Below are 575,072 nucleotides of genomic sequence, written 5' to 3' on the forward strand. Positions count from 1 at the left end.
ACTGAGGTTACTCACATTTACCCTTTGGCCTAGCTGCCCACTCACAAATACATTATTTGACGACTCCACAAGACACCCTTTGGTAACGTGTGACAATATTCCTAGTGGAGGGAGCATATTGTTTTCCATATTCCTGCACTACACTCAGGATTTTTGATAAATTTCACATTCACCTCCTCTGTGATCTCTGTCTAGGCTGCCTTGGTCAGGCAGGAAGGTCTTTTGTTGTCATCTGTGGGAAAGAGTATCTTCCTGGTGTCCTGTACAACAATCTACAGGGAGGCGCCACTCACCCATATGGTCTCAGGCATGTGTGTAGTTTAATGTGATTGCATTGGGGTGGGGTGGGGGAGATGGAAAGCAGGGAACAAAAGAATAATAAAAGGGTTGTGATGGGGATGAAGCCTGGAAAGGAATGAAAGGCTGCAGGAAGAAATGGGAAACTTAATCCCGTGGAGGTGGGTAAAAACATTGTGGCCGTTATGAAGAGCCTCCCTGTGTGTCTAGGTTGTTCCTTTATAACCCACCCTTATTTACTGCATTGTCCAGGATCCAATGCACTCCCACCCAATAATTCTACATGTCTGCCATGCATGCTGTTGGCACTTTAGATGGAGCCTGTGGGCGCCTGGGATTGTAAACGCGGGTACAGTCATTCTGAATGTGCTGGGTGTACTTGGTGACTGCTTTTGCAGTCTTTTTGCAGTCTTTCGCATGCTTAGCCAGTTTCCCTGGCAGCAGGAGGCCGGCAGAGCTCTGCGTCTCCCTGGGCTGAGGTGGTGTGCCAACTGTAATGAATTCAGGCGCGGGGCCTCGGAGGCAATGGACTCAAAGATGCCAATTACGAATGGTGCCTGTGGACAAGTTGCAGGTGGTCATAGCATGGCTTTAGGTTTGTGCATTACCAGCTCCGTAACCTACGTCACTAGATCACAGGTGATTTTTTTTTGAGAGAATTTTGCTGAGGTAAGTTTGGTATGGTAACTTGGTGTGTAATAGGGTTGAGTATTGGGTTTTAACCACTATTCACCTTGACAGAATTCCAACCCGCCCCAACATATCTTTGGACACTAAAGGGCAATTTACCATGTCCAATCCACCTAACCTACACATCTTTAGTCACTAAGGGGCAATTTAGAATGGCTAATCCACCTGACATGCACCTTTTTGGACACTAAGGGACAATTTATCATGGCCAATCCACTTAACCCGTGCATCTATTGGGGCAAATGGGATCAAAGATTATGGAGAGAAAACAGGATTAGTCTATGAGTTGGACAATCAGCCATGATCAGAACTCCCACAGGGTGGCACGGTAGCACAGTGGTTAGCACTGCTGCTTCACAACTCCAGGGTCCTGGGTTTGATTCCTGGCTCGGGTCACCGTCTGTGTGGAGTTTGCATGTTCTTCTCGTGTCTGCGTGGGTTTCCTCCGGGTGCTCTGGTTTCCTCCCACAGTCCAAAGATGTGCAGATTAGGTTGATTGGCCATGCTAAGAAATTGCCCCTTTGTGTCCAGGGATGCGTAGATTAGAGGGATTAGTGGGTATAATATGTAGGGATATGGGGGTAGGGCCTGGGTGGGATCGTGTTCGGTGCAGACTCGATGGGCCGAAGAGCCTCTTTCTGCACTGTAGGGTTCTATGATCTATGACCATGACGAATGGCAGAGCAAGCTCAAAGGGCCAAATGGCCTCCTCATGCTCCTACCTTCTACATTTCTATGTTTACAGATGGGAGCCAATTCCAACACAACTCTGGTTCCACCATTGGGAATGGCTCACTAAATTCTGCCCTTAGAAATGAATGAAGTTGTCATGGTAGGACAATGAATGAATCTGTAAATTAAGGCAAGAAAGATCAACACATTGCATCATGAACAAAGAGTCAATGAAGATTGGCAATAAGGAGCCATGAAGCTTTTTTGCAAGTTGGATTCCAGCAACAATAAAATTTAGGAGGCTGACAAAGAGAACAAGGAAAATGTTAACCTGAAAATAGCAACACTGATAAGGTTTTCAGTAACTGCGGATGTGAAGTGAACACAGCAAAGGTGGAAATATAAAGTCTTGACCGTGGAGTACATGTTGAATTTGAACCTCCGCTCAGGATCAAATAAGACACCAAGGTAACGCATTCTTTTATTCAACCTGAGTAAACACTCAACAGCAGGCTAAACTGGCAATAGGTGTCCAAAGTTTTTGGCAAAAGCCTGCAAGATGAGCTTGCTGTTAAGTTTAGAAGTATTGCTTCCCCATCGATGACTGGTCAGACAAGCATTCATATAGCATAATGATGGCCATGGAATTAATGGTATAGAATGAAGCAGTGCAGATAGATGTCTTCACCATATATATGAAAGCTGATCTCATATCTGTCTGAGATTTGTAGTGATGTGGAGATGCCGGCATTGGACTGGTGTAAACACAGTAAGAAGTCTCGCAACACTAGGTTAAAATCCAACAGGTTTATTTGGTAGCAAGTGCTGCTCCTTCATCAGGTGAGTGGGAGTTCTGATCACAAACAGGGCATATAAAGACACAAACTCAATTTACATGAATAATGATTGGAATGCAAGTCTTTACAGCTAATCAAGTCTTAAAGGTACAGACAATATGAGTGGAGAGACCTTTAAGCACTCGAATAGCAACAGTGTTGCTATTTTCAGCCTATCGAGTCTGCATTGACCACAATCCCACCCAGGCCCTACCCCATATCCCTACATGTTTACCCACTCATCCTTCGAACCTACGCATCTCAGGACACTAAGGGCAATTTTAGCATGGCCAATCAACCTAACCTACACATCTTTGGACTGTGGGAGGAAACTGGAGCATCCGGAGGAAACCCACGCAGGCACAAGGAGAATGTGCAAATCTCACACAGACAGTGACCCAAACCAGGAATCGAACCCAAGTCCCTGGAGTTGTGAAGCAGCAGTGCTAACCACTGCGTTACCGTGCCACCCTTCACCATCCAAGAAGATGTTCATCTTCATCAACATGTCATTGATGAAGACAAACATCTCACCAAGGCCATCCCCACACCCCCACTTCAAACAACCTCACAATCTCAAACAGGCCATTGTCCACAGCAAACTACCCAGCCTTCAGGAGAACAGTGACCACGGCACCACACAATCCTGCCACAGCAACCTCTGCAAGACATGCCAGATCATCGACACAGATGCCTTCATCTCACATGAGAACACCATCTACCAGGTACACAGCACACACTCTTGCAACTCGGCCAACGTTGTCAACCTGATATGCTGCAGGAAAGGATGTCCCAAGGCATGTTACATTGGGGAGACCATGCAGACGCTATGACAACAGATGAATGAACACCGCTCAACAATCACCAGGCAAGACTGTTCTCTTCCTGTTGGGGAACACTTCGGCAGTCACAGGCATTCGGCCTCTGATCTTCGGGTAAGCGTCCTTCAAGGGGGCCTTCACGACACACGATAACGCAGTCACTGAGCAGAGACTGATAGCCAACTTCCGCATACATGAGGACAGCCTCAACTGGGATCTTGGGTTCATGTCACACTATCTGTAACCCCCATGACTTGCCTGAACTTGCAAAATCTCACTAACTGTCCTGTCTGGAGACTATACACATCTCTTTAACCTGTGCTTAAAGGTCTCTCAACGCACATTGTCTGTACCTTTAAGACTTGATTAGTTGTAAAGACTAGCATTCCAATCATTATTCATGTAAATTGAGTTTGTGTCTTTACATGCGCTGTTTGTGATCAGAACTCCCATTCACCTGACAAAGGACAGCGCTCCGAAAGCCAGTGGTATTTGATACCAAATAAACCTGTGGGACTTTAACCTGGTGTTGTGAGACTTCTTACTCAGATTTGTAAAGCTGAGGGAGCCACCGATAGAACAACACTAGAACTCCAAGTTAAATTACTGACAACAAATTAATAGAGATTATACATCCTTAATGGAGCTAAGTATCATTATTTTGTTTTATATGCTGCGATGGGGAATAGCTTCTGTTTGAAAACTGCTTGTGGCTTGTTTTCCTGCAGCACAACTTAATGTTCCAATAAAATCTTTGAAAAAGGACATACTGAACATTCATTCAGCTGCAGAAATTTTCAGTTGCAAAGGAAATGAAGACACATCAACTTAGTAAGGTGCGAAAGCTCCTCTTTGCAGTATTAGCTTAATGCTCAGAAATTGTTCTCATAAATAGAGCTATCTAAGTACAAGTAACAGTGAGGATCACTTTACCATGAGTAGGACAACTGCCCAAGTTGGCACCAGAGGTAGGCAAAGGTTGAGTGGCGATAATTACAATCTCTGGGAAAGGACAATTAGATCTGGTTTTGTTAGTATAAATAGAGAAATTAGGAGCTGGTATTCATACGTGTCAATGCTATGTATTATAAATAAGCTTGGAACTGAAAATTTCCCTTTATCAATGTAAAAACAAATATCCACCTGTCAAAATGGCAGATTCAATTAAGTTTGCACATAACACCAATTTCCTACCATTCACTAGGAGCCATTAACAAACTTAGAAAATTCAATAAACTACAGTATTAACCACCAGTGAAACCAGCAATGTTAGGAGACATCATAAAAGCATATTTTGAAAAGAACAATGTCTATGTGAATTTTAATGGCTGGATAACCAGTGTTAATCAGCTCCAAGAGTAATATTTCAATGAAGGTTTGTGTTAAGTTATGATTAAAAAGCCATAATGGCATCAGGGTAATGGTGGGCATTGAAATACCCTGGTCTGAAATAATGCAGCGAATTTCAGCAGCAAAAAAGATGTGAAAATTTAGCATGGATTGGTCAGATGTGGATTCAGGATCACAACTCATCACACTGTGACACGTGATTAGCAGTGTCACTTCACTGAACTATAAACTTAACAGGAATGAAACAAAAGGCTTTTGAATCTTTCTACTGCTATGAATAGTGGCATCAGCAGAAGCTTGGGAGCAGGTTAGTTAGATTCCTTTCTGAGGGAATCGTCTGCAGTATAAAAAGAAAAAGAAAGGAACTCAAAAATTACTTTTCAAAATTATGCCATTTGAGCAAAATTTATACCTCCATCTCTCAGTCCAAGATTCAAGACCAGTCTCATCCCATGAAATCAAAGATTTCTAAAGTAGGAATTAATCGTGGCCTATATTTGGGCCTCTCCAGCACACACCAAACCAGAGCAGCCAGAGATTCAAGGTTAGCTGCCAACTCTTGTCCTGATTCCATAGACAGCTGTAAGGAGCATGCATTTCAGACCACCAGGCTAGAAAGGGGGTGTTGAATTGGACAAACGAATGCAGAATAGGGGTGAGAGGGATGGAGCTATATATTCTGCTGCTCCTGGCTCAACAGGAAATGTTTGGGTAGCCAAGAGAGTCAGTGAAGGATGCTCAGCAAGACAGGTACAAAGGTAACTTGATAAACACAAAATATTGCAGATGCTGGAATCTGAAACAGAAACAGAAAAATGCTGGAAAATCCCAGCAGGTCTGACAGCATCTGTGGAGAGAGAATAGAGCCAATATTTCAAGTCTAGATGACCCTTGATCATAGCTCTGACGAGGGTCATCTAGACTCTAAATGTTGGCTCTCCACAGATGCTTTAAGACCTGCTGAGATTTTCTGTTTTTATGACAAGGATAATTTGGTCACGTGGTCTTGCAACATGGGTAAAGCTTCTCACTGATATATTGAGGCAGGCTAATTCCTGGGGCTGTTGCCTAAAATAAAATGGTCCCCATGTGTTTAACATTGCGACCAACATCCATCCAGATTGGACACTAATTTAATATGCCTTTCTCCCACTTACATTCAGAAGAGGTGCAGGGCTTGTAAATTTATGTGCTCCATATTTACTAGCTATAAAGAGGTCACGTGAACTCATTTATGGCACTTTGAATCTGGGACCTACTAATAGTGTTTCACAACACAAACTACTCACAAACTGGCACATCAGAAGGATAATTAGTTTTGGAAACCCAAAACATTATTTTAGGTCAATCTATTGCTGAGCTCAGTGCAGTAACCTGTATCTGGGTCACCACTGTAAATGTCAGAGCATCTTTCTTGAAGGTCAACCTACAGAAAGCTACTGACTGGATAGGATACTCGGACATGCAGTCAGATCCTGCACAGATCAGCTGGCCAGAGGTATTCACAAACATCTTCAACCTCTCTTTACAACAATCCGAGGTCCCTATCTGCTTCAAGAAGGCGACCATCATTCTGGTACCTAAGGAAAACCAAGCAACATGCCTTAATGATTATCGGCCGGTGGCTTTGGCATCCATCATTATTAAGTGCTTCGAATTAAGTGGCACAAATCAATTCCAGCCTCCTGGACTACCTGAATCCACTGCAACAGGTCCACAACAGATGCCACATCCCTGGCCCTGCATTTAACCTTGGAACACCTAGCTAACAAGGACACTTATGTCACACTCCTATTTGTTGACTACAGCTCAGCCTTCAACACTATTATTCCCACAAAGCTCACCTGCAAACTGCATGAACAGGGCTTCAGCACCTCCCTCTGCAACTGGATCCTGAGCTTCCTAACTCACAGATCACAATCAGTAAGAATAGGCAACAACACCTCCTCCACAATCATGCTCAACACTGGTGCCCCACAAGACTCTGTTCTCCGCCCCCTACTATGCTCCTTATACACCTCAGACTATGTGGCCAAATCCCCCTCCAATCTGATTTTCAAGTTTGCTGACAAAACCACTGTAGTGGGTCGGATCTTAAACAATGATGAGACAGAGTACAGGAATGAGAAAGAGGATCTGGTGAAATGGTGTGGCAACAATTATCTCTTCCTCAATGTCAACAAAACGAAGGAGATAGTCATTGACTTCAGGAATCGTAAAGGGGAATAGGCCCCTGTCTACATCAATGGGGACGAAGTAGAAAGGGTCAAGAACTTCAGGTTTTTAGGTATCCAGATCACCAACAATCTGTTCTGGTACCCCCATGTCGACACAATAGTTAAGAAAGCCCACCAGTGCCTCTATTTTCTCAGAAAACTAAGGAAATTTGGCATGTCAGCTACAACTCTCAGCAACGTTTACAGATGCACCATAGAAAGCATTCTTTCTGGTTGTATTACAGCTTGGTATAGCTCCTACTCTGCCCAAGACCACAAGGAACTACAAAAGGTCGTGAATATAGCCCAATCCATCATGAAAACCAGCCTCCCATCCATTGACTATGTCTACACTTCCTGCTGCCTCAGCAAAACAGCCAGCATAATTCACAATCCCACGCACCCCAGACATTCTCTCATCCACCTCCTTCTGTCAGGAAAAAGATACAAAAGTCTGAGGTCACGTACCAATTGACTCAAGAACAGCTTCTTCCCTGCTGCTGTCAGACTTTTGAATGGTCTTACCTTGCATTAGGTTAATCTTTCTCTACACCCTAGCTATGACTGTAACACTACATTTTGCACTCTCTTGTTTCCTTCTCTATGAACGGTATGCTTTGTCTGTATAGCATGCAAGAAACACTACTTTTCACTGTATGTTAATGTATGTGACAATAATAAATCAAATCAAATCAAATCAAAATCAAAGTGGGAACTGCCACTGTGTCTATAAAATGTTCCAGTTCAATGTCATAGGTTTTGCCAAAGAGAAACAGCCCATTCCCAGCTGCAGCCATATATTCCAGATCCATAAACACCAGAAGAATAAACTTAAAACAATAGCTCAGAGAGCAAGGAAATAAATTTGACAGTGGAAGGGTGGTGGAAGGGAATACAAGCCAAGTTGCTCACATTTGGCACAAGCTTGTAGGTGGCAATAAAAGAGGAATTCTATAAAGCAATACAACTTCAGGCTTTAACCTTTAACTAGCTAAACTTCTTCAAAAATTTTAAGAAGGTGAGTGCAGTGTGCATCTTCAAGAAATAAAACCAAGTGCTCACATCACAAGTTTTTTTAATTCTGAGAATCCTTTTTCAATGGGGGTCAGCAGCCTTCAAAACTCACACTTCTCCAGGATGGACCTGTTTCTTTATAAAATTCCCAAAACCGGAGTTCCTGAAGCTCCGCGCTTCCGTGCAATCAGCTTTGGAATCCTTTACTCTGTTCTACATTCTGTTCAAAACACCCTCTCACTACTGTGATATATCACAAAGCTTTACTTTTGTCATGTTACTTTGGGAACATGGAACATTTATGTTATGACTTTTGTCAGGAAATCTCAAAGGGCGGGATTTTCTGGCCACGCATGCCCAAAAACTGGGAAGTCACACCCGAATCAATGGACCTTTGCATGGTCTGCCTCCACCTGCTATAATTCCCGTGGCAGGCAAGATAGGAAAATTCTCCCCAAAATGTTTTACACCCCATTAATCACTTATTGAATGTTAGTTTAGGTAGGCGACAACCAATTTGCACACAGCAAGTTCCCACAACCACCAATATTACATAGCCAAATCAAAGCAATACAACCCAATCTCAGGAGCCACCATTATAGACGACAGGGAGTTAGATATTACTGGTTTACAGGTGCTTTGAGCAACAAAGCCAACTAGATTAAAAGATAAAACCCCTAGCTTCAAAAATGGAGGGTAGGTTTCACTGAAGTGGGATTACTTTGTACCACACTCACATCAAGACAGGAATTGCAACAAACAAACTCACAGTAAAGTGAGCTTGTAACAGTAGGGAATGTTCAGAGGGAAATGACAATAGATTACATTAAAGCAGGAATTGCCATTAAGTGAATTGCAAGTCTGGACAAGATCTTCACAAAAAAAATTCTAATTTTACAAAAGAACAGTTTTACAAGAAAAATTCTGAGTGCTGAACAAGGGAGGAAATGGGAGAATTTCGGACTTGCTTTTAGAACATAGAACATTACAGCACAGTACAGGCCCTTCAGCCGTCAATGTTGTGCTGACGTGTGAAACCAATCTAAAGCCCATCTAACCAACACTATTCCAATATCATCCATATGTTTATCCAATGACCATTTAAATTCCCTTAATGTTGGTGAATCCATACTATTGCAGGAAGGGCATTCCACACCCTTACTACTCTCCGAGTAAAGAATCTACCCCTGACATCTGTCCTATATCTATCACCCCTCAATTTAAAGCTATGTTGTCTCGTGCTAGCCATCTCTATCTGATGAAAAAGGCTCTCACTTTCCACCCTATCGAATCCTCTGATCATCTTATATGCCTCTATTAAGTCACCTCCTAACCTTCTTCTCTCTAATGAAAACTTTGGGTAATTTTGCAATCTTATGGCACTTAGTGCAAAGAAGTGCCAGGATGAGGTTCTCATCTGTGGAGAGATGGAGCCTGAGCTTTGATCCCTTGGGTATGTCATCCCCATATCCCAGCCCCTAGTCAGATATTTGGCGTGGGATTCCAAGCGATCATCCCAAGTTGTCCCTGCGGTGAGTACCCTGGATGGTATGCACACCCACGCATGATGTTCATCTTGTGGTCACAGACCATGTGAACATTCAGGGAGTGGAACCTCTTCCTGTTGATGAATTTCTGTGCCTGACGTGTTGCAGACCGTGGGGCAATGTGCATGCAATCGATTGCCCCCTGTACGTTCGACATCCCAGCGACGGTGGAAAAGCCTGCAGCCCAGGCTTCCTGCTGGGCCTGGCCCACATTGAAATGTGCTGGCAAGCCTGAGTGAATAGGGCATCCTTCATCACACAACAATGGAATGAGGACTGGGAAATCCCACAGAGCTTCCCACTGGAGGCCTGGAAAGACCCGGTAAAAGTTGAGGGCTGTCATAAACTTCACTGCCATCAGGAGTGGGAGTACCCCTGTCCCTCGAGGTGCTATGAGGACCTGACATAGGTGCCACTGTCTCCTTGCTGAACCGGATTCTGCACCAGCACACAGCGTCCAGCAGCTCATTGAAGGACAATGCGTGTCCTGAACTGCCAGGGTCTCCGACTCCTGCCCCCTTCTCGGGTCAATGGGCACTCACCTCCTACACCCGGATGGTAGCTCCCTGTCCTCCTATCCCAGCCTCTGGCCTCAGCCGGCTTTGCAGTGCACCCGTGTCTCCCTTTTCCTCCCCCTCCTCTGCAGCAGCCACAAGGATGACCACCAGGTCTATTCTATTAGAACCATGCTGAAACCCACGATTGCTGTGTGTGTGTGTGTGTGTGTGTGTGTGTGTGTGTGTGTGTGTGTGTGTGTGTGTGTGTGTGTGTGTGTGTGTGTGTGTGTGTGTGGAGAGGGTGTGGGGGGGGTTGGTGGCGGTGTTGCTGTTGGTTGGTTGGTGGTGGAAAGGAGTGGAGAGAGACGCATAGTCTGTGAGGTTATCCATCTAAGGACCCAGACTCCTTGCCAGCAATCCATGTCCTCAGGAGTCTGGACAGTGGCAACCCGACAAACCATGTGCCACCTTGACAGGTTGGAGACTATCAGCAGTCAGCCAGAGAGCGTGTCCAGCATGGTAACCATGGTGATGTCAAGAGAATTGGTGGTTCAACTTCATGTGAAGGCCCTCGGGGGTTGTTCAGTGAGCAGCAGGGATTTATGAAGCACGAGCCCCAGGCTGGTGATGACCCCCCCAGCCGCACGACCAGCTCCCCACCCTGCACCTTGGACACGGCTGCGATCCCATGTCCTGCACACCCAGGGGATTGGTGCTCAGTGGTTCTCACCCCCCCCACTCACCTTTGTCACTCTGTGCCTGAAACTCACTCATAGAGCAATTCACTCTAATGTGACTTCTGACTTATGAGGTTGTTAACATAAGTGAGGGGGGACAATTGCGTGTCACTCGCTGATGATATTGAAATCAATTCATGCACATCTCGCCCATTTTGAGCGTGAAGCTGATCACACCCAGAAAACATGTCTGGGAAGATGAGAACCAGCGTGACTACGGGCACATTTCTGATTTTTTGTCTCTCATGTGATCTTACCCCCTCACCTTGCCAGACTACGGACAGGACGACGTCGTAAGATCACACCCTAAGGAATTTTTTGGGAAATTTCCGCCGTTATTTTTCTATCTGTAGTCGACATAGCCACCCTATGACCCAGGGTCAACAACTCTCCAGCCATTCTGGGGCTATGAATTTCTTCAGTGTAAACACTTAGTGACATGTCCTGAGACCTGATATTGCTAAAAATAGGCCGACTTTACTTGAGAACCTCCACACTAGCAAGAAGATCAATTCTTTGACAAGGAAATTTGATGAAGGGCCTTACTTTTTGCCACAAAAATCCCTCCCTCAGACATGTCCACCTACTGTACAAATAGGGCTGGTACATGAATAACTTACACTCAGAGGCATGATTTGTGTGGAAAGTGTTATTGTATTTTACATCTGAACAGAAGAACTGCTTTAAATTTTGACTTTTATTGAGGTTGTAGTCGTATAATTTATAGCGCAGTAATTACATATAAATTGAAAAGGGTAACTATTCACATTCCTGAGGCCCAACAAAAGGATTATAAAAGGTAACATTCTTCATTCCTCAAATACCTCATTGAACTACAAGTGAACAAGCAACAGCAAGTTTGATGTTTTAATGAAAAGCCTGGAAAGACTGCCATCTGCTGGTGAGAAACTGTGAACTCACTGGGCAGAACTTTCCCCAAAACAACTTGGTGATGTACGGCAGCACGGGCCTCATTAACAACGGATTTCCACAGCAGTCTCTGGCCTCCACACTGGCATCATCAGCCAAACCCTCGACAGGTAGCCCTTGTCCGCCACAAACCAATCCATAGAAAACCGTAGAAAATTACAGCTCAGAAACAGGCCTTTTGGCCCTTCTTGTCTGTGCTGAACCATTTTTTGCCTAGTCCCACTGACCTGCACTTGGACCATATCCCTCCACACCCCTCTCATCCATGAACCAGTCCAAGGTTTACCTAAATGTTAAAAGTGAGCCCGCATTTACAACTTTATCTGGCAGCTCATTCCACACTCCCACCACTCTCTGCGTGAAGAAACCCCCCCTAATATTCCCTTTAAACTTTTCTCCTTTCACCCTTAACCCATGTCCTCTGGGTTTTTTTCTCCCCTAGCCTCAGTGGAAAAAGCCTGCTTGCATTCACTCTATCTATACCCATCAAAACCTTATACACCTCTATCAAATCTCCCCTCATTCTTCTATGCTCCAGGGAATAAAGTCCTAACCTATTCAATCTCTCTCTGTAACTCAGCTTCTCAAGTCCCAGCAACATCCTTGTGAACTTTCTCTGCACTCTTTCAAACTTATTTACATCGTTCCTGTAACTAGGTGACCAAAACTGTACACAATACTCTAAATTTTGCCTCACCAATGCCTTATACAACCTTACCATAACATTCAGGCTGCCTGGGGTGGTCTTTCCAGTCATTCATCTTGTGGTCACACACAACCTTCTCGTTGAGGGAGTGAAACCCCTTCCTGTTCGCGAACTGCGGTGCCGGACATTTTGGGGACTTCAGGGCGACATGCAATCGATAGCCCCCCTGCATGTTCAGCATGCCAGAGATGGCAGCAAAGTCTGCTGCCTGGGCTTCCTGCTTGGCCTAGCCCAAGTCGAAATTCATACGCTGTTCTGCCCGGAGCAAACAAGGCAACCATCATCTCACAACACACTTGTGGTTGGAGGACTAGGAGATCTCACAGATCTCCCCACTGGCAGCCTGGAAAGCCATGATGTGGACATCATGCCAACATCTTCATGCACAGTATCGAACAAGACCTCTTCACCGCACAGGACCTTCAACTGATGCTATACACTAGATACACCGATGACATTTTCTTCCTTTGGATTCATGGTGAATAATCACTGAAACAACTGTATGATGACATCAACAAGTTCCACCCCACCATCAGACTCACCATGGACTACTCTCTGGAGTCAGTTGCATTCTTGGACACACGCATCTCCATCAAGGACGGTCACCTCAGCACTTCACAGTACCTCAAGCCCACAGATAACCTCACAGTGCTCCACTTCTCCAGCTTCCACCCTAAACATGTTAAGGAAGTCATCCCCTACGGACAAACCCTCTGTATACACAGGATCTGCTCAGATGAGGAGGATCACAACGGACATCTTCAGATGCTGAAAGATGCTCTCATAAGAACAGGATATGGCGCTCAACTCATCGATCGACAGTTCTGACACACCACAGCGAAAAACCGCACCGACCTCCTCAGAAGACAAACACGGGACATGGTGGACAGAGTACCCTTGGTCATCCAGTACTTCCCTGGAGCGGAGAAGCTACAAGATCTTCTCCGGAACCTTCAACATGTCATTGATAAAGACAAACATTTCTCCAAGGCCATCCCCACATCCCCACTTTTTGCCTTCACAACTGCATAAACTCAAGTAGACCATTGTCCACAGCAAATTACCCAGCCTTCAAGACTGTTCTCTTCCTGTTGGGGAGCACTTCAGCGGTCACTGGCATTCGGCCTCTGATCTTCAGCTAAATGTTCTCCAAGGCGGCCTTCACGACACATGACAAAGCAGAGTCGCTGAGCAGAGACTGATATCCAAGTTCCGCACACATGAGGACGGTCTCAGCCGGGTTCTCGGGTTCATGTCACACTATCTGTAACCCCCGCAGCTTGCCTGGGCTTGCAAAACCTCACTAACTGTCCTGTCTGGAGACAATACACATCTCTTTAACCTGTGCTTAACCCTCTCTCCACTCACATTGTCTGTACCTTTAAATCTTGATTACCTGTAAAGACTCGCATTCCAACCATTATTCTGTAAATTGAGTTTGTGTCTTTATATGCCCTGTTTGTGAATAGAACTCCCACTCACCTGGTGAAGTGGCAGCGCTCCGAAAGCTTGTGGCTTGTGCTGTCAAATAAACCTGGTGTTGTGAGACTTCTTATGGAGCCTGGAAAGACCAGGCTGCATAAGAGCAGAGGGCCACTGTAACCTTCATCGCCACCGAGAGTGGGTGTCCCCTGTCCCTCAAAGTGCCAAGTCCGGGAGGACCTGACATAGATGCCATATAGATGTCCTTGCTGAGTTGGTGTCTGCGGCAGCATACAGCTCATGGAAGGACATGTGAGTCCTGAACTACTGGAGTCTTCATCTCCTCTGTGCCCTGGTACCCCCCTCAGGCTGATGGGTGCCCACCTCCTGCCCCTGACTGGTGGTTCCCTGACCTCCTGCTGCAGTCTCTGGCCCAGGCTGGCCTTTCAGTATGGGGATATGTAGGGTGACATGGTGGCACAGTGATTAGCACTCCTGCCTCACAGCACCAAGAACCCAGGTTCAATTCCCAGTTTGGATCCCCCTGGAGTGTGTACATTCTCTCGTGTCTGCATGGGTTTCCTCCAGGTGCTCCGGTTTCCTCCCACAGTCCAAAGATGTGCAGGTTAGGTGGATTGGCCATGTTAAATTGCCCCTTAACTTTAGGGCGACTAGCTAGGGTAAATGTATGGGTTTTGGGGATAGGGCCTGGGTGGGATTGTGGCTAGTGCAGGCTCAATGGGCTGAGTGGCCTCCTTCTGCACTGTTGGGATTCTATGACTATGATCATAGAATCCCTACAGTGCAGAAAGTGGCCATTTGGCCCATCGAATCCATGCTAACCACAATTCCACCCAGGCCCCACTTCCACAATCCCAGAATCCCCCCTGTCAATCCCCTGACACTAAGGGGCAATTTTTAGCAATGGCCAATCAACCTAACCCGCACATCTTTGGATTATGGGAGGAGACCAGAGCAGCTGGAGGAAACCCATGCAGACATGGGGAGAATGTGCAAATTCCACACAGACATTGATCTGAGGCCAGAATTGAATCCAGGTCCCTGGTCCTGTGAGGCAGCAGTTTCAACTACCTTGCCACGATGGTTTCATCGTCATCAGTAGGTTTTTAATTCCAAGCTTCCATGACCTATGATCTCCTTCCACCTCCTCCTCTCCCACGTTAGCAGCAACCACAAGAATGATCGCTGCTGTATGACGATACACATCTTTGTTCTGGGGCAAGGAGGTGGGGGAGGGCAAAGAGGAAAGACAGAGACACCCATGTCCCCATGAGTGTGGAAGGTGGCAATCCTACACCAGACCCAGTGCCTTGCACCACCTCAACAAGTTGCCAACTGTCACTGCACCCTCACTATGGAGGGCACAGAGAGAACATAGGTGGCTGTGTGTGTTTCTAATTAGGAGCCCTTGTAGTATTGACATGAGTGCACCCACATGGATGTCAGGTGCAGTAGCTTCCAGGAATGGTTTGTACTTTGGACAAATGGGAGGGCAACATCGTGGCTAGTATGAAAGGGGTTCCCACTGAGGGCAGCATTGCAGAGTCTATGCAGTGTGAGGAGCAGTGTTAACACCAGCAAAGTTCCCTTGAATGGAGATGCTGCTTTTTACTATTAGTGAGGCCTTGGATGGGACGTCAGCCATCAGCCAGAGAGCCTGTCCAACAAACAGAATGCAGGTAACCATGGTGACATCAGTGGGGTTGGGGGGAGTCAGCCAGAGATACAGCCCCTCGGGGGTCGTTCATTGGGCAGGGGAAACATGCGCAACATGAGCCCCAAGCCAGCATCCAACCACTGAAAACCAAGATCGGCATGACCCCCTCTCAAACCCTGCACCCATGCAAGCCCACCACCCCTCCCTGCACCATGGCCATGGCTGAGGCAACCTCCCCCGCATCCTGGATGTTGTTGCTGAGTGACTGTCACCCCCTCACTCACCCTCATCACTGCTGTCCCTGAAATTCACTCATATAAAACAGCTGTAATTCTCGCCGGTATCACTTGTGACCAATGAAGCACTACCTCTGACTATAAGTCTATGAGCTGGAATTTTCAATGGCCTCAGATCCCCCGGCAAGGCCATCATGTCTCGATCCCATTGGTGGAGACCATATATGATTCTCACTGGAGAGGACTTCGGCCGGTGTTGTTGTAAAGTTAGGTGGGTGGCATGGTAGCACAGTGGTTAGCACTGCTGTTTCACAGCTCCAGGGACCTGGGTTCGATTCCTGGCTCGGGTCACAGCCTGTGTGGAGTTTGCACATTCTCCTCGTGTCTGTGTGGGTTTCCTCCGGGTGCTCCGGTTTCCTCCCACAGTCCAAAGATGTGCGGGTTAGATTGATTGGCCATGCTAACAAAAAAATTGCCCTTAGTGTCCTGAGATGTGTAGGTTAGAGGAATTAGTCGGTAAAAATGTAGGGATATGGGGATAGGGCCTGATTGGGATTGTGGTCAGTGCAGACTTGTTGGGCTGAATGGCCTCTTTCTGTACTGTAGGGTTTCTATGAGTCCGGATGATAATCTGATAATGGTTAATAACATGCAAAGCACTCTTTCTGGGCTAATCTTGTTTACAAAACAATGTCAATACAATCGGGGGAGATGGGAAACCAACCGTGAACATAACCCACAGATATTTGGATTGTGGGATGAAACTGGAGCACCGGGTTAGGTGGATTGGCCATAATAAATTGTCCCTTAGGATCCAGAGATGAACAGGTTAGGGGGATTAGTGAGTTAAATACATGGGGACATGGGGATACGGCCTGGGTAAGATGCTTTGTCAGAGAGTTGGTACAGAATCAATGGGCTGAATGGCCCCTTTCTGCACAATGGAAATTCTATGATTCCACTTTAACAATTAATTACACTTTGTCCCTCAAGCTGGACATGGTGAAACATTGGGCATCTCTACAATTTAGACACATTTTTGAAAGTATCTGTGTTGGCTCCCTGACATATCAAGTAGAATGTATATTGTTCCATCTTACACTTTTCTTTGGGCTCAGAGCACTCATCGCTCCATTGAAAGTAAATGTGCCTTCTGTGAAAGTTTTAGAAAATTCATTTATGGGTGGTGGGTGTCAGCGACTAGATCAGCATTTATTTCCCATTGCTACCTGCTTTTGAGTAGGTAGTGCTATGCAGCAGGCACAGAGAGAATGTGGAGATACCATATAAACAGTTACCCAGGGCTGGATTTGAACCTGGGTCCGTGCACTAGGAGGCAGCAGTGCTAACCACTGTGCCACCGTGCTGCCTCTTAAACAAAGGAATCACTTTTCCAGTGAGTGAGGTTTCATTACGTGCTGTAAATCACCAGGACATTTTAAGGAATGCTCAGTTGAGATCATGAGCATTCCAGGGGCACTCCTCACAGATGATTGCTCAAAATAATCCGTATTGAACAATGAATTCTACTACCACTACATTTCGCACCTTCTTCTCATCTTGTGACACACACTCTTACGATGACTTCACACCTCTGGTTTTTGTGAATGACCACAGTTCCAGTGTGAGACAAAAACATTACCTGAGCCAAGTTCACTTTCTCTGTTTTATGCACTTGACGACACTTCCAGAGAATACTTTTATGTGATCTGACAGATGATGCACACACTGCTCCTGGCTTGGGTGCAGGTAGAAAAGATGCTCCCAGGAGCCTTTTCCCCTACACTGTCTGCCCTCCCTGAGCAGTTTCTCTTCTTATTTCCTGACTCTGCTCCATCTCCCTTCATGCTGCTGCCTGAGGCAGGCTGTGTTACTATTGCATCCCTAACTGGGTACAATTGATGTCCTCAGAGCCCTTTCAGCCATAAACACCGCCTTCCTCATGCGCAGAAACATTCACTGAAACATAGAAACTAGAAGCAGGTGTAAGCCATTCGGCCCCTCGAGCCTGCTCCACAACTCATTTTGATCGTGGCTGATCATCAAATTCAATATCCTGCACCACCCCCCCACCCCCCGCTTCCTCCTTGATCCCCTTAGCTCCTAGAACTATATCTAATTTCTTATTGAAATTAGACAGCATTTTGGTCTCAACTATATTCTGTGGTAGTGAATTCCATACATTCTCCATTCTCTGGGTGAAGAAATTTCACCTCGTCTCAGTTCTAAAAGATTTACCCCTTATCCTCAAACTATGTCCCCCTAGCTCTGGACTCCCCTGCCAGTGGGAACATTCTTTCTCAATCTACCCTGTCTAACTCTGTTAGAATTTTGTAAGTTTCTATGTGATCCCCTCTCACCTTTCTAGATTCCAGTGAATATAATCCTAAACGACTTAGTGTCTGGGATGGCGGATAAACGATATGACTGTGTGAATATGACTTTTTCAGGCTATTGCCTGACAAATCTGTGGGTCTTGTCTCCTACATTTGACACATTTCCAGATGTTAGTAAGGAGGAATTTGCAAGGTTGACTGGCTAGATTGTGCCTTTAATGTACTTGGTGCACAGTTCAATGCCTGTTCAAGAATCATAGAAACCCTACAGTGCAGCAGAGGCCATTCGGCCCATCGAATGCACAATGACTCTCTGGCAGAGTGCCCAAGCCCTCTACCTTACCCTGTGTAATCCATACATTTTACCATGGCTAATCTATCTAACCTACAAATCTTTGGAGAGTAAAGGACAATACACCTAACGTGCACATCTTTGGACTATGGGGGAAACCAGAGCACCCAGAGGAAACCCATGCAGACACATGGAGAACGTGCAAACTCCCCGCAGTCCCCAATGCCGGAATTGATCCCAGGTCCCTGACACTGAGCAACAGTGCTAACCTCTTCCTTACCTAACTCAATCAGCAAACCTCTCTATTTCCTTCTGCCCCATATGCCTATCTATCCTCCCCTTAAGTATGTCTGGACTATTCATTTCAAGTACTTCCTGTGGCTGTGACTTCCAATTTCTCACCACTCTCCAGGTAAAATTGAACTGGTTTTATCAAACCCACATAGACAAGGAGAGAACGTACAAACTCCACACAGACAGTGACCCAAGCTGGGAATTGAACCCAGATCCTGGCACTGTGAGGCAGCAGCACTGACCACTGTGCCACCCATTTGATGACAAATCCAAAGATTCAAAAAGATGGGGAAATGAACTACAACTAGTCAATTATCTCTGAAATCATCCTGAAAATGTTTACACATGTCTGCTTAGTCAAGAGTTTTGGAATGCCAAGTCATTGACCATCTAATCTTTGACCTGACAGCATCTGCTCAGCCCGCATTAGTTCTGAAAATTATTATTTTCCTGTCCAAGAAAATTAACTGAAGTTTTTTTCTAGATGGTTGTAATTATAGAGAAACTGGATTCCCTTTTTTCCCATTTCCAAAGCCCGTTGTCCTGATATTATCATATTAACCTGATTAGCTAATGAACACCAATAACACACTAATTGGGGTTATATTACTTAAACTTCAGCCTCTAGGCAAAGCCGTGATGTTCTGGTAATTATTCTCTCGGAGTGAGTTCTTCAACACTATCACGTTAATTAAATCCAAATAAAAGCACTGGAAATATCACAAGTCAAATATCCAAAAGATAAATAAATAAAACACCCAAAGAAAAACAAATTTAGAAATGGGATGGAACTGTTGCACAGCCGTGATTATATCCAAATAACAACATGATTAGAGAAAAAAACTGGCGCAGTAAAAGCATTCATTATCACCCCAGAAAGAGTCAAAACCATTAATGATAACATTATCGAATACTCAAAGCATTTCCTATTTATTGCTATCTGCTTTTCAGTTTGTCTAATGACATTAAACTAGGAATTAATTACACCCAGGAATTAGATTAAATAAGATAGGTTTTGAAGAGGGAAAAGCCAAATTACAAAAATCAATGAATATGACATACAACTGATCCACACTGAATTCTAGTGAGATGCAGATACCAAATAAATTCAATATGGCAATATGAAATAAAGTATGGCCATATAATTTGGATTATCTTGGTTTTGCATTTATAAATTGCAGCATTTATACATTGCATGTAGAATGATTATCCAGTGGTGGCTACAATACATCTTAGAACCTTAAGATGAAATCAGTTTATAATTTGTTGTCGTTATTCCTGTGATATACTGGCACATTGGCACATTTTCCCTCACTCTGCTTACAAGACCCAGGCTGAAGTCACACTATAGTTTACTGCAGAGTTCTGAACTGGTTTTATCAAACATTGATCTTGTTGTCAAGGCTGGGGGTAACCAGCCATTCAGATGCAGAGTTTGTGCCAGGTATCAGGACAGTGGGTGCAGGTTGAAGTTAAATGCTGCAGCAGATGTTAAAAGATTGAAATTTAGGCTTGGTAGGACAGGCTGTGTTACTGGCAGTTCTAGGAGGAAGTTGCAAGCTCACAGAGGTGGACTGTGGATTGGAAGGGGAGCTAGATTACAGCCTGCAACTTCAAAGGGAAAGACAGTGAGTTCTCAACTCACTGGCATTGTGGCAATTATAAAAGTGGAAATGTTCTACACCATATATAGGATTTATTTTCTGGGGGTGTCTATTCAGACAGTTTCAAATTTCAACAATTTATTTGGTGCATTTCCATCATTTTGGTGAAACATTCTAAATATAACCATACATTTTTTGATGTGAACATGATTTAATCTGTGTAAACACCCCTAATAGTAGTGAAACATTCATTCATTACCAACAAAATAATATATTTGGTTCTTTTTTCATACTGATACACCACTGTACTTCTTTGAGCCAAAAATGTTGATGAAGTTAATAGAAAACCATTCATCTCATTCAGAAATTCTCTCTTTGCCCATGGTAATGCTTCTTATACATTTTACATTACTATACCAATCTCAGGTGAAAAATGCTCGTGATCTGGAACTAACCTATTCCTATTTATAATGTCAGTGTCTGATCAAGCATTCTCAAATCAAGTAGGATAGTGGGGACCAAGTACAGATAAAGATTAGTTTGTCTGGAAGATTTATTGATGAAGTCTCAGTGAGAATTGTGTGCTTAATTTTCTTTCACAACTGAGGCTTCAGCAAGGTATCTTGCATTACACAGTAATTGAGGGACTTGCCAATCACAGTTTTCAAGTTAGCAGTAGTTTGTAACCCTCTCTGCAGCCCACTAGCTGATTCATCTGGTGTTGGGAATTTAAATGATTTTCTTTTACAGAATGCAACTGCTACTTGTGTCTGTAATACCTCACTGGCAATACTATCTCCATTTTTTAAATTACTAATTGAAAGTAAAAAGAACACAATACTTATTTTGCATAAAATCTCATGATAGTTAGGCATGGTTTAAAAAAAGCCTCAAGTGATGTGTGCGAGTAACAATTTATTTAAGCTTAAATCTCAATGGAGTCATCATTTTCCCATCCAATCGATTTTGTGGAACAGAGTCTCAGCTGAAGCAGTTAATGTGCGTCAATTAACAACTTTGAAAAAAGATAGAGCTGGAGATACGTTCCAACAGGGAGCACCCGGAGGCAACACTGACTAAAAGTCAGCACAGTTCATACGTATTTGTCTCTCCCAGTCCCTCAATAGTGGCTAATGTACTGGAACTGCCTGATCTCTGCACTAATTACAACAACAAATAAACACCAAAGCAGCCTCTGAATACTGTAGTTGGGAAATCTCGTACCAACGGAGATTTAGAACAAAAAGGCCACAATTTTAGTATGGGGAGTAAGGTGGGGGGATACAATGATGTGTTTCAGTGCAGTATTCAATCTTCAGACTCAGGTAGGAACAGGCAGAGGAAATAAATGACAGTGCAAGGGAGGTGGAAGAGTAAATGCAGTGAGAGGGAGAGATTGAATGGCATTGAAAGGGAAAGGGGTGAATGGATGCAGCATTAAAAGAGGGAATATAAATAGCAGTCAAAGTGTCGAACGGATCGCATGGAATTGGGGAGATGGAAGAAGGGATAGTAGACAAAGTTAATGAGAGAGAGAGAGATTTGGTGGCAGTATGAACATTGGAACACAGGAGTAGGCCTTTCAGTCCTTTGGGCCTGCTCTGCTATTCAACTAGATCATGGATGATGTTCTACCTCAACACCATTTTCCCATGCTATCTCATATTCCACAATGTCATTAGTATCTAGAAATCTATCGATTTTTGTCTTGAACACACTCAATGATTAAGCTACCACAGCCCTCGAAGAGAGAGAATTCCAAAGATTCACAATCATCTGAGTGATGAAATTCCTCCTCACTTCAAACCTAAATGGATTGGCCATTATTCTGAGTATTCTGGTTTGAGACCACCCCCCCCCCAACCTTCCAGCTAGGAAAACACTCTTCCTGCATCTACCTTGTCGAATCCTTTGAGAATTTTGTAAGTTTCATTGACATCACCTTTCATATAAAATCCTGATGCGACTAGACAGGCTAGATGTGGAAAGAATGTTCCTGATGTTGCGGTGTTGGGGAAGTCCAGAACTAGGGGTCACGGTCTAAGCATAAGGGATAAGCCATTCTGGACTGGGATGAGGAAGAACTTCTCCATTCAGGGAGTGTGAAACTGTGGAACACTCTACCACAGAGAACTGTTGGGGCCAGTTTGTTAGGTATGTTCAAGAGGGAGTTGGATATGACCCTTGTAACTAAAGGGATTAAGGGGTATGGAGAGAAAGCGGGAGTGGGATACTGAGTGTGCATGATCAGCCATGATCATATTGAATCGTGGTACAGGCTCAAAGGGCTGAATGGCCTACTCCTGGCACCTATTTTCTATGTTTCTATGTTTCATTCTAAACTCTAGAGAATACAGGCCCCGTCTCCTAAATTTCTCCTTGTAGGGCAAGTCATGCCAGGAATCAGTCTGGTGAGCCTCTAGTGCACTTCCTCCATTGCAAGCATATCTTTCCTTACATTAGGGGACCAAAACTGAGCACAATACTCCAATTGAAGCAAGGCAAATTTACTCTTGTTCTTAAATTTTCTTGCAATAAGGCCAACATACCATTGCCTTCCTAATAATTTGCTGCATGTGCATGTTAGCTTTCAATGCTTCTGAAAAATGATTTCCTGGTCACTTTGGACATCAATACTTTCCAATTTCTCACTATTTAAGAGATACTGTGCACCTCAGTTCCTTGTACTAAAGTGGATAACCTCACTCTTATCCACATTATATTCTATTGCCCTCTTATCCACTCACTAAGACTGCTCAAATCCCCTGAAGCTTTTTTTTGCATTATCCTCACAACATTCAGTCCCACCCATCTGTGGATTTGGACATGTTACATGTGGTGCCCACATCCAAATCGTTGGTATAGATTGTAAACATGCAGCTGAGGCCCAAGTACTGATACTTGCAGAACTCCACTAGTCACAGCTTACCATCCTGAAAATGGCCTGGTTACTCTTATTCTTTTTTTCTCTCTGCATTAACCAATCCTCAATATTATCTCAAATCCCAGGTCATCTAATTTTGTGTGGAAACTCTTTGAAAGCCTTCTGAAAATCCAAAAATACCACATCTGCTGTTCCCACATATCTATTTCCTGGTTACACTCTCAAAAAACTCCAACAGGCTTGTCAATACATCTACTGTGTTGTGAATGTTGCATGCATTTTGATAGTGTGCCTCTAACTCTGCCTTTTTAACATTATTCCATATCTTAACTCTATTTGATACTGGCATTTGTTGTTGCTGCCTTCCACTTTAATTTACGACTTCCCACTATTACCAACTTTGTTTCTCTCCTATCTTAATTCTGGTCCCACCCCCTGCCAAGCTAGTTTAAACCCTCCCCAACAACCTAAGCAAACCAACCTGCAAAGATACTAGTCCCAATCCTGCTAAGGTACAACCCATCCCTCCTTGTACCAGTCCCACCTGCCACAGAAATCTATCATGTTCCTTCCTTCACCATTTCTCCAGCCACATATTCACCAGTTCAGTCCTCCTATTTCTATCTTCACTAACGTGTGGTACTCAGAGTAATCTTAAGATTACTACCTTGGAGGTCCTGCTTTTCAATCTCTTTTCTAGCTCCCTAAAATCTGCAGTCTCAGGGCTTCATTCATCTTCCTATCCATGTCATTGGTCCCAATGTGGACCATGACCTCTGGCTGTTTACCCTCCCCCAAAAGAATATCCTGCAGCTGTTCAATGACATCCTTGACCCTGGAACTAGGGAGGAAACATACCATCGTGGAATCACACCTACAATCACAGAAATGCCTGTCTCCTCACCTATCAAATCTTCTACCACAATTGCATTTCCACTTTTCTTCTTTCCCACCTGTGCAGCTGAGCCCCCCATGGCCCTAAGAACCTGGCTCTTGCTCCACTCCCACAAGGAACCATCACCCTCACCACCAGCCAAAGTGGAAAATTAATTAGTGAGCAAAATGGATTCAGGCATCTGTTGCACTATCTTCCTGGTACTCCCAGACTGTCTGACAATCACCCCTTCCCGCTTGGCCTGCATGCTCCTAACCTGCGGTGTGACCACATACTTCTCAGCTTCACGGGTGTACCCCAGTGACTTCAGCTGTTGCTCAAGTTCCAAATCCCGGAGCTCAGGTTTCTGCTGCTGTGACACTTCCTGCACGTGTGGTCATCTAGGTCATCTGCAGTGTCCACAACTCTCCACAAGCCACAGGATGCACATCCCACACCGCCATATCTCAAGCTTACTTTCAGACTATTTGCTCCAAACTGGAGATTAAAAATAGAAATATTCATCCTTATTTTCCAACCAGTATCTTCTCCTGTGCTTTTAAGTACCTAAGCGTTATGTAAAACATTTGTTTTTCCAGAATCCAGTTACGTTACACACTTCTCCTAAAAGTAGTGAAATTTATTTAGCTATTTGCATACAGACCTTTGCAGTAGACACTTACTGACCAATCAACTTACCATTTGCTATGGTGTTGCTGTTTTTGTTCACTCCTTCAAACTCAGCACGCACTCATTCAAGCAGCTGATTGGTGTGACTCCAGTTCCCAAAATGTAAACCACGAGCTTTGGCCCTGATTTATATCCTCCCGCTTCAAACTGCTTTCAAACAAGTCAACCACTGCCTCTCTGACAACAACCCAAGACACTGCTTTCATCCACACAGGCTGCAAGAACCTCAACCAAATCAACAACTTGTTTTCCTGTCACGCTCTGAGATTTTTCTCAGAGCACCATTGATCCATTCTGGAGCAAATGAGTGGACTGACTGCCTGTCTCAGGATCCCTCATCTCTCTAAGGAGAAAATACCAAATCAATGGCACTAAAAGAAGAGTGAATGGATCGCAGTGAAATGGAGAGGGAAGAGGGATGAGGCTGGTAATCGCTGGAAGATAGATGGGGCAGAAATCCAGAGTTATGACTTGGTACAAAGAAGAAAAGAGGAGGCCAGCATATTACGTTGGCAAAGAAGAGAATCCAGGAGCAGTGCTTTGAGGGATGAAGAAACCGGGATTAGTGCTCTTTATTGGGAAGGATTCAGTGTGCCCGCAATTACTGAGAGGGAGAAAAACGAAAAGTGTCAGCATGAACTAAAGAAGGATTAAGATTAACAACAAACAGTGCAGAATGTAGGAAGATGATGGAGGGGGAGGAGCACCAAGCTGCTGTGAGGGAGAGAATAAAGTGGCAAAATGCCGTGTGACATATTTTGACACTTTTTAACTATTTCTTACAGAAGATATTTAAGGAAAGCCCAGCCTAGTCTATTTCTGATTCATTCTTCCAGACTCCTGCAAGAGTGTTACTAAAGGTGTCCAACAGAATGGCTGAGAGCATTTGGCCCCATTGCGTGTTCTTAAATCACAAAGTGGAGATGATACACGCTCACACAGCAGGGCTGTCCCTGGGTTGTCATCTCTCTGGGACACTATTGGTTTTTTGAAGTTGCTGATCAATTCTTGCTGTTTTTCTGGCTTGGAGTGTATCCTGTTGGCAATCAGCCATCAGTACAGGAAGAAGCAATGAAATGCTAAGTGCAACACAATGGGCAGGATTTTCCAGCTCCGCTTGTCCCACCAAGGTCAACAGATCTTTGCATAGTCCATGTCCAGCCCGCTACAATTCACATGGCGGGTGGAACACAAAAATTCTGCCCAATGACTTTAGAGGAAAAGGTAGGTCAAGGAAGACAATATTTCATATTTGGTGTAATACTAGGTGGTTGACTCTTAACTGCCCTCAAAGGACAACTAGAGACGGGCAATAAATGCTGGCCAGCCAGCGACATCCATGTCCCACAAGTGAGCAAAAAAAATAATTTCTCAAAGTTTAGGTCAGGATTGTGATGGAATACTCTCCACTTGCCTGAATCGGTGCATTCCAAAAACAATCAAGAAGCTTGACACCATCCAGGACAATGCAGCCCATTTGATTAACACCCCATCTACAAACCATTCACTCCCTCCATCACCGACAAACAGTGACAACAGTGTGCACTATCTACAAGATATACCGCAAGAACGCAACAAGGCTCCTTAGACAGTATCTTCCAAACCCTTGAGCGCTACCAGCTAGAAGGGCAAGGGTAGCAGATACCTGCAAACACCTGGAGGTTTCTCTCCAAGCCACTCTCCATTCAGATTTGGAAATGTATCACCATTCTTGGGTCAGAATCCTGGAATTCCATCCCAAACAGCATTGTGGGTGTACCTACATCACAGGGACAAGCAGTGAATCAAGAAGGCAGCTCACAACAGCCTTTTCAAGGGCAATTAGGGATGGGCAACAACAATGCTGGCCTCACCAGCGATTCCCACATCCCGTAAATGAAATTAACAAAAGATTTGCTCAGTTAACCTAGGAGTGATACTTTGCCGACCATTACAGGGGGTTATATGTGTTTGGTGGTATAGGTGATGGAGTGAATTAGAGATTATCTCTGAGAAGAATTCACTTTTACTCCTTCAGTATCCTCTTTGGCTTTCCTGATTATCTGAGTTTCACTCTGAAATAAAACACTAAGGGTTCAAATCTTCCAGTCTCCAGATCGTCGATGATGATATAAGTTGGGAGATGTGTGTGAGGACCCTGGGGAAGTCCTGACAGACAGACATACAGAAATGGATTGCGAAATTCAAACTTCCATTTGACTGATTCACTATGCCCTGAATGTTTCTGACACTGAGCTCTGGGCAGAGACTTGTGCTGGATAAGTGGACATTACCTGGATATTTACCCTGGAAGTGGTAGACTGTTTAATACCTTGTCAAAGTCAGTGATTAATCAACGCAACTGCACCACACGATACATGAAGTTTCTTAATTCTATTCAGAAGTTAACAAAATTTCAGAATTCCGTAAAAAAATGTCTTTCCAATGCCAAGGCAATGTCCATCTTGGCAACAGATTTTTTTTCGAATAACCTCAAAGAGCTGATGGTAACATTTATTCTACCAATTAGATTGCATACTTGCTCATTCCAACAGAACTGGGTTTCCAACAGAACTGACAAAAAGAACTTCCTGCTTGTAATGGAACAAATAATCACTAGGTGGCGATATTGCACCAGACATTATGAAAAGAATTGCACTCATTTTTTAAGATACAGTTAAAGCAAAGCAATGGAGGGCTGGGCTTTCCTGTGGGTTATGTTTCTATTGGTTCATTCTGCAATAAAAACATCCCAAACAAGAGCTGGTATTGTGGCAACTTGAGGTGACTTGATGTGGCTAGTTACAAACTAAAAGATTTATTGACTGAGAAGAACTATGTACATATTTAACATCCACTGGTGGAGCAGCCGTGCTAACCATCTATGGAGCTATAGGGATCAAGAGATACGAGGGGAAGGGGGGGAATCAGGATATTGAATTAGATGATCAGCCATGCTCAAAATGAGTACTGAAGGAGGTCATTCAGTCCAGCAAGTCTGCACTGACCACAATCCCCCTCAGGCCCTATTTTCATAACCCATCATGTTTACCCTGCTGATCTCCTGACATTAAGGTCAATTTAACATGGCCAATCCACCTAACTCACACACCCTTGGACTGTGGGAGGAAACCAGAGCACCCGGAGGAAACTCACACAGGCACAGTGAGAATGTGCAAACTCCACACAGACAGTGATCCAAGCCAGGAATCAAACTTGGGTCCCTAGTGCTGTGAGGCAGCAGTGCTAACCACTGTGCCGCCCCATTGATTCAAAGGCCCTGTGCCTCCACCACATATGAGACTGGCACCGCCTTCTCCACAACTCTCCCTGGCACCCAGGCAGGTCCTTGCCAAAATGAGGTGGTCAATATTAAAACAGCTGTCCCCTTTCTGAGAGTCATGATGTTCTTTCTGAGAAGCCTCCACTTTCCCCACCAAATTTGGGAGCACTAAATCTAAACAGTTACACAGCTGCCAACCCATTAACAATTCTACAGGCATGACCCCAGTGGTGGTATGAGGTGTAGTGTTGTAGGACAGCAAACAAAATGCTAATTGCAGAGGCAATGACCTGTGAGCCAACTTCTTCATGGAAACCTTGAACATCTGCATGGCTCATTCCACCAACCCACTCAAGGTAGAAAGATAGAGGACTGACCTGACATGTCGAATGCTATTAGATTTGATGAAAGTCTGAAATTTGTCAGCCGTGAATGCCGTTCCATTATCTGAAACCCGCACTTGGGAAAGACAATTAATCACAAAGATCTGCCTCAGTTTCTCAATAGTAGATGTAGCTGTGCTGGATCTTACGAACTGAACATCCAACCACTTGCAATGGGCATTTACTAGGAAAAGGCACAGAAAAATCTGCATGAAGTCACAACCACGAACGCCTGGCCATTCTCAGGGATGCATGTTCACTGGTGGCAGTAACATTTGCTGAGTCTGATTACTTTCACATTGCCCAACTATTTGTTCAATTTCTTTGTTAATGCTAGGCCACCAGACAGAGCTTCTGGCCAATGCTTTCATTCTGCTCTGACTAAGATGTGCATCACAGAGCTGGGTGCAATCCTAAATGGATATTTCTCAGCTGAATTTATTGTTGAGAGAGGCACGGGTTGTTAGGGTACTTGGAGAAATGAATAGTGATGTCTTGAGAAGTGTGCATATTACAAAAAGGAGCTGCTGGAAGTCTTAAAACACATCAAGGTAGATAAATCCCCAGGGCCTGATGAAGAGCATCCCAGGACATTGTGGGAGACGCAGGGGGAAATTGCTCTTCACTAGCAGAGATATTTGAATCATTGACAGCTACAAGTGAGGTGTTTGAAGATTGGAGCGTGGCAAATTTTATGCTTTTGTTTAAGAAGGGCTGTAGGGAAAAATCTGGAAACTATTGGTCAGTGAGCCTAACATCTGTAGTGGATAAGTTATTAGACGGTATTCTGAAAGACAGGATCCAGAAGCATTTAGAGAGGCAAGGACTGATAGTCAGCATAGCTTTGTGAGTGGAAAATCATGTTTCACAAATTTGATTGATTTTTTTGAAAGGATAACCAAGAAGGTAGATGAGGGAAGTGCAGTCGATGTTGTCCACAGGTACCGCATGGGAGATTGTTGCATAAGTTGGCTTGATGACAGATGACAGAAGTTTATCAAACTGGAGTACTGTGACCAGCGATGTGCCTCAGGGATCGGTGCTGGGTCCACTGTTATTTGTCATTTATATTAATGATTTGGATGAGAATTTAGGAAGCATGGTTAGTAAGGTGGCAAGATTGGTGGCATAGTGGACAGTAAAGAAGGTTATTTAGGATTGAAAAGGGATCTTGATCAATTGGGCCTGTGGGCTGACGAATGGCAGCTGAAGTTTAATTTTGATAAATACAAGGTGTTGCATTTTGGTAGATTGAACCAGGGCAGGACTTAGTTAATGATAGGCGTTAGGGAGAGTTATAGAACAAAGAGATCTAGGGGTATATGTTCATAGCTCCTTGAAAGTGGAGTCACAGGTGGACAGAGTGGTGAAGAAGGCATTCGGCATGCTTGGTTTCATCAGTCAGAATATTGAATACAGGAGTTGGGATGTCTTGTTGAAGCTGTACAAGACGTTGGTAAGGCCACACTTGGAATACTGTGCACATGCACCCTATTATAGAAAGGATATTATTAAACTAGAAACAGTGCAGAAAAGATTTACTAGGATGTTACCAGGACTTGATGGTTTGAGTTATAAGGAGATGCTGGATAGACTGGGACTTTTTTCTCTGGAATGTAGGAGGCTGAAGGGTGATCTTATAGAGGTCTATAAAATAATGAGGGGCATAGACAAGGTAGATAGTCAATGTCTTTTCCAAAAGGTAGAGGAGACTATAACTAGAGGGCATAGGTTTAAGGTGAGAGGGGAGAGATACAAAAGTGTCCAGAGGGGGCAATTTTTTCACACAGAGAGTGGTGAGTGTCTGGAAAAAGCTGCCAGAGGTAGTAGTAGAGACTGGTACAATTTTGTCTTTTAACAAGTATTTAGATAGTTACATGGATAAGATGGGCATAGAGGGATAAGGGCCAAATGCAGTCAATTGGGATTAACTTAGTGGTTTAAAAAAGGGCAGCGTGGACAAGCTGGGCCAAAGGGCTGCAAACCTGTATGACTCTACGACACTTAATACTTGGTGCAGTGGCCATCCTCCCAGGTTGGCACAATGAACACAGCACCTCAGCTTCATAGGTTATCACATTCCAGCATTGCAAATACAGCTTCATTTACTCTGCCTTATCGAAGTGCCACCCTATCTTGACTTTTGAAAGCAATAGGACCCTATATGTGCATGACTTAATGTGGGCTGCTGAGACAAGCAGGGTGTGCAAGAAGACCAAAGCCAATCTCCTATGGGACAGGTGGTGATGGTGGTATGGTCTGTGACAGTGGGTTAGTGACTCAGTTCAACTGCATTTCAGATCTGTGTTCCTGGCCTATTCCGGTTGTAACCTGCCGGCAGCAAGGCCCATCTGTGCCCCCTAGCCGAGACAACAGGCAGCTCTGGCTTATCTTCCAGGACAAACCCCAGCCATGGCTTATGATCTGACACAATGGTGAATGTACTGGTGAAATTTCTTCACAGCACAAATGACTTTCTTTGTAGGTTTGTGAGTACTTTATCTCAGCATCTGACAAAGTTCTTGAAGCAAATGCGATTGCCCTCTCCACCCCATCTGCCATTTTCTGGGCTAGGAGCAGCAAAAATTGGAGCAGGAAGGGCCATCTACCATCTCAGCACGCTTCATTGCAAGCCTCACAAAGGATGATGAGAAAAATCTCTGTAGTGACAACCCCTGAGTTCGACCATCCCATAAAGAGTGGGATAAACCAACCATCTATCACTACAATTGGGGCATTAACAAAAATCAATTCAATGCCAAAGAACAGAAAAAAGGGGATGAAAAGATACTCAGACACTGGATCAACCTCCAATTCAACAAGTTTACCTTCAGTGACAGGGCCTACCATTCCTCTGGTAGTAATGAAAACAAGATGTGAAAAAGGGTTATAATGCCTCCAGAGCACCTGACCCTATGAACTCAGAGGCTGAGACAGGGAGCTGGGGGAGTAGTAATGGTGCAATACATGGGGTATTGGAACACCCCTTGATAAAGATATGGAGGGAGGGGGAGTATATGGGTCTGGCATGTAAAGAAATAACATGGGATTGAATATGGTACCACCCAAACAGTGATGTAAGAGTGTGTTGAACCACAGCTAGGGGTCAATGGACAGAGCTATGTGTAGAAGCGAATATAGAGACAGCTCCTAGTATGGACCCTCACCGTATCCATGTACTTAATTTGTAGTAGGTAATAAATACTTACTATTGAACTACCTAAGACTATGCATGCCTTAATAAGACCGACTGAACTATGCCAAAACTGTTACCCTTCTACTTTACCATGTTTTCCAATGTTCTTGAGTGAAGGAAAGAAAGAGAGAGAGGAGGTTCATAATTTCCCTTTCTAAGCTTCAGGCATTATTTGGTTTTCCATCCATTCTGTCTATTAGATGCACCATTCACTGAAGCTGCCTTCAAGGGGTTGGGTCACCTGCTGTGGATGTCTTTATCATATTTATAAAGTCATAGAGGTTTACGGCACGGAAACAGGCCCTTCGGCCCAACTTGTATGTGCCACCCGTTTTTTTAAACTCCAAAGCCAATTGCCTGCATTTGGCCCATATCCTTCTACACCCATCTCATCCATGTAACTACCTAAATGCTTTTTAAAAGACAAAATTGTAGCCACCTCTTCTACTACCTCTGACAGCTTGTTCCAGACACTCACCACTCTCTGTGTGAGAAAACGTGCCCCTCGGGGCACTTTTTATCTCTCCCCTCTTGCCTTAAACCTATGCTGTCTAGTTTAAGACTCCCCTACCTTTGGGGAAAGATATTGACTATCTAGCTGATCTGTGCCCCTCATTATTTTATAGACCTCTATAAAATCACCCCTCAGCCTCTTACGCTCCAGAGAAAGAAGTCCCAGTCTATCCAACCTCTCCTTATAACTCAATCCATCATGTCCTGGCACACAAAATGGAGTCTGGGAAGGGACATTAAAAGACACTGACTTTGGGCACAGACAGTTACACAAGAATTAAAATCTGCAGTATTTGAATTGCTGCAGGAAGCTGGTCAGACCTGGGGCACTTTAAGTCTTGAGGTAAAAGCAGACCCAGAACAATGAGTTTGATAATAAGAACAGCCACTGACGGGGACATAAGTGTATAAATGTATATATTGAAACCAGTCATTGATAGAGGACATAACTGTATTAATGTATCCATTCTATGTACAATGATGTGTTAACTGTCCATGTCCATACCTGTCTGCTTGTAATGATGTGTTAACTGTTGATGTCCGTATCTGCCTACTCAACTTGTAATGATGTGTTAACGGCTAATGTCATTTCTATCTACTGTCTAAAAGGTATAAAGATGCTCAACTACCATTGTGTAGTTGAGAAGTACTGCGGAGTACTAGTGCTTTCTCCCAAAGCTTTGTCTGAAATAAAACTTGTTGAACCTCCAAGTCTGACTCCGAAATGGTAAATTTCCCACTACACTGTAGGACTCTATGATCCTGTTATTCTGGGACATATTTAGAGTCTAGAAATTTGCCTATTTCTTTCTTAATTCTATTCAGTGATTTGGCTTCCACAGCCGTAAATAACTCCACAGGTTCACTACACTCTAAGTGAAGAGGTTTCTCTACATCTCAGTCCTAAATAGCTTATCCAGTAGACTGAGGCTGTGGCCCATTCAACATTCATGCTACAGCTGAAGAGGACTGCTACTATAGTATTAATGGATGGGAACAAGTGGTGTGCTCAGTGTCCTTGAAGTCACGATCAATATCTTCTCCTCTTGCAGCATACCTCACCAACTGCAACCAACTCCTCAAAACATCCAATTCACACAAGTTCAAACACAGCCAACAGAAAATAATAACCAACTAGCTTGCAGAGGAGAAGGCTCGTTTAACAGTTGCACGCATGGGTTCCTTCAGGCTGCTGAGTGTATGTTGAGCTGTGCGTGTTGAAGAGATGGCATTAGCTACAGTTAAAAGATCTCAAATGGGGATGTTTGTAATGCCATCACCAGGCATGACATTTGGTGTGTGCCACACAAGCAATGCAGACATCATTTTGGTACCAAAAAGACAGTTTTGACACTTCAAATGCAAGTGCAATTTTGGGGCTTTTAACTCCACTAAGGATATCCAGTTTGATTTATTATTGTCACATGTATTGAGATACACTAAAAAGTATTGTTTTTTGCACGTTATAGACAAAACATACCATTCATAACGTACATTGGGGAGAAGAAAAGGAGAGGGTACAGAAAATAATGTTGCAGTTACAGAAAGACTGATGAGAAAGATCAGCTTTCCATTCAAAAGTCTGATGGCAGCAGGAAGAAGCTATTCTTGAGTCAGTTGGTACATGAGCTCAGGCTTTTGTATCTTTTTCTCAATGGGAAACGGTAGAACAGAGTATGTCTGGGGTGCGTGGGGTCCTGCTTTTCCGAGGCAGCAGAAAATGTAGACGAAGTCAATGGATAGGAGTTGGTTTACATGATGAACTGGGCAACGTTAACAATCCTTTGCAGTTTCTTGTGGTCACCTGTAAAAGTTGGTGAGAGTCGTAACGGACGTGCCAGATTTCCCAACCTCCTGAAAAAGCAGAGGTATTGGTGGGGTTTCTTAGTTTTTTGGAGGGACCAGGACAGATTGTTGGTCATCTGGACACCTAGGAACTTGAAGCTCTCGACCATTTCCCCTTCATATCCTTTGATGTAGACAAGGACATGTTCTCCACTACACTTTCTGAAGTTGATGACTATCTCCTTCATTTTATTGATATTGAGGGAGAGATTATTGATTGCCATTGCACCATTTCACCAGATTCTCTATCTCTTTCCTGGACTCCATCTCACTATTGTTTGAGATCCGACCCACTATGGTGGTGTCAACAACAAACTTGAAAATTGAATTGGAGCAGAATTTGGGCACATAGTTAAAGGTGCATAAGGAGTATAATAAGGGGCTCAGAACAGCCTTGTGGGGCACTGGTGTTGAGGGTAATTGTGGAGGAGGTGTTGTTGCCTTTCCTTACTGATTGTGCTCTGTGGATTAAGAAGTTTAGGATCTAGTTGCAGAGGGAGAAGCTAAGCCCTAGGCCTCAGAGTTTGGAGATGAGTTTAGTGTTGAAGGCTGAGCTGTAGTCAATAAATAGGAGTCTGGTATTCCAGGGTTGAGTGTAGGGCCAGGGAGATGGCATCTGCTGTGGACCTGTCATGGTGATAGACAAACTGTAGAGGATCCAAGCAATCTGGGAGACAGGAGTTGATTTGTGTCATGACTGATCTTTCGAAGCACTTCATAACGATGGATGTCGGAGGCACCAAGCAGTAGCACATTGCCTGGCTTTATTTGGCACAGGGATGATAGTCATCTTCTTGAAGATAGGAGCCTCAGATCGGAGTAAGGGGAAGTTCAAGATATCTGCATATGATCCCATCAAGTGGTCCACACAGGCTCCGAGTGCTTGTCCGGATACCCCATCCAGGCCGGTCACCTTCTGTGGGTCAATTTTCAAGAAGGCTGATCTATGATGGTGACCTCGGATATCGGTTCAGCTGAGGCTTTCCCAGACATCACCAGACATTGTCAACTGAAGCCTGGACAATCTTTATGTGAACCTGATTGCTGGCACTCTGTCACAGGGCAGAATTGTCAATTTATTTCCGATCTCCTTTCCCATTACAGGGACAGCTGGGTCCCTCAAAAGACATATCACTACGCAAGCAACCCAATCTCTTGTCAGGATTGAACAAAGCCAGGAATGCATGTTCAAAGAATGAGTCACTCAGACATATACTGGTTATTTCTGGCTTTCTGTGAATTGATGTCGCAACATCTTTGAAACATGAAACAATTACCTTGGTAACCTCTTTTGTAACAATTGGAAAAGCTGCTTTATATTTTGTTTCTGATAGGTGTTAATTAATAGGTGAAGCTGTCAAACAAACAGAGCTCCAGAGAAATTTCAAGTTTAGTTACACAGAAGAAAAAACTCCAACTTCTCCAAAATGAAGCTAAGATGCATTTGCTTTTTGATTTTTATCTTTTAATAAAAACTCCCCCTTGGATTAATTTGTCACCAGCAGCTAAATGTATTGGAAATGTGACAATGGTTTCATGTCCAAGAATGAATTTTGGAACAACCAAGCACACATATCCTTGTAATTAATAGATGTTACTTTAATGGTCTAATAACAGATGAATGCCTTCTGATAATGCCAGCTTTTCCTCAACGGCTGCTCCCTATCACCTATCTATTGTTCTCCCGGTGATTGTGGCAAACCCTGCAGCCCGGGATTTCTGCTGGGCCTAGCCCATGTCAAAATGGATGTACTGTCCTGCCCAGGTGAACAGGGCATCCGCCACCTCACGAACACACTTGTAGACTGACAACTGGAAAATTCCAGAGGACCTCCTGGCAGCCTGGAAGGACCCAGTTGTGTGAAACTTTAGGGCCACTGTGACCTTCACCGCCATCGGGAGTGAGTGCCCCCTGTCCCTCGAGGTGCCAAATCTAAGAGGACCTTACACATGTGCCACACCATCTCCTTGCTGAGCCAGTCCCTGCAGTGACACACGACGTCCATCATCTCATTGAAGGACGTGCATATCTTGAACTGCCAGGGCTCCATCTCTTCTGTGTCCTGGCACCCCCCTCGGGCCAATGGGTGCCCACCTCCTGCACCTGACCAGCGATTCCCTGTCCTCTTACTACAGTCTCTAGCCTGGGCCGGCCTTGCGATTCGTGGATCTCTTTCTCCGCAACAGAAGCCACAAGAGTGACCACCAGGCCTATTGGCTCCATGCTGAAATCCATCTTTACGAGAATGAGGGAGTGATCTGCACTGGTCTCTCAGGCATGCTGTGCATCACTATCTTCCAACATTTCCAACATATTTCCTTCGGTAGATGTAGCTGTTACCAAGGGGCATAACTATAAGGTTCACGGTGGGAGATATAGGAGGGATGTCCGAAGTAGATTCTTCACTCAGAGAGTGGTTGGGGTGTGGAATGCACTGCCTGCTGTGATAGTGGAGTCGGACACTTTAGGAACTTTCAAGTGGTTATTGGATAGGCACATGGAGCACACAGAATTATAGGGAGGGGATAGCTTGATCTTGGGTTTGGACATAGCTCGGCACAATATTGAGGGCCGAAGGGCCTGTACTGTGTTGTATTGTTCTATGTTCTATATTCTTTTCTATTTAGTGCACTGAAAGAGTCATCACATGGAATGCACATAGTGGCTCCAGGCACGCGATTCGTAAGTTGCCATAGCTCTGGGCCATTAAGCAGGAAGGTAAAAACCCGCAGCCAGTCACATCAGGAGGACAGCAGCCCGGAGAGCAAACCCACGGTTCATGGAGAGACAGTAGGATGGCTGCTGGATGCCATGGGGAAGAGGCAGCCCATCTTGTTCCTCTGGGATGGTAGATGACCCGGGAGTTAGGTCAGCAACGTGGTCTAGGATGCAGTGGCTGTGGCAGTCAATGCCTACGCACTGATCCGGAGAACCAGTGACTAGAGCCGCAAGAAAATAAACAACCTTATTTGAGCAGCAAGGTTGAGTGTGAATCCAGTCCTGTTTCCTCCCCTCCACCCCAGATTCATCCCAAACCCTTTTGGTACACCCGTCACAACAACAACCTGCCAAGGCACAGTGCCAAAATATGCCACCTCTGTTCCCCACCAACTCCCCCAGGCTTTCCAGCCATCCTCATTTCAATCACCCTCATTCATCTCCTCAGGAGACAATGACACATAATCAAAGGGAGAGGGAGAAGACTAGCAGTGGGGTTCCCAAGCTGCATCTCCTGACTCATTTTGAGGAGTGAGTGAGGCAGCATAGAAAGCCATGGCCTACAGTCAGGTCGGTGTGCGCCATAGCAGTGAAGAGCCACAAATCCTTCATTCATATGGCAGTCTGCCCAGATACCTATCCCTCCCTTGCACTTAATGATGTGACCAGTTGGCACAGGCATCACCCGCACACCATCCACCAGCACAAGAATAGTCACCTCGATGGGACATGTTGGCACTGTAGTTAGCACTGCTGCCTCACAGCACCAGGGGCCCTGGTTCAATTCTGGCCTTGGGTGACTGTCTGTGTGGAGTTTGCACATTCCCCCATGTCTGCATGGGTTTCTCTGGCTCTCAGACTTTTGTACCTTTTTCCTATAGGTTTATTTGGAATCACAAGCTTTTGGAGTGTTGCTCCTTCATCAGGTATTATTTTGTAGAAACTTGATGTCAGTGTTGATATGCGCAATCTTCTTGGAGATCCTGTCCACTTTGAATCAGCAGTTTCTGGTGTCAGTGGTAGCCATGATATAGAGATGCTGGCATTGGACTGGGGTAGACACAGGAAGAGGTTTCACAACACCAGGTTAAAGTCCAACAGATTTATTTGGAATCATGGGCTTCCAGAGCGCTGCTCCTTCATCAGATAATGCCTTTCAGGTATCTGTCAAGATTCCTCTTAAATATTGCCATTGTATCTGCTTCTGCCACTTGCATTGGCAACACGTTCCAGGCACTTACCATACCATATGTATAGTGTAGAAGGCAGCTATTCAGCCCATTGAGCTTGCACTGCCAACAATCTCACCCAGCCCTATCCCCACATCACACATATTTACATCTCTAGTCAGAAAAACACTCTTCCACTGCTACACTCTATCTTCTATGACCAAGTCTGTTCTATATCCATCTTAAAAGCTCACTGCGGATCCCATGTGACGAGCAGCCTGTCACGAAGGAGTTTATCAAAGGCCTTGCTAAAGTCCATGCAGCCAATATCCACGACCCTGGCCTTCATCAATCATCTTTGTCATTTCCTTAAAAAACTCAATCAAGTTTGTGAGACACGACCTCCCCACACAAAGCCATGCTGCCCATCGCTAATAAGTTCATACCTTTTCAAATTTGAGTAAATCCTATCTTAAGAATCTTTTCCAATAATGTCCCTACCCACTGATGTAAGACTCACTGGCCTGTAATTTCCCAGATTATCCCTGTTGTCCTTCTTAAACATAGGAACAACATTGGCTATTCTCCAGTCTCTGGGACCTCTCCTCTGGCTAAAGAGGATACAAGACCTGTGCAATTTCCTCCCTCTCCTGCCTCAGTATTCTGGGATGGGTCCCATCAGGTCCTGGGGACTTGTCTACCTTAATGCTTTCCAAAACACCCAACACCTCCTCCTTTTTTATATTGACGTGCACTAGAATATCAACATACTCTCCCTTGAGATTCACCATTCACCATGTCCTTCTCCTTTGTGAATACCAATGTAAAGTATTCATTAGGACTTCAATCACATCCTTCAGCTCCAGTTCCCTCCTTTGTTCTTAAGTGGAACTTATCCTTTCTTTCACTACCCTCTTGCTCCTTATGTATAAAACACCTTGGGATTTTTCTTAATCCTGAATGTCAAGGATATTTCATGTCCTTCTTTAAGTTCCTCACTCCTTGTTTAAGTTCTTCCCTACTTTCTTTATATTCTGCAAGGGCTCTGCCAATCTTCAGTTTCCTGAACCTTACATATGCCTCCTTTTTCTTTTTAACTCAGATCACAATTCCTCTTGTCATCCAAGTTTCCGGAATCATGCTATCCTTATCCTTTATTTTCACAGAAACATGTGGCACAGTGGTTAGCATTGCAGCCTCACAGCACCAGGAACCAGGCTCAGTTCCTGCCTTGGGTTTGCATATTCCCTGTGTCCATGTGGGTTTCCTCCGGGATGCTCCAGTTTCCTCTCAAAGATACGCGGGTTAGGCTAATTGGCCATGATCAATTGTTCCTTAGTATCAGGAGTACCAGCAGGGCTAATATGCGGGGTTATGGGGATAGGGGCTGGGTGGGATTGTTGTTGGTGTGAATTTGATGAACCTAATGGTCTCATTTTGTACAGTAGGGATTCTATGATTCTATGTTTTAAGAGAGAGAGGAAGAGAGGCCTGGGCCAACCTTTCCAGATCTGCACCCTCCCTGGATTCCATTGAATCCCTGTAGGACAGAAGGAGGCCTATTGACCCATTGAGTCTGTACCAACCACAATCCAACACATCTACCTTGCTAATCCCCCTAACGCTAGGGTCCAGTTAACATGGCCAATCAACCTAACCTGCACATCTTTGCACTGTGGGAGAAAACCGGAGCACCCGGAGGAAACCCACACAGACACGTGGAGAATGTGCAAACTCCATACAGTGACCCCAGGCCAGAATTGAACCCAGGTCCCTGGCACTATGAGGCAGCAATGATAACCACTGTGCCACTCTACGTGTCCCCGTATTGAAAGGCCAGCCCGGGTCAGAGGCTGCAGCAGGAGATCCGTGACACCTGAAAGTTGACCAGGGCCCCCCCTGGAGGAGCTTCAGTCCTCTGGAGGATACCCAGCAAAGGCATAACAGACCATGGGGCGTGGAGCTACATATCCACCTCTGATGTGCAGCCTGAGGAGTCACTTAGACATGGAACTAGGCAACGTAAGATTAAAAAGTTATTGGATTACCAAGAGGACACAGTGAAGACAGGCACGGGAGTTACTGAGAGATTAATTGGCTTTGTAAATAATCACTATTAAATGCTATTGCACTCCACAGCTGTAACTCACCTGTCTGTGATCCGCCTCCCACAGGGAGTCTCATACCCCGACTGTACTCATTGAGGATCAGAGCACTGTTCTGTATGACAGAGGCCCTTCGGCCCAGCGTCAGCAATTCCCAGCTCCCAGCACTTGTGCCAGATCCCTGACTGCTGTGGCGCTGATCCCAAAATGATGTTAGGATCGAGCGGTCACCAGCCCCCATCTCAGTGGTCTGAACTCCTCTGTGCCACTCTCTGCCAGCACCCCCGACGTTGTGGCATGCACAGCAGACCATCACAACTCAGGAGACCCTCAGGGGACTTCATTGAAGGACCCCATCAGAACGGTCCAGGCAACGGAACCACACCTTCAGCAGCTCGGTGCACCACTCAATGACAGATTGGGTGGTAGCATGGGCCTCATTGTAGCGGGTCTCCACCTCGGTCACTGGCATCATCACCCATGATCTCAGCGGGTAGCCCCTATCCCCAAGAGACATCCCGGAAGCCTGGGATGGTCCTCAAAGACACCGGTGATGTCCGAGCTCTGCTAGATGTAGCTCTCGTGTACAATCCCTGGGTGGCCTGCACACACCTGCATGATGTTCATTCAGTGCTTGCAGACTATCTGGACATTCAGGGAGTGGAAGCCCTTCCAATTAATAAAAGCACTCCCTGTTTTGATGGGGCCCACAGGGCGATGTGCTGTACCTGGGGCATCCCGGCAATGGCAGTGAAGCCTGCAGTGCGGGTATCCTGTTGGGCCTGACCCAGGACAACGTGTATGTAATGGTCTGGTCAGGCGTATACAGAATCATCACCTCGCGGATGCACTTGTGGACCAACAACTGCAAAATGCCACAGAAGTCATCGCTCGAGCCCTGGAAGGGTCAGAATGCATAAATATTGAGGGCACTGGAGTGACGTCACACTGGAGAGTTGCGAAGTCTCCAAGAGAGGGGACAATTGTGCGCCGAGTTTGCTAATGCTATTGAAATCCACTTCATCTCATGCTAATAAAGCTTTGTGAACTTCTGGTCCAATGCGGTTCACGCCACTTGAAAGGGGCCAGGAAGACTGCAAATGACTTGGCACCGGGTACAAATTCAATTCTAAGCTTCACACACTATTTTCCTGACTCAGCGCCATTTATGCCAGACACAACGAGGTGGTAAATCTCCACCCAAGCACACCTTGCAATCATAACAATTTTTCCGAGTGGGTTTAGTTGAATCATTTTGGATAAAGTTAGAGAAAAACATATTCCGTGGCAGTGTGAACAGCGCAACAGTAAAGACGGGGGATCAGAAACAGCCTGGTTTTTTTTAAGTAGGAACCATGGTGAAGCATTCCCAGCACTCCATAGGTAGGACCATAGGAGTCAGCAGCAGGATCTATTTCAGTTAATTAACATTATCAAAGGATCAGAAAGGACAGTGTTCGCTCTGCTGGAACAAGATAGCAATTAGAATTTATGCCAAAGGTGCCACATAGGAGCTTTAGTTATTCTGTCTCCAACTGGTCAAAGGACCCAGAGAGATGAGTATTTTCTATTTACTCCTGCCTTTGTTGGGTTTGGGAGACTCGGGGATATTCTGCATCTTTGAGTGCTGGGATTCTGATCCTACAACCAGGTTCTCATTAGGGATGGTTATTTCATTTTGAAAACCAGAAGCTTTGAGCAGGAACACAACAGGTTGAGTACTGGTTGATGAAGGGGCTGGTTCTTGTGGGTTTTTCATTTCCTGGCCCTGCCGGTCACATTCCTTTATCCAAAGTTGTACAAGTTTAAGCTCCATGTGAACCTGAGTTTATAATCAAGGCTGTCAATTCTGTTGTAGTGCAGGACAATGCCTCACAGACAATCTTGCCATTCTTTAGATGAAATATTAAGCCTAAATTCCATCTGCCTGTTTGATGAGTTAATCTGCAAATCTTGACATATTTCGAGAGAAGCAGAGAGCCACCATCTCTGCCCCTGTCCCGTCCTGGTATCCTTCCAATATTCATTTCTCAACACCATCAAAAACTGATGAAGTGTTCATCCATCCCATGGCTACTCGTAGGATCCTGCCTGTTCAGAGCAGCTGCTGTTCGCCTATAGTTACTGCACTAAATTTACTGCATTGAGCGTTTCAAAGCATTGGGTAATGGTAAGGCACAAGATGCAAGCACTCTTTCCTTTGGAAAATAGCATCAAGGGTAAGTGTTAAAGAAAGAGCAGCTTGTGCCTAAGTAATTGAATAGAGGAAAGATAGGAGCAAGGAGGAAGTTGCCAATAGTTAGAGAATGGGCCAAACTCCAGAGCTTATCAGAGATAGCAATAATTGGGAAAATTATAAAGGACTGGATTTTATAATCCCGATAGAAGGCTGAGATGGATCGCATGAGGTGAAGAGTTGACTGGTGGAGCTTGGATCCAGACTCCTGTCCCCATTTTCAGAGCGGCCATTTTTATTGGCACAAGAAAGAGCGAGGTCGGGAGCGTGTGCAAGCAGGAACACTGCTGAAGTAATCACTTTGCATTTTTAAGAGGCCCCTACAGGCTTTAGATAGCTTAATAAATGCTGACAGTTAAGTTTGGAAATCCCACTCTTGTTTGGATAGTTCTGGAAAGTGTGCAAGTAAGGGTACTTATCTTGTACTTGGAGCAGAACGGCCCCAGGGAAGATGTTCGATCTGCATCAGGAAGTGGCTCTTTATAAGGGTGTGAGTGTAATTCTGCTACCAATGGAGCATCAGCCCATTCAGTCAAGTTTAAAATGGGTGCAGATCACTTGCACCTACAGCCTATTCAGCCAGGGCAGATGCTGCAGTCTTGCACACTGTAATGAAGGGTCCCCAGGCAACAAGAGACACAACCTCAACAGCCTATACCAAGGAGGACCTGAGAATACCCTGCAACAAAGATGTCATCGGAAATCTGTGCTCCTTGTACTTATAATATTTATTGTAATTAATTATTGTAACTAATTATTTAAGATAGAATTTAGTTATTAGTATTCGTGTTCTTTGATTTTAGTGCAGGAAAAGTATTTTGATTTAAACTATGAACCTCATGGCTGCACTCTTTCAATAAATAGCTGTTTTTGGATTCTTAAACAAAACATAGGTTACTGGTCGCCACCAAAGCATTCTCCTCTGTTGTTGCTGTTAATTACATCTCCATGACTATTAGGAGGTGGAAGGCCCAATTCCAATCTGACCCCAGCTCCCTGGATTCAAACCTCACCGGCTTACGCTGCCAGGTGGAAGGCGGGACCGTGACTTCAGGAAATTTCCTGACTCCCTTAGCACAATGTAGACACAGAAATCCGGCGCCTAGTCTTCGAAGTGGATAGGATTTAATACCATGAAAACTATTAATGGACTAGATCCACAGCAAGATTGACTTGAAGTTCAATAAGAGTTGGGGCAAACCATTGCTTGTGTTTATATTGTTTTAAAATATTTCTCTTCAACTTCACGGTATTGAGACATCGTTATTTAGACTTTTTCCCCACACTCTTCAATGGAAATGTTTTGCACAATCACTTGCTGGAATTCTGAGTTGATAATGGTGATCAAGGGGCAATGGAACATCGGGGATCTTAGTGAATGATTGGTTAAGTTGGTCCTATCAGTTTAAAGAATTAACAAAGACACAGAAGGAAGTACAGATGAAGGTTCAATTAAAGTTAAATCAAGGATCTGTTTTGGGGCCACTGCTGATTGTCATTTTTATAAATGACCTGGATGGGGGCATTGATAGATGGGTTAGTAAATTTGTGGATGACACTAAAGTCATTGGAGTTGTGGACAGTGTTTTGGAAGGATGTTGCAGGTTACAGAGGGATATATATAAACTGTAGAGCTGGGCTGAGAAGTGGCAAATGGAGTTTAATGCAGAAAAATGTGAGGTGATTCACTTTGGAAGGAGTAACAGGAATACAGAGTACTGGGCTAATGGTAAGCTACTTAGTAGCGTAGATGAGCATGGTAGCAAGATGAGATCTCGGTGTCCATGAGCATAGATCCCTGAAAGGTGGCACCCAGGTTGATAGGGTTGTTAAGAAGGTGTATAGTATGTTAGCTTTTATTGGTAGAGGGATTGAGTTTAGGAGCTCAATCTTTCTATAATAGGGTGATCAGAACTGTACACAGTATTCCATGAGTGGCCTTACCAATGTACTGTACAGCTTCAGCAAGACTCCCATCTCCTGTATTCAGGACCAAAGAAACCAAGCATACCGAATGCCTTCTTCACCATCCTGTCCACCTGTGACTCCACTTTCAAGGAGTTATGAACCTGTACCCCTAGATCTCTTTGTTTTATAACTTTTATAACTCTGGTCTTATTTACCAGACCAGTAAGTCCTGCCCTGGTTTGATCTACCAAAATGGCATCAGCTCGCATTTATCTAAGTTAAACTCTTTCTGCCATTCATCAGCCCACTGGCCCAATTGATCAAGATCTCGTTGCAATCCTATATAACCCTCTTCACTGTCCACTGTGCCATCAATCTTGGTGTCATAGAACATAGAACATAGAACACTACAGCACAAACAGGCCCTTCGGCCCACGAGTTGCGCCGATCACATCAACACCTACCAACCTACAGACCTATCTATAACCCTCAATCTCATTAAACCCCATATACTCATCCAGAAGTCTTTTAAAAGACCCCAGCGAGTTCGCCTCCACCACCACTGACGGCAGCCGATTCCATTCACTCACCACCCTCTGAGTGAAAAACTTACCCCTGACATCACTTCTGAACTTCCCTCCTTGCACCTTAAATCTGTGTCCTCTCGTAGCAACCATTTCAACCCGGGGAAATAGCCTCTGAGAGTCCACCCTATCTATTCCTCTCAACATTTTGTAAACTTCTATCAGGTCGCCTCTCAACCTTCGTCTCTCCAGGGAAAAGAGTCCCAGCTCCCTCAACCTAACTTCATAAGGCATGCCTCCCAGTCCAGGCAACATCCTTGTAAATCTCCTCTGTACCCTCTCAATAGCTTCTACATCTTTCCTATAGTGAGGCGACCAGAACTGCGCACAATACTCTAAATGAGGCCTGACAAGGGTCTTATAAAGTTGCAGCATTACCTCCCGACTCCTAAACTCAATCCCTCGATTAATGAAGGCCAGTACACCATATGCCTTCTTGACCACCTCCTCCACCTGCGAGGCCGATTTAAGAGTCCTGTGGACCCGGACCCCTAGATCCTTCTGCTCTTCAACACTACTCAGACTTCTGCCCTTGATAGTGTACTCGTTCATCCCGTTGGTCATCTGCAAACTTACTAAATATTCCTCCTAAATTCTCATTCAGATCATTAATATAAATAACAAATTGCAGTGGACCCAGCACTGATCCCTGAGGCACACCACTGGTCACAGGCCTCCAGTGTGAAAAACAATCCTCTACAACCACTCTCTAGTCTTCTGTCATTAAGCCAATTTTGTATCTAAATGGTTACCTCGCCCTAGATCCTGTGAGATTTAGCCTTATGCAACAACCTACCATATGTTACCTTGTCAAAAGCCGTACTGGTATTTATTGATTAATTATGTTTCAGCCTGAGTCAGTGGTCGGGAGATGAAATTAGTGGCAAGAACTCGGAGATAGTGGTGGGAATTGAAGTCATTGCCTTCAATTTTCTGACTTAAATTCAAGGAAATTTCAATTCATCTAAAACTAGATGTTAGACCAACATTCTGATGATATCAAGCTGTTGAAAGAAGTGCTGGTAGATCTCCTGTCTGCAGACTGTATTGCCAGAGGACAGCATGAAGGTGAGGAAGAATAGAGAGGATCAGGATAGATGCTTGAAGCTTCCCATTGATAACAGTGTGGTGATAGGACGAGAAGCCTTTTTCTTTTAAGATGTTCATGATGGGATAGGTGTACTGATACTGTTTGCACTACGGCACCAATACTAATTAGTTAGAATAACTTAATATAACCTATAATTTAAGCTTTCTCTATATCTAATTATAACAAAATGCAGCTTTTTGCTACAAACTCATCTGTTTTGTCATACCACCAGCAAATTCTTAGAGGGAATAGATTGGTCAGTCCAGAGAAGCCACTAATGCCAAATTCTTCTTTCTATAGAATTTATTACCACAGCATCTCATAACTGAGGTTTACATTTATGAGGTAAGAAAAAGAGGCAAATTCAATTTTAGTTCAATAATCCAACAACTCAACAATTAAAGCTGAGGACTGTTTATAATCAGAGACTATAACAAAAGTACCACAAAGCAGAATCAAATTGTACCCTGTATGATTGATGGTCAAAAAGGAGAATTGAAGGGGAAGTGGAACAAAATATTCAATATACATTTTTATTTATGAAGTAATTTTGGAATCTTTGACAGAATTTTAATGATCATGAGGAAGATTGTTATCAAAATTTAACACAGTCACAGTCACATATCTGAACGGAGTTTAAAATGGCATGACATCCAGACTCTTCTGTAAACCAAAAATGCGATTCAATTTATTGCCATGCCTTGGGGCCTTTGCAACCTATGATTCAAATTGCAGTATGAGTTTATGTACTCCTATATATTTTCAAAAACACATCACCGCTTTTGATAACCACATTTTGGATCTCATTTTCATTTGTTAGATTTAACAGTCATATTTATAAAATCTGCCTGCAGGCAATCAAATCAAAACCATCATTATTCAAGTCCAAGACTTCCCTGAATGTGAAGACTCCCTCCAGCAGCTGAACAATAATGAAGCAGATTGCAAATCTATTCACCAGCTGAGCTCTTTTCTGTTTGCTCCCTCTGCATCCGTATTGGGAATAGCAGCAACATCTTTGATAGCATTGATATGTCAGCTTCCTCCTATACCTGGACAATTCAGCCCAGATCCTCCCTATCCCTGAACCCCAACCCTTATAGTAAAATTATAATGCCAGGATCTTGGATCTTTGCAAGATTGGCGTTTCACCTCCAGCATAAAACGTTTACCGTATCACCTCCAGACAACAGAACATTCTTCCTTCTCACTCACATTTTTCCAGTCAGATCATTAACCAATGTTATCCCTCAAAGATAGCAATGATGCACATTATACAGAGATAGTTTGTTGAGTCACGAGCTGAATAGATTTTGGAATTCACATAAACATGCATCATGTGTCTTGGCGTTTATTGGTAGGGGGATTGAATTTAGGAGTCGCAGCGTCATGTTGCAACTGTACACAACTCTGGTGCGGCCGCACTTGGAGTATTGTGTGCAGTTCTGGTCCCCACATTACAGGAAGGATGTGGAGGCTTTGGAGAGGGTGCAGAGGAGGTTTACCAGGATGTTGCCTGGTATGGAGGGGAGGTCATATGAGGAGAGAGTGAGGGGTTTGGGGTTGTTTTCGCTGGAAAGAAGGCGGCTAAGAGGGGATCTTATTGAAACATATAAGATGATTAGAGGTTTAGATAGGGTGGATAGTGATAGCCTTTTTCCTCGGATGGAGAATGCTAGCACGAGGGGGCATGGCTTTAAATTAAGGGGGGGGTAGTTATAGGACGGATGTCAGGGGTAGGTTCTTTACCCAGAGGGTGGTGAGGGATTGGAATGCCCTGCCTGCTGCGGTTGTAAATGCGCCTAGTTTGGGGGCGTTTAAGAGATCTGTGGATAGGTTTATGGACGAAAAGGGATTGGTTTAGATTAGTGGGTCAGTGTTTTTTAAAAAAAAACTGGTCGGCGCAACATCGTGGGCCGAAGGGCCTGTTCTGCGCTGTAATGTTCTATGTTCTATTTGAATGTTGGACAAATGTTACGGCCACTCTGTCACATTTGCTCTCCATGTACAGTGACCGACATTTCCCACAACTCACCATGGATTATGTACAGTCTCAATTTAAGCTACATTTCCCCCCGTACAAATCTTTGGCCATAATACCAACAAAATTCAATAGAGGGAACTGTTACACTATACTATTCACATGTAACATTATACTCACAGTAATACACAATTTAAACTTGAATTGCGGCCACAGTATAATAACTTATCCAAACTATCGCTGCATGAATTTGAAATGTGGGTTGGAAGAACAGTCAAAGTCAATAAGACCCAAGATCTACGTGATGGGGAAAATATGGGTGAATTTTCCAGAAAAAAACTAAATGCAATCTTACGACCCCATCCTGTCCATCCTTTGGTGAGATGAGGTGTGAAGATTGCATGCGAAATGTTATTAATTGCAGGCTTTGCTACCATCACCAGCATGCCAAATGTGCAGGAGGCAGTCCAAGGCATGCACAGCAGTCCCCAAAATGTCAGGCACAGGTTCATGAACAGGAAGGGGTTCTACTTCCTGAACATGCAGATCGTGTGCAACCACAAGATGAACATCAGGCATAGAAACATAGGAGACAGGAGCAGGAGGAGGTCATTTGGCAATTTGAGCCTAATCCGCCATTCATTACAATTGTGGCTGATCATCCAACTCAATAGCCTAATCAAAGAACAAAGAAAATGACAGCACAGGAACAGGTCCTCCAAGATTGTCCTAACCATGCTTTTTTTCCTTTTCCCTACTTTTTCCCCATAACCTTTGAACCCATTCACTATACCTAGCCGCTTCTTGAATACATTCAATGTTTTGGCATGAACTACTTCCTGTGATAATGAATTCCACAGGCTTATCACTCTTTGGGTGAAGAAATGTCTCCTCATCTCCGTCCTAAATGGTCTACCCTGAATCCTCAGACTGTGACCCATGGATCCACCCTCCCCCCCCAAAATTGGGAACATCTTCCCTGCATCTACCTTTCTAATCCTGTTAGAATTTTATAAGCTTCTATGAGGTCCACCCTCATTTGTCTGAATGCATGCATGGCATCCAGGGAGTCTACACATTGGTTACATCCTGCAGTTCTCTAATATCCCTGGGGTCTTTGAGGACCCACCCAGGCTGCCAGGATGATTCACGGAGAACAAGGGTTACCTGCTAATGACTTGTCTGATGATGCTAGTGCAGAGGCCAGGGACCGATGTAGAGACCAGTTATAATAAGGCCCACTCTGCCACCCGTTCCATCGAGTAGTGCATTGGTCTCCTAAAGATGCAGTTCAGCCACCTAGATCACCCTGGCAGGATCGTCCAGTACAGCCCCCGAGAGTCTCCCACATTGTGGTGGTCTGCTGTGTGCTCCACAACCTGGCACAGCAGTGGAGAGACTTCTTGGATAAGGAAAGCGACTAGGTGGATGCCCTTGAGGAGGAGGGAGCCCATGAGGATGTGGAGGAGGAAAAGGAGGAGGCCAAGGAGAAGATGGGGGTTGGAGGACATGTGGCAGCAAGAGCCCAGCAGGGCAGTGATGTGAAGGAGGCCCTTATTATCGTAAGGTTCTATGTCTAGGGGACGTGCAATCTGCCACCTTCTACACTGACCCCCTGGAGCTTGCAACCCACATCCCCCTTCCCTCCCCCCCCAACACCCATCCCTTGTCCACATCTCCCCAACATGTGTCCCACTGACATCACACCAGGATGATAGGCCTGGATTGGCCATGTTAGGGAGTTAATGGTCTAAGCAGTGGGATGATGAGGATTCGCTATGCGGCACACTGTGATGCTGCCCTAGTGCAACACAAGTTTGACTCCTACCCTGTTCTCTGACTGCAGACAGGTGCCCGGGCCCACGTCTGAGTGACGGTTGGAGGATCAACCAGATCATAAATGCCCCAGGGATGGTAGGGGGGGCTGGTTTGTGAGGGAGCTGTGCCCAGGGTTCAGTAGTGCTCGGGATGCCATGCCAGGCTGAGTGACACCACGGGCTTACACGGCAACCCCTACTGGGATAGCTTAAGATGACCATTTTGAGTTCGACACCAGTGAGGGGTCTGTCACAGGTGTGGGGATAGTGGGATTGTATACTAGATGGGCCGAAGAGCCATTCTGGGGCAGAACAATGCTCTGAGCCCCTCTGAGTCCAGTCAGGCTCTGGTCATCCCTGTGGGAGGTGAATCACAGACAGATGAGTCATAGCTGTGGGGTGCAATCACATTGAATGATGATATTTAACAGTATAATAAAACAAGTGTGTGAGATTCTAACTGACTAATACAGTCCTTCACCTGTGCCCTCTTGATGACCCTTCTTAATGTTACAAGGCTTAACGCTACATCTCGGTGTTCTCCCAGGATATACATTGGAGATGGAAGCAATCAGTTGTGTACTGCGCCCCATGGCCTGTGATGCCCTTGGCTGGTGTCCCCTGGAGAGCTGGGACCTGGAGAACCCTGGCTGACTTTCTGTTGTTATGGACGTATCCACGCCATCCTTTTCATCCCGCTGCTCATAAGATGCACCAGTGTCAGAATGGGGGATTCACAAGGCTATCTACCGTCAGATTCTCCTGTGTGGAAGGCCCTGGAACAGGCTCCAGCCTTTCCTCCTCCTTTAGGATGCCAATGGGCTGTTGGGTCACTCCATAGGATGGCAAAGCAGCTTGACTAAGCTCCAGAAGCCCTCGAGTTGCCTGGCCCCTGCCACTCCTGGAGGCCCAACTGCATTCACTCCACTTTGCACGAGCCCTCAACAATGACCCTCTGAGTCTTGTCCAAGTTCTCAATGCCCACAGCAAGTGCCCTCTGAGACTGGGCCAAGCTCTGCAGCCCCTCAGCACTGGCTCGCTGTGACTGGGTCAAGCTCCCAAGCCCCTCAGCCATGACCCACTGTGACTTGGCCATGCCTTGGACCCTACCACCGATGTCAACCACTTCCTGACCCAAGCTTTCCACTGCGGACACCACCCTTGCACTGTTGGCCTGGGTACTGCGCAATGCTGGCAATATCTCCTGCACCTGCAGTCTGTGGGATTCTTCCATACAGCCTCGCAGTTGCTGCAGTGTTGTAGACAATGCCTCCTGCATTCCCCGGCTCTGTTGTTGCATTTCCAGCAGCTGATGGAGAATTAATCGCAGAGGCCTGCATGTGGCTTGGAGCCAACTGAATTCTTGCCTCTGGCAGACCGCCGCATACCAGAGGCCTCGGATGATCCCCTTCCACCTGATTCTCCAGGTCCCAGCTCTCCAGGGGACACCAGCCAAGGGCATCACAGGCCAATTGTATCATGTGCAACACAAGGTGGCCCAGAAGCTTCACCACTAACTTGTCCCATTGTGGTGATAGTCGCTGCACTGCTGGTTTGTATGGCGGAAGCCTGTGTTGATTGACTTGCACTGGCCTCGGATGATTCCTTGGCGCCTTCTTTCAAGGTTTCCTCCAAGTTGTTGCAATCAGAGGAACATGGCAGCATCACAGCGAGTTGACATCACTGGACAAGTCAGGCCCATCACCCGAGTGTGATATCAATGAGACACTCGGAGCGGGGCAGGAGGTGCGCCATGTGGAATATGTGGACAAGGGTTTTGGAGGGGGTGATTGAAGGAAGTGTAGATAGAGTCAATGGACGAAAGGCTGGTTTTCATGATAGATTGGGATACATTCATGACCTTTTGTAGCTCCTTGCGGCCTTGGGCAGAGCAGGAGCCATACCAAGCTGTGATACAATCAGAAAGAATGCTTTCTGTGGTGCATTTGTAAAAGCTGGCGAGAGTCGTAGCTGACATGCCAAATTTCCTGAGTCTTCTGAGAAAGTAGGGGTGTTGGTGGGCTTTCTTAACGATAGTGTCAGCATCAAGGAACCAGCACAGGTTGCTGGTGATCTGGACACCTAAAAACCTGAAGCTTTCAACCCTTTTTTCTTCATCCCCATTGATGTAGACAGGGGCATGTTCTCCTCTATGCTTCTTGAAGTCCTCGACAATCTCCTTCATTTTGACATTGAGGGAGAGATTATTGTTGCCACACCAGTTCACCAAATTCTCTATCTCATTGCTGTACTCTCGTCATTGTTTGAGATCCAAATGACTACAGCGGTGTCGTCAACAAACTTGAAAGTCAAATTGGAAGGGAATTTGGCTGTACAGTCATGGATGTACAAGGAGTATAGTAGGGGGCTGAGAACACAGTGGTGTTGTCAGCAAATGTAAAAATCACATCTAATCAAATAAAAACATAATTGCAGAACTCATCTCTACTGAGCTGAAATGATGTGCACAATTGCTCAAGTGTGGCAGACAATTTGCTCACAGATTTCTTTCAACTTCAATCACAGCAAAGTGCAGTAGGTGTAGACAGAGCCCACTTACCACGTGTAAGGCAGGGGTAGACAGAACCCACTTACCACGTGTAAGGCAGGGGTAGACAGAACCCACTTACCACGTGTAAGGCAGGGGTAGACAGAACCCACTTACCTATGATTTGGCCGCAGGAAAGAGAACAATATATGGGAACCCTGAAACATATCCCTTTCTATTCACTCAGTGCAATAGCATGTTGGTAAAGCAATGCAATAAACTGCACCATTTCACTTTTCACCTGGCATTATTTCACAGTCGTATGCGAGCAGCCTTTCCCACATCTAGCTCATACTCCTTCATTCCCTGTGAATCTTCAATCATGAACTAATTCCCTATTGCATGTGTTGGCGCATAGCTTAAAGAGAGAAAAAAGTCATTACACAATTAACAGTCAGGAATGGATTTTAATTTCTTATAAGAGATATGTATCTGAACAAAATGCTACCTCACAGTGCCAGGGACCTAGGTTCAATTCTCACCTCAGGTCACTGTCTGTGTGGAGTTTGCGCTTTCTCCCCATGTCTGCGTGGGTTTCCTCTGGGTGCTCCAGCTTCCTCCCATAATCAAAGATGTGTGGGTTAGGTTGATGGCCATGCTAAATTCACCCTAGTGTCAGGGGGATTAGTAGGGTAATTGGGCCTGAGTAAAATTGTGGCCAGTACAGACTCAATGGACCGAATAGAACATAGAACATAGAACATTACAGCGCAGAACAGGCCCTTCGGCCCTCGATGTTGCGCCGACCAATTAAAAAAAGCAATGACCCTCTAACCTAAACCAATCCCTTTCCATCCATAAACCTATCCACGGATCTCTTAAACGTCCCCAAACTAGGCGCATCTACAACTGCAGCAGGCAGGGCATTCCATTTCCCCACCACCCTCTGGGTAAAGAACCTACCTCTGACATCCGTCCTATATCTACCACCCCTTAATTTAAAGCTATGCCCCCTCGTGCTAGCTTTCTCCATCCGAGGAAAAAGGCTATCACTGTCCACCCTATCTAAACCTCTAATCATCTTATACGTTTCAATAAGGTCCCCTGGTAGCCGCCTTCTTTCTAACGAAAACAACCCCAAATCCTTCAGTCTCTCCTCATAGGACCTTCCCTCCATACCAGGCAACATCCTGGTAAACCTCCTCTGCACCCTCTCCAATGCCTCCACATCCTTCCTATAATGTGGGGACCGGAACTGCACACAGTACTCCAAGTGCGGCCGCACCAGAGTTGTGTACAGTTGCAACATGACGTTGTGGCTCCTAAATTCAATCCCCCTACCAATAAACGCCAAGACACCGTATGCCTTCCTAACTACCTTATCTACTTGATTCCCAACTTTCAGGGAATGGCCTCCTTCTGTACTGTAGGGATTCTATAATTCTGTGAAAAGCAAGGCTGGATTAAATAGGCTTTCCTGTGCATTCTGGATGTGTAAAGCCAGATGACTAACTGCTTTTAAACTACAATTCAGTCTATTTTAAGCACAAATTCAAACCAAATGGTAGCTTCTTACCAGCTCACTGTGCCAGTCAATCAGTGTAGTGACCCAGGAAGATAGCATGAGGCCAAAATTCCAGTTCATAGCCCAGCCCGAATCGGATAGCTACCTTCCTGATCCCTTTTTACTGGCGCGAACAGCTTCACACGAAACCTATTAACATAGGATTGCCTACATTACTATCCATTCCTGAGTTCGGCATGACTACATCCGTCCTCCTGGATGCTTCCCCTCCTCGCCGGTGAGACATCACACCATCTAGAAACACTACTGCTCTATAGTAGCAGGGACCAAGTGCTATGGCCTTGCCGGAAGAATCAGAGGCCATTGAAGCCCCTGCGTGACCTGGCAATGCCCACCTGACACCTTGGCAGTACGCAGAAGGACAATGTAAGCTTGTCAGGACGAGGGCATGGGGCCTGGCTGAGGATGGGTCTATGGTGGTGGGGGCTGGCAGTCAATGATGGGTTGATATGCAGGGGGGTGACATAAGAGGTATGGTCGTGCAAGGTGGGGTGGGTGGGTCATGGTGGGGAGGGGAGTGGGGCACAGAGAGGAGGTGTCCACCAGGTCATGATGATGTGGCAGTGGGGTGCGGCGGGGGCGGGGGGGGGATAGTCCACCAGGGGCCTCACCGGGAGGGTCCTGGTGCCATGATGCCGGTGGCCCATGTTGCTGTGGGGGGTAGCAGTGCTACCACTGATGGAGGGGTGGTGGGTTCCACTGCCTGTTTGGGGAGAGGTTTAGTGGGAGGAGGTCTCCCAGTTCACTGTCAGCTCAGGATGCTCTGCACAGTGGCGCCCGAGTGCTGTGCAGCCTGCTTCACCAAAGTACTTGGGTTCCACCACCATGCCGGTGTAAAATTCCCAACTGTCCACAAAATTGATATGAGTGCTAGGAGATTGCAGTGCTGAGCTCGCCCAAAAGATCAGCGTGAAGTACCCCCATTTTCACAGTATGAGACACTGAGAAACTTTATCGAAAAATCGCCCCAAATATCTCCTAAGAGACACAAATAACAAGATTCTTTGACTAAGAATGTTAAAACAGGAAGAGATTTAATGCTATGGGTTGACCCAATTCTGAACTAAACTAATATACAAAGAAGATATCAGATGTTATCATGTGCTGTTAAAGACATCGTTGGAAAATGGCCCAGGCTGACGTTTACTAGCTTTAATTCTAACTGACAGAGATCACACTTATTTTTCAACGGTACGTATTTCATACTTGGTAATTGATTTACCTACCTCTGGAATACTGACAAATAAAGTACTGGAGGCAAGAATGGGGGAAATTATTTTTCCTGATAATGTGCAGCATTGCAATATTATCTTGTGAATTCACTAACCGGAAGGCTAAAGACTGGAATGTTTAGAATTTATTTGTCATAGGCCCAGATTTTAAGTAGTTTTTATACAGTGTTTGTATTTTTACAATGTTTAATCAGACCCAAAGGTCAATCCCAAACCAACCTGAAAACTTTAAAGCATATATGTTCATAATGGGATCATTTCTAATTGTTAGTCTGTGAAGAACACCAAGGTAGAAATCACAATTGCTTGACAATTAATGAATTGCCCAAACATTTGATTAAAATCCGACAAAGCAGAAAACAATAATAAATTGGAATCAAATTGAGTTAAGAGAACTAATAAGGGCATAAAGCTACTCAGGATTATTTTGGTACTAATTGAGTACTCATAAGAACATGAGAAATAGGAGCAGGAGTAGGCCATCTAGCCCTTCGAGCCTGCCCTGCCATTCAATAAGATCATGGCTGATCTGTCGTGGCTCAGTTCCACATTCCCGCCCTCTCCCCATAACCCTTAATCCCCTCTCTTATCAAAAACCCATCAACCCGCGTCTTAAAAATATTTAGCGAGGTAGCCTCCACCACTTCAACGGGCAGAGAATTCCAGAGATTCACCACCCTTTGAGTGAAGAAGTTCCTCCTCAACTCCATTCTAAACCGCCCCCCCCTTTATCTTGAGGCTGTGCCCCCTAGTCCTACTATCCTTTCTGAGTGGGAAGAGCCTCTCCACCTCTATCCTATCCATCCCATTCATCATCTTATACGTCTCAATGAGATCTCCCCTCATTCTTCTAAACTCTAACGAGTACAAGCCTAATTTATTCAGCCTCTCCTCATAGCTCAACCCCCTCAACTCCGATATCAGCCTAGTAAACCTCCTCTGCACTCCAAAGTCTACTTTTAGTACACAATATTGAACCAACTGTTTACACTATGATTGGAACTTATCTGGAGAAGCTGAGTGAAAGATACGAGCAGTTTAGCCTCTCTCGTAGACTCTTGGTATTGAGGATGACTTGTTTGCCCTCTGGTTCAATGGGATCTGAGATGGCTGATAAGTCTGCAGACACTGCCACATACGGGACAGATGGTGCCTGAAGGGTTACATAGAAACATAGAAAATAGGAACAAGAGGAGACCATTTGGCCCTTCAAGCCTGTTCCACAATCCATTCCAATCACGGCTGATCGTCCAACTCAACAGCCTAATCCAGCTTTTTCCTCATAATCCTTTGATCCCATTCACCCCAAATGCTATATCTAGCTGCCTCTTGAATATGTTGGGGTTGGGGAGATCAGCTGTTTGTGTGTCTCACTGATGCCTCAACTTCATCTCTACATGTTCCTCACATCCCTCAAGGTGTTTGGTGCTATCACAAATGAGCCTCCTCCATTTTGGTGGTCATAACAACATCAACCCTGTCCAGCTAAGTCTCAGAATTACCCCAATCCAGAGCAATTAAAAAAAAACACATTTCGCAGGTGAAAAGCAACAGATGGAATTCCTGCTGAAATTCTGACACAGCAGAGAAACACTCCTGACATGGGCCACATAACCTCAGATCCTTCACCTGGGAAGAAGAGTGCACGTCATGGGATCTCGCAAACCTTGTGATCATGACGATATTCAAGAAGGGAGACAAATTGATTCAGGTAATTACAGAGTACTTTTCCCACTGTCTGCCACAGGGACAATCAGTGGAAGAATTGTCCTCAATCATCTCCTCCCAGTGCTGAACAAGTCCATCCAGAGTTGCAGTGTGTTTTTTGCTCATAAAGAGGCATTACAAACATGACCATGGCAAATTGAAGAAAAGTGCAAAGAACAGCACCAACCAGTGTACATAAATCTTTTTCAACTGCCTGAAAATGTTTAATTCTATCAACTGCTAAGACTGAGGGAACATCCTCCTCAAATTTGATTGCCTTCAGCAAACTTGTCACCATCATAAAATAGGACTACTACAAATCATATCTCAGTGAAGACTGGGGCAAAATATGCACCAGCTCTCTTCCAGTTTCTTCACTGCAAAACTGCACCTCGTCTCCAGCAAATTATTCACAGGCGTGGAGATAACCTTCAGGATAGATAGTAAACTTTTGAACCTACGCCGCCTTCAATCCAAAGCCAAAACCACTCCAACTGCAGTCATTGAGTTTCAGTATGCAGGATAGTGCTTGTGTGTATGCTCACTCAGAAATTGAGCTCCAGGTCACTGTTGATGCCTTCACTGAAGCACATAAGAAATGGATCTTTAAACAGCTGGGTCAAAAGCTGCTAGCTGGTGGTTGTACCCTCTCGAGGGTGATAAATCCAAGTCTTGGCAGTGAAGCTCATGAATGAGCTAACAAAAATACATGGATACTTACAATTAAAGTGACAACATCAAATTTACCTCAACAGATTTAGTTCATATTTATCACACAGATACAGTAACTACACAATGGTCAATGCATTTATATGGTGTAGCAGACAGTAAGATGGCACTTCAGAGTGGTTAAACACAGGAAGCAACTTTTGTTTATTGGCATTTAACCAAACAAGGAGTCCTGGCCTAAAGTTCATGTAATGTTCAGGATTAAATAATAGTGAGTGCCATTGGCCTCGCCCTTATCTTGAGAGCAAAATCAGGGCCAAAATTATGTTTTTAATAATGTAGTGCAATACTCTTGTCATCATAAAACATTGCATCATCCAGCAGCTGGGCAGATTCAGCACTATCACTGATCATTGGTTAGTTCCTTACAGCTGGAATACCATCTTAAAAGAGCGTGGGAAAAGGCCGGATTTTCCTACGGGGATTTTCGTCTGATCTCAATAATCTAGTGTCTCTGCTATAAAAAAGAAAAAGACTGAGATAAAGGAAAGAGACATCAGCTTGCATGAAAAAATGGAGGAAAGGAGGTAGCTTTAATTACGAGCAAAGGAAAAGATTAATTATGTATATTGCATTATTCGGAGTGTGGGAAATAAACAGTGGGTATTAGAAGAACTATGTCACAGGAAGATATAGATTTGACAAGACAAACAGAATCTTGGCTGAAAACTGGACTGTGATGAAAAATAAACATATCAAGTTATAATACTTTTAGGAGGAACAGTATGAGAAAGGAGAGAGGGAATATATGGGGAAAGAAGACGGATCGTATAATCATTGAATCGCTACAGTGCAGAAGGAGGCCATTCAGTCCTTCAAGCCTGCACCAACAACAACCCCACCCAGGCCCTATCTCCGTAACCCCACATATTTACCCTGCTAATACCCCTGACCTTAAGGAGCAAATTGGCATGGCCAATCAACCTAATCTGCACATCTTTGTACTGTGGAGGGAAACTGGAGCACCCAGAGAAACCCACACACTCATGGAGAGACTGTGCAACCTCCACACAGACATTTATCCAAGGTTGTAACTGAACCTGGGACCCTGGTGCCACCCAAGTGTACTGATAATGTACTAAAGAAATGTGTAGATTGAGTAAACATAGTCAAAAATCAAAGATAAGAATAGATTGGTACTCCAGTGCAGACATACTATCGTCTCCTAACTGTCAGGAATCATAGAATTTGCAGTGCAGAAGGAGGCCATTTGGCCCATCGAGTCTGCATTGACAACAATTCCATCCAAGTCCTGTCCTATCCCCATAACCCCACATATTTACCCTCCTAATCCTCCTGATACTAAGGGACAATTTAGCATAGCCAATCAACCTAACCCGCACATCTTTGGACTGTGGGAGGAAACCCATGCAGACATGGGGAGAATGGACAAACTCCACACAGCCACCTGAGGCCGGAATTGAACCTGGGTCCCTGGCGCTGTGAGGCACCAATGCTAACCACTGTGCCACCATGCTGCTCCAAACTAAATAAATCTGGGAGGTGAGTAGGATTTTTATTTTCATACATTCAAGGGATGTAGGCATCACCATCAAGACCAACATTTATTGCTTATTTGTAATTAGCTTTGTGAAGCTATTGGGAAGCCACATTTTTGAATACAACTGAGTGACTTGCCAGGCACTTTCAGAGGGCAGTTAAGAATCAGCCACATTGCTGTGGGTATGGAGCAATGATGGGAAACCCAGGCTAATGACTGGGCTACATGAGTGACCCCACTTCATCTCAGTGGGCTGCAAGACTGAAATCGGGCTTGTTCACTAACCATGATCCATGAATAAGATCAAATATTTTTAATAACCTGTCAAATATTTCATACTGAGTAAAAGAAGATGCTTATTCATTAATATATGAATAGAACTAACATCAACTTCAAATGGTAAAAGCAAAAGAAAAAATTACACTTTGGACACAGAGGAAGTGCATAGCTCTCATATTCAATGTCAAGTGCACCTCATTTCACTTGCCCTTGATTTACTTGTGTATCACTTCAGTCATTTTAGTAGAAAAGCGCTATGCAGGTGAAAAAAATGGAATGTGGCAACCCTGTGCATGGGCAATGGTCAACAAATGTCCTGTGGGCCATACTCAGAATCCAGATGGGCCACATGTGGCCCCCTGAATGCAGGTTGTCTACCACTGGTCTGGAGTAGAAGTACACTAGACCAGGTAAAGATAGCAGATTTTCTTCCCAAAAGGATATTTAGTGAACAATCTGGTAGTTTCATGGTCATCATTTGCGATGCTGGCTCTTTAATTCCAGATTTTTATTGAGCTGTCTGAATTAGCAGCAACTGAGAAACTGCTCCTGTTCATTGTGTTCATCGATGACTCATTTGTCGGACAAAAGGAAATATGTGCAAGTCTGCAGATGACACATATTAAACAATTCCAGAGACAAAAGGAAGATGGGAGGGAATCTCAACAACAACTTGTACAATGCTTCAAGGCGCTTAACAGGAACGTCATCAAATGAGATTTTGCTCAGTCCAGTGGTCATTTTACTGGGAATGGTAACCCAGAGACTAATGTTTCAGAAACATGAGTTCAAATTTCAGCAAAGCAGCTGGGAATATAAAATCAATGAATGAGATCAATCTGGAATTAAAAGTAATGTCAGTAATGGTGGTCATGAAACGATGGGATTGTCATAAAAACCCATCAGGTTTGTTAATGCCTTTGCAAGGGAGAAATCTGCCATCCTTACCAGGTCTGGCCTCAATGTGATTTCACACCCACAGCACTGTGGTTGAATCTTACCTGTCCTCCACAATGGGCTAACAAGCAACTCAGCTGTATCAAACTGATAGGGCAAAGCCGAATAAGTGTAAAAACCAGTCGGACTACCCAGGCAATACCAGATACAAAAATAGCACAGCCAGCCCAGTGAACGCTGCAAAGTCCCCTTCACTGACAACATATAGTGAAATTGGGAATGTAGTCCAATAAAATAGGCAAATAAGAGCCTGACATACTCATAGCATCATCATCCCAGAGTCCCACTGGGAGGACAACCCACCAGAAACAGCAGCATAGTTATATACAGTCATCAACTAGTATCCCTGGGAGTCCATAAGAGCATAAGACATAGGAGCAGAAGTAGGCCTTTCAGCCCATTGAGTCTGTTTCACCATTCAATGAGAGTCCTCAATATTAACTCTAGACTCAATGCAGTTTCAAAGCATCAGTTCAGACATGAGCAAGGAGATTTGGCACTGCTTGCTACTTACTGACCTTCAGCTAATGAATCAGCACCCCTCACTTGGGGTGAACACCAAAGGTAGCAAAGGCGTATTCTGGTTGGGGGATCTTGATGCCACTCGCAAGAGTGGCTCTGTAACCGTGACCAAGCTGACTGAATTCTGATTAATATAGCTGCCAAAGTGAGCCTGCAGCGGGTGTTGAGGGAACCAACATGGAGGAATAACTTACGAGACCTCATCATTACCTATCCACCTGTCGTACATTCAATATCCAGGATAGCATTTGTAGGAGCGGACTACCACACAGTTCCTTTAAAGTCTTATCCTCACACTGAGAATGACCCATCATCATGTTGTACAGCAGTGTCACCGAGATAAATGGATTTTTTTACAACAAATCCCAGATTCAAAACTGAATCTATGACATAGCAGCAACAGAATCGTACACCACTATAATCTGTAACCTCTTGGCCAACCATTTCACAACTCTACCATTATCAGCAAGCCCAGGGAACTAATCTGGTTCCCACTCACCTCCCTGATTTGTCTGTTTCTTTACCAACAGTACAGGGTCTATAGCATACATCTATAGTATACAATCTATTATCTTTGACCTTTGACCATATTTACTCCATCTGCACATTTCTTTAGTACATAGATTCATAGAATCCGTACAGTGCAGAAGGAGGCCATTCGGCCCATTGAGCCTGCACCAACCACAATCCCACCCAGACCCTATCTCTATAACCCCATGCATTTAACCTTGCTAGTCCCCCTGACACTAAGGGGCAATTTAGCAGCCCGGAGGAAATCTACCTAATCCACACATATTTGGACTGTGGGAGAAAACCGGAGCACCCAGAGGAAACCCACACAGACACGGGGAGAATGCAAACTCCACATAGACATTGACCCAAGGTAGGAATTGAATCCAGGTCCCTGCGATGTATAGGTTAGAGGGAATAGTGGGGTAAATATGTAGGGTTCCGGGGATAGGGCCTGGGTGGGCTTGTTTTGGTGCAGACTCGATGGGTTGAATGGCCTCTTTCAGCACTGTAGGGATTCTATGATTATGATTCTATGAAGAGGAGTTCTGCTTATATCATATCATCATATCATCACAGGCCTCTCCTGTCTTCAACCATCATTAAACTCACTGGATCTTCCTCAGCATTGCCTTCAAACTCTGAAATCTCACCCTCCTGCAAGGCCTCTCCCTCCTCCGCTTCAGCTGCATTACTGTAAACTATTCACCTCCATTACATTCCCTTTATAGTATCTCTGCTGTTGCAGCAGATCCACCCGCATTACACTCTGATGTGATGTAAGGGCAACAAAAAAGCACAATCGCCTTTTGTAATAAATTAATTACCATCTTGCTGGCTTTTTTGTAACTTGGCCCAGCCCCGCATCTGAATCGCTGCTCTTTATCTTTTGGAGAGACTGTTCAACCTCCATGTGTGCTCCTCCTGTTCATAATGGTTCTTAATGCACACCAGCTTTCCACTAGTCAGTGAGCGTTCCTGCGATTTATAGGCCAGCTTTCCCTGCAGAAAGAAATGGAAATTTATTTTAAAATTCTGATATCCTGTCCTGAGAACACATGCTATGACTTGTGAAGACAGTTGAAAGCTTATATCCTGGGGGACTCTGTGTTCCACTATAACATAAAGACAAAGTCAGAGTCATTTCCAAGGCAGATTACAACACCTCAGAGCATTAGCAAAGAAATAAAATTGTCCAAAGAAGATTGGATGGAACTAAGTTCAATGCACCAGCATTTTTAACACCTTAAATAGTTTAGAAAAGAAACCATATGGTGTCTTTGAAGATTGGATGGAACTGCTCCAAAGCAGGTAAAGTAAAATCCCAGATGAACACAGGCTACCCTCTCCTTTGAAAGGAAGACCTGACTGGTGGTGATTTAATCTGAGGTTCGCCACACCTCAGGTGAGGGGCATAAATAACCTCAGGCACTTCAAGAATTGAACTCACGCTGTTGATGTCACTCTACATTACAAACCAGCCATCTAGCCAACTGAGCTAACTGACTCAGCATTTCCAGGGCAATTGCATTTTTGTCACCTCATTGTGTTTGCAAAAGTATGTCTTATTAAGGTTAGGTTTGAACAATCATTTCTACCTTAATTTTTAAAGTCACAAATTTTAGGATTTTAAGTTTTGAGAATTACTTCCTATTTCGAGATACATACATACCCTGGCTGAACTTAAATCATTCAGTTTCTTCTGTTACTGACATACTGTCCATGGCACAATGTTATTGGCATTATGCTCTGCTTCCTACTTCCATGCTATAGTTTGTCGTTTCCTCAGAGGGCTAGATTTTCCACATTCTGGGATATTCAAGCACCTTTCTCCATCTCATTTAACAAAATATTCAATTACTCTTCTGTGAACTTTTGATTACTCCTTCACCAGTGTTTCTTGAGTTGCCATCTTTTAAATGCAAAAACATGAACATTTATAAGCACGCTATACTTGAAGTTATATAACAGCATTACAAATGTAAAACAAGTAAGGAAAGCTACACTCACTTATAAATATTAACTAACAGTTATATTCAATTTTTAAAAATTACACTTAGAATGAGTCAATAACAACAGCATTAACTGTTAATTGTTTGACATAACAAAAAGATGGGAAAAAAACTTGAAAATTGTCAGAAATCTTGTGTCTTCACCTTGTTTTTTTATAAGTTGTCTTTCAAAAGCTGCCCTCAATAGCTGCTTCCTGGTCCGGTTGTATCATTAGGAATTGTGACTTCTCCAGGATTTGCTCTTCCTTGGGACTTGAGAGAAGTTCTTCTATGCTGGCTCCAAGATTCGCCCAGATTGGAAGTTCCGGTGTCCATTTGCAGGGCAGATAAATTTTTGTTGTGTTGACGGCAGGTCTTCACTTTCTAATAGTGGCCCAATGATCTGGAAAATTTGTCTCAGCAACCTTCAGCCTCTTCACCCTCTCTGTTTTTTACATTATTACTATCCCAGTCTCCCTTAGGGAAGTCAATCAGTTCCTGAGTACTGAGATGGTCTCACATGGTGAAACAATACTTCTCACTGCATCCCAATACATGTGACAATAATAGATCAATTCACCCAGGAATCCCCATAGCACAAAAGGAGGCCATTTGGCTCATCAAGCTTGCCCTGACAACAATCCCACCCAGGCCCTATTCTCTTTACCCCATGTATTTACCTTACTAATCTCCTGACACTAAGGGGCAATTTAGCATAACCAATCAACCTAACCTGCATATCTTTGGATTGTTTGAAATTTTAACAAAAAATTGATTACTGTAATTCAATTATCAGCAGCTGACAAATTGATCATCCTCTCAGCTCTTGTCAATAGGAGGGAAGCAGTATTCCATCCAAGCACTTGAGGAAACGTGCAGGAGAGACCTTTGATCTCTGGCTGTCCACAACTGGTGAGACCGAGAATCACCATGGTTTATCAGGACTGCACTGACAGTATAAATACATTGTAGTAGTAGGATCCTTTCAAAGGTGTCACTTTGAGCCATTTTAAATTGCTGAGAAAGCATTTTGTAAATATTTTCCTCTTTGTTTGCAAATGGCACAATGACTTAATAATAACCCAGGATTCCTGCCAAACAATCATGACCACAGATTGAAAATATTTTATTATTAGTAAAGCGCTTTGGGATATGGTGAAATTGTGATAGATACCAAATGGTCCAAACTTTTAGCTTGTCGGATCAATGTTATTGGTTGGACCAGAGACAAATGTGAGCACCGCTCCTGCCTGTGATTGGCTGCCGCGATCAGTGTCAGGCTAGCTGGCCAATATAGAACATGCACTGAAGTAGGCACTGTTGATGTCACTCTGCATTACAAACCAGCCATCTAGCCAACGGCTAGGATTTGCTCTTCCTTGGGACTTGAGAGAAGACTTGAGACTGCTCCATGCTGCCAGTAGGGGTGGGGGGGGGGGGGGGGGGGGGGGGGTGGTGGGGAGGTGGTGGGAGGGCTGCTGGTAGCAGTAAAGGTGGCGGAGGTGGGTTTAGATACATCTCCCTAGAGACTGGCAGTCAGTACTCAAGAGTGTCAGGGAACTGCTTTGAAAATTGATATTTCTTGACACGTAACTTCAGTTATAGAACATAGAACATAGAACATAGAACATAGAACATTACAGCGTGGAACAGGCCCTTCGGCCCACAATGTTGCGCCGACCAGTCTTATTTTTAAAAAAAAAACATTGACCCACTAATCTAAACCAATCCCTTTTCGTCCATAAACCTATCCACCAATCTCTTAAACGCCCCCAAACTAGGCGCATTTACAACTGCAGCAGGCAGGGCATTCCAATCCCTCACCACCCTCTGGGTAAAGAACCTGCCCCTGACATCCGTCCTATAACTACCCCCCCTTAATTTAAAGCCATGCCCCCTCGTGCTAGCTTTCTCCATCCGAGGAAACAGGCTATCACCATCCACCCTATCTAAACCTCTAATCATCTTATATGTTTCTATAAGATCCCCTCTTAGCCGCCTTCTTTCCAGTGAAAACAACCCCAAATCCCTCAGTCTCTCCTCATAGGACCTCCCCTGCATACCAGGCAACATCCTGGTAAACCTCCTCTGCACCCTCTCCAAAGCCTCCACATCCTTCCTGTAATGTGGGGACCAGAACTGCACACAGTACTCCAAGTGCGGCCACACCAGAGTTGTGTACAGTTGCAACATGACGCTGCGACTCCTAAATTCAATCCCCCTACCAATAAACGCCAAGACACCGTACGCCTTCTTAACAACCTTATCTACTTGATTCCCAACTTTCAGGGATCTATGTACGCATACACCTAGATCCCTCTGCTCCTCCACTCTACTCAAAGTCCTCCCGTTAGCCCTATACTCAACACATCTGTTATTCCTACCGAAATGGATTACCTCACACTTCTCCGCATTAAACTCCATCCGCCACCTCGCAGCCCAGCTCTGCAGCCTGTCCAAGTCACCCTGCAAACTTCGATACCCTTCCTCACAATCTACCACACCTCCGACTTTGGTGTCATCAGCAAACTTACTAATCCACCCAACTATACCCTCATCCAGATCATTAATAAAGATTACAAACAGCAGTGGCCCCAAAACAGATCCCTGAGGCACACCACTCGTAACCGAACTCCATGACGAATATTCACCATCAACCACCACCCTCTGTCTCCTATCTGCTAACCAATTCCTGATCCAAGTACCTAAATTACCACCAATCCCATACATCTGCATTTTCTGCAGAAGCATACCATGGTGAACCTTATCAAACGCCTTACTAAAATCCATATATACCACGTCTACTGCCTTACCCCTATCCACCTCTTTGGTCACCTTTTCAAAGAACTCAATAAGGTTAGTAAGGCACGACCTTCCCGCTACAAAACCATGCTGACTATCTCTAATCAATTCATTACTCTCCAAATAACTATAAATCCTATCCCTAATAATTCTTTCTAAAACCTTGCCCACTACAGAAGTAAGACTCACTGGTCTATAATTCCCAGGGAAATCTCTGTTCCCCTTCTTATACAATGGGACAACATTCGCTGTCCTCCAATCTTCCGGTACTATACCAGAGACCAACGACGACCTGAAGATCAGAGCCAGTGGCTCTGCAATCACCTCTCTTGCCTCCCATAGAATCCTAGGGTAAATCCCGTCTGGACCAGGGGACTTATCTATTTTCAACCCTTCTAGAATATCCAACACATCCTCTGTATCAACTGCAATACTTTCTATTTTACACCCCTTCACCCCAGTGACCTCCTCAGCTACATTCATATCGTCCTGCGTGAACACCGAAGAGAAATAATGGTTCAATGCCTCTCCAATCTCTTCCGGTTCCACACACAACTTCCCCCTACTGTCTGTAACTGGCCCTAATCTTGCCCTAACCAACCTTCTGTTCTTGACATACCTATAGAACGCCTTAGGATTCTCCTTAATCCTATCAGCCAAAGTCATCTCATGCCCTCTTCTAGCCCTTCTTAACTCCCTTTTCAACTCCCTCCTAGCCAATCTAAAGCTTTCTACTGCACTACCCGAGCCCTCAAGCCTCATCCGAACATAAGCCTCCTTCTTCTTCCTAACCAACAAATCAACTTTTTTTGTGCACCACGGTTCCCTAGCCCTACCAATTCCTCCTTGCCTGACAGGGACATACCTATCACAGACCCGCAGTAGCTGCTCCTTGAAAAAACTCCACATTTCAGACGTTCCTAGTCCCTGTAATCTCCTAGTCCAACCAATGCTTCCTAATTCTCTCCTAATGGCCTCATAATTACCCTTCCCCCAGCTAAAACTACTGACCCGAGGTTCATGTCTATCCCTTTCCATCACTAAGGTGAACGTAACCGAATTGTGGTCACTATCACCAAAATGCACACCAACTTCCAAGTCTAGCACCTGGTCTGGCTCATTTCCCAGCACCAAGTCCAATATAGCCTCACCTCTAGTTGGCCTATCTACATATTGAGTCAAAAAACCTTCCTGCACACTTTGAACAAAAACTGACCCCTCTAACGAACTAGAGCTATAGCAATTCCAATCAATGTTAGTAAAGTTAAAGTCCCCCATAACAATTACCCTATTACTTTCACTCCTAACCAGGATCGTCTCTGCAATCCTTTCCTCAACCTCTCTAGAACTTTTTGGAGGTCTATAAGAGACTCCCAACAGGGTGACCTCTCCTCTCCTATTTCTAATTTCTGCCCATACTACCTCAACAGACAAGTCCTCATTAAACTTCCTCTCTGACACTGTGATATAGTCCTTGACCAATAATGCTACTCCACCCCCCCTTCTACCTCCTTCTCTACTCCGACTAAAGCACTTGTACCCCGGCACCTGCAACATCCATTCCTGACCCTGCTCTATCCACGTCTCTGAAATGGCCACAACATCAAAGTCCCAGGTACTGGTCCACGCTGCAAGTTCATCCACTTTATTGCGAATACTCCTCGCGTTAAAGTATATACATTTCAAACCTCGCTCCGCCCCACCCCCACAATGCCGTGCAATGCCGTCCCCTTCTATGCCCCCCTCACTTTCACCCCCTCTACCCAGGATCCCACCCCCCCTCTGAATCAGTTTAAACCACTCCGCATAGCCTTCACAAATTTACCCCCCAGGATATTTGTTCCCCTCTGGTTCAGATGTATACCATCACTCTTATAGAGATCCCACCTTCCCCAGAATGAGCCCCAATTGCTCAAGTAATTAAACCCCTCCCTCCTGCACCATCCCCTCAGCCACAAGTTCAAACTTTCCCTCTCCCTATTCCTCTCTAAACTATCCCGTGGCACAGGCAAGAGTCCAGAGATAACCACTCTGTTTGACTTGGCCTTTAGTTTCCATCCCAACTCCATGAAACTCTGCTTAATATCCCCTTCCCTTAGCCTCCCTATGTCATGTGTCCCCACATGAATTATAACTTGGGGTTGATCACCCTCTCCCCTAAGAGTCTTGAATATCCTCTCTGACACATCCCGGACCCCAGCCCCTGGTAGGCAACACACCAGCCCTGAGTCCCTACCCTTACTACCAACTCTCCTATCCGTCCCCTTAACTGTAGAGTCCCCAATCACGAGGCCCAATCTCTTGCATCCCCTAGACACCTGAGCTTTTACAATAGGCTCACCCCCAGAGTCCTGCTCCCTTTGGCTATCCCCAGTTGATGCTTCCTCAACTGTAGCCTCCAGGACCGAAAACCTATTTTGGAGGGGAACAGCCCCAGGGGATTCTCCTCCCACATGCTTCTTTCCCCTCCTCTTGACATTGACCCAAGACTGATTACTTGGAGTGACTATTTCCTTATAACTCCTATCAATGTCTCTCTCTGCCTCACGAATTATGCGGAGCTCATCTAATTCCACCTCCAGCTCCTTAACACGCTCCTCCAGAAGCTTCAATCTAAGACACTTCCTACAAGTAAAATCCCCTGAAACACTACTGGATTCCCTCACCACATACATCCCACAGGAGATGCAGCACACTGCCCGAACTGCCATCCCTGAAACAGGTAACAGCAAAAAAGAGTAAAAAATATAAAAAAAAACTTCCCCACACTTATAATTAGGTTAGAGGAGGTGGGAGGGTGGGATTCTCTACTAGTGTAGAGTAACAGCATACAGTCTGCTTGCTTCTCAGAACAAACATCTGACTGAGCAAAGACTTCTGAATGGATGAGCAACAGATAGATTTCACATGTCAGTCTTATAACTGCTGCCCTGAGTCTGTCATTTCTTCCTCAATCTCTTCCCTGTCCACTGGACTCTTATCATCATCCAGGACACCTGGCTCTCTGTGACAAATGGATCTGGCTCCATGTTCACAGGCCATCTGCAGGGCTTGCTCCTCTGTCTGATTTAGGAGAAGTAGGTTTGGGATCTTACCACCTGTCCATCTTTGCTCCTGCACAATGTGACTCCTCTTCTCCTGTGAGGACAAAAGTGCTTTCAGTCATCCCACTCTACATGACAGAACATTCCAACCTCCCCGACAAAGATACAGGTTCAGTTTCCCATCATGTTATCACACCTCATCTGACACTCATGCCAGGCATGGCCTATCAAATCACCTGATTAAGTGCCACTTTTTATGCTGTGCATTTTACATCCTTGAGCAGCAGCAATGTAGCCACTTGCGAAGACATCCAACCATGGTTCCAGCTCAGTACTCACGCTGCCAGGTCATTGAACATTTATGGGTGACTTTAACTTTACAAACATTGATTGGAATTGCTATAGCTCTAGCTCGTTAGAGGGGTCAGTTTTTGTTCAAAGTGTGCAGGAAGGTTTTTTGACTCAATATGTAGATAGGCCAACTAGAGGTGAGGCTATATTGGACTTGGTGCTGGGAAATGAGCCAGACCAGGTGCTAGACTTGGAAGTTGGTGTGCATTTTGGTGATAGTGACCACAATTCGGTTACGTTCACCTTAGTGATGGAAAGGGATAGGCATGAACCTCGGGTCAGTAGTTTTAGCTGGGGGAAGGGTAATTATGAGGCCATTAGGAGAGAATTAGGAAGCATTGGTTGGACTAGGAGATTACAGGGACTAGGAACGTCTGAAATGTGGAGTAATATATATATATATATATAATAATATATATACAGCTGTTACTGTCTCCAGAATGTCATCCATATGCCAAGTGAAACGGAAATATCCAGAGCCAGTTTGTGTCCATCTTTTCCAATGAATGTCTGCAGGTTTTGCTGGAACAGTCAGTGCCTAATGAAACATCCTGTAAGAGGAGGTCTCAGAGCTACCAGTTCTGGTCAGTGGTCTTGGTGTTACTCGCATAACCTGGATCTAGTGCAGAAAAATGTTCAATGACCTGGCAGCGTGAGTACTGAGCTGGAACCATGGTTGGATGTCTTCGCAAGTGGCTACATTGCTGCTGCTCAAGGGTGTAAAATGCACAGCATAAAAAGTGGCACTTAATCAGGTGATTTGATAGACCATGCCTGGCATGAGTGTCAGATGAGGTGTGATAACACGATGGGAAACTGAACCTGTATCTTTGTGGGGGAGGTTGGAATGTTTGTCATGTAGAGTGGGATGACTGAAAGCACTTTTGTCCTCACAGGAGAAGAGGAGTCACATTGTGCAGGAGCAAAGATGGACAGGTGGTAAGATCCCAAACCTACTTCTCCTAAATCAGACAGAGGAGCAAGCCCTGCAGATGGCCTGTGAACATGGAGCCAGATCCATTTGTCACAGAGAGCCAGATGTCCTGGATGATGATAAGAGTCCAGTGGACAGGGAAGAGATTGAGGAAGAAATGACAGACTCAGGGCAGCAGTTATAAGACTGACATGTGAAATCTATCTGTTGCTCATCCATTCAGAAGTCTTTGCTCAGTCAGATGTTTGTTCTGAGAAGCAAGCAGACTGTATGCTGTTACTGCATGAGTCTGTAATTCTGTTTGAGACTGACATTTTGGGCAGAATTTTCAGGCCATGCTTGCCCCCAAGACTGGAAAATCCTGCCTGAGGTCAATGAACCTTTACATAGATCGTGTCCAGGCCGCTAGAATTCCTGTGGCAGGCAGGATAGGAAAATTCCATCCTTTATTTTCCTTCCTCTGAAGGAACATCATCACAACCACAAAAGGAATCAAAGGACTCTCTCCTGACCTCTGAGAATGGCCATGCATGTCACATCCTCCCTCTACACCAAGCACCAGCACAGATACAGTCAGTGAGCATGCATGTATAGGAGCAGTTGGTAGCACACAGTGGTGAAGGCATGTCACACTCACCTGAGGAGCTGGCGAAGGCTGAGGATCCCCAGGGAAACAGCAGTCAGAGGATTGTTGGAGACCAGGGTCATGCTGAACCCAAGGCAGATGATGAGTCTCCGAAACATCCATCTGGTGGCTGAAGGTGGATGTCTGGAGGAATGGGCAGGAAGATCTAGCAGAGATCTCTGCGGGTTCATGTGCCACACTCTCAGTATTGAAGGAATCCATGTGGAGTGTGAGCACTGCATTGGCCCAGAGCTCAGAAAAACAATCTCCACCATAGAGAGAGTGGCAGCTCCAAGAATTCACTCAGGAGTTTCTGGGGTTGTGTCCATACCTGCAAGGCCACACATTGGCAGTGACCTCAGCAGGTCTATGTGAGAAATAGATGAGGTGCCCGGTGGCTCTGCCAGCTGCCTGTCCTTCTTTGGTGAAGCAGCTCCTCCCCACCTCCATTGGCCATTGCATCTGATAAGACCACGACTATTGAGGAATGCACAGCTATGGACACAGCACTGGACACTTCCACCAGATGGGGCCTTTGAACAGAGGCTGATTGTCATCAGGGTCAGCAACCTTCCTTCAATCCAACTACCAGCCAGGAGGGGACCAATAAGATGTGCCTCTCACAAGTGGAAATTTAAGTCACAATGATCACATAAGGGATTGTCGCACATGATTAATCTCCCCTTGACACGTGTCATTCAGCATACATAACTTTGCTTCAGGTATTAAACTGTTTGATAATGTCAATGGCCTCAGTGTGCTTCTGGATGAGGCCTGAGAGCCTTGTGTCACACATTTAAAGGGCTGCAAAATTTACTTCAGGATCGGGACTTCAGTAAAGGGTGATAGGAGTGTCTCATCAGCACCAATCACTTCAGTGACATTTCTTTTTGTCATCACCTTGACTCCTTGCTCTGGGTTCCTAACTGAGAGTCCTCTGAGTCAAGGCTTCCCTGACCTTCCTACCTCCCTTAAGCATTATCAGGATCATGCTCCTTACCCTGAGAAGAAGCAGGCTCCTCCTCCGACTCAGCACTTGAGTCATCCTCTGCAGCCTCTGGAATAGCATTGTTGTCTTCACCCTTCCCCCTTGAGAGAGAAAGATTGTGTAGGAGTCAAGAACAGGGAGATGTGTCCAAGGGGACAGTGAAGTGATTTCTCTGAGCAATCAAGGCAACAACACCTCATATTGAAAAGGCCTATCTATGTCCTCTCAGTTATTGCCCTATGGAGGCTTGACAACGTTCAGTCAATGGTCCCCTGGATCCAGGGACCTCCTGCAATCACAACAAAGCTTCTGGCTCACTCAGCCTGGCTGGCCTCATCTATCCTGAAGTGAATGAATGGTGCATGTGACCTACCTGATGCAGCTCTGATCTCCCACTGACCCTTGGAAAGAAATGGTGTAAATGTTTAGGGTCACTGTCACCATCAGAGCCAAGGCATGGGGTGGCCAGTTACAGAGTTGGAGGCAAATTCAGAGCTGGTCATTTTGCACATGGTGGAGGCAGTCCCTGGAGAGACACAGCCTTCTTTGGCACTAAACCTCTACATGAGGACTGCCAGTAAACATTGACTGCTGCATAATGGTGCCTTCTCCTGACCCTTCCACCCTTGCAATTCCTGCTGGCCCTCCATGTCTTCTGGATGCATCTCTTGGTCCATAGGCCGATTCTATGTTGGTGCCTGAAGGCAACTGGCCTCCGCTCCCCGGTCCTCTCCTCCTCCTCCCCTCCTCCTCCGAGGGAGCCCCTCCACCTGAGTACACAATCCCCATGTTTGTCTCGATGATTGCCCAAGTTTCTGTCTTAACGGGGCCTTTCTGCAATAAAACCTCTGCAGATGCTTGACAATCAGTGAGTTCACCAAAACAAATGTCAGAATCAATCATTGGACCAACATCCAAGTAATCCACAGCAAAACTCCTAACTCCTCACCTTACCAACATCCTGTGGGCCTTTTATCCCAACTTGGATGTAGAATGAATGGAAAACATGAAGGTGACCTGTCCAATCGGCCCATTCACTGAGAGTAAAAATAGTGGACCACTCAAAATTGTTACCAATTGCTCTTTAAATGGGCTTAATTGGCCCTTTAACTGTGGGCAGGCATGTGCACACACAAACGCCAACCAAGGTATCATCAGGCAGCACAATGACATCGAGACACCTTCCTGACATCATGATAGCCATTTTGCGAATGTTCACATCTACCATTCCCCTGCTCAGTTAATACAAAGATCAAGTCAATATAAATGTAAGCTTTTATCCTAATATTCACTGCAAGTGCTCATATTCTATCATGAAACAGATTCAAGTGAATCTTCTTTCTCTTTAAATAAAAGTTTGCTAAACAGGAAATTACATGAAAATAATGGCACTCCAAAGTGACCACTACTGAAGAGGAAATTCTCAAATAGGCAATGCTTGTTTCTCACATGTTGGTACCTTGACCACTATTGCAGGCACACTCGCTTCCTAAGACTGCAGAGGGACAGAAGCTCTGGGGCTATGTAAACCAGACGCTGGAGGGGGAATTTGCTACTGGGTGATATTCTTATTGCTGGTGAGATATTGATAAGTGGGCTCCTGATAGCTTGTAGGTCTTCCTAGTCTCTGCTAAAAATACATCCCATGCATATTTCTGTTTGGGTTATAATCCCATGTCAAGCACTCCCACTCCTTTTGAGTTTGTGCCTTATTAAGTACTGTCTGCAGAATTGTAATTAAGTGTTTCAGTGATCGTATCTACATGCAAATATATCACGCTCGAAAGGGAAGGTCAAATTTAATGAGACCTTAGGGATAAATGTAATTTCTGAAATTGTGAAATTTGCAATCTAAATTAGTGCCTTTTTTAAACATTTTTGCACAATTTACTGGAGAGTTCTTGTGCTTTCCAGATGTGATTCTGGAAGAAATGTTAAGAGTCGGTGGAATCAATGTGATGAATATCAAAGAGAAACCGACAGCACAGAAGCTGTTTACAAAAATTCTGCACAACAGGGAAATTGGAGGTGTGATCAGCAAAATGCCCCCCATGGTATAAACGTTCATGCCACTTCAGTAAACATGATTGCATTTCAGGAAAGCAAGTCAGACACATCCCTGTCTATGGAGTTTCTGGTGTGCTCCATGTGCCTATCCAATAACCGCTTGAAAGTTCCTAAACTGTCCGACTCCACTATCACAGCAGGCAGTGCATTCCAAACATCAACCACTCTCTGAGTGAGAATCTACCTCAGATATCCCTTCTATATCTCCCACCTTGAACCTTATAGTTATGCCCTCTAGTAACAGCTACATCCACCCAAGCAAATAGTCTCTGCACGTCCACCGTATCAATCCCCCTCATCATCTTATAAACCTATTGTGAACACTGATAGAACCAACAAAACAATGCATGATATTATTAATTAAAAATATGAAATCACATTAAAAAATAACAGATTCAATATCCTCGTTCCTACTGCACATTTCATGAAAGGTTGTTGCTAACAATTTTTAATAAATATCAGATGCGCTGCCAATTTTTTAGTACTATCCATCTGATATTCATATGTATATGATTGTAAATTTTTAAAACAGTACAACCCCTAGATTCAATGTATATGCATTAGGAGAACAATGTGGTACCTCTTGTGCTGATTCAATAACAGACTGTGAGTCACCAAAGAAAAAGTCTATGCAATGCTGTAGCTACCACAGGCTTTATACCAAGATAACATATCAATAGCTGTTTATTATTTCACTACGTGTAAGTAGAATAGTGAATCTGCTGCCCTATAAAATGCATCCTTCTTTGATTTCATGAATATCCTTCCATGAAAATCATTATGTAACAAGTTTTAACTGTTCTGGCATTCCTTGGACATGTCAGAAATGTTTGTATTTGAAAGACCTTCTCAAAGTGCTACAAGACAATGGGTGAGACATTGAGCTTGGTAGTTGTCCATTTTTCAGTCCTACAAGTGCCCTTAGAACCCCAAAATGGAGTCTGTAATGTGTGGGCACATTTGTTGGGTGAATCTTGCCTGATGCCATATTGGTGCTGGCAGTGCATAGGCAATGAATGACCACAACAAGTAGGTAGCATAGGCACATTGGTGCAGCAGTGGGAAGATGGAGGTGGAGGGCCAACAGTTGGACATCGCTGCAGAGGTGGTGGCCCAGGAGGAGGATGTGGAGGAGGAGGTGGAGAACAAACACTTGGAAGTCATTGGGGGAGGAGGAGGATAATGACAACAAGACTGATGAGTAACCAAGCAATGGATGATAGGCGGCGATGGCAAGAGTTTGGCATGCCAGGGTTGTGAGGGAGGCCCTCATTGCTACCAGGTTCACCAACTAGGGAGCACGGAGCTGGAAAACAACACACCCCCCTAAAAGCCCTAATCACTCTCCTGCGCCATGGTAACACCAGGGTGATGGGCCTGGGTAGGCCGTGTTAGTGAGTTACTATTACAGGAGGGAGAAGATGATGACTTGCTATGCAGCACACTGCGATGGGGACCAAGCTGCAAACAAGTCTGACTCCTACCTGCACTCTGGGACCTGGGCCCATGTCTGGCTGGGGGTCAGGGAACACAAGCCACCGCTGGTTTGGGGACAGGGCTATCAAATGTCCGCTGGATTCTGGGGATGCCATGGCAGCTTCAGTGACTCAGTGGCCCTGCATGGCACTGGGAACTGGCATTGATGGTTTCGAGCCCCTGTATTGTAAATGCAGTGATGGATAAGCAACATGTGCCTGGAGTTGGGGTTCGCAGTAGCGGGGCGCTGAGCGCCCACCCCCATGTACATCGACGTTTAGATCCCCTCTGGCTATGGTCAGGGTACGGTCATCCCTGATGGAGGATAACCAGAGACAGATTAGTCACAGCTGTGGGGTGCAATTACATTTATTTTTGTCATTAATTGCAATAACTCCAAGTGCTCATACTTAACAACTGCTCGTGAAACCTAACTGTGCCTAATTCCCTCAACCAAAATGGTACACCCCTTCACCCTACAGTTCTTAACTTACATGGCCTATCACTACGTCTAGGTGTGTCCCCAGGATGGACATCGGAGGTGGATGCGCTACCTGCGTTCCACACCCCACAGCTTATTGCTGCATCTCCAGTATCTGAAGGCGAACCAATTGCACCAGCCCAGCTTCTAGCCTGGGGCCAATTGTGTCATAGTCATAGACATTTTCAACATGGAAACAGGGCCTTCTGCCCAACTTGTCCATGCCGTCTAGCTTTTACCATTGAGTAGTCCCAGTTGCCCAAATTTGGCCCATATTCCTCTATATCAATCTTACCCATATATATGTGTAAGTGCTTTTTGTTCCTGCCTCTGGAAGCTCGTTCCAGACACTCACCACTCTCTGTGTGTGAAAAAATTGCCCCTCTAGACACTTTTTTATCTTTTCCCTCTCACCTCAAACCTATGCTTCTTAGTTTTAGGCTCCCTTACCTTTGGGAAAAGATGTTGACCTTATCCATGCCCCCTCATTATTTTATAGACCTCTGTAAGATCACCTCTCAGCCTCCTACGCTCCAGGGGAAAAATAGTCCCAGTCTATCCAGCCTCTCCTTATAACACAAACCATCAAGCCTTGGTAGCATCCCATTAAATCTTTTCCAGTCTCTTTATAGTTTAATAATATCCTTTCTATATTAGGGTAGCATCGCTGCCTCTAAGCCTGAAGCTCTGGGTTTCAGTCCCACCCCAGCACTTAATGGCCAAGGGAAGTGCATTTGTAATGGGGCCAACAGTTTGAGTATCAAAGAGGAATAACAACCAAGAAAGGTGGAAAATAAAGTCAAGTAAAGACATGGTGGCACAGTGGTTGGCATTGCTGCCTCACAACATCAGGGGCCCAGATTTGTTTCCATGCCATCCTTTCACTCACCCTGAGTTTTCCTATTTCATCTCTCATTGATCCTACCTTTTCTTTACCTAAGCTTTTATTTTCTATGTGTTAAAATCCCTACGCTCTTTGCCTCAAATATGCCTCCCAATCTCCCTACACATTTGTTCCCCTCTATGCTTTTGACATTTTGTTGATTTTCTTCATTATTGTTATATAAGAACAGGGAGCTAGTTATGAGGAGAGTTCAGAAATTGGGACTATTTTGACTGGGGATAGAAAAAAAAACTTGAAAGGTGGGTTTATAAGCGATCACAAAAATTCAATGGCAAGTTTGATTCCCTGAAAAGGGGAATAATGGGAACACTTTTCAACATCCTTTGACGCAAATCCTGTAATGGCCGGGTTACAATAGGATTTGTGACAGGATCTCCAAATGAGATCTTCCCTGCTAGCAACATATCAGATTCATGCCCAGAAGGGATGTGAACCAGATTCCCATACACTGAAATATACTTTAATATTCTGAATCAGCTTAACATTGAATCTTCCAGGAATGTCAGATGTTCCCACTTGCTGGCATGACATAAAGCCAATGGGAATGGTCTGTGAAAGCAGAGACAGATGTGATGCCACACTGGGGGTTTAGAAGCCTGCGTAACCTCTGGGTGGTAAGGGGTGTAGCAGAGCAATGCCTTGGCACTGCCCCAGACTGTGCCAACCTGGCAATGTCCTGCAATTCCAGCTTGGCACTGTCAGGAGGAAGGCCTACAGGGGTGGGGCCTGTATGGGGTAGGATGTGTAAGGGGGAAGGGCCTGTATGGGGGCAGGGCATGACAACTGGGACTGATGTCAGGACATTATGGACACTCACCCTTGCTGCCTAAAGGAGGTCATTCATCATCTTCAGTACTGGCCGCTTGACCTCCGTGCCTGTGCCCGGGACTGACGGCTACTGCCACAGCTTCCCAGGTGGCATTGGCAGCCCAACTGCTGGGTCGTCATCCACCTGGGGGCTACATTATTGCCCACATCTCCTCTGCAGCATCCAGCAGATGGCCTCTCAGACCCTGGAACATCAGAACTCCTCAAGATGAAACTGTCATGCATACTTCCAGGCTGTTGGTCACACATTAGTGGAATGGAACCTCTTCCTGTTAATGGAATGTGCAGGGGCCCTGAAGGTGACATGGGTGCAGTCTATAGCCCCCTCCGCATTCAGCAACCCTGTAATGGCCGCAAATCCTGCAGCCCAAGTTCCTGCTGGGCCTGCCCCACGTCAAATTTGATAAGCTGGGTTGCTCAGATGGACAGGAAGTCTGTGATCTCTCCCATGCACCTGTGCACGAGATGTCACAAAGATCTCCGCTGGCGGCCTGGAAGAAACCGTTAGCATAGAAATGTAGGGTGGCCATTACTTTCAGTGACACTGGGGATGGGTACCTGCCCCCCATGCCCTAGGTGCCAAGTCTTGCAGCACATGGCACAGGTGCCACATTGTCTACTTGCTTGGTGGAGCCGTTGGCAGCACACAATGTCTGATAGTTTGCTCAAAGGACACTCTGCCACGACTGCCAGGGTCTCCACCATGTCATTCTCCTGCTCTCCACCTCGGGGCCATTGTCGGCCACCTCCTGCTCCCAGTGGCCATACCCCTCTCCTCCTGCTTCAGCCAGTGGTAAGCCCACAATTCCTGCTCCTCCTCCTCAACTCCAGCAGCAACTAAAAAGATCACAAGGTCTATTGGTTGCACTGCATAAATCTGGAGAGGGGTGGGGGGTTAATTAGGGGACGAGGACGTATCAGTTAGAGAACGCTACCCCACCCTGAGATAACCAGCAGAAAACACCCACGCATCCCCCACTGACCCACCACCACCTCCCCCCTCCCCCCCAAGACAAGCCCCTCCCCTACACACACACACACACACACACACACTCAGAACCTATGCAGTAGTGGTCTGAGACAGTGCTATTTTACAACTCCTGAGGATGTAGCACTGCTTGTTATAAGTCTTTCTCTCCATCCCCCCACCACCACCATTGCTTGCTGCTGTCAGCACTAGAACCCAAAGTTAGATCTCAGACTCTGGGTCAGTGTTCAGACCCGGGTCAGTGCTGAGACCCCAAAGTCCAAAGCTGTGAGCAACACCATCCCCTCACCCCCAACACACACATACAGCAACGCCCCCCCCCACCCCCCCACCCCCGAAATGGAACATTGGTGCCACAATTCAACACCTCCCCCCGACCCTCTCACAGCACGGAGACCTGTGGTCAGAGCCACCTACCTTCTCATTCGCCCTCAGTGCTGCTGGGAATAAAGCAAACTTTTATAGAGCAGGCATTTTACTCGCCAGTTGGAGCTGCTGCAAACAAGGTTGTTAGGGTAAGTGAGGTGGGATGATTCCAAGTGAAGCTGGTTAGTGTGACTGAGATGAATGCAAAAAATCTGCTATTTGAAGTCTCGCCTGTTCCCAATCATGCCTATTTTTTTTGGTAAGATAGGAATGGGTGCAGAAACTATACTCAAATCCTCTCGTTATGGTGCTCGACAATTACAAAATAAGGGCCATTGCAAAGAGCACTTGGATAAAAAGATTCCAACAATGGGTTGTGATAAATACTTATAACATCCACAAAGAACAGGCTTTAGTGTGGCAGCATTAGGATAACCGTTAACCTTCCATGAACAATTCTCATGAGGTCACATAATGTGAGCCTCAAATGCATGGATTATATGTACATTCCAGTCATTATGGTCTATGTATATACCAAAGACATGAGCAGGATAAGGAAAGAGGTTCTGCATAGTCAATATGAGGAACAAGGCACCAAGATAAAAGGCAGAATCTCAAAGAGAATTTTTGGAGTTGCCCGAGCTACTTGCAAATTGGCTTGGGCAAAAAAAATTAGCGAAATGAATGTATGGTTCAAAGACTGGTGTGGTAGAATTGGGTTCCAGTTTGTAAAGCACTGGAACAAGTACAAAGAACAAAGAAAATTACAGCACAGGAAAAGGTCCTTCGGCCCTCCAAGCCTGCACCAACCATGCTGCCTGACTTAACTAAAACCCCCTACTCTTCCAGGGACCATAGCTCTCTATTCTCATCCTCATCATATATTTGTCGGCACGGTAGCACAGTGGTTAGCCCTGCTGCTTCACAGCTCCAGGGACCTGAGTTCGATTCCTGGGTCACTGTCTGTGTAGAGTTTGCAATTTTCCTTGCCTCTGCATGGGTTTCCTCTGGGTGCTTCGGTTTCCTCCCACAGTCCAAAGATGTGCGGGTTAGGTTGATTGGCCATGCTAAAATTGCCCCTTAGTGTCCTGAGATGCGATTAGAGCGATCAGTGGGTAAAACGTGTAGGGATAATGGGGTAGGGGCCTGGGTGGGATTGTTGTTGGTGCAGACTCGATGGGCCAAATGGCCTCTTTCTGTACTGTAGAGTTTCTATGATTCTATGATTGTCAAGATGCCCCTTAAAAGTCACAACTGTATCTACTTCCATTATCTCCCCTGGGAACGAATTCCAGGCACCTTCTACTCTCTGTAAAAAATCTGCCTCGTACATCTCCTTTAAACCTTGCCCCTCGCACCTTAAACCTGTGCCCCCTAGTAATTGACTCTTCCACCCTGGGAAAAAGCTTCTGACTATCCACTCTGTCCATGCCTCTCATAATCTTGCAGACTTCTGTCAGGTCGCCCCTCAACCTCTGTGGTTCTAGTGAGAATAAACCAAGTTTCTCCAATTCCTCCTCTTGGCTCATGCTCTCCATACCAGGCAACATCCTGGTAAATCTTTTCTGTACCCTCTCCAAAGCCTCCACATCCTTCTGGTAGTGTGGCGACCAGAATTGAACACTATACTCCAAGTGCGGCCTCACTAAGGTTCTATAAAGCTGCAACATGACTTGCCAATTTTTAAACTCAATGCCCCGGCCAATGAAGGCAAGCATGCCATACGCCTTCTTGACTACCTTCTCCATCGACATTGCTACTTTCAGTGACCTGTGTACCTGTACACCCAGATCCCATTGCCTATCAATACTCTTAAGGGTTCTGCTATCTTACTGTATATTTCCTATCTGTATTAGACCTTCCAAAATGCATTACTTCACATTTGTCCAGATTAAACTCCATCTGTCATCTCTCTGCCCAAGTTGCCAACCGATTTATGTCCTGCTGTATCCCCTGATGGTCCTCATCGCTTTCTGCAAATCCACCAATCTTTCTGTCATCCGCAAACTTACGAATTAAACCAGTTACCTTTTTCTCCAAATCATTTATATATATTACAAACAGCTAAGATCCTAGCACTGATCCCTGAGGAATGCCACTTGTCACAGTCCTCCATTCAGAAATGCACCTTTTTACTGCTACCCTCTGCCTTCTTTGACTGAGACAGTTTTGTAGCTCATCTCTGATCCCACGTGACTTCATCTTCTACACCAGTCTGCCATGAGGGACCTTGTCAAAGGTCTTACTGAAGTCCATGTAGACAAATCCACTGCCCTACCCTCATCAATCATCTTTGTCACTTCCTCAAAAAACTCGATCAAGTTTGTGAGACACAACCTCCCCTTCACAAAACCAACAAGTACTGGGTAAAGTAGGAGCTGTCCCATTGCAACAGTTGACAACTGAACCATCTGGGACCAGTGTTCTAGCGAGTCATATAACTTGGGAAATAGAGAGGATGTTAAACTGAAGAGTAGGGAGTAAAGGATGACATTTGTGAAGATGTAGTAAACAAAAGTGTAGAGACAAGGCAAGAAAGAATGAAATGTGCTAAATATGTGAAATGATAAACAGACCGTGACAGGAATACAGTACTAATCTAGAGAAAATTAGCAGATAAGCCTAGTTTGGGGGCGTTTAAGAGATCTGTGGATAGGTTTATGGACGAAAAGGGATTGGTTTAGATTAGTGGGTCAGTGTTTTTTTATATAAAAAAACTGGTCGGCGCAACATCGTGGGCCGAAGGGCCTGTTCTGCGCTGTAATGTTCTATGTTCTATGTTAAGCCTAGAGGTTACAAAAGTGGTAAAAGAACAAAAAGCTCTGTATCTCAATGGCATCTGAAACAAAACAGATGAATTGATACCTATGACAGAGACAGGGATGCAGGCCCATGCAGATTGGAACCTGAACATTTGAAGGGTAATTTTTTTGCATGATTCATGCTAGTGCACAGAATGTGGGAGATTCATTTCGAAAGTCCTGTTGAAAAAAACCAGTGGGATTTACTCCAGTTTTTATGCAATTTTGACGCTGAGAATTGTTCTGGGAGAATCCCACCCTAGATTATTCAGGTGGATATAAAAGATCCCAAGGCACTGTCGAAGTAGAAGTAGAGGGAGTTTTTCCACAGTTTTGACTAATAGTACTTCACAAACTGCTTTCATAAAGAAATTGGCCCTGATGTTGACAGAGACTGGTTGCTAATGTGCTGGTGAAGGGATGCAGAAACTCCAACAGGAAATGTTCATTTCCCTAAATACTGTGGAATTCTAAGCGTGATTAATAGGTCAGAGTTTGAGTCAAGTGTGGATCACTCTAGAACAGGCTGCCCTCAGGTAGGGACCATACAGTTGCACCACTGGGAATGTTGGAGGAGGGTCTGATTCTCAATCGTGCATGGTGGCAACCTTTATATGGTGTGGAATCTAATGGGAACAGGTCCAATGCAAGCAAGAGGGTAAATTTTGGAAAGGCCAGGACGATGCAAGGTATAGATGGGGAGGTAGTAAATTGGATTGGACACTGGCTCAATGGGAGAAGCCAGAGAGTGGTTGTGGAGGATTGCTTCTCTGAGTGAAGGCCTGTGATTAGTGGTGTGCCGCAGGGATCGGTGTTGGGTCCATTGTTGTCATCTATATAATTGGTCTGGATGATAATGTGGTAAATTGGATCAGCAAATTTGCTGATGATACAAAGATTGGAGGTATAGTGGACAGCGAGGAAGGTTTTCAAAGCTTGCACAGGGATTTGGACCAACTAGAAAAACGGGCTGAAAAATGGCAAATGGAATGTAACGCAGACAAGTGTGAGGTATTTCACTTTGGAAGGACAAACCGAAGTAGATCGTACAGGGTAAATGGCAGGGCTCTGAAGAATGCAGTTGAACAGAAGGATCTGGGAATACAGGTACAGAATTCCCTAAAAGTGGCGTCACAGGTGGAGAGGGTCATAAAGAGTGCTTTTGGTACATTGGCCTTTATAAATCAGAGTATCAAGTATAAAAGTTGGAGTGTTATGGTAAGGTTGTATAAGGCATTGGTGAGGCCGAATTTGGAGTAGTGTACAGTTTTGGTCACCGAGTTACAGGAAGGATGTAAATAAGTTTGAAAGAGTGCAGAGAAGGTTCACGAGGATGTTGCTGGGACTTGAGAAGCTGAGTTACAGAGAGAGATTGAATAGGTTGGGACTTTACTCCCTGGAGCGTAGAAGAATGAGGGGAGATTTGATAGAGGTGTATAAGGTTTTGATGGGTATAGATAGAGTGAATGCAAACAGGCTTTTTCCACTGAGGCTAAGGGAGAAAAAGCCAGAGGGCATGGGTTAAGGGTAAAAGGAAAAAAGTTTAAAGGGAATATTAGGGGGGCTTCTTCACACAGAGAGTGGTGGAAGTGTGGAATGAGCTGCCGGATAAAGTGGTAAATGTGGGGTCACTTTTAACATTTAAGAAAAACTTGGACGGGTTCATGAATGAGAGGGGTGTGGAGGGATATGATCCAAGTGCAGGTCAATGGGACTAGGCTAAAAATGGTTCAGCAAAGGCAAGAAGGGCCAAAAGGCCTGTTTCTGACTGTAATTTTCTATGGTTCTATGGAGGCACTCCTGATTCTCTTGGTCTATATGAAGTTCTGTAAAGGTACTTAGCTTCTCCTCACTTCTCTTTGGTTGCTTAGTTTCTCAAGACCTGGGAAAACTGCAGGTTAAATCAGATGCTGCCAGCCTCATCATAGTATTTTTATGGTCAACTCACCTTATAGGTTGATTGTTTGCCTATTCCTTGACCTCCGTCCATTAGACTAGAAGTGGGCGGATTGGAGACAGGTTTAGAGCATTTTGAAGTTTTAACATCTCACCCAACCATTACCCACCCATTTTTGGGGGGTTAAAATTCATCCCAATACATTTCACTTACAAAGTAATTCAATGGTTTTCAAATGCTTTGGAATGTTTTGAGGATATGGGCAAGTAAAACTTAGAATGTAGAAAATTAGAAGGCCCGCCAACGCCTCTACTTTCTCAGAGGCTAAGGAAATTTGGCATGTTCACTACTACTCTCACCAACTTTTAAGATGCAGCATAAAAAGCATCCTTTTTGGATGTGTCACAGCTTGATATGGCTCCTGCTCTGACCAAGACCACAAGAAACTACAAAGGGTTGTGAACATAGCCCAGTCCATCATGCAAATGGACCTCTCATCTACTGACACTATCTACATTTTCTGCTGCCTCGAAAAAGCAGTCAGCATAATCAAGGACCCCACACACCCCGGACATTCTCTCTTCCACCTTTTCCCATTGGGAAAAAGACACAAAAATCTGAGATCACGGACCAACCAACTCAAAAACAGTTTCTTTCCTGCTGCCGTCAGACTTTTGAAGGACCTACCTTATATCAAGTTGATCTTTCTCTACACCCTAGTTATGACTGTAACACTACATGCTGCACTCTCTCTTTCCCTTCTCCCCTATATACTCTATGAATGGTACATTTGTCTGTATAGTATGCAAGAAACAATGCTTTTCACTGTATACCAATCAATGTGATAATGATAAATCAAATAAAAATTGTAGAAATATAAGCATTTCCTTCTCTTTCCTTACGTGATTTTAAATGTGGTTCTGAATTTTTAGTATTAATTATTTTTCAAATCTCACAAGTTCACACATGCAGTATTAAAGACCTTTACTAGATGGAATGGATCAAAAGAACCAGGCTAAACAGGGAATTGTACTGGTTAATATTCTCTTGAGCAACATAGCCAGAATCAAATGATCTAGTAAATCATTCATTGGGACCTTGCAATTCACAACTTGTCTAAAAAATAATACAGACACTATTGCAAAAGTAGAGTAATTAATTGGTAAATATCTTTGGATGTGCTGAGGAAATTATAATGTGCTTATAACAATGTCAGTTCTTTCGATATAAAGATCAGCCAATATTTACAATCCCAATGATTTATCCATGACACATAATTCAATAAGAAAATATAACGTCTAAATTAATGTATTTTGCAAACTAAAGGTTTAAGTAATCAGTGGTTCAAAATCAGCATGTCATCATTTCAAAATTGTAAAAAATGAGGTAATGATCTTGTGTTCAAAATTTAAATATGACATTTATTTTGTAGATTATGATGACAGGAAACTTACAATTTCAGTGAGTTTATAAATGAATTCCATGTAAACACCAAATGTCATTGCAAACAATAACTTACAAGTCACATACTTCCTTTCACGATTCGTTCATTGTATAGCTACAAATCAGTACAACAGAAATATAACAATGGAGGACATTGTTTACCTTGGTATTTCTAAAGATAAAACACAACAGTTGGGCTAGCTTCTAGAGACAATTCACACTGTGTGTAAAATTTGCCTATTGGAATAAATGCAGGGCTTCAAGCATCCTTTGACTTCTGCAGTTGCTGCATGACACTAGCCCTCCATGACATGAACGCTGCTGTAATTTCTAATCTATTATGGTTCAGCAGAACACAAGCAAAGAGCTCACTTGGATACAATACCAGACATCCTCAGTTGTACAGAACAAATTGTTTTCACAGTTACTATTTTGATGTAAAAGTGGCTATTTATTAGTAGTCAATTTTCTATAAAATAATATATATTCTATAAGTATTTTAAGAACTATTTTTCTTGACATTTGAAGATGCAACTAACTGCTGATAAGTAAAATATGAGGCAGATTTCTGATTAAATGCTTGCTTAATTTTACCCACCTACTTTACTGATGTATCCTATTAAACAGGCATTTAGCAGATGCTGTTGCCTTTGGAAGGGCTTGTGTTTGAACATCTGAGTCTGCATTGATAAAGAATACAGGAAATAAAGAGTTCATGGGAGAACATTGTTAAATATATCTATAGAGGTGAATATGCTATCCTGCAAGTAGCACTGAATCATAAAATCCCTACAATGCAAAAGGAGGCCACTCAGCCCATCGAGCCTGCACTGACAGCAAAGCCCTATCCCCTTACTCTACGTATTTACCCTGTTAATCCCCGTGACACTGAGGGATAATTTAGCATGGCCAATCAATCTAACTTGCATCTTTGGAACATGAGAGGAAACCGGAGCATCCAGAGGAAACCCACGCAGACATTGGGAGAATGTGCAAACTCCACATAGACAGTCATCCAGGGCCGGAATTGAACCCGGGTCCCTAGTGCTATGGGACAGTAGTGTCATCGTGAAGAGGAAACAAAATAGGTAAATATGTCACTACTACATTATATCTTATTAAAGGAAAATTCCTGAAAAGTAATTGATTGTGACGTGCACTGGCCAATGGTTTACTTAAAAAAATAAATTAAATAGTTGTGGGTCAATGACATTAAATAATTGCAGCAACAGTTAGATTTACTGCTTTCAATTTAATATTTTGCCCAAGATTTGCCACCTTGCATTTATTACTGGTTCATATAGATCCCATTTAAAATTACATAAGAAGTAGAAATACTGATGCTGTCCAGTAACTACTAATTAATTTTGTTGCTACAGAAAGGTAAATAGCACTAATTAATGGAGCTGAAGGCAGATTTTTGATGAATTGAGTAAATACTTTCATGGTCAACACTTCTCAGGTTAAATCACAGGATCTCATCATACAGATGGCAGCTATACTGAAGTTTTTCTTGTATTCGCTTGTAATACAGTGATAATTATGGAGCTAATTCTATGAATAATATTGTCACAAGCTTCATAGATCAAGTTTTTCCTGAAATCTCTACAAATAAGCATGACAATTGTTTTAAGTTAAATTCTATTCAGTCTGGCCTTCAGAACACCAGTGTTCTAGAATTACATCACCTCCCTGGCTGAGGTGGGATTTCTGTTCTGGGGTCAGAACTCAAACAACGGATGAAGTTCCCATGTAGCACTGGTGCCTGGTATAATCTTTCATCAGCAGGAATGACCTGCTTCCCAGGCTTGAGTGCAAATTGGAGATCCTTCAGCAATGGCACATCAGCAGTCCCACCATCCATAATTAAAGCTGCTAATGTAAGTAAGACAAAGAGAGTAAAAGGGCACTACATGATGGAGGCACCCATTAATGAGATTTATAGAAGTTTCACTACTAAAAACGCCACAGCTGTCAGGCTATCATCATGAATAAACAAACCCTCCACCCGACGATTGGCAGCTGCAATTGTGGTCCAAAAGCCATGCCAGGGCCTGGGCAGAGGATTCCCTAACAGGATGGAGCACTACATCCTACCAGCCTGCTGTTCAGTATCAGGAAATTGCAACACATCTGCCTCCTGTTCCATTGCTGCAGCCATTTAACATTTCAATTCCGTTTCTCTGCCAGTTTTGCTTTGAAGTGGGCCCTGAGGAGGTGCATGAGAGCAGCCTGAAATTACTGGCATTCTGAGTTTCCCTCTCTATTTCCCTGAGACACCTGTCTCGAGGAGTCATTACTGTCACACAGCTGAGATTGCTAACTCACCAACAGTGAAGCACCGTTTCAAGCCCTTTACTTTCAGTATATGTTACTTTAAAAATAGTTCTAAATGTAAATCTCATTTCAGCTGATCAAAAGTTTAACTGTACTTTGTTAACTTACTGAGAGGTGCAAATTCAAAATAAACAAGTCAATAAAACCTATTTTTAATTTAAATTGGTTGATGTTTGTGGCTGATGGATTTGAGTTGAATGCAGGTGAGGCTGGAAGTTAATACTGAATACCTTTAAGTATCATCGGCATATATCAACACAAGAACGTCTATAATTGACTTCTTCGAACATATACATTTCACATTTATGAGACCATCATTTATGGTCTAATCTTCTTCCTATTTCTCATGTTCAAATTTCTAAATTTTGACTGCTGTATACACAAAGTGAAATATTGTCAATATAAAATCTTTTTAAGAGAAAAAATAAAGTTTACAATACAGCAATTTTATGTTAATTCATCAGTGAATTAGCAGCTGGTTAAACTGGTTACAAAAAAGATAATTAAACTGATACAGATGCATTTAATCCAGATATATTAAATGATCTAGAATTGCAATAAACTGGGCCACATCTTTAGATGTCTTTTTAGTCTTGTAAACATTGCCTTTTTCTCCAAAAATTGAAATTACAGTTTAATCACAAGAATCGCTCATTTACAGATTTTCTTCCAATTATTCAGCTTCTTTAGAAACTGGTGACTGTCACTGAAATGGACAGCAAAGTCCCTCTGGTACCTCAATCAAATGACCATTCTACATATGAGCCTTGACAGTGACTGTTGGTGTATCAGGATCAAAGCTCTCCATTTCAATTAAGGGATAGTTATCAGATGCAGAAAGCCTAGGCATATTGAGGCAAACTAACTTGCTAACTCATTGTTGGCTTGATGAGGTGAGATTAAAACAGGAACTGAACCTGGAAACTTGCTGTTCTGAATAAGTCAATACCACAGCAGGAAGTCATGTGCCACAGTGACAGCACCCATACCTTTGGACCAGAAGCTCTGGGTTCAAGTCCAATGATGTGGAGATGCCGGCGTTGGACTGGGGTAAACACAGTAAGAAGTCTCGCAACACCAGGTTAAAGTCCAACAGGTTTATTTGGTAGTAAACGCCACTAGCTTTCAGAGCGCTGCTCCTTTGCTCACCTGACAAAGGAGCAGCGCTCCAAGCCACTCATCAATCCTTCATTATCACCGGGTCAAAATCATGGATCTCGGTCCCTAACATTGCAGTGGTTCAAGAATGCAGCTCATCCGCACCTTCTCAAGGGCAATTAGAGATGGACAATAAATATTGGCTTGGTCAGTGATGTCCTCATTTCTTGAATGAATAAAAATTCTCAAGCATCTTTGTTATCAGGTTAAGTTAAAAGAAATTGGACTCCAAGCTGGAGAGAAGTGTAGACTTAGGAGTAGATTTATATGATGGAAGGAGTTGGATTCTCCTTGAATAGACAGTTTGTTCCAATTAAACTTGTTAAGGAGGACAAAAAGGTCACAAAATTTTGTATCAGGCCAAATCTAGGTTGAATCCGTGAAAATAGTCGACCACTGGAACAGGTTGCCATCTCACGTAGTGGACACTGATTCATTCAATTCCTACAAGCAAAAGCTGAGCCTATTTTTGGCTGGGCGGAGATCATCTTGTACAAAAGGTCAGTACTGTATAACATTATCTGGACCTGAGAGATCTCCTGAACTAGTCTTAATTGCCTAAGGATCTAAGGAGTTGGGGGTGGGGATTGGGAGTGTGATTGTCAGCAGTTAGAGACAAATTTCCCAGACTTTTAGAGGAGAGTCTGACTTAGAGGCATCAGTCATTATCCCACAGGTGGTAGCTTCACACATTGATTCCTCAGCCAAGCACATACACCAAATGTCCAAATTGGTCTGGGTTTTGTCTGTTTTTTTTACCCCTTTCAAGAGATCCGTGATGTGCAAAGTCAATATATCTACATATATATATGAAAAGGACAAGGCAACACTACTCTTTTGGAAGCTGGATGGACCATCTCAAGTATGTCAGTGTTTGGTTGTTATTTCCTTCTTTCCCACCAATTTTCTACTTTGCATGTTCAGCAGGGCATTATCGCGTTGTTAGGAAAGATGGAAAATCTTCACAAACAATCAACAACACAAAATGTCAAAAATCATCCACTGGTTAATTGTTGCATTTGTATGACAGAGGAAGCCACTCTCCCTGATTCTTCCAGGCAACATAACCAAGACTGGAGGGCACTAACCGAGGCAAAATACAACTGCAAATGTCTGTCAAGATCTAGTTCAAGATCTGACCATCAAGCATAGAGTCCAGTTCGCGTTGCAACGGTGGGCCCATAAAAAGAAAAGTCTTTTTGACATGTGTATACCTTATTTAGAAACCCATGGTTTTCACTTCATTATTGGTCTATATGTTTTTTTTTCTCTTGGGTAAGTGTGACTAAATACTCACCCTTCCAAGGAAACCATTCATTTTGAAACTTAATACACAGGTGCAAGGTCAACTTTTGCAACTTTGCAAGTACCCATTTTGAATTGGACAATCTATAAAAAGAGTTAATATATTTTTCATTTTCAATTTCCTCCTCTCCACTCTAGAACACATTTACTGAAATTTCTTCCTGCCTTTGCCAATTCACTATCTTTCACTGTATGGGGCTTGACAGTGAGTAAGCTGGTTGACTACTTAATGCATTAAAACTGGTGTTAATCCTGTTTCCAGAAACGGTCCCCATCCACTATGAGAAGTAACTAGGTTGTGGTAGCCCTGGCCAAATTTATCACATTGGCTGAGGTAGGGTAACCCAGCACCAAACAAGGATCTTTCCGTTCTTGCATGGCTCAGGCAGTCACTGGAAAACTTAGTAAGGGCTGAAGGATTTACAAATTTCATAGGGTGACTAGGTACTTGAAAATAAAAAAGAGGTTGCACAGCATTTGGAATATTACTTTCAATATTTCAGAGAAATAATTGAACATTTTCATTTTGTTACAATTTGTGTTTGTCACTGATTCGAACAGTTACTCTCGTCAATTAAATTTTACTTTGGTAAAGCCATCTCTTAGTGATAATATTTGATATTTTCTGAATACAGAATCCAAGTTCAACTTTGTTTTTCAGTCGTTTACAGAATGAGTTAGTACCTGTGGGACATTTCACAATTCAATTTTGAAACAAGTACTCAACTTACGTATGAACAGCTTTTAAAATATAAAAGCAATATTTATATACAATGTTCTCAGCAGAAAAAAATACTATGCATAACAAAATGACATTTTTGTTCATATTAATATGTATTTAAAAAGCTGATATATGCATAATTTAACAATGAAAAATGTAAAGAAAAGTGCATGCCAATTGTGACTTGTCAGTTCCTGCTCTCTTATTTTAAGTGAGCTACAAATGCAAGTTTGAAGGCAGTTATAGGAATATTTGAAATATCACTTTAATGCTTTTCCTTGAATTATTTTATTGCGGTATATACCATAAAATTTGTTCCTTTAAATATTAAGTATTGTACTTTCTAAGGACTTTGTTAGTATCTTCGGTATGATCCTTGGGAATAAATTGGCTGTTAATGACAAGCAATAATTTTGACTTCATAATCAAGCTACTGTACAGTGGCTGGTTTTGGAATTATGTGAGCTTTCATTCTCCTTTCTGTTTTCTTTCTCCCGTATTTCCCGAAGACTTTATTTGTATTTCATCCCTTCACTTCCACTTCCTGGCTTGCTCAGTCCACATGAGATACAAGCCGTTTGGATTTGCTTCATGTTCTCCAGCGCTTCATTCTTAGCATTTTTCAGTATATCACCCTGGCCCTGCATACGTCAAAGGACTATGGTTACATTCATTAACTAACATATTAACATGTTTATAAACATGTTCATCTTTCAAATTCACTTTAAACAGTCGGCAAGAATGTATTTAAATACCAACCCAATTACTTAAGTTTGTATTGACCACAATTTATAGAATATAAAACACATGAGGACAAAGGAAGATTGTGATTATAGCTTGCTTACTGTCATTTTGTCATCAAATAAAATTTACAGACATTTAGATGAAAATTCCTCACTTAACAAGAATCTATTGACTTATATCACCAGAAATGTCTTGGCTTAGAGTGCAAAGGAACACATGAGTGTGAAAAATTCTGAACATTTTTAATTTCAGTTGCTAAAAACAGGGGCTGAAGTTCCTATATGCATTATTTTTATCACTTTGATTAATGTACGTGTTGCACCAATTTTCTGTGTGCTATTAGAATACAATTGTTAATTTATTTAAACATGTTAGCAACTTAGTTAAAATAGCATTCACAGGAACTTGACACAAATATAACCAGTGATGTAAAATAGCACATGCAGGATTTCAATGTTCAATGTTGTGCAGACAGCGTGGATTACTGACGTACTTATTAAAAGCTTGTTATAACGTTTATATGCCAATGGTGCCTCTGTGGCGGCAGTTTGTGACTGAGGGAAAACTGGCTGAGAATAGAATTCTTGCACAGTTCTCAATTAAACTTTCAGATTGACAAACGAGAAGGGTGTGTATTACTGTTTACTCATCTTCTTCTGCATGGCTGGGCCAGCAGAAAGAAATTCTAGAGCTGAGAGATTTTCCTCATGATTCAGGTCTCCCTCCATCGGCTTGCAAGTATGACAAACTGCAGATTTCAGTCTAGTGACTGGTGAGATTTGCACCAGTGCTTAACTACAAGCACACACAAACCAGTCCCAACGTAACCAATGGTAAAAGAAACAGTTTATATTCATAAACTTCTGGATCTTTGTCAGTTATTCTTTTTTGTACTCCTTAAGACCAGGGATATTTAATGCTACGGAATAGATCAATTTTTGCTTTAGCCATTCATGTTAACAACAAGCACTCCGGATCTTGCGAAGTACAGTCAGATGCTGACTCAAGGTTCCCTTTCTCTGCTATAATAAAAAAAATCAGCCCCACCTCAAATGAGCAATTCGAAATGAAGGCTCAAATCTAAGAGGGGATCTTATTGAAACATATAAGATGATTAGAGGTTTAGATAGGGTGGATAGTGATAGCCTTTTTCCTCGGATGGAGAAAGCTAGCACGAGGGGGCATGGCTTTAAATTAAGGGGGGGTAGCTACAGGACGGATGTCAGGGGTAGGTTCTTTACCCAGCGGGTGGTGAGGGATTGGAATGCCCTGCCTGCTGCAGTTGTAAATGCGTCTAGTTTGGGGGCGTTTAAGAGATCTCTGGATAGGTTTATGGACGAAAAGGGATTGGTGTAGGCTAGTGGGTCATTGTTTTTGTGGCTGGTCGGCGCAACATCGTGGGCCGAAGGGCCTGTTCTGCGCTGTAATGTTCTATGTTCTATGTTCTATGTTCTATCTATTAGTGCTGGAACTGCTGCACCCAATGCCAGTCAGATACAAAGTTGCACATTTATATGGTTACCTTTAAAAAGGCTAAACTTTTGATGACAGAAGAACCTTGTCAAGGGAGGAATCCACATACAGAACTGCAAAGAAAATCAGCATTGAAGACGTGTCCCCTTTTTAAGGTGTTAGCTGCAATATTCTGGTAAGTATTCAAAGGTCCAAACTTTTAATGAATGAGTGTGAATTCAACAACAGTTAAATGAATTAATTGAGTCAGTTTGGGGTAGGTAGTGAGGAGATCAAGAAGGTAGTTGGGTGGTAGGGAGTTGGTTGTGCATTTAAATCTGCCTAGCATATCATGGGTAACTTACTTCTGTTGTGGGCAAAGTTTTGGAAAGGATTATAAGAGATAGGATTTATAATTATCTAGAGGGAAATAAATTGATTAGGGATAGTCAACACGGTTTTGTGAAGGGTAGGTCGTGCCTCACAAACCTTACTGAGTTCTTTGAGAAGGTGACCAAAGAGGTGGGTAAGGGTAAAGCAGTTGACGTGGTGTATATGGATTTCAGCAAAGCGTTTGATAAGGTTCCCCACGGTAAGCTACTGCAGAAAATACGGATGCATGGGATTGAGGGTGATTTAGCGGTTTGGATCAGGAATTGGCTAGCTGATAGAAGACAGAGGATGGTGGTTGATGGGAAATATTCAACCTGGAGCTCAGTTACTAGTGGTGTACCGCAGGGATCTGTTTTGGGGCCACTGCTGTTTGTCATTTTTATAAATGACCTAGATGAGGGTGTAGAAGGATGGGTTAGTAAATTTACTGACAACACCAAAGTTGGAGGAGTTGTAGACAGTGAGGATGGATGTTACAGTTTGCAGAGGGACATAGATAAGCTGCAGAGCTGGGCTGAGAGGTGGCAAAAGGAGTTTAATGCGGAAAAGTGTGAGGTGATTCATGAGTAACAGGATTACAGAGTATTGGGCTAATGGAAGGACTCTTGGTAGTATGGATGAGCAGAGGGATCTCGGTGTACATGTGCATAGATCCCTGAAAGTTGGCACCCAGGTTGTTAAGAAGACATACGGTGTGTTAGCTTTTATTGGTAGAGGGATTGAATTTCGGAGCCGTGAAATCATGTTGCAGCTGTACAAAACTCTGGTGTGGCCGCACTTGGAGTATTGCGTACAGTTCTGGTCACTGCATTATAAGAAGGATATGGAAGCATTGGAAAGGATGCAGAGAAGGTTTACCAGGATGTTGCCTGGTATGGTGGGAAGGTCTTATGAGGAAAGGCTGAGGGACTTGAGGTTGTTTTCGTTAGAGAGAAGAAGGTTAAGAGGTGACCTAATTGAGGCATACAAGATGATCAGAGGATTAGATAGGGTGGATAGTGAGAGCCTTTTTTCCTCGGATGGTGATGGCTAGTACAAAGGGACATAGCTTTAAATTGAGGGGTGATAAATATAGGACGGATGTCAGAGGTAGGTTCTTTACTCAGAGGGTAGTAAGGGCGTGGAATGCCCTGCCTGCAGCAGTTGTGGACTCACCAACTTTAAGGGCATTCAAATGGTCATTGGATAGGCATATGGATAACATTGGAATAGTTTAGGTTAGAGGGTCATTAGATTGGTTCCACTGGTCGGCGCAACATCGAGGGCCGAAGGGCCTGTACTGCGCTGTAATGTTCTATGTTCTAACTATCCAGCTATGTCCTGTAGATTTATCCAAGTTTCCAACTCTAGCTCAGAGTAGCAGACATTCATGCTGGGTCCAGGGAACAATAAATTGCCCATTGGAAATTTTAGCTCCTGGGGCAATTTCTATCTAGGTCCATGAGTCAGGACTTCTGCAGAATCCTAACGCGTTTTTGGTTGTACATCCATCCTCCAACAATCTGGAGATGGAAAGATTTGGGCCATAATCACTTATGTCACTAAGTTGCGATCTTTAATCAAAATTTAGTGTTTATTGTAAATTTAATTGCATTAAATGTTTATTGTAAATTAAAATGTGTTTTTTTATTTTCATTCATAGAGTCACTACAGATTAAATTCATTTGTGAAGTGCCACGTCTAGTGGTGCTACATAGACTACCTCGATTCTCTGGGGGCAAAGAGTACTGTGGGTTATTAACTGCATGGGTTACACAGCGTTCAGCAATGATAACAATGGACAAACCTGCATAGACTGTGCAGGTAATGATCTGTGACACTGTCTGCTCCAAAGAATCAATGTAATCTGTGCATTGCCACTTTGAGTGGTGCTATTAAATAAATTTCACCATTGGAATCCTAAGTATAACAGGAGGTCACTTGGCCTGTCATACACATATTGGCTCTTTGGAAGAGCTGTCTGACTTAGTCCCACACTCCAGCCTTTTCCCCAAGTATAAACGCAATAGACTGTTAAAAACTGGTTCTATCAATGTTCTGGTTGTGCATTCCAGATCTCAATAATTTTCTGTATGAAGAGGTCTATCCTCAGTTCCACCTTAGTTATTACGCTGCTTATTTTAAATCTTTAACCTATGGTTGTCAGCCCATGACCTCGAAGAAATAGCTTCTTCCTACTTCATTAAACTTTTATAATTATTAGCTTTAATAGGTTTTCCCTTAACATGCTCAAAACAATACCAACTCCTCTAATTTACGAACATAAGTAAACTCCCTTATTCTTGGTATCATTCTAGTAAACCTCTTCTGTTTCCTCTGTTGGGCACTGACTGCCTTTCCCATTGACTCTGTCTACACTTTCTGCTGCCTTGGCAAAGCAGCCAGCATAATTAAGGACCCTGCGCACCCCAGATATTCTCTCTTTCATATTCTTCCATTGGGAAAAAGATACAAAAGTCTGAGGTCATGTACCAACTGATTCAAGAACAGCTTCTTCCCTGCTGCCGTCAGACTTTTGAATGGACCTACCTTGCATTAAGTTGATCTTTCTTTACATCCTAGCTATGACTGTAACACTACATTCTGCACTCTCTCGTTTCCTTGTCTATGAATGGTATGCTTTGTCTGTATAGCACGCAAGAAACAATACTTTGCACTGTATGTTCATACATGTAACAATAATAAATCAAATCAAATCAAAGATGTGGTGTTCAGAATTGTACAGAGTACACCAGCCAGCTGCTGTCTATTCAGAGATTTGAAAAGATTTCGTGTAACTTCGTTGGTTTTGTATTGAACGTCCCTATATAGTAAGCCAAATATCACACATGCTTTCTTAACTTTCTTATCAACTTGTCCTATTCCCTTCAAATATTTGTGAATATGCACCAATAGGTCCCTTTGTTCTTGCACCTTCCAAAATTGTACCATCTGGATTAAACTGTCTCACCACATTGCTTCTCCTGAAATGCATCACTCCACACTTAAGCTGTATTGAACTACATTTGCTGCCAGCCTATGTCCTGATGTCTACTACTATCATTACTCACAAATTACTATGTTGCTAAGTTTCTCCCTGGTAGTAGGGTGAAATGGGAGATTTCTGACCAGTTAATAAGGTTTTAGACATAAGGCACTGACAGAACTACCAGTAAAGAGCTAAATGATTCTTGAAACATGTTAAGAAGCTAATGAGAGAATAGTTTACACATATGTGAATGCAGTAAAATAATTAAACAAGTAATTATTATTTAAAAACATATATACTGATATTTTAATGTATTTTAAGTATTGTATGAATCACTGTTCGCTTCAGCCAAAAGCAGGTTACCGCAATGTATGATGGTAAAGGCGAATAGTTCAGACCTAAAGGTCTGGGAATCCTATAGTTAGCAAAATTCATATCAGAAAGTTTTTTTATGCAGATAAACATACAACAACATTTATGAGTGGGTGTATTCATTGTCTAGACTTATACTGGAAATGTGATCGGATGCGGGATCACATGTCCATTTTCTTTGGACATGATCCAGTGGGAATGTCCCCTTTGACCCCTGTAGTAGGTCTAGGGTAACCAGGCAACAAGGAAGTGACTTTAGTCAAGATGGGAGTTAGCATCCAGACTTAATGGATGATTTAGATATCATTGTGCTGGATGGTAGAATGCAAACGGCTGAGGTGAATGTCAGGGATTATTATTGATTTGTGTACAGTGAATGTAATTGCTTTTAAGCTAATGTAAGTTGGGGATGATTAATAAGAAAAACTGTAATTGATTTGTTTTGATTGTATACGTCAGATTCATCGGGGAGGTTCTATCGCTCTAGCTTGGAGCTACTTAACCCTTTAGATGATCTCCTTGCAGCTGCTTGTTTTACTTTTAAATAAATATTCTGTCTTTATACAGAGACATCTGCCTCGTGAGTTTTGTATTGTCTATAGTTAAGACAGTACCAGTCATTTTGTTTTACTCCACAATGTAGGGTATTTGAGAATTCATGGGCGTGGCTGTCCATAGTCTTTTGTACATTGCCCCAGACCCAGGTAAGGATCATATGTGCCAACCACGGCCAACTACAGAACCAGTGAATTTTCAGTGGTGATGGGAGAAAAGTTAGAACCTTGAAGGACATTGACTGCTCACAAATAAATGATCCTTTGGCTTTCTTTTAAGTATGACTCGTTCAATGAGAATGATGAGGAGATGATGTGGGTATGCCGGCGTTGGACTGGCCTGAGGCCAGAACTCTCCATTCACCTGACGAAGAGGGAAACCTCGAAAGCTTATGAGTCTATTATCAAATAAATCGGTTGGACTAAAACCTGGTGTTGTCAGACTTTCTACAATGATGAGGAGATACAGGTTCTACTTGTTGAAAAGCATCATCTTCATCGGGCCTATCAGAACGACCCATCGTCAGCTGCCAAGAAAAATGCTTTTACCAGTGCTCGCAGGACAGTCCAGAATAAACTGCGTAAAATGCAGGATGCCTGGTTGAGCGCCAAGGCAGATGAAAAACAGGGATATGATAGGATTAAGGAGAATCCTAAGGCGTTCTATAGATATGTTAAGAACAAAAGGTTGGTTAGGGCAAGATTAGGGCCAGTTAGAGACAGCAGTGGGAATTTATGTGTGGAACTGGAAGAGATTGGAGAGGCATTGAACCAATATTTCTCTTCAGTGTTCACGCAGGGGGACATAAATGTAGCTGTGGAGAACACTGGATTACAGGGTTGTAAACAGGACAGTATTGCAGTTGATAAGGAGGATGTGCTAGTTATTCTTGAGGGTTTGAAAATAGATAAGTCCCCTGGGCCGGACGGGATTTACCCTAGGATTCTCTGGGAGGCAAGGGAGAAGATTGCAGAGCCTCTGGCTCTGATCTTCAGGTCGTCGTTGGTCACCGGTATAGTGCCAGATGATTGGAGGTTAGCGAATGTTGTCCCACTGTTTAAGAAGGGGAACAGAGACTTCCCCGGGAATTACAGACCGGTGAGTCTTACTTCTGTTGTGGGCAAGGTTTTAGAAAAAATTATTAGGGATAGGATTTATAGTTATTTGGAGAGTAATGAAATGATTGGAGATAGTCAGCATGGTTTTGTGGAGGGTAGGTCATGCCTTACTAACCTTATTGAGTTTTTTGAGGAAGTGACCAAAGAGGTGGATGGGGGTAAGGCAGTTGACGTGGTATATATGGACTTTAGTAAGGCGTTTGATAAGATTCACCATGGAAGCCTTCTGCAGAAATTGCAGATGTATGGGATTGAGGGTGATTTAGGAAATTGGATTAGGAATTGGCTGGCGGATAGGAGACAGAGGGTGGTGGTTGATGGTAAGTATTCGACATGGAGTTCAGTTATGAGTGGTGTGCCTCAAGGATCTGTTTTGGGGCCACTGCTGTTTGTAATTTTTATAAATGATCTGGATGAGGGTATAGCTGGGTGGATTAGTAAATTTGCTGATGACACCAAAGTCAGAGGTGTGGTTGATAGTGAGGAAGGGTGTCTTAGTCTACAGGGAGACTTGGACAAGTTGCAGAGCTGGGCCGAGAGGTGGAGGATGGAGTTTAATGCTGAAAAGTGTGAGGTAATTCACTTTGGCAGGAATAACGGATGTGTAGAGTATAGGGCTAATGGTAGGACTCTGAATAGTGTGGATGAACAGAGGGATCTAGGTGTATGTTTACATAGATCCCTGAAAGTTGGGAATCAAGTAGATAGAGTTGTTAGGAAGGCATACGGTGTCTTGGCGTTTATTGGTAGGGGGATTGAATTTAGGAGCCGCAGCGTCATGTTGCAACTGTACAAAACTCTGGTGTGTCCGCACTTGGGGTATTGTGTGCAGTTCTGGTCCCCACATTATCGGAAGGATGTGGAGGCTTTGGAGAGGGTGCAGAGGAGGTTTACCAGGATGTTGCCTGGTATGGAGGGAAGGTCCTTTGAGGAGAGACTGAGGGATTTGCGGTTGGTTTCGTTAGAAAGAAGGCGGCTGCGAGGGGACCTTATTGAAACATATAAGATAATTAGAGGTTTGGATAGGGTGGACAGTGATAGCCTTTTTCCTCGGATGGAGAAAGCTAACACGAGGGGGCATAGCTTTAAATTAAGGGGTGGTAGTTATAGGACGGATGTCAGGGGTAGGTTCTTTACCCAGAGGGTGGTGAGGGATTGGAATGCCCTGCCTGCTGCAGTTGTAAATGCGCCTAGTTTGGGGGCGTTTAAGAGATCCGTGGATAGGTTTATGGATGGAAGGGGTTTGGTTTAGGTTAGAGGGTCATTGTTTTTTAACTGGTCGGTGCAACATCGTGGGCCGAAGGGCCTGTTCTGCTCTGTAATGTTCTATGCTGACAGAAATGACTTGAAACGGTTCTATGAAGCCCTCAACACTCTCTATGGACGTCAATCTCTCAGGAGCTCCCCCCTCCTGAGTACAGATGGTACAACTCTCATTACAGAGAAGGCTCAGATCCTGCAGAGATGGGCTGAACACTTTGAAGCCATCTTCAACTGACCATCATCTATTAACAATGAGGCAATAGACAGGACTCCCCAGGTTGATATCAACAGCACCATAGATGGCCCACCGGTAATAGCCGAAGTCACGAAAGCCGTCAGCCAGCTATCCGGTGGCAAAGCCCCAGGGACAGATGCCATACCCGCAGAGATCTATAAAGCTGCTGGTCCTGCACTTATCGAGAAGCTCACCGAGTTGTTCCAGTCCTTTTGGAAGCAAGGATTCATTCCTCAGGAACTTAAAGATGCTTCCATCGTACACCTCTACAAGAGGAAGGGCAATCGGCAAGTATGCGACAACCACCGAGGAATCTCGCTGCTCTCCATCACAGGAAAAACCCTCACAAGAGTCCTGCTAAATCGTCTGGTCACTCATCTGGAGCTGGGCCTGTTTCCAGAGTCACAGTGTGGCTACTGCAAAGGTCGTGGGACTACTGACATGATTTTTGCTGCACGCCAACGTCAGGAGAAGTGTCAGGAACAGAATCATGAGCTCTACACAACCTTTGTTGACCTCGCGAAAGCCTTCAATACCGTAAGCCGACAAGGCCTGTGGAGGATCATGTCAAAGTTCGGCTGCCCCCCAAATTCATTCAGATGGTACGCCAGTTCCATGATGGCATGATGGCCAGAATACTGGATGGCATTCCCAGTCACCAATGGCGTCAAACAGGGCTGTGTGCTCGCACCCACACTGTTCAGCATGATGTTTACTGCCATGCTGAATGATGCCTTCCAGGACAGTGTTGCTGGAATCAGCTTCAAGTACAGAGTGGATGGGAAGTTCTTCAACCTGAGGAGACTTCAAGCTATTACCAAAGTGAAGGTGATTGTTCTGAGAAATTTTCTCTTTGCCGATGACTGGGCCCTGTATGCTGGCTCAGGGCCTGCGCAGTCAGGGCGCAGTCAGATGCAAGTCAATATGGACAAATTTTTCACGGCTTGTGACAACTTTGGACTCACCATCAACATTAAAAAGACCAAAGTCATACACCAGCCTGCTCCTCATGCACTGTACACAGAACCCATAGTCACAATCAAAGGGCAGGAACTACGGGCAGCGGACCAGTTCACTTATCTTGGCAGCACCCTCTCCCAAGCAATGACTATTGATGCAGAAGTTAACTGCTGAATAGCAAAGGAAAGTTCTGCTTTTGGTAGACTGTGCTCCACTGTATGGGAACGTTGAGGAATCAGCCCAGCAACAAAACTGAAGGTCTACAGCACCGTGGTACTCACCACCCTCCTGTATGCCTCTGAAATGTGGACTGTGTATTCAAAGCATGCAAGACAGCTCAATCATTTCCACATGATTTGTCTTTGCAGAATATTACGCAACTGATGGCAAGACAAAGTACCAGATACTGAAGTTCTCTCTAGAGTAAGTCTACCATCAGTCCACACACTGCTGATGAGAGCGCAGACCCAGTGGGCAGGTCATGTCATCCGTATGTCAGGTGAGCGCATACCCAAGCAGCTCCTTTTTGGGAACTCTCTGCTGGAAAACGCTCGCATGGAGGGCAGAAGAAACGTTTCAAAGATACACTCAAAGCCTCCCTGAAGTCGCCTGACATTGACACGACCACCTGGGAAACGCTGGCACAAAACCGCCCTACCTGGTGCTGCCTCATCCACAAAGCTCACGAAGCAAGGTGTATTGCTGAAGCACAACTTAAGCGTGAGCTGCGCAAGTGCAGAGCCACCAGCGCAACAACCACAGTGTCTACACAAGTCTGTCCAATATGTGCCAGGACATTCCGTGCCCGAATTGGCCTGATCAGTCATCTTTGGACACACAGCAAGCAGCCTCAAAATGACTAATGGTGTCGAGGACCTCATCAATGACGATGGACGAATAACAAGTACATATGAGGAAGGCATTAGGAAACCACTGCATGCATTTTTTCACCTCGTCATATTGCTCATTGAAGTTGAAAATGGCTAACGATAACAAGAAACTCTAAAGAACACACAAGTTGTGAAAAATTGAGCAGAACACCTATCCACGGGCATGCTGCTACTACAAGTTTTGAACTGGCTGTAATATTTGAAACATCTGGAGGTCAAACTGGATGTCAATTTACCACTATCCCTTAAATACCTTGCAATTTTATTTTATGAATAACTTCATAATATGCTTTTTGAAAGTCAGTATATTCATCTACTTCACTATCTGCACCTTCTCTGATACAATAGCAAATACTATGAGTGCTGGAAAACAAATAAAAACAGAAAATGCTGGAAATACTTAGCAGGTCAAGCAGCATCTGTGGAGATAAATCAGAGTTGACATTTCTCTCTTTTACTTCATCGAAGGCCTCTTTGAAATATTTTTATAAATAACTGTACGAATTCTCAATCTCTCTCTTGCTCTCACGCTGTGATATTCTCATAGTTCACAGCATATTCTGCATTCAATTATATACAAGTATACACTCTAAATATGTTTTCCATAAATCCTTTTAGAACTACACAACAATAACAATTTATATTGTCACTCATACAACTACTTTACTTGTTTACTCTGTACTGAAATAACTAAATTCACTTTGAAATCTTTGCACCTGCCATCTCCATGAACTGCTTTGACCTGGTTCTGGGGAATTTGGCAGGTGAAGTGGATCAAGTATTAGCAGGGAAACATTTAGTAAATAGTGATCATTGTATCATGGCATTTAGAATAGCCATGGAAAAAATCAAGGGGCAAATTAGAATAAAAATACTGAATTGGGGAAGGGTCACTTCAGTGGATGTTAGCAGATCAGTAACAGAAAACTAGAATGAAAGATTGGCAGCAAAACCCCAATGGGAAAATGGGCTGCCTTTAAAGAGGAGATGGTTCTTATATGATTGAGGTGCATTTCCATGAGGGGAAAAGGTAGAGCAAGCAAAGCCAAAGCTCCCTGGATGACAAAAGAAATGCAATATAAGATGGAGCAGGAAAAAGAAAGTATTGACAGATGTCAGGTTAATAATACTTGTAAGAGCCAGGTTGAATATCGAAAATTCAGAGGGAAAGTGAAAAAGGAAATCAGAAAGACAAGAGTATGAGAAGAGAATAGCAGCTTACATAAAAAGGGAATTCAAAAGTCTTATATCAACATACATATAGTAAAAAGGGCAAGAACAGAAGGGGTGAGGGCAGTTAGGATTGAAAGGAGGATCTTTGCATGGAGGCAGAAATCATAGGTGAGCTGTAAATGAGTTGCTGAAATCATACGGTGGGATTTTCTAGCTCCGCCCACTGCAAGGCCTGTCCCGTCCCACTGAAAGTCAATGGAGTTGGACTTTTGACTGGGCCACCGAATCTCCCATGGCAGGTCCCATCTCAAAGGGGCTGGAAATTCCTAACCAGAGTGGAAGAGGAGGTAGTTGTCTTATTGGATGGGCTAAAAATTGACAAAGAGGCAGTCCTGGTGAGGCTGGCTTATTCAAATTTGATAAATCTTCAGGGTTGGAAGAGATGTATCCTAGGTTGCTGAGGGAAGAAAGGGCAGAATTTATGGAGGAACTGGCCAAATCCTCCAATCTTCCTTAGGTGTAGGAATTGTGGTAGTAGGCTGTAAATTCCAAATATTAGACACTTGTTCAAAAAATGCTAAGGATAAACCTAGCGACTACAGGCCAGACAGCTGAACTTAGTTGGTGGGCAAGATTTTAGAAATAAATGATGACCCAGGATTAAATTAACAGTCACTTAGACAAATGTGGATCAATTAAGGAAACCCTCCGATAAAAGAAAAATGCTGCAAATGCTGGAATCTGAAACAAAAACTGAAAAAGCTGGAAGATCTCAGCAGGTCTGATAGCATGTGTGGAGAGAAAATGGAGCCATCATTTCAAGTTTGGATGACCCTTCATCAGAGCAAAAGGCAAGTAAAGTAGGATGAGATTTATACTGTAAGGTTGAGGAGTGGAGTGGTGGGGGGTGGAGGAGGGAAGGGGAGCAGCTTGGGTGACAAGGGGAGGTTGTAATTGACTGAAGTGTCATAGACAAAAGGGCAAAGAGAACGTAAATAATGGTGATAAAATTTGGGACTGCTGCTAATAGTATCCATTAGGTAATCAGAATGTGTCAATGGCAGAACAAAGGTACATAGCATCAAAGGACTACTGAGGAATGTGGCAGGTGGCCCTAGTGAGGTGGGTGAGGGGAGGAACAAGAAGGAAAGCAAGATTTAGAAGTGGACAATTGAAACAACAGACAAAATTAAAATTTAAAATATAGAACAAGAATATAAAATAATAAATTAATTAAATAAATGGAAATGGAGCGGAGGTGGAGGAGAATTCATGTTCTGAAGTTGTTGAACTTAATGTTCAGTCCGGAAGGTTGTAAATTGTCTCATTGGAAGGTGAGGTACTGTTCCTCCATTGGGTTTCACTGGAACACTGCAACAAGCCAAGGACAGATATGTGAACACAAGGGCAGGATGGTGCACTGAAATAGCAGGTGACAAGGAGGTCTGGGTTCTGCTTGCGGACGGACCAAAGGTGTTCTGCAAAGCAGTCATCCAGTCTGTGCTTGGTCTCTCCAATGTAGAGTAGACCACATTGGAAGCAACGAATGCAATAGACCAGATTAAAGCACTGCTTGGCACCTTCCATGACGACATGGGAAGGTGCTGTGGACGGTAGATGAAATGTTAAGTGTGATGGAGGAGTGGACTAGGGTGTCCCAGAAAGAATGTTCCCTGCAGAATGCTGACAGGGGGAGTGAGGGGAGTCACAGTTGAGAGCACTGTCAACCACTGTAGGTAGAAAATTATGACTAAGGAAGACATTTCAGCAGTGCCATTTTGGACAGAGGCATCATCGGAACAGATGTGGCAGTGGCAAAGGAACTGAGAGGATGTGGTGGAGCCCTTACAAGATGTGGGGTGTGAAGAGCTGTAGTCAAGGTAACTGTAGGAGTCAGTGGTCTTGTACTGGATACTGGTGGAAAGTCTATCACCAGAAATGGAGACACAGAAGTCAAGAAACAGAAGTGTCAGAGATAGACAATGTGAAGATGATAGAGGGTGGAAATTGGAAGCTAAATTGATAAATATTTCCAGATGAAAGCATGAAGCAGCACTAAAATAGTCATTGATGTAACAATGAAAGAGTTGTGGAAGAGGGCCAGTGTAGGACTAGAATAAGGAATGTTCTACATATCCCATAAAAAGACAGGCATAACTGGAACCCAAACGGGTGCCCACCGCCACACCTTATATTTGGAGGAAGTAAGAAAAGTTAAAGGAGAAATTGTTGAGTGTGAGAACAAGTTCAGCCAGAGAGAGGAAAGTGGTGGGGAACGGGGATTGTTCAGGCTTCTGTTAGAGGAAGAAGCAACAGCTCTCAGGCCCCCAGCATCAATCTGGTAAAGGAAAATTGTGTTTTAACTAACTAATTTGAATTTTTCCATGAGATAACTAAGAAGGTTGATGAGAGTAATGCAGCTGATGTGGTTTACGTGCTCTTGTTAAAAGCATTTGATAAAGTATCACATAATTAGCTTACCAGTAAAGTTCAAGCCCACGGAAAACAGAAAAAGTGAAAGCAGTGATATGAAGTTGGCTAAGTGACAAAAAAACAGAGTAATGGAAAATGGATGCTTTCTGGTCTGAAGGAAGACATACAGTGGAGTTCTCCTAGAACCACTGCTTTTCTTGATAAAGGGCCTGATTTTACCATTTTAATCTAAGTGCTGAATCTGAGAGGGAACCAGATCCGACTTGTTCTGTGACGTCCCCATAGGCACTCTGCCTGTAAAAAAATGCAGCAATTCCGAATCATGCTGCAGAAGCCTGTGGGCAGGGCTTATTGTGCCTAAAATCCTACAGGTCTGATTGGCACCTCCAACTGTGCATGCACAGAAAAAAATTGATAGAATCTGCTCCCCTACCACATCATGCATGAGCTGGATAGTGCCTCCCCATGGCCCCTACAGACATTGTTCCACCCCACAACATTACTGACCCCCTTATCCCCACTGCCACCCAGACCGATCGCAGCCCTCTCCCCCCTTTTCCCCCAATGATCTCTGGCAGAGTGGCAGCGGACACCCCCGGCATTCGTCTCAGGCAGAGTGGCAGTGGACCCCCCCGCCCCATCCCCCTCATTGATCTCAGGCAGATTGGAAGTGGACCCCCTCCTGCCCCTCACTCATCTCAGACAGAGAGATCCACCCTCCACTCTACAGATAACAGGCTGGGTGATCCCCCTCACCCCTGATCCTCCCACACAAGGTCCCCATCTCTTCTGGACTCCGATTGCTGTGTGATACCTTCCTCTCTCTTCCCTGCCCCCAATCATTGAACGTCTCCCAAACACAATGCAACGCCATCCAAGCTCTCAAGACCAACCGCAACACTGTCATCAAACCAGCAGGCAAAAGAGAGGCCACAGTCATACCAAACAGAATGGATTACTGCAAAGTGTACCGACAACTGAACAATGAGGAAGAATGTGGACACTTACCTACAGATTCAACCAAAGAAGACACCCGTCAACTCAACAGACTGATCAAGACCTTTAACCTGGATCTTCAAAGCACCCTCCATGCTTTCATCCCACGTACTCCCCGCATTGGAAATCTCTACTGCCTCCCAAAGATACAGAAGGCAAACACACCTGGCCATCCCATCCTATCAGGTGATGGGGCCCTGTGTGAAAACCTCTGCGGCTACGTCGAGGTCATCCTGAAACCCATTGTACAAAGAACCCCCAGTTTTTGTCGCAACACTACGGACTTCTTACAGAAATTCAGCACATGTGGAGTAGTTGAACCAGGGGCACTCCTGGTCACAATGGATGTCTTGGCACTCTACACTATCATCCCCACGATGACGGCATTGCTGTAACTGCCTCAGTACTCAACGCCGACAACTGCCAATCTCCAGGTGCAAGTCTACAACTCTTCCACTTCATTCTGGACCACACTGTCTTCACTTTCAACAAACAGTTCTTCATCCAGACACACGGAACAGCCATGGGGACCAAATTCGCACCTCAACATGCCAACATCTTCATGCACACATTCGAACAAGACCTCTTCACCTCACAGGATCTTCAACCGATGCTACACACTAGACACATCAATGACATTTTCTTTCTTTAGACTCATGGCGAACAATCACTGAAACAACTATATGATGACATCAATAAGTTCCATCCCACCATCAGACTCACCATGGACTACTCTCCAGAATTGGCTGCATTCTTGGACACATGCATCTCCATCAAGGACAACCACCTCAGCACCTCACTGTACCGCAAGCCTATGGATAACCTCACAATGCTCCACTTCTCCAGCTTCCACCCTAAACACGTTAAAGAAGCCATCCCCTATGGACAAGCCCTCAGTATACATAGGATCTGCTCAGATGAGAAGGATCGCAACAGACACCTCCAGATGCTGAAAGACGCCGTCATAAGAACAAGATACAGTGCCCAATTCATTGATCGACAGTTCCGACTCGCCACAGTGAAAAACTGCACCAACCTCCTCAGAAGACAAACACGGGACATGGTGGACAGAGTACCCTTCATCATCCAGTACTTCTCCAGAGCGGAGAAGCAACGATGTCTTCTCCAGAGCCTTCAACATGTCATCAATGAAGACAAACATCTCGCCAAGGCTATCCCCACACCTCCAATTCTTGCCTTCAAACAACCGCACAACCTCAAACAGACCACTGTCCACAGCAAACTGGGTAAAAAGTCTGACAACACCTGGTTTTAGTCCAACCGCCAGGACAGTTAGTGAGATTTTGCAAGCCCAGGCAAGTTGTGAGGGTTACAGATACTGTGACATGAACTCAAGATCGCGGTAGAGGCCGTCCTCATGTGTGCAGAACTTGGCTATCAGTTTCTGCTCAGCGATTCTGCGTTGTCATGTGTTGTCAAGGCTGCCTTGGAGAACACTTACCCGAAGATCAGAGACTGAATGCCTGTGACTGCTGAAGTGTTCCCCGACTGAAAGAAAACACTCCTGCCTGGTGATTGTCGAGTGGTGTTCATTCATCCGTTGTCACAGTGCCTGCATGGTCTTCCCAATGTACCATGCCTCAGGACATCCTTTCCTGCGGCGTTGGCTGAGTCCTTAGAGAAACGAAGGATGAGGGGTGACGTGATAGAGGTGTGTAGAATGTTGAGAGGTATTGATCGAGTGGATTCTCAGAGGCTTTTTCCCAAGGCTGAAATGGCTGCCACAAGAGGACACAGGTTTAGGGTCTGGGGAGTAGGTACAGAGGAGACGTCAGGGGTAAGTTTTTCACTCAGAGGGAGGTGGGTGCGTGGAATCAGCTGCCAGCGGTGGTGGTGGAGGCGGATTCGATAGGGTCTTTTAAGAGACTTTTGGATGACTACATGGGACTTAGTAAGATAGAAAGTTATAGGTAAGCCTAGTGGGTAGAGATATGTTCAGTGCAACTTGTGAGCCAAAGGGCCTGTTTGTGCTGTAGTTTTTCTATGTTCTAATACGTACTGTGTATGTGGTGGAAGATGTTCTCATGTGAGATGATGGCATCCATGTCAATGACCTGGCACGTCTTGCAGAGGTTGCAGTGACAGGATTGTGTGGTGTCATGGTCACTGTTTGCCTAAAGGCTGGGCAGTTTGCTGTGATGTGGATGTGCCGGCGTTGGACTGGGGTAAACACAGTAAAAAGTCTGACAACACCTGGTTTTAGTCAACAAATAAATCAGTTGGACTAAAACCAGGTGTTGTCAGACTTTTTACTGTGTTTACCCCAGTCCAACGCCGGCACATCCACATCACAGCAAACTGCCCAGCCTTTAGGCAAACAGTGACCATGACACCACACAATCCTGTCACTGCAACCTCTGCAAGACGTGCCAGGTCATTGACATGGATGCCATCATCTCACATGAGAACATCTTCCACCACATACACAGTACGTATTAGAACATAGAAAAACTACAGCACAAACAGGCCCTTTGGCTCACAAGTTGCACTGAACATATCTCTACCCACTAGGCTTACCTATAACTTTCTATCTTACTAAGTCCCATGTAGTCATCCAAAAGTCTCTTAAAAGACCCTATCGAATCCGCCTCCACCACCACCGCTGGCAGCTGATTCCACGCACCCACCTCCCTCTGAGTGAAAAACTTACCCCTGACGTCTCCTCTGTACCTACTCCCCAGACCCTAAACCTGTGTCCTCTTGTGGCAGCCATTTCAGCCTTGGGAAAAAGCCTCTGAGAATCCACTCGATCAATACCTCTCAACATTCTACACACCTCTATCACGTCACCCCTCATCCTTCGTTTCTCTAAGGACTCAGCCAACGCCGCAGGAAAGGATGTCCTGAGGCATGGTACATTGGGAAGACCATGCAGGCACTGTGACAACGGATGAATGAACACCACTCGACAATCACCAGGCAGGAGTGTTTTCTTTCAGTCGGGGAACACTTCAGCAGTCACAGGCATTCAGTCTCTGATCTTCGGGTAAGCATTCTCCAAGGCAGCCTTGACAAACATGACAACGCAGAATCGCTGAGCAGAAACTGATAGCCAAGTTCTGCACACATGAGGACGGCCTCTACCGCGATCTTGAGTTCATGTCACAGTATCTGTAACCCTCACAACTTGCCTGGGCTTGCAAAATCTCACTAACTGTCCTGGCTGGAGACAATTCACGCCTCTTTAACCAGTGCTTGGCCCTCTCTTCACTCATGTTGTCTGTACCTTTAAGACTTGATTATCTATAAAGACTTGCATTCCAACCATTATCATGTAAATTGAGTTTGTGTCTTTATATGCCCCGTTTATGAACAGAACTCCCACTTACCTGAAGAAGGGACGAGACTCCGAAAGCTGTGCTACCAAATAAACCTGTTGGACTTTAACCTGGCGTAGTAAGAGTTCTTACTGTGCTTACCCCAATACAACGCCGGCATCTCTACATCATCCCAATCATTGAGGCACTCATCCACATCACCACACACCCCCCCGCCACCCTCCCACCAGCACACTAGCAAGTGGTCACTAGCCTTTCCCTCAGTGCTAACAAGCAAACTGCATGTAACTCGCTGGAAAGCACTGCCAAACTGCCAGCAGCTGATCTGCCGTAAGGAGGGGCAGCTCCATTAAAAACTCAAGAATGGACAGGCAGGCAGGCAAGCAATGCAGGAAAAAAAAATGAGCACACAACCAGCCCTCAATTTTCTGAGGGCGATCTGGGGAGGCTGCTGGATGCAGCAGATGCGAGGCTGGATATCCTCTTCACCTCAGGAGGACGCAGACCAAGGGGGGGGCTGATGGAAAGGCAGCCTGGGAGGAAGTTGCCACCTCAGTCAGTGCTAGGGCACTGCCCCCCACCCCCGAACCAGGGGGCAGTGCCAGAAAAGAGCCAGTGACCTCATCCATGCAGCAAGGGTGAGCGATGAACCCCATTTTGCATCTTCTCCCAGATCATCCCATCCCCAGCACCCTGCATGCTTCCAGCTCCTGACTCCAAGCACTTCTTCCTTTCCCCCCCAGTGAGTTCTGCTGTGCTTCCTCTCTAACAGCAACCACTTGATACTCTGCAGGAGTTGTGCCACCATTTCTTTCATGGCTCCTCTGTCTCCACAGAAGAAGACCGAGCACAACATCTGTGAGAGGTCGAAGACAGGGGGTGGTGAACCAGACCTCCAGGTCCTCACCTCCTTTGAGGAGCGGGCGCTGAAGCTCTCCAGAAAAGGGGAGATGCAGGCTTTCAGCAACAGCATAGTTGGGCTGTCATCAGGACGTGAGCAGTCCTTCAATCACTTCAAGGCATCTTCTCAGGGGCATGAGTTTTTGGTGCGAGGGGCAAAGTTCAAAACAAATGTACGAGGCATATTTATTTACACAAAGAGGATAGTGGGTGCCTGGAACTCGCTGCTGGGGGACGCTGCAGCTGCAGATACAATAGTAACCTTTAAGGAGCATTTCAACAGCAATGTGAATGGGATGGAAACAGAGGCATATGGTCCCCAGAAGGATAGGGGGTTACAAATCAGATGGACAGCCTGTCACCACAAGCTTGAAGGGCCGAAGGGCCTGTTCCCGTGATGTAATTTTCTTGGTCCTTTGTTCTAGGTTCAATGGAGAAATGTGAATCATGTGTTTGTCATCCCGGATTCCTCTCCCTCCCTTGCTTTTAACCTTGTGTCCTGCATTGCAGGGGCAAATCCAGATGCTCTGGGGCATTCTGGACTACAGGCCCCGGCTACAGCTCCCATCCCTCCTGGTCCAGACAGCTTGGACAAATCCCCAGAGGATGCAGGTGAAGGGACCTCTGAGGATGGCACCATTTTGGCGTCAGCTGCCACACAACCCACCACGTCGGATACTGACGTGTCAGGGGGTTCAGTTAGTAGTGAGGCTTTTGGGTCACTCTCTGGTGCATATGACACATCTGATAATGTACAATTGGGTGGAGAAGGGAATGTCCGAGGCCTCTGGCGTGCGAGGCCTGCCAGAGGTGAGGACTCAGCTGGCTCCAGGCTACATGCTGGTCCTCTGAGATCACTTCACCCTCAGCTGCTGGAGATTCAGCAATAGAGCCAGAGAATGCAGGAGGGGCTGACGGCCACACTGAACCAACTACAAGGCTTTTGGGAGGAGTCCCAAAGCTTTCAGGTGAACCAGCTATTGCCTGTCTTGCGTGGTTCCCAGGCTGACACTGTAAGAGTGGCGTTGCAGTGGAAAGCCTGGGACAGAGGATCCTCACCATGAATGGCAAGCTCCAAGAAATGGCCAAGTCACAACAGGCCACAGCAGAATCCCAGAGGGCTGCAGCTGAGGCACAGTCGGCCACAGCAGAGTTCAGGAGGGCCGTAACTGAGGGACTGCTCAGGCTTCTCGAGATTCTGCGGCCCTTGGCTGAGTGGCTTGAGAGCTTGCAGGAGACCCAGCGCTGAGACACAGCGGGACAGTGCTGAGACAGGCTATGGCAGCAGCCCTTGAGAAACATGGCCCAGTCTCAGAGGGTCATGGCTGAGAGGTTGCAGAGCATGGCCCCGTCTCAGAGGGCACTTGCAGCCATTGGGAGATGGCCCCCAACTCAAGTGGCCATAGCAGAGGGGTCAACCACCTTGGGTAGGACACAGGTAGTCCTCCGGGACTGGCAGGACCAGGTGACGCCAGAGCTTCTGGAGCTCATTGCAGAAGCACCACTGTCCCATGGAGGAATCCCAATGGAGGAGGAATGGCTTGGGCCCATGCCAGGGCCTTCCAGCCAAGAGACTGTGGCTCCATCTTCTGACCCCCCCCCTTCCAGACATCGGGACATCTCAGAGGCAGCAGGATGAAGAGGCTGTCATGGAAACATCCTTGACATCTGGAAGCAGGCCAAGGCCCTCAAAGTCCGGGGCCTCCAGAGCACACCTGCCATGCACATCACAGGCCACAGGGCGAATAGGCAACTGGCCCCCTCCATCTCCGATGTACATTCTGGGGAGTCACAGAGATGTAGTGATAGGCCACATAAGGTCAGGAAACTCACTGAGATGGCACGGTGAAGGGTTGCACTAGTTAGAAAGATATGTAAGCACCGTAACATTTTCTGTTCACAAGCTTTTATGTTACAACATCTTATTTAAACACCTTTATTGTAAATAAATGTTTTTTCAACACGCACCTGCGACTAATTTGTCTTGATAATGAATCCTCTTTCACTGATGATCACCCAACACTTCATGTTGATGTCAGTTGGGGAGGTCCCTCAATGCTGTGTCACTGAGAAAAAGAAACCATTGGTTTCATAGACCTCACGAACAATTCCCTCACATCCCCCACCACCTGCCCCAGGGCCCTGTTTTGAGGTTTCAGATCCTTTATCCACTATACAAATGCAGATCCAGGTGCTAGCATGCATGGGGAGCTCAGGTAGGAGTCAGACTAGTTTGCACCAGAGCATCATCATAGTGGCTTAGCAAGTCATCATAACCCTCCTGCCTACCAAAACCCTCACAAACACAGACTACCCAGTCCCACCACTCTGGTATGATAATGTGTAGGATATAGGGAAAGAATGGGGAGGAGTGGTTGGAGGGATGGAAGCCATAGACATCCCCTAGCAAGCGAACCGCCTGATTGCTGCCCTTGCGTGCCTCATTTGAGCTGTCAGCCCTCCAGTGCCTGGGTGATGTTCCAAGGCATGCTCTTCCTCCTCCTGCTGGTCATCCTCCCCAGCAAGGGTCAGCTGATCAGCCTCCATGTCCTTCCCCTCCTCCAAGAGGTCACCTCGCTGCAGAACGAGGCACAGCATACCACCATAATGCGGGAGGAGATCAGGGGCTGTGCTGGAGGATCCCACCAGATTGGTCCAGGCACCGGAATCGCATCTTGAGGAGCCCAATGCACCTCTCCACTGTCACGTGGGTGGCTACATGGGCTTCATTATAGCAAGTCTCCGCCCCAGACACAGACCTCCACACAGGCATCATCAGCCATGTCCGAAGCGGGTAATCCATATCACCCAGGAGCAACCCTGCAGCCTAGGATCCTCCTCCAATGCCTCTGGAATGTCTGAGCTCCTGCTTATGAAGCTGTCATGCACGCTACCTAGATGTCTGGCGTAGACATGCATGATGGTCAGGGAACATCCAGGCAGTGGAACCCCTTCCTATTAACAAATCTTCATGGATTATGTAGGGGGGCAATCGATCGCCCCCTGCACGTTTGGCATCTCTGCAATGGCTGCAAACCCTGCAGCCCAGGCTTTCTGCTGCCCTTGGTCCAGGTTGAAGCTGATAACTGGCCAGCCAAGGCATACAGGTCTTCAGTGACCTGCCTCACACAGGTGTGCATGGCAGATTGGGAGATGCCACAGACATCTCCACTTGGGGTCTGGAATGAACCAGTCGCCTAAAGGTTTAGAGCGGCCATCAATTTGACAGATTGGGTGCCCCCCCCACCTCTAGGTGCCAGGTCCTGCAACAGGTTGCATAGGTGTTGCATGGTTTCCTTTTAGAGTTAGAGACGTTGGCGGCACACATTGTTCGACATCTGCTTGAAGGACACTTGTGTACGGAACTGCCAGGGTCTCTGCTCCCTCCTTCACCTCCTGCCGCTGATGGTCATCTCCCTCTGGTCCTGCAAGGATTGGACCTCCTGTGCCCGCAACTCTTCCTCCTGCGCCTGCAACTCTTGCTCCTCCTGCTCCTCCTTCTCAGGTCCAACAGCAACCAAAGAAATAGCTATATCTATTGGTTGCATTGAAAAAGCCATGTTGTCACGCTGAAGGGTGGGGGCAGAGGAAGGAGAGATGGAGAGGAACACATGTAGAGGTTATGGAATGCTGATAGCCCCTATCCCATTCACAACCACAGCACCCCCCACCTCAACTTCCCCAACCACATGCTCCCCACAATCACAGCCCCCTCTACAATTCCGCCAGCCACACACTCCCCACAATCACAGCCCCCCCAATTCCGCCAGCCACACACTCCCCACAATCACAGCCCCCCCAATTCCCCCAGCCACACACTCCCCACAATCACAGCCCCCCCAATTCCCCCAGCCACACACTCCCCACAATCACAGCCCCCCCAATTCTCCCAGCCACACACTCCCCACAATCACAGCCCCCCCAATTCCCCCAGCCACACACTCCCCACAATCACAGCCCCCCCAATTCCCCCAGCCACACACTCCCCACAATCACAGCCCCCCCATTCCCCCAGCCACATTCTCCCCACAATCACAGCCCCCCCAATTCCCCCAGCCACACACTCCCCACAATCACAGCCCCCCCAATTCCCCCAGCCACATCCTCCCCACAATCACAGCCCCCCCAATTCCCCCAGCCACACACTCCCCACAATCACAGCCCCCCCAATTCCCCCAGCCACAAACTCCCCACAATCACAGCCCCCCCAATTCCCCCAGCCACACACTCCCCACAATCACAGCCCCCCCAATTCCCCCAGCCACATGCTCCCCACAATCACAGCCCCCCCCAATTCCCCCTGCCACACACTCCCCACAATCACAGCCCCCCCCAATTCCCCCAGCCACACTCTCCCCACAATCACAGCCCCCCAATTCCCCCAGCCACACACTCCCCACAATCACAGCCCCCCATTCCCCAGCCACACACTCCCCACAATCACAGCCCCCCCCAATTCCCCCAGCCACAAACTCCCCACAATCACAGCTCCCCCCCCAATCCCCCAGCCACATGCTCCCCACAATCACAGCCCCCCCCAATTCCCCCAGCCACACACTCCCCACAATCACAGCCCCCCCATTCCCCAGCCACACGCTCCCCACAATCACAGCCCCCCCAATTCCCCCAGCCACACACTCCCCACAATCACAGCTCCCCCCCCAATCTCCCAGCCACACACTCCCCACAATCACAGCTCCCCCCCCAATCTCCCAGCCACGCGCTCCCCGCAATCACAGCTCCTTGAAATGTTGAGAGCTTGCAGCAGTGCTATTTGCAAGGACTTTGTGCACATCGTTCGGTTGGAAGTGAGCTGAGTGTGCACAACAGCACTATAAGACTCGAGGTCAGTGCTGAGAGTCGGGTTCGTGCTGCAAGTCGGACAGCAGAGATCCTGCAGAGCAACAGCAGCCCCCCACCCAGTCGCAGAGCCGCCACCAACCCGAGACCGAAAATGGGCGCAACAACAGGACACCTGTGAGTAGCAGAGAGCTGTCGGACGCTGTGCATCTACCTCCTCACTAACCCTCACTGACGAAGCTCCTGAATCGGGCTTTTATTGTGCGTGGCTGATTTGCACTGATTTCTGATTGGCAAACGTGGTGGTAAAGAGGCAAGTGCTGCTAAAGTCCAGCCAATTAAGTCAATTTAAATGCATTCAAAAGCATTTAAATTTCCGTTGTGCCTGTTTCAGACGTGGTGCCACTCGTATCCATTTTCAGGCCTTGGTAAAGGGGGCACCGGTGCAGAGGTAGGCGTGGATCGCACCTAAAAACTTGCTGGTAAAATCGGGCCCCTAATGAACCAGGCTTGGGTGTACAGGGCACAATTTCAAAATTTGCAGATGGCACTAAACTTAGTGTGAATTCTGAGGAGGATTGTAACCAACTTCAAGAGGACAGACAGGCTGGTGGAACGGGCAGTTCTGTGGTCGATGAAACTTAATGCAGAGAAATGTAAAGTGATACGTTGTGGTAGGAAGAATACGAAGTTACATAAATTAGAGGTTACGATCCATAGGGGATTCAGGATCAGAGATACCTAATGATATACTGCACACCTTTAACTGAAGGTGTACAGGGGACAAGAAGGGAGAAACCTGTTCCTGGCCAAACGGGCCGTGAACAGATCCAGGCAAGGGGATCTTCCAATCCGACTGTCCGTCTTCTATTGTAGCTACATTCATGGTGGGTGTCCACCAACACGCTTCAAATCTTCCATGGCTGGTGTGCACCGGAGGGCCTAGGGTGCAACATCACCCCTTGGGCTAATATTTTGGTTTAGTTAGCGAAGTTTTTTTTGCCATTCTGTTTTACTTACAGTGTCCCACTGAATATTATCATATCCTGTGTTTTTCTTTGTTTAATTTACTGATTTTTTTGTTTTATTCAAATGAGTATGATTGAAGTGGCAGGACATGTTGAGAAAGTTAAAAAGGTTAACGGGATTCTAGGTTTTAGAAATAGTGGTAAGGAATATAAAAGCAAGGAAGTTACAATGAATCTTTATAAGACACTTGTTTGACCTCAACAAGACTACTGAATCAGAGATATACAGCATGGAAACAGATCCTTCAGCTCAACTCATCTGTGCTGAACAGGTTTCCTACACTGAACTAATCCCATTTGCTTGTGTTGACCCATATCCTTCTAAACCTTTCCTAAGCAATGTCTTTTAAATGTTGTAATTCTACCTGCCTCTACCACCTTCTCTGGAAGTTCATTCCATATACGCACCATCCTCTACGTGAAAAAGTTGCCCCTCAGGCCCCTTTTAAATCTTTCCCCTCTCTCATCTTAAACCCAAGCCCTCTAGTTTTGGGTTCCCCTACCTGAGGGAAAGACCTTGGCTATTCACCTTATCTATTCCCCTCATGATTTTCTAAACCTCTATAAGGTCATCCCTCATCCTCCTATATTGCAGGGAATGAAGTTCCAGCCTATCCAGCCTCTCCTCATAATTCAAACCTTCCAGCCCAGTAATATCCTTGTAAATCCTTTTGCACCCTTTCCAGTTTAATAATATCCTTCCTATAGCAGGGCAACCTGAATAGTATGCAGTACTCATAAAGTCATAGAGGTTTACACATAGAAACAGGCCCTTCCGCCAAACTTGTCCATGCTGCCCTTTTTGCTTTAACCCCCAAGCTCGTCCCAATTGCCTGCATTTGGCCCATGTTCCTCTATACCCATCTTACCCATGTAACTGTCTAAAAGCTTTTTAAAAAACAAAATTGTACCTATCTCTACTACTATCTCTGGCAGCTTGTTCCAGATACTCACCATCCGGTGTGTGAAAAAATTGCCCTCTGGACAGTTTTGTATCTCCCCTTCTCACCTTAAACATATGCCCTCTAGTTTTAGACTCCACTACCTTTGGGAAAAGATATTGACTATCCAGCAGATCCAGCCTCTCCTTATAACTCAAACCATCAAGTCCCAGTAGCATCCTAGCATCCTCTTCTGCACTCTTTCTATAATATCATTTCTATAATAGGGTGACCAGAACTGAACATAGTGTTCCAAATGTGGCCTTACCAATGTCTTGTAAATCTTCAGCAAGACATTCCAACTTCTGTACTCAATGTTTTGATCAAACATGCTGAATGCCTTCTTTACCACTCTGTCCACCTGTGACTCCGCTTTCAACGAGCTATGAACCCGTACCCCTAGATGTCTTTCTTTTGTAACTCTCCCGAACGTCCTACCACCAACTGAGTAAGTCCTGCCTTGGTAAAATCTACCAAAATGCACCACCTCGCATTTATCTAAATTAAACTCCATCTGCCATTCGTCAGCCCACTGGCCCAATTGATCAAGATCCCATTGCAATGCAAGATAACCTTCTTCACTGTCCACTATGCCATCAATCTTGATGTTATTTGCAAACTTACTAAATATTCCTCCTATATTCTCATCCAAATCATTAATATTCCAAATGTGGCCTTACCAATGTCTAGTACAGTTGTAATATAATGTCGCAACCCCTGTACCCAATGCTCTGACTGATGAAGGTAAGTGTGCCAAATGCCTTCTTCGCCACCCCTTCTAACTGTGACACCACTTTCAAGGAACTCTGAACTGGCATCCTTAGGTCTCTCTGTCTGACAACACTCTCCAGGGTCCTACCGTTAACTGTGTAAGTCCTGCCCTGATCTGTCTTATGAAAATGCAACTCCTTGCATTTATCTGAATGAAACTCTATCTGCCAAACCTCAGCCCACTGGCCCAGTTGCTCAAGATCACATTGTAGTCTTAGATAACCTCCTTCACTGTCCACTACACTGCCAATGTTGGTGTCATTCACAAACTCACTAACCATGTCTTCTATACTCTCATCCAAATTGTTTATATAAATGACAAATAGTATTGATCCCTGTGTACACCACTGGTCAAAGGTCACTGAAAAACAGTCATATGCCACCTCACTCAGTTTCCTAACGGCAAATCACATTTGTATCTAGTTGGCTAGTTCTCCCTGGATTCTATGTGATCTAACCTTACTGACCAGTCTACTAAGCAGTACCTTATCAAAGGCCTTGCTGAAGTCCATATAGACAATGCATACCGCATTGGCCTCCAGTTCAGGACAGTGCACATTTGGAAAGATGTGAAGGCTTTTCAGTAGATGAAAAAAGATTTCTGAGAATGGTTCTAGGCTTGACGTATTTCAGTTAAATGGATAATAGACTGGAGAAGCTGGGATGGTTCTCCTTAGAGAAGGTTGAGGAGAAATATCAAGAGATCTTCAAAATCATGGCGATCTCGACAGGAGAATAGTGAACATTTTCCTGTTTATTGAAGGTTCAAGAACCAAAGAACATCTTTAAATTGATTTGCAACAGAACCAAAGGCCATTTAAGAAAAAGTCTTTTTAAGGAGCAAATGAGAGTGGGTGGTAGATGGCAGATTCAATTGTGGCTTTTGAAAGGGAACTGGATAAAGACCGGAAGAGAGAAAAATTTCAGAGCAACACTGAAAATGTAGGGGATGGGAACTACTGAAAATGCTCTTACAGAAAGCCAGCGTGCACTTGATGGTCCAAATGGCCTCCATCTATGTGGTCTATGGTTCTATATATAGGTGACTCCAACAGCAGATCCGGAAAAACACTGCTGCTATCTCTCCTCCCTAACCCATCTCTTGTGTGACTAACCAGCACCCCAGAATGACTGGCTTGTAAACAACACTCTAGTGTGCATGTATATTTAGCTATTTGTGGATTCAAATGGACCATTACTGGGACGTTGAAGTTTAAGTTTATGTTTATTTATTACCACAAGTAGGCTTACATGGAATATCATAAGACAAATCAGGGCAGGACTTACACAGTTAATGGTAGGATCCTGGAGAGTGTTGTCAAACAGAGAGACCTAAGGATGCCGGTTCAGAGTTCCTTGAAAGTGGTGTCACAGTTAGAAGGGGTGGTGAAGAAGGCATTTGGCACACTTGCCTTCATCAGTCTGAGCACTGGGTACAGAAATGAAGTTATTTTGAAAATCCCCAAGTTGCCACACCCCGGCGCCTGTTCGGATACACTGAGGGAGAATTTAGCATGGCCAATGCATCTAACCAGTGGAAGGAAGCCGAAGCACCCGGAGGAAACCCACGCAGACATGGGGAGAATGTGCAGACTCCGCACAGACAGTCACCTAAGCCAGGGATTAAACCCAAGTCCCTGGCACTGTAAGGCAGCAGGACTAGCCACTGTGCCACCATGCTGCCCAGGCGGAACGACCACAGAACTTGGAAGCGTTGGGTTTCAGTGCACATTGAGTGAATCGTAATTATAAAATACCTCAGAGTGGAGTCTATAGGGTCCGCTTTCCAAAAGGGCCGCTGGTTTGCAAAATTAGTACCCAAATGCAAAAAATTTCATTTTCATCTAACAGGATTTGGTCATCCAAATGTTGGTTTTCACTTTGCCTTGTATTTTTCTCCCCCTCACATCATCCATCTTGATGATTTAGTTATTTAATACCATTTGCCTCTGTGCAAAATTCTAAATTACAATTGGACCAACCATTTGTGAACCCTTCAGATGTTATCACTGAAAATGTCCAATTTCACTTTGCTCATTATAGTCGTGACTTCTGACAACATTCACACAAGAGTTCACCTAGTTATTACTTTACCTTCAATACGGTGATATTCCATGCATAGCTTTCAAATGCTTTACTTAACTTGCTTCCTTTCAAACCCTCCTTTTTTGCTAAATTATGTATTTCGTCATGAAATTGAAGTCCTGTTCAAGATATTGGAACATAAAATACAAGTTAGTAGCATACACGTGGCATTATTTTTATAGACCACAAATTTATATTGCTTTTATGTATTTGACAAGGATCCTAACAAAATAATTAAAACTTAATGATTCAACTTTCATGTCACTATCAAATAATAGTTGTACCTCCAAACAATTGCAGAAGGATATTTATTCCCCATCTTGTATAGACATTTATATTGTATAGTATACATTAGGTGTAGAGCAAAGCTTTATACTTTAGTGTAACGACATGCTAAGTTGCAACATTGGAAAATTATCACCATGTCAAATTCCACCCTCAGTTGTCTGTTTGGTGAAGATTGCATCTAGGTACAGACACGCATTGCGTCACCTTAAATCAGAAATTTCCACTCTTACGTATGAAGTGAAGGGAAGTGGTATCTATGTCACAGGATTATTAACTGCACAACAACTGACATCTACATATTGCATTTAGAGAAGTGAAACATCTCAAGGCAGTCCACAGGAGCTTGGCTTAGTCAAGGAAATAGGTCTTAAGAAGCATCTTAAAGAGACAGACATGTTTAGGGAACAAATCTCAGAGCCTAGAGACTACATTTTCATGGTCCTGACCAGGATCAAGTGGAGATCAGATTGGAAAATAAATGCTTGCAGACTGGAGGTCTATTTCTGCCTAACATATTTTCATGAGAGGTATGCACTAGACCCCAGAAAAGGCCCGCTTTATTAGAAGGTAACTAGTCTGCCTCCAGTAAATGTTTGAATGTTCAGGGAGGCAGCCGGACTCTGGTAGCTTTCAAATTTTATACTAGCTGCATGGAGATGTGAATCATGCGGTGGAGGCAGGAAGAATTTAAAAGGTAAATAAAATGGTTTTGCCTATGCTACAGTCCATCATGAAAAGCTGTAGCTTGAGTTGTATTTATGTTCACTAAGGTGAGTCATGACAGTGCTGTGATTGGAAGATGTAACCACCCACGAAACAATGGTCCAGATTTTCATCATGATGGACAGGCTCTTTGTCGTGGTGAAAATGTTGGAACTGGCCTAAAATGAAGTCCTGCCTCCAAATACGGCACTTCCCATTTTCACAGGGATGGGAATGTGGGTGGGGCGCATTAGCTGTAGGCATATTTTACAGAGGCAGCTGGACATTTAAACGGACAGCTGCCTGCGCTGTGCTGGATTTCAGCAGCTCAGGAGTAGGGAACATGGAGTGTGCAAAAGTGAACCTGGTAACAGCAGGTTTGAACTTGGTGCATTTCTTTACATAGCTAAGAGAAGTAGGGGATCCCAGTTGAATTTGCTTAAAATTTTATTCAGTCATTACCTTAATTCAAGGCAGCAGGAAGGTGAGACTGTGGGTGTCATGGGGCAATTATTTTTACCCCTACTGACTCATGCACCCAGATGTCAGAAGGAACTTTGTGCTAGAGAAGATGCACAGTGTTTTGTGAGAAGGAACATAAAGTTGGGCACGAAAGCCTTGCACATCAAGGCCAGAGAAGCCAGTCATCGTGGGCAGCTGGAGCCAGAGGGAGAACAAAAAGTCAGGAAGGTGTGACTGCTGCTCCTGAACCAGGAAGAAAGAGGAGGAATGGCAACCAGGTAATACCCTGTGAGAATGGTGTACAGATCGAGGACATCCTGGGTGGAATTTTCTGACAGTTCACACTGGGGGGATTCTCTGGTTCCACTGCTGTGAATTTGACTGAGATTTGACTGAGTGCCAAGTTCTCTATCCTGAGTTTTAGCAGCAATAGGGCATGAATGGCTGGAAGATTTCGCCCCCTATCTGAATGACACAAGAGAACCAGTATCAAAGGCAACCCAGCTAAGCCGAGAGACAGTGACAGATGTAAGTTGCATGGTTCAGCAACAACCCAAGCCGCAATCCATTGATCCTTATGCCCTGCCAGTGGCTGTGAAAGTAACCATCACTCTCAGCTTCTATACCTCAAAATTTTTTTAGGGATTATCAGGTAACCCATCTGGTATATGCCAGTCAGCAGCACACAATTGCATAAGGCTGTAACTAATACCCTGTTTATTCACATAGAGAATCATATTCATTTCCCTGTGGATCTGGCATCTCAAACTCAGAGGGTCACATCCTTCATCCAATTAGAAGGCTTCTTTCAGGTATACCCTTGTTGCTATAACTCATCATTTGGACACCTTTGTTAACTGGAGGACCTTCCACTCAATCCATGGCCAGGTGGTTTGTAACCACAACAGGTCTTCCTTCACGAGAGTCAAGGTTCCTGACTTCTTGAGTTCTCAATTCCCTCCATTTTGTCAGTCACGAATAAAGATCTATGATTGAGTTCTAGGCAAGGGCTATCCCTTAAGAACTCGATAACAACCTCTTTGGGGACCCCACAATTGGAGGCAGAGGCCACTACAGCAGCTGCCATGTTGTCATGAAGAGCATATTCAAGCAGGCAAATGGCATTTTAAAAATGTGTTTCAGGTGTCTTGATCATTCGGTTAAAGCTCTGCAATATGTCCCAGCAAAGGTATAGTGGTGGTTTGTATATGGTGCACAGTGGAGAGCCCTAGAAATCAATGATGCTGACACCATGGACAGAGTTCCAGCTTTGGAGGAGGAAGAAGGTGGGGAGCAGGAGGAGGAAGAGAAGCCTTCGTGCATTCAGAAGATTCCGAAATGGATGAAGATGAGGAGGCTGCCAGTGGCAAGTAGGCAAGGCTAACTTTGAATGGGAGGGGATCATCGCCTGACAGGCCCTTGTGCAAAATAGATTCTCATGAGCTCCTCCAATATCACACATCAGCCAGTCCATGGTGACATATTTCCACCTAAAGAATCTTAAGCTCCACAATTATTCAATGGACTGCGCAATCCCCACAAGGGAGAAAATATTTAACAATGGGTGAGATTTTACAGCCTCGTCTTGCCCATCATTCAGTGAGGCGAAGTGTTAAGATTGCGTGAGTGGCCAGAATGCTAGTCCGCGTCTGGTTTCTCGCCTCACACAATCTTACCAGCTCCATTTTCCTAGTGAGATTTAAGTATTAATAACATGATTAGCATGTTATTAAGATGTGCGGGTTAGGTTGATTGGCCATGCTAAGAGATTGCCCCTTAGTGTTTAGGGATGTGTAGGTTAGAGGGGATTAGTGGGTATAATATGTAGGGATATGGGGGTAGGGCCTGGGTGGGATTGTGATCGGTGCAGACACGATGGGCCGAAGGGCCTCTTTTTGCACTGTTGGGTTTTATGATTCTATGTCATTAGTGAGTCCTACATGGTATTGTCCGGTCTCACTTACATTTACCTACCCAACAGTTGGGCCTCACACTGGCGAAAATCACGGCTGGTCTCCATCAGCAGAGATTAGACATGATGGCCTAGCCAGGGGGATCAGAGGCCATTGTAGCCCCGGGTGGTCAGGGACATGGCTGCACAATAGCTGTGGGGCAGTGCGGGGGGAGTGGGTGGTCGGGGTGATCAGCAGGCAGGGAACCGGCACAAGCACAGGAGCTGGAGGGAGATATCCGTGGGAGTGCAGCGGGGGGAGCGAGACAGGGGACTCGGTGGAGTGTCAGGAGGTCTCCCAGTTCACTAGTGGATTTAGGGTCTACCCCCACCCCCTCCCCCGCCAAACTGGTGAAAATTGCACGTCTCTCCAAAAAAGTGACAGTGTCGGATTGCATTTTCAAACCTGCCCAAAGAACAGTTCGAAACTCTCCTGTTTTTTCACTCCCTTGGCATTTAGAATTTTTTTCGTAAGATTGCGCCCATTGAGTTTGTCGCAGGCACATTCATAAGAGTGAAATGCTCACCATCATAACCATGGGCCTCGTCATACTGTAAACACACATAGCACCAAGTCATTCACAAACAGCCTCATGTGAATGCCACTGACTTTAACTGAGGAGCCCATGACACCAAATTGTTCATAATCAAACCATGCCAACAATGCTGAGTCTGTCATGAACCGTATACATACTGACAGGATCGTAGCCTATATGCAGAAAAGACATCTTTGCACATGAAAAAGCTCTTTAAAACCTTTGCGCCATCCATTCTGGCCAATGGCCCAAAACAGCTAACTACATGACTGACTAGATACGTGCAGCTAACCACATGACTAACTAGATACATGAAGTTAGCTACTTGATTGCATAATTTTGTACCAGGTAATGACGGAAAGATGATATCATCCCCATGGCTGTATTTTGTAAATCCACTCAATGCTTTCAGTGGTTCATTTTGTTTTGGCAGCAATAGTGGCAATTCTTCCATACGGAAAGCCAATGATTGGCCATCTCTTCCAAGATCAACCAATAGTTGGACAACATTTACAGTTTTGACCCTCAGCTGACAAGTCAATCACATCCCCTCTGAGGCACAGGAACTTCATCATGGATGACTTATCTCTCAAATGAGTCTTTCTGAAGAGCAGCTTTATACCTGCACCCAAGTCACCTAATGCATGCTTGGCCCTCCTATATCCCATATTATTTCCAACATCAAATGGGTGGCACGGTGACACAGTGGTTAGCACTGCTGCCTCACGGCACCAGGGATCCGGGTTCAATTCTGGGCTTGAGTCATTGTCTGTATGGAGTTTGTACATTCTCCCCGTGTCTACGTGGGTTTCTTCAGGGTGCTCCAGTTTCCTCCCACAGTCCAAAGATGTGAGGGTTGGGTTGTCTGGCCATGCTAAATTGACCACAGTGTCAGGGGATTAGTGGGTAAATATGTGGGGTTACGGGAATAGGGCAGGGCGTGGGTGGGATTGTGGCCGGTGCACAGCTTCCTTCTGTCCTGTAGGGACTCTATGAAATTCGATGAAAAATGCCCTGACCACTCTTGTAGTTCCAACAACACCACCAACTTGACTAAAAATGAGACTGCTCGACCTCTGATTTTTTGAAGATCAGGTTCGCTAAGTTGGGAATTATCCCATCTCTGCGCATCTGATTCAGGATCAAAAATCTGGGCCAATGTGTTTGCTATATTGTTAATTCTGCCAATTGGCAAGCTGTTAAGTAAAAGATCAACACTGTAAGTGTGGGAAGAATCTTCAGGTGAATTAAAAAATTTCATGGAATTAATGAAATTACACTGTATACTATATAGTATTGCAAGTGTGGCCTAGTGAGATAGTAATACCTAACTGATTAAGTTTTTACATTGTTTTTATGTACTCAATCTGGATATCTGTCGGCAGAGCAGTTCTGATGTCTGTTTGTTTACTTACGGAGAGTTATGGGCTCTTGGCTACAATCCTGGCTTGAAGTGTCTGATTGTTTATTTGGTTAGTTTTATAGACTATTTTATAGCTTCCAACTTTTATAATAAAGCTTGCGTGTTCTGTTCATAAAGTGGATAATGGGTAATGGGGTGAGGTTGAGGGGAGTGAGCTTCTTGAAAGGAGTAAGAGTGAAGATGGTGATAGTATTGGAGATGAGGGAATGAGGGTGAGGCAGTGATGGGGTGGGAGTGAGGAGGTTGAGGGAGTTAGAGTGAAGGGGCAGTTTGAAGCCTTTCTGGCTCAGCCTTTGCCACTGATTCCTTTGGAAGAACAGGATCCATGATTTTTGGGAATGGAGATGGAAATTTTAACCTGCTTACTATGGTATCATCATGCTTCTGCCTGCCACTGGAGGGACTAGGCCTATCCCAAAACAATTAAGGCCATGATTTCCAGAAAAATCTATAATTTTCTACAATTTGGTGACCAAGGTGGGTTCGCAACAACTGGTTTAGTCCTGCCTATCAGTCCCAGCCTCCAAAATGAAAATCCAGCCCTGGGGTCTAGACAGCTGAATGCCATTGGGGATGAGCAGGAGGGCAGAATTAGAGGAATGCACAGATCTCAGAGGGTTGTAGGCCTGGAGGAGGTTGCAGAGTTAGGAAGGAGCGAGGCCATGGAGGGATCTGAAAACAGGATGAGAATTTGAAAATTGAGGCATTGCCAATGTGGATCAGCAAGCACAGGGTGAAAGTTGAACAGGTCTTGGTGTGAATTAGGATATGGGCAGCAAAGTTTTGGATGAGCTCAAGTTTTACAGAAGGTTCAAGGAATGTTCCTCTGATCTTAGGATCAAAGGGCTTGGGAGAAAAAGGGCCAGGTAAGTTCGTGTTGAAATTTTCAATACTACTACAGTGAATAATGGAGGGGCATGTGATGTGCTGTTTCTGTATGATGTGGGAACTGGTGGGCCCCAGGGTCCTTCCCAGTGACCATGTCTGCAGTAAGTTCAGGTTGCTGGAAGAGCTCCAGCTCAAGGTAGATGAGCTGGCCTCTGAGCTACAGACACTGAGGCTCATCAAGGGGAGAGAGGGTGCCATTGTCAATGGGGTGCAAGAGACATCCACCCCCCTTAGACTGGCTAACTCTAAGGGTCAGGAACAAGAGGGGGCTGCTGAGAGGAGGAAGGAGGCTGGGGACCGGAGGAAGGAGGGTGGGGACCAAATGCCTCAGCCTCTCAATCTGCATAACAGGTTTGAGGTTCTTGCTTCCAGTCTGGACGAGAACGAGGGAGGTGAGGTTGGTGAGCAAACTGCACACAGTAGTGATGCAGACGCAGGATATAGGCAAAGAGAAGGTGATAAGGAACGTAGTCGTAATTGGGGATAATGGGGTTAAGGGTATTGACACTGTCCTGTGTCACAGTGACAAAGTGCACAGAAGGGTGTGTTGTCTGCCTGGTGCTCGGGTCCAGGACGTCACATCCGGGCTGCAGAGGAACCTGGAGTGGGAGGTGAGAATCCGGTCGTTGTAGTACATGTGGGTGCCAACGACGTAGGCAAAATGCAAACTGAGGATCTGGGGAGGGAGTATGAAAAGCTGGGAATGGAATTAAAAAGTAGAACCGACAAGGTGGTTATCTCTGGATTACTACCTGAACCGTGTGCGTAGGGTGGACAGGATTAAGGAAGTGAATGGGTGGCTCAGGGATTGGTGAGGGAGGAATGGGTTTGAATTTATGGGGCATTGGCATCAGTATTGGGGTAGGTGGGACCTGTTCAGGTGGGATGGGGTTGGTCTGAACCGTGCTGGGACCAGAGTCCTGGCGAATCGTGTAAAGAGGACTGTAGGTAGGGCTTTAAACTAATTAGGAGGGGGGGAGGGTGCAAGGGTAGGTGACATTACAGGGTCTAAAGTTAAGGAGAGGGTACAGGTAAGGGAAGAGGCCGAGGATGTCCCAATAATAAAGGGAGTAGGGGGCGTGAGTATGGTTGGTGGCGTTCTGGCAAATAGGGTCCAGGTGAAGGCTGGGATGAAGGCACTTTATCTAAATGCAAGAAGCATTCGGAATAAAGTGGATGAGCTGGTGGCGCAGATCAGCACAAATGGATATGATCTGGTGGCCATTACAGAGACGTGGCTGCAAGGTGACGGGGACTGGGAGCTGAATGTCCAGGGGTATCAAGTGTTTAGGAAGGATAGGCGGGAGGAAAAAGGGGGGAGCGTAGCTCTGCTGATTAAGGATAGCATCAGGGTGGTAGCAAGGGATGATATAGGAACCAAAGAGCAGAAAGTGGAATCGTTGTGGGTGGAGATTAGGAACAGCAAAGGGAGGAAGACGCTGGTGGGTGTCGACTATAGGCCCCCAAATAATGATCTGGAGGTGGGGCGGGCTGTTAACGCGCAAATAAGTGTGGCGTGCAGGAATGGAACGGCGATAATTATGGGGGATTTCAATCTACGTATTGATTGGTCGACCCATGTTGGACGCGGTGGGCTCGAGGAGGAGTTCTTGGAATGCTGCCGGGATAGTTTCCTTGAACAGTGTGTGTTGGAGCCGACGAGGAAGCGAGCTATCTTGGATCTGGTGTTATGTAACGAGGAGGGTAGAATTAGGGACCTTGTGGTGAAGGATCCTCTTGGGGAGAGTGATCATTGTATGGTGGAGTTTCTGGTGCAGATGGAGGAGGAGAAAGTGGGTTCCCGGACACGCGTCCTTTGTTTGAACAGAAGGGAGTACGGTAGGATGACAGAAGAATTGGCGAATGTTGACTGGGGGAGCGCGTTGGAAGGTAGGTCTGCAGAGGAGCAGCGGAGGATCTTTAAGGAGATCTTTCTTGGTGCTCAGCAGAAATTTATTCCGATGGTTAAAAAGGACCGTAGGAGGAGAGGTAATAAGCCGTGGATAACGAAGGAGGTGAAGGAAAGTGTTAAATTAAAAGCGGAGGCGTTTAGTGTAGCTAAGAGTAGTGGGCATGAAGAGAATTGGGAGAGGTTTAAATGTCAACAAAGATTGACAAAGAAGTTGATAAAGAAGGGTAGGAGAAACTATGAAGCTGGGCTCGTGCTTAATATAAAAAAGGATAGCAAGAATTTTTATAAATATATAAAAAGGAAGAGGCTGGCTAAGGTGAATGTTGGACCCTTAGAGGATGAGAGGGGGGACTTAGTGGTAGGGGATGGGGAAATGGCTGAGGCCTTGAATAACTTTTTTGTTTCGGTCTTCACGGAGGAGGACGTGAGTAATTTGCCGGGTGTTAGCGATGGAAAGGTGGTAGGACTGGAGGGTCTTAATGACATTATTGTTACTAGAGAGGCGGTGCTCGACAGACTGGAGGGACTGATTGTGGACAAGTCCCCAGGACCGGATGGAATGCATCCGAGGGTTCTGAAAGAAATGGCGGAGGTGATAGTGGATGCCTTGGTGGTTATTTTCCAAACATCCGGGGAAGTGCCGGAAGATTGGAAAATGGCTAATGTTACGCCGTTGTTTAAGAAGGGTGGCAGGCAAAAGGCAGGGAATTATAGGCCGGTTAGTTTAACGTCTGTTGTAGGTAAAATGTTAGAATCCGTCATCAAGGAGGAAATAGCAAGGCATCTTGAGGGGAATTGCTTGATAGAGCAGATGCAGCACGGTTTCGTTAAGGGGAAGTCGTGTCTGACAAATTTATTGGAGTTCTATGAGGATGTGTCTCGGGCAGTGGATAGAGGAGAGCCGGTGGATGTGGTCTTTCTTGATTTTCAGAAGGCGTTTAATAAGGTACCTCACAAGAGGTTATTGCAGAAGGTAAGGGGGCATGGAGTTGGGGGTAGGGTGTTAGTGTGGATAGAGGATTGGCTGTCTAATAGGAGGCAGAGAGTGGGGGTCAATGGGTGCTATTCGGATTGGCGGTTGGTGACTAGTGGAGTGCCCCAGGGGTCGGTCCTCAGCTATTTACCATTTATATAGATGATCTGGAGGAGGGAACCGAGTGTATCATGTCGAAATTTGCTGATGACACCAAGATTGGTGGAACGGCAAATTGCACGGAGGGTGTGGAGAGTCTGCAGAAGGATCTAGATAAGCTGGGCGAATGGGCCAGGAACTGGCAAATGGAATTTAATGTTGGCAAGTGCGAGGTGGTCCACTTTGGTAGGAAGAATGGTAGGAAGGACTATTACTTACGTGGCGAAAAACTGCAGCAGGCGACGGTGCAGAGGGACCTCGGGGTCCTTGTGCATGAGTCGCAAAAACCCAGCCTGCAGGTGCAGCAGGTGGTCAGGAAGGCGAATGGGATGCTGGCCTTCATAGCGAGGGGGATTGAATATAAAAGTAGGGAGGTCTTGCTGCAGCTGTATAGGGCACTGGTGAGGCCGCAGCTGGAGTACTGTGTACAGTTTTGGTCGCCGCACTTACGCAAGGATATTTTGGCCTTGGAGGGAGTGCAGAGGAGGTTTACGAGGCTGATACCGGAGTTGAGGGGGTTGAGCTATGAGGAGAGGCTGAATAAACTAGGCTTGTACTCGTTAGAGTTTAGAAGAATGAGGGGAGATCTCATTGAGACGTATAAGATGATGAATGGGATGGATAGGATAGAGGTTGAGAGACTCTTCCCGCTCAGAAAGGACAGTAGGACTAGGGGGCATAGCCTCAAGATAAAGGGGGGGCGGTTTAGAACGGAGTTGAGGAGGAACTTCTTCACTCAAAGGGTGGTGAATCTCTGGAATTCTCTGCCCGTTGAAGTGGTGGAGGCTGCCTCGCTAAATATTTTTAAGACGCGGGTTGATGGGTTTTTGATAAGCAAGGGGATTAAGGGTTATGGGGAGAGGGCGGGAATGTGGAACTGAGCCACGACAGATCAGCCATGATCTTATTGAATGGCGGGGCAGGCTCGAAGGGCTAGATGGCCTACTCCTGCTCCTATTTCTTACGTTCTTATGTCTTCATTAAAGAAAAACAGCTGTTTATAGGGAATAAATTTATAAATATTATGTTCAATGTTATGGCACTACAAGTTACATTGTGAAACATGTAGATTAATTGTGATACTCAAGGGAATTCATCTACCTGACATATGACACTGCTGGATCTTGTCATATAAAGTATCTGCAACATCAATCAGGTACCTTGTCTCCTGTATTACCTGTGAACAAAATACAAATGATGAAAACACAAATGGAGAGCAGTGCACTTCATTACTTAGGGCACTGCTTTGTTGCTCAATGCAATCATATTCAGTCGCAGTACTTGCAAGTTAAATATTGCTCTTCAATGTGAAATAGAAATGTAATATTTAATTGAACTTAATAGTTATAACAGCATTTATAATTATTTATTTCCTTGGATCACTGAATCATTTACATTGGGAAATTTGTTAAAATTCACTTCTATATTCAGAAATCTCTCTTCCCTCTCTCCTTTCTTGATTGCTAAGGAACCAATTGATTTTTAAAAAGTGCAGTTTGCTAAAGGTATCTTAACAGAACACCCAAAGCATCTGTATATATTTTCAACAGAATACTTACAATAATGGGTATAAACAGAATTATTTTACTTCTATCAACCTCTACACTTCCAATGTATTGCATGGTTAAAATAATCTCCGTAAATGTTATTTAGTGTTTGTTGAATTTGTTGAAAATTTGTTGTATTTGACTGAATCGGAACACGTCCTGAAATCAAAGCTGGTCACTCCAGATACACTAAAATATCTAGAAAGGGTTCTTGGAAGAGATTGTGAGTAAGGTCTTTTAACTGGTAGCTAAAAATCACAAGTATACCACATTACAGTATTTTGTTAAGGCTTTCTGATATAATTAAACAGCAACTGTCCCACATTTACTCGACTTATCTGATGAAGGAGCAGTGCTCCAAAAGCTCATGATATCAAATAAACCTGTTGGACTTTAACCTGGTGTTGAAAGATTTCTTACTGTGCCCATCCCAGTCCAATATCAGCATCTCCACATCACATTTGTTTGTACATTAACCAACACATAAACTCAATAATGAACGATCGATTCAATTTCAGGGAAGTACCATTCATATTCATTATATTGGCACAGCAAATGGCTGTCCAAAGTGCTTAGGAATGTTGCTAACAAACCTGAATTCAGTGAAAATAAAGGCAAGCTCTCAAAATTCCAAGACTGTTTCATGTCTGAATGAAAATATGTATAATTATTTGAGAAGATACTTAATCCTTTTAATCCTCAGCAAAATAGAAAATCCCTTGAAAACCTCATAACGCCTACACATTTACTTCAATTCCAGCCTTCAGTGACTGTCTATGTGGAGTGTGCACATTCTCACTGTGTCTGCCTGGGTTTCCTCCCGGTGCTCCGGTTTCTTTCCACAGTCTAAAGATGTGTGCCTTAGGTGGATTTAGGTCATGCTAAATTGTCCCTTAGTATCCCAAGATGTGTAAGTTAAATGGCTTGGCCATTGTAAATGTGTGGGATTACAGGAATAGGGTGGGGGAGAGAGCCTGGATAAAGTACTCTGACAGAGTTGGTGCAGACTCAATGGGCCAAATGCATTTTTCTGCACTGCAGGGATGCTACAATTCCATGAAATCCTTATTTTAATCTGAGTAAAGTAATTACACTGTCCTACACAGTTTATATCCAGGAATAAGTAATAATACCTACTATAGGATGCAGAATAATAGTTCAGAAGAAATACATATTGCTGATGTATTTGTTCCATAATACATAGAATAAAAATAACATGGAGTATATTCCAGTTGTTAATTTAATTAGCACATGAAGTTGTAAATAATGGCTAATTTAAATCCCAAAGTTTTAAAGTAAAGCTTTTTGCAACACTTAATCCTACAAGCTTTATATTTGTCTGGCACCTAGTACAATATAAAATCCGTACATATATTTTTCCATTATAATACCACATGATTAATACCAAATTATTAGAAAGGAAGACAGGAACAAAATATTTCGCTACAGTTAAAATTCTTCCAAAAGCAAATCAAGCCACGTACATCTTTTCCGAAAAAAGTAAATAAATTGTTGTGATTTGTTTTATCCTTTCCTGAAGTTATTTGACTGATAATCCACTACCAGAGGCAGTAGCAGCTTTCAATATCTTACTGGACCATTCTTCATGTGTCAGCCTAAACACAGACGGGATGAAATTTCTAGGTACAGAGAGGGTATGTTGGCACTTTTTGTGTGTGTGTGTGTGTGTGTGTGTGTGTGTGTGTGTGTGTGTGTGTGTGTATCTGTGTGTTTGTGTTGGCCCCAATTTGCATCACATCCCAATTCCTACCTAAAGTGAGGAAGAGAGACAGGAACATCCTACAAGTAGTCCAGTCATGCAAGTGATGGATTTAGAACTGAATGACAATACGCATCCTAAATTGCATCAACTCTGACAGACACAGAGACCACTCAAATGTTTCTAAAATTACAGGGATTTCACTTAACAGTTGCTGTGCAGCTTCTGACCTTCAGGTAACTTCAATTTTCTGGCAGGCTTTGAAAAATGAACGACAAATCTGCCTAAATTGAGAGGCAGCAGCTCAGTAACTAATGAAACTGACCCGACAGACTAGTTTTAAAATAATCAGAACTGAAAGCCTGATGGTTCTGAGATGAGCTCCCAGTCACTTGAATTAATAGGCTCTCTATTAATTGTTTCCCTTTGTGATTGGACCAGATGGAACACAATACACCCAAAGATGTAGAAATTACAACACAGAATAAACTATTTGGTTCACCCAATCCATTGTGAAATGAAACTACCATTCAAATTTCAATCAATATTACCTATCATCTTCCTGTACTTACATTTCCTCATCCCTTTATCCCCTAAAATTATAGATGTTGTCCTTCGACAGATCTTATCAAGATTTTATATGGCCTGTTCAATATTTAGAATCATAGAAAAACCACAGCACAAACAGGCCCTTCGGCCCACAAGTTGCGCCAATCTTATCTCTACCTACTAGGCTTACCAATAACCCTCAATCCTATTAAGTCCCATGTGCTCATCCAAAAGTCTCTTCGAAGACCCTAACGAATTTGCCTCCACCACCACCGACAGCAGCCGATTCCACTCCTACTCCCCAGCACCTCAAACCTGCGTCCTCTTGTGGCAGCCATTTCAGCCCTGGGAAAAAGCCTCTGAGAGTCCACCTGATCAATACCTCTCATCATCTTATACACCTCTATCAGGTCCCCTCTCATCCTTCGTCTCTCTAAGGAGAAAAGATCGAGCTCTCTCAACCCATCCTCATAAGGCATGCCACCCAATTCAGGTAACATCCTTGTAAATCTCCTCTGCATCTTTTCAATGGCTTCCACATCCTTCCTGTAATGAGGCGACCAGAACTGAGCACAGTACTCCAAGTGGGGTCTGACCAGCGTCTTATACAGCTGCAGCATTATCTCCCGGCTCCTAAACTCAATTCCTCGATTGCTGAAGACCAGTATACCATACGCCTTCTTAACCACATCCTCTAACTGCAAAGCCGATTTGAGAGTCCTATGAACCCGGATCCCAAGATCCTTCCGATTTTCCACACTGCTAAGAGTCTTACCCTTAATATTATATTCCTTCATCCCATTTGACCTGCCAAAATGTACCACTACACATTTATCCGGGTTGAAGTCCATCTGCCACTTCTCCGCCCAGTCTTGCATCCTATCAATGTCACGCTGCAACTTCTGACATCCCTCCAAACTATCCACACACCTCTGACCTTTGTGTCGTCAGCAAACTTACCAACCCATCCCTCCACTTCCTCATCCAGGTCATTTATAAAAATCACAAACAGCAAGAGCCCCAGAACAAATCCCTGGGACACTCCACTAGTGACCAACCTCCATGCAGAAAAAGACCCACCTACAACCACTCTCTGCCTTCTGCAGGCAAGCTAGTTCTGGATCCACAAAGCAACATCCCCTTGGATCCCATGCCCTCTCACTTTCTCAATAAGTCTTGCATGAGGGATCTTATCGAACGCCTTGCTGAAGTCCATATAAACTACATCCACTGCTCTTCCTTCGTCAATGTGTTTGGTCACATTTTCAAAAAAGTCAACCAGGCTCGTAAGACACGATCTGCCTTTAACAAAGCCATGCTGACTACTTTTGATCATACTATACTCCTCTAAATGTTCATAAATCCTGCCTTTCAGGATCTTTTCCATCAACTTACCAAAGACTGAGGTTAGACTCATCGGCCGATAATTTCCTGGGCTATCTCTATTCCCTTTCTTGAATATAGGAACCACATCCGCAATCCTCCAATCCTCCAGAACCTCTCCCGTCTTCATCGATGACACAAAGATCATCACCAGAGACTCTGCAATCTCTTCCCTTGCTTCCCACAATAACCAGGGGTACATCCCATCTGGTCCCGGTGAATTATCTATCTTGGTACTATTCAAAAGCTCCAACACATCTTCTTTCTTAATGTCCACATACGCAAGCTTTTCAGCCCGCTGCAAGCCTGCACTACAACCACCATGATCTTTTTCCACCGTGAATACCAAAGTAAAATATTTATTGAGCACCTCTGCTATTTCTGCTGGTTCTATATAAACTTTCCCACCATCACATTTTATAGGTCCTATTCCTTCACATCTCATCCTTTTACTCTTCACATATTTGTAGAAAGCCTTAGGGTTTTCCTTAATCTTACCTGCCAAGTCCTTCTCATGACCCTTCTGGCTCTCCTAATTTCCTCAAGTTCCTTCCTACAAGCCATATACTCCTCTAGATAGGTAGTGCACTAGAAAGCTTTAGATTGGCTAGGAGGGAGTTGAAGAGGGAGTTAAGAAGGGCTAAAAGAGGACATGAGAAGACTTTGGCTGATAGGATTAAGGAGAATCCTAAGGCATTCTATAGGTATGTCAGGAACAGAAGGTTGGTCAGGGCAAGATTAGGGCCAGTTACAGACAGCAGAGGGAAGTTGTGTGTGGAACCGGAGGAGATTGGAGAAGCATTGAACCAATATTTCTCTTCGGTGTTCACGCAGGGGGACATGAATATAGCTGAGGAGGACACTGGGTTGCAGAGGTGTAAAATAGACAGTATTACGGTTGATAAGGGGGATGTGCTGGATATTCTTGAGGGGCTGAAAATAGATAAGTCCCCTGGTCCGGATGGGATCTACCCTAGGATTCTCTGGGAGGCTAGAGAGGTGATTGCAGAGCCTCTGGCTCTGATCTTCAGGTCGTCATTGGTCTCTGGTGTAGTCCCGGAGGATTGGAGGATAGCGAATGTTGTCCCATTGTTTAAGAAGGGGAACAGAGACTTTGCCGGGAATTATAGACCGGTGAGTCTTACTTCTGTTGTGGGCAAGGTTTTAGAAAAAATTATTAGGGATAGGATTTATAGTTATTTGGAGTGTAATGAATTGATTAGAAATAGTCAGCATGGTTTTGTAGCGGGTAGGTCGTGCCTTACTAACCTTATTGAGTTTTTTGAGAAGGTGACCAAAGAGGTGGATGGGGGCAAGGCAGTTGACGTGGTATATATGGATTTTAGTAAGGCGTTCGATAAGGTTCACCATGGTAGGCTTCTGCAGAAAATGCAGATGTATGGGATTGTGGGTAATCTAAGAAGTTGGATCAGGAATTGGCTATCAGATAGGAGACAGAGGGTGGTGGTTGATGGTAAATATTCATCATGGAGTTCGGTTACGAGTGGTGTGCCTCAGGGATCTGTTTTGGGGCCACTGTTGTTTGTAATCTTTATTAATGATCTGGATGAGGGTATAGTTGGGTGGATTAGTAAATTTGCTGATGACACCAAAGTCGGAGGTGTGGTAGATTGTGAGGAAGGGTGTCATAGTCTGCAGGGAGACTTAGATAGGTTGCAGAGCTGGGCCGAGAGGTGGCGGATGGAATTTAATGCGGAGAAGTGTGAGGTAATTCACTTTGGTAGGAGCAACAGATGTGTCGAGTATAGGGCTAACGGGAGGACTTTGAATAGTGTGGATGAACAGAGGGATCTAGGTGTATGTGTACATAGATCCCTGAAAGTTGGGAATCAAGTAGATAAGGTTGTTAAGAAGGCGTACGGTGTCTTGGCGTTTATTGGTAGGGGGATTGAATTTAGGAGTCGCAGCGTCATGTTGCAACTGTACACAACTCTGGTGCGGCCGCACTTGGAGTACTGTGTGCAGTTCTGGTCCCCACATTACAAGAAGGATGTGGAGGCTTTGGAGAGGGTGCAGAGGAGGTTTACTAGGATGTTGCCTGGTATGGTGGGGAGGTCCTATGAGGAGAGACTGAGGGATTTAGGGTTGTTTTCGTTGGAAAGAAGGCGGCTAAGAGGGGATCTTATTGAAACATATAAGATGATTAGAGGTTTAGATAGGGTGGATAGTGATAGCCTTTTCCCTCGGATGGAGAAAGCTAGCACGAGGGGGCATGGCTTTAAATTAAGGGGGGGTAGCTACAGGACGGATGTCAGGGGTAGGTTCTTTACCCAGCGGGTGGTGAGGGATTGGAATGCCCTGCCTGCTGCAGTTGTAAATGCGCCTAGTTTGGGGGCGTTTAAGAGATCTATGGATAGGTTTATGGACGAAAAGGGATTGGTATAGGCTAGTGGGTCATTGTTTTTGTAACTGGTGGCGCAACATCGTGGGCCAAAGGGCCTGTTCTGCGCTGTAATGTTCTATGTTCTATAGATCCCTAACATTACCTAGCTTCCTGAACCTTCTGTGCGTTTTTCTTTTCTTTTTGGCTGGAGAAAGACTTTTCTTTTCTTTTGTGCATCACAGTTCCTGTAACCTACCATAACCTCCCTGTCTCATCGGAACATTGTCGTGCAGAGCTCCAGACAAACATTCCTTGAAAATCTGCCACCTTACTTTGGCACATTTCCCAGAGAATATCTCCTTTCAATTTACGTCTCTAATTTCCTGCCTGATGGCTTCATATTTCCCCTTACTCCAGATAAACACTTTCTTAGCTTGCCTGATCCTATCTCTTTCCAATGCTAATGTAAAGGAGATAGAGTTATGATCACTATCCCCAAAATGCTCTCCCACCATTGTTGGTGTTTATCATAGAATCATAGAAATCTACAGTGAAGAAAGAGGCCGTTCAGCCCATCGAGTCTGTACCAAACACAATCCCACCCAGGCCCTTTCCCCATATCCCTACATATTTACCCACTAATCCCTCTAACCTATGCATTCCGGGACACTAAGGGCAATTTAGAATGGCCAATCAACCTCGCCTGCACATCTTTGAACTGTGGGACGAAACTGGAGCGCCCGTAGTAAAGCCATGCAGACACAGGGAGAATGTGCAAACTCCACACAGACAGTAACCCGAGCCGGGATTCAAACCCAGGTCCCTGGAGCTGTGAAGCAGCAGTGCTAACCACTGTGCTACTGCGCCACTCAGGTACGTACAGGTGTATATTATACTTGTACACATTAAACCGAAGGTTCGCCTTTCCTCAACTTGAGGTGCTGCTTGTAATATTCTCTAAACCCATAATCCTCAGTCCCTTTGTTATTCCACACGACTGAACCTTGTTAACATCTAGCTCACTGGCTTTATAAATTATATCAGAGGGATTTTTGACATGGGTGAACATATAGGATTAGGTGCAGGTTGGGGGTTAAGTGGGGTAAAATTGCAAGCATATCAGGAGACTGGTTTCAACCTGATAATTTTGGAGTTTACAGAGATGGGTTGGGGGTGGACAATCAACTCCCTCTGCGGTGATGTGTTTCATTTTAAATGCATCAATGAGGATTGTGTTAGTGTTGGCTTGTATTCATGTTTCCCTCTCTCCCTCCTCCTCTAACTAAAAAAAAGGCCACTGTGAGAAGCTGAAAGTTTTGTAAATTATCTTAAATAATTATTTGGTGCTAGGAATGTCAGTTAGTGGAGTTAAATGCTGCACATGAGATGTGGGAGATCCATGATGTTGCCAATGTCTCGGACGACTACATCTGTAGGAAGTGCACCCACTTGCAGCTCCTTACAGACCGCATGGATAGGTTGGATGCACTTAGGAACATGAAGGCAGCGGAAAGGGTCATACATAGGAGCTTTAGAGACAGGGTCACACCCATGGTGTAGGCAGATAGATGGGTGACCGCTAGAAGGGGCAAGCTGTCAGTGTCCCCTGTGGTCGTCCCCGTTTCTAACAAGTATACCGTTTTGGATCCTGTTGGGGGGATGGCCTATCAGGGGATAACAGCAGCAGCAGCCAGAGAAGTGGTACCATGGCTGGCTCAATTGTTAAGCAGGGAGGGACAAAGAGCAATAGTTAGAGGGGATCTATATTTAGGGGTGCAGAAAGACACTTTTGTGGATATGGAAGAGACTCTAGGATGGTATGTTGTCTCCCTGGTGACAGGGTCAAGGATGTCTCCGAATGGGCAGAAAACATTTTAAAGGGAGAAGGTGAACAGCCTGAGGTTGTGGTACATATTGGTACTAATGACATAGGTAGGAAGAGTGGTGAGGCCCTGCAACAGCAGTTCAGGGAGTTAGGTAGAAAGTTAAAAAGCAGGACCTCTAGGGTTGTAATCTCAAGATTACTCCTGTGCCACGTGCCAGTGGCACTAGGAATAGGAAGATAGTGCAGCTCAACAAGTAGCTAAACAGCTGGTGTAGGAGGGAAGATTTCAGATATCTGGACCATTGGGGCAGGTGGAACCTGTACAAGAAAGAATGGGTTGCATCTAAACTGGAAAGGCATAAATATTCTGGCCAGGAGGTTTGCTAGTATCACACCTTAAACTAATTTGGCCAGGGGGTGGGAATCAAAGCAAAAGTATATTAACTGAAGAGGAACCAGACAGCAGGGCCAATAAGACTCAGAGAAAGAGCAGGCAGGGTGTGGTTGCTAATCAAAGAGGGAATGGTAGACTGAAGCACATTTGTTTCAATGCGAGAAGTGTGACAGGTAAGGCAGATGAACTTAGAGCTTGGATTAGTACTTAGAGCTACAATGTTGTTGCTATTACAGAGACTTGGTTAAGGGAAGGACAGGATTGTCAGCTTAATATTGCAGGATGCAAACGTTTCAGGCAGGATAGAAGGGATGTAAAAAGGGTGGGGAAGTTGCATTATTAATGAAGGAGAATATCACAGCTATACTGTGGGAGAACACCTCGGAGGGCTCATACAGAGCGATAATATGGGTAGAGCTCAGGAATAGGAAGGGTGTAGTCACAATGTTGGGGGTTTACTATAGGCCACCCAACAGCCAGAAGGGAGCTAGAGCAACAGATATGTAGGCAGATTTTGGCAAGGTGTAAAAGTAACAGGGTTGTTCTGGTGGGAGATTTTAACTTCCCCGATATTGACTGGGACTCACTTAGTTCTAGGGGTGTGGATTGGACAGAGTTTGTAAGGAGCATCCAGGAGGGCTTCTTGAAACAGTACATAGGTAGTCCAACTAGGGAAAGGGCCATACTGGACCTGGTATTGGGGAATGAGTCCAAACAGGTAGTCGATGTTTCAGTAGGGGAGCAGTTCAGGAACACAGACCACAATTCAGTAAGCTCTAAGGTACTGATGCATAAAGAAAAGTGGAGTCCTCAAGTTAAGATGCTAAACTGGGGAAGACTAAGTACAACAATATTAGACAGGAACAGAAGAATGTAGACTTGGAGCAGATGTTTAAGGGCAAATCAACATCTGGCGTGTGGGAGGCTTTCAAGTGTAAGTTGATAGGGATTCAGGACTGGCACATTCCTGTAAGGATGAAGGATAAGTATGGCAAGTTTTGGGAACCTTGGATAACGAGAGATATTGTGAGCCTAGCCAAAGAAAAAAAGGAAGCATTTGTCAAGGCTTGGAGGATGGGAACACACAACGTAAGTGTGGAATACAAGGAAAGTAGAAAGAAAGTTTAGCTAGGAGTCAAGAGGGGTCATGAAAAATCATTGGCCAGCAGGATTAAGGAAAATCCCAAGGCTTTTTATACATATATAAAGAGCAAGAGGGTGGCCAGGGAGGGGTTGGCCCACTCAAGGACAAGGGAGGAAATCTATACGTGGAGCCAGAGGAAATGGGTGAGGTAATAAAAGAGTACTTTGCGTCAAAGGAAAGGACTTGGTGGATGATGAATCTGGGAAAGGGTGTGTAGATAGTTGAGTCACATTGAGATCGAAAAGGAGGTAGTATTAGAGTTCTGAAGAAACATTAAGGTAGATAAGTCCCCAGGATATGGGATATACCCCAAAATACTGAGGGAGATAAGGGAGGAAATTACTGGGGCCTTACAAGAGATCTTTGTATCCTCACTGGCTAGGTACAGTAAGAAGTCTCACAACACCACAATAAACTCCAAAAGGTTTATTTAGTAGCAAACGCCACTAGCTTTCGGAGCGCTGCTCCTTCATCAGGTGAGTGGGAGATCTGTTCACAAACAGGGCATATAAGGGCACAAACTCAATTTACAGCATAATGATTGTAGTATGAGTCTTTATAGCTAATCAAGTATTAAAGGTACAGACAATGTGAATGGAGAGAGCTTTAAGCACAGGTTAAAGAGATGCGTATTGTCTTCAGACAGGACAGTAAGTGAGATTTTGCAAGTCTAGGCAAATTGTGGGGGTTACAGGTAGTGTGACATGACCCAAAATCCCGGTTGAGGCCGTCCTCATGTGTGCAGAACTTGGCTATCAGTTTCTGCTCAGCGACTCTGTGCTGTCATGTGTCATGAAGGCTGCCTTGGAGAACGCTTACCCGAAGATCAGAGGCTGAATGCCTGTGACTGCTGAAGTGTTCCCCTTCAGGAAGAGAACAGTTTTGCCTGGTGATTGTCGAGCGGTGTTCATTCATCTGTTGTCGTAGCATCTGCATGGTCTCCCCAGTGTACCATGTCTCGGGACATTCTTACCTGCAGCGTATCAGGTAGACAACATTGGCCGAGTTGCAAAAGTATCTACCGTATACCTGGTGGATAGTATTCTCACGTAAGATGATGGCATCCATGTCGATGATCCGGCATGTCTTGCAGAGAGTGCTGTGGCAGGGTTGTGTAGTGTCGTGATCATTGTCCTCCTGAAGGCTGGGTAGTTTGCTGCGGACAATGGTCTGTTTGACGTTGTGCGGTTGTTTGAAGGCAAAAAGTGGGGGTGTGGGGATGGGCTTGGAGAGATGTTCATCTTCATCAATGACATGTTGAAGGCTCCGGAAGAGATTTCATAGCTTCTCAGCTCTGGGGAAGTACAGGACAATGAAGGGTACTCTGTCCACCGTGTCCCATGTTTGTCTTCTGATGAGGTTGCTGCGGTTTTTCACTGTGGCGTGTCGGAACTGTCGATTGATGAACTGAGCGCCATATCCTGTTCTTATGAGGGCATCTTTTAGCATCTGGAGGTGTCTGTTGTGATCCTCCTCATCTGAGCAGATCCTGTGTATACAGAGGGCTTGTCCATAGGGGATGGCTTCCTTAATGTGGTTAGGGTGGAAGCTGGAGAAATGGAGCATTGTGAGGTTATCCGTGGGCTTGTGGTACAGTGAGGTGCTGAGCTGACCGTGGACTTGTGGTACAGTGAGGTGCTAAGCAGACTTAAATGGAGATGCGCATGTCCAAGAATGCAACCGATTCCGGACAGTAGTCCATGGTGAGTCTGATGGTGGGATGGAACTTGTTGGTGTCATCGTATAGTTGTTTCAGTAACTGTTCGCCAAGAGTCCAAAGGAAGAAAATGTCATAGATATATCTAGTGTATAGCATCAGTTGAAGGTCCTGTGCAGTGAAGAAGTCTTATTCAAACCTGTGCGTGGCGTATTGAGGTGTGAATTTGGTCCCCACGGCTGTTCCGTGCATCTGGATGAAGAACTGGTTGTTGAAGCTGAAGACATTGTGGTCCAAGATGAAGCTGATGAGTTGTAAAATTGTATCTAGAAAGTGGCCGTTGTTAGCGTTGAGTAATGAGGCAGTTGCAGCAACGCCATCATTGTAGGGGATGCTAGTGTAGAGCGCCGAGACATCCATTGTGACGAGAAGTGCTCCTGGTTTGTACTCGTTAGAGTTTAGAAGAATGAGGGGAGATCTCATTGAGACGTATAAGATGATGAATGGGATGGATAGGATAGAGGTGGAGAGACTCTTCCCACTCAGAAAGGACAGTAGGACTAGGGGGCACAGCCTCAAGATAAAGGGGGGGTGGTTTAGAACGGAGTTGAAGAGGAACTTCTTCACTCAAAGGGTGGTGAATCTCTGGAATTCTCTGCCCGTTGAAGTGGTGGAGGCTACCTCACTAAATATTTTTAAGACGCAGGTTGATGGGTTTTTGATAAGAGAGGGGATTAAGGGTTATGGGGAGAGGGCGGGAATGTGGAACTGAGCCACGACAGATCAGCCATGATCTTATTGAATGGCAGGGCAGGCTCGAAGGGCTAGTTGGCCTACTCCTGCTCCTATTTCTTATGTTCTTATGGTTCAACTACTCCATGTGTGCTGAGTTTCTGTAGGAAGTCCTTAGTGTCACGACAAAAGCTGGGGGTTCTTTCTACAATTGGTTTCAGGATGCCCTCGACAGAGCTGGAGAGGTTCCCGCACAGGATGCCATTGCCCGGTATGATGGGACGGCCGGGTGTGTTTGCCTTGTGTATCTTTGGGAGGCAGTAGAGATCTCTAACATGGGGAGTATGTGGATGAAAGCACGGAGGGTGCTGTGAAGGTTCAGATCAAAGGTCTTGATCAGAGTGTTGAGTTGACAGGTGTGTTCTTTGGTCAGATCTGGAGGTAACTGTAGTGTTCCTTGTTGTTCAGTTGTCGGTACACTTCTTTGCAGTAATCTGTTCTGTTCAGTATGACGATGACCCCTCCTTTGTTGGCTTGATGACAGTGTTGATGTTGGTCTTGAGAGCATGGATGGCATTGTGTTGTGCTTGGATGATGTTCGGGGCTGTCTTGGGAGTGCGGCTGATGAATTTGGTGTTGACGTACCTCTTGATGGCTTGGGCATACATGTCAAGTCGAGGGCAGTGGCCTTCTGGAGGAGTCCAATTCAACATTTTCCTCTTTGGTTGCTGCACTGCGGATCTCTCTATTGGCTGTTCCGGTTCATTGGTTGTCTCGTTGTGTTTCTGTTGGCCTCTTGGCGTTTGTGGAAGAACTCCCACAGCCTCATTCACCTGATGAAATCCTCTGTGTCTACTGCGAGACTGATGGGGTCTATTTTGATGGTGGGGCAAAAATTGACCCTCGGCTGCGAACTTCGATTTCATCTGGTTGAAGTGTGAAGTCCGACAAGTTGACAATGGACTTCCCTGTGGTGGGACTGTTTTCTACTGTGGTACCGGGGGAGGCTTGGTTGCTGCTGGTAGAGATGCCAAGTTTCTCAGGTTTCCTGTTCTTGGTGTGCCTGTAGATGATGTAGTTCCTTTGTCTCGTCTGTTTGGCAGAATTTCGCAGCTGGTCAGCGTTCTGAGTGCAATTTGAGAATATGAATTCCATCTTGGTTTCCAGGATGCGGCGTTTGCTGCAGAGCTGGTGTTTGAGGTGGCTGAGGAGTGTGAGAGAGATGCGACAGCAAAGTCGCTGTCAGCGTAGTCTGTGTTATAGGTTGACCTGAGCGGTCTGTGGCCCTTTAGGTATCTTGTCTGCTTTCTTGCATCTTTGTAGAAACTTGATGTCTGTGTTGATATGCGCGATCTTCTTGGAGATCCTCTCCATTTGGAGCCGGCAGTTTGTGGTGTTGACGGTAGTCATGATGTGGAGATGCCGGCGTTGGATTGGGGTAAACACAGCAAGAAGTCTCACAACACAAAGTCAACAGGTTTATTTGGTAGGAAACGCCACTAACTATCGGAGGGCTGCTCCTTTGTCAGGTGAATGGGAGTTCTGTTCACAAACAGGGCGGAGAAAGAGACAAACTCAATTTACACGAATAATGATTGGAATGTGAGTCTTTACAGGTAATCAAGTCTTAAAGGTACAGACAATGTGAGTGGAGAGAGCATTAAGCACAGGTTAAAGAGATGTGTATTGTCTCCAGACAGGAAAGTTAGTGAGATTTTGCAAGTCCAGGCAAGTTGTGGGAGTTACGGATAGTGTGACACGAACCCAAGATCCTGGTTGAGGCCATCCTCATGTGTGCGGAATTTGGCTATCAGTCTCTGCCCGTGATCCCTGAAGTGTTCCCCAACAGGAAGAGAAGTCTTTTTTGGTGATTGTTGAGCGGTGTTCATTCATCCATTGTTGTAGCATTTGCATGGTCTCCCCAATGTACCATATCTCAGGACATCCTTTCCTGCAGCATATCAGGTAGACAACATTGGCCAAGTTGCAAGAGTATGTACCATGTATCTGGTGAATGGTATTCTCACGTGAGATGATGGCATCCATGTCGATGATCCCGCACATCTTGCAGAGGTTGCTGTGGCAGTCACTGTGTCACGGTCACTGTTCTCCTGAAGATTGGGTAGTTTGCTGCAGACAGGGTAGGTCCCAGAGGATTGGAGAATAGCCAATGTTGTTTCTTTGTTTAAGACGGGTAACAAGAATAATCCAGGTAATTACAGGCCCGTAAGCCTTAAGTCATTCGTAGGGAAATTATTGGACAGGATTCTTTGAGACAGCATTTACTCCCACTTTGAAACAAGTGGACATGTTAGCGAGAGGCAACATGGTTTTGTGAAGGGGAGGTCATGTTTCACGAACTTGATTGAGTTTTTCAAGGAAGCGACAAAGGTGATTGAAGATAGGGCAGTGCATGTTATCTATATGGACTTAGTAAGGCCTTTGACAAGGTCCCTCATGGCAGACTGATGCAGAAGATGAAGCTGCATGGGACCAGAGGTGAGCTGGCAAGGTGGATACAGAACTGGCTCGGGTCACAGAAGACAGAGGGTAGCAGTGAAAGGGTGCATTTCTGAATGGAAGGCTGTGACAAGTGGTGTTCCTCAGGGATCAGTGCTGGCACCTTTGTAATATATGTAGATGATTTCGAGGAAAATGTAACTGGATTGATTTTACGGACAACACAAAGATTGACAGATTTGCGGATAGCGATGAGGATCATCAGAAGAAACAGCAGGATATAGATCGGTTGGAGGCTTGGGCACAGAGATGGCAGATGGAGTTTAATTCAGACAAATGTGAGGTAATGTACTTTGGAAGGTCTGATACAGATAGGAAATATGCAGTAAATGGCAGAATCCTTAACAGTATTGATAGGCAGAGTGATCTGGGTGTACAGGTACACAGGTCACTGAAAGTGGCAATGCAGGTGGAGAAGGTAGTCAAAAAGGCATACGGCATGCTTGCCTTCATTGGCCAGGGCACTGAGTTTAAAAATTAGCAAGTCATGTTACAGCTTTATAGAATCTTAGTTAAGCCATATTTGGAATATAATGTTCAATTCACTACCAGAAAAATGTGAAGGCTTTGAAGAAGGTATAGAAAAGATTTACCAGGATGTTGCCTGGTATGGTGGGCATTAACTATGAGGAGAGTTTGGAGAAACTTGGTTTGAACTCACTGGAATGACAGAGGATTGAGGGGTGACCTGATAGAAGTCTACAAGATTATGAGGGGCATGAACAGAGTGGGTAGTCAGAAGCTTTTGCCCAGAGTGGAAGAGTCAATTACTAAGGGGCATAGTTTAAGGTGCGAGGGGCAATGTTTAAAGGAAATGTACAAGGCAATTGTTTACACAGAGGGTGGTGGGTGCCTGGAACCCACTGCCAAGGGAGGTAGTGGAAGCAGATACGATAGTGAGTTTTAAGCAGCGTCTGGATAATTACATGAATAGGATGGGAATAGGGGGATATGGTCCCCGGAAGAGTAGGGGGTTTTAGTTCAGGTGGGCAGCATGGTGGGCGCAGGCTTGGAGGGGCAAAGGGCCTGTTTCTATGCTGTAATTTTCATTGCTCTTTGTTATTTGTTCTTTAAGGCTGACAGTCTCTGATTTAACCTGATTTACAGGTTTTACTCTGGGTGGTGTGCTTTCCCGAGCCTTTAGAAAAATGGCAGTTGAAGTAAGTGGAACATAAGAAATAGGAGCAAGAGTAGATGATTTGGCCCCTTTGAGCCTACTCTTCCATTCAATGAGATCATGGCTGATTTGATTATGGCTTAAAATTCAATTTTTTGTCTGTAACCTATAACCTTTGACTCCCTTAATGGATCATAATACTGTCAAACTCACTTTTGAATATATTCAGTGACGTAGCCTCCACTTTACTCTCTGGGGTTGTGAGTACCAAAGAGAGATTAAATTCTAATGCTTCTTTGATAATGAATTCCAGCAATTTCCCAATTATAGATATGAGGCAAACTTGGCTATAGTTTCCTGCTCTTTATCTCAATCCTTTCTTGAAAAGAGATTTGTGGTTTTCCAGTTTGCTGGGATCGTTCCAGAAGTCAATGAATTTTAGAAAATTACAACCAATGCATCTTTGTAGCCATTTCTTTTAAGACCCAAGGATGCAGGCCAGCAGGTCCCAGGACCCAGGAGAGGGAGGTGCAAACTGTGCCAAACACCAGCACATGAGGCTACAGGATGTTTTAAAAGGAGTTTTGAATCGTCCACACTGAACTGCCAGAGCTTTGAACTGGGAGCAGCAGTAGGCAATTCAGCGCCTTGAACTTGTTCTGCAATTTAATATGATCATAGTTGATCTCATCTTGGCCTCAACTCTACTTTGTTGCCTATTTACCATAGCCTTTCAAACCGATACTAGTCAAAAATCTGTCCACCTCTTCCTTAAATTTACTTAACGTCCTGGCATCTACCACGCTCTGGGATAGTGAATTCCACAGACTCATGACCCTTTGAGAGAAGTAATTTCTCCTCATACCTTTTTAAAATCTACTGACCTTTATCCTAAAACTATGACCCCTTGTTCTAGATTGTCCCACAAGAATTGTTAAATCACTGAATCCCTACAGTGCAAAAAGAGGCCATTCAGCCCACTGAGCCTGAAACAACAACGATTCCACCCAGTCCCCATCCCCGTAGCCCCACACATTTACCCTGCTAATCCCCCTGACACTAAGTAACCTAACCTGCACAACTTTGGAGTGTGTGAGAAAACCAAGCACCCCAGGGAAACCCACGCAGACAGGGGAGAAAGTGCACATAGACAGTCCAGCCCAAGTCTGGAATAGAACCAGGATCTCTGGCAGTGTGGCTCAGCAGTGCTAACCACTGTGCCACCGTGTCAAGGAAATAGCATCTCCATGTCAACTTTGTCAATATCCCTTATCATCTTGTATACCTCCTCTCGTTCTTCCAAACTCTAAGGAGTATAGGCCTAATCTCTCTTCATAAGTCAAATCCCTTATCTCTGGAATCAATCCAATGAGCTTCCTCTGAACTGCCTCCAATGGCAAGATTTTAGAGTCCATTATTAAAGATGAGATCGTCAAGTACTTGGAAAGTACATGATAAAGTAGGACTGAGTCAGCACAGCTTTGTCAAGGGGAGGTCATGTCTGACAAATCTGTTAGGATTCCTTGAGGAGGTAACAAGGAAGTTAGATAAAGGAGAACAAATGGATGTGATTTGTTTAGATTTCCAGAAGGCCTTTGATAAAGTGCCGCATAGGAGACTGTTAAATTAGTTAAATGACCATGATGTTAAGTGTAAGATCCTGGCATAGATAGAGGATTGGCTGACTCGCAGAGGCAGAGAGTGGGGATAAAGGGGTCTTATTCAGGATGGCAGCTGGTGACCAGTGGTGTGTGTCTCAGGGATCAGTGCTGAGACCACAATTTTTCACAACATACATTAACTATTTGGAAGAAGGAACTGAAGGCACTGTTGCTAAGTTTGCAGATGATACAAAAATATGTAGAAGGACAGGTAGTATTGAGGAAACAGCGGGGGCTGCAGAAGGACATGGACAGATTAGGAGAGTGGGCAAAGAAGTGGCAGATGAATACAATGTGGAAAAGTATGAGTTTATACACTTTGGAAGGAGGAATAGAGGCATAGACTACTTTCCAAATGGGACAATGCTTAGGAAATCAGAAACACAAAGGAATTTGGGAGTCCTTGTTCAAAATTCTCTTGAGGTTAATGTTCTTGTTCAGTCGGCAGTTAGGAAGGCAAATGCAATGTTAGCATTCATGTCGAAAGGGCTAGAATACAAGCACAGCGATGTGCTTCTGAGGCTGTGTAAGGCTCTGGTCAGACCCCATTTGGGGTTTTGTGAGTACTTCTGGGCTCCATATCTAAGGGGGAATGTGCTGGCCTTGGAAAGGGTCCAGAGGAGGCTCACAAGAATGAAGAGCTTATCATATGAGGAATGGTTGAGGGTTCTGGGTCTGTACTCGTTGGAATTTAGAAGGATTACGGGGGATCTTATTGAAACTTGCCTGGATATAGTGGTCATGGAGAGGATGTTTCCACCAGTAGGAAAAACTAGAACCAGAGGGCATAGCCTCAGGCTAAAGGGATGATCCTTTAAAATAGAGATGAGGAGGAATTTCTTTAGCCAGATAGTGGTGAACTTGCAGAACTCTTTGCCACAAGTCATTGAGTGTCTTTAAGACTGAGATAGATGGGTTCTTGATTAATAATGGGATCAGGGATTATGGGGAAAAAGCAGAAAAATGGGGATGGGAAATATATCAGCCATAATTGAAGGGTGGAGCAGACTCGATGGGCCGGGTGGTCTAATTCTGCTCCAATGTCTTATGGTCTCAATGCAACTACACCCCTCTTCAATAATAGTACCAAAACCATACACAATATTTTAAAGTCCAGTCTCACTAATGCTTTGTATAGTGGCAGCAACACTTTACTATTTTTATGTACTCTTCCTTTAGCAATTAATGGTAGCACTTTAATTGTATAACTTTGCTTCATTCAAGCTACATTATTAGGCCAAACTACTCAGTAATTCCAGTCACAGAGCAGTCCTGACCCTAAACAGCTTTATCTTTCTGGCAGCAACATGACAAATAGTATACAGTGCAAGCAAAAACAAACTTGTTAATAGTATGGCTTAGGATATTTATTACAGTATGAAAACAAAACAGAAGCATCCAATCACCACACTGATTTCATTATAGAACCATAGAATCATACAGAAAAACTACAGCACAAACAGGCCCTTCGGCCCACAAGTTGCGCTGATCTTATCTCTACTTACTAGGCTTACCTATAACCCTCAATCCTACTAAGTCCCATGTACTCATCCAAAAGTCTCTTAAAACACCCTAACGAATTTGCCTCCACCACCACCGACGGCAGCCGATTCCACTCACCCACCACCCTCTGAGTGAAAAACTTACCCCTGACATCTCCTCTGTACCTACTCCCCAGCACCTTACACCTGTGTCCTCTTGTGGCAGCCATTTCAGCCCTGGGAAAAAGCCTCTGAGAGTCCACCTGATCAATACCTCTCAACATCTTATACACCTCTATCAGGTCCCCTCTCATCCTTCATCTCTCTAAGGAGAAAAGATTGAGCTCTCTCAACCTATCCTCATAAGGCATACCACCCAATCCAAGCAACATCCTTGTAAATCTCCTCTGCACCTTTTCAATGGCTTCCACATCCTTCCTGTAATGAAGCGACCAGAACTGAGCACAGTACGCCAAGTGGGGTCTGACCAGCGTCTTATACAGCTGCAGCATTATCTCCCGGCTCCTAAACTCAATCCCTCAATTGATGAAGGCCAGTACACCATACGCCTTCTTAACCACATCCTCTACCTGAGAAGCCCATCTGAGAGTCCTATGAACCCGGACCCCAGGATCCTTCTGATCTTCCACACTGCTAAGAGTCTTACCCTTAATATTATATTCCTTCATCCTATTTGACCTGCCAAAATGAACCACTACACATTTATCTGGGTTGAAGGCCATCTGCCACTTCTCCACCCAGTCTTGCATCCTATCAATGTCACGCTGCAACTTCTGATATCTCTCCAAACTATCCACAACACCTCCAACCTTCATGTCATTGGCAAACTTACCAACCCATTTCTCCACTTCCTCATCCAGCTCATTTATAAAACTCACAAACAGCAAGGGTCCCAGAACAGATCCCTGGGGCACTCCACTGGTGACTGATCTCCATGCAGAAAAAGACCCACCTACAACCACTCTTTGCCTTCTGCGGGCAAGCTAGTTCTGGATCCACAAAGCAACGTCCCCTTAGATCCCACGCCCCCTCACTTTCTCAATAAGCTTTGCATGGGGGACCTTATCGAATGCCTTGCAGAACTCCATATAAACCACATCCAACTCTTTAGTCATGTTTTCAAAAAACTCAACCAGGCTCGTAAGATATGATTTGCCTTTAACAAAGCCGTGCTGACTACTTTTGATCATACTATGCTTCTCTAAATGTTCATAAATCCTGTCTCTCAGGATCTTTTCCATCAACTTACCAACCACTGAGGTTAGACTCACTGGTCGATAATTTTCTGGGCTATCTCTACTCCCTTTCTTGAATATAGGAACCACATCCGCAATCCTTCAAACCTCCAGAACCTCTCCTGTCTCCATTGATGACGCAAAGATCATCGCCAGAGGCTCTGCAATCTCTTCCCTCGCTTCTCACAGTAACCTGGGGTACATCCCATCTGGTCCCGGCGACTTATCTATCTTGATGCTATTCAAAACTCCGACACATCCTCTTTCTTAATGTCTACACACTCAAGCTTTTCAGCCTGCCACAAGCCTACATTACAACCACCAAGATCTTTTTTCCACCGTGAACACTGAGTGTTCATTGAGCACCTCTGCTATTTCTGCTGGTTCTATACAAACTTTCCCACCGTCACATTTTATAGGTCCTATTCTTTCGCATCTCATCTTTTTACTCTCCACATATTTGTAGAACGCCTTAGGGTTTTCCTTAATCTTACCTGCCAAGGCCTTCTCGTGACCCCTTTTGGCTCTTCTGATTTCCTTCTTAAGTTCTTTCCTACAAGCCGTACACTCCTCTAGATCCCTAACATTACCTAGCTCCCTGAACCTTTTGTACACTTTTCTTTTCTTTTTGACTAGATTTGTTATAACTTTCATGCATCATAACTTTCAAACTGAACAGTCAGAAAAGACAAACAAAAAGAGCAGGGAGGAAAAAACAAGGCAGGAGGGGCAGGAGAGGGAGGTGGGAGAAATCAGCCTCTTAATACTGGGTTCCCCTTGCCTGGTGGGAGTGGAGTGGGACCACCTCATTGGATGTAATGGGCTCGCCTGTTAGGGGGTTGTGGGTCAGTCTAATTACCTATTCAGTTAAAAAAAGCTTTGTTGTGGAAATAATCTAAAACACAATTGACTGGCAGTGCAAAAATTATGAATTACCTGATGTGCCCGAAGAATTGAAAAGAAATAAGGAGGACTATTAAAGGGTATTTCTTTAAACCTACAAGAGTGTGTACAGATTCTCACTAACTGTCACATTCTCCTTTTGAAAAAGAATAAAAGTCTTCTCAAACATTCCAGCAATCCTCCACCAAAAACTGCAGGTGTTTACAAGTGATTTCATGAGTGAGGCTGTCAGAAAATGAATCAATCACAGTGGAAAACTGTGTGCAGCGTGCCTGAAATGTGTTGATGGATGCAACTGACAGGTGATGCATCCTGACCACAGTGTGTGTGCATAAATTATCCTTAAGAGTGAACATTTTTAACAAGTCAGGAGTTTAATCATGAAAGCATGCTTGTAAAATACATCAAGTCTCTCTGGAGTAAAACTCTTCTAATTGTGAAATATATCGGATGGGATTTATCACCTTGTCATGCCTGGCACAAATGGCAGTGAGCCGAGAAAACAGCGTACGAGGCTAAAAATTAGATTAACAGCCGGCACCAAATAGTTTGCGATCTTCCCGGCTCCTTTCGGGTGGCGGAAACTGCATTGTGTCCAGAAAGTGCGTTAAGCTTATTGCATGAGATTGACTAGATTGCAATATTGGCAGCGACCTTAGCCTGCAATCATACCACGCTCGGGGTCAGCTACAGCCATATGCGGGATGGGGTGGGTGGCTTGCGTGGGTGCAGATGCTTGGGGAGCTCATGCTGGGCCAGGCGTCCACAGGTCAGGGGTCACCGCTGGCTTGAGGCTCATGTTTCACATATGCCCCCTGGCCCCTGAATGTCCCCTGAGCAGTTGCATGTGAGGTTGGGTCCCAACCCCACTAATGTTGCACTGGTTACCCTGCCATCTATCTGGTGATGATGTGGAATGCCAGCGTTGGACTAGGGCAAGCACAGTTCTATCTGTCTGGTGGACAGGCTTCATGGTTTATTGCGGATATTCCATCCCAGGCCTCACACAGTTACAAGTACCAGGTCTGGCTGCTCTTGCCACAATCAAGGGAACTTGGCAGGCGTTAACACAGCTCCTCACACTGCATGGATTCTGTAGTGCTCCCTACAATGGCCTCCCATCACATGAAAGTCACATGGGTGCTGCTCCACCATCTGTCTGAACTGCACGCCATTCCTAAAAGCCAGTCAACCAAACGTTCAGGCAGGTGCACACATGCGAAGCTGCTCCTCCAAATAGTTAGCCCCCCACCATGTATGGACCCCTGATACCACAGGCCATTGGCGCCAGCATGTGGCAGACTGGGCTCAGTGCTCTGGCACTCACCTACAGCATAAGGGTGGGTATGGAGGTGGCCCTCAACTTTTATGCATCCTGGCCCTTCTAGGGCTCAAGTGATGACTTTTGCAGCATTTCACAGTTGTTGATCCACAAGTGTATCCAAGAGGATACACAGGCTCTATATGCCTGGGCAGGCCACTACATACACATTGACCTGGGCCAACCCCAACAGGACGCCCATGCTGCAGGCTTCTGCGCCATTGCTGGGATGCCCCGTGTATGACTATAAATGTCATACGTTGCACTGTGGGCTCCATAGAATCAGAAATGCCCTTTATAAATTGGAAGGTGTTCCACTTCCTTAATGTCCAGATAGTCTGTGACCATTGGATGAACATCACGCGCATGTGTGCAGGTTACTCAGAGAGTGTGCACGAGAGCTACATCTTGTGGAGCTCAGACATCCATGAAGACCACCCCGGGCTACCAAGATAGCTTGAGGGGGACAAGGGATACTGGCTGAAGTCATGGCTGATGAAGCCAGTGAAGAAGCCTGAGATCAAGGTGGAAACCCACTACAATGAGTCCCACACTGCCATTGATGAGCTGTGCATCAGGCCAGTAGGTGATGAAAATGCCATCCAGACTGTCTTCCATGTGGGCCTATACTGTCCCTCCTGCTGGGACTGTTTGGGGGGCTTCCAGGCTTTTCTCCTGCCGGAAAGCACTCTTGAGCGTATATGGGTATGGTCGGGGTACAAAGCTCCCTGCAGGAGGCGCATTACAGAGAGATGAGTCACAACCATGGGGTGCAATGACATTTAATAGTGATTATCTACAGAGCCAATTAACTTCTCACTAACTAGGGTGTCTGCCTTCACCTGTGCCCTCTTGATGAACCTACGTTTTACTCTTGCATGGCCTACCGCTACACCTAACTCCTCAGGACACATACAGAGGTGGGGGCAGCTGAAGACCTAGAAACAATCATTATCACTAAAGAGGTAGCATTGGGAAAACTAATGAGGCTAAAGGTAAACAAGTCTCCTGGCCCTGATGGAATGCATTCCAGGGTAGTAAAAGGGATGGCGGGGGAAATAGCAAATATGCTTGTGGTAATTTACCAAAATTTGCTGGACTCTGGGGCGGTTCCAGCAAATTAGAAAACAGCAGATGTGACACCACTGTTTAAAAACGGAGGTAGACAAAAGATGGTAACTATAGGCTGGTTAGCTTATCTTCTATAGTGGGGAAAATGCTTGAATCTATCATTAAGGAAGAAACAGTGAGACATCTGGATAGAAATTCATAGAATCATAGAACCCTACAGTGCAGAAAGAGTCCCTTCGGTCCATCGAGTCTCCACCGACCACATTCCCGCCCAGGCCCGACTCCCATATCCCTACATATTTTACCCGCTAATCCCTCTAACCTAAGCATCCCAGGACACTAAGGGGCAATTTAAACATGGCCAATCAGCTTAACCTGCACATCTTTGGACTGCGGGAGGAAACCGGAGCACCCGGAGGAAATCCACGCAGACACGAGGAGAATGTGCAAACTCTAGACAGACAGTGACCCGAGCAGGGAATCGAACCCAGGTCCCTAGAGCTGTGAAGCAACAGTGCTAACCACTGTGCTACCGTGCTGCCAGGTACACGCAGCACGGGTTCATGAAGGCAGGTCCTCTTTAATTAATTTAGTGGAATTCTTTGAGGACATTACAAGCACGGTGAACAATGGGGACTGGTGGATATGGTGTATCGTGACTTCCAGAAGGCATTTGACAAGCTGCCGCAGAAAAGGCTGCTGCATATGACGAAGGCACATGGTGTTACAAGTAATGTAATGTTAGCATGGATAGAGGATTGGTTAACTAACAGAAAGCAAACAGTAGAGATAAATGACTGTTTTTCTGGTTGGGATCAATGACTAGTGGTGTGCCTCAGGGATCAGTGTTAGGACTGCAATTGTTTATAATTCATATAGGTGATTTGAAATTGGGGACCATGTGAGTGTATCAAAGTTTGCAAATGACTCTAAGATGAATAGTAGATCAAAATATGTAGAGGACACAAAGTCTGCAAAGGGATATAGATAGTTTAAGTGAGTGGGCAAGCATCTGGCAGATGGAGTACGATGTTGGTCAGGTCATCCATTTTGGTAGGAATAACAGCAAAATGAACTATTATTTAAATGGTGAAAGATTGCAGCATGTAGCTGTGCAGAGGGACCTGGGTGTCCTTGTGCATGAATAGCAAGAAGTTTGTTTGCATTTGCAGATGCAGCAGGTAATTAAGAAGGCAAATGGAATTTTGTCCTTCATTGCTAAAGGGATGGAGTTTAAAAACTAGAAGGTTACACTGCAGCTGTATAGGGTGCTGGTGAGGCCACATCTGGAGTACTGTGTACAGTTTTGGTCTCCTTACTTGAGAAAGGATGTACTGGCACTGGGAAGAGGGCAGAGCAGATTCACTAGATTGATTCCGGATTCGAGAGGGTTGGCTTATGAGGGGAGACTAAACAGTCTGGGACTATACTCATTGGAATTTTGAAGAATGAGGGGGGATTTTATAGGAACATTTAAAATTATGAAGGGAACAGATAAGTTAGAAGCAGGGATGTTGTTTCCACTGGCGGGTAAAACTAGAATTAGCCTCAAAATAAGGGGGAGCAGATCTAGAACTTGGGGGCCCCTAGCCGACTTTTGAGCATCACCAATGTAGCTGTGACATCCTGTACATGTCCATGAGATGCATCGATGTCAAGAACAGGGTAATTGGAAGATCTGGGCACTGCTGGAGTCTCCTCGGTAGAAGACCCTGGCATGGGTTCCAGCACTTCCTTCTCTCTTGGGGTCCTCGTTGCCCCTGGGACATTCCACGGGATGGAAGGGCAGCTGGAGTGAGTTCCAGAAGTCTTTGTATCAACTGGCTCTGCCAGTCCTGAAGGCCCAACATTATCTGCACCATGATATGGGAGACCTTAGCAATAGCCCTGTGAATCTGGACTAAGCTCTGGAGCCCCTCCACAATTGTTCACTGTGACTGGGTCAAGGTCTCAAAGCCCATATCCATGGCCCTCTGTGACTGGACTATGCTTTAGAGGCCTTCAGTCATGGTCTTCTGAGACATGGCCATGTCTTGGACCCTTCCACCCATCACTACCTTCTCCTGTAAGAAGTCTCACAACACCAGGTTAAAGTCCAACAGGTTTATTTGGGAGTTTACTACCAAATAAACTTGTTGGACTTTAACTTGGTGTTGTAAGACTTCTTACTGTGTTTACCCCAGTCCAACACCAGCATTTCCATATCACACCTTCTCCTGTCCCAGGCTTTCCACTGCAGCCACCACTCTTGCAGTGTTGGGCTGGGTGCCACACAATGCCAGCACCATCTCCTGCAACATATGGGACTGCATCAAACAGCCATACAGTTGCCAGAATGTTGCTGACACACCCTCCTGCAATCCCCAGCTCTGCTTCTGCACCTCCAGTAGCTTCAGGAAAACTGTTTCCAACAGCTTGGCTACTGACTGGAGGTCTCCTGTCTCCTTGGCTCTGGTAAACATCCGCCTGCCCAATCCCTCGGATATTTCTCGCCTGCTAGTGCTCACCAGAAAGTGCCGCATAAGCCTCACTACTAACATGTCCCGCCCACGTGACTATCTGTGTTTGTGGATGGTGCAGGTGATGCCTCTGCCAAAGGTTGCTGCTTTCCCCAGAGCCTGCTTACACCTTCAAAGTGTTGACGGAGGTTGGTGCTCCTGCTGTGACTCCATAACTTGCTCTTCAAAGGGACAGTAAGAAGTCTCACAACACCAGGTTAAAATCCAACATGATTACTTGGTAGCACGAGCTTTCGGAGTGCTGTCCCTTTGTCAGGTAGTCTAGGTGAAGGGGCAGCGCTCTGAAAGTCTGTACTACCAGATAAACCTGTTGGCCTTTAACCTGGTGTTGTGAGACTTCTCACTGTGTCTACTCCAGTCCAACACAACTCCACATCTTCAAAGAGAGTCAGTAGACACAACTAGGGGTCTCCATCACTGATCTTCTTGCACTGTCTTCAATTATGTGGCCACTACTCCTGTGGAGATGAAGGGGAGGGGGGATTGAAAACCTGATTGCTGGGTGTCGAATAGGGAGGGTGCCGGTGGCGTATTTTGGCACCAGGCTGGGTATGTGACAGGGGTGCCAAAGAGGTTGAAAACCATGCTGGAGGGTCGTGTGCTGGGTGGTCACAGCATCTTGGAGGAGTTAGGAGACACGACAGGATGGATAACTCACCTTTGCTGCCCAAAGGAGGCTGTTCATTTTCTTGCTACTGGTTCTCTGTATCAGTGCACGGGCACTGACTGCCACAGCCACTGCATCCCAGGCCAACTCCTGATCATCTGCCATCCCGGAGGAACAAGATGGACCACCTCTCCTCCACAGCATCCAGCATCCTAACTTTCTCTCTGTGAACTTGTGGGTGCCATCCTCCTGGCATGACTGGCTGTGGGCGGAGAGATAGTGTTTAAATGCAGCCCTCCCTGCTTAATGGCACACAGCTATGGCGACCTGGGGTGAATCATGTGCCTGGAGCCTCTGTGACGGCTCGTTCCATTAAGTGTCAGAAGATCGAAAGGTGGAGCACGCCTGAGGGACAGGTGTGGATCGCTTCAGTTTTCTCGCAGTTATGACACTTAGAAATTTTTTGAAAAAATTCCACGCAGCATCTTTGCATCAATGATCCAAGTCAATTTAGGGTTGACCTTTCCAGGAGTCTAAGAAGCAATGGGAAAGGAGCCATGAAGTGAACACAAAGAGTGTGATCTTGTTTTCTTGTGGATTCCAAAGGGATTCAACATCCTACACCCAGCTCAACACCAGGTACAGCAAACCTAAATGGCTGAAAATTTGGTGAAACGAGGTAACCCTCAAAGGACACTTCCCTCACGTAGTAAATAGTTTCGTGTACTTCCTTCACTTAGTAAATAGCTTAGTGCTACTAGGCGTGGGTGAATGGGATTTTCAATTTGGATGGTGTAAACAGAGTCTGGGGGCAATATTTGATAAGACTGATTTTTGGTCATGTGGATTGCAATGAGCAATTATTCTCTGCCTGCTCATGTTGATGATGTGGAGATGCCGGCGTTGGGCTGGAGTAAACACAGTAAAAAGTCTCACAACACCAGGTTAAAGTCCAACAGGTTTATTTGATAGCAAACACCACTAGCTTTTGGAGTGCTGCTCCTTTGTCAGGTGAGTGGGGAGTTCTGATCACAAACGGGGCATATAAAGACACAAACTCAGTTTACAGAATACTGATTAGAGGCTTTACAGCTAATCAAGTCTTAAAGGTGCAGACAAAGTGAATGGAGATAGCATTAAGCATAGGTTAAAGTGATGTGTATTGTCTCCAGACAGGACAGAAAGTGAGATGTTGCAAGCCCAGGCAAGTCATGGGGGTTACAAATAGTGTGATATGAATCCAAAGTTCCAATTGAGGCTGTCCTCATGTGCAGAACTTGGCTATCTGTCTCTGCTCAGCGACTCTGTGCTGTTGTGTGTCGTGAAGGCTGCCTTGGAGAACATTTACTGGTAGATCAGAGGCTGAATGCCCGTGACCACTGAAGTGTTCCCCTTCAGGAAGGGAACAGTCATGCCTGGTGATTGTCGAGCTGTGTTCATTCATCCATTGTCGTAGCATCTGCATGGTCTCCCCAATGTACCATGCCTCAGGACATCCTTTCCTGCAGTGTATCAGATAGATAACATTGGCCAAGTTGCAAGAGTATGTCCTGGGTACCTGGTGGATGGTGTTCTCACGTGAGATGATGGCATCCGTGTCGATGATCTGACATGTCTTGCAGCGGTTGCTGTGACAGGGTTGTGTGGTGTTGTGGTCACTGTTCTCCTGAAGGCTGGGTAGTTTGCTGAGGATAATGGTCTGTTTGAGGTTGTGCAATTGTTTGAAGGCAAGAAGTGGTGGTGTGGGGATGGCCTTGGCGAGATGTTCGTCTCCATCAATGACATGTCGTAGCCATCTCCAGTCATACTGTCTGCACCTTTAAGATTTGATTAGCTGTAAAGACTTGCATTCTAATCAGTATTCTGTAAACTGCGTGTGTCTTTATATGCCCTGTTTGTGATCAGAACTCCCCACTCGCCTGATGAAGGAGCAGCGCTCCAAAAGCTAGTGGCGTTTGCTACCAAATAAACCTGTTGGACTTTAATCTGGTGTTGTGAGACTTCTTACTGTACTCATGTTGAAGCAGGCAATAAACATAAGAACATAAGAAATAGGAGCAGGAGTAGGCCATCTAGCCCCTCGAGCCTGCCCCGCCATTCAATAAGATCATGGCTGATCTGTCGTGGCTCAGTTCCACATTCCCGCCCTCTCCCCATAATCCTTAATCCCCTTGCCTATCAAAAACCTATCAACCCGCATCTTAAAAATATTGAGCGAGGCAGCCTCCACCACTTCAACAGGCAGAGAATTCCAGAGATTCACCACCCTTTGAGTGAAGAAGTTCCTCCTCAACTCCGTTCTAAACTGCCCCCCCTTTATCCTGAGGCTGTGCCCTCTAGTCCTACTGTCCTTTCTGAGCGGGAAGAGCCTCTCCACCTCTATCCTATCCATCCCATTCAACATCTTATACGTCTCAATGGGATCTCCCCTCATTCTTCTAAACTCTAACGAGTACAAGCCTAGTTTATTCAGCCTCTCCTCATAGTTCAACCCCCTCAACTCCGGAATCAGCCTAGTACACCTCCTCTGCACTCCCTCCAAGGCCAAAATATCCTTGCGTAAATATCCCAGGCAACACACAAACTTTCTGCTGCCTGCTCATTTCAATAATTGTTGTGTGTTTGCCAGTGTGAAATGTGCTGCTGACTGGCTGCATACTCAACAGGGAGCCCAGCAGCTGTGTGCCAGCACAATGCCAGCTTGCCTGCTTCCCTTAAAGGATAGCTGTACTCATTCAACTGAAGCTGCTGCTAAAGTTGCAGGAAGGTTTAGCTAGCAAGTAAAGGAAACTCATGGAATCACAGGCCCAAAGAGGGTTCCCAGAGTTCTAATACAGCACTAGAGGCCTTAATGATGGAGATTAAGAGGAAGAGATGAAGCAACTATGCTTCCAAGGCCAGAGTGGGGAATGAGGAGGCTCTCAAGATACACTCTGAGAAGGGAATAGGTCCAAGTAGCTAGAGAGTAGTCAACTCCCAGACTCAGGCCCCAAGAACCTGATTGTAATGCTAGAAAAAGTTCAATGATCTCACATGATAGTCAAAGTCAGTGAATGCATCTACAAATACTAATTCTTATCACGACACCACCAAACTCTCAATGCACTGCAGCCGCCTCACTTAACCATCAGCAATCAGGACTCATCTAATATTCAGAGACTCCATCTAACCTTCATAAACTTATCAATGCTGTCAGCCTCATACCCATCTTTCATTGCTTTCACACACTTCCAGCGATTCAGTCAAGGCAGGCACATTACCCAAGCACTTTGCAGCACACTGACTGGTATTTTTTCTTCACGCTTGTCAGACAAAATGACTCATAACCACAGGGAGCAAAGAAGAACTGGCAGCAAATAGGCACACCTGCGCTCCCTGAGCCCACTGTAAGGGACAGTGCTGCACATCATGATTTAATGAGCCCTTTGCTCTGGCACCATCAAACACAATCAGGTTGTCACTTTGTTTCTGCCTTATTCCTTTTCTCATCCTCACTCTGCTATCTAGCCTGAAATGCAAACTTTAGATGATCTGACCATATACATCTTGCTCCCTAACACAAACCTCCAATCCGCCCTTTTGCATTTCCACTTTCTGCACTCCAAGAAGGATGAGTAAGAGCGTCACCAGACCTTGAATTAAAAAAAACTCATTTGATTGAACACTCAGTCAACAGTCCAGATATTGACCCTTTGCAAGCTTTAGAGGCTAGTACAGAGTTGGGATTATCATGTGGTCATGGAGAAAGAGTAACACAGTTACTAGATCACTGGAGGGCAAAGTGAATTCTGTCATCAATAAGATCAGTGGTAGTCTAACTGCCAGTTGCTGTAACTATGTAATTCAAATGAGAGAGGCCTTAGAATATTGCGCAGAAAAAATACAGCAGTAGTCACTCTGCAACCAATTTGCACAAAGCAGTCATACAATTAGAAAATAAATAAATCATCATATTTATTTTTGGTGCTCTTGGTTGAGACAGGAAAGTTGGCCATAATATCCTGAGAACCGCCTACTCTTCTTCAAATATTGCTGTTGAATTTTTTATCTATGCCAACAGGTAAACATATCCTCAATTCCATGTCAGACAGTGTGAATTGGGATCAGAGTGCTAATAAATCAGCAAAGCTGATAAATGTCTCTGCTGCTGATGTTCACTGTTGAAATGCACATATAAGGTGAGGAAAATTCGAATTGTCTGTCATCACTCTTTAGCTGTCTTGTATCTGTCTTTAAGCACAACTTTTTAAAAAATTTTAACACACGTAACTGAGTTACTTTGTAAAATAACTTAGTTAAACACCAGGTTAAAGTCCAACAGGTGAATGGAGAGCTCTCTGCTCACCTAACGAAGGAACAGCTTTCCGAAAGCTAGTGGCGTTTATTACCAAATAAACTTGTTGGACTTTAACTAGGTGCTGTGTGACTTCTAACAGTGTTTATCCCAGTCCAACGCCGGTATCTCCACATCTCAGCGGCAATGGGCAGAATTCCCTTAGGGGGCGGGGGTGACCATCTGCAGTGGGACAAGTGAGCCATGCAAAACACCATAGACATCGTTGGGACCAGAACATCCCACAGGTGGCCAATGGTGAGCCACCTCAGCCACTGAAAACAAGCTGTGGGAATGGGGGGACAGAGAGGGGAATCCCACCCATCTTTTCAAACCTTTTCACTTCTGTTACTGGCTGCAGGAGGGGGAGGAGGAGGTGGGGGGGAATCTGTAGGGAAGAAATGCCTACTCCAATTACTGGGGATATAGAACATAGAACATAGAACATTACAGCACAGAACAGGCCCTTCGGCCCACCCTTCCTCACAATCTACCACACCTCCAACTTTGGTGTCATCAGCAAATTTACTAATCCACCCAACTATACCCTCATCCAGATCATTAATAAAAATTACAAACAACAGTGGCCCCAAAACAGATCCCTGAGGCACACCACTCGTAACTGTACTCCATGATGAATATTTACCATCCACCACCACCCTCTGTCTCCTATCTGATAGCCAATTCCTGATCCAACTTCCAATCAGCTCCAATCAGGCGGGATGGGGTGAGGGGGAAGGTTACTTTGAACTTTCATCAGGGCGCCCTGATATCCGAGCGGCCAGGCTTTGCCGATGTGTTGAGACTTTGTTCCCCCCACGTGACAGCGTGAAACACGGCCACCTTTTTTTGTGACAAAGTGTGATAAGATCTGGAGTGATCACCGGCGGTTTCTCTGGACAGAAACATGCTGATTATCTTGCCGGAACCAGCACTCTGTCGTCTTTTGGTAAGATTTCCCCATGACTCTAACTGAAGGTCTTTTAAGTCAATTTATTTTGCGCCAGAAGTTAGATGGGTCATCCATGGTGCTGCCTGTCTTCACTGAAAGACAACAAACACTACATCATCTGACTGGATTGTTTAGGCTGAAATTAATAACTGCCTTAAGCTTTCTAATTGCACTGAGGCAAATTAATGCAGAACAATCAGCATTTAGTTTGCAAACTACTTAATCTGCCTCAAAAGAGAAGTGACTGAATCCTCAGAGCCATTTTTAGAAGTAACAGTCTTTGGAGTTTACAATGTGGGTACCTGACCAAGATACTTTCCACAGCTCCAGTGTGACAAAGAGTTTACATTAAAAAAATGAAAACTACAGAATGGAGTCAAGTGTGCTTTTATTTCTCCATGCAGAATTCTGACACTTCAATTAGAATTGGTCCATTTATCCAGAAACTATTTCTTGTGACAATTTTAGTTTTCAGCCATAGAGTGTGAACCATTGACTTCAGGCATTTGGAAGGATCTTGTTATCTTCCAACATCTCATTTGGATGTCAAATAATTGGGTCTTGAGCTCAATTCTCAGTGTTAAATAAATGAACATAGAAACAGGCGAGGATGTAGACCATTCAACTCCTGCAGCCTGCAACCTGATTCAATACTATCATAATTAGAAAGAGCGCCTGGGTGTCCTTGGGCTGGCACAGACAAGATGAGCTGAATGGCCTCCTTCTGTGCAGCAACTTTTCAATTGTTCTAATTGTAGCTCGAGGTGGATTTTCATAGGACAGTGTGAAGTTATCAACACAACATCCTGCTCATCTTGTGAAGAAATGTATAAAAATCATTGCAAAAAGTAGAAGTGCTTTAGCCAGGCAATTTGATCAACTTCAGAAGAATAAGATCAGCAAGAGGCTGACCGTTTTCTGGGTAGTTGTATGAATAACTTCTTTTTGGCAGAGCAGGGTCATGGGGCTAAATGGCCGAATGCTGTTCTTACATCCTATGCTCCCAATTTGTGACTAAAGGATACATTGTTAATTATATAATGCTAATAGGTGTACTGTATTGTTCAAACGTAGTAAAGACAGTAGGTATTTAATCTGAGATTGAGTATTATCTCATTATTTCTCATAATTCTCATTTCCAAACAATAATGCAATCTGGAATGGATGAAAGCTTATGTATTTTAGTAGGTAAGTGCTGGCAGGTGCACCAATAAGCTGGATCTTCAGATGTATAAAATTACATAGAATTTACAGCACAGAAACAGGTACTCAGTGACCCTGACCCCATGTGTGAGATCAATGAATTTCTTGAGGCACTGCGTACAGGTCCTTGGGGCCTGACTGCTAACATTGACTGATAGGGCAGGATTTTACAACCTTGATCGTCCCAAAAAATTCTCCCCGAGATCAACAGACCTTTCCATTGTTAGCCCCTCACCCGCTCCAATTCCCGTGATGGGCAGGCCATAGTGTCTATCAGCTCTCAGTGCCTGCCTGAAGAGTCTCCCGGCTCTCCTGTGGATTACCCCTCTCCTTCTGTCCACCTTCTGCAATAATGCCTCAAGTGCTGAAGGAACCTTGGAGTTCGCTTTCTGCCAAATGAGGTGTTCCTCAATCACTGCTGCCAATCGAATGCACCTTCATTTTAAGAAGCGCAGGCTGGATTTCAGTGGTGCTAGCCTTGAAGAACATGACATTACTAAATTTTCAGCATCTTTAGCTTCAGTTTTTACTCGCCGCTACTCTTGTCAAAACCAGTATCTATAGGTAGGATTTTTCAGATGGTGGGATTTCCCGCCCCACTACCCAGATTTTTAGTAAGGAATAATCCCCACTGATACTGGCTGCCCCACAGCCATTTAATCCTCCAAGAAAGAAGTCCTTCCAATGTTCAATAGTTTAATTGATTGGTGTTTGATTATGTTAATCTGTTGACTGATCTATGTTCACTGTGCTTGACTGATTAAGCCTGCGTGTGGGCTCTGAGAGTTAAAGGAAAGAGAAACTTCCAGAGAAAGAACTAAGAAACCTGATCTTGGAACATGTCAAAATCAGGTGATTACTGAGAGATTCTAAAACACGGCAAATAAACCTGTTGTAGACTTAAAGCTAGTACCATATCTGCCTGCTCTGAGATAAATCAGATATATAAAATTTACAGGAACGGAGGCTGGGATTTTTTTGTTCCCATTTGTGGCAGGTATGTTTGGCAGCGTGACTGGAAAATATCACGAAAAGGCCCCAGAAATGTTTCCCAGGCAGCAAAAATGCAGAGCCCAATCAACCCCTGCCCCATTAATGGTAGGATACATTTCCCGCTGCCCAAAATCAGGAACATCATTACAATAAATTTGCACTGTTATAGTGATCACATGTGGAAAATTTCCCCCATGTCAAATTTAAACCCAAGGCCTTGTGCTTTTAGAATGGCATGATACACAACTCTCATTGAAAGGTGTGTATCTGTTGGCCTGAATTTCAAGGGGCACTCAAGCGTGCATGGAACTTTGTGCAGCACTTGGGAGGATCCCAATAAAGGAAGAGGCTCTGCAGATTTTGGGTGGTTGGGGGGAGGTGCTCTCCACAGCAGTTTCTTTGCTGCCAGCCTATAGGGCCAAGGTTAGCAATGTGGGGAAATGGTGGCATGCAATTGCCAAAGCATTTCAAGATTGAGCATTCTTCTGCTGCTGAGAGAGTTCAATATCAGCTGCATTACCATGCTTGGAGTCTGACTTCTGAATAATTATGTCCACTCACGGAAACATAGAAACTAGACATACGAGTAGACCATTCAGCCCTTTGAGCCTGTCCCACCATTCATTTTGATTATGACTGATCATCGAAATCAATATTCTGATCCCTCCTTCCTCCCATATTCCTTGATCCCTTTAGCCCCAAGAGTTATATCTAATTTCTTCTTGAAATCACACAACACTTTGGCCTCAACTACTTTCTGTGGCAGTGAATTCCACACATTGTCTACCACTCTATGGGTAAAGAAATTTTCCTCACTTCAGTTCTAAAAGGTTTATCTCTTATTCTCAAACTATAGCCCCTAGTTCTGGACTTCCCCACCACTGGGGACATTCTTTCTGAATCTACCCTGTCTAACCCTGTTAGAATTTTATAAGTTTCTATGCGATCCCCTCTCACTCTTCTAAACTCCAGTGAATATAACCCTAACTGACTTAGTCACGCTTCATATGACAGACCTGCCATCCCAGGAATTAGCTTGGTAAACCTTTACTGTACTCTCGCTATAGCAAGGACACCTTTCCTCAGATAAGGACACCAAAGCTGCACACAATACTCTGGATGTGGCCTCACCAACACCCTATGCAATTTCAGCAAAGCATCCCTATCCCTATACTCAAATCCCCTTGCTATGAAAGCCAACATTTGCCTTCTTTACTGCCTGCTGTACTTGCACACTTACTTTCAGTGACTGAATTTACACCCATTCAATTGATAATCTGTCTTCCTATTATTGCTACCAAAGTGGATAACCTGATGTTTATCCACATTATACTGCATCTGCCATGCAAATACTCACACACTCAGCCTGTTCAAACCACACTGCAGCATCTCTGCATCCTCCTCACAGCTCAACCTCCCACTCAACTTTCTATCATCTGCAAATTTGGAGATAATTCATTCAGTTCCCTCTTACAAATCAATATATGATGTGAACAGCTGGGATCCCAGCACAGATCCCTGTGGAACCTCACTAGTCTCTGACTACCAATTAGTGCAACTTCTCAAGCAACGCTAATTCCTGAGTGTGCTAATGATTGCTCCTGCCATGTTAACCCATTGTACGCAGACTTCCATGCAGACTGCTCAGCCTGTGAGTACGGGTTTAACTAATTAACTGTTTGTGCTTTGAATAGTAAGAAATCTCACAACACCAGGTTAAAGTCCAACAGGTTTGTTTGGTAGCACAAGCTTTTGGAGTTTCACTCCTTCTTCGGGTGAGCTATGGTGTGCTATGAACACAGGCTGCAATTGAGTGGCCAAAAATGCCATCACTCTGTAATGTGGTGCTGGGCAAATGTGAGTGGAGTTTTGGTCAGGCATCAAACAAACTATAGACTGGGCATCCATTTGATGGCCAAGACTCTTCAGGAGATTCCTGTCACTTGGAGACTGTTTGCTCTGTGCAAGGGTGCACTCCAAACATAACACTGGGTTACTGAAGATCTGCAGTCACAGCAGAGTGGCCAAATCAGGGACTGTCCCGCCAGGAATCCGATGTTAAACCCATGCTTGTTCATTCTTTGCACTAAATACCACACAATATGGCAGAAAGGTCCTCCATTGGTGTCAGCAGGAATGCAGTTTGACATAAACATTTGGGAGCTGTTTATGAGTAGCTCCACTGGCTATTGAACATTGTGATCAATTTCTAGTGATATCATTGGCTGAATTGCAGAGAACTTTCTGAAAGAATGTGGAAGTTTTAGGATTAAAAACAGATGCTCAAGTCTTTGTCCTCGGCGGAAACTCAAGAGTTTGCAAAGTGAGTCCTGAAGAACATCTGCAGAGAAGACAAAGAACTGGGGGGGGGGGGGGAAGAGAGAATCAGTCTGGCCAGACAACTTTGTGATGTCAATGGTGGGTCACTGCTATGAGGTTCCAGCATCCCTTGTAGCTGTGGCATGCTGGTGGTAGTTCCAGAGTGGTGATTGCTATGATGACTATGACTAACTTTACCATTGTTATAATTGGAGGTAAATGTCTTCTGAGGAAACAAATCTCCTTTTCTCTGTTGTAAATGGGTGACACCTTATCTTTAAACAGTGACCTCTAGATCTAGATCCTTCCACAAGAGGAAACATCCTCTCACACTGATCCTGTCAAGACCACTCAGAATCTTACATGTTTCAACCAAGTCACCTATCACTCTTCTAAGCTCTAGTAGATTCAAGCCTAGCTTGTTCCAGCTTTCCCTCCAAAGACAACCTGCTCAATCTAGGCATTAATTCAGTAAACCTTTTACCTGCTTCCAACACATTCACATCCTTCCTTATATAAGGTAACCTTTCTATTTTTGTATACAATTGTCTTTGCAATAAACAACGACTTTCTATCAGCTTTCCTAATTAATTGCTGTACCAACACACTAATCTTCTGTGGTTCATGCACTAGGATTGCTAAATTTCTCTGTAATCTCTCACCATTTAGATAATATGCTTCTTTCTTTCCCTGCCAAATTGGACTATTTCCCCTTTTCACACATTTGGCAGGTCTTTACCCACCTATGTTTGTGCCTTCAGCAAATTTGGTTCCTTTTACAGTTCATTTCTATAAATTGTAAAAGGTTGAGGCCCAGCACTGATCCCTGTGGATACCATTTGTGTTACGTCTTGCCAATTAGAAAGGTACTCTTTTATGCCTACATTCTGTTTCCTGTTAACAAGCTAATCTTCCATCCATGTCATATGTCAATCCACCACTACACCACAACCTCTTACTTTCCGCAATTGGCAACTTAACAACTGCCTTCTTGAAATCTACAGTCTCTCCATTGGTTCTCCTTCATCCACATGCTACTTCTTCAAAGAACTCCAATTAATAGAACAGTACAGCACAGTACAGGCCCTTCGGCCCTCGATGTTGTGCTGGGCTTTGTCTGAAACCAAGATCAAGCTACCCGACTCCCTACCATTCTGCTGTGCCTATCCAATAACTGCTTGAAAGTTCCTAAAGTGTCTGACTCCACTATCACAGCAGGCAGTGCATTCCACACCCCAACCACTCTCTGAGTAAAGAATTTACCTCGGACATCCCTTCTATATCTCCCACCATGAACCTTATAGTTAAGGCCCCTAGTAACAGTACATCCACCCAAGGAAATAGTCTCTGCACGTCCACTCTATCTATCCCCCTCAGCATCTTATAAACCTCTATTAAGTTGCCTCTCATCCTCCCCAGCTCCCTCAACCTTTCCTCATAAGACCTATCCTCCAAGCCAGGCAGCATCCTGGTAAATCTCCTCTGCACTCTCTCCAATGCTTCCACATCCTTCTTTTAGTCAGGTCACCAGAACTGCACACAGTATTCCAAATGTGGTCTCACCAACGTCCGGTATAGTTGTAGCACAACCCCATGGCTCTTAAACTCTAACCCACTGTTAATAAATACTAACACACTATAAGCCTTCTTCACGGCTCTAACCACTTGAGTGGCAACCTTCAGAGATCTGTGGATATGAACCCCAAGATCTCTCTGTTCCTCCACATTCCTCAGAACTCTGCCACCGACCCTGTAATCCACATTCAAGCTTGACCTACCAAAACGAATCACCTCGCACTTATCAGGGTTAAACTCCATCTGCCACTTTTTGGCCCAGCTCTGCATCCTATCAATGAGCCCTCCACGTCATCCACTACTCCACCAATCTTGGTGTCATCAGCAAATTTACTAACCCACCTTTCAGCCCCCTCTTCCAAGTTATTGATAAAAATCACAAATAGCAGAGGACCCTGTCATACACCACTGGTAAATGGCCTCCATTCTGAAAATTTTCCTTCCACCATCACCCTCTGTCTTCTATGATAAGCTAGTTGCTTATCCAATCGGTCAAATTTTCTTCTATCTCACATCTCCTTACTTTCTTAATTGTTTGAATTTGATTTCCTTTTCACAAAACAATATTGATTCTGCCTAATTACCCTGAATTTATCGAAATGCCTTGCTATAAAGTCTTTATTAAAGACTTCTAACATCTTCCCTCTGACAGTTCTTAACTGGCTTGTTGTTTCCTGTTTTCTGCCTTTCTCCCTTTTTGGATAAAGGAGTTACATTTCCTATTTTCCGATCTAATGGATGACATGGTGGCATGGATGGCACAGTGGCTAGCACTGTTGCTTCACAATGCCAGAGACCCTGGTTCAATTCCCTTCCCAGCTCAGGTCATTGTGTGAGTGGAGTCTGCACATTCTCCCCATGTCTGCCTGAATTTCCTCCAGGTGCTCTGCTTTCCTCCCGCAGTCCGAAAGACATGCCGGTTAGATGCACTGGCCATGCTAAATTCTCCCTCCGTATACCAGAACAGGTGCAGGAGTGTGGCAACTTGGGGATTTTCACAGTAACTTCATTGCAGTGTTAATGTAAGCCTACTTGTGACACTAATGAGTAATAAAGAAATCTTTCCTAAATCTAGGAAATTTTGGAAAATTAAAACCAATGCATCTATTTTCTTGGGTTTCATTCAAACAGTGCTTCTGGAATAGTAAAAGAGTTCTCAAGGAACCTGGAACTTTAAAAGATTCAGCTGAACCTTGAGGGCTCTGTGGACTCTGCATTCTGAAGCTGGCTGGAATCTTCTGCTGTAGTACGAATTTCTGCCTTTAGCTTCCAGACTCTTTTCCCTAATATGTTTTCTGATAAATATTTTCCATGCCTTCAACTTCTGTTGGAAGTTTATTTTAGATTAGAACTTCCACTTAAGTTTCCTTTTAGTTTTTCAGCATTTTAGTGAAGATGAAGGTCTTTGATCCCAAGCTGCCATGTTGGGAGGGTGTTGGTTACAGATTGGTATCTCTTAAAGGAGTTTTTGTCATCTTCAGTAGATTAACAGCAAGTCTTTTTGTTAACTATTTGTAACTATATACATTGATACAACGAAGGGTACAAGCAAGGAATTATCTAGGTCTTTACACATCTTAGCTCAATATCACACTGACCCTGGGCTTTTGGGTCACATACTTTTTTGTATCACTGTATGGTGGTTCAGCATCACAGGAGGCCATTCAGCCCATCGATTCTACACTGATTCTGACAGAGTATTTTACCCAGGTCCTCTCCTTTGCCCTATCCCTGTAACCCCACACATTTACCATGGTTAATATAACTAACCTACACATCTTGGAACATTAAGGAACAATCTTCGAACTATGGGAGAACACAGGGACCTGGTGTGTGTGTGTGTGTGTGTGTGTGTGTGTGTGTGTGTGTGTGTGTGTGTGTGTGTGTGTGTGTGTGTGTGTGTGTGTGTGTGTGTGTGTGTGTGAGAGAGACAGAGTGACTCAATCTTACTTCCATGTTGTCTGGCTGTCATCTTCTCTCTCTCTCTCTCTCCTTGTGATAGGCCAATCTTCCAGGAGCCACTGACAAGATCACAATTCAGCACAAATAAGCAGCCTCATGAAGGACAATATCAAACCAAATTAAAATTTGATAAGTCTTCTTCTGAAGTTAGATTTATGACAACATGCTAAGTAAATGCAGACAATTTTAATCAAAATTCTTCTTCACTTTCGCTCAACTGCTTACTCCAATTTAGAGTCACAGGGAATCAAAGCCTAGCCCGACAGACACTAGATGCTGAATACACCCAGGATGGGGCACCAGTCCATCACAGGGCACACAAACTGAGGGCCATTTTACCTTGGGGTAAATTACTGTGGGGTGGCACGGTGGCATTGTGGTTAGCACTGCTGCCTCACAGTGTCAGGGATCCGGGTTCAATTCTGGCATTGGGTTACTGTCTATGCAATGGTTGCACATTCTCCCATGTCTGCGTGGGTTTCCTCCAGGTGCTCATCCCATACTCCAAAGATGTGTGGGTTATGTTGATTCACCATGGTAAATTACCCCTTCATGTCAGGGGGACTAGCAGGGTAAATACATGGGTTATGGGGATAGGGTGGGTTGTTGTCAGTGCAGATTTTATAGGCTGAATGGCCTTCTTCTGCACTGTAGGGATTTTATGAATTCACCTAATGCATGTCTTTGGACAGTGGGAGAAAACCAGAGCACCCGGCAAAAACTCATCGAGACATGGGAGACCATGCAAACTCCACACAGATATTCACCCAAGGACGGAATCAAACCTAGATGCCTTGAGCTGTGAGGCAGCTGCACTAACCACAGTGCCATCCCTGTCACCCTTAATCTGTATACTACATCTGATTTTTACTAGTTTTAAATCATGGTCTTTAATTCTATTGTTTAAATGCTGCTTAAAGGAAAACATTCAGTTAAAAAAAAGATAAGAGACTTTAGCAGAGACTTTAGTTTGTTCCAGGATCATTGCTCTGCTGAGAACATGATTAATATCAAAAAAATCATCTTAGAAGAGTTCATAATCTGTGGGATGAATTGCTATATAAATTAAGGGAAAGCGGTATCAAACAAAATTCAACTGAAGTTAAAATAGTTCTTCGCATAAAATATGATTGAGGGGCTCAATGTCAGATCAGGTACAGAAAGAGAAAGAATGGGAAAGAAAGAATGGGTTGAGACAGCGTGTGAGAGAAAGAGACAGAAAGGAGAATTAAAAAATGCTAAGTTTAAAATTTGGCATCTGACATTTTTAAAACTCTAACAATTCAGTATTGAAGAAATGAGACTTCACACATTTAATTGTTCATTTTCTAGGCCAGATAGATCGATTGGCTGTCATTAACAATTATCTTCTTGTTAAATGTGTACTTCTTTTGTCAATTACTAGACCTATGTTTGTGTGGTGGATTTAATGGACAGTTTGTGCAAAAATGCAGTAACGTCCTGAAACAGACATGTTGGTTAAGGGCGAGATGCCGTTTTTGCAAAGCTAATGGCAGAGTGCTACAAACTATTCAGCAACTTGTACCTGCATATCACAACGTATCTATTCCTTGCCATTAGCTGCTGTCTGATTTGTATATTAGTAACAACGTGCATCATGCAGATGCGGTTTTCTTTTCCAATAAATATTAACCCAATTTGTATTTGATGGTAGTATTTTCAGTGGAAAAAGATTTAACAATCATAGCTATGCCTAATCCCACACAGATCATAGACACACACTTTCACAAGCATTATACGTGCTGCAAATTGCACTCATCTGATTGATGCAAATTTAAGATCAACAATCCCATTTAACAATGAATTTCATGTGGAAGAAATACAGTGCAGCACCCTACACATTGCTAGTAATTACTTTGTAATAATAAACAGGCAAAGTTGGTTTTGCCTCAACTGATGACTCAGTTGATTTGGTCATTTTGTATAAAGATATCCATGTTATAGGAAGTCAGTGTTTACGAAAGAAAGCATTGGAGGAAGGCAGACAAAAGATATCATTAGTATTGTTGGAAGTATCCCCAGATTGGCATCTCAAGTTTCCTGAGAAAGATGATATTCATTAGGCTCTAGGTGCCCAAACTGCTGGGTCACTGACATCTTACCCTCAGAAGCTAGAATATTACACAACTGTTTTGATCTGTAAAGCAAAAATAGCACTTGCAGGAACTTTTGGCTATGCAATGTGCAAAGAATGCAATGTAGATTGTACAGGCTTGCATAGCTCCACTCAAGCGGAGACACAGCTTCAATGTACTGCTCTCTCTGTCTATTTGATTTGATACCTCACTCTTATTGGCATTTTTGGACCGCAGTTTCCATTGTTACAAGCAAGTGAGTTGGTCTCTAGTATTGAATTTTAAAAGATACAACTTCAAGATGATCACATGGCGCACTTGAAATGTTAAACTCTCCATAAATTGTGAAAGGAAGGGAGCACCTGTACAAACAATACATAAACCACTACAATTAGCACAGAATCTGAGAGGAAAGCACAAGACATTCCAATTTACTGAGGTAGTAGTACTGACCATAATTGCTGTTTCCAAATACTCTATCTAGCAACATTCCGCTACTTGTTATGCACACCACTGACACTAAGATGGAATGCAAGATTTTTAAAGTATGTTTAATCTGATTAGCAACTGATTGATATCCTTAGGAACCTTAAAGTGAAATAATGCAAGAGACTCATGGTCTTGAAAGTTTGATACAGAAGATTGAATACCCTTAGCAGTGGAGAGATCTTACCAAAATAATTCCAGGTGCTAAAAGAGCATAAAAAGAGGAAAAATTCAGTTTTTTTTGGGCTACTTAAAATTCAAATCTTACCTGACTATGACAAAAAAATGAGGCCAAACCAGTTTCTTACCAGCAGGGGGAACAGGTGGGGCTCAGATCTCTGGCTGAATTCTCCCCTGCTACTGTGGGCCTATGTGACCGATTGCCCACCTTCCCCTCCGCCTCTTCTACCACGGGGCACCACTGCTTCCATCCAACACTGATTGGCTGAAAACACCTCCACTTCGCACACACTGATATTGCTGGATAGTTGGTGACAGTAAGATTGCAAGAAGAGAGAAGTCGAACATGAACCTGATTTCTTCGCTCTCTCGCAATCTTACTGATCTCCCCGCCCATCAACCAGAGGGACAAGGAGGTAAGATTACCCCCTTCGTCTTTCAAAGAGGTACTCTTTCCCTTGCTCTGCAGGCTTCACAAAAGTAACTCTTCACTGGTCTCCATCTCTTCTCCCTTTTACAGATACTTCCCCTCACTCGTGCTTGCTCTTTTCAGAGACACTCTTTAACTCTCTCCAACTTCACAGAGGAACGCTTCCTCCTTCCCCCCTCCTTTCACTGATACGTGGAATATTTAAGTTATGAAGAAAGGTTGGATCCCCTCTTCATAGAGACATTCTCCCCTGCCTCCAACTGAACAGAGACATCCTTCTCTTGGTCACCACATTATAAGAAGAAATATAGAAGAAAAGCAACTAGAAGCAGAGTAGGCCATTCGGCCCTTCAAGCCTGCTCCATCATTCATTTTGATCACAGTGATCATCGAATTCAATATCCTGATTTCCTCTTCCCCCCTTAAGCCCCAAGACCCATATCTAATTTCTTCTTGAAATCAGCAACATTTTCATCTCAACTATTTTCTATGGTAGTGAATTCCACATATTCACCACTCTCTGGGTGAAGAAATTTCTCCTCACCTCAGTTCTAAAAGATTTACTCCTTATCATAGAACATAGAACATAGAACATAGAACATTACAGCGCAGAACAGGCCCTTCGGCCCACGATGTTGCGCCGACCAGTTACAAAAACAATGACTCACTAGCCTATACCAATCCCTTTTCGTCCATAAACCTATCCAGAGATCTCTTAAACGCCCCCAAACTAGACGCATCTACAACTGCAGCAGGCAGGGCATTCCAATCCCTCACCACCCGCTGGGTAAAGAACCTACCCCTGACATCCGTCCTGTAGCTACCCCCCCTTAATTTAAAGTCATGCCCCCTCGTGCTAGCTTTCTCCATCCGAGGAAAAAGGCTATCACTATCCACCCTATCTAAACCTCTAATCATCTTATATGTTTCAATAAGATCCCCTCTTAGCCGCCTTCTTCCCAACGAAAACAACCCTAGATCCCTCAGTCTCTCCTCATAGGACCTCCCCACCATACCAGGCAACATCCTAGTAAACCTCCTCTGCACCCTCTCCAACGCCTCCACATCCTTCTTGTAATGCGGGGACCAGAACTGCACACAGTACTCCAAGTGCGGCCGCACTAGAGTAGTGTACAGTTGCAACATTACACTGCGACTCCTAAATTCAATCCCCCTACCAATAAACGCCAAGACACCGTACGCCTTCTTGACAACCTTATCTACTTGATTCCCAACTTTCAGGGATCTATGTACACACACACCTAGATCCCTCTGTTCATCCACACTATTCAAAGTCCTCCCGTTAGCCCTATACTCGACACATCTGTTGCTCCTACCAAAGTGAATTACCTCACACTTCTCCGCATTAAATTCCATCCGCCACCTCTCGGCCCAGCTCTGCAACCTATCTAAGTCTCCCTGCAGACTATGACACCCTTCCTCACAATCTACCACACCTCCAACTTTGGTGTCATCAGCAAATTTACTAATCCACCCAACTATACCCTCATCCAGATCATTAATAAAAATTACAAACAACAGTGGCCCCAAAACAGATCCCTGAGGCACACCACTCGTAACTGCACTCCATGATGAATATTTACCATCCACCACCACCCTCTGTCTCCTATCTGATAGCCAATTCCTGATCCAACTTCCTAGATTACCCACAATCCCATACATCTGCATTTTCTGCAGAAGCCTACCATGGTGAACCTTATCGAAAGCCTTACTAAAATCCATGTATACCACGTCAACTGCCTTACCCCCATCCACCTCTTTGGTCACCTTCTCAAAAAACTCAATAAGGTTAGTAAGGCACGACCTACCTGCTACAAAACCATGCTGACTATTTCTAATCAATTCATTACACTCCAAATAACTATAAATCCTATCCCTAATAATTTTTTCTAAGACCTTGCCCACAACAGAAGTAAGACTCACCGGTCTATAATTCCCGGCAAAGTCTCTGTTCCCCTTCTTAAACAATGGGACAACATTCGCTATCCTCCAATCCTCCGGGACTACACCAGAGACCAATGACGACCTGAAGATCTGAGCCAGAGGCTCTGCAATCACCTCTCTAGCCTCCCAGAGAATCCTAGGGTAGATCCCATCCGGACCAGGGGACTTATCTATTTTCTTATTATTATTATTATTATTATTATTATCTATTATCTTCAAACTATAGCCCCTAGTTCTGGACTCCCCCACCATTCAGAACATTCTTTCTGAATGTAACCCTGTCTAATCCTTTTAGAGTTTTATAAGTTTCTATGAGATCCCTGGGATGTGATTGCATTGGAGGGGGTGCAGAGGAGGTTCACCAGGATACTCCTGGGATGGAATATAAGTTATGAAGAGAGGTTGGATAGGCTTGGGTTGTTTTCAGTGGAGTAGAGAAGACTGAGGGAAGACCTGATCAACGTGTACACGATTATGAGGATCATGGACAGACTGGATAAGGGAGCAGCTGTTCCCTTTAGTTGAAGAGTGAATTCCAAAGGGACATGAGTTCTGGGTAAGGGGCAGTAGGTTTAGGGGGAATGTGAAGAAATACTTTTTTAACCAGTGGGTGTTGAAGGTCTGGAATGCATGTTCTGAGACAGTGGTAGAGGTGGGTTGCCTCACCTCCTTCAAAAACAATCTGGATGAGCACTCGGCACTCATAACATTCAAGACTATGGGCCAAGTGCAAGTAAATGGGATCAAGTGGGAGGTCTGATGTTTCTCACATAGTGATGCAGACGTAATGGGCCAAAGGGCCTCTTCAGCACTGTATGATTCCAAGACTGTCTCTCTGAAAGGGAAAGCAGGGGAAGAGTGTCTCTATTAAACAGGGAAGCAGGGGAAGAGTGTCTCTGTTAAAGCGGGAGACAGGGGAAGAGTGTCTCTATTAAACAGGGAAGCAGGGGAAGAGTGTCTCTGTTAAAGTGGGAGGCAGGGGAACAGTGCCTCTCTTAATGAGGAGGCAGGGGAAGAGTGTCTCTGTTAAAGCGGGAGGCAGGGGAAGAGTGTCTCCATTAAACAGGGGAGCAGGGGAAGAGTGTCTCTATTAAACAGGGAAGGAGGGGAAGAGTGTCTCTATTAAACAGGGAAGCAGGGGAAGAGTGTCTCTGTTAAAGCGGGAGGCAGGGGAAGAGTGCCTTTCTTAATGAGGAGGCAGGGGAAGAGAGTGTCTGTTAAAGCGGGAGGCAGGGGAAGAGTGTTTTGAGAAAAGCACAGCCAGGGCAGCTTGTCTCTATAAAAGGGGGAAGCCTTTCCTGGGGTGGATGCTGCTCTCTGCAGCCAAAGACAATGCCATTGAGTGCGCAAATTGGTTGGTTTAAAACAGCTTTGTGATATACTCAGAATAATTATCAATTTAATGCTGTGTTTTACAATTCCCCTCTTTCCCTAATTTAGTGACACACTCAAACCCTCTCTACTCTTTCTCTGACACACTCATCCCTTTCTCCTCTTTCCATGACACATTCATCCCCTCTCTCCTCTTGCACTGATACATTCATTCCCTCTTTGTCCTTTCACTGACACATTCATCCACTCTCCCCGCCTTTCACTGATGCACTCATCCCCTCTCCCCCCCTTTCACTGACACACTCATCCCATCTCTCCCCTTTCACTGACACACTCACCCCTTCTCTCCCCTTTTGCTGACACACTCATCTCCTCGCTCTCCACTTCCACTGAGACACTCATCCTCTCTCCCATGACACTGACACATTTATCCCCTCTTTCCCTTCACTGCCACACTCATCCCCTCTCTCTCCCCTTTCACTGACACACTCATCCCCTCTCTCTCCCCTTTCACTGACACACTCACCCCTCTCCCCTTTCACTGCCACACTCATCCCCTCTCTCTCCCCTTTCACTGACACACTCATCCCCTCTCTCTCCCCTTTCACTGACACATTCATCCCCTCTCTCTCCCCTTTCACTGACACACTCATCCCCTCTCCCCCTTTCACTGACACACTCATCCCATCTCTCCCCTTTCACTGACACACTCACCCCTTCTCTCGCCTTTTGCTGACACACTCATCTCCTCGCTCTCCACTTCCACTGAGACACTCATCCTCTCTCCCATGTCACTGACACACTCATCTTCTCTCCCATGACACTGACACATTTATCCCCTCTTTCCCTTCACTGCCACAGTCATCCCCTCTCTCTCCCCTTTCACTGACACACTCATCCCCTCTCTCTCTCCTTTCACTGCCACACTCACCCCTCTCCCCTTTCACTGCCACACTCATCCCCCCTCTCTCCCCTTTCACTGACACACTCATCCCCTCTCCCCTTTCACTGCCACACTCATCCCCTCTCACCCCTTTCACTGCCACACTCATCCCCTCTCACCCCTTTCACTGACACACTCATCCCCTCTCTCTCCCCTTTCACTGCCACACTCATCCCCTCTCCCCTTTCACTGCCACACTCATCCCCTCTCTCTCCCCTTTCACTGCCACACTCATCCCCTCTCTCTCCCCTTTCACTGACACACTCATCCCCTCTCTCTCCCCTTTCACTGACACACTCATCCCCTCTCTCTCTCCTTTCACTGACACACTCATCCCCTCTCCCCTTTCACTGCCACACTCATCCCCTCTCTCTCTCCTTTCACTGACACACTCATCCCCTCTCTCTCTCCTTTCACTGACACACTCATCCCCTCTCTCCTTTCACTGACACACTCAGCCCCTCTCTCCTTTCACTGCCACACTCATCCCCTCTCTCACCTTTCACTGACACACTCATCCCCTCTCTCTCTCCTTTCACTGACACACTCATCCCCTCTCTCCTTTCACTGACACACTCATCCTCTCTCTCCTTTCACTGACACACTCATCCCCTCTCTCTCCCCTTTCACTGACACACTCATCCCCTCTCTCTCCCCTTTCACTGACACACTCATCCCCTCTCTCTCCCCTTTCACTGACACACTCATCCCCTCTCTCACTGACACACTCATCCCCTCTCTCCTTTCACTGACACACATCCCCTCTCTCACTGACACACTCATCCCCTCTCTCTCCCCTTTCACTGCCACACTCATCCCCTCTCCCCTTTCACTGACACACTCATCCCCTCTCTCCTTTCACTGACACACTCATCTTCTCTCTTTCCTTTCACTGCCACACTCATCCCCTCTCTCTCCCCTTTCACTGACACACTCATCCCCTCTCCCCTTTCACTGCCACACTCATCCCCTCTCTCTCCCCTTTCACTGACACACTCATCCCCTCTCTCTCCCCTTTCACTGACACACTCATCCCCTCTCTCTCCCCTTTCACTGACACATTCATCCCCTCTCTCTCCCCTTTCACTGACACACTCATCCCCTCTCCCCCCTTTCACTGACACACTCATCCCATCTCTCCCCTTTCACTGACACACTCACCCCTTCTCTCGCCTTTTGCTGACACACTCATCTCCTCGCTCTCCACTTCCACTGAGACACTCATCCTCTCTCCCATGTCACTGACACACTCATCTTCTCTCCCATGACACTGACACATTTATCCCCTCTTTCCCTTCACTGCCACAGTCATCCCCTCTCTCTCCCCTTTCACTGACACACTCATCCCCTCTCTCTCTCCTTTCACTGCCACACTCACCCCTCTCCCCTTTCACTGCCACACTCATCCCCTCTCTCTCCCCTTTCACTGACACACTCATCCCCTCTCCCCTTTCACTGCCACACTCATCCCCTCTCACCCCTTTCACTGACACACTCATCCCCTCTCTCTCCCCTTTCACTGACACACTCATCCCCTCTCCCCTTTCACTGACACACTCATCCCCTCTCTCTCCCCTTTCACTGACACACTCATCCCCTCTCTCTCCCCTTTCACTGCCACACTCATCCCCTCTCTCTCCCCTTTCACTGACACACTCATCCCCTCTCTCTCCCCTTTCACTGACACACTCATCCCCTCTCTCTCTCCTTTCACTGACACACTCATCCCCTCTCCCCTTTCACTGCCACACTCATCCCCTCTCTCTCTCCTTTCACTGACACACTCATCTCCTCTCTCTCCCCTTTCACTGACACACTCATCCCCTCTCTCTCCCCTTTCACTGACACACTCATCCCCTCTCTCTCTCCTTTCACTGTCACACTCATCCCCTCTCTCTCCCCTTTCACTGACACACTCATCCCCTCTCACCTTTCACTGACACACTCATCTCCTCTCTCTCCCCTTTCACTGACACACTCATCCCCTCTCTCTCCCCTTTCACTGACACACTCACCCCTCTCCCCTTTCACTGCCACACTCATCCCCTCTCTCTCCCCTTTCACTGAAACACTTATCCCCTTTCTCTCCCTTTTCACTGACACATTCATCCCCTCTCCCCTTTCACTGACACACTCATCTGCTCTCTCTCCTTTCAGTAAGGCACTGATCCCTTCAGTACCCTTTCGCTGATACATTCTTTCCATCTCTCCCCCTTGAAGAAGATTAACTCTTCTTTCACAGAGGTAATTTTTATCTCCTTTTCCTTTTTTCACAATGACTCTTGTCACCCTCTTGATTTATCCTCTCTAACAGAAGCAATCTTCCCCTTTCTCTAGTCTTTTACACAGACAATGGTCCCCTCACTCAGCTGACAGAAATCCTCTTTCCCTTTTCAAAGAGGCATTTTTCTTCTCCCACACCACTTCACTCACTCTTTCCTTCTCTTCTCACCAGTTAACTGGTACTCTTGCTCTTTAATCTTTTTTGACAGTCACTTTAGACTCATCTTCACTGTTACTTTCCTCTGGCAACGGACTTTGTTCCAAATGCTGACGGTGGGTTTTCAGATTTAGCAAACATCTCCGAAGAGCAGAGATCCCCCACTGCTGGAAGTTGCATAGTCAGTCTACAGAGCAATGAAACAGTGAGATCAAGTGTAAACAGAACATTATGCATGAAGGAACAGCGCACTCTCCTAGCCAAAGCCCTTGGGTGGCAAGTTAGTTGTTGCAATGAATGCTTACATTCCAGCAACAGAGTTAGTTTCTGGCCAAGTCAATAGAAATTGTACAAGTTGCTTGCAAAACATTATGCCTGCATGATCTACTGATAAGGGAATATTTAATTTCACTCACTGGGAATAGCAAAGAATGTCAAGATCTCTTGACACAGCATGCTGTACCCGACCCATTAGTTTCACTGGATGCAACCTAACAGATTTGCATTGGCTAATGGACTGTTGCAAAGAAATACTACTTGGATGGTATTCTGTGGATTTCAACTTGTTTGCATGTCAGTGAGAGGTCATAATGTCTAGGGGGTGGGCAGTTACAACAAACCTTCAACTTAACATTGACATTGGACGCCCTTTAAAAAGGAGCCCCAATCTCTATGGAGTTGGTTTTGCAGTGTCTTTTGGTCCCACCTATCTCTTTGCTGGTAGTGATCTCCTCAAGCTTGAAAAGAATGATTAAGTGTGGATGAATCGTGATCTGGATTGCACTGACCCACCCGGTGTAATTCTCACCACTTTTCCTGCCAGGGAAAACTCTTCATTTTCTGGAAGAATTTGGTCAATAATCTCCCAACAGCCTGCATCTACCTCTTTCCCAAAATTTACTAACAATACTGTCCTATTACACACATTATTTCAACCTGTTCTTTACTGGTTAATTTCTATTTTTGACTCTATTTTTGTTAAATTTGTGCTAAATTATTTTCTTTTAATTTGTGTTAATTGTTATTGTTCAGTATTTTTGCGTCCCAAAGGAGTCTATGTTCCATGTGTGGAGGGAGTGTGAGCAGATGGAAGGACCTCCTCATGGGTCTGCTCCTGGACCTGGATAAGATGAAAAATGTGAGAACACCATCCACCAGGTACACAGTACACACTCTTGCAACTTGGCCAATGTTGTATACCTGATACGCTGCAGAAAAGGATGTCCCGAGGCATGGTACACTGGGGAGACCATGCAGACGCTACGACAACGGATGAAGGAACACTGCTCGACAATCATCAGGCAAGACTGTTCTCTTCCTGTTGGGGGACACTTCTGCGGTCAAGGGCATTCAGCCTCTGATCTTCGGGTAGGCGTTCACCAAGGCGGCCTTCACAACACACGACGCGCAGAGTCGCTGAGCAGAGACTGATAGCCAAGTTCCACACACGAGGACAGCCTCAACCAGGATCTTGGGTTCATGTCACACTATCTGTAACCTCCACGACTCGCCTGGACTTGCAAAATCTCACTAACTGTCCTGTCTGGAGACTCGCATTCCAGTCATTATTCATGTAAATTGAATTTGCATGTTTATATGCGCTGTTTGTGAACAGAATTCCCACTCACCTGACGAAGGAGCAGCGCTCCAAAAGCTAGCGGCGTCTGCTACCTAATAAACCTGTTGGACTTTAACCTGATGCTGTGAGACTTCTTACTAAGATGGCCATTAACAGGTCCTGGCAGTGGAGCGTGGAGGGGGTCTTCAGACCCAACTGTCTGCCCCTTTTCCCAACTCTGTCCATGTGCAGGTGTCCCTGAAGAGGAAGTATATGGTATCCACTAGCATGCTTGAGGCCTTCCGCAACCGGTGGGAACCGCAGGGGCTGGAATGCATGATCACCCCCAGGAACTGTTTCAATTTCGTTTGAAAACTTTCCCTTTGTTCACTTAATGGGTTTTTAAAGGACCCCTTTTAAAGAGAGATTGCTCCTAGGTCACCTATTTAGTTGCGGTCTTGAGGAGTCCATGTTCCATATATATAGTCTGTCAGAGGTTACACCTCATATTTTTCAGAGTTAAATTCCATCTGTCACTTATCTACCATTTGACCATGCTATTTATATCGTCTTGTAGACACTCAACCTCACTGTTAGCCACCTGGCCAATCTTTGCGTCTTCCGCAACCTTACTAATCCTACCATGGAGGTGTCTTAATGTAAACCATTACTTAAAGCAAAGCAAAGTAATTTGGTTGGCAGGAAGAAATGCATTTCATTTCTCAATTAAGTAACAATTTTAAGTTGAAGAAACAGAACATGATATAATTGAGGAGTGAAAGCAGCACTTACTAGGCCGCAGGAACTTCCCCACCGAATAACAAAGATGATAACAACAGTGGCTGGTGGAAAACTTCAGAATTCAGAAGTTGAACGTCTGAATTACTATGACAGTAACTATTGTTAAAATTTATTTGAATTTAAGCAAGAAGGAATAATTGGGACACTGATTCTAACTAGAAGATGAACAAAATGACAAGTATGTTCCACCTGCTGCTGGAATGTGCAATAATTTCTGAAGTAAGCTCTTATATTTTGAATTGTTTTTGATCACCTCAGATTAAAATGAATGCTAATTGTATAAAACCTAGCCATTTGAGAATTAATTTCACTCTTTTATCACTTGCATCAACATGTACATTAACAAGTTGAAAAGATCTAAAGGCAGAAACCAGTAGTTAACATTGTTGAAAATATAACATTATTTGCAGATTTAAAAAATATCCCTACCAGGTCATATGATGACAGAACCTTCTTTTGTATCTCTGATACCAATCCTGAGGGTTCCAAATATGGGTATTTGTCCTTTATGTTGAGTGATACTGCAGAAGTGTTGTCATTGTTTAGTAATCTTGAAGACGTAGTCAGCATACACTGAGTCAGATTGGCAGTAGGTGCTAAGCCACATATTTCCTTAAAGGAGACTATTGCATTCTGTGCAGAAATAAAAAAAAACAGTCAAGACTTGCTGTATCATTTTATGGATTAACTGCCATTAATATATATCGCAAATGTGAGGTTATCCACTTTGGTAGAAATAATAGTAGGAAGGAATATTATTTAAAGGGTGAAAAGCTGCAGCATGCAGTGCAGAGGGACCTGGGGGTCCTTGTGCACGAATCGCAAAAACCCAGTCTGCAGGTGCAGCAGGTGATCAAGAAGGCAAATGGAATGTTGGCCTTTTTAGCGAGGAGGATAGAATATAAAAGCAGGGAGGTCTTGCTGCAACTGTACAAGGCACTGGTGAGGCCGCAACTGGAGTACTGTGTGCAGTTATGGTCCCCTTATTTGCGTAAGGATATAATGGCCTTGGAGGGAGTACAGAGAAGGTTCACCAGGCTGATACCGGAGATGAGGGGGTTAGCTTATGAGGAGAGATTAAATAGACTGGGCCTGTACTCATTGGAGTTTAGAAGGCTGAGGGGAGATCTTATCGAGACTTACAAGATAATGAAGGGGCGAGATAGGGTAGAGGTAGAGAGATTCTTTCTGCTTAGAAAGGAAAACAGAACTAGAGAGTACAGCCTCAAAATAAAGGGGGGGGGGGAGGTGCAGTTTAGAACAGAGTTGAGGAGGAACTTCTTCACTCAAAGGGTGGTGAATCTCTGGAATTCTCTGCCCATTGAAGCGATGGAGGCTACCTTGCTGAATATATTTAAGTCACAGGTAGATAGATTTCTAATAGACAAGGGAATTAAGGGTTATGGGGAGAAAGCGGGAAAGTGGAACTGATCCACTGCAGATCAGCCACGAACTTACTGAATGGTGGGGCAGGCTCGAAGGGCTAGATGGCCTACTCCTGCTCCTATTTCTTATGTTCTTATATCATTTCTTAAAACTCTAAGAAGTTTTGGCTAGAAAAATGACAAATAGAAATGCTTAATATAATTGTTATGAAAAACTGCAATTACAAAGAAGATTAGCTGATCTAACTCCCTGAAATTGTTTATGTGTCGTAATGCAATAAATGCAATGATCAATTTCTTATACACTTGACTTTCTAATTGCACTTGGGTCAATGCAACATGCACTAATAGTAAATCACTACTAACAGCATTAATTTTAGTGAGATCACATGTAAAAGAAGGTCCTCATTATTTGTCATCAGCAATCAGATCCCTCTCAGAAATCATCGAGAAAAATCATTTGGAAAGAAGTTCAAATCTTTTAAATAATGGTGTATTCCATTTAGTCTTAACTTAAATCATTACAGGTGTGGTTATCTAAGCTTTGACAATGGAAAGCAAAATGAGGGCTAAAAGGGGTCATGAAAAGTCATTGGCCAGCAGGATTAAGGAAAATTCCAAGACTTTTTATACATATTTAAAGAGCAAGGGGATAGCCAGGGAGATGGTTGGCCCACTCAAGGACAGGGGAGGGAATCTATGCATGGAGCCATAGGAAATAGGCAAAGTATTAAATGAGTACTTTGCGTCAGTATTCACCAAAGGACTCGGTGGATAAGGAGTCTGGAAAAGGGTGTGTAGATAATTTGAGTCACGTTGAGATCAAAAATGAGGAGGTATTGGGGTCCTTGAGAAACATTAAGGTGGACATATTCCTAGTGCCTCATGGGATATATCCCAGATTACTGAGGGAAGCAAGAGAGGAAATTGCTGGGGCCTTGAGAGAAATCTTTGTATCCTCACTGGCTAAGGGGAGGTCATGATGTGGAGATGCCAGTGTTGGACTGGGGTAAACACAGTAAGAAGTCTCACAACACCAGGATAAAGTCCAACAAGTTTATTTGATAGTAAACCCACAAGCTTTCAGGGTTTGCCCCTTCGTCAGGTGAGTGGAGAGCTCTGGTCTCAAACAGAACATATATAAAAGCACACACAGTTTACAGAATACTGATTAGAATGCGAGTCTTTACAGCTAATCAATTCTTACAGGTGCAGAGAATGTGAGTGGAGATAGCATTAAGCATAGCTTAAAGAGATGTGTATTGTCTACAGACAGGACAGTGAGAGAGATGTTGCAAACCCAGGCAAGTCATGGGGGTTACAGATAGTGTGACATGAACCCAAGGGGAAGGGTAGGGGGTTTGAGTTCAATTGGGCAGCATGGTCAGTGCAGGTTTGGAGGGCCGAAGGGCCTGATCCTGTGCTGTAATTTTCTTTGGTCTTTGTTCTCTTTGAGTGAAATCCAAAAATTGACAAATGCAGCAATTTATTAATTGTGTAACCAATTTAAAATCAGTTAAATCTATAAACACCAAATATGTAGATCCATTTCATTAATCTGTGTAGGAATACCTTGATTACGAATAAATTACTATACAATATCTTAATTGCACATGAATTGTGTTTAATTGTAGGGAGATGATGGGTATTAACTGGGAATTCATTTGCACCTTATAACTGGACACTGGCATCCTCTGTGGATGGTATAATGCTCTTTTGGCTCACTCTGGAACCCTGCTGTGGGAACATATGCAAGGAAGTTTTCTTATTTAAGGTTGATGTAATGTGATATTGAGCAGGAAAGAGAGAAGCAGCAGGCATGCGTGTGAGCACACGCCACTGCTACAGTTCTGTTTATTTTTACCAAAGTGGCCCTGAGTTTCATGTCCCCAAATACACAACAAAACTGATGGAGCGGATAATGGATGTGTTCTTGCTAAGTCACTCAAAAGAAGTTTAAGAAGACAAGTCTGAAGAAAAAGGAAATTTTCACATGGTACGCTACTTGGCTGTCTATGCAGAGAACTAGTGAGCTAGTGTGGTTGTGGGTAAAAGATGCTTTAAAAATAGATTTTAGAGCTGGCTGTAGCAAATGACAGATTCTGTCTATCTCAAACTAGTACCTTGTGTGAATGAGAAAACTGAGGCAGCTGCTGGAAATGTGGCTGCATAATATGCATACAAGAAACTTGCATGAGTAAAAATGGCAGGAGTTTTTGGCATCGTAGAGTCATAGTTACAGCATGGAAAATGGCCCTTCGGCCCAACTTGTCCATGCCACCTTTTTTTTAAATCCCTAAGCTAATCCCAATTGTCTGCATTTGGCCCATATCCCTCTATACCCATCTTACCCAGGTAATTGCCTAAATGCTTTTCAAAAGACAAAATTGTACCTGCTTCTACTACTACCTCTCGCGGCTTGTTCCAGACACTCACCACTCTCTGTGTGAAAAAATAGCCCCTCTGAACCCTTTTGTATCTCTCCTCTCATACCTTAAACTTATGCCCTCTAGTTTTAGGCGCCCTCATCTTTGGAAAAATTGACATCTAGCTGATCTGTGCCCTCATTATTTTATAGACCTCTATAAGGTCACCCCTTAGCCTCCTACGCTCCAGAGAAAAAAGTCCCAATCTATCCAGCCTCTCCTTCTACTCAAACCATCAAGTCCCAGGAGCATCCTAGTAAATTTCTTCTGCATTCTTTCTAGTTTAACAATATCCTTTCTATAATAGGGTGACCAGAACTGTACACAGTGTTCCAAATGAGGCCTTACCAATGTCTTGTACAACTTCAACAAGTCATCCCAACTCCTGTATTCAATGTTCTGACTAATGAAACCAAGCACGCCGAATACCTTCTTCACCACTCTGTCCACCCGAGACTCCACTTTCAAGGTGTTATGAACATGTACCCTTTGATCACTTTGTTCTGTAACTCTCCCTAACGCCCTACCATTAACTGAGTAAGTCCTGCCCCGGTTCAATCTACCAAAATGCATCATCTTGCATTTAGCTAAATTAAACTCCATCTGACAGTTATCAGCCCATTGGCCCAATTGATCAAGATCCCGTTGCAATCAGAGATAACGTTCTTCACTGTCCAATATGCCACCAATCTTGGTGTCATCTGCAAACTTACTAACCATGCCTCCTATATTCTCATCTAAATCATCAATATAAATTACAAATAACAGTGCACCCAGCACTGATCTCTGAGGCACACTGCTGGTCACAACCTTCCAGTTTGAAAAACAACTCTCTACAACCACCCTCTGGCTTCCATCAAGAAGCCAATTTTGTGTCCATTTAGATACCTCACCTTGGAACCCGTGAGATTTAATCTTATGCAACAACCTATGATGCAATACCTTGTCAAAGGCCTTGCTAAAGTCCATGTAGATAATATCAACTGCACTGCCCTCATCCACCTACTTGGTTACCCCTTCAAAAAACTCAATCATATTTGTAAGACATGATTTTCCACTCACAAAGCCATGCTGACTATCCCTCATCAGTCCTTGCATCTTTAAATGCCTGTAGATCCTGTCTTTCAAAATACCTTCCAATAACTTACCCACCACAGTTCTCAGGCTTTTCCCTGAAGTCCTTTTTAAACAAAGGCACAACATTTGTCACCCTCCAATCTTCAGGCACCTCACCTGTGACTATCAATGATTCAAGTATCTCTGCTAGGGGACCTGCAATTTCCTCCCTAGCCTCCCACAATGTCCTGCAACACACTTCATCAGGTCCCAAGGATTTATCTACCTTGATGCACTTTACGACTTCCAGTATCTCTTTCTCTGTAATATGTACACTCCTCAAGACATCACTATTTATTTTCCCAAGTTCCCTAACATCCATGCTTTTCTCAATCAAAGGTACTGATGAGAAATATTCATTTAGGATCTCACGCATCTCTTGTGAATCCGCACATTGATGACCTTGTTGATCCTTAAGAGGCCCTACTCGCTCCCTTGTTACTCTTTTGGCCTTTATGTATTTGTAGAAGTTCTTTGGATTCTCCTTTGCCTTATCTGCCAAAACAATTTCGTGCCTCCTTTTTGACATCGTTGGCACTTTTGATGAAAATATGGAGCAATGGCGTTCTTATACTGAGTTTGTTGTATATTGGCAAACAAAATATACAAAGACATAATGGTGCCCATTTTCCTAAGCACGATGGAGGGAAAATCTTTTGATCTCCTCTGCAGCCTTGTACAACCTTAGAAGACAGGCATTAAAATGTACAAGCAGGTTGTGGAAATTTTGCAAGATCATTTTTCAGTTAAACTCATGGTGATTGCGGAGCACTTTAGATTCCACAAAAGAAACCGAGAGGGGTCAATTGCTCGATTTGTTGCAGCACTTAAAACACTTGCAGAACATTGTTTATTTGGAGACATGCTTGATGACAGATTTGTTTGTAGTCTACACATTGAAACAACACAAAAACATGTGTTTATTAAGCGTAATCTCTCTCTGCAGAAAGCCACTGAAATTGCTGTTTTTATGGAGCTGGCTGCAAAGGAAGCCCAGCAATTGAGTTCATCCACTCAGGTGCACAAAATGTCCACTGAATCGGCACCCAAAGCCGCTGGTGTGAAAAGCCTGGGTATTTTGTTGCTGAATGCTGGTGTAAAGATATGGAATGTCGAAGCTGTGGAAAAAAAGAACACATACAGCACACTTGCAGGAAGAATAAGCAAACTATAAATAAAAATAAGAAGCAAGAACCTACCAAGACAACATTGAAGCAAAATTAAAAGAGAAATGTCCATGCTGTACCACAGGATTGAGAAGAGCGAAGTGACTCAGTCACAGGAGGATATATCACTACATGTGTTAGCCATCGCCGGTACTATGCACAGATACAGGATCGCTCCACTGCTGGAAAGATAGAACTTGACACTGTGGCAGCAGTCTTGCTGGTGCTAGAGACCATCTGCAATAAGAAACTCAAACACATTCCTATAGAGCCATTTAAGGATCGTGCTGAAGATTTACACAAGAGAAGTGGTTCCCCTGAAGGGCTGCATTGAAGTGGCTGAGGAAATCAATGGAGAAATAGCAGAGGGATGGCACAGTGGTTAGCACTGCTGCCTCACAGCGCCAGGGACCCAGATTCAATTCCAGCCTCGGGTCACTGTCTGTGTGGAGTTTGCACTTTCTTCCCATGTCTGCATGGGTTTCCTCCGGGTGCTTTGGTTTCCTCTCACAGTCCAAAGAGTTGCAGATTAGATTGACTGGCCATGCTAGATTGACCCTAGTTTCAGGGGGATTAGCAAGGTAAATATGTGGAGTTATGGCAATAGAGCCTAGGTGGGATTGTGGTCATTGCAGGCTTGATGGGCCAAATAGCCTCCTTCTTTATGTAGGTATTCTATGATTTTATATGCTTCTATACATAGTGAAGGAAGCAGCATTGACATGTCACAAGTGGCTGGAGAAGATGTGACTGGTTTGGGCTGAAGTCCACATGATGGTCAATGGAGAATCAGGCCTAATGAAAATTTTAAAAAAAGCAAACTGTTGTTTTCAATGGAGAATTCAAGAGCATGAAGGGCTTTACAGTCAAGTTAAAAATAAAAGATAGAAGCCAAGCAAAATGTTTGAAGGCACAGCCTGCACCATATGCTACTAGGCTGAAGGTGGAGGCTGAATTGAGTGATTTGTGAAGGCTGGTGGTTTTGGAACTTGTCATTGTCAGCAAATGGGCTATGCCTATTGTTCCAGTCATCAAAAAAGATGGATCCATTAGGATTTGTGGGGATTTTAAGGTCGCATAAATCCAGTTTTACATGCAGAACAGCACCCATTACCTCACATTAAGCACCTGTTTGCTGCATTGGCAAAAGGCCACAATTTCAGCAAAATTGACCTGAGGCAGGACTACTTGTAGATAAATGTGGCAAGAAGTCACAGGAACTTTCAACAATCGTGATACTCAAAGGCTTGTTCTGGTACTGAGGATTGCCTTTTGGTATCACATCTGCTCCTGCATTGTCTCAAAGGGCAATGGACCAGATTCTGAACAGACTAATGCGATCGGGAAGACATCCTAATCACTGGAACAGCTGAACAGGAACACTTTGTAACTTGGATGCCACTCTCCAGAGACTGGAAGACTATGATCAGACAGTCCGTAAGGACAAGTGTGAGTTCTTTCAATCTTCCCTTGCGTACTTGGGACACATGATTGATACGACCGGCCTTCACAAATTTCCTTCCAAGGCTAATGCCATTAAAGAAGCACCTGCACCTCCTAATTCCTTCCTGGGACTGTGGAATTATTATGGAAGATTTGATCCAACCCTGGCAATAATTCTAAAATCATTACATAACCTCTAGTGCCAGAATAAGATGTGGAAGTGGTCAGGCTAATGCAATAACACTGACATGCCAGCCATTACCCAAGTCTGAAGCTCTCACACACTTTGTTCCTACTTTACCCTGCAATTAGCTTGTGATGCCTCTCCTTATAACGTAGCAGTATAGAATCCCCCCTGACACCAGGGTCTCCCACATCATGCCATCAGATGAAGAAAAACCCATTGCTTTTGCTTCTTGAACCTTGAGTAAAGTTGGGAGTAACTACGCTGAGATTGAATGGGAAATACTGGGGATCATCTTCGGAATCAAAAATTCCAGCATTCCTGTCTGGGAGAGAGTTGTTGATGGCCATTCATCACCCACTCACGACCATTTTTGGGCCACATATGAGCATTCCGTCACTTGCAGCAAGTAAAATGCAAAGATGGCCATTACTTTTGTTAGCACACACTTACACTATTAAATACCGTCAGTCTAGTTTACATTGTAACATGGATGGACTTTCAAGACTGCCACTACCTGGCAGTTCTTCAGACTGCACAAAGGGAATATCTTCCATTTTCAACAAGTAGACACCACATGAGCCACTTCTAGGCAAGTGAGAAACACATTCAGAATAACCCTGTGCTGTCATAAGTGATTTTACAGGGAAAGACTTCACCAAATCTGAAGCTCTACTACTCTAGGAGAGGGGAGCTGTCAGTTTAGTCAGGATGCCTTCTGTGGGGGCTCAGAGTGATCATTCCACCACTATTGAGGACATGGGTGTTAGAGAAGCTACAGAAAGGTCACTGCAGAGTCATACAAATGAAAGAAATAACACAAATTTAATTCTGGTGGCATGGACTTGATGTTGTGAGCGAAGGAAAAGCTAGAACACGTTCTTCCTATGCTAAGATAAGAAACCTGTGACCATTAACACTACTGCATCCATGGGAATAACCTGAAGTGGCCTGACAACCATTTGCATGTGGATTTTGCAGGACCTTTTGAAGGACACATGTTTTTAGTAACTGTTGAGGCACACAACAAATCGCCAGAGGTCACTGTGATGACATCTACCTCATCTGAGAAGACTACTGAGAAGCTGGGAGAAGTATTTAGTCGATTTCTATATCCAGAACAGCTGGTAAGTGAAAACGGACCTCAATTTGTCTCATAAGAATTTGAGAACGTCCTACAATAAAATGGCATTCAACAAATTGCATCCATGGCATATGATCCCGCTATTAATGGATTAGCAGAATACTTCATCCAAACTATGAAAGCAACCAAAGAACAAGGTCTGCTTATTCAACACCTTAACAAATTCTTACTTGTCTATCAGAGAACCACATGTGCCACAACCAAGACTTCTCCTGCATTACTGATGATAAAAAGGCAGCTGCATTCTGCATTCAATCTTCTAAAACCTCCAAAAACCATGGAAATTGTGCAACAACAACAAAGATAAGTGGAATGGCATGAAAGCAAAGCAAAACACAGAGTTTTAGAGATTTTCACCAAGGACAAGAAATTTTGAGTAGGAATTAGAAACTTAAAGTAGAAATAGGTTCCTGCCATAGTCCTCGTACAGACTGGACCTGTCTCTTATAGTGTCCCGACACCTCAGATGACATTATCCAGAGCAGACATGCAGACCTAATTACTGGCTGGAAAAAGGGATCTGCCAAGATTGGAATTGTTGAGAATTCAGGTTCAGTTTTACAAAGGCAGGAAGGACTTTTCCATGACCCGACACCACCAAGCATCATTCAGGAAGTCAACACCTCTGCCTCTGTTCAGGCACAGAGACAACCTCTGTTTCCCACGTCACCACCGGTTAAATGAGCCACTATTGACATCAGTGTGAAGAGAATGCCAGAGGTTTACTATCAACCATTCCGAGAGCAATGACCTCCAGACCATCTGAATTTATAGTAGTAACTAACTCATTGACTATTAAGAACAAAGAAAAATTGCAGCATAGGAATTGGCCCTTCGGCCCTCCAAGCCTGCACCGACCATGCTGCCCGTCTGAACTAAAACTCTCTACTCTTCTAAGGACCATATCCCTCTATTCCCATCATATTCATGTATTTGTCTAGATGCCCCTTAAAAGTCACTATCATATCTGCTCCCACTATCTCTACCAGCACAGAGTTCCAAGCACCCACCACCCTCTGTGTAAAAAAGTGCTGTTGAACTTGTTTTGGGGAAATTCAAATTAAGTGTGGGGGAAATGTTACGCATTTGTCTTTGGCTCACTCTGGATGCTTGCTGTAGTAATGTATGCAATGAAGTCTTATGACAGAAACAGAAAATGCTGAGAAATCTCAACAGGTCTGACAGCATCTGTAGAGAGAGAATAAAGCTTACGTTTCAAGTCTCGATGACTGTTCATCAGAGCTCTTCTTGTGAGGTTTGACCCCGTCCACATGTGTTTGATGTAATCCGATGTACAGCAGGAAAGAGAGAAGCAGTAGACACACCACAAATAAAGTTCCATTCACTTTACCAACATACTCCTGAGTGTCATGTCTCCAAATACACAATATTTGGTACTTATTCTCCATAACTGTATAAATAAATGTCTAAACATGTCTAAAGATTGGTTCCAGTTCTCTCCTTCACTAACTAGCTTTCTTAAATATATCACTGTTTACTATTTCAAAAAGTGCATTAAAACAAGCCTTTTCAATTTAAATTCAGATGATTTAGCTTGTTGGTTTTTGTCCACACAAGAGCAATAAATTTCCTTGAACAGACATTTAAACTACGTTACACTGAACTAAAATTCAGCTAATTCAACAACTACTGTAACATGTATTTATATGGTATCTATAATGTAATAAAATGTTCTAAAGCCCTTAGTAGGAATGCTATAAAGTATAATTTGACACCTAGTCACATAAGGAATTATTCAGTCAGATGACCAATAGCTTGGCGAAAGAGGGAGGGTTTTAAGGAGTGTCTTAAAGAAGGAAAGAGAGAGAGAGGTTTGGGGAAGGGATTCCAGAACTTAGGGCTTTGGCAGCTTTCAGCACAGCCATCAGTTAAGGTGTTAAAATTAAAATACTCAAGAGGCAAGAATTAGCAGGGTACAGATATCTCAGATGATTGCAGGGCTGGATAAGCTGACAGAGATAGGAAGGAAAGCACCCCACCTAAAAATAAGGATGATAATTTTAAAATTGAGGTGCTATTTAACCAAGAACCAGTGTATATCAGCAAGTAAAGTGGTAATAGAGGAACAAGACTTGATGAAAGTTAGAATGCTGGCAGGAGAGTTTTACATAACTCAAGCTTACAGGGGACGGAATGTGCAGGGCACGGGAGAAGTGCCATTGAAACAGTCAGGTCTAGAGGTAACAAAGGCATAGATGAGGGTTTCTACAGCATCTGAGCTGAAGCAAGGGCAGATTTGGGCGATGATACTGAGCTAGAACTGGACGGTCTTGAGAGATTTGTGGCTGAAGTTCATCTCAGGGTTAAATATGTTACCGAGGTTATGAACAGTTTGGTTCAGTCTTGGACCATTGTCAGGACGAGGGATGGAGCAAGTGACTATGGAACTATCGCAGGGACCAAACACAATGGCAAAAAAATGCAAATATGCAGGCATTTTAATATCTTATATTTAATATTTTACTTTCTCAAATGCTAGTTGTCAAACTTCACAGCAAGCTTAACAAAAAACAAAGGTGGTATCATCAATGCATAGAGCAATGGCTGTAATGGACAAGAAGTACAAGTCCCTAACATTTACTGCACTACAATTAACAAAGCAAATTCTGCATACAAAAATTAGTCCTGCTTAATCCGTAAACTGTTGTGATAGTATAACCAGAGGGCCAATAGATAGCACCTTTCATGGCTTTGTGATGATCCAAAGCATGTTTGCAGCTAGTGAAGTACTTTTGCAGTCTTGCCGCTATTATAATGTAGAAAGTATGGCAATCAGGTTGCATTAGGGAAACTTCCATATACAGCAATAAAAACTTGCATTCACATAGAGCCTTTAAAGTGGTAAAAATATAGAATCATAGAATCCCTACAGTTCAGAAGGAGGCCATTCGGCCAATTGAGTCTGCACCGACCTCAATCCCACCCAGGCCCTATTCCTGTAGCCCCACCTATTTATCCTGCTAATCCCCCTTTCACTCAAAGGCTTGGGACTGTGGGAGGAAACCGGAGCGCCTGAAGAAAACCCATGCAGACATGGGAAGAACATGCAAACTCCACACAGCCCTGAGGCCGGAATTGAACCCAGCTTTGCTAACCACTGTGCCACCATGCTGCTCATGAATTTTAAGTGATCCACAGCACAAGCTAACAGGGTCTGTCCATATCAAGAAGCCTACAAAAGTTGTAGTGATCCGGAGATTAGTGGAAACAGAGCTATGAGTACCCCTACAAGTTTAGCAAATTCAGCTGAGTAATTATATGCAATACAATGTAAGAAGTTTTACATTAGCCAGTTGCTTCGTGAAACCTGATTGAGTAACAATTCTCAATCTTACCATACATTTTATCCCCAGTAATCCATTTACCTGCACGTTTTCTCGGATATCTGCAGCTTCTCGTAATGGTTGGCTTGCAGTTTTGAAGGTATCATCAATAACCTTGATCCCAGTATTTCTTAGCCCGGTGTATTTAATAGTGTTCTTCCCTTTTCTGACTGAATGTCCACGCTTGTGAGCCTTTCCCCCACCTCTTCGGTCAGTTGTTGCAATATGGACAAAAAGTGTACCATGTTCCATTTCTTCCCCAGTGATTGAGTGCAAAGGAATATATCGATAACCAGACTGCAAGCACTCATATGGGATAGTATACTGGCCAATAAATTCATCCCCAATGTAGTCATCATCTAAAGCAACAAATCGAACTGTTACAAGCTCAGGCAGGTTGATTTCAAATTCAAAACTTTCATCAAAAATAGGATTCTCTCCATTTAGATGAACAGTCTTGGTCCTCATTTCTGCACAATCTGCAGGAATTCCACGAACTTCCACATACACATATGGATCTATAACATCCCCTTTTGTACCAGAATCTTTAGGCTTTGGAAACATCTGACCACTGATGACTTTTATATGCAAAACCTGGGGTAAGGTTCCTGGAACTATTCCCTTAGTATATGCGTTGAAATAGGACACCTCATCACGCATAATTGCAGGCCTCAGTACATAACCACAACAGCCATTCTGTCTAAACCAACCAATGTTAAGATCCAACATTGGACCAGGGGTCTGATAGTTGATGGTTACAATTTGACAGCCACAATTCCAGAATTCTTGTGGATTCAAATTGCTTGACTCTAAACCCAAGTGGCCAGCATATACTCGAGACAGAAATCTCTTATTGTAGTTCACAAAGTCTTCTGGATATTCATTTGCCAATGTGCGTGCCTTAGGTTCACTAAAGTTGCATATTTCCCAGTATTTCTGCTTCTTCATTGAATCCTGAAAATTGCTGAATTGCACAGTCTGACATAAACTGACCAAATCGGAGAGTTCCCTGCACAGACGGATAGTCCGCTTAGTAACAAAAAATGCATCTGTTGACTTTCGTGAAATCTCTGCTTCTTCATCTTCATCTGTAACATCACCTTCTGGTAAATTGGTGTTTTGTGGCAATTTTTTTCCCTTCAAGATAATTTTTCTCTTTAGCATTTCTGGAGATGGGAGATAGCTTCTAGATGAATCTGGTGGTTCTGTAAACATTTTAGCTCCAAAGATCATTTTCATTTTCTCAGCCATAATTTTCTGTTGTCCTACTGAGCAGTGGTTTCGCAAACATATAATCAAAGGATACGCTGAAGCTACAAAGGCATACTGATTAATCACTTTAATGACGCTATGGAAGCTGACTGGTGAGGTCACATTGTTACGTTTACTAACGACTGGTTCGTTTGGACCATCATACACATCAAGCTCAATACTTCTGCAGCCTAACTCTAAGGCCTTAATATACCCAAGCAGAGCAGAAGCACTTTTAGCAGTGTTTTCTGTTATATAGGTATTGTGAGATGCATTGATATAATAATGGGATAGAGGTTGAGTCATATCCTGACAGACTCTATTGTGCTCTGGATCAAATATATTGCACTCCGATGATGTAAGATACCGAGTAAAGCCATCAATACTAAGAGTACCACTCATCTGACCTTGCTTTGAAGGTTCATACCTCCGTATAAGATCAAGGCACATTTCTTCTGTTGCATTTATGATCCCTTGTTCTGTTTCCAAAAAAAACATCAAGTCTTTGGCATCGAGATACTCTTTATTCCCAGAAATTTGCACAAGCAGAAAATATACCTCACGCCTAGTGCAAAGATCATAGTAAACTTCAGTAAACTCCTCCTTTGTTACCCTCGTGGTTAGTTTTCCTTTCTGATTCTGTATCTCTCTAAACTTAACTCTGATTTTTGATTCTTTCAAGCCTGGATTGAGTTGCATTATCAGTTTCACAGCTACATCTTCCAACATAATTCCATTACCGTCTACGTCAGCTTCTTCAAACACAGAATGAAGCCACCTGGTCCTCAGTGTATTTTGATTGCCTTCAATCATATCCAAAGCTTGCTTACTATGTGAAGTAACATAACGGAGGCCTGTAACCCAGATGTTAGCTATGTCTGCAGAACTGGCCACTAGATCCAAAGATTCATAGTTTTCTCCATATATTAATGAGAAGGAACAGTCTTCACAAATCTGATCAACAACCGAACAGCTTCTGAACGTTTCTGTATTTTTTCCAACTCGGACCTCTTTGAGAGAAGAAACATCAAGTTTAGCCTTCTCAGGATCCTTCTTGGAAGGTTCCCAACGCAAAGCCTGAAAGTCAATATCTAAAGTAAAAAAACGACTATAGATGCGAGTATTTGAACGGATTTTCTTCAGCTCACAGCCAGCCTGCATGAAACTAATGCAGTCACTGGCACTGTTAATTTTCTTTTCAGAAGGCATGCTGCTGAATGAGACTGTTTTCTTACGTTCATGCTTCTGTCTTGTAGAATCCTGTGGGACAAATACAAAATAAATTATGTTAAGATGATTAGCAAATTTCAATATTACTGAATTGCAATCTATTACTTTGTCTATGTATTCCATTTATTTTTCTTGAAGTTTATCTACAACATTCCTTGTACTTATTTATGATAGTCATAAATTAAACCAACATTGGTAATTGATTTCAATGGTGTTAAGCTGGACTCAGCTCTGTTCTGCAGAATATGGAATCAACACTGATTATAGAACAATTGAACAAAGGAGGAGGACATTCAGCCTGTCATGTTTATGATGGCTCTGCATGAGCAACTGATCACCCATCACTCAGCCCTCTCCCTTCAGCCTCACAATTACTTTTCTCTCAGATGATTACTCAATTTCCTTTTGAAAACCATGATTGAATCTGCCTGCACCACTTTTTTTGGCAATTCAATCCAAATTGCAATCATTTGCTGCGTAAAAGAAAACTTATCCTTAGTTGCCCTGGGTTCTTTTGAAAGTCACTTTAAGTTTGAATCCTCTAGTTCTCATGCAATGTTAGTCTGAAGAATCGGATGATCTCCTACGGGGCTGTTTGGAGTCAGTGGACTGGTCAGTATTTAAAAATACTGCCCAAAAAAGGGGCATTTTTTTCACACAGAGGGTGACGAGTGTCAGGAACAAGCTGCCTGAGGGAGTAGTAGAGGTGGGTACAATTTGGCCTTTTAAAAAGAGTTTAGCCAGTTACGTGGTAAGATGGGTATAGTGGGATATGGGCCAAATGTGGGCAATTGGGACTAGCTCACGGGTTTAAAAAAAGGGCAGCATGGATAAGTTGGGCCTAGGGCCTGTATCCATGCTGTAAACCTCAATGACACGGATGTAGTGTTGAGAGTGACTGAGGGGCAAACCAAGGTATCATGGAGGGAATGTTCCTCTCAGAATGCTAAAAGAGGAGGGGAAGATGTGTTTGATGGTGGTATTACATTGAACATGGAAGAAATGATGGAGGATGATCTGCTGAATATGGAAGTTGACGAGGTGGAAGCTGAGGACAAGTGAACACTGTTAAGGTTCTGGGAGTGAGGGAAAGGGGTGAAAGTGGAAGTGTATGAATTAAAATTGACATAGTTGAGGGCCCTGTCAGACACGGGGAGAGGAATCCTTAGTTGAGGAACAGGAATAAAAATCAGAAGCACTGGCTTGGGAGGTTGTAATGTCAGAACTGATGTGACAGAGATGGAGAAACTGGGAAACTGGAGTAGAGTCCAAACAAGCTGTGGAGTATAAGCAAGCGTAGTCAAGTTAGCCATTGCTTATAGTGAAGTAAGATCAATGTCAAATATAATTAAAAGATGGGGAGTGGTGGGTATTCTGCCCTGGAGGATGGATGGTTTACATTTTCTTGCATATTGAAGTCTTTAATAATTCTAATGTGGGGAACAGGAAACTCATGTTTATTTCTAAAGGTATAAACAATGAACAGATTTGATGGAATAATTTTGGGGGCCCAACTGGTCAAACCATATCATTTAAACTTTAATACAAGCAAAACAGTTACTGCAGTTACTGCAAAACAAAAAGGCTCATCAACAGATCACAACATCTCTACAAGATAAAACATTTTCCAATTTTCCTGTGAGCCAGTTTTGTCACATTCTGCAATGAATCAGGTTGACTATGGGTGGGTGGAGTTCAGTCCTTCCCCTGTGATGGGGGTCTCCATATGGTAGATAAATGAGACTTGGCTGGAGTTTATCAAATGAAAGCATCTATAACCCCTATTATTCTAAGGTTGGCTCTTCACTGCTGGAACTAATCAGGCCACCCACACATCCTTTCATCTAAGTGAAGGGATATCAAAGCTGAATACAGTTTTCTTACACTGCCTGTAATAGTAATAGCTGACCCCTGAGGCGTGCTTAACAGGTTTTGTAGGATCTTGCAGTTGATAACAAGATGCCTTATTTTCACCCTGTGGCTAAGTGAGTATTAATATATCTCATCATCTCAGAATTTACTACTACATTTCGATGACCCTTGCAGCTTTACATAGTCACTTTTTATTTCCAGCAGAACACCTTAAAATTTATCTATGCAAAACTGCTCTTTCAAAACGCCTCAGGCAAATGAAACTAACTCTGTAAGTGTTTTAAATAGTGCACTCAATGTGAGTGGACTAAATAAAACCAGGATAAAACTTGCATAACTTCCCAATATTTACAAACATGTAATCCTATCGAGGTTAATTTGCAACATGCAGAAAGAAAATCTGTTAGGCAGAATTTGATGTTTCCCTACAGGTAGGTTTATAGGTGGGCAGTGGCCAATAAATTCTTTGGATAGTCTTCCCACCACCCGAGTTTTACAGGATGGGCTACCCACCCTTTCCTAATAGAATACAGAACACCACAGTGCAATGCAGGCCCTTTGGCCCTCGATGTTGTGCTGACCTTTGAAATGAATCTAAAGTCCACCTAACCTACACTATTCCAATATCATCCATATGTTTATCCAATGACCCTTTAAATGCTCTTAATGTTGACAAGTTCACTACTATTGCAGGAAGGGCATTCCACACCCTTACTACTCTCTGAGTAAAGAACCTACCTCTGACATCTGTCCTATTTCTATCACCCCTCAATTTAAAGCTATGTCCCTTCGTACTAGCCATCACCATCCCAGGAAAAAGGTTCAACTGTCCACCCTATCTAATCCTCTGATCATCTTGTATGCCTCTATTATGTCATCTTTTAATCTTCTCTCTATCAAAAACAGCCTCAAGTCACTCAGCCTTTCCTCATAAGACCTTCCTACCTCACCAGGCAACATCCTGGTAAATCTCCTCTGCACCCTTTCCAAAGCTTCCATGTCCTTCCTATAATGCAGTGACCAGAACTATACGCAATACTCTAAGTGCGGCCGCACAAGAGTTTTATACAGCTGCAACATGACATATGGCTCCTCAATCCCTCTACCAATAAAAACTAATACACTGTATGCCTTCTTAACAACCCTATCAACCTGGGTGCCAACTTTCAGGGATCTCTCACATGGACACCGAGATCTCGCTGCTCATCCACACTACCAAGTAACTTACCATTAGCCCAGTACTCTGTACTTCTGTTACTCCTTCCAAAGTGGATCACCTCACACTTTTCTGCATTAAACTCCATTTGCCACTTCTCAGCCCAGCTCTGCAGCTTACCTATGTCCCTCTGTAACCTGCAACATCGTACCGTACTGTCCACGACTCCACCAACTTTAGTGTCATCCGCAAATTTACTAATCCATCCTTCTATGCCCTCATCCAGGTCATTTATAAAAATGACAAACAGCAGTGGCCCCAAACAGATCCTTGCGGTACACCATTAGTAACTGAACTCCAGGATGAACATTTCCCATCAACCACCACCCACTGTCTTCTTTCAGCTAACTAATTTCTGATCCAAACCACAAAATCACACTCAATCCGATGCCTCCGTATTTTCTGCAACAGCCTACCATGGGAAACATTATCAAACGCTTTACTGAAATCCATATACACTACATCCCCCTCTTTGGTCACCTTCTCAAAGAACTCAATAAGGTTTATGAGGCACGACCTATCCTTCACAAAACCGTGACTATCCCTAATCAAATTGTTCCTTTCCAGATGATTATAAATCCTAGCTCTTATAATTCTTTCCAAAACTTTGCCCACAACAGAAGTAAAGCTCACTGGTCTATAAGTACCAGGGTTGTCTCTACTCCCCTTCTTGAACAAGGGGATGACATTTGTTATCCTCCAGTCTTCTGGCACTATTCCTGTAGACAATTACAACATAAAGATCAAAGCCAAAGCTTCTGCAATCTCCTCCCTAGCTTCTCAGAGAATCCTAGGATAAATCTCATCCGGCCCAGGGGACATATCTATTTTCACACTTTCCAGAATTGCTAACACCTCCTCCTTATGAACCTCAATTCCATCTAGTCTAATAGCCTGTATCTCAGTATTCTCTTTGACAACATTGTCTTTTTCCTGTGTGAATACCGACAAAAAATATTCATTTAGTGTTTCTCCTATCTCTTCGGACTCCATGCACAACTTCCCACTACAGTCCTTTACTGGCCTTAATCTTACCCTAGTCATTCTTTTACTCTTGACATACCTATAGAAAGCTTTAGGATTTTCCTTAATCCTACCTGCCAAGGACTTCTCATGTCCTCTCCTGGCCTTTCTTAGCTCTCTCTTTAGGTCCTTCCTGGTTAACTTGTAACTCTCAAGCACCTTAACTGAGCCTTCACGTCTCATCTTCACATAAGTCTCCTTCTTCCTCTTCAGAAGAAATTCAACTTCTTTAGTAAACGACCATTCCCTTGCTCGACCACTTCCTCCCTGTCTGATAGGTACGTATTTCTCAAGGACAAGTAGTAGTTGTTCCTTGAACAAGCGCCACATTTCAATTGTACCCATCCCCTGCAGATTTGTTCCCACCCTATGCATCCTAAAACTCGCCTAATCGCATCATAATTTCCTTTCCCCCAGCTTTAACTCTTGCCCTGCGGTATATACCTATCCCTTTCCACCACTAATGTAAATGTAACCGAATTGTGATCACTATCACCAAAGTGCTCATCTATTTCCAAATCTAACACCTGGCCTGGTTCATTACCCAGTACCAAATCTAATGTGGCCTCGCCTCTTGTTGGTCTTAATTGAGGCCCTTAAGTGGCCAATTACAAGTTAGAATCCCTGCAATGCAGAAGGATGCTCGGCCCATTGAGTCAGCACCAACTCTCCAACAGAACATCTCACCCAGGCTTTTCCCATAACCCCATGTATTTAACCTACTGATCCCTCTAATCTACACATTTTCAGACACTACAGAGCAATTTAGCATGGCCAATCCACCTAATCTGCACATCCTTAGACTGTAGGAAGAAACCGAAGCACCCAGAGGAAACTCACTCAGACACAGGGAGAACGTGCAAACTCCACACAGGCTGGAATCAAACCCAGGTCCCTGATGCTGTTCGGCATCAGTGCTAACGACTGTGCCACCATGACCAATTTCCCATCAAGCCTCAATTTTCAGGAAAAAGTCAGGGGCAGAGAGACAGAGGGAAGCCCAAAACATTATCATCCTCAGGTCTCCACCTCCGTCAACAGCCTTTTTTCAACATCAGGCAACGCCAAAAGGCCTGGCCTCTGCTGGTATTACCCCTCCCCAGTCTCTCCATCAACACTCTCACCCTTCCTCTGCCCAACTTCCTAGGCCTCACCTCACTCCCTCCAGGACCCCCAACTCTTACCTGAACCTGGACTCCAAGGACTTAGAATCTGGGGACTGCTTGGAGTCCCATTTGTGTCCACTGCAACTTCTAGCACTGCTGGGACTAGGGAATTGTTGGCCAATCTGATCAGTCAGCAGCTTTCTGAGCTGTGACTTCCTCCTGATTGAAGAAAGACAGTCTCATCTCCAGGCAACTAACATCTATTGGAGTGTTAAATCGCCGTGGGGAAGCCAGTGACCACGAATTCACCACTGTCTCCTCAGATGGCAGGAAGGAAAATGCTGCCATCTTAAAGATCCTGGTCTTAATGTGGCCATTTCATATTAAAACCAGGATAAAACTTGCATAACTTCCCAATATTTACAAACATGTAATACTATCAAGGTTAATTTGTTTGCAACATGCAAGAAGAGAATCTGTTAGACAGAATTTGATGTTTCCCTACAGGTAGGTTTATAGGCGGGCAGTGGCCAATAAATTCTTTGGATGGTCTTCCTGCCACCCAAGTTTTACAGGATGAACAAAGCCCAGGCTGGCCTTCCTGCCTGGAATCAGAGTATTTGTAGCTCGTTGTACTAATGCATTGTTCTTCTTGCAAAATGCCAAACATTAAGGTAACATTTAAAATTTACATTGAGTGATGCACTCCAACAAATTCACGCGCAACAACCACATTATTGTTTTTGTGAACTGTTCCAATGTCAGTGAAGTGAAAATTTAGTAAGTTAACTGACTAGGCTTTCTGCATATAAGTGTGGTTTAGTCATGAAGTTCATTCATGATAGCCAACACATTTTCACAGTTTTGCATAATTCTGGTAAATCGATATTGTGGCTTCTCGTAAAAGCAGCTAAATAAGGATAATCCACATGGTGAATATTTAATTGTTGACAGAACAACCAGAAGTACTCTGCCATAATTTTGCTAAGCTGTTTTATTTATTCTGCAACTAAAACCAATAGTTTGAAAATCTATTTATTTTAGTAACAAAACTGACCAAAAGTAATTATCCATTAAAAATTGCTGATATTCTAAGCAGTTAGACCATTCTGGTACTGTTTGGGAAACGTATTCCCTCTAGTGTTTAATACTCATATATATGATATATAAAAGCCTCTTTGAGATGGGAATAGGGAATTAGGAGATTTCCTGATAGCACAATCTCATCTCCTACCCAGCAGTACCCACTCTTTTCACCTGACAGAGGTGGAGATGGCCTGGAGTTGGGTTGCTACCTCCAGCAACACGTCTGAGATGGAGGCAGAAGTGGACTAATGCCTAAGGCAGGCAAAAAGGTCTGCCTTCGTTCACCATCCTGAGGATAAGTGACAGACTCTCCCAAACCCTCATCCTCAATCAAGTTAATGAGACATGACCTCCCTTTTACAAAACAATGTTGCCTCACATTAATACATTCACTTATTTCAAAGTGGGAATAAATCCTGTCTCGAAGAAACCTCTCCAATAATTTCCCTACCACTGATGTATGGCTCACCAGCCTGTAATTACCTGGATTATTCTTGTTACCCTTCTCAAACAAAGGAACAACATTGGCCATTCTCCAATCCTCTGTGACCTCTCCAATAGCCAGTGAGGATACAAAGATTTCTCTCAAGATCTCAGCGATTTCCTCCCTTGCCTCTCTCGGTATTTTGTGGCAGATCCCATCAGGTCCTGGGGACATGTCTACCTTAGTGTTTCTCAGGAACCCCAATACCTCCTCCTGTTGATCTCAACATGACTCAAACTATCTACACATCCTTTCCCAGCCTCATCATCCACCAACTCCTTCTATTTGGCGAATACTGAGCAAAGTATTCATTTAATATCTTGCCCATTTTCTCTGGCTCCACGCATAGATTCCCTCCCCTATCCTTGATTGGGCCAATCCTCTCCCTGGCTACCCTCTTGTTTTTTATATAGGTATAAAAAGCCTTGGGATTTTCCTTAATCCTGCTGGCCAATGCTTTCTCGTGACCCCTTTTAGCCCTCCTTATTACTTGCTTAAGTTTCTTTCTACTTTCCTTATATTTCACATTTGCTTCATGTGTCTCCAGCCTCCTAGCTTTGACAAATGCTTCCTTTTCCTCTTTGACTCGGCTCACAATATCTCTCGTTATCCAAAGTTCCCAAAACTTATCCTTCATCCTTACAGGAATGTACTGGTCTCAAATCCCTATCAACTTACACTTGAAAGCCTCCCACACGCTAGATGTTGATCTGCCCTCAAACATCTGCCCCCAATCTGCATTCTTCAGTTCCTGCCTAATATTGTTGTAATTAGCCTTTCTCTAATGTAGTACCTTCACTTGAGGACTGCACTTATCTTTATCCATCAGTATCTTAAAGCTCACTGAATTGTGGTCACTGTTCCTGAACTGCTCCCTCACTGAAACATCAACTACCTGGCCAGGCTCATTCCCCAATACCAGGTCCAGTATGACCCCTTCCCTAGCTGGGCTATCTACAGACTGTTTCAAGAAGCACTCCGGGATGCTCCTTACAAACTTTGCCTCTAGTATTAAGCGAGTCCCAGTCAATATCTGGGAAGTTAAAGTCTCCCACCACAACAACCCTGTTACTTTTACACCTTGTCAAAATCTGCCTATGTATCTGTTCCTCTATTTCCCACAGTTGGGAGGCCAATAGTAAACCTCCAACGTTGTGACTACACCCTTCCTATTTCTGAGCTCTACCCATTTTGCCTCACTGTATGAGCCCTCCGAGGTGTCCTCCCACAATACAGCTCCTTAACCAGAAGTGAACTCCCCCACCCCTTTCACATCCTCCTCTATCCCACCTGAAACATTTGTATCCTGGAATGTTAAGCTGCCAGTGCTGTCCTTCCCTTAAGCAACCAAAACTTACAAGAAGAAAATTATACTTAGATGGCTATTCAAGAAGTGTTAGTTGTCAGAAGGAACAACCTGGCAACCAGATAATTTAATAAAATACTTTATCAATCACTGTAGTAAAAACAGACATAAGTTATAGAACCATAGAACCACAGAAAATTACAGCTCAGAAACAGGTCTTTTGGCCCTTCTTGTCTGTGCCGAACCATTTTTTGCCTAGTCCCACTGACCTGCACTTGAATCATATCCCTCCACACCCCTCTCATCCATGAACCTGTCCAAGTTTTTCTCAACTGTTAAAAAGTGATCCCGCATTTACCACTTTATCTGGCAGCTCATTCCACACTTCCACCACTCTCTGTGTGAAGAAGCCCCCCCAATATTCCCTTTAAACTTTTCTCCTTTCACCCTTAACCCATGCCCTCTGGTTTTTTTCTCCCCTAGCCTCAGTGGAAAAAGCCTGCTTGCATTCACTCTATCTATACCCATCAAAATCTTGTACATCTCTATCAAATCTCCCCTCATTCTTCTGCGCTCCAGGGAATAAAGTCCTAACCTATTCAATCTCTCTCTGTAACTCAGCTTCTCAAGTCCCGGCAACATCCTTGTGAACCTTCTCTGCACTCTTTCAACCTTATTTACATCCTTCCTGTAACTAGGTGATCAAAACTGTACACAATACTCTAAATTCGGCCTCACCAATGCCTTATACAACCTTACCATAACATGTTATAGCATTTCATATTAACACATGAAATAAGCTTACCTTTCATATTTTTCTGCCTTCAAATCATAGTTCCTGACACCTCTGTACTGGTGTGATTCAAGACACAAAGCCTAACTTCCTCCACCAAACTTGGAAGAAGTTCAGAAGTGCACACTTCAGCAATGGTGCCAGCAAGGTCAGGACAGCATTGGGCTGGCTCCCAACTTGCCATTTTATCCCATGCTGCTGAAAATTGCTGGCACTAGGAATGGGACTGGGAACCCTAGAAACAGGTCACATGCGGCATTTTAAAAGACCACCTAATGCACGTCAGCTCCACGTTGAGACCTCAAAATCTGGCCCATGAATTTAAGGGTGGATTAAAGGATCACTGTATGGTATTACAGAATCCTTGTCTGCCAAAGCACAATACATGTGCTTACACATTAATCTAACATCCATGTTAAAAGACTCCTGTTGGTTTGTGAAATAATCATCTCGGTCATTCTGTAGAAGCCCACTATATACGATTATTTAAAAAACTGCTCGTAAACATAGATGAATCCTGTTCTCTGCAACAGGTAAACTGTTACTTGATAGCTTTCACACAAAATAAGCAACAATCAATTGGCTTACCAAGTCAGAGTTGAATTAGAACAGCTTACCTAAGTTCTAAGTACAGCATTATTTCTTTCTGGTAAATTTAAACATACCCCATGGTAGGGGATTCAAAATGATACTTTTGTGCAGCAATCAAAATGACAAACTATTCACCTTGATTCTCACCAGGCCATTTTATTTTATCTTCATTGTGTATTTAAATATTCCTAATTTAGTTCCAGTCTTCTCTCTAAAAGTCTTACATTGTTAAGGACAATATACTCTACAGTATTTCAGCAAAAGCACAAAGAACAAAGAACAATACAACACAGACAGGCCCTACGGCCCACCAAGCCTGTGCCAACACATGATGCTTTTCTAAACTAAAGATCTTTTGCCTCTAAGCAGTCCATAATTAATCTATTCCCTCCCTATTCATGTATCTGTCAAGATGCCTCTTAAATGTTGATATTTTACTTTCTTCTACCTTCTCTGGTGGTGCACACCAGGCGCTTACCACCCTCTATGTAAAAGACATGCCTCTCACATCTTTAAATTTTCCCCCTTTTACCTTAAACCAATGATTCCCAGTAATTGACATTTCTTCCCTAGGAAAAAGACTGACTATCCATTCTATCATAATTTTGTAAACTTCTGTCAGGTCTCCCATCAGCTTCTGATGTTCAAGTGAAAACAAACAAAGTTTGTCCAATCTCTTCTTATAGCTAATAGCCTCTAAACCAGGCAACATCCTGGCAAAACCTTTTTTGTACCCTCTCCAAAACCTGGCGACCAGAATTGTACGCAACATTTCAAATTTTGTCTAACTAAAGTTCTGTACAGCTGCAACATGACTTGCCAATTTTTGTACTCGATGCTTCAAGCATGCCATACACCTCTTCACCACCTTATCCATGTGCTGTCATTTTCAGGGAAGTGTGAACCTGTATGCTTAGATCCCTCTGTATGTTAATGCTTCTAAGAGTTCTGTCATTTACTGTATGCTTCCCTCCTGCATTAGGCATTCCAAAATGCATCACCTTGCATTTGTCTGGATTAAATTCCATCTGCCATTACTCTGCCAAGCCTCCAGCCTATCTATATCCTCTATATCCTACATATCTATATCTGTATCCTTTGTCAATCCGCCTCACTATCCACAGCGCTTTCTGTTGACTGCAAACTTACTAATCAGACCACTTACATCCTTCTCCAAATCATTTATATAAATTACAAACAACAGGGGTCCCAACAGAATTCTACTGGTCACAGATTTCCAGTCAGAAAATACCCTTCCACCACTACTCTCTGAGGGAAACCTTGAAAGCTTGTGAGTTTACTATCAAATAAATCGGTTGGACTTAAACCTGGTGTTGTCAGACTTCTTACTGTGTTTACCCCAGTCCAACGCCGGCACTTCCACATCATGACTTCTATGACCAAGCCAGTTCTATATCCATTTTACCAGCTCACCACAGATCTCATGTGACTTCACCTTCTGTTTCAGCCTGCCTTGGGACTTTGTCAAAGGGCTTGCTAAAATTTGTGAGACACGACCTCCCATGCACAAAGCCATACCGCCTATTGCGAATAAGTCCATATTTTTCCAAATGTGAGAAAATCTTGTCCCTTACAATCTTCTTCAATAATTTCCCTACCTCTGATATAAGGCTTTCTGGCCTGTAATTCCTCAGATTATCTTTGTTGCCCTTCTTAAACAATGGAACACCATTAGTGATTCTCCAGTTCGCTGTGGCCTTTCCTGTGACTAAAGAGGATATAAGGATTTTGTACAATACCCCAGCAATTTCCTCCCTTGCCTCCCTTAATATTCTGGCATAGATCCCATCAGGTGCCGGGGGCTTGTCTAACTTAATGTTTTTCAAAACATTAACACCACTTTTTAATATTAACATATCCCTTTTTAAACTCACCAACCACCATCCACAGTGGTTAGCACTGCTGCCTCACAGTGCATGGGACCTGGGTTCAATTGTGGCCTCGGTTCAGTGTGGAGTTTGCACATTCTCCCTATGTCTGCATGCACTTCCTCCGAGTACTCCGGTTTCCTCCCACATTCCAAAGATGTGCAGTTTCAGTTGTTTGGCCATGCTAAATCGCCTGTTAGTGTCAGGAGGACCAGGAGGGTAAATGCGAGGGATTATGAGGATAGGGCCTAGGTGGGACTTTTTTTGGTGCAGGCTCAATGGGCTGAATGGCCTTCTACTGCACTGTAGGGATTCTATGATCCAAATTTGTCCTTCTCCTTTGTGAATACAATGCAAAGTATTTGTTAAGGACCTCACCCACTTTCTCCAGCTCCATGGATAAATTCTCTCCTTTGTCCTTGAGTGGACACCTTTCCTTAGCTACTCTCTTGCTCCTTATAGTTCCTTCCTGCTTTTTTTATGTTCTTCAAGGGCTCTGTCTGTCTTCATGTTTCCCAAATCTTACATATACCTCATTTTTCTCTTTAACTAAGCTCACAATTTCTCTTGTCATCCTAGTTTACTACATCTTGTCATTTTCATCCTTCATTTTCACAAGAGCATGCTGATCCTGAACTCTAATCAACTGGCCTTTAAAAGATTCCCACATGACAGTTGTATATTTACTCTCAAATAACTGCCCCCAATTTACATTCCCCAGTTGTACCTAATATTGTTGTAGTTAGCCTTCTCCCAGTTTAGTACTTTCACCTGAAGACTACTCTTATTCATAAGTAATTTAAAACTTACAAATTTAGGGTCACTACTCCTGAAATGCTCCCCCACTGAAACTTCAATAACCTGGCCGACTCATTCCTCAAAACCAGGTCTGGTATAGCTCTTTCCCTAGTTGGACACTTTACATTTTGCATCAAGAAACCCTCCTGGGCGCACCTAACAAATTCTTCCTCATTTAAGCCCCAGTCACTAAGGGAGTCCCAATCAAAGAACAAAGAAAACACAGGATCAGGCCCTTTGGCCCTCCAAGCCTGCACCAACCATGTTGCCCATCTTGAACTAAGGATAGGGGGTTTTAGTTCAAGATGGGCAACATGGTCGGTGCAGGCTTGGAGGGTCAAAGGGCCTGATCAAGATGGCCCTTAAAAGTCACCATCATATCATCTTCCACCACCTCCTGGCAGTTGAGTTCCAGGAACCCACCACTCTCTGTGTAAAAGAACTTGCGGTGTGGCAATGCCAGCTTTGAACTGGGGTAAACACAATAAGAAGTCTCACAACATCAGGTTAAAGTCCAACAGATCTGATCAGAACTCCCCAACCACCTGATGAAGGGGCAAAGCCCTGAAAACTAGTGGGGCTTACTGCCAAATAAACCTGTTGGACTTTAACCTGGTGTTGTGAGACTTCTTACTAAAAGAATTTGCCGCATATACCTCCCGTAAACCTTGCTCCTCACACCTTAAACCTATGCCCCCTAGTAATTGACTCTTCCACCCTGGGAAAAAGCTTCTATCCACTCTGTTCATGCCCCTCATCATCTTATAGACTTCTATCAGGTCACTTGGGAGGCGTTAGCACAGCCCCTCACGCAGCATGGAGTCTGCAGTACTGCCTTCAGTGAGAACCTATCTCATGATAATCACGAAGCAGCCCCTCCTGTGTCTAGCTGAACTGTGTGACACATCGCAGCCCTCAACTTCTACACCACCAGGTCCTTCCAGGCATCCAGTGGGGGCATCTTAGCATCTCACACTGCCAGGTCACGGATGCCCTGTTTGCCTCGGCTGGCAATTACATCTACTTCAACTTAGGCCAGGTCCTGCCTAATGGAGATCTTGGTTCCAAAGGAACAATGATAAAGGCACCGCCCTTGATAATCACAAACTTTTATCACTTTTTTGAGATAGGGATGAGCTGCAGACTGCTCAATGTGGCAGATGTTGCTCAATTGATGGGAAAAATATGACGGCATGACAACTTCATGCTGAATCAACCTTCCTTTTTATAGGAAAAGCCATTCCAGATATTAATGTATACTTTACGTTAGCAACCACTCTCATGAAATGGTGGCACTACAGACAGCTCTGATATGTCCAGCTAAGTGTGGCGGTCTCCTCAAGCAGAGATAGGTGCAAACCAAATACTTCAGATGTTGCTGTGTCTGCATTTATTGGCCCTTCATAAACTCCTCTTCCTCATCTGCATTGTACAGTATGTTTTGAACCCTCAGACAAATTCCAATAGTCACTACAGTACTATTTAAATATCAGCAGGAACCAGAGGTTATGAAAGAAAGTACTGCCAGAAATTATGGGTCGAATAGAACTAAAATTGAGAAAAACAAGAAATATTTTATCTGTAAGCAAAACTATCACCTTTACATTCAATTTAAATAGGCAACTGTATGCTTTGTGTGGAATCGGAAATGCAGTGTAGGATCTCCTTTAACTCAAGTTTACTACATGGGCCAGCTGACACAAGTAACCATATGGTTCTTAAACTTTTCCTTGACGCATCCTGATACATCTAATACTGGTGCAAACTAAAATGCTAGTTTGTAATTAGCATTAATATCTCAAATGTTGATAAAAAGTGGGAATCAATATATACTAAAATAATTTGGCACAATGACATATTTTGTTGAATTTTCTACTTAAAATGAGATGGGGTCAGGAGTGCATTACATTTTGGAAAACAACAAATTACCACTTTACATACACTGAAGGCAGTGATCACCAGCTTCTCAGATGTAACACAGGACTTTTAGTGCATCAATGCCCTCTGCATTGCATTGATAATTTGTTTTAACCTAAAGCCAGCACCAGAAGAACCCCACACACAGACATATACTTCATTATTGTGAAATTTCCATTTCCCACACTCTGTATCCTTAGAGCTTCTCACAGAAAGACTGCCAAATTAGTGTCAACAAAACTAAATGCAGGCTCACATCCACTGGGAATTCAAGCAAAACTGCCAAAACTCATTCCAGTTCAGAAAATGTGAACAGTCAATGCATTTTGTAAAAGGCAAAATAAACTAATTTGGCACATTAATTTTAAAAATATATGTTAAACTCTATCTTCTATTGTAATTTTGACAGAAGAATATAAGAAATAGGATTAGGCCATTCTGCCCCTTGAGCCTGTTCTGCCATTCAATAAGGTCAAAGCTGATCTGTTTAAGGTTTCATCTTAATTTTCCTACTTGCTCCCAGAACCCTTAACTCTCTTGTCAACAAAATGTGCCTAATCCAACCTTGAATATGTTCAATGACCATGCCTCCACTGCTCTCTGTCTTAAATGAGTCTTATAAGAACATAAGAACATAAGAAATAGGAGCAGGAGTAGGCCATCTAGCCCTTCGAGCCTGCCCCGCCATTCAATAAGATCATGGCTGATCTGTCGTGTCTCAGTTCCACTTTCCCGCTTTCTCCCCATAACCCTTAATCCCCTTGCCTACCAAAAACCTATCAACCCGTGTCTTAATTATATTTAGCGAGGTAGCCTCTACCACATCAACGGGCAGAGAATTCCAGAAATTCACCACCCTTTGAGTGAAGAAGTTCCTCCTCAACTCCGTTCTAAACTGCCCCCCCTTATCTCGAGGCTGTGCCCTCTAGTCCTGCTGTCCTTTCTGAGCGGGAAGAATCTCTCTACCTCTAGCCTATCCATCCCTTTCATTATCTTATACGTCTCTATAAGATCCCCCCTCATCCTTCTAAATTCCAACGAGTACAAACCCAGTCTATTCAGCCTCTCTTCATAGTTCAACCCCTTCATCTCTGGTATCAGCCTAGTGAACCTCCTCTGCACTCCCTCCAAGGCCAAAATATCCTTGCACAAGTGCAGCGACCAAAACTGCACACAGTACTCCAGCTGCGGTCTCACCGTACAGTTGCAGCAAGACCTTCCTGCTTTTATATTCTATCCCCCTCGCTATAAAGGCCAGCACCCCATTTGCCTTCCTGATCACCTGCTGCACCTGCAGGCTGGGTGTTTGCGACTCATGCACAAGGACCCCCAGGTCCCTCTGCACCGTAGCATGCTGCAGCTTTTCACCCTTTAAATAGTAGTCCCTCCTACTATTATTCCTGCCAAAGTGGATAACCTCACACTTGCTAACATTGTACTCCATCTGCCAGGTCCTTGCCCACTCGCTCAGCCTATCTAGATCCTTCTGCAGACTTTCCACACCCTCCGCACAATTTGCTTTTCCACTTATCTTCATGTCATCAGCAAATTTTGACACCCTACACTCAGCCCCCTCCTCCAAATCATCTATATAAATAGTAAATGGCTGAGGCCCCAGCACCGATCCCTGCGGCACTCCAATAGTCACCAACCGCCAATCCGAATAGCACCCATTGATACCAACTCTGCCTCCTATTAGACAGCTAATCCTCTATCCACGCTAACACCTTACCCCCAACTCCACACCCCCTAACCTTCTGAAGCAACCTTTTGGCAACACCTTATCAAACGCCTTCTGAAAATCAAGAAACACCACATCCATCGGTTCCCCTCCGTCTACCGCACTAGTCACATCCTCATAGAATTCCAATAAATTCGTCAGACACGACTTCCCCTTAACGAATCCGTGCTGCGTCTGCTCTATCAAACAAGTTTTCTCAAGGTGCCTCGCTATTTCTTCTTTGATGACAGATTCAAGCATTTTTCCCACAACAGACATTAAACTAACCAGCCTGCAATTCCCTGCCTTTTGCCTGCTACCCTTTTTAAACAGCGGCGTAACATTAGCCGTTTTCCAATCTTCTGGCACTTCCCTGGAATCCAGCGAGGTTTGGTAAATAATCACTAAGGCATCTACTATCACCTCTGCCATTTCCTTCAGAACCCTGCGATGCATTCCATCCAGTCCTGGGGACTTGTCCACCATCAGTCCCGCTAGCTGATCAAGCACTACCTCTCTAGTGACTGTGATTGCATTCAGGCCCTCAACTCCTACCATCCTCCTGTCTTTAATACCCGGCAAACTATTTGCGTCCTCCTCTGTGAAGACCGAGGCAAAAAACTTAGTTAACATAGAACATAGAACACTACAGCACAAACAGGCCCTTCGGCCCACGAGTTGCGCCGAACACATCAACACCTACCAATCTATAGACCTATCTATAACCCCCAATCCCATTAAACCCCATATACTCATCCAGAAGTCTTTTAAAAGACCCCAGTGAGTTCGCCTCCACCACCACTGACGGCAGCCGATTCCATTCACTCACCACCCTCTGAGTGAAAAACTTACCCCTAACATCACTTCTGTACTTGCCTCCCCGCACCTTCAATCTGTGTCCTCTCGTAGCGACCATTTCAACCCGGGGAAATAGCCTCTGAGAATCCACTCTATCTATTCCTCTCAATATTTTATAAACTTCTATCAGGTCGCCTCTCAACCTTCGTCTCTCCAGGGAAAAGAGTCCCAGCTCCTCAACCTAACTTCATAAGGCATGCCTCCCAGTCCAGTCAACATCCTTGTAAATCTCCTCTGTACCCTTTCAATAGCTTCTACGTCTTTCCTATAGTGAGGCGACCAGAACTGCGCACAGTACTCCAAATGAGGCCTGACAAGGGTCTTATAAAGTTGCAGCATTACCTCCCGACTCCTAAACTCAATCCCTCGATTAATGAAGGCCAGTACACCATACGCCTTCTTGACCACCTCCTCCACCTGCGAGGCCGATTTAAGAGTCCTGTGGACCCGGACCCCAAGATCCTTCTGCTCTTCAACACTACTAAGACTCTTGCCCTTGATAGTGTACTTGTTCATCCCGTTGGTTCTGCCAAAATGGACGACTACACATTTATCCGAGTTGAAGTCCATCTGCCACTTCTCCGCCCAGTCCTGCATCCTATTTATGTCCTGCTGCAACTTTTGACATCCCTCCAGACCATCCACAACACCACCGACCTTTGTGTCATCAGCGAACTTACTTACCCATCCCTCCACTTCCTCATCTAGGTCATTTATGAAAATGACAAACAGCAAGGGTCCTAGAACAGATCCCTGGGGCACTCCACTGGTGACTGACCTCCATGCCGAAAAAGACCCATCCGCAACCACTCTCTGCCTTCTGCAGGCAAGCCAGTTCTGGATCCACAAGGCCAAAGGCCCTTGGATCCCATGCCCTCTCACCTCCTCAAGAAGTCTTGCATGGGGGACCTTATCTAACGCCTTGCTGAAGTCCATGTACACCACGTCCACTGCACTTCCTTCGTCAATGTGTTCAGTCACATTATCGAAGAACTCAACTAGGCTCGTAAGGCACGACCTGCCCTTGACAAATCCATGCTGACTATTCCTAATCATGTCAAACCTCTCCAAATGCTCGTAAATCTTGTCCCTCAGAAGCCTCTCCATCAGCTTACCAACCACTGAGGTCAGACTCACCGGTCGGTAATTTCCCGGGCTATCTCTGTTCCCTTTCTTGAAAATAGGAACTACATCCGCAATCCTCCAATCTTCCGGAACCTCTCCCGTCTCCATTGACGACGCAAAGATCATCGCCAGGGGCTCTGCAATCACTTCCCTCGCCTCCCACAGTATTCTGGGGTACATCCCATCTGGTCCCGGCGACTTATCTATCTTGATAGAATTCAAAAGTTCTAACACATCCTCCTCCTTAATATCCACATACTCAATCTTTTCTATCTGCTGCAAATCCATAGCAAAATCCCCCAGATCAGCTTCCACTGTGAACACTGAGGCAAAGTACTCATTAAGCACCTCTGCCATTTCTTCTGGTTCCACACAGACCTTTCCCCCTTCACCTTTTATACGGCCTATCCCTTCTCTTCTCATCCTTTTACCTTTCACATATTTATAGAAGGCCTTGGGATTTTCCTTAATCTTACCCACCAAGGTCTTCTCATGACCCCTTCTGGCTCTCCTAATTTCCCTTTTAAGCTCCTTTCTACAGTCCTATTACTCCTCAAGATCCTTAACATCTCCTAGCTCCCTGAACCTTTTGTACACCTTCCTTTTCTTCCTGACTAGGTTCAACACAGCCTTCGTGCACCACGGTTCCCACGACCTACCAAAACCTCCTTGTCTCATCGGAACGTTGTCATGCAGAGCTCCAGACAAACATTCCTTGAATATCCGCCACCTTCCTTCGGTACTTTTCCCTAAGAACGCCTCCTTCCAGTTTATTTGTCCAAGTAAGGCCTCAGCCATTTCCTCATCCCTCACTACTAAATCCCCCCTCTCATCCTCTAAGGGTCCAACATTCACCCTAGCCAGCCTCCTCCTCTTTATATATTTATAAAAACTCTTACTATCCTTTTTTATATTTAGTGCTAGTTTAGCTTCATAGTCTATCCCTCCTTTCTTTATCATCTTCTTTGTCAATCTTTGTTGATTTTTAAACCTCTCCCAATCTTCTACTCACCCACTACTTTTAGCCACTCTAAACGCATCAGCTTTTAATTTAATACTCTCCTTTATCTCCTTCGTTAACCATGGCTGATTATCCCTTCTCCTACAATCCTTCTTTACCATTGGAATATATTTCTGCTGAGCACCGAAAAAGATCTCCTTAAAGATCCTCCACTTGAAACAGTGCACCTCATTCTAGATTCCTCCCCTCGAGGGGAAGAATTCCATTAACATCCTCTCAAACTCCTTCAGAATTTTATATGTTTCATAAGATCACCTTGCATTCTTCTAAACTCAAATGAGTATAGGTCCAACGTTTCTAAATAAGACAAGCCCCACATTCTTATAAACCTCTATACTACTTCCAATGCAAATATGCAATAGTCCTTAAGTAAGGTGGCCTAAATTGTACACGGTACTCTAGGTGTCGTCCAACCAATGGCCTATACAATTGTAGCTAGACTTAGCGACTTTTATATTCCAACCCTCTTGCAAAAAGACCAACTTTTTGTTTACTTTCCTAATTTCTTGCACCTGCATCCTAACATTTGTAATTGATGTAAAAGGACATCCAGGTCCCTCTGTACTGCAGAATTCTGCACTTTCTATTTAAATAATATTTTGCTTTTCTATTCTACTTACCAAAGTGGACACATTTGCTGTGATGACTTACTTAACCTACCCACATCCATTGGAGACTCTTTGTATTCTCCTCAAAACCATTCCTCCTCATCCTCCTCACTTCCATTCAGCCCACTGAATCTGCATCGATAAGGGACAGCATGGATAAGTTGGGCCAAAGGGCCTGTTTCCATATTGTATACCTCCATGACTCTCCAGAAGAGCATCAATAAGGGCTGCACACGGGCCAATATTAACTGGCATTCTTTGCATTTCCAGGCAGTTGGTGCCTGGGATTGCAAAGGATGTGAGTTAGCATTGGCCTGCATCATACACTTTAACTACTGGCAAATGCACTGTCAACAAGTACTCCATTTGTATTGGCAAAGTGAGTACAGAATTGTTGTCAAATACTGTCTCTATTAGCTAACATAAAGCTTTCCCAATTTTGAATTCAACTCTAGGACAATAAAGTTATATCTCATCCATAAGAAATTCAATATGAATATCAGTTTGAAACCCTCATCTGAATCCTGATGTTTCTTAACCAGGCACGCACTCATTTACCACAAGTTTTCGTAGATTATCAACTTGGAATTATATACAGCAAGTTTCCTCATGCTTTTGCAGAAATCTTGTTCCAACATAGGCTGATATAGTAGTATCAGAGAGGCAAAAGAATTGCCAAAATAATGGGGGAAAACTGAATCAATGCATTATTCTGTGCAGCAGTAAGGTAATACTCTGAAATTTACTTTCAAGGTGATCTTCAGGTCTCAATTTTGCTATCAAACAGAGGATATATCACATCAGATCATTCCAATACTGCTATGATTTTTGGGGGATAGAGGTCTAGTACAAGCATTAGTTCACTATCTAAGGTCAGTGGAACTGTCTTAAGTTCTAATACTCTAAATTCATCACTGGTGAGAAACATGACAGGCACAAGATTCAGAGACAAATGCTGTAATTAATAAATGGAATGAATTTTGCTGAGTTGCACTGGGTGACCTGCAGGAGTGTGGTCTTTGAAAAAAAATGTAATTGAAAGGTGTGAATTTTGACCCCAGGGGAACTAAAATAAGTAAATCACCAAGAACCACAAATCCATTGTTAGCTAGCAAAATAAATGCTCAGCTCACAAAATGTGAGCCAGATATGAGTGATTCAATATTAAGAAACACAAAAATAGAAAAACAATAATGACCAATGGTTGTGGTTAAAATTGGGTTAACTAGAATCCTCATGACTAATGAAGTCATAACAGAATTCCATCAGTACTAGAAGTGAGATATAGATCATATGCCACTAGTCCTTGTTATACATTCTGTTCGTACAATACTTGAGCTAAATAATTAAAATGATGAAATTAATTTCTCTTAGGACACCAATGGAAATTTTGAGACCAGCACTTTCTTGGAGCAATCAGAACTAGTGGTATTGAGACAGCAGATTAAATTTTGAAAGACCTCTTTCCCAGCAAGGATTCTGATAGATGGTAAGGCAAATTGGAAGATCAGAGATGGAAAGGAACATAACCAATTTATAGCATTATTGATGGATCTTAATGACAGGTATATTAGGTACCCCATGAATCATGCTGCAGCCTTAGTTCTATAAACTGCACTTCAATTGAGTGAGTCTTCTTGCAAAATTTACCCAGTAAAATCCAATTTTCAGAGCCTTAACAAAGATTAGGATGCTGATCTCACTTCCTTCAGCAATTTTGTGGAAGGAGAGTGGGGAGAGAGCGTGAAGGGAGGCCACACCACGGGAGTGCACGAACCTCATTTGTGTACTGTATTTATTTACATTTTGTCCTATATTAAATTACATCGTGGCCTATAACTTCCATGGAGTGGCAGCCACAGTTTGATTTCGGCTTCAATCCTGGTTTCTTATCTTGGAATCCAATCTCGAATGGAGGTATGGGGAGGGGCAGGGTGGGGGGGTCCCATTTGGGGTCAGGGATCCCCTGGGGATTGGGTGGGGTAAGATTTCAGTGGGAGTCAGGGTGGTAGTTTGAGAATTGTGTCTGGGGTCAAGGGGTGGAAGAGGAGTCCTGTGGGGGGAGGGGGAGTATGGTCAAGGGTTCTGTACTAAAATTATCCAGGAGTTCTATATGGATTTAATTCTTCTAACCTTTTCTCAGTGACTTCCCAGTCAATTGCCATGTAATCCTTACATGTAGACTGTGGGTGTTTCCAAACACATTTCTGGGCTTTCCCGCCAGCTTTAGCACCCCAGAGTTTGGAAATTACAGGCCCCTGTAATGTTGGAACCTGGTCTCCAGGGGGAAAAACTTGAGTTAAAGGGGAAGAACTTGAGTTACTCACAGGATTTTGTAAACACGTTTAGCGCCACACATTTGTTTATTTTGCTGGATTGTCTGATCTTTTTGATGTATTTTTGTTACATACATTTCTGTATTACCTTTAGCTGATCTTGTAATTTTAATAACACAATACAAAGGGACAGCAGAGGAATGCTTCCCATAACACTTAATGATCAATTGGATTGCAGAATCCTCACAGAAAAATATATATTATAAATATGGAAGTATGAATTAGATATAAATCATAGACAAAAGAAAAGTAAGACTTGCAATGAAAGATGGGATAGAGAGTTAAAATCTCAACACTAATTAAAGTTTGAATGAATAAGACTTCATATGCAAAATTAAATTTCAGAACCAGAGATGATGCTTGTTGAAAGAGGCCAGCGTGCCTTCACCAGCTTCCCTTTATTTACAAACTCTATTTCACTCTGAGAATGATTCAAGTATAAAGTCAGAATCCAGAGTGCCAGCAGCCCTGGCAGAGTTTTATATACAGGTGAGACTCCTTATTCAGGCAGGTAATTATGACCTCAATCAGGGACATCTTTTAATGCATTAACATTGCAATGAAGTTAATGTGAAATTCCCTAGTCGCCACACTCCGGTGCCTGTTTGAGTACACTGAGGGAGAATTCAGCATAGCCAATGTACCTAACCAGCACGTCTTTTGAACTGTTGAAGAAAACAAGAGCACCCAGAGGAAACCCACACAGACACAGGGAGAACGTGCAAGCTCCACATAGACAGTGACTTCCCAGCTGGGAATTGAATCTCGGTCCCTGGCGCTGCGAGGCAGCCATGCTAAACACTGTGCCACATAACCTCAATCAGGGAGTGCATACTCCAACCGCATGGGCCTCATTGAAATCATTACACGTGTTGCTGACAGGGGAGAGCGAGAAAACTAAACTCCTTTATTTTTTCATCATTTGTCCATAGACAGAGGTGTTTCAATTTTTGACGTAAGCACTGGCATGTTCCCCGAAACCCTATGTTTTGTGAGATTAGTTTTTAAAGTGATTCGCAGCAAACTCTTTTTCAAGATTAAATCAGACGTATAGTTTATTCACACATTCAAACCAGAAGAATGGTCACAACTTCATGTACAATGAGAAGTTAGAAAAGAGGGGTCTTTGCAATTATGAATACTTGAAAGAAAAAGAACCACAGATTTGGATATCAGTACACGTAATTGTCAGAGTTTAGAAAGTCAGAGTCCAGTGAGGGTTCCTTCATGGAGGAGCTAGAGTTCAGGTAGGTTCAGCTTACTGAAGCGGAAGTTGCAGAATTCCTTTAAAGTTGATTACAACACAGTGAGATGAAATTGGTACACGGAGACTTGGTCTGCTGGACGGGAATCTTCCAGAGGAAACAGGATTCGAGGAGGCTTAGATTTGAGGTAGTCTTTGGTCAGCCTGGAGTCCTGCTTTTATGTTTGCAGAATGGATTTTAAAAAGCAAACCGAGTATAAAAATGTGATTTGAAAACTCTCCAAAGATTAGAAGTTTAGGTTATGTGATGTTGCTCATTAATGAATAAGTTTCAGGCTAACAAGTAATTTCAGTGCCTCTGGTCAAAATCCATTGTTCATCTTAGGAGACAGATGGTGGACATTAACACCTCTGCAGGTATAATGAGTTTTGTTGGATTTTCCTCTGTTATAGAACCAGGCTGGGCAGACAATAACCTATTAGTCTTTTGTTGATTGTAATGTGTCCTCAAAATGAGAGGTTCAACAAGGATGAAGGTTGACCTTTTGTCTTGCAATTGCTGCTGGAATTTTCCAGAAACTGTCGCCACCTTCTAATTGTGTGACTTGTAGAAGCCAACTTGTGATTCAGCAAAGTCCACTTTTTTTGTTGTTTTTATTCCAATTCTATCAAATCAAGTCCAATTCAGAGTCTCAACAAGTTGAGACACTCCTGATCCAAGCTGATAAGACAGGGCTCTCACCTCCTGTCTTAGGCTTGATCTACATGATCCAAGCTGATTGGAGTCGGCATAGCGCCTCCTCCAAGGCTTGATCTCATTTGCATCGCAGCCAAAAGGCCGAAATGCTGCTTTTAAAAATTGCTTCAAATGAAGCTAAAATGTAACCTAATGGCTTCAACCAAGCACAGCATGTCGATACTCCACTTGATCTTAGCCAAAAGAGTGAGAAGCAATAAGCAAAATATAAGGTCTTATTTAATAGGTTATGACCTTGTTCACGCCTTGGAAACATGGCACCCGTTCGTAATTCATTTTTAAAAACTGAAGCAGTTCTAACACAAATGTCAGCTCTCTACCTTTGCTCCTGCTTATCTTGGGCTTTAATAGGTATAAAAAGATAACTGCCACTACCATGACTACCTCCATGCCTTTTAATCAGGCCTGTTCTATTTAATCTGTCTCCATCCCATCTCCGCTAGTTGCTGACCTCAGGCAACATCGCAGGCTGTAACCCACCCCAAAACCCATTGTGGGTTGGGACCTATAAATATTACTGAAATTAGCTTACTGGCCCCAGCTACAAAGTCCTACCCACTCAATTTCTGGAAACTGTGGATTCTGATGACAAATACCTATCTATGGTCAGACAAGGGGATGCCTGCATGCATGTGTAAATGCACAGCTCTGCTCAACAGAGTGCAAGTACTAGCCACATATTCTATGCTGGAAAAAAAGGCAAAATATCAGATGAGCAATCTGATAATTTAGCAACAGTGGAGAAACTAAGAGAGGTTGTGGTTATTAGAACATAGAACACTACAGCGCAGAACAGGCCCTTCGGCCCACGATGTTGCGCCGACCAGTTAAAAAACAATGACCCACTAACCTAAACCAATCCCTTTTCGTCCATAAACACATAAAATTTATATAACCTCAATTTACTCATGACAGGCCAATCAGTTTAACATCAATGGTGGGTAAGGCTTTAGAAACAATAATCAGGGGAAAGAAAATCAACAGATTTGAATTAATTAAGTATACCCAGCATATATTTGTAAAAATCGATAATGTTAGACTAATCTAATTTTTTTTAACTACAGAGAAGGTTGGTGAAGGGAATCATAGAACCCTACAGAGCAGAAAGGGGCCCTTCAGCCCATTGGGTCTGCACTGAACACAATCCCACCAAGGGGATAACCCCACAATACCCCCATATCCCTACAATATTATACCCACTAATCCCTCTAACCTCTGCTACCCTGGACACTAAGGGGCAATTTCTTAGCATGGCCAACCAACCCAACCCACACATCTTTGGACTGTGGAAGGAAACCAGAGTACCCAGAGGAAACCCACGCAGACACGAGGAGATTGTGCAAATTCCACACAGACAGTGACCCGAGCCGAGAATCGAACCCAGGACCCTGGAGCTGTGAAGCAGCAGTGCTAACCACTGTGCTAGCATACCGCCCTGCACCTTCTAGGTGAATGGTGCAGTGAATGGTGTCTACATGGATTGTAAGAAAGTGCTTGACAAAGTATCACATAATAGACTGGACCTGTGCTATCCAATTGTAGTATCCTGGCATCACATTGACAAAGTACCACATAATAGACTGGGCCTCAAATTTGAGACTGCAGGAACAGGCAATATAATGGAAAATAGTAAGTTATGCCACATGTTTACTAGTAAAATGAAAAATAGTGGTGCTCTCCAAGGATCATCGGTAGCGCCACTGTTTTTATATATGTATAAATTAATAGGATATTGGAATACAGAATAAAATTTCAAAATTTGCCACTGACATCAAACTTGGAGGAGTGGCAAACAGTGAGGATGATAAAATATCAATTGGTTAGCAGAATGAATAGAAAAGTGGCAGGTGGAATTTTGTAGAGAAAAGTAAATTTAATATGAATGTTGCAGTACCTTGGCAGGAGCAGAAACTTGATTGGAGGGATGCAGGCACAGAGTCCCAGGAATGATGGGCCTAGATTTGGGAGGCAACATTATGTTCAAGGGCTTTGGAGAAGGTGCAGTAGTTTACAAGAATTGTGTGGTCAGGTGTTGGTCTTTTAGGGAAGGGGTCATGATGACAAACTCAAAGGAGAAAGGAACAATGTGTGAAGATAGAGAGAACCATTAACAGTATCAATTAATACGGTGACCAGGAGAGGAAACTGGTCAGTAGTTTACTGGGAGTGAGATTAAGGCACAGAATGTGAGTCTCATGCACAAGGAGTTACTGCAAGATGACCAAGATGGCATTGGAGCATGGTGACTTCTTTCAAGCTGTGCCCAGCATACCTTCTAATTCTATCTTTTACTCTTGTTCTATGTTCCTAAAACTTTAATCTAACTCTTTTAAACTCTCTAACAATGCCATCAGATTTTTGAATCAACCTACTTTGTATTAGGTTGATCTTTTTCTACACCTTAGCTATACTGTAACACCACATTCTGCACTCTCTCTTTACCTTCTCCATGCATGGTATGCTTCTTCTGTAAAGCGTGCAGGAAACAATAATTTTCAATATATACTAATACATGTGACAATAATAAATCAAATCAAATCAAAAAGATGAACTTGGAAAGTGCCTGAGGAGGGATAGGAGTGAAACTAGCTAACAATAAATCAAACTACTTAAAGTACTTTTATGAGAAGCTTGTAATCTCTGACTCTTGAATTCACAAGGGAGCTGGTATTAATTAGCATAGGGAATCTAGAGTTAGTGATATTTTCAGAAGGATAACACTCAGGTGTTAATGAGAAATAACACAGTGGTAAATAGAGTCATGGTTCAAACTCAGATACTAACCAGTGTGCTGACACGAACCAAACACAAATATTTTGGAGAGTTTGGTTTCCCTCAAACACTACAGTGTCCCATTTTTGAATTTAACAAAATAAAACAAACAATGCCCTGCCACATCATTAACTACCTTTCCCACTAGATATAAAAGACAATGACAAAGTCAGGACACATCTTTAATGTGTCCAGTAATGTGCTGTTTCAGAACAGCCTCTTTTTAGATTAGTCTCCTACATCTGATTCATATTCATTTGATAAGTTTAATTTTAGTCAAAATTTGTACAAAAATCCACCAGATTTCCAGCACTGTTCCTAACTGGTCAGGAGGACACACACATTGACTGTTGTTTAAGTGCAAACTAAAGCGCAATTTGTGGTATGCTACACACAAATAGATTTATAACGGGGAAAGTGCAGGAAATGGATTATTTGAACTCTTAAATTTATTACAAACCCAAAACTTCAAAGATTGGAGTTCAAAATTGGATTGTATAACATTTACTGCTATCCTGCAAAACAAAGCATTATTACCTGCCATTGTCCTTTGTCAATACTGATCTATTGGCTATGTTTCAACTGTTGCTTTGAAGGAACATGGTTGATTAAAAACAAAAGGTTGATATATGACAAAGTACAGAAAGAAGTTAAAAAAGCACAAAAATTCTTTACTGATACGGGGGTAGACTATTAATCCAGAAACTCAGCGAATGTTCTGATGACTCGGATTCAAATCCCACTACGGCAGATAGTTGAACTTGAATTCAATAAATAAAAAAATCTGTAATTAAGAATTATGAAACCATTGTTGATGGTTGGAAAAATCCATCTGGTTTCCTTTAGGGAAGGAAATCTGATGTTCTCACCTAGTCTGGCCTACACATAACTCCAGAGCTACAGCAATGTGGTTGACTCGCAACTGCTCTTCGAACAAGGACAACTAAAGGTGGGCAATAAATGCTGACCAGCCAGCAATATCCATGTCTACTAATAAATAAAGAAAAGCTGTGCCCCTGTGCACAGTCAAACACATGAAAACAGTGCTACCCTGATATCAGACAACCAATTGACTGATGTGATGCCAGGATACTACAATTGGATAGCACAGGTCCTGGCAAAGTCTATGTTATGCAGTCTTTGAAAAAATATAATTATTTAAAGGACTCTAATGACAGATGAGCAAATTTCTTCGAACTTTTTCCATTGGAAAGTGTCTAAAAGTACTTTTTTTGGAGGTACTTGGATAGTGTTGCCACATCGTCACTGGCATGGTGACTTACTCACATGAAGTTTGCATGGGGGCAGTATTGGCAGTACCCATGGATCTGCAGTATGAAAGGCATATTGAGCATAGGCTGTGGAAAGGGTAAACTCAGCACCATGCCTTCTGCTATCTTGGAGGTAGAGTTCTCCATACTCTTTGACCAGTGACAGGAGATTGTCTGACATTAGACAATGGGAAATGCTAAAATCTATTATTGAGGACATTTTAGCAATGCAGTTAGAATATCAGGGTATGACCAAACAAACTTGACATGGCTTTATGCAAGGAAAATTCTGTTTGACAAATGAATTAGAATATTGCTGAAAAAAAGAGACACGGAGGGAATTTTCTCATTTTCCGTGTCAGGCTGGGGGCAGACCATGCAAAGGTTCGTTGACCTGAGGCAGGATTTTCTGGTTTTGGGACGAACGCAGCCAGAAAATCCCACCCATACTATCAAAACTTTTTGTCTCGCACTCATCAGGACCTTTCACAGGAACGCTGATGGACGCTGATTAGTTGAGGTGTTGCCATGGAGAATGTACCCTGTTAATTGCTCAGCAAATTCAAATCAGGCAGGTTGACTCTGACTGCTTAAGGTGTCACTCTGGGAATAAACCAGGGAATGGCTATTCCCCAAATATTTGTTTAGTTGAAGAAGGCACAAAGTGTGAGGCCTTGTGCATGAATGTATATAGCTCCTGGCACATGTAAGTCAGGCACTCTGCAAGCCTAACAATCTTAAATTGGTTTTCAGTGTTCCTAGCAGGATCAGGATTGTTTGGCAGGTGTTGTCCAATTGCTGAATCACATTTACTGTCCCATCATAAGTACAACCTGGTAGCTAGTTAGTCACTCTTAGTTCAAAGGATGTTTTTGTAAATTGCTTTCTAGCAGAACTGTAAAGTAGACAAAGAAAACTGTTCCCATTAGCTAATCATACAAGTAGAGACAGAGTTAAGATTTTGGGAAACAGATGCAGGGTGAGTAGAGCTTTTTATACAGCGAGTAGTAATGACCTGGAACTTGCTTCCCATAGGGGTGGTGAAAGTGGAAACTATCAACGATTTCCAAATGAAATCGGATGGGCACTTTAAGGGAATGAACCTGCAAGACTATGGGGAGCAACAGTGGCGTGGATTTGCTGCATGGAGACCTGGCATGGACATGATGAACCAAATGGCCTATTTCTGTGTCATAAATTATTCTATGCATGATCAGATGCCTGCCCAAACTGCTAGAAGTGTCAACTAGCAGGCGAGAGAGGAATTTTAGAATGGAGGATGCAATCAGTAGGGGCTGGCACTCAGCTAAATCGTACTGATAGAGTTTCAGAAGAACCCGGTGATGAATATTTCCTCAAATATAGAAGTTTAAGGGATAATCTAACTGAGAAGTGTAGCCTGATCATGGGATTTGATAGGGTTATTGGAATGAAACATTCCTCTGGTGGTGGAGTCCAGAACCCACTCCCAAAAATAGACAGACTCCTGCCAGGGACTAAGTAATTGTTTTACAGGAGGCCAGCTACGTCACCCAAAATTCTGACAGACCAGAGACTTGAGGCACTGATTTCCAGCCCGCAGAATACTAAGTCTATGTTAACATGGTGTCTTCAAAACCATTGACAGGAAGCTCCTTGATTAAGTCCAACCAGAGGTGGCAACACAGACATTGCAGAAATTGTTTACTGAGGAAAAGTGTCTTCTATCGCTCGGCAGCAACCATGAACATGACACTGCAACAGCCACTTTCATCTTTGTTTACTGATTGAGAAACAGCATCTGCCACAGGACAGGTATATTACAATTTATCTAACTTAGAATCATTTAGAGTGATGCAATCAGTAAAATGCAAGTCTACAGAAATTTACTGTGGATGAATAATTACTTCCCTATGTCAAGAGAAGGCACCAATATTGATTAAATTATTGTTGCTGCATTATGATGTTTTTGGCATCTTTACACAGCTCCAATCCAATTCTATTCATCTATTTTCCTCTACTGTCAAATGCAAATGAAGAAGAAATTCCAAAATTATATTCAACCCTATGGTTAAAAAAAATGCAAGAAAGCAAATTGTGTTACCCCGTCCCGAAGAGCTTTAATAAGGGAAACTCTGTCATAAAATTCTTAAATCAGCTTGTCTTGCTGATTGCCTTGCAACGTTTTGATGTGCTCCTGCCTTCAAAGGCCACTTCTCTCCTCGCTCAAGGCTGATAAGGTCAATGGTGAGCCTATCAGCAACAAATTCAAGAGTTAATCAGTCTCCGACTGGACAACTGACGAGTAGTGTGAGTGAGAATGGCTGTTTTCAGAATACGTGCTCTCACCAGCTGAAGGAGCAAAGGGCCCAGATAGCGAAGCAAGCCTGGATGCCACAAGGAAAAGCAGAGTGCGAGGGAAGCAATCAAAGGCTCAGGAGAAAAGCAACAGGCAGGATGGCAATCAGGAAGCAAAAAGTGTCTGGCAATTGGGAGGATGTTAGGAATGTCCTGAGTGGGGTGGAGTTGGGAAACACTGGAGTGATTGCAGATTGGGGAAGAACAGGAGCAGCTAAGGTTGGATAGGCCCAGGAGTCTCTGAAGGACGGGAAGCTCCAGGGGTGGCTGGATGTTGAGCAAGCCTTCCAAATGAGAAGGGGGTCTGGCGTCCTGCAGTTGTGTCCAAACATTGTGAGTCTGTGTGTTTATGTGAGAGAGAGAATCTGGGTGTGTGCCTCTATGTGAGTGAATGAGAGTGGGTGATGTGTGATATTGTGCGTGGGCACACCTTGCTTTCTCCCCCCTCTCTCCAAAAGCCTATCCGCAAAGCAGGTCGGGAGGGGAGGAAAACCCAGGCTAAAAGGCAACTTGTTACCAACTCCCAATTTCAGATGAAATTCCCCAAGTTCAGCGTGGAGTATATGCCACCAAAGACAATCGCAAAGTCGGTATTAGTTAAATCCAACTCCTTAGATTCAAGCTTGGTACCCACTTCTTCCCTGATGACCCTGGGGCCTGATCTGTCTCTCTCCAGCTCTACATCTTAAGCAAAAAGGCAGAAAAAATGGCTTAATTGATGAAGTTGTTGCTTGGCACATCTTAAAGGGAATTTTTTATTATTTTATTTTAGAAATGTATTATTTTGACATTGATATTTTTGAAATTCATGTGCAACGCTGTTTGAAACTTCATCGTACTGGAATTTGATCATAGAACAAGAAAAAAACTGAAATATGGCCCTCCCCAAAAAGGTTGGACAAGCCTGTCTTTAATAATCTTTTTTATATTCTTTCTGATAAAACATGGCAACATAAAACAGTAATCACACATCAAATCCCAATATTCTTAATGCTATTTCACATTAATTTCTGTATTGTACTTTTAGAATTTCATTAAACAACTGAAGCTGCTGAGGTTGGATACATCAGAGCATTTCTTATCAACACTGTACATCTATCCCTTCTAAACAGAATCGATATATATAAAAAAACTGCAGCTGTGCAGTTAGATGTCATTAGTACTGTGTAACACTATGTAACCTAACGTAACAGCAGCTTCCATTATGTTAGTTCATTACAGCCAGTATAGTTGTATGGGCATAACTGGCCTCGGAACCCAAGATTAGAAAACACTAAGGTACTCGCTTCTGATCATGATTGAGCTGACTATTAAGAGTACCCTGTTGAATGTGTGTATGTGTGGATGTATAGTGAGTTATCTGACTGCAGGGATGTTCCAGTCCATCAAGTAGGATGATTGGAATTTATTATTAGTGTAACATTATTGCATTTATCAATAAATATGTGAGATACTGAATAGTAACTTGGTGCCACCTAGCAGTCAAGACCTTCAGTTTTTAAAAATTAATTCTTGTCATGTGAATGTCACTACCACTGATACCCCTTCCACCTTTGGACTTTAACCTGGTGTTGTGACACTTCTTATTGTGTTTATCCCAGTCCAACACCAGCATCTCTACATCACCCCTTCCACCTGCCAGATTCATTCCTTCAGACCAACTTGAGAAATGTCCCTTCTGTTGTTGAGTTCGCGATAGGCAAGAAACCTGTGCAGTAAATCTTTTCGGGAAGGCCTGCCCAATCTTGTTCCATTCAGACAGTTAATTGGTCAGTGCTGGGGCACTCCACCACCCACCCCACCCCACCCCACCCCCCCAACCCCCCCCCCCCCCCACTCAAGATCAAGGCCTTGATGGATAGAAATCTTCCTGCCAAGAGCTGCCAGCCAATTAAAAGCCCTATTGAACAGCAGTACCACGGAGGAGGTAGCTGCTGCCACTACAACAACTACCTGAAGACTAAGATTGTCATTGGATTCCAGGTCACAGGTGAGTGATGGCAGGGGCAGGGCGGGGTCGCAGGAAAAGAGTGTTGGTAGCAGGGTATAGCTTGTATCAGGCTCCAACACCGCCCCCCATCCATAATGGGGTATCTCAGACTGATACTGCCTTTGAAGGGGGAAAGCCCCACTGCACTCATCGTTCCCTACCCCCCAAGGAGACTGTAAACAACCCCACACTGGTTTGTTTGTGCTCCCCACCATAAGCCCCCAGCCCTCCTCCCTGGTGAGACTGGTGGCAGGATGGCATTTATTCAGAGTGGGATCCCCCTATCTTCCTGTCACCACCCTGATCAAGTCTGTGGCAGGAAGCCTTATGGATAGCCTTTGTGCCTTGCTGCCAATTGAGGCTCTGAAGTGGGCATCACCCTGCCTCAACTGATATTAATCCAGTGTCAAATGGAGGCTCTCGATCCAGACAACATGATGAGCAGATGCTTGCGGGGATGCTTGCGGGATACTGGGATGGGGGAACCCTCATTCAAACCCAGTCGGTACCTGATGAAGGGAGTCAGCATTGGGAAAGAAGGGCCCTGCTAATACAACACCATCCCCCCTCCCAGTGACTTGCTGCCAAACCTACTCCTCCTGACAGCCCTCCTGCCATCACTGAGCTGTGGCTTGGGGGAGCCAGCAATGATTCTAGACCTCGATGATGAGTCTTGTACCAGCAGTAGCCCAACAGAGCTGACAGCCTCTGATGGGCTGGCAGGTCTCAGCAGACAGATCTTCCACCCTCAGAATTCTTGATTCCCGAGGAAGTCCCATTACTGGCCTGTCTGAGCGAAACAAGGTGCAGCAGCTTTCCCAAAAAGAAGCTATGGCATTGATTTTACATTTTTACAATGATTTTATCTCAGTTAAAATCCCCTGTTATTACCCCACCACCCTCCAACTATTGTTTTTGCACTTTTCAGAGGTTTGCCTAAAATTGTTCTTCTATCTCCCTCTGGCTATTTGGGGGTTATAGTATAATTGACACAGTAGCACAGTGGTTAGCACTGCTGCTTCACAGCTCCAGGGTCCTAGGTTCGATTCCCGGCTCGAGTCACTGTCTGTGTGGAGTTTGCACATTCTCCTTGTGTCTGCATGGGTTTCCTCCGGGTACTCCACTTTCCTCCCACAGTCCAAAGATGTGCGGGTTAGGTTGACTGGCCGTGCTAAGAAATTGCCCCTTAATGTCTAGGGATGCGTAGGTTAGAGGAATTAGTGGGTATAATATGTAGGGATATGGAGGTAGGGCCTGGGTGGGATTGTGTTTGGTGCAGGTTTGATGGGCTGAAGTGCCTCTTTCTGCACTGTAGGATTCTGTGATTCACTACATGAATGCTTTTTTTGTCCTGAGTTCAACCCAAAAACCTCATGTGAAGTAGTTGAGGCCTTAGAATTGATCACTGTGGTATACCACTCATTACATCTTGCCAACCAGAAAATGATCCATTTATGCCTACTCTGTTTCCTGTTAGTAGCCAATCTTCTAGACCTGCCAATATGCTACCCTCGACACCATTAATTTTTATTTTCCACAGTAACCTTACTAAGTGTCTTCTTATCCACAGCATATGTTGCTTCTTCAGAAAACTGTGTTAATTGGTTAATCATGATACCCTCTCACAAAACCATGTTGACTCTGCCTGATTACCTAAGTGCCCTGATTTTAATAATAGCTTCTAACATTTTCCTTAAGTCAGATATTAAGCTAACTGGCCTATAGCTCCTGCTTTCTGTCTATTTCTCTTTTTGAATAAAGGTGTTACATTCACTATTTGACAACTTAATGGAACCTTTCCAAAATCTAGGGAATTTTGCAAAATTAAAACCAACTCATCAATTAGCTCACTAGCCACTTCTTTTAAGACCCGAGGTTGAAGTTCATCAAATACTTGTCTGCCTGCAGCTTCAACAATTTGCTCAGTACTTTTTTTTGTAAGTCCCTCTCTCTTTTCCAATTCCTGAGTTACATCTACTTCTGGGATGTTACTTGTGCCTATAGTCATGACTAATACAAAATGTGTGTTCAATTCATCTGTCGTTTCCTTATATTCCATTATTAATTCCCCAGATGCACTTTCTATAGAATGTTCACTTTGTTAACTCTTTCCTTATTTTAATATCCATACAAACTCCTACTATCTGTTACTATATTTACAGCTATGTTTCTATATTTATAGCCTTCTTTCTCTCATACTCTAACTTTTTCCTTCATATTAATCTTTTAGTATTTGCTGTGCTTCATATGTTGTCCAATCTTCTGACCTGCCACTCACCCTTGTGCATGCACTGCTAAATTGGTATGCGTATGCATTTTATGCCTGAAAAATGGGCTCAACATGTTTCAGTCCAAATTATTCATTGTTGAGTTACCATCCAAACTGAGGATCTGGCAATGGAAAACAATTGTCTAGTAGACCCACTGACTAGCCAGGATCTCTCTGGTTCCCTTCTGAAATGGGGCTGGACAATCCCAGGGATGAAATGTGTCTGTTAGCAGCTCTGAAGGCATAGTAAGTTCTGATGTGAAAATCTCCGGTCATTTGTGATTACAAGGTATCTTTACAATGAGGTGAGAGATCCTAGAAGCTGAGAAAATACTTACTTTGTTCTTATAATCTCTTGGGGTAGCCCCATACCAGGGCCAACCCTGTAGTCATGTGACTTGTAGCAGCCACCTTGGGCACACAATATTGTACTTCTTTTCAGGTTGTGGGAACCTCAGAGTCCTTTCACCTCAGTGAGAATAACCATACATGACTCTTTGCAGAAGGAGCAGGAAATCAATGTGAGGGAATGAGGAGAGAAGTGCATAATGCAAGAACAGGATAGAAGACAAGATGAAAGAGGAGTACAAAATTCATCAGAGCTAGAAGTGAGTTACGTAAGCTACACTTTCCCATGAGCTTTCTCCCTTCAGACAACTGAACTAACTATATGATGAACTATAGAACAAAAACAATCTGCTCCTGACTTGCTTGTTATTTTTCAGCAGGCACCGATTCCTTTTGACAGAAGTCTTCTACTAGTGTTAGTTTGTCTCAAACAGCACTATTAGCAACAGTTACTAGCTATGTAGTATGTAGCCAAATCTATTCTGGATGGTTGAAGATTCTTGTTACTCCTGTTGATACTTGAGATAATTACTTGCACTATTTTTCAAAACATTGCCAACACCACGAAGATGAGGTAAATAATTCATTGAACACCTTTCCATGTCAAATCATAGCAACAAAGGATTTTTCATTGGTTAAGCTTCAAAGAAACAAAACTTGTAATATACATTTAATGGCTAGAAAAAGGTATTTCATTTCTGTTCTCACAATGTAATTATGGAGACCCATCATTAGACAACAACATCCAAAATTACACTGTTGTGAGATATTTTGAGATAACCCATAGTTAAAATTTCAACTACTTAATTTCTGTAGATCTTAATTTAATTCATTAAGTGGGGAACATTCAATGCCAAGTACTATATCATACAACATGCTGATCCATTACTTATATATTGGGGATTGAGGATTAAGTGTAGTCTTCAGATAAAGTAGGGTAAGAGGCCAAGGAATGTTTAGAAAAGGACGTAAAGAAGTAATTTAGCTATTACTCTGAAGTCATACATTCTGTTCCAAATTTTAGATAATGCTCGCATTTATTATTATTTAAATAACAAAGCTTACATATTTTGAGATGTCGAGAAATAAGTGTGGGTTAGACCATAGGAATTTGTCCCTGTTGCAGGCTGATGCTAATATCAGGGCATAACTACAGTGTGACGAGTTTTCATTGGATACACAAATTTAACATGGTAAAAGTTGACAAAGATAAAAGAAAATTGGATTTAAAAATCTAACGGCGACAATGAAACCATTGTCAATTGTCGTAAGAACCTATCTGGTTTACTAATGCTCTTGAGAAGGTAATCTGTCACCCTTACTGATGTGACCTGACTCCAGGCCCACAGCAATGTGGGTGATTCTGAAGCCACTCAGTTCAAGGACAATTTAAGGATGGGTAACAAATGCTGGCCTAACTAGTAACGCTCACATCCCATGAACAAACAATTAAAATCAAACACTGGAACCAACTCATAACATATCAAGCTGATTGACAACAATTTCTGCCCTTTCCTACTAGTAGTTGCTCCTACAAGATCTGCTGCCACACTGTGTATCACACCTACATAGCCCATCTACATTCGTTTCGTAACATCTGTCATCTAGCTGTGCTTAAGTCTATTCCTCTTTCTGCTGCCCTCCACTTTGCCCTCAAGGAAGTATCTCTGTAGCTTTTCAGCTCTGATCAACCACTGAAAGACTAATATCCCTTTGTTATTATGCCCCTGGTTTCATTGCATGGAATTAATTACTGCTGCTCCTCTCTTGTCTGACCCTCTGACTCAGACTGGCAACAATTATGTAATACAGAGGGCTCCTGAGGCCTTGTGTTGAGAGCAACAGCGTTGGAGGTAGCCACACCCCACTTATTTCCAATGTTTTGATGCAATTATTTCAAATGGAAAATAAATATATTGGGAAAGATTTTCCCAAAAAAATTCAAACTGCTGAACGTGTGAGAAAATGGGAAACTTTCAGACCCGTTTTTTGGGCAAGTTTGAAAATGCAATCTTATTTCTGTCATTTTTTTGGACATAAGTGCGATTCTCACCAGTGGTGGTGGATGGGGCGGAGTTTAAGCTGGTGAAACCAGATGCAGACAGCTTAAGGCATCCTTATGCAAGCACCCCGGGAGATCACCTGCCACCTATCCCCTGCCCCCACCCCCCACCTCTGATTGCTCGTTCCAGTTCACCCCACCAGTTGCACCGTCAATCACTCCATGTGTTGGTCCCTCCCCCAAACCCTCTTGTCGACCATCCCCCTCCCCAGCCAATTGCTCTCCCTGTGGAGAGCTCCCCCACCAGTCAATCATCCTTAGGACCAATCACTCCCCTCCACCACACCGTGCCGATCTTTCCTGCCCGCCATTTGCTCCAGCTGCAGAATTCTCACCAATTGCCGTGTCTGCAGCGCTCCCCCTGCCAATCACCATCCCTGCAGAGCTCCGATCTTGCAGAGATCCATCCGCCAACTGCAGTCTCCCTACTTGCCTCCCCCTGTTAGATTCCCAGTCCCAGTCAGGCCCTACCCCATTGAAACTGCCCATTGCCAGGGTGTTAGATGGGCATTGCCAGACTGGGATTGCTGCATGAGCATTGCCTGGCCCAGCCCCAGACCCTCGGGGAGGCTTCAAGGGCCTCCGATTCCCCCGGGTGGCCATCATGTCTGGTCCTCACTGATGGGGACCATGAGTGATTCTCATTGGCGAGAGAGGTAGGGAAATGTTTGGGAAGCTGGAAACAGTTGTGCTGGGTGCGTTTGCATGCCATTAATATTTAAATTGGCTTCATGTGCTTTTTGGGTGCAAAGCTGATTGTGTCAGCAAAACACAGCTGGGAAGATGGCTTTCAGTGCAAGATCGGCTCGTGCCTGGCCTGAAAGCCTCGTGCGCTATTTTGTCGGCTTACTGGGCTGATCATGAGAATTTTAATATCACCAATCTGTGTTTTCCATTAGTCATATGATAATTTACTAGTTGTCAGCCATGTAACTGCTAAGTTAGTGCTTAAAAACTGTGATGTTCTATCTGCAAATTTAAAATTGTCAAGTTTATACTAAAGCTGATAGTAATGATTCCAATGAATGTGCACAAATGCAAAGAAAATAATGGATGATATTTTTTCTGAAGTAGAATCCGTTATACAGGTCAAGTCCCTTAACAAGATTGACTATACTAAATTGTTTTTTCCACAACCATTTAGTCAACCTGTCATACATATAAAGTCTTTAAGTGAATTGCACAATAAGTTCTGAAAATGAACTGTGCATTCTAATGATTTCTGCTTCCTAAAGTCAAGTGCTGTCAAGATTATAAATTTAAATAGTATTTTAACTCTGAAATATCAATAATTTAGTGGACAAAATTTTCAGCACACTATCTTCAAAAAGATATTGCTGCAGGCATAGATTCGTGGCACCTTTGTTGCTGTAAAAGACTCCATGAAATACCACATTCCATTTACTTTGAAATTTACTACTGTCATTTGGGTTTAAAAATATAATTGATTTTAATGAATCTTACTCTACAAAGTAAACACCATTCTATCAGGATAATTTTGTGAAGTTGGGCTGTTAACCTTATCTCCAACCTACACTCAGGCTTTAGTAAGACCCCAACTGGGGAGTGAAGCCTTACAAAATTACTCCTTATTTGGAATTTTATCAAATCATTTTGATATATTTTATTCCAAATATTTCCAGGATTTGCCAGCTATATTATTCAACGTAGCTTAGAAATGAATGACAAGATGATTCTGGGATTTAAAACTCCATATTATCGAGAAAAATTTGAATTTGTTTATACTGAAGAATAAAAAATTGAGAGGGCACACACACTTAAAGACTCAAGTGCTCAGATGCACAGACAATGTAGAAATTTACAGGTTGAATTTGAATTGCAATCCCAATACTAGAAGAAACAAATTAACAAAACTCAAGTAGCTGGAAGGAAATATTTTTATATACTGAATAGTTGACATACTCTTACTGACTCCCCAGCAAAAATACTACGCTGATTAATCCTTAAAAAGGCAGAGATGAATAACTGGTAAAGAGTGGAACTGAAAATTGATAGTATTGCCATAGGTACAAAATATGCTATGGTTCCTGTGCACCATTTGTGAATGTAATCAGGGACGATTGATTCTAAACTGGGTATATTGGATTTGTTTGATTTTCAGGCAATTGAAAATTCACAAGTTTATCCGCTTGGAAATTTGATCTGTGGCTGCTTAAAAAAAGTGTAAAGTGGAGACAGTCAACTACAATGGACACATAGTGGCCCCAAAAATCAATAGATCAGCAAAGGGATAATACACTGGTTTAATTAGCAGCAGCAAATTTATAAAGAACAAAGAAAATTACAGCACAGGAACAGGCCTTTTGGCCCTCCAAGCCTGCACCAACCATGCTGCCCAACCAGGGACCATATTACTCCTCCATTCCTTTCCTTTTTATGTATTTGTCAAAACGCCCTTAAAAGTCACTATTGTATCCGCTTCCACTACCTCCCCCAATAGCAAGTTCCAGGTACCCAGCATCCTCTCTGTAAAAATCTTTTCTCATAACATTGTTGGAAGGTATTTTGAGATCTACAGGCATTTAGACATGCAAGTACTGATTAGGGACAGTCAGCATGGCTTTATGAGTGGAAAATCATGTCTCACAAATTTGAGTTTATTGAAGGGGTAACCAAGAAGATAGATATGGGCAGTGCAGTTGATTGTCTACATGGACTTTAGCAAGGCCTTTGACAAGGTATCGATTGCTAGGTTGTTGCATAAGGTTAAATCCCACAGGATCCAGGGTGAAATATCTAAATGGATACAAAATTAGCTTCTTGACAGAAGCCAGAGGGTGGTTGTAGAGGAATGTTTTTCAAATTGGAGACCTGTGACCAACGATGTGCCTCAGGAATCAGTGCTGAGTCCACTGATATTTGTCATTTATATTAATGATTTGGATGAGAATATAGGAGGCATGGTTAGTAAGTTTGCAGATGACACCAAGATTGGTGGCATAGTGGACAGTGAAGAAGGTATCTCCAATTGCAATGGGATCTTGATCAATTAGGCCAGTGAGTTGACAAATGGCAGATGGAGTTTAATTTAGACAAACGCGAGGTGATGCATTTTGGTAGACTGAACCAGGGCAGCACTTACTCAGTTAATGATAGGGAGTGGGGGAGAGTTACAGAACAAAGAGATCTAGGGGTAAATGTTCATAGCTCCCTGAAAGTGCAGTCACAGGTGGACTGAATGATGAAGAAGGCATTTGGCATGCTTGGTCAGAACATTGAATAAGAGGTTGGAATGTCTTGTTGAAGTTGTACAAGACATTGGTGAGGCCACACTTGGAATACTGTGTGCAATTCTGGTCACTATTACAGAAAGGATATTATTAAACTAGAAAGAGTGCAGAAAAGATTTACTAGGATGCTCCCGGGACTTGATGGATTGAGTTATAAGGAGAGGCTGGATAGACTGGGACTTTTTCTCTGGAGCATAGAAGCCTGAGGGGCGATTTTATAGACGTCTATAAAATAATGAGGGGCACAGATCAGCTAGATAGTCAATATCTTTTCCCAAAGGAAGGGGAGTCTAAAACTAGAGGGCATAGGTTTAAGGTGAGGGGGAGAGATACAAAAGTGTCCAGAGGGGCAATTTTTTCACACAGAGGCTGGAGAGTGTCTGGAACAAGCAGCCAGAGGTAGTAGTAGAAGCGGTTCAATTTGATCATGGCTCATCTGTAACCTCACTGTGTATAGTTTAAAATAATCAATTTCTCCTTCATTCAAACTTATCAATAAATTGATTCAATAGCTGAATATTCTATCAGCAGTTGAGTTTAAGCAATCTTCTTGAAATTAGGTTAAAAAAAGATGAGATTCATAGACTGAAGGTGAATACCACAACTTTGAATACTTCCTCTGGAAGATTTCGGGTCTGAGGAGAAATAAAACTGTGTGTCTCCTACAGGGAACTTGTCTAAAATGTATCTTAACTGTACTGTTAAAATGACAAGAATCAACAGTTAAAAATCAAATATTCTCATATTGTGTCTGGCTTATTCCTAAATTCCTCAGTTGTGCGGTGAAGAAACGCTTTCTCAGCAAGGGGATACTACATGGGTTTAATTAGCAGCAGCAAATGTGTGTGTCAACAGATGTAGATATCATGGAAGGTTAATCAAAAGCACATGTTCAAAATCCATTTTCATTTGCAATGTGCGTGTGCAATTTTCATTACAACGATGTGATGACCTTTTTTTTTAGAAAGGGGGGTTGGCCTGAACAGAAACCAAAGTCCAAAGGAAACTTAAAACATTAAATCAAAATGTGATTGTAAGGGTCTATAACACACCTCAGCCCCTGCGACGCCCAGCAGGCATGGAAGTCGTCAACTGCGCCCGTGGACACCGCATGCTCCCTCTCGAGGGACACCTGGCCGCGAACGTAGCCGCGGTAGAGGGGCAGGCAGTCGGGATGGACAGCCCCGTCGATCGCCCGCTGCCTGGACCTATTGATGGTGCGTCTCGCCAGGCCCAGGAGCAGGTTCACAAGGAGGTCGGCATCCCGATACGCCCCTCTCTGCACCAGGTGCCCATAGATTAGGAGCGTAGGACTGAAGTGCAAACAAAACATCAGTAAAAGGTGTTTGAGAAAACCAAAAAGGGTGTGCAATCTATAACACAGAACGTAGACATGATCCACGAACTCCACAAAGCCACAGAAAGGGCAGTCTCGGGAGCCCGTGTACCGGAAAAACCTACGGTTGTACGGCACCGCTGCGTGCAGCAGCCTCCACCCCAGGTCCCCGAGGTAATTGGGGGAGATCCCTCCGTACAGGGACCTCCATTGGGGACCTCCACTGCCTGGCAGCAACAAGGCCCGCCAAGGTGTGTCCGGGTGATAGGCGAGGACGCGGTAGTGGAAGGTGTGCAGCAGCAGCCTGTACAGGAAACGCCTCCATGTGGTGGAAAACGGCACGGAGGACATTTCCACGAGACGGCTCATGAATTCTGTCCAAACAGGGGAACGCTCGGATGGGTTCCCACCGCACGCATGCCTCAAGCCCGCGTGCACTTTCGGGACCGAGCACGACCGTCCTAAGGTCTTGGATGGCTTTGGCCGTGCGCCAGACGGCCACCCCCGCACGCTCAGCCAGCATGTGGGGGCTCATCGAGCCTGCTCCTCCGCCATCCAGCACGTCCCTGATTCTGGTCACCCCAGCGCTCACGGCCCCCCCATTCCGCCAGCCACCTGAAGTTGTAAGGCTAGAGGTGTGGATTCCTGAGCAGTGGCTCTCACACAATAGCCGCTACTTCTGACGGGGAAGAACTGCGTCACGAGGCGACCGCGTTCCAGATTGTGAGGATGTCCTGGTAAAAGACAGGGAACTCCCGCAATGAGGACGGAATACGCCCCAGGTTGATGTGCAGGAGCTGCGTGTCGTAGTTGAGGCTGTGCAACTGGTGGAAGAAATACGTGGCCAGGGCACGCCATCGTGGAGGAGGCTTGATGTAAAGGTATCTCTGCAGGGTCTGGAGGTGGAAGGTCACTACCTGCGTGCAGAGGCACACCAGACCTTGGCCGCCCTCCTCAAGCGGGAGATGCAGAACCTCGGCAGAGACCCAGTGCGGTTGACTGTCCCAGAAGAACCGCACGAGGGTCTTCTGCATATTTGTGACAAAGCCAGGGGGAGGGGTCAAAGCGACCAGCCGGTACCACAACATGGAGGCGACCAGCTGGTTAATGACGATAACTCGCACCCTGTAGGACAGCACTCGGAGCAGTAATGTCCAGCGACCCAGGTGGGCAGAGACTTTGGCCTCCAGCTCCCGCCAGTTCTCTGGCTACCACCACACAATTCACTTGCTGAATCAAAAGCACTGGTAGCTGTCAGCACCTTGAACAATGCCTTCAGAGTAGTTTATTTGTGTCTCAGAAGGACACAATACATGTGCATTCAAATGTATTGATCATTCTCAACATGAATTGGGTTCTTATCTTTTCCAGGTAACCTTGGTACCTTTGCAAATCAAAAGCCACAGTCGTTAGCACTGCTGTCTCACAGCGCCAGGGACCCGGGTTTCATTCTGGCCTCAGGTGACTGTCTGGGTGGAGTTTGCACTTTCTCCCTGTGTCTGCGTGGGTTTCCTCTGGGTGCTCTGATTTCCTCCACAATCCAAAAGATGTGTGGGTTAGGTTGATTGGTCTTGTTAAATTGACCCTATTGTCAGGGGATTAACAGGACAAATATGTGGGATTACGGGAATAGGGCCGGGGTGAGATTGTGGATGGTGCAGACTCGATGGGCCTAATGGCCTCCTTCTGCACTGTAGAGATTCTATGAAAGCTGCCAAAACACATCAAACCCAACCACTAATAATATGAAAAAAAACAGATAACTTCTGACCAGAGATTGTACAAAACCTTATTCTATCTCAATGTACAGTGTGACAATAAGCCATAGCACACAAGGCTACATACAGACCAAGTGCTGGGAAATGGGATGAGAATAGATAGGTGCTGGATGGCCAGTGCAGATACAATAGGCTAAAGAGCCTCTTTCAGTGCTGAAAAGCTCTATGACCCAATGACAATCTATGACCCAATGACAATCTATGACCCAATGACAATCTATGACCCCTATTTGTTTTCAATAACAAAATTAATGCATTTGAATTCAAGACATTATATCTGGAATTAAAATTTACCATTTTATTTCCTGTAACAGGTAACAGTGGCACAGTGGTTAGCACTGCTGTGTCACAGTGCCAGGGACCCACGTTCGATTCCCAGCTTGGGTCATTGTCTGTGCGGAGTCTGTATGTTTTCCCTGTGTCTGCGCGGGTTTCCTTTTGGTGCTCCAGTTTCCTCCCACAGTCCAAAAGACGTGCTGGTTAGGTGCACTGGCCATGCTAAATCCTCCTTCAATGTACCCGAGCAGGCATCAGAGTGTGGCGATGAGGGAATTTTCATAGCAACTTCACTGCAGTGTTAATGTATGCCTACTTGTGACACTAATAAATAAACTTAAACTTAAGTCTTCAATTTTGCACTTGTACCAGGAAGCAGCAAGAGTTGAGAGCAAAATTTAGACACTAAATTTATGTTCTCAGCAGGTGAGGTTCCCCATTACAAGTGCAAAGCTAAAAAATTACCCTAGCTAAATCATCATAATCAGTCGGCGAAATTACAAAAGCCAATTTTCACTATTTATTCAATTAACTGAAGAAAGGATTTATAAATAAGAAAAAGGAAATGTGCTCAGCTTGACGAGGTCATCATATCCAATTTCAGCTTGCAACATAACTACAACACACAATGAATTATTAGTTAGTTCCCCTGATCTTTGAATTAGCAATAACTCACAGCACATGTAGTATGAAACCTAAGCATATATAGAGCTCTAAGGCAGAAAAACAGACCTTAAATTTCCTTACATAGAAGGGGCAGATTTGAGGACCGTAGATATGATTTTCCTGTGGGCTTCCCTGACCTTGGCTTCTTGCATTGAAATCACCAAGCAAGATCAGCTTGTCAGTACTGCTCATTGCTGATAGTAGGGCATCTACTTCTTTGTAGAACTTGTCTTCCATCTCGTCCAGGTTATTCATTGTGGGGGCATAGGTGCTGATCAGGGTGACTCAACTTCTGTTCTGTAACGGAAGCTGTAATGTCACAAGCCCGGTCATTCACACCCTTGGATAGACTATCAAGTTTCTGAACAAGGTGATTCCTGACGGAGAATCCAACTCCAGCATCACGATGCTCATCGCTGCCGCGACCGCTCCAAAAAAGTGTATCCACCTCCAGTTTCAGTCAACTGACCGACATTGGCAAGATGAGTTTCACTACTCAAGGCTGCAACGTCAATGTTGTATCTTGCAAGCTCTCTGGCAACTAAGGTTGTTCTTCTCTCTGGTCTGTCTGCTGTAGGGTTGTCCAAAAGCGTGCACACATTCCAAGTGCCAATGGTGAACGGTGTCACCTTGTGTTTTATTTTGTATGTTCGACCACAACATGGGATCCCTGCCAGCCACGGTAAACTGGCCAGGGTGTAGTGAAGCAGGCAATATTTAGGGCATCTTTTCTAGCCCCTTCCTCATTCTACGGAGGTGAGCAATGTGTTCCTGAAGAGCTCAGCCGCCCAGGTAGACATTAAGATTCACTGCTGTTTCTATAAGCGGAAAGCGACCATTAGACTTGAGCTGCCTGTGTGCAGGTCCATGACTACAGCTCTCAGTGACTCCACACCTGCTGCTTCGTCGCTCGCCCATCGCCACAGAGCTTCAAAGGTTGAATAGAACGATGGTGACGATGATGATGGTGTCAAGACTAGCACTTGATTTGGATCAAAGTGAGGGAGAGTTGCGCAGCATGAGCCTCACTCTCTCTTCCCAATTCCCATCTGGATCCAGTGGCAAGACGAGAGTCAAGAAAGCTGGTGATGGGACTAGGTGCAGTGGATGACCAGGACATTTTCTGCATCTTGTCCTGCTCTTTGCGTTCCACAAAGCTTGCAGAGACTGCCTTCTTGAACGTTGGACCTTCCATTGGTCTTATCCGCTCAATCCGCCAGAGTCTGTCTTCACGTGCTGGGATAGACTCACCAAGGGTTGAGACCCGTCGGCTATCCTCACCTGGCGTAGTTGGCTTGTCAAAGGAGCCACGGGTGAGAGCTGAGTGCCAGGTGGAGACAAAGGGTGGACAAACTGCCCTGAAAAGGACGTGACATGTTCCTCCACCAGAGGTACTACTCCTCCCTGACACACCATACACCCTGTTACATGGCTAAGATGAGTATAGATGCATATGGGCCAAACACGGGCAATTGGGGCTAACGTAGTGGTTTAAAAAAGGGCAGCATTGACAAGTTGGGCTGTAGGGCCTGTTTCCATGCTGTAAATCTGTATGACTGTAGTCAGAGCAAAATAGAAGCTCAGGAATAGGTGGGAGCTCAGGCAAGATCAGAAAAGGTGCCATGGACAGAAGACAAAATGAGCGTAAAGATAGTGTTGAATAGTGACATCAAGGTCAGCTGGCAGAATATGTGAATAGCAAACAAGGATCAGTGTCCTTTGAAAGCAAAACATTTAAACAAGTTACTGAGTATCCCTACAGGGGAGAGGGGATTGGGCTAAAAAAAACATTAAAAGATCAAAATGGAATACAGAAGTTGTTGACTAATGTTAAATCCAGATGGCTGTAAAGCGACTAATTGGAACATGAAGTCCTGTTCCTCCAGTTTGTGTTTCGCTGCAATATTATAGCAGGCCACAGATGGAAATACGGCATGAGGATAAGATGGTGAATTGAAATGACAAGCTACAGGAAGGTCGAGATCAAGCCTGTGGACTAAGCTAAAGTGGTCTGCAGAGCAGTATGCATTTAGTCTCCCCAGTGCAGGGGAGACCTAATTGTGATCAGTGAATGAAGTAGACTAAGTTGAAATAAATACAATTAAATTGCTGCTTCACCTAGAAGGAGTGTATAGGGCCTTGGATAATGAAGAGGGAGCAGGTAATGGGACAGGTGTTACACCTTCTGTGATTCCGTGTGTAGGGAAGGGGATGAGGTGTTAGGAATGATGGACCAGGGTTTCATGGAGTAAACGGTCCTTACGGAATGCTGACTTGGGAGCTGCAGGGAAGATGTGTTTGCTGGTTGCAGCATTCTGAATTTGGCAGAAATGGCAGAGGATGACCCTTTGAACGTGGAGGCTACTGGGGCGAAAAGTGAGGATGAGGATGAGGGTCCCCCTGCCATGGTACTGGGAGGGAGAGAACAGAATGCAGAAGTATGGGACATGGGTCAGACACTGTTGGGAGTCCTATCAACATTGCATCATCAAAATAGGTGCATTGGAGGTGGAGGAACTGGAAGAATAGGATGGGGTTTTTACAGGAAGCTCTCCTAAACAAGTTCAATAACCGCATAAAATTTCAAAAAGGAAACAATTCGCATTTTTTCTCCTGTGGTTCTCTGCAAATGCTCCTCCAGCATATCAATATAACGACTATAGCCTTTTTATAGCTATAATTGGCACAATTTGATCTGATTTCCCAATTAGACACTTGCAGAATCATTAGTTGATAGTCCCTGATTTTCCATTTGTTCAAATTAAAAGGTAGAAAATTAGGAACTGGATGCTCATATTTTTCCTAACATTTGTTCCCTACAAGTATTGTTTTTATTACCTCAAGTGCCCAGTGGAAAACTGACCCTAGAATCGGTTGGTTTTATATTTTCTATGGTAATTATATTTTGTTATCTATGGTCTTATTTTTGGCTTGCTAAGTTTGTATTTGAGTATCTTATTTCTTCAATTATTGTTAAGTTACATAACATGCTTTCAACTTCACAATTCGCCTTTTAAGATTTAAAAAAAATAAGTTTATGGCTCGTCTAAGTCTCTGAAGAGGTTTAGGTCTGTGACTCTTTCCTGGTAAATGAAGAGCTTTGAAACATAGAACCATAGTTGTTTATCTTCTGTGAAGCCTCATGAATAAATCAACGTCTTTTTCAAGATAAAGTAGTCCAATGCATGCAAAAAAGCAAGTATTACATATGATTTCAAAACGGCCTCGCTGGGAAATCATGCAATCTAGAAAAGTGCAATTTTTAAACTCTGGTCAAAGCTGAGTCAACTGATTTCAGCCAGGGTAGGAATGCTGCATTTTAATTGCCCAGCACCACTAACAAAGCAAAAAAAATTAGCCAGATTTCCTCCTCTTTTGTAGTTCAGTAACCGTACTGGAAATCATAAGATGAGACAGAACTAGCCATAATGCAAGCAACTCCACAGGTGAACAATATGTTGACAGTGACACATAATTAACTTGGTCTTGAAGGATCAATGTTTCCATTAATCATTTTGTACTTAGAAGCTAAAAACATCCCTCCTGCCAAGATTTTTATCTTTTTATTAAGTGCACAAAAGAAAGCCATTCAGACCATCATGCCTGGGCCAACTCCTTGAAAATTAGTCCTACATCAAACAGTCGCTTGGTAGTACAGAACTTGCTGAAAAAGCAGACATGTTGCCAAACTTTTCATCTTGTGCTCATCAGGAGAAACACAAGAATGTCAAATTTGAAATGATCACAACAATTTGTACTACAGTAGAAAAGGAGGCTGACTGGTTGATATGCCAACTCTGATTGGCCGAGTGTTGCTATGAAGAAAGTAACAAGGAAATATAGGCTCCCCAAATCCTGGGCAATTCAAAAGGGCACAATGTTTGAACACATTCCAAATGGTGTGATGTTAGATATGATTCTGTGGTTGGGCAGCACTTGCTGAACAATCCTATGTGTCCTGAAAGGTACACGAACAACCAATTTAAGATAATCAGTTCAACTTGTAACATGGTTCATTTATCCTTGCTAGAAGGGACATTCTTTCATTTGCAGAGATCTATTGTTTGCAAATTAAATAAATATGTTCAAGCCCTGTGCCTCATTTTAATTATCCCATTTTTGATAAGTGCAAGATGAAAAGCTTTGGCAACGTGTTTCTCTTTGCAGCAATAATCTAGTCCGATATCCTTCTCCAGAGCTCTGTGATTCTCTCCCTTTTAAATTATCAAAACAGATTTATATAGTTCCCCCATTTTTTCTGGCTGTGCTTTCCAAATAACTCACTGTATAAACATGTTCTCATCTTGTGTCTAGCTTTTTAAAACCACAACCTTTGTTCAATTCAGCTAGTTTCAACTGGCATTTATGAAACTCCTGGTTCTCACTACTTAGTGATTGCTCACTTTTAAAATAAGTTTTTAATTATTTAATTTTGTTTAACAAAAATGTATTTTTAGGTAAACATATAAGCCATGTTTGACTTTTCCCCCATAGCTAGACAAATTAAGGAATGTGTCACTAGACGGCATGGTGGCACAGTGGTTAGCATTGCTATCTCACAGCACTAGGGACCCGCGTTTGGTTCCGGCCACTGGGTCACTGTGTGGAGTTTGCATTTTCTCTCCGTGTCTGCGTGGGTTTCCTCCAGGTGCTCCAATTTCCTCCCACAGTCCAAGGATGCGTGGGTTAGATGGATTGGCTCTGCTAACTTGCTCCTTACTGTTAGGGGGATTAACAGGGTAAACATAGAACACAGAACACTACAGCACAAACAGGCCCTTCGGCCCAAGTTGCACCGATCACATCTATACCTACTAAGCCATAGACCTATCTATAACCCCCAATCCCATTAGATCCCATATACTCATCCAGAAGACCCCAGCGAGTTCGCCTCCACCACTGACGGTAGCCGATTCCATTCACTCACCACCCTCAGTGAAAAACTTACCCCTAACATCTCCTCTGTACTTGCCTCCCTGCACCTTAAATCTGTGTCCTCTTGTAGCGACCATTTCAGCCCTGGGAAATAGCCTCTGAGAAGCCACCCTATCTATTCCTCTCAACATCTTATAAACCTCTATCAGGTCGCCTCTCAACCTTCGTCTCTCCAGGGAGAACAGTCCCAGCTCCCTCAACCTATCTTCATAAGGCACGCCTTCCAATCCAGGCAACATCCTTGTAAATCTCCTCTGCACCCTTTCAATAGCTTCCACGTCCTTCCTATAGTGAGGCGACCAGAACTCCAAGTGGGGTCTGACAAGGGTCTTATAAAGTTGCAGCATTACCTCCCGACTCCTAAACTCAATCCATCGATTACTGAAGGCCAGTACACCATACGCCTTCTTGACCACATCCTCCACCTGCGGGGCCGATTTAAGAGTCCTATGGACCCGGACCCCAAGATCCTTCTGCTCTTCAACACAGCTAAGACTCCTACCCTTGATATTGTATTCCTTCATCCCATTGGTTCTGCCAAAATGGACCACTACACATTTATCTGCGTTGAAGTCCATCTGCCACTTCTCTGCCCAGTCTTGCATCCTATGGGATTGTGGGATACATGTGGGATTGCGCAGATAGGGCCTGGGTGGGATTGTTGTCGGTGCAGGTTTAATGGGCCAAATGCCCTCCTTCTGCATTATAGAGTTTCTATGATTCTATGAAGGAGAATGAGTGTGCATCAATGTGTGAGAATGAGTGAATTGGGTGAGTGAATGAGTGTGCATAATATTACAGTAATGTGAGAACGAAAGAGAACACAGCTCAGCACTGATCTTCTCCCCATTTCTTTTAACTCGGACTTCCAGCCTCATCTGCCGCTCTCATTAGCTTACTAGTTTGTTCTGTTGCATGATATATTTTAGTGGTTATTATTATTAATTACTAATTTTTTAAATGATCTCATTATTGCTTTGGCATTGATTTTTGCTCAGCAAGATTCTTATGTTTCCTTTATACCATAACTTTTTGTTTGAAATTCATGCTTAATGTTTTGCCAAACCAGACCTCAAGCAGCAGCTGCTGGGTTTCATGCTGAAGGGGAATGAGAGAATCCTAAGAAGTCTGACTGCTTAAGGGCTTCAATGGAAACAGGAAGTGTTGGAAATTCTCAGCATGTCTGGTGACATCTGTGCAAAGAGAAACAGAGGCTTGTAACATTTGCCAGAATTAGTACAGATTGTGGACTGAAGTATTCACTCTGCTTCTCTCACTACAGATGCTGTTTGGCCTGCTAAGTCTTTCCAGCATCTTCTGTTTATATTTCATATTTCCAGCATCTTTGGTCTCCAATTATATGCTCCACTCTGGGCAAGTGTGTTAGTTTAAATTTAAAATAGGAAATTATTTATGACTCAATACAAGATGTAGTTTTTCTGTTAACAAAGCCCACCTGTGTGGATAAATTAACACATTATTGCAAGCGTATTGGTTGGTGTTAGTTTACTGGAAGGTTTTGCCATTTTTAAACTTGGAAGTGAAAGGAGGAGTCATGTGCCAATAGAATACATCACCGTTACTTCAACATATCCTGATGTGTGCATAGGATTATTGTTTGCAGTGCTTGTGACGTCCAAGTCTTCTTGATGTTCCTGCCTGGATGTTGCACAGGACCAGGTTCAAAGAAGCTGAGCTGATTGCATAATATTAACAACTAAGCTATGTGCAATTCGTTGACAAAGATGTGGTTGTAAAGTGCATCACACTGAAACCTGAGCTTTCAATGGACTTTATAAATAGACGCATGCAGTACAGAAGCCAAGGTAATAACTTATGTTAAACCTACATGAAACATTTCAATCCAACTGTAACTGTGGTTCCTAATTCTCCTATATCAGTAAATACAATTTTGGTCTGAATCTACTATCTTTGACCACTCATCAAATCCCCCAACCAGACCCAACTACCCTCCCCCCGCCAGTACATTTTTGACCTAATCCAACTACTCCTAACTTGAACTGACTACCCATGACCACCCAATTACCCACTCACACACCTATACATCTCACCTATCTGCACAATCATGCAATTAATCTTCATTCATTGACCAACATTCAAGAATTTAAATAGATCTGAAAATAGTGGTTAGTGCTGTAAAAAGAGGCGTATCCTCTCTTCCCAACTCTACTCAGCTTCAATATAATTTCCTGGGGTGACATTACATGAAGATCCTGGCTGATTGAGCGGGTGGGGGGGTGTGTCAGGACAATCTTCATGTGCAGCAACAATATATGCCACTCATCAGAAGATTCAGGCTTTTATAAATATTAAGTTAGTAGGGATGGATTTTGCAATTAAAGAGGTGGGTGAGACCCAATTCGGGAATTCCTACCCACATTTTCAGCACTGGGAATTTTGATGGTAGGTCTTGATTGTGAAAATTCAAGCAGCCGTTAAATTGAACAGCATTGATTCTGTAGGCTGTGGGGCAAGTGCTGGTAGATGGGATTAGGTGGGAATTGAGGTGTCGGTGAAGACTCAATGGGTTGAAGTGCCTCTTCTGCACATTATAATTCTATCATTGTGAAAGTGAAAGAAGTCTTCAGATGCACTGGAGTGCATTTTCAACCGGATAAGAAGCTAATCAACAGTACGCAGTCGTGAAACTCTTGAGTTGACTGTGAATTGTAACCTTTAATTTCATATTTTCCTTTAAATTAAACTCAGTCATCTGTTTAGCCATTGCAAAACCTTGACAAAGCTGAGCTTTCACCATCTTTGAACTTCAGTTCAGTCGCCTATTTGCATGTTTCAGAGCTTTGATGGATAGTTAAACTTCTGGTTGACTTCAAAGACTTAATGTATTCAGCTCTGCAGATTTTGGTGACACAACTGTTCAAAAATATTATGAAGTCTTGGCTGAGTCCCAAAACCATTAATGGATTCAGCTCAGCAGAGATTGTTGACAGAGCTGTCCAGGAGATTGTAAACTTTATTGTGTTAACAGATTTATGAGTTGTTAAGACAATTTTAAGTGGAATTTCATTTATCTTTTTTTATTTTGGCAGATATGTGAGCTTTTCATAGACTTCCCAATGTTATTATAGGGCTTACGAGTTCTATATACTGTGGATACCATATACACAGGGTATGTGTATTAGAGAATATGGGGATAAGGGGATGGCTAGTGGGTAAGGAGGGTGAAAGCAGGATTAGGGGTGACTGGGGGATGAGGGCGGATTAGGGGTGGGCTGAGGAGTGGATTAGAGGATGAGGGGGGAAGTGAACAGAATAGGTGATGAGGATTAGAGAGCCTCCCATTATCTCTAGAACTGGGCTGATGGCCCAGTGAATGGTGGTGAGCCTTTTAATCAGGCTAATTTAGCATCTGTCGGCCTTCAACTCTTTTTCTGGTTTATGGGAGGCGGTGAGCCCGACTCCAGCATGTTCTCACCATCCTTTTTAGAAGATAATCTAGGCAACCACTGCTGTGGAGGAAGAGGGTTTCTGATACTAGGAGATAACCCAAGTCCCAATTCCTGCCTCCAAGATGTAAATTTGGTTTAAGATGTTTAACATATATGACTAGTTAATCTCTACAGCACTGCTCATAGAGGTGGATAATTTCTGTATTATAACCATAGCGTGCAACTGTGTTTTATGCTATGTTGGGGACAATATCTGGACAATGGATTTACAGTAACTGAATAAGTCACATTCTATTTTTATTAAAGTAAGTTGAGACTGGCTTCATAGTGCTGTCCATTGTTCTGTGAAAACTGTAAAAGCTGTCCATCATAATTTATATGTACTGCTTTAACTAAGTATTCATTTCTACTGGTCACTCATTCTGGCCATACAAAACTTATGCTGCAATGTTTCTGGACCAGCCTCCACTAGACCCTTTAAGAACCACCAGTTAGACTGATCTAAGTCCAGTACCAACATGCTGAGTATATCTGCCCATTAGCTTGTAAAATTCACGTTTGAGTCCCACAGATAGAAAACGAGCCCTAATTTTAATTTCAGATCTCATGTCAAAAGTCAGCCTGGCAGGCCTCATATGGTTGCTTTATAAAAAAATAAATTATGTCTGAATCCCACCTCCTTTTCAATATGTCTAAAATTGTAGGCAGATGAAAGTTTCTCCCTCCAATAGCAAACAGTTTATTAACATTTTCTGTTAGCACAACAGGAAGTAATCAGGCTGCTTTAGTTATCAACAGTGATTAATCAGTTGACTTCAGTTTGTTCCAACTTTAACTAATTAACAACTGTAGAAGGAAAGCTATGTAATCTTAAATTGAAGCACTTTCTGAAGTTTGTGGAACAGAGAATCAAGAGATGTATGGTGACAGCTAATAAGGACAGTGTCATTTTTACTCAATCTCTTTGAACCTTCAATACAGGTCTGTAAAAATGGTCCTTGACAGGAAGCTTAATTTTAACTCTTTAGAATTATTTTAAATATACATCTTGGAATCTGAAATAAATATTGCAGAACATAATATCTTCCTGCAATAATACAATCCCTTTCACCATAAAAGAATTGGCAAACTGTCCCATGTCTAAACAATGTAGATCTCTGTTATGGTTCCCATACCAAGGCAATTTAACATTGTCTTGTTCAAAAGGCTTCACTGTTTATGCTGCATAAGAACTGGCTCCCAAACATGTACACTTCAGTTGCTTCAGAAAGAATCACTGCATGGGAAGAAATATTTTTATTTTCAGATTCCTGTGATGTAGTACAAAATAATTACTCTTGTGCATTCTAGTAGTATTCTAACAATTGGCTATTTAATTTTGTTATACTCTTTGTAAACTTCAAGCTGCACTATTATAAAAATATCAACAAGACCATGTTACAATATAATTCTAATTAAACCATAGAAGTCTGCCTACTTTCTTCTTTCCAGAATTCTGATATTACACAATATACATAAAATTTCCATCACATGGGCAGGTCATTCAGCTCAACTATTCTATGTTGGCATTTATGCTTCACACAAGCCTCTTATTCTTCCCTACTTAATCTAACTCTTTCAGTATTCCTTTCTCCCCTGCATACTTAACTAAGAAGTCTCATAACACCAGGTTAAAGTCAAAAGGTTTATTTGGCAGCACCAGCTTTCAGAGCCTCAAGTTCCTTCTTCAGGTGAGTGAGGACTTGTGTTCACAAACAGGGCATATAAAGACACAAACTCACTTTACAAGATAATGGTTGGAATGCGAGTCTTTACAGGTAATCAAGTCTTAAAGGTACAGGCAAAATGAGTGGAGAGAGGGTTAAGCACAGGTTAAAGAGATGTTTATTGTCTCCAGCCAGGATAGTTAGTGAGATTTTGCAAGCCCAGGCAAGTCGTGGGGATTACAGATAGTGTGACAAGAACCCAAGATCCCGGTTGAGACTGTCCTCAGGTGTGCAGAACTTGGCTATCAGTTTCTGCTCATCGATTCTGCGTTGTCATGTATTGTGAAGGCTGCCTTGGAGAACGCTTACACAAAGATTGTTCAACAATCACCAGGTAGGAGTGTTCCCTTCCTGTTGGGGAACACTTTAGCAGTCATGGGCATTCAGCCTCTGATCTTCGGGTAAGCATTCTCCAAGGCGGCCTTCACGACACACGACAATGTAGAGTCGCTGAGCAGAGACCGATGGCCAAGTTCTGCACACGAGGACAGCCTCAGCCAGGATCTTGGGTTCATGTCACACTATCTGCAACTCCTACGATTTGCCTGGGCTTGCAAAATCTCACTAATTGTCCTGGCTGGAGACAATACACATCTCTTTAACCTGTGGCTTAACCCTCTCTCCACTTGCACTATCTGTACCTTTAAGACTTGATTACCTGTAAAGACTCACATTCCAACCATTATCTTGTAAACTGAGTTTGTGTCTTTAAATGACCTGTTTGTGTACACAAGTCTTCACTCATCTGAAGAAAGAGCTTGAGGCTCCAAAAACTAGCGCTGCCAAATAAACCTGTTGGACTTTAACCTGGTGTTGAGAGACTTACTGTGCTTATCACAGTCCAACACCGACATCTCCAGATCATACTTAACCAAATGCATTTAAGGGGAAAGCTAATGTCATTACACTACTCTGATAGCATATTTCACATTCTTACCACTCCCTGCTAAAAGAAGTTTCTCCTGAATTCCTTAATGGAATTATTAACAATTATCTTAATATTTATAGTCCCTCGTTTTGGTCTTAACTTGGAAATAATTTCTCTGTCTACTGAAGAAAACACTTCATAATTTTAAAGACCTCTTTGAAGTCTAAAGTAAATTAACCAATCCCATGCTTCCAATAAAACTGCATTCAGAGACACTGTGGGCTAGAAATAGAACTACGTAATATCATAGGGCCAATTCTTCAACCAAAACTTTCTTGTGTGTGCATATTTACACATATCTGAAAAGCAGCTTGTTATACACAAATAGATAGTTAAAACTTAACACATCAAACTGTACTCTGCATCCCTTTGTCCTTTTCAGTTCATCATTTAAAATATCAACTACAAAGGATGACAGCAGTGAAAGACTGAAAGATCCAAACATTAATGGCAGAAAGCAGAACATTTTGGGGACAAGGAATTATGAACACTATAGCACAAAGTGGCAAAGTGACTGCAGTATGAGGGGCCTGAATATTGTAACACTTTTTACGATCTGTACTGAACTGCAAATGCTTCTAGGCCATTTAATTGAGCTTATTTTTTATTGGGACGTAAACAAATAGGCTTCCCTAAGGGTGGTAACTTGTTAGGTAGGCAAGGTGAAGATGTAGGCTTAAATTCGGGTCCAGAAGTTTTTTTATCTTGATAATGTAAATTTTATAAATTAACCTGCACACAAATCATTGTAGGGCAGCACGGTGGCACAGTGGTTGGCATTGCTGCCTCACAGTGACAGGGACCCAGGTTCAATTACAGCCTCGGGGCAAAGTCTTTGTGCAGTTTGCACCTTCTCCCTTTGTCTGCGTGGGTTTCCGCTTGGTGCTCCGGTTTCCTCCCACAGTCCAAAGTTGTGCAGGTTAGGTTGACTGGCCATGTAAATTGATCCTTGTGTCAGGGCGTTTAGCAGGGTAAATGTGTGGGGCAACAGCAAATGTGCGGGTGGGATTGTGGTCGCTACAGACTTGATGAGCCAAATGGCCTCCTTCTGCACTGTAGGGATTCTATGAGATGACAAAAAGAAAATGACAAAAAATCCAAAGCATCTGAGAGTACACATTATCTGCATTGTCAGTAAAGCTATTACAAGACTATTTCATCTGTCTATTTCCTGGGATTTAATGACAATTTCTAGTCAAATTGTTCAGAAATGTTTTCTCCATTTGCGTAGGAGGATAAAGTATGTTACGAACAGCTTCAAGAGGAACCAGGAAAATTATGGGAAATATTTCTTTCTGATGACATTTAATTCCAAGGTAACTGGGTGTTTTTCTCTAAATACTCATAGCAACCATTTAATGACTATTGTAGTTGCTAGTGATTTGATTAATGGTTTATTTCACTTGTTAACATTGTAAGCTGGATTCTTTGGGTCGACAAGCCTTTGAACATTAAAAGTAACATATGACAACACCAGAAATTGTAGAAGTACCGTGAGATAGATGTATTTGGGCAATCTAACATCGACCTTGTCTGGCCAGGACTTTCCAGTTACCTCATTGTAACAGAACAAAATACGAATACTACTGAAGGATACCCAAGCGATGAGAATGGGCTTTGTCTCCTTCACTCAATAACGAAGAGAGATTGCCAAGTTACCACCATCCAGTCGAGAAGATCAATCATAGTACATGATTCAGTTCAAATTGTAATTGTGCCATGCAGTCAGGCTATTGACTTGATTTTAATTTACTTTTGTCATGTACATAGTGAAAAGTGTTATTTCTTGCGCACTGTACAGACAAAACCTACTGTTGATAGAGAAGGAAACGAGAACATGCAGAATGTAGTGTTACAGTCATAGCTAGGGTGTAGAAAAAGATCAACTTAATGCAAGTCCATTCAGAAGTCTGACAGCAGCAGGGAAGAAGCTGTTCTTAAGTCGGTTGGTACATGACCTCAGACTTTTGTATCTTTTTCCTGAAGGAAGAAGGTGGGAGAGAGAATGTCCAGGGTGCGTGGCTGCTTTGCAGAGGCAGGGGAATACAGACAGAGTCAACGGCTGGGACGCTGGTTTGTGTGATGGATTCAGCTACCCATACCAAGCTGTGATACAACCAGAAAGAATGCTTTCTATGGTGCATCTGTAAAAGTTGGTGAGAGTCATAGCTGACATGCCAAATTTCCTTAGTCTTCTGAGAAAGTAGAGGCGTTGGTGGGCTTTCTTAATATAGTGTCAGCATGGAGGGATCAAGACAGGTTGTTGGTGGCCCCGTCCCCATTGATGTAGACAGGGCCATGTTCTCCTTCATCCGCCCTGAAGTCGATGACAATCTCCTTTGTTCTGTTGATGTTGAGGGAGAGATTATTGTTACTGCACCAGTTCACCAGATTCTCTATCTCATTCCTGTACTCTGTTTCATCGTTGTTTGAGATCCGACCCACTACAGTGCTGTCATCAGCAAACTTGAAAATCGAATTGGAGAGGAATTTGGCCACACAGTCATAGGTGTATAGGGAGCACAGTAAGAGCTGAGAACACAACCTTGTGGGGCACCGGTGTTGAGGATGTTCATGGAGGTGGTGTTGTTGCCTACCCTAACTGATTGTGGTCTGTGAGTTAGAAAGTTTAGGATCCAGTCACAGAGGGAGGTGCCCAAGGCCCAGGCTACGGAGTTTGGAGATGAGTTTTGTAGGAATAATAGTGTTGAAGGCTGAGCTATAATCCATATATAGGAGTCTGACATAGGTGTCCTTGTTATTTAGGTGTTCCAGGGTTGAGTGAAGGGCCAGTAAAATGGCTTCAGCTGTGGTAGGTCAGGTAGTCCGGGACGTTGGAATTGATTTGTGCCATGACTAACCTTTCAAAGCACTTCATAATGATAGATGTCAGAGCCACCTAGCCAATAGTCATTAAGGCAGTATACTGAACTCCTGCCCTGAGACATCTATTTATTGTTATCTCAACCTTTCATTCTGTATGAGCTAAAGCTGTTGAATGGATGGAACACCATCTGTAGGTGAAAACTTGTTGTTTCTTAAACATGATTATGGTGTCAAATTTTAATCTCACAAAATATTCCCCTTGCAAGAGTATAAAGTCGTGGGCTAGTTTAGTCCATTAAACTAAGCAGAAGTGTTCTGTTGAGGGGTGACACCAGGAGGGGTTTGGATGGCAGGACTAAAGTACAGGATTGGCAGAGGCAGATGAGCAGTATGACAGTTTTAACATGCAATTGTTTTTTTTAATTTCCCTGCAACTTTAAATATATATATACATATATATATATATATGTATAGAAACTCAAGCCTTTTCATAAATCCTGGCCATAATTAGAGGGCAAATACAAATGCAGATTTAAAATAACAGAATCATACAGTACAGAAGAGGTCCTTCGACCTATTGAGTCTGCATCAACACGTAGGAAACACCTGAACTCTCATCTAATCCCATTTACTAGCACTTAGCCCATCACCTTGAATGTCATGACATGCCAAGTGCTCTTCCAGGTACTGACTAAAAGATGTGAAGCAACTAGCTTCTATCACCATCCAGAGGCAGCATATTCCAGACTGTCACCGCTCTCTGAGTAAAAACATTTCTCCTCACATCCGCCCTCCCCTCCCCCCCCAACAACATCTTGCCACTCACCGTGAACTTGTGTCCCTCATGTGTGACCCTTCAACTAAAGGGAACAGCTGCTCCCTATCTACTCTGTTCATGTCCATCATAATCTTGTACACATCAATCCCCTCAGCCTTCTCTGCTCCAACAATAAGCCAAGCCAATCCAGCCTCTCTTCATAACTTAAATGTTCCATCCCAGACAGCATCCTGATGAATCTCCACTGCACCCGCTCTGATGCAAGCATATCCTTCCTATAATGTGGCGACCAGAACTGCACAGAGTACTCTCGCTGTGGCCTCACCAAAATTCTATACAACTCTAACATGACTTCCCTGCTTTTGTAATCAGTGCCTTGATTGATAATAGAAAGTATCCCAAATGCCTTTTTCATCACCTATTAACATGCCCTTCCATCTTCAGAGATCTATGGACAAACACGCTAAGGTTCCTTTGTTCCACAGAACTTCATAATGTCATGCCGTTCATTGAATACTTCCTTGTCAAATTATTCCTTCCAAATGTATCACCTCTCACTTTTCAGTGAGCAAATTTCATCTGCCACTTAAATGCCCATTTGACCATCCTGTCTGTATCTTCTTGTAGTCCAAGACACACAACCTCACTGCTAACCACCCAGCCAATCTTTGTGTCATCTGTAAACTTAATAATCCTACCCTGCACACAGTCAATGATAAAAATGATGAATCATAGGGGACCCAGCACAGATTCCTGTGATACACTGGACATGGCTTCCAGTCACTAATGCACCCTTTTTCATCACCCTCTGTTTCCTACAACAAACCAATTTTGTATCCACTTTATCAAATTACCCTGTATCCCATGCTGGTCCCCGCACACCCCAACCCCAACCACCAATCACCTCATACCTCATGTCCGCAGAAATCCCCCTACTGTGCAGAGCTCCCCCAACCAGCCGATCACCTAATGTGCAAAGTTCCCCCTCTTGCGGAGCTCCCTACCCCCACTGCAAATCACTTTTTGCTCCACCATTGCCTAACCTCCACTCAGGTTCTATCTCCTTAGCATTGCTCTTGACACTGTTATGGTGCCCAACGGGCAGTGCCAGGATGCTCCTACCACCCAGGAGTTTCAATGGCCTCCAATCCGCTGGCACAGCCATAATGTCTGGTCCCTGTTGGTGTGGACCCTGAGTGATTCTATCAGCAAGAGATCTCACTGATAAGGGGGTCAGAAAAGGTTGTGCATTAATAACATCATTAATATTTAAATTGGCTTTGCACTCTTTTGGGCACGAAGCCAATTGCACCACAGTACATGCTGGGAAGATGGCTTTCAGCACACGGCCAATTCACGCAGGGGGACAGAAAGATTGTGCCCAAAGTATTTCAACATAAAACAAAGCTCCTTGCGCAAAGTACTGAGAGGGTGCCAGCAACTCATACAATGACCTAACATCTTGAGCAGGGGAGAATTAAATGGGTGGAGGAAGATGACAAGAAAACAGAGCTGCGTACTTTTAAAGCTGTTTTGAAAAATATTTACACAAATCTTGATAAAGCCGTCACTTAGATGATGCAGCCTAACAGCAGTGAGTAAGCATATTTATTTTATATTTAATATAATCAGGCAGAATCAGTTTGATTTTGTGAAAGGAAATGATGTTTGACAAACTTATTAGCGTTCTTTGGGGATGTAACAAGTAGGGTGGATAAAAATGAACCACTGGATATTGTGTACTTGGATTTCCAAAAGGCATTCAAAAAAGTGGCACAAATTGGCAAGTGCAACTTCGGGTTAATGTGGAAATATGAACCTGGGAAGTGCTGAGAAGTAAGGCAGGATTTTTAATTAATGTAGGATTCTGATGCATGGAGACAAAGGAATGAAAATGTCAAGCTGTTGTAAGAGCTTTGTCAGGGAAAATCTGACTGTGAGAAGCTTGAATGAACATTTTTGTCTGCTGATCTGTACAGATAGAGACTCAAGCAAAGGTAAAAAAAATGCTGTGTTAACCATGTTAGCTAAATGTGTGAGCTTTGGATCTCCTGCTTAATGGTAAATCAATCAGGTTCGTTAAAACTAAGTCTTACCCTGATGAATGATAAATCAATCAAGTGAGTTAAAAAATCTCTCCCTCAATGTCAACAAAATGAAAGAGATTGTCATCAACTTCAGGAAGGTAGTGAAGAACATGCTCCTATCTACATCAATGGGGATGAAGGAGAAATGGTTGACAGATTTAGGTTTTTAAGTCTACGGATCACAACAACCTGCCCTTGTCACCCTCATGCTGGAACTATAATTAAGAAAGCCCACCGACACCTCTACTTTCTCAGAAGACTAAGGAAATTTGACGTTAGTTACGACTCTCACCAACTTTTACAAATGCACCATAGAAAGCAATCTTTCTGGTTGTATCACAGCGTGGTATGATTCCTGCTCAGCACAAGACCATAAGGAACTACAAAAGGTTGTCAATGTAGCCCAATCCATCATACAAACCAGCCTCCTATCCATTAACTCTGTCTACATTTCCCGCTGACTCGGAAAAGCAACCAACACAATTAAGGACCCCATGCACCCCGGACATATCTCTTCTATCTTCTTTCGTTGGGAAAAAGGTACAAAAGTCTGAGATCCCATACCAACCAACTCAAGAACAACTTCTTCCCTGCTGCTATTAGACTTTTGAATGGACCTATCTCACACGAAGTTGATCTTTCTCCACACCCTAGCTATGGCTATAACACTACATTCTGCACTCAATCCCTGTGAACGGTATGTTTTATCTGTTTTGTGCACAACACACAATACTTTTCACTGTATACTAATGTATGTGACAATAATAAATCAAATCAAATCAAAAATGGTTACTGCACAAGGTAACAGTTCAGTGCATTGGGAGTTATATATTAGCATGGATATGGAAGATTGCTTAACCAATAGAAAACTGAGAGTTGGGTAAATGGATCATTTTCAAATTATAATTGGCAAGCGCCACTTTGGGTTAATATGGAAATATGAATCTGTAAAGTGCTGAGAAGTGAGGCAGGATTTTTAATTAATGCAAGATTCTGATGCATGGAGACAAAAGAATGAAAATGTCAAAGCAATGGAAGAGCTTGTGTCAGGAAAAATCTAACTGTGAGAAGCTTGAATGAAGATTTTTGTCTGCTAACCTGTACAAGTAGAGACGCGAGCAAAGGTAAAGAAGTATGCTGTGTTAACCAGGTTAGCTAAATGTGTGAGCTTTGGATCTTCTACTTAATGGTAAATCAATCAGGTTGGCTAAAACTAAGTCTTACCCTGACGGATGGTAAATTAATCGAGCGAGTTAAATTAAGTTTTAGCAGCTATGGCACAAGGCTGACTCCTTCAGTATGCACTCCAAAAAGAGAAGAGAGGATGGAAGTGGTTAGCACTGTTGCCTCACAGCACCAGGCAGCGGGTTCAATTCCCACCCTCAGATCACTGTGTGGTGTTTGCACTGTTCTCTCTGTGTCTGAAAGAATTTCTATGAAGAGATTCATGTCAAGAAACAGTGCTGCTACAATGTGGTCTGGGTTTCAATACCTGAACAGCTACTTAAGAACATAAGAAATAGGAGCAGGAGTAGGCCATCCAGCCCTTCGAGCCTGCCCCGCCATTCAATAAGATCATGGCTGATCTGTCGTGGCTCAGTTCCACATTCCCGCCCTCTCCCCATAACCCTTAATCCCCTCTCTTATCAAAAACCCATCAACCCGTGTCTTAAAAATATTTAGCGAGGCAGCCTCCACCACTTCAACGGGCAGAGAATTCCAGAGATTCACCACCCTTTGAGTGAAGAAGTTCCTCCTCAACTCCGTTCTAAACCACCACCCCTTTATCTTGAGGCTGTGCCCCCTAGTCCTACTGTCTTTTTTGAGCGGGAAGAGTCTCTCCACCTCTATCCTATCCATCCCATTCATCATCTTATACGTCTCAATGAGATCTCCCCTCATTCTTCTAAACTCTAACGAGTACAAGCCTAGTTTATTCAGCCTCTCCTCATAGCTCAACCCCCTCAACTCCGGTATCAGCCTAGTAAACCTCCTCCTACTCCATATCTCTATTAAAGGACTTGTATCTTCTGCTTACCGTAAGACTCTCCAAATGAAATGAGCTTAAGCACACTGAATCCAATTCTCCAGTGGGTGCAATGAAACATCCAAAACTGCCCTCAAATCAGCAGAAATTATAAGTTAACAATTACTCAAAAATATGTAAGAATAGACAAGGATGAGCAAAGACTTTCTATCAAAACCTGCATTCTTCTAACCAAGCATTCAAATGCACTTTCATTCACCACAGTGATTATTACCGTGAAAGAATCGTCCAGATTTTCTGGTCTGTGAACGTCAGAGACTGGATGTATGACCAAAGATGGTCGTGACGTGCTGACGCTGTGGAGATTGCCTAGAAACTTTGAACTACAGGTGAGCAATTGCCCTGCTCCCAAGAATCCTCCGAAAAAGTCACTGACTCTGAGCAAGAATCAGAGGCCTTCAGATGGCTCTGACATATTTATCTGGATAATTACCTAGGAAATTCTAAACAGGAAAATCCTAGTTTAACTCCTAGGTAACTATACAACTAAGCCCTCAAACACTAATATTACCACCACCACCCCCGCGAGGAAATGTCCATAGACGCCTTTTGCATAGACACCTCCCACTACCTGCTACTGCTGTGCTCCCCACCCTGTGTTCCCAACTCCAAGACCACACACAGGCCCACTGAAATATAAACATCTGTGCCGATGCCTGGTGAGCTAGTTGGGTGAGACACTGCTTCCTCAGACAAGGTTTTCTCTTCGAAAGAACTGCTGCTGATAAGTGTGTGACCACACCATTGGGATCTGTAGGAGGAACAAGGAAAGCTTATGAGACAAAGACATAGTAACACTATTCTTAGATGTCTCTGCATACTGCAACCAGCACTTGGCATGCCACGCTCTCGGTCTAGGCTTTCCTGGCAGATTGAATGCCTTCCAATTGCAAACATCTGTGCATCATCAATCCTGCAACACAACTCTTCCCCAAGATCCACCACCATAACAACTAAACCATTGCCAAGAATACCACTTCAGCTACCTAGTACACCTGGGATGGAGATTCATTATCATCCACACATTCTCCAGAGGGATGCCTGGTGATTTCCAGGGGATATTTCCAGTCATGTAGAATCCCACTAGCAGTCTTCTTCCAACCACAGCTATTGTCCACATGTTTTTCCTGTGAAAGCAATAAGGAGGGGTTCTGTGCTGCATGCTGAAAAGATTTTGCTTCATCCGGTTTGACGCAATATTGCCCCTTTGGCAGTCTTACCCTATAGTATTGGGTGCTGCAATGGACATACTCATGTGCTGTGTACGCCAAATGCAGGCTGTAATCCAAGGGGGGATTACCAAGCAAGTGGAGGTCTCACCCCTACTTGCCAAAACACAGGTCACTGAACCATGCATATGGAACCCTTGCACATAATGTTTCCTGGTGGCACTGACCACCTTTGCTATCTCCACCAACATTCTTGGTGATGACAGGGAACAGCACGCAGCCTGCCAGGAAGAGAACGTTTCTCCTTTGATTGACTATCTGGACCAGGGTGTCATGGTCTTGGTCAACGAACTGTTGTGTGGGATTTCTTGGCTGTTTCCACTTTCAGCCATCCTTGTGTTAGTAAATCATAATGTGTGTTGACCATGTGCTTGGTACATCATCAGCATGGAGGAATAAAATGTTAGCGAGGTGTAAAAATGCTAGGGTAGCAAAGCCTGAGCTGGGCTGCTGTGCACACTTGCAGAGTTGTGATGTGACCTGTTTCACGTTAACCTGGCAGAATGCAGCCACTTGCAGGGAAGATCAGAGAAAGGCTGTTCTGAAAGACTCCTCAGCATCAGGTCTGCACAGGCAGCAGGTCGCAATAGTACTGATTCATGTAAGGGGTGGGAGCTCACTGAACATTTACATACTGGGGCAAATTTTTACCCACCAACGAAATCAGCAACAACAGTAATTACTCACTGGTTCAATTTAGCCAAGTGTGACAGCTTTCAGGATGATCTTCAATTACTTCCCCTACTTGTTGTGGCATCAAATTGGAGCTGCAGGTGGCACTTTCATGAGACCCAAGGCAGACTGGTCTGCCTCCATACCCGACACTGTATCCACCTCTGAACAGTTTCAGGAATTGGTATGCCCAACTCCATTCAGGGGCATGAAAATACAGTAGCAGGACAAGACCAGTTAGGAGGCAGGATTACAATGTTGAAAAATGGCTCGACTCTCTATTCCTACCTTAAACATGAACATCTGGCCCTTGGTGGGGAAAAAAAAATCAAATAGTTTGGAAATTTCGAGAGGGGAGAGAGCATTGCTCCCATCTACCACCCCCAAGCTGTCAGAATGAAGCAACCACTGATCATTTTGTTGGAGTAAACTATCAATCGACCCCTAAAACAAGGCATTTGATATATGGAAAACAAACTTAAATATTTCATACTAAATTAGAATGCTATTTGAGAGGTTTTGGTAATTTTTCAGCTGTTTCAAGTCAATACCACATGTCGCTGGTGCTCTCTTTCTCAACTACAATCAACACAGGTTACACTTTGGCAGCACTTTTGAACATAAAAAGAATTTTGGGGGAAAAAATCTTTATTCCAAGAATGATTTAACAAAACGAATAAAAAAGTGACATTAACAACATTCATGGAACTATTTATAATTCAGTTGTAACTGGCACTCTATGAAAAAAAATCCAACTAGTTTTACAGACCTTCAGGCTGTCAAAGATTAGACCAATTATATCCAGATGTAAGCTAAAATAATGCTCTAAAGTATGTGACTCAAGTGATTTATTTTAATGGTTATAGGGCTAAACTAAGTCACTTTATCCCAGCTAATGATGGTAACAGGTGATTCCCCTTTGTAACCCTTTATATGTGGGCAGTGCAAATTATGGTTTGCAGTCCGGAAATCCTCATTCACCAATGATCAAAAAACTTTTGGCACAGACAGCAAAGGAATCTGGACTGCAGCTGCTATTTGGTGCAAAACTACCACCTTAGTTTATAAATTGCAAAAAATAAAACTGGAACCGAAGTGCCAAAGGAATGCTGGAAATATGGTGAAATTTTGCAGTCCACTATTTTAAGGTTCATATGAATGTCTGAGTGATATCAATACAGCAGTTATAAGTTAAAAAATAAAAATCTTGAGGGTATTTTAAAGAACATTAGCACACAAGAATCTGCATGGACAATCATTTTCATTTTAAAGCAGATTCTCGGGTACTTTAAATTTTGCAGTGATTTATCAAGCTAACTAAATCCCAAGTCATAGAGGTTTACAGCATGGAAACAGGCCCTTCGGCCTAACTTGTCCATGCTGCTTTTTTAAAATCTCAATTGCCTGCATTTGGCCCATATCCCTCTATACCCATCTTCTCCATGTAACTGTCTAAATGCTTTTTAAAAGACAAAATTATACCCACCTCTACTACTACCTCTGGCAGCTTGTTCCTCACACTCACCACCCTCTGTGTGAAAAAACTGCCCCTCTGGACACTTTTGTATCTTTCCCCTTTCACCTTAAACCTATGCCCTCTAGTTTTAGACTCCTCTTTGGAAAAAGGTATTGACAATCTAGCTGATCTGTGCCCCTCATTATTTTATAGACCTCTATAAGATCACCTTCTATGCTCCAGAGAAAAAAGTCCCAGTCTATCCAGCCTCTCCTTATAACTCAAACCATCAAGTCCCAGTAACATTCTAATAAATCTTCCCTGCACTCTTTCTAGTTTAATGATATCCTTTCTATAATAAGGTGACCAGACTGTATACGCTGCCTCCACAGCAAAACACATGCCAACTATTCAGTTTTCCCAAAAAATGCATCCTTGGATCTCTTCATTTCTTGGTCATACTCCACTTCAGTTCATTCTCCAAAATCACACCCATAGTCACACCGAGTTCCTTGTGCAAATAAGCACGCCAAGTCCATTTTCTTCAAATTATATCCAGAGCCAACCTGTTTCCCTAGTAAATTCATTCACTGCATTCTTCCTCTAGTGAAACTATCAACTGCCACAGCCACTTGTGTGGTAACCATAACCACTGCCACAACTCCCACTACAAGCAACTATACTACATTCACATGTTCTCTGGGGAGACAATAGCCTAGTAGTTTTATCCAGAAACTCAACTGGTGTCTGAGGACCTGGGTTCAAATCCTGTCACAGCAGATAGTGGACTCTGAATTCAATAAAAAAAAATCTGGAATTAAGAATCTACTGACGACCATGAAATCATTGTCGATTGTTGGAAAACCGCATCTAATTCACTAGTGCCCTTTAGGGAAGGAATCTGCCATCCTTGGCCTATACGTGCCTCCAGATCCACATCAATGTGGTTGATTCTCAACTGCCCTGAGGCAATTAAGGATGGGCAATAAATGCTGGCCAGCCAGTGACACCCACGTCCCATGAATGAATAAGAAATATTATCCAGTATAGTCCATTTCCATTATTCTCCAGAGAAAACAATTCATGAACATTTTTAGAATAAATGCACATATCGTTGTCTGGATATTTTACCATAAACCAATGCAAGTCACCCCCACACACCATTCAATATTCACCAATCTCTATAAAATGTAATCACATTTACATAAGAACATAAGAAATAGGAGCAGGAGTAGGCCATCTAACCCTTCGAGCCTGCCCCGCCATTCAACAAGATCATGGCTGATCTGTCGTGGCTCAGTTCCACATTCCCGCCCTCTCCCCATAACCCTTAATCCCCTCTCTTATCAAAAACCCATCAACCCGCGTCTTAAAAATATTTAGCGAGGCAGCCTCCACCACTTCAACGGGCAGAGAATTCCAGAGATTCACCACCCTTTGAGTGAAGAAGTTCCTCCTCAACTCCGTTCTAAACCGCACCCCCCTTTATCTTGAGGCTGTGCCCCCTAGTCCTACTGTCCTTTCTGAGCGGGAAGAGTCTCTCCACCTCTATCCTATCCATCCCATTCATCATCTCATACGTCTCAATGAGATCTCCCCTCATTCTTCTAAACTCTAACGAGTACAAGCCTAGTTTATTCAGCCTCTCCTCATAGCTCAACCCCCTCAACTCTGGCATCAGCCTAGTAAACCTCCTCTGCACTCCCTCCAAGGCCAAAATATCCTTGCTTAAGTATGGCGCCCAAAACTGCACACGGTACTCCAGCTGCGGCCTCACCAATGCCCTATACAGTCGCAGCAAGACCTCCCTACTTTTATATTCAATCCCCCTCGCTATGAAGGCCAACATCCCATTTGCCTTCCTGACCACCTGCTGCACCTGCAAGCTGGTCCTGTGGCAAACACATCCCTTTGACATATTTTTGCAAGAAGTACAATTCCCTGCCATCCATCTTTCTCTAATGGATAACTTCCTCAACATCCAGTCCCTGTATACATGCATTTTACTCCTCTGTACATTACACCCTAATGAACATAGAACATAGAACATAGAACATTACAGCGCAGAACAGGCCCTTCGGCCCACGATGTTGCGCCGACCAGTTAAAAAAAAACAACAGTGACCCACTAACCTAAACCAATCCCTTTTCGTCCATAAACCTATCCACAGACCTCTTAAACGCCCCCAAACTAGGCGCATTTACAACTGCAGCAGGCAGGGCATTCCAATCCCTCACCACCCTCTGGGTAAAGAACCTACCCCTGACATCTGTCCTATAACTACCCCCCCTTAGTTTAAAGCCATGCCCCCTCGTGCTAGATTTTTCCATCAGAGGAAAAAGGCTATCACTATCCACCCTATCTAAACCTCTAATCATCTTATATGTTTCAATAAGATCCCCTCTTAGCCGCCTTCTTTCCAGCGAAAACAACCCCAAATCCCTCAGCCTCTCCTCATAGGATCTCCCCTCCATACCAGGCAACATCCTGGTAAACCTCCTCTGCACCCTCTCCAAAGCCTCCACATCCTTCCTGTAATGTGGGGACCAGAACTGCACACAATACTCCAAGTGCGGCCGCACCAGAGTTGTGTACAGTTGCAACATAACGCTACGACTCCTAAATTCAATCCCCCTACCAATAAACGCCAAGACACTGTAAGCCTTCTTAACAACCTTATCTACTTGATTCCCAACTTTCAGGGATCTATGTACACATACACCTAGATCCCTCTGCTCCTCCACACTATTCAGAGTCTTCCCGTTAGCCCTATACTCAACACATCTGTTATTCCTACCAAAGTGAATTACCTCACATTTCTCTGCATTAAACTCCATCCGCCACCTCTCGGCCCAGCTCTGCAACCTGTCTAAGTCTTCCTGCAAACTATGACACCCTTCCTCACTATCTACCACACCTCCGACTTTGGTATCATCAGCAAATTTACTGATCCACCCAACTATACCCTCATCCAGATCATTAATAAAAATCACAAACAGCAGTGGCCCCAACACAGATCCCTGAGGCACACCACTTGTAACCGATCCCTGAGGCACACCACTTGTAACCGATCCCTGAGGCACACCACTTGTAACCGATGAATGTAATACCTTCCTGAGTTGGCCTCCTGCCTTTAATCCATGGGAAGCATAAAAGCTCTCTTGCAGAAGAATTAGAGGTTATCAGTTGACATAACACTACTTAAGATTTATAGAACATTAAAGAAATGAAGAATTGCCAGTTACTAGGAAATGTACTGATGGTTGAACTCCACACAAAATGCATGAACTTTTCTCATAACTGAAAAAAACACTAAAGCTAAGACTGCATGTTCTGCTGTATGTAGTTGCTTGGTTACCAGATGGTTCCCATCACAACCAGGCTCACTATTTATATATAAATCATTTGAATTACCCTTATCAAGTAATTTCTCATGATATTGTTACAAAATCATTACAGCTCTCAATTTTTGCAAAGGTAGATGAATAGCTTTCAAACATGACCATGCTTAAACTCCAGTGCATCTGGGAAACTAGGAACATAAAGTGGATAATTAAGCCTTGAAATGCCTCTTTCCAATTTGTGTAACTTCTGGCCCCACTCAGATCTGAAATTTCTGTAATCTAACAGAATGTAAAATTACTGCATGCAGAATGCTATATCCCTTCTTTTATCGGAATCGCATTACCATTTTAAAAATCGAGACATCCAGTAATAACACTGTAGGAGATACAAGAAATTAACAGATATTCTGCAAGTTTATTTCATGTTGGAAATTTGTCAGTGAGCTAAAATGGGATTTAAAATTACTACCTTTATCAAAATGTGCAGCATATACTGGGTAAAAATTGATAGTTCATTCTCTTGGTTGTTCGTGCCACAAACCAAGCAAAATCTTACACCCTAAAACATCCCATGACCCATTGTAATTTGTGAACATGCACTGGTTAACAGCGTGTTATGACCGTGAGAGCTGATGTATTTTATGTTGTATTTCCGAAAGGCAAAACATGTAAAATAGTATGAGTGAAATTAATCTTTTGTAAAAAAGAAACAAAGGACTATTGTATAAAAGCTAGGTGTTGAGCTTTTACATGATATATAAAATGTACATTAGGAGAAGGGTCAGTGTTTAGATATATCCAGAAATATCAGTATGATACAAAAATCATAACATAAATCATCAAACCTATCGATGAAAAGTGACATGATGTCGAAGCATTTCAACTTGAACTTATTAGGACAAATGCAAGAATGTTAAACGATCACAATTTAAGCTCAAGGAGAAAAGGGTGCTGAAAAGGGTGAGTCGACTCTCATTGGTCAAGGCATTGCCGTGGAGTGGGCAATGGAGAATAGAAGGTCCCTGGAACCTGAAAAAAAGTACAGGCTTGAACATATTTCCTTTGTTTGCAGAGAAGAGGTCCTTGCCTATCAAAGTACGTCACTTATAGCAAGTGTAAATGATCCACCTTACAAGCTCGACTGATCATCTTAAATTGGTTGTTAGTATAGCTATTGTTCAGCAGGTTCTGCCCAATTGCAGAATTACATTTAACAGTAGATATTTGGTTCAGGTTTTGCAAACACAGGCTGGTTGAGTATAGTTTGTACTCTGCCCATTACGAACAACTAAAGGACTATGCTTCTTGATTTGATCAGCTTTTCAGTGCGATGTACAGCCTACCTGGCATTGCACCACGTGTGAAATAACTTCCTTAGTCTGTGTCTGCATCAAGCTGGCAAGATGAGTGAACGGCTAGGGGTCGATTATTGCTGATCAGGCCAATCTTTTGATGTGTTGGGAATATATTGAGATTCTGATGAAATGCTTCAGCAATGCTCAAAGTGATATCATACTTTGGAAGGAATAATTTGACAATGAAGTTTACTACGAAAGGTCTGACACTGGGAAGTTATGAAGAATAAAGGGATCTTGGCGCATTTGTCCAAAGATCTCTGAGACCGGAAAAGCAGGTTAATAGGGTGGTGAAAAAGGCATATGGCACACTCGCCTTTATCAATTTGAATATTGATTACAAAAGCAGAGAGGTCATGATGGGATTGTATAGAACTTTGTGAGGCCATAACTGGAGTACTGTGTTCAGTTATAGGAAGGACATGAATGCATTGGAAGAGATGCAGAGGAGATTCACCAGGATGTTGCCTGGGATGGAACATTTAAAGTATAAAGAGAGGTTGGATACGCTTGGGCTGTTTTCTCTGGAACAGAGAAGACTGAGGGGTGACTTGATTGAGGTGTTCAAGATTATGAGGGGCATGGACAGGCTGGGTAGGGAGCAGCTGTTCCTCTTAGTTGAAGGGTCAGTTACGAGGGGACACAAATTAAAAAAGTGAGGGGTGGGAGGTTTAGGGGGGATTTTTTTTTTACCCAGAGGGTGGTGATGGTATAGAGTGCACTGTCTGGGAGGGTGGTGGAGGCAGGATGGCTCACATACTTTAAAAGTACTTGAATGCGTATTTGGCACACCATAACATTCAAGGCTATGGGCCAAGTGCTGCCAAGTGGGATTAGGTGGGCAGGTCAGGGCCTTTCATGCGTCAGTGCAGACTCGATGGGCCAAAGGGCCTCTTTTACACTATAGTAATCTGGGACTTTATGAATACCGAAATTATAGAGAAGCAGTTTTTATGTGGTTTATTTGTTTAATTGACTATATATTGTTGCATATCTTTTTGTGGTAAGGAAATTATTTAGCAGGCCTATCATGCTAAACAAAAATATCATTGAATTCCACTTTGTTATTCTACATGTGGATTACAAACTCTCAACGCCTGTAATAAATTTCTGCTGGAGATATCTGCTTGGCTTCAATGGTGTCAGGCATTGCTTAAGCGGTCTAAAAGTTTAATTTTTTTGGGAGTTAACTCACATTGCTCTACAGCTACTGGTAGAGTATCATAACTGAAGAATGTAACATCATACCCTCGTGGCCTGAACTAGATGCTTGTACCTTTTGCACATAAATTTTTTGAAGCCCAATAAGAAGTTTGTAATGAGTAGTTAAGGAATCAGCTGAGGTGAACATGCAGACTGACAATTATAATCAGATAGCAAGTGATAAACGGTACCTTTACAATGATGTTGAAAAAAAAGTTCATCTTTCTCATTATGGTGGATCAATTTACTTGAGAATCATAGAATCCTGACAGAACAGAAGGAGGCCATTTGGTCCGTCGAGTCTACTCCAACTACTTAAATGGAATAGTTTCTCTGCATTCTGTCCCAAAAGCTAAGGGCAGAATCGCCTCACACAATCATCTCCTGTCTTTCCCTGAGCCTGAAATTTTCTGCCTAACCTGCTTGCACAACATCAATTTTCAAAGGTCAGGCTTGTATTGGAGTCAATGGCCACAAAATTCAGCTCTGTAGTGCCAATGATTTTAGCATGCAGGACTTACTTTATCTTAAAATGATGGAGCGCGTGACGATTGCCAATATCACAAAAGCAGATTTGCACCATTTGTTATGTCAGTCAGCATCTAACACTGATTTGATGCTGGCTTGTCATTTTGAATTTCATTGTTTCTCTTAATATCCTCTACCTAACATGCACAGCTGAACATGCGTGTTCAGTCACATGAGGGATTCCCACCTGTTCAAAAGCATTGTCATCCAATTTGCAGGTGAGGTACTTTTGGCTATCTATGGACTATTGTAAAGTTAGTAATAGCTTCTGTGTTGTCGAAGGAGTTCATAGCATTCATAGGTCCTACATATGCATGTAGGAATTATACAATAAATGGTAGAGCCCTTAAGAGTACTGACAGGCAGAGAGGTCTGGGTGTACATGTCCACCAATCACTGAAAGTGGCAACTCAAGTGGCTAAGGTAGTCAAGGAGGCATATGGCATGCTTGCCTTCATCAGCCAGGGCACTGAGTATAAAAATTTGCAGGTCATGCTGCAGCTGTACAGAACCTTAATTAGGTCTCATTTGGAATACTGTGTACAATTCTGGTCGCCACACTATCAGAATGATGTGGATGCTGTGGAGAGGGTACAAAAGAGGTTCACCAGGATGTTGCCTGGTCTGGAGGGCATTAAGGAGAGGTTGGATAAATTTGGTTTGGTCCCACTGCAATGACAGAGGTTGAGGGGTGACCTGACAGAGATTTACAGAATTATGAGTGGCATGGACAGAGTGGATAGTTAGATGCTCTTTCTGAGGGTAGAAATGTCAAGTATTAGGGGATATAGGTTTAAGGTGATTGGGAAAAGTTTTGAGGAGATGTGCGAGGCAAGTTTTTTTATACAGAGGGTGGTGAATATCTGGAACGTGCTCCCTGGGGAGCTGATGGGAGCAGGATAGCTGCATTTAAGGGGCAACTAGATGAATACACGAATGGGATGGGAATGGAAGGATTCCGACTTTGTAAGTGCATACGGTTTTACGGTATACATGTATCATGATCGGCACAGGCTGGGAGGGCCAAAGGGCCTCTTCCTGTGCTGTACTTTCCTTTGTTTTTTTGTTCAGGCCTTTAACCAATGGAGTCTGCACTAACTCTCTGTCACAGCATCTTACATAAGCCCAGCCCCCATCCTTTCCCCATAACCTCAAGCATTTACCCTGCTAATCCCCCTTGATTGTGCCTTGGTACATCAAGGGGTAACCTAGCAAAGCCAATCCATCTAATTAGCACATCTTTGGACTGTGGGAGAAAACTGGAGCACCCAAAGGAAACCCAGACAGACACAGTGAGAACATGCAAATTCCACACAGATACCCAAGCCTCGAATCGAACCCAGATCCCTGGCGCTGTGAGGCAGCTGTGCTAACCACTGTGCCACAATGCCGCCTTGTTGCAACAAGTTGTTTAAAACAAGGGAAGTGGTGCTGGATGTTTGGATGGAGTTATCTGCTCATGAAGTACACCATTTACTCTTAGTCGTGGGAGCTATAACATACAGTTCTACTTGGTGGCAGCATCAGAGGGAGATGGAGCAGAAGCAACAAACTTGTTTTAGGGGCAGGTGGAAGAAGATCTCAAATGGAGACCTTACCCTTCTCCTATCTCCACCTAACCCAGTATCAGTGTGTTCATTGGCTGTGTTTCATCAAGAATATAATCAAGAAGTACCACATCTGTGACCAGACTTGCAGCCTCAAAGTTTAGTGAGGATGGTGCTGTCAGTGGCTATCAAGGTAGATCAATTAAGAATAATTTTTAATGTCATCAGATCGTCCCTATCTGGATGAGATGACTCAATATATATTCATTGTTCATCACTGTATCTGGGAAATCAGAGAGGCCCTGAATATCAGATACAGGGTCTTCACTGTCCTCTCTTTAAACAAGAAAAGCAAGAATTGTGAGCTGGCAGAAGACTATTTACACTTGGGGGGATTGCAGGATGCCCTTGAGCAATTCTGCACTATGAGAATCCAATTTCAGCTTGCACCAATTTGGCATGGATGGCAGCAGTCTGCTCCGTCTGACTGACAGGTAACCGCTAGGGCACTGATGAAATGGCAGTGGTGCAAGAATGACTGTGAAACAAGTCTGCAGATTTGGGGCTGCAAGGTGGCACAGTGCCTCGCACTACTGTTTCACGGTGCCAGAGACCCAGGTTCAATTCAGCTCAGAGGCGATTGTCTGTGTGGAGTTTGCATGTTCTCTCCGTGTGTGTGGAGAGGGTACAGAATTGTGGAATGTCAATTCCTCCAGGTGCTCGGTTTCCTCCCACAGTCCAAAGATGTGCGGGTCAGGTTGATTGGCCATACTAAATTGACCCTTAGTATCAGGGGGATTAGCAAGATAAATACGTGGGAAGAGGACCTGGGTTGGATTATTGTCAATGCAAATTTGATAGACCAAATGGTCCCTTTCTGCACTACAGGGATTCTATAATTTGTGTAGCATGGAGCACTGCCACTCCCTGAAGTGGTGCCTCAGCAGTCCTAGTAATCTGCTGAAGTGCAGATATTTGGACTACTTTTTAACACTGCTATCCTTAAGTTTGCAGGCAATGGGCTGAGCTTGCATGATGATAACTTGGTCATGCGCAGCAACAAACCTGTTTAAAACCTGTTTAAAATAAGTTTAAAATAAGTTTAAAGCACTTTACTCTTTGTAGAACTGTTTAAAGCATTTATTTATTGTATTTACTGCTTTAAGAATTCTGAGGGTGTGGTGAAAAGGCATTTGTGGACCAGCCTGCTTTAATTATCAAGGGGCCACACGGTGAAGCCTTCCTTTGTTTGCTGGAGCTGAGAGAGAGAGAGCTAAGATTTTACCTGTTAAAAACCTGTTTAAAATAAGTTTAAAGCACTTTACTCTTTGTAGAACTGTTTAAAGCATTTATTTATTGTATTTACTGCTTTAAGAATTCTGAGGGTGTGGTGAAAAGGCATTTGTGGACCAGCCTGCTTTAAATCAGCGCCAGGTTTAAAAGGAGGCCTGGTGTAGACAGCGGGCAGCGTCTGAGCGGGCAGCGGAGTGAGGGGGAAGCAGAGTGAGTTAATAGGGCTTAATATCAAAAAGGACTTGGAGGAAAAAGGCCAGGTGAGTTTGTTTGAAAAAAAAACAAGGAAAAAAAATTTTTTCAAAACTACTACAGCAAGAAACAAGGAAAAAAATTTTTTCCCCATAAAAAATTACAGTGAATAATGGAGGGGCATGTGATGTGTGGTTTCTGTATGATGTGGGAACTGGCGGACCCCAGGGTCCTTCCCAGTGACCATGTCTGCAGTAAGTGCAGGTTGCTGGAGGAGCTCCAGCTCAAGGTGGATGAGCTGGCCTCTGAGCTACAGACACTGAGGCTCATCAGGGGGAAAGAGGGTGCCCCTAGACTGGCTAAATCTAAGGGTCAGGGACAAGAGGGGGCTGCTGGGAGGAGGAGGAAGGGGGGTGAGGAGCGGAGGCCTCAGCCTCTTAATCTGCATAACAGGTTTGAGGTTCTTGCTTCCACTCTGGAAGAGGACGAGGCAGGTGAGGTTGGTGAGCAAACTGCACACTGTACAGTGATGCAGCAGGACATAGGCAAAGAGAAGGGGAAAAGGAACGTAGTAGTGATTGGAGATAGTGGGGTGAAGAGTATTGACACTGTCCTTTGTCACAATGACAAAGTGCACAGAAGGGTGTGTTGTCTGCCTGGTGCTCGGGTACAGGATGTCGCAGCTGGGCTGCAGAGGAACCTGGAGTGGGAGGGTGAGAACCCGGTCGTTGTGGTACATGTGGGTGCCGGCGACGTAGGCAAAGTGCGGACTGAGGATCTGGGGAGGGAGTATGAGAAGCTGGGAATGGAATTAAAAAGTAGAACCGACAAGGTGGTCGTCTCTGGGCTACTGCCTGAACTGAGTGCAGATGGGCGTAGGGTTGACAGGATAAAGGAAGTGAATGGGTGGCTCAGGGATTGGTGTGGGAGGAATGGGTTCGAATTTATGGGGCATTGGCACCAGTATTGGGGTAGGTGGGACTTGTTCGGGCGGGATGGGGTTGGTCTGAATCGTGCTGGGACCAGAGTGTTGGCGAATCGAGTAAAGAGGACTGTAGACAGGGCTTTAAACTAATTAGGGGGGGGAGGGTGCGAGGGTAGGTGACGCTACGAGGTCTAAAGTTAAGGATAGGGTACAGGTAAGGGAAGAGGCCAAGGATGTCCCAATTGGTGGCGTTACGGCAAATAGGGTCCAGGTGAAGGCTGGGATGAAAGCGCTTTATCTGAATGCACGAAGCATTCGGAATAAAGTGGATGAGCTGGTGGCGCAGATCGACACAAATGGATACGATCTGGTGGCCATTACAGAGACGTGGCTGCAAGGTGACAGGGACTGGGAGATGAATGTACAGGGCTATCAAGTGTTTAGGAAGGATAGGCAGGAGGAAAGAGGGGGTGGCGTAGCTCTGCTGATTAAGGATAGTATCAAGGTGGTAGCAAGGGATGATATCGGAGCCAAAGAGCAGAACGTGGAATCGTTGTGGGTGGAGATTAGGAACAGCAAAGGGAGGAAGACGCTGGTGGGTGTCGTCTATAGGCCCCCGAATAATGATCTGGAGGTGGGGCGGGCTGTTAACACGCAAATAAGTGCGGCGTGCAGGAATGGGACGGCAGTAGTTATGGGAGATTTCAATCTGCATATTGATTGGTCGACCCATGTTGGACGAGGTGGGCTCGAGGAGGAGTTCTTGAAATGCTGCCGGGATCATTTCCTTGAACAGTGTGTGTTGGAGCCGACGAGGGAGCGAGCTATCTTGGATCTGGTGCTATGTAATGAGGCGGGTAGAATTAGGGACCTTGCGGTGAAGGATCCTCTTGGAGAGAGTGATCATTGTATGGTGGAGTTTCTGGTGCAGATGGAGGAGGAGAAAGTGGGTTCCCGGACACGCGTCCTTTGTTTGAATAGAGGGGAGTATGGTAGGATGAGAGAAGAATTGGCGAATGTGGACTGGGGGAGTGCGTTGGAAGGTAGGTCTGCTGAGGAGCAGTGGAGGATCTTTAAGGAGATCTTTCTTGGTGCTCAGCAGAAATTTATTCCGATGGTTAAAAAGGACAGTAGGAAGAGAGGTAATAAGCCGTGGATAACGAAGGAGGTGAAGGAAAGTGTTAAATTAAAAGCGGAGGACTTTAGAGTAGCTAAGAGTAGTGGGCGAGAAGAGGGTTGGGAAAGGTTTAAATGTCGACAAAGAAGTTGATAAAGGAGGGTAGGAGAAGCTATGAGGCTGGGCTAGCACTTAATATAAAAAAGGATAGCAAGAGTTTTTATAAATATATAAAAAGGAAGAGGCTGGCTAGGGTGAACGTTGGTCCTTTAGAGGATGAGAAAGGGGAGCTAGTGGTAGGGGATGGGGATATGGCTAAGGTCTTGAATAACTTTTTTGTTTCTGTCTTCACGGAGGAGGACGTGAATAATTTGCCGGGTGTTAGCGATGGAAAGGTGGTAGGAATGGAGGGTCTTAATGACATTACTGTTACTAGAGAGGTGGTGCTCGACAGACTGGAGGGGCTGATTGTGCACAAGTCCCCAGGACCGGATGGAATGCATCCGAGGGTTCTGAAAGAAATGGCGGAGGTGATAGTGGATGCCTTGGTGGTTATTTTCCAGACGTCGCTGGATTCCGGGGAAGTGCCGGAAGATTGGAAAACGGCTAATGTTACGCCGTTGTTTAAGAAGGGTGCCAGGCAAAAGGCGGGGAATTATAGGCCGGTTAGTTTAACGTCTGTGGTAGGTAAAATGTTAGAATCCGTCATTAAGGAGGAAATTGCGAGGCATCTTGAAGGGAATTGCTTGATAGGGCGGACGCAACACGGTTTCATTAAAGGGAAGTCGTGTCTGACAAATTTACTGGAGTTCTATGAGGATGTGTCTAGGGCAGTGGATAGAGGAGAGCCGGTGGATGTGGTCTTTCTGGATTTTCAGAAGGCGTTTGACAAGGTACCTCACAAGAGGTTATTGCAGAAGGTCAGGGGACATGGAGTTGGGGGTAGGGTGTTAGCGTGGATAGAGGATTGGTTGTCAAATAGGAGGCAGAGAGTGGGGGTCAATGGGTGCTATTCGGATTGGCGGTTGGTGACTAGTGGGGTGCCCCAGGGGTCGGTGCTGGGGCCTCAGCTATTTACCATTTATATAGATGATCTGGAGGAGGGAACCGAGTGCAGGGTGTCGAAATTTGCTGATGACACCAAGATTGGGGGAAAGGCAAATTGTGCGGAGGGTGTGGAGAGTCTGCAGAAGGATCTAGATAGGCTGGGCGAATGGGCCAGGAAATGGCAAATGGAATTTAATGTTGGCAAGTGTGAGGTGGTCCACTTTGGTAGGAAGAATGGTAGGAAGGACTATTACTTACGTGGCGAAAAACTGCAGCAGGCGACGGTGCAGAGGGACCTCGGGGTCCTTGTGCATGAGTCGCAAAAACCCAGCTTGCAGGTGCAGCAGGTGGTCAGGAAGGCAAATGGGATGCTGGCCTTCATAGCGAGGGGGATTGAATATAAAAGTAGGGAGGTCTTGCTGCAGCTGTATAGGGCATTGGTGAGGCCGCAGCTGGAGTACTGTGTGCAGTTTTGGGCGCCGCACCTGCGCAAGGATATTTTGGCCCTGGAGGGAGTGCAGAGGAGGTTTACTAGGCTGATACCGGAGTTGAGGGGATTGAGCTATGAGGAGAGGCTGAATAAGAGGCTGGGACTCTTTTCCCTGGAGAGACGAAGGTTGAGAGGCGACCTGATAGAAGTTTACAAAATGTTGAGAGGAATAGATAGGGTGGACTCTCAGAGGCTATTTCCCCGGTTTGAAATGGTCGCTACGAGAGGACACAGATTTAAGGTGCGGGGAGGGAGGTTCAGAAGTGATGTTAGGGGTAAGTTTTTCACTCAGAGGGTGGTGAGTGAATGGAATCGGCTGCCGTCAGTGGTGGTGGAGGCGAACTCGCTGGGGTCTTTTAAAAGACTTCTGGATGAGTATATGGGGTTTAATGAGATTGAGGGTTATAGATAGGTCTGTAGGTTGGTAGGTGATGTGGTCGGTGCAACTTGTGGGCCGAAGGGCCTGTTTGTGCTGTAGTGTTCTATGTTCTATGTTCTATGTTCTATAAACTAGGCTTGTACTCGTTAGAGTTTAGAAGAATGAGGGGAGATCTCATTGAGACGTATAAGATGATGAATGGGATGGATAGGATAGAGGTGGAGAGACTCTTCCCGCTCAAAAAAGACAGTAGGACTAGGGGGCACAGCCTCAAGATAAAGGGGAGGCGGTTTAGAACGGAGTTGAGGAGGAACTTCTTCACTCAAAGGGTGGTGAATCTCTGGAATTCTCTGCCCGTTGAAGTGGTGGAGGCTGCCTCGCTAAATATTTTTAAGAAGCGGGTTGATGGGTTCTTGATAAGAGAGGGGATTAAGGGTTATGGGGAGAGGGCGGGAAAGTGGAACTGAGCCACAACAGATCAGCCATGATCTTATTGAATGGTGGGGCAGGCTCGAAGGGCCAGATGGCCTACTCCTGCTCCTATTTCTTATGTTCTTATGTTCTTATGTTCTAACAAGCTGGATTTTCATATCTGCTTCCATTCCAGATGTTCTATGGCTTCAGCAACTGAAGTTAAATCTTCAGCAACTAGAGTGTGAGTTCCAAAATCTCCTTATGAAATTTCCACTCTGTGCTAGCTGGACTTGCTAATGCTGATAACAGGCTCAATGGCAGGTGTGCAATTCACCAAGTGCTCCTGGGCACATTCCCTTTCACATTTTCTTGTATGCTGCGCCATCTTTGTCCTCTGAAAGAAATGCAGAGGAACACACAAAGCTTACAATCCATCATTTTCAGAGCAGAAATTTCATGAAGAGACTTCGGGACTCACTAGTTGCTGAAGAGTTAACTTTGGTTGCCAGAAATGCAGAAGCCACAGAACATCTGGAATGGAAGCTGATATGCCACAGAAGCAGATATGAAGATCCAACTTATTGCTGTGCATGTCCAATTTATCATGCAGGCTCAGCCCTCTGCCAGCATACTTATGGATACCATTGTCAAAAAGCAGTCCAATCATCTGTGCTTCAGCAGATTACTAAGATTGCTGAGACACCACTTTAGGTAGAGGCAGAAACGGCATTTTTATGTTGTGAATGGGAATGATGTGGAACTGACTGTTTGCCAGGGTGGTGGAAGGAGAGATGGTCAACAAATTCAAAAGGGAATTGGATATGCACTTCAGCAAAATAAAACTTAGAGCTCAGGAACAGAATGGGGGAAATGGGACTGACTGAATTCTCTCTATAGAGCCAGCATGGAGCCAAATAGCCAAGCATCCTCCTCAAGCATCATAATGATTCTTTGACTCTATGACTCTACTCTATCTTGGTCCCATGGCTTGGCTGAAGTGCAATTGTGGCTGGTGACTCAGCAGCTGCAGATCTGCTATATACTATCCTCTAAGGCAGTGTTATTCAAAATAGGGGTCACAGGGATGTTGAAAATGGGTCACCAGATGTTTTGTGGCCCTTTTGAAAAGATACGTGGAATATTATGTGATCCTGTTCAAAACATCGTGAGATGTTTTGGGATCTTATTTTAAAAAAGCAGGATGTTCTGTTTATTTTGTAGAAGGTGGTATGACAATGGGGATCTCTCGACTTAGACGATTACATAGCCAGCATGAACAGGAAAAACTTAGTACTGCCCAATATAATTTATGTGCACTTTATGAAAGGAAAAAGAAAGGTGTATTTTTAAATGTACAGTAAATCCTGTTTAGATTGCGACTGCCGTACCAGTATTGCAGCTTACTTGGTCAGTGGGTCGAGACAGTGGCCATTTTGTAAAAGTGAGTCACGGGGATAAAAAAGTTAGAAAACCACTGCTCTAAGGCATATGCAGTGAGTTGGCAGCTGAGGATTTGTTATTGAGTGATGGTGTTTCTTCCTTTCCTGAGAAATCCCATGTTTACTAGTAGCCCAGCTGTAAAATCCTTGAAAAACTTTCATTACACGAGGTGTAACTCGAGGTAAATGTTACAGTCCTTCTCCAACACTCGCCACCAGTATGTTTGAAGGAGGGGTGGGGGGGGAATAAGTAAAATAAATTGGATAGCCTCCCTGCTGCCATCCCACCTGTTATGGGGCTAGATAAGATGTCAGGCAGCCCACCAGTCCATGGACCTATTGAACATAGAACATAGAACACTACAGCACAAACAGGCCCTTCGGCCCACGAGATGCGCCGATCACATCAACACCTATCTATAACCCCCAATCCCATAAAACCCCATATACTCATCCAGAAGTCTTTTAAAAGACCCCAGCGAGTTCGCCTCCACCACCACTGACGGCAGCCGATTCCATTCACTCACCACCCTCTGAGTGAAAAACTTACCCCTAACATCACTTCTGAACTTCCCTCCCTGCACCTTAAATCTATGTCCTCTCGTAGCGACCATTTCAACCCGGGGAAATAGCCTCTGAGAGTCCACCCTATCTATTCCTCTCAACATTTTGTAAACTTCTATCAGGTCGCCTCTCAACCTTCGTCTCTCCAGGGAAAAGAGTCCCAGCTCCCTCAACCTAACTTCATAAGGCATGCCTCCCAGTCCAGGCAACATCCTTGTAAATCTCCTCTGTACCCTCTCAATAGCTTCTACATCTTTCCTATAGTGAGGCGACCAGAACTGCGCACAATACTCTAAATGAGGCCTGACAACGGTCTTATAAAGTTGCAGCATTGCCTCCCGACTCCTAAACTCAATCCCTCAATTAATGAAGGCCAGTACACCATACGCCTTCTTGACCACCTCCTCCACCTGCGAGGCCGATTTAAGAGTCCTGTGGACCCGGACCCCAAGATCCTTCTGCTCTTCAACGCTACTCAGACTTCTGCCCTTGATAGTGTACTCGTTCATCCCGTTGGTTCTGCCAAAATGGACGACTACACATTTATCCGCGTTGAAGTCCATCTGCCACTTCTCCGCCCAGTCCTGCATCCTATCTATGTCCTGCTGCAACTTTTGCCATCCTTCCAGACCATCCACAACACCACCGACCTTAGTGTCATCAGCGAACTTACTTACCCATCCCTCCACTTCCTCATCCAGGTCATTTATGAAAATGACAAACAACAAGGGTCCCAGAACAGATCCTTGAGGCACTCCGCTGGTGACTGACCTCCATTCAGAAAAAGCCCCATCCACAACCACTCTCTGCCTTCTGCAGGCAAGCCAGTTCTGAATCCACAAGGCCAAAGGCCCTTGGATCCCATGCCCTCTCACCTTCTCAAGAAGTCTTGCATGGGGGACCTTATCAAACGCCTTGCTGAAGTCCATGTACACTATGTCCATGGCACTTCCTTCGTCAATGTGTTCAGTCACATTATCGAAGAACTCAACTAGGCTTGTAAGGCACGACCTGCCCTTGACAAATCCATGCTGACTATTCCTGATCATGTCAAACCTCTCCAAATGCTCGTAAATCTTGTCCCTCAGAAGCCTCTCCATCAGCTTACCAACCACTGAGGTCAGACTCACCGGTTGGTAATTTCCCGGGCTATCTCTGTTCCCTTTCTTGAAAATAGGAACTACATCCGCAATCCTCCAATCCTCCAGAACCTCTCTCGTCTCCATTGACGACGCAAAGATCATCGCCAGGGGCTCTGCAATCTCTTCCCTCGCCTCCCACAGTATCCTGGGGTACATCCCATCTGGTCCAGGCAACTTATCTACCTTGATAGAATTCAAAAGTTCCAACACATCCTCCTCCTTAATATTCACGTACTCAATCTTTTCCATCTGCTGCAAATCCATAACAAAATCTCCCAGATCAGCTTCCACTGTGAATACTGAGGCGAAGTACTCGTTAAGCACCTCTGCCATTTCTTCTGGTTCCACACAAACCTTTCCCCCCTCACCTTTTATAGGTCCTATCCCTTCTCTTCTTATCCTTTTACCTTTCACATATTTATAGAAGGCCTTGGGATTCTCCTTAATCTTACCCGCCAAGGTCTTCTCATGACCCCTTCTGGCTCTCCTAATTTCCCTTTTAAGTTCCTTCCTACAGTCCTTATACTCCTCAAGATCTTTAACCTCTCCTAATTCCCTGAACCTCTTGTACACCTTCCTTTTCCTCCTGACTAGGTTCAACACAGCCTTTGTGCACCACGGTTCCCGCGACCTACCAAAACCCCCTTGTCTCATCGGAACGTTGTCATTGAGAGCTCCAGACACACATTCCTTGAATATCTGCCACCTTCCTTCGGTACTTTTCCCTAAGAACGCCTCCTTCCAGTTTATTTGTCCAAGTAACTTCCTGACTTCTTCGTATCTCCCCTTACCCCAGACAAACACCTTCCTAGCCTGCCTGATCCTATCTCGTTCCAATGCAATTGTGAAGGAGATAGAATTATGGTCACCATTTCCAAGATGCTCTCCTACCAAAAGATCCATCACCTGCCCTGGTTCATTCGCCAGTACCAGGTCAAGTACAGCCTCTCCCCTCGTAGGCTTATCCACATATTGTGTCAGGAAACCTTCCTGAACACACCTAATAAACTCCTCCCCATCCAAACCCCTTACCCTAGGGATATTCCAGTCGATGTTTGGGAAATTGAAGTCTCCCATCACGACAACTCTGTTATTAAAACATCTCTCCAGAATCTGTTTCCCTATTTGCACTTCAACTTCCCTGTCACTATTGGGCGGCCTATAGAATACACCCAGCAAAGTTTTCGACCCTTTGCTGTTCCTAACTTCCACCCACAGAGATTCTGTAGACAGTCCCTCCACAACATCCTCTTTCTCTGCAGCCATGACACTGTCCCTGATCAACAGTGCCACTCCACCACCCCTTCTGCCACCCTCCCTGTCCTTCCTGAAGCACCTGAAGCCTGGCACCTGAAGTACCCAGTCCTGTCCCTGAGACATCCAAGTCTCCGTAATGGCCACCACATCACATTCCCAAGCAGCAATCCACGCCCTAAGCTCATCTACCTTATTCACTACACTCCTTGCATTAAAATATATACACTTCAGCCCCTCAGTCTGGGCATTTCCCATCTCCACCGCCTGTCTAACCTCCCTCCCATACTGCCTGCGGTCCTCCCCTACCTGGGAGCGAACCTCCTCCGTCCCAGTTTCCCCATCACAGTTCCCTCCCCGCATTGAGATGCATGTGTGGACAATTAACTGCCTCATTCTGTCTCCACTTCAAGTTTTCAGTCTGCAGGGGAAGGTGCAAGCAACTTGGGCAGCATGGTAGTTTCAACAACACAAGCTGCTGTCAAACAGGAAGATGGGATACCTCCTTTGGGGCGTACCCTGTGTCTATTTGTGGGCACTCCTAAATAGTAATACCCTCTTTTGCACCCTCTTCTTTTCTTCTCCATGCATGGTATGCTTTGTCGGTTGAGTGCGCAAGAAACAATATTTTTCACTGTATACTAATACATGTGACAATAATAAATCAAATCAAACCAAACCAACTGGTACCACCCACCCCACTTAGTCTCTTCTCTCCCCTCCCCATCCTCTTTAAGCCAACCCCACCAGCCTTCCACCCTGTCACTGGGGTCTCCCAGCTGTATATTTAAGTCCTGGAGGCATCATCTTCTCTGGGGACTGTCTGTAGTTCCATCAGTAGCCACTACAGTTTTCTAGCTGCTGGTCAATCAGGTTTGCCAACAGTTCTCGAGGGCAGGACTTCTTGTCCCTGACAGCTGGAAGTCCCACTCTGCACTAGTTAAGGTCGCCACTCGTGTAATATCACTGTGGGCAGCCAGATTTCACACTGGCATAGCTCTGGCAAACTTTTAGGCTGGGGATGGTGGGTAATCTGGCCCCTGTAAAGTCCATCCCTAGGATTCCAATGGTACATTATCATAATTACTGCTGGAAAATCTCTCTGGCCTTAAAAATCTATTTTCATATTTGTGGAATGTCAATTTCTCTACTATGATAAAAATTTGATATTTCAACTTCCACTTTAATCCCATGTGTATGTGCCATTTTTTATTTCACACTCTGCAGAATGGTTAAAAAGTGAAAACAAATCAATTAGTTTGCTATCTGTGAGAAATCTTCATTGTGACTGACAATTAAGCCTGCTTGAAGACATCACTGTTGAAGGCCATCAGACATCCCCTACAATTGGTGCCAGAATCAAATTAACATCCAGAAAGATGAAATCCAAAACACAGATATCACTAGATCTTCTTGGGCAGCTTTCTTTGAGATCAGCAGCAAGTATTGTCACATCAGTGTTAACCACAAAAACAGGATTATTATTAAATGTGAGACACTTAGGAGAGAGGGCATGAGAAATGCTCAGAAACAGTCATGTGGCTACCAAGTGCTTTTATAGTTAGTGAATGGAACAGAGACCATGTCAACACCTACACAAGTGATTGAAAGGAAGTATCTGATGGTAGAACTACTATTTATTACAAGGAAAAATGTGAGCATTGACTGGTTGGTCTGAGTGGTTATTTCTGTGTAATGTTAAAGTTAAAAATTAAAGTTTATTTATTAGTCACAAGTAGGCTTGCGCTAACACTGCAATTAAGTTACTGTGAAAATCCCCTAGTCGCCATACTCCGGCACCTGTTTGAGTATACTGAGAAAGAATTTAGCACCTAATCAGCATGTGTTTCAGACAGTGGGAAGAAACCGGAGCACCCAAAGGAAAATACACAACACAGGGAGAATGTGCAGTCTCTGAACAGACAGTGACCCAAGCCAGGAATCAAACTCGGGTCCCTGTGCCCCCCTGCTGCCCATAATGTTCTGAACAATAACAAAGTTTAAGATAACGAATAACCAGCTCCTTCATTTTTGTTCGTAATTTCAATGGGAGTATCCAATTCAAACTGGCCAACCAATAAGTCATGAAAACATGTGTAATGGTAAAATTCTCCATTCTTCAGCAAAGCAATTCAGCTGTTTGCTGGACACATTCCAGCAACTTCTCCAAAGTGAAAAATTCAATCTGAAACTTACGTTCAAGAAAGCTATGAAACTTCATTTAGATATTACTTTTTTAAAATCATTCACGGGACATAGGCACTGCTGGGTGGCCAGCATTTATTGCCCAGCTCTAGTTGCCATTGAAAAGGCGGCTCGTTAGGCCATTTCAGAGGGCAGTTGAGAGCCAACCACATTGCTGTGGCTCTTGAGTCACATGTAGGTCAGACCAGATAAGGATTCCCTTCCCTGAAGAACATTAATGAAACAGTACTTATACAAGTACTGAAATAGCTACACGATGCACATAAAGTAAGCTTATTACATTGTTGTAATGTCTTGCAGGGCTTGCATTAATACCTTAAAATGAGTCATGGAAACTAGAAGCAGGAGTAGGCCATTCGGCCCTCAAGCATGCTACACCATTCATTCTGATCATAGCGAATGATAAAATTCAATATCCTTATCCGCCATCCCTCCCATATCCCTTGATCCCTTTAGCCCCAAGAGCTATATCTAATTTCTTCTTGAAATCACACATTTTGGCCTAAATTACCTCTGTGATAGTGAATTCCACACATTCACCACTGTCTGGATGAAGAAATTTCTCTTCACCTCAGTCCTAAAAGATTGACTCTTATCCTTAAACTACCACCCCTAGTTCTGGACTCCCCCACCATCAGGAACATTCTTTTTGAATCCATCCTGTCTAATCATGTTCGAATTTTATACTTTTCTATGAGATCCCCTTTCACTCTTCTAAACTCCAATGAGTATAACCCTAACCGATTTAGACCTGCCATTGTAGGAGCCAGCCTGGTAAATCTTCACTGTGTTTAATCATAAAGCATGGATATCCTCCCTTGGGTTAGGGTACCAAAACTGTACACAATACTCCAGGTGTGGACTCAACAACATCATATACAATTGTAGTAAAACATCCTTATTCCTATATTCAAATCCTCTTGTTATTAAGACCAACATATGTTTGCCTTCTTTATTTACTGCCTGCTATACCTGTGCACTTACTTACAGTGACTGATGCATGAGCACACTGAGGTCTCACTGAGTTTCCACCTCTCTCAATTTACACCCATTCAAATAATAATCTGCCTTCCTATTATTGCTACTCATATTTGTCCTCATTATACTGCATCTGCTTTGCATTTGCCCAATCACTCAGCCTGTCCTAATCATGCTAAAGCATCTCTCTATCCTCCTCACAGCTCACTCTTCTACCCAATCTTGTAACATCTGCAAATTTGGAGATAATATGTTTAATTCTTTCTTCCAAATCATTAATTATAATGTGAATAGTTGAGTCCTAGCACAAATCCCAGTGGTTTCCCATAGTTACTGCCTGCCAATCAGAAAAATACTCATTTATGCCAACTCTTTGCTTCCTGACTGCTAACCAGTTTTCTATCCATCTCAAGACACTACCTGCAATCCCATGCACTTTAACTTTATATTGTAATCTGCTATGTGAGACTTACTCAAAAGCCTTCTGAAAGTCAAAATAGACCACATCCATTGGTTCTCCTTAGTCAACTCTACTAGTTACATCCTCAAAGAATTTATTAGTTTTGTAAAGCATGATGTGAATCCATGTTGACTTTGTCTGACTATACCACTGCTTTCCAAATGCTAGGCAATAAACCCTTGATAATGGACTTTAGCAACTTCCCAGTACTGATGTTAGGCTCATTGTTCTAAGTTCCCTGTTTTTTCTCTACCTCCCTTTTTGAATAATGGGCTTATATTAGCTATCCTCCAATCTGTAAGAACCAAAGTCCAAGAAATTTTGGAAAATGACCCACCAATGGATCTACTATTTCCAGGGAAAATCAGTCAAAACACTGAACTTATCCCTTCACTGAGCCATTTTGCTTAGGCAATTCTAAAATTACAAGCAGTCTTGAGTTGCAAAATTTTTTCCATACTAAATAAATTCGCTTACATATTCTATTTGCATGAAATTTTCAGAAGACTATATAAAATAAATTCCCATGGTTACTGAATGGTATGTGTGGATTTATTATTCATTCTATAAAATTTATTTTACTAAAGTGAAAGGGGAGAAGAATGAGATGGAACGTGTTCCCAGGATTTGAGATCTTATGAATAGATGCAAGATCCTTTCAATTTTTTTGCCCTGAGGGAAGAACATTATTGCAATTCACTGATTCTCTGATAAATTGAAAGTACAAATCATAGAATCCCTGCAATACAGAAGAAGCCATTCAGTCCATCAAGTTTGCACCAATCTCTGACAGAACTAGAACAGTACAGCACAACACAGGCCCTTCGGTCCTCAAAGTTGTGCTGAGCTTTGTTCAAAACCAAGGTCAAGCTATCCCAGCCCCATCATTCTGGTGTGCTCCATGTGCCTATCCAGTAACCGCTTGAAAGTTCCTAAAGTGTCTGACTCCACTATCACAGCAGGCAGTGCATTCCACACCCCAACCACTCTCTGAGTAAAGAACCTATCTCGAACATCCCTCCTATATCTCCCACCATGAATCTTATAGTTATGCCCCCTAGTAACAGCCACATCCACCTGAGGAAATAGAGTGGACGTTCAGAGACTATCTATCCCCTTCATCATCTTATAAACCTCGATTAAGTCGCCTCTCATCCCCCTCCATTCTAAAAAGCCCTAGCTCTCTCAACCTTTCCTCATAAGACCTACCCTCCAAATCAGGCAGCATCCTGGTAAATCTGCACTCTCTCCAACGCTTTCACATCCTTTTCATATTGAGGTGACCAGGACTGCACACGATATTCCAAATGTGGTCTCACCAAAGCTTGTACAGTTGCAACATAACCCCACAACTCTTAAACTCAGACCTCCTGTTAATAAACGCTAACACACCATAGGCCTTCTTCACGGCTCTATCCACTTGAGTGGCAACCTTCAGAGATCTGTGAATATGAACCCCAAGATCTCTCTGTTCCTCCACATTTCTCAGAACCCTGCCATTGACCCTGTAATCTGCATTCAAATTTGTCCTACCAAAATGAATCACCTCGCACTTATCAGGGTTAAACTCCACCTGCCACTTTTCTGCCTAACACTGCATCCTATCAATGTCTCTTTGCAGCCTGCAACAGCGCTCCAACTCACCCACTACTCCACCAATCTTGATGTCATCAGCAAATTTACTGACCCACCCTTCAGCCCCCTCCTCCAAGTCATTGATAAAAATCACAAATGGCAGAGGACCGAGCACTGATCCCTGTGGTACACTGCTGGTAACTGGTCTCCACTCTGAAAATTTTCCATCCACCACCACACTCTGTCTTCTATGAGATGGCCAGTTACCTATCTAATTGGTCAAATTTCCCTCTATCCCACACCTCCTTACTTTCTTCATGAGCCTACCACTGGGAACCTTATCAAATGCCTTACTAAAATCCATGGATACAACATTCTACCTTCATCTACACACTTAATTACCTCCTCAAAGAATTCAATCAAATTTGTGAGGCAAGACTTACCCTTCACGAATCCATGCTGACTATCTCGGATTAAGCTGCATCTTTCCAAATGGTCATAAATCCTGTCCCTCAGGACCTTTTCCATTAGCTTACCGACCACCAAAGTAAGACTAACTGGCCTACAATTACCAGGGTCATTTCTGTTTCTTTTCTTGAACACAGGAACAACATTCGCCACTCTCCAGTCCTCTGGCACTATCCCCGTGGACAGTGAGAACCCAAAAATCAAAGGTTCTGCAATCTTATCCCTTGCTCCCAAAGAATCCTAGGATATATCCCATCTGGCCCAGGGGACTTATCGACCCTCAGGTTTTTCAAAATTGCTAATACACCTTCCCTCAGAACATCTACCTTCAGCCTATCAGCCTGTATCACACACACATCCGCAAAAACATGGCCCCTCTCCTTGATAAACACTGAAGAAAAGTATTCATTCATCACCTCTCCTATCTCTTCTGACTCCAGGCACAAGTTTCCACTACTATCCTTGACTGGCCCTAAACTCACTCCGATCGCTCTTTTATTTCTCACATAAGAGTAAAAAGCCTGAGGGTTTTCCTTTATCTGACCCAAGACTTCTCATGCCCTCTGGTGTGCCTCAGGGATCTGTGTTGGGGCCACTGCTGTTTGTGATTTTTATTAATGATCTGGATGAGGGTATAGTTGGGTGGATCAGTAAATTTGCTGATGACACCAAAGTCGGAGGTGTGGTAGATAGTGAGGAAGGGTGTCATAGTTTGCAGGAAGACTTAGACAGGTTGCAGAGCTGGGCCGAGAGGTGGCGGATGGAGTTTAATGCAGAGAAATGTGAGGTAATTCACTTTGGTAGGAATAACAGATGTGTTGAGTATAGGGCTAACGGGAAGACTTTGAATAGTGTGGAGGAGCAGAGGGATCTAGGTGTATGCGTACATAGATCCCTGAAAGTTGGGAATCAGGTAGATAAGGTTGTTAAGAAGGCATACAGTGTCTTGGCGTTTATTGGTAGGGGGATTGAATTTAGGAGTCGTCGCGTTATGTTACAACTGTACACAACTCTGGTGCGGCCGCACTTGGAGTATTGTGTGCAGTTCTGGTCCCCACATTACAGGAAGGATGTGGAGGCTTTGGAGAGGGTGTAGAGGAGGTTTACCAGGATGTTGCCTGGTATGGAGGGGAGATCCTATGAGGAGAGGCTGAGGGATTTGGGGTTGTTTTCGCTGGAAAGAAGGCGGCTAAGAGGGGATCTTATTGAAACATATAAGATGATTAGAGGTTTAGATAGGGTGGATAGTGATAGCCTTTTTCCTCTGATGGAAAAATCTAGCACGAGGGGGCATGGCTTTAAACTAAGGGGGGGTAGTTATAGGACAGATGTCAGGGGTAGGTTCTTTACCCAGAGGGTGGTGAGGGATTGGAATGCCCTGCCTGCTGCAGTTGTGAATGCGCCTAGTTTGGGGGCGTTTAAGAGGTCTGTGGATAGGTTTATGGACGAAAAGGGATTGGTTTAGGTTAGTGGGTCATTGTTGTTTTTTTTTAACTGGTCGGCGCAACATCGTGGGCCGAAGGGCCTGTTCTGCGCTGTAATGTTCTATGTTCTCCTAAGCCCTTTTTTTAGTTCATTCCTAGCTACCTTGTAACCCTCAAGCAACCCAACTGAACCTTGTTTTCTCATCCTTACATACGCTTCCTTTTTCCTCTTGACAAGACATTCAACCTCTTTTGTGAACCATGGTTCCCTCACTCGGCCATTTCCCCCCTGCCTTATAGGGACATACCCATCAAGGACATGCACTATTTATTCCTTGAACAAGATCCACTTTTCATTTGTGCCTTTCCCTGACAGTTTCAGTTCCCATCTTATGCTCCCCAATTCATAGAACATAGAACACTACAGCACAAACAGGCCCTTCAGCCCACAAGTTGCGCCGATCACATCCATAACAACCAGGCCATAGAACTATCTGTAACTCTCAATCCCATTAAATCCCATATACTAATCCAGAAGTCTTTTAAAAGGCCCCAGCGAGCTTGCCTCTACCACCACCAACGGCAGCCGATTCCACTCATTCACCACCCTCTGAGTGAAAAACTTACCCCTAACATCTCCTCTGTACTTGCTTCCCAACACCTTAAACCTGTGTCCTCTTGTAGCGACCAAATCAGCCCTGGGAAATAGCCTCCGATGATCCACCCTATCTATTCCTCTCAACATTTTATAAACCTCTATCAGGTCGCCTCTCAACCTTCGTCTCTCCAGGGAGAAGAGACCTAGCTCCCTCAACCTATCTTATTCCTGCCTAATCGCATCATAATTTCCCCTGCCCCAATTATAAACCTTGCCCTGCCATGTGACCCTATCCCTCTCCATTGTAATAATGAAAGACACCGAATTGTGGTCACTATCTCCAAAGTGCTTTCCCACAAACCAAACACTTGGCCCGGTTCATCAGCCAGTACCAAGTCCAATGTGGCCCCATCTCTTGTTAGCCTATCCACATATTGTGTCAGGAAATCCTCCTGCACACACTGTACAAAAACTGCCCCATCCGAACTATTCAACCTATAACGGTTCCAATCAATTTTTGGAAAGTTGAAGTCACCTATGATAGCTACCCTGTTACCTCCACACCTATCCATAATCTGCTTTGCAATTTCCTCCTCCACATCTCTATTACTATTTGGGGGCCTATAGAAAACTCCTAACAAAGTGAACGTTCCTTTCCTATTTCTAACATCAACCTATAATACCTCAGGAGAGCGCACTCATCTGACGAAGGGGCAGCAAACACTCTGAAAGCCAGTGGCTTTTGCTACCAAATAAACCTGTTGGACTTTAACCTGGTGTTGTGAGACTTATTAGAGTTGTCTTACCCATGCCCTCTCTCCGTAACCCCCCACATTTTCCATGGTTCATTCATTTAGGAACACTAATAGGCAATTTACCATGGCCAATCCATGTTTGGTCTGTGGGAGGAAACCGGAGCAGCCAAGGGAAACCCACACAGACAATGTGCAAACTCCACACAGACAGGTACCCAAGGCAAGAACTGAACCGGGTCCCTGGAGCTATGATGAAGCAGTGCTGACCACAGTGCCACCATGCCTCTCATTTGCAAATCTATTTCCTATTGGTCTATAAGGTAGATCATAGTACTGTATATTGTCAACAACTTAATAAATAAAAAATAGCTGTTTCATGACAGTTCCATTTTCAAAAATTCTATAACATGTTAATTCTGAATCATCTATGCAGCTGTCTCATAAGCTGCCCCAGTCTTTGATAATGTGTTTTTTTCTTCTGGGGAGAGGGACAGCATCACCATACAGCTACTACCAACACCACCATTCCCCCCCAAAAAAGTCATGACTTCATCACAGAAGTTTTCTCAGCTGAATGTAATTGGTTTAACTGCAAACACTTCCAAATGAGATATGGCATTTTTGAGGTGTTAATAGAATCTAATTGATTGCAGGTTCTGGAATCGGATTTGTTGAAATGAGATGTTGAGGAAGTCGATGGGTTCTGGATCTGACCGTCATAATTTCCCCTGCCCCAATTATAAACCTTGCCCTGCCGTGTGACCCTATCACGGTAGGGCAAGGTTTATAATTGGGGCAGGGGAAATTATGATGCGATTAGGCAGGAATAAGATAGGTTAAGGGAGCTAGGTCTCTTCTCCCTGGAGAGACGAAGGTTGAGAGGCGACCTGATAGAGGTCCATGTGTTTGCAATAACACAAATTATAGCCTTCAGACTCATCGCACTTAAGATTTCTGACTGCAACATTCACCTTCCAAGATACATGCATCAATTCTATTCTCCATCTCTATCTTTGATGCAGCAATTATAATCAAGCAGTATCATAGTTCAAAAAAGTTAACAGTTCTTCCTTCAGTCTGCAATTATATATTTCAGCACAGTCTTATTTCAAGTGTTCTTCTAACAATTACAATTTCCCAATTAAGAGCTTTGGCAAAAAATGTCTCTTTTCAGCAATTTTATAATATTTCTAAATTTACAGAGGCTTCTAGTAGACAGTGGACATGATTGAAGACCAGATATTAACCACAGGTTTGCAAGTGATAGATTTGAGATCTTAAACAAATGTTCAGACAAAAGGAAGCAGTTGATTTCCTACAATAAGGCAGTGGTCAAATTAGCAGGTTATAATTTCTGGTGTTTTCAAACATGACTGTCTAAAAAGTGATCCATTTAACAGATAGCAGGTGCAATCATAGAATCCTTACAGACCAGACGCAATGGAGGTGGTTGACAAAACTTCCCATGAAATTAGTAGGGAAATAATGTTTGGACACCATTATTAATATGCAAACTGGCCAGCTAGTTCAGTTTATGAAATACGCCGTGAACTGCGAATCTCCTGTCAATTTATGCCAATCTACTGTTTACATTCCACAAATGGCCTCCCCAATGATTTCAATCCAGCTTGCTCAATCCATATATGAATTAACCATTAATCCCAGTTAGTAAATTCCACAACAAGATCTTCAACAACGTAGGCCTCTTTCCATGTGTATTGTTAATAAGTCATGACGTGGGGGGAACTCTCCATTCGCCTGGCGAAAGGGCAAACCCTGAAAGCTTGCGAGTTTACTATCAAATAAATCGGTTGGACTTAAACCTGGTGTTGTCAGATTTCTTACTGTTGTTAATAAAGGCCGACATCGATTATGAGGGTCAACACCGTCTTCAGTATGCCAGCTCAGCCTTTGGTTACCCGTGAAAGAGAGTATTTGAAGACCAAAACATCAGATCTGACACCAAGCTCATGGTTTACAGAGCAGTATTGAGGTCCTCTGTCTTATGTGGCTCAGAGATGTGGACTACGTACAGCAGTTAGCTTAAAACTCTGGTGAAGTATTATCAACACTGCCTCCTCAAGATCTTGCAAATCCATTGGCAGGGTAGGTGCACCAACAGCAGTGCTCTCAACTAACATTCACATAGTCATTGTTTTGATGCTATCAGCTCTGCTGGGCATACCAACCAGTCTGACATGAAGCTCCCAAAGCACTCTAGTCAGAGCTTCAACAGAGCAAGACAGCCCCAAGAGGGACACTTTTCAAAGACACTCTCAAAGCCTACTTGAAAAAGTACAACAGTGACCTCTGTCAGGGACTCAGGAAAGGCAGTGGAAAATCTTAGTGTTGCTTGTGGATGCCTGACTGTGCCAACACTGGCTTGATTGGCTCCTTCTGCAATATGTCCTCTGCCACTGGCATGCCCAGCCATGACTGCTGCTTGCCTTTTCAAAGTGCCCTTGGTCTGTATGTCCCACCTTTAGTTCACTTCTGACGCTGTTAATTGAGTGCCAAAATCACTCCAGGCCAATTATGAGATTTACACTTGAAAATAGCCCAAGGCACCCAAAATGGAGGAACAGCATTCAGAAAGGAGCTTAGCACCTTGAGTTTCATTGCCAAGAACAAGCTGAAATCAAGCGCCAACAACGAAAGGCGAGGGTGGCAACTTGGACACCTCACCCATCTGCTCCTCAACCACCATCTGTCCCACCTGTGACAGGGTGTGTAGGTGGCATATTGGAATCCTCAGTCACCTGACAACTAATTTTTTAATGTGGAAGCAAATCTTCCACTGCTCCAAGGGACTGCCATAAAAAGCTAAGGTTCATAATAGCATAAGCATGCTTTGGCAATATGACCATTATTAGTGCAATGTCAAAATCTGCAGACCAGAAAGGGAACAATTTAAACTCATATTTCTGCATATAGTAAATTCTTCTTTAGAGATTTAAAACATTCCATATGTTTAATTATAATCAACCAATGCAGATTTTCAATCTAGAGTCAAGAATCCAATGCCTGGATAATTTTAAGGCCTCGATACCACTCTATATCAGCCTCAGTGCATGATGCTATTTTCAACTGTAAAACACATAACTGGCCTGGGGGTGATTTTGGCACCCAATTTGCATTGCCAGAAGTAAACTGAAGGTGGGACATATAGACTGAAGGCATTTTGAAAAGGCAAGTGGCTGGGCATGTCATTCATGGAGGACATATTGTAGAGGGTGCCAATTGAGCTGGTGCTGACACAGTCAGGCTTCCACATGCAGCGCTAAGATTGTCCAATGCCTTTTCTGAAGCACTGACAAAAGTCATTGTGGACCAGAGCACAAATGTTCAGGCCAACTACTAAGATAAGTTTAGTCTCCTCAGGTACGGGTGCTCTGTCATTTGAAAGTAGCTGGTGCTTGGACAGTATATCTAAGGTTCTGCTTAGCACCTTATGACCTTGCGGATTTTCTATGCTTCTCTGGCTTCCTCTCGAGCAGGAGGACACCTCTGTTGAAATTCCTCACCACTTCGTCCAATGTCAAAGCAGCCAGCTCTCATTCCCACTTCCTCAACTGAAGCTTGTCAGTTCACAAGGGCTTCCTCGGCTGTTGTGATCCCAGCACTTTGATGCCCCTAACAAAACTTCCACCTCTCATTGCTGACAAGTATGAATTTCTCAGTATTAGCACGGCAATTTGAGCCACAGGTTGTGCAGCTGAGCTTCATTTATCCTCTGGTATCTATTAGGCCTACTGAAACCCTGCTGTGTGCACGCCAGCTGCTCCTTCACCTGTGCCAGACACTGGGCTCCTTATGCCTGACAACCGAAAATTAAAAACTGCTACCGTGAAGCCTGTTTATGGCTCAGCAAGGAGCTCAACAAGCACTTAATTGGAGGCATGCAGGTTTCAGAACCCCTCTTGCTGTCAGTTTGAAAATCACAAAGCATTCCAGAGGCAACAAGATCCAGCGTGACCCTCTGGAAACCTGATTTTCAAATCACACCTGCACTTATTCCCAAATGAACTACATTAGGGACCAGATTAGAAACCCCAAGGTATGTTATGAAGTTAGACTGGACCCCAACTATTTTTGATTTTGGCATTAGTGTGAGGATAAGGTGTTTCACTCCAGGTGCTATTCTATTGACCCACTTGGAAGCTTTTATTAAAACAAATTTTACTTCATACAGTTTAACTATAGCATTATGTAAACATGACAAGATGCAATTCTTAATTGCTAGCATATCTTTATCAGTTCCAATCTAAGCAATATTCCTCACAGACATAAATTCATCTTCAAAATCAGTTAGCAAACAACAGGTTTATGTGCTGGTATGCAGGCTGCTAGTTCTCAAGCCTCCAGAACACCTCCGGAGAGAGGACCTACTTTCTAAGAAGATACAGAGAGAGAGAGAAGAGCTCCTGCCCCCGGCCAATTCAAGCAAAAACTGCCTGCTTTTTCCTTCTGTAAGCCTAGCTCCTCCTGTTAGCATGACCCACTCTTGTTAATCAACCTACTTAAACCCTACACTGAAACCCCAAGGGAAACCCCAAAACATAACAAAACTGTGTTAACTCAGGTTAAAACAAATGCCCCAATAACGAGGAACAATTATTCTTCTGCTTTCTCAAAGGTGGGCTGCCTGGAGCAGACAAAGTGACACCATGTAAATAGAATTGAATCTTCACATTTCCTTGACAAGAAATATGACACAAATATATTTCTTAAAGGCACAGCAGCATCACACCTATCCCCTTAAAAAAGTCAATATGCAAAGATAGCTTCATTTTTCAAAACCTTTAGTTTCACACTTTTAGTACTCTACATCATATTATACAGAACATAGAACATTACAGCGCAGTACAGGCCCTTTGGCCCTCGATGTTGCGCCGACCAGTGGAACGAATCTAATGACCCTCTAACCTAAACTATTCCAATGTTATCCATATGCCTATCCACTGACTACTTGAACGCCCTTAAAGTTGTATGTACATTTTATTAAATTGATAAAATATAATACGAGTATAGTCCAGTTCAATCCTTTTCTTCCAACATTGAACCTTCCTCCTTCTTTCATCAAAGTTGTGATAAATAAAGCATCAGCAATCATGTTCTGTTCTCCTGCCACATGTATAATTTTCAAATTAAAAGGCTGTAACAATAAACTGTATCTAAACAGTCTTGCATTTTATCCTTAAATTTCTCCAGAAACTTCAATCATCTCAGATGAATTGCTGGCAACATAAATCTAAAATGTTGCGAGGCCAACACCAAGCTCCAGGTCTCTTTTTTAATAGCTGAATATTTCTTTTGATGACTATTTAGCTTTTGGAAAAACACCCAATAGGCCTTTCTATCCTTTCATCATCATCATCATCTTGTAATAGTACAACAACAACACTCACATCACGTTGGGGCAGCATGGTGACACAGTGGTTAGCACTGCTGCCTCACACTGCCAAGGTCCCAGGTTCAATTCCAGCCTCGGGTCACTGTCCATGTGGAGTTTGCATTTTCTCTGTGTCTGCGTAGGTTTCCTCCAGGTGCTCCGGTTTCCTCCCATAGTCCAAAGATGTGCTGATTAGGTTGACTGTCCATTCTAAATTGCTTCTTAGTGTCAGGGGGACTAGCTAGGGTAAATATGTGAGGTTACAGGAATAGGGGCAGGGCAGGATTATAGTCAGTACAGTCTCGATGGGCTGAATGACCTCCTTCTATACTGTAGGGATTCTATGACTCGATGACATCACTTGCATTGATGGCCATCTTGAGTAGTTTTGCATAATTCAGTGTTGCCAACACAGGGGCAGTGGTTAACACAGATTTCAGGTTGTTGAATGCCTTCAGACATTCAGCCGTCCACTGAAATATTCTGCACTTTTTCAGCAGATCAGTCAGTACAACAACTACACTGTTAAAATTTGGCATAAATTTCCTAAAGAACTACTCAGGCCCAGAAATCGTAATAATTCCTTTTCATTGGTATAGGGAACTCCACAACACTTACACATTCACATTCTGTGGGTTCATCTGTCCCATGCCCAATTATGTGGCCTAGGAACATGACTTGGGATTTTGCAAACTCACCCTTAGCCAAGTTAACCACAAGCCTGCCTCCTGAAGTCAATGGAATTCATTAGGTAGTCCAAATGTTCTTTCCATACCTGCCTGAAAACCACCAGAATGTATATGTTCGCTGCAGAATTAGGTAGTCCACAAATGACCTTATTGGTTAATCTCTGAAATGCGGCTGGTGCACTCTTCATTCCAAATGGCATGACTTTAAACTGGTACTGGTATCTTGATTCTGCTTTCTTTCCCTGTCAAAATACTGTATAAGCATATTAACATGGCACACTCTGAGTTTTCAGGCCCTATTCCTGTGACCCCTGTATTTACCCTGCAAATCCCCGTGACACTAAGTGGCAATTGAGCATGACCAATGAACCTAACCTGCACACCTTTGGACTGTGGGAGGAAACTGGAGCTCCTGGAGGAAGACCATGTGGGCACGGGGAGAATGTGCAAACTCCACAGGGACAGTGATCCAAGGCCAAAATTGGTGTTCTTACCAAATAATTCACCCCACTCAATTTTCTTTCGATTCAGTATGGGCCACTGATTCTTGCTTTTAAAAGTTCATCTATCACTGGTAATAATATTAATACTTTATTTCCACTAGCAAAACTATGAATTTTCAACTGCTTCTTTTTTCATCACATGCTGTGCCACTTTTTAGCTGTCTAGACAACTCACCAGCCCTAGTTAATCTTTCCCTTTAGTTTGACATAAAGTTCATCAATGTAGTCTCAGAACGATGACTCACCATTTTTTTCTTAATCAATTTAAGTGGTCCGCTTACCTCATGACTAAAAATTAATTTGAATGGACTGAGTTTAGTTAATTCATTAGGTGTATCCACAATTACAAATAGAATTCCTTTATCCCAATCCTCTGGAGGATCTTTCCTGCAGGCCCTCAACGTGATTTTTAAAATTTGATGCTGTCCTTCCAACAGTCCCTGTGGGTGGCACAGTGGTACAGGGTACTGTTGCCTCACAGCGCCAGGGACCCGAGATCAATTCTGGTCTTGGATCACTGTCTCTGTAGAGTTTGCACATTCTCCCCGTGCCCGCATGGGCTTCCTCCAGGAGCCCTGGTTTCCTTCCACAGTCCAAAGGTGTGCAGGTTAGGATCACTAGCCATGCTAAATTGCCACTTAGTGTCAGGGAGATTTGCAGGGTAAATACAGGGGTCACAGGGATAGGGCCTGCGTGGGATTATTGTCGGTGCAGTGTCAATGGGCCCAAGGCCTCCTTCTGCACTGTAGGATTCTATGATTCTGGATGGTACACAGTTCATTTAAATTGTTTTACTCCTAAGCTATTGATAACTTCCCTGAAATGACTTCAGCATAAAATTTTATCTGTCTGTATTTCTGTAGGCAGTCCGTATCTCGTTTAAAAAAAAACTAGCTCCTCTACAGTCCTTTTAGCTGTAGTATTAGATAAGAACATAAGAAATGGGAGCAGGAGTAGGCCGTCTGGCCCCTCGAGCCTGCCCCGCCATTCAATAAGATCATGGCTGATCTGTCGTGGCTTAGTTCCACATTCCCGCCCTCTCCCCATAACCCTTAATCCCCTCTCTTATCAAAAACCCATCAATCCGCATCTTAAAAATATTTAGCGAGGTAGCCTCCACCACCTCAACGGGCAGAGAATTCCAGAGATTCACCACCCTTTGAGTGAAGAAGTTCCTCCTCAACTCCGTTCTAAACCGCCCCCCCTTTATTTTGAGGCTGTGCCCCCTAGTCCTACTGTCCTTTCTGAGCGGGAAGAGTCTCTTCACCTCTATCCTCTCCATCCCATTCATCATCTTATACGTCTCAATGAGATCTCCCCTCATTCTTCTAAACTCTAACGAGTACAAGCCTAGTTTATTCAGCGTCTCCTCACAGCTCAACCCCCTCAACTCCGGCACCAGCCTAGTAAACCTCCTCTGCACTCCCTCCAAGGCCAAAATATCCTTGCGTAAATACGGCGCCCAAAACTGCACACAGTACTCCAGCTGCGGCCTTGCCAATGCCCTATATAGCCGCAGCAAGACCTCCCTACTTTTATATTCAATCCCCCTCACGATGAAGGCCAGCATCCCATTCGCGTTCCTGACCACCTGCTGCACCTGCAAGCTGGGTTTTTGCGACTCATGCACAAGGACCCCGAGGTCCCTCTGCACCGTCGCCTGCTGCAGTTTTTCTCCACGTAAGTAATAATCCTTCCTACCATTATTCCTACCAAAGTGGACCACCTCACACTTGCCAACATTAAATTCCATTTGCCAGTTCCTGGCCCATTCGCCCAGCCTATCTAGATCCTTCTGCAGACTCTCCACACCTTCCGCACAATTTGCCTTTCCACCAATCTTGGTGTCATCAGCAAATTTTGACACCATACACTCAGTTCCCTCCTCCAGATCATCTATATAAATGGTAAATAGCTGAGGCCCCAGCACCGACCCCTGAGGCACTCCACTAGTCACCAACCGCCAATCCGAATAGCACCCATTGATCCCCACTCTCTGCCTCCTATTTGACAACCAGTCCTCTATCCACGCTAACACCCTACCCCCAACCTTCTGCAATAACCTCTTGTGAGGTACTTTGTCAAACGCCTTCTGAAAATCAAGAAAGACCACATCCACCGGCTCTCCTCTATCCACCGCCCTAGACACATCCTCACAGAGCTCAAGTAAATTTGTCAGACACGACTTCCCCTTAACGAAACCGTGCTGCGTCTGCTCTATCAAGCAATTCCCCTCAAGATGCCTCGCTATTTCCTCCTTGATGACGGATTCTAACATTTTACCTACAACAGACATTAAACTAACCGGCCTATAATTCCCCGCCTTTTGCCTGGCACCCTTCTTAAACAACGGCGTAACATTAGCTGCTTTCCAATCTTCTGGCACTTCCCCGGAATCCAGCGACGTCTGGAAAATAACCACCAAGGCATCCACTATCACCTCCGCCATTTCTTTCAGAACCCTCGGATGCATTCCATCCGGTCCTGGGGACTTGTCCACAATCAGCCCCTCCAGTCTGTCTAGCACCACCTCTCTAGTAACAGTAATGTCATCTAGACCCAAATTGCCTCAGGAAATCTATTAAACATATCCATTATGTTCAACAAATATTGATTCCCACTTTTTGACTTAGGCAGGGGTCCTAAGTAATCAATTAGGACCCTCATAAAAGGTTCCTCTAATGTCAGAATGGGTATCAAGGGTGCTGGTTTTATTACCTCTTGAGATTTTCCTGTTACATGACATGTGAGACACGTACAGCAAAATCTATGACATTATAATGCAGTCCAAGCCAATAAAAATATGTTTGTATTTTTGATTGTATTTTCGTTACTCCCAATTGATCGTCTACAGGTACCTCATGCATTACTCACAACATGTCCTTTCTATAACCCACTAGTGTTACAACTTGATGAACTTCTGGCCATTTTTCATCCGCCTGAATATTTAAACGTCTCCACTTCCTCAGTAAGACATTTTTAATGTGAAGAACTCCAGCATACACTCAGATTCTTCTTCTATGTATGCTTTCTGGTATAATTTCTTTAACTTTGTATCTTTCTGCTATAATTCTGTTAACTTTTCTGAACTAAACATATCCATTTTGTCCTCCAGCTGTTCTTGTTCTTTCTCAACCACCTGTTAAAAATGGTTCTTGCTAACTGAACCTCAGTTTCATTATTTTCGCTCTTTGATCTGTCCTCCTGTCCTAACCTCTGGTTTTGTGACCTTGCTACCACGCAGTCAGAAAAAGTCCCAGGATTTTCCCGTAGATACCTCCACTGTTTGGTTTTCCATTGGCTTTTCAACCACAGTAGGCACCACTCACATCTATGACTCAGCTTTATTGTTATCCAGGATCAACTTTATTCCTGGGGGAAAAAAATTCTCTATTACTCCTACCACCAACTTTTGCCAAACTCTCCAACCATAATAGTACACTATTCTTTTCAGCATGAATTCCACATATTATCTTTTCTGATAATACTCCTACTCAACTACATATCTCCTCATCTCTCACCATTAAAGGTTGACTCACTCCAGTTTCTCTTAAAATCTTAAACTTCTTTACCTACTCTTTGTACACGAGTAAACTTTACACATACTGTCTCATCTGGCACTTGCTATCAACCAACCATTGGCTGTACACTCTTTTGCACCTCGTTAGCTTCAACTGATTGGTGGCAAAGTGGACAGTGGAGAAGATTATCTGGGATTACAAAGGGATCTTGATCAACAGGGCCAGCAGGCAATGGCAGATGGAGTTTAATTTAGAGAAATGCAAGGTGATGCATTTTGATAGATTGAACAAGGGCAGGACTTGCTCAGTTAATGGTAGGGTGTTGGGTAGAGTTAAAGAACAAAGAGATTTAGGGGTACAGGTTCATAACTTCTTGAAAGTGGAGTCACAGGTTGACAGGGTGATGAAAAAGGCATTCATGGTTTCATTGGTTGGAACATCAAACACAGGAGTTGAGATGTCTTGTTGAAGTTGTACATGACATTCTAAGGCCACACTTGGAATACTGTGTACAGTTCTGGTCACCCTATTACAGAAGAATATTAGTAAACTAGAAACAGTGCAGAAAAGATTTACTAGGATGCTACCAGGACTTGATGGTTTGAGTTATAAAGAGAGGCTGGATAGATTGAGACTTTTTCTCTGGAATGCAGCAGGCTGAGGGGTGATCTTAGAGAGGTCTATAAAATAATGAGGGGCACAGATCAACTAGATAGTCAATATTTTTTCCTAAAGGTAGGGGAGTCTAGGACTAGAGGGCATAGGTTTAAAGTGAGAGGGGAGGGATACAAAAGTGTCCAATGGGGCAATTTTTTCACAGAGAGGGTGGTGAATGCCTGGAACAAGTCACCAGAGATAGTTGTAGAGGTGGGTACAATTTTGTCTTTTAAAAAGCATTTAGATAGTTACAGGGATAAGATGGATATAGAGGGATATGGGCCAAATGTGAGCAATTGGGATAAGCTTAGGGGTTTAAAAAAAAGGCGGCATGGACAAGTTGGGCTGAAGGGCCTGTTTCCATGCTGTAAACCTTTATGGCTCTATGATGCATTTTGGTAGACTGAACCGGGCCCGGACTTAGTTAGTGGTAGGGCACTGGGGAGAACTGCAGAACAAAGAGATCTGGAGGTATGGGTTCATAGTTCCTTGCAAGTGGAGTCACAGGTGGACAGAGTGGTGAAGAAGGCATTAAGCATGCTTCGTTTCATTGGTCAGAACACTGAATACAGGAGTTGGGATGTCTTGTTGAAGTTGTACAAGACGTTAGTAAGGCCACACTTGGACACAATTTTGTCTTTTAAAAAGCATTTAGACAGTTATATGGGTAAAATGGGTTTAGAGGGATATGGGCCAAATGTGGGCAATTGGGAGTAGCTTAGGGGTTTAAAAAAGGGCAGCATGGACAAGTTGGGCCAAAGGACTTTGAGACACAACTGATAGTTCAAGCAGAATGCTGAAAACAAAGATGCTGTGCAAAATATCCCACGTTTATAATATCAGTTGTATTTGAAGGACATGTAAATCATTTGTGTATTCCACACATGGAATCTCAGTTCTATATGAAAGAACACCATGTGGATATACATCTCCCAAGCAAATCAAAAACAAGTGCCAATCTAAGTGCCATTCCAAAACCAACAGCCACAACTCTGATATCACAAAATTAGAAACATTCTATTACATTGTGTTGTCACAAAAAGCGGCAGAAAATAAGCCACAGTTCATCAAAACACTTGTGTATTTAGAATAAAAATAAGGTTTCTCTATCCAGTGAGCAAACAAATATAGAGAGGCTCTTGTGCTTCCTGTAACCCACCGTTAACTCTCTGAACATTCAAATCATGCTTTGAATTCACAAAAATTTACTCATTATAATTGTTTATGGAATTGTTCAGACACTTGGCTCTCAAAATTTGTTAGCTGGTTCTGTATTTTATACGAGGGTTTGCAAACAAAGACAAGAAACACTTGGATTACTTCCAACACTTTCCCAGTGATTTACATCTTTCCTTGACATCACAGGAATTCAAGCTGAGGATTTACTTTCCTGTCTGGAACAATTCATTGTTTGACAAAGCCAGTTCGGTGCTAAAAGATTAATAAACCAGGAGGCAGCACTTTACATAAAAGATCATCTTGGATGCAATTCATTTGATCATGGCAGTATTTCTGAGTCATCCCAGAACAAATGTTAATCAAAACCAGCATGGCTGGACTCTCAATTTTACTTTGACCCATTTTTATTTATCTCAGGTAACAAGAATTACTATAGCCCACTTTGATTAAATCTGCAGAGATTAATATGAACTGATTCATTATGGTTGTAACATGCAGAAGTTCTGTGCATCAGCTCAGCCATCCTTTAAAAAAATCCATCTACTAGTACTGGATATTAGCATTACATGTAGCCATTTCTAATGGATAGTTGAGCATGTACTGCCCCTATAGCTTCAATTTTACTTCAATGGAGAAAGTAATGTATGTTGATTAATATAATGAATACAACTTTAACTGTCAAGATGTGGACAGGTGGAGGGGAAAAAGGGATAAATACTGCTAGTCAAAAACTCAACATGATCCTGCCCACTTCTTGGTTCTACCAGAGCACATTTGGAGGTGAGCAGGAAATTCTCATAGAGCTGTCAGGCAGTCATTTAAACAAGCAGATTAATGTGGTTTTAGCTCATGATTCCAGCTTTAAAATCCAGCACTGGGTTTGCTGAGACAAGAATACAGTGAGGAATTGGTGGAGTCACTAATCAATGCAACAGACAAGATTGAAAGCCCATGGCCCACATTTGGGAAAAAAGTGTGTGCTCACAGCACATGTTCTGAAACTGTGATTTCACTGCTTCAAAGGTGTTTTCTAACTTTTTAAGGTTATTTCATCTATCTTGAGCTTCATTCATTGAGTCATAGAGTGATATAGTGCAGAAAAGACCTTGTGGCCTATTGAGTCTGCACCAACAATAACTGCTGCTAAAGTCACACTAATCCCATTTTCCAGCATTTGTCACATAACTTTCAATGTTATGGGCCAGAATTATCCCCAAAAAAATCCAAAGCTCCCAACATGCAGGAAAACAGGAATAACTCCTGCCATTTTTTTGAAGTGTGATTTCCAGAATGAATATCTGGCTGTGCATCATGGAAAGCCCCAGTAGGTTTCCTTCTAAAAAGAAGGGGGTGGGGCCTATTCCCATCTGAGATACTGGCAGCACAGCGCTGAGCAGGCCACTGTGCATACGCTGATCTATCAGCGTAGAGATCAGCGCGTGCGCAGTAGCCCCAACCCCCCCACACTGCCGGCCTCCAGATCTCTGGCCAGCCTCGCAAACCCCCATTGCTGGCCTTTTGTGATCCCAATTTATGTTGGGGGAAGTCGAAATCCCCTAGTATGGGATTATTATTCGCAGATGTCTCAGTGAATGATCGACATATTTGCTTCAGAGGGAAGTCATGTCTAAAAAAATTGAATTTTTTGGGGAAGTGACAGATGCGTAGATAGTTTATATGATTTTAGCAAGGCCTTTGACAAAGTTTTACATGGGAGACTTATAAAGAAGACAAACACACATGGGATGTAAGGTAATTTGATAAAGTGGATTCAAAATTGGTTCAGTTGTAGGAAACAGGGTGATGATAGCAGGTGCTTTAGTGACTGGAATGACTTGGGACTTTAACCTGGTGTTGTAAGACTTCTTACTTAGTGACTGGAAGCCAGTGTCCAGTGGCGTACTGCGTCTCCTATTATTATTTATGTAAATGACATAGGGTGACTATGTGGAGAGTAGTAAGTTTACGAATGGCGCAAAGATCAGTTGGCAGGCTAAACAGTGAAGTGGAGTGTCTTGGGCTACAAGAAGCTATAGGCGGGATGGTCAAATGGACAGATAAGTGGTAGATGGAATTTAAAGGGTGAGGTGATATTTTGGAAGGAGTAATTTGACAAGACAGTATTCAGTGAACAGTACATCACAGGGCTGTCTGTGGAACAAAAGGACTTTGGCATGTTTGTCCATAGATCTCTGATGGCGGAAGGATATGTCATTAGGATGATGAAAAAGGCATATGGGACACTTGCCTTTATCAATCAAGGCATAGGGTGCAAAAACAGGATAGTCATCTTGGAGTTGTATCGACCTTTGGTGAGGATGAGAGGCAACTCGCCTCCAACACCCTCCCCGGCAATGCACTCCTGATTACCACCACCTTCTGGGTAAGAAGTTTTTCCACACACACCTCCCAAAATCTCTTGCCCTCACCTTGAACCGATGCCCTCTTGTGACTGACCCTTCAACTAAGGGGAATGGCTGCACACTGCCCATGTCCCTCATCACCTTGTACACCTCACTCAGGTTGCCCCTCAGTCTTCTCTGCTCCATTGAAAACAACCCAACCCTACCCAACCTCTTTTCATAACTTATATGTTCCATACCAGGCAGCATCTTGGTGAATCTTCTTTGCATCCCCTCCAGTGCAGTCACATCCTTCCCATAATGTGGCAACCAGAACTGCACACAGTACTTTAGGCGTATACAATTCCAACATGACTTCCCTGCTTTTGTAATCTATGCTACAAGTGATAAAGGCAAGTGTGTAGCACAGTGGTTAGCACTGCTGCCTCACAGCACCAGGAACCCAGGTTCAATTTCAGCCTTGGATCATTCACTGTGTGGAGTTTGCACATTCTCCCCTTGTCTGCGTGGATTTCCTCCCGCAGGCCAAAGATGTGCTGGTTAAGTTGATTGGCTATGCTAAATTATCCCTTAGTGTCAGGGACTAAGAGTGTAATTTGTGAATTACGGAAATAGGGTCCTGTTGGGATTGTTGTTGGTGCAGGCTCAGTGGACTGAATGGTCTCCTCCTGCACTGTAGGGGTTCTATGACTCTATATGGCTTTTCACCACTCTACTAACATGTCTTTCTGGACAAACACGTGAAGGTCCCTTTGTTCCACAAAACTGTGTTAGGGTCATGCCATTCGTTGAATAATCCTTTGTCAAATTACTCCTTCCAAAGTCAATCGCCTCAACTTTCAGGTTAAACTCCATCTGCCAATTTTTGGCCCATTTGATCATTCTGTCTATATCTTCTGGTAGCCCAAGACATACAGCCTCACTGTTAACCACACGGCCAATCTTCTAGTCATCTACAAACTTACTAATCCTACTCTCCACATAGTCACCTATGTCATTGAATTTTTGTGTCTATGAATTTATCAAACACAACTTCCCTTTCATAAATCCATGTTGACTCTGCTTGATTGTATTATCATTTTCTAAATGTCTAGAGTATTTTTCTGGAGAGGATTTCACTCCCAGAAAGTTCAACTTATACATGATCAGCAGAAGATGGATGCATGTCTATGTAAGATATCCTGGAAGCTGCCATTTTTTTAAACGACAGTCACATTTCCCACAGGTATCTTGCATCTCCATGCCGAGTTAACAGGTAGCTCTTAGGGGGCAAAGGCTATTCTTTGTGGGCCTGCTTAGATGAACCCTACCACTAATGCAGAGGAGCCACATGACCACAAAGATGATTTGTGAACAAGCCATTGCTGAAAACGGAATTGTACTTAAACAAAGGAGACTGTAAAGGGATGAGAGAGGATTTGGCTAAAGTAGACTGGGAGCAAAAACTTTATGGTGGGATAATTGAGGAACACTGGAGGACTTTCAAAGCAATCTTTCACAGTGCTCAGAAGTATATACCAGTGATAAGGAAGGAATGTAGAAAAAGAGATAATCAGTCATGGATATCTAAGGAAACAAAGGAAGGTTTCAAATTGAAAGAAAACGCATACAAAGTGGCAAAGATTAGTGGGAACCTAGAGGATTAGGAAATCTTGAAACGTCAGCCACGAGAAAAGCTATAAAACAAAAAGGTAAAATGGATGAGAATAAACTAGCTCAGAATATAAAAACAGATAGCAAAAGTTTCTACAAATATATAAAATGAAAAAGAGTGGTGGAAGTAAACATTGGTCCTTTAGAGGACTAGAAGGGGGATGTAAAACTAGAAATGAGGAAATGACTGAGGCATTGAACACACATTTTGTGTCGGTCTTCACAGTGGAAGACACAAATAACATGCCAAAAATTGATGACAGGGAGGCTATGGCAGATGAGAACCTAGAACCTATTATCACGAAAGAGGTAGTGTTGGGCAAGTTAATGGGGCTAAAGGTAGACAAGTCTCCTGGTCCTGATGGAATGCATCCCAGCGTAATAAAAGACGGCGAGAGAAATAGCAAAAGCACTAGTGGTAATTTTCCAAAATTCACTGGACTCTGGGGTGGTTCCCGCAGATTGGAAAACAGCAAATGTGACACCACTGTTTGAAAAAGGAGGTAGGCTGACTTAACTTCTGTGGTAGGGAAAATGCTTGAATCTATCTTCAAGGAAGAAATAGCAAGACATCTGGATATAAATTGTCCCACTGGTAAGACACAGCATGGGTTCAGAAGAGCGGGTCATGTTTGACTAATTTGGTGGAATTCTTTGACAACATTACGTGTGCAGTGAACAATGGGGAACCAGTGTATGTGGTGTATCTGGATTTCCAGAAGGCATTTGACAAGGTGCCGCATCAAAGACTGCTACATAAGGTAAAGGTGCACAATGTTACGGGTAATGTCTTAGCATGGACAGACGATTGGTTAACTGAACAGAAAGCAAAGAGTGGGAGTAAATAGGTGTTTTTCTGGGTGGCAATCAGTGGCTAGTGGTATGCCTCAGGGATCAGTGTTGGGACTGCAATTGTTTACGATTTCCATAGATGATTTGGAGTTGGGGACTGAGTGTAGTGTGTCAATATTTGCAGATGACATTAAGATGCAGGGCAAAGTGTGCAGAGGACGCTGAATGTCTGCAAAGGATATAGATAGTCTAAGTGTGTGGGTGAGGGTCTGGCAGATGGAGTACAATGTTGATAAATGTAAGGTCATCCATTTTGGTAGGAATAACAGCAACATAGCTTATTATTTAAATGATAAAAAATTGCAGCATGCTGCTGTGCAGAGGGATCTGGGTGTCCTTGTGCAAAAATCACAAGGGGTTGGTTTGCAGATGCAGCAGGTAATTAAGGTGGCAAATGAAATTTTGTCCTTCATTGCCAGAGACATGGAGTTTAAAAACAGAGAAGTTATATTATAGCTGAATAAGATGCTGATAAGGCCATACCTGGAGTACTATATATAGTTTTGGTCTCTTTACTTGAGGAAGGATATACTGGCACTGGAGGGGGTGCAGAGGAGAGTCACGAGATTGATTCTGGAGTTGACAGGATTGGCTTATGAGATGAGATTGATTAGACTGGGGCTATACTCATTGGAATTCATCCTTGTAACTCCACCAATCTTCGTGTCATCTGCAAACTTATTAATGAGACCTCCCACATTTTCCTCCAGATCATTTATATATACTACAAATAACAGAGGTCCCAGCTCTGATCCCTGCAGAACACTGCTAGCGACATATCTCCATTCTGAACAGCACTTTTCCACTGTTACTCTGTCTTCCATGACCAAGCCAGTTCTGCATCCATTTAGCTAGCCCACCCCAAATCCCATGTGATTTGTTTCTGTACCAGTCTGCCATGTGGGACCTTGTCAAATGCCCTACCAAAGTCCATATAAACTACATCCAGAGACGTTCCCTCATCAATAATCTTTGTCACCTCTTCAAAAAACTCTCATCAAGTTGATGAGATACGACCTTCCCCATTCAAAACCATGTTGTCTGTCACTAATTAATCAATTTTTCTCCAAATATGCCTATATCCTGCCCCTAGATATCCTCTCCAAAAGCTCCCCCATCACAGATATCAGGCTCACCAGCCTATAATTTCCTGAATTATCCAGGCTTCCTTTCTTAACCAACATTGTCTATTATCCATTCCTCTAGAACCTCGCCTATAGTCAAAGAGAATGTGAAGATATCTGCTAAGATCAAAGAGGATATGAAAATATCAGTTCAGGTCAAAGAGGGTGTGAAGACATCTATTCTGTGAGGTATTAATCTACCAAAGCAAGAATGTCCTCCATCTCGTGCAAAATGGCAAATTGATTGTGTATGCCATTGAGTGCATACTGGCCGTGACCAGTTGCTTGCTCACTAAGATGCTCTATGAAGATAGCCACTCTTTCCATGGAGATGGACATTAATGTAAAAACCTGAGGCTTTGATGGTAGATATGAACTCCTTCAAACTTTCTCCAAAGGTGTGCACCGCTCCTGGAAATGCTGACAGAATTACAAACATTTCTCTTTGCTGCTCAAGAAGTACCGCCATTCGGGGATAACTTCAGAGTCTCAGCATTTACACTCAGTGCAAATGCTTCACTGCTGTGCCCATTGACACGAATCCAACACTGCTGTTCCTGTTTCTAGGATCTGCTCCTGTTCAGATATGATGCACTCGTCACCATGTGTCACCCTAGCTATCTCTACCTCAGTATGTGCCAAGGTGTGCACCCCTATGTTGGTGGAGGGTTTGCATGAGTCATGTGATGGTGCATCCTTAGAGTCCTCACCCTCCTCTCAGAGTCTTCTTGCTGTTACTCCACCATCATCTGTGAAAGACCCATGAAAAATCAAAGACACGAGTTGGTGCTAACATGGGAAAAGGGTTCAAACTGTACATGACATTTTACAGTTAGCAGTAACATTCATTCAGCATGAATGAATGTTATATGTGACTGTCACGTGTGAAATGGCAGTGTGACATCTTAATACCATCAAATATGTGGGAGACCACATCTCTTCACTGCCAACACTCATGGACAGTGCCACCCTCCTGAGGTGTACATTACGTTTCCCTGTGGTGGTCAGCATGGCACTGACAGCAGTCCACAATTCTTCGCTTTTCTCTGGAGTTGTGTATTCTTTTCTCCTGCCCCGAGAGAAAGCAGAAAATTATGAATTGAAGAAGTGGGCAATTTGAGTGAAAAGTAGAGTGAATCATGCTTTTTTTCAGTTGGAATTTAAAAATGCATCTCCCACACTCTGTGCTGCTGAGAACATTAGCATGAGTCACACGAGAAATGATGGTCCGGGGCCTATTCCTGCTGAAGAGACTGGCAGCGGAGTATTGAGCGGGCCACTGCACATGCGCCAATCTGTCAGTGCTGAGGCCCCACACTGCCAGCCAGCTTGATCACTGTCCAGCCCCATGACTGCAGCACCCCCGCCTCCCACCCCCCCCAACACCATGGTCTGATCGCTGGCCCTCCAAGCATGCCGGGGCTCAGCCTCAACCTCGTCCAGCGCCACCACCCACCCCCCCCCCCCGCCACCACCACCAGCCTTGACCCCCTCCACTCCCCCCATCTCTCCATCCTTCCTGCCAGCCCTAATTTCTCAACATCCCCCACAACCCAAATCTCTCAACATCCCCCCCAGCCCTGATCTCTTCCACTCACCCAGCCCAATATCTATCCCCCACAGTCGCCATGTCTACAACCCCTAGCCCGGATCTCTTCCTCCCCAGCCCCGCCCAGCCCCACAGCCATTAAGTCCCAATCTTACTAATTACATTTAAATCAGATTTACATACTCATTTGTATGTAAAGTGCAGCTCCATGCCAATTTCCAATATGGAACTGATGCCATTGGAAATCTGATGCTGGGAGATGCTGTTGGGCAGGACCCACAGAGCAGAACCCTCACACTGAGTGCTGCTCGAATGTCCCAGCCTGCTACACTAAAAAATTAATGCAGCGGGGTGGGAGATTCGCCCCCGCGCAATTTGTGGAGAGGAAAGAATGACATTAATTGTGGAGGTACAATACAATAAGGTATGAGTATTGGATGTTCAGATGGGAATGTCAAAAGATGCCTAAAGATAGAGGAATGTTGTGCAGGAAATGCTAGGGAAGTCCGAGGTTTGGAGTGACACCTGAAAGTGAGGTGTCGCTCACCTTTCCAGACTTTATGAGGTCACTGAGCCCTTTGAGGCACTACATGCAGTCTCAAGGGGCCATGCTCCAGTTTGGTTTGAAAGGCTGGCCTCTTATTCCTGCCTTCAGGAAAGAGCATTTCACTTCAGTCCGTTAGCATAAACTCAGAACAGTGTCAGCCTTCCCATGTCTCCTTCACAGTCTTATGGTTGCTAAAACTTCAGGGTTTAATGTAGAATTCAGCCACTCTGATCCCTCATTCCTTTAACTAGAAGACCTATCTTTGACACACACTGGTTTTCAATATGTTTGCAGTCTGTGTTTGAACAGGAAACCTTGAATGAGATGTTAATACTGAGGCTAAGTTGTAGAGCGCAACATATTCTAGGCCTGCTTTGAGCAAGAGTTCAGCGAGAGGACGTCTTCTGCCCTGGAAGTCTCAGCTGAACTGGTATTCGAGGTCATCTTCATAGATGTTAGATCAGCCTTCTTGAAAGTTAACCCACAGAAAGTGACTGGCCCGGATGGGATACCCAGATGAATACTCAGACCCTGTGGTGACCATCTGGCGGAGGTTTTCACAGACATCATTAACTTCTCCTTGCACTGATCTGAGGTCCTTAGCTGCTTCAAGAAGGCAATCATCCCTGCACCAAAGAGAAGCCAGGCAGTGTGCGTTAATGACCATCACCTGGTGGTTCTGACATCCATCATTATGATCTGCTTCAAAAGATTAGTTAGGGCATGCATTGGCTCTGGTCTCCCAGATTACCTAGATCCACTAAAATTCACCTATTAACACAATAGGTCCACAGCAGACGCCATCTTTCTGGCCCTACACTCAAACCTGGATAACAAAGACACTTATTGGAGAGTCTTATTTATTGACTACAGCTTAGCCTTCAACAGCATTATCCTGACAAAACCCATCTCCAAACTTTGTGGCTTAGTACTTGGCTCCTCTATCTGCCACTGGACTCTAGATTTCTTAACCCACAGATCACAATGAGTAAGGATAGGCCACAACACCACTCCACGATCATCCTCGACACCAGTGCTCTATAAGACTGTATCCTCAGCCCCTTACTATATTCCTTATACACTTATGACTGTGTGGCCAAATTCCACTCCAACTTAATTTTCAAGTTTGCTGATGACACGACGATGGTGGGTTGTATCTCAAACAATATGAAATGGAGTACAGGAAAGAGATAGAGAATCTGGTGAAATGGTGTGATGACAATAATGTCTCCCTCAATGTCAGAAAAACAAAGATGACAGTTGTTGACTTGAGGAAGCACAGTGAAGGACATGCCCCTGTCTACATCAACGGGGATGAAGTGGAAATGGTCGAGAGCTTCAAGTTCCTAGGTGTCCAGATTACCAACAGCCTGTCTTAGTCCCTCTACACCGACACTATAGTAAAGGAAGCCCACCAATGCCTCTACTTTTTCAGCAGTTAAGGAAATTCAGCATGTTAGCTACGACTCTTACAAATGCACGTTAAAAAGTATCCTTTCTGGATGTACCACAGCTTGGTATGGCTCTTGCTCTGACCAAGACTGCAAGAAATTACAAAGGATTGTACTGATGAGGGTAGAGCAATGGATGTTGTGTACATGATCAATGAGAGCAGCGCAGCGGATGTTGTGTACATGGATTTCAGTAACGGTATCTTTCGACATGGTACCTCATCAGAAGCTTAAGATGCATGGGATCCATGGTGACTTGGACAATTGGATTCAAAATTGCTTTGCCATAGATGTCAGAGAGTAGTGGTGGAAGGGTGTTCCTCTGGCTGGAGGTCTGTGACGAATGCAGGGATCTATAGTGGGGACCTCTGCTGTTTATGATATAAACAACTTGGATGAAAACATAGACGGGTGGGTTAGTAAGTTTGCAGATCACACAAAGATAGGTGGAGTTGTGAATAGCGTAGAAGGTTGAATTGCAGAATCACAGAATCCTACAGTGCAAAAGGAGGCCATTCAACCCATCAATCCTGCACTGACCGCAATCCCACCCATGCCCTATCCCCATAACCCAAGCATTTACCCTAGCTTGTCCCCCTGAGACCCAAGGTCAATTCACCTAACCCGCACATCTTTGAAATGTGGAAAGAAACCAGAGCACCCAGAGGAAACCCACACAACACAGGGAGAACGTGCAAACTCCACACAGACCCAAACCAGGAATCGAACCCAGGTCCCTAGCACTGTGAGCCAGCAGTGCTAACCACTGTGCTGCGCCTAGAGGATATAGTGGGATATGGATCAACTGCTGATATGGGCAAAGAAATGGCAGATGGAGTTTAACCCGGGCAAGTGTGAGGTGCTGCACTTTGGGTGATCAGAAGTTAAAGATAAGCGCACAGTTAATGGCAGGACTTGGAATAGCATTGGTGCATAAAGGGATCTTATGGTTCAAGTCCTCAGCTCCCTGAAAGAGCCATACAAAGACAGGGTGGTAAAGAAGGCATATGGCATGCTTGCCTTTATTAGTCAGGCACTGAGTACAACAGTCAAGATGTTATGTTGCAGTTTTGTAAAACTTGGGTTAGGCTGCACTTAAGAGTATTGCCTTCAGTTCTGGCTGCCACATTACAGGAAGGATGTGGAGGCTTTGGAGAGGACGCAGAAGAAGTTTACCAGGATGTTGGTATGAGCTATAAGGAGAGGCTGGACAAAGTACGGTTGGACAGAAGAGAGGCTGGACAGAAGACTATCATGAGTATGATAAAGGCTTCGCAATTCACAACTGAACGACATTCAACTGAGCTATCAGTAGCAATTTCTGATTCATTTCTCTGTGGCTATCATGATAGAAGTGGACTCAACAGAGTCCCAGCAACAACTCTGTCAACATTTCATACAAAAGGCTACACGTTGGCATAGTGGTTAGCACTGTTGTCTCACAGCGCCAGGGACCTGTGTTCAAATCCAGCCTTGAGTCACTGTCTGTGTGGAATTTGCACATTCTCTCCATGTCTACATGGGTTTCTGGTTTCTTCCCAGAATTCAAAGCTATGCAGGTTTAGTTGATTGGCCTTGCTAAATTGACTCTAGTGTCAGGGGGATTAGCAGGGTAAATATGTGGGGTTATGGGAATAGGGCCTGGGTGGGATTGTGATCAGTGCAGAGTTGATGGGCCGAATGTCCCCATTCTGCAATGTAAGGATCCTATGATGAAATCATAGATTCTATGACCTCCTAGTTCATATCCTGAGAAATATTCCAAAAAGTGAGCTGATACTCATCCTGGGTGACTGCAGTTCATGTGTTGGGGATAACAGTGATTCAGGTCCACATGCCTTAGACGTCAAAAGGTAGGAAGGATCAAAGATAATGGTTTAACACGTTCTTGAGCTCTATGCTCTGAATGAACTCTGCATCACCAACACCTGCTTCCAGAATAAATAATACTATAGGTTAGTGTGGGAACACCCAAGGTCTGGACAGTGGCACTAACAAACCTAGACATCACAAGAAGGCACAATCTGTCAAGTGTTCTCCACACCCACGCCTACAACAGTATGGACTGCAACACTGAACACTCCCATCAGCAGCAGCGTGAAGGTGCACCACGGAAGATTCACAGTTCTAAATGTGATAGTCTGCATGTATCAATATCTCTTGTACAAGCAATGATGTCAAATGCCAGCACTTTGTATTGTCGTAGAGGTTTACAGCATGGAAACAGGCTCTCCGGCCCAACTTGTCCATGCCGCTCTTTTTCTTTAAACTCCTAAACTAGTCCCAATTGCCTGCATTTGGCCCATATCCCTCTATACCCATCTTACCCATTTAACTGACCAAATGTTCTTTAAAAGACAAAATTGTATCTGCCTCTACTATTATCTCTGGCACTTTCTTCCAGACACTCACCACCCTCTGTGTGAAAAAATTGCCCCTCTGGACGCTTTTGTATCTCTTCCCACTCAACTTAAACCTATGCCCTCTAGTTTTACACTCCCCTACCTTTGGGAAAAGATACTGACTTTCTAGCAGATCTATGCCCCTCATTATTTTATACACCTCTATAAGATCACTCCTTGGCTTTCTGTATCTCTACATCATGGTCACCAAATATTTTACTGGGAGTGTCAATGCTGGTATCAATAGAAATTTGGAAGTCACTAAGCTCAATTATATTTGGAGCAGCAAGAGCATCATTTGCAAAAGTGCAACACACAACGTCTGGGTTGACCTATTCAGCTGAGGAGATATCTGTCATTGATGCAAAAACAAACTAACATGATGCACAACATGAACCCAACAACAAAATACTGCACAAGCAGCCATAACAGCCATGCAGAGGACAGGGAGATCTGTGCAAATAACATTGGATCAGCTTATGTCAAGAAATCAAAACTGCTAGTGATAATGGAAATCTATGAACAATGTACAAAGGGTTCAAGAGGGCACTGCCACCACCAAATTCGCTCATCTGAAACTGGCAATGAAGTGCGTACTGATTGAAGAAAACAAATGTCCATCTGGGTCAAACACTACTGTGAAGTCCTTTCCGGGGTTTGGACATCTCCCAGTTCATGCACGAGACACTCCAGCAACTCCCTGTCATGCAAGAGTTTCACTGAATCCCTACAATGCATTCAGCCATTCAGCCCATCAAGTCTGCACCAATCACAATCCCACCCAGGCCCTATTCCCATTACCCCACATACTTACCCTGCTAAACCCCTGACATTAGGGTCAATTTAGCACGGCCAACCAACCTAACCTATACACCTTTGGGGTGTGAGAGGAAACTGCAGTATCCAGAGGAAACCTATGCAGACATGGAGAGGATCTGCAAACTCCACAGACACAGTGACCTGGGGCCAGAATTGGACCCGGGTCTCTGGCGCTGTGAGGCAGCAGTGCTAACCACTATGCCACAGTGCCGCCCTAGTTTGAGTTTGGGGAAGGACCCTCTTCACTGGAACTCAAGAAGGCCATAGCCTACTCAGCAAAGACAACAATACAAAATCCAATGATCCATGAATTTTCAACAGAATGGTGGCACAGTGGTTAGCACTGCTGCTTCACAGTGCCAAGGACACGGGTTCAATTCCGGCCTTGGGTGACTGTGGAGTTTGCATGTTCTCCCCATGTTCTGAATGGGTTTGCTCTGAGCGCTCAGGTTTCCTCCAACAGTCCAAATGTGTGCACGGTGGATTGGCCTTGCTAAGTAGTCCCTTAGTGTCAGGAGGATTAGCAGAGAGAATACATGGGGTTGTGCAGATTGGATGGATTGTTGTTGGTACAGGCTTGATGGGCCGAATGCCCTCCATCTGCACGGATTCTATGGTTCTATGAGAATTAGAAAAGCATAGAAATATTGCAAGAGAGTACAGCAGGAATATGCTAGAAATAGAGATGAGCAGGACCATGGAAGGATTTGAAAACAAGGATCAGAATTTTAAAATTAAGACCATCACAGACTAGGAGCCCAGTGAAGGTCAGCAAGCACAGTGATGATGGTGAAATGAGTTTTCGATCAAATCAATATACAGACAGCAGAACGAGCACTCGTTTATGCAGAGTATAAGATGGGAGGATAGCCAAGTATAACAGGTAAAAACAGATGAATTGAGCGGAGCGCCTGGATTACTGTATGGAATTATGATCTAATTGCAATTACGGAGATGTGGTTAAAGGAATGGACAGGACCGGCAGCTCAACATTCCGGGATATTGTTTTAGATGGGATAGAAGGGGAAACAGAAGACGCAGGCGAGTTGTATTGCTGATTAGGGAGCACATCACACTTGTGTTGAGGGAGGACATTGAAGGGATCTTGTAATGAGGCATTATGGATCGAGCTTAGGAAAATGAAGGGTGAAATCACAATGTGGGGAGTATACTATAGATCTCCCAACAACCTGCAGGAGACAAGGAGCAGCTGTGAAGTCAGATACTGAAAAGGTGTGAAAAAAGCAAGATAGTTGTGATGGGTAACTTTAATTTCCCCATCTTGACTGGGAGTCCCTTACAGCAAGGGGTTTGGATGGACAGCAATTTGTTAGATGTGTCCCAGAAAGCTTTTTGATACGGTATGTTGACTATCCAACCAGGGAGGGAGCCATACTAGACTTGGTTGGAGAATGAGCCAGGCCAGGTGATTGATGTTTCAGTGGGGGAACATTTTGGATTTAGCGACCATAATTCCATAAGATTTCAGGTAGCCATGGATAAGGACAAGAGTGGCCCTCAGGCAAGGGTGTTTAATTGGGCGAGGTCCATTTACATGCAAATTAGACCGAAATTGGCGAACACAGATTGGGAGCGGCTATTTGAGGCAAACCCACATCTGGCAATGTGGGAGGCTTTTAAAGGCCAGTTGATTGAAATGTATGACAGGCACATCCCCTCAAAAATGAAGGATAGAAGTAGCAGGATTCAGGAACCATGGATGACGAGAGGAATTGTAAACCCAGTCGAAAGGAAAAAGGAAACATATGATAGGTCTAGACATCTAAAAATGAATGAAGTCCTTGAGGAGTAGAATGAAAGTAGGAAGAAACTTACATGTGGAATCAGGAGGGCTAAAAAGGGCCATGAAATGTCTTTAGCAAGGCGGGCCAAGGAGCATCCCAAGGCTTTTTACGTATATATTAGGAGTAAGAGGATAGCAAGAAAAAGAACAGGCCCACTCAAGGACAATGGAGGGAAATCATACATGGGACCACAGGAAGTGGGTGAGATCCTTAATGAGTATTTTGTATCAATTTTCACCAAGGAAAAGGACATGACGGATGTTGGGGTTAGAGACAGATGTGTGAACGCTCTTGAGAATGTCAATATATCAAAGGAGGAAGTGTTGAGCATCCTAAATTGCATTAAGGTGGGCAAGTCCCCGGGGCTGGATGGAATATATTCCAGATTACTGTTGGATTCAAGGAGAGAAATAGTTGGGGCCTTAACAGATATCTTCACATCCTTTTTGACCACAGGTGAGGTTCCAGAGGACTGGAGGATAGCCAGTGCTGTTTCCCTTGTTTAAGAAAGGAAGCAGGGATAATCCTGCAAATTATAGGTGGTGAGCCTGACATCAGTGGTGGGGAAGCTTTTGGAGAAGATACTGAGGGACAGGATATATGCACATTTGGAGGGAAATGGACTAGTCAGTGACAGACAGCATGGTTTTGCATGGGGAAGATCATGTCTCACCAACTTATTTGAGTTTTTTTGAAGAGGTGACAAAAGATATTTGATGAGGGAAGGGCTGTGGATGTAGTTTATATGGACTACATAGATCGCACATGGAAGACTGGAGCAAAAATTAAAATGACATGGGATTTGGGGTGGGCTAGCTAGATGGATACAAAACTGGCTTGGGTCATACAAGACAGAGTGTAGCGGTGGATGGGTGTTTTTCAGAATAGGGATCTGTAGCTAGTGATGTTCCGCAGAGATCAGTGCTGAGGCTCTGGTTGTTCGTAGTATATGTAAATGATCTGGAGGAAATTGTGGGTGGACTGATTAGTAAATTTGCCTATGAGACAAAGATTCATGGAGTTGCTCATAGAGCCGAAGATTGTCAGAAGGTACAAAGGATATTGATAGGTTGGGCACAAAAGGCAGATGGAGTTTAATCCAGACAAATGCGAAGTGATGCATTTTGGAGGATCAAATTTAGGTATAAACTATACTGTAAATGGCAGAATCCTGTAAATAGGAACATGAACATACAAAAGGACTTTGGCGTGTAGGTCCACAGTTCCCTGAAAGTGGCAACACCAGTGGCCACGGTGATTAAGGCGGCATATGGCCTGCCTGCCTTCATCAGCTGGGGCACTGAGGGAACGAGTTGGGAAATCAGCAATATAAAACATCGGTTAGGCAACATTCGGAGTATTGAGTGTAATGCTGATCACCATATTATCAGAAGGATGTGGAAGCTTTGGAGAGATCGCAAAGAAGGTTCACCAGAATACTGCCTGGTCTCGAGGGAGAGGCTCTAGGAGAGGTTGAATAAACTAGGAAGCTGCAGGGAGACCTGACAGGGGTCTACAAAATGATGAGAGACATACACAGGGTGGATAGTCACAGAGGCTTTTTCCAAGGAATGGAAGTGCCAATTACAAGGGGGCACAGGTTCAAGGTGAGTGGGGAAAAGTTTAAGGGAGATGTATGGAGGAAATTTTTCACGCAGAGAGTAGTGGGTGCCTGGAACATGCTGCCAGAGGTGGTGGTGGAAGCAGGCACGTTGACAACATTTAAGAGGCATCTGGATGGCTATATGAATAGGGAGGAAGAGTGTTAGGGTCCGTGCAAGGGCAGAAGGTTTATTTTAGTTTAGTTACTGCATCATGATCAGCAGGGCTGAAGGGCCTGTTCCTGTGTTGTACTCTTCTTTGTAATTCTTTGGATTACAAGGCCAGGAATCTGATTGGACAGATTCAGACATGAAATTGCAGGAAAGATGGACACAGATTTGGGAAATGACAATGTTTAAGGATTGGGGGTAACAAAGGCATGGAAGGGGGTTTCAGCAGATCAGCTGAGCCTCAGAGAAGATATCACAGTGTTGAAACCGCTGATGCCCTCATTCATGCCATTAATACCTCTAGACTTGACTATTCTAAAGCACCTTTGGCTAATCTCCCATATTCTAACATCTAACATCCAAAACTCTGCTTGTCATATTCCCTTAACCCCTGGTCTACTGACTCCAAGTCAAGCAAAGTCACCATTTTAAAATTCTCAGCCTAGTTTTCAAATCCCTCCAGGGCTTCCTCCCTGCCTTTCAAATCTCTCTCTGCCCTATAACACTCTAAGATTTCAATACTTACCTAATTTTTGTCTCTGAACATTCTCAATTTTAATTGCGACATTATTGTTGCTCTTGCTTTTATCTGGTGTGATCTTAGATTCTGGAATTCACTCTCTAACCCTCTCTGACTATCAATGCCTCTATCCTTTAAACTGACTTATTTGAATAAACCTTTTATCATCTGCTGTATTATTGTCTTATATGGATTTGTGTCTGGTTTTGCTTTATAGTGCTCCTGTAAAACACACTTGCAATGCTTTATTAGGTTAAGGGAGCTATATAAATATAAGTTGTTGATCTAGTAAGGGTAGGTGAGTTTATATGGAGGTAGAGATTTAGGAAGAAAAGGAGGGCAACAAACTCAAGAGGAGAGAAAACAAGAAAAGCAGAAATTCAAGGTAACATCACCAAAACAGAAGTGTCATTCAATGTAGAAACCGAGAAGAAAGCAGAGAATGTATATTAATGAAATAATTGGGATTGTATTTTTGTGGATTGTATACAACAAGGAACTTAAATCAGGAGCATAAAAGGTGAAACAAGGTGAGATGCTTGAAGAAGATAAATTGCCAGAATACTGGTGAGAAACCCAAGTGTGATTGAGAGGTAAGGGCTCCATCATCACAGCAATATTTTGAGCAGGACAAGTGGCATAAAGTGCAGCTAGGCAGGTAACGTTTACTGAGGGGAAAGATATCATTTCTCAGCTATGTTTCTGTCAAGGCATGATTTAATTTGGCCAATCTGTTTGTGATCAGTCAGGGGGGAAAGGGTGTCCACTGCCACTCTGCCTACGATCAGTCAGGGGGACAGGGTGTTCGCAGACACTCTGTCTGTGATCAGAGGGAAAGGGAGAGTCCACTGCCACTCTGCCTGAGGTGGGGGGGCAGGTGGTGGTGGTGGTACGGAGAGGAGAAGACAAATGATTGGTCAGGGTGGTGGAGAGAGTGGGGGATAAGGAGGTCAGTAATATTGTGGGGGTGGGACAATATCTGTGGGGGCCCAGGGGAGGCATTACCTGGTTCAGAAGTGATGTGGCAGTGGAGCAGCATTCTTTTTTTTCTCCATATGTGTAGTTGGGAGGTGCCAATTGGAGCTGCAGGATTTCGGCACATTAAGCCAAGCCCAGGCTTCTGCAGCATGATGTGGAATCGCTGATAATTTTTCAAGCAAAGTGCATATGGGTGGACCTGAGAACAAGTCTAAAAGTCGGATCTGAAACACCCAGTTTCAAGTCCGCCCAGCACTTAGAATCAAAATGGCAAAATTGGGCCCATAGATTAAAGATAAGTGGCAGTAAGTGTAGAGGTGGCATGAGGAAGAACTTTTTTTACGCAGAGGATGGTGGGCATCTGGAATTCACTGCCCGGTGGTGGAGGCAGAGACCCTAAACTCATTTAAAAAGTACCTGGATCTGCAACCTAAATGCTGTAAACTATGGGCTGAGTGCAGGAAGGGATTAGAAAGGGCACCTGAATGCCCTTGGGCTGGCATGAACAAGATGGGCCGAATGGTCTCCTTCTGTACTGAAACTTTTCTATGGTTCTATGGTAGGATAGCAGGCGAGAGAAGAAAGGATGCATGCTAGTGGGAGAGGAGTAATCAGAGGAGAAGAAAAAGGGAGACAAAAATGGGAAATAGAAATTGTCAGTTAGGATCTAGAGCTACAGCCAGAATGTGCACCTGAACAGACACGGGAAAAGTCAGGCACTGGAGTGTGGTGATTGGGAGATTTTCACAGTATTTTGATTGCAGCATTAATGTAAGCCTACTTGTGACAGTAATAAATAAACGTCAAACTTCAAACTATACAAGTGACAGATTAAGAGAAATAAATTGATTAGGGATAGTCAACACGGTTTTGTGAAGGGTAGGTCATGCCTCACAAACCTTATCAAGTTTTTTGAGAAGGTGATCAAAGAGGTGGATAAGGGTAAGGCAGTTGACGTGGTGTATATGGATTTTAGCAAAGCGTTTGATAAGGTTCCCCACGGTAGGCTACTGCAGAAAATGCAGATGCATGGGAGTGAGAGTGATTTAGCAGTTTGGATCAGGAATTGGCTAGCTGATAGAAGACAGAGGGGGGTGGTTGATGGGAAATATTCAACCTGGAGTTCAGTTACAAGTGGTGTACCTCAAGGATCTGTTTTGGGGCCACTGCAGTTTGTCATTTTTATAAATGACCTAGATGAGGGTGTAGAAGGATGTTTAGTAAATTTGCTGATGACACCAAAGTCGGAGAAGTTGTAGACAGTGAGGATGGATGTTACAGTTTGCAGAGGGACATAGATAAGCTGCAGAGCTGGGCCGAGAGGTGGCAAATGGAGTTTAATACGGAAAAGTGTGAGGTAATTCACTTTGGAGTAACAGGAGTACAGAATATAGGGCTAATGGAAGGGCTCTTAGTAGTGCTGACGAGCAGAGAGATCTCGGTGTACATGTGCATAGCTCCCTGAAAGTTGGCACACAGGTTGATAACGTACGGTGGAAGAAGGCGTACGGTGTGTTAGCTTTTATTGGTAGAGGGATTGAATTTCGGAGCCGTGAGGTCATGTTACAACTGTACAAAACTCTGGTGCGGCCGCGCTTGGAGTATTGAGTACAGTTCTGGTCGCTGCATTATAAGAAAGATGTGGAGGCATTGGAAAGGGTGCAGAGGAGGTTTACCAGGATGTTGCCTGGTATGGTGGGAAGGTCTTATGAGGAAAGGCTGAGGGACTTGAGGTTATTTTCATTAGAGAGAAGAAGGTTACAAGGTGACCTAATTGAGGCATACAAGATGATCAGAGGATTGGATAGGGTGGACAGTGAGAGCCTTTTTCCTCGCATGGTGATGGCTAACACAAGGGGACATAGCTTTAAATTAAGGGGTGGTAGTTGTAGGACGGATGTCAGAGGTAAGTTCTTTACTCAGAGGGTAGCAAGGGCGTGGAATGCCCTGCCTGCAGCAGTTGTGGACTCGTCAACTTTAAGGACGTTCAAATGGTCAGTGGATAGGCATATGGATAACATTGGAATAGTTTAGGTCAGAGGGTCATTAGATTGGTTCCACTGGTTGGCGCAACATCAAGGGCTGAAGGGCCTGTACTGCGCTGTAATGTTCTATGTTCTAAGAAAGTTGAGCCTTGAAATGTATGGAGAGTAGCAAGGAGATAAAACAGGGAGATACTAGTTTTAAAGTGAGAGATTGATAAGATTGATGTAGGTTGGGTGAAATCAGCAAAAAAAATTATTCCCAGATGCTGAGACAGATGATTGAAACCAGAAAATTCTCAATTTCATGCTAAACATGTTTTTTTTGTCAGTTTAAAGTAGATATTTATAGGAAAGCTTTTACGTGTCAGCAACTGTAAAGATTAAACCTCATCTTTGTTGCAAATTACAACAGATTTTCTACCATGTTCTATTTTACTGACTGGTCAAGATTCATCACTGCTAAAGTTACCATAGTAACAGCACAGTTAGATCACAGCCTATAACAATTATATTGCCACCTGGCTGCTCAGCAAAACCCCTTAAAGTGATGAATACAATGTCTACAAAGAACAAAACTTCTTTACCATGTTTATTAATATGGCAAAATTCTTTAAGCATGGGTGCCACAATTTGTAGCGTGCCCACATCCACTGTAAATGAGGTGGGTAACACACAAAATTCATCCACCCACCTTATTCCCATAATACTATTGTAGCATGGTCAATAGTGGCTCTGGTGTAGCTCCAGCATCCAATTTTAAGCAGGTATCCTGTGCACACTCCAGGAGGCCAAGCAGCATTGGCAGTAAGTGTGGAAGTAGCGCGAGGAAGAACTTTTTTTTACACAGAGGATGGTGGGAGTCTGGAATTCACTGCCCAAGTTGGTGGTGGAAGCAGAGACCCTTAACTCATTTAAAAAGCACCTGAATCAGAAACCTAAATGTGTGTTACCCTTCTCTAGCCAGACTTTCCTTTAAAGGTGCAGTCCCTATTGAAGGAAAGTTGCAGCAATGCACTGCAGGCTGCTAGACAATTATTTTTTTTTTTGCCATTCAGGCACAAGCTGTAGCACACCACAGGAAGCAGAAAGCTCCCCATTTTAGTGAAGCTGCCCTGGATGGGACGCACTGAGTCAGAAAATCAAAGTCAGGGAAGAGGTCATGTCTCCTGCGACTGCAACAAGTTTGGAAACTAATCATTCAAAGAGAATGGGAAAAGGTGGCGAGATGGTGAATGCCCAGAGCACAGCTCCACAAAATGTTTAATGACTTCACTCAGGCAATCAACATGAGTGAATGCATCTGCACATCACATCTTTCAGCAATCACATATCCTCTCATACTACTCAATGCACAACACCCCATCTACACTCACCCAGCAATATGTCCTGACACTCAGGTTTCAGCCTAACATTTTTGCAATACACCTCACACCCCCGTTACTGCCTTCACAACTGGCAAACAGTTGCTAACATTGTGTTCTCACTCTCTTTCACAGGAGAAGGTCACCTCCCTTAAATAGGAAACGCAGGTGACTGGTGGAGGACTACAGTGCCCTCACACAGATGGTTATCAAAATAACGGATAGATACCTGTACTACAGAGCCAATGGCACCCAACACAGTCAAGGCTATCTCGATGACAGAGCATCTTCTTCATCCACTTTTCATCCTTATCCCGTAAAGCATAAAATAAAATCTCAGATGGCGTAGCTGTAGGCATTCTGCTTTCCTCCCAGCCCACTCATCCCTACCCTGTAGTTACCATAGTCCCAGAGGACCATAGCCTGCTCTCCCCTCTTTTGAGAGAGCATTGACTGATGGTTATTTTGACCTGAGGGCCACCATACCTCAGGCAAGGGGCAAGATTGAGAATAGCCTTCATGAATAACAGCCGATATGGGAACTGGACCCACGCTGTTGACATCGCTCTGCATCATGAACCAGCTGTTCAGCCAACCGACCCCCAATGCTAGTTGCTCATGACCTAGAGCCTGCAAAGTGGGGTGGGGCTGCAAAAGGAGGAAGAGAGCTCCAAGGAAGCTGTCAACTCAGCTAACATTCACAGCCACCAACTGAGATACTGACATAAGGTAAAAAGAAACACCAAGGTTAATTTGTTGGTGCAACTGTACACTGACTGAGTAGCAGCTCTTGCGGTGTTGGCATTGCTCTTCATTCATGTGGGAGGCTGGAGCACAACATTTCCTCATTATCCTCTGTTATCCACTGAGCCGCTGCTACCCATGGCTGCAAGACACGGACAAGCGGATCTAATCCCCTTTGTGCTGTATGAGAACTTCTGCTGTTTCCCGATGCTTCTTTTGACTGTAAACTGTGATATGTTGCTAGCTTCCAAGCGGAAGAATCTCATTACTTAGAGAAAAGGGGAGACAGCGATCTTCACTGCCCCTCAGAGGGTCAGCTTCACCTTGGTTTGATGTTCTAGGCTACTGTAAAATAGGTGTCATAACTTTGTCAAGGGTGACCTCCTGAGGAACTGCTCCAGGCTTGTCATATAGTAGGACAGGTGCTCCCACAGAACCCCCTTGGGATTGAAAATTCTATGATGTGGAGACGCCAGTGTTGGATTTGGGTAAGCACAATAAGAAGTCATAGAATCCCTACAGTACAGATAGGCCATTCGGCCCATCGAGTCCATACTGACCACGATCCCACCCAGGAACTAGCCCCTTATCCCTACATATTTATCCACTAATCCCTCTCACCTACACATCTCAGGATACTAAGGGGCAATTTTTAGCATGGCCAATCAACCTAACCTGCACATCCTTGGACTGTGGGAGGAAACCGGAACACCCGGAGGAAATCCACACAGACACGAGGAGAATGTGCAAACTCCACACAGACAGTGACCCGAGCTGGGAATCGAACCCAGGTTCCTGGAGCTGTGAAGCAGCATTGCTAACCACTGTGCTACCACGCCGCCCCCAAAGTCTCATAACACCAGGTTAAAGTCCAACAGATTTATTTGGTAGCACAAGCTTTCGGAGTGTCGCTCTTTCTTCAGATGAGCTATCCTTTGCCTGTTATGACCAAGCCAATTCTGCATCCATCTTACCAGCTCATCTCTAATCCCATGCGACTTCACCCTCTGTACTGATCTGCCATGAGGGACCTTACCAAAGGTCTTACTGAAGACCATGTAGACAACATCCACTGCCCTGTCCTCATCAATCGTCTTCATTACTTCCTCGAAAAACTCAATCAAGTTAGTGAGACACAACCTCCCCTTCACAAAGCCCTGTTGCCTCTCACTAATATATTCATTTATTTCCAAGTGTGAGTAAATCCTGCCTCGAAGAATCCTCCTCCAATAACTTCCTTACCATTGACATAAGGGTCACAGGCCTGTAATTACCTGGATTATTCTTGCTACCCTTCTTAAAACAAAGGAACAGCATTAGCCATTCTCCAATCTTCTGGCACCTCCCCTGTAGCCAGTGAGGATACAAAGATTTCTCTCAAGGCCCCAGCAGTTTCCTCCCTTGCCTCTCTGTATTCTGCAGTATATCTTATCAGGCCCTGGGGACTTGTCTACCTTCAATATTTTTCAACATCCACAATATCTCCTCTTTGTTGATCCCAACATGATCCAAATCTACATACCTCTCTCCAAACTCATCATCCACCAGTCCTTCTCTTTGGTGAATAGTGATGCAAAGTACTCATTTAATAACTTGCCCGTTTTCTTCAGCTCCACATATAGATTCCATCCACTGGCCTTCAGTGGCCAATCCCTCCCTGGCTACCCTCTTGCTCTTTATATACGTGTAAAAAGCCTTGGGATTTTCTTTAATCCTGCTTGCCAATGACTTTTCATGACCCCTTTTAGCCCTCCTGACTCCTTGCTCAAGTTTGTTTCTACTTTCCTTGTTTTCTATACTTGCTTCATGTATTCCCAGCTTCCAAGCCTTGACAAATGCTTCCTTTTTCTTTTTGACTGGGCTCACAATATCTCTCATTATCCAAGGTTCCCGAAACGTGCCATACTTATCCTTCATCCTGACAGGAACGTGCCAGTCCTGACTTCCCATCAACTTACACTTAGTGATAGACAGGGGAATTAAGGATTATGGGGAGAAAGTGAAACTGATCCACTTCAGATCAGCCATGATCTTAATGAATGGCGGGGCAGGCTCGAAGGGCTGGATGGCCCACTCCTGCTCCCATTTCTTATGTTCTTATGTACTTGAATGCCTCCCACCTGCCAGATGTTGATTTGCTCTCAAACATCTGCCCCAATATACATTCTTCAGGTTGCTGCCTAATATTATAATTAGTCTTCCCCCAATTTAGCACCTTCACCTGAGAACTACACTTACCTTTATCCATCAGTACCTTAAAGCTTACTGAATTGTGGTCACCGTTCGCGAACTGCTCCCCTACTGAAGCGTTGACCACCTGGCCAGGCTCATTCCCCAATACCAGGTCCAGTACACTCCCTTCCTGAGTTGGACTATCTACACACTGTTTCAAGCAGCCCTCTTGGATGCTCCATACAAACTCTGCCCTAAAGTGAGTCCCAGTCAATGTAGGAGAAATTAAAATCACCCACCACAACAACCCTATTACTTTTACACTTTGCCAAAATCTGCCTACATATCTGCTTCTCTATCTCCCACTGGCTGTTCAGAGGCCTACTGTAAACCCCCAACATTGTGACTACACCTTATCTATTCCTGAGCTCTACCCATATTGTTTTGATGTATGAGCCCTCCAAGGTGTCCTCCCACAATACAGCTGTGATATTCGCCTTAACCAGTAGTGCAATTCCCCCACCCCTTTTACATCTCCCTCTATCCCACGTGAAACATTTCTAACCTGGAATGTCAAGCTGCTAATCCTGTCCTTCCTTAACCAAGTTTCTGTAATGGCAACAACATCATAGTTCCAAGTACTAATCCAAGCCCTAAGTTCATTTGTCTTACCTGTTACACTTCTTGCATAGAAACAAATGCACTTCAATGAACCAGACCCTCACCTTTCTGCTCTTCTTCTGAGTCTTACTGGCTCTGGTCTCTAGTTCCCCTTCAGTTAATTCAACATTACTGCAAATTTGATTTGGCCAAAATATAATAAAATCCCCAACTTTACAGTATTATGATCATTACATGCCCCTCCATTTCCTCCAAACAAGAAGTTTAAGACCCCGCTTGGAGCACTGTGCACAGTTCTGGTCGCCTCACTACAGGAAGGATGTGGAAGCTATTGAGAGGGTGCAGGGGAGATTTTCAAGGGTGTTGCCTGGATTGGGAGGCATGCCTTATGAAGATAGGTTGAGGGAGCTAGGGCTGTTCTCCCTGGAGAGACGAAGGTTGAGAGGCGACCTGATAGAGGTTTATAAAATGTTGAGAGGAATAGATAGGGTGGATTCTCGGAGGCTATTTCCCAGGACTGAAATGGTTGCTACAAGAGGACACAGGTTTAAGGTGCTGGGGAGCAAGTACAGAGATGTTAGAGGTAAGTTTTTCACTCAGAGGGTGGTGAGTGAGTGGAATCGGCTGCCGTCGGTGGTGGTGGAGGCGAACTCGCTGGGGTCTTTTAAAAAAGACTCCTGGAAGAGTATATGGGATCTAATGGGATTGGGAGGTACAGATAGTTATATGGCTTGGTAGGTATAGATGTGATCGGTGCAACTTGTGGGCCGAAGGGCCTGTTTGTGCTGTAGTGTTCTATGTTCTAAGAAGTCTATAAAATTGTACTCACCAGTGTTTTAGCTCCTTGTTTCTTCACTCCACATAAACTAATACTACTTCACTGAGTTAAGTGCTGGCTTTATCTCATCTTTTACCTCACGCTTCATTTTATTTATCTCTTTGAGCATAGAGGCTTACAGCATGGAAACAGGCCCTTTGGCCCAAATTGTCCATGCCACCTTTTTTTAAACCCCAAAGCTAATTGCAATTGCCTGCGTTTGACCCATATCCCTCTATACCCATCGTACCCATGTAACTATCTAAATGCTTTTTAAAAGACAAAATTGTACTCGCCTCTGCTACTAAATCTGGCAGCTTGTTCCAGACATTTATCATCCTCTGTGTAAGAAAACTGCCCCTCTGGACACTTTTGTATCTCTCTCCTCTCACCTTAAACCTATAACCTCTAGTTTTCGAGTCCCTTATCTTTGGGGAAAGAGACTATCTAGCTGATCTGTGCTCCTCATTATTTTATAGATTTAAAGTCTCTTAAAGTCAATTATTCTGAAACATTTAATTCCAGTCTTGTTCACTTTGCAATCATATCCCCCACATTGATAATAAGATAAAATTCATTAATTTCTATTTGTAGAATGTGCAGTCATTCACAATCTGTTGCCCAAAATTGCATCTCCCAAGTCACCAATATCAAGCTTGCCAAGACCAACATATGTCCATTTTGATACTGATTTGGCAAAGGACTTTGATTTGTTGCAGTGGTTGGATTTCCACAGGTACTGGAAGTCATTGACTGTGCACATATGACAATCAAGGTGCTCTCAAATCCACCTGGAATATTTATCAATCGGAAAACTTTTTAATCCCTCAATACTCAGTAAGTGACCTGCTAATCTACTCTGCCTTCTGCAAAATTGCTCTGCTGAGGAGGATGGAGTTACAGGAGAAGGAAGATGCAGACTGCTCAATATTTGAAAGGTAGGAAGAATAGGACAAGGAGGAGGAGGAGGAGCCAGATGTGGTCAGGATGCATGCAGATGCTCACCCAGCTACCAGACAAACCCCCATTTGCATGCTTCAGCGAATGCGAATGCATGAAGCCACATGGTCGTGCAATCTTAAAGCCTTCTCCACAAAACACTCCTTACCTTCTCCCCAAAACAAACAATACCCATAGTTAAAATTGGTGGCCAAATTCTGTTCCAACTCCATTTTTAAGTTTGCTGATGAAACCCTGTAGTGGTTCAGATCTCAAACAATGATGAGATAGAGGACAGGAAAGAGATAGAGAATCGGAAAGAGATAGAGAATCTAGTGAAATGGTGTGATGACAATAATCTCTTCCTCAATGTCAGTAAAATGAAGGAGATAGTCACTGACTTCAGGAAATGTAATGAAGCACATGCCCCTGTCTACATCAAAGGCGATGAAGTAGAGATGGTCAAGAGCTTTAAGTTTCGAGGTGTTCAGATCACCAACAATCTATCCTTATCCCTTCTACTTTTTCAGAAGGCTCAGGAAAGTCCACTATGACTCTCACCATTTCTGCAGATGCACCATAGAGAGCATCTTTTCCAGTTGCATCACAGTTTGGTATGGCTCCTATTCTGACCGAGACCACAAGAAACTACAAAGGGTTGTGAGCATAGCCCAATCCATCACGCAAGTCAGCCTCCCCTGTATTGACTCCATCTATACTTCCCACTACCTTGGGAAAGCAGCCAACATAATCAAGGACATACTTTCTTCCACTGGGAAAAAGATACAGCAGTCTGAAAACACGTACCATCCGACACTACAACAGATTCTTCCCTGCTGCCAGACATCTGAATGGTCCTATCACACATTAAGCTGAAGTTTCTCTTTATGTTATCAGTAAGTCCAACATGATATTCTGCACCATATCCTTTCCTCCTTCCCTACGTACTCTATGAAGGGTACGTTTTGTCTGTATATTGTGCAAAAGACAATATTTCTCACTGTATCCCAATACAAGTGACAGCAATGCATCAATTCAATCCAACCTTATATTTACACCTTTTCCTCCTCTTCCAACCTGATTATACAATGCTGCTTGCTGAACATAGAACATAGAACATTACAGCGCAGTACAGGCCCTTCGGCCCTTAATGTTGCGCCGCTGTGAAACCAATCTAAAGCCCATCTAACTTACACTATCCCAATATCATCCAATATCATGAAGGCAATTATTCATTTCAAATTTGGAATACAACAAAATAGATGGCTGGAGATTGAAGAGTTCAAATAAAGCATTTGATTCACTTAAATAAACAGATACGAAACAAAATTAAAAGTATTTTTTGGAAATCTAGAATGTTGGAAAAGCTCAACAGACTAGGCAGCACCTGTGTGAAGAGAGAAAAACAGTCAACGCTTCATGTTGGTGACCTGTTATCATATGTTTCTTTCTCTATACTGTTTAGCTTGCTGAGATTTTCTGTAACAAAATGAACACTGTTGCACACACCTAAATGAATCCAATTCTGCAGTCAAAGGTCTTTATCATCTGTTCATATTAACCAAATCTCCTAATGGTGCAACCCATGTGACTTCAACAGAGCTGGAGGCTGGCTGTTATTTCCCTGCCTGGGCAGATGAGATGCCTGTGGTGGGTATCTTTGGGGTTTTGATGCACTCCAAGGCTTACCAATTGGCTGTCCCAACTGCAACTGTAAAGGGATGGACTTGGTCAGTGGGACAGATGCAGTGCATGAGCTATTTCAGAGTTTTCTCCATCTACTTATCATGGCTCACCTACAAATAATTACTAGTTAACAGCTCAAGAGAATTTGGCTGCATTTCAGTAAGCCACTAGGCTCACCAAGATGAGGCTTTCTTTCATGCTTTTGTAGCAGAGTGGGGGGGGAGGAGGTTTTCTGAGACTAGCAAAATAAAGTAGACTTGTTTAAAATAGGGACCACACTGTGCCTTATATATATATTTTAAAGGTATCACAATATGCCTCACTTAAATGTTATATAAAGATATTGCCTGTATAAGCACACATATAATCATTTTTGAATAAGTATTTAAATTGTATTTTTATATTTTCTTGTAAGCTCTGGCCAAAAAGCAGTTTATCCCTTGGCATAATGGGAAATAGGCTTAATTGGACCGACTGCATTCTTTTGGAACAAAGTAGCAGAGAGCGTATCCCCTATTGTCAGAGGCAGGCCAGACAGCTACATTATCAAGGTTTTTGAAATGAATAGAAGGATTCAGCTTCTAGCTGTAATGATTGGTGCAATGCAGCCTCCACGTAAGGGGGCAGGGAAACAGACAGGAACGATGACTCCCTTATTGTTCTCAGGGCTGCAGGTGTTAGGAGCGACCCTGGGGCCTACCGGATTTGCATAGCTGAAGTTACATAGGTGCACAGGCAACGGGGGGAATAGTCTATGGATCCGGTTGATCAATGAATTCCTAATTCTGCTAGAAAGTAAAGTGCTGTTCACAGAATTCCCACAGTGCAGAAGGAGGTCACCTGACCCATCAAGTCTGCACCCATCACTATCCCACCTAGGTCCCATTCCCATAATCCTACACATTTACCCCATCAATCCGCCTGACAGTAGGATCAATTAGTATAGCCAATCAACCGAACCTGCACATCTTTGGACTGTTGGAGGAAACCGGAGCACCCGGAGAAAACCATGTAGACATGGGGAGAACATGCAAACTCCACATAGACAGTGACCCATAGCCACAGTTGAATCATGGTCCCTGGCGCTGTGAGACAGCAGTTTGGCCAAACTAAATGAAGTGTATTAATGTAATTGGACCATCCAATTTGGATCACAGACAGATTTGAAAGATCAAATCCTCAGAAATGTTGATCTGTTGTGCTCATGTGATGTAACATCAGAGAGGTGTTAGATTCCTCTGACCATCTCTCTCCCAATACGTGTTGGTCAAATGAAGAATGTCTTTAACTGCACACTGTCCTTCGCAAAGTCTTTATGTTAGCTGGGTTCGGCGGGATACCCTGAGAAAATTCCCCCTACAACTGTGCACTCATCAAAAACAATCACTAACTGTTGGTCAAAAATTAATAGAAACACAGAAACTAGAAGGAGGAGTAGGGCATTTTGAGTCCGTGCTGTCATTCATTACAAACATGCCTAATCATCAAATTCAACATCCTGATCCCGCCTCCCCCCGTATCCTGTGATCCCTTTAGCCCCAAGTGACTAATTTCTTTTTGAATTCAGACAATACGCCACTCTTTGGGTGGAGAAATTTCTCCTCACCTCAGTTCTAAAAGGTTTACACCTTTTCCTCAAATTAACACCCCTAGTTCTGGATTCCCCCACCAGTGGAAGCATTCTTTCTGAATCTGCCCCGTCTAACCCTGTTAGAATTTTCTAAGTTTATATGACAATCCCTGTCACTTTTCTAAATTCCAATGAATATAATCCTAACCAACTTAGTCTGTTCTCATATGACAGATCTGCCATCCCAGGAATCAGTCAGGCAAGCCTTCGCTATACGCCCTCTGCAGCAAGGACATCCTTCCTCAGATAAGGACACCAAAACTGCACAATAATCCAGATGCGGCCTCAATAATGCCCTATAAAATTGTAGTAAAACATTCTTATTTCTATACTCAAATCCTCTCGCTATGAAAGCCAACATTTGCCTTCTTTACTGCCTGCTGTACCTGCATGCTTATTTTCAGCAACTGATTCACAAGGACACCAAAGTCTCACCAAGTATCCACCTCTCTTAATTTACACCCATTCAAATAATAATCGTCTTCCTATTATTTTTATTGAAGTGGATAACCTGTCATTCATCCAGATTATACTGCAACTACTATGCATATGCCCACTCACTCAGCCTGCCCACATCATGCTGAAACATCTCTGTATCCTCCTCACAGCTTACCCGCCCATCCAGCTTTGTATCATCTGCAAATTTGGAGATGATACATTTTGTTCCTTCTTCCAAATCATTAATATATAATATGAACAGTTGGGGTCCTAGCCCAGATCCTTGTGGTACCCCACTAATCACTGCCTGCCAATTGGAAAAAGACCCATTTACACCAGCTCTTTACTTCCTAAAGCTAATCAGCTTTCTATTCATCTCAAGACACTACCCGCAATCCCACGTGCTTTAATGTTACATTATAGTCTGCTCTGTGAGGCATTGTCGGAAGGGGCAGCACAGTGACAGTGACCCGGCTTAGATCATTGTTTGTGTAGAGTTTGCACATTCTCCCCGTGTCTGTGCGGGTTTCGTCCGGGTGCTCCAGTTTCCTCCCACAGTCAAAAGGTGTGCGGGTTAGGTGCATTGGCCCTGGTAAATTGCCCCCCGTATCATGAGGGACTAGGTAGGGTAAACGCATGGAATTATGGGGCCTGGGTGGGATTGTGGTTGGTGCAGACTCAAGGGGCTGACTGGCTTCCTTCTGCACTGCAGGACTCTATGATTCTGAAAGTCTAAATAAATCACATCCACTGGTTCTACTTGGTCAACTCTAATCGTTGCATCCTCAAAGAATGCCAATAGATTTATCAAGCATGACTTCCCTTTTGTAAATCCATGCTGACTTTGTCTGATTATACCACTGCTTTTCAAATGCCCTATTTTCTCTCTACCTTCTTTTTTGCATAGTGGGCTTACATTAGCTATCCTTCAATCTGTAGGAAGCACTCCAGAGTTCAAAGAATTTTGGAAAATGACCAGTGAAGCCAAGACAAAAAAAAATCTATATAAGAACATACCTACCTGACCCTTAAAAAGATTGTTTTTGCTTCAGTACAAATTTTTCTGTTGATGTACACAACCCTACAAGTTTTTTAGTTGTAATACAAAGACATCAAATATGATTATCCTTAAAAGTAAGGAAGCAAATGTCAATCTATTCTTACCTGAAAGGATTTGAGTGAATGTTGTTTGCACAGAGGACAGTATATATCATTGGCTTGCTTTCAACCGAATTAACTCCCTGAAAGTGGTTTATTGTTCTTATGTTGGAACTGGTTTGTTAGAATTGTTGTCTTTCACACTTGCTGAGTTTTTATAAATTCAGCTTAATGGTATGAAATCTTGTGGAATGTATTTGACCATATAGTGATTATAATTTTCTTAGCTATTCTTCTTGCATATTTGCATATTCTTTTCTCTTGGCAAAAAGAGGACATCAGTTTTATTCATTTAAAGGAACATGATGATTCAGCCTAAAACATTTTTTTGTCCAGAAGCTGACCAGTAAGATTACTTGGTTATCCTTGTCAAGCAGATTTTTTCAGGTAATGAAAAATAATTGCACATGATTATTATAGGCAAAATAGCCAATCCAAAGTTTATTTGCATTTACTTCAAGCTGTGGATGATTTCAAATGCTAATTTTTATTACCAATTAATGTTAACTTGATTAACTGCCAGTCCACTGAAACGTGATAAATGTATTTGGATTTGGTTTGGCCTCTTCCAATAAAATTAGTAATGACTTTGCAAAAAAACCTACTGGCTCGTGCAGTGCAGACTGAAATAAAAGCACTACGTGAAATTTAAATTCCCTTTTCTGAAATAATAAAAAAATTAAATTAAAAAATTCTCAGCCTCAGATTGTGGTACTTTTTATGTATTACACAGAATTAAGTGGAAAAGATAGATTTAGCACTGACTGTCAGCTCACCTCCTCTAAAAGGCCAAAACATTTGCCTGTCACATTGAATGTACAGCACAGAATCAAAACATTTGGCACAATACTTGTGTTTATGCATCCTCCTTCCACTTTTTTCTAGTTCTGTCTTCATGGGTGTGGGGGTAGCTGGCAAGGGAAACATTGGTTACCGATCCCTAACTACACTTAAATTGAGTGGCTTGGCTAGGCCATTTCAGAGGGCAGCTAAGAGTCAACCACATTGTTGTGGATCTAGAGCTGCATGTAGGCCAGGTCAGGTAAGGATGGCAGGTTTCCTTTCCTAATCGACATTAGTGAACTAGATGGCTTTTTACTACAATGGCTGTCATGGTCACCATTAGAAAGAAGTCTTGATTGGACTTTAAGCTGGTGTTGTGATACTTCTTTCTGTTTTTATCTTAGTCCAACACTGACATCTCCACATCATGGTCACCATTACATAAACTACCTTTGCATTCCAGATTTATCAAATGTATTTAAATTCCCATCAGCTGCCATGGTGGAATTGGAACTCAGATTCCCAGAGTCTTGGTCTCTAGATTATTGGTTCAGTGACAATTGTCACTGAACCATCATTTCCTCATTTGCTGGGTGAATAAGTTTCTCCTGAATTCACTATCAAATTTATTTGTGAGTATTTTATGCTTCAGGTTCCAGCCTGCCCTAACAAATCCCTGCATAAGGCTGAAGACCTTAACCAACTCGGTCTTCTCTTTTCCAGAAAGAACCACAATTGTTAAACCTTTACCAGATAGAGCCTCTCAATTTTGAATTTTTAGCACCTTATTCATGGCCTCAATTTTTTCATAATACAAAAACAGAAATGTGCAAAGTACTCAAAATACAATTTTGGCAGTAAACCTCACTTAATTTGTAAATTGAGATCCTATAACATATATTCATATATATAGAACCTCAGATGACATTTTAGTATAGAATTGGCATACTCTCTGCCCAGATTTGTTGAAAAGGCAACTTTTAAAATATATTTTATTAGGTTAGACCTTTTGAGTTGCATCTGCCCCCTTACAATTGCAACACAATGCAGATTTACCTTGCTAATCGCCTGGTAGTCCCTGGGTGCTCTGATTTAGAGTAGGTCTGGATCGGGTTGGTGTTAGGAGTTCACCAGTTCTAGGCAATGGCCTAGTGGTATTATCGCTCGACTATTAATCCAGAAACCTAGATATTATTCTGGGGACCTGGGTTCAAATCCTGCCATAGTAGATAGTGGAATTTGAATTCAATAAAAAATAAGGCTACTGGGGGGACTTTAAACTAGAAAGGATGGGGGGAGGGAATTGTGATGGGGAGACTGGGACGGAGGAGGTTAGCTCCCAGGTAGGGGAGGACTGCAGGCAGTATGAGAGGGAGGTTAGACAGGGGGTGGAGAAGGGAAATGCCCAGACTGAGGGGCTGAAGTGTATATATTTTAATGCAAGGAGTGTAGTGAATAAGGTAGATGAGCTTAGGGCGTGGATTGCTGCTTGGGAATGTGATGTGGTGGCCATTACGGAGACTTGGATGTCTCAGGGACAGGACTGGGTACTTCAGGTGCCAGGATTCAGATGCTTCAGGAAGGACAGGGAGGGTGGCAGAAGGGGTGGTGGAGTGGCACTGTTGATCAGGGACAGTGTCATGGCTGCAGAGAAAGAGGATGCCGTGGAGGGACTATCTACAGAGTCTCTGTGGGTGGAAGTTACGAACAGCAAAGGGTCGAAAACTTTGCTGGGTGTATTCTATAGGCCGCCCAATAGTGACAGGGAAGTTGAAGTGCAGATAGGGAAACAGGTTCTGGACAGATGTATTAATAACAGAGTTGTCGTGATGGGAGACTTCAGTTTCCCAAACATCGACTGGGATATCCCTAGGGTAAGGGGTTTGGATGGGGAGGAGTTTGTTAGGTGTGTTCAGGAAGGTTTCCTGACACAGTATGTGGATAAGCCTACGAGGGGAGAGGCTGTACTTGACCTGGTACTGGCGAATGAACCAGGGCAGGTGATGGATCTCTCGGTAGGAGAGCATCTTGGGAATGGTGACCATAATTCTATCTCCTTCACAGTTGCATTGGAACGAGATAGGATCAGGCAGGCTAGGAAGGTGTTTGTCTGGAGTAAGGGGAGATACGAAGAAGTCAGGAAGTTACTTGGACAAATAAACTGGAAGGAGGCGTTCTTAGGGAAAAGTACCGAAGGAAGGTGGCGGATATTCAAGGAATGTTTGTCTGGAGCTCTGCATGACAACGTTCCGATGAGACAAGGGGGTTTTGGTAGGTCGCGGGAACCGTGGTGCACAAAGGCTGTGTTGAACCTAGTCAGGAGGAAAAGGAAGGTGTACAAAAGGTTCAGGGAACTAGGAGAGGTTAAGGATCTTGAGGAGTATAAGGACTGTAGGAGGGAACTTAAAAGGGAAATTAGGAGAGCCAGAAGGGGTCATGAGAAGACCTTGGCGGGTGAGATTAAGGAGAATCCCAAGGCCTTCTAATAAATATGTGAAAGGTAAAAGGATGACAAGAGAAGGGATAGGACCTATAAAAGGTGAAGGGGGAAAGGTCTGTGTGGAACCAGAAGAAATAGCAGAGGTGCTTAATGAGTACTTTGCCTCAGTATTCACAGTGGAAACTGATCTGGGAGATTTTGCTACGGATTTGCAGCAGATGGAAAAGATTGAGTATGTGGATGTTAAGGAGGAGGATGTGTTAGAACTTTTGAATTCTATCAAGATAGATAAGTCGCCGGGACCAGATGGGATGTATCCCAGGATACTGTGGGAGGCGAGGGAAGTGATTGAAGAGCCCCTGGCGATGATCTTTGCGTCGTCAATGGAGACGGGAGAGGTTCCGGAAGATTGGAGGATTGCGGATGTAGTTCCTATTTTCAAGAAAGGGAACAGAGATAGCCCGGGAAATTACCGACCGGTGAGTCTGACCTCAGTGGTTGGTAAGCTGATGGAGAGGCTTCTGAGGGACAAGATTTACGAGCATTTGGAGAGGTTTGACATGATCAGGAATAGTCAGCATGGATTTGTCAAGAGCAGGTCGTGCCTTACGAGCCTAGTTGAGTTCTTCGATAATGCGACTGAACACAATGACGAAGGAAGTGCCGTGGACGTGGTGTACATGGACTTCAGCAAGGCGTTTGATAAGGTCCCCCATGCAGGACTTCTTGAGAAGGTGAGAGGGCATGGGATCCAAGGGCCTTTGGCTTTGTGGATCCAGAACTGGCTTGCCTGCAGAAGGCAGAGAGTGGTTGTGGATGGGTCTTTTTCGGCATGGAGGTCAGTCACCAGTGGAGTGCCCCAGGGATCTGTTCTAGGACCCTTGCTGTTTGTCATTTTCATAAATGACCTGGATGAGGAAGTGGAGGGATGGGTAAGTAAGTTCGCTGATGACACTAAGGTCGGTGGTGTTGTGGATGGTCTGGAAGGATGTCAAAAGTTGCAGCAGGACATAAATAGGATGCAGGACTGGGCGGAGAAGTGGCAGATGGACTTCAACGCAGATAAATGTGTAGTCGTCCATTTTGGCAGAACCAACGGGATGAACGAGTACACTATCAAGCGCAGGAGTCTTAGTGGTGTTGAAGAGCAGAAGGATCTTGGGGTCCGGGTCCACAGGACTCTTAAATCGGCCTCGCAGGTGGAGGAGGTGGTCAAGAAGGCGTATGGTGTACTGGCCTTCATTAATCGAGGGATTGAGTTTAGGAATCGGGAGGTAATGCTGCAACTTTATAAGACCCTTGTCAGGCCTCATTTGGAGTACTGTGCGCAGTTCTGGTCGCCTCACTATAGGAAAGACGTAGAAGCTATTGAAAGGGTACAGAGGAGATTTACAAGGATGTTGCCTGGACTGGGAGGCATGCCTTATGAAGTTAGGTTGAGGGAGCTGGGACTCTTTTCCCTGGAGAGACGAAGATCGAGAGGCGACCTGATAGAAGTTTATAAAATGTTGAGAGGAATAGATAGGGTGGATTCTCAGAGGCTATTTCCCCGGGTTGAAATGGTCGCTACGAGAGGACACAGATTGAAGGTGCGGGGAGGCAAGTACAGAAGTGATGTTAGGGGTAAGTTTTTCACTCAGAGGGTGGTGAGTGAATGGAATCGGCTGCCGTCAGTGGTGGTGGAGGCGAACTCGCTGGGGTCTTTTAAAAGACTTCTGGATGAGTATATGGGATTTAATGGGATTGGGGGTTATAGATAGGTCTATAGATTGGTAGGTGTTGATGTGATCGGCGCAACTCGTGGGCCAAAGGGCCTGTTTGTGCTGTAGTGTTCTATGTTCTATCTGGAATTAAGAGTCCACTGATGACCGTGAAGCCATGATCGATTGTCAGAAAAACCCATGTAGTTCACTAATGTCCTTCAAAGAATCATAGAGCCTACAGTGCAGAAAAAGGCCCTTTGGCCCATCGAGTCTGCACCGAACACAATCCCACCCAGGCCCTACACCCATATCCCTACATATTATACCCACTAATCCCTCTAACCTACGCATCCCTGGACACTAGGGGTCAATTTCTTAGCATGGCCAATCAACCTAACCTGCACATCTTTGGAGGGATGTGGAGGAAATCATTAGGGAAGGAAATCTGCTGTCCTTACCTTACCACGTGACTCAACTGCCCTCTGAAATGGCCTAGCAAACCACTCAGTTGTAACAATTACTACAAAGTCTCAAAAAATAAATGAATCCAGATGACCCACTGGTATCTGTCTAGGTACTGGAAAAAACAACAGCAAAACAAACATCCCTGTCAGCTCTGCAAAGTCCTCCTTACTAACATCTGGGGAAAAACATCTCTCCAAAATTTGGAGAGCTGTCTCACAAGCAACAGCCTAACAGTCATTGTCATGGAATCATACCTTACAGATAACACCCCAGACACCACCACTACCATTCCTGGATATGTCTTGTCCCATCGGCAGAGTTGGCGGCACAGTGGTATACAGTTGGAAGGGAATTGCCCTGCGAGTGCTTAATATCGACTGTGGACCACGAAGTGTCATGGCTTCATGTTAAACATGGGCAAGGGAACATCTTACCATGTACCGTCCTCCTTCGACTGATGAATCAGTATTCCTCCATCTGGAGCAACACTTGGAGGAAGCAGCAAGGGTGGCAACAGCACAAAATGTACCCTGGATGGGGGATTTCAACACCCACCACCAAGAGTGGCTTGGCAACAGCTGGTCAAGCTGGTCAGGCCCTAAAGGATATAACTGCTAGACTGGATCTGCAGCAGATGGTGAAGGAACCAACAAGCTCCTGACCTCATTACAGCCTTGGTTCAAACATGGACAAAAGAACTGAATTTCAGAGGTGAGGGTGACAGCCTTTGATATCAAGGCCGCATTCAACAAAGTGCTGCATCATGAAGCCCAGCAAAATGGAATCAATGAGTATCAGGGGCAAACTCTCCACTGGTTGGAATCATACCTGGTACAGGTATGCCAAGTGCGCAGAGGATGCTGAAAGTCTGCAAAGGGATAAAGATAATTGAAGTGAGGGTCTGGCAGATGGAGTACAATGTTGGTAAATGTGAGGTCATCCATTTTGGTAGAAATAACAGCAAAATGGACTATTATTTGAATGGTGAAAAATTGCAGCATGTCCTGTGCAGAGGGACGTGGGTGTCCTTATTGAGTTGGTTTGCAGGTGCAGCAGGTAATTAAAAAGGCAAATGGAATGTTGTCCTTCATTGCTAAAGGGATGGAGTTTAAAAACAGTGAGATAATGTTGCAGCTGTATAAAGGTGCTGGTGAGGCCGCACATGGAGTACTGTGTACAGTTTTGGTCTCCTTACTTGAGAAAGGGTATGCTGGCACTGGAGGAGGTGCAGGAGAGATTCACTAGGTTGATTTCAGAGTTGAGAGGATTGGCTTACGAGGAGGGACGGAGTAGACTGGGGCTATACTCATTGGAATTCAGAAAAATTAGGAGAGATCTTATAGAAACATAAGATTATAAAGGAAATAGATAAGATAAAAGCAGAGAAGTTGTTTCCGCTGGCGGCTGAAACTAGAACTAGGGGGCATAGCCTCAAAATAAGAGGAAGCAGATTTGGGACTGAGTTGAGGAGGAATTTCTTCACACAAAGCGCTGTGAATCTATGGAATTCCTTCCTCAGTGAAGCAGTTGAGGCTACCTCATTGAATGTTTTTAAGGCAAGGATAGATAAATTTTTGAACAGTAAAGGAATTAAGAGTTATGGTGAGCGAGCAAGTGGAGTTGAGTCCACAAAAAGATCAGCCATGATCTTAGTGAATGGTGCAGCAGGCTCAAGGAACCAGATGGCCTACTCCTGCTCCTAGTCCTAATGTTTTTATGTACATAGGAAGATGGTTGTGGTTGTGGAGGGTCAGTCATCACAGCTCCAGAATATCTCTGCAGGAGTCCCTTCGGGGTAGTGTCCTAGGCCCAACAATCTTCAGCTGCTTCATCAATAACCTTCCCTCTGTCATAAGGTCAGAAAGGGGTGGGGGGAATGTTTGCTGATGATTGCACAATGTTCAGCACCATTTGTGACTCTGCAGATACTGAAGCAGTCCATGTTCAAATGCAACAAGATCTGGACAAGATCCGTATGGAGGTTAGCACTGCTGCTTCACAGTGCCAGGGATCGGAGTTTGATTCCCGGTTTGGATAACTGTCTGTGTGGAATTTGCAAGTTCTTCCCATGTCTGCATGGATTTTCTGAGTGTTCCGGTTTCCTCTCATATTCTGAAAGACATGCTGATTAGGTGCATTGACCTGAACAGGTGACAGACTATGGCAACTAGGGGAATTTCATAGTAACTTCATTGCGGTGTTAACGTAAGCCTTACTTGTGACTAATAAATTTTAAAACTTTAAAAGCTTGGTTGACAAGTGGCAAGTAACATTCACGCCACACAAATGCCAGGCAATGACCATCACCAATAAGAGACACTCTGACCACCACCCCTTGACATTCAATGGTGTAACATCACTGACTCCCCCATTGATAACATCCTTGAGGTTATCATTGATCAGAAACTCAACTGGCTACATAAACACAGTGGCTACAAGAGCAGATCAGAGGGTAGGGATACTGCGGCAAGTAACTCACCTCCTGACTTCACAAAGCCTATCCGCCATCTACAAGGCGCAAGTCAGGAGTGTGATGGAATACTCCCCACTTGCTTGGATGGATGCAGCTCCAACAATACTCAAGGAGCTTAACACTATCCAGGACAAAGCAGCCTGCTTGATTGGCACCACATCTACAAACATTCAAACCCTCCACCACTGACACTCAGTAGCAGCAGTATGTACCATCTACAAGATGCACCGCAACAATTCACCAAAGATTCTTAGACAGCACCTTCCAAACCCCAACCACTTCCATCCAGAAGGACAAGGGAAGCAGATAAATGGAAACACGACCACCTGCAAGTTCCCCTCCAAGCCAAAACCTGACTTGGAAATATATCACCATTCTTTCGCAGTTGCTGGGTCAAAATTCTGGAATTCCCTCCCTATCAGCACTGTGGGTCAACCTGCAGAACATGGACTGCAGTGATTCAAGAAGGCAGCTCACCACCACCTCCTTAAGGGCAATTAGGGATGGGCAATAAATGCTGGCCAGCCAGTAACGCCTATGTCCCACAAATGAAGTTTTAAAAAATTTGAATGAAGCCTGCTGCAAATGCCACTTCCTGCCGCAGAAAGGGCAAGCTTTCAGGATCCACAGCAAGAAATTAGAATGTGGATAGCAACGAGCTGTATCTGATGCTAGTTACTGAATATGTAGGTTTCCTGTGGAGATCATTAGTTAATGATGGAGAGAAAGAATCATTGAATGTAATAATGTAAGGACACAAATATGTACCACTTGGGTGAAGAAACAATGAGCTGTTCCTGTTTATTGACTCTATTTGAGCAAACTTGGAGGACTCAAAATTAGGAAGAAAATTGCTATTTGTAAAATTAGCATGATCAGTGTAAAGGTTAAGTTACACTACATTAAAGCGATGTATATACTATTTTTACATTGAGTGTTTCATATATTTACTAAGACTCTCTTGAATGGAGCCTCAATTGTACTTGTATACTTTTACTTTTTTTTTGAACAAATCCAATACATGCATTCTGCTGCCAATACGCATATGTTGCCCTATTTGATATTACCAGGCAGACCTACTGGTAAAAATTCCATCCCTCATAGTCAACCTCAACAAGTATTGTCATTCCAGAAGACCACTTTTCACAGAGATCTCTACTTTCTCCTATTATAGATGAGTGTATTTTGCAGTACATCTTGTAGATGATACAACAGGAGGCCTGACAAAACTGACGTTAATAGGAGTCGGAGAAAACTTTCCACTGATTGAGATGATATTGAGCACAAAAGAAACTGGTTGTGGTTACTGGAGACAGATCATCTCAGCCCCAGGACATCATTGCAGGAGTTCCTTAGGGTAGTGTCTGAGACCCAATCATCTTTAACTGCTTAATCAACTCCTAAGATACTGAAGTGGTTTGTGTTCATGTACATCAAGACATGAAGAGCTGATAAGTGACAAGTGACATTGCCGCCAAAAAAGTGCCAGACAGTGACCATCTCCAACAAGACAGAATCTAATCATTTCCCCTTGACTTTCAGACTCATTACAACCACTGAATTCCCTACTATCCTGTCGGATAGCATTAACCAAAAACACAGCTGGCACTGTGTTGATGGTGGAAGGAGTGGATATTTGTGGATGAGGTGCCAATCAAGTGGGCCATTTCATATTATCATAGAATCCCTTCAGTACAGAAGGAAGCCATTCTGCCCATTGAATCTGCACCAACCACAATCCCATCCATAACACCATGTATTTACCATACTTAGTCCCCTGACATTAAGGGGCAATTTAACATGATCAATCCATCTAATCTGCACATCTTTGGACTATGGGAGGAAACCTAAACAACTGGAAGAAACCCACACAGACACATGGAGAACGTGCAAACTCCACACAGACAGTGACCCAAGCCGGGAATCGAATCCCGGTCCCTGGCACTGTGAGGCAGCAGTGCTAACCACTATGTTGCCTTGGATGGTGTAAAGTTTCTGGAGTGCTGTTGGAGCAGCACTCATCTCAGCAAGGGAAATCTAATTCAATCGCACTCCTGACTCGTGCCTTGTCAATGGTGGATAGGCTTTGGGGAGTCAGGAGGTAAGTTACTTGTCACAAAAATCCTAGCCTCTACCTGCACTTGCAACCTTAGTATATATATTGCTAATCTAGTTAAATTTTTGGTCAATGCTACCCCCCAGGATAGTAGGGAATTCAGTGATTGTAATGAATCTGAAAGTCAAGGGGAAATGATTAGATTCTCTCTTGTTGGAGATGGTCATTGTCTGGCACTTTTTTGGCGGCAATGTCACTTGTCACTTATCAGCTCTTTATGTCTTGATGTACATGAACACAACCCGCTTTAGTATCTTAGGCGTTGATTAAGAAATAAAGATGATTGTACCTCAGACACTACCCTAGGGAACTCCTGCAATGATGTCCTGGGGCTGAGATGATCTGTCTCCAATAACCACAACCAGTTTCTTTTGTGCTCAATATGATCTCAATCAGTGGAAAGTTCTCCCCAACTCCTAGTAACATCTGTTTTGCCAGGACTCCTTGAAGGCACACTCAGTCAAATGCTGCTTTGATGTCAAAGGTAGTCATGTTCACCTAGCCTCAAGTTCAACTCATTTGTTCATGCTTGGACCAAAGTATTGAGATCAGGAGCAGAGCGGCCCTGCTGAAATCCAAACTGAGCATCAGTGAGCAGTTATTGCTGTGCAAATGCCACTTGATATTATCATTGGTGACGCTTTCCATCATTTTGCTAATGATCAGGAGTGGACTGTTGGGCCAGTAATTTATTCTGCTTTTGGGTTTGTTCTGCTTTTTGATTTGTTCTGCTTTTTGTGGGCAGAACATGTATCGCCAATGTTCAGCACTTGTTTGGTCAATGCCTGTTTTGTAACTGACATCATTTGCAAATCCACCAGAAAATTTATTCCCACTTTACTTAGTCCACAACTAAGTCATTGTGCCCAGTTTTGACCACCACAAGTTAAGCAGGACATGACGGTCTGTGAAAAGTTGCACCGGACATTTACCAGAATGATTCTGGGAGTGAGGGGTTTTAGATACAAGCTTAAGTTCAAGAAGCTAATGTTTCCTCTGGGTGCTCCAGTTTCCTCCATATTCCAAAGATGTGCGAGTTAGGTGGATTGGCCATGTTAAAATGACCCACAGTGTCAGGGGGATCATCAAGGTAAAATATGTGGATTATGCAGATAGTGCCCGGGTGGGATTGTTGTGAACCAAGACAAGTTATTCACGTTAAAGGATAGCATTGTCATACCAATTGGAATAGTCAGGAGTTTACCAGATTTGCCAGGTTGAGACTGGTTGGTTGATTGATTGATTGAGACACCAGGCTTCCATAGAGGCTTTACTTTGTTGAAGCAGGTGCACAGAGGAGAAATATATTTTTTAAGTTCATTTATTACTGCCACAAGTAGGCATACATTAAGATTGCAATGAAGTTACTGTGAAAATCTCCTAGTTGTTACATTCCGGCACCTGTTCAGGTACACCGAGGGAGAATTTAGCATGGCCAATCCATGTACCAGCACATCATTCAGACTGTGGGAGGAAACCAGAGCACCTGGAGGAAACCCACGTAGACTTGGGGAGAATGTGCAGAATCCACACAGATAGTCACCCAAGCAAGGAATCAAACCCGGCTCCAAGGTGCTGTGAGGCAGCAGGGCTAACCACTGTGCCACCCTTTGCAAATTGCTAAATTGATACCTTTACAAGCTTTTTTTATAATCTGTTTTGTCACTAGCTCAATGTTTATTTACACAAGATGAAGAGGTGCGCTAAATGCTTATAAGCTTTTGTTATTGACACTTTAACGGTCTAGTTGATTGGCACTTTTACAGGTGGTTGCAGCAGGATACTTCTTTAAAAAAGTTTTGAATGGCTGTTTGTTAAGCATTTCCACATACCATGACGACTATAGGGGTCATAGGTCTGTACAGAGTACTGGTGAATAGGTTCATAGGTCTGCACAGAGTACTGGTGAATGAATGGTCGTAGGAATGCTATGAGTTGGCATGGAGTGTATGAGGCACCACTGGGGGTAAGTTGGCATGAAGAATTTGAGACCATTCAGGGTAAGTAGGGGCATGAATTGGCATAGGGGCCATGGTTAACATGAATTGGCAAGGATAGAGCACAGGGAATGGGTGGAGAGTGATAGGATGTGGGGAGTGAGGAGGCCTAGAGAACCTAATATTTAACAAAGCCACTACAACAAAGTCCCAGAGAATTGAGATGAGTCTTTTACACAGCCCACCTTGCCACAATGCAGCTTGTGGCTGTTCCTGATTTGTCCAAGGATAGAATCATAGAATCATTGCAATGCAACAGGAGGCCATTCGGCCCATTGGGTCTGCACCAACAGCAATCCCACTTGGGCCTTATCCCCGTAACCCAACATATTCACCTTGCTAATCCCTCTAATTTACACATCCCGGAACACTGAAGGGGAATTTAGCATGACTAATGCACCTAACATTGCACATGGGAGGAAACCAGAGCACCGGGAGGAAACTCACAAAGACACAGGGAGAACGTTCATACAGACAGTGACTCAAGCTGGGAATTGAACCCAGGTCTCTGGAGCTGAGGCAGCAGTGCTAACCACTGTGCCACCATGCTGCCCTGTACCATTGAGCCCAACTCCATTTCACATCTGCCCCCCCCCACCCAACCCCCGAGTGACAACTGAACCATTCAGGGCATCCCCCCAAAATGGGTTCACTGAGCCAGAAAATTTGCTGACTCAAGCTACGTGTCATGATGGCAATAGTTCAGCCCTTTATCGCTCTTGAACCTATAGAAGCCAGCTATGATCATGTACAGATAACTTGTCAAAATAGGAATCCGTGTAGCCTCCATATGGCATCATTGCTCAGTGCATTAATTCACCAAACAAGTGTTCCAGGTGCTAACAAGCAAGCATTATTAGAAACCAAAGGATAGTCAGTGGAAAGCAGCCCCTTTCAATATAACGTGTAGATGCCGGCATTGGACTGGGATAGGCACAGTAAAAAGTCTCACAACACCACGTTAAAGTCCAACAGGTAGCACGAGCTTTCGAAGCACTGCCCCTTCATCAGATGACTCACCATAGTTCCTACTAATGTACTCACATTATTGTATTTCTTTCCTAGTTGTGTTGCATTTCTGGATTCTTCAAAACAAATCTAAGTGCCCAATGGTGGGAAAACGGGAGTTTTTGGGCATACTTACCGGAACGAATCGTCGACAAACTGTGCAATGCAGAGTGGCTCAATCAAATCTCCTATGAGTCCCCGCTTTTCCAAGAAAAAAATCATCCAATTGAGCCTATCAATGACAACTGAGGGCTTTTAAGGCGGAGATTCTGTGGGCCCACTAGCTCCCAGCAAGAATTGTGATGGCTCAGAGAATCGGGTGTCGAGCAAAATGCATCACAATGATCCCAATCGGTTCCTGCCTATAACAGCTGACAACCCGAAAATTATGCAAACTTGCTAATTCCGACTCTCGCCATTCACCTGCTCTCCAGCAGGAGTAGTACTGGAAGGCTTTGCTGGTCATTGCCAGCACCATTGACCTGACAAGCTGGACACTGGCTGTCCGGAGAGTGCCACCAAACCTCTCAGCAAAGAGGGGCATCCTCCCCCCAATGCTCAAATTAGATTCCTCCCCACTCCCTGACTACGAAGGCAGAGTAACCTGACCTTCAGCTCACTCACCATCCCCCCGCGCCCCCAACCGTCCCACTCAGCCTTTCAATTCCTCTGCTCAGCCCACCTCACTCCTCAGGCCCACTACTCAGCCCACCTCCCCACTCAGGCCCTCCTTCAGATCACACATACCTAGGCAGTGCCAATGGTGCACTGCCCTACGGCACTGACACACTGGATTTGGTTCCCATGGCAGTCAAGGAGGTATGCCCAATGGCCATTTGCCCCTCTGCCACTGCCAGGTCGCAGAGCGAGGGTTCTCCAAGGGTCCTGGAGTTGGGGCGGGCTTAGCTTTAGGACACGGGATTGACCTTGCCACTCTCCCCCGGGATGGATGTTATGGCGTGTCAAGAGATTTGAGGCTTTGTTAAGGACAAGATATATTTATTGCTAGCCCAGTTCTACATGCTTACTTCATGGCTGCTCAATGATTCTGCCTGAGAGAAGACTCCAAACTCTAGCTACTTCCATCTAGTTTTTTTTTCCGCCTTAATGTATTTGGACCACCTTGCATTTAGATTATGAATCAAAATTTTACCTCATTTTTTATTTGCTATAGTGCTCAGTGAAGTTCATCAAACTTTCATTTTTACTCCTACTTTTTATTATGTGGCTTGTCTTTTAGACTGATTACAGGTTTATCATTTGCTTGTAGTTTATTGCTGCAACTTTGAATGAACTTTTCATTATAATACAAAAGTATGGGACACAACTCAATTTTGCTTTCTTTCAGCTCCTCACTTAGTCATTTAAAGCCTTACATTGCTCTCCTGCAGTCTTCTATTGCCCCTCTTTTGGGATCTTTCAGTACTCAGCCTCAGGGGCCTTTTACTGTCTGCTCTGAATCCGGCGTTGCCTCTTGCTTGAGGGCTTATTACCTTCCAGGTTATTTCCTCATAAGGCAATGTGTCCAATCCAGGTACCAATCTAGTAATCTCTTTTCTGCACTGCTTCTATTGCATTTACATCTTTCCTTAAATAATGGGACCAATGTTATACACAGTACTCTAGATGCGGTCTCACCAATATGCTGTATAATTAAAGCATAACTTCCTGCTCTTGCATTCAATTCCCCTTGCAATAAATGATAACATTCTACTAACTTTTCTTATCATTATCTGCATTCTAACCATTTGCCATTCATGCACTAGGATACCTAGATCCCTCTTGACTGAACTAGAAGATTGTAGCTATTAGGAAAGATTAAATAGGTTGGAATGGTTCTCCTTGAAATAGAGGAAGTTAAGTGGAAAGTTGAACTGAGATATACAAAATTGTGAGGAGACTTGACAGAGTGGATGGGAAGAGTCTAGGAGATCAGTGACCAGGGAGCATAGATTTAAAATAATTGATAGAAAGATTAGAGCTCAGTTGAGGAAAATATTTTCACCAAAGGGTTGTTGGGGTCTGGAGCTCAGTGCCAGGGAGGATAGTAGAGACTATCCATTTCATTTAAAATTCATTTAAAAGCTATCTTGAAATGCACCTAGAGTCAGAGAAGCCTACAGTGCAGAAGGAGGCCATTCAGCCCATCGAGTCTGCACTGACTACAATCCCACCCAGGCCCTATCCCCATAACCCCATGCTAGTTCCACTGACGCTATGGGGCAATTTAGCATGGCCAATCCACCTATCCTGTGCAAGTTTGGACTGTGGGAAGAAACTGGAGTACCCAGAGGACGGGGAGAACATGCAAACTCCACAGACAATGACCCAAGCTGGGAATTGAACCCAGGTCCCTGGGAACAATGCTAACCATTTGCCACCATGCTGCCCCCTGAAGTACTGTAACCTGCAAGGGTATGGACCAAATGCTGGAAGGTGGAATTAGGCTGGGTGGCTCACTTTTTGGCTGGCATAGACCCATAATAAGAACATAAAAAATAGGAGCAGGAGTAGGCCATCTAGCCCTTCAAGCCTGACCCACCATTCAATAAGATCATGGCTGATCTGAAGTGGATCAGCTCTACTCTCCTGCTTTCACCCCATAACCCTTAATTCTCCTGTCTACCCATGACTTAAACATATTCAGAGAGACAGCCTCCACCACTTCAAAGGGGGAGAGAATTCCAGAGATTCACCACCCTTTGAGTGAAGAAGTTCCTCCTCAACTCCGAATTAAACTGCCCCCCCCCCCCTCATCTTGAGGCTGTGCTCTCTAGTCCTGCTATCCTTTCTAAGCGGGAAGAGTCTCTCTACCTCTATCCGATCTAAATCCTTCATTATCTTATACATCTCTATAAGATCCCCCCCTCAGCCTTCGAAACTCCAACGAGTACAGACCCAGTCTATTCAGCCTCTCTTCATAGGCTAGCCCCCTCATCTCCCGTATCAGCCTAGTTAACCTTCTCTACACTCCCTCCAAGGCCAATATATCCTCCCGCAAGTGCGGTGACCAAAACTGCACATAGTACTCCAGCTGCGGCCTCACCAGTACCCTGTACAGTTGCAGCAAGACCTCCCTGTTTTTATATTCTATCCCCCTCGCTATAAAGGCCAACATTCGATTTGCCTTCTTGATCACCTGCTGCATCTGCAGACTGGGTTTTTGCGATTCATGCGCAATGGCCCCCAGATCCCTCTGCACCGTAGCATGCTGCAGCTTTTCGCCTTTTACGTAAAATCCCTACTACTATTATTTATACCAAAGTGGATAACCTCACACTTGCTAACATTATACTCCATCTGCCAGGTCCTCGCCCACTCGCTCAGCCTATCCAGATCTCTCTGCAGACTTTCCACACCCTCCAGGCAGTTTGCTTTTCCACTCATCTTCATGTCATCTGCAAATTTCGTCACCCTACACTCAGACCCCTCCTCCAGGTCATCTATATAAATGGTAAATAGCTGAGGCCCCAGCACCGATCCCTGCGGCACTCCACTGGTCACCAACTGCCAACCAGAATAGCACCCATTGATTCCAACTCTCTGCTTCCTATTAGATAGCCAATCCTCTATCCACGCTAACAGCTTACCCCCAACTCCGTGCACCCTCACCTTCTGCAGCAACCTTTTGTGAGGCAGCTTATCAAACGCCTTTTGGAAATCTAAAAACACCACATCCACTGGTTCCCCTCTGTCTATCGCACTAGTCACATCCTTATAGAAATCCAATAAATTCATTAAACATGACTTCCCCTTAACGAATCTGTGCTGCGTCTGCTCAATCAAACCATTCTTTTCTAGGTGCCTCGCTATTTCTTCTTTGATGACGGATTCTAGCATTTTTCCAACTACAGACGTTAAAATAACCGGCCTATAATTCCCTGCCCTTTGTCTGCTACCCTTTTTAAACAGCAGCATAACATTAGCCGTTTTCCAATCTTCCGGCATTTCCCCGGAGTCCAGCAAATTTTGATAACTCGTTTTTTCACTTACACGGTGATGCGGGGAGGCGACCCCAGTGGGGCTCTTGCTTCTGGTTGGAAGCGTCCGGGCGCGACCTGCTCCGTGGACAGTGGTAGGTGGGGAGTTTGACTGGAGCGGTACACCAGTCACACCGTAACACAGGTGTCTTAAGGTGAACTCAGGGAGGACGGAAACCTCCCGTGGAGCAGAAGGGCAAAAGCTCGCTTGATCTAGACCCAACGGACCAAGTAGCCTCTTCCTCTAATGGGAACTTCCTCTGATTCTATGATACTTTAACTGACAATTTTATTGGGCTGTAATAAAAAGGGTTTTTAAAAAAATATATAGTTATTAACAAATGACATTTTTAAAGCTTTAACGTAGTTGGCCTACTGCCACTAGTGTTCACTGCTTCTATACAGTGCACAGTGCATGAATGAGCAAGTGCCATAGTTTGGCATGGGAGCATGAAGGGCCTTGGGAATTAGGTGCATACCATGGCATGGGGGTTATAAGGATGTACCTTGGAAGGGGGGCATGAGGGACCATAGTAGGTTTAGGTCATAGACTGGAATGGAGATATAAGAATCCATAGAAGTTGTTGAGCAGGAGGGAGAACATACCTTTACAAAGGATCATCAGGGCACACTGGGATTGTTTGGATGATATACATTGGTATGAGGGCATGATGTTCATCTTCCAAAAGGTTCTTTCATGCAGAATATGATTTATTACAACACGTCTGAGGTACAGCGAACCACAACTCTTTAAAAAGCTGGCCTGACATGCCCAACCCAATGAAACTGGCCAGGTTGGGACTGCAGCATGTGAACTTGCAAACCAAACTAGCCCGCACCCTTAAACAGCATTCCCAAAAATTGGAAACCCTAGGAATTGGGTCAGGAATCTCAGATTCGGGACCACCTACCATTTTTTTTAAAGCGCTCCTAAGTTCACCCTGACTCAGTGAACATCAAGCCCAGTATTCGAGATGTGGTCTGGCAAAGGCCTTGTACAGAGGCAGATAATATTTCTTGCTTTGTATTCTTGTATTCAATCATCATGACATACATCGTTTAAAAAGGGCATCGTCGTAAGGTATCTGTAACAAAAAATGATTACTAAATGGATGATACAATTGCCTCACTTGCACTCCAACATGATTAAGACAATATTATCAAGATTAAAAAGTTGGTAAAGAAAATGCATTTTTTTTAAAAGTCAGATTTTTCAATGGAACCAAATCACTTTCATGTAAGAAGTCATAAATAACTTTTACCTGCATTAGATAGTTAAATCAATTCTTGGATGTATGAACTAGGATTACAACTCACAAAGTATTTTGACAAAAAAACCTACTTCACGAGAAAGAAAATAAAATTAGCTCGCAGTCTCTTCTTAACTGATCTTTTAATAGTAAGATGAATGCTCTAACTCAGCAAGCCGATAACTGAACTGCTGATATTGTATTTTTTCTTCTATGGACCTCTTAAACAAACCAAAGTGAAATATATTGTACCATAACTTTTTGGGAGTTATCACAGCATGGATTCATAGCTACAGTTCTTTACGAGTTCCCAGCTTGAGTCTTCATTAAGTGAAATATGGAGCAAATGTTAGATATCTTTTCAGTAATGAAAACTGACTGCATGAGATGGCAGGGCAGAGGAGCTAACAAAGAAAATAGGTGGAGTAGACCATTCTGTCCTTCAAGCCTGCACCACCATTCAATATGATCATGGCTAATCATGCAGTGTCAGTATCCCATTCCCACTTTCTCTCCATGCCCCTTAATCCCTTTAGCTGCAAGGGTCATGTCCAACTCCCTTTTGAACATGTCTAATGAACAGGCTCCAACAGTTTTCTGTGGTAGAGAATTCCACAGATTTACAACTCCGAGTGAAGAAGTCTCAGTCCTGAATGGCTTACCCCTTATTCTTAAGTTGTGACCCCTAGTTTTGGACTTCCCCAACATTGTGAACATTCTTCTCGCATCTAGCCTGTTCTGTACCAGCAGGATTTTATATATTTTGATGAGACCCCCTCTCGTTCTTCTAAATTTGAGTGAGTCCAGTCGATCCAGTCTCTCTCATATGTCAGTCCTGCCATTCCAGAAGTTGGTACGATGCTAGGAGCCACATACTGGGATGGCACACTTAGGTTCTGTTGGCATCAAACAGGAATGATCAACTAATGAACTAATGGGTGCCATGCATACCACCAATATGAGGTATGACTTTTATTGGTGAATATCCATTTACTAAATTAGACGGCAGAAAGCATTTTGATAATTCACAGCTGTTTGTGATACTATAGTTCAGTCTAAATAATAGTTTCCACTCTTCTAGATCCTCTCCCTGTCCAGAGGCTAACCCCCCAAAGGGGAAAAAGCTCAGGTCTTATATTACCTGCTCTCAATTCACTTTGAAACAAGACCTGGTTTACTCTTAAAGGAACGTGCATTTCTGCCATTGCCATGGTAGTATCCTGGTTATGCTACTGGACTAATCAAGAAATCTGGACTAATAATTTAGTTCATTTGGCTTCATGTACAATAAGACAATTTGAGAATTTTAATTCACTTTGTTTTTAAACCTGGAAGTACAAAGCTTTGTATCAGCAAGTGTAATCCTGACTGTTGTAAAAGAGGCAACTGATTCACAAACACCCTTTAGGAAAGGAAATCTGACATACCTGATCTAGGCTGTTAGACTGGATCTAAACTCCAGACACAAGTTATGGTTGAACCGTAACTACACTTCAGTTGTGTAAAGCTTTCACCACACAGCCTAGCACCAACTTCTGCGAGCAGCTAAAGATAGACAATAATCCAAACCTGGCCAGTAATGCCAACATTCTGAATTTTTAAAAAATAATCATACTTTGCTGCACCTGAAATAAAGTTCTTTGCATGCTCTATTTAACATCACCACTCTCAGCATTAACCCTATTGAGAGATTGCATCAAATTATATAGCCTTCTTTCCATTCTAACAAAGAAAGACATCATCAATTAACTTTAATGTATTTACCATGACACTCAATCTCGCCACTGTCTCTAATTTGTCACCATGTTTGTCTGAAATCCAGCTTTGGATAAGCAGAAATTTCCTCCAATTAAATACTGGGAAGAGAAGAGCCAATGTTTTTGGATTTCACCAGAAACTCCATCCTTGAGCCTTTGCTTAGACTTTAACCCTCTCCATGGCAACTGTCTGATGCTAAACTAGACTTCTGAAATCTTGACATCCTACTTGATCCTGGGCTGACTTTAAATTAATCCTCCAGTGTATGTTGATTTCAACTGGGAAGATGATTGAAACATTAATTACTACCACCCTGAGTCTGGACAGAATGAACATAATCAGGTGTGCTATCCAGAAATCTAACTGAATATGCGACGTTTCTATGAAGATTAAATAAAATTAGCAATCAGATTTGGATGAAACTTCATTATTAAATAATCCAGAAAGATTTTATGCAAAAATTCTTAACAGTCACATACGAAGTTTAGATCAACTGATTAGACAAACATCTTATTTGCATGTTGTAATTTCTCAGTAATTTTATGTACCGAAGATGTGTTTCTACTATCTTTTGAGTTGAGATTGGCCTGCACGGAGGATTACAATTAGAATCTTCCAAATCATCAGGAAAAAGTGGATTTATATAGCACTTTTGGTGTTGAAACATCTCAAAGACACTTTGCACAATGATTGATCATGATGAACGTCTGTAGACACAGCAAATATTTGCCTGAGCGATGCTACAACCAGAAAGGGATTGAATGGCCAGTAATTTTTTGATGATATTAATTGAGGGAAGAATGTTGGCTTGATCACTTATAGAATTATCTACTTTCTCCAAACAGTGTTACAAAATCTTTAATGTACAACAGACATACATTTCATCTGATGATAGCTCTGAGTGTACAGCAATCTCTTGTTCAATTTGAATAATAAGCATTTAAATGAAATCATATTCAAGTTTGGCTCATTTTTAGGAAAAGACCATAAACCATAATAGACTGCAACAAAAGTTAATGGCAATTCCTAACCAAATCTGAATAAAATTTAGTTAACATTAAGAATTACTGATTCATGTGTTCTCATCTGGTTGCTACAATGCTGTATTAATAACAGAGCAATGTTTCACTTCTATGGTCTACAAATATCCCCTTTATCAAAAGAACTGGAAAATTTAAAACTAATTTTGATTCACACAGACAATTTGTACTGATGACATACATGCAAGAAGATCACATGAAAGGTGGAATACACCCTCATTCTGTTTTCCATAAATGGTGATTCTCTGCAGCTGCGAGGAGTGCCAAACGCTGTCAGAATCTTGCTGGCCAGCAAGCTGTGTTTAATTTAATATCTTCCAATTTTCCCCCTTGGTCTACATTCAATTCATCGTTTGTATATAATTGCTGTGTCATAATGCATTACATATTGGCTGAAGCATATGATGAAGTCATCAATGGGCATGAATAATGCAGACAGCATTTATAAAAATCTACTATAAACTTTCCTAAACTGGCTTAAGATATTTTTTAGACCTTCCAAGAAGATGGTATGAGCGCAAAGTGGAGGAGTGTGTTTGACAGTGCATGCAGATTACACTGTCAGGATAGGACATATTTGTTAAGCTAGCTATTAGTTTCCTGTCCTTTTTCAAACGTTCATAATTCAGGATCATGGTAACAAATTACCGTGGGGTTTTGGTGGCTAAACTGCAAGCTATTATTTCCAATGCCAAAACACAATATGAACCAGAGTGCAGACAATACAAAGAACATATTCTGCAGACAGTAGTTCATAGACATAACTCCTGTGCTACAGCTTACTACAAAATTACAACAGGTGAAATTCAGTGACTTATTTACAGTGCCTTTATGTTATATTTAAGGATCCTGTAAAAGGAATACTGAAGTACTCACCCATAACTACAGTCTTCCATTTCACTTTTGGTCAAAAGGATTGCTGATTTGGGTGATACAGGGGCATTACATTAAAAAATAGTATTACAATTTGATCTTGAAAATACAGCAGTTACAGTTACTTCAGCATGCAGCAAAGAACCATAGAACTATACAAATGTTAGTACAGGAGGTGACAACTGGTCTGTTGTACTTGGACCAGTGTTAGCTCAACATATTCTCAACCATTTTCCAGTTTTTTCATATGTTGTCTCCTTAAATATTCATCTAATTTCCTTTTATATGTGATAATTCACTCTACATCTTCACCTCCATGGAGATCGAGGGGGTGGTGCCAGCAATGACTGTCAGGTGTGGCAGGGTTTAATATTTTGGGGGGGGGTGGGTGCCAGCAGTGCAAGGCAGCCCCGATTAGAAGGGGAGGGGGTAGCATGTGAATGTGGTTACAACCAGGGTGGGGCGTTGTGCCAGCACTGATTGTTGGAGAAGATTTGGGGGGGGCGGGGGAGGGTAGGTGGGAAGGGGGGGGTAGGCAGGAAGGGGTCCAATGCTCAGGGGAAAGGAGTGGGAGGGTGCTGGCACTGGAGAAGAAGGAGGAGGAGGAGGGAGAGAGAGAGAGAGCGCGAGAGAGAGAGAATTTCATTGTGTCCGATTGCTGCAAACAGCCAGGCTTTGCCGGCACGTTGAAGTCCCACCCCCACTCACCTGACACTGTGAAACACGCACAGCTTTTTTTTGTGAAAGAGTGTGGTAAGAACTGTAGAGTAAACTTGCATGTTTCTGTTTATCTTGCCAAAACCAACACTTACAAGTTTTGGTAAAATTCCCCTCCAATATTTCACAACCTCAAATTAATTTCAAATCAATTTGGCAGACAATGCTGCCATGTGGTCTTCCAGTGGATGTATCTCCCCAGATAACAATTTTACTATTTAGGGTAAATTTGTTAAGGTTACATTGCCAATGTAGCCAAAGTCAATGGACTCCCATGTGAACTATAGAACTGCAGCAACAATTGAATGAACAGAGAGACCTGGGATTCACAAATACAAATCTTGGAAGGTAGCAGAATTGAGAAGATTGTTGCGAAAAAAAAGCATACGGAACCTGCGATTTATAAATGCAAGCAAAGTACAGACGCAAGTCAGCGATGCTAAACCCTTATGATTAAGCCCAGTCAAAGTACTATGGTCAACACTGGGCAAAAAAAAATTGAAAGGTTTGAAGATGCTGCAAAGGTTTACTCGAATGTGTAAGGGATGAGGAACTTCAGTTTATATGGAAACATTAAGAAAACTAGGATTATTTATCTTAGAGAAGAAGTTAAAGTTTAATAGAGGAATTCAAAAATATGAAGGGTTTTGATAAGAGTAGGTCAAGAGAAACAATCTCCACAAGGATTTTTTGAAGGGGGGATGCAGCGTTGGAATCCTTCAGGAGGTTTGGCATTATTTACAATGTTCAATTTTACATGACGTTGCATATGGAGCGGAGGGAGGAGAAAGTAGAACTATTGAACTCCAATTTCAGCTCCGAGGGGAAAAAAACTAGACTCAGACCTTCTAACTGCCATCTTTAGAGTAGATGTGGACTGGTAAGGACTGATTGCACATTCTCCTCGTGTCTGTGTGGGTTTTCTCCAGGTACTCCAGTTTCCTCCCACAGTCCAAAGATGTGCGGGTTAGGTTGATTGGCCATGCTAAGAAATTGCCCCTTAGTGTCCAGGGATGAGTAGGTTAGAGGGATTAGTGGGTATAATATGAAGAGATATGGGGGTCGGGCCTGGGTGGGATTGTGTTCAGTGCAGACTCGATGGGCCAAAGGGCCTCTTTCTGCACTGTAGGGTGCTATGATTCTATGATCCACTGTCAATTTCCAATCTGACCTTGGTGTAGAAAGGGAAAAGGAATTAAGTGAGAACAGACCTTCTCACTGCTAACGTTAGAATATTTATGCAATGGTAGTTCATTGAGGCAATTCCACTGATGTCTCCAAGTTTCAGCACTGTGGGAAAGATAGCTCTGTGAAATAAACAGTATCTTATGATTCCTGTGGATAAGGGAAAATGTTAGTCCAACCAAAAAAAAAGCACAAAGTAGGCTGGGAGAATTTGAGACAAGATCAGAATCACTGTAATATTGCTGAAGAAAGCTAAAAATGGTCAAGGACAGGTAATCTGCAGGCTGGGAAGGATGGAGACTTTGTCAGAATTTGGGGGGCAATCTAGATGGGGTGGTGAAAAGTAGACACGGGAAGCTGAAAATCGGGCCAGGAGAGGCAAAGAATGGTTGAGAAAGGACCAATAGACGGGCAACTGCTCAAAAATAAATCGCAGTTAAAAAAAAAATCAAACTTTGTAATCTCTATGCAGGAACATGAAGCTCACCTTCAGACTTATGAAGCTATTTTAACAAGTTAGTTACCCTTTTCTTTACAATTGGTCAAGCATTTATAGCACCAAACTGCCAATTAGTACCTTTAGAATGTGGTGAAAACTCATCTTAAATATTCAAATAATGACATTGAATTAAAACATACTTTAGCACTTAATATTAAGTCATGTATAAATGTTTAATTGGAGAAGAGGCTAGCTAATCCGTACTTGCACTGCTAATGACTTTTGCTAACCCTCTGAACTTGCATCAACAAGAATCAAGGGTAGGAAGGCCACAAAGGAACAGCAAACAGTGACAATGTATTAAACATCAGTTGTTCATTCTTATCCAGGTCATGAAATCACTGTCATCCAAACTCAACATAACATTTATTTCTCTTTCTATCAGTCAACCTCATGGAGGGAATGGAGGGAAACTATCCATCCTAGCGCATAGACAGTCCTTCACATTCTAGCAATGAAAGACACTGGCACAGATAATTCCCACCCCTCCAACACCAACACGCCCCCTGGGGTTTTGGAGAGCAACTTATTGCATGAACCTCAGAAGATTCAATGAACAAGAGCAGGGTAATGACAGATAAGGACACAGCAGGGTCAAGAAGCTGCCATGTGGAGGATGAGTTTCGCTCTTGCCTCGGCAAATGCGACCTAAGTTACTTGGACTGTTTAAACAGATATGTTACACTTAAAAGACTGCTGATGACAGTGGGGCAGTCTATCCTCATCTTCAATCTGTAACAAGGCCAATATCACACGCCAAAGCCCAAAATGAAACCTTAGAGCCTGCTTTATTCCTGCTACTGGGGGGAGTAAATCAAAGAAACATAAGATTAGATTCTGCACCAGATCAGTCACACATTGGCAAACAGCAGTAATGGATGCATTCAAGTGACTGGTCATAAAATTTCTTTGCAAATTGTACTATGTTCTGCAGTTGGACACTGTGTAAGAGGATAAGTGGTGCACAAAGATGTTGAGACTATGTTGAAGATGTAGGGAGGATTGTTACTGCAACAAATTATTAGAAAAAGGTGTAATTTGGGACTGGCAACTGTTCAAAAGTTGCAACTTCAATCTCCTATCTTTTTTAAGTCATCTCCCTCACTTATTTATTGCCTTGCTCCTCTCGAGTTGGTGATGTCTTGTTCAATTGTGAATTTGTATTACATGCAGTATATGCTACAATAATGTGAGAAACTTTGGAATGTGCTAAATACTCCCGATCTGAATCAGCAGCTGAGTCTGGTAGATGAAAGTACCTCTTAAAATGTGTGCTTCAGAGCTGCTGAAGAAGTGTCAGAAGTTACAGTTTCACAGATGTCAACCTCATAGTTCAGTAATGCACAATTATGTAAGCAGGAACAGTTGTGATTATATTGGTTTAATCAATGGCTCCCTGGACTTGGAAATTTGAAACAAAATATTATGGCTCCTCATGTCAAAAAATTTACCAGTCATCTCTTTAATACACACACGCAAAGCAACTTAACTAATGCTGAGATATCCTTTGTGACTGCCTAGAAGTTCTCAAAACTAAATGTTGAAGTGACTTAGACAGGAGTGTTAAAAGTGTGGTAAATAAATCTACGGATGACACCAAAATCAGAGCACGTTAAGATGGACAGAGATATAATCAAATTTTTAAAAAAAGCTAGGTGAGTGAACCACCGTCTCCTCAGGATGGAGCAGCAAATTGCATTTAAATTAGATAAATGCAATGTCACATTCGCAAAATAAGTATCATGCAACAAACAACTGAAAGAAGTTGCGAGAGAAAAAGAACTTCATGGCTAATGTAGAAAGACTGTAATTAAAGTTAATAGGGTTTTATTATTAGAGCCATTCAGTATAAATAAAAAACATTTTAGAACATAGAACACTACAGCACAAACAGGCCCTTCGGCTCACAAGTTGCGCTGATCACATCAACACCTACCAATCTATAGACCTATCTATAGCCCCCAATCCCATTAAATCGCATATACTCATCCAGAAGTCTTTTAAAAGACCCCAGCGAGTTCGCCTCCACCACCACTGACGGCAGCCGATTCCATTCACTCACCACCCTCTGAGTGAAAAACTTACCCCTAACATCACTTCTGTACTTGCCTCCCCGCACCTTCAATCTGTGTCTTCTCGTAGCGACCATTTCAACCCGGGGAAATAGCCTCTGAGAATCCACCCTATCTATTCCTCTCAACATTTTATAAACTTCTATCAGGTCGCCTCTCAACCTTCGTCTCTCCAGGGAAAAGAGACCCAGCTCCCTCAACCTAACTTCATAAGGCATGCCTCCCAGTCCAGGCAACATCCTTGTAAATCTCCTCTGTACCCTTTCAATAGCTTCTACGTCCTTCCTATAGTGAGGCAACCAGTCACTATACTGGCCACGAGTCAGACCACATCTAGAGTACTGTGTCCAGTTTTGGTCGCCCTACATGATAGCTAATATTGTGGTTCTGGGTAAGGCACAAACAAGGCTGACAAGAATAGTTACTAGCTTAAAGAACATCAACGTATTAGGCAGGCTCAAGAATCTTGGTCTATTTACTTTAAATTGAGGTCTGTAAAGTAACCAAAAAGCTGCATCATGCTCCTATTTGCAGAATAATCAGAATCAAGGCACATGAGTTTAAACTGTGCAAGAGTAAGAATGGACTGGATGTTGGACAGCTTTTTCCAGAGAACTGAGAGCCTCTGGAATGTATTGGTGGCTAATGTAGTGTGTACTACTCCACATGCCTTTAAGAGGAGCTAGATTAGTTTGTGACTAAGGAAGAAGTTGTATCATATATAAAGGTATGTATCCATGTGATCCCCTTGACTGGCTTTATTGCCAATACAAGTTGACAGCGATCAAGTCACCCATTTAACAAAGTGCAGTTTTTTCCAAATTGCAGGAACTTAAAGGAATTCAGCGCAAGCACGTCACCTTCAGTCCTCTGGGATTGTGAAGACATTGCAGAAAGTATGTGCAGACCACCTCACTCAATTGGCAAACATGCTGCCAGTGTGTCATAGAATAGAATCCTTACAGTGCAAAACAAAGCAATTCAACCCATTGAGCCTACACCAACAATCCCATTCAGGCTCTATCCCTGTACCCCAGTATTTACCCTGTTAATCCTCCTAACACTAAGGGTCAATTTTGCATAGCCAATTCACCTATCCCGTACATCTTTCGGACTGTGGGAGGTAACTGGAACATCCAGAGGAGAATTTGTAGACTCCACACAGTCAGCGAAGGCCGGAATTGAATCTGGGTCTTCAGCGCTGCGAAGCAGCAATGCTAACCGCTGTGCCATTATGTTGCTCCAAGTTGAATGGCAATTTGATCCACACCCCATGGAACCACAGTACCACATAGTAGCACCATACCAATCCATGATTGGAAAATTAATGAGAGTACCTAACCATTTAACACAATTAGTACCATCCCCCTCATGCAACAACTATGCAATTTAAATGATAGAACATGCGAATGAAGTCAATAAGCAAGCAGCTAAGAACATGAACAAAGAGAGTCAAGTCAGAAAGGATCAGGTGGGAGATACTGTAGTGGTATCAAACTGTTGTAAAAGAGAAAATACATTTGACCCCAAATTAAAGTTTATTTATTAGTCAGAAGTAAGCTTACATTCACATTTCAATGAAATTACTGTGAAAATCCCCCAGTCGCCACAGTCCGGCGCCTGTTTGGGTACATTGAGGAAGAATTTAGCATGGCCAATTCATTTAACCTGCACATCTTTGGACTGTGGGAGGAAAGTGAAGTATCTGGAGAAAACTCACGCATACATGGGGAGAATGTGCAGACTCCATGCAGACAGTGATCCAAGCCAGGAATTGAACCCGGGTCCCTGGCACTTTGAGACAGCAGTATGCTACCATGCCGCCCCGGAAGGGACCTTTTTGAAAAGCATATGGATGAAATCCTGCTATGTACTTAATCCAATTGCAGGAAACAGAAGAGAGCAAGAAAGTAACAAAGTGGCATCATGTCAATCGCATTCACAATCTCAGAACAATGGGCAGAATTTTACGCTCTCCTCCAAGTGGGTTCTGAGGTGATGGTGGTGCATGGTGTCGGCAACTTAAAGTTGATTGATTCCCTCCTAGGAACCCACATGCCCAAACCCAGGTGCAAATAGAGGGGATCTTATTGAAACATATAAGATGATTAGAGGTTTAGATAGGGTGGATAGTGATAGCCTTTTTCCTCGGATGGAGAAAGCTAGCACGAGGGGGCATGGCTTTAAATTAAGGGGGGGTAGCTACAGGACGGATGTCAGGGGTAGGTTCTTTACCCAGCGGGTGGTGAGGGATTGGAATGCCCTGCCTGCTGCAGTTGTAAATGCGTCTAGTTTGGGGGCGTTTAAGAGATCTCTGGATAGGTTTATGGACGAAAAGGGATTGGTATAGGCTAGTGGGTCATTGTTTTTGTAACTGGTCGGCGCAACATCGTGGGCCGAAGGGCCTGTTCTGCGCTGTAATGTTCTATGTTCTATTAGGGTGCTTAAGTGGCTATTATCTTGCCTTAGGTTGGTAGTGGCATCTCACTCTGAAGAACCCTCAGAGTTGAGGCACCCTCCCCTCCAGGATGTTGGAACTCAGGGAACTCCTCACCATCTCTGATGCTGCGAATGCCCCCACGCCCCTCCCCTGGCTGTCCTCTACCCTCCTGCCCTAGGTCTTACTTTTCAAAACGCTTGGGATTTAGTTTTATGCAGAGCACTACAGTATTGCTTCTGGCCCAAGCCCATAACGGGGTGCAAAACCTTACCTTGTCAGCTTGGATTTTGTATGTCTCTCTTGTGGGGACGATGAATTTAATTCAATTTGAAGTTGGCTTTTGAGGCAAGTTAGGAGATGGATTTAGGCTTGACTGGTCCACTATGCGTACTGGCTTTCCAACTTTTAAGAGTGGAGTAAAATTTTCTTTCAAATCTTTCAATCCTCCTTAGATCCTTAGACATGGTGCCAGAAGGCTTGCAAATATCATATTCATGTTTACAAAAAGGTGCAAGTATGGACCCAGGAACTGCAGGTCAGGCAGTTTAATCATTGTAATGGGAAAGCTTTAGAAAAGCTAAAGGATTTTTAGCTTTAAAGGACAAAACTAACAGTCATTTGGATAAGTATAGATTAATTATTATGATCAGCATAAATTGGTTAAAGGCGAATCATGATTAACCAACATAATTGAGTTATTTGATGAAGTAACAAGTAAAAGCTGATGAGGGTAATGCGGATGATGTGGTCTGTATTTTTTGATATATATGAGAGACTTTGAATTCAAATGTACAAGACACAATTTCAAACTTTGCAAATGATTCAAAACTTGCAAGTAATGCAAGCTAAGGTCAAAACTTCAAGGGGAGATAGAAAAGCTGGAGTAAACGGGTGGGTCAGATTCAGACTCAACCAGCCAAATAGCCTACTTCTGTTTCCAAGTTTTCTGACAGATGCAATTTTATACAGATGTGTGAATGGATATGTTTTGAGAGATTGAGGAGAGGCAGCACAAAAACTAAAGAACACAATTCTAAACCAGATGCAGGAACAGAGAGAGAGAGAGATCGGCGAGTACTTGTGCACAGATCGTTGAATGGAGTCTTTAAAAGTAGAATTTTAGAGAAAAAAAGCAAGGAAGTTCTGATGAACCTTTATAAAACACTTATTTTGCCTCAGCTGAAGCATTGTTTCCAATTCTGGGCACCATACTTAAGGAAAAATGAGAAAGCCTTGGAGAAATTGCATAAAAGATTTATGAAAATTGTTCCAGGGATGAATAACTTCAGTTAAATTGATAGATTGGAGAAGTTGGTCCTGTTCTTAAAAGAGAAGGTTGTGAGGGGACCTGACAGAAGTACTCAAAATTATGAGGAGTGTGGACAGAGTAGATAAAGACTGGCAGAAGGGTCAAGAATGAGAGGACATAGATTTAAGGTGATTGGAAAAGAACAAACTTTTCTATGTACCAAGTGGAATGCCCTGCCTCAGAGGTTCATGTAGACAGATTCAAACATGGCTTTCAAAAAGGAGCTGCTTAAGTAGTCAAGAGAAAAAGTTTAGAATGCTAAAACAAAAGGACACATGGTCAAATGAGACAAACTAAATTACTCTCGCAAGAGACCCAACACAATTCAATGGGTGCATACCCTCCTTCTGCCCTGTAACCACTGAAATCATATTAAGGTTTGTTATACAGGAATGAACTGCAAACTGGGTTATTTCTGATTACCTGGGTAAAATTCCCAGTTGCAAAGAAGATTAATGCTTCATCCTTATAAAATGAGTAGTTGAGTAGTCTCAATCCTTGAAGTTGTTAGCAATCAGTCAATAGCTCGGTCACTCAAGTTGAAATGCATGTGAAAGACAGGTCTTCTTTGAATTTGGAAGGCAGATATTGCACGATCTGACAGTATGGCTCTTCGAGTCTTAATGGGAGCCAACATACCATTTGAACCACTTGCACTGTACTGCAAACATTGTGACTTCACAAATTATTTCTCCCAATTTAATTTGGGTAGAACAACAGGACCATCTCATTCGCTCAATCTTGTTACCTAAAGCTTGTAGTATAACAGTAACAATTTCACTCCAGGAAACCAAATATTACAGTAAGTCAAAAAAAGAGAAATTAAAGGTTGCAAGATAACCAAAGTTCGCTGGCTAGAAACTAAACTTCAACATTTAACTGAACACCAACCTTGGTTTAAAGACTGTAAAGCTGTGTTTGAGATGTTAATGCTGGGCTTGAACCTCAACTTATTGTGTTTTCCTGATCAATGTATCATCTTTTCAATTCAGCCATGATCTAATTGAGTGGTGCAGCATGCAAGATGTGCTCAATGGTCTTCTCCTGTTCCTATATGCTTTAGTAAATTTATATAAATTGATTGCTGAGAACCGGAATGACCCATGCTTATTATGAAGAATGTTATCACCTGAATCTCACAAAATGTACTCTTGAATCCACACTTGTTTGATTTGATTTATCGTCACATATATTGAGATAGTGAAAATTATTGTTCTTGTGTGCTATTTGGACATAACATGCCGTTCAAGAACAACATGGGGAGAAGGAAGGGAGAGGGTACAGAATATAGTGTTAGAGTCATAGTTAGGATCCAGAGAAAGATCAGCTTAATGTATGGTAGTTCCATTCAAAAGTCTGATGGCAGCAGGAAAGAAGCTGTTTTTGAGTCAGTTGGCACGTGATTTCACACTTGTGGGAACAGCTTTTCAAACAAGTATATTAAATCATATTAAAATTGGAGATTTGAAATTCTCTGAGCTTTTAACCTGACTTTTCCTTTCAAAAATTAGCTATACAACCATTAATTTTCTAACCTTTAAATTTCTGAAGCACAGAAGGAGCATTCTTATAAATGAAGTCTCTATATAATATGTTTAAAGCACATGTTGAATACCTGAAAAGCATTTGTTGCATTGTGTTGGAAAAAAAAACTGCTAAGCTTGGCAAACATACTGTACACTCGGTTCGATCATAACACTGAAAAAGAACAGAAAATGCCTTTCAGTATCAAGATCAGCCCTGTTTAAAATTTTTGAGTAAGGGATTGTAACATAAACAGCAGGTTCTCAGTTGTAATTCACAAGATAGTAAGTTTCTAATTTTTGCTGCGCCGCGAGCAGTAGGACTTCTTTGATGCAAATTTTGATATAAATATTCACTCAAAGAGTGGATTTTTTGGAATTCTCTGTCCCCAGGAGATGTGGATGCTCAACTGTTAAACATGCTTGAAACTGAGACTGATAGATTTTTGGATACCAAGGGATGGTATAGGAAGATAGAGTTGAGATAGGTTAACCATGATGGTATGAACGTCAGAATACCACAGCTGGCTCAAATTGCCAAATAGCCTACTTCTACTTCTATTCTTTTATGTTCATAATGTTAAACTGGTAAAAAGACTACTGAAAACTAGATTTCATCGTCAGCTATGGCATGAAAGGAAAATTACATGCAGTAAAATCCAATTAGATGGAATAAAGTTAATATTGTATTTGTTTGATATTGATGAATTCTTAAAAAGACCATTTGCTTTGATTTGGAACACTGAAGGTTAATAATTAAAACAAAGCAAATAAAATTTATGTTTTAAAAAAACATGGCTTAATTGTTCCAACACAGGTATGTATACAATAGGCCTAGAGTAAAGAACAGTCAGCCATTCAGTCCCTGGAGCTTCTTCTGGCACTCAGTTCGATTTTGGCAGATCTGCAGATCAATTTCATTTGCACCTACCTTTTAAACCACATTACATAATACTCTTACCTAAAAAAAAGTGGGATTTCTATCAGCATAAATTATTAGAATAGGCATAGGCTGATAAATAGGCATACAAAAAGATGCAGCAGTCCAATTATTCATAAAGCAAACAAACAGAGTAAAAAACACAGGCTTTGGAAATAACCAAGTTTAGTATTCCCATTCCAATTCTCTTCCTGCATCTAGTGATGCATTAAGGCAGATTTTTGTCTGTTTCCATAGCTAGTACGGCACGGTGGCACAGTGGCTATCACTGCTGCCTCACAGCACCAGTGTCCTAGGTTTAATTCTGGTGCTGTGGGAAAGTCACCACTTCGGAGTCAGACTTGGAGGTTCAACAAACAGTTTTATTTGGACAAAGCTTTGGAAGAAGCACTGGTATTCCACAGTACAGGCAGTCACCTTCTTAACTACACAACAGTAGTTGAGCGTCTTTTATACATTGTTAGATAATAGACAGTGTGGACATTAGCACATCATTACATGTTGAGTAGACAAGTACAGACATAAGCAGTTAGCACATTGTTATACATAGACAAGTATGGACATTGACAGTTCTTACATTGTTGTACATAGAATAGATACATGGATGCAGTTATGTCCCTATCAATGATCTTGTTATATACATTTATGCATTAATGCACCCCCATCAGTGGCTGATTTCATTATTAAACTCATTGTTTTGGATCTGCCTTTATCTCAAGTTTAAGGTGCCTCAAGTTCTGACCTGTTTCCTGCAGTAATTTAAACACTACAGGTTTCAACTCTTTGTGTACTGTCTGTGCCCAAAGTCAGTGCCTCTTTATGTCTTTTCCCAGAGTCCATTTTGTGCCAGGTAACCATTTTGTGTCCTTTAAATTTTGATTTCACTCCAACACCGGCCTCGGGTCACTCTCCGTGTCGAGTTTGCATGTTTTCCCTGTGTCTGTGTGGGTTTCCTCCAGGTGCTCTGATTTCCTCCCATAGTTCAAAAATGTGGGGGTTAGGTTGATTGGCCATCTTAAATTGCCCCTTAGTGTCAAGGGGATTAGCAGCATAAATACATGGGATTAGGGAGATCGGTCCTGGGTGGGATTTTGAGTGGTACAGGCTCAATGGGCCAAATGGCCAGCTTCTGCACTGTAGTGTTTCTATGATAGTAATTCCCAGAACAAATAGCTAATCAGTTGCCAGAAAGATTAGGATAAGAGAGACAAGAAGAGTGACAAGAACTACTTGAATTTGTATAACACCTTAAATGGAATGCAGGAGCATTATCAAATAAAATTTGGCTGAGCCACATCAGGGAAAATTAGAGCCAATGATAACAACTTTGATTAAACATACAGGTTTCAAGCACAGTCTTAAAAGGAGGAAAGCAATGGGTGGGATTTTCTGGTTCCGCCAGCAGTGACATCTTGCCATGGGTTAACCAGAAGCAGAGGGTGCAAATAACGAGAAACCCGTCTGTCAGCAAGGGGACCGGAGGATCCAACCACCAGCCAAGGGCAGTTCATCGCCACCATCGCAGAACACACAGAAATTTAAGATCTTAAGACCTTAGCAGCAGAAGCCACTGCTGCAAAAGGTGAAGTCACTACAATTAGAAATCGTTCATGGGTCCAGAATTAGAAAAGTGAAACTATTTTAGAGGATTGTCACTTGGGGAAGGTTACAGCTGTAGAGAAGGACAAAGCCAAGCAGTGATCAGAAAATCAAGATGTTGCTTAACCAGAGCAAATACAAGTCACCAGGCACGTGGCTGACATCTAAAAAGGAATTGCTGAGATTTAAGATATGGCAAGCAGAGTTTTCAATAACCTCAAGTTTATAGAGGTAGAATGCAGGCGGTCAAACAGAAGTGGGTTGGAGTAAAGAAGTTTAGAGATAATAAAATAATGGATGAAGGGTTCCCTGATAGATGAAAGAAGTCAGGGAATGGGGATGCAGCCATCTTTGTGGCCAGTACTGAGGCAAGCTCAGGCATGGGTTCTCTGGCTCAGATAGTCCAAGTGCTTCTTTAAGGCTTTACTTTGGATTTTAACCTTGTAAGATACTGCTCTGGTTTTTTACATAACAATCCCAGTGATCCAACTGGAACCATATGAAGTTTCTCACATGAATCAAATCATCTGTTGCAAAAGTTCTTTCTGTCCTTATAAAACCACAATTTCTTTTTTGGTTTTCTTATTGGAACTCCCCCTCTCCACCAAGTTTGGGAATAGCAGGTTTAATCTGATATGAAGTTGCTATCCCATTAACAGCTCTGCCAGGGCAGTATCTGTTATTGTTTGTGATGTGGTTCTATAATTGAACAAAAATTGTGCCAGCATGTTCTCTATGGATGCCACCAACTGTTTCTTCATGCCATTTTTGAAGGTTGAAATGCCTATTCTGCCAGTCTATTTGATGATGGGTAATAAGATGCAGTTCAAACATATCAGAGACCATTGGAGAGCATGACATTCTGGAAATCACCGCTAGCAAACACCATGCCATTACCAAAAGAGACTTACAATATTTCACGTACACTGAAGTTTTCTCCTACTTTTTCAATCGTGGCCTGAGGTATTGTGGAGCCTATGCGGTGCTCCATTAACCTCTTAGAGTGTGCAGCTACCATGATTAAATACATAGAACCCATAAAGACCCACTTAAAAGTCACACATACGTGCACCCATCACTTACAAAGCCACTCCCAAGGGTGTAGAGAAGCCAAGGATGGGAGTTTTTGATTTTCCTGTCACTAGTCACATCGTTTCACCAAGTCTGGAAAATCAGAACAAAGACTGGGCCACCAGACTCCTAGCCAGCATTTTCATTCTTGACACTCCGGGATGGCCATTATGTAGTTTTATTAACATTGGACATTGTTCTGGGCGGAACAATTATTCGGGACCCCCAGAGAATGATTCCATCCTCAGCACTAAGTTCATCTTTCTGAAGAAGGTAAGGTGGAAGGGTGCATTTCTGAGTGGAGGGCTGTGACAAGTGGCGTGCCTCAGGGATCAATGCTGAGACCTTTGCTGTTTGTAATATGTACAAATGATTTGGAGGAAAATGTAACTGGTTTGATTAGTACGTTTGTAGACGACACACTGATTGACGGGCTTGAGGATAGCGATGAGGACCATCAGAGGATAGAGCAGGATATAAATTGGTTGGAGACTTGGGTGGAGAAGTGACAGATGGAGTTTAATCTATGATTTCTATGTAATGCATTTTGGAAGGTGTAATACAAATGGAAAATATATAGTAAGTGACAGAGCCTTAGGAGTATTGATAGGCAGAAGCATCTGAGTGTCCAGGTACACAGGTCACTGAAAGTAGCAATGCAGGTGGAGACGGTAATCAAGGCAGCATACGGCATGCTTACCTTCATCAGCCAGGGCAGTGAGTTTAAAAATTGGCAAGTCATGTTGCAGCTTTATAAAACCTTAGTTAGGCCACACTTGGAATACAGTGTTCAATTCTGGTCGCCACACTACCAGAAGGATGTGGAGGCTTTGGAGAGGATACAGAGAAGATTTACCAAGATGTTGCCTGGTATGGAGGGCATTAGCTATGAAAGGTTGGAGAAACTTGTTTTGTTCTCACTGGAACGACGGAGGTTGAGGGGCGACCTAATAGAAGTCTACAAGATTATGAGGGGCATGGACATAGTGGATAGTCAGAAATTTTTTCTCTCAAGGTAGAAGAGTCAATTACTAGGGGGCATAGGTGTAAAATGCGAGGGGCACGGTTTAAAGGAGATGTACAAGGCAAGTTTTTTTTTTACACAGAAGGTGGTGGGTGCCTGGAACAGGCTGCCAGGGGAGATAATGGAAGCAGATACGATAGTGACTTTTAGGGGGTATCTTGAAAAATGCATGAATAGGATGGGAATAGGGAGATATGGTCCACAAGAGGTTTTTAGTTCAGACGAGCAGCATGGTCGGTGCAGGCTTGGAGGGCCAAAGGGCCTGTTCCTTTGCTGTAATTTTATTTGTTCTTTGCTCAATAAAGAGATCACAAAGAAACACAGCTCGTTCATTGTTGGGTATTCTTGGAAAATTGTGATAGTTAATTCATTAACATGAGATTTCAAGATGCAACAAGGATAGAGGGTATAAAAACAGAAGATGCTGGAGAAACTCAGCAGGTCCAACATCATCTGTGGAGAAGGAATAAAGCTAACATTTAAAGTTAGGATGATCCTTTGTCAAAGTCCCTTCATCATTGCCCTCCACTCTGACGAATGGTCACCCTGACTCAAAAAGTTGGCTCAAGTTTCTCTCCACGGTTGCTATCAGACTTGCTGAGTTTCTCCAGCACTTTCTGTTTTTGTGTCAGATTCCAGCATCTGCAATATTTTGCCTTTATCTAAGGATAGAGGGTAGCTTTGAGTCCAAAGTACTGGCAGGGAAACTTGTCCACAATTTTACAACCATTTCAAATGGTCTAACATGAACCTTATTTTCTGATTTGTATTGCATCCAGACAAGATTCTCCCCTTTAACAGTGAGGGCTCTCAAAGCTATTTCCATTGTGCTGGTCAATCATTGAAAGAACATGAAGATTGCAAGACCAGTATTCTTTGCTTGTCCAATCTGTCCTTGAGGAACTTGTACCATGCTGTCTTCTCAAAGGCATAGAGGTTCATAGCATGGAAACAGGCACTTTGGACCAAATTGTCCGTGCTGCCCTCAGTTCAAGACTCCCCTATCTTTAGGCCCTATTCTTTCCCTGGTTATTCTCTCCCCATTGATAGACTTATCCTAGGATTTTCCCTACTTTTACCAGCCAGTGCTTTCTCATATCCCCTCTTTGCTCTCCTAATTGATTTCTTAAGCGCCATCCTACACTTTCTGTACTCCACTAATATCTTCGTGGACTTATTCCTCTTATACTTGTTAAAAGCCTCTCTTTTCCTTTTCATTCTATCCTGAATATCTCTGGTCACAGTGAAAAGTCTGACAACACCAGGTTTTAGTCCAACCTATTTATTTGATTATATACTCACAAGCTTTCGGGGTTAGCCCCTTCGTCAGGTGAATGGAGAGTTCTGGCCTCAGACAGAGCATATAAAGCACAGACAGTTTAGAGATTACTGATTAGAATGCGAATCCTTACACCTAACCTGCTGTTCAAGACCTGAAGTGGCTGATAATGTGAGTGGAAGGAGCACTGATCACAGTTTAAAGAGATGTGTATTGTCTCCAGACAGTACAGTAAGTGAGGTTTTGCAAACCCAGGCAAGTCACGGGGGTTACAGATAGTGCGACATGAACCCAAGATCCCTGTTGAGACCGTCCTCATGTGTGCGGAACTTGGCTATCAGTCTCTGTTCAGCGACTCTGCGCTGTCATGTGTCGTGAAGGCTATCCCCACACCCCCATTTCTTGCTTTCAGACAACCACACAACCTCAAACAGACCATTGTTCGCAGCAAACTACCCAGCCTTCAGGAGAACAGTGACCACAATACCACACAACCCTGCCACAGCAACCTCTGCAAGACATGCCGGATCATCGACATGGATACCATCATCACACGTGAGAATACCATCCACCAGGTACATGGTAAATACTCTTGCAACTCGGCCAACATTGTCTACCTGATACGTTGCAAGAAAGGATGTCCCGAAGCATGGTACATTGGGAAGACCATGCAGACGCTACGACAACCGATGAATGAACATCGCTCGACAGTCACCAGGCAAGACTGTTCCCTTCCTGTTGGCGAACACTTCAGTGGTCACGGGCATTCAGCCTCTGACCTTCGGGTAAGCATTCTCCAAGGCGGCCTTCACGACACACGACAGCGCAGAGTCGCTGAACAGAGACTGATAGCCAAGTTCCGCACACATGAGGACGGTCTCAACAGGGATCTTGGGTTCATGTCGCACTATCTGTAACCCCCGTGACTTGCCTGGGTTTGCAAAACCTCACTTACCGTACTGTCTGGAGACAATACACATCTCTTTAAACTGTGATCAGTGCTCCTTCCACTCACATTATCAGCCACTTCAGGTCTTGAACAGCAGGTCAGGTGTAAGGATTCGCATTCTAATCAGTAATCTCTAAACTGTCTGTGCTTTATATGCTCTGTCTGAGGCCAGAACTCTCCATTCACCTGACGAAGGGGCTAACCCCGAAAGCTTGTGTGAGTATATAACCAAATAAATAGGTTGGACTAAAACCTGGTGTTGTCAGACTTTTCACTGTGTTTACGCCAGTCCAACGCCGGCATACCCACATCATATCTCTGGTCATCCATGGTTCTCTGGATTTGTTACACCTTCCTATTACCCTCGGAGGAACATCTGGGCGGTACTCACCACCGCCATTTCATCTTTGAACCCCCCCCCCACAACCATTGCTCTTCTGTCGATTTCCCCAACTATCTCATTCCAGTCTACCTTGGCCAGATCTTGCTTTATTTTGTTAAAATCTAGTCTCCCCAGTCCAAAACCCTTTTCTGCACCATGTGAAGAAATTCACTGACCACATTCCTATATCAGGATTACAGGCCTAAGAACAATGGACCGACTATGAAAGAAAAAGAACTCACATTTAACTTTCAGGATCCAACCCCCCCAGAAGCATTTACAATTGAAGTATTTTTGAAATGTAATCACTGGTGAAATGAAGGAAGTGATGTGGAGATGCTGGTGTTGGACTGGAATAAACACAATGAGAAGTCTCACAACACCAGGTTAAAGTCCAACAGGTTTATTTTGTAGCAAACACCACTAGCTTTCAGAGTGCTGCTCCTTTGTCAGATGAGTGGGAGATCTGTTCACAAGCAGCTTATAAAGACACAAACTCAACACGACACCACACAACCCTGCCACAGTAACCTCTGCAAGACATGCTGGATCATCGACACGGATGCCATCATCTCATGTGAGAACACCATCCACCATACATACTCTTGCAACTCGAACAACGTTGTCTCCCTGATACATTGCAGGAAAGGATGTCCCAAGGCATGGTACATTGGGGAGACAATGCAGATGCTATGACAACGGATGAATGAACACTGCTTGACAATCACCAGGCAAGACTGTTCTCTTTCTGTTGGGGAACACTTCAGTGGTCACGGGCATTCGGCTTCTGATCTTCGGGTAAGCGTTTTCCAAGGCGGCCTTCATGACACACGACAAACACAGAGTTGCTGAGCAGAGACTGATAGCTAAGTTCCGCACACGAGGACAGTCTCAACCGGGATCTTGGGTTCATGTCATACTAACTGTAACCCCCACGACTTGCCTGGGCTTGCAAAATCTCACTAACTGTCCTGTCTGGAAACAATTCACATCTCTTTAACCTGTGCTTAATGCTCTCTCCACTCACATTGTCTGTACCTTTGAGACTTGATTAGCTGTAAAGACTCGTATTCCAATCATTATTCTGTAAATTGCGTTTGTGTCTTTATATGCACTGTTTGCGAACAGATCTCCCACTCACCTGACGAAGGAGCAGCGCTCCGAAAGCTCGTGAAATTTGCTACCAAATAAACCTGTTGGACTTTAACCTGGTGTTGTGAGACTTCTTTACTGTGAAATGAAGGAAGCACAGCAGCCAATTTTCACGCAGGGCCCAAAAGCAGCAATATGTTAATGACCAGCATATTGGGAAGAACATCTTTCCTTTTCTTCAAAATAGTGCCAGTGAATCTTTACAGCGACTTGAGAGAACAGATGAGGTTTTAGTTCCATATCCCATCCAAAAAACAGTATTTTACACTGAATTGCCAGCGAGATTTTTGTGCCAAAGACTTTAATACATTCCCCTATAGAGGATATAGTGATACACACAGGGGTAACGTCTGCTGCAAATTGCACTATTTAGGTGATTTGCACACACATAGTGAAAGTCCATCAAAAAATGCGAAAAGCAGAAAATCATAAGATCATGTTGTCAATGAACATGCAAAATTGATTTGGAGCCATCGTGGACGTTTTGCAGCTCAACATTGCAAACCTCACACAGCTGAACATATTCTTAACAGCAAAAAGGTTTTACAGAAGGATTAGAATCACAGAATCCCTACAGTGCAGAACGAGGCCATTTGACCAATCGAGTCTGCACCTACCACCATCCTACCCAGGTCCTTTTCCCATTAACTCATTTTTTTACCTTGCTAGTCCTCCTGATACTAGGATCAATTTAGCATGGCCAATCAACCTAATATGTATATCTTTGGATTGTGGGAGGAAACCAAAGCACCCGGAGGAAACCCATGCAGACACAGGGAGAAAGTGCAAACTCCACACAGTGACAGGAGGCCAAAATTGTACCCAGGTCCCTGGCGCTGAGAGGCAGCAGTGTTAACCACTGTGGCACTGTGAACAATTTGCGGGTTAGTCGTTACTTGATTATTTTTCTAGCTATTGTCATGATTCTACAAACACTTGAGGCTTCCAGTTATTCAAATTGCAAAAGTTTAAAGGAGTAATGCTACAAACACTGAAAGGCTTGCTGACATCAAGACTTCTAATCAGAACAACTGCCCCCAGAGGACACTAGTTGGCATTCCCCGTGGAATATAGCATGACATGACAAATGAGCAGAGCAAGGCAAGTGGTGGTGGTGGTGGTGACGGTGGGGGGTGGTTGGGGGAGAAGGATTCTGCCCAGTCAGGGAGAAATTCTCCCATCTGAACCTTAGCAAGGAACAACGTGTGAAACTAGGTGAACTTCAGTAAGAAAGTCCATGCACCCTAGACATCCTCTCTTCCACCTTCTTCCGTCGGGAAGAAGATACAGAAGTGTGAGGTCACATACCAACTGACTCAAGAACAGCTTCTTCCTTGCTACCATCGGACTTTTGAATGGACTCACCATACAAGTTGATCTTTCTCTACTCCCGAGCTATGACTGTAACACTATATTCTGCACTCTCTCCTCCCCTGTGTAGTCTATGAATGGTATGCTTTGTCTGTACCACAAACACGAAACAATACTTTTCACTGCATACCAATACATGTGACAATAATAAATCAAATCATTGAAATCTGCAACTTGCTGCAGCTATAATTGCAGTCCCAAAATAAGGCAAGGACACATTGTCAATGGCTGTGAAGGTGACCAGAATGATGAACACTCACACATCTAGCTTCATCTAGACTGCAACTGGAGATACTTGTAACATTTCACTGTTTGTCTTCCAATGATACAATTACAGGCTTTTGCATGCTAAGACTGACTGTACACAAATCACTTCGCAGACACATATGTCAACTACATTACACTGGAACCAAAAAATGGACTTCACTGCAGTTATGATGTCTTCATTCTCCAATGTTCACTGTACCAGCTGCATTTGAGGTACCAGAGCAAATCAAAGGGTGACTAATAGGTGACAAGGGCTTTTTGTCAATGGCATGGTGATAACTCTGTTGTGCAACACTTGCACATTTGTATAGTATATATAAAATGGAAGCATAAGAAATAGGAGCAGGAGTAGGCCATCTAGCCCTTCGAGCCTGCCCTGCCATTCAATAAGATCATGGCTGATCTGTCGTGGCTCAGTTCCACATTCCCGCCCTCTCCCCATAACCCTTAATCCCCTCTCTTATCAAAAACCCATCAACCCGCGTCTTAAAAATATTTAGCAAGGCAGCCTCCACCACTTCAACGGGCAGAGAATTCCAGAGATTCACCACCCTTTGAGCGAAGAAGTTCCTCCTCAACTCCGTTCTAAACCGCCACCCCTTTATCTTTAGGCTGTGCCCCCTAGTCCGACTGTCCTTTCTGAGCGGGAAGAGTCTCTCCACCTCTATCCTATCCATCCCATTCATCATCATATATGTCTCAATGAGATCTCCCCTCATTCTTCTAAACTCTAACGAGTACAAGCCTAGTTTATTCAGCCTCTCCTCATAGCTCAACCCCCTCAACTCCGGTATCAGCCTAGTAAACCTCCTCTGCACTCCCTCCAAGGCCAAAATATCCTTGCGTAAGTGCGGCAACCAAAACTGCACACACGACTCCAGCTGCGGCCTCACCAGTGCCCTGTACAGTTGCAGCAAGACCTCCCTACTTTTATATTCAATCCCCCTCACTATGAAGGCCAGCATCCCATTCGCCTTCCTGACCACCTGCTGCACCTGCAAGCTGGGTTTTTGCCACTCATGCACAAGGACCCCGAGGTCCCTCTGCACCGTCGCCTGCTGCAGTTTTTCGCCACGTAAGTAATAGTCCTTCCTACCATTATTCCTACCAAAGTGGACCACCTCGCACTTGCCAACGTTAAATTCCATTTGCCAGTTCCTGGCCCATTCACCCAGCCTATCTAGATCCTTCTGCAGACTCTCCACACCCTCCACGCAATTTGCCGTTCCACCAATCTTGGTGTCATCAGCAAATTTCGATACCATACACTCGGTTCCCTCCTCCAGATCATCTATATAAATGGTAAATAGCTGAGGCCCCAGCACCGACCCCTGGGGCACTCCACTAATCACCAACCGCCAATCCAAATAGCACCCATTGACTCCCACTCTCTGCCTCCTATTTGACAGCCAATCCTCTATCCACGCTAACACCCTACCCCCAACTCCATGCCCCCTGACCTTCTGCAATAACCTCTTGTGAGGTACCTTGTCAAACGCCTTCTGAAAATCAAGAAAGACCACATCCAGCGGCTCTCCTCTATCCACCGCCCTAGACACATCCTCATAGAACTCCAATAAATTTGTCAGACATGACTTCCCCTTAACGAAACCGTGCTGCATCTGCTCTATCAAGCAATTCCCCTCAAGATGCCTCGCTATTTCCTCCTTGATGATGGATTCTAACATTTTACCTACAACAGACGTTAAACTAACCAGCCTATAATTCCCTGCCTTTTGCCTGCCACCCTTCTTAAACAACGGCGTAACATTAGTCGTTTTCCAATCTTCCAGCACTTCCCCGGAATCCAGCGACGTTTGGAAAATAACCACCAAGGCATCCACTATCACCTCCGCCATTTCTTTCAGAACCCTCGGATGCATTCCATCCGGTCCTGGGGACTTCTCCACAATCAGTCCCTCCAGTCTGTTGAGCACCGCCTCTCTAGTAACAATAATGTCATTGAGACCCTCCTGTCCTACCATCTTTCCATCGCTAATACCCGGCAAATTATTCACGTCCTCCTCCGTGAAGACCGAAACAAAAAAGTTATTCAAGGCCTCAGCCATTTCCCCATCCCCTACCACTAAGTCCCTCCTCTCATCCTCTAAGGGTCCAACGTTCACCCTAGCCAGCCTCTTCCTTTTTATATATTTATAAAAACTCTTGCTATCCTTTTTTATATTAAGCGCTAGCCCAGCTTCATAGTTCATCCTACCCTTCTTTATCAACTTCTTTGTCAATCTTTGTTGACATTTAAACCTCTCCCAATCCTCTTCTCGCCCACTACTCTTAGCTACTCTAAACGCCTCCGCTTTTAATTTAACACTTTCCTTCACCTCCTTCGTTATCCATGGCTTATTACCTCTCCTCCTACGGTCCTTTTTAACCATCGGAATAAATTTCTGTTGAGCACCAAGAAAGATCTCCTTAAAGATCCTCCACTGCTCCTCAGCAGACCTACCTTCCAACGCGCTCCCCCAGTCAACATTCACCAATTCTTCTCTCATCCTTCTGTACTCCGTTCTGTTCAAACAAAGGACGCGTGTCCGGGAACCCGCTTTCTCCTCCTCCATCTGCACCAGAAATTCCACCATACGATGATCACTCTCCCCAAGAGGATCCTTCACCACAAGGTCCCTAATTCTACCCTCCTCGTTACGTAACACCAGATCCAAGATAGCTCGCTCCCTCGTCGGCTCCAACATACACTGTTCAAGGAAGCTATCCCGGCAGCATTCCAAGAACTCCTCCTCGAGCCCACCGCGTCCAACATGGGTCGACCAATCAATATGTAGACTGAAATCCCCCATAATTATCGTCGTTCCATTCCTGCACGCCGCACTTATTTGCGCGTTAACAGCCCACCCCACCTCCAGATCATTATTTGGGGGCCTATAGACGACACCCACCAGCGTCTTCCTCCCTTTGCTGTTCCTAATCTCCACCCACAACGATTCCACTTTCTGCTCTTTGGTTCCTATATCATCCCTTGCTACCACCCTGATGCTATCCTTAATCAGCAGAGCTACGCCCCCCCCTTTTTCCTCCTGCCTATCCTTCCTAAACACTTGATACCCCTGGACATTCAGCTCCCAGTCCCTGTCACCTTGCAGCCACGTCTCTGTAATGGCCACCAGATCATATCCATTTGTGCTGATCTGCACCACCAGCTCATCCACTTTATTCCGAATGCCATCACGGTGGTTAGCACTGCTGTTTCACAGCATCAGGGACCCAGGTTCCATTCCAGCCTTGGGTCACTGTGTGTGTGGAGTTGTCCATTCTCCCCATGCCTGCATGGGTTTTCTCCGGTTTCCTCCCACAGTCCAAAGATGTGCAGGTTAGGTTGATTGGCCAAGCTCAATTGCCCCTTAGTATCAGACTTAGTGGGCGTGGGGATTGGGTGGGATTGTTGTTGGTGAGGGCTCGATGGGCCGATTGGCCTCCATCTGTACTGTAGGGATTCTATGATTGCAACATGAAATATAGCAGTATAAACTTTTGCACACTAAGCACCATTCCATTGCCTGGGCAGCTCTGGAGGACCATGCACTACTTGGCACTGGGGGTGTCAAGATTTTTAATGATTTGTTCCAGGCATCAGAACTTTGCCATCAGTATAGGCAATCCTATAACTTGAGCAGTTGTGAACACAGCCTCTTTCTACCCCGAGTACCCATGAAGAACTCATCTGACCAGTATCATCAGTAACAGCAACTCGAATTCTCATTCACCAATAACCGCACATCTCAAATTCCCTCTGCCACTGAACATCACAACACCTGTTTTGCCACAATGTAGAAATAAAAGTGATCACAAAATAAAGATTCTAAACTAAAGAATGCAAATTATGCCACATCGTAGGCAAAAATCAACCAACTGACATTGCGGATTCCTATAGTGTCTCTCCGTGCCTATGCCTCTCCTAGTGTTTCTATATATTGCTACTTAGTGACTGCAGAACTGCTGGTGGAAGATTGCTGGCTTACGTTGGAGGAGACTGCAAATTGTCTCAAGAACAACCTTGTACAGGTCAGGTCTAGAAGGCACCATTTTGGTATGAGTAGGTGTAAATTGGACTGGTTCACAAGAGCAGATGTACTGGTGAAGTGGCAAGGTGGAAGGATTTAATCCTCAGAAAGAACAGCTCCATAGGGTGACTACTGGTGCTCTGGGGTGACACCTCAACAATTCTGGTAATCTGCTGGAGGACAGATTTGTTGGACTATGACACCCTGCAAGTCAGGATGTTAGGGGCTTGAATAGACAGAAATTTGTTGAGTATATTCAGGAGGAATTTCTCATTCAGTATTTGAATGGCCCGATTACAGAGGGGGCAAAATCTGACCTCCTCTTGGGAAATAAAGAAGAGCAGGTGACAGAAGTATAAGTGAGGGATCACTTTGGGACCAATGATCATAATTTCAAGAAAGCTCTGGAGAATGATAGGTCTGGCCCAAAAGTTAAAATTCTAAATTGGGCAAGGCCAATTTTGATGGTATTAGACAGGGACTTTCAAATGTTGACTAGGGGAGTCTGTTGGCAGGCAAAGGGATGGATGGCAAGTGGGAAGCATTCAAAGTGGTTAACCAGGGTTCAGGGGAAGCACGTTCCTTTTAGGAGTAAAGGGTAAGGCCAGTAGAAGTAGGGAACCCTGGATGACTCGGGATATTGAAGCCCTGGTTTAAAAGAAGGAGGAGACATATGACATGCATATGGAGCTGGGATCAAGTGTAAGCCTTTAACAGTATAGAGGGTGTTGGAGTAAAGTTAAGAAAGAAGTCAAGAGGGCAAAAGGGGAACATGAGGTCACTTTGGCAAATAAGGCAAAGGAGAATCCAAAGAGCTCAAACAAACACTTAAAGGGCAAAAGAGTAATGAGGGAGAGAATAGGACCGCTTCAGGATCAACAAGGTCATCGATGTTGGGAGCCCCAAAAAAGATGGATGGGGTCCTAAAATGAATATTTCTTGTCAGTATTTACTGTTGAGAAAGACATGCATTTTAGGGAACTTGGGGAAATAAATAATGATGTCTTGAGGAATGTACATATTACAGAGGAGGTGGTGTTGGAAGTCTGAAAGTGCATCATAGAAACACAGAGGATAAGAGCAGGAGGAGGCCATGTGGTCCTTCAAGTCTGCTCCACCATTCATTACAATCATGGTTGATCGTTCAACTCAATAGCTTGATCCTACTTTTTTCCCCATAACCTTTGATCCCATTCATTCCAAGTGCTATATCTAGCTGCCTCTTGAATACATTCAATGTTTTGGTATCAACTACTGCCTGTGGTAATGAATTCCATAAGCACACCACTCTGGGTGAAGAAATGTCTCATCACCTCCATCCTAAACGGTCTACCCTGAATCCTCAGACTGTGACCCGTGGTCTGGGCTCCCTCACCATCAGGAACATCCTCCCTGCATCTATCCTGTCTAGTCCTGTTAAAATTTTCCAAGTCTCTGTGAGATCCCCCTCTCATTCATCTTAACTCAAGTGAAAACAATCCTAACCTCGTCACTCTTTCTTTATACATCAGTTTCACCATCCCCGGCATCAGCCTGGTAAACCTTTGCACTCTTTCAAGAGCAAGAACATCCTTCCTCAGAAAATTAAATTAAAACTGCACGCAATACTCTTGGTGTGGCCTCAACAAGATCCTGTACAATTGCAACACACCCCTGTTAACATAGAATATAGAACATAGGATACTACAGCACAAACAGGCCCTTCGGCCCACAAGTTGCGCCGATCACATCAATACCTACCAATCCATAGACCTATCTATAACCCCCAATCCCATTAAATCCCATATACTCATCCAGAAGTCTTTTAAAAGACCCCAGCGAGTTCACCTCCACCACCACTGACGGCAGCTGATTCCATTCACTCACCACCCTCTGAGTGAAAAACTTACCCCTAACATCACCTCCGTACTTGCTTCCCTGCACCTCAAATCTGTGTCCTCTCGTAGCGACCATTTCAACCCGGGGAAATAGCCTCTGAGAATCCACCCTATCTATTCCTCTCAACATTTTATAAACCTCTATCAGGTCGCCTCTCAACCTACGCCTCTCCAGGGAGAAGAGTCCCAGCTCCCTCAACCTATCTTCATAAGGCATGCCTCCCAATCCAGGCAACATCCTGTACTCGAAACTTTTCGCAATGAAAGCCAACATACTATTTGCCTTCTTTACCGCCTGATGCTCCTGCATGCTTTCCTTGAGTGACTGTTGCATAAGGATACCCAGGTTCCACTGCACACTCCCCTCTCCCAATTTACAGCCATTCAGGTAGTAATCTGCCTTCTTGTTTTTGCTTCCATGATCTACCAAAAATGTATCCTCTGATGGTCCTCATTGCTATCTGCAAATTCACCAATTCAACAGGAAGGATATTAAACTGGAAAGAATGCAGAAAAGATTTACTAGGATACTACCGGGACTTGATGGTCTGAGTTATAAGGAGAGGCTGGAAAGACTGGGATTTTTTTCCCTGTAGGCTTAGGGGTGATATTATAGAGGTCTATAAAATAATGAGGGGTATAGATAAGGTAGAGAGTCAACATCTTCTCCCAAAGGTAGGGGAATCTAAAAGGTGAGAGGGGAAGGATACAAAGCGGACCAGCGGGGCAATTTCACAAGTTGGAGAGTGTATGGAATGAGCTGCCAAAGATGGTAGAAGCGGGTACAATTTTGTCATTTAAGAAGCATTTAGACAGTTACATGGATAAGATTTGTATAGATGGATATGGGCCAAACACATGTAACTGTGATTAGCTTAATAATAAAACTGGGTGGCATGAAGAAGTTGGGCAAAAGGGCCTATTTCCATGCTGTAAACCTCTGACTCCAAGTCCCATTGCACACCGTATTCTATTGTCATGACAGCAGCAGCCTAACCTTGAATGGCAGCAAGTTAACCTTGATGACAAATGCCCAAGCTGCAGCGCTCAGAGATTGGACAGCTGCTGTTTGTGCTGTTATAGGAGCAGAAACAGTCAGTGGAAATGCATCGTGATTAGGACACAACTACTCTCATGGAGTTGGCCACCACTTCCACACTGGACAGAATGATTCCAAACTCTCCACAAGTCGGTGCCGAATTCCTCAGTGCTCCTTGTCAATTGACACAAACTTTGTCAGGTGTCCAAATACACCAAAAAGTTTGTTTCTTCAGCCTCTCACATCAAAGTGCTCATCCAGGTCTGGATCGTCTACAATGAAACACCTGTACAACTTTAACTCCAGTGAGCTGGCCCCTGGTACTATCCTTACCACGTCCCAGGTATTGTGCACTCCTTCCTGGTGTCTCACGACATGTAAATCATGCTCGGAATGCATCTTCCCAGTTACATGAACTTTGAGGTTAAGACGTGCTTGTAAATACAAATCAAGTTATGGTGATGCTGTGTCTTCATCATCACTCTCTTCTTGGTGTTACGCCACTGGCCAGGTGTTTGAAAATAAAAAGGCACAAGAGCAGGATGTACTGTGGGGAACAAGGTGAATAATAACAGATACTTATAGAAACTGCAACTTGTAAATAAGAGATTAGGGGATGAGGTGCAAGTGGAATGCGAGAGGGGGTTAGGTCTGACCATACTAAAGTCTTCAATGGTTTCACCCCTGTTGCTGGTCACAGCCTGAGCCATCACTGTTCCAATAATGGCTAGATCCATTTCCTCCATGAGTTTTAGATATACATGTTTTAATCCTCTGATTAGCCCCTGCTGCCTCCAGTTGTGCACTATCTTGAACTGCAAAGAACATGTTCAGATTGTGCAATCTTTTTAAAACTTCTTTCACAAGACATGAGCCTTGCTTACTAGGCCAACAGTTGTACTGCCCATCCCTAATTGCCTTTGCGATGATGGTGGTGAGCTGCCATCTTGACCTCTTACAATCCATGTGGTATAGGCAGATCCACACTGCTGTTAGAGAGTGAGTTCGAGGGCCTTGACCAATGAAGGAATGGTGACATACTTCCAACTTAGGAAAGTGTGAGGTTTGGGAGGGAATTGTAGGTGGTGGTGTTCTCATGCATCTAATGCCCGTGTCCTAGATGGTAATAGTCATGAGTTTGGAAGTTGCTGCCAAAGGAGCCTAGATAATTTGGTGTAGTGCATCTTTTAGGTAGAACACCGCTATCACTGTCTGTCAGTAATGGAGTTAATGGATGTTGAAGGTGGTAGATGGGCTGCCAATCAAGCAGACTGCTGTGTCTTGGACTGTGCTTTGCTTCTCTAGTGGTTTTAGAGCTGCACTCATCCAGGCAGGTGGAGAGTATTCCATCACACTTCAGACTTGCAGATGGTGGAAAGCTTTGGGGAGTCATGAGGTGAGTTACTCCCCACAGAATTCCCAGTATCTGATCTCATTTTGTAGCTGCGGTATTTATATGGCTTGTCCTGTTCAGTTTCTGGTCAACTGTAACTCCCAGGGCTTTGACAGTCAGAGATTCAGCGATAGTAATGTCAGTGGATATTGTGTTCTCCCTTGTTGGAGATGGTCTCTGCCTGCCACTTGCACTACGTTAATATTATTAACCATTGATGATCTCAAGCCTGAATGTTGTCCAGGTTTTGCTGTATACGGGCATGAAATGTTTCAGTACAGAGAGTCACGAATGATGCTGAACAATGTGTCATCATTAGCGGAAATTTCCACTTCTGCCCTTATTAATTAGGTGGATCATTGATAAAGCATCTCAAGATGGTTGGGCCTAGGACATTATTCTGTGGAAATTCCTGCAGCAATGTTCTGAACTGAGCTTATTACCTCCAACAATCACAGTATCTTCCTTTGCACCATGTATGACTCTAAGCATCAGAAAGTTTTCTCCTGATGTCCACTGACTCCAGTTTCTCGAAGCCTTCTTGATGCTACATTTGGTCAACTGCTGTCTCGATGTCAAAGGAAGTCCATCTCACCTCATTTGTGGAATCCAGTTCTGTTGTCCATATTTGGACGAAGGTTACAATCAGGTTAGAAGCTCAGTGGCCCTGGTAGAACCTGTCAGTAAGCAAGTTATTGCTCACTAAGTGTTGCATGATAGCACTGTGCCTGGAATGCACTGCCAAAGGAGATGGTAGAAGCAGACAGAATAACAATTTTAAGAGGCACCTTGACCAATACATGAATATGCAGGGAATAGAAATTTACAGACCACATGGAGGCAAAAGGCATTATGTGTTGGTGCAGACTTGATGAGCCAAAGTCCTGTGCTGTACTGTTTTTTGACGCTATCCATCAGCTTTCTGATAATCAAGAGTAAAGACAGTAAAGGACTGGGTTGGATATGTCCTGCCTTTTGCGGACAGGATATATCTGGACAGTTTTCCACATTGTAGAGTATAAGCCTGTATAGGAAAGCTTGGCTAAGGGTGCAGCTAGTTCCAGAGCACAAGTCTTCAGTACTATTGCTGTAATATTGTCAGGGCCAATAACCTTTGCAGCATCCAGTGCCTTAAGCTAGTTCTTAATATCAACGTTGAGTGAGCTATATTGGATGAAAACTGGCATGTGGTGCTGAAGGAGGCCATAAGACATAGGAGCAGAAGTAGGTCATTTAGCCCATCGAGTCTCTCCATCATTCAATGAGATCTTTGCTGATCTGATATAACCCTCAACTCCACTTTCCTACCTTATCCCCATAACTCTTACTGATTAAAAATCTATCTGAGCCTTGAACATATTTAACGAACCAGCCTTCCAGCTTCCTGCAGTAAAGAATTCCAAAGATTCACTCAAAAGAAATTCTTCCTCAACTCAGTCTTAAACAGATGAACGTTTACTCTGCGACTGTGCCCTCTGGTCGTAGATTCTGCAACAAGAGATCTACCCTGTCAAGTGTACATATCAATAAGGATGCCTCTTGTTCTTCTAAACTCCAATGAATATAGGCCGAACCTACCTAACCTTTCCTCATAAGAAAATTCCTCTATACCCAAAATCAAATTTCTCTGGACTATCTCCGATGCCTACATATCTTTACTTAGACAAGGGGACAAAAACTGTTCACAATATTCAAGGTGTGGTCCAAATACTGCCTTGTACAGTTTTAGCAAGACTTCTCTATTTTTATGTTCATTCTCTTTAAAATAAATGCTAACATTCCGTTTACCTTCCCAATTATTGTTTGAACTTGCATGCTAGCTTCTTGCGATTCATGCACAAGGACCACAAACTCTTGAGTACCTGTGAGGATGAAGGATAAGTGTGGCAAGTATCAGGAATCCTGCATAATGAGGGATATTATGAGCCTTGTCAAAAAGAAAATGAAAGTATCCGTAAGGTTTAAAGGCTCAGACAGATGAAGCCCTTGAAGAATGTAAAGAAAGTAGGAAGGAACTTAAGGAAGCAGCTAGGAGTGCTGAAAGGCACCATGAAAAGCCCTTGGCAAACAGGATTAAGGAAAATCCTAAGGCATTTTATACGTATGTAAAGGGCAAGAGGGTAGCCAGGGAAAGGGTTGGTCCACTCAAGGATAGTGGAGGGAATTTATGCTTGGAACCAGAGGAAATGGGCGCCATACTAAATGAATACTTTGCCTCAGTCTTCACCAAAGAGAAGGACTTGGTGGATGAGAAGCCTAGGGTGGGGTGTGTAGATATTCTGGGTCATGTCGATATTAAAAAGGTGTTGCTGGGCATCATAAAAAGCATTAGATACCTCCCCACGGCCTGACGGGATTTACCCCAGAAAACTGAGGCATGGGAGGAAATTGCTGGGACCTTGATAGAAATCTTTATATCCTCATTTGCTACAGAAGTTCCAGAGGGCTGAAGAATAGCCAATGTTGTTCCACTGTTTGAGTAGGGCAGTAAGGACAATCCAGGAAATTAAATATTGCCGAGCCTTACGTCAGTGATAGGGAAATTATTGGAAAAGATTCCCCGGGACAGGATTTATTCACATTTGGAAACAAATGGGTTTATAAACGATAGACAGCATGGTTTTGTGAAGGGGTGGTCCTGCCTCACTAACTTGTTAAAGTTTTGAGGAAGTGATGAAGATAATAGATGAGGGAAAGGCAGTGGATGTTGTATACATGGACTTCAGTAAAGCCTTTGACAAAGTACTTCATGGTAAACTGATACAAAAGGCAAAGTCACACATTATCAGAGGAGAGCTGGCATGATGGATACAGAACTGGTCTGGCCATAGAAGAAAAAGGGTAGCAGTAGAGGGGTGTTGTTATGAATGGAAGGCTGTCACTAGCCTTGTTCCACAGGGATCAGTTCTGGGACCCTTGCTGTTTGTAGTAAATATAAATGATTTGGAGAAAAATGTAGCTGGTCTGATTAGTAAGTTTGCAGGTGACACAAAAGTTGATGGAGTTGCAGATAGTGAAGAGAATTGTCAGAGGATACAGTAAGATATAGACCGGTTGGAGGCTCTGGTGGAGAAATGGTAGGTGAGGTTTAATCCGGATAAATGTGAAGTAATGCATTTTGGAAGGTCCAATGCATGTAGGAATTATACAGTAAATGGTAGAACCCTTAGGAGTATTCACAGGCAGAGAGATCTGGATATACATGTACACTGATCATTGAAAGTGGCAACTCAGGTGGATAAGGCAGTCAAGAAGGCATACGGCATGCTTGCCTTCATCAGTCAGGGCATAAGCATAAAAACTGGCAGGTCATGCTGCAGTTAGATCTCATCTAGAATATTATGTAGAATTCTGATCACCGCACTACCAGAAGAATGTGGATGCTTTGCAGAAGGTACAGAAGATGTTTACCAGGATGTTGCCTGATCCGGAGGGTATTAGCTGTGAGGAGAGAGATTGGATAAACCCGGTTTGTTCTCACTAGAATGATGGAGGTTGAGGGGTGATTTGATAAGAAGTTTACAGGATTATGAATGGTATAGACAGAATGGATACTCAGATGCTCTTTCCTAGGGTAGAAAAGTCAAGAGTCAAATATTAGGGGACATAGGTTTAAAGGTGCCTGGGGAAATGTTTAGAAGAGACGTATGAGGCAAGTTTTTTTTGACACAGTGGGCGGTGAATGTCTGGAACCCGCTGCCTGGGGATGTGGTGGGAGCAGATACGACAGTGGCATTTAAGGGACATCTAGACAAATACACGAATAAGATGGGAATGGAAGGATACCGACTCCGTAACTGCACACAGTTTTAGTTTAGGCAGGCATCATGATCCGCACAGGCTTGGAAAGCCAAAGGGCCTGTTTCTGTGCATAGGTGTTCCTTGTTCTTTGTGCTGCAGTTTTCCTCCATTTAAATCATAGAATCCCTACAGTGCAAGAGCAGGCCATTTGGTCCATCAAGACTGCACCAACTACGATCCCACCCTGGTCTATTCCCGTTAACGCACCTATTTACCCTGCTGATCCCCCTGACACAAGGGTCAATTTAGCACAGCCAATCAACCTAACCTGCATATCTTTGGATTGTGGGAGGAAACCAGAGCACCCAGAGGAAACAACGCAGACACATGAAGGACATGCAATCCCCTCACGGACAGTGATCAGAGGCCGGAATTGAACTTGGGTTCCTGGCACCGTGAGGCAGGAGTGCTAACCTCTGTGTCACCATGCTGCAAATAATATTCAGCTTCTTTATTCTTCCTACCAAAGAACATAACTTCATGTTTTCTAACATTATATTCCATCTGCCAAGTTTTTTGCCTACGAGTCTATATACCAGGTCTGTCTACCTTTGTAGACTCATTATCATCCACACCACTTGTTACCTACCTACTTTTGCATCATCTGCAAACTTGGAACAGTACATAAATTTCCCTCACCCAAGTCTCAAATATATTGTAAATAATTGTGGCCCCTTCACGGATTAAAACAGAGATGAGGAGCAATTTCTTCAGCCAGAGTGGTGAATCTGTGGAAATCTTTGCTGCACCCCACTAGTTACCATCCTGAAAATGCACCTCTTATCCTTCAATCAATTAGCCAATCCTCTAAGATACTATACTAAGCTGAACAGCATGGGCTTTTATTAAATAGTCTTTTATGTAGTACCTTATCGAATGCTTTTTGGAAATCCAAGTACTGGCTTCCCTTTATTTATCCTACTCATTACCACCTCAAATCATTCAAATAAATGTATCAGGCATTATTTCCTCTTCATGGAGCCACGCTGACTCTGCTTGATTATTATGAATTTCTAAATACTTTGCTATTACATCCTTTAACATTTTCCCAATGTCAAAAGTTAAGCTAACTGACCTACAGATAATTGTTTTTTTTGCTCCCTTCCTTTTTTGAATAACACTAGCAGTTTTTCAATCTTCTGGGACTTTGAGAGTTTAAGGACTCTTGGAAGATTACTACTAGTGCATCTCTGTATCTACTTCCTTTAATATGCTGATTAGCAACTCATCAGATCCAAGTACATATCAGCCTTTAACCCCGTGAGTATTCCTCGTACTTTCTGCCTGGCAATTGTTATGGTATTTATTTCTTTCCACACCCACCCCTTCTGCCCCTTGATTATTTAACATTTTTGAAATGTTATTAGTGTCTTCTACTGTGAAGACTGATAAAGTATTTGTTTAACTCATCTGCCATCTCCAGGTTCCCCATTATTATTTTCCCCGTTTTATTCTTTAAGGGACTTACGTTCACTTTGGCCTCTCTATTCCATTTTATACACTTAAAGAAGCTCTTGCTGTCCATTTTTATGTTACTTGTTAGTTTACCCTCTAAGGTTATCTTTTCCCTCTTTCTTCATTTTTGGTCATTTTTTGCTGGCTTTTAAAATTTTGCCAACCCTCTGGCTCACCACTAACCTTTGCCATCTGGGTGGGATTTTTCACATCGCTGCACTGGCCAAGTAGCATAGCAGAGAGGGAAGGATGACCAAAAGGTTAAAAACTTAGGTTTGCGATTTCTCACCTTTTGCGATAATTGCCGGCTCCATTCTAACGAGTCTACATAATGAGTCCATTCTAATGACTCATGCCGGGAATGGCTCAAGGGTGATTTAAATATTAATGACATGATTAGCATGTCATTAACACGCCTGGGACACAATAGTCCTGGTCCAATTATCTTTCCCACCTCCGTGGTGGAGGTCCTCACTACTGAGGATTACGTAGAGTCCCCAACAACAGGGACCAGATGTAATGGCCTCACCTGTGGAACCGAAGGTCACTGAAGCCCCCGGGTCGTCAGCGGCAGGGTTGAGCAATTTGGGCTGTGCCAGCATGGGACCCAGGCACTGCCAGCCTAGAACCATGACAGTGCCAAGGCAGCAGGGACTGAAAGGGGTGGGATCTGTAAGAGGAAAGGAAGGGGGAATTCTGCATCGAGGGGTGAGTGGGAGGGAAGGGATCAAGGAGGTGGATGGCAATGTCCTTCGGGAGGGTAGTGATTATTCTCTCAGTATACCATACACACAATATACTGGGACATCAAGGCAACTGTGCAGCGGTGACCCTAGTACTCAGCAGTCGTTTCCCAGCGAGCTGAGACTCTACCCACCTCCCACTGGCGAGATTCAGACGATGGACTCGGTATTGCACAGAGTGCTGTAAATTACCACTACTTGCCTTGCTGGAAAAATGCAGGAGAAAAACCCCATTTTCTTCTTTTACATTCGGAATTTTTCTAAGAAATTTCCACCCACTATACTTCTTTTCTGTCAGTTCTGTTGGAACTTCACAGGCAAGGGTTTGCACAACAATTGCCTAGAAGCCCACAGGTGATTTGGTCCACCTTGTTGTCCAACAAGGGGCATACACGTGGTGGGTCGTGTGAGGGCTGCTCTTGGATGTTGCTTCGAGAGTTGCCTAGTGCTTCATGTCGTTAACGTACGTTTAAACTGGACCAGCTGACAGGCAACATGACAGCTCAGTGACTATCACTGTTTGCTGTGCAGATACATGGATTTGGGCCAGTGTCTGTGGGAGTTTGCACATTCTCCCCGTGCTTGCGTGGGTTTTCTCCGGGTGCTCTGGTTTCCTCCCACACCCCAAAAACCTGCTCTTAGGCTGACTGGTGTTAACAAATTGTCCCTAAATTAGGTGTCCCTCAATCTGGTTATAATTCCTTTATTGTGGAGTCTAATAGGCATAGACAAAGGTTATAGGTAGAAGAGGGCACTCACAATGTTAAAATGGCGGCACGGGCTTGTTGGGCCGAAGGGCCTGTTTCCTGTGCTGCGTTGTTCTTTGTTCTTTGTCCTTTGCAAATCTTCTTTGAGCAACTGCTCTGGCAGCATCTAAAACTGAATTAAATCTCAAATTTCAGATGGTTTCAAAAGGGATGACACAAATAGTTACCCAGAGAAAGTTAGAAGTAGTAAAGACACTTTAACTTCAGGATAACTGTCCTAAAGACCCACCTGAACCATCCCTGCATCCTGCCCCCACCACCCTCTCCACCCAGCACAGTCCCTCCAAGGATTCCCACCATCCCCTGACAAACAATCCTCCTCACGCTGTATTCCCCACCCACCCATGGGATACCCTTTACCTGCAATGGGCCTTCAAATTAAAACATATACTTTGCACCTGTTACCACAAAAAAAAATTCCAGGACCCAGGAGAACCAAGGAACTTGTGCGAATGAAATACTAAAATAAATTAGGAGCCAAAATAAATTGGGACCTCTTTAGGGGCAGGTGTGACGTGTACAAAACGGATGGGTGGCACTTGAATCCCAGGGGGACCAATATCCTGACAGGAAAGTTGGCTAAGGCTGGGGAGACTTTAAACTAGAATGGCTGGGGGTAGGGAATCGAAATGAAGTGACTGGGAGCGAGGAGGTTAGCTCGCAAATCGAGAGGGGTTGTCGACAGTGTAAGAGGGAGGAAAGACAGGTGATGGAGAAGGGGAGCGCTCTGACCGAAGGTTTGAGATGTGTCTATTTTAACGGTAGGAGTGTTGTGAACAAAGTGGATGAGCTTGGAGCTTGGATCGCTGCTTGGAAATGTGATGTGGTGGCCATTACAAAGACTTGGATGACTCAGGGACAGGACTGGATACTTTAAGTGCCGGGTTTCAGATGTTTCGGGGGGACAGGGAGGGAGGCAAAAGAAGTGGGGGAGTGGCACTGTTGATCAGGGATAGTGTCACGGCTGTAGAGAAGGTGGACGCCGTGGAGGGATTGTCTACGGAGTCTCTGTGGATGGACGTTCAGAACAGGAAGGGGTCAATAACTTTACTGAGTGTTTTCTATAGGCCGCCCAATAGTAACATGGATGTTGAGGAGCAGATAGGGAAACAGATCCTGGAGAGATGTAATAATAGAGTTGTCATGATGGGAGACTTTAATTTCCCAAAAATCCATTGGAATATCCCTAGGGTTTGGATGGGAAGGAGTTTGTTAGGTGTGTTCAGGAGGGTTTCCTGACACAGTATGTGGATAAGCCTACAAGAGGAGAGGCTGTACTCAGTCTGGTATTGGGTAATGAACCTGGACAAGTGTCAGATCTCTCAGTGGGAGAGCATTTTGGGGATAATGATCATAACTCTATCTCCTTTATACTAGCATTGGCGAGAGACAGGATCAGGCAAGCTAGGAAAGTGTTTATCTGGAGTAAGGGGAAATATGAAGCCATCAAGCAGGAAATTCGACGCGTAAATTGGAAGGAGGTATTCTCAGGGAAATGTACTGAAGTCAGGTTGCAGATTTGCAAGGAATGTTTGTCTGGAGTTCTGCACGACAACATTCCGATGAGACAGGGAAGTTATGGTAGGTTACAGGAACTGTAGTGCACGGAAGTTGTAACGAATCTAGTCAAACAGAAAAGCATACAAAAGGTTCAGGGAGTTAGGTAATGTTAGGGATCTAGAGGAATATACAACTTGTAGAAAGGAACTTAAGAAGGAAATTAGGAGAGCCAGAAAGGGTCATGAGAAGGCCTTCGCAGGTAAGATTAAGGAAAACCCTAAGGCGTTCTACAAATATTGAAAAGTAAAAGGATGAGCAGCTGTCAAGCGGTGATAATAAAGTACTTTTGTTGGTGATTGATGATGCGACAGGTGATGAGTTATTAATGGTGGCACTGCTGCAGAAACTGGTTTGTTAAATGATGCGTGTGTTAAGTCAGAGACGGATTCAAACACCAAAAACTTAGGCTGATTGGTGTAACAAATTGTCCCTAAATTAGTCTTCCCTCAATGTGGAATGCCATAAGCATAGGCAAGGGGCATGGGTGGAGAGGGGACTCAATGTTAAAATGGCGGCGCGGGCTCGTTGGGCCGAAGGGCCTATTTCCCGTGCTGTGTTGCTCTTTGATGAAATGTGAAGGAATAGGATCTGTAAAATGTGACGATGGGAAAGTTTGTATAGAACGAGTAGAAATAGCAGAGGTGCTCAATGAACACTTTACTTTGCTGTTCACGGTGGAAAAGGATCTTGGTAGTTGTAATGCAGGCTTGCGGCAGACTAAAAAGCTCAAGTATGTGGACATTAAGAAAGCGAATGTGTTGGAGCTTTTGAATAGCATCAAGATAGATAAGTCGCCGGGACCGGATGGGATGTACCCCAGGTTACTGTGCGAGGCGAGGAAAGAGATTGCAAAGCCTCTGGCGATGATCTGTGTGTCATCAATGAAGACGGGAGAGGTTCCGGAGGATTGGAGGATTGCGAATGTGGTTTCTCTATTCAAGAAAGGGAATAGGGATAGCCCAGGAAATTATCGACCGGTGAGTCAAACCTCAGTGGTTGGTAAGTTGATGGAAAAGATCCTGAGAGGCAGGATTTATGAACATTTAGAGAAGTATAGTATGATCAAAAGTAGTCAGCACGGCTTTGTCAAAAGCATATCATGCCTTACGAGCTTGGTTGAGTTCTTTGAAAATGTGACTAAACACGTTGACGAAGGAAGAGCGGTGGATGTGGTTTATATGGACTTCAGCAAGGCGTTCGATAAGGTCCCTCATGCAAGGCTTATTGAGAAACTGAGAGGGCGTGGGATTCAAGGGGACGTTGCTTTCTGGATCCAGAACTGGCTTTCCCACAGAAGGCAGGGAGTAGTTGCAGATGGGTCTTTTTCTGCATGGAGGTCGGTCACCAGTGGAGTGCCCAGGGATCTGTTCTCGGACCCTTGCTGTTTGTCATTTTCATAAATGACCTGGAGGAGGAAGTGGAGGGATGGGTTGGTAAGTTTGCCAACGACACGAAGGTTGGTAGTGTTGTGGATAGTCTGGAGGGATGTCAGAAGTTGCAGCGAGACATAGATAGGATGCAAGACTGGGCGGAGAAGTAACTAGTGGGGTGCCACAGGGATGGGTACTGGGGCCCCAGCTATTCACAATATATATTAATGATTTGGATGATGGAACAAAATGTAACATCTCAAATTTTGCAGATGATACCAAGTTGGGTAGGAGAGTGAACTGTGATGCAGATGCAGAGATCCTTCAGGGTGATCTGGCAGGTTCAGTGAGTGGGCAAATCAATGGCAAATGCAGTATAATTTGGATAAATGTGAGGTTATTCACTTTGAAAGCAAAAACAAGGCAGCAGAATTTATTTTTCATACCTAAGTGAACAGCTTCACTTTTTTCACATATTCCATCTACCATGTTCTTGCCCTCTCACAGCCTGTATAAAACCCTTTGAAGCTTCATTCTTCAACAGGTCACATTCACCTAGTTTTGTGTCGTGAGAATATGTGGAATATTACATTTAGTACCCACATCCAGGTCATTGACAGAGACTGTGATTAGCTGGGGCCTGAACATTCATCTTTGTAGTACCCTACAAGTCACAGCCTGAGAAACCGACCCATTTGTTTTCTGTTCATTAACCAATCTGGATCCATACGACTCCACCACTTCATATCAGGACATTACTCCCATTTTGTTTATTAACTTCCTACAGGCTGTGTGAGAGGGCAAGAACACGGTAGATGGAATATGTGAAAGAAATGAAGCTATTCACTTGGGTATGAAAAATAAATGCAGAATATTTCTTAAATGATGAGAGGGTGGGAAATACTGATGTCCAAGGGGGTGTGGCTGTCTGTGCTCAAAAGTCACTGAAAGCCAGAGGTGCAGCAAGCAATTAGGAAGACAAGTAGTATGTTAGCCTTTATGCAAGAGGATTTGAGTGCATGAGTAAAGACGACTTGTTGTATTTGTATAGCGCCTTAATGAAGCCGCATCTACAGCAGTGTGTGTAGTTTAGGTCTCCTTATCGAAGGAAGGATATACTTGCTATTGAAGGAATGCAAAGCAGGTTCACCAAACTGATTCCTGGGATGACAGGATTATCTTATGAGAAGCTATTGTGGAGACTGGGCCTATATTCTCTATACAGTTAGAAGAATGACAGGTGATATCATTGAAACATACAAAGTTCTTAGAATACTCGACAGGGTTAAGGGGAGGCAGTGGTGTAGAGGTATTGCCGCTGGTCTAATAATCCAGAGACCCAGGATTTGAATCCACCCTGGCAGATGGCAAAATGTGATTTTAAAAGGTACCTGGAATTTAAAGTCTAATGCTAACCAGTATCAACTGTTGTAAAAATCCACTGGTTCACTAATGTCCTTGCCTGGCTGGACCGACATGTGACTCCAGATTCTGAGCAATATGGTTAATTCTTAAATGCCCTCTGGGATGGACAACAAATACTCAGCCCAGCCAGTGATGCCCACATCCCATGAGAAAAAGATGCAGGAAAAATGATTCTCCTGGCTGGAGATGTCTGGAGACAGGGGACAGTGCTTGGCCATTTATGACTGAGATTAGGAAGAATTTCTTCAATCAGGGGAATTCTTTACTCGAGAGGCCTGAGGAGGATTAGTCATTCAGTACATTCAAGACTTCTAGTTATTAAATATATTAAGGCAAATGAGGATACTGCAAGATCTACTTTAGCCATATCTAGTTCAATAGTGGTCAAGCTTTGGCAGGCTGAATGGTCTATTCCTGCTTCTATTTCCTTTCTTCCTCTGTTGATATAGGAACCCTGTTGTGGAGATGCCGGTGTTGAACTGGGGTCGGCACAGTAAGAAGTCTCACAACACCAGGCTGAAGTCCAACAGGTTTATTTGGAATCATGAGCTTTCAGAGCGCTGTTCCTTCATCAGGAGAGTGAACCTGAGTAGACCTGATTCGTCACCTGATGAAGGAGCAGAGCTCCAAAAGCTTGTGATACCAAATAAATCTGTTGACTTTAACCTGGTGTTGAGAGACTTTTTACTGTGCAGGAACAAATTAGTCTAACTTGTATTAGTAGCAGATCTTCTGTAAGATTCCAATATTCTTAACAAAATGAAATAGATACTCCAGGTTTACAGGAGCTGATCTCCTATACATACCTGAATCTATGTCAGCATTACCGTTTTGAACTTTTGTTCAAAACAACGATCAAAAGGTTTCGGAACAACAAAAGGAGGAATAAACTCTCTACACTTCTCTTTTCCCAAGTGCTCTCACCACAAGTTGCAAAATGAAAACTGATGAAAAGCAGGGATGTATCATTGTTACTTTCCCTTATCTTTTAAGATTATATATCTGACAATTTATAACCTGTCATCTAGGGAAGTGTTTATTCTGTTATCTTGCATTAAACATAGAAAAACATAGAAAATTAGAATACAGGTGAAGGAGTCGGCCATTCAGTCCTTTGAGCTTGCGCCACTATTCAATATGATCATGGTTGATCATGCACTCTCAGTATCCCACTTCCGCTTTCTCTCCATACTTCCATACAAGGGCCATGTCCAGTTCCTTCTTGTACGTATCTAATGAACCGGCCCCCAACAGCTTTCTGTGGCAGAGAATTCCACAGGTTTACAACTCAGTGAAGTAGTTCTTCCTCATCTCAGTCCTGAACGGTTTACCCCTTATTCTTAGATTGTGACCCCTAGTTCTGGACTTGCCCAACATCAGGAATATTCTTCCCACATCTAGCCTGTCCAGTCCCATCAGGATTTTTTCCATTTCTACAAGATCCCCTCTCATTCTTCTAAATTCCAGCGAGTACAATCCCAATCAATCCAGTGTCCCTTCATATGTCAGTCCTGTCATTCCAAGAATCAGACTGGTGACCTTCACCTTCACCTTGACCTTCAATAGCAAGGATGTCCTTCCTCAGACTAGGAGACCAAAACTGCGCACAATACACAAGGTGCAGCCTCATGAAGGCCCTGTATAACTACAGCAAGACATCCTTACTCCTATACTCAAATCCTCTTGCCATGAAGGCCAGCATGCCATTAGCTTTCTTCACCGCCTGCTGTATCAGCAATGCCAACCTTCAGCAACTGTTCCACCATGACACCCATGTCACATTACACTGCCCCTTTTTCAAAACTGCCACCATTCAGTTAATAATCTTCCTTTCTGTTTTTGCACCAAAATGGATAGCCTGACATTGATCCACATTATATTGCATTTGCCAAGTATTTGGCCACTCGGCCAGCCTGTCCAAGTCACCCTGCAGTCTCTTAGCATCCTCCTCACTGCACACTCTGCCACCCTGCTTAGTGTCATTTGTATTACTATAGCCATTTGTACAAGAGGCCTATTGGGCAGAAATTTTTGATTTCCCTCCTCCACTCCAGACACAGAACTTCCCCAATGGAAGTCCTCCTGGCAGCGCCCCTTTCCTCAGAACAACTCGCTTCCCCACCCAGGAGCCGTACTTAGGTTTGCCAACAGATTCTACTCTCCAGTTCTCTATTTTATGTGATGTCACACCTGCAAAGGGGACATTTCTATTTTGGGAGATAATGTATGTTAATCTATTATAATGGGGTTCCTGTCATTGCATTGCAATAACCCTGTTACATTACTGGGACAATCACACTGATGTAAAAGGACTCGACTTTGGTTCTCTGTCCCTGCTGCCAATCTCACCGACTGAAAATCTACCCCCCCACCCCCTCAAAACATGTTGGAAGAATCCTTCCAAAATTTCAGAAATGGTCCCTTGATTGGTAATGCTGCCTAAAAATTTACATCTATTGATGGGAAAGTTTGGTGGTTAAAATGTAAGAGACTTTGACTCGTTGGGTGTGTGTTGCCAATTTCAATTTCAGTGTTGAATTGCATTGTATTACACTGGAGCTGGATTTGTGGGTGCAAAAGAACTCAACAAAATATGGCAGCACCAAGTTTTATGGGTAGAAATTGACACTTCCAAGGCCAATTCTGAGGCATGATTCTTTTACTGTCCAGCTTCAATTTTTAGGTGGAGCAGGCACAAATAGGATGGGAAACTGAAATAACGTTTTGTCCATCTCGTGCAGGAACAGAAGTGTGCCTTATTCTGAAGGCCTCTTCAGAGTTGGGTGCCCTCCTCTCCTGCACCTTGGATTCCAAATCAACCTGCCCCACAATTCAAACCCAACCCCCATCCCTCCCAGGGCATTCCTTATAATCCCCCTTCCATGGCCTACCTTTTAACAGTCCCAGGACTTAGATCAGGCAGAGTGTTGCAGTAGCGTTTCTGGCCACTGCAGCACTGACGCATGGCGAGGTGGGAGAGCTGTTGGCAAATCTGATTAGCCAAGAGCTCTCATAGGCATGACTTCCTTTCCCGCTCAGTGCCAAAGTTGTGTGTGTATTAAATGGAAATAGGAGGTCACGAGTTGGCACTTACACATTAAGCACTGATTCTTGGGATGGCAAGCACCAATCGCTCACCAGCCTTAAAATATAACCTTGTGACACAAAGCCAATGATACAATTCAACTAGTAAAAGGCTCTTTAAGAATTGCATACAGATACTTTACCACATTAAAGGTGCTATATAAATGCACAGTGTTGCTGTGTATAACAATTGGATATTTAAACAGGGGCAATTCATTTTCATTTTAATGTATTAAAACTAAGTTTCCATTTCCCTCCGGCAAATCATCCCATGTCATTGATTTTTGCCAATTAAAATATCCATTGTGCACCTTAGGAGTAGAGATTTGACCTGGGCCGCTAATCATAACTAATCATAAGGGGGAAGAACAGAAATTAAACCATAACTCATAACATATTTATGAAATTTGAACAAATCAGCAAAAATATCACCATTGAGATATAAATTTTGTATTTGGAAACTTGCTTCACACTTTAGCTTACACAACTGATCTCACAACAAGGTTTGTTGCTGTCTTACTCTGACTTCTTTCATCTCTCCAAATCAACTTAAAGTTGCTTTCTGGGGGAGGATGACCTCAGTGGACCTGGAGGTCTGGAGTGCATCTGCTTCAATGCAAGAAGCGTAACGGGCAAGACAGACGAACTTAGAGTCTTAATACTTGCGCGGAACTTGGCTGTGGTTGCAGTAATGGAGACTTGGTTAAAAGGAAGGAGGACTGGCAGTTGAATATTCCAGCGTTTAAGTGTTTTAGGTGAGACAGAGGAAGGGCTAGAAGAGGTGGGGGAGTAGCAATACTGGTTAGGGAGCATTTACAGCAGCACAGAGGGTGGACAATTTAGAAGGGTCATGTAATGAGTCACTGTGGGTGGAGCTCAGGAACAGGAAGGGCGCAGTCACTATGCTGGGGGTATACTACAGGCCACCCAACAGCCCATGGGAAGTTGAGGAATGGATACATAAGGAGATTCTGGACAGGTGCAGAAAAAAATAGGGTTGTTGCAGTGGGAGACTTTAATTTCCCTTGTATAGACTGGAAATCGCTTAGGGCTAGGGGTCTGGACAGGGAGGAATTTATAAAATGCATACAGGAAAGTTCTTTGGAACAATATGTTGATAGTCCAACTAGAGAGGGGGCTATACTGGACCTAGTACTGGGGAATAAGCCCGGTCAGGTCATCAAAGTTTCAGTAGGGGAACATGTGGCAAATAGTGACCACAATTCTGTAAACTTCAGGATAGTAATGGAAAAAGATGAGTGTTGTCCTATGGGTAAGGTGCTGAATTGGGGGAAGGCCAACTACAGCCAGATTAGGCAGGATTTGGTGGCAGTTGATTGGGATAGGCTGTTCGAGGGTAAATCCACATCTGGCACGTGAGAGTCTTTTAAGGAGCAGTTGGTAGGGCTACAAGACAGGTATGTGCCTATAAAAAGGATAGGAAAGGTAGGATTCGAGAGCCGTGAAAAGCCAGTGAAATTATAGAACATAGAACATAGAACACTACAGCACAAACAGGCCCTTCGGCCCACGAGTTGCGCCGAACTCATCAACACCTACCAATCTATAGACCTATCTATAACCCCCAATCCCATTAAATCCCATATACTCATCCAGAAGTCTTTTAAAAGACCCCAGCGAGTTCGCCTCCACCACCACTGACGGCAGCCGATTCCATTCACTCACCACCCTCTGAGTGAAAAGCTTACCCCTAACATCACTTCTGTACTTTCCTCCCCGCACCTTAAATCTGTGTCCTCTCGTAGCGACCATTTCAACCCGGGGAAATAGCCTCTGAGAATCCACCCTATCTATTCCTCTCAACATTTTATAAACTTCTACAGGTTGCCTCTCAACCTTCGTCTCTCCAGGGAAAAGAGTCCCAGCTCCCTCAACCTAACTTCATAAGGCATGCCTCCCAGGTCTAAATTATGGTCTAATCAAAAAGCAAAAAAGAGGCATACATAAGGTCCAGGCAGCTAAAAACAGATGGAGCACTGGAAGAATACAGAGAAAGTAGAAAAGAACTCAAACAGGGAGTTAGAAGGGCAAAAAGGGGACACAAAACTTACTTAGCAGACAGGATTAAGAATCCTAAGGCATTTTATACATACGTTAGGAACAAGAGGGTTGTCAGGGAAAGAATCGGACCTCTCAGGGACAAAGGACATAAGAACATAAGAAATAGGAGGAGTAGGTCATCTAGCCCTTCGAGCCTGCCCCGCCATTCAATAAGATCATGGCTGATCTGTCGTGGCTCAGTTCCACATTCCCACCCTCTCCCCATAACCCTTAATCCCCACTCTTATCAAAAACCCATCAACCCGCGCCTTAAAAATATTTAGCGAGGTAGCCTCCACCACTTCAACGGGCAGAGAATTCCAGAGATTCACCACTCTTTGAGTGAAGAAGTTTCTCCTCAACTCCGTTCTAAACCGCCCCCCCCCCTTTATCTTGAGGCTGTGCCCTCTAGTCCTACTATCCCTTCTGAGCGGGAAGAGTCTCTCCACCTCTATCCTATCCATCCCATTCATCATCTTATACGTCTCAATGAGATCTCCCCTCATTCTTCTAAACTCTAACGAGTACAAGCCCAGTTTATTCAGCCTCTCCTCATAGCTCAACCCCCTCAACTCCGGCATCAGCCTAGTAAACCTCCTCTGCACTCCCTCCAAGGCCAAAATATCCTTGCATTAGTACGGCGCCCAAAACTGCACACAGTACTCCAGCTGCGGCCTCACCAATGCCCTATACAGTCGCAGCAAGACCTCCCTACTTTTATATTCAATCCCCCTCGCTATGAAGGCCAGCATCCCATTCGCCTTCCTGACCACCTGCTGCACCTGCAAGCTGGGTTTTTGCGACTCATGCACAAGGACCCCAAGGTCCCTCTGCACCATCGCCTGCTGCAGGACGTGAATTATGCTTAGAACCCAACGAAGTAGGTGAGATCCTAAACGAATACATCGCATCAGTATTCACAAAGGAGAGGGACATGTTGGTTGGTAGTGTCTCAGAGGGTTGTGTTGACCCGTTAGAAAAACATCTCAATTACAAGGGAGGAAGTGTTAGGTTTTTTTTAGGAAACATTAAGACAGACAAATCCCCAGGGTCTGATGGCATCTATCCTAGACTGCTCAGGGAGACAAGAGATGAAATTGCTGGGCCTCTAACAGAAATCTTTGTCTCTTCACTGGACACAGGTGAGATCCCAGAGGATTGGAGGATAGCAAACGTGGTCCCGTTATTTAAGAAGGATAGCAAGGATAACCTGGGTAATTATAGGCCGGTGAGCTTGACGTCCATGGTAGGGAAATTGTTGGAGAAGATTATTAGAGATAGGATATATGCACATTTAGAACTTAATAATCTCATCAGCGATAGACAGCATGGTTTTGTGTGAGGGAGGTCATGCCTCACAAATTTGGTTGAGATTTTTGAGGAGGAGACAGAAACGATTGATGAGGGAAGGGCTGTGGATGTCGTCTACATGGATTTTACTAAAGCGTTTGACAAGGTCCCTCATGGCAGGCTGGTGCAAAAGGTTAAATCTCACGGGATAAAAGGTGAGCTAGCTAGATGGGTGGAGAACTGGCTTGGCCATAGAAGTCATGATGTGGGTATGCCGGCGTTGGACTGGCGTAAACACAGTAAAAAGTCTGACAACACCAGGTTTTAGTCCAACCTATTTATTAAATAAATAGGTTGGACTAAAACCTGGTGTTGTCAGACTTTTTACTGTGTTTTGGCCATAGAAGACATAGGGTAGCAGTAGAGGGGTCATTTTCCGGTTGGAGGTCTGTGACTAGTGGTGTTCCACAGGGCTCTGTACTGGGACCTCTGTTGTTTGTGATATATATAAATGATTTGGAAGAAGATGTAGCTGGTGTGATGAATAAGTTTGCGGACAACACAGAGGCTGCTGGAGTTGCGGATAGTGATGAACATTGTCAGAGAATACAGCAGGATATAGATAGGCTGGAAAATTGGGCAGAGAAATGGCAGATGGAATTTAATCCACATAAACGTGAAGTGATGCATTTCGGTAGATCTAATGTAGGGGGGAGCTATACAGTAAACGGCAGAACCATTGTGGCAGAACTGTGTGATTAGACACACAGAGGGACCTGAGTGTGCAAGTCCACAGATCCTTAAAGGTGGCAGCACAGGTGGTAAAGAAGGCATATGGCATGCTTGCCTTTAATGGACAGGGCATAGAGTATAAAAGCTGGCATATGATGTTGCAGCTATAGAGAATGTTGGTTAGGCCACATTTGGAATACTGCGTCCAGTTCTGGTCGCCACACTACCAGAAGAATGTGGAGGCTTTGGAGAGAGTACAGAAAAGGTTTATCAAGATGTTGCCTGGTATGGAGGGTCTTAGCTGTGAGGAGAGATTGGGTAAACTGGGGTTGTTCTCCCTGGAAAGGAGGAGGATGAGGGGCGACCTAATAGAGGTGTATAAAATTATGAAGGGCATAGATAGGGTGAACAGTGGTAAGTTTTTTCCCAGGTCGGAGGTGATGAACACAAGGGGTCACAGGTTCAAGGTGAGGGGGGCAAGGTTCGACACAGATGTCAGGGCAACGTATCTTACACAGAGGGTGGTGGGGGCCTGGAATGCACCGCCAAGCAAGGTGGTTGAGGCGGACATGCTAGGATCATTTAAAACTTATCTAGATAGGCACATGAACAGACTGGGAATAGAGGGATACAAACGAATGGTCTAGTTGGGCTCATGAGCTGCGCAGGTTTGGAGGGCCAAAAGGCCTGTTTCCTGTGCTGTATTGTTCTTTGCTGACACTGGTGGAAATTATGATCTGTTCACAGGTTATTTGGTCTCAACTACAAAATTAATACAGGAAAGTAAATAAAAATTATAATACTGGACATCTAAAATGAAAACAGAAAATTTGGAAATACAGAGCATAGCTCTCAGCATTAACAAAAGGAAAGGGCAGTTTAATATTTCAAATGTGGACCCATTCTCACAAATGGTAATCATGACCAGAACTTCACAATTATACCCAATTGGCAGGTTCAAACTCAAAATTCATCAGACTGGGTCAGTAGTGTACCAAATTCTGTCAATTGTTCATTTTTTTCAATGATTAACAATAATTGACTATCCCAAGCATTCCTAAATCAGATATTTGGGCCATAAACAATGACAAGGACTAATTTAGGTCTGGCTTCAATAATTATCCAGGAACACAGAATTGTAACATCACACAGGAAGGCCATTCATCCCTTCTTGTCTGCACTGACTGTAAGAACAATTTACCACCTCAGTCTTCTCCCCATTCCTTGAATAATTCTTTCTTTTCAGATAATATTCAATTCACTCTTGAATGCCCTGATTTAACCTGCCTCTTCCGTATTTTTAAGGCATGCATTCGAGATCCTAAATACCTTGCGTGAAGGTTTCCCTCATGTCAGTATTACTGGTTTTGTCAATTACCTTAAATCTGTGCCCTCTTGATCTCAATCCTGTAGCTAAAGCTAAACAATACCATTATGGTATCATATTTTCTTGTCAGCAAGATTGGTGTTGCAATTCAAATTCTAGATCTCCAAAAGGCTAAATTATTAACAGATACGACTTCCTCTACCTTTCAATGTTTCCTTCCAATACCACTTTGGTGTGTGGCATTCATGATGATCAAGGCCAGAAGACCAAAATCAGACAGCAGTAGACCCTTTCTAGGCAGATGTTCTGTTTGTTTCTTTTCGCGGCCCGTCACGATTCCCTTTGGTCCTGAAAGAATAACTCTCCTTTCAATTAATCTTTCCTGTCTTCCAATCTATCACAGACCATTTTCTTTGTCCTTGTCCTATCCACCCCTTGGTCAAAATCTATTACACTTCTAATTTTTCCCAGTTCTGATGAAAGTTTGATCTGAAATGTCAAATTTGTTTCTCTCTCCACAGATGTTACCTGACTTGCTCAGTATTTTCAGCATTTTCTAATCTCCAGCGCCCAAGAACTTTGTTTTAAGACCAGAAGAAAACAGAAACAGGTAGTAATTAGTGCTCAGTTCAATGCTATTGGTATAAAACCCAAGATGTCAACCATTACATAATAGGACAAAAGCTAGTTTTCACTCAATAACAAAACTTTTGATCCGTACATCAGAACATTGCTTTCACACAAAAAAAACTGGAAAAAAAAGGAAAAAATACCAATTCTACCAAGAGCTTAGTTAATAGCAAACTCCCTGAAGAAACTAGGAAATATCCTGGAATGAGAAGATGAATGAAGTGGCATTTGCATATATTTGGCAAAAACAATCTTTGCAGCAACACTCAACATTGCAACATCACATAAATTTATTAGAACTTTAAATAAAAAGGGAGGGTTACATTAAGTAAAAAAGGAGTAACCATGACTAAGATATAGAAATACCAATTAAAGAAAACGTGAGAACAGGGAGGAAGTCAGTAGAAAGAAAATTGTAAGACAGGCAATAAGTGTGAAACAAAGAAATGGAACCAAATAGAGATAGGTGCAGAAACAAATATTCACTTTTTCTTCATTTTTTTGTGATATTGTACCGGATTAGATAATATTTTGCAGCACAAAAATAAGCCATCCAGTCCAGTAGGTTTAAACCACTGATTATGCTCTAGACAAATCTCATCCCACCTTATTTCATCAGTGGTTTGATTCATAGCGCTTTTGCCTCTGAGTCACAAGTTTCTGGGTTCAAGTCCCACTCCAGGGCTTGAATACAAAAGTCATGGCTGACACTCCAGTGAAGCACTAAGGGAATGCTCCACTGTTGGAGATGCTGTCTTCCGGCTGAGACTTTAAAATGAGGGGGGCCCCATCTGCTTGCTCAGATAGACGTAAAAGATTCCTTGGCACTATTTCAAAGAAGAGCAGGGAGTTATTTCTGTTGTCCTGGCCATTATTTATTGTACAATCAATATCACCAAAACAGATTATCTGGTCATTATCACATTACTGTTCATTGGAGTTTGCATATAGGCTGCCACGTCTCCTATATTATAAAAGTGACTATACTGCAAAAAAAACGCAATTGGCTCTGAAGAACTTTGAGACTTCTGGTGAGCCTGAGGAGTGAGATGTGTTTTTTAGTCTCACCCAATCAGCATATTTCTCTACCTTTTTTCTCCCTCGTAAACTTATCCAACTTCTCCTTAAATTAATTTATGCTAATAACCTCATCTAATTAATGCAGTAGCAAATTCCAGTTTTCATCACTGAGTAAAATCAATTGAAAATGCATACCTGAATGAAGTATTATTTGTGAAGTAGTTCCATTTGTGAGCATCATGTCAATTAGCCATCTTACAAATGGAAATGCCTGTCAGAAGTTATGGCTTTCATTGTGCAATCAAAAATTATTTTCAAAAATAACTAGTTTGAATCCCTGTTCAAGTAATGTTATAAAACTTTAAAAAGTGAGGTTACTTTGACTATTACGCTGGTCAATTTACTTGTTGATTTCTACTAACTTTCCACTACAAAAAAGAGAAGTAAATTTAAGAAAATGTTAATTCTGTCCTTCAAAGAAATTGACGTAGTTTACTTTTTGTCCTCAATTTTATTTTGTCTCATCAACTACTGAAATTAACTAAAACATCTTAAAAAGAAAGTTAGCTGATGTGAGGTGGGACGTGGAGATGGAGGAGCGTGTGGCCTGAAAAAGTTTGTCGAAATTACCTAAGGCAGTGGCACTCAAATGAGTCAATGGGCACCAAAGTTCAGAGTTAGCTAATTAGCAATGGCCAGAGGTGGAGTTAGTGTTGCATTCTGGAGGTGGGAGTGGTGTTTGACCAGCAGAAGTGCTGAACAGTGTGGGCCAGTTGTTGCATCTAGGTGTGAAGTCACATTCAGTAGGGCTGAGAACAGCATGTCACCCTTTAGCTCCACAGTTTACCAAGGCTGGTGGTTAGCACCAGATGACCTCCGTCTTGATCATGATAATAAAGTTTTTTCCTGAAATATTCGGGCATTATATACATAAGCTCAAAGAAAGGTTATCAAAATAGAAGTTTGTCAAGTGTATCATTGGCCATTATTAAAACACTACTGAAGTGCAGCAACTTCATGAATATTATACAGTATTTTAACAGAAATGAAGGTTTATGTTCACAAGTTCATTTCACAAGCAGATCTTTCAAACAAAAAGATTTGAGAATCACAGGCCTAATGGGTAAAGCAAATTCATCATGGGACAAGGCAGTTAGTACAGTTGAGAAATTTCCCAGGTTTGACTGGCATAGAATCTCTTTTGTTATTTAGTCCGAACCAGAGCAGGAGAGTTGGGGGGGGGAAATCGTCTCTCATTGCCCTCAGTGCTTGTTGGCATGAGGATGAGGGAAAGTAAGCTTGAGTGCATGCTTCTAGTTGCAATTCAGTGTTTACTAATAGGAAATATACCTGAAGACTTTGGAATCATGCCCCAATATTTCATGCATTGCCCCATTATCAAGTAGTTGTCCAAAGCTAGTTGCATACATGCAGACATTAAGAATAGCAAATTACACAAGGGAGTAAGTGGTTCCTGGCAACCTCCAATCTAAGATTCAATTAGAGTCATAGTCTTGGAGTCAAAGAGATTAACATCATGGAAACGGGAATCAACCATTTCAGGAAAGGAGATAAGAACAGCGAATGCACACAGAAAATCCTAGGAAGACCACTGGCAGACAGAACAAACCATGATTAACAAATTAGACAGTGTTAGCACAAACTGGCGCTTCCAGGTCTGCTGTTAGATCTGTGCTATTATTTCACATTTCTAATAGTCTCAAGTGACCTAACAGGATGGCCATTGGTTAATATTGTTAATACTGATCACTGTCACTATCAGAATATATTTTGTACACTGGATAAGGGGGATTTGGTTTGGCAATTTTTTTTTCATACAATTGACTCAGGTATTGATAATGAGTACAATGCAACCATACCCTAGCAACAACTTAATGGTTCTAAGTGAAGATGAGGAAAAGAGGAGAAAAATTGCAGGGAAAACAAAAATAAAAATAATTGTCAAAACCATAGTATCTATTTCACTCACCAGAAGTTACACAGAGTGGCAAAATCCGAGGAAATCACTTTCAAGCTATAGTAAAATAAGCACAAGAATGGATAGAACTATAGGTCTGCAATATAATGTTTTGATTCTGATGCAGAATACATGCTGTGTTACAGCCTTATAGTATACTTGTACCAAATTAGCAGGTAACTGTGGAAGTTTTCGTTGCTTACATCACAATCGTTAATGCTTTAGCATCATCCATCAATGAGACACAGCACAAAGGGTGGCCTCAATGTCCACCATGGCAGCTATTGCAGAGCTGATGCTAAGCCCATAAAAACTCCCAAACTTGAGAGTTTTTTTGCTTTTTAAAAAAAGCTACAGCCGCTTAGTTCAACTGGTAAATACGCTGAACAGGGTGAAATTGAATTTTATAAAATTTAAACAATCCAAGTTCAATTCTTCAGTGTGAAAAGTGGCACAGATCCCTTGTGCTTGTGGCACGCAAGGGGAGTCGCGGGAGAGGGCGCAAGGGAGAGAGAGAGAGGGAGGGCGCAAGAGGGAGCAAGAGAGAGAGAGGGGGAGGGCGCAAGAAGGAGCAAGAGAGATAGAGAGAGAGAGCGCAAGAGGGAGAGGGCGCAAGAAGAGAGAGAGAGAGGGGGGACGGCGCAAGACAGAGAGAGGGAGGGCGGAGGGCGCAAGAGAGAGTGGGGGAGGGCGCAAGAGAGAGAGGGGGGGAGGGCGCAAGGGGGGGGGAGGGAGCAAGAGAGAGAGAGAGTGGGGGAGGGCGCAAGAGAGAGAGAGGGGGGAGGGCGCAAGAGAGAGAGAGGGGGGAGGGCGCAAGAGAGAGAGGGGGGGAGGGCGCAAGGGGGGGGGAGGGAGCAAGAGAGAGAGAGAGTGGGGGAGGGCGCAAGAGAGAGAGAGGGGGGAGGGGGGAGGGCGCAAGAGAGAGAGAGAGAGAGAGAGCGCAAGAGGGAGAGGGCGCAAGAGAGAGAGAGAGGGGGGACGGCGCAAGACAGAGAGAGGGAGGGCGGAGGGCGCAAGAGAGAGTGGGGGAGGGCGCAAGAGAGAGAGGGGGGGAGGGCGCAAGGGGGGGGGGGGGAGGGAGCAAGAGAGAGAGAGAGTGGGGGAGGGCGCAAGAGAGAGAGGGGGGGAGGGCGCAGGGGGGGGGGGGAGGGAGCAAGAGAGAGAGAGAGTGGGGGAGGGCGCAAGAGAGAGAGGGGGGGAGGGCGCAAGGGGGGGGGGGGAGGGAGCAAGAGAGAGAGAGAGTGGGGGAGGGCGCAAGAGAGAGAGGGGGGGAGGGCGCGGGGGGGGGGAGGGAGCAAGAGAGAGAGAGAGTGGGGGAGGGCGCAAGAGAGAGAGGGGGGGAGGGCGCGGGGGGGGAGGGAGCAAGAGAGAGAGAGAGAGAGAGAGTGGGGGAGGGCGCAAGAGAGAGAGAGGGGGGAGGGGGGAGGGCGCAAGAGAGAGAGAGAGAGAGGGGGAGGGCGCAAGAGAGAGGGGGGAGGGCGCAAGAGAGAAAGAGAGGGGGGAGGGCGCAAGAGAGAGGGGGGAGGGCGCAAGAGAGAAAGAGAGGGGGGAGGGCGCAAGAGAGAAAGAGAGGGGGGAGGGCGCAAGAGAGAGAGGGGGGGAGGGCGCAAGAGAGAGGGGGGGGGAGGGCGCAAGAGAGAAAGAGAGGGGGGACGGCGCAAGACAGAGAGAGGGAGGGCGGAGGGCGCAAGAGAGAGTGGGGGAGGGCGCAAGAGAGAGGGGGGGGGAGGGCGCAAGGGGGGGGGGAGGGAGCAAGAGAGAGAGAGAGTGGGGGAGGGCGCAAGAGAGAGAGAGGGGGAGGGGGGAGGGCGCAAGAGAGAGAGAGAGAGGGGGAGGGCGCAAGAGAGAGAGAGAGAGAGGGGGAGGGCGCAAGAGAGAGGGGGGAGGGCGCAAGAGAGAAAGAGAGAGAGGGGGGAGGGCGCAAGAGAGAGAGAGAGAGAGGGGGGAGGGCGCAAGAGAGAGAGAGAGAGAGGGGGGAGGGCGCAAGAGAGAGAGAGAGGGGCAGGGCGCAAGAGAGAGAGAGAGAGGGGGGAAGGCGCAAGAGAGAGAGAGAGAGGGGGGAGGGCGCGAGAGAGAGAGAGAGAGAGGGGGGAGGGCGCAAGAGAGAGAGAGAGGGGGGAGGGCGCGAGAGAGAGAGAGAGAGGGGGGAGGGCGCGAGAGAGAGAGAGAGAGAGAGAGAGGGAGGGCGCGAGAGAGAGAGAGAGGGCGCGAGAGAGAGAGAGAGGGCGCGAGAGAGAGAGAGAGGGCGCGAGAGAGAGAGAGAGGGCGCGAGAGAGAGAGAGAGGGCGCGAGAGAGAGAGAGAGGGCGCGAGAGAGAGAGAGAGGGCGCGAGAGAGAGAGAGAGGGCGCGAGAGAGAGAGAGAGGGCGCGAGAGAGAGAGAGAGGGCGCGAGAGAGAGAGAGAGGGCGCGAGAGAGAGAGAGAGGGCGCGAGAGAGAGAGAGAGGGCGCGAGAGAGAGAAGAGAGGGCGCGAGAGAGAGAGAGAGAGGGCGCGAGAGAGAGAGAGAGGGCGCGAGAGAGAGGGGGAGGGCGCAAGAGAGAGAGAGAGGGGCAGGGCTCAAGAGAGAGAGAGGGGGGGAGGGCGCAAGACAGAGAGAGAGAGGAGGGAGGCGCGAGAGAGAGAGAGAGAGAGAGATAGAGAGAGGGGAGGCGCGAGAGAGAGAGAGAGAGAGAGGGAGGGCGCGAGAGAGAGAGAGAGGGGGGGGAGGGCACGAGAGAGAGAGAGAGAGAGAGAGAGAGAGAGAGAGAGAGGGAGGGCGCAAGAGAGAGAGAGAGGGGGGAGGGCACGAGAGAGAGAGAGAGAGAGAGAGAGAGAGAGAGAGAGAGAGAGAGGGGGGAGGGCGCGAGAGAGAAGAGAGGGGGGGAGGGCCGAGAGAGAGAGAGAGAGAGAGAGAGAGAGAGGGGGAGGGCGCGAGAGAGAAAGAGAGGGGGGGAGGGCACGAGAGAGAGAGAGAGAGAGAGAGAGAGAGAGAGAGGGGGGAGGGCGCGAGAGAGAAAGAGAGGGGGGGGAGGGCACGAGAGAGAGAGAGAGAGAGAGAGAGAGAGGGGGAGGGGCGAGAGAGAGAGAGAGAGAGAGGGAGGGCACGAGAGAGAGAGAGAGTGGGGGGAGGGCACGAGAGAGAGAGAGAGAGAGAGAGAGAGAGGGAGGGCGCAAGAGAGAGAGAGAGGGGGGGAGGGCACGAGAGAGAGAGAGAGAGAGAGAGAGAGAGAGGGGGAGGGCGCGAGAGAGAAAGAGAGGGGGGGAGGGCACGAGAGAGAGAGAGAGAGAGAGAGAGAGAGAGAGGGGAGGGCGCGAGAGAGAAAGAGAGGGGGGGAGGGCACGAGAGAGAGAGAGAGAGAGAGAGAGAGAGGGGGGAGGGCGCGAGAGAGAAAGAGAGGGGGGGAGGGCGCGAGAGAGAGAGAGAGAGAGAGAGAGAGGGGGGAGGGCGCGAGAGAGCGAGAGAGAGAGAGAGGGGGGAGGGCGCAAGAGAGAGAGAGAGGGGGGGAGGGCACGAGAGAGCGAGAGAGAGAGCGAGAGAGAGAGAGAGAGAGAGGGGGAGGGCGCAAGAGAGAGAGAGAGGGGGGGGAGGGCACGAGAGAGCGAGAGAGAGAGCGAGAGAGAGAGAGAGAGAGTGGGGGGAGGGCGCAAGAGAGGGGGGGGGGGAGGAGGGCGCGAGAGAGGGGGAAAGAGAGAGAGAGAGGGGGAGGGCGCGAGAGGGGGGGGGAGGGCACGAGAGAGAGAGAGAGAGAGGGGGGAGGGCGCAAGAGAGAGAGAGAGAGGGGAGGGCGCAAGAGAGAGGGGGAGAGGGGAGGGCGCAAGAGAGAGGGGGAGAGGGGAGGGCGCAAGAGAGAGAGAGAGAGAGAGAGAGAGAGAGGGAGGGCGCAAGAGAGAGAGAGAGAGAGAGAGAGAGAGAGGGGAGGGCACAAGAGAGAGGGGGAGAGGGGAGGGCGCAAGAGAGAGAGAGAGAGAGAGGGAGGGCGCAAGAGAGAGAGAGAGAGAGGGGGAGGGCGCGAGAGAGCGAGAGAGAGAGAGAGAGAGTGGGGGGAGGGCGCAAGAGAGAGAGGGGGGGGGGAAGGCGCAAGAGAGAGAGAGAGAGGGGAGGGCGCAAGAGAGAGAGAGAGAGAGAGAGGGGGGGGGAGGGCGCGAGAGAGAGAGGGGGGAGGGCGTGAGGGGGGGGGAGGGCGCAAGAGAGAGGGAAAGAGAGAGAGAGGGGGGGGCGCAAGGGGGGGAGGGCGCGAGAGAGAGGGAGAGAGAGAGGGGGGAGGGCGCGAGAGAGAGGGAGAGAGAGAGGGGGGAGGGCGCGAGAGAGAGAGAGAGGGGGGAGGGCGCGCGAGAGAGGGGCGGCGCGAGAGGACACGAGAGAGGGAGAGAGAGAGAGAGGACACGAGAGAGGGAGAGAGAGAGGACAGAAGAGAGGGAGAGAGAGAGGACACGAGAGAGGGAGAGAGAGAGGACACGAGAGAGAGGGAGAGAGAGAGGACACGAGAGAGGGAGAGAGAGAGGACACGAGAGAGGGAGAGAGAGAGGACACGAGAGAGGGAGAGAGAGAGGACACGGGGGGGGGGAGGGAGAGAGAGAGCACGGGCACGAGAGAGAGAGAGCACAAGAGAGGGAGGGAGAGAGAGAGAGAGAGAGGGAGGAAGAGAGGGCACAAGAGAGGGCGTGAGAAATCTCTGGCTGATAAAAATAGGGAAAATCCAAAGATATTCCATAATAGGAAGAGGACATGGGAAGACGATAACCAGGGAAAGAATAGGACCCAATATGGACCAAGAGGGGCAAGCTTTGGGTGGAGCCAGAGAACTTTGGTTGAGCATTGAACAAATACTTCACATCCGTCTTTACCCAGGATAATAAGAATAAAGGTATGGAATTCGGGGAAATGGACTGCAAATCTCTTGAGCAAATTGGCATAGGGAAGGATAAGTTTTTGGAGGTGTTGGCAGGCTTAAAAGTGGATTAATCTCCAGATCCGGATGGATTGTGTCCCAGGCAGCTGTGAGAGGCGAGGGTTGCCGTACCCCTGACCCAAATTTTAATTTGTCTCTGGCCACGGGGAGATACAGTAAGAAGTCTCACAACACCAGGTAAAGGCCAACAGGTTTATTTGGTAACAAATGCCACTAGCTTTCGGTGTGCTGCTCCTTCGTCAGGTGAGTGGGGAGTCCCAAGGCATGGTACATTGGGGAGACCATGCAGATGCTATGACACTGAATTTCATATAATATTTTACAAAACCTGTGCCAATATTTCTACTTTATTTAAAATCACTGTAAACAGAAGAACTTTTTACTAACATCGTTGTGCAGGATCTTCTGACAGGCACAACTATCACTCCATTTGCCCAGATAACATCAGTAACTGCACTTTTATGCTCTAATACATCAATAGAACAACACCCAGCCTCTATTCTCTTCTGTCTTCTGGTCTTCTCTCTGCCTTTCACTCATTCTCCTCTCAATCTTTTGTTTTCACCTTTCTCCCCTCTCTCCTTCACTATTCTTCCCTCCCTCTCCCTCATTCTTTCAAATGAGATGATGCATTTTGGAAGATTAAATTCTGGTGCAAATTATACAGTAAACGACAGAACTCTGAGGAACATTGACATATGGAGGGATCTGGGCATAGATCCACAGATAACTCGAAGTGGCAACACAGGTGGATAAGATGGTCAAGAAGGCATACTGCATGCTTCTCTTCATCGGCCGGGTCAGCAAGTATAAAAGTTGGCAAGTTATGTTATGGCTGTGTAAACTTTAGTTTGGCTGCATTTGGAAATATTGTGTGCAGTCCTGGTTGCCACACCACCAGGAGAACATGGATGCTTTGCACAGGGTGCAAAGAAAATTTACCAGAATGTTGCCTAGTCTGGAAGGTTTCGGGCATGAGGAGAGGTCGGATAAATGCGAATTGTTTTCTCTGGAAAGATGGAGACTGACAGGCGACCTCATACAGGTCTTAGAATTATGAGAGGCATAGATAAGGTGGATAGTCAGAGGCTTTTTCCCAGGGTGGAAAGGTCAACTAAAAGGCCGCACAGGTTTAAGGAGAGCAGGTATGTTCAGGAGAGACGGGCAGGGAAGAATTTTCACACAGAAGGGTGGTGGGTGCCTGGAACGCACTGCCACTAGAGGTGATGGAAGCAGGCATATTAACAACATTCAAGATGTATCTTAGACACATGAACAGGAGGCAAGCAGAGGGATAGAAATCACGTATTGTAGTGGGTGGCACGGTAGCACAGTGATTAGCACTGCTGTTTCACAGCTGCAGGCACCCGGGTTCGATTCCTGGCTTGGATCACTGTCTGTGTGGAGTTGCACATTCTCCGTGTCTGCATGGGTTTCCTCCGGGTACTCCGGTTTCCTCCCACAGTCAGTCCGAAGATGTGCAGATTAGGTTGATTGGCCATGCTAAATTGCCCCTTAGTGTCCTGGGATGTGTAGGTTAGAGGGATTAGCAGGTAAAACATGTAGGAATATGGGGATAGGGCCTGGGTGGGATTGTGGTCAGTGCAGACTTGAACGGCCAATTGGCCTCTTTCTGCATTGTAGGGTTTCGATGATTTCTATGACTCAGGCTTGGTGGGCCAAAGGGCCTGTTTGTGAGCAATATTGATATACTTCTGGAATTTAACAATGAGAAAAGGATAACCAGAGAAAGAGTAGGGACCAATAGGGACTAATCTGTGGGTGGAACCAGCGGACACTAGTCAAGTGTTGAACAAAAGTTCATACCTGTCTTCAATCTAGAGAATGAGGATAGAAGTATGGAATTCAGGAAGAAAGACGACAAAGTTCTTGAGCAAATTGAAATAGGAAAGGATAAGATATTGGAGGTATTGGCAGGCTTTAAAGTGGACAAATCTCCAGGTCCAGATGAATTGTGTCCCCAGCTGATGTGGGAGGAAAGGGAGGAAATTGCAAGGGCTCTGACCCAAATTTTTAATTCCCCTCTGGCCACCCAGGAAGGTGTCAGAGGACTGGAGGATTAATTTGGTTCCACTATTTAAGAGTAGTCGAGATAAACCAAGGCAGTACAGACCAGTGCTTCTCACGTCAGTGGTAGGGAAACTGCTAGAGAAAATTCTAAAGGAGAGCATCTATCTTTACTTGGAGAGGCAAGGTTTGATCAGAGATAGTCAGCATGGCTTCGTCAGAAGGAGGTCAAGGCTAACAAATTTGATTGAACTTTTTAATAAGGTAACCAGGGTGTGTAAATAACGGCAGTGCAGTTAATGTTGTTTATATGGATTTCAGCAAAGGCTTTGAGAAGGTCCTCCATGGGAGACTCAAGGACGACAAATGCACATGCATACAAGGTAATTTGATAAAGTGGATTCAAAATTGCCTCAGCTGTGGGAGACAAAGGGTGATGACATAAGGTTGATTTAGTGACTGGAAGCCAGCATCATGCCATGGGGATCTGTACTGGTTACCCTATTATTTGTCATTTGTATAAGCAAAATAACTGACTATGTGGGGGGTTGGATGAGTCAGTTTGCATATGACACAAAGATTAATCGGGTGGTTAACTGTAAGGTTGTGTGTCTTGGACTACAAGATGATGTAGACGAGATGGTCAAATTGGCAGAGAACTGGCACATGGAATTTAATCTTGACAAGTGTGAGGTGATGCAACTTGAAAGGAATAATTTGACGAGGAAGTGTTCAAACACATGACACTAGGAAGTTCTGTGGAACAAAGGGACCTTGGCGTGTTTGTCCACAGATCTCTGAAGGCGGAAGGGCATGTTAGGTTGGTGAAAAAGGCAAATGGGACTCTTGCCTTTATCAGTCAAGGCATAGATTACAAAAGCAAGGAAGTCATGTTGAAGTTGTAAAGAACTTCGTGGCACAGGTAGACTATTGCTTGTAGATCTCATTGCCACATTATACAAAAGATGTATTCACTGGAGGGGGTGATGTAGAGATTCACCAGGATGCTCCCTGGGATGGAACATTTAAGTCATGAAGAGAGGTTGGGTAGGCTTCGGTTGTTTTCATTGGGGCAGAGAACTCAGATACAGATGATCTGGAGGAGGGGGCTGAATGTAGGGTGATGAAATTTGCTGATGACACGAAGGTGAGTGGAAAAGCAAATTGCGTGGAAGATGTGGAAAGTCTGCAGAGAGATCTGGATAGGCTGAGCAAGTGGGTGAGGACCTGGCAGATGGAGTATAATGTTAGCAAGTGTGAGGTTATCCACTTTGGCAGAAATAATAGCAGGAGGGATTATTATTTAAAAGGCGAAAAGTTGCAGCATGCTACGGTGCAGAGGGACCTGGGGGTCCTTGTGCATGAGTCGCAAAAACCCAGTCTGCAGGTGATCAAGAAGGCAAATGGAATGATGGCCTTTATAGCGAGGGGGATAGAATATAAAAGTAGGGAGGTCTTGCTGCAACTGTACAGGGTACTGGTGAGGCCGCAGCTGGAGTACTGTGTGCAGTTTTGGTCACTGCACTTGTGGAAGGATATAATAGCCCTGGAGGGAGTGCAGAGAAGGTTCACTAGGCTGATACCGGAGATGAGGGGGTTAGCCTATGAAGAGAGAGTAAATAGACTGGGTCTGTACTCGTTGGAGTTTAGAAGGCTGAGGGGGGGGATCTTATAGAGACATATAAGATAATGAAGGGGGTAGATAGGGTAGAGGTAGAGAGATTCTTCCCACTTAGAAAGGATAGCAAGACTAGAGGGCACAGCCTCAAGATAAGGGGGGGAGTGCAGTTTAGATCGGAGTTGAGGAGGAACTTCTTCAAAGGGTGGTTAATCTCTGGAATTCTCTGCCCGTTGAAGTGGTGGAGGCTACCTCGCTGAATATATTTAAGTCACGGGTGGATAGGTTTCTGATAGACAGGGGAATTAAGGGTTACGGGGAGAAAGCGGGAAAGTGGAACTGATCCACTTCAGATCAGCCATGATCTTACTGAATGGTGGGGCAGGCTCAAAGGGCCAGATGGCCTACTCCTGCTCCTATTTCTTATGTTCTCAGGGTGACCTGATTGAGGTGTGCAAGATTATAAGGGGCTTAGACAGAGTGGATAAAAAGCAGCTGTTCACCTTAGCTCAAGGGTCAGTCACAAGGGGGCATAAGTTCAAGGTGCAGGGGGTGTAGCAAGGAACTGAGGGTACTGCCTGGGAGGGTGGCAGAAGCAAGTTGCCTCACATCCTTTAAAAAGTACTTGGATGAGCACTTGGCACATCATAATATTCAAGGCTATGAGCCAAGTGCTGGTAAATGGGATTTGGTGGGAGGTCAGGCGTTCCTCCGGCATCAATGCAGACTTGATGGGCCAAAGGGCTTCTTCTGCACTGTATGATTCTAAGACATGGCAACAGAAACACAGAAACGTAAATGTCTCGGTGACGTGACAATGTCAGGCAGTTATGTAATACCACTATTTGCACATTGAAACAATGCATTTACATATATTTGATCAGTTATAATTTGACAGCCTGTTTGAAAAAAAAAAATCACAAAAATGGCGAGAAGTTGAGCTTCACTCGAGGAATTTTTAACCATATTTACACTGGTGCCCAGGCTTAGCCCCAGTTAAAAATCTAGACTTCAATGTTTATGCCCATCAATAAACTCAAATTGTTATATATTTCAAACTTTAAGTTTCTTGAGAAGAGCCTGAGTTAGAATTTATATTTCTAAAAATATAAAATTTCACAAATGATTGTGTATACCCATCTTCATCTAGCACTGTTGAATACTATTGTCCTGTGCATAAATTTATCGTTGTTATCAAGCTATGAGAATCTAAAATGCATCAGACACATGTGCTACGACTACATTTCAAGCAATAAAAAAAATTCAGAAGATGTTTTAAAAATCCATTGCAATCTGATTTACCTAATCTGGAACACCTGTAAAAACACATCTAATTGTGCTTATTTTATTTGCTTTTAATCTATTTTGCAAAATAAATAAGGAGGGCTAGGTTTTCCTCACAGAAGCCAATAATTAAAATCAATGAATATAGGATGTTAAATGCTGTGCCAGATTACTGCTAAGGCAAGGTAGATGAAAATATATTCCTTTTCACTCAATTTGATCCCTATCCACTATTAACATGCCATTCACAGTATCAAATAGAAAATAGGGATGGGTAATAAATGTTTCAAAAGTTCAAAGTTACCAATATGAATGCAACATCCTCTTCATACTGAAAAGTTTCATCATGCATTCTATGAGGACTGCTTTGAAAATTACTCATTTAGCTTTGCACATCTGCTTATCCCTGGAATTAACTGTGCATTACATGTGGAGCAAAAACATTGGTATTGGGTTCTCTGTTTCATTCCCCAACATTCTAACACCTGCTCCATAAGAACAGGAACCTATTTTTAAATCTTAACCTTTAATGACCAACAAAAATTAAATCATCAAGCTGATCTTAAAGTCATACATGTGAATATGCGGAACATGCGGAAGGATATATTGGCCTTGGAAGAAGTGCAGAGGAAGTTCGCTAGGCTGATACGGAGATGAGGGGGTTGGACTATGAAGAGAGACTAAATAGACTGGGTCTGTACTTGTTGGAGTTTAGAAGGATGAGGGGGGATCTTATAGACGTACAAGATAATGAAGGGGATGGATAGGGTAGAGGTAGAGAGATTCTTCCTGCTTAGAAAGGATAGCAGGACTCGAGGACACAGCCTCAAGATAAGGGGGACAGTTTAGATCAGAGTTGAGGAGGAACTTCTTCACTCAAAGGGTGGTAAATCTCTGGAATTCTCTGCCCGTTGAAGTGGTGGAGGCTACCTCACTAAGTATATTTAAGTCACGGGTAGATAGGTTTTTGATAGACAGGGGAATTAAGGGTTATGGGGAGAAAGCGGGAAAGTGGAACTGATCCACTTCAGATCAGCCATGATCTTATTGAATGGCGGGGCAGGCTCGAAGGGCTAGATGGCCTACTCCTGCTCCTATTTCTTATGTTCTTAATATGCATAACTGAACACTGTACTTTTGATCAGGAATAAAAATTAGATGCACATTAATAGCCCATTACCTCCTATTTTATAGAGAATCCCTAATCCACGATATAATACTTAAATAACAAATATTCAATTAACTATTCACTGCTCACCCAGCTGTCACATTTTGCAATGGTCAAACGACAAATTCAAATACCCACAAAAATCACCCTGACACAGGGATTTATCTTCCCCTCCAGCCCTTCAACGCCTCACCTAACTTTCTCCTCCTCTGAAAGCAATAAATCGTGGCTATAGTGCATAGTTTTAAAATTGTGCAATTGCCTTTGGTATATTTTTGTCGTAGAATACAATTGTCATAGTATCTCTACAGTACAGAAGGATTCGGCCCATCGAGTCTGCACCCAGACCTTATTCCCATAACCCCTAATATTTACCCTACAATCCCCCTGACACTAGGGTTAATTTAAACATGGCCAATCAACCTAACCCGCACATCTTTAGACTGTGGGAGAAAACTGAAGCACACGGAGGAAACCCATGTAGACATGGGCAGAACATGCAAACTCCACAGTGACCTGAAGCCAGAATTGAACCTGGGTCCCTGGTGCTGTGAGCCAGCAGTGCTAACCACTCTGCCACCCCGTGTTCTTAAGTATTTTTATTGAACTGCTTGATTAAGAAATCATAAAAAATGCTAAAAAAAAGTGTCTGTTGAGGCCCACATAGGAGCTGAACAAGTGTGATTAAGCTGAATGATATTTTCATGACCATGTCACAACAAACCACCAGCACCATGGTCGAGGGCAGCTAACTCAACAACGATCGGGATTAAAGTGCCCCTCCAGGTAATGAATTTGCCATCGAGTCCCTGGGTTAATTGTCAGTTACCCAGCTTTCAAAACATTACTCGAGATGAACTTCAGAGGTTTCTAAAAGATAACCAGACCTCTAACTATTTTTTTTAAATAAGTGTCCATCTTAGTTCTGTGCCTTGTGATATACAGGTATTATTTATTTACTGAAATTTGCAGCAACAAATTGCATAATACTTAAAATTAGTCAATGATCTTCCTTCCTGACCCTGTTTAGTTATAAAACTGGTAAAATTTTGGCAAACTTGCTAAATCAGTTTTCTATTCAAAGTATTTAGAGCAATAAATATCAATAATTAATAAATGGAATTATGCAAAATGTTTCCAAATTCTAAGTTTATTGGCAGTTTTCCTGAAATCTCATTAAGGCATTACATTTTACCCAATTAGTTATGTTGGATTCAGTATCTATCTGCAGTCTAGTAAATGTTTTCCAAATGTTAATACAATTAAATCAACAAAGGGCACAGCACCAGACTTTAGTAATTACAAGACTGGGTCAGTTTTTCTTCCATCAGTTGCATCAAAAATGTTATCTTAACTAAATGTTCAGAAATCTAGAAAAAAAGGTGTGTAGGGTTGCCAATAGTACTTTATCTGAAAAACAATAAATCAAACAAATTCAATGTTGCATGAGTTTATTTTGAAGTTTCATAGAGACATATTGAAAACTGACTGGAATGCATCGTACAAAATTTAATTCAGGCCCTTAACTTTAGTGGTCCTTCATTACTGTCTTATAGATGAAATACTAAACCGAAGTCTTTCAGATAGATGCAAAAATTCCTGCGGCACCATTTCAAAAGAAAAGAGGAATTACCAGCAAAGTCCAGACCAATATTTCTCTCAAACAGTAATAAATTACTGAACGATTATCATTGTTGTTTATGGGAGCTTGCTTTGTGCAAATTAGCTATCATGCTTCCTATAATTACAACAATCACCACAATGCTTCAAAAATGCCTCATTAGATGCAAAGTGCTTTGGGGATTCTGCTACCAAATCAAGCAAAACATGTATTGCCCAGGCCTTATGGCGAAGCCATCTCAAGACAGGACTTTTCAAGTAAATCAGCCCAAGGGTAAAGTATTGATGCAACTACATTGCACCACTGCACCCAAAGTGACCCCAATCCTGATTCAACTTCAGGTGAATGGCTACATCCTAGAGACATGGAAGTAGACACAGGGGCTGCAGTAGCTTTCAGTGGGGAGCAAACCTTTGGGTGACTTTGAAACCAGGAAGTGCCTTTCTAGTGATCCGCTGCAATTCAGCGTGCCTGCCTTGTCAAAATCTAGTGATTGGATATCAGTCCCCAAACATTTCCACCTCTGACGCCCAGAGTTCTATTATGCGCCTTCTGATCTCTGACCCCTTCAACTCTGTTGCCGAGCATTTTATTTAGTTCTACAGCCTATTGTGCAGTGTTGTATCCAACTGGAAACCAAACCTGTCAATCAGTTTGAATTCTGTGTTGGCAACCTGTCAGTAATCTGAGCATGTGGACAAGCCTGACTTCTATGTTCCCATGCATTACCTCCATCCTCATGGGTTAAAAATATACCCCTCCCCATCTCCACTCCCACTGGAGGAGGGAGCCAAGTGTAAGGTGTCGAAATTTGCTGATGTCACAAAGATAAGTGGAACAGCAAATTGTGCGGAGGGTGTAGAAAGTCTGCAGAGGGGTCTGGATAGGCTGTGAGTGGGCGAGGACCTGGCATATAGAATACAATGTTGGTAAGTGTGACGTTATCTACTTTGGTAGGAATAATAGAAGGAAGGACTACTACTTACAGGGCGAAAAGCTGCAGCATGCTACGGCGCAGAAGGACCTGGGGGTCCTTGAGCATGAGTCGCAAAAGCCCAGCCTACAGGTGCAGCAGATGGTCAGGAAGGCAAATGGGATGCTGGCCTTCATAGCGAGGGGGATTGAATATAAAAGTAGGGAGGTCTTGCTGCAACTGTACAGGGCACTGGTGAGGCCGCAGCTGGAGTACTGTGCAGTTTTGGTCGCCGCACTTGCGCAAGGATATTTTGGCCTTAGAGGGAGTGCAGAGGAGGTTCACTAGGAGTTGAGGGGGTTGAGCTATGAAGAGAGGCTGAATAGACTGGGCTTGTACTCGTTAGAGTTTAGAAGGATGAGGGGGAATCTTATTGAGACGTATAAGATGATGAAAGTGATGGATAGGGTAGAGGTGGAGAGGTTCTTCCCGCTCAGAAAGGACAGCAGGACTAGAGGGCATAGCCTCAAGATAAGGGGAGGGGGGGGCAGTTTAGAACAGAGTTGAGGAGGAACTTCTTCACTCAAAGGGTGGTGAATCTCTGGAATTCTCTGCCCGTTGAAGTGGTGGAGGCTACCTCGCTAAATATATTTAAGACGCGGGTAGATAGGTTTTTGGTAGGCAAGGGGATTAAGGGTTATGGGGAGAAAGCGGGAATGTGGAACTGAGCCACTTCAGATCAGCCATGATCTTACTGAATGGCAGAGCAGGCTCGAAGGGCTAGATGGCCTACTCCTGCTCCTATTTCTTATGTTCACTTTGATCCTGGTGAGTTGCTGACAGCTCAGAAAACAGGTTCACTGGCTGTCAAAGCCAGAATTATTTGTTGCTGGCGGACCGTTTACTGATGGGCACTCCTTTGGTCTGCTCAAAACTTATTGGTGTTCAAGGGCAAGAGACTTCCACAAATGAACGTTGGAGACTGGTACAATCCAAATTCTAAGACTATATACTGAGGAACACACTTAAAAAATGGTGCAGCCAACATAAAGGCTCAGTGGGGAGAAACCACTGAGCCAGATTTTCTGGACCCAACATGGAGACAAAGTGGTTTAGATGTAAAAATAAATGGCAGCCCAGTGTGAATCTGGACATCTTTTCCCCGTTTCCAGCGCCAGACATTTTCATTGGTGCAGGAAAGAGTGGAGATACACAAGGAGGGACATCAGATATGCTATTTAATGCTGAAACAGTAATAATGGGTTTGTGATTTTATTAGGCTGGTTTAAGAAGACTTTCTAAATCATGAGTGCAGTGCAGTTGGGAATGGAACAGGAGTCCATTCTCAATAGCGGAGAAGTTCTGGAAAGTGTAAATAAGCAGACCTTTGCTGTAATTTGAGCCTGAATGATGCAAGGAAGGTCCTGGAGTTGCATGAGAAAAACAAGGAGGAAGGATTGTGCTCATTGACAAATCAGGGGTTGCCCAGATCTCTTTCACCAGCAGGACATTGGGCTATTCAACCAGGTTTCCAGAAGCTCCATCTGAAGAAAGGAATTTTGCCACAGAAAATGGGTGCAGCTTCCTTATATCTGCAAGTAACATAGTGTCAGCATTGTGTTTCACAAGGAGGTGTCCCAGGGCAGCAAAAGGCCAAACCTCAGGATCTAAGGTCAAGGAAGAGGACCGATAATACTCCAAGCACAACAGACTCACCTACTTGGCGATTTTAAGCACCAGTGCAAGAGGAGACTTCGCCTGTTCAGGGAGAGAATGACCAACATCTGTGCTTGAAATGTTGAGTTGTCCCCCGGAGTAACTCATAGGTCGTAAAGTAGCATCGAAAGGGATTGACAGTTATTGAGGCAGAGGCATTAGGAAAGCCACATGTCATTAGAGGATGAGTAGTATAAAAATGAGGAACCAGGGGAATTGGTAGAAGAGGACTCCAGGTGCAGATGGTGGCCCTCAGCAGATAAAACCATAGAATCCCCAGAGTGTAGAAGGAGGCCATTCAACCCATCAAGTCTGCCCAGACACTGTGTGGATTGTGACAGTAGCTAAGATCTATTGGGGACCCTTACTGCAACATCAGTGCCTACATCTTTGCAGGGGCAAACGTTGTTAGTGGGAGATGTTCCTGTGTAAGGAGTGTTGAGGTTGGTGAGGTTCCTGATATCCTGATGGCACCTTTGCCTTTCTCCTGGTGTGATGGAGTTTGCTGCTGCAGATTGACTGCTTTTCCCAATGAAAGTAAGTAGTCTCACACCCAGGTTAAAATCTAACATTTATTTGGGAGCAAACTACTAGAGCACTGCTCCTTCACCAGGTGACTGGGAGTTCTCTTTACAAACAGGGTGTATAAAGAGACAAACTTACTTTGCAGAATAATGATTGGAATGAAAATCTTTGCAGCTAATCAAGTTTTGAAGGTACAGACATAATGTGAGTGGAGAGAGCATTAAGCACAGGTTAGAGTGATGTGTGTTGTCTCCAGCTAGGACAAAAAAGTGAGATTTTGAAAGTCCAGGCAAGTCGTGGGGGTTACAGATAATGTGACATGAACCCAAGATCTCAGTTGAGGCTGTCCTCGCATGCGGAACTTGGCTATCAGTCTCTGCTCAGCAACTCTGCGTTTGTTGTGTGTCATGAAGGCCACCTTGGAGAATGCTTACCTGAAGATCAGAGGCCAAATGCCCGTGACTACTGAAGTGTTCCCCAACAGGAAGAGAACAGTCTTGCCTGGTGATTGTCGAGCAGTGTTCATTTAACCTGGTGTGAGACTTCTTACTGTGTTTACCCCAGTCCAACGCCAGCATCTCCACATCATGATTTCCCAATGAAAGCCACTGTTGGGTTATCTACCCTGATCAGAATTTTTAACTCCTCCTTTATACCATAGACAGATATACTCAGGCTCTGTACTGTCTTTTCCAAGATATGAAGAGAATTGTGTATCCACATTGAATCTGGTTTCCAATGGGGGTACCATAAGCATAGACACGGGTCAAGGGAGGTGTAGGAAAAATGCTTTGTTAAGATGGTGGCGCGGGCTCGTTGGGCCGAAGGGCCTGTTTCCCGTGCTGTGTTGTTCTTTGTTCTTTATTGCTCTTACATGTACTGCAGATAGTTCCTTATTGCCTAGCTGATCATCACTCTGCCTTCCACTTCCAAAAGTGACCTATACATCTACTCCTCCAAAATTGAGGTGCATCGTGCTCCATGTATCCGCTAGCTGCTCTGCATGTTGCAAGCTATGATCTAGGAAGGATTCTAAATAGCTAGATGTCTCACTCACCTTTCCATGACGTGTTGACATTGTCTTGGGGACCAGTGTTCCTTGAGGGCCACACGTGTCTTGAGAAGAAGTGAGATTACGAATATCCATGGGAGTGCTCATTGGTTGGTCTTTCTGAACCAGTGGGGATAGAGCTGAAGACTGCTGGTGGTTTGAAGAATAGAGCTGAAAGCTGAGTGTGTGACCAACCCTTGAGCTGGGCTGCTGTGCAAACTTGTAGTCTTGTGCTGTGACCTGCTGCATGTTCAAGTGAGAGTATGCATCCACTCATAGATGTGTGCAGAGACAGATTAGGTCAGCAGCTGTTTTCTTAAGCAGCTGAGCAAGAAGTGAAGTGAACATGCAGTGGGTTACGATATCACCCAAGAGTTCCTCCTTGTTGGACTGACTTTTAAAGGGACGTGAAACTATTAGCCAGCAATGTCACCCACATTGACAACTGTTCACAGTTTGAAGTTCATTCAGAACTTTCAGCAATAATGTTTTCTTCATTGCAGACCAAGGATTCGCATGGAGATGGTAGCAGAGACAGCAATTACCTCCACTACCATTTATCCCTCTGGGCTAGTATGTGCAGTGGCAGGCCTGACTCCAGCCATTCACTGCATCCTCCCTATAAAAATCGCGCCAGTTGGTATTTCTAGGGCAGTCAGGCTCACAAAGTCAGAAATTTCCTGTCTCCTAACTCTGTCTCCAAAATGAAAATTTGACCCATAGTCAAAGGCCTCCCCGCCTTGCCAAGGGGCTAAAACTCCTGTAAAACAGTGGCTCTGCACCAGGGAATGAATGATAAGAAATCTGAATGCATGTTGTAAATATACATTGGATGTGTAGTTCAGTATCTCTGAGTGCCATGGACTATATTGAAAAATTGAACTATTATGTAATGTCCATTGCCATTTTTATGAATAAGGTGTGTGGGTGTATATATACATATTTTAAAAAAAAAGTTGTTTAAAATGGTGCTTAAATGCCTTCGAACACGTAGATGCCTTGTCCACCAGCTTCAAGTTTCCTGCAAAACTTGGACATTGTCAGGATCATGTCCCAATCCCAACCCACCAGGGTATTTAGCTCCTTACATAAAACTAAATATGCCTCCCCTTGCCCACTTTTTTTTTAAATCACCTCAGTCATTTTCTAAGTTCATTGGATGTATGGATGTGACAGGATTCATATTGAAGTCAAAAAGTTTACTGTCAGACTGATATTCTTTTTGAAAAGTCAGCAATCATTAGACTGATAATTCTAGTGTGTACTGTCTTGAATTCTGTACCATTTTAATTTTAATGTGACAATTCTCTTGCAGAAAAAGTAAGGCTTCATTTACAAAACATCTATAGTGGACCTTATGACTGCAAGTCCAGCATAGATGTGTTTGCCACTCGCCATATTGTGCAGAAACCTCCCATTGAGTTCCAGAATTTCGCAATCTTCTCGTCCAATCACCTTTCCTCAACAATAGATGGGAGATAGGAGTGGTATCTGCTGAGAAATTAGTTCTGCGGTATGGGGTTACCCAAGGTTGAGGATATGGTCTGTGGATCAGTGAAGCTCCTGGGTGGCTTCCTCTGCTTTTACGTAAAATTCACTAGTTGTATGGCTTTCTTAAGGTCCAGATTCGGCCTCCTTTGAGTCAGTATATTATTATTCTGCATTCCAAGCAGTCCCTTAACATTTTCAAAAGGGCTAGTCAGTATGCAGTATTCCATGAAGTTGCACAGTATTGTCAAGAATTCCGTAACCAGTACCTCAGAAAGTCTATTTGCCATGTTAAGTCTGTATCACTGTAATATAACAGGCAGCTGGGGTTGTAGTAGTCCTCTACCAAATCTATCAGTTCATTAAAAGGTCTAGAATCTAGAAGTGCTAGGTAGGTTAAACTCTTTATATAGTGCTCCACAATCAGTCAGGTGAATGACTTCTTGCCTGTCATCTCTTTCCGTTTTCCCATAAGTATTTCATCTGTTAGGCATAATGGGGCCAAGCCTTAAGATCCACATGACACCGTTCCAATTTTCCAAACAATGGCATTTTCCACTCTCCCCGTTTCTGTCTTACTGAGTCTGTTGAAAAGCAAGGTTATCCAAAACGTTCCTTGTCCCTCATCTTCAAAGTAATAACTCAGGGAACCTGAATGGGAAGGAACAGCATTTATTGTTAAACAAAGTAGAGTCACTACTCCGTGGTGTATATACATCAGTCTCAAACAGGACAATAGTGCTGCAGACCTATCCAAGTGTCTGCCTTTTTGACGGCTCAGTTGACAAGTTCCACCTGGGTAGGACCTTGTCTGTTAACAAGGCAATTTGTATTCAACAGGCCCCACAGGGAGGTCAATTAGAGATTGCCATGGAACTCACGAGGATTATCACACCCATCATCCCACATGCTTTTATTTACAAACGAACTGCAAACGGTGCTAACATGTACCTTTTTACCCCCCTCCCCCACCTCCCAGTCCAGGCACTAAAGGAGCACCAAGAAGAGAGTGAAGAAAAAGTAATTCATAGAAATCATAGAAACCCTACAGTACAGAAAGAGGCCATTCGGCCCATCAAGTCTGTACCAACCACAATCCCACCCAGGCACAACCCCCATATCCCCACATATTTTACCCACTAATCCCTCTAACCTACACAACTCAGGACACTAAGAGCCAATTTAAGCATGGCCAATCAACCTAACCCAACACATCTTTGGACAGTGGGAAGAAACCAGAGCACCCAGGAGGAAACCCACACAGAACGAGGAGAACGTGCAAACTCCACACAGACAGTGGCCCAAGCCAGGAATCGAACCCAGGTCCCTGGAACTGTGAAGCAGCAGTGCTAACCACTGTGCTACTGTGCCAGCCATGCCAGTACTGGCAGCTGATTTCACCCATACAGCCACCAACTCAGATAATGACACTGCACTTACTCTGGGGGAGACAATGGATTATATTCAGGACAGGGTACAAGGATAGTGCAGGTCTCAGCATGCTGGAGAAGGTTTCATGTGTATACCACCACAGAAGCATTGAAGATTTGATTGCAGTGCTCTACCAAAGAATGCTACTTGGTATGCACAATGAAATGCTTGGTGCATTTGTTAGCCTGCCAGAAAGTGTGAGGTCAATGGTGAGTATGCAGAAGTTCAGCACCAACTTGGCACAGGGTTTCGTACAGAGCTTCAAGTCTATCCTTTCCAACTAGGAAACAGAGCTCAGTTTGCATACTTGAAGACACAGTGCCTGATGGCCAATGTTGCAACTCCTACTACAGCCCAAGCAGAAGTCGCCCAGAGTGCTGCAGTAGAAGCTCAGGCTGCTGTCATACAAGGTCATCTTGCACCACGAGAAGTCTGTAATCCCAGCAAAGCTACCTGCCCATTCAGTCTGCTTCTCCTTGGAAAGAGAGAATCTTAGAAACCATGCAATACAGAAGGTCGTCGTTCGGCCCATGGAGACTGCACCGACTACAATCCCACCCAGGCCATAACCCCACATATTTACCCCACTAACCCCGCTAACCTACGCATTCCAGGACACTAAGGGCAATTTAGCACGACCAATGCATCTAACCTGTACATCTTAGGACTGTAGGAGGAAACCGGAGTACCAGGGGAAACCCACACAGACACAGGGAGAACATGCAAACTCCACACAGGCAGTGACCCAAGCCAGGATTCGAAGCCAGTTCTCTGGAGCTGTGATGCAGCAGTGCTAACTACTTTGCTGCCCAGAATGAATCACTCAGTGATTCACTCAGTGAATGATAACAGATGGCAAACAGATCTTGCAAACATCTCTATCTATAGTCCAATAGGAACCAGATAAAAGTTAATCATGATCACCTTCACAGGCATTGGCAATGCTGTCAGTGCCTTTTCTTCAGGCTGCATTAGAGGAAGTTTCTGTTAAGGTTCTCCCCAAAGTAGCACAGACAGCTTGTACATTGTTCTTCTCTAAGAATTATTCCATTAACACCTAGGCAGTTACACTCATTTGTTGAGAGCTGTTCCACCTTTCCTCCTCCAGCAGTTCATCCCAATCTGCAAAGCTCCTATTCATTCTGTTAAGTCATGTATTCCTACTACTGTACCAATTTCTGGGAGCAACCGTTTTGTGTAGCAATCTTCAAGCCAGCAAAATGTCATTCAGAACCTGCTACACAAAACTCCTTGCAACCTTCTGGAACTTGAAGCAACTGGAAAGTACTTGTAACCTTGATGTAGAAACATTGGAAGAGGTTAATAATCCTTGTACAAAGTATTACTGGTCTTCCAAACCTGTGTTTAGCCATGCGAGACCGAGGGAGCATTAACTAAAATGATGAGCTCAAAAATGGTACTATTTGCATCAATCTGTGTTGTGTGCTGGTATGTTCAATGAACTCATTCAGCAGAAGGTATTTCCAGAGATTGCTCTGTTTACTTCAGATAAGATTACTGACAAATTGTAAACAATATAAGAATTTAAAGAAACAAAGCAAACATGATCTTAGCAAAGCACAAGTAGGTCACATTTCTGAAATTATATGAAATTATATGTACAAATGTACAAACTTAATGACAAATATAACAATTATTACAAAGACTTGTGTCAGACAGCATGCTTTTTTGGGTTTACTGTGGCAGTTCTATTTTGTAACTTTCAGATGTACAATCAAATCTTGGTCTAATCCCCAGTGTACAGAATTTTCTCTGCATGTAAAAATATAAACAATGGGAAAAGCTACATGATCAAATAATCTGTTACTAATTTAGTCATTTGGTAATACAAAACTTGAGCATTGCTGAATAAAGAGATATGCTATCAAAACTTTCATCTTGCACTCATCAGATAGTTCAAGAATTTTCCAACAGTAACAAGGGATCAACAATTTAGACTGCATAAGAGGGTGCTGATACCAGAGGCATTGCCATGGAAAATGCAGCATGGAACAGTTAACTGCCCAGCTTTGTTCAAATTCAAACCAAGCCGAGCTTATCACAAACATCACTGGCTCCTTATGTATGGGAGGGATTGTGATGATCATAGCTTTTCACACCAAGGGGCTCGGCAAATTCTTGAATGATGCAGGGCTGTAGTTTCAACTCAATGTCCTGGAAGGAGCCAGGTTTTTCTTTTGGTGATGGGATGAGGGCAAGGGTGAGGGCAGTGTTCTGCCATTCGATCTTTAATTGCCAGGTCACAGCATAGCTGCCCAGCTCTGACTACTTGCCTGAAAGGTGGTGGTGTGACATTAGGTTCCACCGGGCATCGTTCCTCGCCTCAAGATAGCAACTGTGCGCTCTCCAGTTCATGCTAGCCCTGATTATCCTATCAACTGTCTATCATGCTCAATAATTCAGTAGTCTCCAAAGGTGCTAAACCTCATTAAGGCTCAGAGGTAAGGTAGTCACAGGCAGAGCCTGAGGCTCATGGCCATGGGGCCACGTACAGTGATATAGAGAAGGACATTTTTTTAATAATTGTTAGCAAGGTAGAATCGTGGCATGTTATCTTAAGCATAAGACATGAAACAAGGGTTAGAAGTTGATTTAATAAAGAAAAGCAGATGTAGTTAACAAAGGAGACCGTATAGATCGCATATAGATAGCATAATATGCTTAGCTTAGGGAAAAGAGGGAACCGCAACATAACAAATTTATTGTAAAATAACGAAATTAGCAGCTGTACAAACACCACAGCAGTTGATAATCATTCTTGCCCAAGCATCACAAGATGAGTCAGCCAACTGACAGTGTTGCATGGAACCACTGTACTGTGAACTGTATAAACATGGACTGAAACATCAGTGAGGTAAAAATATTGAAGACTGCCTCCTAGAACTCTCCCATACTGTGCTGGTACAAGCTTGAAATAAAGACTACCTTGAAGTTGCACACTTAGACTGCAGGCTCATTTATTTCTGAGAGAAATCCTCCAGAGATGCACTCACTTGCAGCAGAACATGATATGTATCAAAACTGATGAATTGAAGGTTGATATGTTCTGTGCCGGAAAACACTGACCAAGACAAGGGCCATGAGTCAGTTTCCATGACTGCAAGCGAGATGGTGTGAGCAGCAGGAATGGTGAGGGTTGATTAGCATTCAAACACTGGATTATAATTAGATTAGGGAGGACTCAAGTGTCAAAATTCTTCACTAACACAATACTACCATGCAGCTAAAAACAAGTAAATGTGATATATGGATGGCAGTGCTGGTTTGATGCTAGGTATGTAGATAGAATAATTGGCAGATTGTATCAAACAACATGCAAGTTCAGCTGTTCGCAAAAAGGCAGAGGAAACACTTCAAGAATACCTTCAAAGTTTCCATGAAAAGGTGCAACATCCTCACTGACACTTGGAAATCCCTGGCTCAAGACTGCCCAAAGTGGACAAAAAGCACGTGGAAACGAGTTGAGTACCTCAAGTTGTATCACCGAGAGCAAGCTGAAGCCAAGCATCAACAGCGAGAGGAACACATGGCAACCTGGACATCCCATCCGCCCACTCCTTCAGCCACTGTGATTGCACATTGGACCTCTCAGTCACCAGAGAACTCCTTTTTAGTGTGGAAGAAAGTCATCCTCAACTCTTAAACTCAAACATTTAGATGATTCTACAAATCAGGCAACACTTGATAAACAATCCTGATTGTGCCAAGAATGAAATTGAAAGCCAGTTTAAGAGTATCAGTCCAGCTTGCAGTATGGCTCATTTAGAAGCCACATATATTTACAAACAGGGCCTCTGCAGACAGAAGGAATTGATCACATAGTGCTTTTTTCCTGCTACACAAAAGTCTGGGTGACAATCATAGAACCCCAACTAACCGTGGAAGGAAATTTTTGGCCCTGGAGGGAGTGCAGAGGAGGTTTACTAGGCTGATACCGGAGTTGAGGGGATTGAGCTATGAGGAGAGGCTGAATAAACTAGGCTTGTACTCGTTAGAGTTTAGAAGAATGAGGGGAGATCTCATTGAGACGTATAAGATGATGAATGGGATGGATAGGATAGAGGTGGAGAGACTCTTCCCGCTGAAAAAAGACAGTAGGACTAGGGGGCACAGCCTCAAGATAAAGGGGAGGCGGTTTAGAACGGAGTTGAGGAGGAACTTCTTCACTCAAAGGGTGGTGAATCTCTGGAATTCTCTGCCCGTTGAAGTGGTGGAGGCTGCCTCGCTAAATATTTTTAAGAAGCGGGTTGATGGGTTTTTGATAAGAGAAGGGATTGAGGGTTATGGGGAGAGGGCGGGAAAGTGGAACTGATCCACGACAGATCAGCCATGATCTTATTGAATGGCGGGGCAGGCTCGAAGGGCTAGATGGCCTACTCCTGCTCCTATTTCTTATGTTCTTATGTTCTTATGAAACTGGAACAGCCGGAAGAAATCCACATAGACATGGAGAGAATGTGCAAACTCCATTCAGTCACCCAAGGCGGTAATCTAACCCAGATCCCTGGCACTATGAGGCAGCACAGCTAACCATTGTGCCACCATGTCATCAGATGACTACTTTGATCAAGAACCAGGAAAATGCAGCAAGTTGAGGGAAAATGAAGAGGAAAATAGCATTAACATAAAAAGGAATCCAAAAATCTTAAACTAGCACATAAACAGTAGGTGGGTATAAATGTCACTCTCTTTGTCCTATTGGGGACAAAGAGAGTGACATATGAGTAGAAGCACAAGGCAAGACTAGAACGCTTAATGAATACTTTGTATTGCTGTTTACTAAAAAAAGAGGATGCTGACAAAATATTGGTTGAAGTAGAAATAGTAGAGACAATGGAGTAGTGCAAATGGAAGAGCATTAGCAATAATAAAAAAAAATAAAAACTAAGATGATTTCTGGTTGATCGTATGCATATCAGATCAACTCCGTAATAATAACAAATTCCTATAGAGTTTCTCATACTAAATGGAGAATAGGCTACTTCATATAAATAGATTGGAGACTTAGGCACAAGAAATGGCAACTGGAATTTTATCCAGACAAATGCAAAGTGATGATTTAATCCAGACAAATACGATTGAATAGACTGGGCCTGTACTCATTGGAGTTTAGAAGGTTGACGAGAGATCTTATAGAGACATACAAGACAAGATAATGAAGGTGCTAGACAGGGTAGAAGCAGCGAGGTTATTTCCACTTACAATGGAAACAAGAACTAGGGGGCATTGCCTCAAAATACGGGGGAGTCAATTTAGAACACAGTTGACAAGCAACTTCTTCTCCCGGGGGTAGTGAATCTTTGGAATTCTCTGCCCAATGAAGCAGTAGAGGCTACCTCGTTAAATGTGTTTAAGTCAGATAGATAGATTTTTAACCAATAAGGGAATTAATGGTTATGGGGAGCGGGTGGGTAAGTGGAACTGAACCCACTATCAGATCAGCCATGATCTTATTGAATGGCGGAGCAGGCTCGAGAGCCTACTCCTGCTCCTATTTCTTAAGTTCTTATGTTTCTATGTGATGCATTTTGGAGGTTCAAATTTAGATGCGAATTATACTACAAGTGGCAGAACCCGAAGGAACATTAACACTGTTATGAAGTTGAGTTTGTAAAGATATGGAAGAATTGTAAAAAATGCTAGAGTGAAAGAAAACAGTGTATACTCCCTTTAAAAGCTGTTTTTGAGTACTGCGCTAAAATGCGGAGTATACACAAACTCCAGATTGCAACATTTGTTTCAAAAGGACCAAGCATCAGCGTTGACACAGTAACAGGCTTTTGCATTCTACCAGAGCCGACGAGTTTAAAAAGGATACGCAACAGTTAAGAGCCTATCTGATTTGAATCTGATTGTGTTGTCAGCAACAACCCAATCGTGGTGTAAGAAAATTGCAAGGTCATCACAGGTATAAAGGCCAAAGCAACAGCCTTTTCTGCAGAAGACACCTTGGGAGAACATCTCCAAAGGCCACGGCAGCAGTTAAAAAGCCAGCATTCATCCCTAGAGCAGCTCTTCACCCCTGCCAGCTTCAATAGTTCTTAAGAGAATTATCCAGATATCTAACAGAGGGATACAGAGTTAGAAAGACCTTACACACAGTGGACAACGACAGAAGAACTCCAAAGGCTTCCGAGTTCCATCAAGCCTGGTTGTATAATTTTTTTTTGAGTCTAACTAAAATTCTGTTATTACTGTTTTGATAATAAATGCTACTTGTATTATTTGAACAGCATTTCAATCAAACTGCACCTTAGCTGATATATTACTTGTTTAACTACTTAAAGTTCCTGATTATTTCACTAAAGTACCTTGTTAATTATTCAGTTAAAGCGAGTGTCAGGATTTTATGTTAATGAACCTCTAAAATGTTAATTAGAACAGTTAACACCTTCTCAAGTATTTTTATCAGATTATGACGTGAGGTAAAGGGAATTAACTTCTATGCCGTAACAACATATAGAGGGATTTGGGCGTGTAGGTCCACAATTCCCTAAACACAGGTAGCCAAAGTAATTAAGAAGATGCTTGCCTTTAGCAGCCGGGGTATAGAGTACATGAGTTACAAACATGTTGCAGCTACATAAAACGTTGGTTCGGCCACATTTGAAGTATTCAGTGCAGTTCTGGTCACCACACCACCAGAAGGATGTGGAAGCTTTGGAGAGAGTGCAAAGAAGATTCACCAGGATGTTGCCTGGTCTCGAAGGTGTTGAATAAACTAGGATTGTTTTCACTAGAAAGATGGAGGCTGAGGGGAGACCTAAAAGAACTCTACAAAATTATGAGCAGCATGGGTAGATAGTCAGAGGCTTTTTTCTCAGGGCAAAAGTGTCAATTACAAGGGGGCACAGATTCAAGATGATTGGGGGGAGGGGGGGTGGTGGCAGGGTGCATGGAATTTAAGAGAGATATGCAGAAGAAGCTTTTCATGCAGAAAGTATGGCGTGCATTGCCAGAGGAGATGGTGGAAGTAGGCACATTAGCAACATTTAAGAGGCATCCGGACGGATACATGAATAGGGAACGAATAGAGGGCTATGGACCAAGCAAGGACAGAAGGTTTTTTTTAAAGTTAGGGCATCATTATCGGCACGGGCTTGGAGGACTGAAGGATCTGTTCCTGTGCTGTACTTTTCTTTGGTTTTTGACAAGACCACTGTATCATGAAACGCACAGTTGCTGTTCACACATGCTGGGTTGAGTTAGTTTTAAGTGCTTTAAGTATGGAGAACTTGCATGATTAGGAAACTGACTAACCACTTCTGACTAAGCTGGAACCAGGGCATTATGCCCCTAGGGTACAAGGATGCTTCCATAGCTCACCTCTACAAACAGGAGGAACCAAGACCACCTGTGGCAATCATAGTATTGCGCTTCTCTCCATAATCGGAAAAATGCTTGCAAGAATCATCATTCATTTCACAGATTCTGCATACCTGCAGCACTCATGCTAGACAGGAATGATCAACATGTTTTTTGCAGCACTTAAAATTTAAGAGAAGTCCAGCACACAGAACAAAGATATTCTTATGATGTCTTGATCTAGGTCTGCATACAAAAGGCTACCTAACAAGGTAAGAGTCCAAGATATTGGGGTAGTACATAAATTCACCTCAGTGTCAGGGATTAACAGGGTAAATATGTAGGATTATGGGAATAGGGCCTCGGTGGCATTGTGGTCAGTGCAAACGCGATGTCTGAATGGCCTCCTTCTGCACCATAGGGATTCCATGCTTAGCATGGGTAGACAACTGGCTCACTGATTAAGACAAAGTTGGGAATAATGGGGCATTTTCAAGATAGCAACATGTAACGAGTGGAGGGATCTGTGTTAGGACTACAATTATATTAATGGCTCAAACAAGGGAAGTGAACACACCACTAGCAGGTTTACTGATGACACAAAAATAGGAGGGAAAGCAAGATGTCTACTGAAGGTTAGGGGAGTGGGCAAAAACTTGGCATGGAACATAATGTAGGAAAATGTGAAGTTACGCAGTTTGATATGAAGAATAAATAAGCTGAAGATTATTTAAATGAAGTAATACGGCAGAAAACTGCAACAGAAAGAAATTTAGGAGTCCTCGTACATAAGTCACCAAAAATTAGCAAGCAAGTTCAACAGTAATTGGGAAGGCAAATGGAATGCTGGTCTTTATTTCAAAGGGATTGGAGGATAAGAATAGGAAAATCTTACAAAGACTATACAAGGCACTTGTTAAGAACACACCTGTGAACAGTTTTGGTGTGCTTATCTAAGGAAAGTTATGCTGGCATTAGAAGCTGTCCAGAGAAGGTTCACTAGGTTGAACTATGGAGGGATTTTCTTATGAGGAGAGGTTGAGCTTGTACTCATTGAAGTTTAGAAGAATGAGAAGTGACCTTATTGAGACATATAGGATTCTCAGGGGGCTTGATAGGGTAGATGCTGAAAACTTGTTTCCCCTTGTGGAATAATATAGGGCCAGACAGCATTAGCTAAGAGTAAAGGGTTGCCTATTTAAAACACAGAAATGAGGAGGAATTTCTTCTCCCAGAGCATAGTAAATTTTTTGAATTCTTTACCGCAGTAGCTGTAGAGACTGCTTTGTTAAGCATGTTCAAGGCTGTGATAGACAGATTTTTTTTTTAAAATCAATAAAGGTCCCAGGTTCAGTTCCAGCCTAGGGCCACTGCCCGTGTGGAGTTTGCACCCTGTCTCCATCTCTCGGTTTCCCCCAGTTGCTTCAGTTTCCTCCCACAGTCCAAAGATGTGCAGGTTAGGTTGGTTGGCCATGCTAATTTGCCACAAGTGTCAGAGGGACTAGCAGGGTAAATGCACGGGGTTATGGAAATAGGGCCAGGTGGGATTGTGGTCAGTACAGACTCGATGGGCTGAATGGCCTCCTTCTGTACTGTAGAGATTCTATGACTGAAGTGCAAATTCAGTTCAGGACAGATAGCGATGTTTTCAATCTGTATCAGCTGAAACTACAGAAAGGTTACAGCACAGGAGGACATTCAGCCCATCTTATCTCTACAGGAGAGGTGGTGAGACCCAAAATAAATACTTCACATCAGTACTAACTGTTGAGAAAAACCATGAATGTTAGGGAACTTGGGGAAATAAATTGTGATGCTTTGAGCAGCGTACACATTACAGAGGTGGTGGTGCTGGAAGGCTTAAAGCACATCAAGTAGATAAAACGCCGGGACCTGATGAAGTATATCCCAGGACATCGGGGAGGCTAGGGAGGAAATTGCAGGTCCCCTAGCAGAGATATTTGAATAAAATCGATAGTCATGGGTGAGATGTCTGAAAATTGGAGGGTGGCAAATGTTGTGCTTTTGTTTAAAAAGGGCTGCAGGGAAAAGCCTGGTAACCACATGCTGGTGAGCCTCACATCTGTGGGGGGTAAATTGTTGGAAGGTATTTGAGACAGGATTTACAGGCATTTAGAGATGCAAGGACTGATTAGGGACAGTCAGCACAGCTTTGTGAGTGGAAAATCATGTCTCACAAATTTGATTGAGTTTTTTGAAGGGGTAACCAAGAAGGAGATGAGGGCAATGCAGTTGATATTGTCTACATGGACTTTAGCAAGGCCTTTGACAAGGTACCACATAGTAGGTTGATGCGTAAGGTTAAATCTCACAGGATCCAGGGCGAGGTAGCTAAATGGATACAAACGTGCCTTGATGACAGAAGCCAGAGTGTGGTTGTAGAGGGTTGTTGTCCAAACTGGAGATTTGTCACCAGCGGTGTGCCTCAGGGATCGGTGTTGGGACCACTGTTATTTATCATTTATATTAATGATTTGGATGAGAATATAGGAGACATGGTTAGTAAGTTTGCAGATGACATCAAGATTGGTGGCATAGTGGACAGTAAAGATAATGATCTTGGATTGCAACAGGATCTTGATCAATTGGGCCAGTGAGCTGATGAATGGCAGATGGAGTTTAATTTAGATAAATGCAAGGTGATTCATTTTGGTAGATTGAACCAGGGCAGGACTGACTTAGTTATTGGTAGGGCAGTGGGGAGAGTTATAGAACAAAGTGATCTAGGGGTACAAATTCATAGCTCCTTCAAAGTGGAGTCACAAGTGGACAGAGTGATGAAGGCATTCAGTGTGTTTGGTTTCATTGGTCAGAACATTGAATACAGGAGTTGGAATGTCTTGTTGAAGTTGCACAAGACATTGGTAAGGCCACACTTGGAATACTGTGTACAGTTCTGGTAACCCTATTATAGAAAGGATATTATTAAACTAGAAAAGGGGCAGAAAAGATTTACTCATACAACGGGACATGATGGTTTTGATTTATAAGGACAGGCTGGATAGACTGGGACTTTTTCCTCTGGAGCATAGGAGGCTGAGAGGTGACCTTACAGAAGTCTAAAAATAATGAGGAGCATAGATCAGCTAGATAGTCAATATCTTTTCCCAAAGGCAAGGGTGTCTAAAACCAGAGAGGGCATAGGTTTAAGGTAAGAGAGGAGAGATACAAAAGGGTCCAGAGGGCCATTTTTTTCACACAAAGGGCAGGGTCTGGAACAAGCTGCCAGAGGTAGTGGTATAGATGGGTACAATTTTGTCTTTTGAAAAGCTTTTAGACAGTTACATGGGTAAGATGGGTATAGAGGGATACGGGCCAAATGTGGGCAATTGGGAACAGCTGAGGGGTTAAAAAAGGGCACATGGGTAAGTTGGACCAAAGAACCTGTTTCCATGCAGCTTCTTTCCTGCTGCTTTCAGACCTTTGATTGGACCTAGCTCATATTGAGTTGATCTGTCTCTACACGTTAGCTATGACACCAACATTGTCCGAGCCAGCCCAAAGAAACCCAGGTGCCCTTTCTAATCGCATCTTCCTGCAATTGGCCCATAGCCCTGTAGCTTGCAGCACAAGGTGCATATTCAGGTACTTTTCAAAAGGGTTAGAGTCTCTGCCTCCACCACTGACGCAAGCAGAGAATTCCAGATGCTCGTGATCCTTTGACTCATGCCCCCTCTACACGCACTGCCACTTATCTTGAATTTACATCCCCAGTTCTGAAATTCTCCACCAAGGGAAACAATTTTATACTGCTCACTCCATCTCTTCTCATAAATTTGTACACCTCTGTCAAGTCACCCCTCAGTCTTCTTTGTTGCAAGGAAAATAACCCCAACCTCTCCAGTCACTCCTCATAGCTACACCTGGCAACATTCTTGTAAACCTCCGGTGAACTCTATCCAGAGCAATTATGTCCTTCCCAATAATGTGGTGACCAGGACTGCACACAATATGCCAGTTGTGGCTTCATCTATTCCAACATTATATCTTTTATAGTCTATATCTCTGTCAATGAAGGAGAGCTTTCCATGTGCCTTCTTTGCAACCCTATCTCCTTGAGCTGCAGCCTTGAGGGACCAGTGTACTTGTACATAAGATTTCTCACTTCACTTACAGTTTTTAGTATATTCCCATTTACTGTGTATTCCCTATAATGGTTTGACCTCCACAAATGCATTACCTCAGACTTCTCTATCCAACTACCACTTTTCTGCCCACACCACTAACCTATCAATATTGTTTGTAGATTGGGAAGTTATGTGTGGAACCGGAAGAGATTGGAAAGGCATTGAACCAATATTTCTCTTCGGTATTCACGCAGGGAGACATAAATGTAGCTGTGGAGAACACTGGGTTACAGGGTTGTAAACTGGATAGTATTGCAGTTGATAAGGAGGATGTGCTAGATATTCTTGAGGGTTTGAAAATAGATAAGTCCCCTGGGCCAGACGGGATTTACCCTAGGATTCTCTGGGAGGCAAGAGAGGCGATTGCAGAGCCTCTGGCTCTGATCTTCAGGTCGTCGTTGGTCACAGGTATAGTGCCAGAAGATTGGAGGATAGCGAATGTTGTCCCATTGTTTAAGAAGGGGAACACTTTCCCAGGAATTATAGACCGGTGAGTCTTACTTCTGTTGTGGGCAAGGTTTTAGAAAAAATTATTAGGGATAGGATTTATAGTTATTTAGAGAGTAATGAATTGATTGGAGATAGTCAGCATGGTTTTGTGGAGGGTAGGTCGTGCCTTACTAACCTTGAGTTTTTTGAGAAAGTGACCAAAGAGTTGGATGGGGGTAAGGCAGTTGACGTGGTATATATGGACTTTAGTAAGGCGTTTGATAAGGTTCACCATGGAAGGCTTCTGCAGAAAATGCAGATGTATGGGATTGAGGGTGATTTAGTTAATTGGATCAGGAATTGGCTAGCAGATAGGAGACAGAGGGTGGTGGTTGATGGTAAGTATTCATCATGGAGTTCGGGTACAAGTGGTGTGCCTCAGGGATCTGTTTTGGGGCCACTGCTGTTTGTAATTTTTATAAATGATCTGGATGAGGGTATAGTTGGGTGGATTAGTAAATTTGCTGATGACACCAAAGTCGGAGGTGTGGTAGATAGTGAGGAAGGGTGTCATAGTTTACAGAGAGACTTGGACACGTTGCAGAGCTGGGCCGAGAGGTGGCGGATGGAGTTTAATGCGGAAAAGTGTGAGGTAATTCACTTTGGCAGGAATAACAGATGTGTAGAGTATAGGGCTAACGGTAGGACTCTGAATAGTGTTGATGAACAGAGGGATCTAGGTGTACGTGTACATAGATCCCTGAAAGTTGGGAATCAAGTAGATAAGGTTGTTAGGAAGGTATACGGTGTCTTGGCGTTTATTGATAGGGGGATTGAATTTAGGAGCCGCAGCATCATGTTGCAACTGCACAAAACTCTGGTGTGGCCGCACTTGGAGTATTGTGTGCAGTTCTGGTCCCCACATTATCGGAAGGATGTGGAGGCTTTGGAGAGGGTGCAGAGGAGGTTTACCAGGATGTTGCCTGGTATGGAGGGGAGGTCCTATGAGGAGAGACTGAGGGATTTAAGGTTGTTTTCGTTAGAAAGAAGGCAGCTAAGAGGGGACCTTATTGAAACATACAAGATGATTAGAGGTTTAGATAGGGTGGACAGTGATAGCCTTTTTCCTCGGATGGAGAAAGCTAGCACAAGGGGGCATAGCTTTAAATTAAGGTGTGGTAGTTATAGGACGGATGTCAGAGGTAGGTTCTTTACCCAGAGGGTGGTGAGGGATTGGAATGCCCTGCCTGCTGCAGTTGTAAATGTGCCTAGTTTGGGGGCATTTAAGAGATCCGTGGATAGGTTTATGGATGGAAAGGGATTGGTTTAGGTTAGAGGGTCATTGATTTTTAATTGGTCGGCGCAACATCGTGGGCCGAAGGGCCTGTTCTGCGCTGTAATGTTCTATGTTCTACGTTCTAGGACAGTACATGGTAAACCTTTTCAAAAGTCAATCAACATAAAGCCCAGATGGAGTACCTGGACGGGTACTCAGATCTTGTGCGAGCCAGCTGGCAAGGGATTTGCGGACATCTTTAACCTCTCTTTACACCAATTCAAGGTCTCTATCTGCTTCAAGAAGGTAACCATCATCTCTGAACCAAAGAAAAGCCCAGCAGCCGCCTTAATGGCTATTGTGGTGGCTCTGACATCCATCATTATGAAGTGCTTCGAAAGGTTAGTCATGGCACAAATCAATTCTGGCCTCCCACATTGCCCAGATCCACTACAGTTCACCTATCGCTGCAACACGTCCATAGCAGATGCCATCTCCCTGGCCCTACACAACCCTGAACCACCTGGATAACAAAAAACACCAACGTTAGGCTCCTATTTATTGACTACAGCTCAACCTTCAAAACTATTATTCCTACAAAACTCATCTCCAAACACTGTGGTCTATGGCTCAGCTCCTCCCTCTGCAACTGGATCCTAGTCTTCCTAACACAGAGACTGCAATCAGTGAGGATAGGCAACAACACTTCCTCCACAATCATGCTCAACACCATTGCCTCTCATGGTTGTGTTCCCAGACCCTTACTATACCCCTTATACACCTATGACTGATTGTGTGTCAACTTGATTTTCAAGTTTGCTGATGACACCACTGTAGTGGGTTGGGTCTCAAACAATGATGATATGGGAGTATAATAAAGACAGGAGAATCTGGTGAACTGTGCAACAACAGTAATCTCTCCGTCAGTGTCAGCAAAATTGACTTCAGGAAGCATAGTGGAGGATATGTCTCTATCTACATCAATGGGGATGAAGTGAAAGTGGTCGAAAGCTTCAAATTTCTAAGTGTCCAGATCACCAACAACCTGCCCTGGTCCCTCTTCGCTGACTATAATTAAGAAAGCCCAATAATGCCTTTACTTTCTCAGAAGATTAAGGAAATTTGGCATGTCTACCACGCTTCTCACCAATTTTTACGGATGCACCATAGAAAGCATTCTTTCTGATTGTATCATAGCTAGGTATGGCTCCTGCTCTGTCCAAGACCATCAGAAGCTCAGTCCATCACGCAAATAAGCCTCCCATCCCTTGACTCTGACTATACTTCCCCACTGACTTGGAAAATCAGCCAGCATAATTAAGGACCTCACGCATCTCAGATGTTCTTGTTTCCACCTTCTTCCATCAGGAAAAAGATACAAAAGTCTGAGGTTATGTACCAACAACTCAAGAATAGCTTCTTCCTTGCTGCCATCAGGCTTTTGAGTGGTTCTACTTCATATTAAATTGATCCTTCTCTACACCCAGCTGTGACTGCAACACTACAGTCTGTACCCTTTCCTTTCCTTCCCTATGTAAGGCATGCTTTGTTTGTACAGCATGCAAGAAACAATATGTTTCACTGTATACCAATGTGTGACAATAATAAATCAAAACAAAGGTTTCCTTGCCCATGTTTAACCTGAAGCCACAAGGCTTCATGAGGTCCAGAATCAATGGTGAAGACTCCCAGGGAAATCCCTCCCAACTGTATATGACTGTGCTGCAGTCTCTTCTGGGTCTGTCTTGCTGGTGAGACTGGACATTTCCAGAGGTGGCAATGGTGGCATCTGGGTGTTATCTGTAAGTATGATTCTTTGAGAATGACTATGTCAGGCTGTTGCTTGATTAGACTATGGGACAGCTCTCCCAATTTTGGCACTAACCCCCAGATGTTAATGAGGAGAACTTTGCATGGTCAACAAGGCTGTTTGGTATGCCGTTGTTTTTTCTAGTGTCTGCACTGATGCCAGGTAGTCAGTTCTGTTTCATTCCTTTTTTTATTGACTTTGTAGCAATTGATACAACTGAGTGGCTTGCTAGGCCATTTCAGAGGGCACTGGAGAATCACTCACATGTTTCACAGCAGGATATTTTGTCAGCATTGTGTTGTCTGTAGCTGATGTTCTTTGTTGATTTGATTTATTGTCACAAAGATTAACATAGTGAAAAGTATTGTTTCTTGCACACTATACAGACAAAACATTATGTTCATACAAAAGAAAACAATTGAGTACAGAATGTAGTGTTACAGTCACAGCTAGAAAAAGATCAACTTAATGCAAGGTAAGTCCATTCAAAAGTCTGAAAGAAGTTGGAAGAGAGAATGTCTGGGGTACGTGAGGTCCTGGTATGCTGGCTGCTTTGCCAAGACAGCGGAAAGTGTAGCTAGGTTCAATGGCTGGGAAGCTGGTTTGCATGATGGATTGGGCTACATTCACAACTTTTTGGAGCTCCTTGTGGTCTTGGGCAGAGCAGGAGCCATACCAAACTGTGACATAACCAGAAAGAATGCTTTCTATGATACATCTGTAAAAGTTGGTGAGAGTCATAGCTGACATGCCAAATTTCCTTAGTCTTCTGAGAAAGTAGAAGCTTTCTTAACCATAGTGTCAGTATTTGGGGGGGACCAGCACAAGTTGTTGGTGATCTGGATACCTAAAAACCTGAAGCTCTCGACTCTTTCTACTTTGTCCCCGCTGGTGTAGACAGGGCCACGTTCTCCTTTACAATTCCAAACGTCGATGACAATCTCCTTTGTTTTGCTGACATTGAGACAGAGATTATTGTTGCCGCAGCAGTCCACCAGATTCTCTATCCCTTTCCTGTACTCTGTCTCATCATTGTTTGAGATCCAACCCACTACGGTGGTGTTGTCAGCAAACTTGAATATCTAATTGGAGGGGAATTTGGCCACACAGTCACAGGTGTATAAGGAGTTTGGCAGGGAACTGAGGACACAGCCTTGTAGGGCACCTGTGTTCAGGATGATTGTGGAAGAGGTGTTGTTGCCTATCCCTACTGATTGTGGTTTGAAAGTTAGGAAGTTCAGGATGCAGTCGCAGAGGAAGATATTGAGGCCCAGGCTACAGAGTTTAGAGGCGAGTTTCGCGTCCACATACCAGCTGTTGTTACCGAAGCAGAATAATTGATATCATGTTGATTTTAATTTTAATTAATGCAGGGTTTCCCTGGAATTGCTGAGTGGACCTTGATTGTGGGCGATTGACAGGTCATGTCACGTGACTGAGGACAGCTATTTTTCACAGTGTATTCTTGTTATTTTTTGCTTTCAGAAGCTATTTGAAGTTAAGAGAAAAAAGTGTTTTCCCCCCCCTGCTCTCTGGGGTTGGAGTTTGTTGTTTAAGTGTTGCTGTGTTGAAAGCTGCCAGGGTTGGGTTTACCTCTGAGGATATATCCTTCTTTGAAGGCAGCTGCAAAGATCACTGTCCAGAAGTGTTAAAAAAAAATTGTGTGAGCATACTAGTTTTTCTGCTAATACTGGAGAAGGTTATATGTCTGTGGGACATTGGAACAACAGAGATAGGAGTTATACTTGTAATTGGAAAAAATATACTAATTCTTTGTTATTATCAGTGTTCTTAAACAAATTGTTTAAAATCAAATGTAAAATTTAGGGTCTAGGCTAACTTCATAAGACACTGGAAGTTCTGGCCTCGGTCTCAACACCTCCCTTTCCTTTGTAAACATGGAGACAAAATATTCATTTAAAACCCTTCCCACTGGCTCTGCATCTACATACAAGTTCCCTTCTTCATCTCTGATAGGTCCCATTTTTCCCCCAACTAACTTTTTACCATTAATATACAGTAAAACAACTTTGTGTTTTCTTTATCTTTGCCTGCTATTTTTTTCATGCTCTCTCTCTGATTTTTTTTTTAATTTCATCCCTGTACTTCCTATATTCATCTAGGTTATCTGCAGCGCTTAGTTCTTTGTGTCTATTGTACAATTCCTTTTTCTGTTTGATCTCCCCTGTATTGTTCTAGATAACCATGGAGGTCTAGATGTGGCAGGAACACACTTATTTTTGGAGGGGACATTTCTACATTAAGAACCTTGCTTTTTAGTGCTTCTTACTGGTTTTTCACTGATTTATCTCCTAGCAGTGCTGTCCAGCCCACCTCTGCCAAGTCCCGTCTCATTCCTGCAAATTTGCCCTAAACTTCTAAGTTCAAAACTTTTATTCATGCATTATCTCTGTCCTTTTCCGTGATCATGCTAAATCTAACTGAATTGTAATCACTATCCCCAACATGGTCACTAACTATCACTTCACCCATTTGCCCATCTTTATTCCTGAAGACTAGGGCTAGAATTGCATCTCCTTTTGTTGGGTTTGGTTGTAAAAAAATGCCTGGACACACTACATGATTTCTTCTCCCTCAATGTCTTTCATATTGTTTGAATCCCAGTTCTTATGAGATAGTTAAAGTCTCCTACTATTATTGCCCTCTTATTCATACAGGAACAAATATGCACACACATTTGTTCTTCTATCTCCCTTTCACTATTTCAGGGTCTGTAGAAGACTCCCAGGAGTGTGACTGTAGCCTTTTTTTATTTCTAAGCTCAACCCATGAAGCCTCATTTCTATATCATGCATTTCTGTTTTGTGAGATGCTGTTGAAGTCAAGCTGTTGTACTGCATTGTACACTGGAGATACGTTGGACTATGGATAGTGGAAGTGAATACTTGAGGTTAATAGGAATGCCAATCCAATTAATTACTTTAACCTGGTTGTTGTTGCTGGAACTGTGCTCATCTGGACAAGTGGACAGTGTTTCATCATAATACTGACATGCATTCTAGATGTTGGACAGGCTCTGCGAATCAATAGGTAACTAACTCGCTGCAGGATACCCAGCAATCTTTTTATCCTAGCCACAATATTTATGTCGATGTTCAGATAAGTTTCTGGTCATTGGTGACATGCTCACCTGCAAGTAAAGACACAGCCCCTAATGCCATTGAACGTCAGGGAAACTGGTTAGACTTGCTCTTGTTGGAGATGGCACCTGTGTGGCAGTAAGGCCACTTGCAACAAGTCTGGAAGATCACCAGGTTTTGCTGTATGGCAGCCATTCGCTGCTCCATTATCTAAGGAATAGCGAATGAAACTGACCACTGTGCAACCATCAATGTGAAACCTCACTTCTGACCTCGTGCTATAAAGAAGATCTTTGATCACAGACTCATTACAACATAAGAGGTCAATTGGTCCATGTCTCCAAATGAGCAACTCACTTTGCAGTCTTCTCCAACTCTTAGCCATGTTGAAATTGCCCCTTAGTACCCTGAGATGCGTAGGTTAGAGGGATTAGCAGGTAAATGTGTAGGGATATGGGGGTGGGCCCTGGGTGGGATTGTAGTCGGTGCAGACTTGATGGGCCTCTTTCTGCACTGTAGGGTTCTACGATTCTTGTTTTGTATCGCTGTGCCTTTAAGAATGGTATTTTAAGCAGGTTCTCTGGAGTTATTTATTTATTTTTGGCACTGAGATGTCTGAGCAGATGGTCTTTTAGTGCTAAAGTCACGTGCTGGGCCTTTTGTTTACTTTCATCTGGGCCTAATGCAATGTCTTGGAGTTTTATGACACTTTTCACTTGTCTGATTTGCTACTGGTTATGGTCAGGTGGTTCCAGAAGTTTTTACTTTCAGTTTGGCAAAAGCTGTTAGGACTCCAGACTGCAAGTAGTATGTTATTGTCTCTCCCCCTGGTATTAGGAATTTAGCTCTTGGTGGCAGGCCAGCTAGTAGCTAGAGACAAGGAGTTTTTCAATGTGTGCTCAAAGTTCCAGGACCGGAAGTCTTTAGCATTTTCAACTCAACATCCAAAGCAGACGTTGGAAAGCTGCAAAATCTAGCATCACGTGAGCATACCTATTTTGTGTGCTTTAGCTGTTGAGATATATATATCATGGTTGTTTCTATTTTCTTGTTTAAAATTGTTAAAAGTTATTGCTAATTTTCTTACTACGTGTTAATTGTATTGTTAAATAAATTTTGTTTGACAAAGCTCCCCAGTGGATCATTTGAATCATAACTAGAGTGAAATATTTTATGTTTACCTATGCCAAAGTTCAAAGTGCAAAACTTAAGATCTAGGCTGACTTCATAAAACACATTGGAGTTTCTAATCTGGATTATAACAGCCTGCACATTCTTCATTTTCAGATAAGAGTCTAATTCTCTTTTGAGCCTGGCTCCACCACAGTCAGGCAGTGCATTCCAGATCCACTATGTGAAAAATATTTTTTATGCTGCTTTTACTTTTCAAATTATTTCAACTGTATTCCCTCTTCTTATTTATTCTGTCCATACCCCAAACAATTTTGAATACCTCTATCAGATCTCAGTCTTCTTTTCTCCAGGAAAAATGATCCTAACTTCTCCAATTTATCTTGAGAACTGGAACTCCTCATCTCCAGACTATTCTCGAGAACCTTTTCTGAACTCCCTACAAATCTTCACATACTACCTAAAGTGCGGTACCCAGAGCTGGATGCAATATTCCAGTTAAGCCCGAACTAGTGACTTATTCATTTCAGCATAACCTCCTTGCTCTTTTACTCGATTAATAAAACTTACACTACTGTATGCTTTATTAACCACTGTCTCAATCTGTCCTGCCACCTTCAATTTTTAATATACCTAGGTCCTTCAGCTCCTGCATCCCCTTTAGAATTGTACGCTTTTTTAAAAAAAACGTCTCTCCATGTTCTTCCTACGAAAAGAAATTACTTCACATTTATCTGCATTTAACTTCATTTGTCACCCATTCCATCAACTTATGTCCTTTTGAAGTTCTACATTATTCTCCTCAGTTCATAGTGCTTCCAAGTTTCCTAACATCTACAATTGTTTATGCTTTACATTGATGATTTGGAATTGGGGACCAAGCGTCGTGTGTCAAAATTCGCAGCTGACACTAAGATGAGTCTCCACTGTGTGCAGAGAATGCTGAAAGTCTGCATAGTGATATCGATAATCTAAATGAGTGGGCAAGGATCTGGCAGATGGAGTACAATATTGGTAAATGTGAGGTCATGACATAGGCAGGAAGAGGGAAGGGATCATGAAAAGGGATTATAGGGAATTAGGTAGACAGCTGAGAAAGAGGAATGCGAAGGGAGTAATCTCGGGATTGCTGCCTGCGCCTGCACCACAGGAGAGTGAGAATAGGAATAGAATGAGGTGGAGGATGAATCTGTGGCTGAGGGACCAGAGCAGGGGGCAGGGATTCAGGTTCCTGGATCATTGGGACCTCCTTAGGGGCAGGTGTGACCTGTACAATAAAGATGGGTGGCACTTGAATCCCAGGGGGACGAATATTTTGGCGGGAAGGTTGGCCAGGGCTACTAGGGGGACTTTAAACTAGAAAGGCTGGGGGGGAGAGAATAGAGATGAGGTGACTGAGAGCAAGGAGGTTAGCTTGCAAGTAGACTACTGTAGACAGTATGAGATGGAGGTTAGACAGGTGATGGAGAAGGGAAACACCCAGACCGCAGGTCTGAGGTGTGTCTATTTTAACGCCAGGAGTGGAATGAATAAAGTGGATGAGCTTAGGGCGTGGATTGCTGCTTGAGAATGTGATGTGGTGGCCATTACAGAGACTTGGATGTCTCAGGGACAGGACTGGGTACTTCAGGTGCTGGGATTCAGATGTTTCAGGAAGGACAGGGAGGGAGGCAAAAGAGGGGGTGGAGTGGCACTGTTGATCAGGGACAGTGTCACAGCTGCAGAGAAGGTGGATGCTGTAGAGGGACTGTCTACAGAGTCTCTGTGGGTGGAAGTTAGAAACAGCAATGGGGCGATAACTTTGCTGGGTGTTTTCTACAGACCGCCCAATAGTGACAGGGAAGTTGAGGTGCAGATAGGGAAACAGATCCTAGAGAGACGTAGTAATAACAGAGTTGTCATGATGGGAGACTTTAATTTCCCAAACATCGACTGCAATATCCCTAGGGTAAGGGGTTTGGATGGGGAGGAGTTTGTCAGGTGTGTTCAGGAGGGTTTCCTGACACAGTATGCGGATAAGCCTATGAGAGGAGAGGCTGTACTTGACCTGATGCTGGCTAATGAACTAGGACAGGTGTCAGATCTCTTGGTGGGAGAGCATCTCAGGGATGGCGATCATAATTCTATCTCCTTCACGATAGCATTGGAAAAAGATAGGATCAGGCAGGCTAGGAAGGTGTTTATCTGGAGTAAGGGGAAATATGAAGACATCAGGCAGATAATTGGACAAGTAAACTGGAAGGAGGTGTTCTTGGGGAAAAGTACTGAAGGAAAGTGGCGGATTTTCAAGGAATGTTTGTCTGGAGCTCTGTATGACAACATTCCGATGAGACGGGGAGGTTTTGGTAGGTCGCAGGAACCGTGGTGCACGAAGGTTGTGATGAACCTAGTCAGGAAGAAAAGAAAGGCGAACAGAAGGTTCAGAGAGCTAGGAGATGTTAAGGATCTAGAGGAGTATACGGGTTGTAGGAAGGAGCTTAAAAAGGAAATTAGGAGAGCTAGAAGGGGTCACGAGAAGGCCATGGCGGGTAAGATTAAGGAGAACCCCAAGGCATTCTACAAATATGTGAAGAGTAAAAAGGATGAGAATTGAAGGAATTGGACCTACAAAAGGTGAAGGGGGAAAAGTCTGTGAAGAACCGGAAGAAACGGCAGAGGTGCTTGAGTACTTTGCCTCAGTATTCACGGTGGAAAATGATCTGGGAAGTTTACTGCAGGTTTGCTGCGGACTGAAAAGATTGAGTATGTGGATGTTAAGAAAGAGGACGTGTTGGAACTTTTAAATTCTATCAAGATAGATAAGTCGCCGGGACCGGATGGGATGTACCCCAAGTTACTGTGGGAGGTGAGGGAGAAGATTGCAGAGCCCCTGGCAATGATCTTTGCGTTATCGATGGAGACGGGAGAGGTTCTGGAGGATTGCAGATGTGGTTCCTATTTTCAAGAAAGGGAACGGGGATAGCCCAGGAAATTACTGACCGGTGAGTCTGACCTCAGTGGTTGGTAAGTTGATGGAGAGGATACTGGGGGACAGGATTTATGAACATTTAGAGAAGTATAGTATGATCAGAAATAGTCAGCACGGCTTTGTCAAGGGCAGGTCGTGCCTTAAGAGCCTAGTTGAGTTCTTTGAAAATGTGACTGAACACATTGACGAAGGAAGAGCGGTGGATGCGGTTTACGTGGACTTCAGCAAGACATTTGATAAGGTCCCCCATGCAAGACTTCTTGAAAAGGTGAGAGGGCATGGGATCCAAGGGGCTGTTGCCTTGTGGATCCAGAACTGGCTTGCCTGCAGAAGGCAGAGAGTGGCTGTAGATGGGTCTTTTTCTGCATGGAGGTCGGTCACCAGTGGAGTGCCCCAGGTTCTAGGACCCTTGCTGTCTGTCACTTTCATAAATAACCTGGATGAGGAAGTGGAGGGATGGGTTGCTAATTTGCCGATGACACGAAGGTTGGTGGTGTTGTGGGTAGTCTGGAGGGACGTCAGAAGTTGCAGCGAGACATAGATAGGATGCAAGACTGGGCGGAGAAGTTGCAGATGGACTTCAAAGTGGATAAGTGTGTAGTGGTCCATTTTGGCAGGTCCACTGGGATGAAGGAGTACAATATCAAGGGTAGGACTCTTCACAGTGTTGAGGAGCAGAAGGACCTTGGGCTCCACCTTCATAGGACTCTTAAATCGGCCGCGCAGGTGGAGGATGTGGTCAAGAAGGCGTATGGTGTGCTAGCCTTCATTAATCAAGGGATTGAGTTGAGGAGTCGGGAGGTAATGCTGCAACTTTATAAGACCCTTGTCAGACCCCACTTGGAGTACTGTGTGCAGTTCTGGTCACCTCACTACAAGAAGGATGTGGAAGCTATTGAGAGGGTGCAGAGGAGATTCACAAGGAAGTTGCCTGGATTGGAAGGCATGCCTTATAAGGATAGGTTGAGGGAGCTAGGTCTCTTCTCCCTGGAGAGACGAAGATTGAGGGGCAACCTGATAGAGGTTTACAAGATGTTGAGAGGTATAAATAGGGTGGATTCTCGGAAGCTATTTCCCAGGGCTGAAATGGTCGCTACGAGAGGACACAGGTTTAGGGTGCTGGGGAGCAGGTACAGTGGAGATGTCAGGGGTAAGTTTTTCACTCAGTGGGTGGTGAGTGAGTGGAATCGGCTGCCATCTGTGGTGGTAGAGGCAAATTCGCTGGGGTGTTTTAAGAGACTTCTGGATGAGTACATGGCATTTAATGGGATTGAGAGTTATAGATAGGCCTGGTAGGTATGGATATGATCGGTGCAGCTTGTGGGCCAAAGGGTCTGTTTGTGCTGTAGTGTTCTGTATTCTATGTCATCCATTTTGATAGGAATAACAGCAAAATGGACTATTATTTAAATGGTAAACAATTGCAGCATGCTGCAGTGCAGAGGGACCTGGGTATTCTTATGCAAAAATCTCAAGGAGTTGGTTTGCAGGTGCAGCAGGTAATTCAGAAGACAAATGGAATTTTGTCCTTCCTTGCGAGAGGGATGGAGTTTAAAAACAGCGAGGTTACACTGCAGCTGTATTCGGTGCTGGTGAGGCCATACCTGGAGTACTGTGTACAGTTTTGGTCTCCTTACTTGAGAAAGGATATACTGGCACTGGAGGGGTTGCAGAGGAGATTCACTAAGTTGATTCCGAGTTGAGAGGGTTGGCTTATAAGGAGAGACTGAGTAGACTGGAGCTATACTCTTTGGAATTCAGAAGAATGAGGGGAAATCATATAGAAACATATAAGATTATAAAGGGAATGGATAAGATAGAGGCAAGGAAGTTGTTTCCACTGGCAGGTGAAACTAGAACCAGGGGGCATAGCCTCAAAATAAGGGGAAGCAGATTTAGGACTATGTTGAGGAGGAACTTCTTCGCACAAAGGGTTGTGAATCTGTGGAATTCCCTGCCCAGTGAAGCAGTTGAGGCTACCTCATTGAATGTTTTTAAGGCAAGGATAGATAAATTTTTGAACAGCAAAGGAATTAAGGGTTATGGTGAGCTGGTGCGTAAGTGGCGCTGAGTCCACGAAAAGATCAGCCATGATCTTATTGAATGGTGGAGCAGGCTTGCGGGGCCAGATTGCCAGGTCCTACTCCTAGTTCTTATGTTCTTAATGCTGCCCTGTACACCAAGGCCTAGGTCATTAATATACATCAGGAAAAGTAAGGCTCCGAATATTGACCTGGGGAATTGCACTCCTAAATATGTCCATTAATACATCTGTGTTTCCTACCAGTTAGCCAATTTCATAACCATATTCCATGAGCAATAACTTTGCTCATAAATTTGTTGTGCAGCACTATATCAACATCATTTGGAAATCCATTCACACATCAACAACACTGCCCCACTGACCATCCTCAAACAATTCTTGCAAGTTAGTCAAACATGATTTTCCCTTAAAGATATGCTGTCCTTCCATAATTACTCCAAATTTGCCCCAGTGTCTATTAATTTAATCCTACATTGTTGTTTCTAGAACAACACCAAAGTTAAACTGACTGACCTGTAGTTGCTGAGTTTAATTTTTTACACTTTTTTTGAATAAGGGTATAATTTTGCAATTATTTTTTTCTCGCGTCCTCTGGCACCACTCAAGTCTAAGGAACGGAGGAAAATTATGGCTAGTGCCTCTGCAATTTCCACATCATTTCATCCAACAATTTTAAGTACAGCCTATCCAATTACTCCTATTCATCAATTTTAAACTCTTCTGGAGTCTGAATTACTTTATCTTTCACCACGGCAGCGGTCTCCAAACCAAGGCGTGCAGGTCACATCCGGCCTGCAGCCAGTGGGGCCGGTCAGGATTCCCGCTGCCGAAAACACTCCTGCGTCCGAAACCCTCCGCTGACTTAGGATCTGGACGCCGGGACGGAAGCCACAGGCCGGACATTTGCTGCTGCTCATGGCGGTGTCTGATGGATCCATGGGAATCCCCGCCTTCTTTATTGGCTATTGTCCAGAGCTGTCATCCTGTGACTGACAGCTCACTAAATGAATCAGCAATTGAGACATCTGTTATCTAATTGCCACTCTGCATTGACTGAGTGACAGCTGCTTTATCCAATCCATAAGCTCCATCTGTCTGAAATGAGCGAGAACAATGACAATGATGGCAACAAGGGATGGCACGGTAGCACAGTGGTTAGCACTGCTTCCTCACAGTGCCAGGGTCCTGGGTTTGATTCTCAGCTTGGGTCACTGTGTGGAGTTTGCATGTTCTCCCTGTGTCTGCATGGGTTTCCTCCGGATGCTCCAGTTTCCTCCTACAGTTGGAAAGATGTGCTAAAAGACACAGAACGTCAATAGAAGCGTAGCAAGAGAGAGTGAAGGGAAATGGCCAGGACCAAACAAACAGCTCGCAAGTCCACCGGGGGCAAAGCCCCTCGCAAGCAGCTGGCTACCAAGGCGGCTCGCAAGAGTGCCCCGGTGACTGGAGGTGTGAAGAAGCCTCACCGATACCGTCCCGGCACTGTAGCCCTGCAGGAGATCCACCGCTACCAGAAGTCCACTGAGTTGTTGATTCGCAAACTGCCTTTCCAGCGCTTGGTGCAGGAGATCGCCCAGGATTTCAAGACTGACTTACACTTCCGGAGCTCGGCCGTTATGGCCCTGCAGGAGGCCAGTGAGGCTTACCTGGTGGGGCTCTTCAAGGATACCAACCTGTGCGCCATTCACGCCAAGCAGATCACTATCATGCCTAAGGACATTCCCCTGGTCCGGCGCATCCGTGGGGAGCGCGCTTGAACCTGATGTTACGTACATAAATATAACAACGATGGCAACAATTCAGACCAATTCAGTTATGGAAGGAAAAAAAACTGGACAGCGAGTGCCGCCTGTTTAATGAAGAAGTAATAAAGTACTTCTTTGTACAAGCAGGTGATAAAGCCTTGTGTGTCATATGCAACAAAACTGTTGCAGTTTTGAACGAGTACAATGTACGTTGCCACTATGAGACCAAACATGAACCACATTATTCCCAACTCACAGGAACACAGCGTTCGGAATTTCCCAACAAGCTTTTTTTCTTACGCAGAAGGTAACTGCAAATGAAGCTTTAACCAGAGCCAGTTACAAACTAGCTTATGTGTTGGCTAAAAGAGGAAAGCTATTCACCGATGGAGATCTCGAAGAGTGTATAATGGAAGCAGTGGCAGAATTATGCCCAGAAAAAACAAATCTGTTCAAAATCTTGTTTCAAAGTCTTGCAACAAATACTGTTGTTCGTAGAATTGAGGATATAGGAAGCAATATATTTCATCAAATTGCAGACAAAACAAGAAATTTTCAGTTGTATTTTCTTGCACTTGATGAATCAACTGACATGTGTAACACATCACAACTCCTAGTATTCATCTGTGGCATTGACAGTAAATTTAATGTGACACAAGAATTAGCATCAGTGCATAGCATGCACAGCACAGTAACAGGACAAGACATCTTCAAAGAATTGCAAAAAACTGTTAGAATATAATCTAGAGTGGAATAAACTGCAATGCGTGACAATTGATGAAGGAAAGAACATGTCTGTGGTGAAGAAAGGTTTGGTTGGACAAATCACAAAAGCTTGTGAGGTTGCTGGATGCTCAAAGCCCATGTTTCTGCATTGCATTATCCATCAACAAGCATTGTGCGGAAAATAGGTGAATATGTCTTGCGTTCTGAAACTTGTTGTTTCAACAGCGAATTTCATTCAATCTCACAGGCTTAATCATCGCCAATTTCATGATTTTCTGAAAGAAACTGACTTTGGTGACTTGCCTTATTATACAGCAGTTCAATGGCTTAGTTGTGGAAAGGTTCTATCATGATTCTTTCAGCTCAGAGAAGAAATTGATTCCTTTCTCACAGAGAAGAATCGACCTGAACCACTTATATCAAACACTGACTGGCTTTGGAAATTGGCATTTCTTGCAGACGTGACAGGCCATATGAATCAATTGAATCTGAAGTTGCAAGATGAAACAAATTTGATTTATGATCTATTCGCGCATGTCAAGACATCTAGGGCAAAACTGATGTTATTTCAAGGACAGCTGAAAGTTCATTATTTGGTTCATTTTCCATGTTGTGAAACAGAAATTCCTTCTTCATTTGCAACAGAAATCATTAAGGAGTTGCGAAAATAATTTCTAGAACAATTTTCTGATCTTGATAGCAACATCGATGAAATAAAGCGATTTCAAAATCCATTTAACTGCAATGTTGAAACACTACCAAGTCAGTTTCAAATGGAAATTATTGCTCTCCAATCACATGACATGCTGAAAGGCAAGTATAAAGAAGGAAATCTGATCCAATTTTTATAAATCTTTGCAGCCTGAGCAGTCTCCAAATTTGAAGTGATTTACTTGTGGATTTGTATCACTTTTTGGTACTATGTACCTGTGTGGACAAACGTTTTCAAAAATGAAGTATGTCAAGGCCAAATAATCGAGCAAATTTATCTGATGAGCATTTGAAGTCCATTCTAATAATTGGCTCCTCAAGCTTGAAACTTCAGTTCAGCATATTTGAAATTAAAAAAGCAGTTCCATCATTCCCATAAATCTTAAACTTCATGACTTGTTGGTTACGATTGAAAACTCCAATTGTCAGAATTGTGTAGAAAGGTGTAGACTGAATTTATCTTTTTTTCAACCTTTATTAATGGCTTAAGTTTATTTCGAATTTCTTTACTTTGTTTTACTGAAGTTCTTTCTTGGGGCGTTTATTTTTCTTATTGTGTGCCACAAAATTGGGCAAATTCTCATTTCAAGGAAACATTTGTAAAATTTCAGTAAACAAAATAATTAAAAAATGAAGTCTGCTTTTCTCATCTATAGTTAAGTAATTGATTATTTTGTTAGAGCATTTGCTAATGTTTGACATTTTTACTCATTATATATCATTTCTCAGTGTAAGCACAGCATTGTTTCTTTGTAATTGTTACATTTCTCTTTTGCTCTGAATCATACCATGCTGATTACAAACATGATTCAAATAAAACTTACTCATTTAAATTTTATTCATTCATTTATAAAACTAATTTTTTTTCTTCGGCCCCCGAAAATGTAAAATATACAATGCGGCCCTTGTACCGAAAAGTTTGGAGACCCCTAGCCTAGGACAGCATCTTCCTTTGTAAAGATGGAAGCAAAGTATTAATTTATTACCTCAGTTACACCCTACGCCTCCATGTGTAAATACCCCCTGGTCCTTCATCAGCCCTACTTCTTACATCATCTTTTTATACCACCAGCACAGTGGCACTGCTGCCTCATTGTGCCAAGGACCCAGATTTGATTCCCAGCTTGGGTCACTGTCTGTGTGGAATCACAGAATCCCAACAGTGTAGGAGGCCATTCAGCCCACTGAATCTGCACTAACCACAATCCCACTCAGCCGTAACCCATAAACCCAACTTACTTACCCTACTAACCCACTGACACAGAGGAGCAATTTAGCATGGCCAGTCAAACTGACGTACACATCTTTGGGCTGTGGAAGGAAACAGGTGCACCTGGAGGAAACGGGGAGCAAACACCACACAGACAGTGACCCAAGGTTCCTGAGGCCTCACTGTGCCACTGTGGAGTTTGCACGTTTTCCCCGCATCTGCGTTGGTTTACTCTGGATGCTCCGGTTTCCTCCCACACACCAAAGATGTGTAGGTTAGGTGGATTAGCCATGGTAAATTGCCCCTTTGTGTCAGGGGGACTTGCAGGGTAAATACATGGGGTTATGGGACCTGGGTGGGATTGTTGTCAGTGCAGGCTCAAATGGTCTCCTTTTGCACTGTAAGCATTCTATTTATATGCCTACTGAAGACTCTGGGAATCCCTTATATGTGGACTGCCACTCTCTTTTCATAATCCCTTTTTCACTCTCCTTCAGAATCATCTCTAAGCAGCCTGGTTCTCAATTGTGTTTTCTACCTGACATCTCTTTTTCTTAGCTTCTATCTATCTGTTTTGTCATCCAGAGATTTTTTTTGTCCTACCTATCTCTGCTTTGAAAGTAGCCTTTCTTTCATGCCAAACTTTGTCACCAATTTGTTCGGCCAGATCTGTTCCTACCCCATCGAAGTTGGCTTTGCCCACCATTAATTCTTCTTAAACAAAAATTTGTGGAAAATGCTGGAAAATCTCAATCTGATAGCATCTGTGGAGCGAGAATAGAGCCAACGTTGAATCAGGATGACTCTTCATTAAGTTGTTATATATACTGACAAATTCTACCAATAATTAACATTTATTATGAGAAGATAAGTTATCTAAAATTAAAAGACAACAGCTACTCACTTGTTACATTTTGTTCGTAGTTTATCATTTTAACCTGTTGCTTAAACTAAATCTCAAAGCAACAATACCCTCCAGCCCATCAACCTAAACTTTCTTGTGACATCACACTTCAATTTTTGTTTATGAACATGACCCTGAAGCCACAGACTGTGCAAGTTTCATACTCCCACTTGCCATCCTGAACACACACTCTCTTACTTGCTCACTGCTTTTATAGCCTCCTGAGAAGCTGCTAAAGACAGTTAGGCCTAGGAAACTGCCCTCAGGAATTCTTGCTGCAAACTCAACAGGCTGAAATGAATGGTCTCAAACATACCTACCACAGATGGATATGGTGGTGGGTAACTCCAGCCAGGGGAGAGCTTTTCCTGATTCCAGCTAACTACTATTTTACAAGGGATCCTTTATGTCACACTTGGTCAAAAATTGCCTTCTGTCTAGAACAGTCACTTCTAGAATTCAGCTCTTTTGTCCATATTTGAGCCAGGAGGTCTGGAGCCCAATGATCTTGATGGAAGGCTAACTAGTGAGTAACTGCTAATTGCTAACAGTATTGATGACACCTTCCATCACTTTGCTGATGATTGAGAGTAGGCTGACTGGGCAACAATTCATCTGATTCGCTTTTTCCTTATACAGGATATCACCTGAACACTTTCCACTTTGTAACCAGATAAATTGAAGATGTATTGGAAAGTGTAAAAAAAAGGGTAACGTAGTAGGTGCCAGGACTGTAGCAGGACTGGATCAGCTTAGTTAGAGGTGGAGACAAGTCCGAAGAACTCAAATTGTCAACACTATAACCAGAATGTTGTTAAGGCCCACAGACTTTGTTGTATACTTTTTCTGAGGAAGAATGTTCTTGCTCTCGAGGAAGTACAGCAAAGGTTTATTGGGGACGACGGGACTGATGTATGAGGAGAGATTGACTAGGTTAGGATTCTTTTTGCTGCAGTTAGAGTCAAAGGTTTACAGCATGGAAACAGGCCCTTCAGCCTAATTTGTCCATGCCACCCTTTTTTTTTGAAACCCCTAAATTAATCCCAATTGCCCACATTTGGCCCATATCCCTCTATACCCATCATACCCATGTAACTAAATGTTTTTTAAAAGACAAAATTGTACCTGCCTCTACTACTACCTCTGGCAGCTTGTTCCAGATACACACCACCCTCTGAAAAAAAATTGCCCCTCTGGACACTTTTGTATCTCTCCCCTCTCACCTTAAACCTGTGCCCTCTAGTTTTAGGCTCCCCTACCTTTCGGAAAAGATACTAAATATCCAGCTGATCTATGCCTCACATTATTTTATAGACTTCTACAAGATCACCCCTCAGCCTCCTACGTTCCAGAGAAGAAAGTCCCAGTCTATCCAACCTCTCCTTATAACTCAATTCATCAAGTCCTGGTAGCAGCCTAGTAATCTTTTCTGCGCTCTTTCTAGTTTAATAATATCCTTTCTTGAATAGGGTGACCAGAATTACACACAGAATTCCAAATGTAGCCTTACCAATGTCTTGTACAACATCAACAAAACATTCCAACTTCTATATTCGATGTTCTGACCGATGAAACCGAGCATGTTGAATACCTTCTTCACCCCTCTGTCCACCTGTGACTCCACTTTCAAGGAGCTATGAACATGTACTCCTAGATCTCTGTTCTGTAACTCTCTCCGATGCCCTATCATTAACTAAGTAAGTCCTGCCCTGATTCAATCTACCAAAATGCATCACCCTGCATTTGTCTAAAATTAAACTCCATCTGCCATTCGTCAACTCTGTATGGTTCATGCCTGGGTTTGCAAAACCTCACTTACTGTACTGTCTGGAGACAATACACATCTCTTTAACCTGTGCTCAGTGCTCCTTCCACTCACATTGTTAGTTACTTTAAGACTTGAATAGCAGGTTAGGTGGCCCAACTGATCAAGATCCCGCTGCAATTGGAGATAACTTTCTTCACTGTCCACTATGCCACCAATCTTGGTGTCATCTGCAAACTTACTAACCATGCCTCCTATATTCTCATCCAAATCACTAATATAAATGGCAAGTAACAGTGCACCCAACACTGATCTGAGGCACACTGCTGGTCACAGACATCTAGTTTGAAAAACAGCTCTCTACAACCACCCTCTGGCTTCTGTCAAGAACAGGTTTAAGTCCAACCGATTTATTTGATAGTTAATTCATAAGCTTTCGAGGTTTCCCTCTTCGTCAGGTGAATGAAGAGTTCTGGCCTCAGACAGAGCATATAAAGTACAGACAGTTTACAGATTACTGATTAGAATGTAAATCCTTACACCTAGCCTGCTATTCAAGTCTTAAAGTGGCTAACAATGTGAGTGGAAGGAGCACTGAGCACAGGTTAAAGAGATGTGTATTGTCTCCAGACAGTACAGTAAGTGAGGTTTTGCAAACCCAGGCATGAGCCATACAGACAACCAGCTGAATGCTTAGCAAATTGACTAAGACATAAAAATAGTTATTCAGATGGCAGGAAGTTAGACAGCAGTACTCCCATAAAATTAGAGCTGGAAACAATGTTTTCATAATTTACATTAATGATTTGGGCTTAGGAAACAAATGAATCAACATTAACATTTGAAGATATCAAAACAGCAGGTATAACTATCAACAATTTGCATTGCACAATTAATGTAACGAAGAGTCACAAGGGGCTTCTCACAGAATCATTTTAAAATAAAACACCCCGCCACCTAAGGGGATATTCAGGCAGATGGCCAAAAATTTGGTCAAAGTGGTAGGTTTAAAGTAATGTATTAAAAAAAAGGTAGAGAGGCAGAGAGATGTAGAAAGGGTATTCCAGAGCTGAGGGCCAAGACAACTAAAGACACATCAATGGTAGAGCAATTAAAATTGGGCAAGAGGAATGGAGAAATCTAGGAGAGATGTGGGGCTGGAGCAAATTACAGAGTTAGAGGGGGATGAGGCCATGGAAGGATTTGGGAAAAAAAAAGGATGCGTGCTCTCCAATTGCCATGGCTTCACCCACTGAGCCCTCTTCAATTGCCAGAGCTTCTTCCCCTAAGCCCTCCTCACTTAAAGTCTGCCAATTGCAACCTTTTACCTGATTTTTAACTCAACCAGGACAACTACTTCTCCCTGTTCAGGACACTTCCTTTGGGACGTGCCCTGGACACTTTCAATGACGCTGTGATGCCAGTCACATGATCCAGATTTTCATGACATTTTCCATCTCTGGACAGGTGTAATGGGTCTGTCCTTAGCTCAGGAGAATTTACACTGGTGAATTGCAGTCCATTTCCAGTCTGTACATACCCAAAAACTCTAAGGCCCATCAGGAATTTGAGTTCCAGACCTCTGATCTTGCCTCCACAGTTAAGTTTGACTTTCGTAACACCAGTACCACTACTTTAGCAATTTAACATTATACAGAACATAGGGACATCTTGAGGTTTAGAAGACTGAGAGGCGATCTTACTGAAACATACAAGATCCTGACAGAACTGGATCAAGCAGATACTTGGTAAATATTTCTTTTTGACGAAGATATCAGAACCAAGGGGCATCGTTTAAAAATAAAGAGGTCTCCCTTTTAAGACAGAGATGGGGAAAACAAATTTCTCTAAGGGGTATTATCCTCCATATTTCTTTCCAGAAATCCGCAGAAGCTGGGCATTACACAAGAGTAGGCCATTTGGCACTTCAAGCCATCCAAATAGATCATGGCTGACCTAATTGTTGTTTCCACTCCACCTTTCTGTCAGCCCCTTAACCCTCGAGTTCCTGGTCTATCAAAAAAATCAAACATAGCCTTCAATAAATTTAATATTCACGGTTGAGTTTCACATACATTTAATGTACAAGAGAGTCAAGAGTTGTTACTGCAATAATCTGATCAACCATGATCTTGTCAAATGACAGAGCAAATCTGAAGGGCTAAGTAGTCTACTCGTGTTCTTATTTTATGATGTCATGACTGTCCTTGATTAGTCTTTGCCTTTCTAACAGAAAATTTATACTGTCCTTCAAATTTTTCCAATAACTCACGCCATCAGAGGTTAGGCTGACGGGCACATACTTCCTTCTTAAACAATGATACAAATGAGCGATTCTCCAGTCTTCAAGCGCAATGCATGTAGCCATAGAGGATTGGAAAATGATGGTCAGAAGTACTGCCATTTCCTCCCACTCTTAGCAGCCTGGGACACATTTCATTTTGGCCTGGTAATTTATCCACTTTCAAAGGTGCTAACTCCCTTTATACTTTCACTCTCACTATGATTATACCATCCAATATTTCATATGCCACCTCCTTAACTTCTATGTACATCACCTCCCTCTACTGTGAAGACAGATACCAAAATATTCATTAAGGCCATATCTTCTCCCTCTGTACACAGGTTACCTTTTGAGTTTCTAATCAACAGTGTTTTTTACTTGGTTAGATGCTCTTACTCTTTGTGTACTTATAAATCATTAGCTTTTCCTTGGTTTTAATTGTCAATATATTTTCATGTACTCTCTTTGCCTTCCTAATTTTAATTTCACTGTTCCACATAGTGAATTTGAGGTAATTGACATATTGCCTTATTTTACTCTATATGTTCTTTAACATCTAGGGAGCTTGAGATTTGGGAGACAAACCTTTTTCTTTGTGGAAACATATGTTCTGAAACTTCTTTCTCCTCCTTGAATGCCTCCCACTGGTTTGACACTGATATCTTCAAGTTGTTTATCCAGTTCATTTTTGCCAAATCACATGTTAGCTTAATAAAATTGGCCTTTCCCCAATTTAAAATTTTACTCTTGGTCAATCTTTGTCCTATTCCATAAGTACATTAAATCTAACTGAAATTTGATCACTACCACCAAAGGGCCCCCACCGATTCTTCTTCCACCTGCCCAGCTTTATTTCCTAAGATCAAATGTAAACTGCCCTCTCTCTTGTTGGAACATGCCTGCCAAAAAAAATCTTCTGGATGTATTTTAAGAATTGTGTCCTCTATCTTTTTCACTGATTTTATCCCAGTTAATGTTAGAGTAATTGAAATCCCTTATTACCGCCTGTCTGCTTCTTCACTTCTCAGAAATTCCACTCAGTGTGCCATAAGAAGAGATTCAAAATTCATGTAATTAAGCTAAAACTAACCTTTGTCTTCAGCTCTGTGGTTGGGATCTCTAAAATCCAATGAGCTTTGGGCCTCCCATGCTGGCTGGGAATGAGCTGCACATGCATGGTTTAGATTTTAATGTTGCACATGACCAATGGGACTTGGAACTGAAGATAAAGGTCTCATGTACCTGCACAAAGTGAAAACTCACAGAGAGAGCAAAAACTCAAAAGTGAGAGAGACAGGGTGAGATTTAAAACAAAACAGATAAGAGGCCAGGGTAAAGTTAAAAGCTAAGTTCCCAGTAAACGAAGGTGACAGAGAAAATAGGAGATGCGTATGATAAATGTTTTATAGTATAGAGGTATGTCATGACTTATAAAAGGTCGGGATCCATTGGTCTATGCTATACTTCCTGTCTTTTATTCCTCAGTTCAACCCAACTGAACTCATTTAATGATTTTCTGGCATATCACTTCACACAGCAGTGATTTCATCTTTAACTAATATTGCAATCACTCCTTTTTTAATCTTATCTATGCAGCCGAAATTCTTGTAACCATTCCTGCTCTTGTTAAGCTACGCTTAAGTAATATATGAAATAATTCTTTCAAGTATTCATCTGTGTGCTCAGCCCATCTGCCTTGTTCACCACATATTGAAGTATATAATTACTTAATAACTCCTTTGTTATTTATTTTCTAACCTTTTCTGCCTTCCATACTCATTTACTAATTTTTTGCCATTGATTTCCAGCTTTGTTTCTCTTGCTTTTGCATCTACAGTCCAGTTCCATTCCTTTCCAAGCTAGTTTAAGCCCTTCCCAAAAACAGTAGCAAACCTCCAGACCATGATATGAATCTCAAACCTTTTGAGATGCAACCTGCCTGGCTTCCCAGGAACCAATCCCAATGCCCAGCAATCAAATTCTCCCTCTAGCCACACATTCATCTGCACTATCCTCCTATTTCTGTATATTCCAGTATGTGGCATTGAGTAATCCAGAGATTGCTGTCTTTTAACCCTACTTCTTAATTACAACAGTGACTATTTGGTTCCAGATTACTGCTCCAAAGCACTCCTCAGTGAGAGATCATTTAACAAACTGTACAGATGATCGATTAGATTTGTGTTGTTTTCACTTGTTTTTTTACATTAATTTTAAAGTCACATCTGTATTATGGTAAATAGGATAATTTAAATTGTTAATTGAATTTTATTTGAAAAATATCAACCTTTATTGCAGCTGTTAAGAATATTTTCATATTTTATCAAAATGCGTGATGCTGGGGTTTTAAATTTCCATTTCAGATATGTGCATTATTCATTAAACATTATAAATAATTACAACTCGTTAAAATGTAAAAGTTAGCTGCAGATGGCTCTCTGAATACCTTTACACATTTTTCAAATATAACACATTATGACTAATCACAATATTCTCCACAAACAATAAAATATTTAAATCAGTATTGCTGGTGAGGAACATGCATTGACAGTGCAGCTCTCAAAATTCTGCAAGTACTGTCGATTCTCACGTGGTGACTCCCAGCAGGTGTCATCAGCAAATCTGCCAAAAGAAAAACTTGCACAGAAATTTGATATGTGAATTATTCCAAGACTGCTTTCAGGCAGTCTGAAGGAGTAGGAATAAATCAGTGTGACTAAGTCTTCCATTTGGGATGAAAAAAAGAAAATGCTGTCAATATTCAACAGCTTAAGCAGCATTAGTGGTAAGAGGAACAGAGTTAATATTTCACGTCAATGACCTTTCATCAATCTTGAGTAGTATTTATTCTACTTTTGTAAATTTGAAAACTGGTTTTAAAAATGCTCAAATAAATTAACTGATAATCTGTGGTACAGAGGCAAAATTTAACACACAAACTGAAAAAAATGTTGCTACATTACATGAACAAGTTTCAGCAAACCATCAAGGGGAAAGGACAAGAAAGAAAGTAGAAGCAGGATGAGACCATTTAGCCCTTCTAGCCTGGTCCACCATTCATTATGATCATGATTGATCATCAAATTCAATACCATGATCTCCCGCCCCCTCCCCCAATATCTCTTGAGCCCTTTAGCACCAAGAGTTATATCCAATTCTTTCTTGAAATCACACTACGTTTTGGCCTCAACTACTTTCTGCGGTAGTGAATTCCACAGATTCACCACTCTCTTGATGAAGAGATTTCTTCTCACCTCAGTCCCAAAACGTTTACCCCTTATCCTCAAACTATGACCCCAGGTTCTGGACTCCCCACCCTTGTGAACATTCTTTCTGAATGTTCTGTCTAGTTCCGTGAGAACTTTAGATGTTTCTATAAGATCCCCTCTTACTCATCTAAAACTCCAATGAATACAATCCTAATCAATTTAGTCTCTCCTCATATGCCATACCAGAAACAGCCTGGCAAACTTCACTGTACTCCAACTATAGCAATGATGTGAAGATGCCAGCATTGGACTGGGGTGGGCACAGTAAGAAGTCTCACAACACAAGGTTAAATTCCAACAGGTTTATTTGGAATCACGAGCTTTTGGAGCGCTGCTCCTTCATCAGGTGAGTCAAGGAGCAGCACTCCAGAAGCTCTTGATCCCAAATAAACCTGTTGGACTTTAACCTGGTGTTATGAGACTTCTTACTGTGCCCATTTATAGCAAAAACATCCTTCCTCAGAAAAGACACCAAAACTGCACACAGTACTCAAGGTGTGGCTTCACCAACATCCTATGCAATTGTAGTAAAACATTTCTATTCCTATACTCAAATCATAAAATCTTTACAGTGCAGAACTAGGCCATTCAGCCCACTGAACCTGCACTGACCTCGCACCCAGGCCCTATCTTCGTAACTCCACATATTTACCATGACACAGTAAGGGGCTATTCAGCATGGCCAATCAACCTAACCTGAACATATTTGGACTGTGGGAGAAAATTGGATCACCCAGAGGAAACCCACGCAGACATGGGGAGAACATGCAAACTTCACACAGACAGTTACCAATTGAACCTGGGTCCCTGACCCTGAGAGGTAGTAGCGCCACCATACCATCCTCACGCTATGAAGGCCAATATACATTTGCCTTTATTACTGCCTGCTGTATCTGCATGCTTAGTTTCAGTGACTATTGCACAAGGATACCAAGGTCTCGCTGAGCATCCACCTCTCAATTTACACCCAAATAATAATCTATTTTTGCTACTGAAGTGGATACCCTCATTTATCCACTTTATATTGTATCTGCCAAGCATAGCCCATACACTCAGTTTGTCCAAATCACTCTGAAGCATTTCTGCATCCTCTTCACAGCTCAGTTTTCCACCCAACTTTGTATCATCTGCAGATTTGGAGGTAACATAGTTGTCCAAATCCTTAACATGTGAACAGCTGGGGTCCTAGCACAGGTCCCTGTAATACCCACTAGTCACTGCTTGCCAATCGGAAAAAGATCCATTTAATCCAACTCTTTGCTTCCTGGCTGCTCACCAGCTTCCTATCCATCCCAAGACACTATTTGCAATCCCATAAGCTTTATCTTTACATATTAATCTGTTACGTGAGATCTTGTTGAAAGCCTTCTAAAAGTCCAAATGAACCACACCCACCCATTCTTCCTGGTCAACTCCACAAGTTATATCCTCGAAGAATTCCAATAGATTTGTCAAGAATGACTGCCCTTTCATAAATCCATGCTGACTTTATCTGATTAAACTATTGCTTTCCAAATGCTGTGTTACGAAATCCCTGATAATACACTCTAGCAACTTCTATCTATGCAGGCTCATTGGTAGAACCATAGAACCCTACAGTGCAGAAACAGGCTTTTCGGCCCATCGAGTCTGCACCAACCACAATCCCACCCAAGCCTCATCCCCATATGCCTACACATTTACCCGCTAATCCCTCTAATCTGCACATTCCAGGATACTAAGGGGCAATTCTAGCACGGCCAATCAACCTAACCCGCACATCTTTGGGCTGTGGGAGGAAACCAGAGTACCCAGAGGAAACGCACACAGAGAAGGAGAATGTGCAAACTCCACACAGACAGTGACCCAAGCTGAGTATCGAACCCAGGTCCCTGGAGCTGTGAACCAGCAGTGCTAACCACTGTGCTACCGTGCCGCCCTATAGTTCCATGGTCTATGATTTCCTGGTTTCTCTCTACCTTGCTTTTTGAATAGCAGGCTTACATTAATGTTATGGTCCAGGTCAGAAACTCCAAAGATTTTTTATGAAGGACACCTGAATCATAAGTTTTGCATCTTAAATTTGGATAGGATAAGCATGAGATATTTCACTTCAGGAATGAGTCAAGGTACCCACTAGGGAGCTTTTAGCAAACAAAGAATATAGTTAACATGTATAGTAAGAAAATTAGCAAGACCTTTAATCAATTACAAATAATCATGACAATGTCTAATGAATATATAAGCTGTCCCAATCAAACCGACCTCCATAAACAATCCTTTAAACAGACTCAACACAGCATAGGCTCATACGATACTGGGCTCGAGGCTGTTAGCTGAATTCTATAGTCAAATGCTCTTGAGACTCAGAACAGTTTGAAGACAAGACAGCTTCCCCAAAACAGACTCTCGTCCAGACCCCAACAATAGCAGATTTTTACCCTTCAGGGAAACAAGGTCTGGTTCTCATCTAACCAAAAGAATTTTCAAAACAATAGGGAGAGGGGGAAAAACACTTCCTTCCAGCTTGATGTCCCTTCTAAAACTTAAACTCAAACCTGCAGCTCCGAACTGAAATGGAATCCTTGTCATCTGACTTACCCAGTTTTTTATCCCCTCCCAACAATAACATCACCTAAAGCTGTGAGCATGAATCAAAAAAAACTCTTAAAAAGGTACTCCAACATCACACTAGCTACCCTGTGTGTAGTTTCCATAGGAACTGTTCCAAAATCCAAAGAATTTTTGAAAATGGCCAACAACTAATCTACCATTGCTAGGGCCACTTCCTTAAGTACTCTAGGATGAAGATTATCATGCCCTGGAGATTTATCTACCTTCAATCCCATCAATTTTCCAAAACCATTTCTCCACTCATCCTGATTTCATTCAGCTCCTCATTAAAACTTGTTTCTCAGAACTTCTGGTACATTTGCCTTCATTTGTGAAGACAGAGACAGATTAATGCAAGAATTTAGTTCCTCAGCCATTTCTTTGCTTCCCCAATTGTAAGGGGCCTACATCTGACTGTCAATCATTTTCTCTATACATATCTATAGAAACTTTTACAGTCAATTTTATGTTCCCCACTACCTTACCTTCATACTCTATTTTCGCCTTCCTAATCAATCCTTTGGTCCCCTCTGCTGAATTTTAAACTGTTTCCAGGCATCAGGTTTATTGATTTTCCTTGTCATTTTGTACATTTCTTCTTTGAATCTTACACTATCTTTAATTTCCCTCGTAAGCCATGGTTTGGCTGCAGTTCCTTCCACTATTGCATAAAAAAAGCAATGACTTTGAGCTCATTTATTCATTCCTTGAATGCCTAAAATTGCCAATCCATTGTCCTTCCTTTCAGTAATGTTTCCCAATCTATCATAGCCAACTCATACCAGCGCAGTTATCTTTAATGAAATTCATAAGAACATAAGAACATAAGAACATAAGAAATAGGAGCAGGAGTAGGCCATCTGGCCCTTCGAGCCTGCCCCGCCATTCAATAAGATCATGGCTGATCTGTCGTGGCTGATCTGTCGTGGCTCAGTTCCACTTTCCCGCCCTCTCCCCATAACCCTTAATCCCCTCTCTTATCAAAAACCCATCAACCCGCTTCTTAAAAATATTTAGCGAGGCAGCCTCCACCACTTCAACGGGCAGAGAATTCCAGAGATTCACCACCCTTTGAGTGAAGAAGTTCCTCCTCAACTCCGTTCTGAACCGCCCCCCCTTTATCTTGAGGCTGTGCCCCCTAGTCCTACTGTCTTTTTTGAGCGGGAAGAGTCTTTCCACCTCTATCCTATCCATCCCATTCATCATCTTATACGTCTCAATGAGATCTCCCCTCATTCTTCTAAACTCTAACGAGTACAAGCCTAGTTTATTCAGCCTCTCCTCATAGCTCAACCCCCTCAACTCCGGTATCAGCCTAGTAAACCTCCTCTGCACTCCCTCCAAGGCCAAAATATCCTTGCGCAGGTGCGGCGCCCAAAACTGCACACAGTACTCCAGCTGCGGCCTCACCAATGCCCTATACAGCTGCAGCAAGACCTCCCTACTTTTATATTCAATCCCCCTGGTCTCAGAATTCAGAACCCTGGTCTCAGAATGGATCACCTCAGTATCCAACTTGACAAAGAATCCTATCATATCATGGTCACTCAACCCCAAGAGTTCTCTCATAAATAGATTACCAACTAATTCTCTCATTGCATCTCCAGAAAAAAAAAGCATTTCAGCAGGATCGCAATAACTTTAACAGATCAAGTGAGGAGCTAACTAAGGACTATTTCATTATTCTCTCTGAGGAAAGAACAAGGAAAATAAATAAATGTAACATCAAATTTACCAACTACCAGGAGTATAAAGTTACACGTCAGGAGGAATACAAATTGCGACGTGAAGATTTAATCTTTTAAAGTTCCCTACTGCATGGGCAGAAATTTCTAATGATTCCATTGTGAAATAACTTATCAGAACCCAGTGACCATTCAATAGAGTCTTTTTATTTACAACTTGTGGAGATAAGTGCTTCAGGTAGAATGTCAGAAGCAGGAATGTCAGTAGACTTGGCACTCCTCAATATATATAACTGGTGATTCCCCTTGATTTGGCAGACAATCATTACCTCAAATCAGGAAGCTCATACTCCAAAAGGCCAATCTCATTAGCCCCTGAGGTTATTATACCCCTTCCCCTTAGGTGCAAGGAACCTCAGCAGCTCATGCCCCTCAAGAGTCTCTTGCAAGCTTTCAGCACCAGATCCGGACCCTCCAAATCAGCATGCAATGTGTGCAGGGTATAATCGAAAAGGCGCTAATTTGTTACAACGCGAGTGCTGGAATTCTGGTTCACTCCATTCCTTGGGAGGCAAACAAATAGCCATGGCTTCATTCAGTGTCCATTTCGAACTCCAAATTCCTAACTACAAGCATCAGAAAGCTGGGGTCCGGGAGGACGTTCTCAGTTCTCAGTCCACAGGACATTGTAGGATGAACTGTGATTTCAAGGGCCGCACCTGGTCTAGATCTTTTTTTCTGGGTGGCCTCACCCACGTGTATTCAGAGGACACTGGCCCCATTCTAGAATCAACTGTTCCCGGTAGCAATGTTGGCCACCAATACTTCTTCATCAGCGTCCAATTGTCTTACCTGGCTGCTGTTGTGACATCTGCATTCGGTTTCTTTCTGCCTTTCCACCTTCCCCCCAGGTTCAAGAAAATCAAACTCAATCTAGTGAAGAATCATAATCAGAGTCAGAGATTTATAGTATGAAAACAGGCCCTTGACCCAACTTGTCCATGCTGCCCTTTCTTTTCAAAAAGCAACTAAGCTAGTCCCAATTGCTCGTGCTTGGCCCATATTCCTCTATACCATCTTATCCATGTAACTGTCTAACCGCGTTTTGAAAGACAATATTGTACCTGCCTCTACTACTTCCTCTGGCAGCTTGTTCCAGACACTCACCACTCTGTGTGTGAAAAAATTGCCCATCTGGACCCTTCTGTATCTCTCCCCTCTCACCTTAAGCCTATGCCCTCTAGTTTTAGACTCCCCTACCTTTGGGAAAAGATATTGACAATCTAGCCGATCTGTGTCCCTCATTATTTTGTAGACCTCTATAAGATCACCTCTCAGCCTTCTCCGCGCCAGAGAAAAAAGTTCCAGTCTATCCAGCCTTTCCTTATAACTCAATCCATCAAGTCCCAGTAGCATCCTAGTAAATCTTTTCTGCACTCTTTCTAGTTTAATAGTATCCTTTCCATTATACAGTGACCAGAACTGTACACAGTATTCCAAGTGCGGCCATGCCAAGGCTTTGTACAACTTCAATAAGACGTCCCAACTCCTGTATTCGATGTTCTGACCAATGAAACCAAGCATGCCGAATGCCTTCTTCACCACTCTGTCCACCTGTGACTCCACTTTCAAGGAGCTATGAACATGTACCCCTAGATCTCTTTGTTCTGTAACTCTCCCCAGTGCCCTACCATTAACTAAGTAAGTTCTGCCCTGGTTCAATCTACCAAAATGCATTACCTCGCATATATCTAAATCAAACTCCATCTGCCATTCACCAGCCCACTGACCCAATTGATCAACATCCTGTTGCAATCCGAGATAACCATCTCTACTGTTCACTATGCCACCAATCTTGGTTTCATCTACAAACCTACTAACCATGCCTCCTATATTCTCATCCAAATCGTTAACATAAATGACAAATAACCATGGATCCAACACTGATCCCTGAGGAACACCACTGGTCACAGGCCTCCAGTTTAAAAAACAACGCTCCACAATCACCTTCTTCTGTCATCAAGCCAATTTTGTATCCATTTGGCTACCTCATCCTGGATCCCGTGAAACTTAATCTTATGCAACAACCTACCATGCGGTATCCTGTCAAAGGTTGTCTGCGAATGAGCAATTCTGTGGGTGCTATTCCTGTAGTGGCATGGGGGTGGGGGATTGTCCTATCATCAAATAACCAAGGGGAGAGCCTGGTATCCATTGAGGCTGCTGGCTTGATTTTTAAAACCAGCTTTTAAAGTCTGGACTGCTCTATGATGGATAGGCTCAGCTATTTCAGCAAGAAGTACACAATGGAGCCTATTAAACAGAACAAGAACAGATGGTCTTTTTTTCTAAACTATGCCAAATGCCCTGTGAAATAAAAGCAGTCTAAGGGCAAATGGAGGCTTTTTCCTCTCCTCTAGGTGAAAACAGCTGGACTCACTCCCATCACTTCATCTTACTGAGACTCCAAGCAGTATTTTCTAAGGTTTTTAAATGCATAAAAGCCCCTTTCCCAATGGGAAGAAGTACTCTGTTGCATCTCAACACTTACACAATGTTGATCAAAGTAATGGTCAACCTACCTTTGCAGGACAGTACCTCAATCTATCACTGCAACAAAAACACATCAGACATACAATACCCAATTATTCAAACTGAAAGAACATTCTTGTTGTATTTGAAAACACACACAGAAAAGCTTCTAGGAATAGATGACTGTTTTACTTTTGGGTTTCTGATACAGAACTGGATTCTTCTGAGATGTCATTAACCATGTCTACTTACAGAAGGGGCCTGACTCCACAAAAAATATTGGGGGCTTTAAAAGCACCCATTTCCACTAACTGTCCACACCCTTATCCCATGCTGGCAAAACTGGTGGAAATGGAAATGGGGACACAGATCCTAGGATCTGGATGTGGCAGTCATTTTTTAAAAGAGCTCCGGGTCGTGCAACGCGGCAAAAGCTCCAGATCCTTAGGCAGGATTAAATGACCTGCCGGCAGCAAGGACGCCAAGCAGGGTACATGTGAAAGCTACTTGGCCTCCCAAGTAGCTCTACCAGTCAAGGTAAATTGTCTGAATCAAGGCATCCAACATTGGGAAACGGAGAGGGTGGCCCAGTGAGAGCCTTTCTTCAGACAAAGTCTCCCCCAACTAGGTAGCGACCCTCTCCCACGATCCCTTTCCCACCCTGACTCAGCGGCCTGGATCTCTTGACACTGATGAGCTATGGAGAGCTACTGATTTCTGTTAGCTTTCATGGATGGGATCTTTGTCCCAGGATCTTGCATCCTGGGAAAGGCTCAAAGTTTGACAGTTAAATGCACCTAACTCCATTGTACCTTCTCCAGAGGTGGCATGCAGATGCCACCAGTTCTCCAACTGGCAAGCAAGACCCCAATGCCAACATTAAATCCTGTCACACGTGTCAAATTATCTGCCCTCACAAAAGATTTATTTATCTCCAGGGTGGCACAACCAGAGTGCTTCCCAAACAGAGCATATTTCTTTGTCTATGCCAATTGAATATGCTGGAAGGAGACCTCAATATTATCTATCAGTTCAAAATATCTGTACCAAACACCACCAATTGTACAAATTTCTTCATGTTACTCTCTTGTCTGTGTAACTCTTTCCAGGTAATGTTTCAATTTGGAACATAATGTTTTGAACACAGAAATTTAAATGCAACTTTTTTTCAAATATTTTAGTGCACCAAGTAGGTCCTCAGCGGCCATGGGGCTGGGCAAATGCAAAGGCGGGCTAGTTAGAAGACATGCCTCTGTTCTCTGGAACTTCATTAGTGCCTCTATCCCTAACCTATCACATACCTTCTCTTTCTGCACCCTCCGCCCCGATATCTTCATGCTATTTGCATGGCAACCCATGCCCCCTTATACCCAATACCACCTCCATGCCAACTCATGCTCCCAACCACAGTCCTCCTCCTACCACCCCTGCCAACTCATTTCCCCATGACTCTCTTATACAACCTCCAACTACCCTGAGTGTTCTCACTTTGACAATGTTGTTTTCAAACAAACAAAAATTCTGCCCACCTTCAGTGGTGGAGGTAAAAGAAACAGAAAATGCTGCAAATGCTCAACAGGCTTGTCAGCATCAGGAAGAGAAGGTTAGCATTTCAGGTCAAGTAACTTACTGGTGTTGTTAACCTATTGGCTTCACTGGGATGAATAATTTAAACTGCAATGGCCAATTTTGACAGATAGCAGCTTCCATTAGTTCAGAATGAATGATAGAAGAAACATACTAATTGAATGCCAAAAGGCATAAGTTATAAGATAATGAAAACACTAATTGCTAGTCAACATTCACTTCTTGCACTAGATTTGCTGCAAATTAGGGAAAATCTGTCTAACCTAGTGGTGCTTAACAATTTCTCAGTTTTTTGTGTGCCCACCATCTCCCCTTAGTCTGCCTCTGAACTTGCTACTTATCTAATTTATTCCCAGTTCTGATGAAAGGAGATCAATCCAAAATGTCAACTCTGTTCCTCTTCCCACAAATGCTGCTGGAGCTGGTATTTCCAACATTTTCTGTTTCTACTTCAGCTTTCCAACATCCAGGTGGTTTACTTTTGAACTTTTCTTAACACGGTGAAACATTTGTCTTTTGACTGTTACATGCAATTCCATTAACCTTGAAAATGGTGACCTACAGAGTTTTTCCAGCATTTTTTGTTTTCATTATTATAGGTTGGTATATTTCTCCAATGAATACAACCAGTAACTAGTCCTGAATTTCACCATTTAATCTGAGTGGCCATATTTCAAAAGTGGATAGTAGTTACAGAAGATCCTCAGGATCCCTGGCTTACAGAATCCAGAATCAGTCAAGATTCCCATCCCTCACAGCTTTACTGGAAGTACACACTTGGATGTCAAAGGAGGACACACTGTGCTCAACTGTGATAATCCTTTTGGTTGAACAACCTACGTGCCAATGCTCACTTTCAAGATTTGTACATAAATAACGATTATTTGGGTGAGATACCACAGGCTGTCACCATTCGTTAAATCCTACCCAATGACTTAAAACTTTTGTGACATGGAGATGCCGGTGTTGGTCTGGAGTGGACACGGTAATGAAGTCTTACAACACCAGGTTAAAGTCCAACAGGTTTATTTGGAATTGCAAGCTTTCAGTGCACTGTTCCTTCATCAGTTAAGTGGAGAGGTGGGTTCACAAACACAGCATGTATAGGCAGACACAATTGCAAGATAATGTTGGAATGCGAGTCTTTATAAGTACAGACAGTGTGAGTGGAGAGAGGGATAATCACAAGTTGAAGAACAATAAAGAAGAATAATTCACACTCCTTTAACCTGCGATTATCCCTCTCTCCACTCGCACGGTCCATACCTGTAAAAACTCACATTCTGACCATTATTTTGCAATTGCGTCTTTGTCTATATGTGCCTTGTTTGTGAACCCACCGGTTGAAGGAACCACACTCCGAAAGCTCGTAATTCCAAATAAACCCGTCGGACTTTAACCTGGTGTTAAAACCTTCAGAAAGAGAAGCACAGAAAAAGTATGTGAATGATTTGCAGGACAATGTATAGTACAAAAGTAACTATTAATTAACCTACGTTTAGAAATAATTGGAGCTACCAGCTAACCCACCTGGCCTGCCATAAATCTAATCCAGCAATTTTATGTCATATCAGAACTCAAGCAAAAGCACCAATTTTAAGCAGTTGAGGATTCCGCAACCAAAAACACGTCAATGGACACATTTCAAAGAAGAAAATAATTGTTTTATGAATATTCTTTTGCAAAAAAAAAACAAAATGAAGCTCCAACTGTATGTTAGCCAATGCAAATGCCATGGCTCCAAAAAATAAGGCAAATAATTATAGAAATATATTATCCAGACTGGAGGGATGATTTTAAAGCTTTAAATCAGAATGTAGGTTCAAGAGCGACAGAACTAATTTACTGAGACCAAAAAAAATGATATCCACAATCTTCTGATTGCCATAACTGTAGAGCACACAGATCATAGACAGTTTCTCAAAAATAAATTAAACGTATTTCGAATGCAGTGAGGGTACTGTACAAAAGTAACCATTAATACCTTATTTATAGGATGTTGCCCTGCAACAAATATGCATAGCAGTTCAGTGTCAATACACCAGCGTACTATGTTAGGACATGTACCTCAGATGGCCCTAACACCCAATTCGAAATCTCTGTCAAGGTATCTGCGCAGAACACAGATTTGAGACCAAAGACTTTATTGTAGGAGTAAAAAGCGTCATTTATTCACCTTCACCAGTAAGTTCACAGCAGTATCTTCAGCTGTCCCAAACAAGACACTTGTCAATGCAGAGTACCCGCTCAAATACTGGGTGACTTTATTTCAAAAGCATTTCGGCAAGTTACTTAAAAACTGCATTCGAAGAAATATATACTTAATTAGCCAGCACTTTATCACAAACGCATCTTGCATGTCGCTTCGGAATTAATTATCATGTAGGTAGAAGCATGCACAGGGATAACCTCCCGGGAAGGTAACTGACATACCTTAATGATGCTACTCCTGCGGGGTGTAGCTTTAGCAGCCTCAATGAGACAAGCTTCCACATCCCCTGTTGCTCCTCCGGTCGCTGGTCCCCCGGGACTGAAACGATCTCCGGCCGCTAAAAGGGCGCTTCTCCTCCTGCTACCCTTTCCGCTTACCACCACTCCTCCAGCAGTTTCCAAATCACCTTCCTCTGTTGTGCCCCAAGCTTTGTGGGAATCTCCAACTGGCTCAGGCTCCCAAAGTACTTCAGAACCACGAAGTCCACTCTCCTTCCGACCTTCCGCCATTTTGTACATAAATTATAGAAAACCGAACAAACTGCAAGTATTTTTGTATTCTCAACAAAGTCTTGCAGCGGCAATGTTGCTAGACGAGAGTCCCATATCTGTCAGATCAAAACACACGTCGGAGAAGAACTGTGAGCTTGGAAAGAGGCATGGTTCTGTGTCAGTGTGGAGTCAACTCAAATCTGCAAAACTTATATGTATATCGTTTTAACTGCGATAAAACTGGAAGTTTGCAGAATTTGCGCACTGATGTAAAGTACTGGCCCGCTAACACTCCTTTCTCCTGTTTCTCGGTGTAAACCCCCAACGACAGCTTGAAAATCCGTCGCTACTCCTACGATTGACGTCACCTTCCACCAGTCAGTGCAACAAAGTCTGGTTTGGTGACCAATCCACTGTCAATGTGGGAGGGAGTTCCTAACAAACCCAGAGGAAAGGATGAGGTTTCATTTATTAAACAGTATTACAACTTTAGAAAAAGATGGTTCACAAAAGTTCCAATGAGTGAAATTATTCGGTATTTTTAATTCAGGCGACATGTTTCTCACTTTTGAAACAAGTACATTTTTTGAATAAATCCATTAATTCTAAACGATGCACAAAATGATTAGCGTTGATTCTCGCATGGAGTTTTGGTGCTTCACAAGATTCTTTATTTCAGTCAAATTATCACCTTTTTTGAAATGGGAATAAATTGATGCACAGTTTGCAACATTTATTTTATGTGGGGGTTCAGCCGCAACTTTAGTTATTCAGCTACAGAAAAGTAATACAGCAAATTCCGTCAGTAATTCGCTCTACCAATTGCTCAATTTCACTCAATCATTTATCTGGTGAATTATTTTGAAAAATATATGTGACCCATGCATCAGAGTTATACAAATCGTTGGTCTAACGAAATTCCCCTTTATTCCCTTTCAACCAATGATGGAGAACGTGATTTTACCAGACGCACGATCGCCCTCTAGCGCAAACACTGATATTTGGAAATGTTAAACGTTTCGAATGCATGAGAAACACGCTCAGTCTTTGAAATCTGTTGCTTTAAACAAATGTTTCTGGTATGTAACCTGTGTTATTACAATAATTATATAACCGGGAACATTATTTACTTCTTGACGTCGTTTCGGGTCAATCCTGACAAAGGTTTAATAAATGCTAAAAAGAAGTTGCAACTCATAAAACAAACTAATATTTTAATACTCGATCCGTGTTCATTAAAATTAAATGCCCTGAACATTTCTCCAGGTTAATTAGATGTTTTTATTATTTATATATTCAATCCTTGATATATAAACCTGTATCAGGTTTATCAATATGTTTTCTGTATGTTAATTATGTCGCAGAAAGTATAGAACTTACAAGAACTACAGCACAATACAGGCCCTTCGGCCCAAAAGGTTGTGCCGCTAATATAAGTATACCTACATTATTCAAATACAGTATTGAACTGTTTAATTACAAATATGAGTTTGTGTTTCGGAACACTGAAAATTATTCTTGTTTTTCAAATCCTGTTAGTTATAACTGAGTCATTCGTTTGGAATTGGGGTTTGTCCCTTGTTCTGTTTCGCAATCCGAGAAAGTAGTTTTCAAAAATTCAGTATTGTTAAATTACAGTGTACAGCCTTTAAAGATGTTACCTGAAATGGATAGTTGTCACAATTTTCATAACGTAGCCAAGAGTTAAATCATTGCGTCTCTCTTTGCGAAACTTCACTAACTTGTAACTGAAGCAGCGGTTTTATGTTTGTTTAATTCGGACACAAAAAAGTGTGAAAAGACTGATCTCGTTTTCAAACACAATCTTCCCAATTTCCAGGCTTGTTTGATAAGAAAAGTTGTAAGGTTACCTTTTACAGTAAATTCCACCAAGGTGGTTTTTCCAAAACAACATGTGATATATAAATAGAAAAATCGAAAGAAGTTGACACAATCTCATTCAGCGATGTGGTCAAGCACTTGATTCAAGTTGCACTTAATGTAACGATGGTGTTGACGCTAAGCTAAACTGCTTTGCTGGACGTTGCAATAATAGTGCAATTATATTGTTTAACAAGTCAAATATTTCTAATTGTAAGTTTTGTCAACAAACGAAGATGGTAGATTGTGCAACTTCTCGCATTTGTTCAGCAGTTTAAGTGCTGCTCGGTAGTACAGTGGTTAGCACTGCTACTTCACAGCGCTAGGATCGCCGGGTTCAATTCCCAGTTGGGTCACTGTTTGTGCGGAGGCTGCACATTCTCCCTGTGTCTGCGTGCGTGCCCTCTGAATGCTCCAGTTTCCTCACATAATCCAAAGATGTGTGGGTTAGGTGGATTGGCCACGCTAAATTGCCCCTCAATGTCAGGAGAACTAGCAGGGTAACTATGTGGGGTTATGGGGATAGGATAGTACCTGGGTGGGATTGTTGTCAATGCAGGCTCAGTGGGCCAAATGGCCTCTTTCTGCACTGTAGATTCTGTGATTCTTAGTGATTTCATAAGATGCGCATTTAACTACAGCAGTGTTGCCCAATGGGATTTGGATGCTTATGACCAAGTTCCCTTTTTCGCCACATAGTGCAAAACACATGCAACCTCAATGGAAGAAAATTGAAAACTCTTGAAAATAGGCTTTGAGGTTAAAACCTGCAGTAATCAAAATTTATATACTCCTGCCAGAACCAGAACAACTTCAAAATGTTCTGCAAAACAAGCTTGCTGTATACAACTCTCCAAAAGATGGTAACAATCTACCATTTGAAGTGTTCTGTTTCTGACAATGTGCTCCAATTTATTTTAAAAAACAAATTACTTAATGAACATGTCTCCATTTTACCACAGTTGATTATATTTGAAAACTTGGGGAGGGAAAAGAATCAACAAATATCTACATATTATATTCTGCATTCTTGTCTCTTGTCTTGTTTATGTTCCGTCACCTGCCATTTCTGAAACAGCTTCTGGACACTTAATTGAACTTCAGCTCATGACAAACCTCTTGTCATATCTGCTAATGGCTGCCAATTCCTTTCAATTGCCATTTCAGATTTATTAAGATGAAGGACAATGTATTTGCATATTGCTGCCCCACTCTGGTAAATTGCACATTTCAACCCTCATTAGCAGCCAACACTTTGTCAACTGATTCTGTGAAAACTGCCAAATACCAGCTGACAGTTCTTCAGTTAACATCGCAAGTCACTAGATTCTCTTAAGAAAATTTAAATTGCAATCAGACCATTTTCCGGAAGCTGGACATGCTTTCACATCACTTCAGAGAATGGTCCCATGGAACTAAATGTATAGAGTCATGGAGGTTTACAGCATGGAAACAGGCCTTTTGGCCCAACTTTTTCATGCTGCCCTTTCTTTTTAATCCCCTAAACTAATCTCAACTGCCTGAATTTGGCCCATATCTCTCTATACCCATCTTACCCATGTAATTGTCTAAATGCTTTTTAAAAGACAAATTGTATCCAAATCTATGACTACCTCTAGCAGCTCGTTCCAGACATTCACCACTGTCTGTGTGAAAAAATTGCCCCCTGGCCACTTTTGTATCTCTCCCTGCTCACCTTAAACCTATGTCCTCTAATTTTAGACTCCCCTACTTTTGGGAAAAGATATTGACTACCTAGCTGGTCTATGCTCCCCATTATTTTATAGACCTCTATAAGATCACCCCTCAGCCTTCTATGCTCCAGAGGAAAAAGTTCCAGTCTATCCAGTCTCTCCTTATAACTCAAGCATCCTAATAAATCTTTTCTGCACTCTTTCTAGTTTAATAATATCCTTTATAGGGTGACCAGCACTGCACACAGTAATCCAACTGTGGCCTTATCAATGCCTTATACAATTTCAACAAGACATCCCAACTCCTGTATTCAATGTTCTGACCAATGAAACCAAGCATGCTGAATGCCTTCTTCACCACTTTGTCCACCTGTGACTCCACTATCAAGGAGTACCCCTAGATCTCTTTGTTCTCGAATTCTCCCCATTAACTGAGTAAGTCCTGCCCTGGTTCAATCTATCAAAATGCATCACCTTGCACGTAGAACATAGAACATAGAACGTAGAACATTACAGCGCAGAACAGGCCCTTCGGCCCACGATGTTGCGCCGACCAGTTAAAAAACAAAGACCCTCTAACCTAAACCAATCTTATCTAAATTAAACTCCATCTGCCATTCGTCAGCCCACTGGCCCAATTGATCAAGATCCCGTTGCAACTGGAGATAACTTTCTTCACTGTCCACTATGCCACCAATCTTGCTGTCATCTGCAAACTGAAGAACCATACAACCATGCCTCCTATATTCTCATCCAAATCATTAATATAAATGACAAATAACAGTGCACCCAGCATTGATCCCTGAGGCACACCACTGGTCACAGGCCTCCAATTTAAAAACAATTCACTACAACAACTCTCTGGCTTCTGTCAAGAAGCTAATTTTGTATCCATTCAGATACTTCACCCTGGATCCCCGTGAGATTTAACCTTATGCAACAACCTACCATGTGGTACCTTGTCAAAGGCCTTGCTAAAGTCCATGTAGACAACATCAACTGCACTGCCCTCATCTACCTTCTCGGTTACCCCTTCAAAAAACTCAATCAAATTTTTGAGACATGATTTTCCGCTCACTAAGCCATGCTGACTGTCCCTAATTAGTCCTTGAGTCTCTAAACACCTGTAGATCCTGTCTCTCAAAATACCTTCCCACAACTTACCCATCACAGATATGAGGCTCATTGGTTTTTCCAGGCTTTTCCCTGCAGCCCTTTTTAAACAAAGGCATAATATTTGCCACCCTCCAATCTTCAGGCACTTCAGCAGTGACTGTTGCTGATACAAGTATCTCTGCTGGAGACCCACAATTTCCTCCCTAGCCGCCCATAATGTTCTGTGGTACACTTCATTAGGTCCAAGGATTTAGCTACCTTGATGAGCTTTAAGAATTCCAGCACTTCTTTCTCTGTAATATGTACACTCCTCAAGACATTACTATATATTTCCCCAAATTTCCTAACATCCATGCTTTTCTCAACAGTAAATGCTGATGAGAAATATTGATTTAGGATCTCACCCTTCTCTTGTGGATCCGCACATAGATCATCTTATTGATCCTTAAGAGGCCCTACTCTCTCCCTTGTTACTCTTTTGCCCTTTATGTATTTGTAGAAACTCTTTGAATTCTCCTTTGCCTTATCTGCCAAAACAATCCCGTGTCCCTTTTTGCCCCCCTGATTTCTCTCTTAACTCTACTCCTACACCCCCTATTCTCTTCAGGGATTCACTTGATCCCAACTGCCTATGCATGTCATGTGCCGCCTTCTTCCTCTTGACCGGGGCCTCAATAACCCGAGTCATTCAGGGTTCCCTACTTTTGCCAGCCTTGCCTTTCAGTCTAAGAGGAATGTGCTTACCCTGAACCCTGGTTAACACACTTTTGAAAGCCTCCTACTTACCAGATGTCCCTTTGCCTTCCCACAGACTCCCCCAATTAACTTTTGAAAGTTCTGGCCTGATACCATCAAAATTAGCCTTGCCCTAATTTAGAATTTTAACTTTTGGGCTTAACTATCTATGGACTTAACTATCTTTGGACTTAACTTTTAACTATCATTCTCCATAGCTATCTTAATACTAATGGAATTATGGTCACTGGTCCCAAAGTGATCCCTCACTAACACTTCTGTCACCTGCCTTCCTTATTTGATCACCTAGAGGTAACAAAAGGTGAATTACTTTTCTTGTAAAGATCTTTCTAATAAAGCTCTTGTTTGTTTGCATGTTCATGGTCTGAGAGCCTATCTTTTAAAAGTACCGCAAAAGAAAACTGGCAATGAGGAGGTCGAACAATGCTGGCAGATTCCCCAAAGAAATAAATAAAGACATAAAAATCGTCACTCCATGCTGCAGACATCAAAAAAAAGATTTAAAAGATAAAAACTTTGCTACATCAAATCTGGCAACAGAGGGATGCCAAATATTGGCAGCAGGCAGTGAAACAACGAAAATTTAAACAAAGATTTTGGAGAAAACAACACTGGAAATTTGCTCATCATGTGGGGAAACAGGCCCCTCGGCCCAACGAGCCCACGCCGCCGCATCTTCCCACACCTACCCCGCCCTGTGTGTATGTGAGTGGAACCCCTAATGTAGCCAGATTCAGGGGAGAATAGTGTCAATTTGGTACACCAATCAGCCTAAGAGCACATCTTTGGGGTGTGGGAGGAAACCGGAGCGCCCGGAGGAAACCCACGCAACCACAGGGAGAATGCGCAAACTCCCACAGACACAGGCCCAAATCCATGTATCTGCACAGCTAGCAGTGATAGTCACTGAGCTGTTGTGGTGCCCATCTGCTGGTCCAGGATTAAGCACATACAACGACACGAAGTACTAGGCCACTCCCGGAACCTCCAAGAGCAGCCCACACACGACCCTCCGTGTGCATGCCCCTCGTTTGACAAGGTGGACTGACCCTGTGGAATAAAAAGACAATACGTTAACATATAATACTACATTTCCGGTGTCGTCCCAAGGCTCTGACCCTATTTAATACCCTCTACTATAACCCTCCATCCTTGCTTCGCTCATGTGTCTGTCTAAGTAAACCTTAAACAAGTCCAACGTGCCTGCCTCCACCACCCTACTCGGTAGCGCGTTCCATACCCCCACGACCCTCTGCGTGAAAAACCTTCCTCTCATATCCAAATTATACTTCTCCCCCCTCACCCTTAGATCGTGACCTCTCGTAATTGTCCCCAATCTAGGGAAAAGCCTACCACTGTTTACTCTATCTATTCCCTTCAGTATTTTGTATACCTCTATCATATCCCCCCTTAATCTCCGTCTTTCTAAGGAGAAGAGCCCCAGTTTCTCCAACCTTTCCTCATAACTCAGTCCTTCCATGCCAGGCAACATCCTGGTAAACCTCCTCTGCACCCTCTCCAGGGTCGCCACGTCCTTCCGGTAGTAAGGTGACCAGAACTGGACGCAGTACTCCAAATGTGGTCTAACCAACGTTCTGTACAACTGAAGCATTAAACGGCAGCTCTTATACTCTATACCCCTTCCTATAAAGGCTAGCATTCCATAAGCTTTCTTCACAACCTTCTCTACCTGTGTCAACACCTTCAGAGAGTTGTGCACCTGCACTCCCAGGTCCCTCTGTATCTCTATACTCTTAATCAGTCTACCTTTTATCACATAACTCCTCCCTGCATTATTCCTTCCAAAATGCATCACCTCGCATTTGTCAGAATTAAATTCCATCTGCCATCTATCTGCCCAATATACCAACCTATCTATATCCTGCTGTGTCACCTGACAATCCTCCTCAGTATCTGCCAATCCTACCATCTTGGTGTCATCCGTAAATTTGCTGATCACACCACGTACGCCCTCTTCCAAGTCGTTTATATATACTACAAAGAGGAGAGGTCCCAGTACTGAGCCCTGCGGCACACCACTGGTGACTGGCCTCCAGCCAGAAAAGATCCCCTCAACAATTATTCTCTGTCTCCTATTTCCCAGCCAGATTTCGATCCACCTAGCTACCTGTCCTTGTATCCCATGTGCCTTAACCTTTTCTACCAGCCTACCGTGAGGGACTTTGTCAAACGCCTTACTGAAATCCATATAGATGACATTGTCACCTCCTTGAAGAATTCCACCAGATTCGTAAGGCAAGACCTCCCCCGAACAAAGCCATGTTGTGTATCCCTAATCAGATCGCAACGCTCCAAATGCTCATACATCCTATCCCTGAGAATTTTTTCCAATAATTTTCCTACCACCAATGTCAAACTCACTGGTCTATAATTACCAGGGTTATCCCTACTACCCTTTTTAAACAGCGGAACCACATTAGCTACCCTCCAGTCTTCTGGGACCTCACCTGTGTCCAAAGAAGAGACAAAGATTTGCTTCAGAGGCCCAGCAATTTCATCTTTCACCTCCCTAAGCAGCCTGGGATAAATACCATCAGGCCCCGGAGCTTTATCCGTTTTTATGCTACCTAAAAACCTTAGCACTTCCTCCCTCGTAATGGATATTTCCTTCCACTGATCTACAGCTCCCTCCAAGACACTACACGACACCAATCCCCTCTCCTTCGTGAATACCGACGCAAAGTATTCATTCAGGATCTCACCCATTCCCTCAGTCTCGATACATAGCTCCCCTCCTTTGTCCCTAAGAGGACCAATTTTCCCTCTAACCACTCTCTTGCTCCTAATATAACAGTAAAATGCTTTTGGATTTTCCTTAATCCTATCAGCCAAGGCCATTTCATGCCCTCTTTTTGCCCTTCTAACTCCCCTTTTTAGCTCCCTCCTACTCTCTCTATATTCCTCCAGCGCACTCTCCGTTCCCAGTTGTTTCAGCCTAACATACGCCTCTCTCTTCTTCCTGACCAAGTCTTCTATACCCCCTGTAATCCACGGCTCTCTAATCCTGCCTTTCCCATCCTTCCTCTTTACCGTGCCTTTCCTGCAACATTTTCAGTTTGCCCTTAAAAACCTCCCACTTACCAACCGTGGACTTGCCAGCTAACAACCTCTCCCAATCAGTGTACTTCAGCTCCCTCCTAATCCGACTATAGCTCGCCTTCCCCCAGTTCAGAACCCTCCCCTTTGGATGGCACTCATCCCTTTCCATTTTTATCCTGAAGTAGACGGACTTGTGGTCACTGTTAGCCACATGTTCGCCTACCTCAACCTCAACCACCTGCCCTGGCTCATTTCCCAGCACTAAATCCAGTATAGCCCCCTCCCTAGTCGGGCTAGTTACGTATTGCTCTAGGGACCCTTCCAACACACACTTTACAAACTCCTCTCCCTCTGTACCCCCAGCTCTAGACACCTTCCAATCCACTCCAGGAAGATTAAAGTCACCCACTACAACCACCTTATTCTTTCTGCACCTATCTAAAATGCCTCTGCAAATACCTTCCTCCACTGACCTCAGGCTGTTGGGTGGCCTATAGTATACCCCTAGCATCGTAATCTCTCCCTTTTTATTCCTCAACTCCACCCACAGAGACTCAATCCCTAACTCCTCCATATTGTCCTCCCTCTGCACTGCTGTGATGTGCTCCTTTACTAACAACGCCACCCCACCACCTCTCTTCAACCCTCCTCTGTCACACCTAAAACACTTATACCCAGGAACATTCAGCTGCCAATCCTGCCCTTCACGTAACCACATCTCCGTCACTGCCACCACATCTAACTTCCTCACAAACATCAAGGCCCTAAGCTCATCCGTCTTACCCGTCACACTCCTCACATGGAAATAGACGCAGTCCAACCCACCAGTGCCTCTCAGAACCTCCTTCTCCCTGATAATTTTCCTTTCACCCAAACCTACCCTATCACCCAACTCACTCCCGACCCCAGTGTCTAATGAGCTATCAGTCACATCCCCACCCCCCCTCCCTATTAGTTTAAACCCTGGCTAAACACGCCAGCTAACCTCCCTGCTAAGACATTTGTCCCTCTCCCATTCAAATTTTCCCCATCCCTCCTATACAGTGCCCTTCTGTTCTGTTCTGCCCAGAAAAATCTGGAACAGTACAGGGAGCACCATGAATAAAAAAAACTGCAATAATAATTTAGAGCTGAGGGTATTGCAAAACTTGGAAGGCAACAGGCTGAGCTCAGGGTTATCTTGTTTGAAAGAAAAAGAAATGAGATGGAGCAAGAATTTGATGGCACATTGTGCTGCACAAACTCTTTCCATTGTAAAAATGGTGTGAGTTTTTGGTGTCTTGGGGCTGCATGATAAGTACATCAAGCAGTGGAGCTCATACACTGAAAGATTTGAACAGTTTTCTCGGATGAACAAATTTGCGTCTCAACTTTACTGAACATCATGGGGTGAGGGGAGGAGATGAACGTTCAACTGCCTGAAAAGTCTGGTGCTGCCTGAGAAATTAGGTTCAAAAAGGATTACGTTGATATTGCAAAGTCACTTATCTTCTAAACTTTTCATCATTGGTGAGAAGTTCAGGTTCCATAAACGTAACCAACAAGAAGGTGAATCAATCACACAATTCATTGCTACTTTAGAGAAATTAGCTGAATACTGTGAATATGGAGATACCAAATGTTTGGATTAAGAGGCGAAGCTGTCAAGAGAAGGCTGTTCACAGAAAGCAACTTAAACCTATCGCAGGCTTTAGAAGTTTTAAAGCAATCTCTATGGAATTAGCAGCTAGAAAGCCAAACAAAAAGCTCGAGCACTAAAGTCCATCTGGACTCAGCTAAGACCTAAGTCATGAACAGACTGGAATAGAGGGATACAGACAGATGGTCTAGTTAGGAACACATGAATGGTGCAGGCTTAGAGGGCTGAAGGGCCTGTTCCTCTGCTGTATTGCTCTTTGTTCTTTGAACAGATACATGTTCAGAATTACCACCAATGTGCAAAAATAGGGTAAACAGCAGCAGATTGCTGAAGTTAAAGTGCAAAATACAGGAATTGTGGTAAAAAAGGGCACATCAAATAGGCATGTTGGAGAAAGAAACAACAAATTCCAAGTAAGAACTTTAAAAGCAAGAACCAACCAAGTCAGCTCGGACAGTGGAAAGCACCGGACTTGTGAGAGATTCGCTTCACTGGGATAGTAATATAAGAAAGTGCAGTGTTTGAGGCTTCACTCACCTTTAAGCAGCGGAGAGCACAGGACCTTGGAGGGCTCCTCCAGCGAGGCAATATGGGTAAAGCTCAGGAATAGGAAGGTGTAGTCACAATATTTGGGGTTTATTGTAGGCGTCCCAGCAACCAGCAAGAGACAGAGGAACAGATATGTAGGCAGATTTTGGCAAGGTGTAAAAGTAACAGTGTTGTTGTGGCGGGTGATTTTAACTTTCCCTATATTGACTGGGACTCTCTTAGTGCTAGGGGAATGGGTAGGACAGTTTGTAATGAGTATCCAGAATGGCTTCTTGAAACAGTATGTGGACAGTCCAACTAGGGAAGGAGCCATACTAGGCCTGGTATTAGGGTATGAGCCCAGCCAGGCAGTTGACGTTTCAGTCAAGGAGCAATTCAGGAACAGTGACCACAATTCAGTAGGCTTTCAAGTACTGATGGATAAAGGTAAACACCTCAGATGAAGGTGCTAAATAGGAGGAAGGCTAATTGCAACAATATTTTGCAGGAACTAAAGAATGTAGATTGGGAGCAGATGTTTGAAGGCAAATCAACATCTGGCATGCGGGAGGCTTTCAAGTGTAAGTTTATAGGAATTCAGGGCCTGTGTGTTCCTGTAAGGATGAAGGATAAATATGGCAAGTTTCAAGAACCTTGGATAACAAGAGATATTGTGAGCCTAATTAAAAAGAAAAAGGAAGCGTTTGTCAAGGCTAGGAGGCTGGGAACACACAAAGCAAGTGTGGAATACAAGCAAAGTAGAAAGAAACTTTAAGCAAGGAGTCAGGAGGGCTAAAAGGGGTCACAAAAAGTCATTGGCCTGCAGGATTGCAGAAAATCTCAAGGCTTTTTATACATATACAAAGAGCAAAAAGGTAGCCAGGGAGAGGGCTGGCCCATTGAAGGGCAGGGGAGGGAATCTGTGTGTGGAGCCAGAGGAAATGAGCAAGGATTAAATGAGTACTTTGTGTTTGTATTCACCAAAAAGAAGGACTTGGTGGATGATGACTCTGCGGAAGGGTGTGCAAATACTTTGGGTCACGTTGAAATCAAAAAGAGGAGGTATTGGGGGTCTTGAGAAACATTAAGTTAGACAAGTCCCCAGGACTGATGGGAAATATCCCAGAATACTGGAAGAGGCAAGGGAGGAAATTGCTGGGCCTTGAGAGAAATTTTGTACCCTCAGTGGCTACAGGGGAAGTCATGATGTGGAGATGCTGGTGTTGGACTGGGGTAAACACAGCAAGGAGTCTCACAACACCAGGTTAAAGTCCAACAGGTTTATTTGGTAGCAAAAGCCACTAGCTTTCAAAGCGCTCACTGCTCCTTCATCAGCTGAGTGGGAGTTCTGTCATTAATGGATAATTTTGTAAATTGAGTTTGTGTCTTTATATGCCCTGTTTGTGAACAGAACTCCCACTCACCTGACGAAGGAGCAGCAAGCTAGTGGCTTTTGCTACCAAGTAAACCTGTTGGACTTTAACGTGGTGTTATGAAACTTCTTACAGGGGAAGTCCCAGAGGACTGGAGAACAGCCAATGTTGTTCCTTTGTTTAAGAAGGGTAGCAAGGTTAATCCAGATAATTACAGACCAGTGAGCTTTACGTCAGTGATAGGGAAATTATTGCAGAGGATTTTTTGAGACAGATTTACTCCCACTTGGAAATAAGTGGACGTATTAGCGAGAGGCAACATGATTTTGTGAAGAGGAGGTCTTGTCTCACTAACTTGATCGAGTTTTTCGAGGAAGTGATGAAGATGATTGGTGAGGGTAGGGCAGTGGATGTTGTCGACATGGACTTCAGTAAGGTCTTTGATAAGGTCCGTCGTGGCAGACTGGTACAGAAGGTGAAGTTATACGGGATCAGAAGTGAGTTGGCAAGATGGATACAGAATTGGCTTGGTCACAGAACACAGAGGGTAGCAATGGCGTTCTTCAGAGATCAGTGCTGGAACCTTTGCTGTTTGTGATATATATGAATGATTTCGTGGAATATGTAACTGGTTTGATTCGTAAGTTTGCAGACGACACAAGGTTGGTGGAATTGCCGATAGCAATAAGAACTGTTGGAGGATACAGCAAGGTATAGATCGGTTAGAGACTTGGATGGAGAGATGGCGGATGGAGTTTAATCCAGACAAATGTGAGGTAATGCATTTTGGAAGATCTAATACAGATGGGAAATATACAATAAAGAACAGGAAACCCATAGGCAAAGGGATCTAAGTGTACACATACACAAGTCACTGAAAGCGGCAATGTAGGTGGAACAGTTGGTCAAGAAGGCATATGGCATGCTTACCTTCATCGGCCAGAGCATTGAGCTTAGAAATTGGCAAGTCATGTTGCAACTTTACAGAACCTTACTTAGGCCTCGTTTGGAATATAGTGTTCAATTCTGGTCGCTACGCTACAAGAAGGATGTGCAGGTTTTGGATCAGAGGCTGAATGCCCATGATTGCTGAAGTGTTCTTTGTAAAGGGGACATTCAGAGCATTCAGCCTCTGCTCTTTGGGTAAGTGTTCTCCCAGGCGGCCTTCACAAAACACGACAACGCAGAATCGCTGAACAGAAACTGATAGCCAAGTTCCGCTCACGAGGACAGCCTCAATCGGGATCTTGGGTTCACGTCCCACTACCTGTAACCTCCACGACTTGCCTGGGCTTGCAAAATCTCACCAACTGTCCTGGCTGGAGACAATATACACCGCTTTAACTTGTGCTTGGCCCTCTCTCCACTCACATTGTCTGCACCTTTAATACTTGATTGTCTGTAAAGACTCACATTTCAACCATTATCTTGTAAATTGAGTTTGTGTCTGTATATTACCTGTTTGTGAACACAAGTCTCACTCACCTGATGAAGGAGCGAGATTCCGAAAGCTCGTGCTGCCAAATAAACCTGTTGGACTTTAACCTGGTGTTGTGAGACTTCTTACTGTGCTTAACCCAGTCCAATGCCGGCATCTCCATATCATGGTCACATATAGGCTAGACCAGATAAAGACAGCATATGTTTTTCCCTAAAAATATTAGTGAACCAGATGGGTTTTTCTGACAATTGACAATAGTTTCATGGTTAACAGTAGATTCTTAATTCCAGATATTGTTTATTGAATTCAAATTCCACCAGCTGCAATGGCAGGATTTGAACTCAAGTCCCCAACATTAGTTGAGTTTCTGGATTAATAGTCCAGTGATAATCCCATTAGGCTATCACCTCCCCTTTCTGATCCAGCCTCCACAACCCTTTGGGGCAGAGAAATCCAGAGATTCACCAACCTCTGCAAGAAGAAACTTCTACACATCTGTTTTAAATGACAGGCCCTTTATCTTCTAGCTATATCCTCTTGTTCGAGACTCTCCCACGCTTGAAAACATCTCACCATCTAACATGTCAAGCCCCCTCAAGATGTTATATGTTTGAATATGGTCACCCTTCACGCTTCAAAACGCCAAGGAACATGAACCCAGACTATTTAGACCCTCTTGATAGGAAAACCCTTTCATTCCAGGAATTAGCCTGGTGAATTTCCTTTGGGCTGCCTCCAACATTACTATATCCTTTTATAGGTATGGGGACCAAAACCAGGTGAGGCCTAATTGCAACAAACCCTTCCACTTTTAAACTCCAACCCTTTTAGAGAACAAAGAACAAAAACAGCCCGGGAAACAGGCCCTTCGGCCCAACGAGCCCGCGCCGCCATCTTAACACCACCAGTCCCCCCTCCACCCATGACCCTTATCTAATGTTTTATGGCCATCCACATTGAGGGAAACTAATTTAGGGACAATTTATTACTGCCAATCAGCCTAATAGCACACCTTTGGGGTGTGGGAGGAAACCGGAGCACCCGGAGAAAACCCACGCAAGCACGGGGAGAACGTGCAAACTCCCACAGACACCGGCCCAAATCCATGTGTCTGCACAGCAATCAGTGATAGTCACTGATCTGTCGTCTTGCCCAGTATCTGGTCCAGTTTAAGCACACACTAACGACATGAAGCACTAGGCCAATCTCAAACACCCAAGAACAGCCCAAGTACGACCCATCGCGCGTATGCCCCACGTTGGACACAAGGCGGTCTGACTTAAAACCTGTGAATGAAAAAGAGAAAAAAAACATTATTATTGTACCATATCCATTTACCTTACCAGGGACGCCCCAATGATTATTTAAACAATCTCCTATATCCACCCATCTCCAACCCACTCATGTGCCTGTCTAAGTTACTCTTAAACAACTGTGTGTTTGCCTCCACCACCTTACTTGGCAGAGCATTCCATACCCCCACTACCCTCTGTGTGAAAAACCTCCCTCTAATATCTGTGTTATACCTCTCCCCCCTCACCTTAAGCCCCTTTTGCAATAAAAGCCAAAATGCCTTTGCCTTCTTAACTACTTGTTGAACCTGCTTGCTAGCTTTCTGACATTCATTCACAACAATACCTAAATACTTGTGTACTTCACTCACCTGCAGTCTCTCTCCATTTAAATAATAATCTGCCTTTTGATTCCTCCTCTCGACTTGCATGACCTCACACATTAAACTCCATTTGCCAGGTTTTTGCCCAATCTCCCAATCTATTTATATTTCATTGCAGAATCACAATAAACTCATCACAACTTGCCTTTCCACCTATCTTCATGTCATCGGCAAATTCAGAAACTTTACATTCTGATACTTCGTCCAGGTCATGAATGCAAATCGTGAACAACTTCAGGCCAAGGACTAATCGCTGCATTACTCTATTAGTTATATCTTTCCACTCTGAAAATTATTCATTTATTCCGATTCATTGTTTTCTATCTGACAGCCAGTTTACTAACACACTTCCTCCAATTCTATGGGCTTATACATCATGCACTTGCCTCTTATGCAGCACCTTGTCAAATGCCTTTTGGAGATCTAAATATACTACATCTACTGGTTCCCTCCATCTATTCTCCTTGTTATATCATCAGAGAATTCAGCAAATCTATCAAACATGGTTTATCATTCACAAAATAATGTTGACTAGGTTTGATTATATTCAGCTTTCCTAAATGATTAGCTATTTCCTCTTTGATTATTGACTCCAGCATCTTGCCAATAATAGATGTTAAACTAGCTGACCTATAGGTCCCTGCCTTCTGCCTTTCTCCCTTTATGAATAAGGAAGTCACACTGGCTATTTTTCAATCTTCTGGTACCCTCCCAAAATTTAGCAAGTTCCAAAAAAATTTCAACCAATAAGTGCACTATCTCTGTAGCCACTTCTATTAAACTCCAGCATGTAATTTATCAGGTCTTGGCAACTTGTCCACCTTTAGCCCCTTGAATTTCTCTAATACTCCTTTCCTTGTGATTGGGATTTTTGTAAGTTCTACCATGGTGTTTGAAATCAGCCCATCTGATATTTTTGGAATATTTGGAATGTCTTCCACAGTGAAGACTGATGCAAAGATTTATTTGGCATGTCCACCATTTCATTGTTTGCTGTGAGCAATTTATCATCCTCGTTCGACTGAGATCCCTCATTTATTTTAGCCACCTGCTTGCATTTGTATATCCATAGAAATTCTTACTCTCTGTTTTTATGCAGAATGCAAGTTTTCTCTCTAAATGAATGTTCTCCCTTCTTATGAACTTTTTAGTCTTTTGCTGCTGGATCCTAAAACATCTCAATCCTCTGGTCTACCCCAATCCCTTGCCACTTGTATATCCTGTTTTTCAATTTAACATTATCCTTGACCTCCTTTGTTAATCTTGAATTTTGCCTCTTTCTCATGGAATCCCTCTTTTTGATTGGGATAAACTTCTGCTGAGCATTTTAGATCAACTGTTTGAATATTTGCCACTGGTCATCAACTGATCTGTATCTTAGCTTGTTCACCCCGTTCACCTCCTCCCTCACACCATTATAATTGCCCTTATTTAAGTCGAAGACACTGGTTATGGACCTATGGCATTCATCCTTAAACTGTATCTGGAATTTTATCATATTGTGTTCACTAACCCCTAGGGGATTCTTAATCACGAGATCCCTTATTAATCATTTTTCATTACACAAAACCAAATCTAAAATACCCATTCCCAGGTAGGTTCTACAACATACTGTACTAAAGAGCAATTTCTGATGCACTCCACAAACACTTCTCCTACACTACCCTTGCTGGTTTGGTCTTTCCAATCAATATGAGGATTAAAATCTTCCATGACAATTGCAGTTCTCTTCAAATATCCCCTTGCTATTTCCCCATTTGTGCTCTAACTTCTTGAGAGGAACAATAAGGAGCCTCACAACAGCAGGTTAAAGTCCAACAGGTTCATTTAGTAATACAAGCTTTCAGAGTGTCGCTCCTTCTTCTGGTGAGTGAAGAGTGTGTTCACAAACAGGGCATACATAGACACAAACTCAATTTACAAGATAATGGTTGGAATGCAAGACTTTACAGGCAATCAGGTCTTAAAGGTACAGACTGTAGCCAAACAGACCATCTAAAATGGCGTTTTGTAAAGCACTCTGGGTCAACTGGGCAAGAAACTAAACCGACAGGCTGCAGTTTAAAGACAGACAAACAGGCTGCAACCCTGATGAGTGAATACACAGGATATGGGCCATCTCCAGGATGAAAGAGACTTTCTGGTCACACTGGGTTGTGTGCCAGACATAGGGGCACTGTGAATCCTTATTTAGGAGGAAGGTATGTGACCTATGTGCCTACAACACCTACAGACATGGCCATTAGGGACACACCCAGAGATCAGTGTGGTAGCACCTGATTGGACTCTTATCGATCAGGGTGATCAAATCCTGGTCAATTGATTGGCAATGGCCAAAAAGGGGCGTGAAATCAAATGGGGTATAAAGGATGCTGCACAACCAAGAATCTCTCCCTCTGACGCCACAAACAAGCTACGACAGAGAGCCACCACACCTGAGAAGGAAGGAAAGAAAGAAGATCAGAGCCAGAGTGCCACACCAGATCAAAGGACCAGACTACGCAGACAACTACCAAGACCAGTGCAGAGATGAAGGCCAATATCTGTTTGGGTACTTGTCAGTCACGCAAAGTTAAGTCAAGGTCTTGTATGGTACTTGAATTCTAGTATTCTCTGTAAGTTAACTTATTGTTGGTTAGGTGGATGATTATTGATTGTGTGGGTTTAAATAAATATTGTTTGTATTAATAAGACGTCTACTCAAAGTTATTTGTCCACCGTATAAGGGTTAAAACAGACTGATTTTACAACAAGACAATGTGAGTGGAGAGAGGGCCAAGCACAAGTTGAAGAGGTGTGTATTGTCTCCAGCCAGGACAGTTAGTGAGATTTTGCAAGTCCAGGCAAATCATGGGGGTTACAGATAGTATGATATGAACCCAAGATCCCAGTTGAGGCTGTCCTCATGTGTGCAGAACTTGTTTTTTAGCTTTTGCTCGGTGATTCTGCATTGTCGTGTACCATGAAGACTGCCTGGGAGAACACCTACCCGAAGATCAGAGTCTGAATGCCCGTGACTGCTGAAGTGTTCCCCGACAGGAAGAGAACACTCCTGCCTGGTGATTGTCGAGCAGTACTCATTCATCCATTGTCATAGGGGTTGTGTGGTCTTGCCAATGTACTATGCCTCAGGACATCCTTTCCTGCAGCATATCAGGTAGACAATGTTGGCCAAGCTGCAAGAATATGTACCATGCACCTGGTGAGATGATGGCGTCCGTGTCGATGGTCTGGCACATCTTGCAGAGGTTGCTGAGGCAGGGTGATGTCGTGATCACTGTTCTCCTGAAGGTTGGGTAGTTTGCTGCAGACAATGGTTTGTTTGAGGTTGTGCAATTGTTTGAAGGCAAGAAGGTGTGGGGATGGCCTTGGTGAGATGTTCGTCTTCATCAATGAAACGTTGAAGGCTCCAGAGAAGATGTTGTAGCTTCTCCACTCTGGGGAAGTACTGGACGTTGAAGGGTACTCTGTCCACCGTGGCCCATGTTTGCCTCCTGAGAAGGTAGGTGCGGTTTTTTCACTGTGGCATGTCGGAACTGTCGATCAATGAGTCAAGCACCCTATCCTGTTCTTACGAGGGCGCCTTTCAGCATTTGTAGCTGTCTATTGCAATCCTCCTCATCTGAGCAGATCCTGTGTATACGGACGGCTTGTCCGTTAGGGAAGCTAGAGAAGTGGAGCATTGTGAGATTATCTGTGAGCTTGTGGCACAGTGAAGTGTTGAGGTGACCATCCTTGGTGGAGATGTGTGTGTCCAAGAATCCAGAAAGTAGTCCAAGGTGAGTCTGATGGTGGGATGGAACTTGTTGATGAACTGGTTTCCCCTAGAAGGCTGCTGCCCTCAACTCAACATGTATGCCCAAGCCATCAAGAGGTGCTTCAATACCAGATTCATCATCCACACTCAAAGACAGCTCTGAACATCATCCAAGCACAATGCAGCACCATCCGTGCTCTCATGACCAACCGCAACATTGTCATCAAACCAGCAGACAAAAGATCGATCACAGTCATATTGGACAGAATGGATTACTGCAAAGAAGTGTACCGACAACTGAACAATGAGGAACACTACAGACAGTTACCCACAGATCCAATCAAAGAACACACCCATCAACTCAAGAGACTGATCAAGATCTTTAATCCAGACCTTCAGAGCACCCTCCGTGCTCTCATCCCACATACCCTCTGCGTTGAAGATCTCTACTGCCTCCCGAAAATACACAAGGCTGTCCCATTATATCAGGCAATGGGACCTTGTGTGAGAACCTCTCTGGCTATGACGAGGACATCCTGAAATCCGTCATACAAAGAACCCCCAGCTTCTGTCACGACACTATGGACTTAAATTCATAGAAACCCCACAGTGCAGAAGGAGGCCATTTGGCCCATCGAGTCCGCAGCAACCACTTCTTACAGAAAAACAGCACACATGGGGCAGTTGAGCACTCCTCATCACAATGGATATTTCAGCACTCTACACCAGCATCCCCCACAATGGCAGGCATTGCTGCAACAGCCTCAGTACTCAACGCTGACAACTGCCAATCTCCAGATGCAATTCATCCGCTTCATCCTGGACCATAATGTCTTCACCTTCAACAACCAGTTCTTCATCCAGACACATGGAACAGTCATGGGGACCAAATTCACACCTCAATATGCCAACATCTTCATGCACAGGTTCTAACCAAACCTCTTCACCGCACAGGACCTTCAACTGATGCTATACATCAGACACATCGATAACATTTTCTTCCTTTGGACTCATGGCAAATAATCACTGAAACAATTATATGATTACGTCAACAAGTTCCATCCCACCATCAGACTCACCACTGTTGTGCCTGCCGCACAGTCTGTTTTAACTCTTATACAATGGACAAATAACTGTGAGTAGACGTCTGGTTAGTTCAATCAATATTTATTTAAGACACACAATCAATAATCATCCACCCAACCAACAATAAGTTATCCTACAGAAAATATGACAGTTCAAGTCCAATACAAGACCTTGATTGAACTTTGCGTGACTGGCAAGTACCCAAGCAGATACTGGCCTTTATCTGAGTAGTCTGGTCCTTTGATCTGGTCCGGCACTGTGGCTCTGGTCTTCCTTCTCAGGTGTGGTGGCTCTCCTCGTGCTGGTTGTTGCTGGAGACGGTCACTTGTTTTAGCTCATTCGTGGGGGTCAGAGAAAGAGATTCTTGGTTGTGCAGCACCCTTTATACCCCGTTGGGTTTTGCGCTCCTTTTGGCCACTGCCAAACAATCGGTCAGGACTTGATCACCCTGATTGATAAAGTCCAATCAGGTGCTGCCACACCAATCTCTGGGTGTGTCCCCAACGGTCATGTCTGCAGGTGCTAGGGCACATAGAGTATGCACCTCCCTCCCAAATAAGGGGTTACAGTGCCCCTACGTCTGGTAAACAACCCAGTTTGACCAGAAAGTCTCTTTTGTCCTCGAAATGACCCATATCCTGTGTATTCACTCGTCTGGGTTGCAGCCTCTTTACCTCTGTCTTTTAGGCTGCAGCCTGTTGTTTTAGTTCATGCCCAATTGTCCCAGAATGCTTTACAAATCATCATTTTAGATGGCTCGTTTGGCTAAGTCCCCCCTTTGATCCTGAAGCAAAGCATGATGGATCACAAACTCAGGACTGTATCTGTCAGGAATTCCCCAGTCACTCAACAGTCACGTAAGGCCCAGGCATTGACATGCCCAATAATAATACATTCCTTCAACATATTCCAGGAGCTACAGACAACAACACTCTACAAATACAAACAACCACATATTCTAAACACCATTCTTACAATAAGCTAGTTACCCACAAATACAGAAAATCAAATATTCCAACAACCATCATTACAATAAACTAATTATAAACCAACATTCAAGCAAACATTAGAATAAAGTATTTGTAGATCTGAGGCACATTTTGGTAGTAGGATTTCCAACAGGTCATTAGCACAAATCGCAAAATGGCAAGCTTCCTGTAAACATTGTTCTATTGAATTAGAGGGGACCATGGTTCAAGGGCAGACCCTACGCTCTGCCTCTGGGTGATCCTCTTTTTACATCGGCTAAATTGGACTGTGAGGATGATTACTATTATCAGGGTGAACAAAATCAGTACTACCGCCAGGTGTGACATTGTGCAAACAAATGGACGGATTTGGATGTTTGAGCCCCAGTTCCAAAGGTCATCCCACGAAGAGGTGACTTTAATTTCTTTAATCCTCCTTTTTCACCTCTTGGGTCTGCTGTACTACTTTGGTGAAGGTTCTGTGGACTGTAGCCAATTTTGCCCGAATCAGGTTCAATTCCTCTGGCAGGAGTTTTAGGCTTGTGTCATATTTCTCATGCTACTCCCCTAGAGTCTGTCGGAGCTCGTCAGTGGCATTCAAATCTACCCCCTCTCTTTTATGAATGTCTATTAGTTGAATGAGGCTGACCCTGGCTGGTATGTCTGGTTTGGTGCAGAATGTAATGTTAGTAATGTTACAATGTGTCACGCCATAACGATATTATTTCAGGGAGGTGCTGAGACAGTATCTCCCTGTTCCCTTGTAAGCTACCCGAGTTATGGTTGTGTCCAGGCTCTGAGCTTCTACTGAGCAATTTAGGCTAGAATTTGTTCTGAAGCCACACAGTGCATGCTCATTTAAGTAAACTGGGTATGGGCATGTGATTGTTTTGCCAGTTTGCTGATATCTGTCCAGAGTAGTGCCTATGAGCCTTTCTCCACTGCATATGATAAAGTGCCATTGTGCCCTATCCAGAAATCCTCATGGACAGTCTCTATATTCTCCACTTCAAAGAACCTCAGTCCGACCCAGTCATCAGTGAGTATGGGGAGCCCTAAGATGATTCCCAGGGCTTTCCCTGGAGTCCTTTTGCAGTCATCATTGAATCAGACTTTGGTCAACTGTCGCAGCTGGCAGACAGATAACTCAGAGTGTTTCTTACCACTAAATAGGTGTTCCATCTGTTCGTCACTAATCCAAGGAACCTGCATACCTGTTCTAGGTTTTCCTTTAACTGTTCTATCATCTACTGTCCCTATGCACTACATAAAGTCCGATTCTGTTGTTGGTCATCATCCTCTAATTTTTCCCTGATAATTTGGTATGTCTTGGCATGTCTTTCTAACACAGCTACCATATGACTGCTGGCTGTGTTCCCAGTCAGTTCCCCTTCAGCTGATTGTCCTCATTGATGGAACTTAGTGTCTGTTTAACCTGTTGGGTCAGAATTCTAAGTTTATTGTCCAGGTTAGCTAAATCAAGGGCGTTGATGGTTGCTACCACTGCCCTGTATGCTGTGGCCATGTCATTGACTAACTCCCTCCTAGGTCTTTCCTGTCTTTCGTTCATTCCTATTTTCCATCCTAACAATCTGCGAGTTAAGTAGAGGTAAAATCTCTTAAATTAGGGACAGCACCCCTGTGACAGGTGGGTCCCAGCTATATCCACCATCACAGGCAACAATTCGTGGTGAATGTGGTCATACAAAGTTTTCCCTGTGTGTTTTAGTATCAATCCATTCTGTGGTCCGGAGATGGCTTCAGGATAAATCGAGTGGGATGGGTCTGGGGTTGGCTTCGGCCCAGTTCTTATTTCATACAATGCAAAGTTCCTCTCTATGAGTATCCCGGGGCACCACTGCCTGAGCGCTAATCCCTTTTCTGGGCTATTGGCCAGACATCCAATTTCAGGGCATCCATTATTTGAAAGTCTCCATCAATCCCCTTCAATGGTGACACTCAGATAACATTCAGTTGAACTGCCATTTGGTTTTTTTGTACACCAGCCGCTGGTTGTTACACCTAAACATTAAAGTCTTCTCGGGTGCACCCATAACACATCCTCCTTACATTTCCCCGCGTCAGGTGGGACAAACCATAAATAACCTGGACACTACAAGTTCATCTTGCTTGGAATGACCTGTGTGCTTATCCCCATGATGAGTCCGATGAGGTAGATCGTAGGTTGTACGTCATCATCCGTCGCTGTCCTGAGGAGATTAATGTAATTTTTGTTGTTATCGCATCTAATATTTGATGTATATACATATATTCAAAGTGTCCATGCCAACCCCCCTCTTTTTTTTTGAACACTTCTTTGAGAGTGGTGTGGGTCAGGAGGACCCGGGTATCTCAAGTGTCGCTTGCATGTCGTAATTTTTTAAAATTCTAATTCTGGAGCACGACGGAGCAATTTCAGATCGATGAATAGACAAGTCGTGGGGTTGTCAAAGAAGAGCTTATTTAACTGGCCAGCAAAATCAAGGCAGCCGGTTTTAGTCTAGCAGCAGTCACCATTAACTATAGGGATTTCAACAGCACTGGAGTCGGTCTGTAATGACCTGAAGTGATGTCTGTTCTATAACTATGTTGGAGGTTGAAAGTGGGCCGCGTGTAAAATTTAGCACGTGTGCCTCTAAGAGTAGAAAATGTGTCCCTTTAACACTAGTGGTAAAGAGATGGCCCTTCTATCACTAGAACACTGGAAATAAAATGCTCAGTGTCACTTGGAAAGCAGAGCAGCTGCATATTGTACCAGGCTTTTGCACTGTAAGAGTTTTGTTTATTTTATTTCCTGTTGAGAATGTAGCTCAGTCATCTTGAAGATTTTAAAATTTAGCACAGCTGCCTCAATGACATTAAAATTTAGCATAGCTGCCTTGAAGATGTTAAAATTTAGCATAGCTGCCTCAAAGATTTTAAAATTTAGCATAGCTGCCTCAAAGATTTTAAAAGGTAGCATAGCTGCCCAAAGATGTGTATAATTGGCCTAATGTTGCCTTAAGTAGAGAAAACTGGCAAAAGAGCTGGCGTTGGATTATATAAGTAACCTGGTTAATTGTACTAGCAGTATACAACTGCTTGTAGGCTGGTGCTTCCATCAGAGATTCTTGTACCTTGCATTGGTCTGTACTATAGACTAAATTTCATCGTTTGGAGCACCTTAGATTTCTTCATCCAGCATTTTTGTTAACCAATTGCCCAACAGAGACTCATCTTCTGAATCATAGGGCTCCATCATTATCTCCTGACCTGGTTTCCATACCTGTGTCTGTTCATTAGACTGCACTGTGGGGTCTGCATTTGAATCAGGGTTCAGAGGTCCTTCCTCTTCGTGTCCCAGTCTAATTAATCTATGTGTCTGGTCCCTTATCTATGTAGGGGATGCAGCATCGGGTGTCCCCATCAAAATAACCCGGTGTCGTTCAGTCAGGGTCTCACTGTTGGGTCTGGGGCTGTTAAGGCTTGTGCTTATGGGCGAATCCATAATGCTGCGAGGGCCGGTAACTGGCAAGTCACGCCAGTCCTCTAGGGTGCACAAGTCTCCTGTTATGTCTGGGTCGATCATTACCCCAGGGGCACTTCAGGTGTTGATAAGGCTCTGGGCTACAGTGCGGTAGGGGCAAGGGTCTGGTCTGAGCCTCAGAGTGGATGAGAAGATGTCTGAGGAAATACATTTCCTGGGCGAGGCCATTCCAGTCGCCTAGTGTCATCCTTCCCTATCTCTAATGAGAGATGGTAGAACTGATTACTCTGAGTCACATAAGCTTTCAGTTGATTGACGTGGAACCAACCAGTTTTCGGTTGGTGATTAGGACTTTATACAATGAGGGGCTTATTTTGTCGGTGATGGTGTACGGACCTGCATATCTCAGGGACAAGAAAGAACTAGGGTTGTAGAGGGAAACCATCACCTGCTGGCCAACTGTATATTCTACCGGGTGCACCCTTTTATCAAAATATGCTTTGCTCTGTTTCCTTTTAACTCCTAATCGGACAGCCATGGCTAGCTGGGCTGCTTTAATGTTTTTGGTTATCTGCTGGACGGCTTTCTCGTGGGTCAGTGCTGTGATAGCAGAATCAGTTAAGCCAAACCCCAATAAAAATTCAGTTCCCCGCATAGGCCGGTCAGTCATTAATGTGTGGGGGATGAACCCGGTAGAACTGGAAACGATGTTTACATACCATCATGAGGGCAAAGGGAAGTACTGTATCCCATGTTGTGTTATTTTGCTGCACTATCTTTCTAATGATCCCTTTTAACATTCAGTTCATTCGCTCTATGATTCCACTGGATTGTGGATGGTAGGTGATATGGAATTTCTGCTCGATGCCTAACATAGCCATAACGTTCTGCATCATCCACCCAGTGAAATGTGTCCCTTGGTCGGACTCTATGCTGTGGGGAAGACCCTATGGTGTAAACACCTGCTGGGCTAATATCCTTGCAGTGGCCTTAGCTGTGCTGGATCTAGTGGAGAATGCCTTGACCCATTTGTGAAAGTGTCTACTGTTACCAGGACATACTTAAATCCATTCCTACATGGCAGCAGTCAGCCGATATAATCAATGTGGAGATTTGTCCAGGGGCCTTCTACTGGGCAAGTGTGTCTTAGCTGTGCTTTCCTGGCATACCTATTGGGGTTGTTCTGGGCACAAATTAAACCATTATCGATATAATAGGCAACATCATCATGCATTCGAGCCACCAACATAATTCTTTTAATTACTCGATTGTTGTCTGTATGCCCTGATGGCCATGTCCATCATGGTACTGGTATATGAGCTGATTTCTGTCCTGGGTAGGGACTACGTATGTGCCTGCTTTTAAGGTCAAACCAACCTGAATCTGTATTTTGTCTTTCCATTTCTCATATGGGGCTGGGTACACTCCATCTAAAATTTATTTTAGGGAATTGTCAGTGCACTGCACCTGGACCAGGTCAGCTATGTTAGTTTGGCAAATGGTCACAGCATTTACTCACTCTCCTACAGGTGGCTGCCAAAACTGTCCAGTATGAGCACCGGCTTTGGCTAGTGCATCAGCCTTACAGTTACCAGGTGGGTAGGTCCTATGGTGGCTTCTAACCTTAATGATCCCATATGTGTGCCCTTCGGTGGTCTGCAGAACATATTTTAATAAGACAGCTGATGGTAGGGGCTTTCCATCCATAGATACGAAGCCTCTGGCTTCCCATAACAGTAGGAACTCAGTCAGGATGTTGCATATGTACATACTATCAAAGTGTGGGTTGGCGGGGTTTGGAAATACGTCTCATTACATATGTGACTGCTGCTAGTTTGGCAGCTTGAGCACTCAAATGGCTGGATAGTTTGAGGGCAAGTTCTAATAGTGGCTGTCCCTGTTCATTTTTCTCTATAAATGCCCCATCCTGTGATTCTGGTCCCTCTATGATGGGTGAACCGTCTACATAAATTCTCATGGCTGAGTCCGTCAATTTGGTGGCTTTGTTTTGTCCTGATCGTTTCTCCTGTTGTTTTGGGATAAACGGACCTGTGGGTTCCTTTGTGGCTATAACCTGACACTCATGTAGACCTCCCCCATAATTTAAATTATCTGCCAGGAACATGGGCATTTTAGTTCATTTTGCAGTGATGTCCCTACCCTGCAGTAGTAATGTCCAACAGGCAGCAAGAACCTGGCTTACTGAGCTGTCTTTAAGGTGGCCATCCAGCAGAAGCTGGGTTGAGGTGTGTTCAGTGTAGACAGTTATTGGGTTTAGTTTGGTTATATAAGCGAAATACTGCACGGCCCAAAATACCGCGAGCAGGTGTCGTTCACACCAGGAAAAGCCTTGCTCGACTGGGTCTAAGACTCATAAGCATAGGCTACTGGGCCTGGTCTACCATGTCTTTCTTGTAATAATAATGCTTAAAGTGTGTGGTCAGTGGCTGTTATTTCTAAGGCATATGGTAGATCTGGGTCAGGGACTAGTAAGGCTGGTGCTGTGGCAAGGGTGCACTTTAAATCAGTTACTGTAGCTGTGTGCTGCACAGTCCACTTCCAGGTTGTGTTTTTCTTTAGTAATTTGAACATTGGGGCTGCCTTGGTGACGAAGCCATCTATATGTTCTAATGTTCTTATGTTTATGTTCTTATATGGTTCAGACAGTACCCTACTAGACCTAGGAAAGATTGGAGAGCACTCATATCTCGGGGCACTGGAAGGAGTCTATCCTTTTCTGTTCAATCTCCCTCTTCCCATGGGTAATCACTGTACCTAGGTATATAACCTTAGGTTGCAAAATTTGGGTCTTTTTCGGGTTGACTTTGCAGTCTAATGAGTGGAGCAGTGCGAGTAATTCATCCAGCAATGTTATATGTTCCTCTTTGGTGTTAGTCTGTAACAATAAATCATCTACATACTGGACCAAGCACTCGGGTCGGGAAAACTTTTCTAGTCTGGTAGCTATTTGCTGTGAAAGATGGAAGGGGAATTATGGACGCCCTGTGGTAGGCAAGTCCAAGTATATTGCTGTCCTTAGAAGGTAAAGGCAAACTTGTACTGACAAGACCGATTTAAAGGGATGGACCAGAAGCCCTTACTAATAACTAGTACCGTGAAAAACTGTGCCTGGGCTCCCTGTATCATCATGGTGACAGGGCTTTTGGCTACTGTGGGGGCCCTGAGTGGGGTAACCTTATTTAATTGTCAGTAGTCGACAATTAACCTCCATGATCCATCTACCTTCTTCACGGGCCATATCGGCACATTATTTGTGGATGCCACTCGTCTCAACACCCCCGGCTGTAATAGACTATCAATTACTTTGGCCACCTCCCCCTCTGCCTGTCGGGGGAAACCGTATTGTCTCCGTAGTTTTGGATCCAGCCCTTCAATTAACACCTCCCCAGGTATCTGGCCACAATCATGTTTATGCTGCGCGAACACCTCAGTGTTTCTTTGAAGCACCTCCCTGATGGCTGGATCACTGCTAATCGTTAAGGGATCAAACCAGAATTCCACTATTGTGCTAATCCTATTAGCATATGTCCCAACTGGAATGATTGATGGCGCTCTGCTAATCGTAGCCATCTGCCAAATGCATCGATTAGCTGGATCGAATGAAAGATTACATTTGTTCATATAATCGGACTCCAGAATGTGTTCAGCGCTTGGGGAAAGGTCAACTAACACCACCGGATGGTCATGCACCATGTTACCTAGCTGGACCTGTACAGGGGCTGTAATGCGTCCCTTCTGCACGTGTCCTGTGAATCCACTGAATGTAATTGTGCCCGTAGTTGGCCAAGGGATGTCTGTTTTTAATTTTGATACATTTAGGGTAGTTTGGGAGCCTCCGGTGTCCCAGAGGAATTCTACGAGGTGGCCTCTTACCTCGCTGTTAACTACAGGTCTCCCTACGCTAGCCCACCTGGTGTTACAGATCCAGGGTTGGGGAGAGTGGGCACCGTCAATCTAGGTTCCGAAGATGGGGACAGTTGGATACTGTGATGGGCTCGTGCTTATGGAATGCATGGGGTGCCGGGACATTCTATCAGTAGTAGGCGGTGTTCTCTCTTGTACCTAGGAGCTGCTCTAACTAGTGGAGACGGTGGTGCAGATAGTCTCGGGGACCGTGTATATGGTGGTGGGGGTCTCCTACAATCTCGGGCAAAGTGTCCTGGCTACCCACAATTAAAACATGTCCCTCTATCTTTCCCCGGGGCTGCTGTGTAAGGTGGAGTTGTACCTCTCTGGTATTGGTGATCCCTTCTACCCTCATTTGTCCATACTTGACCCTGGCTAGCCCTCCTTGGAAGCATTCTTGCCTCCCTTTCTGACTGTGACATTGGGGGTCCCTGAACTTTCTGTTCCCAGACACGAGCTAAGCATCAGAGTACCCACGCTTCATTGTGTGTGGTCTCTGTGGGGTCAAAATTAGCGCAGGCTTTCTTGCCTTCCTCTGTGGTGTGCGAGACTAACGTCCCAACCCATTTGGATGTATCAGCTTCATTCAATCTAGCCTGATCTAATTCCCTATATACTCCTGTGAAGTGGATCCATAAATGACCAGCAAAGGCAGTTGGATGTTCCCCTTTCCTCTGTCTACATTTATTTAACCCATCTGCAGGATCCCCTTTATTAAATCCTACCGTGGTCAATATCGCTTCCTTAATTTCATTTAAGGTTCCTTCCCCGACATTTTGAGGGGCTGCCAGGGCAGACTGTACAGACTTGCTTAAGCACATGACTATCAGCTTCACTTCTTCCCTTTCATCTAGCCCATGCATTATCTTCTGCTCCTAACATCCTCAAACAAACTGTGGATCAGCCGATGGCTCAAAAGTTGTGATTTTATTTGCGATCTCAGCCAATTGTGCTACCGTAAACGGGGTTGTGTATGTAATAGCTGGGCCCTAAGACTCTCCTACCCAATGTTCAGTCGACACCGGGTGCATCAGTACTGGAGGTGAATCTGGGGGCGCAGTTTTTCCCTGGGAAAAACAGTGGTGGACCCAATCCTCGGTTTGCGTAACATAAAGTCTAGCATTCTCCTTTAACTCTCCTCAATCCACATTCTCTATCTCCTCTTCCTCTACCGCCCTGAAGGTACACATAAATCCGCTTTGAACTGAAAACAGGGACTCCAGCCATGAATTTGGCTCGCTGGCATTTGGAGTGGTCAGTGGTTGCCTGTCTGTTCTTTACTGGCTTGATGCAGCGCTTTTACTGCTGCTTGCAGATCAGTGCACTTACCTTCCAATTGTGCTACTGCCTGCTCGACTTCACCTTTGGCCAACACAGCGCGCTAGGCATCTTGGTAGGCTCTCTCATAACGGCTTTGAAAATTGCCCAGATGTAATAAACTTGCCTGGGTGGTTCTCCTTAATTCATCTACCTCTCTGTCCTTTTTGGCTCTTAACTGCTCTATCCTCTCCTGCTGTTGTTCCTTTAGTTTCTTAATCTCCTTCTCCTTTTCATCCTGTACCCACTTTGATTCCTCCATTTCCTTACGAACTGTGTTTAGTTCCTTTTCTGTTCCTAGCAGCTGTACTAAGCAGCTCACCATGGCAATTTCTTTCTCAATTTTGTCTGCCCATTTTCCCTGAACTTTCCTTAGATCACCCCAATACTTCTGCCCTAGGAATCCCGGTCCTGTCTCAATATTGGCACAAGATTCTGCCCATAGGGGCCACTCTTTCTTCTTAATAAATTACTGATTTTTACTTCCCATATGGGACACTTCTCTATCTCTGTGCTGTTTCCTGCCATTCTATGTTCAACGACAAGGGGTAGGGAGTTGATTGGACTGTGGGTACGGCTTTGGACTATGTTCCGGTGCTAATCCCTCCGGATCCTAAAGTAAACCTACCAAGTTTACCCTATCCTCCTTGTTAGTATCAATGCATGCACAATAACAATTTCCTGAAAGCAGTTATTTGTCCAATAAGGAGCTTATACCTGTTGGCTCTGAGTTTTAAATAATCGTTTGATATAGATTCTGTGAGATTCAATATCGGAGCAACAAAGTTACTTCTTGTCGATGTCCCAGCGGTGTCGCCAATTGTTGTGCTTGCCCTTATATGGTGGACAAATAACTGCGAGTAGACGTCTGGTTAGTTCAATCCATATTTATTTAAGACACACAATCAATAATCACCCACATAACCAACAATAAGTTATCTTACAGAAAATACTAGAGTTCAAGTCCAATGCAAGATCTTGACTTAACTTTGCATGACTGGCAAGTACCCAAGCAGATATTGGCCTTAATCTGTGCACTGATCTCTGTTATCCTCTGCACAGTTTGGTCCTTTGGTCTGGTCTGGCACTCTGGCTCTGGTCTTCCTTCCTTCTCGGGTGTGGTGGCTCTCCTCATGCTAGTCGTTGCTGGCGACGGTCACCATTGTTGTAGCTCATTCGTGGGGTCAGACAGAGAGAGAGAGAGATTCTTGGTTCTTTATGACCCATTGGATTTCACACTCCTTTTGGCCATTGCCAATCAATCAATCAGGACTTGATCACCCTGATCAAGTCCAATGGGTGCTGCCACACCAATCCCTGGGTGTGTCCCCAATGGCCATGTCTGCAGGTGCTGGGGGCATGTAGAGTACACTCCTCCCTCCCAAGTAAGGGGTTACGGTGCCATTATGTCTAGTAAACAACCCAGTTTGACCAGAAAGTCTCTTTTGTCCTGGAGATGACTCATATCCTGTGTATTCACTTGTCTGGGTTGCAGCCTGTTTATCTCTGTCTTTTAGGCTGCAGTCTGTCATTTTAGTTCTTGCCCAATTGTCCCAGAGTGCTTTACAAATTGCCATTTTAGATGGCCCATTTGGCCACACCATAGAGTACTCTCCAGAATGGATTGCATTCTTAGACACATGCATCTCTATCAAGGACGGTCGCCTCAGCATTTCTCTGTACCACAAGCCCACAATAACCTCACGATGCTCTACCTCTCTAGCTTCCACCCTAAACAAACATGGGACATGGTGGACAGAGTACCCTTTGTCGTCCAGTACTTCCTCAGAGTGAAGAAGCTATCACATCCTCTCCAGAGCCTTTGAGATGTCATCAATGAAGACGAACATCTCGCCAAGGCCAACTCCACACCTGCACTTCTTGCCTTCAAACAACCGCACAACCTCAAACAGACTATTGGCCACAGCAAACTAAACTGCGCAGCTTTCAGAACAGTGACCACGACATCACACAACCCTGCCACAGCAACTCTGCAAGACATGCCAAATCATCGACACGGATGCCCTCATCTCACATGAGAACACCATCCACCAGGCCAATGTTGTCTAACTGATACACTGCAGGAAAGGATGTCCCGGGGCATGGTACATTGGCGAGATCATCCGAATCCTATGACAACGGATGAATGAACACCGCTCGACAATCACCAGGCAGGAGTGTTCTCTTCCTGTTGGGGAACACTTCAGCAGTCGTGGGCATTCAGCCTCTGATCTTCAGGTAAACGTTCTCCTAGCCGGTCTTCACGACACACAACGCAGAATCTCCAAGCAAAAGCTGATAGCCAAGTTCTGCACACATGAGGACAGCCTCAACCAGGATCCTGGATTCATGTCACACTATCTACAACCCCTATGATTTGCCTGGGCTTGCATAATCTCACCAACTGTCAAAGAACAAAGAAAATTACAGCACAGGAACATGCCCTTCGGCCCTCCAAGCCTGCACTGCCCATGCTGCCCAACTTAACTAAAACCCCCTATGCTTCGGGGGACCATATCCCTCTATTCCCATTTCATTCATATACTTGTCAAGACGCCCCTTAAAGTCACTACCATATCCAGTTCCATTACCTCCCCTGGCAACGAGGTCCAGGCACCGCCACTCTCTGTGTAAAAAATCTGCCTTGTACATCTCTTTTAAAACTTGCCCCTCGCACTTTAAAGCTATGCCCGCTAGTAATTGACTCTTCCACCCTTGGAAAAAGCTTCTGACTATCCACTCTGTCCGTGCCTCTCATAATCTTGTAGACTTCTATCAGGTCTTCCCTCAACCTCCATCACTCCAGTGAGAACAAACCAAATTTCTCCAACCTCTCCTCATAGCTAATGCCCCCCATACCAGGCAACATCCTGGTAAATCTTTTCTGTGTCCTCTCCAAAGCCTCCACATTCTTCTGGTAGTGTGGCGACCAGAATTGAACACTATGGGCCCAATTTTACCAAAAAAGCGTGAAATCACAGTAAATTTGGGCATCAGGCCTTTAGTGCGATCTGCACCCGAATCCGAGCAGATTGCGACTCTACGGACATCTGATTTGAGCGTGGGTCTGGTCCGCGCCCAAATCGGGCAGCCTGACAATTTAAATGCATTAGCATGCACTTAAATCAACTTAATGAACTGCGTGCCCAACTCTACTGCCAAATCCCACTTTACTGTCTTCGGGTCCGTTGTAAGCAACCTGCAAAATAAAAATCCAAAGCCGATTTTTATTCTGCAGGGGAAACTCCGAAGCCCATCCTCCTCGAACACCCTTCCCAGACCCTCTACTAACCACCCCGACAAACCCCACCCCCCGAGATTAGCCTCTCCCCTCGGAGGTAGGCCCCCCTCGGCAGACCACGCCCCCCCACCCCCCGGTTGGATCCCCCTGCGATGCAGGCCCACCCCAGCAGAACCCCCCGCATCAGACCCCTCCTGGGAGGCAGGCCCCTCCGGCAGATCCGCTCCGCTGCAATCAGCCCCCCCTAGGTGACAGGCTCCCTGCCGGCAGACCCACCCCCCCCGCGATTGGACCCTCCTCGGAGGTAGGCCCCCCTCGGCAGAGCACACCTCCGATCTACCTCGATCGCTGCTCTCCCTCCACCATCCTTCCAACCTGCAGTCCTTCCAGAGCCTGCAGCACTTTCCTGGCCTTCCATTGGTGTCCACTAGAGGAGGGGGGGCAAGTTCAGATGGATCTCTGGTTGGGGGGTGGGTGGTGGAGGATGGTGGAGAGGATGGACTTGGGAGAATCTCGCAAGCTGAAAATAATGTAGCATCTTCTTTATGCTGCCTAATCATCTATGGGAAAGGTAATTAAACTACAGTGTCCTAGTGAGCAATTAGTGACCTGTATATCCCTGTAGCCGTGAGCCAGATGCTCAAATGTTCAATGTGGTGAACTTGGAAGATTTGTCCCCGTGGTGGAACTTGGTTGGAAATAAGATTCAAGGAGATTACTAAACCTGGGAAATCAACCATAGTGAAAAGAAGTTTGTATTGGCAACTCTTTCACATTCCATGGCAGATGTGCCCCTACTTATAGAGGTCAATAAATGTGATTTGCATGGGCAACGTTGGGTGCAGCTCATCTGCCTCTGGAGCAACCTTGGATCCTTTCTTTCATCTTGTTTTTATCTGAACATTGCACAGAATTAGAGGAATTCCCTTTGGAAGATAATATCAAAATTATAATCGCAGGAACTAAAAACCCGACAGTCAAAAATTTGGGAAAATATTCCAAAATATGGCTGGGGGATATATATTTTGAAATATTTTCCCAAATTTTTGACTGGCTCTCGAAGGACTGCAGGTCGGAAGGATGGTGGAGGGAGAGTAGCGATCAAGGTAGGTTGGGGGTGTGCTCTGCTGAGGGGGGCCTGCCTCCGGGGGGAGGGGGGGGGGGCGGGGGGGGGTCAGGTCTGCCGGGGGGGCCTGCCTCCCAGAGGTGTTTGCCGGGCAGCCTGCCTCCCAGGGGGGGCTGATCATAGCTCATCCTGCGCGCCCCCCCCTCTCCAATCCTGCTCTCTCTGCTGTTTTTCTCTTTCGTGCCCAGGCGCGCTGTTTCAGATTTTTTTCGAACTGCGCATGTGGATCAGATCAGAACCGGCAAAAAGCATATGGGCGCACTGGAACGAGGATTCTGGGCTCAGATCTATATTACACCCGGATCCAGCCCTTAGGCTCCAATTGGTAAAATCAGGCCCTATATCCCAAGTGCGGTCTCACTAAGGTTCTATAAAGCATCAACATGACTTGCCAATTTTTAAACTCAATATCCTGGCTGATGAAGGCAAGCATGCCGTCTGCCTTCTTGACTACTTTCTCCACCTGCACTGCCACTTTCAGTGAACTGTGTACTTGTACACCTGGATCCCTTTGCCTGTCAATACTCCGAAGGGTTCTGCCATTTACTATATATTTTCTATCTGTATTAGACCTTCCAAAATGCATTACCTCACCTTTGTCTGGATTAAACTCCATCTGCCATCTCTTTGCCCAAGTCTCCAACTGATCTACATCCTGCTGTATCCTCTGATCGTCCTTATCACTATCCGCAAATCCACCAACCTTTGTGTCATCCGCAAACTTACTAATCAAACCAGTTACATTTTTCTCCAAATCATTTATATATATTACAAACAGCAAAAGTCCCAGCACTGATCCCTGAGGAACACCACTTGTCATAGCCCTCCATTCAGAAATGCACCCTTCCACTGCTACCCTCTGTATTCTTTGACCGAGCCAGTATTGTATTCACCTTGCCAGTTCACATCTGATCCTATGTGACTTCACCTTCTGCACCAGTCTGCCATAAGGGACCTTGTCAAAGGCTTTACTGAAATCCATGTAGACAACATCCACTGTCCTACCCTCATCAATCATCTTTGTCACTTCCTCAAAAAACTCGATCTAGTTCGTGAGACACGACCTCCCCTTCACAAAACCATGTTGCCTCTCACTAATACGTGCACTTATTTCCAAGTGGGAATAAATCCTGTCTCGAAGAATCCTCTCCAATAATTTCCCTACCACTGATGTCCTGGCTGGAGACAATACACACTTCTTTGACCTGTACTTAACCCTCTCTCCACTCACATTGTCTGTACCTTTAAGACTTGATTACCTGTAAAGACTCGCATTCCAACCATTATTTTGTAAATTGAGTCTGTGTCTATGTATGTCCTGTTTGTAAACACAACTCTTCTCGCACCTGGTGAAGGAGCCACACTCCGAAAGCTTGTGCTACCAAATAAACCTGTTAGACTTTAAACTGGTGTTGTGAGACTTCTTATTGTGCTTACCCCAATCCAACATTGGCATTGCCACTTCTTGAGAGGTCACATTTTGGGAATTTATAGAAAATACCCACCCTTGTCTACCTAAGAATTATTAGGGATAGGATTTATAGTTATTTGGAGAGTAATGAATTGATTAGAGACAGTCAGCATGGTTTTGTAGCAGGTAGGTCGTGCCTTACTAACCTTATTGAGTTCTTTGAGAAAGTGACCAAAGAGGTGGATAGGGGTAAGGCAGTTGACGTGGTATATATGGATTTTAGTAAGGCGTTTGATAAGGTTCACCATGGTAGGCTTCTGCAGAAAATGCAGATGTATGGGATTGGGGGTAATCTAGGTACTTGGATCAGGAATTGGCTGGCAGATAGGAGACAGAGGGTGGTGGTTGATGGTGAATATTCGTCATGGAGTTCGGTTACGAGTGGTGTGCCTCAGGGATCTGTTTTGGGGCCACTGCTGTTTGTAATTTTTATTAATGATCTGGATGAGGGTATAGTTGGGTGGATTAGTAAGTTTGCTGATGACACCAAAGTCGGAGGTGTGGTAGATTGTGAGGAAGGGTGTCATAGTTTGCAGGGTGACTTAGACAGGTTGCAGAGCTGGGCCGCGAGGTGGCGGATGGAGTTTAATGCAGAGAAGTGTGAGGTAATTCATTTCGGTAGGAGTAACAGATGTGTTGAGTATAGGGCTAACGGGAGGACTTTGAATAGTGTGGAGGAGCAGAGGGATCTAGGTGTATGTGTACATAGATCCCTGAAAGTTGGGAATCAAGTAGATAAGGTTGTTCAGAAGGCATACGGTGTCTTGGCGTTTATTGGTAGGGGGATTGAATTTAGGAGTCGCAGCGTCATGTTGCAACTGTACACAACTCTGGTGCGGCTGCACTTGGAGTACTGTGTGCAGTTCTGGTCCCCACATTACAGGAAGGACGTGGAGGCTTTGGAGAGGGTGCAGAGGAGGTTTACCAGGATGTTGCCTGGTATGGAGGGGAGGTCCTATGAGGAGAGACTGAGGGATTTGGGGTTGTTTTTGCTGGAAAGAAGGAGGCTAAGAGGGGATCTTATTGAAACATATAAGATGATTAGAGGTTTAGATAGGGTGGATAGTGATAGCCTTTTTCCTCGGATGGAGAAAGCTCGCACAAGGGGGCATGGCTTTAAATTAAGGGGGGGTTGTTATAGGACGGATGTCAGGGGTAGGTTCTTTACCCAGAGGGTGGTGAGGGATTGGAATGCCCTGCCTGCTGCGGTTGTAAATGCGCCTAGTTTGGGGGCGTTTAAGAGATCTGTGGATAGGTTTATGGACGAAAAGGGATTGGTTTAGATTAGTGGGTCAGTGTTTTTTTTTAAAAAACTGGTCGGCGCAACATCGTGGGCCGAAGGGCCTGTTCTGCGCTGTAATGTTCTATGTTCTCTATGTTCTATGTTCCAGGTATTCATGATTTCAACCCAAACTGATTCTATATCACTATTTGCTGCCTTTATATCATAGCTCAGCATTGCTCTAAAACCTTCTTTGATTAACAACTCTAGCCAACTTACTTTCCCCTCTTGGCTGTTCTTTTGGAACATTGAGCTCCCGGTCTTGGTCACAATGCAACCATGTTTCTGTGAAAGCTAATACAACATACTCATATGGTTGCAATCTGTGTTATCAACTCATCTATCTTGCTGCAAATGCTTTGTGCATTCAGATAAAGAACATTTAGCTTTGGTATTTTACAATGGTTTACAACTCTGGATTGGCTCGATGTTACACATTTTTGCTTATGTTTCTTGCCCCAGCCTGTCACACTATGACAGTCAAATTCCCCTCACTACCCCTGTGCCACCACTCTCTCATTTACCCCTGATTTTTTAAACCTTCCATTCTTAGAACCCTCCTCCCTCTAGTTATGGCTCTTGTATGAGTCTTCAGTGTAATATAATATTCACATGATCTGTTCCAACCTGTAATTTTCTGTTTTTGCTCAGACTGATCACAAACCTGCGCTTCTACCTTTAACTTTGACTTCCTAATTTTTCAATTCCTCACCCCTATTTTTTAGTTTAAAGCCCCCTCTGATTGCTACCATAATCATCACAACTGCTTCTATCTAGAAGGACAAGGGCAGCAAATACATGGGAATACCACCATTTGCAAGTTCCCCTCCAAGCCATTCACCATCCTGACTTGGAAAAATATATTCGCAGTCATAGAACCCTACAGTGCAGAAAGAGGCCCTTCGGCCCATTGAGTCTGCACTGAATACAATCCCACCCAGGCCCTACCCCCATATCCCTACATATTATACCCACTAATCCCTCTAACCTACGCTTCCCTGGACACTAAGGGGCAATTTCTTAGCATGGCCAATCAACCTAACCCGCACATCTTTGGATGGCACTGGTCAAAATCCTGGAATTCCCTCCCGAACGGCATTGTGGGTCAACCCATAGCACATGGACTGCAGCGATTCAAGAAGGCAGCTTACCACCACCTTCTCAAGGGCAACTATAGAAGGGTAATTTTCTTAAACATTCTTTCTGTTCCATCAGCTCTTGAAACTTGCCACAGTTTGTACCATGACAAAACAACAATAACTTCCATTTACACACAGATTTAATGTAATAACTCAGCCTATGTCACTTCCCAGGAACATAATAAGCAGAATCTGACTCTGAACCACATAAGGCAATATTGGGGCAAATGGCCAGCTCAAAGAGTAGATACTAATGAGTGTATTGAAAGAGAACAGAGAGGGCTTAGGAAGAAAATGCCTCATCAGCTAATGACAAAAGAGGAATTAAAATGTGGAATGCTGAAGAGGCCAAAATTAGATAAGCACATATATGTCTAATTAGATATGCACATGGGTGGAATGTTGGCACAGTGGTTAGCACTGCTGCCTCATAGCGTCAGGGATTCAGGTTTGATTTCTGGCTTGGGTCACTGACTGTGCAGAGTCTGCATGTTCTCCCATTGTCTTTGTGGATTTCCTCTAGGTGCTCCAGTTTCCTCCCACTGTTTGAAAGACATGCTGGTTAGGTGCATTGACTAAAATTCTCCCTGGATCAGCCCCCAACCCGACGCCCAGCCTCAATTTAAAAGTGTAAATCAATTGCAAAGGATCAAATTATGAGTGCTATTAGTACAGGGATATCACCCCTTGAACTCTGACTTTATAAAAAGGGTAAATATTTTCCTGCCACAGGAAATGTCACTTGAAGTATCAATGTAAAAGTAAATCAAGTCTACCCAGCAATAGAGGTGGAAATGCATTGCAAGTGTCCTAGCAAAACGGGAAGCAATGGGTATCAGGGAGAAAACTTTCTGCTGGCACATAGGAAGATGGTGGTGGTTGTAGGGGATGTGTCATCTCTGCTCCAGGACATTCTGCAAGTGTCCCTCAGGGTCATGTCCTAGGCCCAACTATATTCAGCTGCTTTATCAATGACCTTCCCTGCTTCATAAGGTCAGAAGTTGGGATGTTTGCTGATGATTGCACAGTGTTCAGTACCATTCAGCGCATAGTTCTGGACAATATCTAGGCTTGGCTGACAAGTGGCAAATCATATTTGTGCCACACAAATGACCATCACCAATAAAAGACACTCTAACCCCCGCCCCTTGACATTCAATGGTGTTACCATCACTGAATCCCCCACTGTCAATATCCTTGGAGTTACCATTGACCCAGAAACTCAACTGGACTTGCCATATAAACGCAAAGGCTATAAGAGCAGGTTAGTGGCCAGGAATACTGTGGTGAATAACTCACATCCTGATTCCCCAAAGCCTGCCCACCATCTACAAGGCACAAGTCAGGAGTGTGATGGAATAATCCGCGCTTGCCTGGATGGCTGCAGCTCCAACAAGACTCAAGAAACTTGACACCATTCAGGACAAAGCAGCCTGCTTGGTTGGCACAAACCATCCACAAACATCCACTCACTCCACCACCAAAATTCAGTAGCAGCAGTATGTACTATCTACAAGATGCACTGAAGATCCTTAGGTCGCACCTTCCAAACCCATGGCCACTTCTATCTAGAAGGACAAGGGCAGCAGATACATGGGAATATCATCACCTGCAAGTTTCCCTCCAAGCCATCCACCATCCTGACTTGGAAATATATATTCGCAGTCGCTGGTCAAAATTCCCTCCCTAACGGCATTTTGGGTCAACCCACAGCACATGGACAGCAGCGATTCAAGACGGCAGTTTACCACCACCTTCTCAAAGGCAACTATAGAAGGGTAATAAACATTGGCCAGCCAGTGACGCCCATGTCCCACAAATGAATTAAAAAAATGGAAGAGTCCAGTATTAATAATTTAAATGTTAATTCTTTGTTCAACATGAAAGGGGGAAAAGTAGCTCCTGTGACTGTGGTGCTTTTGGTAAATAATAAGTCCTTAAAGATGGAAGTTGACACAAGAGTCTGTGCCATGATGAAAAGGAGAACTTGTTTTTTTACAAGAGGGAGCTCAGCCAATGAGCTTGAAGGGTACGGCAGCAAAATTAACAACATACGGAGAAGAAGCAATCAAGATAAGAGATACTATCACACTATCTGTGAGCAACAGTCTGGCCAGCTCCCAGTAATCATAGCAAAGATCTATGTAGATCCAGAAGCAACCCTTCTTTTTCCCAGGGCAAGAAAGTTGGCATGGAATTGAAGAGATTGGAAGAACTGAATATCATCGACAGTTCAATTTGCAGAGTGGATAGTACCCATAGTCCCCATGATAAAGCCTGACAAAGTCATCTCATTTGGAGAATACAAATTAATAGTTAATCAGGCTGATAAATTAGATAATCCCAAAGATTGAAGACTTGTATGCAAACATGGAGGTCAATTTTATACAAAGTTGAATATGAGCCATATACATACAGCAACTTGAGTTAAATGAAGCTTCCCAAGGTTATGTTAGAATAAACACGGAAAGGAATCCCACAAAACCAGTTTAAAGTCCAAACAGGTTTATTTGTCCAATACCGGCATCTCCACATCATGGCTACCATCAACACAGAATAAACACACACAAAGATTTGTTTTTGCATGTGCCTACCCTTTGGTGTGTTGCCAGCATGTGCTATTTTCCAGAGAATGATGGAGTTTGTTGTAAGAACAGTCATGTTGTAGCATACCTGGATGATGTTTTGATACCTAAATTGACAGAAGCTGAGCACACAGCTAACTTAGAAGAGGTGCTCAAGAAATTCCAAGAGATAGGTGTTTACTTCAAGAAGGGAAAATGTATTTTTCAAGTCATTGAGGTAATCTATCTTGAATACATTACATATGCTGCTAAAGAAGCACCAACAATGGTGAAATGACTTTAACAAGGCAGATGTTGTGAAACTCTTAGAATATAAGCTCAGGCAGTAATGGCTTGTCCAATCAGGAAGCCCTATATGTGTACATAATGTAAAGTGTCAGGGTTAATGCACTCCGGTTTAATACTCTTTACCAGGAAGTACCTGTCTGAGTGTTGCTTACCATAAATAAATCTAAATTTGGTGGACACCGGCCTTGGGGAAGTTATTTCAGTAACAACAAGGTAAAGCATAACCCTGGAGGAACTCGCTCACAATATTCAGCCTAAGTTGGGGTAAGTCATTCTTATGCATCAGCCTTTGTTTGGAAGACTAGACTCATTTAACTCTGTCGTTGAGGACTGGGCCCAATCTGTGGAATATATGCATTGCATTTTTCAGGCAAACGACAATATGGCAGATGAAAAGCAATGGGTAATTCTCCTGACTGCCTGTGGCACTTTAGCATTTACTGTCATTTGGAGTCTAACTTTTCCTGAGACACAAGATACTAAAACATTTCAAGAATTGACTGAACTAATTAGAGAATACTATGATCCCAAGTCACCTCTAATTCTGAGAAGGGAATCTGTTATGGATTTTCTAACTAGGTTAAGATGACTGAGGATATGAGGATAGGTTGAGAGAGCTTGTCTTTTCTCCTTGGAGAGAAGAAGGATGAGAGGTGACCTGATAGAATTGTATAACATGTTGAGAGGTATTGATCAGGTGGATTCTCAGAGGCATTTTCCCACAACTGAAATGGCTGCCACAAGAGGACACAGGTTTTGGGTGCTGGGAAGCAGGTACAGAGTAGATGTCAGGGGTAAGTTTTTCACTCAGAGGGTGGTGGGTGTGTGGAATCGGCTGCTGGCGGTGGTGGTGGAGGCGGACTCAATAGGGTATTTTAAGAGACTTCTGGGTGAGTACATGGGACTTAGTAGGATTGAGGGTTATAGGTAAACCTAGTAGGTATATTTGTTCGGCGCAACTTGTGGGCCAAAGGGCCTGTTTGTGCTGTAGTTTTTCTATGTTCTCTGTTCTATGACTGGCATGGAAGCATGTAAATTTGGTTTAACCCTTTAATGAGATGCTTAGAGACTGTCTGATATGCGAGATTAATAACGTGATTATTCAACAATGCCTATTAGCTGAAGTTTGACTAGAGGTCAGGTGCTACAGCTGGCCTTATTATTGGAAAATGCTGCAAGTAGCACTTATGAGTTGCAAGGTATTTTAATGGAAGTGGACAGCATGCCAGTTCAACTGAGTACGGGGACCATCATATGAGGACATGGCCTCATTCAGGAAGTATCCAGATACACATAAATCCACAGCACAGGCCGAAAATAAAGCTATACTTCAACCAAAAAGTTACAAGTCCCTTCAGAATCCCTCTCAGTAGTACACTGCAATTATTGCTGGTATGCATACTCAAAATAGCAAAGGAGTTCTACAAAACAAATTTTGAACAGCAGCTCATAGGCAAGTATCCAGGAGAGTTCACACTTTGCAAGGTCCACCTCCATCTGATTTAGAATACTACATTGCATTTTGATGTCTAAATCAGACCCCATCAAGATAAACATATGAGTAAATCGACACCCAGTCCTAATGGAAGTTGAAAGCAACGCAGCCGAAATGATGGTTGATGAATCGGTGTTACATAAAATTCGCTCTGGATCCAGCCCTTAACTTTACTCAAGACCTCAGCAAGGCTGTGAACCTAAGGAGGGGGACCTTTGTGAATTGTGGGTAGTACCTCTGACCCTGTCTCTGATGAAAGCCAGCTGGTTTGGTTATCAATGATTCTAGTGAAGGGCTCAGGGCCAAGTCAACTGGGGCAAAACTGGTTGTGAGAGATCCACCTAAATTGGCTCAACATCTTTCAGCTAAAAAATGGCCACCTTAATGAAGTCCTGCTTAAATACCCTGAAGTTTTCCAGGAAGGTCTAAGGACCGTATTCAGAAGATTAGGAAAGAAAATTCATGAGAAATTTTCCTTTATGTGACTTGTTTGGAAGATTGTAAATTTAGATATTATCTGCAGCAAATAGTTTAGCTTTAATAATAAGTATCCTTTTTTATGCCATCATTATCATCCTTTATCCCGGGAGTTCTCAAATTAGGTTCTGCAGTTGATTCGGCCATGGATCCCAAGAAGAGACAAGGCTGAAGTGGCTCAAGAAGAGTCAAGCCCGAGGGGGGCAGAAAAGAGCCAAAACGTCCAAGGCTGAGGGAGCACTGGGAGGTTTTGCAGACTGTCTTGTCTTTTGCTTTCTTTGCTTTTGGGTGGCAGCTACACATCCTTTTATTATTCACATACCTAGGTTGGGACCTTGAGCCCACTCTCTCCATCCATGCGAATGGTGGTACGGCCTCAAAATGTGGAGAGTTAGAAAAAATGTCCTTCTTCCTAGTGAGATCATGTTTTCAGATTTTGAACAAGCTTCTCCACTGCAGTGATGGAGAACACACCAGGGAAGGGCAAGAACTAATTTGAATGCATCAGCTTCTCATTAACAAGCAGTCACATCAGATAGTGAGGCTACACTGAATACTCAGCTGACACCAGCATGACGTCATGTCAGTGCTATTTCCAAGAGGTCTACATAAGAGCGAGGTCAGGCTGTAAGGACAGTGTGGGGGTATCGGTGATGGGGAGCTGCCTTGTTTCATGAAGGATAAAGATTGAACCCTCTCAATTGAAGGAGGGTAAAACCTAAAGCCTCTATCGATGGTGTGAGGCCAGAGGGGATTACTGGGCAGGAGGTTAAAATCCACTTTTCTGAGAACTCCAAGATTGTCAGATACAGCGAGAGGGCAGTTATTGCAGGCCTCTGGTGTGAGGCCAGAGGGGATTACTGGGCAGGAAGTTAAAATCCACTTTTCTGAGAACTCCTGTCAGATACAGCGAGAGGGCAGTTATTGCTCTCATGCAAGGCTTAACTGCACAGCATTGAAGACCCCAAAGAATGAAGCCACCCTCTGGGGAATTGCTTCAGAAGATAATTGCGTACCTCTCAGGATTCAGCTGTGTCTCATTAAGATGAATGCTGTTTCCTGAGCGACTAACTGGTGATTATTTAAGGAAGCGTGCCAGTTTAATATCCAGAGCTAGATCTTGTTGCATGGTCTGGGGACAAAGGTTAACCCTTTATGAACACTAGGCCTCAAGAATGTCGACGTGTCTTTCAATTCAAGCATTAGCAGTACACAGCTCGCACTGTGGAGAATCCCTACACAAGGTAGGATGGTGATAGTTGACATCACTCTCCCTGTTCAATATCTTGTCTGGCGCCATTTTTGAGGTGCCCCATCAAGATGCAGACTTTGTCATACATTCTCTGTGATGCATTTTAACACTGTGCAAGATCGAGACTTAAGTTCTCTGGTGGTGGGGCTGGAGTGCAGAGGGAATGTGCAGGTCAGATGCCATGGGACAATGGAGGCTAACACTCTTCATATTTCTGGAGTACAGAAGAAGCTATATGGGGATGTGGCTGTAGTGTCACAGGGCATGGTATGAGGAAGAGTAGAAATTCACACAGATAAGGGGAAGCACTTGGGTGGCAGTTACAATGCATGAGCGCTCATTGTAATGTTTTCACTCTTTCAGTGCATGATTTAGGAGAATCAGGGAGCCTGTTGAGTTGGCCTTTCTACTGATTAGGAATGACCAAGAGCAAAGACAATGACATGATGCTGCATGGTGACGAGGACCAGTGGCATGCAGCTGTTCAGGGAGCAGGACCATGCATGGAGGAACAACATCGGAGACATTACCGGCCATGAATCTTCCGACGTTGATGTTCCTATCTTCAATTGTCCAAGATGCAGTGCCAGAGATGACTGCAGGACAGTGGACCACCTCTGCCACGTACTGCATGAGCTGACACTACAAGGGATTGGCAGACACCCGATGCCTGTGGCTCTTAAACTTACAGCCGCTCTGAAGTTTTATGCTAGCGGCTCATTCAAGGGCAGCACAGGGGACATCTGTGGTATTTCCCTATCAACCACTCATAAATGTATTGAGGAGGTGACAGGTGCCCTTTATGCCAGGGATTGTATGTTTATCAACTTTGACAAGGACCAAGTGAACCAGGATGCCACTACCATGGGTTTCGCCCACCCAGCAGGGATGCCCAAGGTGCAAGGTCTGATAGACTGCCCCTACATGGCTCTTAAGTCACCATAACACCATTCAATTCAAAATTCACAAGGGATTCTACTTCCTCAACGTCCAACTCATCTGCCACCACACAATGCGCATCATGTAGGTACATGCCAGTTTTCCGGGGAGTGCCCATGACAGTTATATCTTGGACTGCTTGCAAATCCCGCCTGCTTTGAGGGAGATCAGAGGCTGAAGGGATAGTTCCTCAGAAGCTGATGATGCCAGTATAGAGGCTAAGACACCAGCAGAAACTTGATTTAATGAACACACACTTCAAAGCGCATGTTAGTGGAGCAGGTGATTGGGCTGTTAAAGATGTAGTTTCAGTGCCTGGATCATTTGTGGGGTGCCCTACAATACAGTCCTCAGAGGTTCATTCCCATTAATGTAACACTGCAGAGGGGAAACAACCTAATCCTGGAGGAGATGGGTGAGCACCAGATTTCCTCAAATGAGGAATACGTTGAGGAGGTTGGGGGTGCCTGATGATACTAAGGAGATGTTACTGTCTGTGTGGAGTTTGCACATTCTCCTCATGTCTGCATGGGTTTCCTCCAGGTGCTTTGGTTTCCCCCCACAGTCCAAAGATGTGTGGGTTAGGTTGATTGGCCACGCTAAAATTGCCCCTGAGATGTGTAGGTTAGAGGGATTAGCGGGTAAAATATGTAGGGCTATGGGGGTAGGGCCTGGGTGGGATTGTGGATGGTGAAGACTTGATGGGCTGAATGGCCTCTTTCTGTATTGTAGGGTTTCTATGATTTCTGAGGTGGAAGAACACACAGCAATGGACAGGGCCAAAATTAACCACCAAGCAAGCAATGCTCCAATCTCTGCTCATTTCAAGAGTGAGCAGGAGTAGCAAGTGTGAAGTCTGCCACGATGGGCAAAAGGTCAAACCAATGATGTTGTACCAGCATTATCTAAGTTGCACGTTTGCAATAGCAAGGGGCTAAAGCCTTTGGCCTGACTCTGCAAGAGAATGATGATGACTTGCAACGAGGACAAAGCAATGCTTCTCTCAACCTCAGCGATACATTTGACTCCTGTCTAACAGACAGCTGCATGTGCCCTGCCAATAAACATCATCATGGGGTTCATCAAAGCTGGAATGACAGTCTCTGCAGGCCCCTTGATAAAAGTGACCAGGTTTTCACCTTCATCTGACATCCAAGGTGGGCAGGTAATCAGCTCTTTGACAGCCCCTTGGCCTCTCGCACTCAGGTGAAAAGATGCAAAATTGAGCAGCTCTAGTCCTGACTGATGGATGGGAGAAGTTGCTCCTTCTTTGAAAGGGATTTCTGGAAGGGTGACTGCAGCAGCACTTCTTTATTCTGTCCTTAGTGTGGGAGAGACATAGCACAGCCATTCTCACACTCCATAGTAATGTAGCGCTGGGTGTGTGCATAGGTTCATGAACTTGATGGCATGAAATGACAGGGTGAAGGTGCTGTAAGTGAATGGCATGATGTATTATTTATTTCTATACATAGTAGTGATCTCTCTATTCTTGTGCTCACATTCACTCATGCCAACAAAGTGCCTATCACATCTTAATCTTCCTTGACATCCCACTATGTCTAGGTGCTTCCCCAGCATTCGCAGCTGAGGCTGACAAGGCCTGCTGATGCCCTCTTGCCTGAGATGACCTTGGCGGGTGTCCCTTAGAAGGCCTGGACCTTGAGGACCCTGGCCTGCTTTCGTCCAAAACAGTTGTTGTTCTGCCTTCATCGGTGTGAAGGGCTGAAAAAGTGCTGCTCACAGGAGGCAGGGAGTCAGATAGGCTGACTGGACACCGATTTGGTGGAAGACCCTAGGCTACGTATCAGATGATCCTCATCCCTTCAGGAGCCCGCTGAGCCCTGTTGACCTCCATGGGATAGAAGGGCAGCGGGAGTAAGGTCCAGAAGCCCCATCATCTTCTGGTGCAGTCCCACCATGGATTCCCACCATGCAGTTGAAGCCCTGCATCATGAAGTTCATACTCTCAGACATGGAGTCATGAGATGAAACATGGTGCAGACATCTCCTGCTATGGAGAGTAAGTCCTGCGCAGTGTTGGCCTCATGGTGCTGGAGTGACAGCATCTTTGGGCAGCGGAGAGTTCCAGACCTGCGAGAAACACTCTTCACTGGGACAAGATAAAAGAGAGCACGGGGACGAGGCCTTCACTCACCTTCGGGTGGCAGAGAGCACCGGACTGCAAGGAACACACTTCACCGGGACAGCCATTGTTCAGCGAGCAACATCACAGGAAAGCGGTACAAAGATTGGTTGCTTATTGGTTGGTGAGTGACTGATATTGGGCACTGTGTTAAATAGCTGAGGTTAATAGAAACATATTATTTATTGGGAAAAGTATTATTTATCACTGCATCAGATTTGTTCTTGGCTAAGGCATTTACATTTAAGACATGTCAGGAGAGGACAGCGAACAGAATGTGTAGCTTGTCAACTGTGAGGGGTCCTGGACACTTCCAGTATCCTAGCTACAACATGAGCAGGAAGTGCTCCCAGCTGCACATCTTGAAGCTTGAGCAGCAGTGGAGATACTGTGGCATATCCGGGAAGCTGAGAATTATATGGATAGCATGTTTAGAGAGGTGGTCATGCCATAGCTCAAGGGACTACAGAAAAGAGGCAAATGTGTAATCATCAGACAGTTCCCTGGAGTCCCCTGGGGTCCCGCTCACTAACTGGTATTCCATTTTGGAAGCTAATAAGGGTGCTGGTGCCTCAGAGAAGTGCAGTCAGAGCCAAGCTCTAGCACCATAATCAGTTTGACTGAACAGAAGGAGGAAGAAGAAAGGAAGGGCGTTAGTAAGTGGGGATTCATTAGTCAGGGGAGCAGACAGGTATTCCTGCAATGATTTCAGAATGGTGTGTTGGCTCCCTGGTGCCAGGGTCAGGGATGTCATTGAATAGCTGCAAGGCATCCTGCAAAGGGAGGGTGATGAGTTAGAAGTTGTGGTATATGTTGGTACCAACGGTACCAACATGAGGTCTTGCATCAAGAATTCAGGAAGCTAGGCAGAAGATTAAAAAGGAGGACCTCAATGGCTGTAATCTCTGGATTATTTCTGGTGACACATGCTTGCAAGTATATAAATAGGAAAATAGGGCAGAATAATGTGCGACTCAAAAAGAATGTGCAGGAGGGAATGTTTTAAATTCCTGGATCACTGGGAACATTTCTGGGGAAAGTGGAACATGTACAATCAGGACGGTCTGCACCTGAACCACACTGAGGTCAACACCTTTGTGGGTAGGTTTGCTCATGGTGTTGTGAGGAGTTAAAATGAATCTGGCAGGGGGAGGGGATGCAGAACATTAGTGAAATAGAGAAATGTAAAGGAAGCAAGTCAGAGTGACTTCAGCGATGTTGCATGGCAAGATAGTAAGGCAAGGTTGGATGGTCTTTATCTTAATGCTAGGAGTGAAATTGGTAAGACTGATGATTTAAGGGTATGGATTGACACATGGATGTGTGATATTGTTGCCATCACAGAAACATGGTTGAGGGAAGGGCAGGACTGGCAACTCAACGTTCTAGGGTACAGGATCTTTAGATGAGACAGAGGAGGGAGTATAAAGACTGGTGATGTAACCCTATTAATTAAAGCATCAATTACAATATTAAGGAGAGATAATATCTTGGAAAGAGTATTCAAACAAGGCTTTGTCAATAGAATTTAGGAATGTAAAGGAGGCAGAAACATTTCTGGGAGTATATTGTAGTACCCCAAAGAGTCAGAAGGAAATAGAGGAGCAAAAACATTGACAATTCACTGAGGTATGTAAGAATAATATTTGGGTAATTATACTAGGAGACTTCAACTTGCCCAACATAAATTGGGATAGTCATAATGTAGGGTTTGAAGGGGGCGATTTCTTGAAATGTATTCAGGGGAGATTTTTGTAATAGTATGTGAAGGCCCAATAGGGGATGGCGCAGTGCTGAATCTGGCTCTGGTGAGAGAAGCCGGACAAGTGTTCAATGTGGCAGGGGGCAATGCTAGGGGTCGGCCATCCTGGGAAGCTTATTTAGGCGGATGTTCCATAATGTGTGGTGAGGGATGAGCATCAAGGTCTCTGAAGGGGAAGACTTGGCAGTGATGGGCACTGAGGGGGAATGTGCATTGAAGGGGGGACCGGCAGCAATGCTGCCAAAGTGGTTGTGGTGGTAGGGGGAGGGGCAGATAATTGTGCTGTTGCGGCGGGAGGGATGGGGGGTGGGTCCTTTCAGGTGGGAGGGATGGAGGGGTGCAGGTGAGAGCCTCTGATACCTTCATGTTGGGGGTGCTGGGAGGAGTTTAACATCAGTTCAAATTGGGGGGCCCTTTAAAAAAGGTACATCAATCTCTGTACCATGCTCCATCCTGCCAAGGCGTGAACTACACCCCTTGATTTCTTTGATCAGAGTGGCTTAAGATTTGGTCTGAAAACTCAGGTGCATCTGGAGACATACATGTCGTTTTTCAATCACAGCCTGATATTCTGACAAATTATGGGGAAATTCCACCTGTGGACTGCAATGTTGCACCATGGGTATAACTGCACCAGATAGACTGTAACAGTTCCAAGCAGCTCACCAGCAGCTTCTCAAGGCAATTCAGGATAGGCAAGAAATGCTGGTGTTGCCAGCAGTGCTCATGTCCCAATACAGAATTTTTAAAAGATATGATCTAGGTGGGCATTATTTTCCAGCCACATTTAGATTAGATTTGATTTATTGTTGTCACATGTATTGGTATACAGTGAAAAGTATTGTTTTTGCACTATATAGACAAAGCATACCATTCACAGAGAAGAAGAGAGTACAAAATATTGTGTACAGTCATAGCTAGGGTTAGGAAATGATCAAATTAATACAAGGTAAGTCCATTCAAAAGTCTGATGGCAGCAGGGAAGACGCTGTTTGAGTCAATTGTTATGTGTCCTCAGTCTTTTGTATCTTTTTCCCGATGGAAGAAGGCGGAAGAGGGTATGACCGGGGTGTGTGAGGTCCTTGATTATGCTGGCTGCTTTTCCAAGGCAGCAGGAATTGTAGACGGAGTCAATGGATGGGAGGCTGGATTGTTCGATGAACTGGGCTTCATTCATGACCCTTTTGTAGTTTCTTGCAGTCTTGGATAAAGCAGAATCTACACATGGTATAGATTCTGTAGTAGCCCGTCGATCCCATACAAACCTGGTGACCTCCCATTGACTCTAGCACTGAAGGGAAACACTGAACTAATCTCAGCAATAGCCCAAGAGACTTTGGCGCCCCAATGTCTATATGCTTGCTTCCGACAGAGGACAGTAGATAAAGATCAGAAGAAAAACTTAGATCACTTTTCTTCCCGAACTCAAAGGTGTAGATTAAGGCTGATTGCAGTCACCTTGTCACCAACCTGCAAGCCATTGTTTAGCTCAAGCATACAAACATAAACAAATAGCTACTTGAAGAACTTTGTGTTAAAACACCTTCACAAAATCATAGAGTCAACACAAACATAAAAAATATACAAAATTTTAGGAGTTTACAATTTCAACAGCATTTTTTTTCCTTACTGTCAGTTAGCAACAATGTAGTCATGGTCAAGTTCATATGAAATGAAAATTGAAAATTAACTAAATTTCAGGTACAATTCTATGGGTGCTGTTTGCTTCTGAGGGCCTGTCAATTTATTGCATGCACCTATTAACCATCCTTGGCATGAGGCAGACATATGCATTAACAAACTTGTCATTGTGGTGCATCTTATCATTTCACAGAAACATCCCAAATTACTTCACATATAACAAATTACATGTGCAGTCATTGTTATTTGGCCAAAACACAGAGGAAAATGCAGAAAAACAGCAGCGCAGCAAATATTAGATCAATTTTAAGTATTTGAAATGATTGTGACAACAAAGTGGTTAACCAGAAAATAAAGGATCTGGAGGATTCAGGGGTTTGAGAAATAAAGAATCATAGAATCCCTACAGTACAAAAGGAGGCCATTCAGCTCATTAAGCCTGCACCGACAACAATCCCACTCAGGCCCTATCCCGTGACACAAAGTATTTACCCACTAATTCCCCTAATAGTAAGGGGCAATTTAGCAAGGCCAATCCACCTAACCTACACATCTTTGAATCGTGGGAGGAAACATCAGCACCCAGACATGGGGGGAATGTGCAAATTCCACTCAGGCAGTCACCCAAGGCCAAAATTAACCCCAGGTCCCTGGAGATGTGAGGCAGCAGTGCTAATCACTGTGCCATTGTGCCGCCCCTATAAAGTTGAACATCTTTAAAATTCTGAACTTCAGTGGTAAGTTGCAATTTTGATCATACATTACATACTAAGCTTGTGTACGCACAAAAATCTAATGTGGTTTCACCTGTGTTAAAGATCCATTTTCATAAGATAAATCAGATTTTTTGCCTTCTTCACAGGTAGCCCATATTGTATTTAGCAGCTTTTTTAGTACCTCTGTCAAGCATTAAAGCTCAAAGTTAACTTGATGTTATTAGAGTAATTATGTTGGGCAGCCAGACAGACAAAAGTCAACTGGAGTGTCAGATGAGTCACTGTAAAACACTGAAATAGTATTAACATTCTTTCCACCTTAATTAAAATATGAGCAAAACAGTAGAATTTTTATTCAATTGCATTTGTAGAGCATCTTTATTATAGGGAAATGTCCCAAGGCATATCACAGGAACATGATCAAACAAAATTTAAATTTGAGCCAAACAAGAGAAGGGATGTCTAAAAGCTTTGTCAAAGATAGATTTTAATATGGGCTTTAAAGGAAACTGTAAGTTGGAAAAGCAAAGAATTTAGGGAGGAAATTTGATAGCTCAGGGACTAGCTAGCTGAAGTTATAGTCAGCAAGAATGGAAGAAAGGAGTGGAGAATACATGAAATGAGAGTCAGAAGAACAAAGTTCTTTGAGAGTGTACAAATGGAGAAGTTACCAAAAAAGAGAGGCATAAGGTCTTGGAGAAATTTGGACATGAAGTTGAGAATTTAAATTTGAGGCAATGGTAGACCAGGAGCCGGCATAAATCAGCAAGCATCGGGAAGGTGAATGAAAAAGTCTTGATGTAGGTTATGATATGGGCAATGAAATACTACATGACTTCAACTTTTAGAAGATATGGGGATGGTCAGAAAAACATTGGAAATAATTGGATCTGAAGGTAACAAAAACATTATCTGGAATATCAGGTGAGAAAAGCATATTATCCATTTAAATTTGCTCATATTAAACAGACCAAAATTTATAATAAAACCATGTCTTGCTTTCATTTCTAATATTCATAATGTTTGAATCCGTCATCAAAGAAGAAATAGCGAGGCACCTGGAAAGGAATGGTTTGATAGAGTAGCCGTAGCACGGATTCGATAAGGGGAAATCGTGTTTGACGAATTTATTGGATTTCTATGAGGATGTGACTAGTGCGGTGGACAGAGGGGAACTGGTGGATGTGGTGTTTCTAGATTTTCAAAAGGCGTTTGATAAGGTGCCTCACAAAAGGTTGCTTCAGAAGGTTAGGGTGCATGGAGTTGGGGGTAAGGTGTTAGCGTGGATAGAGGATTGGTAGTCTATTAGGAGGCAGAGAGTTGGTATCAATGGGTGCTTTTCTAATTGGCGGTTGGTGACTAGTGGAGTGCCGCAGGGTTCGGTGCTGGGGCCTCAGCTATTTACCATTTATATAGATGATCTGGAGCAGGGGGCTGAGTGTAGGGTGACGAAATTTGCTGATAACACGAGGATGAGTGGAAAAGCAAATTGCGCGGAGGGTGTGGAAAGTCTGCAGAGGGATCTGGATAGGCTGAGTGAGTAGGCGAGGACCTGGCAGATGGAGTACAATGTTAGCGAGTGTGAGGTTATCCACTTTGGCATAATAGTAGGAGGGATTACTATTTAAAGGGCGAAAAGCTGCAGCATGCTATGGTGCAGAGGGACCTGGGGGTCCTTGTGCATGAGTCGCAAAAACCCAGTCTGCAGGTGCAGCAGGTGATCAAGAAGGCAAATCGTATGCTGGCCTTTATAGCGAAGGGGATAGAATATAAAAGCAGGGAGGTCTTGCTGCAACTGTACAGGGCACTGGTGAGGCTGCAGCTGGAGTACTGTGTGCAGTTTCGGTCGCCGCACTTGCGCGAGGATATTTTGGCCTTGGAGGGAGTGCAGAGGAGGTTCACTAGGCTGATACTGGAGATGAGGGGATTGGACTATGAAGAGAGACTAAATAGACTGGGTCCGTACTCGTTGGAGTTTAGAAGGATGAGGGGGGACCTTATAGAGACGCATAAGATAATGAAAGGAATGGATAGGGTAGAGGTAGAGAGATTCTTCCTGCTGAGAAAGGATAGTAGGACTAGAGGGCACAGCCTCAAGATAAGGGGGGGGACAGTTTAGATTGGAGTTGAGGAGGAACTTCTTCACTCAAAGGGTGGTGAATCTTTGGAATTCTCCGCCCGTTGAAGTGGTGGAGGCTACCTCGCTAAATATATTTAAGTCACGGATAGATAGGTTTTTGACAGACAAGGGAATTAAGGGTTATGGGGAGAGAGCGGGAAAGTGGAACTGATCCACTTCAGATCGGCCATGATCTTTTTGAATGGTGGGGCAGGCTCGAAGGGGCTAGATGGCCCACTCCTGCTCCTATTTCTTAAGTTCATTGGTATTAATGTAACTGAAAGATAATGAGAAAAAATTAAATTAAAATTCCCTCCCTATAATATTTGAATATAGAACATAGAACATAGAACATTACAGCGCAGAACAGGCCCTTCGGCCCACGATGTTGCGCCGACCAGTTTTTTTTTAAAAAACACTGACCCACTAATCTAAACCAATCCCTTTTCGTCCATAAACCTATCCACAGATCTCTTAAACGCCCCCAAACTACATAGAACATAGAACATTACAGCGCAGAACAGGCCCTTCGGCCCACGATGTTGCGCCGACCAGTTACAAAACAATGACCCACTAACCTAAACCAATCCCTTCTCGTCCATAAACCTATCCACGGATCTCTTAAACGCCCCCAAACTAGGCACATTTACAACTGCAGCAGGCAGGGCATTCCAATCCCTCACCACCCTCTGGGTAAAGAACCTACCCCTGACATCCGTCCTATAACTACCACCCCTTAATTTAAAGCCATGCCCCCTCGTGCTAGATTTCTCCATCAGAGGAAAAAGGCTATCCACCCTATCTAAACCTCTAATCATCTTATATGTTTCAATAAGATCCCCTCTTAGCCGCCTTCTTTCCAGCGAAAACAACCCCAAATCCCTCAGCCTCTCCTCATAGGATCTCCCCTCCATACCAGGCAACATCCTGGTAAACCTCCTCTGCACCCTCTCCAAAGCCTCCACGTCCTTCCTGTAATGTGGGGACCAGAACTGCACACAGTACTCCAAGTGCGGTCGCACCAGAGTTGTGTACAGTTGCAACATGACGCTGCGACTCCTAAATTCAATCCCCCTACCAATAAACGCCAAGACACCGTATGCCTTCTTAACAACCTTATCTACTTGACTCCCAACTTTCAGGGATCTATGTACACATACACCTAGATCCCTCTGCTCATCCACACTATTCAAACTAGGCGCATTTACAACCACAGCAGGCAGGGCATTCCAATCCCTCACCACCCTCTGGGTAAAGAACCTACCCCTGACATCCGTCCTATAACTACCACCCCTTAATTTAAAGCCATGCCCCCTCGTGCTAGCATTCTCCATCCGAGGAAAAAGGCTATCACTATCCACCCTATCTAAACCTCTAATCATCTTATATGATTCAATAAGATCCCCTCTTAGCCTCCTTCTTTCCAGCGAAAACAACCCCAAATCCCTCAGTCTCTCCTCATATGACCTCCCCTCCATACCAGGCAACATCCTGGTAAGCCTCCTCTGCACCCTCTCCAAAGCCTCCACGTCCTTCCTGTAATGTGGGGACCAGAACTGCACACAGTACTCCAAGTGCGGCCGCACCAGAGTTGTGTACAGTTGCAACATGACGCTGCGACTCCTAAATTCAATCCCCCTACCAATAAACGCCAAGACACCGTATGCCTACTGTAATGTTCTATGTTCTTAACTACCTTATCTACTTGATTCCCAACTTTCAGGGATCTATGTACACATACACCTAGATCCCTCTGCTCCTCCACACTATTCAAAGTCCTCCCGTTAGCCCTATACTCAACACATCTGTTACTCCTACCGAAATGAATTACCTCACACTTCTCCGCATTAAACTCCATCCGCCACCTCGCGGCCCAGCTCTGCAACCTGTCTAAGTCACCCTGCAAACTATGACACCCTTCCTCACAATCTACCACACCACCGACTTTGGTGTCATCAGCAAACTTACTAATCCACCCAACTATACCCTCATCCAGATCATTAATAAAAATTACAAACAGCAGTGGCCCCAAAACAGATCCCTGAGGCACACCACTCGTAACCGAACTCCATGACGAATATTCACCATCAACCACCACCCTCTGTCTCCTATCTGCCAGCCAATTCCTGATCCAAGTACCTAGATTACCCCCAGTCCCATACATCTGCATTTTCTGCAGAAGCCCACCATGGTGAACCTTATCAAACGCCTTACTAAAATCCATATATACCACGTCAACTGCCTTACCCCTATCCACCTCTTTGGTCACTTTCTCAAAGAACTCAATAAGGTTAGTAAGGCACAACCTACCTGCTACAAAACCATGCTGACTGTCTCTAATCAATTCATTACATAAGAACATAAGAACATAAGAAATAGGAGCAGGAGTAGGCCATCTAGCCCTTCGAGCCTGCCCCGCCATTCAATAAGATCATGGCTGATCTGTCGTGGCTCAGTTCCACTTTCCCGCCCTCTCCCCATAACCCTTAATCCCTTCTCTTATCAAAAACCCATCAACCCGCTTCTTAAAAATATTTAGCGAGGCAGCCTCCACCACTTCAACGGGCAGAGAATTCCAGAGATTCACCACCCTTTGAGTGAAGAAGTTCCTCCTCAACTCCGTTCTAAACCGCCTCCCCTTTATCTTGAGGCTGTGCCCCCTAGTCCTACTGTCTTTTTTGAGCGGGAAGAGTCTCTCCACCTCTATCCTATCCATCCCATTCATCATCTTATACGTCTCAATGAGATCTCCCCTCATTCTTCTAAACTCTAACGAGTACAAGCCTAGTTTATTCAGCCTCTCCTCATAGCTCAATCCCCTCAACTCCGGTATCAGCCTAGTAAACCTCCTCTGCACTCCCTCCAGGGCCAAAATATCCTTGCGCAGGTGCGGCGCCCAAAACTGCACACAGTACTCCAGCTGCGGCCTCACCAATGCCCTATACAGCTGCAGCAAGACCTCCCTACTTTTATATTCAATCCCCCTCGCTATGAAGGCCAGCATCCCATTCGCCTTCCTGACCACCTGCTGCACCTGCAAGCTGGGTTTTTGCGATTCATGCACAAGGACCCCGAGGTCCCTCTGCACCGTCGCCTGCTGCAGTTTTTCGCCACGTAAGTAATAGTCCTTCCTACCATTCTTCCTACCAAAGTGGACCACCTCACACTTGCCAACATTAAATTCCATTTGCCATTTCCTGGCCCATTCGCCCAGCCTATCTAGATCCTTCTGCAGACTCTCCACACCCTCCGCACAATTTGCCGTTCCCCCAATCTTGGTGTCATCAGCAAATTTCGACACCCTGCACTCGGTTCCCTCCTCCAGATCATCTATATAAATGGTAAATAGCTGAGGCCCCAGCACCGACCCCTGGGGCACCCCACTAGTCACCATCCGCCAATCCGAATAGCACCCATTGACCCCCACTCTCTGCCTCCTATTTGACAACCAATCCTCTATCCACGCTAACACCCTACCCCCAACTCCATGTCCCCTGACCTTCTGCAATAACCTCTTGTGAGGTACCTTGTCAAACGCCTTCTGAAAATCCAGAAAGACCACATCCACCGGCTCTCCTCTATCCACTGCCCTAGACACATCCTCATAGAACTCCAGTAAATTTGTCAGACACGACTTCCCTTTAATGAAACCGTGTTGCGTCCGCCCTATCAAGCAATTCCCTTCAAGATGCCTCGCAATTTCCTGCTTAATGATGGATTCTAACAGTTTACCTACCACAGACGTTAAACTAACCGGCCTATAATTCCCCGCCTTTTGCCTGGCACCCTTCTTAAACAACGGCGTAACATTAGCCGTTTTCCAATCTTCCGACACTTCCCCGGAATCCAGCGACGTCTGGAAAATAACCACCAAGGCATCCACTATCACCTCCGCCATTTCTTTCAGAACCCTCGGATGCATTCCATCCGGTCCTGGGGACTTGTCCACAATCAGCCCCTCCAGTCTGTCGAGCACCACCTCTCTAGTAACAGTAATGTCATTAAGACCCTCCATTCCTACCACCTTTCCATCGCTAACACCCGGCAAATTATTCACGTCCTCCTCCGTGAAGACAGAAACAAAAAAGTTATTCAAGACCTTCGCCATATCCCCATCCCCTACCACTAGCTCCCCTTTCTCATCCTCTAAAGGACCAACGTTCACCCTAGCCAGCCTCTTCCTTTTTATATATTTATAAAAACTCTTGCTATCCTTTTTTATATTAAGTGCTAGCCCAGCCTCATAGCTTCTCCTACCCTCCTTTATCAACTTCTTTGTCAATCTTTGTTGACATTTAAACCTTTCCCAATCCTCTTCTCGCCCACTGCTCTTAGCTACTCTAAATTCCTCCGCTTTTAATTTAACACTTTCCTTCACCTCCTTCGTTATCCACGGCTTATTACCTCTCTTCCTACTGTCCTTTTTAACCATCGGAATAAATTTCTGCTGAGCACCAAGAAAGATCTCCTTAAAGATCCTCCACTGCTCCTCAGCAGACCTACCTTCCAACACATTCCCCCAGTCCACATTCGCCAATTCTTCTCTCATCCTACCATACTCCCCTCTATTCAAACAAAGGACGCGCGTCCGGGAACCCACTTTCTCCTCCTCCATCTGCACCAGAAACTCCACCATACAATGATCACTCTCTCCAAGAGGATCCTTCACCGCTCTCCAAATAACTATAAATCCTATCCCTAATAATTCTTTCTAAAACCTTGCCCACAACAGAAGTAAGACTCACCAGTCTATAATTCCCGGGGAAGTCTCTGTTCCTCTTCTTAAACAATGGGACAACATTCGCTGTCCTCCAACCTTCCGGTACTATACCAGAGACCAACGATGACCTGAAGATCAGAGCCAGAGGCTCTGCAATCACCTCTCTGGCCTCCCAGAGAATCCTAGGGTAAATCCCATCCGGACCAGGCTATTTTCAAGCCCTCTAGAATATCCAGCACATCCCTGGTTTCAACTGCAATACTTTCTATTTTACACCCCTGCACCCCAGTGTCCTCCACAGCTACATTCATGTCCCCCTGCGTGAACACCGAAGAGAAATATTGGTTCAATGCCTCTCCAATCTCTTCCGGTTCCACACACAACTTTCCTCTACTGTCTATAACTGGCCCTAATCTTGTCCTAACCAACCTTCTGTTCTTGACATACCTATAGAACGCCTTAGGATTCACCTTAATCCTATCAGCCAAAGTCATCTCATGTCCTCTTTTAGCCCTTCTTAACTCCCTCTTTAACTCCCTCCTAGCCAATCTAAAGCTTTCTAATGCACTACCTGAGCCCTCAAGCCTCATCCGAACATAAGCCTCCTTTTTCTTCCTAACCAACGAATCAACTTTTTTAGTACACCACGGTTCCCTAGCCCTACCAAATCCTCCTTGCCTGACAGGGACATACCTATTGCAGACCCGCAGTAGCTGTTCCTTGAAAAAATTCCACATTTCGGACGTTCCCAGTCCCTGTCATCTCCTAGTCCAACCTATGCTTCCTAATTCTCTCCTAATAGCCTCATAATTACCCTTCCCCCAGCTAAAACTACTGACCCGAGGTTCATGCCTATCCCTATCCATCACTAAGGTGAACGTAACCGAATTGTGGTCACTATCACCAAAATGCACACCAACTTCCAAGTCTAGCACCTGGTCTGGCTCATTACCCAGCACCAAATCCAATATAGCCTCACCTCTAGTTGGCCTATCAACATACTGAGTCAAAAAACCTTCCTGCACACTTTGAACAAAAACTGACCCCTCTAACGAGCTAGAGCTATAGCAATTCCAATCAATATTAGTAAAGTTAAAGTCCCCCATAACAATTACCCTATTACTTTCACTCCTAACCAGGATCGTCTCCGCAATCCTTTCCTCAACCTCTCTAGAACTTTTTGGAGGTCTATAAAAGACTCCCAGCAGGGTGACCTCTCCTCTCCTATTTCTAATCTCCGCCCATACTACCTCAACAGACAAGTCCTCATCAAACTTCCTCTCTGACACTGTGATACAGTCCTTGACCAATAATGCTACCCCACCCCCCCTCTACCTCCTTGATACAGCGTTCTTCTAGTGCCCTTTTTCTCCTAATTAGAGTCCATAACTAACCACAAGGATTTATGTTTTTCACTTTTCAGAGAGTTGATGTGCAGAAGATAGGAGAACCATTGAATCAGAGGCTATTAGGCCTACTGTTCCTGTCCAGCTTTTTAAATGATTAATCCAATCAATCCAATAGACCAGCCTCTTCCCTATAACCTTGAAAATTAGTCCTCATTAAGTACATGTCCAATTGTCCTTTGGAAGTTACTACAGAACCAGATTTTATCGTACTTACAAGTAGTTTGTTCCAGATCTTAACAGCATTCCTCATTTCCCCTCTAGTTTCTTTGGCAATTATTTTAAATTTATTATCACTAGATACTGGCCTCTGGAGAGCAAATAGTTTCAAACTTGTTCCATCAAAAATCATAATTATTTTGAATACTTCTGTTCAGTCTCCCATTTTCATCTGTAAAGAGAACAATCCCAGCCTTTTTACATAATTGACTCTCATCCTTGAAATTATCCTGATGAACCTCCTCTGTATGTTGTACACGGTCTTCACAAAATGGGACGCCCAGAATTATATACAATACATCATCTGAGGCCCAACGACTGATTTATAGAAGTTTAGCTTGACTGCCTTGGTTTTGTATTCAAAGCCAATTATGCCCTACACATTCTTACCATTTTAATTCTCCACTCTCTTTCTCTGAATACTTCTCTGAATACTTTGTCCTCTGTCTTCTTGTTGTTTTAATTAAGTTATGTAAAAGCCCAAGGAACAAGCACCTTTAGTTATGCACTTTCTAAGTAACCTTCTCCACATCCTACCACAGGCACTGTATAACCATGACCACCTGGGTCTGTTGCATCCCCGGAGGATCCTCACAGCAGGTTCACAAGTGCTGAATTCACATAAAAACTGAAGTAACTCCTGCTGATTTTTTAGCATGATTTTCAGAATGAACCTCCCACACTCTGAGCACTGCAGGACGCCCTAGTGAGATTCAGACTGAAAATCAGTGGGCAGGGCCAATTTCCACTGGAGAGGCCAGCAGCACAGCACAGAGCGGGCCACTGCATATACGCCAATCTGCCAGAGCAGAGATCAGCGCATGCACAGTAGCTATGCACTGGCAGCCTCCTGATTGCTGGCCAGCCTTCCAACCCCACATTGCTGCTCCTCCGACTCCCCTATCCCCTAATCGATGCCCTCCCAGACCCCTCCAGCCAGCCCCGATGTCTCCTCCCCCGCAGCCCCTCCCCCCGCCCCCGCTGCCCTGACAGCCAGCCCTGATCACCCACTTCCCATCCTCTGCCACCGACCCTGATGTAGAGCGGCAGCGAACACACTCCCCACCCCTACTGATCAGCCGCCCATATGCACTGCCCCCCCGACACGTCCTGTCCCTAATAGGCCCCACTCCCTGTGGTCCTGCTCCCAGCACTGCCCACTACCCAGCAGTGCCAAGGTGCCCCTTGGGCTTTGCCAGTTTGGTCTTTGGGCAGTACCAAGGGGCCAGACTAGTGCTGCCAGGCTATCACTGCCCAGGGGGCATCCTCTTTTCTCACCTCCATGGCCTCTATTCCCTTCAATGAGGTTGGGCCTCCATTCCCCCTTCAAATTCAAATTTAAATCAGGAAATCAGCTCCGCCTTGATTCCTGGCGCAGAGCTGATGACTCGAAGAACAAAAGAACAGTACAGCACCGGAACAGCCCTTCGGCCCTCCAAGCCTGCGCCAATCATGTTTACCTATCTAAATCAACTGCTTATATCGCTCTATTCTCCATTTGTTCATATGCTTATCAAGATAAGTCTTAAATGCGGCAAATGTAACTGCCTCAACCACCTCACTTGGCAGTGCATTCCAGGTGTCCACCGTCCTCGGTGTAAAAAAAAACTTCCCCCGCACATCTCCGCTGAACCTTTCTCCCTTATCTTGAACTTGCGTCCCTTGTAATTGTGATTTCTGTCCTGGGAAAAAGCTTCCAACTGTTCACTCTATCTATATCTCATAATTTGATATACTTCTATCAGGGTCATCCGTCAGCCTCCATCTTTCCAGGCAGAACAATCCCAGTTGATTCAATTTCTCCACATAGCTAATACCTTCCATACTAGGCAACATCCTGGTAAACCTTTTCAGCACTCTCTCCAAAGCTTCCACATCCTCTGGTAATTGGACATAGTATTCCAAATGTGACCTAAGCAACGTTTTACACAACTGTAACACAATGGCAAGTTTGCAGATGATACTGAAATTGCTGGAGTTGTGGATAGTAATGAAGTTTGTCAGAGAATACAGCGGGATATTGATAGACTGGAAAATTGGGTGGAGAAATGGCAGATGGAATTTAATCTGGACAAATGCGAGGTGGTGCATTTTGGTAGATCCAATTCAGGTGGGAACTATAAAATAAATGGTAGAACAATCAGCAGCATAGACACACGGCGAGATTTAGGCATATATATCCACAGATCCTTAAAAGCTTCAAAAACCCTGGAGCCAAAGACACTTGGAGGTTGTAGCACCGAGTGGAGAACCCGCTAAATGGCCCCTGCTGACATCTCCTGGCCAGTTGTGCTGCTAGAGCAGCACAGCGGGCTGGAGAATCGATCCCAGATATCACAATCTCACTGGTGAGATTTGCGATTTCTGGGTTTCACCAGATCTTGAGCCCCTGCCATCATTCCCGCAGGTGGCGAGAGTGGTCTCAACGTCAGACCCAATGATTCACATAGTCCAAAAATGTGCGGGTTAGGTTGATTGGCTATGCTAAAAATTGCCCCTTACAGTCCTGAGACGAGTAGGTTAGAAGGATTAGCAGGTAAATATGTAGGAATATGGGGCTGGGGCCTGGGTGGGATTGTGGTCAGTGCAGACTTGATGGGCCAAATGGCCTCTTTCTGCACTGTAGGGTTTCTATGATTCTATGAAGTAGCATCTTCTAAGCAATGATCTGCTCAGTAATACAGTTTTTGGGTTTCACCAGGGTCACTCAGCTCCTGACCTCATTACAGTCTTTGTTCAAATATGGACAACAGAGCTGAATTCCAGAGGTGAGGTGAGGATGATAACCCTTGACAACAAGGCCGCATTCGACTGAGTGTGGCATCAAAGAGCCCTAGCAAAACTGAAAACAATGCGTAGCCAGGGGGAAGGTCCCCACTGGTTGGAGTCATACCTGACTCATTGGAGGATGGTTGTGGTTGTGAGTGTTCAGTCATCTCAGCTCTAAGACCTCTCTGCAAGAGTCTCTCAGGGTGGTGTCCTAGGCCGCTTCATCAGCTGCTTCATCAATGACTTTCCCTCTGTCATAAAGTCAGAAGTGAGGATGTCCAGTGAGGATTGCACAATGTTCAGCACCATTCGCAACTCCTCAGATACTGAAGCGGTTTATGTTGAAATGCAGCAAAATCTGGGTAATATTCAAGCTTGGGCTGACAAGTAGCAAGTAACATTCATGCCAGGGAATGACCATCACCACTAAGAGACAATCTAATCACCACCCCTTGACATTCAATTGCGTCACCATGACTGAAACCCCCATGTCAACATCCTTGGGATTACCACTGAGCAGCAACTCAACTGGACTCGTCACATAAACACAGTGGCTACAAGAGCAGGTCAGAGTCTAGTAATACTGCAGCGAGTAAGTCACCTCCTGACTCCCTAAAGCCTGTCCACAAGGGACATGTCAGGAGTGTGATGGTATACTCCCCACTTGCCTGGATGGGTGCAGCTCCAACAGTACTCAAGAAACTTGACACCATCCAGAACAAAGCTGCCCACTTGATCGGCACCACATCCACAAGCATCCACTCCCTCCACCACCGACATTCTGTAGCAGCAGTGTGTACCATCTACAAGATTCACTTAGGAAATTCACCAAAAATACTTAGCCAGCACTCCCTAAACCCACCTCACCTCAATCTAGAAGGACAAGGGCAACAGATACATGAGAATACCACCACCTGCAAGTTCCCCTCCAAGCCACTCACCATCCTGACTTGGAAACATATCACCATTGCTTCGCAGTCTCTGGGTCAAAATCCTGAGGCCAAGCTCAAAATCAAGCCTATTCACCACCCCCCCTCCTACCACCTTCACTATTCTTTAGTGTTGTCAGTCCCCCACCACTCCTATGATTTCCAATGATCCCATTCTTCTTTTACCCCCGAGCCAGTCACCCTCGATGGACACTCTGAATGGAAAATATCCTTATTTAAGACTTATTTATACTTTGAAAGCAGTTCAGAGAAGATTCACTAGACTAATACTTGGAATGGTGTGTTGCCTTATGAGGAAAGGTTGGACAAGCTAGGCTTGATGCTGAAGCTCAGAAGAGTAAGAGGCAACTTGATTGAAACATGTAAGATCCTCAGGGGTCTTGACAGGGTGGATGTGGAAAGGGTGTTTCCTCTTGTGGTGGAAACCTAAAACGGGAGAATCACCATTTTTAAGTAAGGGATTGCTCATTTAAGGCAGAGATGAGAAGAACTTTTTCTTTCAGAGGGTCATGAGTCTTTGGAACTCTATTCCTTGAAAGGCAGCGGAAGCAGAGTCTTTGAATATGATTAAGGCTGAAATAGATAAATTCTTGATAATTTATCAAGTGGGATGAAAAGTCATCAGAGTGGACAGGAATATGAAGCTGTGGTTACAATCATATCATTCATCAGCTTATTGAATGGCAGAATGTACTTGAAGGGCCAAGTGGTCTACTCTTGCTCCAAATTCATATGTTCTTATGACAGTTAAACAACTAGCAGCAGGAGGAGCTCCATGAATATTAACATCCCTAATAATGCTGAAGCCCAGTAAGAGAAAAAACAAACAAACATTTGAAAGCATCTTTAACAGGAAGTGCCAAATGGATAAGCCATGTCACACTCCTCTGGCAGTTCACATAGCCCCTAATATTCAGCTAATTTGGTTCATTCCACACATTATCAAAAAGCAATTGAATGCTCTGGATATGTCACAAGCTGGGGCCTTAGCAACATCCTAGCTGTAATGCTGAAGACTTGTGTTCCATTTTGAGTTTTGCCTGAAACCAAGCTGCTCCACTACAGCTACAACACTGGCGAAGCAGAAAATTGCCCAGGTATGCCCTGTCCACAAAAGCAAATCTAATTTGAGCAATTACCTCAGTCATCAACACTATACTATCAAAAAGCACTTAATCAGCAACTGCCTGCTCACAGATGCTCAGTTTCTGCCAGGATCACTCAGCTTCAGACTTCATTAAAGCCTTGGTCTAAACATAAACAAAAGAGTGGAATTCCAGAAGTGAGGTGAGGGGTCACTGTCCCTAGGTAGCAGGCCAACATTTGACCAAATGTAGCATCAAAAACCGTAACAAAATTGAAGTCAATGGAAATCAGGGGGAAAATTCTTCATTAGTTGCAGTCAAATTTATCACAAAGGAAAATGATTGTGGCTGTTGGAAATCAGTTATCCAGGTCCCACAATCTCACTGGAGGAGTTCCACAGGGCAGTTTCCTGGACCCAACCATCTTCAGCTGCTTCAGCAATGACATTCCCATCATCCTAAGTTCAGAAGTGGGATATGTACAGATGATTGCTGTGTTCATTTAAATTTGCAACTCCTGAAGAGAACTGATAAAGCATCCAAGGCTGTCTTTTGCCTCATTATGTTCATTCTAGCTTTTAACTAGAGAGCAATCTAACTATTCCCACTCCCCCATCCTATGCCTGCAGGCCTGCATTATTTTTTTCTTTTCAAGTCTGCTTATCTGGTTCCCTTTGAAAGCCCCAACTGAATTTGCATTCAATACATTCTCATGCAGTAGCTTCTAGATCCTTATCAATCTCCACGTAAAAGTTTTCCTTCTCACCATAAATTGGTGTCTTCTGATTCTTAACTCTTATGCCAATGGGAACTGCTTTCCCTCTTTACTCTGTCTAGATCCCTCATGAATCTGAACATTGTGATCAAATTCCTCTCAATTTTCTCTTCCCCTAAAGAGAACAGTCTCATCTTCCCCAATCTACCCAAGTAATTGAAGTCCCCCATCAATGGAATATGTCTCCTAAAATACTTCTAATCTGTCAAAGCTTTCATATCCTTCCTAAGATGTAGTGCCTAGAATTGGACATAGCACATCAGTTGAAAATCATCATGACGTTCTTGCTTTTGTACTCTAAGTCTGTATTTATAAAGCCTAGTATCCCATGTTCTGAACCTGAATTACAATGATTTGTGTGCAAATGCTCCCAGGTTTTCTCTATTCCTACACTCCCTTTAGAAGCAGTCCATGCCTGCAAGCAGCAAGACATAATCAACATTCTACCTTGACTGATATGGTACATCAATGCCCAACATCTCCAATAAGAGAGAGTCTAACCACTTTTCATTGGCTTTCAATGGCATTTCCATTGTTGAATCCTTCACCATCAACATTCTGGGGTGGGATGGGAGTGTCACCATTGATCAGAAGCATAACTTGACCAGCCCCACAGGGGAGGTGGTGGTGTAATGGTATTGTAACTGACTACTAATCCAAAGCTCTGGGATGATGAAACATTAGATGGTGAAATTTGAATTCAATAAAAATCTGGAATTAAAAGACTAATAATGATGATCAGACTAATAATAATTGTCGTAAAAGCTCATTCCCTTTGAGAAGGGCATCTGCCATCTTTACCTGGTCTGACCTGAAGACTCCAGACCCACAGCAATACTCTTAACTTCCCTCTGAACTGATGAAGCAAGCTGCTCAGCTATATTAAACCACTAAAAAAGTCTAAAAGGAATGGAACCAGATGGACCACCCAACACTGACCTAGGCACTGGAAATGATAATGGCAAACTGCTAAGTCCTACCTATCAACAACAGGGGGTCTAGTGCAAAAATTCAGAGCGCTGTTTCACAAACTAGTCAAGTAACAACCTGGAACAGTCATACTCACCACCATACTGTCATAGTGGAGAAAAAGGCCCAATTTTACCATCATGTTGCACCCGTTTTTGGGCATGCAAACTTGGTAAAGTCAGGCGTGAGGCAAGTAGCATGATCTGTGACTGCCTCCACACCTGCTCCCACTTTACGACGTGCCTAAAATGACTGCAATTGGGACCGTGCCCGAAATGGGTGCAACGGCAATCTAAATAGGTGACTTAATGGATTGGCGCCCAACTTATTCGCATTTCCCCCTTTCCCAGCACGTTCGCCTGTCCAGATTCGACGTGAAACAGACATGTTTCCTGGGCTGTTTTTGTTCTTTGTTCTTTGGTCTGCAAAGGTCCAATTCAGGTGACCCAGCTTCTGACGAGGTAAGTTCAGAGTTTCCAGCTGCTCTCTGACTCAATGTTAGGGGGAGGCGAGGGGGCAGGGGGGTCAGATCAATCTCTGGTAGGGAGGGAGGAAGGCAGTTCAGATCACTCTCTGGTTGGGGGAGGGGAGGGAGGCGGGTCAGATTGCTCTCTGGTGCGGGGAGGCCGGCGGGTCAGATGGCTTTCTGGTGTGGGGAGGGAGATGGGTCAGATCACTCTCTGGTGCGGGGAAGACAGAGGTGGGTCAGATGGCTCTCTGGTGGGTGGGAAGGCGGGTCAGATGGCTGTCTGGGAGAGGGGAGGAAGGTGGGTCAGATCAATCTCTGGTAGGGGGTGTGAAGGAGGAAGGCGGGTCTGATGTTCTCTGGTGGGGGTGGAGGGAAGCAGGTCAGATGGCTCTCTGGTTGGGGGGGTTAGGAGAAAGATGGGTCAGATTGCTTTCTGCTGGAGGGGGGGAAGGGAGGTGGGTCTGCTGCCACTCTGCATGCAATTGATGGCAGGGAAAGGGGGGTCTGCTGCCACTCTGTGTGCAATTGATGAGGGAAAAGGGGGCAGGGGGCCATGAACAGGCTGGGTAGCAGGGGGATATCAGGATAAGGGGGACAGTAATGTTGTGGAGGTGGGGCAATGTTAGTGGGGGTAGACATTATCGGACCCAGGAGCAATGTGGCAGGGGAGCCTTTTTTTTACTGCGCACACGCAGTTGAAAGCTCTCACTAGAGCAAGTGTTTTGATGCAATAAGGCCCATCCACTGGCTTCTGCAGCGTGATTCCAAATCACTGCTTTCTTTTCAGGCAGAGTGCGTATGGGGGTGCTTGACAACAGATCTAAAAGTCGGATCTGAAACACTCCCAAATTAGCACTTAAAATCAAAATGGTAAAATCAGGCCCAAAGCCCCATCTTCACACTAAGAATACCTTCCATCTTCTAAATGGAATAGATTTTGGGTAGATCTGGCAATTCAAGACTCGACAACAGCAGTGTTGTACTCAGCCACAAAGTAATGGTCCACCTACTCCCCACTCTACTATAACCACAAAGCCAGGGATTCAATGAAGATTGCAAGGTGGGGGTGCCAGGAGCAGCACAAGGCATACCTAAAACTGAGGTGTCAATCTGGTAAAGCTACAATCCAGGACTACTTGTGAGCCTGTTGTATAAGCAACAAGCAATAAACAGAGCTCAGTGATTCCATAACCAACAGATCAGACAGTACTCTTCAGTGGTGTATTCAGTGGTATACGCTCTTGAATGGTGGTGTACAGTTAAACAACTCACTGGAGGAGGAGACCCCGCAAATATCCCCATTCTCAACAATGGGAGAGCCCAACACATCAGTGTAAAAGATAAAGTTGAAGCATTTGCAACGATCTTTAGCACCAAATGAATGATCCACTTTAGTCTCATTCCACGGGTCCCCAGCATCACAGATCCAGTCTTCAGCCACCCCACATAATATCCTTAAGACACTGGGTACTGTCAAAGCCCAGACAGTAATACGGCATTAGTACTGAAAGCTTCTGCTCCAGAACTTCCCATGCCACTAGCCAAGTTGTACCAATACCGCTATAATACTGGCATCCCCCTCGCAATGTGGAAAATTGCTTAAGTATGTCACGTGCATAAAAAGCAGGGCAAATTCAACCTGGCCAACCACTGCCCCAACAGTCTACTCTCGATCATCAGTAAAGTGATGGAAGGGGACATGAACAGTGCTATCAAGCATAACTTGCTTCACAATAACATGCTCACTGATGCTCAGTTTGGGTGACACCACTGTCACTCAACTTCTGACCTTCATTCAAACATGGACAAAAGAGCTCAATTCGAGAAGGGAGATGAGAGTGACTACCTTTGACATCAAGGCAGCATCTAATGGAGTACAGCATCTAGGAGTCCGAGTAAAACTGGAGTCAATGGGAATCAGAGGAAACATCTCCACTGGTCAGTCATACCTATAAAAATGAAGATGATTGTGGTTGTTGTAGGTCAGTCGTCTCAGCTCCAGAGCATCACTGCAGGAGTTTCTCACAAGCATCCTTGGCTTCACCATCTTCAGCTTGTCACCTTCCTTTCATCATAAGTTTGAAGTGGGGCTGTTCACTAATGATTACACAATGTTCAGCGTGCTTTGTGACTCCTGAGATATTGATGCAATCCACGTTCACATGAAACAAGATTTGGACAATATCCTAGATCACTGGGACCTCTTTGGGGGCAGGTGGGACCTGTACAGTAAAGACGGGTGGCACTTAAATCCCAGGGGGACTAATATCTTGGTGGGAAGACTGGCTAAGGCTACCGGGGGGACTTTAAACTAGAAAGGATGGGGGGAGGGAATTGTGATGGGGAGACTGGGACGGAGGAGGTTAGCTCCCAGGTAGGGGAGGACTGCAGGCAGTATGAGAGGGAGGTTAGACAGGGGGTGGAGAAGGGAAATGCCCAGACTGAGGGGCTGAAGTGTATATATTTTAACGCAAGGAGTGTAGTGAATAAGGTAGATGAGCTTAGGGCGTGGATTGCTGCTTGGGAATGTGATGTGGTGGCCATTACGGAGACTTGGATGTCTCAGGGACAGGATTGGGTACTTCAGGTGCCAGGTTTCAGATGCTTCAGGAAGGACAGGGAGGGTGGCAGAAGAGGTGGCACTCTTGATCAGGGACAGTGTCATGGCTGCAGAGAAGGAGGATGCCGTGGAGGGACTATCTACAGAGTCTCTGTGGGTGGAAGTTAGGAACAGCAAAGGGTCAAAAACTTTGCTGGGTGTATTCTATAGGCCGCCCAATAGTGACAGGGAAGTTGAGATGCAGATAGAGAAACAGATTCTGGAGAGATGTAGTAATAACAGAGTTGTCGTGATGGGAGACTTCAATTTCCCAAACATAGACTGGAAAATCCCTAGGGTAAGGGGTTTGGATGGGGAGGAGTTTGTTAGGTGTGTTCAGGAAGGTTTCCTGACACAGTATGTGGATAAGCCTACGAGGGGAGAGGCTGTACTTGACCTGGTACTGGCGAATGAACCAGGCAGGTGATGGATCTCTCGGTAGGAGAGCATTTTGGGAATGGTGATCATAATTCTATCTCCTTCACAATTGCATTGGAACGATATAGGATCAAGCAGGCTAGGAAGGTGTTTGTCTGGAGTAAGGGGAAATACGAAGAAGTCAGGAAGTTACTTGGACAAATAAACTGGAAGGAGGCATTCTTAGGGAAAAGTACCGAAGGTGGCGGATATTCAAGGAATGTTTGTCTGGAGCTCTGCATGACAACGTTCCGATGAGACAAGGGGGTTTTGGTAGGTCGTGGGAACCGTGGTGCATGAAGGCTGTGGTGAACCTAGTCAGGAGGAAAAGGAAGGTGTACAAAAGGTTCAGGGAACTAGGAGATGTTAAGGATCTTGAGGAGTATAAGGACTGTAGAAAGAAGCTTAAAAGGGAAATTAGGAGAGCCAGAAGGGGTCATGAGAAGACCTTGGCGGGTAAGATTAAGGAGAATCCCAAGGCCTTCTATAGATACGTGAAAGGTAAAAGGATGAGAAGAGAAGGGATAGGACCTATAAAAGGTGAAGTGGGAAAGGTCTGTGTGGAACCAGAAGAAATGGCAGAGGTGCTGAATGAGTACTTTGCCTCAGTATTCACAGTGGAAACTGATCTGGGAGATTTTGCTACGGATTTGCAGCAGATGGAAAAGATTGAGTATGTGGATATTAAGGAGGAGGATGTGTTAGAACTTTTGAATTCTATCAAGATAGATAAGTCGCTGGGACCAGATGGGATGTACCCCAGGATACTGTGGGAGGCGAGGGAAGTGATTGCAGAGCCCCTGGCGATGATCTTTGCGTTGTCAATGGAGACGGGAGAGGTTCCGGAAGATTGGAGGATTGCGGATGTAGTTCCTATTTTCAAGAAAGGGAACAGAGATAGCCCGGGAAATTACCGACCAGTGAGTCTGACCTCAGTGGTTGGTAAGCTGATGGAGAGACTTCTGAGGGACAAGATTTACGAGCATTTGGAGAGGTTTGACATGATCAGAAATAGTCAGCATGGATTTGTCAAGGGCAGGTCGTGCCTTACGAGCCTAGTTGAGTTCTTCGATAATGCAACTGAACACATTGACGAAGGAAGTGCAGTGGACGTGGTGTACATGGACTTCAGCAATGCGTTTGATAAGGTCCCCCATGCAAGACTTCTTGCGAAGGTGAGAGGGCATGGGATCCAAGGGCCTTTGGCCTTGTGGATCCAGAACTGGCTTGCCTGCAGAAGGCAGAGAGTGGTTGTGGATGGGTCTTTTTCGGCATGGAGGTCAGTCACTAGTGGAGTGCCCCAGGGATCTGTTCTAGGACCCTTGCTGTTTGTCATTTTCATAAATGACCTAGATGAGGAAGTGGAGGGATGGGTAAGTAAGTTCGCTGATGACACGAAGGTCGGTGGTGTTGTGGATGGTCTGGAAGGATGTCAAAAGTTGCAGCAGGACATAAATAGGATGCAGGACTGGGCGGAGAAGTGGCAGATGGACTTCAACGCGGATAAATGTGTAGTCGTCCATTTTGGCAGAACCAACGGGATGAACGAGTACACTATCAAGGGCAGGAGTCTTAGTAGTGTTGAAGACCAGAAGGATCTTGGGGTCCGGGTCCACAGGACTCTTAAATCGGCCTCGCAGGTGGAGGATGTGGTCAAGAAGGCGTATGGTGTACTGGCCTTCATTAATCGAGGGATTGAGTTTAGGAATCGGGAGGTAATGCTGCAACTTTATAAGACCCTTGTCAGGCCTCATTTGGAGTACTGTGCGCAGTTCTGGTCGCCTCACTATAGGAAAGACGTAGAAGCTATTGAAAGGGTACAGAGGAGATTTATAAGGATGTTGACTGGACTGGGAGGCATGCCTTATGAAGTTAGGTTGAGGGAGCTGGGACTCTTTTCCCTGGAGAGACGAAGGTTGAGAGGCGACCTGATAGAAGTTTATAAAATGTTGAGAGGAATAGCTAGGGTGGATTCTCAGAGGCTATTTCCCCAGGTTGAAATAGTCGCTACGAGAGGACACAGATTTAAGGTGCGGGGAGGAAAGTACAGAAGTGATGTTAGGGGTAAGTTTTTCACTCAGAGGGTGGTGAGTGAATGGAATCGGCTGCCGTCAGTGGTGGTGGAGACGAACTTGCTGGGGTCTTTTAAAAGACTTCTGGATGAGTATATGGGGTTTAATGGGATTGGGGGTTATAGATAGGTCTATAGATTGGTAGGTGTTGATGTGATCAGCGCAACTCGTGGGCCAAAGGGCCTGTTTGTGCTGTAGTGTTCTATGTTCTATGTTCTAATATCCAGGCTTGGGCTGACAGATAGCAAGCAACATTCACACCACCCAAGTGCCAGGCAATGGCCATCTCCAGTAAGAGAGAGGGTAACAATTGGCCCCTGACATTCAATTACATTGCAGAATCCTCCACTCTCAACATCTTGGTAGTTACCAACTGGACTCAACAGGACTAGCCATATAAATGTTGTGGCTACAAGAGCTGATCAATGGCTGGGAATCCTACAGCAAGTAACTTACCCCCAACTCCCAAAGCATGTCCGCCATTAACAAAGCACATGTCAGGAGTGTGATGGAATACTCTCCATTTGCCTGAATGAGTGCAGCTCTTACCACATTCAGGAAACTTAACACCATCCAGGACAAACAGCCCACTTAATTGGCACCCCTTCCATAAACATTCACTCTTTCCACAGTGGTAGCAGTGCTAGCAGCAGTGTCTACCACTATCAAGATGCAATGTAAGAATTCACTAAGACTCCTTAGTCTTAAGACTAAGACTCTCCAACCCCAAGGCCACTGTCATCAATCACCACAGGCCACAACAATAGCTGCTGAGAAAGACAATTAGAGGTTGGTGAAAAGGTTTGGGTAAAGAATTATGCCAATGGTCCCACATGGTTACCAGGAACAATGCACTCTAGGATGGGATCTGTACCCTACAAACAATGCGAGGTGAGGCCATCCTGAAAAAACATCTGGTTCAGGTGTAGGCCTGAGAATCACAGTTCATCCAGGAGCCAATTATGCCAAGGAGAGTCCTCCCAGGCCGGCTAGCCCCATTCTCTGTCGCCCGTAATTAAAGCCTCAGAGTCCAAAGTGGACAGGGGGGAAAAAGCCACAGCTACTTCTCTGCTGCGCAAGGAAGGGAGTGAACCAGAACTCCAGCGTTCACGTCGTAGGAGATGGGGGCCTGTTAGATGGAATGGAATGGAAATGCAAATGGAAAGCAATGGAAATTCTGCAATGGAAAGCAAATTGCAGAAAGTCTGCAGAGAGATTTGGATACGCTGTGAGTGGGCAAGAATCTGGCAGATGGAGTATAATGTTGGCAAGTGTGAGGTTATCCACTTTGGAAGGAATAATAGTAAAATGGACTATTATTTAAATGGTGAAAAACTATAACACACTACTGTGCAGAGGGACCTGGGGGTCCTTGTGCATAAATCACAAAAACTCAGTTTGCAGATGCAGCAGGTGATCAGGAGGGCAAATGGAATGTTGGCCTTTATCGCGAGAGGGATGGAGTATAAAAGCAGGGAGGTCTTGCTACAATTGTACAAGGTACTGGTGAGGCTGCAGCTAGAGTACTGTGTGCAATTTTGGTCCCCTTCTTTGAGAAAGGATATATTAGCTTTGGAGGGAGTGCAGAGAAGTTCACCAGGTTGATTCCGGAGATGAGGGGGTTAGCTTATGAGGAGAGCTTGAGTAGACTGGGCCTGTACTCACTGGAGTTTAAAAGGCTGAGGGGAGATCTTAGAGAGATGTATAAGATAATGAAGGGACTAGACAGGGTAGAAGCAGAGAGATTATTTCCACTTGTTTCCATTCTAAGAACTAGAGGGCACAGCCTCAAAATAAGGGGGAGTCAATTTAGAACAATTTCTTCTCTGCCCATTGAAGCAGTGGAGGCTACCTCGTTAAATGTGTTTAAGTCATAGATAGATAGATTTTTGTCCAATAAGGGATTTAAGGGTTATGGGGAGCAGACGGGTAAGTGGAACTGAACCACTATCAGATCAGCCATGATCTTATTGAATGGCGGGGTAGGCTCGAGGGGCTAGATGACCTACTCCTGCTCCTATTTCTTATGTTCTTCTAGATACACTACTCCCATGTCAGACACCGAGTTGGAGGATCCGGACCCAGTGCTGAAACATCGCAAGCAACCTACGAGTATTGCAAAACGCTGAGGTTCCTCAGACTTAGTGGAGGATTTTACTGGGGCTCATGAGGTTGGCCTCTTGGAGTAAGAGCTCCCTGATTGAAGTCAGAATTGCCTGTCTAATCAGGAAGATTCACCTGTATATAAATATGGGAGCATCAAGTCCACTGGCATTCCTAATTCTGACTTTGTACCTGAAGCATTCTAGGAGTGGAACAGAGTTTGTAAAAAAAAGGGAATTTGGTGAAGGGACACTGACCTCTGAGGAGTTATTTCAGAAGACTTAGATAGTATAAATGGAAGATTATGATTCTGTACTGCTCTGCAGAGGGACCTAGGTATCTTTGTGCATGAATTACAAAATGTTGGTTTGCAAGTACAGCAGGTAGTTAAGAAGGCAAATGGAATGTTGTCCTTCATTGCTCGAGGGATGGAGATTAAAAACAGAGAGGTTATGTTGTAGCTGTATAATGTGCTGGGGAGGCCACACTTGGGGTACTGTGTACAGTTTGGTCTCCTTATTTGAGAAAGAATATACTGGCATTGGAGGGGGTGTAGAGAAGATTCAGTAGGTTGATTCCGGAGTTCAGAGGATTGGCTTATGAGGAGAGACTAAGTAGACTGGGACTCATTGAAATTCAGAAGAATGAGGAGAGGTCTCACAGAGACATGTAAGATTATGAAGGGAATAGGTAAGATAGAAGCAGGGAGGTTGTTTCCACTGGTAGGTGAAACTAGAACTAGAGGGCATGGCCTCAGAATAAGGGGAAGCAGATTTAGGATTGAGTTGAGGAGGCAGTTTTCCACCTAAACGGTTGTGAATCTGTGGAATTCCCTGCCCAATGAGGCAGTTGAGGCTACTTCATTGAATGTTTTAAGGCAAGGATAGATGAATTTTTGAACAGTAAAAGAATCAAGGGTTATGGTGAGCAGGTAGGTAAGTGGAACTGAGTCATGAAAACATCAGCCATGATCTTATTGAATGGCGTAGCAGGCGTAGGGGGCCCCACTCCTGCTCCTAGTTCTTATGTTCTTATTCCTCTGGAGAGTTAGTGACAGGGAGTTATTAAACATTCTTAGTACATGTTAGTACACATAGTACAGGATAGAGAAAAATGTATAGGATAAAATTCTTAATGCAGATAGTTCCTAGAATAGTTGTTTTCACAGAGAGTGACTAAAGCAAAGACCATTTGCATCTTTCAAAGAAAAATGATAAAAATTTGAATGAGAGGATGACACATTGAGCAATACAATGGGATTATTTTAAAATTGTTCTCTGAAACAACTGTCACTGACACTATGGCCCAACTGATTTCCTTCTGTGCAATAAAATTCAAAGGCTCAATCTATCTATGCTTACATAGCACATTGTTTGAATGGTAAAAGTTCAGAGAAAAGATAAGCCTAATCATGACAAACTTAACCTAAGTTTACTTGGAAGCCCATGCAGCTCTCTAGAGTGTGGTCTGGGTCACCCACTTCAAGACAATACTGGAAGATTTTTACCAGCAGCAGGATGAATGCGCTCAGCTCAAATTTCTTCACTGCACATACATCAACCCCCATAAACATAGAAAATGTTAAAAGTTGCACATCATCATTTGTAAATTTACTCGAAGTTCTTCTGGTTGCTAATGCAACTTTGGCAGAAATCCCAGATATGCAGCATGAACAGATTCTCTGTATACTAGTTCAGCCAAATCCCAGTTTCCCACCACCATACTCATACTCCAAGAAGCCCATGGGGAGATTTATTAATGATCCCCTGTGGCTTGTGTGGCCATCATAACATCCTTCCCCTCTTGGACCCGTGAACCCCACATCCCTACAGTAAGAAGATCCTTTCTGTCCCTTAGGGGTCCGGTGAAAGTGAGGAAAGATCAGGCAGTGTAAATCAAACAGGAGACTATAGTTTCCAGTGGAGCACTGCAGAGTTACCAATCGAGGTTGCTCCTCAGGTTCTATTTCAGCCTCGAGGCCCACTTTTTCAGCATCAATCTCTGAGTTACTACCTTCACTATGCAGAAGAGTAGCACAGAGTTAACCTCGAGCTGAGCACTGACACTGGCAATGGCCATCTTCATGGCTGGTATTGAGGCAAGCTCACACATGGGCTCCCTGGCTCTGAAATGGTCCAAGTGCTTGCTTAAGGCTTTACCCTGGACTTTGACCTTATAAGATACTGGTCCGGTTTTAACAAAGAACAATACAGCATAGGAAACAGGCCCTTCAGCCCTCCAAGCCTGCACTGCTCGTGCTTCCAACTAGACTATTCGTTTGTATCCCTCCATTCCCAGTCTGTTCATGTGGCTATCCAGATAAGTCTTAAACGATCCCAGCGTGTCCGCCTCTACCAACTTGCTTGGCAGCGCATTCCAGGCCCCCCCCCCACCCTCTGTGTAAAATACATCCCTCTGACATCTGTGTTAAACCTTGTCCCCTCACCTTGAACCTGTGACCCCCTTTTCTCCATAATGATCCCAGTGATCCAACTGGAACCATCTCCGAGGATTCTCACATGAACCAGTTTACCTGTTGTGAAAGTTCTTTCTGTCCTTGCAAAACCGCAATTTCTTATTTGGTTTTCTTGTTGGGACTCCACCCTCTCCACTAAGTTTGGGAGTAGCAGGTTTAAACTGGTATGAAACATCTGTTGTTGTTTGTGGTGTGGTTCTATAATCGAACAAAAATTGTGCCAGCGTGGTCTCTATGGATGCCACCAACTGTTTCTTCATGCCATTTTTGAAGGTTGAAATGCCTATTCTGCCAGTCCATTTGACGATGGGTGATGAGATGCAGTTCGGACATATCTGATACAAGTGGAGAGCATAAAGTTCTGGAAATCACCACTAGCAAACGCCATGCCATTACCAAATAAACAGAGTTGCAATATTCCATTTATACTGACGTTTTGTCCTAATGTTTTGATCGTAGCCTGAGATATCAAGGAACCTATGCGGTGCACCTTTAACTTCTTGGAGTGTGCAGCTACCATGATTAAAAACATAGAACCCATAAAAACCCCTGTAAAAGTCGCATGTACACGCACCCATCACTTACAAAGCCACTCCCACAGGTGTAGAGAGGCCTTGGGCGGGAGATTTTGATTTTCCTGCCACAGGTCACATTGTTTCACCAAGTCTGTGACGTCAAAATTAAGACCGGGCCACCAGACTGCTAGCCAGCATTTTCATTTTTGACACTCCTGGGTGGCCATTATGTAGTTCCATTAACATTGGACAATGTTCTGGGGTTGAACAATTACTTGGAACCCCCAATGCTTAGCACTAAGTTCATTTTTCTGAAGAAGGTAAGGTGGAAGGGTGCATTTCTGAACGGAGGGCTGTGACAAGTGGCATGTCTCAGGGTTCAGTGCTGGAGCCTTTGCTGTTTGTAATATATATAAATGATTTGGAGAAAAATGTAACTGGTTTGATTAGTAAGTCTGCGAACGACACAATGGCTGCTGGACTTGAGGACAGCGATGAGGACCATCAGAGGATAGAGCAGGATATAGATCGGTTGAAGACTTCTGCGGAGAGGTGGCAGATGGAGTTTAATCTGGACAAATGTCAGGTAATACAGATAGGAAATATATAGTAAATGGCAGAACCCTTAGCAGTATTGACAGGCAGAGGGATCTAGCTGTTCAGGCACACAGGTCACTGAAAGTGATCAGACAGGTGGAGAAGGTAATCAAGAAGGCATGCGGTATGCTTCATCAGCTGGGGCATTGAGTTTAAAAATTGGCAAGTCATGTTGCAACTTTATAGAACCTCAGTTAGGCCACATTTGGAATATAATGTTCAATTCTGGTTGCCACACTACCAGAAGGACGTGGAGGCTTGGAAAGGGTACAGAAAAGATTTACCAGGATACTGGCTGATATGGGGAGCATTAGCTATGAGAGGTTGAAGAAACTTGGGCTTGTGGGAACAACGCTCCCTCTCCATCACTGGGAAAAAGCTGGTGATCCGATGCGGGGTGCTGTCTGCGTTGTTGTATGTGGCGCAGGTGTGGCCTATCCCAAATCCTGCACAGTAGCAGTGAACCAGGCCATCTTCAAATTTATCTGGAGGTCAAAGATGGATCGCGTCTGGAGGGAAGCGATACACAAATCTTCAGAGAACGGAGGGAAAAATATTCCCAACGCTGCCCTCATCCTGATGGCCACCTTTGTGTGCGGCTGCATCAAGCTGTGCGTAGATCCTCGGTACACTAACAGCAAGTGCCACTACTTTTTGAGGTTCTACCTTTCCCAAGTGTTGTGGAGGATGGATCTGGCCACACTGCCACGGAACGCTCCAAGTAGTTGGACCGTACCGCAGCACCTGTCCTTCGTGGAGAAATTTTTCCACAAAAACACCTTTGACCCTGAGAGAAAAGGAGATGGTGGATCCTGTCGGATGGTTCCCTGAGCAGACTGTCAGTGTCATCTGGCAGAATGCCTCATCACCAGAACTTACAAACAAGCACCAAGACCTGGCTTGGCTGGTGGTGAGAAGGGCACTCCCCGTCAGATCTTTTAATGACACTCAAAGTCTCAACAGCACCACTCGCTGCCCTCGAAGGAGCTGCGGGGCTGATGAGGTGGTCGCACACCTCCTTGTGGAATGTGCCTTTGCAAAGAAGGTCTGAAGTGAGATGCAGTGGTATTTGTCGAAGTTCATCCCGAGCAGCTCGGTGAAGCAGCACTCTGTGCTCTACGGACTGTTTCCAGGGACACACACCGAGACAAATATCAACTGCTACTGGAGGGTCATCAACTTGGTGAAGGACGCACTTTGGTCCGCCCAAAACTTGCTGATCTTCCAGTTGAAAGAACTGTCCTCGACCAAGTGTTGCAGACTGGTACATTCCAAGGTCTAGGACTATGTGCTGAGGGACACGCTGAAGCTTGGGGCAGCCGCCACAAAGGCACAATAGGGAAAGGCCACACTGTAAAGCCTTTCAACAGAGGCAGACTGAGGGCCCGGGAACTGCAGAATATCCTTGGTCTGCGTAACTGTGTGCCAATCTGAAAAATAACAGCACACAGTAAAATCTGAGGCATGTATATAGCTTTAAGTTTTGAAACGTAATGACTGTAATTTTGTGTAAAATTTGTAAATTTTGTGATTGTATAGGACTGTGAAAATGACTTCTGCACTGTTTGTAATTTTTAAATATGTTGGTTTGCAATGGTTTATTTGAGATGTTTTTATGAATAAAGTATATTTTTGAAACAAAAAAAACTTGTTTTGTTCTCACTGGAATGATGGAGGTTCAGCGGGTGACTTGATAGAAATCCACAAGATTGTGTGGGGGCATGGACATAGTGGATAGTTAGAAGCCTTTTCCCAGGATGGAAGAGTCAATTACTCTAGGGGGCATAGATTAAAGTGCAAGGTCCAAGATGGAAAGGAGATGTACAAGGCAAATTTTTTAGACAGAAGATGGTGGGTGCCGGGGACTTGTTGCCGGGGCCGTGGGGGGTGGGGTGGCGGGGGGGGTGGTGGTGGAGTGGGTGCGGTACTAGAAGCAGATCAATTGGGCCAGTGGGCTGACAAATGGCAGATGGAGTTTAATTTAAATAAATGCAAGGTGATACATTTTGTAGGTCAAACCAGGGCAGGACTTACTCAGTTAATGGCAGGGCATTGGGGCGAGTTACAGAACAAAGAGATCAAGGGGTACAGGTTCATAACTCCTTGAAAGTGGAGTGACAGGTGGATCGAGTGGTGAAGAAGGCATTCAGCATGCTTGGTTTCATTGGTCAGAATTGAATGGAGGTGTTGGGACATCTTCTTGAAGTTGTGAAGATATTGGTAAGGCAATATTTAGAATACTGTGTACAGTTCTGGACACCCTATGATAGAAAGGATATTACTAAATTTGAAAGAGTGCAAAAAAGATTTATTAGGATGTTACCAGGACTTGATGGTTTGAGTTATAAGGAGAGGCAGGATAGACTGGGACATTATTCTCTGGATCTTAGGAAGCTGAGGAGTGATCTTATAGAGGTCTATAAAATAATGAGAGGCATGGATCAGCTAGATAGCCAATGTCTTTTCCCAAAGATAGGGGATCTAAAACTAGAGGGCGTAGGTTTAAGCTGAGAGAGAAGATATACAAAAGGGTAGTGAGTGTCTGGAACAAGCTGCCAAAGGTAGTAGTACAGGCAGGTACAATTTTGTCTTTTAAAAAGCATTTAGACAGTTACACGGGTAAGATGGGTATAGAGGGGCAATCGCCAAATGTAGGCAAATGAGACTAGCTTAGTGGTTAAAAAATGGGGTGGCATGGACAAGTTAGGCCAAAGGGCCAGTTTCCATGCAGTAAACCTTTATGACAATAGTGATTTTTAAAGGGCACCTTGACAAATAGTAGGATAGGAATAGAGGGATATGGTCCCTGGAAGGATGGAGAATTTTAGTTCCGATGAGTTGCATGGTCGGTGCAGGCTTGGAGGGCCAAAGGGCCTGTTCCTGTGCTGTAATTTTCTTTGTTCTTTGGTTTCATTTCTTCGGAGGGTCGTCCTTGGAATCTACCAGGTAGGATTATTATAGAAAAGGTTGGATCCAGGCATTATTCTGCCTTATTGACACTTACAAAGTCTCCAAAAAATTCAGATATCACAACCTCTTCCATTGCTGGTGAAGGAGCCAGGCTTGTGTGCAATGGGAGGTGACTCAGTGCATCAGCACTGGCTATCTAGGTCCCAGGGCGATGTCGTAGAAAATGTTTGTAGGCTGCCGATAACAAGGCCCAGCGTTATACCCGAGCAAAGGCAATAGGGAGGATTGTCCTGTCCACTGAAAAGGCCTATGGTCAGTAACTATAAGAAAATGTCTACTACAGACATATTGATGGAACATTTTCACATCAAATATGATGGCCAACCCTTCTTTCTCAATCTGAGAAGACATTTGCTCCAACGGGATCCTGGAGGCATAGACAATGAGCTTTTCCATTCTGTCTTTCCAGTGATGTGATAGCACTGCTGTAGGGGGAAGTGTAACAAGTCAGGGTCAAAATGAGCCAGTAGGTTAGATGACAGTAGCTGACGCTTAACTTTCAAAAAAGCCTCTGCCTGTGAAGCTTCCCAGGATCATCTCTGGCATTTTTGTAGCAGGGCGTGTAAGGGGACAGCATGGAAGGCAGGTTCAGGATAAAATTTCCATTATAATTTTCCAATCCTAGGAAAGATTTCAAATTTGTGGTGTACCATAGGGTTGATGCTTCCTTGATGGCCTATATCTTATTATGTACTGCATGTAAGCCTTTGCCATCTATTCAGTAGCTTAAATAGGTTACTTAAGACACTTTGAAAAAGCATTTCTCTCCCTTCGACCGAACTTCTGCTTGAGAAAATCTCTGCAAATCTTCTGCTAAACTGGCAAGGCGTTCCTGATCTAAATCCTCCATTACTGAGAGATCATCTAAATATACTGCTACCTTGAGTGGCCCTTGAAGAATGTTCCCCATAACTCTTTGGAAAATGGCACACGCTTATGAGACTCCAAAGGGCAAGTGAGTATACTCATAGAGTCGCCTATGCATATTGATTGTCACATATTTCGGAAGGACTCATCCAATTGAAGCTGATGATGAGCACTGCTCATGTCCAATTTGGAGAGCATCTTGCCGCCTGTTGACTTAACATACAAACCTTTGATTTGTGATATGGGGTACCTATCAAATTTGATGACCAGTTTGTCACAAAGACAAACTGATTAGTTGGGCTTAAGAATTGGGAGTATAGACACAGCCCACTCTGAAAACTGACCGGCCTTATTATATATAAACTTTCAAGGCACCCGAGTTCAGTTTCCATCTTCTCCAGCATGGAATATGGGACTGCTCTGAAATACCTGGATGTAACATGAGAATCATTGTACATCTTGCTTTGGCCGCTCTTACTTTTCCCACACCCTCTTGGAAAATTCCAGGGTATCTACTAATAATTTTATACAATCCTCCCATCCTAGGTTGAAGATCTCCAACCAGCTCAGCCGGATCTGCTGGAGCCAATCACTCCCAAAATGCTTGGTCTGTACAACATTAATTGGGAGAAAAACTGATTGCTTCCTGTAAGTTCCTGGGGCCATTGTGGTGCCTGTTATTTATAAAGATTCCACTGTGTAGGTGGTTAGCCTGGCCTCCGTATCTTCCAACCTCAGAAACTGGATGCCAGATTGGAGACGCTTATATGTCTGTTCTCTGATGATAGACACTGCAGCTCCCGTAACCATCTCCATCTTTAAGAGATGGCCATTCACCAGTAGTTCTACCATTATTAGGGTGACTTTTGTTGTGATGATGCAATTCAGTTGCAATGTCCCAGTCACTGGAGGAGGGAATACCTGCATGGTATTGTCAGCTACTGGCCTCAGCATTTTCACTAGGCAGCATGCGTTTTGCCTTTTCCTGAAACTTTGGCTTGACTGTATCCTTTGACAGTGCTTGCAATAATCCGTTGTCTGGCAACTGCATTTTTCTGGAGTACGTTCTCTACTCTCGGGGTCATCATTGCCTTTCCTTGACCTTTAGCACCTGACTTACATGAACACTCTCCATCGAGGACTGATTACATGAGCTCCCTCCCTCTAGTTGGACGGCCTTGCTGCCTGACATCCCCCATAATTCCAGAGCCCCTTTTTTCGTGTACTTAATTGATATGGCTATTCCAATGGCATTTTTTCAGGCTAAGTTGGGTTCTGCCAACAGCTTCTTTTGGGTGGTTAAGTCATTTATGCCATATAACAATCTGTCTCTCAACATTTTATTAACAGGTGGTATAAATTCACAATATTCTGCCAAGTTCCACATCCTAGCCAAGAACTCAGTGACAGGTTCCCCAGAAGTGCTCCCAGTCATGTTAAAGTGATATCTCTGGAACACTTCAGATCGTTTTTTTTTCATCACATTGAGCTCATTAAATGTTTTTGAGTCAGGGCATCTGGATATCATAGAATCATAGAATCTTTACAGTGCAGAGGAGGCCATTCAGCCCATCGAGTCTGCACTGACCACAATCCCACCCAAATTCTATCTCCACAACCTCATGCATTTATCCTACCTAGTACCACCGACACTAAGGAGCAATTTAGCATGGCCAATCCACCTACCCTGCACATCTTTGAACTGTGAGAGGAAACTGGAGCACCCGGAAGAAAACCACGCAGGCACCGGGAAAATGTGCAAACTCCACACAGACAGTGACCTAAGCTGGGAATCGAACCTGAATCCCTGGCTCTGTGAGGCAGCAGTGCTAACCACTGTGCCACCGTGCCACATGGATAGGTCATACATTTCATCATGTTGAAAATCAGAGCCCCGCAGGCTGCCAACAATATCATTTTTAGTTTTTCATCTCCTTTAATGGTGTTCACATGGAAGAAATAACGCATGGAATCACAGAATCCCTACAGTGCAGAAGGAGGCCATTCAGCCCATTGGGTCTGCACTGACCACAAACCCACCCAGGCCCTATCCTCATAACCCCATCTATTTACCTTAGTTGGTCCCTCTCCGATATATAGAGTAATTTAGCATGGTCAATCAACCTAACCTGCATATCTCTGCGTTGTGGGAGGAAATTGGAGCACCCGGAGGAATCCCACGCGAACACGGGAGAATTTGCAAACTCCACAGTCACCTGAGGCTAGAAATGAACCCAGATCCTTGGCGCTGTGAGGTCGCAGTGCCAACCACCGTGCCACCCAACACACAGAGTATGTGTTTTGTATGTCGAGCCCAGTCTTCCCCAGTGGTGTCAGAGGGGTCAGGTTTCCCAAAAAGAAGCATGATGGGTTTTTCTTACTGGAGAAGACTCTTGACTTATGGTGGTTGTCCAGAGGGAGAGATGGAGAAAGATATTCTCCTTGTCATCAACCAAACATCACTTTCCTGTCACTAAACATCCTTTACTGTTTTTGATTTGATTTGATTTGATTTATTATCATCACACGATTTAACATTCAGTAAAAAGTATTGTTTCTTGCACGCTATTCAGACAAAACATACCATCATAAAGAAGGAAATGAGACAATGCAGAATGTAGTGTTACAGTCATAGCTAGGGGGTAGAGAAAGATCAACTTAATGCAAGGTAAGCCCATTCAAAAGTCTGACAGCAGCAGGGAAGAATCTGTTATTCAGTAGGTTGGTATGTGACATCAGACTTTTGTATCTTTTTCCCGAAGGAAAAAGATGGAAGAGAGAATATCCAGGGTGCGTGGGGTCCTTAATTATGCTGGCTGCTTTGCCGAGGCAGCAGGAAGTGTAGACACAGTCAATAGGTGGGAGGCTGGTTTGCATGATGGATTGGGCTATACTCACGACGTTTTGTAGTTTCTTGCAGTCTTGGGCAGAGCAGAAGCCATACCAAGCTGTGATACAATGAGAAAGAATGTTTTCTATGGTGCATCTGTAAAAGTTGCTGAGAGTCATTGCTGACATGCCAAATTTCCTTAGTCTTCTGAAAACGTAGACGCGTTGGTGGGCTTTCTTAACTATAGTGTCGGCATGGCAGAACCAGGACAGATTGTTGGTGATCTTAAAAGCTTGAAGCTCTCGACCCTTTCCACTTCGTCCCCACTGATGTAGACAAGGACGTGTTCTCCTTTACGCTTCCTGAAGTCGATTACAATCTCCTTCATTTTGTTGACATTGAGGGAGAGATTATTGTTGCCACACCAGTTCACCAAATTTTCTATCTCATTCCTGTACTCTTGTCTCATCGTTGTTTGAGGTCCAACCCACTACAGTGGTGTCATCAGCAAACTTGAAAATCGAATTGGAGGGGAATTTGGCTGTACAGTCATAGGTGTACAAGGAGTATAGTAGCGGGGTGAGAACACAGCCCTGTGGGGCACCGGTGTTGAGGATAGTCGTGGAGGAGGTGTTGTTGCCTATCCTTACTGATTGTGGTCTGTGAGTTAGGAAGTTCAGGATCCAGTCGCAGAGGGAGGTGCTGAGGCCCAAGCAACGGAGTTTGGAGATGAGTTTTGTGGGAATAATAGCGTTGAAGGCTGAGCTGTAGTCAACAAATAGGAGTCATCCCGAGGCCTTGTTCATCGTGGCCAGGGACTTCGATCAGGCCAAGCTCAAGCACATACTATCAAATTACCACCAACACATCGCCTGTGCCACCAGAGGCTCAAACATCCTAGATCACTGCTTTACAAATATCAAACATGCCTACCGCTCCATCGTCCGCCCACACTTTGGCAAATTAGACCACAAGGCTGTGCTCCTGCTGCCTCCCTCCCTTCTTAAACAGCGGTGGTACATTGGCTACTTTTCAGTCCCTGGGACCCTCCCTTCCTCCAATGATTCCTGAAAGATCACCATCAATACCTCCACAATTTCCTCAGTTATGTCTTTATCGTCAAATTTAAAATCCTGATCCCGCCTTCCCCCCAAATCTTGATCCCTTTAGCCCCAAGACCTGTATACAGTTTTGTCTTGAAATCAGACAATGTTTTGGCCTCAACTACGTTCTGTAGTGAATCACCATTCTCTGAGTGAAGAAATTTCTCCTCACCTCAGTTCTAAATGTTTTACCCCTTATCCTCAAACTAGGAAACAAAGTTCTAAACTCCCCCAATACTGGGAGAATTCTTTCTGGATCTATCCTGTCTAGCCCTGCTAGAGTTTCATAAGTTTCTGTGAGATCCACTCTCACTCTTCTAAACTCCAGTGAATATAATCATAACTGACTTAGTCTCTGCTCAGGTGACAAGACCAGCCATCCCAGGAATTAACCTGGTAAACCTTTGCTGTTTTCCATCTTTAGCAAGGACATCCTTCCTCAGGTAAGGACACCCAAAACTGCACACAATACCTGAGGTGTGACATCATATAATATACAATTGCAGCAAAACATCCCTATACCTATACTCAAAACATCTTGCAACGAAGACCAACATACCATTTGCCTTCTTTACGGTCTGCTGTATTGACAGGCTTGCTTTTACTGACTGGTGCAAAAGGAATATCCACCTCCCTAAATTTACACCCATTCAAGTAATAATCTGTCTTCCTATTATTGCTACCAAAGCAATAATAGGAAGTTTATCCACATAATACTGCATCTGCCATGCATGTGCCCACTCACTCAGCCTGTCCAAATCATACCGAAGCATCTCTGCATCCTCTTCACAGCTCAACCTCCCACCCAACTTTGTATCATCTGCAATTTGGAAATAATATTCAGTTCCCTTTCCTAAATCATTAATATATAATGTGAACAACTGAGGTCCCAGCACAAATCCCTACGGAACCTCATTAGTCACTGACTGTCAATCAGAAAAAGATCCATTTATGCCAATTCATTGCTTCCTATCTGCTAACCAGCTTTCTATCCATCTAAACACATTACCTGCAATCACATATGCTTTAGCTTTATATTGTAGTCTGTTATATGAGATTTTCTCGAAAACCTTCTGAAAGTCTAAATAAAACAAATCCACTGGATCTCCTCTGTTAACTCTACTGATGTAACTCTAGATACATCCTCAAAGAAATCCAATAGATTCGTCAAACATGATTTCCCTTTTGTAGATTCATACTGACTTTGTCTGATTGTACTATTGCCTTGCAAATGCTGAGTTATGAAATCCTTGGTAATGGGCTGTAGCAACATCCCCAGTACCGATGTTAGGCTCAGTTATGAATTCTCCCATTTCTGACTGTAAGGGGCCTATGTTTGTTTTTGTCAATCTTTTTCTCTGTACATACCTATAGAAACACTTACAGAACACTCCCCACAATATTATTTTCATACTCTATTTTTCCCTTCCCTTCGGTCCTCCTTTGCTGAATATTAAACTGCTTCCAATCCTCAGGCGCATCACTTTTTCTTGCCAATTTGTATGCTTCTTCCTTGAATCTGTCACTATAGGGTACTTGTTTTATTAGCCAAGGTATAAATCATAAGAGCAAGAAGGTTATGATGGTGCTGTATAAAACACTCATTAGGCCAGTGCTAAAGTAAAGTTATTTATTTGTCACAAGTAAGGCTTATATTAGTACTGCAATGTGAAATTCCGGCGCCTGTTCAATGCCGGGCCATCTAACCAGCACATCTTTCAGATTGTGGCAGAAAACTGGACCATGCGGAGGAAACCCACACAGACACAGGGAGAACATGCAAACTCCACACAGACAGCGACCTAAGCTGGGAATCGAACCCAGGTCCTTGGCGCTGAGAAGCAGCAGTGCCACCGTACCACCCATTGTGCCAATGTGCCACACCGCTACATTACTATGTGCAGTTCTGGTCTCCATACTATAAGAAGGATGTGATTGCACTTGAAACGATGCATGGAAGATTCGTCAGGATACTGCCTAGGCTGAAGTGTTTTAGCAATGAAGAGAAGCTGGTTAGGTTGGAATTGTTTTCCATAAAGCAGAGAAGATTGAGGTGATCTGCTTGAAGTGCACAAAAGTATGAGGGACATAGATTGATAGGAAAAGACTTTCCTTGGTCGAGTGGCCAATAACCAAGGGGCATAGATTTAAGATAAGGAGCAAGGGAGCTAAAGGGGATTTAAGGGGACTTGTTTCTTTGGCAAGTAGGAAAATCTAATCTTATATTATTTTGTTGAAAAAAGAGCCACAATGTAAATATGGGTGGCATGGTGGCACAATGGGCATAATAATGGCACAGTGGTTAGCACTGATGCCTCACAGTGCCAGGTACTAGGTTCAATTCGACCCTTGAGTGACTTTATGGAGTTTGCACGTTCTCTCTGTGTTTGTGTGTTTTCTCCACGTGCTCCAGCTTCCTCCCACACTCCAAAGACATCCAGATTAGGTTGATTGACCATGCTGAATTGCTCCTTAGTGACGGGGAGATTAGCAAGGTAGGTACATGGAGTTACGGGGATAGGGCCTGGGTGGGATTGCTGTCGGTGCAAGCTCAATAGCCTCATTCTGCAGGATAGAGATTCTATGATTTGTGAAAAACTTATTCACCCAGATGGTGGTGGGAATCTGGAACTCACTGCCTAAAGCATGGTAGAGGAGGGAACTTTCATAACATTTCAGAAGCATTTAGAATGAATACTTGAAATTCCATAGCAAACAAAGTTACAGATCTAATACTGGAAAATGGGATTAGAACAGATCGGTGCTTGAAGGCCAGTGCAGGCTGAAGGGCCTCTTTCTGCATGTAAAACTCTATGGATGCAATCTTACAAAAAAAAGTCTATTTGATTTGATTCAATTTGATTTATTATTATTACGTGTATTAGTATACAGTTTCTTGCGCGCTATTCAAAGCATACCATACATAAAGGAGGAAACAAGAGAATGCAGATTATAATGTTACAATTATAGCTAGGGTGTAGAGAAAGATCAACTTAATACAAGGTAGGTCCATTAAAAAGTCTGATGGCATCAGGGAAGAAGTTATTTTTGAGTCGGTTGGTACGTGACTTCAGATTTTTATATCTTTTTCCCGATGGAAGAAGGTGGAAGAGAGAACGTCCGGGTGTGTGGAGTCCTTAATTATGCTGGCTGCTTTGCCAAGACAGAGGAAGTGTAGGCAGAGTCAGTGAATGGGAGACTGGTTTGCATGATGGATTGGGCTACAGTCATGACCTTTGGTAGTTTCTTGCAGTCTTGAGCAGACCTGTGATACAACCACAAAGTATTCAAGAAAATAAAAAGTATGGATAAAGTAGATGTGGAGCAGATGCTTCTGCTGGTGGGGCATTCCAGGATGAGAGGTCATACTCTTAGACTAAGAGAAAGCAAATTTAAAACAGAGTTGATGAGAAACTACTTCTCCCAAAGGTTGTGAATCTGTGGAATTTGCCATCCCAAAGTGTGGTGGATGCTGGAAGAGTGAGTAAATTTAAGGAGGAGTTAGGCAAATTTTTAATTGATAGTGGGTTGAAAGGTTATAAGGAGAAAGCAGAAAAATGGGTCTGACGAGCATATCAGCCATGAGCGAATGGCGGAGTGGACTCGATGGGCTGAATTGATGGTGTTAAAGGCTGAGCTGTAGTCAATAAATAGGAGCCTGATATAGGTGCCTTTGTTATCCAGGTGTTCCAGGGTTGAGTGTCGGGCCAGGGAGATGTCATCTGTTGTGGCAGAAGGTGAACTGTAGTGGATCCAGACAATCTGAGAGGCTGGAATTGATCTGTGTCATGACTAACCTTGGTGACTATTGTTTGTAGCTGTCATCTTCAGAGATTATCTGAATGGTTGTCTGAAATTCTTCATGATGCCATACAGATGGAGAATACCATATTTCTTGAAAGAAGTGGGAAAGATTGGTATGACCTCCTGCATGATGGCACATGCAGCCGACCAAAAGGTATCTTGGTCCACTTTACTACACTTGGACTTACTTGTTACAGCAAGAAATTGTTCTCTACAAGCTCTTCAACTGGGGTGCCTGGAAGGCCAGAACCTTTCGGAATGAGCATATTATGGAAGATGTGTTAATGTATTACAGTTCAGGAAATCTCTGTCCTTAGATACTAAAAGTATTATAGGACGGATGTCAGGAGTAGGTTCTTTACCCAGAGGGTGGTGAGGGATTGGAATGCCCTGCCTGCTGCAGTTGTAAATGCGCCTAGTTTGGGGGCGTTTAAGAGATCCATGGATAGGTTTATGGACGAAAAGGGATTGGTTTAGGTTAGTGGGTCATTGTTTTTTAACTGGTTGGCGCAACATCGTGGGCCGAAGGGCCTGTTCTGCGCTGTACTGTTCTATGTTCTATGTGCTTGGCACCATTGTATAGCGGCACAATTAAGATTTATAACTTAAGATTTATAACTTAATGAAGGTCATTTTAACTGATCGTGATGTTGTAGAATGGGCAACCTATTGAATTGGCCACCCATTCCACATCCCACTTGACTTGTTTGAACATAAGCTATAGGAATGACTAAAATCAGGAACGCGTAGGGTGAAAAAGTATTAACACAGAACTGCATTTATCATTCTATTTCAGTATTCCTCAAATACTATATAGTGAATAAATAACACTGACTACTTAAATGAACATAATTGAATAGTAACGGGGTTAAGATAAACTGGAGGAGTTAAAGTGGTACATAGTCAAAGCTATTTGTTTTAAAACTGAGTGAAAAGACAAAGAATCCCAAACTGTTTCAAAGCATGTCCATCAATGTTGACTTCTGCCATTATCAAATGAAGCTTTAATTTTCTTGCCACATCTGTCCTTTATACCATTTCTAACAGATAATTAACTTATCCTTAGCTGTTTAATATTTCTGTTCCTACCTTCTTAATTCTTTGCTTATATCTAAAGGTTTTTGGTTAATGTCCAGAGGTCATTGCACACATTGGTACAAACAACATTGGCAGAGAAAGGGATGAAGTCTCGAAGAATAAGTATAAGGAATTAGGTAAGAAGTTAAAAAGCAGGACCTCAAGGGTAGTGATCTTCAGATTACTCCCAGTGCCAAGTGCCAGTGAGGACAGAAGTAGAAAGATAGGCCAAATGAATGGGGTCCTTGTGCATGAGTCGCAAAAACCCAGCTTGCAGGTGCAGCAGGTGGTCAGGAAGGCGAATGGGATGCTGGCCTTCATCGTGAGGGGGATTGAATATAAAAGTAGGGAGGTCTTGCTGCAGCTGTATAGGGCATTGGTGAGGCCGCAGCTGGAGTACTGTGTGCAGTTTTGGACACCGTACTTATGCAAGGATGTTTTGGCCTTGGAGGGAGTGCAGAGGAGGTTAACTAGGCTGATATCGGAGTTGAGGGGGTTGAGCTATGAGGAGAGGCTGAATAAATTAGACTTGTACTCGTTAGAGTTTAGAAGAATGAGGGGAGATCTCATTGAGACGTATAAGATGATGAATGGGATGGATAGGATAGAGGTGGAGAGACTCTTCCCACTCAGAAAGGACAGTAGGACTAGGGGGCACAGCCTCAAGATAAAGGGGGGGCGGTTTAGAACGGAGTTGAGGAGGAACTTCTTCACTCAAAGGGTGGTGAATCTCTGGAATTCTCTGCCTGTTGAAGTGGTGGAGGCTACCTCGCTAAATATTTTTAAGACGCGGGTTGATGGGTTTTTGATAAGAGAGGGGATTAAGGGTTATGGAGAGAGGGCGGGAATTTGGAACTGAGCCATGACAGATCAGCCATGATCTTATTGAATGGCGGGGCAGGCTCGAAGGGCTAGTTGGCCTACTCCTGCTCCTATTTCTTATGTTCTTATGTGTGGCTGAGGAGCTGGTACAGGGGGCAGGGATTTAGATTTTTGGATCATTGTGATCTCTTCTGGGATAGGGGTGACCTGTACAAGAGGGATGGGTTACACTTGAACTGGAGGAGATCCAATATCCTTATGGGGTGATTTTCTAGTGCTACACATTTAAACTAATTGGGGGGAGGGGGGTGGATCGGAACAAGAGGATGGCTGACAAGAAGTCTGCAGGAAATACGGTAGCCAACAAGAATAAGGTTAGTAGTCAGGATAGCCAGGGACATAGTAAAGAGGAAAAAGACTTCTGGTTTAAACTGCTTTTATTTTAATGCAGGTAAGAGGTTAAACAGTGGGTGAGTCTAGAGCTCTGGGGACTGGGATATTACTTCCATTACAGAAATATGGCTGAGAGAAGGGCAGAATTTGCAGCTCAGTGTTCCAGGATAGTTGCTACAGATGTGACAGAGAACATAAGAACATAAGAAATAGGAGCAGGAGTAGGCCATCTAGCCCCTCGAGCCTGCCCCACCATTCAATAAGATCATGGCTGATCTGTCGTGTCTCAGTTCCACATTCCTGCCCTCTCCCCATAACCCTTAATCCCCTTGTCTATCAAAAACCTATCAACCCGCGTCTTAAATATATTTAGCGAGGCAGCCTCCACCACTTCAACGGGCAGAGAATTCCAGAGATTCACCTCCCTTTGAGTGAAGAAGTTCCTCCTCAACTTTGTTCTAAACCGCCCCCCCCTTATCTTGAGGCTGTGCCCTCTAGTCCTACTGTCCTTACTGAGCGGGAAGAGCCTCTCTACCTCTATCCTATCCATCCCATTCATCATCTTATATGTCTCAATGAGATCTCCCCTCATTCTTCTAAACTCTAACGAGTCCAAGCCTAGTTTATTCAGCCTCTCCTCATAGTTCAACCCCCTCAACTCCGGTATCAGCCTAGTAAACCTCCTTTGCACTCCCTCCAAGGCCAAAATATCCTTGCGTAAGTGCGGCAACCAAAACTGCACACACGACTCCAGCTGCGGCCTCACCAGTGCCCTGTACAGTTGCAGCAAGACCTCCCTACTTTTATATTCAATCCCCCTCGCTATGAAGGCCAGCATCCCATTCGCCTTCCTGACCACCTGCTGCACCTGCAGGCTGGGTTTTTGCTACTCATGCACAAGGACCCCGAGGTCCCTCTGCACCGTCGCATGCTGCAGTTTTTCACCATGTAAGTAATAGTCCTTCCTACCATTATTCCTACCAAAGTGGACAACTTCACACTTGCCAACATTAAATTCCATTTGCCAGTTCCTGGCCCATTCGCCCAGCCTATCTAGATCCTTCTGCAGACTCTCCACACCCTCCGCACAATTTGCCGTTCCACCAATCTTGGTGTCATCAGCAAATTTCGACACCATACACTTGGTTCCCTCCTCCAGATCTATTTTCTCCTTGATAACGGATTCTAATATTTTACCTACAACAGACGTTAAACTAACCAGCCTATAATTCCCTGCCTTTTGCCTGCCACCCTTCTCAAACAACAGCGTAACATTAGCCGTTTTCCAATCTTCCAGGCACTTTCCCGGAATCCAGCGACGTTTGGAAAATAATCACCAAGGCATCCACTATCACCTCCGCCATTTCTTTCAGAACCCTCAGATGCATTCCATCCGGTCCTGGGGACTTGTCCACAATCAGTCCCTCCAGTCTGTCGAGCACTGCCTCTCTAGTAACAATAATGTCATTCAGGCCCTCCACTCCTACCATCTTTCCATCGCTAACACCCGGCAAATTATTCACGTCCTCCTCCGTGAAGACCGAAACAAAAAAGTTATTCAAGGCCTCAGCCATTTCCCCATCCCCTACCACTAAGTCCCCCCTCTCATCCTCTAAGGGTCCAACGTTCACCCTAGTCAGCCTCTTCCTTTTTATATATTTATAAAAACTCTTACTATCCTTTTTTATATTAAGCGCTAGCCCAGCTTCATAGTTTATCCTACCCTTCTTTATCAACTTCTTTGTCATTCTTTGTTGACATTTAAACCTCTCCCAATCCTCTTCTCGCCCACTACTCTTAGCTACTCTAAACGCATCCGCTTTTAATTTAATACACTCCTTTACCTCCTTCATTATCCACGGCTGATTATCTCTCCTCCTATGATCCTTCTTAACCATCGGAATAAATTTCTGCTGAGCACCAAGAAAGATCTCCTGTAAGATCCTCCACTGTTCCTCAGCAGACCTACCTTCCAACGCGCTCCCCCAATCAACATTTGCCAATTCCTCTCTCATCCTACCATACTCTCCTCTGTTCAAACAAAGGACACATGTCCGGGAACCCACTTTCTCCTCCTCCATCTGCATCAGAAACTCCACCATACAATGATCACTCTTCCCAAGAGGATCCTTCACCACAAGGTCCCGAATTCTACCCGCCTCATTACATAACACCAGATCCAAGATAGCTCGCTCCCTCGTCGGCTCCAACTCACACTGTTCAAGGAAACTATCCCGGCAGCATTCCAAGAACTCTTCCTCAAGCCCACCGCGTCCAACATGGGTCGACCAATCAATATGTAGATTGAAATCCCCCATAATTATCGCCGTTCCATTACTGCACGCTGCATTTATTTGCGCGTTAACAGCCCGCCCCACCTCCAGATCACTATTTGGGGGCCTATAAACGACACCCACCAGCATCCTCTGCTGTTCCTAATATCCACCCACAACGATTCCACTTTCTGCTCTTTGGCTCCGATATCATCCCTTACTACCACCCTGATGCTATCCTTAATCAGCAGAGCTACGCCTCCCCCTTTTTCCTCTCGCCTATCCTTCCTAAACACTTGATACCCCTGTACATTCAGCTCCCAGTCCCCGTCACCTTGCAGCCACGTCTCTGTAATGGCCACCAGGTCATATCCATTTGTGCTGATCTGCGCCACCAGCTCATTCACTTTATTCCGAATGCTTCGTGCATTCAGATAACGTGCCTTCATCCCAGCCTTCACCTGTACCCTATTTGCCAGAACGCCACCAATCATACTCACGCCCCCTACTCCTTTTATTATTGGGACATCCTTGGCCTCTTCCTTTACCTGTACCCTCTCCTTTACTTTAGACCCCGCAACTTCACCTACCCTCGCACCGTCCCCCCCACTAATTAGTTTAAAGGCCTATCTACAGTCCTATTTACACGATTCGCCAGGACTCTGGTCCCAGCCTGGTTCAGACCAACCCCATCCCACCTGAACAGGTCCCACCTACCCCAATACTGGTGCCAATGCCCCATAAATTCAAACCCATTCCTCCCACACCAGTCCCTGAGCCACCCATTCACTTCCTTAATCATAGCAACCCTACGCCCGTCTGCACTCGGCTCAGGCAGTAGTCCAGAGATAACCACCTTGTCGGTTCTACTTTTTAATTCCATTCCCAGTTTTTCATACTCCCTCCCCAGATCCTCAGTTCACATTTTGCCTATGTTGTTGGCACCCACATGTACCACAACGACCGGATTCTCACCCTCCCACTCCAGGTTCCTCTGCAGCCCAGATGCGACATCCTGGACCCGAGCACCAGGCAGACAACACACCCTTCTGGGCACTTTGTCATTGTGACAAAGGACAGTGTCAATACCCTTAACCACACTATCCCCAATTACGACTACGTTCCTTTTCACCTTCTCTTTGCCTATGTCCTGTGTCTGCATCACTGTACCGTGTGCAGTTTGCTCACCAACCTCACAGCCCTCGTTCTTGTCCACACTGGAAACAAGAACCTCAAACCTGTTATGCAGATTGAGAGGCTGAGGCATTTGGTCCCCACCCTCCTTTCTCCGGTCCCCACCCTCCTTCCTCCTCTCAGCAGCCCCCTCCCGTCCCTGACCCTTAGAGTTAGCCAGTCTAGGGGGGATGGATGTCTCTTGCACCCCATTATCAATGGCACCCTCCCTCCCCCTGATACAGGGGGAGAGAGGTACAGGTAAGCAAGAAGGGGGAGTTGCCATTTTGACAAGGAAGGGCATAACAACAGTCCTTAGAGAGGATATTATTGCGGGTGGTGGTGGGGGGGGGTGTTCATCAAATGAGGCCATATGGATAGAACTTAGAAACAAAAAAGGAATGCTTATTCTGATGCAACTGTATTATAGACTCACCAATAGCCAATGGGAACTAGAGAAACAAACATGTAGTGAGATTGCTGATAGTTGAAAGAATAAAAGGGTAGTACTAATGGGAGATATTAATTTTCCCAGTACTGACTGGGACACCCAGAGTGCAAAGGACCTGAATGGGGTAGAATTTGTTAAATGTATCCTAGAAAGTTTCCTATATAGGGAAGGTGCAACACTGGACCTCCTCTTCTGAAGCGACATCGGGCAACTGACTGAAGTGTCAGTTGGGTAGCACTTTGGGTCCAGTAATCGCAACACTACTAGTTTTAAAACAGTTAGGAAAAAGGTAGGACGGGTCCACAGGTTAAAGTCTTACACTGGAGCAGACCAACTTTGGGGGCATTAAGCAGAATCTAGCAGAGGTTGAGTCTGAATGAGTCTGTTTTAAGGGAAAGGAATGACTGGCAAATGGGAGGCTTTTAAAAGTGTGATATCAAGAGTCCAGGGGCAGTACATTCTTGTCAGGATGAAGGGAAAGGCTGGCAAGTTTCGGGATCTCTGACAAGCACATTGAGGCTCTGGTCAAGAAAAAGAAGGAAGCATATGTTGAGTTTAGGCAATCGGAAACAAGTGAATCCTTTAATGACTATAAAAAGTGTAAGAGTACACTTAAGAAGGAAAATCAGGATGGCAAGATGAGGATGTGAGATGGATCTGACAGGTAAGGTTGAAGAAAATTCTTCGAGGTTCTGCAGCTAAGGGTGGCTAGAGAGAGTACAGGTCCTCTTAAAAATCAGTATGGTCATCTATATCAGAGGTCAGATTTTTAATGACTATTTCTCCTTGGTGTATACTGAAGAGAACATCATGGATGCTAAAGAAATAAGGGAAAGAAGTGATGATGTCTTGGGCCACATGCATATTACTAGGAAGGAGGTATCTGCAGCCTTAAAGTGCATTAAAGTGGATAAAGCCCCTGGGCCTGATGAAATGCACCCTCGGATGTCGTGGGAGGCTAGGGAAGAAATTGCAGAGGTCTTTGCAGAAATACTTGCTTCATCTCTTTCCGCTGGCAAAGTTCTGGAATACTAGAGGATGGCTAATGTTGTTCCGTTATTTAAGAAGGGTAGCAAAGACAAGCCAGGGACTTACAGCCTGACAGCAGTGATGGGTTAGTTACTGGAGGTGATTCTGAGGGAAAGGATCTACCAACATTTTGATAGTCAAGGTCTGATTAGGGATAGTCAACACAACTTTGTGCATGGGAAGTCATGTCGGACTATCTGTCAGAATTTTTTGAAGAGGTAACCCTAAGAGGATGGATGGGGATAGGGAAGTGGATGTTGTTTATATGGACTTTAGCAAGGCCTTTAGCAAGGACCCATATGGCAGGCTAGTCTGGAAGGTTAGGTCACATGGGGTCCAGACAGAGCTAGCAAATTGGATTCAAAATTGGCTCAATGATAGAAAGCAAAGGGTAATGGTCAAAGGTTGTTTCTCACACTGGAGGCCTGTGACTAGTGCTGTGCCTCAGGGGTCGGTGTTGGGACCCTTGCTATTTGTCATTTATATAAGTGATTTGGATATGAACGTACAAGACATGGTTAGTAAGTTTGCAGATGATACTAAATTAGAAGATATCTTTGATAGTGAAGAAGGTTATCAAAAATTACAGGGGGATTTTGATTAGTTAGAGAAGTGGGCCCAGGATTGGCAAATGGATTTCAATACAAGTAAGTGTGAGTGTTGCATTTTGGAAGATCAAACAGGGGTAAGACTTATACAATGAATGACAGGGCACCTCAGGAGTGTTGAGGAAGCAGAGTACAAGTACATAGTTCATTGAATTGTGATTGGTACAGTTTTGATGGCCAAATGGCCTCTTTCTGTACTGTAGGGATTCTATGATAAAAGTGAAAAATGTAAAGGGACATTGAGAAAGAAATGAATAGATATCTTCAGTTGAAGAACCAATAACAGCATGTAATAAATGAGTCAAATGGCCTCCACTGTAAATCCATAATTCTTATCAGGATTTATTAATAATTGGGTACTGGGGCAAATTGCTAACTGTGTTATCAGAAAGTGATTAAAATTAAGCCCATCAAGGTTTAGAATGACAATATTCTTTTCTGTTACCATATTATGTATCAATAAAGTTGTGAGGTGAGGTGAAAGTGACTGTCCTTGGCATCAAAAGCAGTATTTGACTGAGTGAGGCATCAAGAAGCACAGTAAAATTAATCAATGTGAATTGAATCAAAGCCTAAGTGTTCAGCCCTTCAGATGATGAAGCATTCCATGTCAACGTGCAGTAAGACCTGGATGACATTCTTGTTTACACTCATAAGTAGCAATTAACACTTGTGCCACACAATTGCCAGCCAAGAAGAGAGACTCTATCCACCATACCTTGACATTCAATGGCATCGCTATCGCCAAAGACATTATTATCTGTTGATGAAAATAAAACCTGGGTCTAAAAGATGCTGGATTTTATGTACTGAGTAACTCCCATCCTGACTTCCTAAAATGTTTCTAACGACATGATACAAATCAGGAGTTGAACACAATACTCTCCACATGCCTAGATGAATGCAGTTCCAGCAACAGTCAAGAGGCTCCACATTAACCAGGACAAATCAACTGCTTGATTACCACCCAATTTACCATATTAAGCATTCACTCCCTCCAACACAGGCACACCTTGGCTGCAGTGTGTACCATCCACAAGGTGCTCCACAGCAATTCGCCAAGGCTTCTCCAACAGCACCTTCCTCTGGGAGCAGTCTGTGGGATATGAAAACATAGCCTACTGTGGAACAGATTACTAAGCAAGGAATTGTAACAATAGCTATGTAAAATGAGGGGGAGTTTAATCTTCATTTAGACTGAACCAATCAAACTGGCAAAGGTGTTCAGAAGATTAATTTGCAGATGCTTTTGTGAAAATTTCCTGGAGAAATACACATGGATCCAATTAGGAATAAAGATATTTTAGATCTAGTGCTGGGTTTTTGTGAAGTTGGTACAAGTTTTTAAAAATGGCAGGTGGGATCTGAATGCAAAAGTCCCACCCTATTTCCAACTGGTCCCATTTTTGCTGATAGGGAAATAAAAGTGTGACATGAATCATACAGAGAGGAGACCGAAACTCAGTAAGACCATTTAACTTAGCGCTGAATTTAAACAGACCCCATTTTAACTGTTGCAAGGATCTTAACTTGCAAGGTGGGAACCATGAATTGCTGGAGTAGATAAAAACAGTTGTGAAGGGCAGATAAAGTTGTTTAACTTACAGGATCTTATCTTGTTCAAACCCCAAACCCCTAACTGTAAGAAAACCTGGCTGCAGCTGTTAATGGTTGTTCACAAAAATAATTTCTGATGAACTGCTTTAACTGACAGGCCAGTTTAAATAGTATTAGTTCCAGAAATGTTATTTGTTAACATCTTCCGAAAAGTTATTACTTACGAATGTGTGGCTGAGTTTCAAAAGCTATAATTACATCACCAGAAAGGTTCTGAGTTCACAGTTTGGTTTACATTGAAAGGTTCTATTAAGGTATGCACAGAAGTTTGTTTTTATAAGTGATTAAGCACTTGAGTTTTAAAAGCTTTGATGCATTCAGGAACGGGAGTTGTTTCCATCTGTATACTGAGAGTTGTTTTAGATTGTTACAGGATCGTTTTTTTCATCTCATGAATCCTGAGGTCTGCCCATGGTGGATTCTGGGTGAATTGGTATTGAGTTGGCATGAGAGATATGAGCCACCTCGATGGATGGGTGGGGACACATGTTGGCATTGAGTTGGCATGACTGATTCTGGGAGAATTGAGTGACCACTCAAAGAGGGTTTTTTTGGTTGTGGTAAAAACAAAACGGGTACAGTATTCAGTGGTTTAAATATAAAAAATACCTATAAAGTAGTATTTAGTCAATGGACTTTTAGTCTGTTTGATTTAATAGACATTACAAAACATGAAATCTGGTTGCCTTGTGCATTCAGTTTTAATTGAAGTTTGAATTTCTTCTTTGAAGTTTGCAGTCTCTCCGAAGATCATAACATAAGAATAAGGAAGTCTTGCTGCAATGGTGTACAGGGCTTTCCTGAGACCACACCTGGGAATACCAGTTATGGTCTCCATATTTAAGGAAATATATATACTTGCCTTGGAGGCAAATCAGCAAAAGTTCACTGATTGGTTCCTGGAATGAGAGGGTTTTCCTATAATGAGAAGCTGAGTAAATTGGGTATATATATTCTGGAGTTTAGAGGAATGGGAGTTGATCTCATTGAAGCATATAAGATGCTGAAAGAACTTGATAGAGTAGACAATGAGAGATTGTTTTCCTTCACTGGGGAATCTAGGCAAGGGCAATAACAAGAAAAGGGTTCAGTCATTCAGGATTGAGGTGAGGAGAAACTTCTTCACTCACAGAGTTGAAATTTTTGGAAATCTAGGCTCCAGATGGTTGTGGATGCTCCATCATTGAATATATGTGGGTGGCACAGTGGTTAGCACTGCTATCTCACAGCTCCAATAACCCGGGTTCAATTCCTGGCTTGGATCACTGTCTGTGCAGAGTCTGCATGCTCTCCTCATGTCTGCATGGGTTTCCTCCAGGTGCTCTGGTTTCCTCCCACAGTCCAAAAGGCATGCTGATTAGGTGCATATGCCATGCTAAATTCTCCCTCAGTGTACCCAAACAGGCACCAGAGTGTGATAAGTAGGGTATTTTTACAGTAACTTTGTTGCAGTGTTAACATAAGCCTGTTTGTGTCTCATAAATAAATTTACATTTAAGGCTCTGGACTCTCAGAACATAAGAACGTAAGAAATAGGAGCAGGAGTAGGCCATCTAGCCCTTCAAACCTGCCCCGCCATTCAATAAGATCATGGCTGATCTGAAGTGGATCAGTTCTACTTTCCCGCTTTCTCCCCATAACCCTTAGTTCCCTTGTCTATCAGAAATCTATCTACCCTTGACTTAAATATATTCAATGAGGTAGCCTCCACCACTTCAATGGGTAGAGAATTCCAGAGATTCACTACCCTTTGTTCTATGAAGAAGTTCCTCCTCAACTCTGTTCTAAACTGCCCCGCCCCCTTATTTTGAGACTGTGCCCTCTAGTTCTGAATTAATGAATAACCAGGGAAATAATGAATAAGGGGAGCAGTGAGGAAGTGGAGTTGAGGTTGAACATTGGCTATGATAATACTTGATGACATAGGCAGGCTCGAAGGGCCTTGCGGTCTACTCCTGCCCCTATTTCTTATGATTATACATTCATCTAAAAGGACGAGGATGAACGGGAACATTGCACTTGGATGTTCACTGCCACATCACACATCATCCTGACCTGAAAATGTAACACCATTCCTTCATAATTATTAGAAACATATCCTTCAATTCCTGTCCTAACACCACTCTGAAGTACCTTCATTGTATGGACTGCTGTGGATCAGAGGAGTCTCACTGCCACCCATCCAAGGTCAACTCTGGATGGGCAATAAATTCTAACCTAGTAAGCAATGCCCACATCCTACAAATGAGTAA

At 43.9% G+C, this 575,072-nt stretch overlaps 1 protein-coding gene across 1 annotated transcript; it reads right to left on the bottom strand.

The window, feature by feature from the left end:
• Nucleotides 1-84,930: 84,930 nt before the first annotated feature.
• Nucleotides 84,931-474,595, bottom strand: LOC145349988 (inactive phospholipase C-like protein 1). Its single transcript, XM_080198775.1, has 6 exons — nucleotides 474,030-474,595; nucleotides 194,688-197,156; nucleotides 182,867-183,070; nucleotides 130,220-130,295; nucleotides 119,834-119,943; nucleotides 84,931-91,089 (listed from the first exon to the last, which is right to left on the bottom strand). Exons 1-6 carry the CDS (start codon nucleotides 474,324-474,326, stop codon nucleotides 90,961-90,963), a joined length of 3,285 nt encoding a protein of 1,094 aa, XP_080054901.1. The 5' UTR covers nucleotides 474,327-474,595; the 3' UTR covers nucleotides 84,931-90,960.
• Nucleotides 474,596-575,072: the final 100,477 nt, after the last annotated feature.

The sequence above is a fragment of the Carcharhinus amblyrhynchos genome, chromosome 11 (assembly GCF_965287045.1).
Source record: "Carcharhinus amblyrhynchos chromosome 11, sCarAmb.v2.hapA, whole genome shotgun sequence".
Classification (NCBI taxonomy): domain Eukaryota; kingdom Metazoa; phylum Chordata; class Chondrichthyes; order Carcharhiniformes; family Carcharhinidae; genus Carcharhinus; species Carcharhinus amblyrhynchos.

Coding starts and splice junctions, on each gene's coding strand:
- LOC145349988 (XM_080198775.1), bottom strand. CDS start 474,326: ATGTACAAAATGGCGGAAGGTCGGAAGGAGAGTGGACTTCGTGGTTCT. Junction 183,071..194,687: donor ATATCCGAGAAAACGTGCAG/GTAAATGGATTA, acceptor ATTTCTGCACAG/AATGCAATAGTCTCCTTTAA. Junction 119,944..130,219: donor CCAGCAGTGTCATATGTCAG/GTAGATGAATTC, acceptor TATCTTGAACAG/GACTTCAATTTCATGACGAA.